General features: G+C 38.8%; 5 protein-coding genes and 1 long non-coding RNA gene across 11 annotated transcripts; 4 read left to right on the top strand and 2 right to left on the bottom strand.

Moving 5' to 3' along the window:
- Positions 1 to 13,940: 13,940 nt before the first annotated feature.
- Positions 13,941 to 77,053, bottom strand: TSPAN12 (tetraspanin 12). Its single transcript, XM_074367163.1, has 8 exons — positions 76,553 to 77,053; positions 75,461 to 75,596; positions 62,695 to 62,777; positions 61,453 to 61,588; positions 39,452 to 39,526; positions 35,137 to 35,244; positions 30,816 to 30,959; positions 13,941 to 15,535 (listed from the first exon to the last, which is right to left on the bottom strand). The coding sequence occupies exons 2-8, from the start codon at positions 75,524 to 75,526 to the stop codon at positions 15,230 to 15,232; spliced, it is 918 nt and encodes a 305-aa protein (XP_074223264.1). The 5' UTR covers positions 75,527 to 75,596; positions 76,553 to 77,053; the 3' UTR covers positions 13,941 to 15,229.
- Positions 76,902 to 82,478, top strand: LOC123614713 (uncharacterized). Of its 2 annotated transcripts, XR_006722197.2 has the most exons (4): positions 76,902 to 77,031; positions 77,780 to 77,884; positions 78,985 to 79,185; positions 80,731 to 82,478. It is a non-coding gene; the product is annotated as an uncharacterized LOC123614713 (long non-coding RNA). The 2 variants fall into 2 exon arrangements; XR_012508103.1 differs by having other exon boundaries at positions 78,985 to 82,478.
- A 58,696-nt stretch (positions 82,479 to 141,174) lies between these two features.
- Positions 141,175 to 164,272, top strand: ING3 (inhibitor of growth family member 3). The gene is made up of 12 exons (XM_074367162.1): positions 141,175 to 141,337; positions 141,594 to 141,665; positions 144,423 to 144,523; positions 145,696 to 145,761; positions 152,084 to 152,180; positions 153,955 to 154,026; positions 154,860 to 154,979; positions 155,237 to 155,394; positions 156,006 to 156,199; positions 157,541 to 157,733; positions 158,956 to 158,994; positions 160,521 to 164,272. The coding sequence occupies exons 1-12, from the start codon at positions 141,310 to 141,312 to the stop codon at positions 160,635 to 160,637; spliced, it is 1,257 nt and encodes a 418-aa protein (XP_074223263.1). The 5' UTR covers positions 141,175 to 141,309; the 3' UTR covers positions 160,638 to 164,272.
- A 6,785-nt stretch (positions 164,273 to 171,057) lies between these two features.
- CPED1 (cadherin like and PC-esterase domain containing 1) lies at positions 171,058 to 421,385 on the top strand. Of its 5 annotated transcripts, none has more exons than XR_006722160.2 (23): positions 171,058 to 173,087; positions 195,711 to 195,894; positions 223,429 to 223,535; positions 229,484 to 229,559; positions 258,321 to 258,453; positions 259,765 to 259,933; positions 286,362 to 286,504; positions 287,278 to 287,350; positions 288,536 to 288,703; positions 289,933 to 290,037; positions 291,661 to 291,830; positions 295,511 to 295,581; positions 297,058 to 297,108; positions 301,242 to 301,428; positions 302,446 to 302,614; positions 382,122 to 382,239; positions 387,527 to 387,663; positions 398,746 to 398,966; positions 399,224 to 399,325; positions 399,732 to 399,819; positions 403,772 to 403,918; positions 407,303 to 407,451; positions 419,393 to 419,531. XR_006722160.2 is itself a non-coding variant. In XM_045511114.2 (23 exons), the coding sequence occupies exons 2-23, from the start codon at positions 172,839 to 172,841 to the stop codon at positions 419,612 to 419,614; spliced, it is 3,090 nt and encodes a 1,029-aa protein (XP_045367070.2). In that variant the 5' UTR covers positions 171,060 to 172,135; positions 172,607 to 172,838; the 3' UTR covers positions 419,615 to 421,385. The 5 variants fall into 5 exon arrangements, 4 of the variants coding, with proteins under 4 accessions (XP_045367070.2, XP_010945907.2, XP_045367071.2 ...); XM_045511114.2 differs by lacking the exon at positions 407,303 to 407,451 and having other exon boundaries at positions 171,060 to 172,135; positions 172,607 to 173,087; positions 419,393 to 421,385; XM_010947605.3 differs by lacking the exon at positions 407,303 to 407,451 and having other exon boundaries at positions 171,060 to 173,087; positions 419,393 to 421,385.
- Positions 421,386 to 441,513: 20,128 nt separating this feature from the next.
- WNT16 (Wnt family member 16) lies at positions 441,514 to 455,457 on the top strand. Its single transcript, XM_010947604.3, has 4 exons — positions 441,514 to 441,904; positions 442,095 to 442,336; positions 444,480 to 444,766; positions 451,352 to 455,457. The coding sequence occupies exons 1-4, from the start codon at positions 441,810 to 441,812 to the stop codon at positions 451,814 to 451,816; spliced, it is 1,089 nt and encodes a 362-aa protein (XP_010945906.2). The 5' UTR covers positions 441,514 to 441,809; the 3' UTR covers positions 451,817 to 455,457.
- Positions 455,458 to 460,467: 5,010 nt separating this feature from the next.
- Positions 460,468 to 505,512, bottom strand: FAM3C (FAM3 metabolism regulating signaling molecule C). Its single transcript, XM_074367159.1, has 10 exons — positions 505,328 to 505,512; positions 492,843 to 492,897; positions 489,266 to 489,370; positions 482,601 to 482,630; positions 481,815 to 481,938; positions 474,222 to 474,280; positions 473,030 to 473,080; positions 471,285 to 471,369; positions 463,437 to 463,563; positions 460,468 to 462,790 (listed from the first exon to the last, which is right to left on the bottom strand). Exons 2-10 carry the CDS (start codon positions 492,853 to 492,855, stop codon positions 462,701 to 462,703), a joined length of 684 nt encoding a protein of 227 aa, XP_074223260.1. The 5' UTR covers positions 492,856 to 492,897; positions 505,328 to 505,512; the 3' UTR covers positions 460,468 to 462,700.
- Positions 505,513 to 576,716: the final 71,204 nt, after the last annotated feature.

The raw sequence follows: 576,716 nt of genomic DNA, 5'->3' as shown, positions 1-576,716 counted from the left end.
GGCGAGCGTGATGGGCTATTACTTCAAGATCAGATCATAAAGAGACTGCAGCTTTCATCTCAGGTGATCTTTCCAGCTCTTTCTCTCCCTTGGATCGTTTGCTCTGAGGCAAGCTGGGTGCTGTGTTGTGAGGTGACCAGTGTGAAGAGAAGTTGAGACCCCCAGGGAACAGCTAGACTCACCTTGCCATCCACTTAAGGGAACCAACTTGGAGGTGGAGACTTTGTTCCCAGTAGGACCTCCGGATCATTGCCCCCCCCCGCCCCATGCAATGTCTTCACCAGAGACCCTGAGCTAGAACCACCAACCCAGCAGCTCTTAGAAACTGTGAGATAACAAATGTTTGTTGCTTTGATCCACTAAGTTTTGGAGCTGTATGTCGGGAAGCAATAGATAACTCATTCCTCAGCATAAGAAGACAGAAAATGCTGTGTGACTGTGTGTGATCAATGTGTCCCCTCTTCTGTTCTTACTGCCTTCCCCCAAGAGAAAAAAAAAATCAGATCTGCTAAGTGCATTTGGAGAGACCAGATAGATACCGTTTCTTGGCCACATAGAAATGAGATCTTGTGGCATGGATCCACACGTGCTTAACAGCTTTCACCTTCAGTTTTGGTCACAGTCCTGCCTACCTGGATTGATATTTCTAGTGATGAAACACGAACCCATACTGTCAATACACTGTGTGTTTCATAAAGTATTCCCGAAAGGAATTACTTTAAGGGTTTCCCAATCTCCCTAAAATTGGAAGGTCAAGACCAAGAGAACCCAGAGAGAGTAAGGAGAATGGAGCATTGCTGAGATGGAAGGGAAAAGCCTGACAACCCAGGGTCTTGGCTGTGAGACCGGCGGAATTTATCCAGCCTTTGCTCCTCAATGTCTGTATCTCGGGAATGAATTTCCACCCATCTCACAGAGCAACGAGAGGGTTAAATAAAATGAAATATGTGCAAAACCCTCCTAAATGACAAGGTTTTAGGATGATCGCACACGCCATCCGCTCTACTCCCTCTGCAGTGTTACACTGACAGAAATAGCTGGATAGAGGTCAACGGTTTGTTTGCGGATAGAATACATTTATTCGGGTGACCCTGAATGATCCTATTTCAGATTGTTCATCCATTGTATGAGCTCAGCACATTTTACTCCAAAGCACACACTTCTGCTGAAGTATCTCCGTATAGCTTGATACACCTTGATATGCCTGATTCAGCTATCCTTCGGTTTTACTTTAATAAGTGATTATTAGAAGCTTGTTCTTTCTCCTCTTTGCTAATTGTTGGTATGAGCTATTTTATCGAATTAAAGACACAGAAAATCTCAGGGAAGAGCTGTGGGTTCCGAGTCAGGTTAGCTGGCACTTTCAGCATCAGTTTCTACTCTCATCTCTGTTAAAATCGTTAAATGGAATCACGGTAATCATAGCAGTCAGTGGTAAGCAGATGATCATATAAAAGGGCACTTACACATAAAACCCACACTTTGAGAAACCCCTTAGAGATGAGACATGCATAAACAAAATATATGTGCTCATGGTTGGTTATTGAGATAACTATGGCATCAGACTTAAATTTTTCCTTTTTATTAGCTTCCTCCTTTCCTAACCTTCACTATAAAGGAGAAGGGCATTCCTAGGGGAAATTGCTGATCTCCAGGAATGAATGAGTAAAACCATCATAATGGCAAGATCCATCTAACTCATCAAAGAAACACGCAGAATTAGCGTCTCTTCATAAAAAACTTTAAATTAGAACATAAATTTCATCTATTTCTGTCTTTGTCTTCTTAGAAGTTAATTTTCCATAATTGATTCTTTTTAAGAGCCTTTATTTTAAGAATCACTTATCCAACCGCCTTGCAATGTGTTCTGTACTACAAACATGTTTACTTGCAACCGTTGGCTTCATCTTGATTGTTTGAGGTTTTAAAATATTTTTAATAGGAAATGTTTTGAAAATACTGAAAAACAGGAAGAATAAACAAACACTTGTGTTCACACCACTCAGATTCAACAAATGTTCATGTTTGCCTTGTTTGTTTCAGACATTTTTATTATTTTTAAGAAATGAGGCATTAAAATTACAGGTGAAGTTTTTCAGATTCCAATTTCCTTCTTCCCTTTTCATGCACAAACCTTACCTTGAGATTTGTATGTTACACTGTCCATTTACATTTTAATTGTTGTTATAGATCTACAAATTAAATGAAGTTGAGATGCCAGAATGTCTTTTGTATATTGTAGGTGAACACATGCACAGGTTTAGAGAGGCAGAAATTTGAAGTTATTTTATCATGTGAGTCCCATTCACCAATCCAATAACCCTAGTCCAAGGGAGTGTTCAGAAAATACTAGGTTTACCAATGCATTGAGAAATATTCTGGTAAGAAAAGGACCAACATCCTAAAAAGCTCAGGGTACTTCAAGCCAGTGATGATGTTGAAAGATGCTCCCTTCAAAATCAGCTCCCTGATTCACACTCTGAAGGGACAGCTGGAGATGATTATCATCATGGGAGCAGGATTAGAGCAATAATCAAAATAGTTTAACTTACAAAGGTCTTTGGTAGTGGCTAATGGATCGTGGTGTTCCTAGAACAGATATATTTGGACTCTATTTAATATAAGAAAAAAATTTTAATCTTTAGTTCTTGTGAACAGAGTCTTGACTTTAACTGACACCATGGAGAGTCACAACTTGTCACTCAATTCCTGGATTTGAGCTAGTTTGTAAACACGGCCCCATAAATGAAAGGAGAACCGGATGCCCTTAAGGATCCCCCTCACCACGCTACCACAGAAAGGTGTAAATCTTCTCCCTTGAATTTACCAAAGGTGCCTGATGTCATTTACTAGTGTGGCTGTGCACTGGGGAAGGAGGAATACCAGAGTCTTCCAGGATTATCGAACTGGCTCAGAGCTAACACGAATCCAGGTAGATCCTATACATCAGTGGTCCAGCACTCAGAGGAGGGACTTACGGAAGTCAATGACCTCCATTAAATGGAGTTGAGAAGGCAGAGGGTCTTTATTACAAAACAGGGAAAGGAATGCAGAGTCAGAGTCCTCCCAGTGGACTTCTCACCTGTGCTTACCTATGCAGTTTCAGAATGTAAACCATGCATTCAACAACAAGAAATATATCCAGTGTAGCTCTTTGATCCATGGAGCAAGGACTGTAAAGCAGGGAGGAATAAATGAAAATGTTAGAATACCCTTTCCTTTAAAAATCACCAAAAATATTTCAGAGATTAGTGCCACTATTGAATTTGGAAAACAAGGGATGGAGATTTCTGTCGCCTCCATTTAATTCACCTACATGGTCTATGCCAAAGACACATGGATCTTGGCAGCCACACAGGGACTATCGTAAACATAATCAGGTAGGGTTGCTTCTTGTACAGTTGAACAAGAAGTGGTTAACAGCATGTCACTGTTGAACCTGCCAAATGCTTTTCCTCTAGACTAATTAGTAAAGGCCAGAGAAGCAATTTGCTTTGATGTGACAGAGACAGTTCTGTAGACGCCATTTGTTAATTCAGAGCTTTGAAGATGCTGGCTTCTCTACGGTAACCAGGTTCCAGGGATCTTGATCATTTGACCATCCCACTGAACACGACGCTGGTCTGCTCTTTTGGTACCATCGTTCCAGTTGACCCTGGCATTAAATGTGTGGGGCTGAGTTCCTGCACATTGTCCTTCACCTTGACAAACATGACACCATTTTCTCAGCATGCCATCTCCTTTTCTTGATTTTGTCCCTTTACCTGATATATATATATAAAATCATGTCTCTCCTCAGAAGTTTCCCTGAAGTAGCCTTGCTTACAAGAAGTGCTCAATTTTTTTCTTAATTTTCTGACCACTCCTTGTCTGTGTCTTTCTCTGGTTGTAGCTTGTCTTTCCCCAACACAAAAATATCACTCAGTCTCAGTCAATCATTGCTCAGTCTCAGTCAGTCATTGCTCGTAATCTCTTTTCAAGGAAAGTGTTTTTGCATCAGGATTCCTGAAAAAAGAGGACTCCAGCCTAGAAATTTTGAGTCAAAAGGGATTTAATACAGGGAATTAGAAGCCAACCCACTTTGAGGGCTGGAGGAAGCAAAAGTAAGGTCAGAAGGTGGCCAGAAGTCTCAGAGTGATTGCTGCCAGGCATGGGGCCACCAGTAAGAAAGGCTACAGCTGCCACAGGAACAGGACTGAGGATGGAGCTTCCTGAATGTCGTGAAGATGGCTCTCGTTGGAATAATCCACCCAGAAGCCATCCAAGAAGGCAATTCTGAGCTCCAGATTCTTTCCTATGAAACAAAGGAGAATGAAGAACTATGGACGCTGCTGAGGTGACAGAAGACAATCCCATTGTTTCCAAGGATCTAGAGTCACCACCAGAAAACATCTGTCTCTAATCTGAGCTTCTCCTTTCGTAACCTGTGTCATCCTGCCTGTGCCGTGACAATCTCCAGCTTGAGTCCAACACCGTGTCTCCTTTACAGCAGTTTCACCTCCGAGGTTTCTCTTCTGTCTCTGGGATTATATTCTCCTGAGTCTTTGACTTGTAAATCAGGAAGTCAAATTTTATTTCTTCTTCACAGTTTGTGACTTTCATGGTTTTCTATTTCCGTGATTGGTTTCTTTTTTCTTGACCACCCTGCAAACATAATACCTCAAGTTGTCTTGCCCCAGTTTCTCTGTTTCTACATTCAGGTCTTCCAACCTTCAGTGTACTTTTTTTTTTCCAGTCTCTCCTGCATGTTACGCAAATGCAGATTTCAAAACTAGGACTCTGCTGATAAAAACCCATGTGTGATTCTCCTGTCCTCAGAATTCTCAGAATAAAGTCCAAAATTCTTAAAAGGCCCCTTCATGATCTGACCCCAACCTGCCTCTGTGTTTTGATCTTCTCCAGTTGTAATGGGCTTCTCTCTGCGGTAGACACACATTACATGGACGCCCATCTCTTTGATTTATTGATAATGATCCTAAACTGAATTATCTCCATTTCTTTCCTCATTAAAATTTGTCTCACCACAAGTACAACTTTTCCATGATGTGTCAAAACTTCAGCTTAGTTTGATGGCTTGCTATTTCTGAAATCCTCTATCTGTGACCACACACTTCGCATTTGGCCTCACACTATTTTTAAGTATTTTTAACCCAATTCACACATTAATGAGTACTTTCAGTTGCCAGAAATTGCACCAGCCACTGGTGAACCCTTCCACGACCATTTGCCTGATCTCTCAATTAAACTGTGAATTCCTTGAGGCAGGGATTGTAAGTTACATTTTTTTCTGATCTTCGCTGTGTCCAGCCCAACTTACTCTTCATAGCAGATGTTCAATGGATCTACTAAATTGAATTGAATTGGTCTCAGCCTTGGCAAGAGAAAAATAAGAAGACAGATTCCAAAGAAATAGAAGGGAATTAGGAACCGTCATTAGACACCTGATTGTCAGATTGATTCATATTGAACCTCAAGCAGAATAATAGCACATTATACCTTCATCACAGCAATTTTCTTCTCCAATTTTCCAGAGCATAGCTTTTCAAAGGGAAGTAGATTTTTAAGCTATGCCTATATGGAGAACTTAACAACACAAGGGCAGTTAAATTCTCACACACTTAGTTCCCAATATATAAAAGGTAATAGCCCAAGGCTTAATTTTTAACTCTGGAAAATGCATCTATTTTTTCCCCTTTAACTGTTCTAGCAACAGGACCCTGCCCTTTGACAAGCATTAGGAAAATGAATTATAAAGCAGGGGGAACTTTCTCCTACCCCAGTAAGTTAATAGACACTTCCTGTTTCTCTTACTAGATCAATCAAAGATCATTATGTATAGGTCTGTCTTGTTAAACCTTATTTTAAGAATAAGAAAGGATATATTCTGAGGGCACAGTAGAGATGTCCTGGGTTGGAGCAGAATGCAATCCCTGAGAAATGGAGGTGCTGCTTCTGATTGCCAAGCTTGTGGCTGAATCACTGCAAGGCCCTGATGGATCAGCCTTAAGAGCAGGCTTGGCATTTGATTTGTTCTGCTCCATCCAGGCAACATTATCTTAGAGGAAAGCAGGAGAAATTGTGTCAAGCCCTAATAGACTATGAATGACTAGACACTAGGGTTCATTAATTGCTCAAGTGGCTAATCAAGAAAAGGTGTCAACAGAGCTCAGGCCAGGACTGGGAACATCCAGTTCAAGCAGAAACAGGGTAGGAAGTGAACCCCAGTCCGAACAAGAAAGTGGGGGCCACGCCTGTATGGAATGGGGTTCAAACACTGTCAGAGCTTGAGATACCTCTTAATTTACGTAGCATCCTCGTGGCAGTTTCCTCATGCTCATTTTTATTCCCTCCTTCTTTTCCTACCAAAGGCACCCACCAATCTGCTTTTGCTACTGGAGATTAATTTCCTAGAGTTCTATATAAATTGAATCACATAGTATGCACTATTTATTGTTTGGCTTCTTTCATTCAGCATTATTCTTTTGATTTTCCCCCATGTTGTTGTCTATATCAATAGGTCATTCTTTTTGTTACTAAGTTTCTTTCACCGGGTATGATTACTTCGAGATTTATTCACTTTGTTGTATCATTAGTCCATTCCTTTTTATTACTGAGTAATATTCCATCATATGGATATAATGCAATTTGTTTATCCATTCACCTGTTCATGGACATTGGGTTTTTGAGGCTAGTGCTAATAAAGCTGCCATAAACATTCACATACAAGACTTGGTGTGGAAATATGCTTTGCTTTTGCTTGCGTAAATAAGTACCTAGGAGAGGAACAGCTGACTCATGTGTTAGGCATATGTTTAACAATGTAAAAAAGTGTCAAACTGTTTTCTAAAGTGGTTGTGCCATTTTACTTTCACAGGAGCGTTCTGTGTGAGAGTTCTGGTTAATCTCCGCACCCTCGTCAACACTTGGTATTGTCAAACTTTTTAACTTTAGTCTTTCTAGCAGGTGCGTAGTGGCATGCTGTTGATTTTATCTGTCATATCTAATGAGAGCTAGAATTTTTTTCATGTGCTTATTTTCCATCTGCACATTATCTTTGCAAAATAGCTGTTCATATATTTTACCACTTTTAACTGGAATTTGTTTTCGTATTATTGAGTTTTTCATAGATTTTGGACATAAAATCTTTATCAGATGTATGCTTTCTAAACATTTTCTCTCAGTGTTTTGTCTTTTTATTCTCCCAAAGATGTCTTTCAATGAGTAGCTTTTAAATTTTGATAAAGCCCCATTTATCAATTTGTTATTTTACAGATTGTGCTTTGGTACTGTTATCTAAGAAATTGCTTGATCTGAGGTTAAAATTTTTTTCTATACTTTCTTCTAGAGGTATTGTTTGAGTTCTACATTTATGTCTGTGATCAGTTTTGAATTATTTTTGTTTATGGTGTGAGGTATGGAACAAAGTTTGGGGGAAGTTTTGTTTGTTTTGTATATAGATATCTAACTTTTCCAGTACTATCTGTTGAAAGAACTACCCTTTTACCACTAAATTATCTTTGCCATTGAATTGTCTTTGCACTCTACCATTAACTATCTTTGCACTTTTGTCAGAAACCAGTTTTCCTCATATATAGGGTTTATCTCTGGACTTTCCATTCTGTTTCGTTGCTCTATTTGTCCATTATAACATCAGTACCACACAGCCTGTAATATTATAATAATTTTTGAAATCAGTAGTATCCATCCTCCAACTTTGTTCTTCAGTTTCAACGTTTAAAAATATTTTAGTTTGTTTGCATTTTCATATGAGTATGAGAATTAGCTTGTCAATTTCTACAAAAACACCTGTTGGGATATTGATTGAGAATATATTGAATCAAAAGATCAGTTTGGGACAAATCATCATCTTAACATTAATAACTCTTCTGATCCATGAACATACTCTTTATCGTCATTTACTTAGATATCCCTTAATTTCTCTCAGCAACGTTTCATAGTTTTCAATGCACAAGTCTTGCAGATCTCTTTTTCCCCAAGAAATATCCTTAACTTTTAGTATTTTTCATGGAATTATAAATAGTACCTTTTAATTTAAATTTCTGATGGTTAATTGTTAGTATATAAAAAACTTTATTTTTTTCAAACTGGCTTTGCAATTTGCATTCTTTTCCAGTCTAGCTGGCGAGAGCAGCACTACAGTCCTCTGTGGGCGCTGGGCACCGTTTCCTCTAATCCTTTTGAATATGCTGAGCAGTATCCTTCTGAATACTCAAGGGGAACATTTTACATCATTGAACTTTTTATCTGTGCATCTCTTTCCTCCGTTACTCTGTCCCCTAAACTCTAAATGCCCAGGTCTCCTGTATTCCCTGTATCAGCTCCACCTCTTCTAATTACTTAGGCCCTCCCTCCTTTCACCGCATCCTGGAAGCTCTCTCAAAGCAATGAAGTTGAGGAAAACATAGGGCCCACTGCGTTTGTGATCAGTCTCAGAAAGATCACTATCCTTTTTTGCCTGATGCCCAGTGTTTTTAAAACCATGTTTCAAGCGTTCTGTTATTGTTTATTTCAGGCAGGAGGGTAAATTTGGTCCCCATTATCCTACCTTGTGTTGGAAGTGGAAGTCTTATTTTGCATTCTTAATGTTGATAGAGATAGACAGACTCAAGAATTCTTTCTCTTACAGAATTAAAGACACATTGTATACCTTCCAAACCCTTAAACTAAAATAAAATTATAAGTAAATATATTTAAAGGATGCTAGCTTGTCCTTCATATAATATCCATCACAGATGAATGTATCACTCACATACAAAACAAATGAATATAACTTTTGAATATACACCCAAAATTCCTGAGGAAGTACAAGTTAGTAAAATTCAGCAATATATTAAATTAACAATATACTATGACCAAGAAATTAAAAATTATTTATGAAATCCATTAACACAGTAGCTTGCTTATCAAGTGGTTAAGAGCATGGACTCTGAATTTAAACAAACCTGTAAAAATCTCAGCAAAATCATTTACTTGTCATATAATTCTGGGCATGTTCCTTAACATCACTGATCCATAGTTACATGCCTTTATTATAAAATGGACTTCACTGGGATTACAAGAAGAATAAATGAAACACTTTGATGCACTCAGCAAAGAAGCTTTGGATACCACATATATTTTTAAAAAGTTACTTTCTGGAATTTGCATGGAAATTGCAAAGTTAGTGGCGATTTGCTCCAACCTCCAACTCTCCAGAGATTTCTTCAGGGACGTGAACTCAGCTTTTACTTGGTACTCTCCCGGTGAAACAAATGTACATTTAAAAGTTAAAGGATTTGGGGTTAGGCATAAAAGCATTTCATAAATCTAAGACACTATTATATTATTAGACCACAAGTACAATTTGATAGTTCGCTCAGACATTTATAGGACTAGGCTGAGCTCTGAACACATTCTGCAGATCCAATCTTCATCCATTTCTAGCTAAATACGTACTTAGCCTTTGATAACCCAGTGTCCTCTGTCACTCCAGAACAGATGACCTCCTTTGGAGCAGTTTATCCTTATTGGAATCATTTTGGACGATAGCTTTGGATTCATTTAAGTGACTCACAATTAATGCATATGTTAATTCATGTACACAGTAAATAGATATATAACTGATACATAAGAAACACTATCTAGGCTTATGCAAAATGGGATACAATATAGCATAGGATTTTCTCTCAAGATAGAACAGATATACAAAGAGAAAATACTAATACTATAGATGAAAAATAATATTCTAAAATAGAAAATGCAAGGACCAAACCAGCAACAAATAAATACTGAGCTCTGAGGAGGAAAGAATGCTGTGGGGTGAAGCAGCCCGGGAAAGCTTCACGTAAGAAGTGGCTGCTGAGCTGGGACTTACGGGTTGAGCAGAAGGTGAATTTATGGAGGTGAAAGTATGTCAGGCAAGCACCAGGATGTGTGCAAAATTGAGGAGGCACAGCATATGCCGAATGTTACAGGCAATGAGTGAACCATGGTTGGCTCATCTGCTGGTGTGTAGTGACCCGTGGGAAAGCATTAGGGGACAGGTTTAAAAACAAAATCAGTTCAAGTGGAAGATTTTATTCTTTTGGTACTTGGGAATGCAGCCAAGATTGCAAGTTGACACAAATACCCATTTGCCCCTCTTTCTGTGCTCATAGAAATTCCTGGTTTAACTGCATACATGGGTCTCCAGACCAGAGACTGTTTCCCACCCACCCCTCTCTGAGATGTGAATGAAGGTGATGTGTGCTTCTGTTTACGTCCTCAAAGAGAAGAGGAGGCCTGCCCCCTCCCCTTTCACTTCCCACTTCCTCCAGCCTGCCATGTGGAAGCAGGGTGTGCTGTTTGGGACCAGGTGACTCAGGGGAGCCCCTTGGCACCGCAGAGTGGCAGGAAGGAGGCAGGGTCCCTGACACCTTCAGGCAGCCAAGCCTTGGGCCACTCACCCAGGTACATTTTATGAAATACAGAGTCACTTCGATTTTGTTTAAGCCACTGTTGAGTGCAGCCAACCCTGTGTGCTGAGCCACTGCTCCTTCGTAGTCCTCATTTACCCAGGCAAGACGGAGGCTGGCCAGTCACCTCTGTCCTCCATTCCCCCAGCGTGCTATCTAAATGACATACACACTAATGAGCTGCGAAGCTCTGTCTTAGTTAAAACAGGGAACCCCCTGGAAACGTTTGAGTAAGGAAGTGACATGATAAGGATTGTGTTTTACAAGAATTCATTTGAATAACATACAGCAGATCAGGTGTTGCCCGAAGCTACAAGCGGGGATTGGAAGAATTTATAGCAAAAGGGCATGATGGGAAATTTTTTTTAATGAAATTGAATATTTATTGATCTTTTCTTTTTGGTTTAATGCTTTACCTGTGCTGTTTAAGACATTCTTTCCTATCTGAGTTTGTTTTTTGTTTTTAATCTGTGATTTTTTTTTTAATTGAAGTATAGTCAGTTGGAACTTCTCGAGATGATGAAAAGTTCTTTATCTTGATTGTGGTTTCAGTTATATGAATGACTATAGCTGTAGATATAGATAGATATTTGTCAGAACTAATACTTAAAATAGGTTATATATGTGTGTATATATATGTCCTCAATAAAATTTATTAAAGAAATTAAATTGGCTGTGTATGCAAAAATAGATCAATAGGAGGAGGTGAGAGGTGGGAGAACAGAACAACTGATGACTTCAGGCAAAGCTTTAGGTAATTTGGACTTGTTCTGGGGAAATCGTGGGAAGAGGAAATGAACAGACAAAAGTCCTTCTGAGGGAAGAATTAACAGATTTGGAGACAAATTGGGCCTGGAGATGTTGGTTCCCATGTAGGAGGATCTGACTTTTCTCTGTGAGGCATTAGCGGAGCTTCCCCACAGCCTGAGGAAGATGCCACTTCTGGAAATGGAGAGGGAGGGGAACTGAGCGCCCCCAACTCACTAGTTAAATCGATTTCCTCAGTCTCTCCAAGTCTCTCTTTTTCATTTGTAAAATGAGGTTAATGATGCTTATAGATTGCCAAAAAAAAGCTGTGAAAGCAGAGAAAAAATGTGGAAAACACCTTGCACCCTCTGGCCAGGCACCTCGTAGGCAACCCTGAATGCATGAGGTAAAGAATGGTTGAAATCACTTGTTATAATAGAAAATGAATGAGCTTTCGTGATGATGTCAAAGACTCTGCCACATGTGTTTCTAGGAGGTGCTTGGACATGAGAAAATAAGAACTCAGTTAGTAGGAAAGAGAAATCTACTTGTAAATGACAGGATGACAGGAGTGGGGTTTGAGTGAAGCACAATGGCTGTTGGCAGTATTTTTTTAAAAAGGGGGTGCCCCCCTCTGTCACGGAAGATGCAGTGGTGTATTCATTTCTCTTTTCTTTGCCTCCCTTGCATCACCCGCAGGAGTGAGAGTTGAGACAAAAGAACGCTCTTGTAGCGTGCTGTTTAAGATTCCCTTCATATAAGATTTGGTTCTCAGCTCATTTTCTGTCAGGCTTCCTGAGATGGGAAAGCAATGCATAAAAATTCTCAAGCGCGACAGTGAACTCTCCTGAGCTCCAGACAGGAATTTACAGCTGCCTGTAGACACCTCCATCTGCACGTCCTGTAGGCATGCCCAACCCCGCGTGTCCCAAACCAAATTGCTCTCCCTCCCACACACCCGTTACCCCTCCAGTCTTCCATCTAGGTTAATGCCATTGCCAGCTTACCGGGTACAAAATCTAGAAAGTTCCGTTCTTTCACATTTCTTCTCATACTCCCGAGATCCATCTGCTGTCAATTTTTGTGGATTCAGCTTTCTGAAATCTGTTTTCTGCTCTGCGTGTTTTGACTTCCATTGTCCAGGCGAGGACTCATCTCTCTCCAGGACCGCTGTCCCCTTGTGAGGCTCCGGTGCTCGGCTGCTCCGGAGCGCTCCTTACCTAGAGTGGGTGAAGGACAGCCCACCCTGGGGAGGTGTGTGAAGGATGTACCTGTTCCCCCTGCCCCCATTTTCTCACTTGGCTAATCCAGTTATGTTTCTGAAACACAAATCACTTCTCTTTCTGGAAATACCCCAATGACTCACCATTGAATTTACAGAATGAAGTCCCCAAACCTAAGTCCGTCCACTTTCTTTCCCATGGTGTCTCTTCAAGCATTCTGTGCTCTGCGTAACCATGCTGAATGACAGGCCCTACCCACCAAATATAATGTAACTTTTTAACCTCAGAGTTAGTGGCTCATGGAATATTCTGCCGAGTTAGCTAAGCTCCCCTCTTCCTTCCTGACTCAGCCTGAAGGCCATCTCCTTGGTGTAGCCGCCTTAATTCCACTCTCCTCCGTCCCATATTCCTCAGCAGAGCCCCGCTCACTGACTATCACTGTATTAACTTTATCAGTGGATAGCATGAGTGTTTCTCAACCAGACTTTACAGTGCTGGAGGTCAGACATCATCTCATGGTCAGCTCTGAGTCTCCAGGGTACTCTGCGTTCACCAGTCTGAAAATAATCTTCTTAATTTCTTACTTTAAGAAAGGGTGATTTTTTTTTTTTAACAAAAGAAAGCTTTTAAAAATAGCAAAGAAACAGTTACTTGTTTTCAATGTACCCGAGCAGTGAATTCCCTCAGCTCTACTCTATTAAATACACTTTTTAAAGTCCCTTGCAGTTTTATTATTCCAGGTGCACGGCTACCACAAGAGGCCTTTGTAGTTCACTGCTATAGATGTCATTTGTTCCCATTAAGCAAGTATATAAGATGATTGTCTAAATTTACGTTGACCGTTCTAGAGGGTATTAAGTCAGGCAATAGATCAAAAATGTAGAAATTGACTATTTCTAATTTGAGAATTTTCTTTTAACTCAACACAATGTATCCGTGTTCTTTCTGTGACTGTAAGATATTTTAAAAGAGAAGCAGCCAGATTTGACTGTTATCCCAGTAATTCAAATAATACTCACAGCTGTCTCCATTACTTGGGTATTTAAGTGAAATTATAGGAAGTGGTGGTGTTACGGAAATTAGAAAAAGGGATGCTTCTGGTTCTGACTGAGCATGTTATCTACTAAAGTTTTTTTAACTTATGGAAAAGATGAAATCCAGGTGTTGATTTCAAATATTGTATTTCTTAGACCTTTTTTTTTTTTTAAACTTACTTTAAGAAACTAGGATACGAAAATACTGAGAAGATAAATTAACACAAATGGGCATACTTTATATTACATCAGACAACTCCATTATTTATCATTTAGCTCAAAAACAAACTTAAAATGTAAATAAGCATCTTTTTTTTTATCATCTCTCAGTGAAGATACATACTCTTATACATTAGTTCTGGAATTTGGGAACAGTTTTTATTACTTTTTTCAATCATTTTTTCTTATATTTTTCTCCCCTTGCTCATCTTTTTGAGTGGTGAAAGTATGTCTAATGTATAAAAATCAGACACAGACAAATGTTCACTCTCTAGAAAATATCTGACATGTTTTAATTTTCCTTCCATTTTCTGAGAAATAAACATAATACACAAAATACAGTAAAATGCACTTTTCCCATTTCAAATAAATATAGTTTACTCTTGTAAAAAATTTAATAATCTGTGTCATTCACCACAGCATCTTAATCAGTGAAATAAGGCAAAGAAAATCTCTAGTTAAATCATCACTTACTTTTATGATTCCCACAGCTTCTTGCTGGAGAAAAGGAAAACTATTCTCTGTAGAATTACATCAAGACTTGAAGACTGCCGCTTCTGGTCTGGTGAAGGCAACGATAAGCTCCTTTAAAAAGTATTTAGTGTCAGTTTGGCAGAAAGAGAGCAACCAGATCTTTGCTGAATGAACTACGTTATGTGTAAACTTTTTTGTTCATACTTCCTAGAGACCAGACTGCATTCTGAATTATAATGATTCCTTTGTATCACACGAGTAATTTTTCAAAATTAGTGGTTAAGTATTTAAATTAACAGTTATGTATGTAATACAAACCCAAGACAGAATTTTAAAGCTCTATTAACAGGAAAGGTTAAAAATAATGGTGCTATACAGGACAAATTTATCCTTTTCACAATTGTTATTCTTAATGTTATAAGAACTGAAATCTACTGAATTATACAGACTTAACCCAGACTCTTATATACACATATATCCCTGATCAGTTTAAGACAATGTTTTCGTTTGCTCTTGTAAGTAGTAAAGATGTTTTCAGTAACTGGCAAAAATCACATTTAGGTAGTCACCAGTCTTCAGAGTGTACTTCTGTATAATCTGTTTACCCTCAAAAGAATATATCACCAAGTAATAAAAGTCATTAGTACTGTCTAACTTCCTATGTTAGCAGTTAATTGGAACTTTATATACTAGCAAGCTTATGGGAGTAAATCAAACTTTACTGTAGCTCCAATCCCACCATAGCCTGGCTCGTTTACATGGATGCAGAGATGCTGGCCAGACTATGCCAAACCATAAACCTCGAAGCATAACTGTGTTCCAGAAGAATCGTACGCAGGCTGTAAAGTGGGTGTTAGATCTGTCCTCACCATTAAAAAGGGCATCAATTACTGTCCAGGTGATGCCTTATAATATACGGAACTTCTCCCTCTTCCATTTAAAAGGTGGAAGATTATATGCCTGGGTATCCTTTTATAGCAACATTTTTATTTCTACACATTTCTGGAGCAGTTAAGCATGTGCTCAAAAATGCACAAGTCCCATAAAATACATTTGTGGTTTCCTTCTTTGACGTTCCCTATAATTCCTCCATCTCAAAGTGTGTGTTAAAGCTGTTGGCCATGGTTGTGTGTTCAAAGATCCTCGACAGGCTTGGTTTCAACAGTTCCACTGAGTGACAAGGCAGGTGCTGTGTGGTGTCGCTCTTCAGGGACATCATCTGTTCTGTCCCAGGCTCCCGTCTATCGTAGTAGAGAGCCCAGAGCAGAGTAATGGTGAGAATCATGGCCAGGATCTGCGTCACGCCAATGGAGATCCCCAGAAACCTGAGCACTTGCAGTTGTTTGGTTCCTCTCAAAAAGGAATACATTTTCTTCCCACAACCCTGTAAAAGAAATAACACGGTCAATATTACTTTGGATGGGTTACAGAGGGCCAAAATAGTGAAGACAAATCATCTGTGTCAGTTAGTGGAACCAAACAGCTTGGAGTTATCAACTTCAAGACACTGACTCTCAACAGGGAGCTCCTATGAACAGCCAGAGGAGAGATACAGGATGTGCACTCTTTGAAAAACCTGCCCATGTGATTCCGAGGAGCCTGCTCCTTCTTCCAGCGTCCTCACCACCTGAAATCGAGAGCCACTTGTATAAAACACAACATCTAGAGCAGGGGTTGGCAAACTTCTTTTTGTAAAGCACCGGACAGTAAATCTTTTCAGCTTTGTGGGTCACATGCTCTCTATTGCAACCACTCGTCTCTGCCACTGTTAACCTGACAGAAGCCATAGGCAGTAAATGAATGAATGTGGCTGTGTTTCAGTGAAACTACACAGACAGAAAAGACAGTAGCCCAGATGTGGGGCCCAGGCCATATAGATCGCTGACACCGGATAGAGACTGATCTGAAATTCTCAAAAATAAAATTCCATTGTTATTATTTATATTCACCCCTCAGATTATAGCTCGTTTGACCAGAAACTTTTCCCCAAAGGTTAAGAGCATTTCCCCAATGTGTTGCTGAAACACCCTGGTGGGGAGAAATCAATATACTCCTCCCCCCACCAAACATGCACATACACCTCTGTAGCAGAAATACACATGGGGGAAATTTCGGGCATGACACCCAGTTCTAATTCTACCAGGTAATGGGTTGAAAGGCATCTTTAGCTCCCCTACAGGCTAGAGACATCTGACTTTAAAAGATTAGCGAAGTTTGTGCTTGGTTTTAAGTACAGAAGGCTTAGAGTTGTCTGTGGTGCACACAGAAAAGAATTCTGAAAGAAAAGGAGAGGAGGGAAAAAATAGTAAGAGGGAGAAAAGCCATGACCAAGAAAAATGGGGGTTGGGGGGTGGCAGAGCAAAGAAAAGGAGGTAGAATGGGTCTAACAATTATCATAAATCACATCCCCGGAGACCAAAGCACAGGCCAACCTGCCATGTCTCCAGTGAACCCACAGCGAAGAAATGCGAATCCACTCTTCTAGAGGGAAGCTGATTTCAAATTCCGGTGAAATAGAAAAGGATTTTATAACTAACAAATTCAAGAACTTTGCAGATTTTGAGATTCTATTCTGCTCGGATGCTAAGAAATTGGCCTGTCACAGTTTCATGCATGCTGGCAGCAGACACAGACCAAGGATGTTATTACTCACAGCAATAGCCAGAGTATGTGCCAGGGCCAAGGGCAGCAGGGGGAGGCCATGCACACACGGTAGACGGCATTATGGGAGAGGGACCCCAGGCCTAGGGAAGCCTAGTATTTTATAGTGGGAAGTCCCATCCTTTGCACTGGAGAGAGACATTATCTTCATTAGACTAGACAGCAAACAAACCTCCTTTTTCCTGGAGGGAGACACTATGTCTACCTTCAAGGCTGTTTTCTATGTAAATACCCTTGAAAAGATAGCCTAGAACAAAGGCAGCCAGGGTTTCTGCTGGTAAGATATTTAGAAATGCAAGCGACCCATGGAAAATCATGTCCCAACAAGAACTCGACTTTTCAGAGCTTTTATTCTGAGTCTGTGGTAAGATTGACTCCATGTTTACCCTATTGAGGCAGCTACTAGAATAAAAAGAAACTAAAAAGTATTGAAATAACTGCCTCCTAGTTTTTCCCCCAGATTCCATAAAGAACTCAGCTAAATCCAGGCAAGCAAGACCACTGAATCAGTTGTTGGTTTGTGCATTATATTGCAGGAGAGGAGTGAATAATATATAATTCTTAAATTTCCAAAGCACTGATCAGAAAATGTACCCCAATAAGGCATTATTCTCAAGGAATTTTAAAAATCATGTAAAACTAGTCATAAACACATTTCAGTAACTTTTTTTCCTAGTATATCAAGTAATGCGAATTAATAGCAAAAGATTAGCAAAATGTCATCAATTTCACCAAAAGTGAAATGAAAATATTTAAAATGGCTTTGGATTATTTAGTTGATTTTTTACCAATGTTTTCAGTACTTATGACAAAGATGGATCTTTAACGAATTTAGAAAGAATAAGCATGGGCATATCAACATTTTGGTAATAATAATTACAGTAAATTTCACATTTAAAGGTAAACCTAAAAGTAAAGGTAAATCACTCAAGAAATACATATGCTAATGATTCAACCCTATGAAATGCTCTTAAGTCAATCAGCATTTGATTTTTTACCTTTTCAGTAGTCTCTGGTGTTTAAATTTTACCTATATAGTTCTTCTTATTGGCATAAAATTTCCCACCCCATGAGGCTAATCCATTCTAAGCTGAATAACTGTGCAGGAAAGCTAACATTTCTTTTTTAAATCTGTGAATAAAACAAAGCAGAGACTGATAACTAACCAGCAGTCTATTGTGTTTCACATTTTGGCATTGGGCAAAGTCTGTTTCAATTTTATTTTAAACAATTACATTTATTTTTTAAAATAAAAGGTATAGTAAACTCTATCATCCAGGGTGTTATGGGAATGTGATATATCAGATAACATTAAATGTTCTAGCGTGGGAAGGGAACTTAGAAGTCAGTAAGTTCAACTTTTTAACTTTTAAAAATATGGCAAAAAAGCACTTCTAGAGTACCATCCGCAAAACTGGCAGAGAAAGGACCCTCTAAATAGTCTCTCCCCCGTATAAGCAATGAAAGCTCTAATAAAAATTGTCAGAATCAACTTTTTTAGAATTCTGGAAATTAACCAAAATGCTTGCAGCAATCTGAGGAGCGTTTATTCAAGAAAAGCACCTGAATCTCAGTAAGAACAGCAAGTTTTGTGGCATTTTAATTTGCTCTACTCTCCTCTCCCCTCCCAGCTCTGCAGGAGCCTTGAAAATAAACAGCCCACAATTATGGTAAAAGCCAGTGGTCTGGCAGCCACCAGAGGCAAAAGAATACGGCTGGAGTTCCTTCAAAACCCCCTTCTCAGAGAATTGTCATTATTTGTCCTATCTGGTGGTTCCCTGGAAGAGCTCACTTGCAAGGCTGTCTTACTTGATTTGACTTGCAGCTCAACCAGGGCAGCAGCCTTTCCCTCTGGGAATATTTGTCAAAAGCATTCAGAGGTAACTGTTCAGCACTGAGGCTGCCTGAGGCAGAGGATAACAGTTGCATACAATGGGTTAGTCAAAAGCTTAAAAGGAAAAACTGGAGAATGTGAAGTCCATACGGGGTTTGGCAAAGCTCTGACATATTTGTGGGGATCTAGAAAGTTAGATATGTGACTAGGACTGTGCTCAAGCCCAGAGCTGTGCACATGCTCAAGAAAGACTCTCACCTCTGGCTAAACTTGAGGTTTTGTGCACCCTTGGCAAAGGCTGGGAGACTTACTGATTCCAGGTGTCTAAGGAAATCTCTTTTCATTCATTAAGTGACCACTAAGCTAAGTGAGCAGAGACTTCAGGAGCCACACATGACAAAGAGTACGAATTTCACAGAATTAGTTCAGAAAAGTAATAATGAACAAACACAAACAACAACAAACTTTGGAGGGGGAGACAGAGAAATCAAATCTCCAGAGTTGCCACAGTATATTATTTAAAATGCCCAGTTATCAACAGCAATAAAAATTACAACACATGCAAAGAAACAAAAATGTATGGCTCATACACACACACACACACACATACACATACAAGCACTTCTAAGGAGAATTCTCTGCTTCACTGGACAGCCCTTTCTACGCTTGGACAACACTAATTCTTAATAAACATTTTCTTGTTGAAAACTGTCTTCTTAATAAGGGTGCACCGGCCCTAGTTCTGCTCTTAACTGATTGCTTTGCCATAGGATGAAGAACCATGTCTGAAGCGTCCTCACTTTCTCTTTAGCCATTCTCTTCTCGGGGCTAAATCCTCCTAGTTCTTTCATGTTTTCCAGATGTAGTCACTTCGTCATCCTGATGATCTCTTCCTGGTTTGTGCCGATTTTTTCAATGTCTCTTTGAAAATCAAACTGATTTTTAACTTAAAAAAAACTAGAACATGCAAGAAAATCCAGGCTTTAATAAAAAGATACAAGATATAAATATAAAATAAAAGCACAAATCTCTCTATACTGCACACAATTTAATATTTCTCTGATGACTCAGAAGGCATTGTAGAAACTAGCCACATATTAGTTGTCATGCTGAATAACAGTGAATCATTCACACAGTTACTTAAAGTTGTGGGTCAACTTTTCAAAAGAATATTCCTCTTCTTGGGAAGACAGTATTTTTTCCAGAATTCTGTGTATAAAATAATTGTCTTCCTCAACCACTCTCTGAATTCTTAGCAGAAACGGTTCCGGGGTTTACGGTGCTCCGCACCATCCTCTTTGAAGTAATTCAGTCTGAACATCAGTTGTGAGCTTGCTTTTGAGCCAGTCAAGTAACCATGCATGAAGCTTACACTTCTTACACAGTGTAAATTTGGACATTTTTATCAAAAAGCAAGACAGAGTCTAGAGAAGAAAAAATATAGACGTGTCTCTACATAATCTGTTGTACTATATTCATAGATGTTTTGTTGCATGAACAAACATTTCTGTTGAGTGAATCAAAAGAGGAAACAGGAATGTTAGAGCTCAGAACTGCATTCCGTTTCACAAAGGTTTTTTATTCAGAATAGGAAAGAACTGAATTGCACTCATTTGCTTTTCTCAAAATAAAACACTCTGAGTGGATTTACCTTGAATATGTTTTCTCCCTACATAAAGCTATGTTACCCCTGTGTTAGTAACCTCAGATATTTCAAAAGTATGAGTAAGACCAGTCGGCTAACCTACTTTATTTGCCGCAATATTAAAATTCTGTCTGACTGTAAATAACAACACTACCTTTTCATCAGAGAAAAACCACTAATCCCTAAATTTCCTGGAATCTATTTGAAGACCTGCCGGGATGACTCGTTTCACTTGAGGAAATTATACACTTGAAATTATTCTCTGATCTATCTCCAAAATGAGTTTCTAAAATTAGAAGAACCCCCATGGCTCTTCGGTACTCAATACTCATAGGCCACATCAAAAAATTAGGCAGACCTCTCATGTGTTTCTGAAGGTGAAGTACAAATACAATCTAGGTGCCAACATGTGCCAGTATTGATATTTTTGTAATTGATTTTTCGTAATAAGCATAACTTGCAAGTTTGAAATGACTGTGTTAATTATCAGGCACAAATGCGTAATATTCAGCCCTATGTATTTTAAAATTGAAAAAGTGACTGATAGCAGTTTATGAGTTCATGAACTTCAAAGAGGTTGGAGCAAAAGTTCTCCATTGATAATCACAAGCTCTGTAGGGAAATACATCCTTCCTTAGGAAAAAAAAAATTAAACTGCAAGTAATAAAATGCACTACAGGACTTCCTGTTCTCTTACGAGTAAGGTTAACCAAACCCACGCGTAGGAATTGCAGTAGAAAAAATCTTCGTAAATCTTAAAAATCGACAGGCCCTCATATCTCATTTAGTCCTCACAAGATCCCCATTAGAGAGGCAGAATCCTCCAGAGTCAAAGACTGCATTTACTGGCTATTTTTCATTTTTACCAAAAATACATGGTTACAAAGAGACGAGCATCAGAAAACGCAGAAGGTGATATTCCCCGGAGCCAGGCCAGGTCCTGGAGCAGAAGGGCACGGACAAACTGCTTGTTCAGACGCTGAGTACACCTACATGTCCGTCCCTAAGAAGAAGAGCCAAGTGGGAAGCCACACGAAGCTGGCAAAGCCTTGACCTGAAAATCCACCTTCAGCCAGCACAAAAATATATATAACCAGAAAAATGCGTATTTTCCTGTCATTACTAGCAAAACTAGGGGCGATTTGTAAAGCTAGTTAAAAGTCTAATCATAGATCACCCATTTTTCTATTTACTTTAATCAATAGATTAATAAATTCCTGTTTTTATTGTCATTATTGTCATTAGCTACCACCATGCATGGAAGATGTGTGTTTATTAACGTTGTCTAGTGATTTGCTAAAGGTTTCCTATGAAGTAGCTCTATTTATTTCTGTAAAACTATAATGAGGTATAGGTTCTATTATCTCATTTAACAGATAAGGAAATTGAGATTTAGAAGTGGAAAAAAATCTACAAACCCTCAGCCTACTCCTCACCATGGATTCCACACCTTGAAATTTTAAAGTGTCTTAAAGTATGGGCTTTGGAATCAAATAGACCTGAGCTGGTCACAGACTAGCTCTACACAATTGGCTTCGGTCACTTGGCCTTTTTGTGCCTCCCTTTTCTCATCTGTAAAATGGAGATAATATAGTACCTTCATAGAAATGTTTTAAGGCTTAAATGAGGGAATGCATGTAAAATACTTGTTCAGAGAGCTATATATAAGTGTGTATCCTATTTGAAAAATCCAGTGTGTATTTTTCAATCCCTAAATTACTTTGACTCTTAGCTATTACTGTAGTATATACTACCAACAGGCACTGTTCTAAGGGTTGTAAACATGCTAATTCATTCTCCAAACAGCCTGAGATGGGCACTCTGTTTATCCTCATTTTATGGGTGATAAAATGAAGCACAGAGAGGTTAACGACTTGCCCAAGGTCACACAGCTAGCAAGGAGTAGAGGGAAGATTTAAACCAAAGCGTCTAACTTTGGAACCTAGCCTTAACCTCTGAACCAGGCTTCCTCACTAAGGAAAACTCATTCCTAAAATCCTCTCCTTCCTTGACTTCCAGGACACTGCTTTCCACTCCTTCTCTGCCTACGATAGGTGTCCTCTCCTCTGCACTTCAGGGTTGCCATTCCCCAGCTGTTGTCCTCAGCTGCAGAAACTGCATCACTCTTTGCGTGGTCCCACCTCCTCCCATGCATTCATTGCCTCAGATGCACTGCTAACACCTATAAACTGTTAGTCACCTCATTTCCCCTACTCTGTCCTCCACGTCTTCACAGTAAGTAACATTTGCCATGGGAGCACAGCCTCCTAGCCAGACACCACACTCCCCCACCTCCCTTGCAGCTAAACACAGCCATGGGAGGCAGCAGAATGTGGTGAAGGCGGAGCATCATGCATGGGTGTTCTCCCTCCTAACTCCTCCTTCTCCCCACGGCCTGGACCTGGAAGAGAACAGGAGTGACTTTGGACAGGTATTAAAAAATGCAAGGTGTCTCACCATCCTCGAGCCCTGGACGAATGTGTGCAGGAGGGCTGCCTGGCAGCCTGCACCAGCGGACTGGTGTGAGAGACAGAGTTAGTCTTACCTTACCCAAGCCATTGTATTTGGAGGTAGCTCTTTCCTCATCAGTACACACAAAATCCATATCTTTGGCTGAGTTCTGTTTCCTGAACTTCATCTTTCCTACTGGGTTTCTGCACATGGAGGACCTGAGAGGAACCTTCAACTCAGCATTCCCAAAATGGAACTAATCAAATCCAGCCACTCTCCTCAATGAACAGCCTTTCCATCGGTCCAGGGTCCAAGTCAATGTCAGACGTCCCTGCAGCTTCCACGTCACTCACTCCCCACACCCACCCCCATTATCATTCCTTTCATTCTCCCTCCTAAATATCTTTTACATGCATTCACTCCTCTCCCTCCGCAGTGATACTTAGAATCACCCCCATGAATTAACCTGCACCCGTTTCCTCCCTGATTTCCCAGCCTTAAGACCCAATTCTCACCTCAACTCACTCTCCACAATGCCAGCATGAGGATTTTTAAGCACAAATAAAATTGTTATTTTGAGAGGTACTTTTTCAGGTCAAAAATATTATAATGGCTTTTATATCAGTACCTTCTAAAGGCAAAATCTGCAAGTCTCTACCAATAAAGCACCAGGGGAAAAGCTGTCTGAATAGTGAATAGGTAACAGGAAACTCACAACTGAACAATGCCGAGAAAGACAGTGAAAGAAAAGACGAAGGCATTTGTACACCTGAAGCAAAACTGGCAGAACAGTTCCAGGCCTGATTAGATCAAGCAGAGCTTGAGGATAAAAGGGATGTTTCCCCCGACCGAGCCCAAACTGGTCCTGCAGGGCTCTGAATGATAAAACAGAGATCACCCCAAGTCCGCCGCCACCTGATCCCTGCCAGCAGTTACTGAGCAGATAATGAAGTCAGCAGAGAGGCAGGAGGGAGTGTCTTTGACTTCATATAAAAGAACCCTGAGAATGGAACTTCGTGGGGCTATTCCATCTAAACAACCACTGAGCTTGAAAGCTGCCTGCTGTTTACTATCTGGGCAGGATAGTGCTTATCTGAGACTGGAGCTTCATTATTAATGAATCAGAAACCCACGACTGCTCCGTCCTAAGCCTTCCTTTCATTAGATGCCCCAAATGTGTGAATGCGTTTCTCTTTTCCTTTGGCCACTGCTCACAGACTTCGGTCTAAATTGCGTGTGTTAGCAGGACACCCAGGGCTCTTCAGAAGCCGGCGTCTTCCTTGTCCAGCCCCCCCGCCGCCGCTGCTCCAGCTGTGCTGTCTTGCTTCCAGTTCTGCTCTGCACTGTTGCCTTTTTGCTTGAAATGCCCTTTAGGACCCCATGCCACCCAAATGTTCTCTGCAACTGGCTAACATCTGCTTATCCTTTAAGATTGGAGGCCTGGTGAGGAGGGTATAGCTCAGTGGTAGAGTGCATGCTTAGCGTGCACGAGGTCCTGGGTTCCATCCCAGTGCCTCTATTCAACAATAAATAAATAAACCTGATTACCCCCCCACACACACACACACAAAAGACAGCCTAATGAATTACGATCCCCTCTGTGTGTTCTCACGGCACATCTCAATCATAAGGACAGTGGTAATTAAGGATTGTCTACCCAACATCAGGCTCCTTCTCGTGCCCCAGTTCAAGATCACCTCAGCCGCACTTCCTTCTAGCTGATGGGAGGATCATTTCTGTGCAGATCTGACCAACTTCATCACGTTAGTGCAACGGGACAGGACCTGGCCGGGGGCCTGAGCTGTTACCTCTTCCTTCCTATCTTGGACTTTTCTTTCAACACTTGCCCCTACTTTTGTTTGTTTGGGGTGTGGCAATTTACCTGTTCCTGAGATGAATCCCACTAGCAGCTTAAGAGCAGGATTACCTGGGAGAAGACGGATCAATCCCCTAACTAGGTAGAGCTTGCCAGAAGGCCACACCCTCACCCCCACCACCATGTCCTTTGGTACCCATAACACTGTCATGTTTCCTCCCTGGCTCAGAAGTGCTGGGATAATATTTATGCGTTTAGGATGTTGGGTGTAAAAATGATAAAATAAAAGCTGTTGCCGTCTACTAGTCAAAACAGACATAGGGTACTGACTTCCCTTTCTAATTCTAACAAAGACGTTAACAGAAGAGTGTTAACAAAAAATGTTAAGGGCTGAGACACTGCCCAGAAAAAAAAACGTACATAGATCATAAAATGAGTATCATTTGCCAAGGACAGCAGGGTGTAAGGGAGATGTGGGGGGGAGGCCAGGACCTCCAGTCTGGGTGAGGGCTGAAATCCTGACTCTCAGCTCACAGCGCAGATAACACACAACTGGCAGAAGACAGATCTCACACAAGCCATCCCACGTGGTCCACCATGAGCTGCCCCGCCTTTAACCTCGGGGAGGCCCCTGCATGTATGTTTGCCTTTATTTTCTGTGAGCACTGGAGACCTATACACACTCACCATCGTCTGGGTTCTTTGCCCTGCAAGTCAGACTCTGAGAGATCACGTCTCCCTTCACACCCACATCCCTTCCCTTCTCTGTCTCTGGATTTGTACAGGGTTTTCTGTTACTCGGAAAAGAAATAAACAACAGTCTAAAGAGGCAGAAATGGTCTGGGGCAAAATTATTTGCCACAGAGGAATTTTTTTTTTTTAATGGAGGTACTGGGGATTGAACCCAGGACCTCATGCATGCTAAGCATGTGTCCTACCACTGAGCTATACCCCTCCTGCCCCAAGGGAAATTATTAAGATTATATGATATTCAAACACAACGTCACACAAAACATATAAAGACTAAAGGTTCAAAGAAAAGGAGTCCCAAAAGCACAGAGCTTCATGGGAACCAGCCCTCTGTCCAGCCCTTACATAACCTCTGTGAATAACTACTTTTTTTGGAGAAGCGGTCAGTACCTTTTAACTACAAAACAAAGAAATGTGTCTTTGGAAGTGTGTTTCACTGGACTCTCTCTTCTTCTTTGTTTTACGTTTTGAGTTGGAAGTAGGGCCTGTTGTGAGCTTGTTTACATCCATTTACTTTTCCTGAGGTGGCGCACAGAGGAGGAAAATGGCATTTCAGTCCCTTTGAGATGTTTCTGCTCCGTCTCCCACCTGAGACAGCAAGCCCTGTTAACCATTCCCTGCCACTGCGCTTCTCCACACTTCTCTGTGTGGCGCCCCAAGAAAAACCGATGAGAGCTATGGACCCTAGTCACTGAAAAAAAAAAAACAACTGCATCTAGAATATGAAAACGAAGTCAGAAGCATCACTTTCCTCTTGAAGCCCGTCCGGGAAGAGCACAGGTTGGTCCCTGGGCAAGGGGTTGGCAGTCCCGACTCCACAAGACCTTTCTCTCTCCCAGCCTTCTTTACTCTCCTTTCTCTCTTTTCTTCTCCAGATCAAGTCCAGAACTTTAGTAACAGGTATGGTGGGAAAACAGCAGGTGAGAGAAGGGAGAGATGCATCTTACTTAGTCCTGTATCTCACCAACTTAAATTCCGAGTCCGAGGTTCTGCTGAGGCCAAGTCTCACACCCAGTATCTAGAGAGCGTGGTTGCACGAACAAGCCCAAAGACCAGGGCTGGAATAGTCAAGGATCCCTGGCCCAGGGCCACCTGCAGAGGGGCGCTTTTGTACTCACAGTTCCCTGCAGCTAAAAGAAAACTCCTCTTTGCTGGACCTTTGCGTGGCCGGCTCCTTCTCACCAACTGGTCTCAGTTCACATGTCACCTCCAAAGACAGCCTGCCCTGAACATCCTACCTTAAGTAGCTCCTTCACCAATAAAGCCATTCATCAGCGCACGACCCTGTTCAGTCTTCAAAGTGCTTACGGCCACCTGAAATAATTTTTCTTTTCTTTTCTTTTTTGTTAAATGTGTATATCCCTAACTAGAACCCTATATCTCCAGCATTTACAACAGCACTTGGAACCCAGTAGGTACTGAAAACATTTTGAATGAATGAATGGGATAGAACCAAATGGACGGTCAGAGATATTTTTGTCTGTGAATGTTTAAATTGATACTTTTCTACAAGTATATAGCTCATTACAGATATCTGAGAAGCTGTGTGCCAAACCCAACCATACCCACTGATGCAAATATTTTTAAAAGGTGCGATTGTTGCTGTATTTCCGCTCTGTCATTTTTCACAGATTTCAAATATGTCATAAGGTATTATCGGGTCAGGGACCACGCAGGCCGCCAGATGGTTGAGAATGATTTATTTCCTTGATTTCAGACTACTGAAGAAAGACTGCAGGAAGAAAGCCAGCTCTTATCTCTACACTTACAGAATATGAAAGATAAAAGCGACCTTGAAGTTCATCTAGCCCCAATTCACTCTTAATTTAAAAACCCATTCTACTCACCAGTGACATAGTTATCTGACCTTGACTTTAATATTTTTAGTGATGAGACACTCACTATTTTATAAAAGAACCTTTATCACAACTTGGACGGATTTTGATGAGCAAGGTCTTCCTTCTATTGATTCAAAATTTCCTTCCTGGAACTTCTGGCCCTTGGAGCAACAATGAATAAGTCTAGTTCCTGTTCTGAGTGATAAACTTTGAAATCTTTGAAGACATCTATAAAAAAATCTCCTCTCAGTACTCGCTACTTCAGAATAAATATCCCAAATGCCTCTAGCTGTCCCCACCTTGTTTCCCCTTTGAGACCCCTCATCTTCCAGGTGGTTGATCTCTGGGCACACTGCAGTTAAGAAACATATGTTCCCCAGGGCAAAGTGGAATTAAATCTTATTTTTATTTAATCATCTTTTTGGGGGAGGGTAATTAGGTTTATTCATTTTTTTTAATGGATTTTTTTTTTAATGGAGGTGCTAGGGATTGAACCCAGGACCTCAGGCATGCTAGGCATGCACTCTACCACTGAGCTATACCCTCACCCCAAGTCTTATTTTTAATGATGGATTTAATTGTACTTGTGCCATAAAGCTACTAGGTGATCACTTTTGTAAGTCAACTACGCATATAATTATGCACTATATCATCCCCAATACCCGTATCTGTCATCAACTGTAAAATACAAAAGCAGATTACTCTGATATAATCAACCCCTGTCTCATAACTGATAATGCCAGCTTGCTACCGAAAGTTTCTTGATGAATATATGAAAAAACTTTTAAAATAATGTGAGCCATCAACTTGCACATGCACAACAGTGTGGCTCCTTCTAATCTTAAAATTCACGTAACAAGCAATTCTAGACATCCTGAAACTAAAGCATCTCATTATAAATACTACTAGTAACAATGAACTGCATTTTTAAATTAAAAAATGTATTAAATGTTTAATTGACTGCTTTTCAATTAAATAATAAAACTGAAGTGAATGTGTCCATATTCAGACTTTGTGGGAAGATACGGTAGATTCATTCATGTTTTGTCATTCTCATGATCAATATTGGTTATAATCATATGAATGGTATTAATCACTAAAGAAGGCAGAAATTATTTTATGTGTAGCCCAATAATTTCTCATATTGACTTGCCACTCCTAAAAACTAACAGATGGATTAAGTTCACACTAGGAAAGCTGACAGGTTTCAATTCACATGTCTATACTTACATCTGTACTGCAATTATCTGGGGTTTTTTGGTTTTTGTTTCTTGTATTTTTTTCTGTAAAATGGTTTATTATCCCAGGAGGAGGCCCTCCCTGGGGCTCACATCCCAATAAATAAATGTTTGTCTGTAATCACCTGTTTTTTTTTTTTTAATCTAGTGATGAGTTATAATGTAACTAAATATCCACAATTATGTCTGCTTTTGATATTATCTTAGAAATATTAAGCACCATTGCCTGTTTTATCAAATCAACAGGACTTTAACTGTTGAACTTGTTCGTTGACCATCCTTACTACGGACACCAACCAATATTCAGCCTTAACTCAGGAGAAAAAAAAAGTAGCATAATCACTGAAGAGCTCAGAAACACTGCCCCAATAATCCGTTGTTCAGTATACAATATCCTGTCTACTCATTTTCATTCAAAGCCAAGGTGTTACTAAATATAATGTTTAAAGTGATAGCATCCAAACACAATACTTCCCAGTAGTGTGAGGCGTGACTGCAAGTATTTTGATTATCTTTTAAAATAAAAAAACTGACTTCTTTAGCTGCTTCAACAATTCTTGCTATGAGTTAAATTTCACTCCCTCCAAATGCATATGTTGATCCTCAGTACCTGTGATGTGATCTTGTTTGGAACTTGAGTCTTTGCAGTTACAATTAATTAGGATGAAGTGTCCTTACGAAAAAGAGAAATTTGGAGACAGAGGCAAACAGGGAGATTGTCATGTAAAGGTAAAGGCAGAGATCTGGGTGATGCTTTTACAAGCCAAGGAATGCCAGTGATTGCCAGCACACCACCAGAAGCTGCAGGACAGGCCCAGAAGAGATTCTTCCCCACGTGCCTCAGGAGGAACCAACCTCGCTGGCACCTTGATCAAGACTTACAGCCTTTGGAACTGTGAGACAGTAAATATCTGTTGGAAGAATAACGCGATTCTGAATCTCTTAAAAATATTTGACACTCCTCTTTGTGGCATGCCTTCAGAGCCTGAAGCACGCTATTTTGGATATCCTTAAATGGTGTAGCCTTGTCTTCTAAGACGAATTTTTTTTTTAACAGCCAAAATTTACTTATATCTAAGACATCAACAAGATGAAACATTTGTGTGGTCAATCCAGCACCTTCTTCAAATCTGTTAATTCACACTATAAATTAATAAAAACTGACTTGTGTGCACCTCTACAACTGACTTTGTACAGACAGCCTAAAAAGTATTTTGAACAGTAACAGTATTTCTGGGAAAAAAACATAAAACTTCCTAAGATAACCAACTTGAAATATATAAAAATGCATGTTTTATAAATCCTGATGGGTTTTGTTTTAATGTTTCATTTTTATAGCCATATAAATGTGTGTGTGTGCATTGTATTAAGAATGGTATAAATTGCTACCTTACGGTAAGATGATTTGTGGTACCCAGATACTTGATTGGCAATGTATCTGCGAAATGATTCCAACTCGTCAGCCTGAGCAGCTTCCCTTCCATCTGACTTACATTTTGAGCTTCCATTCTAGATCAAGACTACAATAAAACTTTCCGTAAAGATGGAAATGTCTTATATCTGTGTTGTCCTGTACAGAAGCTGCTAGTCCCAAGGGGCTGTCAAGCACCCAGAATGTGGATAGTGCAACCAAGGAAATGGAAATTTAATTTTATTTAATTTTAATTTAAATATCCGCATGTAGCTATTGGCTACTGGAACGGTGTAGTTCTAGATTTTAATTTGAAAATAGGGTTCCCCTGCTAACAAAGTGTGAAAATCACCTTCATTAAAAATGAAAGAATAGGAAAGCTTCTGCTAACAAAGGAATACCTGATGATTCTGAAACAGTCTCCCAGAAAACATGAATATGTAAGCTTCCTGGCCACTTGACAACTGATTTTAATGCCAGTGAGCATCTAACTTCATTAAATCAGCTAACTAAAACTAACACCGCTGATCGTTAGCCAGCAGGGGGACCTGAAGAGTTGAGGACAGCATTTTCTCCGCAGAGTGGAGCTTTGATTTTTTTTTTTCCCTCTATATATATTTTAGTTTATGTAGAGGCCCTAAAATACATATTCTGCTCAGGAAGTCAAAATCTTGTCTTTCCAAACGTTCAGAGTTTGTCACACGCTCTGCATTGTGTCTGTTTGCAAAGCACCCCTAGGAGGTGGCCATGGAACTTGGTTCTAGATAGCACCATTCAAAATCCCAATTAATCCTAAAACCTAGTCTTTCCCACTTTTCTTTGTAAAATGTGATTAGTGTGCAGATGTCTATATTGATTTTTTTAGCTTTATCCTGTTTTTTCACATATTAGAGGAAGTATTTCGGGTTCTTCATAATTAGACAGAAGAGGAAAATTGCACTGGCATGTTGTTGATTCTTTACAGAAAAGTCATCTTAAGAAAACTTTTATGTACGATAAGCAAATGACACATGGCCTTACCTCTTGATAAAGGTCACTGAGATCTTCCTGGTGGGCCTGTTTGGAACATCCTGGGAATTCCCTAACACAACAGGAATCCGGGGGCCAGTCCATCTCTGTCATTTCCAGCCAGTCGGTGAAATACACAACTCCACAGCACTTAAACTGCGAAAGAATGACTGGTCAGGCTCAGGAACTACGAAAATATTTTCTTAACTTATAGGAGATTAAATGTTAGATTTCTTACAGTTTTGCACCCAGAGCTAAAGTCACTTCTGTCGTCGCCTAATGACATGTGCACATTCTGTGTTGATGACAGAAACAAAGAAAAGGACTCCATAATGGAACGATTCTGAACCATAATGCCCAAAACACGTAAAAACAGATCAGGCATGACAGAGTCTCGTTCCCCAAATGTAAGACCTTCCACGAGTGATCATACAGCAACAGAGTTACACACACTAACAAAACAAATAGCTGAAGTCTTATCTTTAATAGTAATCCTCCGGCCACTAAGGAACAATTGATCAATCTATTTGCATATTGCCTGGTTACCAGTTGAACTGCTTAACCAATTCAAATATTATATTAAAAGTTTCCGTAACCTCCATAGAAAGATTTGTTGGCCAACAAATTTTTATTCAACCAAGTGAGAATCTTGGAAAAACCTGTCATATTCTATTACCATAATCTCAGAAGAAATGATATATCTTTAGCTTGAATAAAGTTGAAGACAAACTATATTGTCTTTTTTTTTTTTTTTTTTTGGTCTCATTTGACCAAGTATTAACAAAAACTTTCTGTGGCCAAGGTTCAGAAACACTGCATAAGGATCTATGTAGATTAGATCCAGAATATTTAGCTATGACCACTTTCTGCCCTTGGGTAGAGTGGAGTTACTTTTCCATATAGTCAAAAACAAGGACTATGGGCAGTCACTGAGAAGAATTTTGCCTAGAGTGACTGGCCTTGCAAATTATGCAGACCAACAAATCAGTCTGTGTTCAGGATTAACACTGTATCATAAAATATCACAATCCACCTTCTAAAAATTCAACTACAATAAACTTTAAAGAATTCTGAATGTATAATGTAAAATGAAACAAGGAAAACACAAAAAAGTGATTTTCCATTTTTTTCATTTGCCTAAATATCTCATGTTTAAAGAGACAACAATCATTCTGAGTATTATAAATGATGAATTACTAATGCTATATGGATAATGCTAAAATTTTCCAAGAAACTTAAGAATATTTTTTAGTGTTTTCCTTTTATGAACTTGCTCTAAAAGCCACAAATACACCACAAACATTACAAATTCGGTCAAACATAATTTGACATCATATATTTTACATAAGTCATTGACTATCCATAAAAAACACATGTAGTAAAAAGACCACTTTATAAAAATCATAAACTACTACATTTCCAAGTCAGTCTTTTTAAATCCTTCCACACAGAGAAAACCTACTTCTCTCATTTCCTAAGGACATGTGTTTTCTACGTTGATGACAGAAGGCCAGTCCTTGGAAAGCTCCACAACAGAACAGCCCATTTATCCCACCTTGTCAGGAAATGAGGTGCTCCACAGAAATGACTTTTCCACATACCTTAAGCATATCACATTCAGGGCCAAAACCTTTTTTTTAAATTTTAATAGTCACTGAGATATTTTGTCTTTTTACACAGTTGGCTTTCTTCATCAGTAGAAGATACTGTCTTGGTACTGAAATTTTTCCTAAAACCTCTTATGTTTACTCACTAAGCAAACCCATTCTTAGGGACACATGACTATGGTCTACCTCTCCTTGAAGTTCTCTTGCCTCCTTTAAAACCTCATTGTCAGATAGGGCCACTCTTGCTAGCATGGCATCAAACTGGAAAATTCCACCACTGTTTTACACATGAAGAACCTGAGCCTCTAATGAGTCAAGTGACTTGCCACGACCACAGACCAGTGAACAGCAGACCCTGTCTGTTCCCAAGACTAGACAGACCCCAATCACTATGCTAAAAATAAATAAATACATATGGGAGGAGGGTACAGCTCAGTGGCAGAGCACATGCTTAGCATGCATGAGGTCCTGGGTTCAATCCCCAGTACCTCCATTAAAAAAAATTTTTTTTAGGAAAAATAAATACATTTTTTAGTGTCAGGTTTTTTTTTAAAATTTTTATTGAAGTGTAGTTGATTTAAATGTTAGTTTTAGGTGACTCAGACAGCAAAGTGATTCAGTTATACTTATACAAACATATATATTTTCTTTTCATATTCTTTTCCATCATATGATATTGCAAGAAATTGAACACAGCTCCCTGTGCTATACGGTAGGTCTTTATTGTTTATCTGTTTTATACGTAGTAGTGTGCGTCTGTTAATCCATCAGGTTTTTTTCTTTTTTTAAAGCATTAAATAAACATCACTAGGGCGTAAGTGAGAGGCCAGCAAAGTGAGGTACTTGCCCAGAACTGCACCGAATCAGGAGTCGGGAAAACTGGAGCCTGACAAGGTCGCTTTCAGCCCCACAATTTATTCTGGGAGGGGGGAGTTATTAGCTGAATCGTATCCTCCCGCCCCCACCACCAAAATTCACGTTGAGGGGCTCACCCTCAGAATGTGACCCTATTTGGGACAAGGGTCTTTACAGAAGTAATTAAAATAAGGTCGTAAGAGTGGTCCTAATCCCGTATGTCTGATGTTCTTATCAGAAGAGGAAATTTAAACACGCAGAGGGAAGATGCCGAGAAGACACAGGGAGAAGACTGGCTGTCTACAAGCCCAGGAGAGAGGCCTCAGAAAAAGCAGCCCTGCCTGTGCTTGATCTCAGACGTCCAGCTTCCAGAACCGTGAGACAATAAATTTCCGTGCCTTGAGCCGCCCAGGCTGTGGCACTTTGTTATGACTGCAGCTCTAGCAAACTAACACAAGGGGCTTTTAAAAGCTCTTTCAGGATGCATGGAGGTCTTCACCACCTCCTTCTGGGTAACTCAGGCCTACGGTCTGGAGGCAGGAACTCACCATACAACGAATCTAAAAATACATATGTGCGGGCTGTTGTGCAACGCTGTCCACTGTCCACCTAGACTGGGCCCCTCTTTGTACCATTGGGAAAAAAAAAAAACAAAACTCAGTTTGTTTTTTAACCTGGATTATCATGGTCTACATGCAAATCTCAGAAAGTTAAGAGTTCTGGGAAGCTTCTGATCAGGGCAGGAGCTGAACACAGCTTACTATAAATTCCCTAAGCTTCGCTTCTTTCCCCTTTGCGTTGTTTTTAGTACAGATGAAGAGTAAACAAAGCCAGGAAACATTTAAGTAAACAGGAAATCTGTGTTGCAATGATAATTTTCACCATCTCAACAACTGTAACACAAAGAGCCAGATTTGGAGATTATCCTGGGCTTGAACCTCTGCCCGTATCCAAGACAGAGTAACCCACAGAGAGCTGGATCTCGGTGATACAAGACAGTGATTCTCAAATGCTCTGTGGCCCGGCTTTAAATGACATTAAAAAAAGAGATATACTGGGTCCTCTGGGGATGTCACTCCCATCCCAGGGAAGCTGCTTAGGAGAAGAACTTGGTTAGAATCAATGGTTAACTGCAAGTCACCAGATTTTAAACATCTAAATACAATTCCTGTATTTAGATAACAGGATGCAGTGCTATAGAGAAGTTAGGTAAGAAAAGCTGGAAGCATCCATACTTTGTAATGTAATGGTTAATAACATCAACTAAATGAGGTCAAACTTATGATCCCATTTAATCTTCTCAGCAACCTGAGGAGACAGCCCCATTTTACAGATGAGGAGACTAAGGCTTAAGGAAGTTAAGTAAATTATAGAAGCTCCCGTAATAGTAAGTAGCAGAGCCAGAATTTGAACCAAGGTCTTTCTGACTAGAAATCTTATGCTTTTAATGATACAGTGAGTCCTAATCCCCAAATGAGACCCATTATTTAAAACTTTTAAATGACATTTAATTTACAGATAGCTCAAAAAGTCCTGAAAATTTATCCCTTCATATAGAGAGTTCTGAATAATTATTAAAGAATTCTCCTTAAAAAAGGAAAATTAACAGTAGTTTAGCAAAACGGCATTTTAAGAAATTCTAAAATATATGTAAACCACGTGAAATGAAGGGGAAAGGGTGCGCACAGGAAGAAAGGCAGGGCATGGTGCTGCTTAAAGTATTTCTCAATAAAGAACGACACCAGTGGTGACGGAATCATGGGCTTAACTTTTTAGCACAGAGAAAATGACCAAAGCCAAAGCTTTGAACACTGGCTTTAAGAGCGTGCCATTTATTCCACACCCTCTGCCTCAGAAATTGTAGCACTTACCTCTCTCTGAAAAAAATTCCAAGCGTGAGTAAGCCACCGGTATCTTGGTAAGCCATAATTTGTCATTCTGGCTTTCAAAGTGACCATGTCTGACCACTGGACTGGAACCTGGAGACAAAAAAGCAAAATATCAACAACTGTAACATGCAAACACCCACATTCAGACTCACACATGTTCACATATTCACAAACACAATCACTCATAGACTCATCCGCATAATCACACATCCACGGGATGTCTCACAATTGACAAATACTGTTATGAATTTATATCTATTTGGGGCATAAATTAAGCTTGGGGTTATTAAATATTTATTGACCAATCTCTACATGTAGATTTTTGTACTAAATAGTAAGCAAAATAATGTCATTTAGTGCTGACATCAAGTTCAGGGAAATCACAAAACAAGTCAACTGTCTAGCCGAAGAGCTCCTCATGGCCAGCGATCCCTGCTGCAGAATGTCCTTTGCCTTGATTTCATAATGTTATGAGCTTGTTCTTTGTAGTGACTGCAGATTGTGGTACGAAAATCAAGGAGAAAGAACGAAGAAGGGAAAGAGTTCAGCTCAAGTCAAACTTCACTCTAGGATAAGTTTGTAAATGCCCTTCCAAAATTTGGATTTTAGAGGCATGCTGGAATTCTAGAAAAGATAGTTGTGAAACGAAAGCACTTTTTGTGCTTCCCCTCTCAAGTCACCGCATCCCTTAATAGAGTATTCAGTCAGGACAGAGCTTCAGGTACACAATACAACAGCTGGCTAGAAATCTAGTCGGCACGTCACGCTGTGTTTTATCTACAGTGCCACAGGAGAAGCTGGGTCATCCAAATCCTAATCTCTCCACACGCGTGGTATTAAAGTAACTCCAGGGAAAGCAGACAGACTTCTGCATCTGATCTATGGAGTAATACGGACCGAGCTTAGTCTGACAAGTTTGACAGTAACACAAGGTTAATACTATTTTCAAACCTTATTTTTTTAAAAAAAAGCCATTATCAGTAGAAGTATTTTAAAAACTCCCGGCCACAGAAAGTCTTCATTTTGTTCCTTTGTTAATTTTCATTTTTATTACCTGGAAATGCATGCTACAAAAGAAAACACCCCAACACTTGGGCACACAACTTTGTTCCCTAAATAATGGGCCGACTGGGTATACTTTGTGTTCATATGGTTTCAACAAACTTCAGATAACTAACCAAAGTTCAAGCTACTCACCATAAATTATTATTATCTCATATCCTTTTGAACGTAAAATAAGGGGAAGTGAAATAAATTCTCTGGAAATTTATAATCTGAAACGGTTAATATTATTGGCAGATTTTATCTAGAGTCAGAATGATGCACAGAAGGTGAACATGTATTAAAAAAAAAAAAACCAAAAAACAGAAAAACAGAAATAGCCTGTCTGTTGTCAAACCTCCTCCTGATCTGGTTGTTAGAACACTCTTGTTTTAAATTTTGTTTTCCAGAATAAATTTAAGTTGCTTCCCCCTTGTGACCACAATTGATCGGAGACCAAATATAGCAAGAAACAGAAGAGATCACGGAGGTTCTGGCACAAAATACCACGATCGGGCCATAAAGGAAAACACACATGTATTGGCTCCTTGCATGGAACAGCTAAGAGCACAAAGCCCATTCTATGCAAAGCCTGGGTTCTGCGAAATTTGGCAGCTAATAAACTTTAACGACACTTTTCATTCACACTGCTATTAGTGCAAAAGTAATAAAAAAAATATTCTGACAAATGTTTTTCCTAAAGGACTACTTTCCACATTTCACTTTTAAACAGCCCTTGTTTTATCCTGGTGACTTAATGGGGGAAGATTTACCCAAGCAAAACAGTGATGTATGCCTTCAAGTGACACGGCTGCGTACACCCATCTGGTACCACTGTGACACTAAGAAAACACTTGCAGATCGCCCCTTAGCCAAACAGAAGAAAGTATCTAAAAAGCAGGAATTCCTTTCTGTTTCCTCAAGTTCCTTAGAGTTATAGGAAAGTCAAAATATTTCCTTTCAAATACCTTAAATTAATTCATTTCAAACTTGCTATAACTTAGGAGATTTATCAAACATTAGAATGACATAAACGCTATACAGACCATTTAAAAAATCCACTAGAAAGTAAACTCATTTCTAAAAACCCTTTAATTACCAAAAAGAACACAAAAGCTGAGATGAGGAGATCAGAATTAATTGTACAATTTACTATCGATTGCTTGAATGTTAAGGAGATCCACGTGTTTTCTGAAAACAGAAAAAAATTAATAAGACACAGAAACTGAGTCCCTGGAACCAATTACTTTTTCTCTTAATATACCAAATTTCTAGGGATGGTGTGAAAATATGATTTTCAAAGATGACAAAAGCATTCCGATTTTTTCCCCTAATCCAATTCCTTTATTTTATAAGCAAAGAAGCAAAAATAGCCAAAGAAGATAAATGATTTGTCCGAAGTCACAAAGCTACGAGAAGGCCTAAAACTTAGTTAGGTCCCCTGATTCCCTGCATAGTTTTCTTTTTACCACCCACCCCACCGACCTTCCTGGAATTGCCCAGTTTTGCAGCTCAGTGAAACACCGAAGAAGACATAGTAAGATTATAGATTTAAACTCAAATATAACCTATAATTACATTAAGTATAAATGGACTAATTATTCCAATTAAAGGCATAATTTCAATAGGATATTCTTTAAGTATAAGTTGTTTACAAAGGGGATATCTGAAAACAAGGATAAAGAAAGCTCAAAAAATGGGCAGAAAATAAACCATATAAACATTAAATTTTTACAAGGTGGTATAACTATATTAATATCAGATGAAGTAGACTTTAAAGCATAATAGTCTTAACCCAGTGATAGACTTTTCAATTCATCCTGAAGTAGAAATGTTTGTGTACCTAAAAACATAGCCTTGAAATATATAAAACAAAAATTGACAAAATGCAAAAGATACAAAAACACAATCACCATGGAAGATCTCCATAACAGCTTACAAAAGCATTCTTACTTTAATAGGAGGTTTCATTTTGAAGATAACCCTTAAGTTTAAATTAAACTAGTTAGACCCTGCCCTGATTTTTCAATTTTTAATAGAAAAAAAAACCCCATCCATTCTCTTCTTACTGAGAGTTGTCATACATTGAAAGCATGAGTGTTTTCGGAAGGGCTGAGCTGCATAGCAATGCCAAAGCATCGTTTACAAAACTGAAGTATGCAGGTACCCACTAGTCTGTAATTGCCACTTAGTATACAAAACAGTGTCACAGACACAATAGCGGGTTCACCATAGAATCTTTAAGAACTGCATCAGTTCTAGAGACGTCTTCAATTTTCTTACACAACAGCTGAAATGCCGCTCAGAAACAAATGTAAAATAACATTCTCTTCCTAAGAGCTCTTAAATTTTAAAATGTTGAAGACTCACCTGGGATTTGTCACAAATGCCAATGCCCAGCCCTTGCCTTTCCCTCTATTCTGTTTTCACAGATCTGGCCTAGAGCCCTATAATGTGCAATTAAAAAAAAAAATTGCCCTGGGTGACTCCTGCTGTAGACAGTCCAAAGACTACATGTTGAAAAAACATCACCTTCCTGAAACAGAGTTACTCTACGAGGCTCCCCGTGGAACCATCTGACCTGCCACCATGAAAAGAGCCAGCCTTCGCAGACGTGCAAAGGTGCTGGACCTCGCTGATCATCAATGTGCCGATTTTCACCAGTGAAATGAGCAAACAGCAAATAAGTAATAATGCCCAATGGAACAGAGGCGAGGTGTAAGCGGTAAACCAAACATTACTGGTAAAATCTTAAGGTTAAGAAACATTTATTCTCATTCATTCTAACACACACTTCTTGATTTGGAGGATGGTTAAGCCCTGCTACAAACAGAAAGTGGCTGCTCCCTAGCCATCAGTGGACAGTCAGCATCTTAGAAGGCTGTCATGTAGATTTTCAAGCTTTCTCAAGTCCTATGGCTAATGCGAATATTTCCTATTACACAATCAAAAGTTGGTAAAATTATTTTGGAACATATATTGTGTTTAGTCTGTTATATCCATGTTTAAGCAAGGTCTGGAATTAAAGACATATATCAGAGCAGAGGAAAGAAATATTACAAATTATGCTTTGGCACTATGCTTTCGACACAGAAAAGGAAATGTTACGTTTCAGAAGTATTGAGAATATTCGTTGTTACCATATAGCATTAACACACAAACTTATAATCAGGTGCCTAACAACTCTAGAGTATCTGATTTAAAAGGCTGAACACATCTTGCTTCAGATTGTGATTATATTCCATTTTGAACTCACCATAATTTCCTGCTCGTATGTCCAAACGCCACAAGCCAGCTCTACGCAGAAAATGACAAGTAAGCTTCCAAAGTACTGCAGAAGAACAGAAAATGAATGCTGTTAGGATAGAATCAAAGTGAAATGTGGTCATTGGAGACAAGCTAAATATTCTTCAGTGCTGTTTATCCAACGGACAAGAAGACAGAGGCACATATTCAAGAAGCTCCTTCCTTTGGGAGCAGATGGGGAAAATTTCAGCAAACTTAGAAACATCTGCAGACAACATTTAATACTACCTCAGTGGACCCTTTGGATAGCGCTCTATTTATTTGAATACTTTCATCATTAATTCACTCAGTGGAGAAGACTACCTCATTTTACAAGTGAAAAAATGAAGGCAAAAAGTAGGCAGTCTAACCTGACTTGCTCAAGAATGTGCATTAAAAAATAAATAAAATAAATAAATAATCAAATAAATAAACATAAATGCATAAATAAATAAATTGTAGCAGCCTAGACCCACTGCGGCTGAGTTCTTTGTGCGGTTCCTTGCCACTTCCCCAGTTGTAGAGGTAACTTTACAGAAGTAAATGGTAAAAGGGTGAGAAAGAATGAGCTCTCTGAAAGGTCATTCATTCCAGCAGAATTAAAACAAGCCCACTGCTGTCACGGCACCCTTACTCCGTTTGTGGTGCCGGATCAGGGCTGGGGGTACCAAGCTGTGACAAACTGATTTTTCCTCTTCACTGGAATGGTGGCTCCATTAAGGGCAGGAACTTTACTGTGTTCATCAACACAGAACAGATGGTCAATAAACATTTGTTACATGATAGATGAATAGATAAGAATACATGAAATCGAAGCAGAGTGACATGATGGTGAGTGACGCAGGGCCGCCTTGGACCGGGTGACCAGGAAAGGTCTCTTTATGAAGGTGATCTTTAAGATGAGTCAGTAACGCCAAGGAGAGGGCAGTGCTGATAAGCTGTGCGGGAAAGCCATCCAGGAAGAGGAAAGGTCAGGAGCAAGGCCAGCTTTCCGGGGAGCTAGTTAGTTAAGAGCTCAGTGGTACCGAAACACAGGAGGGGCGGGGCTGGGTACAGTGAGGGCAGTAGGTGACCCTGAAAGGTACAAAGGGCCAGATCTTGGTGGGCCACAGAAAGGACTTTGAATTTTTTCCTATATATAACTGAAATTCATTAGCAGGTGACATGACCTGATATACATTATAAAAACATAATTCTGGCTGTTATATGAAAATGACCTGTAGGAAAGCAAAGGTGTGATTAGGAAAACTAAATAAAAGATCGCTGAACTAGGCTGGTAGCAGGGAAATGGGAAAAAAAAGGACTGATGCAGGACTGTGAGCCATCAAGGCCTGAATGGTGAGTTTCTTTGCTTCATAATTTTTGTCCCCCAAAAAGAGGGGAAAATAAAAGAGAAATTTGAGCTGATTTTCTACTACTTCCATGATATATCCTTTATGGTTTTAAAATATAAATCACTGTTATTAGTTGTAATTTAATAAAGAACATATAGCTATAAAAATCTCTTAGATAAAAGCATGTTTAAAAATAATAATTTGATTCAAAAGGTAAAGTAATATTTTCTTAAGGGGATCCCATTTTACAAGCACTTTTATTTATAGCCTGTGTAGTACTCCTGGTCAGCTTCAGTCTACTTAGATCTCATTTCCAAGTATTGCCTTACTTTGAAGATTTTAGCCTTAAAATAATTAGAAGAAATTTTGTGAACACATTACTCCAAGACATTTTTTTCTCCAAATTCTTCTTAATAATTCACTTAAGAGATGTCTAGACATGAACAATAATGTATTTTCACCTTATGTTACAATATGAAGACTAAATGTTCAATAATTATGTGCTAAATAAATTTTCTTTCTTTGATAAGAACCTAGGAAAGAGTGAGACTCCAGAAAAAATTTGCACTATGAGATACTTTTGTTTTCTCAGATCCCTAATCAAAATTCTTTTCAAAATTGACCTCTGGTGACAATGAAAACCAAAACAGCCTGAAGAGTCAAGATCCCTTTAAAGATGAAGCATGAACATGGACGAGAACTGTGTGCATTAATGGTAGAAAAAGACTAGGACACACCCTGGCTTTGCCTTGGGGATAACCATGCAGATCTCTGGAATGACTTTTTAATTGAAGTAGAGTCGATCTACAATGTTGTGTTAATTTCTAATGTTCAGCATAGTGATTCAGTTGTACATCTACATATATATATATATTCCTTTTCACATTCTTTCTCATCATAAGACTATTATAAGGTATTGAATGTAGTCCCCTGTGCTATACCTTGTTGTTTATCTATTTTATATATAGTAAGTTTCTATCTACGAATCTCAAACTCCCAATTTATCCCTCCACCTCCGCCACTCCCCCACCTGGTAACCACAAGTTTGTTTTCTATGTCTCTGAGTCTGTTTCTGTTTTGTAAGTAAGTTCATGTCTCATTTTTTTTACATTTCACATAAAGTGATATCATATGGCATTTATCTTTCTCTTTCTGGCTCACTTCACTTAGTATGACAATCTCCAGATCCATCCATGTTGTTGCAACTGGCATTTTATTCTTTTTTTATGGGTGGGTAGTGTTCCATTATATATATACACCACATCTTCTTTATCCAGTCATCTGCTGGTGGACATTTAGGTTGCTTCCATGTTTTGGATATTGTAAATAGTGCTGCTATGAACACTGGGGTGCATGTATCTTTTCGAATTATAGTTTTCTTTGGATATATGCCCAGGAGTGGGATTGCTGGACCCTAGAGTATGTCTATTTTTAGTTTTTTAATGACTCTCCATACTGTTTTCCATAATGGCTACACCAAACTACATTCCCACCAATAGTGTAGTTTCCTTTTCTCTACACCCTCTCCAACACTTATTGTTTCTGGAATTTTTAATGATGGCCATTCTGACCAGTGTGAGGTGTGGAAGACATACACAGAGAACTATAAAAACATCAAGGAAATTAAAGATAATTTAAAGAACTGGATTGACTTTTAATCCCTTTAAATCCCATTTGAGTCATCGCTCTCATTTCTTGTCTTCTGGAGTCACTGACTAGCTTCCGATGTTTCCGATGTCTGTGCTGCATCAACAGAAAGTCCCCCAGCGCAGAGTAAGGGCCCAGATGTACACAATGCGTGCAATACCTGGGTGGCTCTGCAAGCTAGGGGAGCCAAACAACAGTGTAATAACTACAGGCGCGACGTCATCTTGACTTTCTAAAGTGACCTTTACAATGATGGACTAGCAAAACTGTGTCTTAAGCATCCCCAAGGATGCATATGTAAAGCATATATATCTTAAACAATTTCTCATTACACACTCAAAACTGAGATCGCCAGTCCCAGGAGGGAAGGGGTAAGGTCCGCATGAGTGGGACACTCTTTAAACTGGGGAAAACTCTAAAATGATCGTATCTTTCAGATTTGATTGTTTCATTTGATGCAAGTTCTCTCATATAAGACAATTCCTCTGTCTTTATTCCACTTATACTCAGAGGCACATATTTATTTGACCTTGATACTGAAAATACAAGTTTCGCCAACATGACAGAACTTTCTTAGAGCAAAGTAAATCTAAAATTTAATTCAAATAAAATATATTTTTATAGATGGTGCTACAGCTTCATGGTGGGCTGCCTTTTCTTGGTTGTCACTGTATTAGCCTCAGACATCCAGTCTTCCAATTGCAAGGAAAACTTTAAAAGTCAGTTCTATCCTTAATACAAGAGAGACAAATCAACTGCATTCATGCCTACATTTTCTTTCTTGGTGAGCTCTGAGTCCTAGAGAAAGTCATCCTCATATTGATCATTGCACAGAGAATCTCTCTGTCACTATTTAGTTTAAGGGCTGGGTCTGAGTGAGGCATCTGTAAAACCTGGTGTTAATCTACAGATAGAATAGAACAAAACTAGCAAAGAATTAAGCAGTGGCTCCCATTGGGCTTGGTTATGGTAGGAAGCGTACACATATATCACATCTCTCTGCAAAACTGTCTGCTGTCCTCGACATTACTGGACCACGTGTACATCTCTCCTAGTGGCGTCAGCATGTGTTTCTCATGCTTTTACTTTCCCAACACACATGGTCTGAAGAGATCATCCGTACCAGTCTAGTTTGCAGAGCAAGTCGCCCGTCTCTCCATGAATGCTGTCCTAGAATGGTGGAAAGAGCTCTGAATTTGGAGTCAGCAGACCGACGTTGCAACCCTGTGATCTCTGGAAAATCATTAAACTGCCCTGACTTCAGTTTGCGCACCTAAATGATGAAGATAAAAACAGAGCCTTCTTCACTGTTATCATCAAGTTTGATTTGACACATGGAAAGTGGTTTGGAAATTTTTTTAATTTGTAAAGCATCATACAAATGCTATTCTGAAATAGTTTGTGAGATACCATAGAATATAGACTTGTCCTTTCCTCCCGAATCTGACCTTCATTCCCTGCCCGGTGTCGCACTTTCTTACTTATCATTGTTTCCCACTATTTCATCTCCTGTTCTTTCCCATTTGACTCCTCTTCTTCCCTTTGTGTATAAAGGTATCTCTGTCTCCTGATGTCAAGCCTCAGAGGCTTCAGCTTTTAAACCAGTCATCTGCCTCACTCACAAGTCACTGTGCTCCCTCACCTGCCAGACCACTGGTTCTGGCTAGCAGGGAACTTGTTCTTAAACATTATTTTATCCCAGCGCCGAAGCGGTATCTGTCACACAGCAGGTATTCAATAGATGTCAGTGGAAATAATGATCAGCTTACCAACTGAAAAAAAAAAACAATTTCAGGTTTCCTTGAATTTCTCTGACTAATTTGAGCTCAAGGTTTCTTGTTAACATTTGACTACCCTTGACTTCTGCTTACACAGTTTTGTTTTAAATGTTGCCTCTCTGTTTCACCATGTGTCTTTTTTGAAGTTTATACTATGATAATTTAGTGTGTCTTTAAATATTTAAGACAATTTACACAGGTAAAGAAAAGGAACAATACACAGACTCTCCCCATCTTTCCTGAGCTACTATCAACCAAACATTTTAAACAAATGAAGACTAGGAAAGTGTGTTTATACAAGGAAATTAGAAGGCAATTATTTGCGTTACAAACTATTTCATTTGCTTTAAAAATTATTCAATACAGACTTTCTTAAAATAGCTAAGTTCTTCTCTAGTAATTAAACTAAAATTTGTGTCATATGAATAAGTTTTATCCTTAAACGTATGTTCATGAAAAAACTGCAAGTAAGGCAAGCTGATAATAAGATATACTCCCAAAACCATGCAATTAATCAGTGATTTTTTTTTTCACCAAATCTCTCAAACTGAGAATAATTACCTTTCAGTTCAAAACTGAATGTCCTCCCTAGACCAGATGACAGAAGACTAGATAAAATACTGTACGTGAAACTGCTTTGCTGACTTCTTTTAAGTTTACAAATGGAAGAACATGAGCTTTGAAACAAAACAGACCTGGCTTCAGATTCTGGCCCCTTTACATACCAGGTAGATGACCTTGGGCAAAGCACTAAGCCTCAGTTTCCTCATTTGTAAAATGAGAATGTTAAAATGAGCTTGCAGGACTGCACTCGTGATTCAGTCAGGTGAAATGCTGTCCCACGGTCAGTACTACCGAAACGGTGGCCGTTATTAACCGTATCATAGTACCTACTGGAATGTAAGCTCCGTGAGTACAGGAGGCATCACCATGTTTTAAATACTTGACACGCTGCCTGGCGCAGAACACATACTCAACACATATTTCTTTGAGTAGACGTAGCACTGATTGGAGGTTGACAGCGAGTAAAATTGTTCATTTCCTCCTAAAGACCATCAGTGTGACTCCCACTAAGGGACACGTAACCCCACAAGCTATTTGGTAAAATCTTTAGTAAAATCCTTGTCCAGTGAGCATATAGCTGGTATTTTTTCAAAATATCTTTATCAGGAGACTAAAGCAGGAAGGGTGTGGAGGGTGGGGAACTCACTTCTTTTTTTAAAAATGCTGAAATCAGTTTGTCTGTTATTTTAAACTAAGGTTGGTCGCAGAATGGCAAGAATGGCAGAGTTTACTGGTCCCTTTCTCCACGGCACGTATTTTGGGAGGAAGGTAAAGGCATGAAACCCCACCTTCCTATTTAACCTGTGGTCACTTATAAGGAGACGCACCTCCCAACAGAAATAAAGGGGGTTCGTTTCCCCTATTAAAGATGATTTAATTTCCTTATACATGTGCAGACAAGACAGTAGAACCTCAAGGAGGTCTTTTCTTAATTAATTTATTGATAAAAATGATCTGGTTCCCTGACACCTCTCCCACCCCCCAGGATTTCCCCCTAAAGAAAGCAGATTAAATATGTGCCCTTATCTCCTCCTTCTTGAAGCTTCACTAAAACAGTAAAGGGACGTTTTAAAAGACGTAAACCCAGAGATAAAGGAAAAGAAGACAACAGCAGGTGTATTTCGGAAGGTACAAAGCAAATAGACAAGCAGCAAAGGTCTCAGCTGGCCCCTGAAAGCCGCATGCTTAATCGGTATCGAGTGGAGAAAGCTGGGAGCAACCTGATTCGCACTGCAGAGCACCCCCAGTGCTCAGGTACTGGCAGCCCTGGATACTTGTGGAAGTGGATGACGGCAGGGCTAAAAAGAGGGTGACCTGTGGAAAACCTGTATAGGGGAAGGTTAGAGCCCTCAGGTCCCCTTCCTCCACTACGTAGCTGGGTGACGACCCACCCCCACCAGTATAGAAGTTGGGGGTTTATTCTCTGGAAACAGTAAAACAGAGTCTCAGGACTGGGGACTCTTGAGGATAACGTACAGAGAATTGGAATTCAAATTTAAATACCTTTTCTACAAAGGTTCAAAACCGAGATAGCATCGGATTTCTCAATAGAATATTGGAAGCTAGAGGCAGCAGGGGAATATCTTCGAAATTCTCAGGAAAAAAATAAAATGACTTCCTACCTATAATTCCATAGCCATCAGAATTAACATGTGAGGGTATATGAAGTCATTTTTAGGCATGCAGCTTCTTTAAAAAATGTGTTTCCTAAGTATGTTTTTTCAGGAAACTACTGGAAGATGTGCTCCCTGAAATGACAGACTAAACAGAGTAGGACAATGACTTGGATTCCAGGAAACAAAGGATCTAAAACAAAAGGGAGGCAAAGGAAATTTCAGAATGCTAGCAAAGGGATATCCCATGACGGCAACGGCTTCAGCAGTCCAGACTGGAGTGGGTCTAGATGCTCTGAGAGATTTCCTTAAAAAAAAAAAAAAAAAAAAATCATGGCTAGAATACCCCCAAATATCTGAATATATGAAGAGAAAACTTACACCAGGGGGAGTCTAAAGCTGAATTAGACAGAAAAACATAGAAAAAAAAGGAGAGGTATTAATTCCAAGACAAACAAACCAAAAAAAAACAAACAAAAACAAAGATTATTCCAGAAAGAAAAAGTAAAACCTGGTAATTTACCGGCCCCAGCTGTGAGTAACATTTACATTGCCATGATCATGTGAAAAATGATGATACATCTGTGTTGAGGTGAGGCAGAAAGTATGCATGGGGGGAGGCAGGGGGGCCTGAGGGCAGAAAGGGCTATCAGTGCTTCACCTTCCATAGATGTCGATGGATTGGGCTTAAAACTAGAAGAATGAGAAGAGTTAGGTAAATATGTGATTTAGAGACACGGAAGTAAATTCCAAGGGAATCTGCTGAAACAAAAATTGAAAGCACTGCCTCTTTCTTAGGGGTGGAAAGTCATAAAGGCAAAGGACTACTGTTTTTCAGAAGAAGCATTTTAGAATTAAATTTAGTATAAATTTTGTGTAAGAAGCACTTTGATAAAAATTAAACAACAGCCCCGCCTCTGAAGACTTGATGCCTAAGAAAAAAAAACTTGGTAACTGCAGGATTTTGTATGTTCTACACAGAAAACATTATTCAAAAAGGCTGAAAATGGTAAGCAGCCCAATTATACTTCATGGTAACTGGGACAAAAGAGGGTGGGTGGCAGCTGGAAAGTTTATGCTCAGGTGCTGTCATCCCAAATGTGCCTTCACCAGCTGAAAACAGAAACATATAACAAAATGTACACTGAGATGTGATTTACAGACCCTGCCCAGAGGTCTTCTCCACTAGACCCTGTTTGGAAGTTTGAATCTCTCCTGCGATATTGCTCATTGAAACCACGCGTACTGCTCAAGTCAGTGTGAGCTGGATTATTTTCCATGATAATTTATTTTAGTCACCAAATTTTGAAGCTTAGAACTCTGTTATAGGCAATTTCATTCAATGCGGGAGGCTTGGTTTTAGTTTATTTGCTCAAGAGACACGTGTTTGTATATATACAAACCAACCTGGATTCAGATCCCAGCTTAACCACTTAATAGTTGGGCAAAGCGCATAACCCTTCTGTGTCTCAGTGTCCTCATCTATAAAACGATGTAACAACAGTGGCAACCTTACAGTATAGTTGGGAGAATTTAATGAGCCAATACACCCAAAGCACATACAATAGTGGCCGGCATCTAGTACATATTCTACCAGGGTTGGTGGTGGTGGTGGTAGCAATGCCTCACAATCCATCATCCACAGATACCCCCAACTTCTGAACAAACATGCTCACAAGCACATGTTCACAGGAGTATATACAAAACACTTCTTGTCTTTGAACTAAAACCCCTATGTTCCTGTCTTTGACATTTTCCACTAGGAAAAAAAAACTACCAATAATATCAAAATTTTAAGGATGGCAAAAAAACTGCTTTTTCCCTCCACCTAATATTCCTAGTTAAAGGTACAAACGCTGCTTTAATTGTTCTGTCAAAGTCCTCAACAAATTATATCAATAATTCCATCTTCTCTTTTTATATTTTGAACTTATATTGAGTCAGTAAGATCAGCTTCTTTTAAAATTTATGGTAAAATTAATTTTTGTTCTTATTCACATGTTACAATTTTTATAGTGAAATATAGCCAATGAGTGCTAATAGTTTGTTAAATTGAACTGTTATAAAAACACTAATAAATGAAAGAGATTTATTTTCAAATTTTTTCATCTTTACTTCTTTACTGTTAATAATTGATTTAATAAAATTTCTAAGAAAGCAGTATTTGCTTTTGTATAAAATATTTCAAATAATTCTCACTTTGGGCAAAAGAGATATATTTAAAATTTTTCGTTTCTAATTTCTATCAACCTAACGAAAACCAAAAAACAATCTGCCGTAACAAAGTCCATCAATTTACTGAGTGCTTACATTCATTGAAAATATTAAACTTTATAAGCAATTGAGAAATACAGGAGAAGATACTTTCAATTACTAAGAGCCTTTCATAGAAAATATGTTCTATTAATATAAAATTTATCCTCATCTAATCCAGCTTTATGGAGACAGGATTCTGAGACGTATACCATCTAAGAAAAACAAAAAATCCTATATCCAACCCACCACAAATAGACCAAACAGTTATTCTCCAAACTATTTTTCTGTACAAAAGCCAAGTGGAAAATAATTTTTGCATTAAAACAAGACTGGGATATCTTCCTTGAACACTTTTATATAAATTTCTCTGTGCAAGCCAGCTGATAATCAACCACGTATCACAGAACCTCCTCAGTAAGAAAATGTTTCACTGAGAGAAAAGTAAAAATTATAAACACTGTAGAAGTTATTTTAATCTGCTACTCTCTTAATTTATGACTGAAAATTCAGGTTATTTTTTCATAAGTAACACTACATAATTTGAAACCACAAAAGTCAGATTCACTTATCTTGGAAAATTAATACAACCTGAGATTCACCATGCCACAAATAAAAACAACTTCAAAATATAACATATTCTATACTGGACGTTTTAATATCTTTAAAACATGATGCCTTTTGACTCCTACCTACATGCTACATAACCAACACTTTTAATAAACAAAAAGTTTGATGAAAGGCCTACACTCACTAAATGATAAATGATAAACTCCAGTCTCTACCCTGTCAAATGCTAAACTCTGCAAGCTTTCAGTGCTAAGTATCTCTATGTCAGCTGTTTATTTTTCCTTTCCCGGTGATTGGAGGTTTAAAAATATTATATTACTTATAGTTAGTAAATAAGAGAATTCCAGTGCCAAATATTTGTACAAGATAATGGAACAGCCGACATTCTGTTAGGAATCCACTGCGACTAAACTTCTAGCAGTCCAAGAGCACTTGCTGCTTAAAACGCACATCCAGACAAAAGCCTCTGTTTCAGTCTAGTCTCAGAGATGTCATAGCAGACACAGGACTGGCACTTTCTGAAGGCCAGTTATTCACCACGTTCTGTGTCTTCTTACAAAATTTTCAAAGAAAAAGCAACATTAGATTTCCTTTAAGAATCATTAAAAAAAAAAAAAGAATCGAAAATAGAATGAGTTCAGTCTAATTTAGAAAAAGCTAGAACAATAAACTAGTTTTGGAAGAAACAAAGTCTTGTAATTCCGGAGCCCATGTGGAAAGTCGAGCTAAAGGAAGAAAGGGTCGGTGCACTGTGCCCCTTTGCTCTTCCTTATATTTGAATAAATACAGAAGACGCCTTCTAATAATGTGTCTTAATTTACTCCCCTGTTCAATTTCATTTACACTGGCAATTAATTGTTGAGCAAATCTCTCTATCAAAGATGTTGGTGAAGTTCAGATTAGTATGTGCTTGCTTCACATACTGCCCAAATTATTAGACAGAGAAATGTGTTATGCCAAGAGCAGAGGGACTTGGCCCAGGGCTACGGGTTGCCAGGGTCAGTGATGTATGTCATGACAGGTAAAGCATTAAGGCTGAGGCAATAAAGTAGCTGGACACGCTAGACAGGTCACCGTGTGTATAGTTTCTGTTGCTCTGTACGCTGGGTCAGCTAAAGTCTGCACGCCCAGCCCCCGCGCCGAAGATTTACAGGGTGTTACTGGTCTCGGAAGAGGCTGTCTCCGTGTATTATTGGGCCATTGCTCAGAATGCCAGACAGGGGGCCCCATCACCAGAACCTGGGCGGGAAAGGGCAAAGAGGAAGGAGCCTTACAAGGATCCTAAGCAACACAGCCAAAGAGCACCAGACTGGATTCCGAGCGAGATTGTGCCGCTCACGCAGACCCAACCAGACGTGGCCACATGCCTCCCAAACAGAAGGGGTGCAGGAGCTTGTTGTCACAGGCCCCTTTTTGGCAATATCATTTAAAGGACAACAGGGTAGGAAATTGGGATTTTTCAAAGATTTTATTGGGTAGAAGGGGAACTCATACTTTAACATCTGCGATAACCTCTGAATCTATCTTTAACTCTGTATTTGTGAAAGTATCTTCTAAATCACGTTTTTTAAATTGCTTCACCTTTATTTTCAGACAAGCTATACATTTTCACTTACTTTGGAAATTCTCCAGAATAACCACAAACCTATTTGTTAAAAGAGTATTAAAGGGAAATGTTTCCTTTAAATTTTACAAATCAATGAATACAAATATTTATTACAAGTGAAGAGGTGTATTCTTTTTTTTTTTTTTTGATAAATCTATTCAAGCCAAAACACTTTCTTCCTGAACCAAAAATAAATATTTTCTTTCTTAAATAATAAATTATAAGAATACAACTTGATTCAGTCTGCTTAATGTTCAGGGAAAGAAAAATCATATGTAAATAATGATAAAAATCATTAACTTGTCCTCAAAGTTGTAATTCAGTCCATTTATTAGAAGGAAACATTTGACTTAAATAGCGTGAATTACAGATCAACTTTAAGGAAATGCAAGTTTATTACAGAAAAAATATTTTAGCTATAAGAATGCTATAAGCTATAAGAATGCTGAAAAGCAGAGATTCTTGAAGATCTGCTTTTAAAAAGAGATTAATGATGATATGAAAGGACTATATCATTGTCTGTAAGTTACGTACTTCTAATACGCTTGAAAAGTTTGTTCACAAACAAGCTACAACAATTCTCTAATACTAGTCAATTGTTCACGGAACTTTTTCCCCTTGAGAAACTGCAGCAGCATTCCGAACTACTGTTCCAACCATTCCACAAGAGCCTTGGCTGGCTGGTCTCCCTAAGGGCATTCTAGCTGCACATTCAGTCTCCTGGTGCCTACTTTGTAGCTTGATTACCATATTTTTGCTATTAAGCCTGAGCTAAACACGTCCAGATTAATAAATGCTTTTTTTACTATGTACATCTAGGAAAAATACTAAAACATTGGCTAGACTGCCCCACGTGAAAACCTTTATTCCTTCATCAGTAAAGGTACGTTGTTAGAATAAAAATACGTCTTCCATTCATTCTCTCGTCTGTCATTAAAAAAGAGTCTCTAAATGGGAAGCCCACTTAGCCCAGAGTGGCGGGACCAGGGAGCTCTTTTCTTACAGGTAAATGAGAAAAGGGCCCAGTGGAAAGCAGGAACAGGCAGTGACACCAGAATTATGGAGCAAAGGATAGATCAGATCACATCACTCTTCAGCTCACAGAACTCCACACTGCGGAGTATGTACTCACAGTATTCAAGCCCTCACCATAATTTGGCCGTGGGTCACATGGCCAGCTCTCAGCCCTGCATGCCTGGCACACGACCATCCTATGACCTACACATGCCCTTCGCCAAACACACCATGAGCTTCTGAGTCTTATCACAATTGCTCCCTCCACCAGCCTTTCAATTGCTCCCTCAAAAGCACCTTGCCTCCCCAGTAAAGGCCCTTCCATCAACCATCCCCCAGCCCCATGCATGAGTCAGCAATCACCCAAATTTTGCCTCCCCCCTCAGATCTCCACTCCTCATGTCCCTTTATTAAATGTTCTCAGCAGAACAAGAATATCCCTCCTTATAGTTCTTTTAAAGTACCTTTAATAACACAAAGAGAACATTTTTAGAATTAAAATATTTTCATTTTAAAAGGGAAACTTCTTGTGATCTCATCAGAAGTTATCAGTCCACGTCTTTAACTTCGCTGGGGAAATCCCACACAGAACTCGAATATTTTAAATATTTTTAAGTGCTTGTTTCCTAGGAGAGGCACCGAAAAGATTCACATTTTTACTTAATTGGAAACAATTCTTACATTGGCACGTATCATCTAATAAAGTTCCAGCTTTCTTAAGATAATGTTTCTAAAATGTCTTCACAGTGGTAACCATTTTGAAGAAATTTGTAGTTTCCCAATTTTAAATTTTTAAAACTAAAATAATGGTAAACGAAAGGAAATTCAGGGATAATCACTTGAGAATAATTCAAATGTATTGCTTAAGAGGAATACTGAGTGGTGAACTACAATGCTTATCCATTTTAAATAAAATTTAAATTAGTGTTTCTGTCAAGTGAGCTGCCAAGATTCATCTTAATCTGAGCACATAATCAGGACCTGTTACCACCTTTTATCTGTATAAAGAGGGAAATATATGGATCACAATTCTGAAAAAGTAAGGTTATTAAATTTATGAAATTTCATGAAAAAAAAACTTAACTTTTGATTTGTAAGCTATTATATAGTCATGAAATTCATTAGACACCACATACAAATATTAAACATCATTCTTCCAAAAAGATCTTCTGAAAGTTACTTTCATCATTGGCTGAAACGACTTAATTCTCTCATCTTCTGCATGTGTCATTTGCTTGTCTATTGTCTACTGACTCTGTTCCTGAGTCATCTAGACACCTAAATGATTTTTTATTTTTGTATATGTATTTTTTTATTGAAGTATAGTCAGTTTACAATGTTGTGTCAATTTCTGGTGTGCAGCATAATGCTTCAGTCATACATAAACATACATATATTCATTTTCATACATTTTCACCATAAGTTACTAAAAGGTATTGAATATAGTTTGCTGTGCTATACAATATAAACTCGTTATTTATTTATTTTATGTGTATTAGTTAGTATCTGCAAATCTCAAGCTCCCAGTTGACACCTATATGATTCTAAATGACTGTCTACTGTTTTACTTTTGCCAGAGGAAGTCAGTAGACTGACAACACAGGAAGCAGATGTGAAAGAAAAACTCTACACAATTGCTGAATTAGCCTCAAGGTAGCATTTGCTGAACCAGGTAACCAGCATTCATAGCTGAAACAACCCTTTCAAGAGCATGTGCTGCCAGAGAACTATCTGGCATTGAACTCTGCACAGACTAGGGACATTCACCAAATCAATGGGTATAGATTTATAGTGTTTATGTTTAACCAAAGCTATCACAGGTGTATATATTAAGAAACAATATATAACAAAGCTTAAAATGCTTACTTACTATGACAGAGTACACCTAAATCATACAAAGTCAGAACACAAAAAGTTGAACCATTCGTATGTCAAACCCTAAAGTAAGCAAAAAGTCCAAAGAACGCTCAAGATCCTGTCACAAAGACTCAACACAAAGGGCCTGTGTATCCTGACCTTTACTTTTAAAGACGTCTGCTTATGTGCTTTTCTGGGGTATAACTAGAGGCAGTCAAACCAACATTACTTCAGAAACAGGAAGGTTAATGGAACCCTGTCCCAGGCTTTCTGTGCACACAAAAACAAAAACAAGGTGGGCAGACTGAGCCTCTGGATCTAGAAATGCCTATATCATCTTCAGTTTCCTCTGCTTAGAGTTTTTGGGAGTTTAACAACTAAATATAGAAATGATAGCTTTGAGGGGAGGGTATAGCTCAATGGTAGAGTGCGTGCCTAGCATGCATGAGGTCCTGAGTTCAATCCCCAGTACCTCCATTAAATAAATAAATAAACCTAATTATTTCTCCCCAACGCCTCTCTCAGCCAAAACCTATAGCTTTAAAAGAGTTCTAGTTCACATGTGGAAATAAAATGCACATACTGAAGGGAAATGTTTCTATTATATGAAAAATGCATAAATATTAAAAATACCTCATTTCCTGATGTCAGGTAATACAAACATTGCTATCATGTGCAAAAAGGTCTACTGAATTCAGCTGCCTTCCACCCAGTCCCCAACGCCTTAGTCCAGACCCCATCCATGATTCCCGAATATTATTGTATAACCACTAATTGGCCTTCGCAGCATCTCCAGCCCTAAGCGTTATCATCTCATCCCATGCTGGAAACACCCATTGGCTCTCTATAGTCCAAGAGATAACATTAGACTCTCCTGCAAAGACCCTCACAGTTGGACTTCTTTGCCCACTTCTCACTGGTACCATAGCCACAAGAAATTGCTCAGTTTTGCCTCAACTTGCCATTTTCCTTCCTTCCTCCATATCTGCATGCACTCTTCATGTGGCTTTCCTTCTCTACCAGAAAACTCTTACCCATTTTCAATATCCAGCTCAAATAAAGACTCTCCTGCAAAACCAACCAGAAGTCTCCAACTGCTCCTTATTCTGGGTTCCCCCACTAATTTATTTATAAATTTAATCCTGTATTTTGCTTTGTTATTTTCCTTGCATTCTCCCACTTCATCTTTGTATCTCAAGTGTCTTTCACAGACTGGCTACTCGATGTATATTTAAAGACGGAAACAGGAAAGAAAGGGTGATGGGAAGGGAGAAAGGAGAAGAGAACCAGTTTGATTCTTTAACAGGATAAGGGAGAACTATGGTGGAATTTTCAGCGTTCCTTGAGTAAGAACATTAAGAGGTCATGTTTTTAAAAGTTAAGTGAGTACTGACTACCTTGGAATTATACATGAATCATATTAAGTCTTACAGAAATAGTGCCAGTAATTAATTAAATGTATTCTAATTGTAGGCTGGTGGAGTGAAACATGCTTAGACTTGGAGCCTAAACTGTATCAGGATGCTAATGAAAGCAACCAGCATCTGTGTACCTTGGGGCATCCCACATTCCTTCGGCTATAAAAGAAGTCTAACCATTTAAAGTTGCTTTAAGTATTTTCTGAGAAAACAGGGTAAAACTCTGGGCAGATGCTAGAAGTGCAGGCAAGGATATGATGGATCCTGATTTAGAAATAAAGGTGCTAGGCTATCAGCCAAAATTATAAATAGAAAATAATAAAGATATTTAACGTAATACTTTCGTTTTAACTTAAAGGGTTATGAGTAGCTGTATAATTCTTTGATTTATAACTCCTTAAAAGAAGGCCTTAGAGTCTGTAGAAAGTTAACCACCATTTACAGATATTCCAGCTTTTCATTATGATTTCAAACAACAGAAAACTGAGACTGGTTCATTTCTCCGCGGCCATTAAAAATGTACTTGATTTCCATTAGGAGAATCATTTTAAATCTGGTTCAATCACTGTATATTTTAAGAAAGCTTTAACAATGCTTCCAATCACTAGCTTTATGCAAATTCTCTTGGATAATAAAAATGAAAAAAAGAAAGAAAGAAAGAAAGAAAACCTTCCCTTTTAAGTACAAGGTACTGATCTTACACATGTAAGGTGCGTGCAACTTAATTTCTGACCAGCGCCTGACAAGTTGGGGTTTGCTGGCAGTTGAGCATATATTAGCATCACACTCTGACAAATGGCGATCTCCTGATGGTGACATTCAGCTGTTGTCGATATTGTAAACATGTCTGTTCAATCTGTTTACATTGCCCCTGGGCTGGCACCGCTTTCCTAATGCCTCTGTTAGTAGCAAGGAAGAATTGCAATAACAAATGAATTTCATTTAGTCTACAGCTAAAAGCCTCGGGAAGCACCTATCTAAAGCTTAAAACCAATTTCCATTTAGCTTCAACTTCTCTTTTAAACAGAGGAGGAATTCCTGCTACTGAAACTGCTTTGATAGTCATGGCATATTTAAGTTTATCTTCCTGGCCATTTTGGCGTGTTTTCCCAATATAATTAGGATTTAACTACTCATAATCTCCTCCTATACATCTATTAAAGTTTCTGTTCCATGATAGTTTCAGATTTATTAAGAACAAATCTGGTTAGAGTAGGGTTGCCCAATTCAGCAAATAAAAATACAGGATGCCCATTTTAATTTGAGTTTCAGATAAAAAATAAATGTTTTAGTAATGTGCATCCTAAATATTGCATGGGACATACTTATACTAAAATATTATTGCTGTCTATCTGAAATCCAAATTTAATTGGATGTCCTGTATTTTATTTAGGAAACTTCAATTAGGGTGTTTTAACAATTTGTATCTCTGATTCAGTAGAAGGCTCAAGTACATGACCAAGGTTCACCAGAAATGTTTTCCTCCAGGTAGCCTTTTGGCTTGCAGAGTTGTTTTGTTTGTTTGTTTGTTTGTTTGTCTGTTTGTTTGGAGGGAGGAGGGAAGGCGAGGTGAGAGAGCAAGGTCAGTTATTAAGAGTTGTTTTGAGCCTCTCTCACTTTTTCTCAATCAGTTTGATGAATAATGGAATTCTGACTTTTGCTTAAGAAGCACCATGGCCCAGTTGCAGCTCTTTTTTTCAGTAATCATTCAAGAGATATGGCGGCTCTCAGAGATATTGACTGTCTTGAAAAAAAAAAAAGCTTCCTCTAATCTGGTTTATAGATCTTAAAAGTGAAGCAAGACTTTGAATACAGGAAAATGGACAAGTTGGATTGAATGCATTGGGCTTATTTAAACATTTACAACCAAAATTAAGGAACCTCCTACATTTTTTTTAAAATTAGGTTAAAAAGCTAAAGGACACAAAGGAAGAAACCATGGGAGTTGCCTTGCAAATATCTGCCAAAGATGTAATATCTCGTCATGTCCCCCCCCCCCCCCCCCCCCCCCCCGCTTTAGTTTCCCCTCCTTTAAGAAGTCATTCCTCTTGTTGTGTAAACCTATCTAACAGCCAGGCTCCTCCCTTAAAATTTCACTCTCTTCACTGCCTTCCAGACACCATCCTCCATCTGATGTGCTGGCCACTGTTACTCACACTGTTCTAACTTCCTGTCTGTTATTCAATTTCATAAACAGCTATTAAAGCAACAGGCAGGCTGAATGGTTCATATTATCAAGTTGTCCATCGTCTGGTAGTTTGGGCTGGTTACTAAAAAGAAGCAATTTTTAATAAGAGAAATGCACTAAACTTCAAAAGTTGATACACTTCTCTTAGAGACATCAGTAAAGGTCCAAAAAGAATGGGCTTGGCGGTCAGAAACACTGAGATCTGAATCCAAGCTTTGCCTCTCAGTGCTGAGTGACCTTGGGCATACTAGTGAACCTTTCTGAACCTCACTGATGATTATCTACCCTAGATGATTGTTGTCTGGTTTAAAATGAAGGACCACGGGGGGAAATATTTTATGCAATGTGAGACACTTAGTCATTAAGATACACTAAATATTAATAATTAAATAATACTAAGATACTTAAGCACTTAAGAAAAGACAGTAATTACAGAGGAAAATAGTGCAGTTGTTAGAAATATGTAGTTGGAACTAGACTTGAATGGTCCAAATATCATATACTCTTTTTACCAGCCATGCAAACCTAGGCAAATCACTTGGCTGATCTGTGCCTCATTTCCTCACCTATATTATGGGAATAATAATAGTATCTATCCCCTTAGGACTATGGGGAGGGCAAAACTGACTAATTAATGTAAAACTCTTCATATAAAAATTTCATGGAAACCCCGACGGTCTGTAAGCCTTACAGTTGGTAAGCACCTGAGAAATGTTAACTTCTTGGATTATCATCAGCATCTTTGTCATTATTACCATTTTAGGAGGTAGTATTTCAAATGCTAATGGATGGGTAGTATTGAGACAAAGGTATTAAGAAGAAATTCCTAGTGAAAGGGACATCAAGAAAAAGAACAGGGCAAAAAAGATTTGTTCAAGGGTCAGAAAATACAGTTTGACCAGAGAACAGTGAAGTAGGTAAGAAAGCTGAACATGGCAGATGAAGGTTTGGCTGCAGAAGAGCTTGATGCAAGGTTGAGGTGTCTCTAAATTCTTCTTTACCCAACAGGAATCTTTCAAGGCTTTGGAAAAGAGGGGTAGTGTGATCACTTTTGCATTATATTAACCTGGCAGCACGAGTTTGGGGTATATGGGAAGGAGATAACAGAGGCGGGAATTTTAGTTAGAAGGCTCTGCATTGTTTCAGCAAGAAGTCAGGAGAGCTGAACCCGGGCATTTCAAATGAAAACAGAAAAGAAGGGACAGGTTCCTGAGATTGCAGACTAGAACCTACAGAGCTTGGCAACTGTTTAGAGAAGGAGGCTTTGGAAATGAAGCCACAGAAGAAACTGTTTGAAAAGCAGATCAGATGCAGATTGGTTATGAGCAATAGATAGTTGCAAGTTGAGACCACAGATCAAAGGAAGAGCTGTGCTGGGTCAAGAAACAGTAGCATCTAAAAAATTGCCAGGAGGAGAGAGGCAGCCCAGTGGGACTGGAGAATGAACTGCCACAGGCAGTCAATGGAAAGGAGCAACCAAAGTGAGAATGGCAGCCAGGAACAGCACAAGGAACAGCAATGCAGCAAAGGCTGCTCTGTGGACAACAGCACATCCATCAGGCAAAATGGGTGGGGATAGGGTAAAGCAGCATCAGTCTCTGCCAGTCATCCTCCTGGGGGAGGGGGTGCTGACCCCTTGGGCCTGAGCCTGGAGACCCTCTTCTCCAGCTTCAATACTCACAGTAGATTTTATTAAAGTTCTCATCAGAGAACAGTGGAATTATCTATCATACACACTGGTCTGATGGCAAAAGCTAGCAGTGCCTAGACTCTCAATGAGTGTTGGAAGAATGAATGAATGAACTAATTACTGGCCCTTAGAACCTCAGTCCCTCATGTCACCTTTGCATCATAAAGCCCTTTCCAGCATCACAAACTAGCCCCGTGTGCACAAGTCTCTGTGGCTCCTCCTGCCCCAAGGAGGGCCCAGCTTACCCTGTTATTTGTTAGCTTGTTTTACTAGCATGCAAGCAGCCTAAATGGAATGCATAAACGGTTTTCAAAATACCTTTCTGAAAAGTGTATTTCCATGAAATACACTGTCCCACCCCACTCCATCCCATAGTCCAGGAACCATCCAGAATCATACAAGTTGGGGGGAAGAGGAAAAACAGCAGCCATAATTAAACTGGTTGTAGAAATGGGACATCACTGAAAGACTGTGGTTTTAAAAAAAAGGATTCTGAGATTTTTTTTTTTAAGTTTAAATACCACACCCATCTTTTCAACTGTAAGTTGCATATAAAGTAAGTCCTTTCGTTTATGGTTAAATCATTGTTCAGATATCTTAAATGGCAAAATAAGACTCCAAACCCTTCCATCTCCTCTCCATTGAAAGAAGAACAATGATGACACATTATAAATAAACACAGTCAAAATCATCGTACAGCAAAGTAGAGAGAAGTGAGGCAGTGGGCAGGTTCCCCTTTCTGAGAGTGGTTTGTTTTCTGCAGCATCTCCCCTTTTCCAGTCATGGACCTGAAGAGTTATCCTCCACGAAGCCAAGTAATAACATTAACACAGGTTGTTCCTGTGAAATGCAAAGTTTTCGTTCAGCTTCACACCAAGATTCCGTTTTAATTGGCATGGGACGGGGGCCAGTCCGACCCTGGAGTGCGGGAGCTGGCTCCTGAAAGCCAATTTATGCTCATCTCTCCCCAGCTCCGCACTCAGTGATACCATGTCGTTAGCTTGAACTCGACCATGCTGGGAGTACTCACTCCACAGAAATCTTCTCGTGCTACAAATCAGGGCTTTTTTTCCTCTCACATATCCAGCACATCAGCACAAGGTTAAAAAAGTTCTTTTCAGTTTTCTACAAGAAATGGATGCACAGCTACCATTAAGAACTATTGCAAAAAAAAAAAAAAAAGGAGTATACTCAATGAATTATTTTTTTGAGGCATCCGACATTTCTGCAATTACATGTTAGTAGCCTCAACTACCTCGTGCCACCAACAGTGAGATTTTATAGACTCAATGAGCTTCAAAAACCGCTATGTAAGCCGCATTTTTAATTGACTCAGATTTTTAATGTTAAAAGAGAGTTTGCTAAGTTTTGAATTAAAAGTCTAATCACAGATTTTGTAATCATGGAATTTGAGTGCTGACGGGAATACAAGAAGTAATTTTTTAAAAGAATGAAATAACTCCATTTGCAGCAGCATGGGTGAACCTGGAGGTTATCGCACTAAGTGAAGTAAGACAGAGAAAGACAAATATCACATGGTATCAGTTATATGTGGAATCTGAAAAAATGAGACAAACGAACTTATTTACAAAACGGAAACAGACTCACAGACATAGAAAACAAACTTATGGTTACCAAAGGGGGAACAGCGAGGGTGAGGAGAGATAAATTAGAAGTTTGGGATTAGCAGATACTGACTACTATATCTAAAATAGATTTTTTTTTAAAAAAAGGTCCTACTGAATAGCACGGGGAACTGTATTCAATATAATAACCTATAATGAAAAAGAATATATGTATACATCTTTGACTATGCTATATGCCAGAAACTAACACAACATTGTAAATCAACCATACTTCAATTTAAAAAAAATTCTAAGTAATTTGGTCCAACTCTTCCAGAATCAAAAACAACAACAACACTAAGATTATAGAAACTGAGACTCACTTGTATCCACTAATTTAGGTAAAGGCAGTGTGGGGATTATGATGTCTGTCTGCCATCTCACCACCTGAATTTCCACATGGGTTTAAATGGTGGGTTTGTTTAAAACAAAAGAGAGAAAGAAAGAAAGAAAGTTCTATTATAACTTCTCAGTTCTAGTCCCGAGGGGCCTGTTTGGGTCATTAAAAAGGTCCATGACACCAGAAAAAACTCATACTTTCAAATGAAAATGTCAACACATAGCCTGGGTGAAAGAATTAAATAGCATCCGTATTTCTGTACCTCATCATCCGAGTACAGCAGATACTTGAACTGAAATCATCTCTGGTGGAAAGAACACTTCCCTTCTCACAGGATGTTAAACAATCACCACCGATTAGACTCCCTCCCGCTATCGCGGTTCCCTAAGCTTGTAATCGTGTGCACTGATGAAAAAATAATACACTTCTGGTTGGCCTTTTTAACCATAATAAAGAGAAGATATAAACACCGTACCCATGCAAGAAGCAACAGGTTTCTTTTCACTGTTCCACAGTATCCTAACATCCCCACAATGATAAGGAAACAGCAAACGGCAATCATGACTGGATGAACCACGGGAAAATAGGTCAAGATGACAGCCTCCTCGACCCTGAAAGAAGAACAGTAATGTCCTTTTATAAGTAAAATGTAATCAAAATGCACCCAAGACACAGTTGTGATTTGTGTTCGTAATCCTCCCCATCAGCGTGCCTCAAAGCTGATGGAGTATTGCGATTTTCAAAACCACTGTGCCATCCCCCATTTGCTTTTTTGTTTTATTTTTTTGTTTTGTGTTGCTTAGATTTTTTTTTTATACAAGTGGTAGCCTTCCTATCTCAGCTCATTTAAAATATATTAAAAGATAGGGGACCTCAGTAAGAAGTTGATCTCATATTAGCTCTGAAGCCTTAATGTGAGGAAACCACATGGGACCCTTCAGGATTTCCCAGCAGAGAAGACCCTCCCTCCTCCTCTCCGATCTGGGACTCCACCTGCAGCCCGCACTGTCTCCCTGACAACCGACATTCCCCAAAGATGTAAAGCACTGCTAAGGAAAGGGAACTTGGTCTATACTAAAAGAAAAAAGAAGGAGGGGAGATGCTTTTTGTTGGGAAACTATGAAAAAATAATTAACTAGAGCCATGATGGTAAGAGTAAGAATAAAGATAACAAAAAAGACCATTACTAACTGCTTATTAAGCTCCATTGTGTTAAGGACTTTACAAAAATGTATCTCAGTTGGTCCTTACAAAAGCTCAGAGTGGTATATAATATAATCCCCATTCAGAGGTGAAGAAATTGACGCTCAGAGAAGTTAAGTCATTTGCCCCTTGTGATGGCAGTGGATCAATCTTCAAAATTTGAGAAGAAAGTGACATTTTGGTGTTTGCTTTTCATTAGCTCAGGAATATGAAGAAGTTGGCAGGAATTTTCTAAAGGAAAAAGGAGTTATGCTGTCCTTTATACACAAATACGACGGGGCTGATGCACTGTCAGGAGGACAGGCAACTGGTATCACTGTAACCAGAAATGTGCCCCAGGACCAGGGGCGCACCTTAAAGAGTATGCTAGAAAATGCAAGTGTTGCCACGGGCAGGAAAAACTTTCCAAACCTGGAAGAGCGCTACCATCTAAGCAACTGAGGGCTGATTTACTTAGAAACTAGAGTCTGAGGAAATCTGAGGAGAGAAATCAATCATTAACTACCAAGCCTACCTCGTTTCTGCAGTTAAAGTCAGCACATTATTTAGGTAGTCCCTCATCCACGCAGACACTGCCAGCACGCTGATGGACATTAACTGCGGAGAAAAAAAGTACAGATCGATTACCAAGAATTTATGCAACATTCTCTACAGGACTAATAATAAAAATTAAAAAAAAAAAGGATTTTCTTCACATAACCATTATGCTTTTTCCTAATTACCATTTACCACCTGTTAAAATTTACTATCACCATCAATATCTGTCATTCTGTTTTGTTATCGTGTCATAGCCGTGAAACAGAATGCCACTAGTAGGATACAGAGAGCTAAACTATTGAACAGCTGATTCCAGGCTCAGGACGGGAACGGCACAACATGAAGAGGCCACAGAACAAGTAAGTTACCGGGTGTACAAGATGAGCCTAAAACATGTCACATGTGAAGGCAAGGAAGCAATCAAACGCTACTGATGTTGTCAAAAAAGTCACAGTGCTAGCTTGAAAGGGCTTACCATTGGCTAAAGACTGAACAATTTGAGCGTCCAAATAATAATAGTAGTAATAATAACATGAAGGCCAGTATGCTAAAATTTATGAATTCATAATAATGATTAAACGAAACTGACGAACTAGCTTCGCAGGATGTTGGATATTCAACTCATTATTCAGAAAACTGATAAGAATCCAATGATTTTTTCACTCTTTCCCACACAAACTAAGGAAAGAACCGAAGACTTAATGAAAGCTTTTATAAAGAATATCTGCTAATACATGCAGCAAGCATGCTAGCGCATCACTATTTGATAACCCTTTCTAAAACAGTGGCTCTCTAGGCAAAGATCCTCAACAACTGCCAAAATGATCAGGTCAGCAGCTCTCCATCCTGTCTGTACATCAGAATCACCTAGGGCTCTTCAAAAACTTCCTGAGCCCAGATCCACCCCGGATCAATTCTTGGAAGTGACGCTTGGGCAAAAGCGCCACAGATGTTCTGATGGGTAGTCAGGGCTGAGAACGACTGCACTAAGGGGAAGGCTGATGGGGACCTCCAGAGTGGAGCCATCAGGCTGATGTAAAACACCAGACCCCTCCACCCCGATCAATCTTCGTATCATGAAGAGACAACCAGATATAATCTCTCCCAATATATGCAATCAGAAGCAGTCAGGGATACCTCCAAGGCATTTTACCAAAAGGCAAACCCGAATCTAATCAAGCCTCCAGCTCTAACTATCAGTTTATAGGAAATACAGGGAATCAATATAATCTTGTTAAATGCCACCATGGGGGTGCAATCAGCAACACTGAGAATATGAGAAATTTTACAGAACAAATGATCTGGTTTCTTCAGTCAAAAAAAAAAAAAAAAAAGCTGGCAAGTGGAACACAAAAGAAAGAAGGAGAAACTGTTAGAAAGCAAAAGAGATTTAAGAGATTGTCCAAGGCAATACGTTGACCTGCTTTACATGAACCAACCACAAAGAGACACGTATGAGATGACTGAGGATTTTGTAACATGACTGGATAGTTGAAAATATTAAGAAATCATTGTTTATTATTTCAGATAGGACAATGGTATTAAGGTTCTTTTTTAAAGAAGCCTTATCTTTTAGAGATATATGCTGAATGGTTTAATAAATAATCATGATGCAAGGGGCTTATATGGGAAGGGTAGGCTATGTTGGTTACTGGGGACAGACAAATTATACTGTGCTTTCTACTTTTGTATATGTTCAAACCATCAATAACTAAAAAAAATTTTTAAACAGCCAATATCTAGAACATGTTCAAAATGAGTCTTCCTGGGGGCTTTTCTAAAAGCTGAAGGTTAACCTGTAAGTTTTGAAGGTCTTTCCTACTTTGATGGAAATTCTTCTAAAATGTGCCTTATACTTACTTATCTTCCTAAGCACAACATAGTGAATTTCAGTTTAACTTGCTTGACTTGATTTTTTAGCAATTTCTGGCATCTTAACATTAATTACCATTATACGTTACAGGTTAGCTTTAAATGCTGAAATAACGAACATACGAGGTAGGGGTGAGTCTTTGCTGACTCAGTGACCACAAAATGTACTTCCTGGAGAAGGGCTCCCAGGAAAGCAGAACACGTGTTGTTCTGTGACCTCTTGCACAGTGAAGCATGGCTACCTGCCTGGAAAATCAGCTAGGGAATTCACCCGTCCTTCATCCAGTTGCAAATGCAGTAAATCCCCCCTTATCCGAGGGAGATATCTTCCAAGAACCCCAGTGGATGCCTGGAACTGCGGATAGTATTAAACCTTTTCTATACCATGCTTTTCCTGTAACACTGAGCAGGTGGCGTATACAGCATGGATACACTGGACAAAAGGATGATTCACATCCTGCGCCTGACGGCAGGATATTTAATCTCACACTTCTCAGAACCGCACACAATTTAAAACTTACGCATTGTTGATTTCTCAAAGCTTCCACTTAATATTTTTGGACCGCAGCTGACCGCAGGTAAATGAAGCTATGGAAAGTAGAACCAAGGATAAGGGGGACTGCCGTATTTATTCAACACCTACCATCGGCCTTGTACTGTCTGTACGAGAGTCAGAGACCCAACACTGCATAAAAGAAGCAAGGTCTCGGCCTTTGCGGAGCTTTGTGCAGGACACAAGGAATAAATCTGCAAACCCGACATGACAGACTGTCAAAAGCAGCATGAAGCACAGAGGAGTGAAGTAACCTGCTCGAGGTCTTGCAGACTTTAAGACGCAGAGCTCGATTCAAATCCAGATCTTCACCTTTGGAGCTTCAGGCTAACTGCCTTCCAAGCTTAGAAACAAGCTTTCTGTTCTACAACCAGTGAGGAGAGGAGCCTGCAATGTATGCAGGGCTCCTTTTTAAAAAGGGACAGAGATACGGGGGTGAGGAGGTTATCTGCAGTGGTCAGGCTCCATCTGAATGTCTGAACTACATTCTTTGCTGAATAAGGGCTCAGCAGTCAATAGCCTAAAACAGGTTAAGAACCCTGGGACCCCAGGTCAGAGGAGAATTAGGCCAGTTAATACCATCCTCATTTCTGTTGGGAATGAAGAACAGGCTGTAAACCTAGTAAAAGTTACCGAGTGGAGCAGCCACAGTGTATTAACCACCCTTCTAGCTTCTGTAAACGTGATGCTTTAACATCTGTTCTACATGCTGATGCTGGACACGCCTTGGTCTGGACAAACTGACATTATGCCTGAGTCACCTTGCCTTGGCCGCCGCTTTCCACTGCCCTTGGGAGGAGTCCTTCTCCAGGGGACACAGTTTTCATTTGCAAATTCAGACCAACCAATCAGGAGCCCACACTCCCAACCACCCCCTTATTGAGCTGTCTCATTCCAGGCCACTCTGCGCCTGCTCTAATCACCCCAAGTCCAGGTGCCAGACAACCAGCGACAGAGGCTGCTGAAATTATTCAAACTTGCCAACCTAAAACCTACTCACCCTGCCTTGCCAGCTCCTTCTTGAAGCAGCCACAATAAAAGTACCTGCCCACCCCCTCTCCCTCCCTACCTCACGCTGGACCCCATTGCTTCCCCTCTTGGTCAGCCATGATGAGACATGGACTCTCCCTCCTGGGATCTGTGAGTGCAACAAGCTCTCTTCTTATTGGCAGTTGTCTCCTGATCTGCTGGCTTTACCACACCTAAATAATCACAGAATCTGTTTAAACACACAGGGCGAGAAGGGGACCATGGACTGCTTGATCAAACCTGAGGCTGTAAGGTCACCCTCTACTTGGCTGTATGTGGGCCTTTAAATATCTTGTATGTTTCAGTGGGACAGGAAAGCCTGTTAATGTGCCATTTGATTTGATTACCTTAAATTCTTTTGCAGGTATAAATACTCCCTCCTCTCTTGATCGTTCTTCAAAGTAATAGCTGATCTTGGTTTCTCCATCCTTTAATTCCTTACAGACTGTTTAGCCAATTTTCAATATCACAGCTCTAAGACAGGTGTCAGTAAGTTCCTGGATTCTTCATTTTGTGAGATACATCACCGGTGGTTGTCATTATATACACAGTTCTTCCATTCATAACAAAGAATATCAATTTTTCAATGGCATATTCCAAAACATTTCAAGTATGGTAGAATGATTAACAGCATGGGCTCTGAAGTCATTTTTTCCATTAAAAAAATGTGTATTGATCAGCTGCTCTTTGCCACGTGCAGTGCAATGCCCTGGAGACACACTGATTGGCAGTAACAGGCACCGTCTCGGTTCTATGAGTCAACTGATCAGAGATATAAATGTCTAACTGCAAACTGCTAGAAGCACTGGGAAGGAATACTACAGGCTGCCGTAAGAACTCCCTTTGGGGTGACTGACCCGTCCCATGGGGTCGAAGGGAATTCTCCAGACAGCTGAGATCTGAAGGATAATTATCAAATTCTTTAGGGAAGGGAGGTTGAAAAGAACAGTCCTGTCGGAACGGGCAGCAACCCCCCGGGTGGAAGGGAGCAGGAGACGTTCAAGGGAAGGAAGCCGGCCCGTGGCAAGAATGCGAAGCCAGGCTGGGGCGAGATCTCAGAGGCCATTTTAAGGCCTGTGGTCTTGACCATGGTGACAGTGAGAAGCCATTGAATCAAAAGCCTTGGTTTGAATTCCAACTCTGTTCCTTTTCCTCTTCATGACTTTGGGTGTGTCCTTTCATCCTTCCTAAGCTTCAGTTTCCTCACATATAAAATGTGATAATAGCAAGTCCGACTTCAGAGAGGACTCATAGGATGAAAAAAGAGTAAGATTCTTGTACATATTACCTATTTCTGTCTCAGGTGGCTTCAGACCTCAGGGGTTTCTCTTAATCTTTCTCAGTTTAGGAGACAAGACAGCTCGTATATCAGTTCAGAAATGGAATGTCAGCTATTCCAAGGACTAGGAAGTGGATGGGAAAGGCAGCTCTGGGGCAGAACTACCTGTCGGGCTCCCACAGCCATGCTCAGCTGTGACATCTCTAAAACAACCCATTCCTCTGGAAACCTGCGTGTCCCTCCCACTGTGCTTCCTGTCTCAGTCAAGGGTATGATGGACACTTCAGTCACATCCACTGGCACCTTGGCAGGCGGCCTGAACCTCTCCCTCTTCCTCGGTCCTACATCTAATCACTTTCAAGTCCTACAGATTGTTCCTGCAACATGCCAGGGGAGTTCCTCCCCGTTTCCTGCCACTTCTGGCTAGTCCAGGCCCTCAGTCTCTTGCCAGGCAATTATAACCACCTTATCACGGCATGCCTCTGCTCACAGATTCCACCTCGAACTCACCCTTCAGTTAACTTTATAAAACACAGATCAAGTTCTTCCGCTTACAAGGCTCCTCCCCACCTCTCGCTTCCACTTCCCCCAACTCCCTCCTGGAGGATAAAGTTTAAACTCTCCAGCAGGACACACAGGCCCACTCCAGCCCCACTCTGACCTATCTCTTTAATTTGTTTCCTGCCAGCTCCTTCCCACACACGTTCTGTCCTCGGATGACAGAAATCCTGCTTGTGCTTCTCTGAGACGCACCGCGCAGACCTCCCGAAGCTCTGTCTTTGTCCACATAGTTCCCTCTGTCTGGTCTGCTGTCCTGCCCCAGCCTTCCCATCTTCGTGAACAGAGCAGCCTTATCCTTAAAGACCATCTCAAACATCACCTAGAGTGTAAAGATTTCCGCCCACAGTCAAGGCTCTCGTCTAGATTTCCCAGAGCAATATCTCTTGTTTCCTCTGTTCACCCACCCATCTCACTCCACGAGAGGACACAGACCACTGCCCAGAGCCCCGTCTCACAGCAGAGGACCAGGCCCCCTAGTGAGACCTGCTCCATATTCGATGAATGAATGAGAAAATAATATAATTAAAGGAAGATGATTTCAACTTGCCAGATAAAGCTAACTACCAGAGAACTTTAGCAAAATTAGGAGATGCTTTCAGCAGAACTGAGATTTCCGTCACTGGAGGTTTTCCAGTAGAGAGACGCTTGCTGAATTACATGATCAAAGATTTATATATCAGGTCAGAAGCTGGCTTAAGTGTTCTCAAAAGTCCTTTCCACTACAAACGACTTGGCCCTACTGGTTTTTCTCACTGTAGTTACCCAAGCATCGTAGCTGTGCACAGAACATTAGTCGAAATACGTAGTATCAGCACAAAGCTTTACCTCCTAGTAAGCAAGCAATTCTGAAAATAAACTGCTTTTTATTATAACATGATTTCCAGGCACATTAAATGTCTGAGAACAGTTCTAATCTCAAAGAGTGATTTTACTTACTGGGGCTGAGAAAATAATAACAGTGACAACAAATATTAAAGTGCACGAGGTAGCAAGAAGCTAAGCTAAAATGGGACAAGGTCACCTCAACAACGAATCCTGGTTTTATTAAATCTAGAAGAACAAACTGTGTAAGAAATTCAGATCTCCTTCCTAATAATGTTATTTCGTGCTAATTTTCCAAATTAGAATAAGATAATTCGTCAATGGCCACTCACGATGGTTAAATCATCAGGAACGTTGTCGTTATCACATGTAACTAGGTCTGCAGCTCCCTGCATCTTCTCTAGTATTGCAAAATATTATTTCTAGTCCAAGGCAATATTTAGAAAATAACACAAATATTACATTAGAGAAATAAATTTAATAAACGACTTTGCAGGACATTTGCCCCATTCTGTCTTGCAAAAACATTTAGAAAATGCTAGCTTTCAACAAGTCTTTATAAAAATGAGATTTGCTGTGTTAGAGGTATATTCTGGTTTTGCTTGAATTGAATTACGTAAAAACAAATATTGAATCAAGTTGTTTTCTAAATCAGAATTTATTACGATAATGGATGCCTACAGAATCCACCCAATAGTAAGGTCACAGTCAAAAAACAGACATTTCCACCCTCCAGTTGTCTGTATTATGTACGTAACATATATAATATCACATACCTTATCTTACGTAAGGTGATAGTAACACCAATCACTTCTGCTCAAGACTAACAGATGTCTCAAACCACCTACCTAGACTTTTCTTTTTATGTCAAAGCTGTTAGCAGAAGATAAAAAAGGAGAGAATACAGAAGAGAGATCGGGAATTTAGTTACAGTCCTGTTTGTACCTAGAAACTGGATAATTAATTCAAAATTTAGGAACCTCTGTTCGCTCACCTTGAAAATCGGGAAATCAGATGAGGTGCTTTAAAAATTCCCTTTTTTTCTTAAAAAAAGGGGGGGATTCAAATTGTTATTACTTAAAATGTGAAGGGAAATCAGTTTTGATTATTTGGAGGCTGGCGGCCCAGTGCAAGTACTTCCCCAGGACGTGTCTGCTTCACGTTCCCACGCCTGCACCCCTCTGCCTTTCCGTCAGGTCCTGCCTTCCCCGCCTCCCCCGGAGCAGGGGCTGAGCAGCAGAAAAGAAGGCCAACAGATAACACTATTTGCGAACGCTGTGAAAACACAGGCACTGTAAATGACGGCCGAAACGGGTTCCGGAGATTGCTTGTGGGTATCAGTTAAGCATGAACATCTACTAATTAGGGCTGGATAAATCAACAGCACTCTGGAGCTGTGCTGACTAATAGCTTTTATAGACCATGTTGCCCTGCAGACAGGACGACCATACAACCCGCTCTGACCAGGATGGTTCTACTTTCAGCTTCTGTTGTCCTGGCACAATGATGAGCAGAGACAATCCCTTTAACTTCACTCTCAAAATTGTCCTGATCTCCACAAGAAAGGATCTGGGCATCCTCGAGGCACTGCAGGTAAAAGAAGGCTAAAACGCTTCATTCTACACTGCAGTTAACTGTGCAGCTCAATGGCCCAGCTTGCAACTGTCCTGAGTGGGGACAGACAAATGCGGCAGCCTGCCACTCCAGTCTGCAGCAGGTCTGTGGCCCAAAGAATCCTCCATACCCTACTCCTCAAAATGCTTCCTTAAGAAGCTTGCACTGGCCTGGGTTTGCTCAGCTGAGCCACGCTGCACATACAAAAAAAAAAAAAAAAAAAGAAAAAACTGTATCAGCTTTGCCCCTGAGACTAAAGTTTATTTAAAGTTTATTTTTAAAAAGCACTCACATTTGTCTGAGGGCGCTCCCCTCTTCTTAGGAAGAGTTACAGAAAACTGGAATGCCTTTCATAGTATAAAGTTGGGGGAGCATCAAATTTAAAAGTGGTATTTTCGTATGACTATATAAATGCCATGTGAATGCAAACGCTCACTTGCCAAGAATCCCTTTTGGGTCTGCGGAGGTCAAACACCTAGAGCTCACCACAGAAGGCTTGAGACATAGAAACAGAACACTGAGCCTTCTACTGCGCCTGTCTCCCAGGGCGTGAAGAAGATTTCCTGTCCATTTTTTAGGCTTTCTAAGTTTGTTTTCATATTTAAGCAAGGGGAGTCCCTCTCTATTGCTACTATACTTAGTGATGCTAAGTGAAAAACAACGGCGCTCATCCGCTGGTGAGAAATGAGTTTAAAACTACAGATGGGATGTTATACTTTTAGAAAATAATAAGCAAACATATTGGATGACTGTTGTGTTCACCCATTTCAGAAATTTCCAAAGAGAACCATATGTAGCCGTATTTCTAATAGCAGAAAACCATCATCTAAGCACGGCAAACACTCATTTAAAGCCACAGAGGTTGTCTTTAGAATGGAGGGATGCTTTCATTTATGAAATAATATGGCATTTACATAGGAAAAGTAGGATACCTCTGGGGTAAAAATAACTCATTTCCTTGCTCCATCGTGACCAGAATGGGAATCGTGGTCTTGCAAAAGTTCTCAGGGCAGTTCAGCAGCTCTCTCACGTGCACTGTGTCCCACGTGCCCTTTCCCATCACAAACCCACAAAACTCATGACAAACCTAGAAGGTCCAGTGTCTGTCTGCCAGCCCCAGGACAGCTGGACTGGGCTCACGCTTCTTGACAACTTGAAAGAGCCCCTCAACAGACGGCCCGTCAAGGTGACCGGATCCACAGCAATGAAGAGAACACAGAGCATTTGTGATCTTGACCACGCTGCGTGCTGTTTCGTCTTACACATGTCTGTCTATGCCTCCCGCTTAAAACAATTACATATGCAAGATATACTTTTTTTTTACTGAAAACAAATTCAGTAATTTTCAACTCACAGAACAGAAAACAAGATTGTACAGGTCCTCAGTTGTTTTCCAATTACGATTTCTTTTTCTTTCTGTTGGGTAGAGAAGGGGAGAAGGTACCAGCAGAGCAGAAACAGACAGGGAAAAGTCTATTTTAAATACGAAGTGAAGAGTAAAATAAGCAACAGCTTTGGACCCACAGGTTGACGAGAGCAGGTTTCTCAACCCCACAAAACTAGAGGCCAGACAGTCACTCTCTCCACACTCGGGATGATCTCGGGTTCATGCCACGCTGCTTTGTTCTGCTTCTACTTCCAATGAGAAGGAAAAGCAAGAGCTAAAGCCTGGCTCCTCCACGCGTAGCACTCAGACCAGGGTCACAGAGGAGCTCTCTAGGCATGCAGAGTCTCAGGCCCACGCCCAGACTTACTGAATCAGAATCTGCATTTTAACAAGATGCGCATGTGATTCGCGTGCGCGTGGGGGTTAGAGAAGTACCGCTCTAGAAGACTTGGAGGGAGCAGGTGGACAGTTAATCCTTTCCTCCTGAAGATGTTTACTTCTCTGCTGCAAATAAATTCATCACCATTTCCAACGTACAACTTCTACTGCACTTAGAGAAAAAACGTGGACTTTGAATCCCTGTTCTGCTGTTTTCTAGCAAGATACTGAACTTTTCTGAGTGACTTCTCTTTACCAAAAAAAAAAAAAAAAAAAAAAACCAAAACTTAATTTCTAGGGCTGTCATGGGAATTAGATGAGAGAGTAGTCTAATGATGCCACGGAACGTGCGGGGCACAAGGCAGAAATCTGCTTCTGACTCAGTATGGAAATACAGGATCTGCAAACACTGCATGAGCCTTGAAAGAATCATGCCAAAGTCCCCCAGAGGTAGTATTTACATTTCATACAGTTCTAACAAAACTCCCAACATGTTTTTAATTGTATCAAATAACCTTAAAGTCCATATGAAAAAAGAAACCTTAAGCAAGACAAGAAAGGCAGGTGCTTTAAAAGAACAGAAGAATAAAGAAGAATACATAAAATCCTAGTGGAAAATTCTATTGAAAACAATACGTAAAAATTGTTTCTATAAAACGATTTCTTTATATAAAATGATGCTCACGCTCACTGTTAGTGGGGGAGGTAGAAAATAAAGTAACACAAAAATAACACTTTAAAACTTTCAAGTTGATAAAAATGTAAAAGTGTCGTGACACCAATGAGATGACAGCAAATATTTGTGTATATATTTTGGGGTTTATTGGTGCTTCTATTTCTAGGGGATAGATTCCCAGGACAGGGTTGCTGGGTCAAAGGAATGTAGGAGTGGTAGCAATAGTAGCAGTGTTCATCGTAACAATAACAATTGTTACTATTACTACTGCGAGGATCCCCTTGACTCAATCATCCATCTCCTGGTGATTTACTTATGACAGTAGATTGTTAGTGCGCATCGCTGTTGCGGTGGGAGTAACGACTGCAGGTACCACAGCTATGACCGCGGCTGCCACTACATGGAGGGCCTCCGGTACCGAGCTTCATCCACATTCATTCTAACCCCCATAACAGTTCTGAAAAATGGGAACCACCACTACCATTCTGCAGACTAGGAATCTGAGACACTAAATGAGCTTGGCAAACTTAGTGAGAACTATTTAAACATTAGCTATTTTGTTGTCATTGTTACATGTCCTCTGACATAGGAATCCCACTCCTGCAACTCTGTCTGAATGAGAAAAACAATCTAACCAAAAATATCATGAATGTATACATGAATGTCCATGAATGGGCGTATGTGGACAAGTGTGAGTAAACCTATCTTTGTACGAAATGAAGAAAAACACAGAGGGATGCACAGTAGGCAGTTAACATGGATTATTTTGTTGGAGGAGAGATGGCATTTGGAGAAGAGGAGGGCTGGAAGAAGGGGGAAGCAATTTCAATAAATCGGAAAACGCACACTGAACGTGAGAATGTTGAAGTGAGGACAACAACAAAGAAATAACATTTTACATTCCCTGGGGACACAAAGAGCCCTGGAGGAGTTTAAGGAATAGGTGTTTTTAGAGCAAATTTCATAGCTCAGAAGAGCAATATTTTTGTTAAACACACACACACAATGCAGAATATAAAGAAAATTTCCAAAGCACTATTCTTTGTTGAACAAGAAAAGCCTTGGTAATTCCAAGGTTCGAACACAGCGATCAGTCACGTACAGGCACTGTCACCAGTGGGCTATTTGACCTTTGGCCAGTCACTAACCTACACTGAGTTTTCTCATCCACAAAGTAAGAAAGTTCAACCAGGCCCTCTTTTAATCCCCTTTAAGTTATAAAAATGTGATAATTCTATAACTAAAAAGCATAAAGTAGAAAACTAAAAAGCAAGTAAACAGGAGTGACAATTCTTACACATTGTAATAGAGGACAGGTTTCTCAGCCCCACAAAACAATGTTCGAAATCTTCATACATTATAGCTAAGCAAGTAATTTAATGACCCACTTAAAAAAATGTACATTTTTAGAATTAAAAACTGCAATAAGATCAATTAGGGATTTTACATTTCCAAGTGGTGGCTGTAACTACTCAATGCTTTAATTTTCATGTGGAGAAATAAAATGGTGGCAGTTTAGATACCTTTCAGATTACTCACTGAAGTGACGCTTAATTTGTCACCTTAAAATGGAGCCATACCTAAAGGGCAGTTCACCCAAAATGTCACCCTCTAGACACCACCACATGTCTCACATGTCCCGTGAAAAAAAGACGGTCAGTGCCCACCGGTCAGCCAAATAAATAAATTATGCATTAAGAATTCTAACAGAACATTTTGAATATAAATTATTAATAGAACACAATTTGGCAAAAAAAAAACCAAACTTATCTGGTTAAGCATGACAGCTCCCAGAAGCACAATCAAAGTTTCAATTTCTATAGTTTCCTCATAAGTTTCATAAATAACAATGTGATTATTAATAACACTTAATGAAAATTTATGCCTGGGTGCAAAACATAAAAAGTCACTAGCTCATAGGGCATAAAGATTTCCATGAGCTTGTTAAATTTTATGTATTTTATTTCCTTAAATGGTTATCGGATTTTCCAAAAGCATACACAAAATTCCTTAAAACTTTGCCAGCTTAGAAACAGTTACATGAAAGCCACCTTTTTAGACCGCACGGAATCTCCCAGAAGAATCTACTTAGTCTTTTTTTGATAGGGTATCTGGATATGAATTCCTACAAAAAACATGGCAAGACTTCTTGCCCCAACCAGATTTTATAGTATGACGTAAGGAAACAATTTATGGCTTGCACAGTTATCTGAAATTCCTGAAAACAAGCAGTTCCCTAAGTAGTATGTCAGAATTGTCTTATCTGCAAGCACAAACACGTGCATTTATTTATATCCCGAGATTAACTTCAAGTCTAATTTTACTGCCACGAGTATCCAGGGATGGATTTCTTTTTCTTTTTCTTTTTCTTTTTCTTTTTTCTAATCACAAATGGAACTTGAGCTAGATCAAAGGCATTTTACGGTCAAAATTTACTTCTCTGAAACATAGAGGGTGTGATCCCATGTAATTAATTAATGCTTAGCCATGCCCTTCGGCGTATTATGCGGTGGCTGTAGGAAACCGAGTCCAGCCGTCCCCACCTGTTGGTGCAGTGGGCTGTTTGACTTACCCAAAAGAGCAGATTGAGCGCGTAGAGCAGGCAGCGCAAGCACTTCACAGAATCTTCTCTGGCCATTGTGAGCCCCGAAAGGGAGAAGCCCCATCCTGTCACCACATCCTACCCCCGCGGGCAAAACAGCAGCGATCTGCAGAGGGCGAGGGAGAACAGGGGACTTCGCACCGCCGCGCTCCCCGCCCCCAGCGCAGCCCTCCTCTACCGGCCCTCGGCTGGGTCCAGGGTCTGGTCCCAAGCCTAGTTCATTTGAGACATCGCTTCATCTAAAGTCATTTGTTAAAGTTATAATAGTAACCTAAACTCCTTCAAGTTCCAAACTGGCTTTGGATAACACCTGCTGGGTAGAGAAAAGATCGTCTCCCTGGATGACTGAAGGCGCGCAGTAAACTCGGGTTCTCAGGGGACACGCGGTGGTGTCCTCTGAATTCTGATGAGACGCTCTTTAAAACTTCCCTCAGTCCACGCCCCTCCTCGGGGACAGCTCTGCTCGGCACTGTCCCGAAGGCTGTGTCCCCACACTATCCCTCGGAGATGTCACAGGCGCCGGCGGTGACACCGAGGGTGCGAGTGTCCCTCTCATTAGGACAGTTCCTGGGCCGCCCAACTCCGCACCCCCTTCCCCAACCTCCCGCAGCTCGAATGTGAACGCGGGGCACTGGAGGGGGCGCAGCGCTGAGCTGGGATTCCGCCCGGCGACTAGGGTTTCTCTGGGAGAACGTGAGAAACGATGTTTCGGCCCCGGAATGATGGATTAGCCGGGGGCGGGGGGCGGGGAGGGGCGCAGGGGAATTAGGGCCGGTGCAGCTGTGCAGACGCCGGGTTAGTCATTCACGTCCCCCTCCCCCGGCCCCGGCCCGGGCCCCGGCCGCGACCCCGCGCTGCCAGCAGCCCGAGGAGCACAAAGCCGAGCGCGGCCACCGGCCCCGCCACCCGGCCGCGCGCCCCCGGCAGGGCGCAGGGGGAAGCGCCGGCGGCGGGGAGCCCCGAGGCCAGCCTCTAAGTAGTTTAGCACACAGCGCCCAGGGCAGCCGCCGGCGGGCCGGCGGGACAGCGGGCAGGAAAGACGAGAGACGCGCGGCCACTCACCGTCGGCGCTCGGCTCCGCGCCCCGATCCCTCCGGGGGACAGTCGGGGACGCACGGTGGGGGCTCATCGGGGCAGGGACGCTCCTCCCGGAGAGCCGCAGGGCTGCATTGACTCAAACTGGAGACGCTTCCTTCTCTTCCTCCCCCCGCCACCCCCGCCGCCGCCGCCTCCTGGGAAAAAGGAAAGAAAAAAAAAAAAAAAAAAAAAAAGTCCTGGGCAGCAGTTGCTGGAAAGTCTCGGCTAAGCCACCTCCCAGCGCCGCTGTCCCTCCCTAGTCCTCGCCAAGTCCGGACGAGGCAGCGGCGGCAGCCAGGGCCAGCTGCGCAAACTCTCAGCGCATGCTCGGGCCGCGGGCTGCCCGGCTGGATCCGACTGGGTGTTTCTTGTCCCCTCACGCGGCGGGAGCCCCCGAAGAGACGCGTCACCTCTGCAAGGGCCAGACAGAGATAAAGCCTAGGGACTTTGGAAAAGTCCGCGCAGTAAACCTCTTTAAAATGGTGGTGTCGGAGGAGGGGAGGCTGGGTTATAACCATAGGGAAACAGGCTTTTATTATATGAAAATATTTGTGTTTGAGAAGGGGGGTGAAGGGGTGGCCCAACCCAATTCCTGCAACGAGAAACTGGTTTTCACAACCTTTCTAGAACCACCTCCTGTGATTTGTCACTCACAGGGTGCCCTATGATCCTTCTTACTGCTTTGTTGCCTTCCCTGATTTTTTTTTTTAAAAAACACTTCTTTCCCACTTTCATGGTGCACTAACACATTTACTTACACCCCAGAGTAGACTTGAACAGATCCGACACCCAGGATAGGAAGAGCACATTTAACCCTTTAGCAAGTAATCCAAAGTTTCCAAAATTTTCTCCCGATAGGACAGTTTGAGTTTTAACTGGGTGATTTCTCTTGCATTTTGTATATAATAATAGATTTGGATTTTTTTTTAAACTGGAAATTCAAGAAGTATTAAAGTAATAGGAGACTCTCCTTCTGAAAGCACCTTCCCTTCTGGAAGTAAGAAGTTTCACACTTTAAAAAATTCACTTGATCATATTTCCCATATAAAATTTTGATGTTTTATGCCTCATGAGCCTCCACAGTTCTGTGATTATTCTGTGCTTATCATGTGGTAAATAAAACTTCACTAACAAATATGAATTACCTAAACTACAAGCAACATGTTTGAGAAAACCTAATAATAAGAGAGTCATCCTTAAATTTCCTTCCAGGAGACAAGAACAATGGAGTCTTACACCCATCACGGCCTGTCTACCATCTGTCAGTTGCTACACGACCAAGGTGACAAAGAGAAACACACTCCTGTTTTGATACAAGTAAAATTAAGATCAAAAGAGAATCTGAGTGTCCTGGGTTAGGGGAGGAAAGGTCTTGGTAAGCAAGTCACTAAGCTGGGTGTAAGGCAGTGAGCTCCAAAGAGCACAGATAGCCATCCACTCCAAACACTAAGGAAAATGTCCAGTCGTCCATCAGATGACACTAATGCTGGCAGCAAAGCATTTTTTGGAATCATAGAGAAGAGCCAAGAAACCCATTTTTATTCTCAGTCACTGCTCAAATTAGGTGTATGCCAGTTATAAGCAGAGGGAAGCTGGTACCACCATTTGAATGCTCTTGGTGCCACACATTCCTCTGAGTGACAGAAACACCCCCACATTGAGGAGAGTCTATGACTGCAGTTCAAGGTGAAAGTAAGGGTGCAAATAGCTCCCAGGTCTCTGTTCAGAGATCTTCTTCTATTTCTAGAAAACAATGACATACCTTTTAATTCATAAACCAATAAGGGCCCTGGAATAACAAAATTTTAGCGGAAGATGCTTTAGAAGTACATATACCACTGACCCCCTTAGGAATATGAAACCAAGAGAAGTTAAAAGGAGTTGCTCAGTGTTAAATCTAGTTAAATCATATTCCAAACTAAAACCTAGAATCGTATTCTCTAATTAGTTCAGTGATTCTCAAAATCGCTGTATATTCGAACCTTTTAGGGAGTTTGGGACAAATCCTAATGCTCAGGCTGTATCCCACACCAGTTAAATTGGAATCTCTGCAGATATGGCCCAGGCATCCAGGTTTTTGGAAGTTCTCAAGGTAATTCAAATCTGCAGCAAAGTTTGAAAACCACTGCAACTAACACTTTACAGATGCCTGAAAACTAGCAAAGGAGTTTCTTCAGGTTTACATGGATCAAATCTCTCACTTGTGAATTGACAGACTGGCATTAACCCTATTTTATAAGTTAAGAAGAAAACAGAGCTGCAGTTATTGCTCTAATATTCCTAAAGAATGGCTATCAGAGTCCGTGTATCAGCATTTTCAGAAAGGACTATGCCACGTTGGAGGCTTTGCAGACTGGGTGGTTTTGATTGCTTAAACCCGACCGTACCTCCCTTTAACTTGTGCCACTCAACTCTAGGCCTGCCTTTTGGAACCCACAGCGTGAACAATTCTCCTCCCATCTGACAGCTCTTCAACTCCTTGAGGGCAGCTGTCTTCCCTCTCCTCTCAATTCTCCTCTTCTCCAGGATTATAGAAGCACAGTAAGACTTGACATCACAGCTGTCCTTCCATCGCCTCTCCATGTTCCTCTGTGCAGATAATTTTTGGATGCACAAAGGTAAGATAGAAAAATCTCCAAGTGGGCATGGCAGTTTGAATGTAGAATAACACATTGGAGAGTTTGTGTGGTCTGTTCACTGCCCCATGAAGTAGGAACCCAGTCCCATGGCCACGTGGGCTTCGTTATGTACCTACCTTTGAGAGCGTAACAATTCCTGTGCCACGTGCTGAAGTTACAAAGAGTAAGATGGGTCCCTGCCCTTCAAGAAAAGGCAAAACTCTTCTTTTCAGTTAAGAAAACAACAGCAGCTACTACTTACGAGCAATCTCATGCGTGTGGCTCCTAGAATCAGGAGCAGAACTCAGCTAGCTAAGCGAGCAGTAAGGTCACGCAAGTTCTTTCGCTGCACAAGGTGATTCATTTGTCCTTCTCTTACTGCACTCATTCTGCTCGAGTTTTGCAGAGGGAAGGAGCTGCATAGGTGTTTGGTAGGATGAGTGAGTTTCCATTGCTTCCTAGTATAACACCTTACAGTACACCTACAACAGTTAGTCACAATCAGTGCAGGAAACAGACCTAATACGTTTTGAACAAGTATTGTGTGCCTGACATAATAGGTGCTTCTCATAAAGTATCTTATTCATTCCTTGTAATGACACAGTTGGACATTGAGACTCAGAGAGTTGACTTCTCCAGGGCCATACAGGTAGTGAGTAGAGAAAGTGACATTCTAATCTGTCTGACTAATTCTGACTTATTCTAAGAGATCTGTCTGACTCTTTCCACTGTTAATCTGCATTACAATAATATTTCAAATCTGGGTGGGAATTCACTGACAAGCCTCAAGAAGAGAATTATTCTAGGCATTTTTTATTAGTTCTTGAACGTATGAGGCTGAATTTCAAGTATGTATGCTCACACTATGACTGGTGAATCTACAGTCACCTTCTATTTCTGAAAGCAGATACCCAACAGGACCTGAGAAAAACCTTTCATCACTGAATTAGGTGGACTCCTCTCAACTGCAAGATTAAGGCTGGCAAATAAAATACAGGTTGTCTAGTTTGATCTGAATTTCAAGGGGGATGACATAGTTCAAGTGGTAGAGCGCATGCTTAGCACATACAAGGTCCTGGTTTCAGTCCCCAGTACCTTCTCTAAAAATAAAACAAAGAAGATTTGAATTTCACGTAAACAGTAATTTTTTTTTTTTTTTTGGCATAAGGATGTCCCAAAGAACACATGAGACAAATACCACATTGGATATACACATAAGTTTTTTTTTCTGTTTATCTGAAATTCAGATTTAACTGTGTATCCTACATTTTTATTTGCTAATTCCAGCAACTCTATGTAAACTAGAAAATTCAACTCAAAGTGCTGCAATGATAAGGATATAAGCAAATATATTATTTCACATAATAGTAAGTCCCAAACTAGCAATCCATCCAGTTAGCAATGACATCAGGGAATCAGTTACTCTTCCACCTTACTCTTCTGATATACACAATGCGTCAACTAACATCGCTGGGCTACCTCGTCTCATGATCACAAGATGGCTGTGCAAATACCAGCATTACATACAGGTATCACCTCTTCTAGAGAAGGAAGAAACTGCTACCTCCTGTGGATTTCCCTGCTGGCCAAAGAGTCTTCTCACAGAAGTTTTGCAGCAGGTTATCGCTTAAGATCCATTAGCTGGAACCCCGCCACATCCTGATGTAGGCATGGATTATTGGCAAAGGTAGGGGTCTTCCATGACTGGTTTAAAGGAATAAGGATGCCTTCCCCGTGCCTGGGGGCAACTCTTCTCTGAAGCACATGGCCCAGCAGAGGAAGGTTGATAACTGAAAAGAATCAGATTTTTGTTTGAACTGCGGAGTGGAGAGAGGAATGGGTGCTGTCACCTTACCCCCGGTCACTGCTGAAACAACACACCTCTCAGCCAACAATTTCAGCGGCACTACTCACCAAACGCCCTTCGTTCCTGAGAGAACCACTGAAGCAGGAACCTCCCGGCAACAGCGAAGAACCCTTAAAAAACTCACATCACGTCATTTCCATCCCATGCCATAAGCTTACATCCTGTATCCACATTTGCCTTTGTCCACTGCACGACTGACTAAAGAATTGCCCAAATTAACACCCTCATATAAACCCGTAGAAGAATTTCCTCTTAAAGTTTATCTAAACCCAGCCTCTGCACAAAGTTCAGAGATTTGGACTCATTACACCAGTTGCTGTTGGTACAAATAATCCAGTCCTATTCCATAAATATTTATTGAATTATTACTACAAACTCAGAACTGTGCTAGGAGATACCAAAAGTTCTAACATCATTTTGACTCTCAAAGAGTTTATAACATCATCAGCATACTTCCTCTTCAGAGAGTGAAACTTATGGAACTGAAGAACTCTTTCCCTTTGTAAAAAGTCTTAATTGACAGTTCTTTGAAACAAACTATAAAGAAAAGGAAGGGATATAAGCTCCATTTACAAACAGCTGCCAAACCCTACTTTTCTTAGAAAGATCCCTCAGGAATTATTCCATTATACCACACTGTCAGCTTTTTGCCATCCCCATAATACAATAACCAGGAGAAAGATGAACAAATATTTACTGTGAATATTAGACATTTGTTTTCATTTGCTGCCCTTTCAATTCATTTGCTGTGTTTTAAAACTTTTAGGTTATTTCAACAGTGCGTGAAGAAAACATTTATGTATTTACACTAGATGTAAATATTTTATTTAAAATCATTTCGTTAGCTGATCCAAACTCGCATGTCCTCAACCTACCACATAGAAACTCTTTTATGGAACAAAAAACAATTGTGATTTTGTGACGATCATTCAGCCTTCATGAAGTTTTATAATTGAAACTTGGACGTTCTATTTCTATGCTATTGTTTGTGTGTGTGTGTGTATCAGACTAGAGATGTAGTGAATTTCCGTTACGTATTTCACGATATGAATGCATGAATGATTGACTGATGAATGAGAGAAAAAGCTAGTCTTCCCGCTTTCTTTCAGAGATGAAGCTACTTTTTTTTTTCCATTGCAAAGAACTAACAATGGCCATGATGTTTTACTAACTTTGTATTGTCAATATTCTTTCTCAGAAAGCAGTATTAAATGATTGCTATTCACAATAATAAAGAAAAAGATATCATGTCAGGAACACACATCATCCATATGTAACTCATACAGGTAGTTTTAATAACTTACGAGCATTTCTGTTGTCTTAATACGTTTCTTAACGTTATCAGTAATGTTACCCACTGTAACTGACTAAAAAAAAGACTTGGGATGTAATTGTTTGGTTTAGAAATCTTATATGTGTTTCCCAAAATGACTGGTAGGAATTAAATTGTGTTTTCTGGTTTGAGTTTTATGTTGATGGTGTTTTATGAGTCACTGTCACCTTAGCAACGGGTCACAGAGAGGAATCTGTCCAACTCTGCCAGAGTGGTGGTGAGTTGGTTCTCACTTCAGGGAAGGTGGCTTAAAATGTGGCAGCGGCCAGCTTGGGCTGCAAGGTGGATCGTATGTTAACTTATTGACTAGGTCCCAACAGCCGTTCCTTAGATCAGACATAAAAATGAGACCATAACAACGAAAAGCTTCAGTTATTTAAGATTACTCTCAGTCTTGATCCTGCTTTTCTGGTCCCCGACTTGCACATGTACTGAGAACATTTGAAATCCTTTCCCCTCTTCCCTCTCCTCCGCAACCTTCCCTCTCCTCAGACCAGTGTTGCCAGCTATATCACACCTTCATCACGTTTGCTGCACGTCCAAAATTTCACAAACGTGCCTCATTCAGTTATGGGAGCGGACGGGGATGGCCAGACCCTAAAAACTAGACCAATCAGTTAGGGTGTGACTGGAACTTGCGTGAAGACCCACCAAAGGGCAGTGTAAATGCAGGCAGCCAAGCGGAACCAAGTATGAGGGGAATGCATTGGCAAGGGCGAGGTGGAAATTGCAGCGGGAAGACAGATGGCAGCATCAGAGAGGCCCAGCAAATGGTAACGGGCAGGTGCCGTGGCAGACGGACAGAAGTCGGGGGCACTGGAGCTAGACTGCAAAAACACAAAAACGTTCCCCAAGGCAAGAAGAAATCCACCCTCTCCCGCCCCCGCCGCCCGCCCATGTCAATGTCAAGGTGACTTAGCCACTGCCTGCCAAGGCCAAGTCAGTGAGTCTGGTCCACAGAGATGCACGCAGGCTCCTAGAAAAGCATGATTCAGAAACAAGAACCACAGTCCCAGAGAAATTCCTCTAGTTTCTACTTGAAAGAGTCATAGTGTTAAGATTAGAAAAGCTTGTGGTTTCCAGATTAAGGAAGCTCTGAGACACCAGGCTGAGGACTTGGCCCTGTCTTCAGAGGCGAGGGCAGCCCCTGAAGGGTCTTGACATGGTGGGAAGAGTGACAGATCCACCAGCAGCAGGGGCTGTTGGGCCAGCCTGGGTGAGTGTGCGGGCTCCCCCCTTGCTGGTGGTGTGATGAGGAGCAAATGACTTCACCTCCATCAGCCTCAGTTTCCTGATCTGTGCACCTGCCTCCTAGAGTGGTCATGAGCCTTATGTCATGTGTAAGGGGCCTAAATTTAGCTGGGGTCACACTGTCCTTTGAGGTTTAAATAGAATTGGCTGAGCCTCTTTCCTGCGAGCAGTGAGGAAACTTGTTTTCCCCTCGCGGTCCCCCTGGAGATTCCTGGTATGGGAAAAGAAGGGGAAGCGGTCCTCCTAGAGTTCTTAATCAGCCTCTGGACGTCTCGTCATCCCATGCACGCTCCTCTTTTCTCTAAAGGGCAACAACCTTCAGAAAAAGATTCCTTCCCTCTCAAAGCATCGCCAGCACAAATCTCCATGAGTCGCTGCTTTGACTGAAGCCTTAAAGAATCGGAGAGGGTGTTTGTAGCAGCACCACGTACAGCTCAGAAGCAAATCGGAGAACTCCCGTGGCTGTTTTCCTCCCACTTGCCTCTCCCCGGTTGTCTTTGCCTCAGGTTTCCATGTTGACTGACCCCCTCGCCTCTGTTCTGCTCTCTCACTGCTTACACTCCAACCCCAAACTCCAGGAACCTCTCATGCAGACGGCAAAACTATTTTTTTTTTTTGTTTTATGGCCTTTGATCAAACTGTGCTGTCTAGAGGTCTCAGCTTTCCCTTCCTAAGAGAAATTCTGGTGCGAGGCCATCTGAACGAAAGAGATTCGCATGTCTGATGAAGATAACATCCTCAACAGCAGACAGCTCATTTTCCGAAGAAAGCCAGCAATTCAGAGAGCCAGGAGCAGCCATCCTGGGATCGGAACAAATAGCAAACCTTGGAAACTTCCTGCCAAGAAGCCACATTTTGATTGGATTAGATCGTAGAGGAATGTATGCCCAGCGCTATCATTGAAAACAATACAAGAGTCAGTAGCCAATGAGTGGAGTTTACCAGCTGGCTGTGGTCGAGGACAGGGTAAAGAGAGCCCTACTGGTCCCACTGTCACCCCCAGCTGCTTGGGGCACACCCGAGGCTGTGCCTCCCTGAGGATCGACATCAGAGGCTTAACACCGTGGGGGACATAGACTTGACTCAAATAATCCAGCCAATCTCTAAACAAATAAACAAGCAAATAACCGTAGCAAGCCCCAAAGTGGGAGGGAGTGCCCAGTACCTAGAGTGGCTACAGTGTATTATCTAAAATGTCTAGTTCCCAACAACAAAAAAATTTGAGGTCTGAAAAGAAACAGGAAAGTCTGACTCATACCCGAGGCAAAAAAAGGAGACAACAGAAACTGCCTGACAGTGACCTGATGTTGGGTCTAACACAAAAAGATTTCAAAGTGGCCATTATAAAAAAATGTTCGCGGCACAAAAGGAAGTATGAGTAAAGAGGTACAGGAAGGCGTGAAGGCAATGTCACATCATATACAGTATCAATAAAAAGACATAAACTATAAAAAATAACCAAATGGTTTTATGTGTTCTAGCCTCAGTGATACACTTTATATTTATACATGTAAATACATTTTATATAAACAACAATCTAAGTATAAAACAATACATTATATCCATGAAATGTGTTGTTGGTCCTATAACATACAGAAATAGAATTGGAATATATTTAACAGCAACAGCAGAAAGGAAGTGAGAGGGAACAAAGCTATAATGAGCTAAGGAGATGACTCTAGGTGATCAAGCAATAATTTTATAAACTAGAAAGGAAAGAAGGAAGGAAAGGAGAAGAAGGGAGGAAGGAACACCCTGTCTGTCTCCTCAGAGATATTGATACCAGCTCCCATCTTCCTTAGCAGTCACTTGCTAAGTTCCCAATGCCCTTCTGAGTGCTCAGACTCACTCTGGTGCTGAAACAAGCCTGAAGCTGCAGTGCAGGTGGTATAGCAGGGAGGCCAAGCCTATCTGCTCCCGGAGCTTCGGAGATTCCCTTTGTCCCCCTGCTGTGGCTGGTTCCCACGGGCCCTACACTGTCAGTCCAGCACTAAATATGGGCTCCTGCCTTCTTTCTCCACCTGACATTCCAATTTACATTCCTTCTTAGAATCAAAAATCCATCCCTCAACCTCATCTTCTTGGCTAGGTCGTAAAACTGTTCTTAATCTCTCTCTCTAGAGGCTGGATCTTTCTCCCTATACTTCGTTTGCTTTCTCGCTTTCCTAGGACCTGTTGGAAATGGGCTCTTCATAATCCACTACAGTGTTCTAGCCTGCTTAACTTGGAATTTCCGCAGTGTTCTTCAAGCTCTCCTGAAGCCTCTCCACCAACTCTCCACTATCAACTCTCCACCATCAACTCTCCACCCATCAGCTCCCACCAACTCTCCACCACCCCACACCCAACAACTCTCCACCACCAAGACGACCCTCCAACACCCACAGTCACACACACACACACATGTTGGACCTCCTTGGATACTAAAACCTGCGAGAAGCAAGTCTGGATCTGCCTTGACCCTTCAGACATGTACCAGGCCTCTGAGAGCTGGGGCATTGTCCCCAGCTCCCTCCTATATTGACCTGTAGGGGTTCGATGGCTTTTTTATCTTTGTTTTTGGTTGGCCTAAACCTGCATGAGTTTAACAGTGAATAGGTTAAAGTCTCTTTGCAGGGCTGATCTCACAGTTTGTGGAAGTAAACACGTTATTTGCTTCTCTCCTGAGTGAATTTGGAACGTAACTGTCTCCTTACTGTTAGGCTGGGTTTTTTTTATTGGTTTGTCTGTTATTTTCGCTGGTCATAGTGTGATTGCAACAAACTCCATAGCTCCCCACTTCCCCATGCCCTGCTCTCTTTCCTGTCAGAAGCAAAGGAAGAAGTCCTCTGATTTACTCTGGGCAGAAAATCGGAAGAAGCAAGATGAGCAAATGGAAATCAACGTCAGGGGAAATATACTCTAAAGAGAGTCCAGAAAAATGCACACGCTTTAGTGTAAGGGGTTTATGATGTCTGTTTTTGCATAAGGGTTGTGTGTGTGCATATGCGTGTGTGTGTGTTTCTCCCCATCTGTGCTCTGTGTAGTTAAGGTTCTAAAATAAGTAGACTCTGGCCGTGAAAGTATTACTATACTAACCTTTTGAAAAAAGACTCCAAGAAAATATTTGAAGGAAAATTTGCTTTCACAGATCATAATATTTCCAAATCTAATTTTGTTCTGAGCTACTTCAAGCCTGTCTGGTGAGTGAAATGACCAGTGAACTGGGAAGCTGAAGTTCTTATCCACATCTTTCTGAGCCAGGAAACCAACAATTATTTAATGGCTCTCCATCTGGAGAAACAGAAAGAGTTTTTCATCCCTAACATTCTATTAACTTCTTAATTTTAATGTTATAGTTACAACATTGAACAATTAGATTGCATACTTTAAAATTCTGTCCTTTCAAGTTCTGAGAAAAATTACTACCCACAGCAGTTTTTTTAGAAGCAAAATATTCTGACCTAACATTCTTTTCTTAAATCTAAACACTGTGTGCTGTCCTTCCATTCTATTGATAACAGTAGTTCAGTGTTTTTATATTATTATGACAAATCACAGCTCAATTGTTAAGGTTCAAAGATACGTTTACAATACTAGTCTACATGTCATCTTTACTTTAAAAAACAAACAAAAAAATCAATCTCCTGCTTCTAAGAGGCTTTAGAAATGGTCCTTGTGTTACATAAACCAAACACTCATGTCTCTTCTAGATGAATCTGGCATTGTGTGTTAAATTTGCTTTCTTCCTTATTCTTCTCTCATCATTCAAGTTTGAAGATGTCTGTGAATTAAAACATACAATTATATTCACCCACATTCATTCTTAGTCCGGTAATTTCTTGAACATCGGACATTCCTAGAAGGTATAATTGTAGTTTATTAATCTGCACTAGTTAGTAGCTGCTAATTTTCTCTCTTCATTCAGATTCAAGACCATAAATCATGATGCATTTAACCCGCTATTCTTTCATTTATGGAATGAAAATGACAGTATTATATGATTTTTATGACTTAGCAGTCACCACAAAAACAATTAGTGCATCAGCAATCAATAATAGTTCAGTATAAGTTATAGTTGAGATTCTCACTTGAATAGAATGAGGGAAAGGTCTGATTTTCAAAAGATGTTTTCTGCTAAAACTAACGGTGGTGCCAAATGTTTTAGAATTTTTTGCCACGCCAATAATAAAATTGCAATGATTCGGACCAGAAATCTCAAACTCATTTCAATAACTGGCTCATTCTTAAGGCACACTTGCCACTTTGTGTTCTGTATCCTCTACGTGAACACTGAGAAAGAAACACTTAACACGCCCCGTTGAATACAACAGTTACAACACAAAAGAGACCGTTAATGCATCAGAACAGAAGAGTATGGTTAAAATTAGGCTTTTGCTGTAATTATCCCCCATCTGAGAAATTTTCTTAATGTAAAAATGATAAAACAAATCGTGAGTATTCACTTAGTTTAATTAGTTAGCAGCACTAAAGCACATTGAGTTTAATCTGTCCCCTTTTTTATATCCTTTGTTCTAATGATCTGAACTATAGAAAAGCTGCGTATTTTACCACTTTAAACCCCTGACAGTACCCACAGCATTAAATCTTTCTCGTACACCTTTATCTCCTATCCCCACAGAGCTCCCCCAGACCAGTTTCCCACTTTGCGCTTGGTCATTTGTGCTGAAGCACTAAGAGGAGGGAAAGGATTAAGGAAACATTGTGTGGCTGGAGTTAGAGCCAAAAGGGATTGAGGGAGGGAAGGAAACAGGAAAGAGGGTGGGACCGGGGAGGGAGAGGGAGGAGAGGAAGAGATACTGAGGGAGGAAGGAAGAGAAGGAGGAGAGGGGGGAGGAGGGAGGCAGGGAGGCTGAAATTAAAAAGGAAAGAGGAATGAGAAAAGGAAAGGTTAGTGATTAATGAGATGGCTGAGCTGGAGAGAAGCAGAAACACAGAGATTGTTTTACTTTGGTGACCCAAGCATATTTCTTTAAAAATTATCTATCTATCTATCTATCTATCTATCTATCTATCTATCTATCTATCCATCCATCTATCTACCTACCTACCTATTTATCTTCCCGGCAGTGGATTTTTTTTTAATCATCCTTTTTTTTCTCCAGGAAAAAGCACAAGAAGAGAAGACTAAATTCTGCCTATAATTCTCCAAAACAGAAAATGCTCCAAGTTCTCTAATAATTTTTTTCCTTCCTTCCCCAGCCAAGGAAACTCTGGGCAACCCAACTGGACTGAGAGAGTCCATCCTGTTTCTCAGGATCATGAGTTCTTGCTGCCCCCTGCAAATGTGGCCCTTAGTCAGCAGAGGGGTCAGAGGAGGGTAGAAACAAGCAGCCTGGGTGCTGGAAAGCAACTTAATGTGTGTACTCAATTCTGGATGATCAGGACATCTGTTCTGTTTGAACATGCTGGCAGAATTGAGTTATCCAAACCAGCTGTTACCCCCGTTTGCATCAATGGCAAAACATTTTTTTCAATCAATCTTTCCTATTAGAACATTTTAAAAATAATTTATGGTCTGCACAGTTTATTTGCTATTCTGATTACCTTTTTAAGAAACCATGCTTGGAAAGGCTGTACTAAAGTGCTTTCCAAATGTTTATGTGTAATGATCCTGAGATATGTCAAGTGAATGTGTACATTAAAACATTGTTTCTAGAATCTGAAAAGAAAATATATACATACATATATGTATGTATGTGTATAACTGAATGCCTTTGCTACCTGAAACTAACATTATAAATCAATGACACTTTAATGAAATTTTTCTTAATTGTTTCTATATGTGAATGACATCTTGATTTGGACCTATAAAAGTCATTTTAATAATAATTCAAATTTGATTAGAGATCTGAGGTATAAAGTAAGTTTCAAAGTAAGTATTTTAAAATCTTTTTTGTCATCAAAATTAATGTACAGTAAATCAATAGCTGATGAAATATCAAGGAAGCATGCTCAGATTCATTACTGAATCAAAATACTTATATAAAAAAATGCTGCACACCGTTGATTCAGGTTTTTAAGAGGGAAGGTACATTTGGGAACTGCTATTTAATTTCATCAGAGTTTATATTCATCTGGAAAGCACTGATATGGCTATTCTGGTCATTAAAATATTAAATGCTTCTGAAATAGCTGTTGCTCTGAGCCCTTGACTGTCCGGCCAGCCTGTCTGCTCTCCCACAATCTTTCCACTACGTAGAAAATAAAGCATTAAGGTTGGGGCAGCACATGCCCTCCAGGATCTATGGAACATCCATTCTAGTTTGCTATTGTCTGGACCGTAATGGTATTAAACATTTTAAGTGCAACCTCTGAATGGAATACATGCTGCCATCTTTCACCAACATGAGGGAATATGTTTGCATGGGGAAGGGTTGATATAATAACCATAGTTTTCTGTTTGTTTGTTTTCAGACTACAAGCTTTTATAACCTTCTTTCCTTCATTGAGGTCCAGCCTATGTCACCCAGTCCCTGGACAGCATTAGAGCTTGGTCTGTAGACACAGGCACCAAGGTGGTGACCCAACTTCCGTTGCTCCTGGTGATGGAGGCATGACTGCATTGGCATTGCGCCTTCTTCCTTCCCACTGTCTTTTCCACTCTGTCCTCGGTTGAAATGGAAGAAGGAGGTGCACACGGAGGGATGAGCTGGTCCTCCCAGCCAGTGTACCGATTGTTTTAATAGGTTCAGGATCAGAGCGGTTTGGGACACCAGTATTTCCCTGTACAAAATTTTTATGTGAATTCTTGATTTAGCTTCCTGAGGCTAGGTTCCTTCAGAACTGCGTTGAAGGTACCACTTCTAACAGAAATCATTAGCTCTCTTCACGAATAATTACACTTATAGGTCTAAAATGGGAGAGCTTTGATCTCCTCTTTTCAAATTGAGTTTGCTAGGATAAGGACCACTGTTGAGAGAAACCCCTCCCTGCTCCAGAGGCTCATCCCAAAGGCCTTGGTTCAGTTCCACCATGTCTAGGCATCACATCTCTTCCCGAAGGTAAATTAAAGCCTTCTCAACTCCATCTTGGTGCAAGATGGTATTCAGGAGATGGAAAGTGACCTCCACTGCACGCACACAGTGGGGCAGGGCAGGCTACAGGAAAGGACTTCCTTTCCCAATCTTCTTTAACACATTCAGCATCTTCTTTTCTATTCTTCTTAATCGCTCCATCCTAGTCAAAAACACATCCAAAATAATTGCCTGAGTTTCTATTTTATACAAAAAAGTTCAAAGGTGTTGAAGAAAAAGCACCACCTCTTCTTTCTGCATTTTGTGAGGGAAAAAAAAAATTGCTGATGTGAACTCTCCCCATTTCAAATCCATTATTTTGTTTTCTCCTCTTCTCTGAGGGTGAGAAGTGATCGAACATTGATGTGTCACATGAAACTTTCCCTTTTCCACTCAGCACTAATGAAAATATTTGCCTTCTTCTTAACTAACAGGTCTTTTCTTTAAAACTTGCTGAACCTGTTTTTTAACTTAGTAACTTCAGTGCAGACCATAGCAGGGATGCTTTAGATTTTCATCTGTTTCATTCCACAGGGGGGAAAAAAATAGTCCTCAAGCTTACAGACTGAATAAGGAGAATGAATAAAAGTTTCTTAGTTCATAAAATAATCATTTAAAACTCTCACTGGTTTATTAAATTACTGTTGTCCATTAAATGCCAAACAAAAAAGCACTTACTATCACAGACAAAATAGATGTAAATTGCCAATATAATTTTATTTTATTTTATAATAATGTGGAAAGCACAGAGAGAAATGACCAATCGTCATTGACAGGTCTATAGTGGTTTAGGATTTTAATAGTAATATTTGCTTATGGGGCTGACTCAAATTGAACCTATGGCATATCCAAGTTTTTTATGCCCTAACAATATCCCAATTCTACCGGAAATGCCCTTCTGTAAATCTAGACACTCAATTTTTTAAAAATTGGTAAGACATGAAGGTATATACAGTCAGCCCAAGAATATTTTAAACTGTTCCTTCCACTTCACAAAATTATTCCACTGAAGCTAAATAAATCGTCATCAAATTACTACCCAGAACGGTCGGCAGCTGCTTCTGTTTAAGACTTTCATACATGTCTCTACTGTCCCCTCCGTACTCCGCTAAGTTAACCCTGGAAAGAGACAGCAGGATTAATTTCAAGAGTTCTTTCTCCCTGCAGGGTACTGGGGGAGGATGGGATGGGGAGCAGCTGCATTTCCTGAGCCCACTCTGTTCCTTCTTGCTGTTTTTCTTTCTTTTCTTTCCCTCCAGTCTCTCCCTTCCTTTGTACCATCTCAATTAGTTCTTAAACTTTAAATTACATTGATACCTTGATGACGCTCTTGAGTACATCTCTAGCCCAGAACTCCTCTGCTGGGAACTCCAGATTCTAGCATCCAGCCAGCTACAGTGCACCTCAGATTTCATGTGTGCAAAATGGAACTCTCAACAGTGGAATGCTACATCACTTCTGAATAAGTAGTAAGTTCAATCACTGTCGATTCAAACCACTATTCACCCAGAAACCCAGATTTTATCCTTGATTCACCCTTTTCTTTTATCCCTACTCTATGTTCACTCTCAAGGAACGTTCTCTCAATTCTGCTACAAGCGAGACCACAAACCCATCTCATTCTCTGTCCCCACTGCCCCCAACCTAGTCAAAAAAACTGCAGTCTCTCAACTGGGCTATATCCTCAGCCTTTGCCACATTGATATTTACTCCCCTCAATCCTTTCTCCATTAAAAAGTAGTAGGAATTATTGTCCTACAGAAAAGGAAAGTGAGGTTCCTGATGGTAAATCAGTTTGCCCAAGGTTACATGGTGGTAAAGAATGGAGATGGAATTTCAAGCCAGGTGAACCACCTCAGAGGTTCAACAATTTATCCCATTTCTTAAAACTACACAATGGATCTGGCCAGTTCAAATTTTGAGTTCTTTTTTTTACTAAACTATACTGCTCCTCTGTCTGTATAAAGGAGCAGTGAGCACTGGAATACTTTTCTTCCCTCCAAAAGTAAAATAGACCAGAAAACTCACACCCATGCACATCTGTGTCTGTGCATACGTACATTGAAGACAATATCAAAATGTTAAGAGATTGTGGAGGAGAGAGTAAAAGAGAGTTGAAATTGTGTATTTTCTTCCTCAGAATTTTCAATTTCTGTATTTTTCCAAACTTTTTGCTCTAATCAGAAGAATCACAATAAAGCTCTATATAGGTCTAAATATAACTTAGAGTACATATGTGAGTAAACTGAGTTAAACTGAAATTGTTCATCCTTTTATACTAGTTTGGTGACCAGATTTTATTATTTTCCTAATTCTTATAACTAGATTTTTATTAATTTTATAGATTGTGTTATAGGATTCATTAAAAGGTTCTTGGCAGCTGAGATTAGAAATCTAAGACTGCTTCCTCTCTATATTTTCCTGGCCAAATCTGTCATCAAAAGTTTTTTTTTATTAATTGCTAAGCCACCCTAAATAATATTTATGATTAAACTGTATTTTCATGTACACTTGATATTAATCATAAGGAATAGGACAACATTTCCACGTGAGCGACAAATGCTTCTCAGAGGCATTTGATTTTTTTCATAATTGTGAACAATCTCTAGAATTCCATCTACAAAATTGCTCCAAAATTGCAACACCATACATCCAGCCTCTGCTGAAACTTGCTGGCATTTTTAGCACAGTAGGCCTAAAGCTTAAATCTCTGACAGCCTCAGGGTGAATTAAGTGCCCTTCACTGATGCTCCCATAACACCCTATGTAACCTCTTTTGACAAATTGTGTTTATCATTATTCATTAGTCTACAGCTGCCACTAGACTGTAACTTCCTTAAAAAGTAGTTTCTATCGATCATCATGTCAGTGTCTAAAAATATGCTACAGGAATTCTGTAAATATATTTTTCAAATCAAAAAATTAACTTCTCTAAAATAATATAATAAAAAGTAATAGTTTTATGTTTACAATAGCCAAGATATGGAAACAACCTAAATGTCCATTGACAGATGACTGGATAAAGAAGTTGTGGAATATTTATACAACGGAATACTACTCAGCCATGAAAAAGGATAAACTAATGCCATTTGCAGAAACTTGAATGGACCTGGAGAATGTCATTCTAAGTGAAGTAAGTCAGAAAGAAAGAAAAATACCATATTATATCACATATATGTGGAATCTAAAAAAAAAAAAAAAAGACACAAATGCACTTATTTACAAAATAGAAACAGACTCACAGACAGAGAAAACAAATTTATGGTTACCCGGCAGGAAAGAGGGTGGGAAGGGATAAACTGGGAATTCAAGATTTGCAGATACTACTGATACATACATATATATATATGTATATAAAATAGATAAACAACAAATTTCTGCAGTATAGCACAGGGAACTATATTCAATATCTTATAGTAACCTATAATGAAAAAGCATATGAAAAAAATATATGTATGTATACGTATGGCTGAACTATTATGCTGTACACCAGAAATTGACACATTGTAAACTAACGTACTTCAATAAAAACAAATAATAATAATAAAGTTAGTCAATCAACATAGATATATGTATATATTTAATGCCTAGAAGATTCAGTTTCCTCTAGGCCAGACTGGGAAGAGTACAGTGGAACAGTTTATCAGCTGGAAAAGTCTGACTTTTGGCAGACAAAGCAGAAAATATCACCAAAGTGCGTTCAGGATGATGGTAAAGTATTTGATTTCAATGCTCTTTATTTGATGGCAATGGTCTTCAGTTTTCTTCTGTTATTCACTAGATCCTATCTCTGTCATTCCATTTAAAAAGTGTCTTTAGACAAAGACTTCATTGAAAAATAATGAATTTCAGTAGGACTGTCAGTGGAGACCATTCCCCTTTTATATAGCTCTCTTAAAAAACCTCACTCTTTTTGCATCCAAATACTGTCAGCATCTTTGAGATCTCTCTGTCTCCCCTAGATTATTCTATTTGATTTCTTTTTAACATTGTTTAGAGTTGGAGCCTAATGTAAAATGCCTCTTTCAGAATTTCAGCATCCAGAACAGTATGTAGAAGACAACTTTTAGTATAATTTTCACAAAAGTCTGACATTCTCCCTCCAGTAATCATGAGGTAAAAAATCAAAACAAAACAAAACAAAAACAAGCAAATAAACAAAAAGCCAAGCATCTACTGGCTATATGAAAAAAAACTAACACTGGGGCAGTGCTTGGTGAATGAAGGAGATTTTAAGGAATTAAGTAGGCAGCCCAAAGTCTATGGCGACAATTGCTGGGCTTAGGGATTTTTCTTACTCCAGTGAGGTATAAGATATGTGATCTCTCGGAGATTGTGTGAAGCCAGAGCTTCAACCCCACGAAGTCTGAGGTTCGAGTTTTTGCCGAGTATCATTTACACTCTGCAGATCATAGCCCAACATTGTAGAAGGGTCTTTGGAGCCTCCGCTTGGCAGCCAGCCATGATTCACTGCAGCAGCATATTGTCAAGGCAGCTGGTCCTTCATCTGCACACACACAGACACGCATACACAACCCACGGCAGAAATTAACCCTTTCCCACCTAACAACACATACACACCCTTGTTTTCACACTCCCTGTAAAAACCACATCTGTCACTCCTTTGAGGGCCAGGTGTACCAACTCTTCGTATAATATCTCTAAGCTTAGCAACAACCCTAGAAGGTAGATACTATCATTTTCAGTTTACAGATGAGAAAACTAAAAGGGTGAATATCTTGCCCAAGATACAAGGCTGAACTGTAATTCAGACCAAGATCTGTCTGGTTCCCTAACCCTGTTGCCAATGATAACTAGTGATCTATTCATGTATCACACAACAGGACCTAGAAAAGGGGCACAAGCTCCTTTGAAGTGCAAACTCACCAAAAGTCATTAGGAAGTTCGGTGAATTCCATTATTAAAGTTACAAGTCTGTCTTCTTTATTACCAGAGCTGACTTGCTTGAGAACCATAAGAACCGATGATTGCTTAAAGTATGTGCTTTAATCTCAAGGATATGTCATATTTTCTTTTAAATATTCAGTACTTTAAGAAAACAACTTATTTTAATAAAGCACTAAAAAAAAAAAAAAGGTTGTAGAAGTTCCAGAAAAGGAAGGGAACTGCCAGTAATGTGGTCAGAATGTAATAGGTTCGAGGTCAGTTGCCTGACTCTCAAAGGGTCATCGTAGGTTGGCATCCTCTAGTGAATTTACCTAATCTAGACACTGACCTCAATTTTTTGATATCAGAAGTTTGATCTGTCTCCGATACTAAAAGTGATTCCTATTAAATGTGACTTTGTGGTCCTCCAGATTGGTTTTCATGTAGAGAAAATCATTAATAGATTGTTAATTGTCTAAAATATTCAATGTATTCAGTTATATATGAAAGAGGATTAGTTCTTCTTTAGTTTTCAGTTCATTTTATAAACCTGATTATCCCATGTAAAAGCTAGCAAAGTTTTAGTCTCTTTAAAGGAGGTCTTTAGTCACTATCCAGAACCAGTTATAAACTTTGCTAGTTAAACTCCTTTTAAACATTTTAAACTGCATTAATGCATTTAATGTACTTAGTTTTTTTCTATGCTTACATAAATTATCTGACAAACTGGCTCAAGTATTTAAGCAATACTTAGAAAATTAATAAGTGAAACTTGAAAAATGATTTCAAGTTTCTCAAATCTTCAAATATGATCATGAAATTAATTAATTAACTAATTCAGTCTAGACATACAATTCTGTATCAGCTCTAATTTAGACATTTTAAAACGGTGTCACAAATGTGGCCTGTTCTTCTAACAGGTTTAAGGTCACTTACACATTTCAGATACTTAATATAGCAAGTATGCGCACACCCATTAATTAATGGAAAAATATTAGTGTTACATTTTGATTCTCTTAAATATTTCTCCAGCTAATTCTAAATCTTCCAGATATGAAAAATTATTTTCCCCAAAGGAAAAGTACCAGCTCTCAAAATTTTAGGGGTTATATCCCCATGTGACTTCAGGAGCTGCCTTCCCATCTGCTCAATGACCTCAGGCGAACCGTGGGATAAAACCAGATCCTGTTTGTGACAGGGCTGGAGTGTGCCGGACCCTGTGGGTTATAGTGGCCGATACTAAGGACTTCCACAGCGAAAGAAGAAGGCTTCATGTGGCTCATATCCATTAGAAGTGAATCACGTCGTTACCTAATTTTCAAGTCAGGTTAGTCTCTAACTCCCAGTGGCTCTGCCTCTTGATTGGATTTTATTTCCCTGAGTTCTTAAGACAAGTGCATGTATTCACATCTAGGTGTAAAGACATTAGATTGTAAGGCAATCCTGCGTTTTCTCACATTCCTAGTACTAAAACCATGTGAAGTCAAATTCTGCAATGTCTTGGAGCCCTGTCTGACTATCTTACTCACAACTTCCAAGGTCATTCTATTGACAGACTCATCTCTTGAGGGCAGATGCACATTAACCAGGCTCATAAAAGTAAAGCGTCAAAACAAAATGCCAATGTATTAATTTACAAGGAGAAACAGAACCGAGTAAGGAAGCCAGGCACTTAAAATCCTCTGGTGCACACATTATTTTCCCATAAACAAGCCTCCTAAAGAGGCAAGCTTTTATCAGAAGGCTGCTTGGTGAGTATGGAATCAGAACAAGAGGAATTAAATATATGATTTGGATAATTAATGACATCAGCATGAGACAATCTGATACCTCTGCCAGGGTTAAGAGGAGCCCAAGAGATAGCATCCTTTCTACCCTGAAAGTTTGGTGCCAACTAACAGGCAAATATGGAGTCAAACAGATGAAGCTCAAGATGTCAGCTTCATTACTGACAAAGGCTGGAGCAGAGACACAGCTTTAGCAACTAAATGCACTTGATAAAATTTCTCCGTCAAACGAGAGCAACTGACACTGTTACTGGTACAGCTGTCCAGTCCCAGTGACCCCCACAGCCAGGCCCCCTGACCACAGGAAGCAGAGAGACCAAAATACGTGCACCCTATGGGAAGGATGGATTCCAAGTAGGGAACAGAGACAGAAAGAGAAGAGTGACATCTTTCTCTTCCAAATTTCACTTAGCAGGTCAGACATTTCTCTTCCTGTGGGGAGGAGGAAACGGGGGGAAGAAGAGGCAGGAGTGTTTCTCTTAGGGAGTCCTTCCACATGTGGAATGGAAAATAAGTGCCCTCGAGCACTAGCGATGTCTCTCTCCACGTGAAGGATTGCTCTGCTCTGCCAATGGCTCAGCAAAGGGTTGTGTACCTGGATCAGAACTGCTGCTGCCTGGATGGAGTCAGGATGGGCACAGCCCACGGGAAAGATTCTCATCTTGCCATGCTTCTACTGCAGAGCAACCATCTTTCTCATTTGTAGGTTTTTTTTTTTTTTAAAGTTTTGTTCGTATAATAAATCAGGTTGACATCATGTTTTGTGGCCCTTAAAGCTCTCCTGCCTTTCTAAACGCTCTTTGCATGCCTCTGCCCTGACCCATTATTATAATCTCCATCTTAATTCCCTCAATTCCAAATTCATGAAGGATAACTCAGTGTCCCCCCAAATCATAATATAAGCACGTTATAGAGTCTGTGGAGAAAAAACTCCTCTATGAGATGGAGAGGCTCTTTTCTGTTTACATTCTCCTGGGAACCTTCATTTAATAGCAGTGTTTGCTTTCTCTTAAGCCTGGCTTGCTACTCAGTTTTTCAAAGCTAAAAAAAAAATTGGTTAGGAATAAATACTTGAGTACGAAATTTATTTTTTTAGGCAAAAGATTAATATAAAAGTCAAAAAAGTGGTTACTTCTGGGAGTAGAGGAGGGGAAATGTAATTGGTAAGGAGCACAGGGGACTTTACCAGGACAGTTAAATGCTACATTCCTTAACCTGAGTTATGAGTACAGAGGTGTTTCTTGTTATTATGCATATATCAGTTATTATATTCATATTTACGTATGAATAGTACATTTCAAAGTAAGAAATAATTTATCCATAATAAAACCAGCAAGTGGAATGAGTTCACTTATGTAAAATTTTATGTATATGTGTGTATGCATAAAAATAAAGGTGTGTGAATTGACGGTCATCAAAATATCACCAGATGGTGAGATTTTAGATGGTTTTTGGTTTTTGGTCTGTCTATGTTTGAATTTTTTCCTGAATTGTTCTTATATTATTAATATAATTAGAATAATCAATAAAGCCCACCTTTCATTGTGAATTTAAAAAGATACATAACTCCTGCACACAAAAATTATTAAATAAAATGGTATATGTAGCTTGGTTGTTTCACATTTGCTATTAAATTCCTAAACATTAATTTTTCTCCAGTTAAAGAAAAAAAATAATACCTAGAATATTATATGCTACATGGGTTCAAAACTCAATCCTGGTCCCCAAATCTGTGTTATTTTTTTATTGCTGCTATAACAAATCACCACAAACTTAGTGACTTAAAACAGCACCAATTTATTATCTCACAATTCTGGAACTCAGAAGTCCAACACAGACCTCACTGGGTTGAAATCAAGTTGTTTGCAGGGCTGCATGCCTTTCTCGAGGCTCTATGGGCTGATCATTTCTTTGTCTGTTTACAGCCCCTAACGGCCACCCACGCTTGGTGACTCCTAGCCCCCTTCCTCCATCTCCCTAATAGCTCTGCCCTTTGATTCTCCCTCAGCCTGAGAGGTTCTTACAAAGGTTCAGATGATTAGGTTGGGCCCATCTGGACAATCCAGGCATTGGCCCCATCTCAAGAACTTTAAGATTAACTGTATCTTCAAAGTGGCTTTATCCATGTAAGGTAACAAGTATGTTCACTGGGTCTAAGACATCTTTGGGTGACCATCTTTCTACCTACTGTAGCTGGCTTGCAGATACAGATACGTGGTTCTGACAATTGTACGTTTATCTGTATGTAATTTTCCTCTAATTTTAAAAAAAGATATATATGTAGAGAGGTAAATTTATTTCAATCTTCAGAAAATACAGCATCAGATAGGAACATAATTTGAATTTACTTCTAAACGAAAAATAGAAAGCATTATGATAACGACTCAGTTGAAAAACAAGAACTTTTTTTAATTGTCAAAGAAAAATGCAGTCACATAAATACTGAAAACCCAAACTTTATAAATAATTTAGGGATTTAAAAACATAAAGTTTCTTCAACAGACTTTTAAAAAGACAATGTAACCAGAGTGCCACAAAGCTGGAGTAAGAATTATTGTACATATTGTATACATCCCTCAACTGGAGTTTGCGTTCCAAATGAGTGACAAGAATGCCAGTGGGAGCCAGTTGTTGTATCCTATTCAGACCGCTTCTTGTACCCCATCTATCACCTGTGTTGAAAATTCCTCAAAAACAGATTCATTCCTTTGGGTTCAAAACCTCTATTAAAATGCCAGTGCTCAGAATGTAAGCTAAATATTAGCAAAAACCTTGGCCTGGATTTGTTAAAAACTAGAATAAAATCTGACATCTAAGGAGGGAAGTGCACCAGAGGAAATCTACCAGAAGCTAAGGGTGGGTCATTCAAATGGAAAATACAACAATCTAACTTTTCCTACTTTTTAATTTTTAACACACCACTCTTTACCAATAATAAGACAAGTCATGTCAACCAGCCAGGGGAAGATAAAAATGTAAGAATATAGAGGGATTTTTATTAAATTTTTAAAAATTTCATGTCCTGGCCAGAGAGGAGATTGACAAGTGGTTCTTGATGAAATAATATAAAAGCTAGATGTAATTTTCAAGAAATGGGAACAAATATAGGCTATGTATCATAAATCATTGATTACATTTATGCCTAATGTTTTAGAACATTTTCCCAGCAGTGCCGTTGTTTATTCATGTTAATAAAAAATAACCTGAAATTCATGCCAAATGCCCTATGAAAATACTGCAAAGCAAGGACATTACTTACAAGATTACTTCTTCTTCTTCTGCTCTAAAGAGTTTGAAAGCGTCATATCACTCGGTGGCATAGTTCATTTTAAGCAGCCTCGTCTGCTTTCATCTCTGTGCTATGTATAGCATGCTAGACTATCTTCATAAGATCAAAGGCAAACTCACTGTACTTTATTTACAAAGGCAAATTTAATGGGTAACCAAGGTACTTATTTTACTAAACTGGCTAGTCCCTTTGAACTACTATCTTCACTGATCCATAGACCATGCTCAAATGTGGAGAAGGCTTCCTTGAATCTGGAAAATGTTCTTAGCCTAATTGATGCACTTTCTTTGAACTGCATGCCATGGATTTTCCTATGCTGCAAGTGCGTGACAGAGGTTCCTTCAGGACACATGAGTGCTGAAATCCTTTTGGAAACAAAAACCAAAATAATTTTTAAAAAATACACCAACACTGCAAGATCAAAACTATTTTATCTCAGTATCAATAAAGTATATGAATACCTCATTCCAAAGTTCGTGATTATGATATTAGTAGTTTTTTGCAATAATTGACACACCTATCTGTGTTTATCTGGCTCTGGAATAATATAAGGCTCACTTTTACATTGATTTAAGCAGAAAATATGTTTGTTCTGTGTGTGACATTACTATAAATGTGAACGTGAGTATGTAGGAAGCCAAGTGATGCAATGGAAAGAATACAGATTCAGGAATTTTGCATACCTAAACACCACATAGGAAGAGAGTGATTTTGCCTAAGTTGTTAATGAATCTGAATCTCTGATTTCTTACCTTCAAAATAGGAAGTCCCCTTTTGTGATCTGGCTCTCCTGCTTTGGGTTCTAAAGGAAATTGCATTCTGTTCTTTATTGGAGTGACACATGGTGCTGTAATTTGCTTTGGCCGATGAAATGAATGGAAGTAACATGTCTTTTCTGGGAAGAAGCATTAAAGTTATCTTTCTTTTCTGGAACAATCTTGAAAGCATATATTGATATGATATGGCGTTGCAAGTCTGAGCCATCACATGGGGAAGAGCTGCCTTTGAGAATTACCTGGATCTAGAATCTTGCTGTTTTAACCCACTGAGAGTTCTTATCACAGGATAGATAACCTACCTTATTCTGACTGAACATCTTTGTGAGATTAATGAAAGGATGAATTGAAATTACACACACACACACACACACAAAGCACCTAGCTGAGTGCTTAGTACATATTAATTGATTAATAAATACTGGTTCTTTTCCTTCTCTTTTTCTTCAATCTTGTGCCTTTTATTTTTTTTTTTTAAAAGTGAATCTGCTGTTACAAGCTTACAGTACAAAGTTAATAAAGTTTTCCCCTCACCCCTTCCGTTTTTTCTTATTACCTTTTCACCTATCCTACCTCTTTTCCCTGGCTCATGGCAACCAGCTATTAGAGGCAGAGGTAAAAAAGTACTTCATAACAATTTCCTCACTCCTCATGGTGGCAGTTTCAAGAAAGAGAGTTTAAAGACTGGTTAAAATCACCTACAATTGCTATTTGTGTCCTCTGGAAGCTACTGGAGTAGTCCTGTCTGGGTTATTTTCCTTTGATGCTCTCACTTCGGACTGCTTCTTAAGAACCATGGCAGCTCTGAAGAGTATTTTCCATTATGTTTGCTTCAGGGTCACAATTTCCCTCAGTCTAATTGGTCTGAGAATTAGCTATAATTTTGTTTAAATTATCTTGGTCTTAAATTGATTTTCTTAAATTTACTGCTGGAGCTAGAAAATGGAAGCATACAGAAACAGAATAAACAATTTTTCTAGTTCAGTGGGTTCAAGAAATGGCCCTGAACATATTTTATGTCATTAATGGCCAACATATGTAGACCACTGACATTGTGCCAGGCACTTTGCAAAGGACTTTGCAAGCCACCCTTTATGTAATCTTCTTCACAATCCCATGAAGTAGGCACTGCAATCAAGGATGATGAAGTTGAGGGGGGAGTTATAGCTTAAATGGTAGAGCCCATGCTTAGCAGGCATGAGGTCCTGGGTTTAACCCCCAGTATCTCCTCTAAAAATAAATAAACTTAATTATCTACCCCCAACTGCCAAAAAAAAAAAAAATAAATAAATAATACAATAATAAATAAATTAAATATTTTTAAAAGTTAAAAGAAAAGAATGATGAAGTTGAGTTTAGAGAAACTAACTCACCAACATCTCTATCCAGTAATGAGTGGAACAGAGACAGGCGTCCATGTGGTTAGAGTCTCCCATCAAACCATTCCATGTTACCAACCCCTGTGGTTGTAGATGCATGGAAGCAGATCATTCTAAATTGGCTTCTTTTAAAATTATTTTTTAATTAAAGTATAGTCAGTTTACAATGTTGTGTCAATTTCTGGTGTACAGCATAATGTTTTAGCCATACATACACATACATATACTCATTTTCATATGCTTTTTCATTATAGGTTGCTACAAGATATTGAATATAGTTCCCTGTGCTATACAGAAGATGCTTTTGTGTATCTATTTTCCATATAGTAGTTAGTATCTGCAAATCTCAAACTCCCAATTTATCCCTTCCCACCCCCTTTCCTCCCTGGTAACCATAAGCTTCTTTTCTCTGTAAGTCTGTTTCTGTTTTGTAAATAAGTTTATTTGTGACTTTTTTAAAAACAGATTGTACATATGAGTGATTATGGAATATAAACTGGTTTCTTGTATACTAAGTGCCACTTGATAACTCCACCACACCCCCCTCCTTCCATAATAAATGGGATGCCTACGTCTACATACAGGAACATCACATACAGAGAATGTTCGTATCTGTAACTTTCCTGGCAAGCAGAGGGAAGAAGAGGGGGTACTTTTGTTTTCTCTTTGTCTTCCAGGGCTGAAGTTGCGGTTATTTATTTATTATACTAGGGTTATTTACAGAAAACATCTACAAGGAGATAATTTTTAACCCATATTTATTGAATTACTGAATATGGTTAGATAAAAGATATCTATGAATGAGAATATTTATGAATTGTGAATATCATGAATATGTATGAAACATAGAGGTCTGATCCTTGTCTCTCAGAGTTCAGTTCAGAAGGGGAAATGGTTGAAAGCTCAGTTCAAAGGGGGAAATGGTTGAAATATACACTAGATTTTTGTTGTTGTTGTGTAGTTGTGGTCACTAGTGTGAAGCGGAAGAGAATAATACAGCTCTAGTTTTCTTTGCAGAATACCTCAATTTCATTCCACAGTTAAGTTAATGTAAATTGCCATGGTAAATTATCTCTAGTGTCTTTACTTCCTAACCTCGATCTAAGTATTTTTACTGTAAGTAAGCTGCTCACAGTACCTCGACTGTTTTGAGATAGAAAGAAAATATTACATATAATGAGCTGAGAGAGCACAGGGACCAAATCAAGGAGCAATTGAATTGTTTTTTAAATATAGTTTTCCAGATTAGCAAACAATATTGCTTTAAAATGACAGCTAGCTTCACTATTATCTCACATCATCTTTATTTCTACCTCAACTTGTGTGTGTATATATATATATACACTATATATATATATATATATATATATATATATATATATATATATATATATATTTCTGCTATTTCTAGGTATGTGTATGAGGATTGAAGGATTCTCAGTTTATACATACATGCATTCACGGAAATTTTTTAGATCAAAATTTCTTGAAAGTCTGTCATTCAGTTGTTTCAATTGTAAAATACTAATTCTACAGAGACAGAGTTAAATGGAAGAAAAATATTAGGCTAAAAAATGCCTTATAATTCCATATAATTTAATATAGGTGAATAAATGTTCATATGAATATAAGTATGTACAAAATCAAAAAGGACTTGGGAGGACATCTAGTTCATACCATGCCTCTAGGTAGGGGAGTCTGTAAATTACTAAAGGCAGACGGTTACTAAGAACTTTTGCTTGATTAGCCATAAACTTGCTGCAGGGAGAAGAGCTAGAGATGGAGTGATGGGGAAGCTGATGTTTCCTCGGACAGCAATTTTAAACTTTAATTTTGTTAAATGTCAGTAAATTATAGCAGCAACACATCCTAATTATAGCAACTGAACCAAGCCAAAGTTATACAAAGATAAAGGAAGATACAGTACCCCATGTTTTAAATACCCTTCTGCCCACGTAACAGAGATAACCCTGGGGTCACAGAAACCACCGCACATACTCTCAGCCTCTCTCTTTCTCATTCACACACACACTTACAGTTTTGCTTATTGTTTTACAAAAACAGATTAGTATTATATATGTTAATATGCAATCTGATTTTTCCTTTAAAAATACATCATATACATTCATTGGAGTCAATAAACATAAATAGAACTCATACTTTTGAATAGCTGCATTGTGTGGGTGTATTGAGATTTGGTTACCCATTTATTACCCATATATTAATAACTCTCAAATTTTTGTAGTCCTTGATCATTACAAATCTTTCAATAAATATTCTTATGCGCAAATATTTACAAACTGATTATCTTTCTGTTTATTTATTTCTATATAATAAATTCTTCAAGGTGATTTCTGCCTAATGGATATTTTTTGTAATAAATACTCCCAATATTAATCTCAAGTCTGTGGAATCCAGGCATCCATGGCTTTCTAAGTAACTGCCCTACAGCTATTTTGCTTACAAGCATTCCCCTAATGATCAATTTATCTAAAACCAAGTCATGTTAAGGCACATGGTGGACCATGCGAGCTCATCATTTGGCTCCCTTTCTTTAAATATTTGTTCAATATTAATTTTGTGGGAGATAATAATTTTCAATTAATGATAATTAAAGACCAACTTTAGGATCAAAAGAAAGGTTCATATTATTTATCTTAAAGAACAAAAAGCATCTTAGTTTTTTGTAACTGTCTTTCCTTTCCAAATTCCTTTCCCATAATTCTTTTAATTGTATTTTTTGTCACTGTGAAAGAATTTCTCCAAAGTGATCAACTCATCAGGAGGTATTTTAAACGTGTGTAAGCTTAGATAATAAAATATATCACCTATTTACTGGACGTAATATGTGTTTGTAGAATTAGTGTGGAGAATTAAAATAGAAAGAAGATAAAAATAAAATATACTTAGTAAAGCAAACTAATTGACTTATTAATGTGACTTATTAAAGTGAGAAATGAAATAGAGTGAAGAATAATACAGTACACTGATGTTTCTTCCTTGGGGTCCTGCAATATATATATATATATATATATGCATAGTGATGAATAATTTTTTTCTATTCATTGAAACCATTATGCCTAAAGCACTATGCTAGGTGTTATGGAGTACTACATAGCTTAGAAGACATAAACCCTGTCCCTTATTTGACTTACACACATAGAGGTAAAACTCTCTTCCACCTCTTTTCCATTGCCTTACATAACGTTCATTTATTTTGGTCTTGGTCAACTGCTCTCAGAAAAAGAACACACTATCCTTTGAGTTTATGAATCTCTGATCACTTTGTCATTAAATTCTTTTTTTCTTTTAAGTGAAGTACCATCAATTATAATGTGTCAATTTCTGGTGAAGAGCATAGTCATTAAATTCTATGTCACCTAGCCAAAGTTCTTCTGATTCCTATCCTATTGTTTGATTTTTTTTTAAAGATTAAGCATAGAATGATTGTAATAGTTTATGTACATGTTATGTAATCTGAGGGCAATTGCATCACAAATGGATCAGGCATAAGCCACAGTAGTAAAGAATTCCTAGATGACGAAGATATTAGACAAGATATACTTACCTATACCTTGATCATAGATAATATATTGTGTTGTCAGGAAGATATCTCCAAAAGGACTACACTGTAATGCTTTGATAGGAGTGGCCTGTTATACCATTCCCATTTCTATGAATTCATCCTCACTCTGAATGGAGATTGAAGAATACAGTTAGAGTAAACTAAACATTTATAGAAGCTTTATATAACTGCCAAAAATTGCAAACAAATTACATCACCTTCAGCTGATGACTAAATTAAAAAACTGGTACACCCATCAATGGAATACCACTCAGCTATTCAAAGGAATACATTTCTGATACCCAGAGAAAACATCGATGAATCTCAAATGTGTTATGCTAAATGAAAGAATCTGACCAAAAAAGTTATGTGTCCAATTCTATTTATATGGCATTTTTAAAATGGCAAAATGATAGGGACAGAAAACAAATCAGTCAAGGGTTTTGTATACCAGGGACTCAGTCTGGTAACAGAAGGTAATGAGAAAAGGAACAACAGTGAATTTAGAAGAAGTGTGGAACTGTACTATATCTTGATTGTCGTGCATTTTTCAAAATGCAAAAAGAATGACTTGCATTGTATGCAAATTATTCCTTAAAAAAAACAAAAACAACAAACTCCACCACCACCAAAAGGAAAATATTTTCTAGTAACTACAAAGCATACTGTCATTAAGTGGAATATATTAACTCTACCATAACCTAATGTAGTAATTTTTATGGAGTTCCCTTAGGTGAACGATATAGCTATGGTTTGGGAATTTAATTCACAAATGCCTACAATAAACATGATACAAAGCCCATATGTCTGCCTCTTTAAAATTGCATGTTTTGTACAGCATAAGCAGAAAGTTGATGGCTTGGCAGCTGTTAGCATTTGTTCAGTTTTCATTATTTGATGAAAATGGAAAATAAATTATTCTTTTGTCAGAAGTAGCAAAAAGGTTCCAATTTTATTAAATAACTAGTTTAAAAGATGTTTTTCAAATTGGAAAGACCAAGGAAACTTTTGTCATGGTTTTTAAAATAAGGGAATTAATCAATGATGGCATTTAAACTAAACATACATGACAATTTTAATGACAAAAAAATAGAATCTTTTAGGAGAAACTAATATACCATAAAAATAATTACTTTAAGATACAAAAGACATATACCAAAAAGGCACTTGTTTTATAAATATGTTAGGGAAATAGAAATACCACTTTTGAAAGAAGAGGTAACATGGAATGAGACCACTGAGAATAGCCATTTATTAGATTTCTGGAATTTTTGACACGTTTCTCTCCTTCTTAAACTGACCATGTGATCCATTGCCAACCAGGGCCTCAACCTATACAAATACAGAGCAGATAGTATCAAATTCTATCCTGCATAATTTTTTTTCTAGCAAAGCACACTTAAAAATACTTTAATGACTTCTCACAGTGATATTATTAAAAAATAATGCCTTGGCATGCATTAATCTATTTTCTGAGCATGTTTTTAAGGAAATGCATCAATGAATTAACTTGATTCAATAAAATAAAATATTGCTAGCCTGTAGATGTATTCATTGTTTATTTCCAATTGTGATTTTCCAAAATTTTACAATCTGTTTCAAATGAATATAGATCAAATTTAAGCATCACGCATCCATCTTTCCATTAGCAACTTGATTCCAGGGGAACTTCACCAACACCTAATATATGTGCTTAAAATAAAATTTCTTATATTAATTGAGCTAATCCATGAGATTTTTCAATTCTCTAAAAATGAATTTATAAAGAATGTTAATTCTTATTTTGTGATTTTTTTAAGCCTATATTTAGTTATCTCTGTTTAGTAATAGTCTTTTAATTGAGGAAAGAGAGCATAGTATATATTAGGGAATGATTCTTGAGACAGGGGAGCATGCGCTGATGCAGAGATTCTGTACTGTGTAACTGTTTTAAGTGAAAAATTAGATATATGTAAGCAACTCACCAATGCCATGTAACTCAAAAACGAGAGGGTCAGTGGTGACTGAAGTGTAGACCTGAGTAACTCATGGATCCCATATGCAGGTGGACTCTGTGGAAAGTCTCAGTCTCTCATGCCTTACAAGTCTTAATTCTACAGCGAGAACGTGAAAACCTTTACCTCATCACAGGAAGTGAGGAGAAGATGCCTGTCCATCAGACTTAACCCTCGTATCAAACCCCACTCAACCTAAACAGAATGTGATGGTCTCAGATACTTGCAAGAGGTGGGAAATCTTGATGTGGGCCAGCAAAATTCAGTGTAAAGAAAACACTATGGACTTGTGAGTGGCATGGCTCCCTACTGAATAGAGGCATAGAAGTCAAAATTAAATGTCATGGTGGCATTTATTCTTCTTCCCAGAAAAATTACATACACAAGCAAATTGGAAATGAGGGATACAGGAAGACTGAAAGAAAGGCAAGTTGCCTTGGGAAGCAAAACTAGACAGACACACTCTTATTAAAAGAATGCCCAAAGAGTGAGAGATCAGCTTCTGGTTCAGCTGAACAAAAGTGTCCCCAACCCCACAAGTTTTCTTTTGGGAAAACCTGAAGACTCTGGGGTTTGAACTGTTCCTTCTCAGTAGGTAAGAAAAGGTGACACTCTATCTGTCCTTCACCAAAAGTTCCAAACACTGTGATGGTGCTGGAGTGACACCTTAACCAAAATGCAGGGGTCAGTTCCCTGCCTCTGCCCAAGGCTGGGAAAAGAACAAGAATTCTCTCTAAAGCTATCCCACAAGCTCTTAATTGTCAAGGTAGAAAATCACCTTCCTAAAAGTGATTTTTAATTACAATTAAGGCTGTGGCAAAGGATTGTGTGTTTGAGGGTATGTGGTGAGTAATATTGAACTGAACTGGTGGGGCGTACCTCAGGTGTACTTTCCAATGGGGGTACTGTGGGGCTTGCAGGGAGAACTAGGACTCTGAATGTAAAGAAACGTTCTTGTTGGAGAGAGTAAAGACTTCATCTTGGTTGACTTGTCTACACTCATGAAAAAACAAAAACTTGCGGGTATAGGTTACTTTAGTATTTCTCATGATACAGATCAATTGGTCACACCATCGTCAGGAAGATTTAACTGCATAAGAGAATTGCAGGGAGAAGAAATTTCCAGTGGCAAATTATGTGCTCATAAAATACTCTAGAGACAGAATTTGGGGAAACTTTTCTATCTATTATCGCTTTTCTATCCATTATCAAAAGGCCAAAGGAAACTTAATAGAGGTTGACTTCATATTTGGGACTACCTGAAAGGACAAACTCTGGACCTGCCTTTGATATTTACCCCTTTTGAACCATATCCTTGAGTCACAGAACGTGGGTGCAGATGCAGATAACTTGCCTGGTTTATACTGACAAAGATTCTTTTCATGACTGAAATTTAGTCAGGCTCCTCTGAGCTCTTTTTCGACTAGACCTCGACTTTTGGGCTTCTGTGTTCATCTCTGCATTGTTCAATTTTAGCAAGAATCTTGCTAAATTGGTTTAGCCAGAATTCCCCATCCTCAATATCTGATCGTCCTTAATATCTAGTCAGGTTGCAGACCCCACATCATCCCCCAAGTGACATTTAATTGCCCTGGCTGACTTTACTAAGAATATCATTGTCATTTCAGCCAGAGTCACCCTTTACTCCTAATATTTCTTCTTAGTAATTTTCCATCCACCACCCACCAGCCTGCTCCCTGGATAAAAATTCCCACTTTTCCTTGTTATATTCAGAATCAAGCCATTTCTTTACTGAGGTCTCTCTCCCCAATTGCAATAGTTTTTCTGAATAAAATCTGTATTTACTGCTGTAACTACAGTCCAGCTCTGTTTTTTCTTTGACTGTACCGCCTCTGGTAAGATCCCCTAGCTAATGGGAAGGCTGCTTGACACTATATATTACTGTGGAAAACAGACCTTGTAAATAACTCTAGGCTGGACCTGTTGGGGCGCTCCTCCAAAGAGCTGCTACCCCAGCAGGGCTCAACCCATACTTCTTCAATGTTGTGGTTCCCCTGAAGCATTCATAGCATGAGCAGTCTTTATATATTGAGATCCAAGTCAACATAAATACAGCCACTGGAAGCTAGCTAGGCTCTTTAGCTATAGCTAGGTCTCTTAGCTCAGACGGTGGCAATATTCAAGTTGCATTTTGCCAGGACATTCAAGCCTCCACTAATTATATTTTAAATGAAAGGATCCTTTTCAAAATGGCTGAAACTGTGAGGCTCAGATAATAACCTGCCATCAACTCTTCGGCTTTTGCTGAGGGAAATGCATTGTTGATCTTTCTTATCCCCTCCTTTTTTTTTTTTTTTTTTTTTTTTTTAGCTGTGCAAATAAATAGTGTGTGTGTGAGTGTAAGAGAAAGAGAAAAACAGACAGAAGGGGAGAGAGAGAGGGACTGGGGCAGGCGGGCATATCTGTACTTATGTCTGGTTATTTGTGGCGTGATGTGTCTGTGTGTCTGAAATCTAGGAGTGCAAGGAAAGATGAAACTGCATGGTGGAGGTGAACAATAAAATTTATGAAAAATAAAAATTTCAAAAACTACACAATTAGCTCCCTGACTGTAGAGGTCATGTCTTTGAAAATTCCTGGGGTGGAGAATTTAGAGTTGAGAAAAACAGAATAGAGTAAGTGAAGTCAGAAATTAACCAATTAAAGCTGTTACACTTTTATGCTCATGACACAAAGCAGAAAAGAAACTGTTATCTCTAAGGAATAAGACCAGTAACGATTGATGAACCCAAGTAATAATTTGTCCTGTGCTGTTATTTTTGATTTACAACTCAAACCAGTATCAAGCCTCCATCTCTTCACTGCAGCTTCAGCAAGAAGCAGGCACAGCTGTTGCATTAAACCGGTGATTTTGTACAAGCTAATGCAATGTTTATAGAGCCATAGTCCATGAGGTTCAAGCTCAGATCAGCAATGCAGTCACAACCAAAGAGATAATTTTTAAATGATTTAAGCTCTTCCCATATATTTCTGAAAGCCCATGAAGGCAGTATATTTCTACTGCAACGCTTAAAATTCCCTTTTCCTCGCTCATCAGCGTCTTTCTCATGTACTAACTTCTGTACCACTCCCTCCAAAATTCCTCTGAAAAACTTCCATGAAAGCTTTAATCCTCAAACCAATCTAGTACTCAAATTGTTCTCTTTCAGCCCACATTCCTTCTTTTAATAGTTCATCATGAAAGCTCCAAAGACAAGTGGAACAAGACAGGACCTTTTTTGGAGATCAGTAGAAGTGTGGTGATGGGGCGGGGTGGTGGGGAACTGACTAGATAAAATCGGAATTTATTTTAATAGATAAGGGAGAGGAGAAAGGCTGTATCATTTATTGTTTAATAGTTGATACTCTCACGTTGAGATTTGTTTTTTATCCAAATGCTTAATGCTTTTCTGATTTGATGGCTCAGGGGTGCTGATATCTAAATGCCAATTCCTTTCTTGCTTTCACGTCCCCATAACCTTACTTGGTCTCTATCACCTTTTTCTTATACATGACCCAGCTCACTCCTGCCTCTTCTAAAGACTTGGTTCTCTTCCCTTTAACATTCTTTATCTTTTCCAAGTCTTAATTGCAAAAGAAAGTGTTCTTTCTCAACTATTTGGCTCCTTTTTATCTCCCTAACCTTATTCTTCATTTTTTAATTGAAGTATAGTTGATTTATAAGATTATATTAATTTCAGGTGTACATCATAGTGACTCAATGTTTTTATAGATTATTTTCCATTTAAAGTTGCTACAAAATAATAGCTACAACTCCCTGCGCAGTAAAATATATCCTTGTTACTTACTTATTTTATACATGGTAGTTTGTGCCTCTTAACCCTATATTCTTATCTCGCCCCTCTCCCCTTCCTCTCTCACTGGTAACTGCTAGTTTGTTCTCTATATCTGAGAGTATGTTTGTTTTGTTATATTCATTCATTTGTTTTACTTTTTAGATTCCACATGTCAGTGATAACATACAGTATTTGTCTTTCTCTGTCTGACTTATTTCATTAAGCATGATACTCTCAATACATTGAAAAAATACTCAGCCTAACCTTATTCTTTAATTCTTCAGCAAGAGTAATTTGAAAAATCACATATTAGGAAATGGACATAAATACATTTTAAAATTCTCATTTATTACCAAAGGAGAATTCTTATTGGGAAATGACAACTGTATTTCCGAGTCTGCCTTCATTTATTCAAGTAAACTCTTAACCAAGGAGATCATGTTTTGTTCAAGGCATTATTACATTACTTGAACTTGGTTTATACAATTGGCTACGTGTTTCTTCTGCTCCCTGATCGCCCATGTCCCCTTTCAGCTTACTGCAACAGCTGCTTCAACATCCTGTTCACAGTGGTGTTGGGTTGCATCAAGAATCACTGAAATGCCAGAAGCCTGGCTGTGGTCCAGGATCTTGGTAGCGGTGATATTATCTGGTCATTTTAGATAAAGTATGGCTTCAATTGATGGTGATGAAATATATGAAGTATAAGGTACAGTAATTATGACAAACGAGATCCCACAAATATGCAATAGGCCACAACACGTCACTGTTCTTTAGACCTTTAGTTTGGTTAAGAATCTGAAGTCAACGTCACAGACTGCTCTGCCATCCAGCCCAGCTAATTCTGATGGCCTTTTTCAGTTAGTGCATTATTTCACAATGCGTTCTCCCTAGGCATGCATGTAGTGACAGCTTTAAATCTAATTTGGCTGATACAAATGTTCAGTGCATGCAATGTATCATTGTATCCAATGTATGCTAAATTAACTCTTCAAAGTGGTTGTTTTCATACTCAGTTAAATAGCCTGAACCAGTTTTTGCATAATCGTTGCCATGCTTTGTGTCTTATGTGTCTGGAAACCGGGCCAAGATACTGGATCTTGTGTAGATACGTGACTGACCCCAAGAAGACATGGCCCAACAACTTCTAAGAACTCTGCAAGTCAGAGAAGCTGTAGTTTGGATAGGGACTAGCTGTGATTATGTGACTCCCTTTTTGAGAATATGAATGCAACAAAGAGGCTGTAATTGGTAAAAACAAAAACGAAAACACTAGAAGCAAACATTGGTGCAATAGAAGTAATGGGGACAAGGCATTAAGGAGAACGGGACCACACAGTCAAAATCCAAATAAAGACCTTGTCCTTTACTAAGGCCACAAGTAGGAAGGAATAAGGAGGCAGCCACAGGCTGAGATTCCTTGACTGGCTTTCCTGGGGATTATGGTTTATATCCACCAAAAAGACGATGGATTTTATGTCACAAAGGACATTGATCATAGCAACATCTGTGATGCTGACTTACAAAAAAGTTTTCTCAAAATAATAGAGAAATTGAGAAAACTGCTAAAGCTGTTTAAAATAAAATATTTACATGCTACTTGTAAATCTTTGTGGCAAACATACATAACCTAAAATTGGCAATTTAACCATTTATAAGTGTACAATTCAGTACCATTCAGTGCATTCAAAATACTGTGTAAACTAAAGAGGAGCAGGGCAGAAAAGGGTAAGGTTGGTCTGAATAAACTTCTGCCCATAATTTTTCTTGTTTTGCAACTAGGGCTTTGCTATTAGGCAAGATCTAAAACTGCCATTTACAAAATGTATTTGTGATCACCAAACTGTTTGTTTATTATTTGGCCTGTGGCCTGTTCTTATCAAACCAAAAATTAAATTTATTTTTGAGCTCAAGACTATGCTGGAAAATACAGTTCTTGATCAAAACCATTTAGTTTATGTATATGCTAACTACATATAAATGCATATACATAGTCATTCAGAAAAAATTAAACTCACATTTTTTGCATTTTTACCAATATGTGTTTCATTTTTAAAAATCAAGTACTTTTTCATTGTTTGATTGGAGAATACCTTTTCAAACAATCACAATTAGAGAATTTCAGATATCTAAACCACCTTTTAATTTTAAAAACTATATTTCTATAAGTCATAGTGTGAGGGGGCTCTTTGGAGAGAGAAAGTCCTGCAACTGTAAACCAAAGATAACTTCCTGTGTTAAAACAGAGCCACGAACATTTACACATATTCAGATTTCAGTGTCTACTCAATACGTCGTAGCCTAGGGGCGGGTGACACTGGAATCTGGAACACAGCCTCTGCAGTTTTTTGTTTTGTTTCTCTTTGTTCTGCATGATTTTGACAATTTTTGAAGACTATAGGCCAGTTACTTTGTAGAACATCCTCAATTTGGGCTTGTCTGATGTTCTTCCACGATTAGATTCAGGTTCTACATTTTTGGCAAGAATGTTACAGAAGCAACGTTGGATTTTTCCAAAGCATCGTGTCAGGAGGCACATGATACTAATTTGCCTCATTTCCGTTGATATTAACATGAATCACATGTTTAGGAAATGTCTGTCTGCCAAACTTCTCAAAATTACAGTATCCCCTTTTTAACTAATAACTATTTAGGGGGAGATCCTTATATATCCTATTTCTCATCACACTGGTACACACTTGTTCCAGTATCCGCTGATGATTTTACTGCCTGAACTGATTATTGCCAAATGGTTACTTTCAAACTTCATTGTTCCTTCAACATTTACTAGTTGACACTTCTACTTAAGTTTTTCCTCCTTGGTCATCTATCCTTTCCAGATTTGGCTAGAGGCAACCCCTTTCAACTGGTTTCTGAGGATACCTTAAACTTTTTATGATGCCAAAAAGAAAGACATGAATGGATAGGTATGGTATATTAAAAAAAAATGTATTTGGTTTTTGCCTTTAGTTCCTGACACATAGGTCCTAAAACTCGGCTTTCCTGAGTTCTATGGGTACCTTTCATTATTCATCAGAAGCCTCTTTCAACTATACCTTTTGCTGAGATGACTTGGCAGGCCCATAGGTGGCTTCCTAATGGGGCCTAATCACAAGAAAGTCCAACCAGATAATTAGAGAGTTAGGGCTTCCAGCATCACCCTTCATCCTCCAGGCAAGGGAGAGGGGCTTGAAATTGAGTTTAATCATCGATGGTTAATGATTTAATTAACCAGGTCTATGTAATGAAATCTCTAAAGCAAACAAACAAAAATAAATAGGATTTGGAGAGCTTCCAGGTTAGTGAAGAAATTAAGATGCTGGGAGGGTGATGTGCTCTAAGAAATTATGGACACTCCCTGCAACCCTGAACTTTTATATCTTGCCCTGTGGGTCTTTTCCATATGGATGTTCTGGAATTGTATCCCCTATAATAAGCCTATAAATGTAAGTAAAGTGTTTTCCTGAGTTTTGAGAGTCATTCCAGTGAATCACTGAGCCTGAATGGGGTGGGGAGTTGTGACAATCTCACAGTTTGTAGCCAAGTCAGACGGAATTGTGGAAAGCCTGAGAGCTTGGGGCTTGGGGCTTGGGGCTTCGGGCTTGGGACTGACATCTGAGGTGAGGGCAGTCTTGTGGGACTGAACCCTTAAATCTGTGGAGTCTGACGCTAACTTTGGGTTATTAATGTCAGAATAAGATTGAATTGTAACACACCCAATTGGTGTCAGAGAATTGCAGAATGGCTTGATGTCTGAAAGACCAGAGTAGGGATTACCCAGTCTCCCAGGGGCTGGACACACTGAATTAGTTTATAATCTTTAGCTAAAATAACAAAGCCTTTGAATTAAAAAAAAAAAAATCTAGGATGAAAATAACCTCAACAACCCTGGACAGTGAAGGGGAAACTAGGAGAAAGGAATGAAAGTAACACAGTGGGGAGATTAACCTGTCACATCTGGTCCTCATCCTGCTGTCTGTCCCTCTGCTGTTCTCAGAAGCTGATGATCCTCCCAAGTCTTCACCAGACTGTCATAGAAAATGAGATGATGGACTCAAATTTTTAGAACTGGACTTTGTCATTCATAAGGAGGCAAGAATGAGAGAGACACATACAAGCTCAGTGTGATTCCCAGCCAAACCTCATTTCCTTAATTGGACTTGCTAGATATGAAATTCATATTCAAAAAAGGAGTCAAGGGATTTTCTTTATGTACATTAGGTCATCAAGCAAACTGTTCATGGCATTTCTGCCAACTTACGATAGGTTAGCAAACTTGGAGAGTTATTTAAAAGTGTGCTGACCGTGCGTTTTTACAGTGGCCACAGTATGTTTGTCCAGGGGAAGTAAAACCAAGGATGTTATCAGCTTATTGAGCTCATAACCACATACACGACTGTGTAGTTTGGACTATTATGGAGATTGACTTCTTCTTCTGGAAGAAAGAGAGGAGGCTGACTCTTAGAATGAGCATCATACAAAACAGAGATACCTTTAAGGGTAAAATTGCCATGGCTGTTCTTGAGACACGATGGCCTCTAGGGAAAGGGTTCTGGAATGGCAAGGACAGTGTCCCCAGTAATCCCCAAGTCTCCTGCTCCCAGAGTGACAGGTACACCCTTGCTAGGTTTGCAATAAGCCTACTGCGTTAGCAGAAGATTGAATGATGCCGCCTTGGTTGATCAAGTCTAAGGATGTGTTATTGGTTGCTGTACTCTCCTTTTTGCCATACCTGGCTCCTTGTTATTCCTAGAACACATCAGGCATGCTTTTCCCCTTGGGGCTTTTTACTCTCTGCGTCCTCTACCTAGAACATTCTACCCAGAGCTGTCTGCCTGTTTTAGCTTGGGATGCTGTATATGCAAAATGCCACGTATGGGGTGGCTGAGACCACAGGTATTTACTTTTCACAGTTCGGGAACCTGGGAAGTCTGAGATCAGGTGCAGATTTGGTGTTTGGGGAGAACTCTCTTCCTGATATTCAGATGCTCACTTTCTCACTGAGTTCTCACTTCTGGGGGGGACACAAACATTCAGGCTATTATACAACTTCTAAGTGGGTTCTAACTGCTCTAAGTGAGCCTGTTGCCTTCTTCTTCATTTCTTCTTATTGTCCACATTTTCCTGTGACCTTCCTTTGATTGTCCCTTCCTACTCTAAACAACAAATGGGTAAAAGACCAGCAGGATCCAAAAGGCAAGCTTAGAACTAGGGAAAGGGAAGGGGGAAATATTTCAGTTCCTTTCTCCCAGCATTTTCAATTTTTACCTCTGTGAGCTTCAAGAGCAATTTACTAGAAATTACCAGAAGTAAACTTATATAGTTTGCCCAATGAGCTGTTACAGGAATTTTTAATGGGAAATGCCCTCTCCTGTGAATTTCACTGAGTCACTAATATGTGATTTAATAATATCCTCTAAGGATTCAAACTTTAAAGCAGGGAACTACTTCTTAAAGAATTTGTTTTAACATGTATTAATAGATTTTAATTAAAATTTCAGTAAATAAACTATCAGAACCAATTAATTTACACTAGCTTGTATGCATTTATTCCAAAATATACATTTAGAACAATTTTAAGTCATTAATTACTGTTTATTCAGGTTTTGAAATTTAATATCTGCAAATCTAAATCCAACATAATTCATTAACATAGTCTGCCTTTCATTGTAATTTTTGTTTTAGAGAATTAAAAAAACAATATTTTGTAGTAAAAGTAGTCTATGAATTACCATATTCTTTGTATAAACATCCCTGCTTATAGAATTCTGTGTCATTACTCATGGCACTCTGGTTAAATCGGCCATATGATTATCATTTTACTGCATTCTTGGATAAGTACCTTGGCTTATAGAGCTATGTGCCATTGATTAGCCCCCTGTTATGTAAAACTGCTTCTTAAATCAATACGCCAAAAAATTCCTTATAAGAAAAGCAAACAATAACGTCCTCCATGTAAAATTTGTTCTCTAGAGTAAACCTGGGGCAGAGTCTTAGCTTATAATACAAATAAATAATAATTTTAAGGAAAATGAGTCCAGAATTGCAGCTTGGAAAAACAAAAGTTCCATCATTATGGTTAACCATAAAATATACATTTCCATGAAGTTAATATTCAATCTCATATTTTCATACATATTTTATCCAAGGAAAGAGAAGTGCATAAAACGCCTGCTGACTCTGAGAAGGCTTGCACGGACCAGCGTAATGTTACTAAGCTTGAAAACGGACAAGGGATGCTCTGAGGTCACCGGCTAATGATTCACTGAGAGTCAAAACTTGTTACTAACTCCTGGATGATTTCATTGAGAAGTATATTCTGGTAGGACTTGCATTTCTTGGGTTCTAGCTTAACGGGATGGTGAAGATTGGGAGTAGCCAGAACCTGACTTTATAATAAATCACTAAGGCCAACAACGTAGGCACAGGCTCACCTACAGTTGTTAAAAAATAGAAAAGCCCTGACTGGGAGACAGGCAAAAAAGTGTCCAATATTGAAGAACAATCATACTCTTACACTGTGTGCTGGGCAGCTTCCAAGATGGCCACCAACAATTCTAATCGCCCGGCAGTCATCCCCTTGTACATTCTCCTCCCGCATTGAATCAGTGCTGCTCTGCGTGACAGAGAATGGCTGAGGTGAGCGAGTGTGACTTCTGAGGTAGTTCAGAAAGGTCCTGTGGCCTTTGCTATGTTCTCTTGGGTTTCTTGTGCCGAGGGAAGCCAGCCACTGTGCAGTAGTGACACTCAAGAGATCCTCTGGAAAGATCCATGTGGAGAGACACTGAGACTTGCTGCCACAAATTGGCACCAATTTATTATTCACCTGAAAGAACTTTCTTGGAAGCAGATCCTCTAGCCCCAGTCAAGCCTTCAGGTGCTGCAGCCCTGGCAGACATCTTGACAGCCACCTGCTGAGAGACACTGAGCCAAAGTCACCGCCCATCCAGCAGCTCCCGAATTCCTGACGAAGAAACTGTGAGGGATAATAAATGCGTGTTTGTCTTTCAAGTCACTAAGTTTTAACTTGTTGTGAAACAGTAGATAAATAATGGATATTGCAATCATTATTAGGATAGTAAGGAGGCAGACAGCACAATAACAGCAAGTTAGAAAAACTCACTCTTGAAAGCACAAGCTTTCCTGTGACAGTGACTCAGGTCTGTGGCGCAAGCTCAGAGTGACTTAATCAGCAAGAATTTTGAGAAGGAAATACCTAAATACATCCTATGGAACATGTTGTGCTTTGACTGCAGTACTATAGGAGAAGGCGGAATACAGATGAGAGAATGTCATCTACGGACAGAAACCTAAGGCTCTGAATTAGTCATAATCATAATAACCGTTCTAATATGTGTATAGTATAAATATGAATAAGAATTATTCCACTTGCTTTTTCCGATGAAAATTTAATGTGATTTCTATGAGTCATGCTCCTATTTGTACTGACCTCTAGTCCTGAATTTGGGCTTTTTTTCCAAGAGGTTATTTTTAGCTATTGTGAAGCAGAAACTATTTTAAAATTAATGATTTCTTGATCTGTAAATTAACAAAAACGTATAAGAATTCTAAAAGTGTGTTCAATTCTTTTTCTTCTTACTGTGTTCACAAAATACAAGTATTTACAAAAACAATCATTTCATTTTGTATTTTAAATTTAAAGGAAATTAGTTGTTCCTTTCTGAGCTTCTCAGGACCTACGAAGTGGACTGCACCCTCCAAAAATCATCTGGATTTTTTAAATGTTCTTCATTCTGTTTCTCATTCAAACTTTATAGTACCCTACTCCTCACTTAGCTGTTAAGGGCTAATGAATAAACCAATTCACAAAATACACTCATTTCTTACAACTTCAAGGAATAGGCATCTTTATAAAGAATAATACTTCTAATGGTGGCTTTTTTTGTGGAGAAATTACTTTTGGAAGGAAAGCCTTCCCACATAGACGTTTGCCAGTCTCGCATGAACACAGGCTTTGGTGTGAGGATCAGCATGGAATTAATATTTGGACAAAAGAGGACATTTAGACTAGTTAAGTCTGGAGTAAGGAAAGAGTGACACAGAATTGCGTTAATTCAAGTCAAAGAGATTTTCACCTCCGTTCCTCCACAGACTGGAACTTAAGGAAATTATAATCTTTATAGATCTAAAAAATACAATTGAATATAAACTAACTTCCTTCCTTCCTTCCTTCCTTCCTTCTATTCTTCCTCCTTCCCTCCCTCTTTCTTTTCTTTTATTTTTCTTTCTCTTTCTTTCTTTCTTTCTTTTTTTCTTTTTCTTTCTCTCTTTCTTTCATTCTTTGCCTGCCTTCACTTTAACATAAAAACTTGCTCTTTGGTTTCTGTCAAAAAACATTTAAAAGCCTGTCTAAAACATATTTGGAGTTTCTGGGTACCATTAATTGAGTGCTTACCACATGGTAGGTATTATGCTAAACCTTTCTTCTAAGTTAGCCAAGTATATATTATTGCTCTCGCTTAACAAATAGGGAAATAGGAGCTTGAAAGAGAGAGCAGGTGCATGACTAGCCAATGCCACACTGACAATACAAGCTAGAACTGGGCCTGGTTCTCAGGTCTGCCCAGTTCCAGTGCCCGTGATTTCATTACTACACTATGTATTGGGGGAAAGTGTAGCTGTTGTATTGTCATGCCTACAGATGTCAGGCATTCTTCTGAAAACTTTACGTATATCTACTCTTTTGCTCCTCACAACAGCTTTGTGAAATAGGAACTATTATTATTATCCCCATTTTACAGATAAGTAAACTGAGGCAAGGAGAGGTTAAGTAACAGCCAGTGAGTTATGGGGAAGGCACTTAATCCTATGCTGCCCAACACCTAAGCACATATTTCAAATCAATACATCAACGAAAGTTAAGGGAAAAAAGCACATATTTTGAAGACACTGTAATATAAAAAGTTTTAAGAAACATTAAAGTTAGAATGTATCCCTAAATTTATTGTCATAGCAATAAAAGCAATAAATGATACTTTATCAAGAATGTCATACAAGAATCAGTCTTTGGAGACATTTCAATATTTTAATGATCTGGAAGTAATCCTTCAAAATTACATTATATTTTAATTCACTTAAAACTGTTAAAATATGGGCCTTCAAAACTTGCAGATTTTACTGCACACACAAATAAAATGTTAAGTTAAAATTGATCTTTTGAATACTAACTTGTCTAAGGGTTGATTACTTTTAAAGATCTTTAGGCTAACAGGAGTCGATAATGATAATGTAAATTAATTCAAACAAATTTTGGAGAAAATGAAAATTAAATGGTTAATAGCTGATGATGTTTTTGCAGACTACAAGGAAACAAAAGGAAATTATGACTAATTCACTGTAAGTGAAATTAACTAAAAGAGAAGGTGTGTATTTCTCTAAATCTGGGCTAAAAGCCAAGTTTGAAGATAGACGGAAATTCCATTTCCTGTTGGTGCACCAAGTAATTAATGATCTTGATTCTGAAACAGATAAGTTGCCACCCATAATTTTTTTCTTTGGTTAAAAATATATGCATAGTTTAAAGTAAATTTTTTCATAAGAATGACATATTCATGGTAATAAACTACTTATTCCGTATTTATCATCATCAAAGTGCATTTATTGACATAGCTATCTCTAAGAGTTTATAATGAAAATGGTTAACACTCGTGCTTACTATAGAGAAAAGAACGTATGATTGCATAATCCTAAAAACCAAATGGTACATGAACGTGCTTCTATAATGTGGACCAGGAAGGGAAGGCGGGAGGAGAGAAAAAAGGCACAGTTCCTATTACAGGCAAGTTTGTGTAAGTGATTAGATTTTAAGAGAATTTAAAAGATTTTCTTAAATAATTTAATGAAACTTGGTTTTAAAGCTCTGAGCTCTAAAGAATGAGAAGGAGAATCCATTTCAATGAATAACTCATTATAAAAGAAAAAAAACTAGGGAAAGATAGCTCTAAAAGTTGTGGACACACATGAGTCATCATGAACTCAGTCCACCAGATTATACTACAAGGCGTTAATGTGGAAAGCACTGTGAATGCAAGAGAAAAAAAAGCAGTTCCTTCCATGCAGAACAGTTAATTGGGAGCACTCCTAAGAGAAAATATTATCTTGTATATGATATATCAGCAGAAATATACATAAAATGTTAAATCAAAAATTGGAGCTAGGACACCAGGGAGGTTATACATGACGGGGGATTTGGCACCAAGAAAGTTTCACGGTCAGTGTTCTCATTAATGTAGACAAGAAAGCCAGAGTTAAGTGGTTAATTGTTGCAACTCATGATGAGGGAGAAAACACTTTTTTCAATTTTTTGTGTTTCTTTAAATTATGCTCTAATTCTTTTTATCTTGGCAAATCATAAAAAATCAAAGAAAACACTAAAAACAGAAAACAAAAATGTGATCAGAACTGAATTTCAACATATGTTATATCATTGTAACATCATAAGTGGAACAGAATACATTCATCTATTAGATTGGGTGTAAAATGATAACTGATCAAATACAAGAGTTAAAATAAAATGACTCAAGAAAGATTGAAAGTAAAAAAGCAAAGAAATACTAATCACTTGTGAAAAGTAAGATTTGCAATGTTAATATTAGGCAACTATTAAGTCAAAGCAAAAGGCATGAAAGAAACATATAGACACTTTAATAAAGAATGCAATCCACAGTAAATATCTCTCAAGGACCTTTATGCATCAAATAATAGCTTCAAAATCCATAAAGGCAAAGCTGTAGGAAATACGAGTAGACAGGAAAAAAACAAAAGTAACAATAACTCACTTAGCATATGATCAATTAAGTAGATAGAAAAATAAGTAGGTATATAAAGTCCTAAGTAACAATATAATACAACTTACAGATAGACATTGAATTCAATATCCTCAAGACAAAACCTTTCAGAAATTCCTTTAAGCATTTACAAACATTTCCCATATATTAAGCTACAAAAATTTAATAAATTCTAAAATGTAGAAACAACATAGAAAAAATTATCTAATCATAGGTAGCAAAATTAGAAGTCAACAAAAAAGGAAACAATGAAAACAATAAAACCAAATCCTCACAACCATGTAGAAATTCAGAATTCTCTGGTAAAACCATTTTGGGGTGAAAGAATATCAAAATCAAAATTTTATAATATTTGCAACATATAGTAATAATGAAAAATAAAACAATGCTTAAAGGAAATGTTAGCATCTTGCACAAACATTACTACACAAGAATGAATGAAAATAAATGTTTTAATCCCAAGAATTTGAAAAGGAGCAATCAAATGAAATGAAAAAAAAAAAAAAAAAAGAATTGTTTCAGTAAGGTGTTTGGTTGAAATGAGTAGATACTAGTTCTGCTAAATTTAGGTGGTTAATAAATTTATCAGAGGAAACATTAGGTAGCTCACCAACTCTCTGGCAGAACCTATCAACAGGGCTTAAAACTTCACAGCTAAGAACAGTATAAAAAAATCACAGCACTGAACTGAACATGCAGTCACCACTGCTAAGTATGGAAAGACTGTACCACCAGCTCTGCACACTGTAAGCACTGGATGTGGACACCACCACCCTTATCAGAATGGATTCTTCATAATGCTGGCTTCATCATCAATTTCCAATCAAGGATATGGTCCACTATGGGTCCCTCTTATTGGCAAAGCTGAGATCACATGCTGTAGGCAAATCTGGGAAAGCAATCATCTATGTGGCTTTTATTCCCGTAAGACAAAGAATGCCCCAAATATAGGCAGTACACCAATGACAGCTCAAAAATATGGCAAGTATCACCACAGCCCAATGCATTTGCTTCCCAACATTACACACACTCTTTGTACAAACCTGAACTTCTGAAAATGACATCAGTAAAAACAACCTAAGATCATGCAACATAATTACATTAGCCCCTCATATACATGAAAATAAGTTCACCCTCTACTTAAAGAGAGACCATCTAAAATCTTATAAACTGCTTCATCTAAACCAGCAGTGTCAGAAGGCTACAAATCAAATATTTGGGGAAGTGGGCCACTCCCACTTGAATTATATTCCAGGATTCATATACTGGAGAAGCAGCACTATATATGGGTCCCTGGTTTAGGGCAGACAGTATATCCTATAAGATAGTACGTGAAATCTGAATCTTCAACTGACCATTCTACCAATCTGTAAAGATAGATTCTTTTAGGATTATTATATGGTAAGACTTGTGATTCCTATGAATCAAAACTGACTATTATTCCCCAAGAAAAAAAAAATCATTGCCACTGCTATCTTGGAAGATTTCCAACATACTCACTTTATCACCAAGTTGACTGGGCCTCACAGGGTAAGATCTGGTTGCTGTTGCTGTCAAATTTGACCCACAGTAGTGGCAGTTACCTACTCAGTCTTGATAAGGAAATGTTCTTGTTGTTGCGCAAAATCTCTGTCTTCACCACAATGCCCATTAAGCAAGCCTTGGAACTGACTCCACAAAATGACTGACTGACATTCACAGATCTGAACATCTTGCTTATCTGATTATGGAAAGCTTGTTTTGCAGTGGAGGTTTTTTTTAAACATTTGTATGAGGCACAAATATTCTCCCATATTGGATCTATTACCCCAATCCCTTTGTTACTAATCTTTCAATCAGTCTTTTTCCAAGTCCCAGATCATTTAGTCAAACCATTAACCATATCCATGAATTGATATCTCTGATTCCTTACCTCAAGTTTTCCCACTCCACAATATTTTCATTAGCATTGCTTCCAATCTGTTCAGTCTCCATAGCCACGGCCCATCCTAATGTTTCACTCTCCATCTGACGTTATCACAGGAGAAAGTTTCACTAACACGATGATACTCCACCATGGGTTAATTACCACCCCACTCATTACCCTCTGACCAGTTAATAACCAACTCCAAAATTCCACATTAAGGACATGCTCTTTAGGGTTACTTCTGGTACCAACTGTCTCAGCTAGGGTTTCCCAGAAAGTGGACCCTATGGCATAGATGGAATTAAACTATTAAGGAATAAAATCCAAGGGAGCAGAGATGAGAGAATTAAGGTCATGAGGGAAGGAAGGAGAGCCAGTGGGAGAATGAATTTCTCAACATGTGTATATAGTGCATTCCCAGATAATCGCTTGGTGGATTGGGAGGTGAAAAAAATCCAGTGGTTGCCATCCTTCAGTGGTCGAAGATTTTCCCCGTAGTGTGTAAAGTGCTCTGCCTTCCCAGGGTGTGCCTGCATAGGCAGGATCGCAGAGCAGAAGCTGGGAGTAAGAGTCACACAGCATGGGCTGGAGGTAAGAGCTGCAAGGTACGGGGGAAAGGGAAGAAGCACGTGCATGAGAAGGATGCAAGGCACCTGTCTGGTTGTGCATTGCTGAGGTCAGTCGGAGCTCAGGCAGCTGAGAACAAGAAACAGGTGATACCAGAGGCTTGGAAGTTGTTCATAAGTGGTGTCTGATACACAGGGACACTAAATATCTGTAAGTTCTTGATATTCAGGTCTTGGCAGCATTATCTTATTAATAGAGTGAGCCAGCATAATATCTAGTAAGATGTTGAGGTGATCAGTGTCCCTGTGGACCATGTGGTGGCATGGAGCTGAAGCAAGATAGGGAAGGTGCACTGCTACCCCTTCTGGATGAAAGATAACTTCTGATGTTCTTGCCTGAGATAGAGAAAAAAGCATTTCCCAGATCAACAGCTGCATATCAGGTGCCGGAGGATGGGCTGACTTTCTCCTGGAAATAGTTCACGTCTGAAACAACAATAGTAATTTGTATCACCACGTGATTAAACTTAAACAAACCTGCTTTCATTCTTGCAAACAAATTTGTCTTTGGCTAAATGACAATGTGACAAGAGTCATGACCACTAAGTCTCCAACTGTTTCTTAATAAATAATTATGAAACTGTTACTAGGTATCAGGTATTTTTTGAGTCATGGGAATACAATGGTGGCCCAAATCAGCAAAATTCCTGATTTCATGGAGTTTACATTCTTGTGAGGATGAAGACAAAACTCAAAATAAGTAAGTAAAAATATTTATATATATAAATATATTTCATATATACATATGTGAGAGAGTGAGAAAAAAAGAGAAAGAACTGGTTGGGGAAGGTGTTGGGGAGGAGGCTGACATTTTAAATAGAGTAGCAAGAAAAAATTTCTCTGAGAAGGGTGTGATTTGACGGACATCCACGGAGTTGGAGGTAAGGAAGGATATCGTGCATATACCTAGGGAGACAGTAAACAGAAAGGTCCTTGGGTAGCTGCATGACAGGTGTACGTAAGGAACAGCAAGGAGGTCTTCATGACTATAGTGTAATGAGTGACTTGAAAATGCAGGGGGAAATGACAAGAGAAAGGTAACAGGACCTGTCATCTTGGACCTTGTGAGTCATTGTGAAGACTTTGGCTTTTACTGTGACTGAAATGGTAAACCACTGGAGGGTTTTGAGCGGAGAAGAAAAGCCATCTGTCTTATCTTAAGGATAACTCTGCCAGTCATGTAGAGACTGAACCCTAGGGAGGAAGGGGATGGGGGCCAGTTAACACTCTATTACAGTCACAAGGAGACATGATGGTAAATTTTCCCAGGCAGACATCTTTCCATTTTTTAATCGTAGAATTAATTTCTCTGATATTCCTGAAATGTAGTATCATTTTTGAGAATTGGGAGTTTTGGAGGGAGAGACAAAGTTTCCACTTGACCCTTCCTGCTACTGTTACAAAATGGGGATTTTTTCCAGTTGCTCAATGTATTTATTTCAACATTACATTACAGAACAGGGGAAATTATCTCAGATTGAATTCGGAGTAGCACTGGGCCCACTGTGAGGCAAAGTCAGTTGAAAACTCTACTAATCACATGAATTCTACAAGTATTTACTTTCATGTGGACCAGAGAATTCTCTGTACCTAAGGATTAACAACTAGTTGATAGAAATATCCAATAGTCCCAGAAAAGTTAGATGTATTCTTTTAAGTGCCTATTGTTTCTTTGTAGAAAGTTAGTAAGAAAATTGATGGCCTTGACTTATGATGCAAGCTCCCTTCTCAAGTGTACCAATCTCCTCTTCATTTAAAGGGATTGTAGAGATTCTAAACTGACTCAGGTCTTGGAACATAAAACGGTGGTTCAAATCAAGTTCCTGATCTCCAGGCCTTGAGATCTGGGGAGCTTAGGGCATTGCCCATCTATTTATTTAATTGGGAACTGACCAGCAATTAGCCATCGCCAAAGATCCTGTGGGTTACGTCATTCAGATTACCATTCAGGCCCTGGTGATTTAAAGATCAAGCCTGTTCTGCCCCTGGTAGTGAAATGCCCTATTTGAATTCTCACGCTGCTTTGGATCTTAGCATCCCCACAGCCATCAGCCAACTACACCATCTTTCACCAGCATTCTTTGCTTACGAAACATTCCCCTAGAGTATTTTTCAGAGTTAATGGTGCTCTCCTCATAAATATGTTTCTCAACATCTTGGTAAAGGAAAGGTCTTCTGGCCAGCTCAGCAGACACGATTAGGGGAAGAATGAGGAAATCACATCTGATAAGTCCACTCCAACTTTCCTGTGTCCTTCAGTTTTAGATTCTTCTCATCAAGGAGTTTGGGCATTTCAACTTCATTAAATGTAGGTCACTGTTAAATACACATTTAGCCAATCAGGCAGAGAACGACTCCCAACTGCTTGTCTACATGCACCGATATATATATATATATAAATTCAGCCCTACCGACAATTGTTTCTTTTTTCCTACTTTAGCATCTTCACAATTTGTTTCCAATTCTGTTCTCTCTCTCTCTCTCCCTCTCTCTTTTGCCAATATAAATTAGCACAATGTTGCAGATGTGGGCACACTAACTTTCTCTCTTCTTGAGTTTGATTTTGTATTTGGCCTTCCATGAGTCAAGCTGGGATTTGATTCTAGTTATGAGTTTGAAGATAATCAGGATTGCCAGGGAGAGATGAGCAGAACTAGCTTCCCTTGAGAGGTAACAGTCTCAGAATGGTCAGTAAGGGATTTTCAAGTAAGGCAGGAAAGGCCTTATTTAACCACAAAAGGAGGGGTTTTTTTTTCTTTTTTCTTTTTTCTGGCAGGGCAGATTCAGGAATTGAAGGTCTCTGAGTTACCTAAAAGATCCCACAAGACCCCCATTCTTATTCTTCATAATCTGCTCTTTCTTGAAAAAGTCATTGTACTCATGGAAGATGTGGTAGGATTGTGAATTTACCTGATGCTACAACCCTGTAATTGATAGAATCAAATTTGGGGTTTACTGATTACAAAAATAAAATTATTTTTATCACAATCCTAAATTTTTGAAATAGATTGAATATAACATAGGAGTTTTCTATTATTTTTAACTTCTCCAGCACAATGTTGAAGCAAATAGCATACCTGTCTTTGAATCACTCCCAGCCTTCACACTTGAGACTAACATAATCCTGATACCAAAATATGACATGGAAAAGATTAGAAAAGAAAACTTCAGATCAATAATCCTCATAACCTTAGATACAAAAAGGCCTCAAAATATTAACAAAATCCACCAATATATAGAAAATATTACTATAGTCTAATCAGGTGGGGTTTATCCCAGGAAGGCAAAGTTGGTTTATTTAACTTTTTTGGGGTGGTGGGGGTGGGGGGAGGTAACTAGGTTTACTTATTTATTTATTTATTCTTAGAGGAGGTACTGGGGATTGAACCCAAGAACTTGTGTATGCTAAGCATGCGCTCTACCGCTTGAGCTACACTCTCCCCCAAGGCAAAGTTGGTTTAGTCTTCAAAAATCTATCAGTGAAATTCACTATCTTATCAGAACAAAGAAAGAAAATCTTACATAATATCACTTGATTTAGGAAAAATATTTGACGAAAATCAGCATCAATTCATAGTTTTGAGAAACAACTTTCAACAAACTGGGAATGGAAGGAACGATCTTCCTCAATCAGATAAATGCTATCCTCAAAAATCATATCGCTGTCATCACATTTATCACATTTAATGATGAGGTGTTGAACACTTACCACCTATGACTAGAAATAAGGCAGGAACGTTTTCCTTACCAATGCCTTTCAACATTATTCTAGAGGTCCTACCCAGTGTAATTAAGGACAAAATAGAAAAGAAGAAGTAAAGTTTTCTGTATTAGTTTTCTAGGGCTGCTACAACAAAATGCCAGACTGGGTGGCTTAAACAATTGAATTTTTTTTTTTTTTCCACAGTTCTGGAGGCCAAAAGACCAAATTCAGGGTGTTGACTGGGCTGGTTCCTCCTGAGGGTGGTTTTCTCTCTGGGTCTTCTTGCTGTCTGTGTCTGTGTCCAAACATCCTCTTCTTATAGAGACACTAGTCATACTGGATTAGGGCCCATCCTAATGACCTCATTTTAAATTAATTACTTCTGTAAGACCCTATCTCCAAGTTTAGACACATCCTGGGAAGGTTAGGACTTAGAAATTTGGGGGAGACAATTCAACCCATAACATTGTCTTTATTCACAAATGATACAATAATATACGTAGAAAATATTAAGAAATTTATGAGACAAAACCAAAAAAAATAAAACCTTACTAAGACAAAGTAAATTTAGGAAGGTAATGGGATATACAATCAATACTTCAAAATTAACTACATGTCATATACCAGAGAGGATAAAGGCGTGTTTTAGGCCGATAACTCTGCAGTAAGCACAGGCAGCAACCAGTATAGAGTAGAATGTAAAAAGGGAGATAGATAATGCGCTGGAGAATTAAACATGCCTGAGGATATAGGATGAGAAAAGTGGAAAATAGCTAGAAACTACAGAGAGGGAGGGAGAGAGAGAAAGGAATGGCAATAACCAGTGGTCCAAATACAAAACAAAGAGTGCCATGACTGACTACTAGCACTTGATGGAGTGCTATAAAATGGTGTTGAAAGTGTTGGAAACATGTCTTTCAACTGTCGCCGCATTGGTAACATTGGACCCCAAAAGAAGAAAAGTTTCTTTGCCTAAGAACTAAAAATGCTTACACTGTGACAATGACGTAAATGTTGCTTAATTTTCATCTTTTAGAGTTATCCTAGAGACAATGCAAGAAAGATGTCTGTGGTTACAGGACAAAACATATTAACAAATATGACGATGTAACAATATAGCTGCAGGAGGTGGGAAATTGAAGGGGAGGAGGTAGGAGAGAAAGCAAGGTGGGCACTTCCAAGGGAGAAGACAAGAGGTGCTGCCTCTAGATGGCAGAGTTAGGATTAGTGTGAGAGTTAGGGTTAAGGTCACACACTCTAAGTGTAAATAATTATCATTCCAAATACAGCCAATGAAGCAACAACTATATATCAAACCCTGGGAGCAAGGACAGAGTATAAGTGTTGGATAGTCTCATCTTTCGTATTGAAGAAGTAATATATCTCATCCAAAATTAATAATTTAAGAACTTCATAAACAGGAAATTTTGAGTTCTGAAGGCAATTACTAGAAAAATTAAAAACAAAAACAGTAATTACCTCCACAGAATGGAAGGGGGCTGAAAAAGGGTAGGGCAGGAGTCTGCTGCATTGCACTTATAAGATGTTTAATACTATTAATTGGTCACCACATGCAGGCATTACTCTGAAAAAATCTATACCTATCACTTATCTCCTTTATTTCTATCTATAAAATTTGGGGATAAATGAATGATCATTTAGAAAATAATCATTTTAGATTACATCTTTTATACAATAATTCAAGGCCAAATTTCAGATTATTTAAAAATATTAATAAAGGAATCAACAAATTCTACAATAACTGGAAAAAGTGGGATGGGCATTTAAAATCTTAAAATAGATAAGGCTTTTATTGCAACATGACATAAAATTCTGAAGCCCCAAATAAAAATATTGATAGTTTTGATTCAGACTGGGAAGATTCCTGGTCTTTCATTTTATCATGATTTTTATTATTATGAATATAATAATAATAAATACTATTTTAATATAGTACAAGAAGAAGGGTAATAGTATTGACTATGAAAAATGGCCTATTGTAACTCTCTTTGACTTTCTGGGTTTTTGATGACTATTTATTAATTTGGAAAAAGACAAAGATATATTCTAAAGTTCCTTGAGCATATAAAGTATAATGAAAAGAGAATAAATGTCTCTGAACTTCATTAAATCAACTACAAAAGAACATATACTTCGGTAAAGCATGTTGGTTGGGCAATTCCCAGAAATAAGTTATTAAATACTTGAACAGTCTACCTCTCAAAAAAGTATCATCAATTATACGTTTCTATTAGATGATACATTTTACTTTATTAATATTCAGATGCCATTGGTATTTTTTTTAATCAGTAAAAAGTTGTGGATGTCCATGTTGAAGATATACACTAAGAAGATAAAAATGCAGTTCCTGTATCTGTAAAACTTCTATTCTAAATTTTTACTATACTTTTCTGTAAAATGTGGTGGTTTTATTTTCCTCAACAATATAAAATTATTTTATTTTTATGGCTCTGCTTCTGTTATTATTCCTGTTTCAGGGACTAGAGAAACAGAATGAGAAAGAAAACTCTGGAGGACAAATGACAGCATAACATAAAAGTTTGTTTATCACTGCCCTCTACTGTACGATTTTCTCAAACCTACACTTAAGTTTTGGTTAAGGAAACCACAATGTTACTGATAGGCACGGACCATTGACCCAAGAATGTTGGGAGCTCCTCAACTATGACTTCGATCTGCAGCAGGTTTTCTCAGCCTTGACATTTGGACCCGCTAACCATCTGTTGCAGGTGCTGTCCTGTGCCTTGCAGGATGTCCAGAAGCAGCCTTGGCCTCTACCCACCAGATGCCAGTAGTGCTACCCCAAGTCGTGGTGACTACAATGTCTCCAGACATTGCCAGATGTCCCCCGGCGGTGGGGGGAATCACTCCTGGTTGAGGACCACTGCTCTACAGTTTAGCAATCACATCTGTAACATTGTCTCCTTATGAATCAAGACCCTAGACATCCAATAATGTTATCCAATGTCTCCGAGGATCCACTTCTAATCCACGTGACACACAGACTTACTCGTTTATTCCATCAGTTCAGTCCTAGAAATACACGTGTTGAGCTAGGTGAGGCTGCGGCTCAAGCGATAGCGGGACACTGATGGCGCTATGCCTCTCAGCATCGTGCCCTCCAGCCGTCCCCACACAATCAACACAGTGGGAGAACTCTGTTATTACTCAGTTCCAAAACCTGAACAATGTTGTTCCTGCTACCTCAGCTGACCTTAACCTAGCATTTTGCACGTTGTCCAGTGTTCCAGGATTTCACTTGGCAAATAATCCCTTCCTCCTTGTGTTCTTGACCTCATTTCCTATTCATGTATCTGCTTCCCCCAGATCCTGACCTTGATGTGTCTGACCCAAGGTAATGGGACTAGGTAATGAGACTCCGAATCCTGAATGTTTCCTTTGCTTAGTGACTTGGTTTGGTATTTTTGACACTTGGGCAGCACTTTGACACTGGCAGCAATACAACTCAGCATGAAAGTTTTTTGAGAATAAAACTGATTATCCTAAAAAGTAGTTGAGATATGTTTGCTCCATTTTATAGAACTTGGAAAAATTTGGGGATGCAGACAAAACATATTACATAGGTTACGATCTGATTGTTCTCATTTCCCTCTATCTCTCTCCGTATGTATATTTCTGATTATAAAATAATTTGGAAGTCTGGAAAATATATAAATATATAGAGAAAATTCAGTCACTTATAATTCCACTGTTGTTCAGAAATAATGGCTGTTAGCTATCTAATGTAAATTAAGTCTAAATCTACATATTTCTCTAAGTATGTATGTGTGTAGCTATCCACATACGCTTTTTTTTTTTTTAAAAAAAGTACTATCAGATTCCACACAGTATTTGTAACCCATTTTTTACTTCATAATGTATTGGGTGTGACCTCCAAGATAATTAACAATCCACATACAGAGGTTGGCTCCACCAGAGCAGGGACCTGGGGTGCCCTGTGTTAACTTTACTGTAGTTTCAAAATAAGGGAGGCCCAGAGAGTCTCACAGGAGGGGCAGAGGCAGCCAGGGTGGTATGGGGTACTCTCGTGGCTCAGAGCAGCTGCTATATACCAGCCTGTAGAAAGATTTCAATTTTGAAATAATTTTTTAATTACAATTTTATTTATTTTTAGAGCATTGTGCAGTTAACAGCCAAATTAAGGGGAAGGTACAGGTATTTCCCACATACCCCTTCCCACACATTTACACAGTCTCTCTCATTATCAGCATCCTCCACCAAAGTGGTACACTTGTTACAACTGATGAACCTACATTGACACATTGTAATCACCCAAAGTCCATAATTTAAAATATGGTTCACTCTTGGTGTTGTAGATTCTATGGGTTTGGACAAATGTATAATGACATGTATCCATAATTATATTACACGGAGTATTGTCACTGCCCTAAAAATCCTTTGTGCTCCACTTACTCATCCTTCCAGTCCACTTCATCAACCCTTGGTAACCACCAGTCTTTTTACCGTCTCCATAGTTTTGCCTTTTCCAGAAAGTCACAGTTGGAAATCACAGTATCTAGCCATTGCATACTGTCTTCTTTCTCTTAGTAATATGCTTTTAAGTTTCCTTCATGTCTTTTCATGACTTGATAGCTCCACGTTACTTTCATTTTCCCTCTGCCCACTCTTCTAGGCAAGACTAATTAAAAGTCACTTTGGAAGTCCATCTACTCCTGTATCTGGGAATTTTTCAAAGCCTGCTACTTAGCAAATTTTCCTCAGCATTCCATTCCAGTTACTTGATTGACCACTGGAGTCTGATTTTCTTCCCAGAGCTCAGTAGTTAGCAATCATGGTAACTTCATCTTGCCCTCTTTGGTCTTCACTTTGAAACTTATGAACTTGTGCTTGATACTTATGCATTTATTCATTCAATAATTCATTCCATCTTTATTAAAGTCATATTACCTTCAGATCTGTGGATTAGCAGATGAGTAAGACATGGTATTTGCCCTTGAGGAATTCCAAATTAGTCAAGGAGGGAGACTGTCTACTACAGTGTAAGAAGTCTCATAATATATTTATGTATAGAGTGTAAAAAAGCACTGTATGGTTGTATTTCCACATTCGATTCCCTCAGTGGTAGGAATGCTCTAACCATTTTAGAAAAAGTCTTGCCTCTACTAGCAAAATAAGACCTCCTAAGCCTTTAATGACTAAAAACAAGATTTAAATAAAAGTAAAAAAAAAAAAAAAACCCTTGAATTTTCCAAACAGCACTTCTTGTCAATATCATAGAGCTCCTGAGTGATAAAGGACACAAGAAAGGGAAAAGTAGAATCTTTGAAGGCTTCCCAGCAATATTAAAAATCCTCACAGTCACTGAAATGTTTTCACATTGTATCACAAAGAGAAGATGCTTGATAATTTATCTTTATATTACTAGTCTCATGAAAATGAATGTTAGAGAGCCCAAGGCTTTCAAAATCAAACACAGAAAAGTAGTTATAGACCACAATGCCACTGTGTATAAGTAAATTTACATTTTCCTTCCATGAGAAGCCTTTAAATAAGTATCCTTAGTGAATCTACTACTTGGAGCAGATTCATCTTCTTAATATACTCTTTCTCTTTCTTAATAATTAAAGAAAATTCTTTCCAAAGATGATCATTAAATGAAATAAATAATGATCAGGGCCAGAAGAGAAATTCAAACAGTATACATTTTCTTTTTATTAAACTTCATTATATAATCATGCTTGTAATGAATAATTAATTAATTAATTTTACAGTAACGAGAAAAAGAAAAAAGTAATGGATTAATGCCTTTTAATTACATTTGAGCAATTTTTGAAAAGGGAAAACATATTGCCTTTTGTGCTAATAACTAACTATATTAAAATGTAATAGCAATTAAACAAAAATAACAATTTTAAAAGAATACATTTTGATTTTCAAGATATTATTTAAATTCAGCAATGTTTCAAGTATGAACTAAAATTTGTATTTAATAAACAAAAATATTACCCCTAGTAGTTCATAGACCGTTTCACTGTTTTAAAATACTAATTAAAACTCCAAGTAATCATACAGAATTGTATACTTGAAATAACTTTAAGTTCTGTGTCTTTGTCTTTACAATCATTGTGCTTGCAATGTTTATTTCCAATCCACTATTTAACAGGACTGTGTGGTGCCAGTTATTAAAATTCAACCATAACTTCAGAGAATGTTTAGAACTTAGACCAACAAAACATTCTTTTCAGGGAGAAATATTTTATCCTTGACATTGTTTAGAATTGCTAGCACACTGTGACAGTAGAAGCAGACTGTAAAAATCAGTTTTATTATTTTTAATCCTCTAAAGACAACGCTCCCTCTTATTTGCCTGCTCCCATTGTAATGCCCTTGGAATAGCACTTACTGGACCATTCACCTAATGGTACTGTCACTTCTACAAATAATATTGTTTCATGATTACACTTCTGTGCTGGGCACTGTGCTAAGTACCCTTATACATTATCTACTTTGAGCTTCACCACAATCCGACAGGGCAAGTACCCCTCCTTATTCTCATTTCAAGGATGAAGAAACAATCCTAAGGATATTGAGTAACTTGGTTCAGGTCATATGAGCAAATAACAGTGTTCAAATGCAGGTCTGTCTGATTCAAAAGCCCTAATACAGTCAATACTATTTCCATTTATTCATGCAACAAGTAGGAATTGAGCGCCTTCTGCAAGCTCATAATGGAGCAGTGCATAAGACGCAGTCCTTGTCAGCAAAGGGGTCTAAGGTTAGTCAAGCACCTCACTTTCCCCAGAGGTGGCCAGTCTCCTGTATCCACCACCCTAGGTTAGTTTTATCTATTCAGAAATTTCATCTCAATGTTGTCATAGAGTATATATACTTTAGTGTCTCCATTTCTTCTGTTCCCCCTGGAACTCCTAACAATCAGGTATTGAAACTTCATCCAATTTTTATATCTTTTCTCTTTTCTAGCTCTCTGTATTTTTCTTATTTGTTCTTCTTTCTGTGTTGATTTCATCAGTCATGACTTCCGATACTTGCATCTTTAGAATTTCCCTATTTTGCTATCTGCTGATAGTTTCTCACAGTCTTCATTTTCTTAAGTGATTTGTTACATCTTAACATAAGCTCATTTCTAACAGAAGCTTCTCTTCTTTGCATCCTAGCCTGAGGAGCAACCTTAATGGGTGTTATTATATTTGTCTCTGTATGGGCTCTGTCACATTTCACTGGGTCAGGCTCTTTATCTTGGTAAATAGTCCCTGCACCTTGAGAGGAGTCTAAACTTGGACTCCGCATTCATGCATAGGGCAGGACTAGGGCCTAAATTCCTCTGGGTTGCCTTTTCACTTACGATTTTAGGTGGATGTTTGGTAAGTTTCTTTGCTGTCTCCGGCATCAGTTTCACAGAAGGAGCAGCCCTTCGAGATTACTGGCTTTTTTGCAAGATGGTTAACTTGAGCTCATACAAATATATGACCTGAGGATTGTCTTTAACAAACGATTAAGGAAGACAATCTAGGTGATGCAAAAAAATGTTATTTAACACTTCAGGAAGTAGACAGACTCCATTTAGAGAACTGCAAAGTAGGGTGGAAGGCAGGAAGTTTTTTTTACAAGATGAAGAATACAGAACAAGGAAGAGAAAAATAGAAAATATCTAAGTAGGTGGGGCCACACAGTCAATTTTGTTTGGGGTAGCAAGGAAATAAGGAACAAGGAAGTAAGTGTAGAGTTCACAGTGGGCCTGGCATTTGGGGACTGGCTGACTGGGTACACTGTTTTTGGTCAAGTGGAGCATTTACAGGGGTATGAAAGTTACCTAAATTTCAATTTGCATACGTGGCACCCCGGGCAGGAGTGCCTCCATCTTGGGCCTAGAAATTTATTTCAGTACTTGTAATATTTGCGCCCTACTACAGTCAGAACTCCCAAGTCTACAAACTCTCCAGCTCTTCTTGTGCACTACTCTGACTTGGAGTTTATTCTTCAATCCTGGCATCTGGGGATTTCGTTTTTAGTTTCAAGGGTCTTTTCCCTTGTATTTGTGAAGAGTTTCCACTTATTTTGAGGGATTGGCTTTGTGACACTTCATAGCCCGTTATCCATCCTTCTATTCAGTATCTTCCCTCTCTCTGCACTGAACGCTCACACAGCAGTCCCCTCCCCTCTGCAAAACCTCCTTAACTCTCCTCCTGTGAGACCTTGTTGTCTTCTTCCTCTCTCTCCTCGTCTCCAGATTCTCCCACCGCAAACACCCGGGAACCAGGCCAGGAAAGTAGCATCTTCCTTAAAGGTGTCTTTTTAGTGAGTACTGGGAGTGGGGAAAGCAGGAAACGTCAATAGACACGTAAAGTAAAGACATTGTCCTGCCGCTTACAACTGACTCAGCAAGTGGTTCAATGGATTTCAAAGATGTAAAATTAGGGAGGTCATGGAAAGGCAGCATCTGACTCTGCTTTCTTCCAATGTCACAAACGTCTGCCAGGGAGGACAGATCGCTTGGCACAAAGTGAAGAAAATATTTCATTTGAGTTTTTGGCATGTTTTCAAGATGGTAGTTTTCTTTGTAAGATAGGGAAGTATTAGAACCTTAAGACATGGGCACAGGTCTCCCTGAGGACATGCTATATGAAGGACTTAAATTTTCCTTTCTCTTGGACACCTGGTAACAGGTATATTTTGCATCCACTTCTGAATCTCTTCCCTATATTCTAATGCTTCTACTTAGCCTTCAGTGCAGTACCCTTACACAGCCTTCCCTGAACCACTTCTCCTCTGAATTTAGGCCGGTCGTGCCAGTGTAACAGTTGAGTTCTAGGTGATATCCAACCTCAAAATAAGCAGGGATACAATCAAAGCTAAGAGCAGCACAAAAGAGCATCTGCAGCTTGGATAACCTAGGAGGGGACTTAATGATGATGTGTTAATGATGACAGTAATAGAAGCTGACATTTATTGTATCATAACATTAATTAGGCATTAACCTAACTGCTTTGCACAGATGATATTATCTCAATGTAACATCCCTATAATTTAGCTACTACTGCGATTTCCAATTGATAGATCAGGAAACAGAGGCACAGAGTGTTAAAATAACTTTCTCAAGGTCACATGCAACTAGTGTTAGAAAGAATGATAGAGAAAGGGGGAGGGGAAGGCAAGGAGAAAACCAGAGCTGCTCTGGGGTATCTCAGCATCCGGCGCCTGTGGACCATGTATTTATTGTGCTGAAGTTAATGCAATTCTGCCACTCTGCCTTAAGTTTCCAAGTTTCTTCATTCGCAATTTCAAATTCCAACAGAATGCATCGAACAGCCCCAGCTTTGGTCTGCCCTGGTAAGTTAGTGAGCTCTGATCAAGGAGCACAGATATGGTCATTCTTGTGTATGAGGGACACTGCCTAGCAATGCAGTAGTGGTTGTTAGTGGGGAGTTACCCCAAGCGGTATTTACTATATGACCTAATGATGTAAGAAGCTATCACATGTGTGTATGTACATATGCAATTTTATGTAACTGACACATGGTCCAAGAACAAGAATTACATTCATTAATTAAAATATGTAGACTGTAAGTATTATTACTTTTAAAAAATTTCTGTGTGTGTGTACATATATTCACTGAATTGGGAACCATCTATTATCTCATTTTCCTTAAGATGCAAAAATCCTTCAAGAAGCTCAGTTTACAGTGAAATGATGGGCTTCTATTTCTATTTTTTCTATTTCTGACAGCATGCTCTTTTAGCTACTCTGAACGAACCACCTGTTGAAAACAACAACAACAACAAAATGCCACGTTAAAAATTATCGAGTATATTGGTGATCTGGTAGGGAATGAGAAAATTCTCACAGGGGGACAAAAGAGGAAAAAAAATGAAGAAAAATGGAAATATCCTAAGAAGTAAGTGAGGGCCAAAGTGGGCTTCATACTTTCCTTGACCTTGGAATCCAGGAAAGGAAGAAGAAGCCTCCCCAGAGAATCTATAACAAGCCACTTGGATTTGAGGCCAAAATTCAATCATCTGTGCAATCCAATAAACCTCAAGTGGAGAATTTAATCTGATACTAAGATTGATGTGCCTCCAAGCAATTTGCAGAAGCAAACTCTAATAATCTCTAAGAAAACTCAGTTTTAACTCTGGCCTCAACGAATTCCCAGTTACAACCCCAGAAACATGAGTACAGAGTCCAAAATAACAATCCACAAGAAATCAGGCACCAGGCGCGAAAGCTAGAAGAAACAAGAGACAACACAAAAGATCCATAAATTTTTCAGTGTTGGATTTAACAGATACAGACTACAGATTGTTTAATTAATTAATTACAGACTGTGTAAGAAATTAGAGAACAGCTCAAAAAGAGAAGCAAATAGAACTTCTAAAAAGTATTTAAAATTTTTGAGATGGATCATATAAACGAAAGACTAAAAGAAATAGAGAATAAAGTGAGAAAGTCTTAGCGATGTCCTACAGATATTCTAAAAGATAATGGAGAAAAATGAGAAATAAGCAACACTGAAGAGATAATGGTTGAGAATTTTCTACAATTGTTGCAAGACCTTATTCCTGAGATTCAGGAATCCTTTTAAATCCCAAGCATGGTTTAAAAAAATATTTTTTTTTTTTTTTAAGGAAAATAAGGAAGGAAGGGAGGGAAGTAAGGAGAAGGAGGGAAGGAAAGAATTCATAGCTAGATTTGTCGCTGTGAAACTGCAAAAATATCTAAGAGATCTTAAAAGCAGCCAGAAGGGACGGAGGGAGCGAGGGAAGAAGGAAGACTGAATGTACTAGATTTTCAATAAAGTACACAAAATAAACTACATAATTCTTATTAGAATTGGGATAAATTTCCTTTGAGATTCATCAATATGACAGGTATGTATCTTATTAAGAGCTGTGAAAAAGTCTTGAGTGCAAGAAAATGTAAAGGAGAAAGCAGGAAACACAATTGGATAGTGTTTCAACTCCAATTTGAAACATAAATAGAACACTAAATTATGAACTAAAGACGCACTTCCCTGAAGAAGAAAAAAAAAAAGGCGAGTAAAGACAAGTGGAAAGTAACAACAGACAATCTCTACTGAGTGCAAACGTTTTTAAGAAAAAGGAAACAAACTGAGCAGTGAAGGGCTAAATATATCACGGCTGAACATAAGCGGGGAGGAGTCGAAAGACAGAAAAAGTCTACGCCCAGGACTATAGACGTCTAATACAGGCTATTTACTCAATGAAACCTAGTTTTGCTAAAAGAGCTCATTAGATAGTAAGGCTTCATCCGTTATTTCTGGCTGCTCACTTTTTTTTCCTTCCGGATACAGGTATACAGATAGATCAATTACATTACAATGACGACGAGATGCACCGCAAAATAAAATGTCTAAGAGGTTATGAGAACTATTCGTGCATTTCTATATGGGAAATACATATTTACCCCATATTCTGAGTATAAACTATTTTAGTTACATGGCAGCCAACCAGACGTCCCATTTATATTTTTAGGATTGGATACTGAGAAACAAATTCCAGCGATGAGTTCTGTTCCAGACAATCGCCAATTGCCCGAACTTTGCTGACTATTCTAGCGTTAGAACCTTTGCCGTTAGCCTGGCACTACTTGAAATCCATGACTCACAAACGCCGGACCGTGGAATCACAGCAGCAAGGAACAGGTGAAAAGTTGTTCCTAGTTGTATTCTGCAGAGGCATACAACTCCCGTCATCCCCCTTGCAAAAATCAACAAATAAACAGCGGCACCGCATTTCGGATTCTGCTGGGGACGGCTCGCAGCGGCGCCTGGTTTTCGTAGTTTCCACGTGGAGGACTGCCCGGCGTGTCCATTCTCGCCCGGAAGGGCCGAAACTACACTTCCCACAAAGGCGCGGGGGCCGGCTTCGGCCGGCGCACGTCATTGCCTCAGCCAGCCAATGACCGCTCCGGGCGGCGGTGAGGCAAGCGCCGTCAGGCGCCAAAGTGGTTTTTTTTTTTCTTTTTTTTTTTTTTTCCGCCGAAGCCGAGCGGGTGCTGCTAGCGGAGGCGCCATATTGGAAGGGACAAAACTCCGGCGACAGCGAGTGACACAAATAAACCCCTGGACCCCCTTGCTCCCCCAGCTCTAAGGGCCGCGATGTTGTACCTAGAAGACTATCTGGAAAGTGAGTGGGCGGCGCTGGCGGGCCCGTCCGGGGGACCTGCGGGCGGGCGAGAGCGGGAGTGGACGGGCAGGCGGGATGGCGGGAGGGAGGGGGAGGCGGGGGGTGTTTCTTTCTCACGGTAACTGGCAGCCTCGCTGTGGGCTGCCGGCTCCCTGGACCCCCCCCGACGCACGCACGCACGCACACACGCACGCAACGACGTAGCGCGTACTTTCGTTGTTGGCCCCGCCCCTCTGACGGACTCTCCATTTGACAGTGATTGAGCAGCTTCCAATGGACCTGCGGGACCGCTTCACGGAGATGCGCGAGATGGACCTGCAGGTGCAGAGTAAGTGCAAGGGCACGTTTGCCCTTGTCCGCTGCGCGCGTTCAGTGCCAGGCTCACTTGCCATCGACGCCAGCGCCTCTGCTATTTGACTCTCCTCCGGCTCGCTCGCTAGTATATAAGGAGTTGTCGAAAAGAACCGGCAGTGCCGAATCTTGCCTCTTCTGTCTCCCACGCTACTTTTCTCCAGGCTTTTTTTTTTTTTTTTTTTTTTAACAAGAGAAGGTGGCATTAGAGCACGTGTGTTCCTTTCTTGAATTTGAGACTTGCAATAAAAGTTTCAACACCTTCATTGAGAATGTAGATATACGTTTTAGTGCACGTTGGCATAAACGTTCCCAAGATTTTGACTTGAGACTTTATATATAGAACATAGATTTCAGCATTTAATGTTTTTGTTAGAGTTAATTGTGGTCAAAATTCAAGAGCGGAAAACACGTAGAAGCACAGGTTATATATAGTTCTTGAGAGACCCTGGTGAACTTGGAATGTCACATTTTGAGAAGTTACACATTATAGGATACATTCTCAATTGTCAACAGCATGATAGTTTCTCAACATGAAAAGGAAATAAGATTTTACTATAAAGCTTTTTGTCTGCTGTAACAAAAATTTTGACTTTTCTTCTTTTAGTTGTAACTTGGTAGTCAGGAGACTTTTCCCCAAAAATAACATTGTTCTTTCACAGAGCAGTATTTAGTTTAAGTGATCTTTTTTTTTTTCCCTGTAAAGTTTTTTTAAAAGAGTTTATGATTCAGAGAGGGTAAAAAATAAATACCTTTGGAGATAACGAGATAAATACAGCAAAATCACACTTGAAAGCAAGAAAACAGTGCTGAGTACCAAACGTATGTCCATCATGCTCACACACCTTTTCCCTTTGTGAAATGAATATAATGTAGCTTTTCCAACTGTCTTGTTGAGATACTATATTAAAACTTAAGAATGTGAAATGATACATAATTAAAATATGTAATCAAGTGTACCTTGATGACTGTGTATCACTCCTTTTGTTTGGAGAAATGTTAAGTACTCCTTAATTGCTTAAAAAATATTAATGGCTGGCCCTCATGGGGTATATCTGCTTGATCCCATGTATCTCACCTATGTTCAGACTATACATAGAATGTTTTTTGTGCTGACAGGTTTTCTTCTTATTAAAGTAGGGGTGAGGGGAAGATGTGGGTTTTGGGGTGTGTTAGGGAGGAAAGGAGTATCATGGAAAGAGATCAGAGAACAGAACATTCCAGACTGTGGAAGTCTTCAGGTAGCTAAGAACCTGTCTTTTTTCCCCTCTCTGGCTTCTTTGTCCCAGCACCACCACACATACTTCCATACCCATTGTTCATGAATATTATTTTTTCAGCCTCTTGTTAGTTTCATGTGGCACATAATACAAGATGATACATCATGGAAATCACCTTCTTCTGTTCAGTGGATTGTCGTGTGGCAGTGTCAGTTGTGTGTTTCTCCAGCTTGCTCACAAAATTCATTTTAACTTTAATGTGCTTGAAACACTGAAGATTCGCTGAAGTAGTGTTTTCTATGGGATTAAGCATAGATTTTGTTGTCAGATAGATCTGAGTTCATTTTAGGGCTTTACTAACATACTCAGTGGTCTTGACCGCATTGCCATTTCTGGGGGATTTTTATTGTTTGTAAAATGAGAATGATCTTGAGGATTAAAAATAATACAGATGAATTAGAACGTATAGTACCTCATACAAAGTGGGCATTCAATGAAGGGTAGCTGTTACTTTTTTCTTTTTTCTTTTTTTTTTTGCCTTTTTTGGGGGGGGGAGTAATTAGGTTTATTTATTTGTTTTTAATTGAGATACTGGGGATTGAACCCAAGACCTCATGCATGCTAAGGCATGCGTTCTACCACTGAGCTATACCCTCCCCGGTTAGGTGTTACTTTGTACTTTTTCATTGTCATTGCACATTTTAGGTTCTCGAGCAACTTGGATTTTATATAAATTAGAGGGTTTTTTAAACTTGCATTTTTTATAGTAATTAGAATTGTCTAAAGTTAATAGGTATTATAGATTAATAAAAGAGACCTCTTTATCAAATAAGTTAGGGTGCTGCTATGCACTGAAAATCTCCAAAACAATATAGTAAAAAGGTTTTCCTCAACTTATAGAGGACCAAAATCCTTTTCATTTATTTTTCCTTTTTTTAGCAGATGTGGAATGAAATTACTGTTCGTTATGAATTCACTTCAGGAAAAACTTATCCAGAACAAATAATATTGTGCATTAAGTGAATAAATGATTGTACCTACCACTTTCAGTCATGTTATATGGTGGGGTGCTTAATACTATATAGAAAGAGGTTACAATCTTTTTATCATATTTTATTATTTAAAGAAATGTGAGGATTATCTCATGCTTTCAGTAAGAAACTGTGTTTTGGCACATTTGGCTCATTTAATACCATTAGCTTTTGACCTCAAGGTTGTACTATTCAAAGACTGTGGTATAGAATCTCTCTACATTGTTGACTAGTTTGACTATCAGAAAAAGTTTTGAACTAAACAATAAAAATAAATTGCCAATAGGGAAAATTGTAACTTTTTTTTTTTTACTAAGGTAATTAAAGCATCATATATTTACGTTATTAGAACATGACAGATTTAAGTTACAGACCAAGTGAAGGAGTGTATGTGGTCAGATTTTTTTTTCTTTCCCCACATCAAAGCATGTATATTCAGTATATGAGTTTGATCATCTATGGAATGTTTTTATTCTGTCCTAGACGCAATGGATCAACTTGAACAGAGAGTCAGTGAATTCTTCATGAATGCAAAGAAAAATAAACCAGAGTGGAGAGAAGAGCAAATGGCCTCCATCAAAAAGGTATGTTCAACACTCTGGATGATTTATCAGTAAATTTTGGGACCCGTTGAGAGAGAGATTTAAAAATTAGTTTTCAGGATATCAAAATGAGGGAATGTTATCAATGGCTCTTTAGAATTTAAACATGATTTATAAAATTAAAAATGATTTATTACATTTTAGAGCTTCAGGTGTAGGCATTTTTAATCATTGAAGCATTTTGGTAATTTAGAAAATGATTTCAATAATTAGTGACTTAGAGAATTATACGAATTAAAAAAAACATTTTTTCTTTTAATTTGTTTCATTCTGTTACAGGTAATTAAAGTTGCCTTGTCTTTAGAGATATGCTGTCTTCCAGTTTTGGCCACAAATTGGGGTGAAAATTAGCAGTCTTGAAGCATATTATATATATTGCTAGGTACCTAGGTTGGTGAAAGCACAAAAGAACAGATTCCTAAGAGTTGAAAGGATCCTTAAAAAGTCTTTTTTGTTTAAAACTCTAAATTTATATGTCTGTTGGTCCTAGAAATAAAGAATTTTTTGAGTTTTTGTTAGTTTTGTGGTACTTAGAGCTCTCTTCCAGATTAGAATGGGTACCAGATGTTCCCTCAAGGTTTTCTTTAAAGGTATGATTTAGTTTCTCTGGGGATACATTGGAAGAACCACTTAGAAGGCCAGAGTTTGGTCCTGACTTTGCCATTTGTGTATGTGACATGAGACCTTTAATATGTCTGAGCAGTAAAGCTCCCTTACCCCGAACCGTTATAGGAGCAACTGTTCAAGGATCAACTGAGAAAGAAATTTGCAAACTATACATTTAATATCCTGTGGAGAGGATATTATTACTGTTAGGAGCAAAAATTTCAGAATCTATAATAGAATTAGTCCTGACTTAGAGGATACCTGGAGGCCCAGGTGTGTCCCAAAGTCATTCATTATCCCTTTATCCTATTAGGTTTTTGGTGTAGCACAGCTTGGGTGTACCCTGAAAAGTCTAAAACTCCATGGAAATTCATAGAACTTTTTAAAAAACACAATTTTCTTTATACTGAGGAGAAATCTAAGGGGTAAGTTGAGTCGTATGACTGACAGTAATAACGAGGTGTGATGATGAAAATGCAGTTATATGTTCTGGATGCACATATTTTTAAACTATTAATTTGTTCTTGAAACACAATGTTTTTATTCAGGATTACTATAAAGCTTTGGAAGATGCAGATGAGAAGGTACAGTTGGCAAACCAGATATATGACTTGGTAAGTAAGATTAATTTGTCTTCACCAAGAAGACAGATAAATGTAGTATTTCTCAAATTGGTATAATTATGGTGCTTTTTTTTTTTTTAAATAAAGCATCTTCGCCCAAAATATTTTAGGAAATACTCATTTCTGATTTGCCTTGAAGCAAGTTAAAGCTGAAGACAGTGCTCACTTTTGATTAACTTTAGCATATGGATTCATATCTTATTTTGTAGTCTTGTCTGGATACAATTTTATTGCTGAACAAGTACATGTTAATGTGAATGTTATTGCTGAACAAGGTGCAGGTAGAAGGTGCACACCACATGTGGTGCACATTGTGAATGCTCTGCCTAAACTAGGAAACATTTGTCATGCAAAGCCATAGAAAATGCGTGATCATTTTTACATAGCGAAAATATTTTAATGGCTCTTTTGTTCATACAGTTATTCTAAAGACAGTTTCATAAAAGATACTGCCTAAAGGAAGGTAGAGTGGGCTGTAGCTTAATTTACTGGGGAGATGAAACCCTAAAGAAGTTCTTAATTGTTTTGGTCTTCAGTTAGGTCTGTAAACATAGAAAAAGGCATTTGTGTTTGAATCCACAATTTGTTTAGGAGCATTCTTGCTCATACGTAATCACTATGTGCCAGTCTTTATTTAGAAACTACCTGCTTTTTAAATCATGTAGCTCTTTGGTTGTAATCTTTTGTTTATATCTTATTTTACTACTTTCTACTCCTTAATTAAAAGTACTTCATGCATTTAGAAAAATATATATATAGCATAATGTATGCTTTCTGAACAAGTGTGTGTGTGTGTGTGTGTGTGTGTGGTTTATGAACCATACTGCTCATCCACTCTGCTTGGTGTAATGGCGCTTTCTGTGGGTGCAGCGGAGGAGTGAAATGCTGCAAGTGCTCCGTCCTCAGGGTGTCTGTAAACTGTTCGGGAAGACATGCCCGTGGAGTCAAGTGAATAGCCTGTATAGAAACATGTTAACAGATAGAGGTTCATACAGTTGGGTATTAAGGGGAATCTGGTAAAAGTCTGAACTCAGTCAAGGAGTTGCTGTTGATTCCTTAGAGGGGATGAGGTGAGTTTTGTACAGAATTTATTCAGAGGCTCAGGCACCTGGATTTGATGTTGTGCTGAGGGGAGAGCATTTCGCTCAGAGGTAATGAATGGACACAGACAGAAAATTAAAATTAGTAAATTCTTTGAGAGGAATAGATTATTTAGGCTAGAGATTGAAGCCAATGAATAAATGTAATGCAGTGTAACAAATGTAATAAAAAGCAAGTGCCCATAATGGATCTTTGCAGATGTGAGTTCAGCTACTTCAGTGACAGCAGGACTTTGGAATTTATTTAGTCTTGGAACCTGTTTCCTTATGTATAAAATAACAGTGTTAATTTGCAACTTATAGGAGAGAGAGAGAGATACAGAGACAGATACAGATGTATCTGTGTACATGTATCTATCACTTTATGTCTTATCTGTATCTACATGCACACACACACACACACAATGCTCGTAGCTTGGCAGGCAGTAGGCTCTCACTCCTTTAAAGACTCAATCTCATTTCTCTGACTGAAATTTTCTACTTTCCTGAAGCCACTGCTTCCCTTTCAGCTCTGCCAGGTTAAACCTATTTTTTTTTTTTTCCTTTGTTGCCCATTGTTTATTTCTAAGACTATCTTTTGTCTTTTCTTTGCTCTTTCCTATCTCCATCCCTTCTCTTCCCTCCCCTTTTCTTTTTGTTACATTTCCTCGCTCTGTGCATCCCTTCCTTCCTTTTTAAATACTCCATTGCTGTTCCAGGAGACCATGATATCCTTAATATAAAATCTATTCTTTTTTGAGACTTAATTTATTACCCTCCCCATTTTGTGGCCTTTCTCAGTCTCCTTGGGTACCACTCAGAATGGTTGCTGTTCCTCAGTGCTCACTGTTAACCTACGCTGTTTCTTACTCTCTCCAGTGGCTCTCCCGTGGAGGTACCTCTTCTCATCTATGGCCCCAGCTCCAGAGGTTGATGAGACCAGGTTCCACATGGTGAAGAACTGCTCTGTCAAATGCCAGATTTTAAGATGCAGCAATTGAATATATAATCGTGTTTGACTTTGCCCCTCAGTGTTTTATATGTCATGGTATCTCATTATATTATTTTTCATTGAAATATTTTATTTACTTTTAAAATCAGGGTAAAAATTTTATTCCTGGGACCAGCACTGTACTGATTATGACTACCTCAGTTCCTAAGGTGAAAAATTAGGTGGCATAAATATTCACAAATGAAGAAATTTGTGGACTTAGGAGTTTATTGGAACAAGTCAACACTTTATTTAAGTAGATTTAGTGAAATTTGAACAACAAATGAAAAAATCTATCCTGTTAAAATAATTCCCTTCCAGAATTCTGACACTCATAGTCATTAAACACTTACTTGTGTTCCTCAGCCAGATGTCACTGTCATAGGCCATGTTAGGCTACAAGACCTAATGAAGTTGATTTAGATATACTCTGATACAGTTTGAGCTTTTAGTTAATGCTTGAATGATTTTAGCCGTTTCTTGCAGTGCTCAATACCCTTGAACTTGCTGCTTTGTTATATCCTGGCTTATTCCTGATATGATTATATTTCAGGCCCACATTTTACCTATGACTTTGAGAATTCTTCATCTCATTCTCTAATTAAGGAGTAGATTATGTGAGTTTGACCTTTGGATTTGTCTCCTATCCTTATTGCCTTTTAGGCGAATGATTAGATGTAGTTTATGTGCTAAGGCTATAAGTATTTGATTTACCCTAAAGATGGATCAAATTTTCATCTGGTTTAAATATAATTCAAGATGTGAAGAATCATTTTCATGACTTACCAGAGATGTAATTTGCCATCATGTTTCCTTTTTCTTCCCCAGTTTACCCTCCTTATTCACTATTACCAGATCTTTTCACGGGTATAAATTTGTCTTTTATTGCCACAGTGAATTTCTACTGAGGACCTTATAGCCTGAGTGCTCATTCTGAAAGGGCGAGCTTGACATCTAAACTTTAGAATTTGACAGTGTTAGAAGCCATAAAATCGTGGAAGAACTTTTAAAAACCTGTATTTAGTTCAGTTTGAGTCCATCAAGTGACACATTTTAAAATTTGAATATTGGAAAACTAGAAGAGACAAAAGAGAAAAAATAAAGGATTACAACTCCATGTAAAAATAATTAAAGGGTGAGGCTTTTTTGTTTGTTTCACGTAAAGGGGCCAAGTGTGACGTAAATGTTTTTCTGATTATGATTATGTGAACAAGTAATGTTGACAGAATTTTGTCTCTGAAAAGGTCAGAAAAAGGAAACTAGATTTAAATTTAAAGAAGTTATGATTTGGGTTTGTAGAATGGGATTTGGAGTTGTAGAATAAGGGCACTTTTGTGGTGAGCATTTGTTGACATTAAGAGGGGAACAAATCAATAATTAGACTCTGTGGTCAGCCTTGTGTTAGCCATCTATGGTTAATAGGAACCTCTCAGTTGAAGCAGTGCCCTCCTTATGACTATAAATCAGTCGTACAGTCTTACAGGGTCAGGTGTGTGTGGAGGGGTGGGAAACTTAGCTTCTTGCCTGGCCTGATCTCTGTGGGGCCACGATGGTGATCAGCTGGAACAGGTGCTTTGCACGTTCAGAATCACGTAGGAAGAGGGGATGCACTTAATAATAGGTTCAGCCACGTTCAGTTCAGTTCTTGCTACGGCTGTTTGGTACTCAGTATCCTGGTGATTTATAGCTTAAATTAAATCTTGTGGTCAGTTTCCTTTCCAACTTGTAATTTGATTTAGTACAGCAATGGTGAATCAAAGAAAAATAATTCTTATTGCCTGATAATTGCTTATAACATTAATCAGTTCATAATCTTTTTTTTACCTATTAGGAAGTGGAAATAGTTGGAAACTGTCTTACAAAACTGCCCACCACACTGTGTGGTTAAGGCTCTTCTGTCTTCATTTTAATTATGAATTTGGTTTTTAGAGTTATGAATTCTTTGGGTCCCATTGCTTTTTCTGAGCTATCTAACATTGAAAATTCCATCATTTCCCTATTTTCAGGTATAATTAACCTTATCAGTTTTATCTTTAAGGTAATCCTTAAATGCCAGGTGGAGGAGTGAGTTAGCAGGTGTGTGTGGTTTCTTCATCTCACCCCAACTGCACCCTCCCGCGGAGATTCTAACACCCTTCCTCTCTGCACTGTCTGTACCTGTGACAGTCCACTCCTTACTCCACTTCCCTTTTCTCTGACAATCCTGTTTGTAGTCCCGTCTCTATGTTTTCTTTAATTATTACTCCTTTCCATCTATTTGAAGACAATCTATTCTTCACTATCTTAACTCATTCATAACTCCTTAGTGTCTACGACAGCCTAATGTTATATTTTTTTCTTTATGTGCTACTTCTGACCCTTTTTCATTGTTTTTTTTTTATTTGTTACATCTAGGAGATATTTATTTATTTACTTATACCTTTATTATGTTAAAAATCTGATATCAATCTTGACTTGTCAGCTAAATTTTAATTCCTATAGAAGGCAGGGGTTGTCTCTCATTCTTTAGCTGTTCTCTGCATACCCAGCGCCAAGCACATAATAGGAACTCAGTATTTAGTAGTAGTATAATTGTAGGTGAGAAAGGTGATGGAGTATTTTTCACTGCATTAAATGGACTTGGAATTTAAATATGAGCATTTTTTCTGATTTCCCTTGAGATTAAATTTTGACATTGTAAGAGCTTTGTTGAATAACTGAGGTCTGTGTTCACACTTTTTATTGAAAGGGAGGTTCCATTAAAGGATGCTCAATTACCTGCAGGTTCTTTGAATAGGATCAAGGGTCTATAATATGCCACCCTATAGAATTTTAAATATTGTAGTTACAACTTCTACCAAGTTCTGAAAGACAACTTGTGTGTGAAGGTGGGAAAATTGGGCTTTAAATTATTGAAAAGTCACAAACCAACACCCCACTGATTGCTAATATATAAAATATGAATAATAAGGTAATATTTATTTTCAATTTTATTTATATTTGAGTTAAAAAGTTGGCTCTTGCATACAGAAGTTCAGAGGGCAATGTTAGGTATAAAGAGTGAAGCACAATTTATTACAAATAGATCAGAGTTAAGGCTTGTTTCTGTGATGCATTAGCTATTGAATTCGGGCCTGTTGCGTATCCCTTCTGAGCTTTAGTTTCTTCACTTAAGAAAGGGAGATAGTAATAGCTATCTCAAAAGATCAGAGCAAGGACTAGAGGCATAGACCATCTGATGCACCAAGCACGTTACCTGGCATCTAACACCCACAAATCGTCTTTTGCTTCTCTTCGACCCTACTCCCCTCCCCTCATTTTAGATACACATTATTTAATTGAAAGTCTTATTTAAAATTGTTGCCTTCTGTTGTATCATTGACATTTTGATATTTGTAAGAAAGTTACTCTTAATTATAACAGTGATTGAGGGAAACTGGAGTTTGAAAAAACTTGTCAGTAATATGACATGAGTATTTTTCCAGACTTTGTGTTTACTAGTTTTACTTCAAAGTTACAAATTGGAAAAAGTATTGAAAAAATTTAATATTCAGCGTAAAAAATATGTTAAGACTTGTTGCTAGTTTGAGGTGTCATACAGTTTTCTGAAATGAGTCCAAAGATCTCTAGGTGAATGAGAAACTACAATTTTGCCACCTTAACCAAGGGCAATAGTATTACAGTAAAACCATTTTAACCAGATTCTTTGTAGAATGTAGTTTTCTGGCTAAAAACCCCTTTTGTTTCAACCCTTTACATAAATATTTACAAGTATAATGGTCCACTTCCTGGTCTTAGAAAAATGTACGTATAGAATATAGGAGCCTCTTTGTCTGTAGACTGAGGATCTTTCATGCCTCAGTCTACGTAATAGTTACTCTGGGCTGGCAGTGCGAGTGGCCTTGTGACAAGCAAGAGAGGTCAGGCTGAATGTGACCCCACGGCTCCTACATAAAGTCACCAGCTCTGCAGCGCCGCCCCGCCCCCATCCCTGATGTCAGTTTCGCTTTACTTTTCGTATCCTCCTCCTTCCAGTTTCTAACAAAGTGCGATTCTGGTTTCTTAAAACTTAAAATTTATTCAAGGAGATGTGGGAGATTGTTTAGGTCTTATAGATTAAAGACCTGCGGTGGAGGTTAACTGACTTGTTCGAGAACACAAAGCAGATTAACGAAACGAAATGAAGATTTAGGTTTCCTCATAAAACTGACACTTTAATAGTGTCCCAAATTGTGGTGGTTATCTTTGATCTTCTTTGAAACAGGTAGATCGACACTTGAGAAAGCTGGATCAGGAACTGGCTAAGTTTAAAATGGAGCTGGAAGCTGATAATGCTGGAATTACAGAAATTTTAGAGAGGCGTAAGTAAAATTTACAGTTTTCCATCAATGTTGGACAGTACATGAACACATCATTGAGGAGACGCTCAATTGTGGCAACTGGGCGGGATAGCTTGGTCCCTAGCAGTTGGACTGTTTGGGTCATGGATCCTTGGAGAGATCAGATAGTGTATGATCCACTCACTCTTTATGAAAATAAAGTATCAAGTCATTCCATTTCTAATATATATATATGTGCTAGTAAGCTGAGTGTTAAGAACAAAGATTCAAAGAAATATAACCATGTAGAAACAGGTTAGCCATCTGTCATTAGATGTTTTGATTTTGCCCTGCCTGCTTACTGCACTTAAGCATTGAGGAAGGTTGTTATTTTTACTTCTTAAGAGCTACGTTAAAGCTTTTCCTCAACTGTTTACTAAGAAAGATATTAATGAGTTCTACAATACTTCCTCTTTTCTCAATGAAGTCTTTCCTAACTTTCTATCAGCAGAGGCCATTTTAGTACTTATTTGCAAGGCTTGATTTGATCTCCTGCTAAAATTTACCCTTATCACTTCTGGGGTTTAACTCAGGAGACTTCTCCAAAATGGAGACAAGAGTTCTGTTTCTTTAAGTTAGCCTCTCCTCCAGCCTAAATAGGTAACGTCTGTAAAAGCAGATAGTGCGGTGCTAAGCCCAGAGTAGGCACTCACTAAATATTAGTTGAATCAGGACAGTATTATGACTGATCTCTACTCAAATTTAATTAAGGGTTCAAGCATTTCTTTTCTTGGTGCATTTCAACAGCAAGAACATGTACCTATTTCTACACACAGATGAAAGGTTTCTTTACAGCATTAGGTTATGTATCTCTGTTTATGTACTCACCAGAAGTCAACTAGAGAAGCAGCCAGACACGAATCCATCTTGGTACCCATAGTTGCACTTTTGTATTGAAGAAATAGAGCCATCACTTCAGATGATCATCTAACTTACTTGTGATACTTTTATTCCAAGGGAGCCCTATCTGAGGATAAGTGTTTTGAGACAAAATTAATATTTTATTTTAGTTTTTTGAAATGCCAATAGTAGCTTAGCTGTGAGTAATAATTCATGCCTATTCAGTACTGCAGGAAGGTTAATGAAGCATCCTCTGTAAGGACACAGACATATGAAACTAAATCATATCGATAAAAAACTGCTCCACCCTGTGCCCTGCCATAATTTCATCTCAAGGGATCAAAATATACCCAGGAAATTTCTTTAACAGTTTTCCAAAGCTTGGCAGTAGAGCTTCTGAGCATCACTTTTCACAAGCAAAATCCCTAACTTCTTTTAGGAAGTCTCTGCTATCTCATGTCATTTTAATGATCGAAGAATTTTCTTTCAACTAATACTGTCCCATCGCCTAACACTTGAGGATCTCCCATTAAGAGGTCTTCAACTCAGTAACGCTAGGTTGAGTTTTTCAGATCTTATCAGTAATGGAGTTATAATACTCATTTGTCCACTTATGTGGTACCAAAGGTCATGAATTCCCTAACTAGACGTTAGCATGCTTGAGCCATTTTGTACTCAAGGTAAATATCGAAAAATGAATTCGTTATTGTTGAGAAAGAGGATGAGACTGGCTCAGGGTGAAATTGGCAGTGGACCCTCTAATGTGTTTGGCTAAAATGACACCGGCATAGGCATCAGGGCTTGCCAGTCCTCTGCTGGGTGAGGGGATGCCGTGCCTCTAGTTGACTGATGTGTGAAATTCTGTGGTGGCACCTCATGGTGGTGTACCTCTATGCTCTCTTTTTTTATTTTTTAGGATCTCTGGAATTAGATACCCCTTCACAGCCAGTGAACAATCACCACGCTCACTCACATACTCCAGTGGAAAGTAAGTTGGATTTAGGGCAGCTAAAATTTTAAAGACAATTAAAAATTCATTACATTATGAATTCTCTTTCATTAGCTCTATACAACCGATTGAGAAACAGATATCCTCCCTTTTCTTTATTTTGTGAGGTGTATCTCTTCATTGCCATCACAGGCAGATTTGTCTTCTTCATTTGGGAACAGCGTATTTGATTTGGGAGCAGGGAGTCTGTTTTCCCTGGAATTCACAGAAGAAGGATGTTTGGTACTAACAGCAGCATATACTCACTCCATACAGACACCAGGGAGTTCTCCCCAGGGAGTGTTACAAATCAGCCAGACAGTGAACTGTTTGCTGTGGTCTCTGTGTCTCTGTCATCCTTGCTGCTCCAGTGCCTCGCCTACTGCGTGGCACGTGATAGAAGTCTCAAATGGTCCACGAGTTAGTGAGTGGATGACTGTTTGTCAGAACCTGGCTGGCTAGATGCCTCCTGTATTGGTCCTTTTTTTGACAAATCAGTTTGATATGAAAAAAAGGTTGATGGAAAACTATCCTAAGTTGTAGATAATGTTTTGAAAATGAAATTCCCTTCATGTTCTATGTGAAACCCCAGTGCATCGTGGGTTATCTTCAGTTCTCTGCTACTGAAGTGTTTTTGAAGGTCTGAACAGTCTGCTCTTAATAAGACATGTGACACAGAGAGTTCTATTTGTCCTGTCTTCTAAGAAAATATGATGCTCTCTATTCCATGAGAAACTCAGATCATAACTGCATCGGTTTATAACCAGGTGAAAGTATTATGCCCTGTTCATTGTTCTCTAAAATCTAAAAACACGTGAATTCTTTACATTCAGAAAGGAAATACAATCCAACTTCTCATCATACGACAACAGATCACATACCTGAAAAGAAGTTTAAATCTGAAGCTCTTTTGTCTACCTTAACATCAGATGCTTCTAAGGAGAATACACTAGGTAAGTTTATTATCTTAACTCGAATTGTTTTCTTCTTTTGTTTGTATTAAAATGAGGGGAAATGAAAGCATTTAAGATTAATTATAAAGACTTTTTACCTGGTTAAAGTCTACGTAGGAAGAAAGAAAAAGAGGAGAAAATATGACTTGGAAATTTTAAATTTACTGATTGTATCTGTGCTGGAAAATAACACATTTTAAGTTCACTAACATTATGTTCTCGCCAACTGATTTTATTTCTTCTTTAATGCTACACAGGTTGTCGAAATAATAATTCCACGGCCTCTTCCAACAGTGCTTACAGTGTGAATTCCTCGCAGCCTCTGGCGTCCTATAACATTGGCTCGTTGTCTTCAGGAACCGGCGCGGGGGCAATTACCATGGCGGCGGCTCAGGCCGTCCAGGCCACAGCTCAGGTAAAAAAGGGAGGGGGTTGGAAACAGAACGGTAAATTCTGTCTGAGTCCTTGGCAAACCCTAATAGAAACAACTAGATGTGAACAGAAAGAATTTTCTTGCAGGGTATAGTTTCTTTTTTAAATCATATTTTTATGATATCTGACATTTTGTTCCATGAAACGAATATGCAGAAATTGCCTGACCGATAATGAAAATCAAAAATAGGTTCGGTTCCCACAGCCGCGTGCAGGTCCCTTCTCGCAGGGGTGGCTCGTGAGGCTCGTGTTCTTGACTGTCAGCCGCAGCCCCTGCTGGGACAACTCTTCACCATTTCTGCCAGGCCCGGGGCTCACTCTCTCACCTCAGAACTTAAGTTGCCTTGAGGTTGTTCACTTCTGTACTGTTTGTCTGTGTCCCAAATTAAGTTACCCATCCTGTAGTGACTTCCTGACTGGGTGAAAACTGATCTGAAGTCTTTACATAAAATAGCTTAAATTACAATGATGAAAATAATGCCTTGAACAAAAATAATATTGGCTAAACCAAAATACTGCTGTAACTAGTAAGACTTGAAAAAGAAAATCTACGTATTTATATTTATTAACATGATCAATGAATGCCTTTTTAAGATGAAAGAGGGACGACGAACATCCAGCTTAAAAGCCAGTTACGAAGCGTTTAAGAACAACGACTTTCAGCTGGGAAAGGAGTTCTCCATGCCCAGGGAGGCAGCGGGCTACTCGTCGTCTTCAGCTCTCATGACCACACTAACCCAGAACGCCAGTTCATCTGCAGCTGACTCCCGGAGCGGGAGAAAGAGCAAGTAAGTTTGATCCTCACAGCGGCCTGTACCTTTACTAAGTGTGCATCTGCCTGGCGTCCAGCCAGGCTTCCATATGCTGAACCACGGCAGCGTGCGTACCATGGGTCAGGATGAACCTGGGGGGGTGGGAAGACGTGGTATTTCCTTCACACTGACATCCTTTGAAAGGGATAAAGTCTTTAAAAAGTGTTGAGACCAATTTTTCTAGAGTCTTAAATTGGGTTTGTTATAAAATGACTTCTGTTTACTTTCCTTTGTTGATTAAGATAAACCATCTTATGAAATTTTTCCGCTGATAGACCCTTATTTTGTCATGTGTTTCCTGGAAATTTTTTAAATAAGATTCTTCATTTTGATTAAGAGCAAGTTGTCTTAATTCTTGGTATTATGTCCTAAAAGTTGAAATTATGAAAATATCCCTAGATTTTGTGTATGATATTCTTAGGATGATTATAAGAACTTCACATTTGAAAACTTAACGGCTTTTGGCAGCTTTACCCAAAGTACCTGCATTTGCTAGGTATTCATACATAATGACAGTTTAAATGCTAGGCCGAATGAATTCATCACCTAATAATTGTATCATAGTTTATTTTTTGAATGTGTTGTATTTTCTGTAAGTGAATGTTGTATTTTCTGTGTTCCTGTATTTTCTGTGAGTAAATCTCTAAAAGAATGATCAATGTAGAATTGAATGTAGAATTATTATTACCCCAAAAGTGCTAGGTATCTTAAAAATTCATTTAGTGACCCAAATTTATTGTAACTGCTGATGATAAATTTTTGTATTTTTAAGATTCATTAGCATACAGATAATTGTAAATTACTTGTGAATTTTAACACTGTTTGTTTCCTGTCCTACACAGGTAAGTATTCACATGTCAGTTGATGGTCATGACCATTTTCATCAAATGTTTGTGTATATTTGTATTTTAGATTTTGATAAAGAGTATTCAGTTTGCTTAAAAATACAAAGACTTATGTGTAAGGTAGCTATGACTAGTACTAATTCTTTAAAGTATTGCCTACAATTTAAATCAATGGTAAGTAGTAACTGATTAAAAATGTATTTTAAAAACTTTAAAATATTTTGAAAGAATTTCCTTTGAATACTTTTATTCTCCAGAAAACAAAAAATTCAAACAAAAATAAACCATTATGAAAAATAGTGCTCTTTGTCACTATAAACAATTGTGCTTGTAAATCCACTTATCAATTACTTTCACTTAGTGTTGAATGTTAATTTATACATTTGATGTCATTTCATTGCATACAACAAATTTAGTTTTTCTCAGGTAACTTTTGGATGCTGAGCAAATAAAACTGACACTGTTTTTTCAGAAACAACAATAAATCTTCAAGCCAGCAATCCTCCTCCTCCTCCTCCTCTTCTTCCTTATCATCCTGTTCTTCATCATCAACTGTTGTACAAGAAATTTCTCAACAAACAACAGTAGTACCAGAATCTGATTCAAACAGTCAGGTTGACTGGACTTACGACCCAAATGAACCACGATACTGCATTTGTAATCAGGTAAAAGTCTGACTTATGGCTCTAAAAGCATAATCTGAATAAATTAGAAAAAAAGAGGTATTTCATTTTTTTTTAGCATTTTTTACTCCAGTTAAAATACCTTGCTTTTTAAATATATTTTCTCCTATTTCTTATAAAAATGATGTGTTTATTGTAAATACAGGGAGTACAAAGAAACATGTGTGAGTCGTCCATAATCTCAGCCCTCAGATATAACCTATACGAAACATTTCGATCTACTGCTACCGTAGACGCCGCGTGGACGCTGTCTTAGCCTGCTCAGGCTGCCATGGCAAAATACGACTAACTGGGTAGCTTAAGCAGCAGAAATATGTTTTCTCACAGTTTTGGAGACTGGATAGTCCAAGATTAAGGTGCTGACCAATTGTGTTTCTGGTGAGGGTTCTCTTCCTGGCTTAGAGATGGCCACCTTCTTGCTGAGTCCTTACACCAGAGCGCTCTGCTGTCCCTTCCTCTCACTATAAGGGTAACCAGCCCAGTTAGGGCTCCACCCTCGTGGCCTCGTTTAACCTTATCACCTCCTCACAGGCCCTGTCTCCAAGTGCAGTCACACTGTGGGTTAGGACTTTAGCACATGACTTCTGGGGAGGGGCGCATTCAGTTCATAACATGTGCACTTGACAGTGGGAGTCATGGTATTCTTTTACGTCACTGGCTTTTTTTGGTAAATCTTGGACACTGAACATGATCTTTCTATAAGAAGTTGTGCTATAAAGTGCTGGTGATGAACAGCAAAAAGAAAAATGAGAAAGGACATATAATAAATAGATAATAAATTTAGAGGTTTCAGTGAAATGGACTGTTGAATGCAAAAGTTTAAATGACCTAACATGACCCAAGAAAGAATTAAGAGCTGAAGTATGTAAATAACCAAGAAAGAAACTTAAAATCTTTACAAAAGGAACCACTTACAAAGTTGATTCCTTCGTTGAGCTGGTTTACAGAGCAAGTTCTTGTAGACTTTCAGAGAGCACGTAATTTCTGTGTGCCCCTCACATAATGCTTCTGTCCCCCTCAAAAAAATCTTTCAGAAAAAAATTATAAATTATAAAAAAAAAAACTATATACCCTGTTTTCTTAATGCAATTGTATATTCAGTGTATTTCCCTCTAGTTTCTTAACAGTGTTGTAAATAATTAATTTAGATTTAGGTGCTGGTTATATACTCATAATAAGAATATTTATTTTTTTTTTAAACTAGGTATCCTATGGTGAGATGGTGGGCTGTGATAACCAAGATGTAAGTATTACATTTTTTCATTTAGGAATGACAGATATTGTAGTTTATTATTACTTGAATTTATATATTTTTTCTGTGTCTCTCAGTCTCAGAAAACAGGTTTGCAGATGTGTTCATTACGTTATATTAATGCTAGAGCATTCCTCCCCCAAGTAGGATAGGTTCCCTTAATGTGTTCACTATTTTAACTTTTTTAAAGCTGATTTTATGGTTTTATGTGCAGATTATATTTCTCAAAAAGTGTTACTTGTATGAAAATTAGAAGCAGCCCCCCCTTCCCGTTTTACCAAAGACTGCTGTGTTAGCTGGACTCCCGTTCACTTCTCCCAGTGGAGAACTGGAGCTTTGGGACAATGCACTGCTTCAGGAAGCACGGCGTTGGGGTGAAGGCTCCAACGTGCGTTGTTTTCCTCCCATTAGTGTAGTGTTTCCTACTGCACTGTGCAGGTGTCAGCTGATAAGAGCCACTTCTGATATATAAAATAAAGACGGTCTGAAAGAAAAGAATTCCTATTTCTTTTCTGTGAAGCTTACTTTGGGTTAGAGCTGTGTTAATTGAATGCTGCGAATATTTTTGTCCAGTGATTTCCGCTGCCTTCTTCCTGTCACACACTCAGCCCTCTTGTCCATCTCTTCCCCTGGAGGGGTAACAGAACCCGGGGCTCTAAAGTACTCATCAGTAATGTCAGGGTCCTAAGGTTAATAATAAAGATTTATATTTTTAAAACAATCTGGAGATTGAGCAGGGTTGGCTCATGAAGATGTGTTACTTTCCTGACCTGCCGGGTCCCAGCCACACGTTCACGTGGAGGAGGAGTCTCCTTCCGCCTCCCTCTTTAGAACCACTTTTTGGGGCTGTTTGTGATTATGGCTGAACAGTAGCACCTAACCCTTTCAAGAAGACCACTGTAAACTGTCCTCTGGGGCAGTTGGTGAAAATGATGAATGAGATTTCTGTGAAACCCCCTCTCTCTGATCCCTCTCATTCCCAGTGGTGCTCCTCTAAGCGCTAAGGTTTGCTGTGGGATATATTGCACAGTGGGATTCTTTTTTCTACATACCCAGGAATAGATACACCCAGAAAGGGGACTCAGGGCGTCCCTTCATGTCTCATTATTCTGGCTATTCTACTAGCCTATTCTGCTTTATGAGGGAACAAATAAGGCTGAATATTAAATAAAGTCTTTAAAACACATGTATCTTCTATATAAGAGACCCATCTCACTTCTTGTCCTTATGAATAGGAGTCAAGGTACGCTCCAGCTTAATGAAAATTAGTGAATTTGTGTAAGATTGTGAGAGTAGATTACATGAACATCAGAGTTAACAAAGATACATAATTTTCTGTGCCTCCATTTCCTCATCTCTGAAACTTGGCAGTTGGACTAAATGATCTATAAACCAGCTTCTAGGTCTCAAAGTTCTATTTCCACGAATCGAATTATTAATATTCAGTCTGCGGGGCATATTTTAATATACTTCCTAATTTTTACTAAAAACTATTTCTCTGCGTTTTCGCTTTCAAGTGCCCCATAGAATGGTTCCATTATGGATGTGTTGGATTGACAGAAGCACCAAAAGGAAAATGGTACTGTCCACAGTGCACTGCTGCGATGAAGAGGAGAGGCAGTCGGCACAAATAAGGGTGGTCGCTCCCTTTGAGGAAATAAAAAACTTCAACATTTTATATAGGACTTTAAAAAAGACGAAAAGAAAAAGAAGAAACAATGCATTTCCGGGCAACCACTTAAAGGATTTACATAGACAATCCTATAAGATCTTGAACTTGAATTTTATGGGTTGTATTTTAATAATGTAAGTAAATTATTTATGCACTCCTGGTGTGCTCTGAATATTATTCCAGTTAGCCTTGGATTATTTCAGTGGCCAACATATGCAGACATTTGTACTCCTCAACCATTTTCTCAAAGTAATGGGCATTCTATAATTTAGACTTCAAGGAATTCCAACGATGAAGATTTTAAGGAAAGTATTTTATATTCAAACAGGTATGTACTGCTGCATGTACTGTACTCCAGAGCTGTTATGTAACACTGTATATAAATGGTTGCAAAAAAAAAAAAAGTCAGTGCTTCTAAAAAGAATATAAGATAATGGTTTTTTAAATACCTTTATAATAAGCTTTGTTTCTTTGTGAAACTAAATTCAGCGGGCTGAAGGAAATGGTTCATGTGACAAAGTGGGCTGGTGTCCTCTAGAGTACCTGGGTACATAAACAAAAACTCCTGTAGGTCAAAACTAATTTGTGCCATTAGTCTTTATATGTTTCTGCATCCAGATAGAGTGCAGTTCATTGGGGGGAGGGAGGGCCGAAGGGGAAAGGGTGTTAAAGTGATACATTTTTATACCAAATGTGTTTATTTTTTTGTGCAAGTAATCCTTAAAATTGGAATTGTATTAGGTGTTAAAATAAAATTTTTAAAAAATTACCTGTATTTATACTTTACACACTTAATAATGAACATTTCTTAATTCCAATTAACTTCCAATTTTCATAATCTAAAAAGGACAAGAGGCCCAGGACACAGAATGCTGCGTAATCTGATATTTCTTTAGTAATGCTTGGAATTTGTGATATAAAAATAGGGAAAGACATTTTTTTAATGTAAACTTGAAATGCAGATGTATTTTTCTAGAACATCTCCCTGGCTTTTCCTTCAGTCTAAGGGATGTGAAAGAAGCCTAATTATGGCAGATAAAATGAAAATAATGGTCGTAGTCGTTCTGACTTGAGGCAGCTTAAGTATAAGACCCCCAGGATTGGACCTTAGAATTCAGTTCTATTTTTTGATTCTACCACATGTTGGTATGACAGTTAATTCGCATTTTGATTCACTCTGGGCTTTATTAAACCAGAGTGATGCTGGCTTCAGAATGTCTGTAAAGCACTCCTAAGGTTTTAGTGTATAGGTGCTATTTAAATTATAAATTTTGCCTAGTGGAGGTTTTATTTAAGGTATAATATCGAGTCTGGTCGGTAGAAAAATCCTTAAAACTTTAGAAATACTTACTACATTATATTTCTTTTATATTGAAACTTACTGGGTCCATGAGATTTCTGCTTTAATCAAAGCCACTTATGAGCCTCTTAGAACTTAGAAAACTAAAATCTATGCAATGCTACCAAAAGGGTATGGATTAGATAGGTGATCTCAAAGGTCTCTCCTTCCATCTTCGCGATTCCACACTTCTGAGCTGCTGCAGTCTGATTTTATAACAGGACAGCCCGTCAAACTAAATTAGGTTCATTCGTGGGTACTCATGATTTCATGATACTCAGTGTTTTCATGGAGATTTTATAAATCTTTAAAAAGTAATATATAATGTAGTATTCAGTTAGCTTATTAGCATGTTGCCTGGAGATGCGCAGCGATATTGTTTAATTGTCTAATTACATATAAGGACTTCTCCAAACTCATTTGTTTTATAGGAATTGGTCAAAGGAAAAAGCCTTATGTACAGCCTTACTTCAAAGAGAAAGTTCCTTGTCAGAGTCAGGAACATCCCTATTTCCAGCTGCTACAGCCCCTTTCGGTGTGTGAATTCCACTGCTTAGCACATCACTCAGAAAAACATTTTGACAAATTTTAAGCTCAAACATTTGACTATTTTATGAAACGTGTAAAGAAGTAAACCAACATTTTGTGCAATTACTTAGTAATGGGCAGATCTGTTAATATCAGAGACCTATATAATAATGGGCCAAACGTGGAACTACCTCATTGGGGGAAAAAAATAGATGTGGCCAACTATTAATATTCTTTGTGACATTTACATCAAGGGATATTTTGGGTATTATAATATACACATTCAAAATCTTTGTTGTACAAAACTCGTGTGACAATTGGTGGCGCAAAAAAATCCGAATGTGGGTTCACAGTTTATAGGTGGTGAAAATTGAGGCCTTACTGCTATGGAGTGTATATTAAAATGTTCATGGTAACACATTTGAAGCAATAAATGGCTTAATTAAATGCCTAAATGAAGCTGAGTGTTTGATAAACATACAATCATTCTTTTTTAAGGGCAGTTCATTTTTTTTTTTTTTTTTGCTCTTTTCTCCTTTAAAGCAAATTCCACATATTTTAGATTTTTTAACCATTTTTGTTTTATGCAATGTTAGTGCCCTTTGTCCTTAAATCTCAGAAATATTCTTCTTGATCTTACTAATTCGTTAATTTAGTCTTAAAAGAATAAACGTCTAGTATAGTTGGGTTGTAAGGGGTAAAATTCTCTTTGTGTAAACATTGCAGTGTTTTCCTTTAACTCACATTTTTTAAAAAGAAATCTTTCAACAGGTGGATTTTAAGAGAAAAAAATATCCTCAAGAAAGTTTATTTTTATAATTCTACAAACATGAAGCACCTAGATGTTAAGAATACATGGATAAAGATATTTGTGTGTGTATGTATGTGGTGTGTGTGTTTGTGTGTGTGTGGTGCGTGCTGGTGTGGGGAGCAGGAAGGACAGACACGTTAACAAGCAATTGCTGTATTTTGATGTGTTACAATAGATGGATGCACAGAGTATTCTAGGAACACTGGGAAGCTTAACATAGAAATATCATTTGAACTGATTCCTAAAGATAAATGAAGTAGGGAAAGTTTTCCTGGCAGTGAAACTGTTCTGGAGCCACATGCATTCTGAGAACATAAAAGCAGTGTGGAGTAAATGCACGTGGGGTTGGGAGATGTGTTGTCAGGGGAACGGAACTTGAAAGCAAGAGTCTAGCCATGAACGTTTCACACTGTACCTGGAATTGTTTGTCAGTAGGAGTAATGATAACATTTACATATTGTCAGCCAAGTACATTATTTTAACTGTTTAATGAAATCGTAACACTTTTCTTATTAAGATTATAAACTAGGGATGACAAAAATTGTCTGTAATTTGGAAATTGCGTAAAAATTCTAAATTTAAGGTGAATCTTTTCTCCCAATTTTTGAAACTACTAATCAGAATTGCTGATCAAGATTTTTAAATTTCCCTATTTAGATGGCAAAATCTGAGTTACTAAAACCGATTGTAACTTCTTCCCCAGAATCTTCATATCCATGATTTGATTATGCTACAGAGAAAAAGTTTGAAGTGAGATGAACTGACTTCAAAATTCTTTTGCTTTGTTTTGTGTATTAATTAAAGTTTGATATAAGGGAAAGATATGCCCACTTCTGGCCATTACCATTTTAAAGTAGTAGGTGATGTATAACTTATAAGTCAATATTTTAGCTTAATAAATAACTTCATTTAATGACAAGTTATTTGAAACCTAGGCATATTAAAATGTGTATTTTAAATAAATGTAATAATTTCTTAATAGGTTCTTCAAAGCCATATATTTTTACTTTTCTTCACTCCTGGCAAGGGAGACTATAAATAACATAATCATTCATTTTTCTGCTGCTTGTTAAAAATTCAGATGCTCATATGGGAGGTGAGGGTGGGGTATGTGTGTGGTTTGGGTGTTGCTTATTCCTGTTCCCCATTTCTACTGGCCTGTGTTAATGAATAAGAATACTTTTTCATAGGAAAGTGTATACCGGCTAGTCTTTAATGATGAACTGTTCACAAGTTGAATACTGCTTATAGGAAAAAAACAGTGGTCCTATTTTAATTCTTTTTGCACTGTTAACTCTACTCCAGTAGATGGGCTCTCCATGCTATTACCTTAAAATGACAATTTTAATTGGTACCAAGTTATTTATTTATTTATTTATTTTTAATTAAAGTTTTTATTGAAGTGTAGTCAGTTACATTGAGTTAGTTGTCGGTGTACAGCATAATGTTCCAGTCATGCATATTTATACGTATACTCATTTTCATATTCTTTTTCATGAAAGATTATTACAAGATACTGAATATAGTTCCCTGTGCTGTACAGAAGAAATTTGTTTTTTATAGGTTTTTACATATAGTGGTTAACATTTGCAAATCTCAAAACTCCCAAATGTATCCCTTCCCACCAGTACCAAGTTACTTGAAAAAGCTTTCAAGTGGAATACAAGAGGCCAGGCAAAATTATTTCTAAACAACCCCTGAGCATAAGAGTCAGTTCATTAGAATGATTTTGCTAATATAACTATCTAGTAGAAGCTTTTAATGTGATTTCCCTAGTATATCCCATTAGAATTCATCAATTTTATATTTGTATCCCTGAAGCATGTATCTATTTATCTTTAATATGACAAATGATTACTTGGCTTTAGTAGTTTGAGGAATTGATTATAAGGGTATTTTTTTCTTGGGTTTCCCAAGTGTGTCAAAGATTTTTCATTTTGCCAATGGTTCTCATTTATAAACGCTTAAACCAGTCCACTTATCTGTTGGGAAATTTTTTTAAAAATAGAGATCATGTGGTTTAAATATAGAAATAATCTTTTGACTTTGTGTGGTATACATGTGACCCAAGAACCATACTCTGGGAAAGAATGTTACTTCTTGATTACCCAGATTGGCTAAATGGCTCCCAGCCTTCACTGGACTGATAAAACCAGACCAACCCCCCCCCCCCATTCCTCATTGCATACATCAGTCTTTCAGGGAGCAAATTTAATGCTGGGAAAATTTCAAAATACTTTATTTTCTGAGAATTAAAATGGATGATTGAACTGTGATTACATTTTTAAAAAGAAAACAAGCCAAGTTATGTGGCTATCTTGAGACAATTTCTTTTAATGTATTGTGGTTTCCAAGGAATATTATATTGTAGATCTACAGAGAAGAGGAATGAAATTTGTAATTAAGCTGAAGAATGTAATTTGATGCTATTATATAACAAATGAGAGCTAAATTTGTTCATGTTTTATATATTGAAAAAAAAAAAAGTAGGGATCCTGGCTCCATGCCAAGTTGTAAGTTTGCATACAAAAGAGAGTCAAGCACTGGGGATGTATAATTCATTGGATTAAATGTTTAATATTCTACCTGTGTGCTCACTGCTTGAAGGGATTCCATCTTCTATCTTTCTATCTATCTATTTTCTATCATTTAGAATCATCTATCTACATTTAGAATGTGTGTATACACATATACCTAGCCATAGGCTTTTAGAGGATGCAAACCTTAAATGCAAATCTGAAAGGCTTAAAGGAAATTGTATGCCCATGTTGCATTTTGGGGGGAGTGGTATAATTACACATTCAAGAAGTGGGTAAAATCCCAATGAAGCTAATCAGGTCATTGCCACAAGCTGCTCAGGGACTCCCTGTTCTAAATTAACAGATCATCTTGGGCCTCTTAAGTAACAGAACATCATGTTAAAATTGTGCAACGAACTTCTTTTGGTTAAATTTCAGGTTTCCAACCGTAGCACCATTGACATTTTATGCCAGATGATTCTTTGTTGTGGAGGTGCCGTTGTGTGCATCGTGGGGTGCTTAGCAGGTACCTGGCATCTACATATGAGATGTCAGTAGCACCCACCCTGGGCCCACAAGTTGTGACAACCAGAAATCTCTCTAGACATTGCCAAATGCCTCCTGGGGGACAAAATTGCCCCCACTGGGTTAAATGTTACCAAGATGTGAAGTATTTCTCGTGGGGAAAAAAATGGGAACAATATGGAAAATATTTGAATCTATGATGTATGAATCTCTACAAACAGGAATTTTTAAATCGCTTGCAAGTAGACACTGCTAGATACTGCAAGAATATGGAGATGAGTAAAATAAATTTCTGTCATAAAAGCAGTTTATACTGTAAAGAGATAGAAGCACACTGGTAACTAGAATACAGCACAGAATATGACAAAAGTAATTTTTGGTGCTGGTGCAAACAAATTCAAAATGCTTATGAAGAAAGCTGTGAAAAATAAGTAAGGTGACCAGTTGAGAGCTATGCAGCGCTGGTGAGGGTACGCCCAGTTTCGAAAAGACAGCACCAGGTCGTGTCGGGAGACTTCTATGCTCAGAAACACTGATCTAGTGGACAATTTAAAATGATAAGCATTTAGTTTGGAGGATTTAGTCTATCTGGACTGTTTTGTTCATCTAGAAACTTAGACACTATAAAATGTGTCTGTTCAAACAAACATCAAACAAGAAAAAGATAATAGAAAGTTGAAGACTTTCCACCGCAGCATTTTATTTCCATGTGTAAATTGAACAAATGCTGGGCCTTTAGGAAGTCCCTTTTACCATTTAACACAATTTCCAGACCTCTGCCAAATCCTCAGCTTACCATTCTGTCACCTAGAGTGGTTTTAGAACCACTACAAAGGCAGAGAAAAATCTCTCTCTCTCTTTTTTTTTTTTTAATGCACAAAATGCCCCAGAAAGTTTCTGGGATAGATTTGAACAGAAAGTGACTCCACGTAATAATAGGAGAGATTGGGAGAGAAGTAACATAATTGAGTTGAAAGGAAATTGATCAGGTTTAGATGTTGACTGCATTAGAAATTGCAGAAAAATTGCAAATACTGTTTTAGGATTTTTGTTCATACTCCTCTAGCATCTCAAGAACCAGACATAAGCCTGATGGCAGACTGAACTTTTCATTTGTCTTTGTAGTGAGTGGTAGATGTGAAATTCTAAAGACAAGTGAAAAGATATAAGTAATATAAATTAATGTTCTGTGTTTGCATGACTTTGTGGGCTAATACATAATCAGGTGTATTTGCACGTACCTTGGACAAATACAGCATTTTCCTCCGAAGGGAGAGTGAGGGCTTTAAGGCAAGAATTTGACATTGCATATAGACTTAAATCTTGTGTATATTTTGCACCATGGAGAGTAGTCATATAAGCTTGACCCGTGCTGTTCTTATGCTACCTTAAAAAAAAGAAAAAGAAAAAAAAAAGGAGAAAAAAAGTAATTTTTCTTTGTGAGTTTACAATGAAAGATAATGGTAATATAATAGTATTCTCAAAAAATTGAAAATAATGGTCTTCCTAGCCTGACATTTATCACAATCTCTTCATTAATAAATCATCTGGGGAAGAAACTTTTTGGATTCTCACTGTGTACAGGTAAAGGCTAGATATCTTTAACTTAGAAATTATAGCCAACCCTGATGTGGACCAAACTCTCCAGTTTTATCTTTAGTGGCCTCCCACTAAGACGTAAAACCTGTGGCATTTGAAATCTTTGTGACTTTTCAGAGCCCAGCTGAGAAATGACCACTTTCCTAAAGCTTTTTTATCACCTCCCAAAAGATGCGAACTCCCTATTATGATTCTCTGTGACACTTGACTTATCCCCATTTTAGTTGCAGCTGGGACTGCAATCTGTTTATCAGCTTCTTTTCCTTTCTCTCCTGGGCATGTTGCTAAACCTCAATTTCAAAGTGGGTCAATGTGACTGAGCTCTGACCAATAGAATATGGGCCAAAGGATACATGCCAATTTGAAACTTAGTCCCCAAAAAATCTCCCACGTACTTCTCCATGCCCTCTTCTCATTTCTTATCTGCTAGTGGGAGTCAGAGGATCCAAGGGATTCAGTGGGTATCCAACATTCTAGAGAATGGAAAGTCACCAGATAGACCTTGTGTACTCAATGTCTTAATGCAAACTGACACACACTGGAATATTATATGAGTGCAAAATGAGCTTTATTGTATCAAGCCACTGAGATATCGAGGTTATTTGTTAAAGAACTTACCCTACCCTGAGCATTTCATCATTGTGTTTATCATATTTTAGTCCTTTACGGTATTTGTCATTTGTCTTGTTTTCCACATTGCTTGGGATGATGCTCTTGCATAGTAAAGATTCAGTATGCAATTCATGATTTAAATTTATGAGCCTGTTATGCTCGGAGCTAATGGGGAAATTTCCACAGTCAGTATCAGATGAGAGGTGGTGGGAGCTGGGAAGAGGCCAGTCAGGCTCTAGGGAAGAGATACTGGAAGGTGAGTACCCAGGCGTGGCTGACAGCACCCTTGGGACTTTGTTCACGACATCACCACCAGTGTCTACAGCTGGATTTTACATCATTACGGACAGGAGCCTTCTTGAAAGAGAGAGGCTCTTCCCTGCAGGAAATTCAGAGGGCCCGGAATCTGAAGATTTCCTCTTCTTATCAGGTTGCCACAGAAAGGAAATCCGTGTCAAAAACGTGTCCCTGAAAGCATAGCTCTGGAGCCTCGGGTGACATTTGAGATTACCTGGTGATAGCTGAAGCCCCTATTTTATGAGGAAGCTACACTCAAAGAGACAAATGACCTTCTCAAATTTCCTGATCTGATCCTAGAATCTTCTCTGTTATAGATAGCTTTATTTCTCTAGTTTAAAAAATAAAATAATTTTAAAAATACCTTTTTCAAACAACCATTTTCAAATTCAACATCTCCTTTCACCCCCACTTCATACGATACCAAAATGAAACATACGTGTGATGGAAGAGTGTGCTTTGTGTAGGAGACATTTGAGGAAGAAGATTGTTCTGTTTTGTCCAACCTTAAATTTACAGAATTCTAAAAGGTCTGTCATTCTATTGCCCAAGTGTGATGCTGCTTAAATACAGGCCCTTGAATACTGCAACGATTTAGTGGAAGGGGTGCTTTATGAAATTATATGCACGAAAGCAACCAGTCCGAAACACTGCCAGAATCCGCAGGTTCATGCAGTTCTGCTGTGTATCACCCTCCCACTCCTCTCACTGAACCAACCGACTCTGTCTTCATTGTTCCCCATTCTGACGCTTCCAGACTCTGACGCATGCTCCTTTTTAGCCTTCCATTCCAGCTGAGGCATAAATATCTCCCACTCACAGTCTCCACCTTCTACTCCCTCCCATCCTGCCCTTGCTCTCATTCCCCCAAACCAGCATCTGCCACCCACCCCCATCTCACAGAATGAAGAGGACTAGTACTATGTGCTCATGTTTGCTTTGAGGGCTTCCTCAAGAGGCCCATTGTTTGATACTTATCTGTTCATGTGTCTGACACCAGACCAGACTGAGCTCAGCCCCAGGATCAAAAACAACAGAGAGGCGTTCAGCATGCCTGTTTCCAACAACCGTGCAGAGTGCTTATCTCATACATTGTCTCTTCCAACCATGCCAGCAACACTTTAAGGGAGGCATAAGTGTCTTCATTCCACAAATCCCTTGTTTAAAATAGGTGATAAGAGGCAGCATCGTGATTGTACCCAGACTGGGTTAGCTCTGATGTCAGGCTTGTCTGTGGACTCTCTTAGTGATCACTCCACTTGGTGATCACTCCTGCTGTATCTTCTTCCCACCTTCCCACTCTCTTTTCTCACTTCTGCAGATATTCCTTTATTTACCATCTTCTCTCATTCCCTCAGATTCAACGGTTAAAATGGGAAACTGGGTTTTTCAACCTGTTCATTTCTAGAACACTACTTTGTCACCTTCCCCCCATTCCTGTTATTTGAAGTCTACCTATAAAATTACCTATGCTGTATTCTTTCACTTCTCCCAGCCTCAAAGCAGTATGATTTTTAGCTTCTGACATGCTTTCTTTCACATCTTGTACTCAATAATTTAATGATACATAAAAATGATGCTTCAGATTCCTCAAACTCTCCATTTCCAGACTTTCTGCCTTACTAGAAACACACATCCATTTCTTTTTCACCTCGTAAAGAACTTGATCTCACCTTGGATCACATCAGTACAGGGACGTTTCCAGTTTACAGGTCTCATAATTCCTATTATCTCTCAAATTACATTGTGTCTACCAAACCTGTATCTTCCAACACTACTGTTCAGCTATTTCCTCTTGAAATTCTATTTGCTTCTAAATGTCAGATGCCGTGTCATTTTTCTCTACTCCTTCATTTGTCATAGGATTGAGGATTCTGAATCTATAAATGAAATAATGTTAAGCACACTGGAGGGGACATGTGCAAGGGTTTCGGATAAATCCAGCATTCGTGTGAATACTTGTCCTTTAAAACTTTAATTCACCTGTTGAGGTGTTAATGTAGTTTCCTACAGACCTGCAGACGCCCATGCCTCTGACTCTATAATAGAGAGGCACCCCTAGGGGGCGCTCCGCCTCACAAAATTTACGTGACTGCCAGGAGCGTGCCTAACTGATGGGATCACTTTAGGGGTGTGGCCTCAGAGGAGAACTTCAGCGCGCAAGAGTTTGGGTCAGAAACAGGTCACAAAATCTATGTAGAAGAGCCTTTGAAGAATGTCTGCTGTGAGCCTGAGCCAGCCCCGGGTATCCAGCGTTCGCAAAGCAAAGGCTGGGAGAGGTGAGCAACATGCCCTTAGACGGTGTGCCTTTCTCCACGGCGTTCCCTCAGCTGACTCAGCAGGAGTGGATGGAGTTTGCAGACTTGCCCTTCTGAGGGTTCCTCCTGGCCGGCCCTCTGTATAGCTTTAGATTGAGTTGACTTCTGGACAAAGCCAGCTGTGTTCCCCTTAACGTCTGCGACAAGCCACTTAATGGAGGAGTGCGGTGCCAGGCAATTAGCCTTTGAAAGACTCAGCCTTAGACCGGGCAAGGATAATAACAACAACAGACGCCACCGGTGAGTTAGGTACTGAGCAGAAAAAAAAAAAAAAAAAAAAAAAAAAAATGATGCCTTCAGTTATTGCAGTGCATACAACAGACTTTCCCGTACTGAGGTCCAGACAGTACTCGTGACCTTCTTCTCCAACAAGAGTGACCGCAATTCCCTGGAGTGAAGATCCTCCTAATTCACCCGCAGAGTCGCCTTTAGCCTCCTCGTCGACCTTTGTCATCAATTGATGAAGGACCATGTGTTTTTGCAGTGCTGTATTAGGAAAAAGAAATGACAGAAAGGGCCTGACATCAAATAATGTACTTAAGATTCTGCAGCTCTGGGTGGCAGCCACATGTCAGGGGAAAGGAGAACTGTTTCCAGTCTGGGGAAGCTCCCAGTTTCTGACCCGGGCTGACAGCGGGCTCCGGCCGCCCCCGAGGACCGAGGAACCCCGGCCTTAGCCCCGCCCCTCGGCCGGCCCGCGGGGCTGCGCTGCCCGCCTGCCCCCAGCTCCCCGCCCGGAGTGCGGCCGGCGCGCGCCTGTGGGTCCGTGTGTCTGCGTGCGTGTGTCCCTGGGTGGGAGATGAATTGGAGTCATACGACTGGGAGTTTCCTTCCGAGTGGTTTTGATCAGCAATCCATTAGGGGATCATGGAAACTTTTTTTTTCTTTTCTGGCTAAAAGGATGAAAACTGAGTAAGTACATAGAACTTTGAACTTGAAACGGAATGAAACAAATGCAAGCAAAACCCTGCGGATGGTAACCAGGTCCATTCTGAGCGTGTTTTCCCTTTTCTGTTAAAAGCCGTGAAGGTTTACAGGAAAGTGGCAATTTAAACCGGAATGAAGGGAAGCAGTTAAGAAACATGAAAGGCTGAAAAGCAGGACTGCTTTAAAACGCGAGGAAAAATGAGGAACTGTTAAGGCCAGCTGGCCTGCGCCCAGCTGTGCAGCAGCGCTTTGGTTTAAACCTACTGCGTTCTCCAGTGCTGTTTTTAGGCTTCAGATTTACTTTGGTGCTGTTTCTCTTTTCCTGTGAAGCCTTTACTGTGAGTTTAAGGATGTTGTGAAAATAAGGCATCGCCGGAAGCCACAGTTTGGCAGCCTGGGCTACGCTTAGGTTATTAGTTACAACTATTATTATTTTGATGTCTTTTTTTAACCCAGGCCAGTCACTTTTCGCTGTCAGCCATGGAAGTGCTCTTATAAACCGCCTCAGACTTTTGGGACCTACGCTTCTTTGGCATGACACTTCGGAAAGTTCTGAACTGGGGATGGAGCTATCTTGATTTAAGTTGTGGAAAAAGAAGACAGATTTGTTATTTTTCATGCTGACAAAAAATAGCTGCTATGACTTTTCCGGCATCGTGGACGGCGGCCAAGTGAAGCTGGACTGGTCATGGTCTGTCGTCCAGTGTTCCTTTGTCGTCGGCGATTCTGCCCCCGGCCCTTCTTGGTGGGCTTGGTGGTGGCAATCTGTCTCTTCTACCAGACCCTGACACTCCGGGGGACGAGGAAGCTCACAGCAGCTGTCCCCGGGGCTGCCCCAAACACACCCACCGAAATCCCAGACAGCAGATGCAAGAAAGGATTCTCCCAGGACAAGCAGTGCTTGCTTCTCTCCGGTGATGCACAGGAAATCAGAAAGGTAAGGCTGTCATAAGCTTAACCTTGACATTTTCTGCAAAGATAGCAGTCTGCCTCTCTGTCCCTTCTGTAAGACTAAAATTAACTTCTGTGAGGTCTGAAAGGGATCCAGGGTATTCATGGTCCAGAGAGTAACCTTACGACATGTTAGCTTCAACTCCTTATGTTTACTTCCAGAGAGCCCTGGCCATTATGTTCTCTCTCAGGATTTCGCTTCATTTCAGCTGAATGAAACAGACAATTTGGAGAAGTTGGAAGCGGATTCCTTCTAGAAATACTGGGATTCTAAAAAGTCTGAAGATTTACAGTGCAGGAACATAAATCAAATATTCAGAAAATTTGGTAAACATGGAGGGTCTCTTTCATCCAGGCAGTTAGTACAAGTGGCCAGATCATTCCACACTCAGAGTTGTCCCCACATTACACTTTATAATTGATTAAGTTGATTTTTTTTTATTGCTGAGCACGTTTCTAAAGCAATATATTTATTTCTCAAGCATTTAAAAATAGTATAATAGGTTTCTTCAAAAGAATTGACACACTGCACTTTATTGTTTGTAGAAATAGGAAAATACAGATTATCCTAACTTACACTATTCTGATTAACTTTACTTGTTGGAAAAAACACAAAGCACAGATAAACACGCAGAATCTCCGTTTTAATATACCACTCTGTTCATGCCTGCTAGTGAAATGATGACCTTTAAAACAGCCCAGTCTAAAGAAGAAAAAGAAAAACACACACAGAAATTCCTGGTTGCAAAACCACTGATTTCTATGCTACAGTAAGTAGTGTAGCAAGGTAATTTGGGAATGTCTAAGTACTATCATATCTGCAATAGAGTTAGGTAGATCCTATGATCATGGTTATTTTTTGGAGCAGAGTTTCCTGTTGAATACCAATACTTACTGCTACCATTACTGCTAACACCACTACCGTCTTGTTTTAAAGACTCTTTTATGTATTTCCTTCCAGGCTCATTGCCCTTGGAGATAGGTAAAGCAGATCTGATGACTCTAAGACGTTAGGTAGGCCACAGGGCTAACGTTATGACGTGGTGCATTCATCTGGTTCCTACTGCAGGGCTGATGCACCAAAGGACAGTAAATTCAAAACTCTAATAACAACTTGTGAACCCACAGCTGTAAGAACTTACTGATACACAAGATGATATCAGATTTGAACAAAGACAATTTGAAGACTTTTGAGTGACTTATTTTACAGCAATGTCAAGAAATATCCCGACCAAGAAATATGGCCAAAAAAAAAAAGCAGTTAATACAAGTAGAAACACCTCTAGATGAAACTTCAACTGCAAGTGTGAATCAAATGTTAAATGCTCTAAAGTAACTGAAGATATCACATTTTTCGTTGGCTTTAACTTAACTCTTACTTGCATTTTTTAATACATCATATTTATGATGAGTGTAAACTATGACCTGAAAGTCAGTTCTTGTTTGTTTCCAATGAGTATAATTTCCTTAAAAAATATTCAAGTACCTAAAATTTTCACTAAGAATTTTGGACAAAAAGGTCTTTGATGCATTAACTTACAGCCCTTCTCACTCACTACTAGACTTTACGTGACTCCTGCTCTTGCCTGTAACTTAGGCATATGTTAACTGTTATTTGTAGGCTGTCACAGAAAATTCCATTTCAGCTTTGGATCTCCTACCACTTGTAAACCATCTGAAACTTATTGGCTGCTCGTGTAAAACTTCACTCTAGAGTTTTCTTCACAAAAAGTGCCAAACACAGGATGATTTTTTCCCCACACTCTAATATTTTAACCATCAGCAAGGTTCTGAATTCACAATTATAGTTCAAAAGCTCAGTGGATATGAAAACTGACTTTCCAAACATTTGCCATATACCTCTATTTTCAGCTTAACTTGGACCAGCCGTTTGTTTATAGCCAGTCTTTATTAGACAGATAGCAAGCTAGAAGGAATCACGTGGAAGTTAGTTAAGATCAAATATAAATTAGTTCTCCTTGTAATATATGTTCCAGGAAAGAATCAAATAATCATCCCATTTTGAAGATGAAACAGCTAAAGAGAAAAAAGAAATATCTTTGGAGTCAATACTCAGATCTTCGAAAACAGTGGTGAAGTTCATTAAAAAAAAAATAACTGTTGAGGTGCTATATAGATTTTCCTCAAGACCTAAAATATAGCTGTTAGGCATTTTATAGAAGAAGCATTGTTTGTATCTATAAATTTCAGATTTTGTTATTACTTTTACTGGCAAACTAAAAATAGTCATGTTAGTAGGGCTTACTTGTAACCATTCATCTTTAGGTGATTTTTCAAGTTACCTGAAACAGCTGGTTTTGACCTAAGAGTCATGGATTCCAGGAAATATTTGGATGTATAAGATATCTACCAAACCCAGGCACTTTATGCAAAAAAAAAAATTGTGGGTACATGTATGTGCAGTTCTCTGGGGGAAATTATGATCCTTTTCAGATATTCAGACCTCAAGAAATCATGGGAAATAAGAAAGTTTTAAAAGCCATACATTTAAACTTTAAATTAACAGCCTCTCCAGAAGTGTAAGTTGGGTCCAAGTTTATAAATCTGAAAAAGGGAAAAAAAAAAAAATTAATTAAATAATCCCCTTGAGGACAGTTGAAAAAACACTGCAATGAATGCTGTAGTGTCTGCAGGGATAAACATTCAGAAACCAAAGTATATTCACAGAGTATTTCTCTAATCATAGTTTTCATACCTTCATGAATAAGCAGTAAGTATTTCTCCCTTGTTCTGTTTGTAGTTCTTTCTAAGAGAGGACCCTGTACTTTATCAGCCTAGTAACAGAGGGTTCTATAGTAGCAAATATTTAAAGGTAAGTGACTGTGCTCTGTCCACCTTTGTAGTTGGGACCTGGTTCAATGTCTAAAGCTGTCTTCAGTACAGATTGAGATCATGGTATAGCAGATGCCAACTTTCCATAGTGAGGAAGTGTTCTCCCTCTTCTGGCCAAATTTTAATTCTTTTTTCCATTCGAGCTTTCCAAAGGGCCTTGCTAAGCAGATGTGTGTTTGTCATTTCTTCTGGGTTTCCTCCCAGCATTAGTTGTCTGAATTTTGGCTGATAATCTGCTATGTCTTAAAATTACTTCAATTGAATATATACACTGAAGGCAATTTCAGTTATCTTCACTGAATTAGGTCTCTCAAAAGATTTATTTATTTTTCTAAAATCTAACATCTAATATTTCATAACATAGGAAGTGCATTCAATTTTATAAACAGACACAATGGAAGAAAATCCCTTTGGTATATGCTCCTTTAATGGAAAATTAGCTATTTGGGGAATACATTGACACTCACCATAGCCATGTGTTTCTGATTACCTCCTGTTGATGCTCCAAGGAGCCTTACCATTTCTTTGTTTCTTGACTCTTCGTTTTCCAGTTCTCCCTGACTCTTTATTCTTCAGTGAGTGTTCCCTACAACTACTGTCCCAGTGTCAACCATAACCCAATGCAAATAAATGAATGTTTTCACTACAAACAATTTTTATTTAATCTGTGTTTCTAATAATGCATAATATATTTAACATTTGAAAATGTCTGAAAGTTACTTGTTTAGCCTAGGTTTTCCAGAAACAGAACCTACGGCAAACACTTAGATGCTAACATTTTATTGATTGGTGCAATCCCAGGGGCATAAGAGAGGGGGAAATAAAGGAAGAAGGAGAACAAATACAAATAGGTGACTTGTTGGGAGACATTTCCAGAGAAGCTGTATTAGACCATCGCATCTCAGAACAGGCACTGGGGGAAAGGGGAGGAAAGGACTAGCAATTTATCTCCTGGCTTTCCCCTTCCGTCTTTCATTGATTAGAGTTGGTCCCACGCTACTTGCATGTAGTGTTACCTGGGCTCTCTGGACGGCCATGGGGGAGCCAGGGCATCAGTGGGTGCAGTCCTGCCAGGGCAAAGGTGAGGTGGTCCCTCCCTTTCAATCTGTACTGGGCATGGGAGCGCTCAGGTCTGTGGTGACCATGGTGGTGAAAATGGTGTCCATAGCTTTCTGATCACAATAATGGCATGAGTGATGCCCACTGGAGAGGTATGTGAGGCAGGGTGATATAGTAGTTGTGCTAATTTTGCTTTCTAAAATCCACAGACAATTTCTAAGTATGTTCCCACTCTTGGGAAATGGCATCACTTTCTTTCAATAAAATATATGTAATTATCTTATTGAGAATGCTCCTCTCCAACTGAAAAAAAAAAAAAAAAGCTCTGGCCTCATCTTTACCCTTTCTTCCCCTCATCTCTTTCATTCATTCATTCAGTCATTCATTTGTTTTGTTCATTCATTTAGCAAATATTTATTAAGCAGTTTATACATGCCAGACACTGTGCTAGGTACTGGTGATATGGAAACAAAGGGCACTGTGAGGCAGACACATAAACAAATAGAATGCTAGGGAATCCACAACCTCAAGACGACATTTTAAAAGAGGAGGAGAAGGAGCTAGAAAGAGTAGAGAAAGAACAGGGTATTAAAAGCAGAAAACACCACATATGCAAAGAGGAAATTAAAAAGCCTGTGTGCGTGTTTGCGCGTGTGTGTGAGAAGTGTGAGGAGAGCAGAGCAAGAAGGCAAACAGAAGGCGGAGAGAGTTCGGCGGGGTCTAGATGTTGGAAATGTGGTCATGATGAGGAGTCCGGGTCCTGTCCTGAAGGTAACAGGGAACCCCCAAAGAATGGAAAGTAAAACATGCCATAAATAGATTTATGTTTGGAGAGAACATTCTGGAAGGCACATTGCAGAATGGACTGGGTGGGAGGGCTGAATTGAAGGCAAGCAGATCAGGTGGGCTGCTGTGTCAGAGATGGGAGCCATGCAGCTGCAAACCAGCACATCCTAACGATTGGCAGCAAATCACCGGACACTTGGAAGAGGCAAGGAAATATTCTACAGGTTCTGAGAGGGGGGAGCATGGCACTGCTCACACCTTGATTTCAGGCTTCTAGACTCCAGAATTGTGAGATGATGTACTTCTATTGCTTTAAGCTGCTCAATTTGTGGTACTTTGTAATAGCGGCTCTAGAAAACTATAAAGTTCGGGAGACACAATGTTCAGCATAGAAACTCACAAGTCACATCAATAGCACTTGTCACCTTGCTACGTTGGGAATGTTTCCTGATCGCTCGAGGATTTTGTTTTCTCACCTGAAAATGTGTATATTACCACCTACCTTACAAGGCTAACGTGAGGCTGAAATGAGAGAAATCATGTGATCATGTAAAGCACTTACAGCTTCTGGCAGCTAGAAAGCACTCAATAAGGATTAACTCTCAGAGTAATTATTATTTAATCTCCTTGAGGATTTACCCATCTCTGTAATTTCTTTAGACCCTAACACTTGCCCTTCATGAAGTAGGTGAGCAATAAGTCATTGCTACAATGAGCATAAGTACGTGGGTGAGGAGTGTCTGAGGTGATAGCCTTGTTGAGTTTCTCTCCCTGTTCTCCAGCCTCTAAGCCGTTGCCTTTTCACAGAAAATGAGCCTTTAGAGTCAAGGAAGGCTGATATGGTCACTCAAAGTCACGCCTGCTTATCTGTAAGCAGGGTCTTCAGTTGGGGCTGAATCTGTTTTGTTTTGTTTTGTTTTTAAGTTTAAGATGCTAGCATTAAGTACATGTTATTGTTGAGAATGTGGAGAGATGAACTGGGTGTAGAGTAGGGGAAAGAGGTTAAGATTTTTGACCCTGAATAAATATCTGTTTGTTTACTATCTGTCTCCCCACATAGACTATAAGCTCCTTAAGAGCAAGGACCTTATTTGACTTGTTTACGCTGCATCGCCAGTGCCAAAACAGTGTCTGACACATAGTGAGCACTGAAGGAATATCTAGTCAACGAGCGCACAAATAAATGAATGATTCATGCGTCTGAGGGTCAGAGAACATCCTCTTTAAAGCAGAGGCCAGGAAATGAGAGGAGCGCCTTTCCTCTCTTTTTCCCTGTGCCAGACCCGCAGGTCCTCCATTCCATCTTTTCCCTGTACCAGTATCCCTCGAAGTCCTTTCGGTCCCATTTCTTGCACTTTGGCCCGGTGCCCATGACCTTACCATTTTGTTACACTGAATTTGCTTCATTAGTTATCATCCATCTCTCCTGTCCTCTTCAGCTCATTTGTCTCTTTGGGGTTCTTATCCTGTAAACACCCTCAGGTATCCACCATAAAGTTTTAAAAACATCCTCTTCCAACCTATGTGCCTCGCTGCCTATTCCCATCTCTCTTGGCTTCTTTGTCCTAGCATCTAACCTCTCTTTGTAGCAAGCAATTTCCTTTTTTTTTTTTAACAGACTGATTCTGCCAAAAATTGAGCTTTTCCGTTTACATGTTTTTATATTTTAACCAGATTTGGAGGTAAATATTTTAAGATCATGCTGATGGCATCCAAAGACAGAGGTCAATGTATAGGAGGCTCTCAAGAGATGTTGTCAGCATACCAACAGGTATGCGACTCTCATAGAATTAGTTAGGCTGCCTGATGAGCATTTAATGCTTGTGGATTTCTCTGACATAGTTGATTAGACCTATGTTTAAATTTTATAATGAAATATAAATATTTATATATTATATATATTTATAAATATAAATATAAATATAAATATTTCACTGCACATGGGTGAAAAATTGTTCACAGTGAGAGAATTTTAAACAAATCTGAATTTGCTGACGTTAGGCAAACTTTAATGAAGGCTTGGTGAAGCTCATATTTAAGCACGTTATGTTAAATTTCCTTTGAATCAAGGAATCAATCAGTTTAGAGGTGTCATTCTCTCTTGTTTTTCCACAGTAGTGGCAATAGCTTCAGCCTCTTTCTCTCTGTAAGCAAATTTCTTTCTTGTCCTAAGGAAACTCACATCAGATAAACCCTCTGAAATGGAAACCACTAGATACAGTAACATTATTAAAAGTGCTTCCTACACAGCATTGTAAACTGACTATATTTCAATTAAAAAAAATATATGTGTGTATATATATGTGCTTCCCATTATCAGCTTTGGGTCTGTGGCCTTTGGGGTGAAAGGAATGTTTTGGTTTTATTTTTCCCTTTGGTTTCCTTTGGACATTTTTTTCTAGGGAGCCATTCAACTAAAATGATGAGCTCATGCTCTAAAATAAGATTTGTGTTCTCTGATAGAAACTGTACCAAAGCTGGAAATCTGCAAGGTGAAAGACTTTTGTCAGTCTTAGTACTTTACAGAGCCTTGTCCAATGCAAAACAAAACATCTTGGTTTATCAAGTACAGGGTTGAAAAAGGAATATAACAGTAAAAGATGCATTGGTTCTTGGTTATATATAAGGATCTTAATGAAAAAAAATTATTCAGCTTTCAATGAATCTCACTAAAGGAGGCTATGGGTACTTGGTAGATGAACCAAAATAATTATTTAGAAGATCACATGGATTTGAAAGAGCAGAGTGGGCCCTATCAGCATGTTCTGAAATATAATTATATTTGGTTTCTCTAATCCTACCTGGGGATTCTAAATAGAACCGCTCACAAGTTTATTTATAGTGCAACCCCGTCAGAATGATTCTCTGAGGGAGAGGCTCAGAGATGCTGCATGTTGCAGGTAAGAACAGACCTGGCTATCCCCAGCAAGCCCTCTAACCCCTAACTTGTTAAGTATATTGAGTAAGCAGCCTAATAGAGCACAGGAACGTTGTGGAACAAACATGGGCTTCCTTGCACGTTGGTTCAAATTCCAGCTGTGCCATTTACTAGCTAAAGGACAGAGACAAATTTTACCTAGATTTCTAAACTCTCAGTTTTCTCAGTGAAAACATGGAGCTACCTAAGCCGCACTCGTGAAAACTGAATATGTGTTTGAAAACTGAGTATGTGTTTGAAAACACCAAAAAAAGTGGTGGCTGACCAGAGTTGGCATTCAATAAATGTTGGTGTCCTTCCTGCCCCAGAGAACCTGGGTTTAAGCTCTGACCTCAAAAGCAAGCACTTTAAATGGCTTCTATTAGGTTTGTTTCAAGAGTGCACATAGAGTACGTATTTTTGATCCTCAGCCTATGTGCATTCTTCATTATATTTTGCTTAGACAGATGTTTAAGGCGACATGTCCTGTGCGAGCAGTCTTGTGTCACTTACCTGTTTGACGCGGCTCAGTGCAGTCAAACGCAGGCACGTTGCACTGGTTTCCCAGGACTGAGCACAAGGCTTCCTTCCTCTCCCACTCAAGAAATGGTTTGACAGCGAGTAGTGTGAGTACAGCCCATCTTCCCTGGTTTGCAAAGTATAAATTACTTACAAATTTTGATATTTTAATTCTTTTTATAACCGATTTCTTACCACACACCTCACAGCTGATCTTGACACAAAGAACCTGGGATGTGCTGCCCTATGTGTATTCTGACGAGGCCTAAGAGAGAGACCTGGGGAAGAGTGGGCGATTCAGGATGGGAGAGTCAGGCAAGGGGAAAGCCTGATGAAAGTGAATAGTCTGTGGGAGAAAAGAGAATTTATTTAAATAGTAATACTGCTCCAGGATCCTGGTGTTTCTTATTTGTTTCGACATAAGAAAAAGCGGATGGTATTGGGCTGGTGGTGCAGACTTGGAAACCGGCTGAACCACCTGTTAAATGTCCACGTATCTCAGGCAGATCCTGCTGTGCCCTACTCACGGTCTCCAGGCGAAAGAGGACACGCCCCGATGGGGACCCGGTGCCAGTGCTGAAAAGCTGAGCGAGCGTGGACAAGCGACTCTTTCGGGTTTCATTTGCCCGGACCCTGGCGTCGGGGTGGCAACGCCTGTCGCAGAGATGTTGCAGGATCGAATTACGCACTGTAGCTCAGAGCGCTGTGGGAAACACCGAGATGATTAAAGGCAGGAGAATGAACATTAGCACATTTGTTAAAAGATAAACTGAGGGGTACTGAAAATTTTTAGAGTTTATCTGAGCACAAGTCGACTAGAATCAGGCAGTGCCAAACTGCCCTCCACCCTCAAGAGCGGCGGGAGAGACTTTTACGCAGCAAAGGTGGAAGCAGAGCAAGGAAGTTACTGATTGGCTGTAGCTTGAAGCCTCCTGCGCTGCTCCTGATTGGTTGTCCTTAAGTTTAAGTTTCAAAACCTGCACTTCGATTTACTTATATAGACCACCGCGGCGTTAGAGCCACCCCAGGCTCGTGGCGTCCTTGTTCAATTAATTTAACACATCCTAAAGGATAATTTCATGAAAATGTTCTCATGGCACTTGGCGCCTCTTGAGGGAAAAGGATGCATATATGCAACGTAACCGTGAGTACTAGGAAATACTCCTTTTTTCATTAAAAAATTATAGCGTGCTATACAAATGTCAAGTTATTCAGCTATGTTTCAGAATGCCACTCGGAGTCCAAAAACTGCCCTGTCACAATTGAGTTTCACTGTTTCTTTAACAAGCAATAGGAAGTATAATAGCATTCCCATGTTTCAGCCCCAAGCCTAGTCCTTTGCTAGTGGAAAATCTAGCGTTAATTTAGACAAAGTGCACAGATGCTTCAGGAAAAATGGAACAGGAAATTAACTTTTCTGTAGCAGCGTAGGGACTGCCTGACCTTCGCAAAGTATCAGTCAGAAAGTCGACTTTCACACTGGACACACCTTCCCTAGTGGACACACCCAGAGGGCAGAAGTGATTTCAAATGTTTTTTTTTTTCCCCTCATGCTTCCTTTTATTATTCTCTCTCTCTCTTTTTTTTTTTTCTGAGTAGACAGTGAAAACATTCATAACACATCTGAAGCTTCCTACACACAAGCTAAACCTACTTGTCCCCGTATTTCAGTGCTACATAAGCTATTTTAAGAGCAGATAGATTTGGAGCAGAGTTAATTTTCTCTCTCTCTCTCTTTTTTTGTAGAAAAAGTAGATATAGAGGAAAAGGAGGTAAGCTGATTATTTTAAAGAAACAATGGTTAAAGTAATACTAGGTCTGCTTTAAACACACTTGTTTGCTGTAGAGCAGATAAAATGTATCTGTGAAAATAGATTCTGTGAAAATACAAACCTTAAGAAGCTGCTAGAATTATCTCCTGCTTTCAATATAAAATAATGACACTTTAAAAGGAAGCCCTTCTCTGTGATAGAAATGGGAGGATGTCACATCATTCAATGATGTGCATGTGATCTAAGCACACAATTCTTAGCAAAACCCTGAACAAAGTAACCAAGTATTTATAATAACGCAACCACTCCCTGTGAAGTCTAACATTTACACAGAACCTTCTACTAAATTACTGGCATTTGGATCAGGGCAGGGATCAAGTTCACACAATGCCTGGCACATAAGGCATTGAATGAATGGATGAATGGGAATTGTATAATTCATGCTGTGTGTCCAGTATAGGACTTCCTGTGGTGGCCAGCAGTCCTTAAATTCTCCCTTTGTACTTTCAATTGGATTCTTAAACACTGATCTCCCCTGGGTTCATTCAGAACTTCCTCTGTTTATAAGATGTCCTTACCGCCTGCTTTCCTGAGAAAACCAAAGCAGTCTGTCCTGTTAGAAGCCATGCTTTCTTCTTTAGGCCTGACCTATGAGACCATCTGCTGGACCCTTTAAGAATAAACTGGACTTGTAGAAAGGGAACTTACTTTTCTAGCCAGTCACAGAAAAAACAAAGCCAAATGCTATCCTGCAATACAATCCATCCCTTACGGAAAGGATTATAGAGGTTAGGGGTTTGAAAATTAGATAACAGTATTAGGTGATGTCTGACTCCTTCCTCTAGAGATAGTGCTTATGTTGTAGTATTGCTGAATATTGTCATTTCCTGCCAGGTTTTTTAATTTTTAAAGCAAAAATTTGGCCATCAAATACATACACGTTCTAGAATGCATGTGTAATTTGGAGAGCTCTAAAATTGGTTTTGAAAGGGGGTCGTGAGGTCGTGTTACGATGTGTTGGTGTGACAGTACAGCATCTGGAAATGGGAGGAGACTCGGGGTGGGCTGGGTGGAGGAGAAGCATGGGGAAGGGGGCCCTTAGGGCTTCGTCAGGCTGGGTAAAGCGTTGTCCCGCGTGGTCCCCGAGGTTGTGTATCGGTGCTGGCCAGCGAGCTGAAGGGCCACAGAGAGTGAACAGCCACAAAGGCGCTCAGAGTAAGCAAGAAAACCGAACGCGTGCCAAGGCATAAACGTGCACTTACGGAGGCTTGGTGGGAACATGTGGTAGAAGGCAGGATGTTTCTTCTGTGCAGAGCTTGGTGCCTGAGTATTTCACACTCATTCCCCGATGCGGGTAGGATGAGGCAGAGTTCCTCTGTTCTGTAGCCTTTCATTCAGAAACCAAGAACTGGAGCTGACCTCTGCTGCCCTGGAGATGCAGGGCCACCCGCATGGAGTGTGTTGGTTTTCCGTCCGTAACTATCTGTGCGGTGCGTGGGGACCCTGGATTTCTGGGGAGGATCCGAATCAAACTGGTTGCTACACGAATGTGAGTGCTGAGGGAGCCCGAGATACTATCTGCATTCACTGACGATATTGGACACTTGAAGTGGGCTTTGGAACCTCTCCAAGGGGTATGAATGTGGTGACTGGATAGGCAGTGGATGGAGAATCTTAATCCCCATCTCAGTGCCTGAAATCTCCCTTTACATCGGCAGGTGTTTCATTTAGGCTGGACCCTCTATCCAGGGTAGGGCGTATTCCCTGTGGTGCTGCAGGAGAATCTTGGCTGGCCACCACGAGGTTTTTCATGATGGCCTGATGCAGAGGCCTGGGACCTTTGTGTGTGCAACGATGAGATGCAGAGAGGACTGCGGGGCTAGGAGGAGAGTCGGGGTCACAAGCTGGGCAGGAGTGGGGTGGGAGGATGTGCAGCAAGCCTTGTAGTAGAGAGAGTGGGGAGAAGAGAACAAGGATTGAAGTGGAGAATGTAAGTGAGTTCAGGAACCTCGTGGGTGAGTCCTGAGGATGTGTAACTGAGCAGGTCCCTGGGGGAGCCTTTCAGGGTCAGACCCCTCCCCTCGTCCTCTGGTGCAGCTCCTCTCTGAAGCACCCAGATAATAGTATCTCATGTATATTTCTTGAGTTTTTCGGATGCTCAAAATCACCACCTAAGGGAAGAAATTAACTACTTGACGATCGAGGGCACCTTGCCCCCAGACCTTCTGGCGCCTGGGGGTTGATGGTGTTGACCTCCCTGTTACCGCCACATCAACCAATCAGAGGACTGTGCACGAGCTGATCATGTACCCTGTGACTCCCCTTCCCTTACCTGGCCTTTAAATATGCTTTGCTGAAACCCTTCGGGGAGTTTGGGGTTTTCTTAGGCATGAGCCACCCTGTCCTTCTTGCTCGGGCCTGCAACAAACCTTTCTCTGCCTCAAACTTCGATGTTTCAGTTTGTTTGCCCTAGTGGTGCGGCGGGCACGCAAACTTGCCTTCGGTAACAGAAGGTTCTAAGACCAGCTAATGGTGACCATATTTTCTAAGCCCTGAAGAGGGAATGATATGTGATACAGAGCTTTTTATATCCTGCTTGTGAATTTATTTATGGAATATTATAACAAGATAAAACATTAAATCATATTTAGTGGTGAAGTTAACATACTTCCTAATTTTTGCCCAGCACCCAAATCTCAAAAGGATGCCCATTGTGTATATGGTATCAGTGGCCATACTTTTTTCATAATGATATGTTTGCTCTGACACTGGATTTTTTCAGAGAAGAATAGTAGAAATGGTGGACCACTGATTGTTTATTTTATTTAAATGCTTTAATGCCCCTAATATAGAAACACTACCTTGTCATAGTCTACTTGTGACAGAAACCTTGTGAAATCATATGATTGAAAAAATTCAGTTTTTCATTTTGTTAATTAAACAAGGAGGTATGTAGACTGAGATGGTGCCTATGGAAGAAACCAAAATCTAAGCCTGTGAATGGCTCCAGGTTACCAAATCAAAACGCCAGGGACAGCCGGTCACAGACAGCCAGCTAGGCTTTAGGTTGCAGTCCATCAATAATTTCTTTTCTCTGCTTCTGCACTTTCTCTGTAGAAGTCTTTCCCCAGCGCTGGTTGGCGGAGTGTTCCTAATCACTTTGGGTTTGGTGCTGTCCAGCTGGAATGGATTTTTGCTCAAATACACACTTAAAATGTTAGGTATGCCTCAGTTTATCTTTCAAGAATTTAAAATAATTTGTCAAGAGGTTTTTTTTATGTGATCACTTTTTAAGAGATATTTAAATACACCTTACATGTATAAGGGGCTATACATTTTCGAAAGCTTTTATTTCACTGTTGGGGTCTCCTTTGATCCTTACAACGGCAGGAAATTTGCAGATAAGGAAAGTAAAGTGCACATAGTGGAGCTTAAGTGGTGTCAGCAGATGATGAATGCAGGGTAGGGGTGGGAAGCGGAGCGGAGACCCAGGATTCAGAAGGCCTTGCATTGGCTGTTGCTGGCAAAGCTTCGAACATAGATTCAGAATCTCTGGCATCCATGAACATGCTTGGTGGGTTGTATGATGCTTAGGTATCGATATTGTTGTCATGACCCCAGTGTTCTTTCCTTTCTGTTACGTTGCCTTTGCAGGGACTTCCTATTTTAAGACTGAATTGCTGAATTAACTCCTTGTTTTGGCATTAGGGGACAGAGACTTGCTATTAATTTAACATTTTTCAAGAGAACAAGGTCTCTCCTTGTCCTCTGCTTGGTGTTTCATAATTGGGAATTGTCAACTCTATATTTTCTTCATTACGGATGTCCTTGAACTATTGCCGACACTGTGATAAGATTCAGGGGGTTGGGGAGACGTTACTCCAAGACCAGCAAATGCGATCAGGGCTTGAGGACGGAAAGCAAATAACTTCTTCCTCCTCTGAAGCTCTGTGTGCTCTAAGTGTCTGGTTAAGAGAAGACTAAGGAGGGGGAAGGATTGTGGAGAAAGAGGAAAGCAGAAGGAAGAAGAGACGAAAGAGAGACCTTCAGAGTGGTTTTTATTTGATCCGGAATAGAAAGTAAAACTCATTTGTGCCAAAAGAAAAAGCAATGTGCGTTCTCTCCTGATCTCATTGAAAGCTTTATCTTATTCTGGACGCTATCTTGAAGGAAGCTATCATGACCTCCATCTCCCAGCTAGTCCTGTGTTTTTGTAATCTCAGCTGGGTTTTGTTATGTCTGTAAAGTCACAGCAAATAGTAAACGGATGGCCCACAGCTGTGCATCGTGGGTGGCACTCCAAGGAGTCTTGAAGTCGTTGGAGAAACAGCCTCCAGAGGAGGCTGAAAAAGATGCTTAATATGACTTTCAGAGCAGCTAGGAAAGAAAAAACGGAAAACTTGGGAGAAGCAGAGAAGGGGATATAAATTCCTCCATGCTGGCTGAAATGGGCAAGCACGTTGGTGGAGGGTGGTACGCTCGGCTGCCGGCCACTGCCGGGGACGGGCAACACAGCGGGAGACGGCAGAGGGGGACTTGGGGAGAAACCCCTTTTCTTGTGCTCTTGGTTAGTTTTTCATTTCTCCCTGTTTCCAAGATTCCTGCTTCGTATGAGGGTTGGCCTGGGGAAGGAGTGAGCAGCACCCAGTTGAAGCTACGCCCAGCATGACTATTTGCTGGAGTCTGAAGAGCTGAGACGTGGCTTCTTTCTTCTTTCTTTCTTTCTTTTCTTCCTTCCTTCCTTCCTTTCTTTCTTTTCTTTTTTCTTCTCCTTCTGCTCCTCCTCCCCCTCCTCCTCCTCCTCATCTTCTTCTTTTTTTTTTTTTTTAACTGTTCTGCAAGTTGCTCTCCTCCGGTAGCTCCTCTTCTCCCTCCTCCGGTTACGTAAGCTCTGTACTGTGCACCTCTTTTAGAAAAGCACCCTGTGGTTCTGAGTTGTGCGGGAGGAGGGTGGCATTAAACAGAGATGACCCAGGTGTTCTCTGGGTTCACCATCACGTCTATGCTTCATATTTTGTACATGGGATGGGAAGTCTTTTCTGATAAGCAAAAACCATAATATATCTCAAGTCTCAGTGTTACAGATGTTCCCAGTGCACCAGGGGAGCTTGATGTTCTTTCTCATGAAATATTTTCCAGCTTAGGACGGCTGGGTCAGGCTCTGCCCTGCCCTTCTCTTGATTTCCTCTTTTGTGCCGGCCTCTCTTCTTCCAATGTGTCAGGCTAACAGACGCCCTGTTCAGTATCTTCACAGCAAATCCTTTCCTTTGACTTTTCTCCCCACTTCTGGGATGTTCTCATCCTCTGTTCCTTACCTCTCCCTCCCTCATGCTCTGAGGTTCCACTGTCTGGCCTCATTGGCGCAGGGCACTTACTGCCCGACCTTCATGCTGCCCACTGTGTGCCATTAGATGCCTCCTTAGGACAGTTCTCAGGTCTCCTTCTTGGAGCCTTGTCGTCCAGGTCACTGAATGCTTCCATTTAAACAAACAAGCTTATTCTCTGCATCGTGGGAATAATGACATATAGTTCTTAGGGAATCCTGTGATTTAGGTAGTAAAAGATTGGTTCTTTGAAACTTGATCAGGGTACCATCCATCCAGAAAACAAACTCAAACGAGAAAACATCCTCCCTCTATCTCTCTGTAGTGAGTCTAGTTTTCCTCAACCACTTCCTCCCTGCTATGGCTTTTAGTAAAAGGAATCGAAGTTCATCAAAGTTGTCCCCAGGTGCAAAGACCAGCATAAAGTTACCAGCTGTTAAATTCTCCACCACTTACTTTGGTTTCCTACGGGCTACTTAGCATGACAATGTCATGTTGCATCACCTCTACTTTCATCCTCATTCCCAGTTATTTCTTGTTGCCTACCTGACCGTGTTTACCATTCACGATACAAAGTGCCTGTTCTGCCGATCCTCAAGGACTTCTGTTGTAACACCTCTTCCCATCTTTTCACTCCATCTAAGAATTACCTGTCTTCTCTCATTTTCTTTCATGTGCAAAATTTGTAACACACAGGAGCCTAGAACCATGCCTGACACATAGAATGTGCTCAAAAATATTAAATGGGTAAATGAAGAAATGAATGAATAAACATTAAGAAAGAGCCAGCGGGAGAAAAAGGAGAGGGGATATTAAGGATCCAGGAGAAGGAATTGAAAGGAAAAAGTTCTCAGGGATTTGACGATGGAAGTTGGGAGAGGGGTTATTGTCTAGGCGGAGGGGGAGTGTAGAGTCTGGAGAATAAGCAGTGATTAGTCTTCAGTAAGAAGAGGACAGGTTTCTTCCATGGAAATCAGAAGGAAAGAGGAAATGTTAGTTGTGCTGATAGGCGCTAGGTTTGCCGAAACAGACGCTGTGTAACTCAGTGTGTTTCCTTTTTTTTCTTTTTCAGTTTAATTAGGTAGAATTATTACAGTTCAACTGCATGTACACATTATATTGCGTGTAAATATGTATACACAGTACACTGTACTTTTTTTTTTAGTTTACATAGATGTACTGATTATTGTTTCTAAGAACAGATTAGAGCTTTAGCATTTTAAACTTACATAGATATCAAAGGAATAAAGCCAACTACAAAATAAGAATGAACAGAATGTGGTAATCCAATCATAAAGGACAGTCAGATGTGCTTACACATATTCAAGAAATCAAGCATCTTAGTTATAAGTAAGAAGTAGTTCATTTGTGTCCTTATTATTACTGTTATTGTTTTTTAGATTCTTTTCCTTCTAAGATGGCTGATTTCCTCTGCCACGGGGAGGCAGTTATCTGAAGAGCAGGAGGTAGCTGGAGAGTGGACACGTTTGTCACTTTGGAGAATGTGAGAGAGAACTGACCAAGGAAACACAGTGGGGTGGTCTGGGGAGCATGAAGACTGAATTGGCTTTGCCAGCCAGGATCTGGCCAGCTGGCCTCTCTCCTTCAGCAGCTCTCAGCAGCCCCAGCCCTGGGGCAGGTCAGGCAGGCGGTGGAGGTCTTGCTTCCTCGGGTCTCTCAGCTCAGAGTTGCGACAGCAGCCTCTTCCTGCAGATTTACCTGGCATGTCGTAATTCATTCGAATGAGGTGCTTACGTCTGCTTTCCACGATGGGCTGTCAGCTCTGAGAGGGCGGGACTTGCTCAGTGCTGTAGCCCCAGCTCTTCCATGCTTAAGGTGTTGCCGTATGATCGTGATGCATGTACAGGGATCAAGGGAATTTGACACATTGGGTAGAGAGTATCGGGCCCTGGAATCTGAGAGGGAAGGTGAAAAGGAGGCTAGTAGAAAGTCGACATTGGGGGGAAGACTAGTGGTTGAAGAACCGCTGTAGTAAGAATAAATATAAAGAGCTGGAAGTATGTGAATGTGATCAGCGAATGGAGTGTCTCATTTTATAATTCCAGAGATGGGGCTGTTTGGGGGACCACAGAGATCAAGATTTAGCCATTGGAGTGGGTGGTCACAGTGAAGTGGAGGAGACAGTCATTAGAGATGAGGAGGTCATGGATATTTTAGGATTTGAGATGCAGATGTCGAAGCCTCCACTGAGACTTCCTAGTGGGTTTTTTCACCTGATAGTAAGTAAAACAGTGAAAGGGTGTGCAAATATTTACAAGTAATGCACTCATCCTTTTCATTTTTGCATTGATTCATTTGCTCATCCATCCTTCCATTCACTCCATTTAGAACCTGCCAGGTTGTACAACAGTGTGTACAACAGAGACCAGAGAGACAAGTCTAGGTCCTCATGAAACATGTAGAGTTGCAGGACAGGCAGGCAGTAAACAAGTAATATACAACTATAAATTGTGAAGGGTGCCAAAGGGAAGTGAGACTGAGCAACAGGTGAAGATGGGTTTTGCCAATAGCTGTTTAAGTGGGTGCCATTTCATCAAAGCTATATTGCAGGTACATTTTTTAATACTGAAACTTTATGGCTTTTGTTTCTGTCTTATTTGTTTAGAACCTACATAGAGACAGAGATGAGTAAACTTGCCTTACTTTGGATGTTGGGATAGCCCCCAGGTACAGTTTGGGGGTGCAGTCAGAAGGTGCTGGGTATCATGGAGTAGTTCTGAAAAATGTGTGGTCATTCCATGGTGGGCTCCAGGTTCAGCTGAGTCAGCTGTGAGATGAAGGCAGAGGGTCACTATAGGTTTGTCTAGGGAGGGAACATTCTCCAAGGCTCCACTTACACATCCAGGGAACTCGTAGTTCCTAAGCTACCCTACAATTATAAATATTGTTTATGTAGAAAATGGATAGGGTATGCATCCTAGAAAGTGCCACCCATTTTATTTCTTGAATTCTCTAAAATAAGTGTACATTTTGCCAATGGGTGAAAAAAAAAAACTCTATTCTTACAGTGGAAAAATTAAAATGTAATTCACCTTGATCCACTCAGTATTTCTAAAATGCCAAAAAATCCAGACAGCATGGCAATTTGGCTTTTAGTTATATATGACACACATCCGAGGCCTACTATATGATTTGTACTTGAGCATCAAGAAATGTCATAAATACATGGCTACTTGAATAAATCCAGAAAAAAAATCTCTCTGTCATACGGAAAAAAAAAACCCAAGTTTTATTTTTCATCTCTACTATATTTCCAAGAGCTGTATTTCTTGCTTTTTTGGTAAGTCTCAGTGAAGACTTTTGAATAGTAACTAAGAAATATAGTGCCTTTATATGATAGCTCTTCATTAAATTCTTTTTACTGTAAATTCATTACTTTTCTCAAACACTTTTGTCATTCTTGCCACTGTTCAAAATTGTACTGAAACGATTTTTTTAAACTGAAGGGTAGTCAGTTACGATGTGTCGGTCTCTGGTGCAAAGCATAATGTCCCAGTCATGCATATTCATACATATATTCATTTTCACTAAAGGTTATTACAAGATCCCAAACATTGTTCCCTATGTGAAACAAATTTCTTAATACAAATTTTCCCTTCTTTCTATCCCAATAGCCCATGGTCGTATTTACAAAAAAGACTTCCACATAGTGAAAAAAAAAAGATGATTGTATTCATTCATTCAAAGAATATTTATTGTGTGCCCATTAGGTGCCAAATATTAATTCTTACATTGGGGAAACAGAAGTGAACAAAACAGACAAAAATACGTGCTTTAATTTACTTTCTTTTATGGTGCAAGGAAAATAAACATAATAAATAAATCATATTTTTCACCTTACGAGGTGATAAGTCCTACTGAGAAAAATATATATCAGGATATGCAGAAGCATATAGTTAATTGTAGAAATGCTTTTTATGACAGAAACCAAACTATTGGTCTCTTAAAGAATTTGTAATATAAGAACAGAGTTAACAATATGATATTGAGTTGTTTTCCATTTTATTCAGATATATTTAACATTATTTATTGGTGGGATGCTGTGTTGGACACTTTCATATAGAAAATTCATTTAATTCCCCATACAGTCTCACGAAGTAGGCTTCGTCACTTCAGCTCTACAGATGAGAAAGCCCCGATGTGAGGAGTTACGTGACTCTCCCCACAGTGGACGCGGTGAGCAAACGGCAGAGCCAGAATCCAACTCCAAACTTTTGATTCCCAGTCCTCCTGGGTTCTTCTGCTGCCTTGTTGCATCTAACCCTCCGACTACTTTATTACCACCCTTTATCCTGAGAGGGCATAAAGGTTTCAGATTTTGAAGTCCTTCCCATAAAGATAATAAGTGTTCCGTTATAAAACAACTTTCATGTAGTCTAGCGAAGTGACTTCTGCGGGAAAATTTCAGACCTGTCCAGAAGGAGGGAGACGGGGCAGTGACTCTGGGGCTCAGAGTGTCAGCGTCCCTCATTTTTCCCCCAAATTCTCCTTGGCAAGACCCACAAGTATCAAGTTCAGTCGTAGTGGTGGCCAGGTTAAATGTATTCTTCCGCTAAAAAGATACCCTCAAAATTGCAGGAGTAATCAGGAGCTCTCATTTCCAAAAGGGCTGCTCCGGGCATTGGATAATCCCGCATTTGCTGGTGCGGTTGACATAATTGTGTTTCACATGCGCAGGGTGTGCACCTGTTGTCGGATCGGCTGAAACTGTTCTCGCCCCTTGGTATTGGGTCATTCTGCTGATACAGTGTGTTATAAATATTACAAGGACAGGGGCAGTTTGTGTTACAGGGGAATACAACGTTATCTGACGGACAAGCTTATTTCCTATTTATTCTCTGTAGTCTGAGACATGAGTTGAAATTTCAGTTTGTGATAAAGGTTATTACAAAATACGGCCAGCAATTAATACTCTATTTAGAATATGCTGTCTATAAGATTTGCTGGTAAGAGCTACATGGCTCTTACTTAAACTGATCCTGGTTGGGGTGCGGGGCAAGAGAGGGATGGTATCTTTTAAAATAATAATAACTCAGAGTTTGAAAATACACTCTGCTCCTGTGAAATCACTGCTGTGCTGGAGCCAGCTGTAACTGAGAGGAGCATCCTGTGATTACGAAAGAAAATAATGTGAGAAGGGAATTCTGGGCTCTGTGCATTTTGCTTGAGTGACACTGATATATTTGGAAGCATCTGTCTTCCCCTTTTACCTAGACGCATGTTTGTTTATTTTGGCCTCTTGTGGGCTACTGGGTCCCTCTAACTCCTGAGTCCAAAGGCTCACCCCGGGTTTGCTTTCAAATACTCCTTCTTGAAAGTTTATCATTACAAACAATTACAATGTTTGCTGGGGAATTATGTCCCAATTTGCAGTTAAATTCTTGAGTTTACTAGTTTCATTATCAATAAAATGTGATATCCTTTAACAAGGGACGATATCTGATCATGTTTTCCCAAAGTTCCACCCACAGAAGGTGTGACTAGCTGGTGTTAGCTTCCTCTCTATTGTATTCACCACACACGTATGCAGCAGCTATGTTAGCATGTGCCTGGCAGAGCTCAGACTCAGAAATGCATTTCCTGACTCTTTGCTCTTTTTGACATATTATTATTTTAAAAACACTTATATAGATAGGACTTTCTATGTGCCAGGCACAGTTCTAAGCCCTTTACAGATATTAACTCCTTAATCCTTATGGCAGCCTTAGGAGGAAGGTATTGTCCAAGGTCACACAATTAGGGCTGGTGGAACCAAGGGATTCAAACCCTGCAGCCTGGCCCTGCACTACGCTATGCATTGTCTCTTAATTTTCAGATAGCAATAATTTGTATGCAATGAAAAATAAGATACGGTTCCTGCTCGCAAAAGGTTTACAAGCTCAATCTATTCCTTCTTTCTTTCCATACATATGTTCAAAGATCTTGACAGCTCTTTAATTTACTAGATATCTTCATTTATGAAGTATGTCCGATGTGTACGAGAGACACACAGACAGCACATGCTGCCTGTTAAGGAGCTCGCTTTAGGAAGAGATGCAATTTCATAAGTGCCGATGGATGGTTGTACTTCAATTAAAATTTTCCCAAGAGGTCATGTTTGATTTGGAGTTTGCTGAACAGACAGATGGAGAGAGAGGTAGGAATTGTTGGTGCAAGGCACCATGGAGTGCTCTGAAGGAGTGAGTGGGACCGGGATGGAAATGATTAAGAGTGTGACATGACTCAGAAGGAAGATCGGGTCTAAGTTCAAATGGCCTGCATTCCCTGATAAAAGGTGGAATTGATTCTATCAGTAATGAGATATAATGAAGAAATTTAAGGAAAGGAATACGTGGCATACAATGGGTTTGAGATCTATGAAATGGACAATTTAATTCAGAGCTGCCACTAAAAGTGAGGTGGAGTCCCAATTTCTTTTTTTTTTTTAACTTTTCCCACTCATCTTCCTCCTCTAGCTCCTTTGTCTCCTCTTCTTTGGCCTCTCCTGATTTTTGGTCCTAACCCCCACCCAATCTTAACACTCCTTCCGGTAGTAAAAATGTCTGTTTTATCAAGGTTTAACACAAGTTGTTAGGAAAACACACAGTATCTCCTAATACTTTCCATTAGTATTAAGCCCCCCATTAAGCCATATAATGAATTTAAATGTCAGCATTCTTTCTCCTTGCCGATTCAAAACTTCTCTTGTGTTAATGATATTTCAAACATCAATGTGAGAAAGAATATTCATTTGGAGGAGCAATAAACCATGGAAGGAAGAACCTAAAATGATGCTTCTCCAGTGATACCCTCCTCTTCTCACAGGAGAACCCATCCTGCCTCACTGAGATGCATTCAAACTCGCTGCATCCTAATGGAGAGAGACAGCAGCAGTGTGTCTCCCCAGAGCTCTGGGACTGCTTCTCAGGTTGGCTCCCTGAACGTGGCTTCTGGTACAAAATCCATCCTCCCTGAGTCTGTCTCCACTGCTGTGTTTACCAAAAAGAGCTGTTAACAGATAATGCAGCTGGAACTACTTTAGAAAAGCATGTTGCAGATGAAAAGCAGGGTTATTCATTTGTATTTTCAGCTAGAGTCGAGCTCTGTATTTCTAGGCCACTGTATTCCTCCAGGAACTCTATATTCGAATGGCCCTGAAATTGCCACCTTTCTGTAATGTGAGAAAAACACAGTTTGCCTTCAGTTCTTGTGGGTGAGGTTGCCGTTGTCCTTGTCAGCCTCTCAGAGAATCTTTCATTTCTAGAGAAAAACTTAAAAGACAGCTCTCTGCATGGCCCCTGATTTGCACGAATGGTCTCCTTCAAGGGAAATGTTCTTTTTTTCCCTCTTGAATTTTTATGCCTTCTTTCCTTCTGTAGATCGAAGAATCAGTTGAGACCCACTTTGGCAGCCGTGGCAGAAGGGCCTTACTCTACGGGCCTCCTTCCTACAGCAAAAAGGAACTTCAGCTCCACCAGCGCGTTCTCACTCAGCATCGCTATCAGGTTGTCATCGCTGAAGGAAGGCTCGGTGCTGACCTTGGGCTGGAGCTCCTGGGAAAAGGTCAGACTGAGAAGTAATTAAGCCACTTACTATATAATGTTAAATACTTTCTGGAAAGCGCTACTCTCTTCCTCTAAAAAAATTCACAAGAGCAAATTTTTTATCCATGATCAGCTTTCTTGCATCATAGGAAACTTGGCTCCTTTTCTGCTTCCTCTCAGTTCTCCTTTAGCTGCATTTCTTTCTTCCTAAAATTATTTTGTTTATATTTTTGTAGCATTTTGGAGTTACATAGTTCATCTTTAAACGCTACATAAAAAATGTTTATGTTTATGAGCCTGAATATGCGTTCTGCCCAGCACCAAACTGCTCCATATTTTACGAAAATTGCCACTTCATCTGATGGCAAGGAGAATGTGCTGGAAATTGTTTCAAGAAGCCAGCTTAAATGTGATTCACAGATTGTCTCTAACTGTGAAAGAAGTATGGATATTTATCTCACATGCCATTACTAGTCAAGGACTTTTATTTCTATCATTTGAAGTGAAAAATAAGAGAAAGTTTTTAAAGAAGTTATTTGAAAAGAAAGTTGAGTAGATGATGAGGGTCAAAAAGGGCAATAATGTTAAGAGGTGGCATTTCTTGAGCCACTAACCGTGTGACATGTTATATTCTGTATTCATGCCTCATTTAATCCTCACTGAAGCCCCCTGAGTACCCTGAGATGAGGACATATTAATCCCTCCCCCGATTCCAGAAGAGGAAACTGAAGCTTGACGAGGTGAAGTGACTCACCTTATACCTTCAACCTGGGGGATGGAAGGGCAGGGTTTGAACCCCTGTGTCCCCGCCCTCACTTCTGTGCTTGCCCTCTTCACCTCCTCGTTACCCACTCCCTGTTTGGACCCCTTATCCTGCACCAATCTGTCATGATTAGAACTACCAGGATGTGGAGCTCTCATTCCGCATGAACCAATCTGATTTTTCTCTTTATGATGACACAGTGTATCTGTTTTCTTATGTATCAAAAGGGAGGGGAGGAAAAGCTGATTTGAAATAACTGCTAATCTCCAGGGTGGTTTCCTTTGGGAGAAAGCCATCAGATCCTGGTGCCACAGTAACCTTCATTTCTCGTTTCACTTTCAACCATCTTGCCATCCACATAGTGCTTGTTCTTCAGTTGGGTTCCCCCTTTGCTCTTTAAAGTGATAGTTTATAGATCAACTACACTCCAATAAAAAACAGAATTAAAAAAATAAAAAGATAATAAAGGAAAGTATCTTAAAGAGAGGGAAGAATTTCTTAAGACAAAAAAGGATCAACCATAAAAGAAACAATTGATAAACTTGACCGTATTAAAAATCAAGAATTTCTGTCCATCGAAGACAACCTAGGGTGAAGAGGAAAGCCATAGAGTGGGAGAAGCTATTTATGTTACATGCTACTTACAAAAGACTGGTGTCCAGAAAACCACTAGTACCCATAGTCACACCAGAATACGAAGCTAACACATGTTATGACCCAGCAAGTCTACTCCTCAATACCAACAGAAACCCACGGGCACCAGGAGATGTGGACAAGAATGCCCATGGCAGCATGAGCCAATGTATGGCAATGATCCAAATCTTCATAAATAGTAGAAGGGATAAGCAGTGCTGTTCCCACAGGACAGAGTGCCATTTGATGCTAATGAACTAACTACAGCTAAATGCAACAACACGGAGTAATCTCACACATCTAATGTTGAGCAAAAGAAACAAGATGGAAAAAGTTATAGGGTATGACTCTATTCTTATGAAGTTGAAAAATAAAGGCAAAACTGAAATGTACAGTCTAATGGTTTTAGAACCTAAATATTGCTAATTAAAAAATCAGGATCACGGAAGGCAGCGTGGTGGTTACGGACAGGGTTCTGCGTGGGGAGGGCATGCGGGACTCTTCCAGGGTGCTGGCCATGCTCTTTTCCTTGGTCTAGGTCAGGGCTCAGCAAACTTTACGTGAAGGGCTAGACAGTGATTATTTTAGGCTTTGTGGGCCATATGGTTTTTGTCAGAACTACTCAACTCTGCCGTTATAACCTGAAAGCGTTAGACAGAGACAGTACATGAAGGAAGGGCATAGATGTGGTCTAATAAAACTCCATGAACAAAAAAAGGCCAGAAAAAAAAGAAGTGCCAGTTTATGCTGGTCAGTGAAAGGCGCTGGGGACATTTAGCCACGATCACCCTTCACCATATTCACCTTTGCCATGTTGGCAGGTGAGTTGTAAGCTACTTAGCTAGCAAAGCTCCCAGGGAAGAGAGCCCCAAAAGAGTCACTCTGATGAAAAGAAAGGACTTCAAATGTGCAGAGTACAGCCATTTGGACAGATCTCCAGGAAGGCCATTTGCTGGTCCCTGCCCCAGGAGAGAAGTATGGAAATCTAGAGCCCTGGGCTTCTGGAAGCAAATAAGAAAAACAAGTTGAGGGAAGTTGAAAGGTCTGGAATACCAAAGAAGCTGGAAACAAAGTTTACACACCTCAGTGTGGTTGGTTCTATTAAGAAGAACCAATCTAAAGTTCTGGAACATCCATAAATGATACTGTCAGAAATCTGTTTATCAGAATAGCCACCAATGTTAAGGAAAAATATAAAAGATCCAGCCTTCCTCTCATCCCATGAAATATTTCAGCCCATTGCTGAACCGCGTGATTGACTGTATAACCATGGCAGGAGCGCCATGTCAGCTGTGCTCCAGAAGTCCCGCAAAGCATCGGCCCTGCTCACACCCAAGTATTGTCTGAAACTCCCATGCTCCTCTGCCTCCTGCGTGCTGCTGCTGTGTATGGGCACAGCATGTATTATCTGTGCATTTCCATTTCCATTTCAATTATTTTCTCCAGTTGCAAAACAAAGAACAGGTCTCTTCTCTCCCTTGATATTCTTGTCCTTGGGTCAGTGTTACAAGAAAAAGGAGGATTACTTTGCAGCTTCCAAATATCAAGAAAGTGCAAAGACAGCCTGGAGGCAATAGAATCTGGCAGCCAAAGGAGGCGCAAGGCTGAGTGGCACACGATAACGAGACGGTGTCACCAGAGTTTGTCAGTGTAAATACTGATTCTGCGCCCTTTCCCCACGTTCCCTCAGCTTTTAAAACATCCACTGCCTAACTCTTTCTTGCTGTTCTTTTACTCTGTATAATAAGGTATTATTCCTGGATAAGCCTCAAGAAAGGGTAGCAGTTTCACAAGGATGGGAAATTGATTTTCAGCTTTTCATTTGATTTGTAGTTTTCACTGTGAGAGCAATGTGCGTTGAATACCTGAGCTAAAGAAGTTCTGTGACCATAATCTAATGTGTCCCTGATGATTTAACCTACAGAAAAAAAGCTACCTTTAAAAAAAATTGCAGCTTATTTTCTACGGCCACAAATTTAACCTACAAATTATGTTTGAATTGAAGCATTTACTATCAACAATTATTTTCTAGTGATTTGATTCTTGTAAAGTTTGTTTTTCTTTAGTTGTGTATATTCACCTCCTGTATGTACAGGAGCAGAAAGCAGGGCTCTGTTGGGCACATTTAAACCTAATCCGCACCCCACCATGTTGAGCAGCTTGGGGGCAGTGGAAGCAATTTAGAATGACCTGGAGACCTACCCCACCTACCTTTCACTTTACCATTGCAGTTTCTGCTATTTGCTATCCTGAAATTTGAAAGTATTACATTAAAACAAAATAGGTTATTTCCACAAAAGTTATTAAGTATCCAGGTGCAGACTTGACACGTTTATAAAAATCCATTCTTGGTCACAGGAAAATAAATATAAAAATGCATTTTCCCTAGTCTACCCATCTATTCCACCTGCTTTCCTCTCCTTCGGGGGTACTGGGGAGGTACTGGGGATTGAACCCAGGGCCTCCTGCATGCTAAGGATGCACTCTACCACTGAGCTATGCCCTCCCCCCACCTCTCCTCTTTCAGCTTGATCCCTGTCACTTCTGCTGACCTCTTTTTGTGCCTTCCTTTGACGCACAGGTGGCCTTTTCCAGTGTGGGGCCACTTTTCTTAACCTTTTCAGGCTGGAAATGGATAAAAATTAGAAAAAATAAAAGGGTGCAAGTCCAGGCTGGCAACATTCTATTGCTAAGTATAATCTATTCTTGCAGAGTAACCTCTGGGCTTTAGATTGTATTTAATTTTCCGACTACTTATTTATTAAGCATTTGTTGAAAGGAAAAGTAAACAGTCTTGGGTTGTAAATTAGAATGCGGGCATTATCTTTTTCCCCGGGTTAATTCCATTCGATAAAATAACAGAACTTGGTGTTCTATCCAGAAGGACTGTAAGGCTGTGGAAATTTGACCTTAAGCAAGTTAAGTTCTCTGAGTCCTGGTTCTCTTATCTATTGAAGGCAGTGATGATATTTACTTCATAAGAGTATGTAGTGAGAATTTAATCGCCTTGTCTACACCCGTGCGAGTTCCGGGAAGAGGCAAAGTCCAGCCAATATTTTTCTCATTCAGTGGGAGTGGGGCCCAGAAATTTGTATGTTAAAAACAGACACAGATAATTCTCATGTGCAGCCCAGTTTGGGAAGCATTGTGCTAAGGGATATACTATTGGTTTAAGGAATAGACATCCTTAGAGTTGATTTTAGGAATAAAACGATACAAAAGTCTGCTTGCCACTGCACTACTTCAGATTTCCTTGTATAGTTATTTACAAGCGGTTCAACATCAAGAGTGATTTTGAGAGAAGTAAGAGGACAGTTGTCTTTACATACTTACACCTACAAAACTTAGCAGATTGTAAAATTTACACATTTATGTCCTTCAATCTCTTGCTTTGGAAAAATGTATCTTACGTCCCTGCATTTGTAAGAACGTGTCATTTCTTAAAGGCAAAGACTGAAGGACCAACAAATTATTCCTTTTCCTAGTATCTAGATACCACTTAGTAAAGCAGTGCTTTAGAACATGGAATAGTACAGAGGCCTAAAGAAGGGGAGATGTTTTCCAAAAGTTCTTAATCTATTCCCATGGCAACATACAAGGAGGCTGGGATCCAAGAGCCTCTGATTCAATAGACACCATCACTGGGTCAGAATCATTTATGTATACTTGAAGGGTAAAGCATATTTAGCAATCATCTGTCCACTCCTGAGGACATCCTACACTTTCATATTAAATGTTTTATACAGTTCATGTGAAAAGCAAACGCCAACTGCTATCAAAGCTGCAGAATTAGAGTCACTCTTAGGGTTTCAGATTGCTCGTATTTTTGTAACTTGGGGGTTTTACGTGGAATGCTTTTTGAAGAAATATGAAAAACGAACAACCATATAGATTTCCTTGCCAGGGGTTGGCTAACTATGGCCCACTGGCCAAATCTGGCCCCATGTCTGTTTCTGTAAACAAAGTTTTATTGGAACACAGCCACACATTTGTTTTTGTGCCGTCTTTGGCTGTTTTTGTTTTACAACAGCAGAGTTGAATATTTGCAACAGGGACTATCTGGCTCTTAAGGCCTAAAATATTTATTGTTGAGCCCTTGACAGAAAGCGTTTGCTGACCCATGGATCTTAGACTAATTCTACGTTATTTGATCTCATACCGAGCTGATGGTTAAACTCTAGGACTGAGATAGTTTAGTTTTTTAACTTACGTCAAACCTCATTCAAAAAGGATCTGATGGTTTATAGTAAAACATGTAATAATAAGATTACTAAAATGGAATATAAAATTAGGGCTCACACTGGATATTCCTCTTAGTCACCATAATTTTGGCTTAATTTTGGCTTGAGCCGCCAAGTACCCAAAGCAACAAGGGAAAAAATAGAAGTTTTGCTCTCAGGAAGAAGGGAACGCTACAGTTCCTTCCCCTAATCTCCAACATGCCCAGATAGTATATTTAAAACAACTTTTCAAAAGGATTTTTAAGTTGACGACATTGAGTTATGTAATGGGTCAAGGGCCAGAGCAGCATTTGTGTTGCAAATGGTGTGGATGTCATATCTTGGTTCACATAGCAAACTTCCAACAGGAGCTGAGAGTGTAACATCACAGCATGGTCAAGGGAAAGCATTTCTAGGAAGGGCTAGGGTTAACACTGCAATAAATAGTATTTATCAATATTTGTATTGATATTGCACTTGATATATTGTGTTATGAAGATGATATTTTAAATAATGTTGCTTCGCACCTTTCCCCCAGTAATAAGGACACTGTGATTTACCCAACTGTGTTCTTGGGGTGCACTATTAAAAGATACAGTTAACAGAGCAAGAGACACAGATGACTACTTAATGTTGTAGAAATACATGAAGAAAAGAAAAAGAAAGCTTTCCTTCCCTGTTATAATTTAATAGATTTCTATCTTCGCATATTTTTATTGACATTCACCTGCGCTCTTAAAAATGTTCAACACATCCATGTATCATTTGCAGTTTAGTCTAATTTTGCAGGTTTGTTGATAATGGCTATTTACCAAGAGCCATTTTGTTTGTATTCAGAAGGAAGCCATAAGAAAGTTGAGATTTCAACTACCCATAAGTAAGGAGAGCTTAACTGCACACAAGAAAAATGCTTTCTTGGGGAGGTAGTAGACTGCGGTAATTAAAAAGATTAAGCTGTAGAGTAAGACTGAATCTAGCTTGGGGTCCCTGGTCTTACTTTTCAATCGTTACACTGCCCTGGGCAAGTTATTTTGCCTCCTAAAGCCCTAGTTTTCTCTTCTGCAACTGATTGTTTTCACATAGTTCCGAGAATGGCACATGGCAGGCGCTTGAAAAATGGGAGTTAATATTGTGACTGCTGTCAAGAACTAGATACAGAAAAGGGATGGTGAAGATTGCTTTGTAAGGAGGTGCATTTCACATGGGCTCCATAAGAAGCAGCAGGTGGGTGCTGCTACTGGATATTTCAGGTTAAATGAACTTGGTAAGTGTTTTCAAGTCTCCCTCTCAGCATAACATGTTTTCATTGAAAGATCAGGGTTGTAAACCCTCCTGAAATTTCAACACACAGTCTCTTGGATCATTCCATTTGGAAAAAAAAAAATTCACTTCTAAGAAAATCTGTAAACTCCTTAGGGTCAGGAACTGTGTCTGCTCTGCTCATCACTTAAAACCATGCCTTCCACATAGGGTACATGATAAATATTTATTGAATACATGAATGAAAGAAGATAAAATCGAACACCAATAGTTAAGCCCCTTAAAGTGTGAAATGCCTCAGATTTTCACGTTAAAACTTTCTTCATCAACCTTTCATTTTTATGTAACTTTACAGGAACACTGCTATTCTACTCATGTTCAAATCTGCTCTTATAACAAAAATAATGCAACCACGAGTGCAGTAGTAGACAAGGCGAATGCTTTATACATCAAATGATTCTCGACTGTTGACATTTTTAACGCTGTGTCCATTTTTCAGTCTTCTTTGGCTTTCAAGACGCCTCTGTCCCGTTTAGCAGTGTTAGCCTGTTGGTTTTGTGGGGAGGGCTGATGAATTTAGTTCGGAGCATACTCAGGTGCCTTGAGCTTTACATATGGATGTGTTTAGCAGAGACTGGTGGTCAGGGCAGGAGATGTAGATTTGTGGGTTATCTGCTTAGAGGTGATAATTGATTCACTGAAGGTTTAATATTCCATAAAACAATGGAACTCTCAGTGTTACTTAAAAATGCTTTCCAGTAAAGGACATGGAAATAATAATCATATAGCTTTTACTGGTCGTGAACATCGGCGAGCATTAAAGGTCAAAAGCCCCATCATGTCATTTAGGTCCTGTTTTGTGTCCTCTATCTTACGCTGTCTAGTTCTTTTCTTAGCCTAGTGTAAAATATTCACTTTTATGATCTTCTAATCCTTTGCTCTGGAAAAATCTATCATGTGAGCCAGGATTTTTACAACATATACTTCTCTAAAGAAAAAGAAAGAGGCGCCATCAAATTCTCTTTCATAACATCCAGGTACTATTTGGTAAATCATTGTTTTAGTTCATAGAATGAATAGTGGCCTAAGAGAGGATAAATATTTTCCAAAAGTTTTTAACTTGCTCCCAGGGTAGAGTCTAAGTAATATGTAGTTCAAGAGACTCTGACGCGGAGTGTATTTTATCGTTGGGTTGGAATTATTTATGCATACTTGGAGAGGGCATATTTCAACAGTTGCAGCAGAAACCAGAACTGTAGCAAGAACAAGAAAATAGATTGTTCCGATTGGAAAGACCATTTCTGGGAGGCTCTGCAAGCAGTTGGGCCAATATTTTTGTATTCCCACTGTTTAACGGGACGTTTGAGTACAAGATTTATTTGTAGTAACCCAAGAAGGCATAGCTAGGACCAGTTTAAGGATGAACATTGTATCAGAGTTATCCAGCAATGGGACAGCCCAACTCAAAGGGTAGGAAGTTTTGTTGGGATGGGAGCAGGTCAGGGATATTGCTCAGGGGTCGCTTTATTACTCGGGAGAATGAGTAAAGTCACCACCAAAGCATTTTTCAAAATCCGCAGTCCTGGGACGCACGGTAGCATTTATACACGCAGAATGAGAGAAAGCAAGACAAGATTTGAAACCTCTGACATTCTAGGATTCCTTTGCTTTAGTCTATGCTATTAGTCTCCTGTCCTCTGGGCAGAAGAGAAGAGTGGGAAGCAAAGAAGTGGAGAAACATGGATCTGGAGGCAAAATTGGAGGTTTATAGCATGTTTATAGCAGATACTTCTACCGATCATCTAAAATGTGAAAGCCTAAAGAACTTCTCATTCCTTCTCCCCTCCAGCCCCACACCAGCACCCCGCCGCTTTCCTGAGTTTAATAAGCACTATGACTGTTTAGCAGGAAGACAAAGGAGTAAAGGTCACATTTAAAAGGCACAGTGTGTTTTGCCTTGTTGGTATTTCGCCTGGAACACGCTTGACATACGTTTTTTATTAGGCAAGTAATAGGTTTGGGACGGTGTCAGAAGTGCTTCTGTGCCTTTAGTTAATCAAACTGGGAAAGAAAAGAAATTGAGTCAGAGAAGCGCAGAGGGCCATGCATTCTATTTTATTGTATTATGACACATGGTAATTGTGTGTTCGGGTTTATTGTTATTTTTCTCATTGCTGATAGAGTTCCTGATGTATTTACAACCAGACAGAATTTGTTCTTTAATTGGCACATGAGAGCTCAAGGAATGTTTATTTAACTTTAACTCAGTTGGGTTGTTTGTACTATAGGGACCTGAGTTCAATTTACTTTAGTTTCTGGGAAAACAAAAAACAAAAAACAAAAAAACACTTTCTTCTTTATGAAAGTTGAGTTTTGAGTGACCTCCCCATTCTGATGTTTCTTTTACCCTCCGCTGTGCAAAGAGAACAGAAAGCCACTGTCTCATTTTTACTCCAAAGAAACTAAACTACTTCCTTAAGTGGGTTAGTTCTTTCAACTGAAAATGGTAACCAGATGTTTACTGAAATCCCTAGCATTTCGCCTTCAATTCTAGCTTCCTTCTAATTGTTTGATCTTTTTAAGTTTCATAGAAACCAGATTGGGTATTTGAGTTTTCCATAGCTGGGACATGTTTAATACAGCTTTGAAGATACTTTCTCCGTACTGTTTCTTTAAATGTACTTCCTTCTGCTTTTATTTTTTAAAAAGATGCACCATTGAAATTTTTTGTGAGTTTTTATTTATTTTTTTACAAATAATTTATTGCAGGTCGTTTTTCTTTTCATACTTCTTTAGAATTGAAAAGACTGGTTGTTTTGTTTGTTTTGTTTTGTTTTGTTTTGTTTTGTTTTGTTTTTTAGAAATTAGACTTTTTTGTTTGGTTTTTCCACAGACTAAACTGTGCTTTGAATGACAGATTTAACTTGTAAAAACAAATATTCATATTATATTTAAGTGAAGAAAGACTCTAGGAAAGAAAACAAACTCCTTCATATGGGACCTTTCAAGTGACAGTGTGTGGATTAATTTAAGGGAGTTTAGAGACTCCAGATTTAGTATGTTTACTATGCTATGTATTATCAGATTTAGCTGCTTGAAATATTTTAGACCTTGTCCTCTGGGAGGAGTCCAGGAGGGTCTAATCATATTTTTAAGACTGTGTCCTAATTTTTGCACTGCTTTTACTTTATACTCTCAGTGTTAACAAATATTGTTGAGACCTTCCGAATAACTTCCTTTTTAGACTTGACTTTCCTCAGTTAATAACTATTTCCCTCTGGGTATTCTTCATGGTTTTTATCTTATTTTTAGCTAACGTTGCTTCCTGTTAACAACACATCTCTTCATGGATGTCCAAACTGCAGTTTGGGAAACAAAGACTTAAGAAAAGTATACATTTTTCCTTGTTAATCTCTCTCTAATTAACCCTCAATAATCAGACTTCCACCCCACCACACCCACCTTCCAAAATTGTCCTGTGAAAACTTACCAAAAAACTCCTTTTTGTTACAAAATCCATTCACTGTATTTATGATTGCATTATTTTGGTAAAGAGCAGCTCCAAGCATGAGTAGAATATACATTAAGCTTTAATGTAAATTCACTGAGCTCATTTCTCAAGTTCCTCAATCTCACTCTAGCAGTGTTTCCCAAACTTGGTGAAGTGTATGAACCAGTGGAATAAACACCTATCCTAGTGCAGCATGGGGGGCTACAGGGTCTGGAATTTTCTTACAAACTCATTTCTCTCTTGACACTTCCTTAGTTGTGCCCTTTCCTGTGTCTCCCACCTTTCTGACCCCTCCTTTTTCATATTCTTCCTCTGAATGTGAGCATTCTCCAAGACATTTATTCCGAGTCATCTTTCCCCCAACTCTGTCTTGATACTCCCTCAAGAGATTTTTCTACTCTACAGATTCAATAATCTCCTCTGGAGAACAAATTAGTGATTACCAAAGGCAGGAGCAGGGTGGTCGAAAGGTACAATCTCCAGTCATAAATAAGTTCTGGAAATGTAATGTATAGCATGGTGACTACAGTTAACAATACTGTGTTGTATATTTGAAAATTGCTAAGACAGTAGATTGTTTTACAGTAGATTGTAAAGGTTCTTGTTACCAGAAAGAAAAAAATGTAACTATGTGTGGTGATGGATGTTAACTAGACTTATTGTGGTGATCATTTCACAACACAGGTATAGAGAGAGAATCATTATGTTGTACCCCTGAAACTAGTATCATGTTTGATGCCAGTTATAGCTCAAAAAATCCCTCCGGGGCTATAACCTCTAAATAACGTTGAATCCTAACATCGCCAATAGGCAGAATTTTGAGAAAGCATCCATTTTCCAGGTACCTGATAGATGTTCTGATCTGTGTGTCCCAGGAGCTCAACATGTATGAATAATGGCTAATGGATCCTGCTTCCATCCTGTGGTTCTGGCCCTCCGTGTTTCCCTGACTAGTACTACCTTCGCTCAGCATCTTAGTCTCGAAAGCTCCTCCTCAGGTCCTTTCTCTCCTTCAGCCACAGCACACATCAGGCACCGAGCCCTGTGAAGTGTGCCTTCTCTCAGCCCTGACTCCAGCTCCTTACAGTTACTCTGCCTCCCTGGTGCTATCTCAGTGGCTATTAGACGCTCCTGAGTGCCGGTCTCTTCCTTCTCCAATACATCCTCACCACGGCTGCCACAGCTCTGCTCACATCACTTTCCTGTGTGGCGTCTTCAGTGACTTCTCATTTCCTCCTAAACAGAATGCAGATTTATTAGCCCTCCATTCAGAGTTTCCCCTGCCGTGTGTCGGGCACCTCTTCATCCCTGCTGTGTAGTAGGGCTCTCAGGTGTCCTCACACTTGAGTTACCCAGGGATGGAGAAATTAGAAAAGCAAATGCCCAGGCCCCACTTCATAAAATTATGTCAGAACTTTGGGGGGAGGGGGTTGGACCTGGGCATCACTATTTTGTAAAAGCTTCCTGGGTGATACTACTTTTTGCGCAGGATAGAGTACCACTTTGACGGGCCAGCTCACCTTTACCTGATCATATTTCAAAGCTTTCTACTTTGTGGCTCTATTGAGGTTTTTGTCTCCTAGAATTCCCTCCTTTCTGCTAGTTCTTAAAACCCAAATTGATATATAAATTCACCTATAAATTCTCCTCAAACTAGAAATGGTAAACAAGTTACCTAAGGCCTCATCATACATTATTCATACACCTCTGATGCCAAGAATATGCTTGCATTATACTTTTTATAATTTTTGTGTGTTCTTCTCATCTCCCCTTCTACATGATAAACTTCTTGCAGAGCAGGGAGTGTTTTATTCCTCTATTTATTCGTTATTCTGTGTAAGACTGTGCCTTGCACATACCAGCAATTGCAGGTACACAATTAAATGAAAAAGCAGTTGGAAAAATAAACCTGCAAATCTCCTAATAAAAAAGCTGAATCTTTCCTTCAGATATTCAAGCATCATTTGCTTCTTTGAAGCTTATAGAAAAACTAGTGAGTGCTTGATAGGAAATAGCTGTATGGTAGAGCTGAGTGAAATGTGTCCAGGGCTCGTATCTGAGCAAAACCAACTGAAGAACAGAACTCACATACCCACTGCCCCTAGCAAAAGTTCTCTGTAACCGTGTTTAGAGTTGGTCAAGCCAGTGGCCTCTGTTTTCAAAGAAGGAAGAATTCTGCCAATAAGTTAATAATAACCTTTAATAATAAGAACCCATTTCAGCTCTTTCTCTAAGGAAAAATATGAAAGTCATATGTGAATCTCATCATCTATGCAAAAAAATGGTCTATTTAGAGCAGGGAACTCTTGGAATTTAAAAAATCTGTTTAGCATTCCACCTCGTTATCAGAATGACCAAACAAGTGATGAAGGGCTGCAGAGGGCAGAGATGACTCTCGGGGGGCCCTGCTTCTCTAGTTGCTAGCTCTGTAGTTTGTACCTACCAGAAGGTAAAGGGAGTCCTTCCCTGAGTGCTTAAGGAATGCAGTTTTGGTAGGGCTCAACCATAATATCTGCAGGTACGCTAGGACTTTGGTTCTCAAGCTTAGCACGCATCAGAACCGTCTGAAAGGGTTTGTGAAACCACAGATTGCTGAGCCCTGCTCTCAGCTGATCTGACTCAGTAAGAATGGGGCGTCAAGTTGAGACGTAACAAGTCCCCAGGTAATGCTAATGTGTTGTCCTGGGCTACTTGTTGAAAACTGTGGTCCTAGGGATCTCTTAGTCACGGATTTTCAGTGTTTCTTCCGGAAGCGGAGAGGAGTTCTGCCTGTTTGCTTTTTAAGCAGTTAGTGGCCAAACAATTTCCCATTCGCCTCACTAGGTTCCTGAATCAATCTTCCACCTTGGTGAGAAGCCCCCCTCCTAAATTTACATAGATGTGAAACCCATTAATTGTGAGTTGACACGCAAACCCTTGGAACATGTTGGCCTAATTCTTTATAGTCAAGACCAGTGATCCCATTTAAAATGAATAGCAACGAGCAGCTGAATTTAAATTGTCTTTGGACGTGTTGGGCTTGCTTGAAGACTGTGGGATCCAGGTGAAAATATGGACAGATGATTTATCCCAAATGATGTCTATATGCTCCCAGGGGAAGCAAGATGGTACCGTGGGAAAGAGGAATATTGGCTTGGGTCACAATGTCTATGTGAAATCATGACTAAATTACTTAATTTCTTCAGATTCCTCCCATTTTACAGGAGATGAAGATTTATGGATTAGATGATATTTAAGATCTATTCCAAATGGAAAATGTATACAAACACTAATAAAAAATGGGAGAGACTACCTAAAATGCCACCAACAAAGGCAGTTAATTTGGGACATATTTCTTTACAAGTTTTTTTTTTTAAATACATGTCATACAATTTTCTGGCTTTTTTCTAGCATACTGTTGTGTCAGAAATACATGTCATAAAAACTTTGTAAATGTTATTTCAAGGGCTACATAAAATTATATTACCTGGATTATTTAATATTGACTTAATTTCATGTGTTTCATCTTTCCCACATCGTTAGGTGTTTATGATATTTCCAACACTCTGCTATTGTAAATAATGCGCTCACAAAATTGTCATTGTTCTCTGGAAGCAGGGCACAGAAATGCAAGCTCACAGCTGTAGTAGAATGCAGATTAAGTTTCTGCTGGAAATTGGTACTTGCATCGTAGTAGGAATGCTGGGAATGCCAGAGTGGCAGGCGCATTCCACGGTAATCTGAAGGCTCATCCGAGAGAGCCAGTGTCAAGAAGAGTGAGTGTTTGCCTTTCCATTGGTTTGTTTGCTCAAGAATTCCTGTTCATTATTTGTCCATTTTTGGAGAAACAGCATATTAAGATTTATCAGGAAGATCTGATTTTGTGCTGCCTGGAGTCTCTAACTCATAATTGTGCACAGCGTGACTACAGCATGCTGAGACTGATTTTGTTTCTTGTCTTATGGAGAGAAATCCTATTACTTCGTCACACTGAGTATTTTACATCAATTTACATCGGAGACATTTTGAATTTTAAAATGATTACGATCGAGGTTGATTTAATATGTATTTTCATTTCTGTATAGCAGTTGACTGGCATCTCACAGCCCTTTGAAAGGTATACAATGTTTGAAAAGGCTCAGTGTCTGCTCTTCTTAAAGAACAATATTTCTTTATTTGGATGCATATTCTAACTGCATTTTTTAGAACATAGTTTTCCCACTTACAAAGATGTTATATGTTTATGGTAAAATATGGAATCAAATATTTGCAGATACAAAGGTGAAGCTGAAAGTCACTCCAAATTCCACCATCCAGAGATACCGCAGTTAACAATATTGGGCATGTTTCCAGGCATCTCTCTAAGCATAACACACGCACACACGCACACACACCCACACACGCACGCGCACACACACACACACATACACTTACATCCTGCCCTTTTGCCTCCTGCCTCTTTTCATAATAGTTTACCCCCCATATTTTAACAGATAAAATGTTAATATTTTGATAAAAATAAAGACTACGATCAAAGACTTGCCATCTCAATGTAGTTTTTAAGAATTGTAATACCTGTTTAAATCAATAGTTTTAAGTTAGCCTTTTTTGATCACTAACTAAAGGCACTGTGCTGTATACTTTATGTACATTAACTTACTGAATTCTCACTCCTAGTCCACAAGGTCGCTCTTCCTACTTCGCAGGTGAGAAACTGAACAGTCGCAATCTCATAAGTAGTGGAGCTGAAGTTTGACCCAAGAACTGTCTCTCTCCAAACCTGAGACTTTAACCACAATCTCATACTAGTTTCTTGAAAGTGTATGAAAAAATATTTGCTTCTTTAATTTTAGTATTTTATTGTATTGGTGTACCATAGTTTTTTAACCAAGTTCTTCTTGACAGGTATTTAGAATATTTTCAACTTGTGAATATATAAAACACAACCTGACTATCATAGTCATTTATATTGTTTTTTTAGATTTGAGTGTAATGATGAATTATTATGTGAATGGGTGAAATATTAAAACTATGGTTCCTCCTACCACATTCCTCTACAGAAGGATGGTTCCTATTTTTACTTTCATCAGCAGAGCTAGTTCTCCATGGATCCTCAATATTAGATGTTACCATATTTTTTTAATCTGATGAGGTTAGAAATGTCACATCATTTAAATTTTTTAGTCAAGAAGGAAGTTTTACTTACACAGCAATTTAGAAATATTTTTATTTTTCCAAATAGTGTCTTTTAAACAATTTTTAATTTGTAGATCTTTTTTGTATAAAGAATATGAATAAGCAGTTTATAGTTTCACATCCAAAAGCCAAAACAATGAAGAAAAGATTATGAAATTCTTTTTAAAAATTACAGAAAGATGATTTGAAGTATAGCATACCATTTTACATTCACAGGACTAGCAAAACTCAAAATTGGTGATACCACCTACTGCTGGTGGGAATTCTGGGAAAAGAAGCTCTCATACATTGCTTGTGGAAATGTGAAATATTGTAGCCGTCTTGTGGAAAGCAATGTGGAAAATCTGCAACATTTAAAATACTTACATTTTTAGGCCAGTAATATTTTTCTTGGGAATCAATTTGATAGAAATTAAAGCATCAACACATAACAAAATATACATATAAATCTTTAAATTAACAATGTTAATGAAATAAAGAAAACGATTTTAAATAAGGACAATCAAAATGAAAGAAATGAGATTATTGTACAGATTTTGAGTAGTGCATAATTAGAGGAAAAAAACAGCAAATTATGTCCCAAGCGTCTCTGGAGAGGTGCAAAACTAATGTTAGGAGATTAGAGGAAACTATGATTTTGCAGAATTCTGTTAAAATATGTGGAATGAAATATGCTCCTTAGATGTGTAGGAGCAGTACACTTTAATAGCACTTGGCACAGTTTCACCTTGGCTTAAATATTTTTCATCTCATAGATGACAGAATTATTAGCCTCAGGAGACACTTCTGATACCCCTTTGGCTTCTGGGAGCAGGGCCAATTTTAAGAAAATTGTAAAGTGGATGAAACTTGTTTTAGGCACTAGCCCTGCTTACCTGGTACCCAGGTCCCTCCTTACCTGAAGCACACACTTTAGGGTTGGCCTCGCTAGTCAAGTCACACCCGCTGCTTGGGGCTTGTTGCCACTCATTCATGAAAATGTACTTTCCTTCATCATTAGTTTCAGGGCTTAAGATGTCACGTATTCTAGCAAATGCACTTGTACTGCCAATGAAAGAAAACTGTCAACCCCAGTGCCAGATAATGTGCATGAGTGTTAGCTGCAGCCCTCTGCTGATGCGGTCTTCTCTTCCCCTTAGATCAAAACCAGCAATGGGTGTCTGTTGAGTTCACATTTTTCTCTTCCTGTGGTAAGAAGGTCTGTTAAAGAAACATGAGGGGGTGGCACAGCTTTGAGAGAAAAGGTTGTTGTCTGTGTCTTTTGAATTACATTTGTATCATTCTATTCTGAAGCCTTAAATAATAGGCTGCAAGACACACAGAAGATGTCACACTATGTTTCTAGAGAGTTTATCATCGAGATCTCAGATTGATCTGCCTGTATCGACGTGGCCCCACCTGTCTATTCATTAACAACAAGCACTCATGTAAAGTTTACTGAGTACTAGGCACTGTCCTAAGCACTTTGCAAATACTAACTCGTTTAATTTTCATCATATGCCCCCAATATTGGTATCATTATTACTAGGAGATCTGAGTTTTATGCTTCACTGCCTTTTGGCATCTGCTTTTGGGAATGACCTTGAACAAGCTCATTAGATTATCTATTGCTTGGTTTGAAAAGGGAAGATAAGACTTGTTTCATAAACGTCTCACAGAAATACTATGATTGGTTTAAGTAAATCTCCAAAGATTGTTGGAAATAATGCTTTATGAATAGGAGCTGTGTAATCCTAAAATGCTTGTGGCATTAAGTAGTAAGCCATTGAGAGAACTGATTCTTTTTCTCATGTTAGTGAACTATATTTTCTCAAGCTTTATTTCTCATCTGTGCTGAATTAGTGTGGAATTATTCTTAGAATAAATTTTAAATCAATGACTCCCACCTCTCTCTCAGATCGCTCACAGTCCCCAGTGCATTATTATACAATGTTAAACCAGATATGATTAGGTTTTATTCACTGCATTCTAAAGAAGTCATGCAAAATGACTTTCAATAAAACAGGAAGAAGGAATAATATTTGGTTAAATGAAGTGTCACAGTGCTAATTACACACCAAAACCTCCTGTGCCATTCTGTGGAATTTGGGATAAGGAGTGTCTATCAAAAACTCATGTCAAGTACTCAAGTAGTAAAAGAACCCAGCTTAAAGCATCAGCCTCATAACAAGGATTATGAAAAGGACATTATAGCCAGGTATCAGAATATTTTATAATTGACACTAAACACACACGTTTTATTTAACACACAGTTACTAAACACGAGCTATGTGGAGGACACTGAAAATGGTATGGGTGGAGAGAGAGCATTATAGGTGTGAGTGGGATCTCTCAAGAAACTACAGGATAGAGGTGTAGAGCAGCGTTTCTCAAACTCACATGTGCGTACAGGTCACCTGGGGGTTTTGTTATTGACAAATTTGACCTGGTAAGGTCCAAGTTGGGGACTGACATTTTTCATATCTGACAAGCTTTTAGTATATGAAAATGTTACAGGTCCAAGGACCATTTCTGAATAAGAAAGGTATACATGTTTGTAATATAAGGTACAATGGAAGCAGTATGAAGGGCAGAAATAAAATATTCTGAAAGAACAGAAAAGGAAGTGACCAATTCTGAATGCAGGGCTGTAGGAAGGTGTTACAAGTGGTCACTTGGTATGCAGCGATGATTTCTCAAGCAGGTTTTGGGGGGAAGAGCATTCCACGGCATGAGCGGCGTGTTAGGACACACAGCTCTGAAAGTGTGTGGAGTCTCGGGGACCCACAAGGGCTGGGGAGACTGAGAGGAAGTGGGAGCGGGGGGTGTTACGTTGGGGGAGATGGACCAGAAGACGAGGTTAGAGCAGGTGTGAAGGGCCTCTGTTGCTTTGCTAAGGGATTTGATCTGTGTGGTGCTGGCAGGGAAAAGATCTGTGTTTTCAGAGGATGACTGTGGCTGTGAGGAGGAAGATGGCTTAGTGAAGGGAAAGGATTAAAAGTAGGGAGACTGATCAGGAGACTTTGCAGAGACAGTGAGACCTTAGATTTAGAAATTGGGATAGGACTTGGAAAGGTCAGGGTATATTTAAGAAATTCTAACGTAGAGTGGATGGGGATTGGAAATCAATGGAAACTGGAATGAGAGACAAGTTCTACTGCAGATGACGTTGTGCTTTGGAGCCTGCAGGAGAGAGAGTGGCCACACTTCTGACGGTAAGAAAAGTGGAGGGACGGACAGGTTTTTGGCAGGAGATACTAGGTTCTGATTTGTACGTGTTCAGCAGGGTGTCTGTTCTAGAGTGTAACTGGAAATCTGAAGCACAAGAAAAGCTGAGAAATGTAAATCTGAGAGGCAGTGGCAGGGAAGCAATAGCTAAAGCAATGAATGTAAATAAAATCACCAAAGCAGTTGGATATAAAGAGAAATAGCAACAAACATAAAGAAAGTTTAGAAATTTGGGCAGCTGCATATACTGAGGAGGGTCTCAAACCCCAGCCTGGATCTATTTTTCAGTCCTTTTGATATTTGAAATACCATTGGAGTATTTATTATCAGAGAATCTATCTTGTATAGAAAGGAACTGTTTTTCACTTTCTGCATTGTAGTGCTGGTTGGTTTTGTAATACAGCATTCTTAACATAAAATACTTGGTGAGATATGGAATTAATACGTGTCTAGCCACAACCATATACTTAACAATCATCATCTTTTCTCTGGAGAGTATGTTTATTCTGATTTTTAAAAAAACTAAAGTCCATGCTTTATTCAGAGTTTTGAAGTTTTTATGTGATGTCCTTTTTCTCTTCCGAGATTCCATCCAGGATACATTACATTTCATTCTCATGTTGCCTCAGGCCTCTCTTGGCTGTGATCATTTCTCAGGCTTTCTTTGTTTTTAATGACCTTGACAGTTTTGAGAAGGACTGGTCAGGTATTTTGAAGTCTCTCAATGGCGATGCCTGATGTTTTCCTGATGAGACCAGGATTATGGTTCGTGGGAGTAAGAACACAGAGGTAAAGCATCGTCCTCATCATATATCGTATCAAGGGGATACACCACCCGCGTGACATCACTGTGGGTGTTAACCTGGAGCCCCTGACTGAGGCAGTGTTTGTCAGGTTTTTCCACTGCAAATTATATTTTTATTTTCCCTTTCCACACTGGACTCTTTGGAAGGATCTTACTGTGCACAGTTCACGCCAAAGGACTAGGAAGTTGTGCTCCACCTCCTTGAGTTTGGAGTAGCCGTGGAAATTATTTTGGGATTTTTCTATACCAGAGATTTGTCTCTTCCATCCCATTTATTTTTTCATTCCATCATTTGTTTATATCAATATGGACCACTGGGTATTTATTTTATACTTTGGGTTATAATTCAGCATTACTTTACTTACTTTGTTGCTCAAGTTGTTCCAGTTTTGACCATTGGCTCCTGTGCCCCCTGAATAGATGTCTGTCATTGCTTTTGTTTGTTGTCTGTTTGCTTGTTTGCTTTGGAGCTCTACCTTATTTTCTAGCACTACATTGCTCTAGGCTCATCTTGTATATTTACTACCCCAGCCCATGAATCAGCCTGGTTCATTTTATTGGAGAATGATATTAAAAGCCAATATCTGAGCAATATCTGAGCATTATCTGATTTTTAAATTGCTGCAGAGTTCATTTCTTTTAAGGTCTTCTAAGCTTGTGAGGACCAGGCTTTTAGAAAGTTGGTAAAATGTGATAATGAGAGTTTTCTCCCAAACAAAAGTCTTGAAGCAGTAAAAGTTTAAATACACATGCATGCACATATAATCAGTTATACTTCAGTAGAAGACCACAGAAATAGCATGAAAATCTTTTAAAAGCCACTTAAAAAACCTAAAGAAGGAAGCTTCAGCAAGTCCGCTAAAGTAAACATTTCTTGAGTTTATTTCATAGCAATAAACTGATCTATTTCTTTTCATGCTCTTCTTAACGAAACGTTTCTTCAGAACAAGAATCTTGAATTTTTGCAAAAGTTTAAGCATAATGTGGCTTTCTTGAGCTTGTGAGTAGATGAGAAGAATTTCAGGAGCACAAAACTCTTCACAGAAACAGTCTTTACAACCTCTCTTAGGACAGAAGGAGGGCAGCCATTAGGACAGCAGAGCTTTATCCCCAGTGTGGATTCAGAACATCAAGGGAGAGAATGGTTTAGAATTGCTCTGTGGCAAAACACAAAGTTTTCATCATCAGCTCTTAAAGGATAAGGAGCCCGAGGCATAACAAGCAAAAACTCATGGCCAGACTCTTCTGGGGCAAGAAACCAGATTTAATTAGATTTTGTGACTATGTTGTATAATGCATTGAAGTTCTCAAATTTCTGTACATGAGATTTCTTTTAAAGTGAATTCTGAAAATTGAAATATCCAATCCACCTACTAAGTGTTTACTGCAATCAGTGTCAGGTACAACAAGGTGAATGTTTTTTGTCCTTAAAGAAAAGCCATGCATAAAATTAATTAACTATGGGTGCTGTGTTACTGTTCTGCGGATCCATCATTTTAAGAACACAGTTAAGGAAACTAGGTTAATGCAACTTGATTCAGAAATGGCTAATTTATATCTGAACAATCTTGCAGTAGAATCAAATGTAGAACCCAATTTATTATCAATAAGTTGATAACGTATTCATGAATGTAAACCATTTACTAATTCTGGTAAAGGAAGGATACGGATAAAGGAAGATTTTTTTTATTCAATAAGAATCTTACAGGGGATAGGGAAATAGCTCAGTGGTAGAGCACATGCTTAGCATGCATGAGGTCCTGGATTCAATCCCCAGTACCTCCATCAAAAAAAAAAAAAAAAAGAATCTTACAGGTGTGAAAAAGAAGATATACGAATGGAACAATGAACATATGGAATATCCTCATGTTATATTATAAAGGAATATTATGTATTACTTAAAAATAAACCATTTTAATATTTCACAGTGAAATAAAACAAATTTTAGGAAATCAGACTTACTTACATCCTTATGGAATATAATATTATAATACTGTAAGTAAATGAGGCTTGGCTTTGGTAACTATGTATCTTGGAAGTTCCTGGACAAGTTTGTTTTCCAAGTCATACTTTATAAATCTTTTCTGCTTCAATCTAATGCATGTATTCACAGAAATGTTCTAAAATAAAGCACTTAGAATCTGGTATTAGTTTTTAAAATTAATATTGCAATTCTTTAAATGCAATGAGTGGTTGCTGTTGTTTTTTCTTATGTACTTCTCTTTCATTCTTACTAAGAACAAAAATGCATTTTTATATCCTTTTTTAAAAACTACATTTTTTTCTTCCTACCCACCCATTTTTAATTTTTACAAAAGTATTTCAATATAATAGCATTTGATTGAGTTTTAATTATTGATCTGCTTCTCGGATTCAGTTAGTCATTTATGCATTTAGCAAATAGGTAGCAAATCTTAAATTCCAGCCACTGTTGTAGATACTGAAATAAAGCAGTGAATACAGTAGACGGAGTTCTGCCCTCATGAAGCTCGCATTCAAATGGGGAGAGACAGACAATAAGCAAAGAGACAAGAAATATATACTCTGTCAGATGGTGATAAATGCTTTGGAGAAAAATAAAGCAGGAAGAGACTTGTCATTCCCTGAGAATAAACAGCGTTTGTAGGAACGATGCTGCCTCTGGATTGAACTACTGATCCAGTGGACTTTATCAATGAGGAGGTCATTTGAGAGCCAGGAAACGATTGTTTGCTTTATATGGCAGCCTGCCTAGGAGAGACTGGAAATATTCTAGAGGCAGCCTCCCTCCTTAGGGCAGATGCTTGATTAAAACAAAAACAAGAACAAAAAACCTTTAAAAATAGCTCATACTTCTAACCCTGAGGTGTTGGGTGGTTCCTGAGAACACTGAAAGAAGGATACAAACTACAATCAGGGCTGTACTGAGTCTGAATTAACAAGCTGGACCCTGACACCTTTAAATCATCTGTGGAGTTTTCATGGCTTCCAGAGTCAACACTACGGAAGCATGATAATGAGCAATTCTATCAGCAATTTTGTTTCACAGTTTATGGGGAGAAATCCTGTAGGTTTTTCATGTTTTTGTAGTTTTGAGATGGAGCATGGAACATCCTTGCCCTGTTCTCCTAGACCTGTGCCCTGTGACCTCCCTAGTTAAGGGCTTGGTGAGCCTGATCTGGGAGCCAGTTATGTTCCTGAGCACGTGTGCAGTTGAGTACTTCCTCCTTTCATGCAGGAAAAAAATGTTTCTGATTTCAATAACAGTGCTATCACTAATGATGTTTTAGGCTGCCATTGCTGGGTGAGGACCTAGGATACCTGAGGTACACCTGTTATCGTCTTTTTTTCCCTCCAAGGTCCCAGAGGAACATAGACACTGGAGAGTAGCTGGAAAAAAACCAAAGCTAGATAATTCCCCTGTGCCTCAGTGTCCTCTCTTGCAAAGTGTATGTAATCATTGTTTCTACTCCACAGTGCTGTTGGAAGTTCTGCATGAGTTAATACACATGAGGCATCAAAAGCTAAGTGTCTCTGTTGCCCCCCTGTCTTTGGAAGGCATAATGATGTAATGGTTACAAACATGGCCTCTAGAGATGGACTCTTGTATTCAAAAAATTTTTTCCCACTATGAATTAGATGGCTGACCTTGGGCAATTTATTTAACCTTTCTGGGCTTAAAAAATTAAAAAAATCCTGTCCAGCATGGTATTGTGTGGAATCAATTAAGACAAATTCTTGGAATAATACCTAGCACACCGTAAGAGCTCGAGAACTATTCACTGCTGACAGCATTACTGCTACTGCTGGCACAATCCTTTGTATATCCGTGTGGCTTTGGCACCCAGATCCTGACGCAGTGTTCTGAAGAGCTAGGCTGAATCACGTAAGGTTTCCTTTCCCTGTGCCAGGAAAACCTAAGAAGCCACTATCCTAATTGGCCAGGATCCACTTGGCCTGTTTTTTTTTCCCCAAATCCAAATCTGACTTCTCAGCTTTTACCCCTGAATGTCAACCATCTGGGGACAAACAAAACACATCAAGTAAGGCCAGCAACAAAAACGTTTGCCTCAATGCCTGGAAGGAGCCGGTCCTAGGCCACTTAGACTTTGGCAACAGCCCTGAAGCAGGCTGATGTGGAGAAGAGTCCAAAGAGAGAGCGTGAGCAAGAAAGAGAAGAAGACAGGCCCACCTCTGTGTGGGACCTGGTCCACTTTAACATTCCGACTGGAGAGACATAAGTGAGAAAGATGACTACAAGCCAATCTTTGTTTTTCCAGGCTCCGTAGAGAAGGAATGACTCTCAGAGGCCACACTTCAGTCCTTTAGCGTAGCCAATGAAGTGTCTCCAGAGTTGAAGTGACCTTACTCAGCCTTGTGGAAGAGTATGTCCAAAGCTGGAGATCAAAGGGTATGTTCAAACATCCTTAAAAGACCCACTGACCGCGTATCCACGTGCCTACAGGCATCTCAGCAAAACCAATTTTCCTAGTGAGCAAGCCTAATTCATTAAAAGCTGAAACAAGGAACGCCAGCTTGCCGAACGAGCAGTTCGTGGAAAACCCACACACCAGGGTTTCACATCAGCCCTCGGACTGCTGGCTGCTGCTCGAGGCTGAGCCCAGGCAGGGCTGGGAACAGGCGGGGCCCCTGTGGTTAACTTCAGAAGATGTGGGAAGCTGTCCTCAGCTGTCAGGAGCAGCCTTGTAGGACATGGACCCAAAAACCTCTGCGTTTTCAAATGGAAGTTGAAATCTGGGTTTTTATGTGACTTGTGCTGACGTTTGCGTTTTGGCAGATACCTAAAATTAAAAACAAAAACAAAGCAAGATCTGTGCAGCCCAGTTGTACCCCAGGTGCGGGCGTGATGCCCCCTGTGGCCTGCAGTGTCTGCTCTACGCCCTGGGCTTTGTCCGCTCGAGGTCGTGCTTCCAGCTTGTCGAGTGTGGCCCCAGAGCTTCCCAGGATCCACTTGTCTGTCATCTTCTTGAGGCACAAATTTGTATCTTAAATGCTCCAAGGTTTTGACTTCTGTCTGTAATCTATTTCGCTGGTGAGTGTGCTTTTCTCTCTGCCCAGTTTCTAGATTTCAGTGTGGCTTTAGAGGTTTTTTTAAACCAAGCTTGAATTCATAGCTCCACTCATAAAACAAATAAAGCTTTTTCATTAAAAAGGGGCTGTGGGATTCAGGGAAGGGAGTCGACTTCTACATAGAAATGAAGAGAAAGTGAAAAGGTCTGCTTTAACTAGAATTTTGTAGATACTGACAGGCATATGCAGAATAGATAAACAAGATTATATTGTATAGCACAGGGAAATGCATACAAGATCTTGTGGTAGCTCACAGCGAAAAAAAATGTGACAATGAATATATGTATGTTCATGTATAACTGAAAAATTGTGCTCTACACTGGAATTTGACACAACATTGTAAAATGACTGTAACTCAATAAAAATGTAAAAAAATTATAAGAATAAAAAAATAACTAAAAAATTTAACTAGGAAATAGAGCATTGGAAGTTTGACGTTAAATTCAGCGAGGGTAACAATAGGATTTCTAAGTAGGAACAACCAACCTTTTTTCAGACCATGGTAGCAGGAATTAGGCAAGACTCATGTAAAGAGAGCACCTAAAATTTTTGATTATACTTTGCTTCATTTTAAGAGGAAATTGATGTACTATAAGGTATTTTTGAAATACTAATTTTTAATTTAAAATATTAATTAAATATTTTTGAGAGAAGGGGGTAACCCTTATGAGAGTCAAGAAGCTGTGTGATGCTATACAAGTTGCCCTGAATTCTTTTTGATGTTTAGGTACCTGACAGATTTCTAGGGGCAGTGACTGCCTGGCCTTTTGTTTTGCTGTTTACTTTCATATTTCTAGTGTAATGTCCTGCTCAGAGTAGGCTCTTAATAAATTGAATGCTTTGAATTATTTAAATGTGTTTCCAGTTTCAAACATTTATGACTTAAATATATATTTCTGTCTATTGGCTCTAGAAATCGTGTGTATGCATTGGTTAGTGAAGGGGGCATGCTCCAGGCTTAAAGGAATATAAAACATACTCTGTTTTCAACACCCGAACAATGCAGTCCATAATTTGAAATCCCTCTCTCTCTCACTACATATTCTTATCTCCTTAAAATATCTAGTTGAGTATAGTATGACAGGAGGTTTCTCCTAGGATTTTGGTGTTTTCTGGGATAGAAGTAATATCAAATGAAAACAGTCTTTGTGTTTTTCTCTTATGAATCCATATCAAAAGGTTGTGGCTGACAATGCCAGGTGCACATTTAGAATAAAGCACTGGGATCATTACAGAGGTTTTGACTATAGGAATCTGTCAGTCGTTTCCTTCAAAGTGAAGGTGCATGGGGCAGGGTAAGCCTGTGATACCTAAAGCCTGATGGCTGTTACCTGGATGCGATTTCTCCCACCTCCTGGATTGCCAGCATCATTTCTCCTTGTTCTTTTGAACAGCTGTGTTATCTCCCAGCATCTTGGGATACATCAAACAGAGTTCTAGGACAAGAGCTCAACTGTTAACTTGAGTTCAGTTTTCCTGATCCTTCTGTTTGGCAGAGCGGTTTCCCTTCTAACAACAAGACTCCAGAAGAAACCAGTACCTCAAACAGCACAGAACTTGTCAAATGGAAAAAATCTGATTCATGGAGAGAGATATTTCATTCCTAATTGTCATAGATCACTCTTCCTCATCAACTAGTTTTTTTTTTTTTAACTGTAAAGCTCTTCTTTCAAAGCATTATGCTCTCAAGTGAGAAATTCTAGGAAATTTTAAGAAAACAGAATTTGGAGGCATTGGATAATTTCTAGCTTTTTAGAAGCAACTGATACTTAATGCAGGAGGTGACTTGTAAGGTCTGGCGTACATAATTACTCGAAGAAACATTTATCTTAGGACTGGTCAACAAAAGATGCCATGTGTACAGAAATTGCTTAATTTTCTAAACTAGATTTCTATCCAAAATGGGGAAAGTTGCCCCAAGTAGTACCAATTCTTTTTCACATTATTTCGTGTTCTTTTTTTCTGGGCTCTGGGCTTTTTGTCTGTTTGTTTTTAAGATGCCTATTTCTATATTGTCTCTGAAGTAATGTATTTACTACTCTGTCATTGGCTAGTTATTCATTTATTTAACAAATATTTCTAAAGCATCAGTTATATGCAAGGTGTGCTGATACGAATTTATGTAAATAGATCAAAAAAGAATAAGGGAAAATAAATCCATATCTACATAAATGTTCATTTTTAAATGGTCAAGTATTATGCAAAAATGTACTCTTCTGAGATTATTTTGGCAAGTTAACTATGATTTATTGGCAAAGAACTTTGTTCTTGGTGAAGTAGCTTAAATATCATTTGCTTTAGACTATGTAATACTTTATATTTTAAAGTCAACTCTGCTGTCTATAACTAGAACACAAATTCCTTGTAGACAAAACCTATCTTAAAGTTCTCATTAAATTTTATTTTTCTACCTAGCACAGCTTTTTCTTTGTAAGAAATCTTATAAAAGCATTTTTGATTTAAGATCTTTGAAATGTAATGGTGATACAGAAGCCCAGGAAAAAACTTTCAGTGTTTTAACTTCTTATCATTATTTGATTTTACAACTCTGTCATCTCTTAGAGGACTTCATAATCTGCTTTCTTCTCAGTCTCAGTAAGTCCTTATTAATTTACAAAACTAGTGACTTGAAACATTCTAATTTTAGTCTTTAAAAGGAATGTTATGATATAGCTTCAGATAATTGCATTTTCCCCAGGATACAATATTAAATATAAAAATGTTAGTTCTGCTTAATTAGAAAAGTAGAATTTTAGTGACTCTGAATATTGACTTTTAAGTATTTTCAGAATCATTGTTACTTGTGTTTTAGGATTTAAATAATTATATTTGTTAATCTGAAGAAGTAAATGGTACCTTTAAAAATCTGATAAAAAATTGTTTGTTTTTGTATACTCTTTTGCTATTAGGTGATTCAGGCTCTTGGGATCTGCTCATTTGCCTGTCTTCCAGGAAAGCTGGTGGAAAACCCTGCATATCCAAGGAAGACATGTGCCATTTAGGTCTGCATCAAAAGGTAAACATTCTTTTTCAAAGTGTGCACAGATTTTATCAGACCTATGGATGTTAATACCCATATTTCCTGGTCCATAATGTTAAAAAAAAAAAAAGTCTTAAAAAACTGGAGCCATTGGATGGAGAAAGTTTCAATGGCCATGCCTTTTACACTTAACCATAAAGTGTTCACCGTTGTTTTGTTTGTTATGATCCCCTTCAACTTCAGCTGCTACCAATAAGGATCCAGTTTCCCCTAGCAGGACCCCGAACTTCCTGTAGATGTATGTAGCCTGTGGAGTGTTGCTTACCCTGGCCACGTGTTCATCCAAAGTAGTACAGATTTTATTCTCTAGACCTTTGTTTTGACTTTTTCAAATTTAAATTGATATTCTGAATTATAACAAAATGTATGCAGCTTTTCATTCACTTTTAAAAATTGGCATCCAACATTTACTATTTTGTGTAGACTTTTACAAATGTTTTTTAGAAAAATTAACTAAAAATTATCAAATGTCTGCATTATGCTAGCCATTGTCCTGGAAAATTTGTGTATGCTCTATTTTTGATAACTTTCAAAAATCTGTGAGAAAAATGTCAAAACCAATAGCTGTTTTTCAGTAGTAAAATTGTACCATAGAAGCCACCCCGATCATTTGATATTTCTGCAGTTGACAAGTGCAATCCTCCTTCCTTCTTCTCTTGGGCTGAGCACATTCTTGTGGTTCTTCTTGTACATCTTTGGCCATCCTTTCTGTGTTCTTCAGAGCTGAGCCACCTTTCTTCTGTCAGTTCTTTAAACGCCTCTGTTCCCCAACACCACCCTGAAAGTTTCAACCACCACTTGTCCTTGATGACACCCAAATCGGCATCTAAAGTTCACAGCACTTTCCAGGCTTCAGCCTTGCAAGATATAACTGCCTGCTGAGCATCTCCAGTTCCACGTCACCCAGACACCTCACACTCAACCCAGAGAAATTGAATTCATTGTTTCCCCCGGTGAATTCACTTCTGCTCTTCCTGTTAGTAGCTCTGCAGGACCATTCTGTTGGTTGTAAGCATGATTAACCACTCTGTCACTTCCTAAGATAGCAGTCTGGCCTTCACCTTCGAGCCCTTCCTCTCCCATGTCATCTGCATCCTATCCATCACGAATACTAACTTGTAAATAGTTCTTTAATATCTTACCTACTTTCCACACTTACTACCTTTATTCTGGTCATTCCCCATATCTGGCCAGGGCAATTGCCGAATCCTCCCCACTGATTTTTCTGAAGCAAGTATTTTGCCCCTGAAATCCACCCGGCACACAGTAATCAGCATGAAAAATATAAAAAGCTGAATTACCCTGGCTACCCTTGTGCTTAAACTCTTGCATGGCTTCCCATCAGCTACAGAATAAAGTCGACAGTATTTGCTGTGTGTATCAGTCAACCTCCCAGCAGGAAACACATGCCGTACTCAAAAGGATTTAACTGAAGAGGAACTAATGAAAGAGCTATTTACAGAGCGTTTGGCAGGATGAGAGAAACAAAAAGATTAGAGGCCCCCAGGGATCAGCATCAGCACCAGATTTTACCATCCTTGGTCTGAAGAAGGCCATGTAGAAGGAGTGGTGTAGCAAAATCTGAGAGCCGGAGCCAAGAAAGAGCGATCCCTGGAAAGGAGCTCTACACATAGAGGAATGCAGCCATTGCCAAATCATGGCCCTGCAGAGAGGAAGCCAGGAAGATAAGTGCTCAGCTTCTCTCTATTCCCACCCTCCACTCTGCCAGGGGCTCCTGTGGGTGCCTTTCTGAGTGCTTACATATTTGTTTATATCCATCTTTACATAGGAGGAGACTGAAGCACAGAGAGATTAAGAAAATTGCTTGAGTCCTCCTGGGTAAAAGTGAAGCCCCTGGGATTCACACTCAGGCAGTCTGACTTTAAATCCTGTTTTCTTAACCGTATCACTACAGCATCTTTCTAAATAAATATTTAGCCACTGCACTTACAGCCTATTCTAATGAATATTCCTAAGGAATACATAAATTCTAAATGGCGCATATTAGATAACTGTCAGTTTGGAGCATGAATAATTTGAAGTGTTTTGAGCCATGTACTTACTTATGTGAACGTAACTATTCAAAACAGAAGTTGCTTCAGATTTGTTGGGGATGTTGTAGAATTGTCAGTGACCTTGGAATGAACAGAGAAAGGGCACCTGCTCAAATAAGGATTACTGACCACTTCAGAGCTTTGGAATTTAAGTGTTTAATGAAAACGATCATGAGATCTGTTATAGAAGATGAAAGGCCCGGAGTCTCTCCAGTCAGGAGGAGAGTACCAGGAATTTAAAAGCGTGTTGGTCCATGGGGTGTAAAAGTGAAGTGAGGTCCATGAACGGGGTGCCACCAAGTTTAGTAAGAGGGGCTCTCTCTCTCACCTCTCACAGACAGGTCCTAGTGTTTCAAGAGCAGAGAGATTTCACTTCTAGTTCTAAATGTTTGTAGGATTAGCAGTCCCTGAATCCAGGATGCTGTTTTTAGTGCTTGGAGTACTGAGAAGGACTGAACTGGCTCATATTTTGGAGCATGCGAGGCCATTGTCAGATGAATATGGTGGAGTGATAAATGCACATGAGAGACATAGGGGATAAAAATACTTTTTTTCTTTTAACTGGTTCTCTTCTTGCCATTAATTCTCTTCCCAATGGATGGTACTAAACAGTTGTCAGAGATCTGATTTTTGATAAAATAAAAGATGTGAACATCTGTACAGACCTAATGAAGGAAAGTTCCCTATGATGCAATGTGAAGTGTGTGTCCCTCTCCATGTTCATGAGTAACAACAACAAAAAAATCCCTGGGTGCCCTCTTACACTTTATAAATAGCCCAAATTCAAATGTCTCCTCTCCTTAATGAGTTAATGGTATTACTGCCATCTTAGTTTTTTTGATTTATTACAACACTTTCTGAATGTTTATAAATAATATTTTTACTGTTGCTCTTATTGATTAACTATGTCTCAAAATAAGAATTATATGTAATGAAAACAGTTTAGATGCAGATTACCCCAGATTAGGATTCTAGAAAGTACGTTAGGATTGAAATCTTCCTAAATGCACGTTTCCTTTCTCCCAGTTTGATCTCAGAAATGTTCCGGGGCTCAAATGCCATTATCATTTTTTTCAGATGCATTCTAATCTTTTCAAAGATATGAAAGGTTTTATACCAAGAAAAACAGCGGTCTCTATAACACACACACATTTACAGACTCTATATACTCAATTCGATGCATTCAAACTTAATACAAATATATTATGTTACTATATTGGTATATATTTAAAAATGACTATTTGAGTGGTAATGATGTGTCAATGTGGGTTCATCAATTGTAACAAATGTACCCCTCTGCTGGGGGATAATGGAGGAGGGTGTGTGTGGTAGTAGGGGGGCAGTGGATAAATGGGAAATCTCTGTATCTTCCTCTCAATTTTGCTATGAGCCTAAAACTGCCCGGAATAAAATCCTAGTAAACAATAATTATTGCAGTATTAATCTGGAGAAGCTCATTGTATAAAAGTCAGCTAATTCTAGTTAAAACTTCTTTGATTATTTTCTACTTGATAACAATGCAAATCTTACATATTTTATGAGGTATGTGAAAAATAAGAATAAAAACACTAAGATATTGAAGAATATTATTAGGCTTAATAATTAAAAATTTAAAACACGTATAATAAAGTTGATTTACCACAGCTGTAGGACCCATAGCCCTTGCATGTGTTTAGTTCTTTGTGCCAAGTTATTCAGTTTAACTGCTTAGTTTGGTGCTCGGTTCCAGAGTAGAAGGGAGACAATATTTCTAGTGTCATGTGTCACCACGGTCATGTCATCTTCTTCGACTCTGTGAATTCCAAGGCTGTGCTTTGGAGGAAAGAGCAGGGGAAGAGGTCATTGGATGGCGGGTGGGAAAGGGAGAGCAGTTGCTTCCTTTGGCTTGGCTCTGGCCTTTTCAAGCAAGTGCTTTGTTGACCCTGAGTCAGTTCATCCTTCTGACCCAGGTCTCATGTGAAAACTCATCCATCTCTCTAATATGACACAGCAACTACCCGCCAATCTGGAATCTGTGCAAGCTGCACTCTGTCTTTGCAGCATCTACACAAATTCTTCTGGCCCTTTGGTTCAGTTACTGCTACCCATTTTACCAGGGCTCTGCTCTTCCTTTCAGTTTGTAGAGGTCAGGACGGCATAACAGGGATGCTCTAAGCATCTGCAATGGCGGCACGTTTGCTCTGAGCCCAAGAAGTCGGAGAGGGTTGTAAGCAGGACCTGGGTCAGTAGCCTCACCTGCTGCTCACCTAATGCTGGTTCTCTTTCTTGGTCCTCCTGTTGTTAGAGATTCTATTTCATCAACAGCAACTGAGTGATCTTGCCTTACGTGGTGGAAAATGGTTCCAGTTTATTGACCTTTAAAGCCTTTCACAATTTAATTTAGAGAAGTGCCCTGTGTGTTAATAATAATAGCAAAAAAACCCCCAAATCTCTATGGTGGGTTCCCCATAATTTTGCAGTGCTCTGTCCCCTCCCTCCAGCCTGTCTTAGGGATTCTGAATTTAAAACTTCAGGACTCTGTGAAAGGCCTTCTTCTTTTCCTACATTTAGTCTCCGAACTTTCTCACTTTTGAATCTGAGAAATGTAAACATCCCTAAAATCTAAAGTGTGCTATTTTTATAGCCTTTTCTCAATTCCCAGATTCACAAGAGTGGATTCTGCTAAAGCCTGGCTTTATTCATAGATGACCTGTGTTGAAAGTTTACAGTGTGCTGAATATATGGATAGAGTTAACAAGAGTGCCAGGGTTAGAGAATTTTTAATCCATGAACTGTTTCAAAGCACTGTAAATGAATCATTTTTTAAAAACTACTTCTGATTGAATTATTGAATTGATCAAAGCTCAGGGCAGAGGTGGAACTTAGAGACCGAAGTCTCCATTTTACAAATGGAGAAATTGAAAAAGAGAAGCAAAGTGACGTGCTCAAGGTTCTGATTCTGTTACGTACCAGAAGTGGGACTACAACCCATGTTTCTGGTTCCTTCTCTTTTCTCTAGCTGAGTTCTTTTTATCAAGTCGTGCCAGCAGGCCACAGTAAAGAAGCTCTAATATGGTATTAGTGTAGAGTGGATTGATTTGAAAATAATCAATAATTGCTCAAAAATGCATCTAATTTTCAAGCTGATTTACACTCATCTCTTTCTGTTGGTTTTAACAAGGCGTTACCATATTTGGCATTTTTTGAGGGAATTAGTTGAGAATTGCTGGCTTAATCTGTAGATTCAAAAAAGGAGAGAATCAAGCTTGTTTTGTATCTCTTCTTTATAAATGAAAAAATATATTTGAATTTATGATAACACTTATGAAGCTTCCTAAGAACAGATTTTTGTTCAAATAGAGTTTTGTGGTGACTGGGTTTTATATTTGGAAGGAATAATGCCCTCAGTATGACTTGAAAGCTATAAATGCTAACAGTTTTAGAACTAAATTACCACTTAGATGTTTGTGATTCAAGTCATTGAGGGGCTTTGGAACTTTGGAGTTTAGTTGACTTTGAGGTATGTTAAGTGCTATTTTTTTTGCCAAGGCAAAATTTGCAACTATCAAGTTAGTCGTCTTCCTCCATTTGCCATCGTGACATAAATTATTCCTTTTTTTTTCTAGCGAGTATCACGGCTTTGAAATATATCAAAGTTTTAAAAAGTGTTCCCAAATATTTTGAAGATTTCTAAGAGCAAGTTTTTATTTTATGTTATCAAATAAGCCGCTTTATTATTCTGGATTTGAATGCTGACTTACAGAGATTTGAAGGTAGGGGGTGAATGGTGTGGACAGTGCTTCACACCTGTACCCTTCGGGCTGTTTGTGTTTTCTTTGCTGTAGCATTTATGAACGCATAACTCACTAGAATCTTTTTCATTCCTTTCAGGTAAACATATTACCAGAAATACAGCATCACCTTTGCAGAAAGGAAGGATTATGTCAAATAATTAGAAGATTTCCAGGTAATCTTCCGTTTGTGTCTTTATGCATAAACCTGTGAAATATGTAGGCTTCCTCAGTAGGCACCAAATAAGGAGATCTCAGCTCAGTCTACTAAGCTCCTTTGTTTATCACTTTCACAAATCTTCCAGAATCCACAAGCTTTTGCCAGTGGGAAGAAAGACCTTGATAATAAGGAATAACACGTAACACTGATATTCTTTCTTTAAGTCCTGCCTTCTCACTTTCTAGATGAATGTTCCTTTTCTTACTACATATTTGTCTTCAGAAATAATTGCTGCTTTATTTTAAAAGCAATTATCCTAGTATTTCTTAATTAGATAAAACTCGAAGTTTTTAAAAAATGTATTTGTTTATGATTAAGTGATTCTGATCCCAGCAAACATGTTTCTTCCTTCTGAAAATATCTCAGTTAGTCTTGATAGAAAGTTGGGACAAAAATTACCATCTCACTTCCTCATAGATTCCCACAGTGGAAAGAAAACATCAGATAGCGGATGTATCTTCATAGAGGAAATTATAGCCTACTTTAAAACCCATCAGTGACAGGGTTCCTCACATTTCTAGTTTAAAACCCATTTAATGTTTAACAGCTTATGCCCCTGGAAAGTATTTCACTATATAATTAAAATTTAGATCCACATAGTTTTCATAATGTTTTTTAAAAAATTAATTTGTGTCCCAAGTCGAATCAGAAAACTGATATCTTAACCCATTGGCTTTTCCATGGGGTTTCGGCTTCCCCACCAAATGTTAACCACATTGGTATGTCCCAGTGTTAAGACTATGGTCTTCTACTGTCATTTACCAAGGATTAAATTAAAATGAACATAAGTCAGCAATTAAAATTTCAGTTTAAGATACTTGTTTTAAATAAATAATAGCTGTTTATTCCTGGTTCTGTGGTTATTGTTTTACAGGACAGTTGTAACTGACTCCATAATCTTTGTTTTGTTTTTGTAAATCTTAGCTGGATAGTTTTTTATTTTATGAAAAAAGTAATGTTTTCATGAGAAGCAAGTAAATAATTATTTCCATTAAGGCATTATTCATAAGTATCTGGAAATCCTTTAATTAAGGCAATTTGGAAAATATTTGTTTAACATTTGGAATGGAGCCTGCCTACTTTTAAAGCATGTTTTTCTTTTTTGCTGTTTACATTTCAAAATGATTGATGAGCCTTGGAGTTTGCAGAATAAGATTGTAAGAATGAAAGCCTGTTTATAGCCAGAAATGGATTAGCAGTTTTAAAAAATTCCCGAAGCAACTCTTACCTAAATTTACGTTTTGCTTCCATAACCTTAAAAAGCTTTTTTTTCCTGTCTTTTTTTTTGCTTCAGGTATTTTTTATTCTCAAGAATATCTGCAAGTTCTAGACATACGTAGTCCCTTCCTAACTCTGCCCAGTTTGTTAATCTTCTATTCTTCTCTGTGATTAACAAGATAATTTCACAGAATACACAGCCTTTTAAGTGGAATTATTTCTCTTGTAATGTTATCTTTCTGCAGCTGAAGATAATTTTCTTAGATATGTAGCTTTAAAGGAGTATGTCTACAACACTGTTTTCTGATATAAGCTTTATAAACAATCGCTTATGCTGTAGACTTTTGCTATGAAAACACAGCATATAATACAAACTCAGTATTCACAAGATTAAAAACATGTTATTTGTTGTGAATACTGAATATTTGGTATTGAATACAGATTAGATAGAATCATGCTGGTACCTAAATATTTTTTAAAAGGCAAGTTACTATTAAAAAGATAAGATAGTAAAACTAAACATAATACTATATACTTTATCCATTTCACTTCAAGTCAAAGTGGCCCATGGCATTTTGAGCTGGGTTGCATTTCGAGACAGGCAAAACATAAATTTTCAAATCAGATTTTAGCTCCGCCACCTATTAGCTGTGTGAGTTAAATTCAGGCTGCTGTTGGTTTTTTTGTTTTGTTTTGTTTTACTTTTTTAATCCAAAAAACGAGGATGGTGAGACTCATTTCACAGATTTAATTTTAAACATAAAGTATATTCTACTGGTATGCATATGTGTGTGTATAATTTGAAGAATGATGCATATAAGATATTATACCAACATATAGTGCTCGAAAACTGGATCATCCTACTTTTGAAAAGTCAAGCAACAGGCTCGCAGTATTTTCTCTCTTTATATGATTGATTATCAGCACAATTTTATGTTTCTGTCAAAGGGTCTGAGATTTTACCTACTTCCAGGCTTACAAGTCAGCCTGCCACGGTTTCATAGGAGACGGCAGAAGACTCCTGGGTCAGAGACAAAGGACTTTATTATTTATAGCAATAGCAGCAGACAGATTATCAGCGTTCGCACTGGTTCACTGAATCCTGGCTCCCATGGGGTGATGTGAAGAGGGCTAGGTGACACTTGTATACTTAGTGGTTTGCGTTTCAGGAGAGGAACTCTGAGCCTCGGGAGTTTGAAAGTTTGTAATGGACAGCGAGCAGGCCTGCCCTTTGCCCCAGAGAGAGGCATTGTTTTTGTTATACTGGACAAAACCTCCTCTTTGCTCTGGAGTGAGAGACCATCTCTTTCAAGGCTATCTGCTGCATAAATATCTTTGAAAAGATAGTTCAGGACAGATCGTCAGTGCCTGTGTTTGCAGACGGTGCAAAAACATGGAAGATCCGTGGAGAAGGGTCTCCTGGCTGTTTCGGAGAAGAGTGAATACCTGACAGATTCTAGCTCTGAAGCTTGATCAGTGTATAGTTCAGAGCAAGATTTAAAGCCTAGCTGTGCTTCAGGTTTTTTTAATCTGTGAAAATACAACATTTGGCAGTGACTAATAGTGCCAAGATTCCTCCCTGCCCTGTTTCCATACAACATGCTGCCCCAGGCTTTATCCTGAGCAGTAAGTAGAGACAGGGATGCTAAGAAAGAGGGGATGATTGCCTGTCCTGCAAGTGTGGCAGGACAAACAGACTTAGGAGCCGATGCAGACAGAGGCGTGTTGAAGACAGCATATGAGACTAACACATTCTGTTCCGTTCCACAGCCACACAGAATGTACCTGCTGTTAGACTTGTGACTCACATCGAAAGGCACAAAGCCATGGCATTTTTATTGCCTCCCGCAGAGATTTATCTGTATCTTGCCATTTAATGCTTTGCTTTTTGAAAGAAAAAAAAATGTTTTATAATTTTTCATCGGCCAAAACTTTTTGCTAATGCTCTTGGTTGCTCTTTATTAAGTTTGGTTTTTTGAGAAGTTTTTTTCCCCATATTTGAAATATAACTATAAAACCAAATATGAGGGAACTGTTTTACTTGGATTGTGAGTTGTTGTTCTTGTTCTTTTTTATAGCAGGATCAACATCGAGAAGCCCTGGTTAGGAGTGTGCCAAAGTTTGGTCATTACTCATTTTCTCCAGTAGTTTTATCTTAGTTCTGGGCACTGGCTTTCATGTGAAGTTTGAAATGTACCCCGACTTGTACTCAAAGATAGCATTTTGGACATTTTAGAATCTATGTGCTCATCGTTTTAGTAACCCATGAGTACATAAAGAAAAAGGAACATGGTAAATAACATTTATACCTTTTGTTGTATCTAAACAAGACTGGACCTTAAAAAAATATAGATATTCACTACCGAGTATAAAATAGATCTTTAAAATAACATAATTAAACTTATTTTTAAATGTTGACCACAAATTAGTTATTTCTCTCACATGGAACTGATGATTGTTTTTTAATATGCCAGGTCTAAAAATTCCTGTGCAGCTTATGATATCAGTGAAATATTGTCAGGCCATCAGGTAGCCTAGCTTGAATTTAAACAAAGCCACGTGGAAATTGTCAATGCTTAATGCATTTTGAGGATTTTTACTGATTTCATTTTTCCCTCCCCTCTGCTACAACTGGAAGGAATGTTCTCCTTCCAACAAGAGAACAAGAAATGGGATTCCCAGTATAAAAGAAGACTGGGAACTCATCTCTGTGAGGCAATCAGGCAAACTTTCAGAGAGGGCCAAGTTTGCTGGTTCTCTGGCTGTCAAATGCCGACACTCCTTCTGTGTGTCCTCTGCATGCTCCTTCCTGCTTCTGTCTTTCCAAAGATTCTCACCTCCTATCCCACACACAGTTATATCCCTTATGCAAAACATTTCCCCCCAAGTAAAACTCTCTTCCTTTTAGTATGACTGACTTCAGTTAGGTGATAACAGAAAGAAAGCTGATGGAACTAATTCAAACTAAATTACACCCTCACCGCAGTCCTAAGCCTCTTAGATGTATTTGCATTTTTATAAAAGGAGTTTGCAAATGCAATGAATTTCTAATTGGTGGAATTTCTGGAAGGGCATTCAAATTCCTGTTCAGTTCCTCAGCCAGCCCTCCACACCCAAAGCTAACAGAATCCATCTGCTTTTCTCCATCTCTACCATGACCAGTTAGTCCAAGCCAATGTGCTGTCATAACTTCCCACTTCCCTTCTTGCCCCCAGATAATCCAGTCCATTATCGAGGCTGGAGCTGGAGTGATCTTTTTCCCCTATCCCTTCCATAAATAAAACAAATTTCTTGGGCCTGCTCACAGCAGTCTGTCTAGGGACTAAACAGTGAGGACCCAGTAACTAGTTCTCTGATGTTCTGACTTGAGACAGGAAGAGACTTTTATCTAGACCAGAAGTCACACACCCAGATGTTCACAAGGGCTTGGTATGTGACATAAAAAATTTGTAACACATTCAGAAGTTTGAGAGACCAGAGAAACCAGCACATTTTCAGCAAATGTGTAGACCCTTTAACATGAGCCATTTGGGTTCCAAGAAGAGAAGAGGAGTTGAAGACATAGGAAAGCATAGGCAGCACCACGTGGCATCACCCAGCTGGACCTCGGCAGAGTGGCAGTGTCGGGAACTTAAAGTGCCCTCCTGTTTCTCATCCCTGTAAAATGTGGCTACCACTAAGATTCAGATCCCATCCCGTGGCCCCTCTTCTCCCACCTCCTTATCCCCTTACCTCTCTATGCTCTTCCCCCTTAGCATGTGTTTGCATTTCCCTAAACCCTTGGTAACTCTGGCTTTCATTTTCCTTCCCAAATGCTAACGTTGCTGGCCCCTCAGGACAGGGAAGCTGGGTCCTCTACTAAAATCTCAGTCTCTGGAGTTGGGCAGGGTTGTTGACATCTCTTTGCTACTTCTTCTTTCTCTCATCCACCAACATCCTGATCATTCAACAAATCCAGTAGGAGAACATCCCCCCCGGGTTAACTTATTCCCGTCCACTTTGAATCTGCCATCATTTCTGTGGATTTTGATACCCACAATGACTCTTTTGTCATCTTAACCTCACAGCTCCTGGATCTCAGCAAATCCTTGACCTTATTTCTCGCTGACTTCAGCCTCCCACTCCTGTCGCCTTGCTCAGTAACTGGCATTGCAACAGTACTCCATCTTTGAGAGCTTAAGCTCATCCACCACTTTGCCCTCCTTCAGTGCCTCTGAGCCTGGAACCTCGGGTGACACTTCTGGTGCTCTTAATTCTGCTACTTTCTCCAAGTCCATCAGCCATTTTTGGGGGGCCATAATTTCTCTCCTACCAAACCTGGACCACCCAGTCTGCCACTTGTAGTATTTCCTTGCAGGCATCTGTATTTTCCTTCCACTCAAGCTCTTAAGCCATCAATTAAGAAAAATCACCACAGTCTAACTTCTCTGCTCCCACACAACAAACACTGGTGAACATCACACAAGTTTGCTGTTCTCTTTTCCGAGGATGTCTTCCTCGCTTGCTGAAATGGAAAAAAATCACAGTACTCCTGCAATTGTCAGCTCAACCACCACCACCAACAAACTGGCTGGTGACCCCTGAAGCAACCTCTCCTAATTTCCCACTAATATACTTAATAACTACTCCTAGCACTTGTAGTATAGAAAATACAGGCGGAATTTCCATGTATTCTAAGGCTGATGGAAGTAAATTGTAGTTCTTAATGCTGTTTTCAATTCAATACAGGTAGAGAAGACCCTCTCCTCCATGTTCAGAATGTAGGTCAAAAGAAAAGCCTGCAGAGCGTGCTGATGGTTTGGGTGTGGTTTGTAAAAAGATTGTCTCCTGCAGTTTTCGGCAACTACCGGTTGGGCTAAACAAGTTAGATGCCAGGAGCTTAAATCTGTCATTCAGCTGTAGGTCTCAGAAATGTCCAGTGGTGAGAAAAGGACACATTCCTTCCAAGTTGAGCATATTGTTTTTAAAATGAAGAAAATGCAAAGAAGAAACTAAATATCTTGAATTTATCAACCCAGGGATAATTACTAGGAACCTCTTTGCATGTGTATTTCATATTGAAAATCTAAACTGTTGTGACTCAGGAGTGTCAGCCAAGGGAGGTCTACCTGATTTGCTGGGATAGATTTGCACTTTCTTTCCTCTTTGTTCCTGTTGTACGTGTGAAAGTTTCCGTTACTGCCGAGTTGCCGTGTGTCTTAGTTGGATGTGTATGTGTTTGCCTTCCTTCAAGAACTGAGTCTCCCTGAGGTCAGGACATGATTTTTCACTTCTCAAGCTCAGCTCATGGTCACTACACTAACATTTTTAGATGAAAGACTGGAGAGGATGCATTTAATGGAGGGGGTTAGAGTTGTGGAAGGGGAGCCCTGCTGATCCTCAGGGGGTTTTGACAATGCTGGGGTGGATTTTTCCCCTTACCCACTGCAAGCTCAATGGTGAGTTGGTGCTATGGGGCAGAGAACGGGGCAGGAGAAGTGAAAAATACTGTTTCCTTCCTCCAAGATACAATTACCCATTTTGAGTAATAAGGTACTTGCTCTATTGAAAGGACTAGAGAACTTATCACGCTACACACACAGGCACAAAGATACCAATAGATGACATGATGCAGTACCATCTTCTAGGTGATGGCCGTTGCAGCCAAGAGACTGCTCACCTGACTGCTGTCTGAAAAGAACAAACTTCACACTATCTCACATTGTTGCTTATCCTCATTCACGCAGGCTGCAGATGGATGTGGACTTCTCATTGTCAGGCTTGCATTTTTCTACCATTTCAATAAAGCCTTTAAAATATGTGTTCACCATTTCTCTAGAGGAGGGGCTCAGGGCTGACCGCCAGAGGATGAAGTAGGAAGATAATGGTGAGAGGTGCCTCTCTTTACTTATGCCGTGATGTGTTCTGACTTCTTATAGATTAGCTCTCTGGGCAGTTTTCTTCATCTTAATGGTTCTGCATTTGGGACAGGGGAAATAAATCCAATACTTCTTGCTGACTGTTGTGCTTCCACGGTTTTTCTCCGTGGCTCCTGTGAAAGGAAGTGAAGGTGTCTGAGATGTGGCCAGAAAACCTAAATCAGAAAGGAAGAGCATTGATCCGACTGCAGAGGACGTCAGGTGGATTACTTTTCTTCTTTAAACCTTTAAAAAAAACCCCAAAATCCTGAAAGTGAAAAAAAAACCAACCCAACCTCAGAAGCCCTATTTAATATAGGAAGAAATGAAATTGCTTTGATCGAAAAAGGGTAGGATCCTCCTCTCTTTGCCCTCTCCTTTGCCCTTTATTTTCTTCCTCCTGGTGGCCCTGGAAGCCCCTCCTGACACCTACTGGACCCTAAAAAGCTGTCGAGAGCTCAGCCTGGGAATCGGGATTCTGGATAAGGAACTTTAGAATAGAAAGCATGAACAGCAGTCAGTGGTCAGTGGGGGTGGAAAAATACCTTTGTGATTCTATTTATCAAGCATGAGAGTTATCAGGATGTTCTCTTTCTTTCCTGTATCCTGTTTAGGTTTTTGGCCACCCATGAAAAGGAAGTTAATGAAAATAGAAATCAAAGTTTAAAATGACCACACATGCATTTTTCACTCTTTTTACCTTTCCCTTTTATTGTGCCTTTATTGCACTGATGAGATACATTTGTTATGAAAAGAATAGAAAATGGAGATAAACAAAAGGAAAGGAAAATGTGAACTTAGTGACATTAATAATTTTCCATACTTCCCTGTTCATGTACAATTTTTATATACAAAAGTGCTATGCAATTCCAAGTGTGAACAAGGCATGGTATATTTATTGTTGGAAAACTATCAAGACATCAAAAATAATGGAGATCTACATATATTGGCATAGAAAAATATTCACAACATACTGCTGAGTTAAAAATAAAAGGAAGAAGAGTAACCCCAATATACACATATATTATATATTTTATATTATTATGTATTTTACCCATTAATACAATATCTATGTAAAATATATATTAACAATAATGTGTTTTGTTTTAAAAATACATACTTACATGTAGACCTACATATATTAATTCATTTAATACCCACAATGTCTCCATGAGGGAAGACATCATTATTATTCCTTATTTACTCAAGTGTAGAGAAATTAAGTAAAAAGTTCAGGGTCACATGTCTAACAAATGGTATCTGCTGACAGCCAGGAGGAGTCTGGAAACTACTTTCGTAACCACTTCGCTGCTCCAAATGCCTCTGGGTGGTATTCAGGGCCCCCTTACGGCGGAGGCCAGCCCCATTTCTCCCTGGTCTCTCACTGTTCCCCAACCTACCTCTTTGCTCAAGCCAAGCTCCTCCCTTCACTGTCCCTTCAAAGCCATGTTTACTGCCCTCTCCTCTTCTGGCCTTTACCCTGATAACCTCATTTAGCTTAATCATCTCTTTAAAGACTTGTCCAAATACAGTCATATTCTAAGGTCTTGAGGGTGAGGGACTCAACATGAATTTTGAGGGGACACAATTCAGCCCATAACAGCCAAGGGTGGGTGGAAGAGGCGGGAAGCTGGGATTGGCAGCTCCACCGGATCTGTATGGAGACAGGAGAACAGATCCCCAAAGGAAGAAAGAGAGATTGGACAGACGGAAACAGTAGATGTCTATTATTACAGGTTTTGGATAAATATTGATTGGTTGGTTATAGTAAAGCTCATGGACTTCTTTATGCAGAACTAATGATTTTGCCTAAATGATTCATTTCAAAGTAAGGGAATATTCATGTTTCCTTGAATCCCAGTTCTCACAGTTTCTCCGATCTTTCTCTGCTCTCCAGAGATTGCTAACATGATCAATCAGTTAGCTCTGCTCTATTTTCCTCTCTCAAGTATACCTTTTTTTCACTTGAAATACTTCAACCCCAAATAGTAATTTTTTTGATAAGAATTTTAGACACCATTGTAGACCAGTCAGAACCTCGTGGAAACTGCTGAATCACGCAAATGCAGTGATAACCTGCTCAGTCTGACCAATCCATGAAATCGATCACTCTGCCGGCGAGCCATAAACCTCTGAATGAACTAACCACAGTCACAATCAAATGGAAGTTTTGGGAAAATGAAAGCACAGCCTTGCTTCATTTCCTTGAAAATGGGAAAAAAGATCTGCTGCTTATTATCGCCTGTTGGTTGGAAACTACGTAACTCTTCCTTCTACTTGGCGTATCTTGAAAACTAAGAAGTATGCTTATGGATGTGCCTGGGCTATAAACCGGGAAGTGCTTCCTGCCCGGCCAGGTCGTTGTAGGCTGGTAGCACTGGGGTATGAGGGTGAGTGTGAGCTCTGGGAGATTCACTTTTTCTTCTTGTCTTCGGGAGAAGCTAGACCAAGCTCACTGACCCAATAGCATGTCCTGCTCTTGTGTTGTTTGCAGATTCGTACTTTGCCCTCTTGGCATCAGGCCCATTCGAAAGGGACAGCGTGTCCATTTTTCAGTGAACATTTGGCAACTCCTTGACATCTCTGAGGTTGTGCTAAAGACCAACTAGCTGAGGGAGCTGATTAATCACTCTGCTCTTTGGTTAAAAGGCCCTGACCTTTTAAACTTGAACTGGTTTGGTAAATCTTTATGCTTCTGGTTCATGACTTGTGTACCTCCTGCCATCACGCCGGTGAAAGCATTTATTTCGCTTAGAGAGTTTGTAATCTTGTGCCAGACACCGCGACACACAAGGGGAGGGCGGTGTGCACACTTAAAATACGTGTGATTCTGATTATTAATTCCGATTTTCAACACACTGTAAAGGAAGAGGTGATAAGAGAGATATTCACTTTTGGTGTCCAAATCTCTGCAGCAAGTCCTCATTTACTTCTTTCTATGCTAAACATAGGGGAGTAGCATTGCGTCTACATGGCACCAAAGCGACTTGTTAAAACATGGAGAACTTTAGACGACAAAACTGGGTTTCTTTGCATTACTTAATAGAAACTCAGTAAACTATGTTTGTACTTCATGGATTTGTTTATCCTGTTTGGCAGCCTGCAGTTATTAATCAATAGTTTATTCCTTGCCATGTGTAGATACGTTCCATGACTCAGTACATTGCCCTCTAAAATAAACTCTACCACATTTGTTTGTGCTTTCCTCAACAAATACATCATCCAAACAGTGATTGTGGTTATTTTCCCCATATCACTTCTTCCTGAGCCACTGTCCATGCAGTGGGAATAGTAGCAGTGAACTGAAATCTTAATAAGATGCCTAAAAAACATAACTTGATTCAAAACAGATGAAAAATGTCTTACGGAAGTGGCCAAACAATTTTAAGCCGTCAGGGGCTGCACTATCTAGGGATTACAAGAGCTAGGTTAAGAAGGTGTGAGGGACAAGATCGCATTCTAGGATTTAGCTGCTGACGTGGGGAAAACCCATCCTGAAACTTACATACTTGCCTTGTTTTGTGAGTTAACTCAGTAAGCAAAAGAAAACTATACCATAATTTTGATTCATTTTTTCTGTGTGTGTGTGTATGGAGGCAGGGGGAGAGAGAGAAGGAAAGAGAGATTTTGGTGTTGGAGGATACAGTCTGTTAAACTTGAAGACAGCCTCTTCTTGCCCAGTCTCCTGGTGGTGGAGGCAGATATTGAACAACAACAACAGCAAAATTACAAGTGTTATGAAAGAAAAAATTGTGTGAGTAGGTTTGCGGTGCTCATGGCTTTGTTCATTCATTTTCATGGAACTCCAGGGCCAGGCACTGACTTTTGATTTGCAAGATATCATCCACATTAGAAAATGAAAACCCACTAAAATGATGCATTAGTTATAAGGCACACACTTCATAAAGTATATGTTATCCAGCACATTATTCATGGGAAGATGATGTCATGACTTGTCTCTTGAAGGTCTCATTGTAACTGTAATAATTAAATAATATAATTTATTAGGATTGATACGTTTTAATAGGCATTTAGTGTCTTCCAGGCCGACACATCCTGTTGAAATATATGTTGATAAAAACCCAAAATGAGAGTTGCAGCAAGCAAAGTGAAATTGTTTATTTCCCTACATAGAAACTTAGACTCCTTCATTTGTAGCTGGAGTTGTGATTAGAAAGGTTACGTATCGTGGCAGAAGTATAATTAACTGAATGGATGGGGTAGCTTTGGAAGATGCTTTAGTCTTTGATGATGGGTTGGGTGTTCTGTCTGGGAGCGACACACGGACTCTATTGTGTAGTAAACACCACTCAAATCCTGTGATTCACTGCATCAATAACTCTTGAGGCTGTTTTTTTTTTTTTTTTTTTAAACTTCCCTTAGCACCATCTAGTGGTAAAACAGGGAACGTTCTCTTTTCTTCTGAGTCATTCTGATGAATGACATCATAGAGTCATAGCAGCAGTGCAATCTCAGTGTTGACGATCATTGCACGAGGAAATGAGTAGCTTATCATAAGGGTCAACTTACTCCTAAATAGACAAAAGTAGGTAATTCAGCCACATTAACTGAGAAGGCCTTTTGAAGGCCTGTCTTGCCTCGTCCACTTTAGAGCATCTGTAAGATGTTCATGAGTGCTGGTAGGAATTCTAGCCTAAGAGGTCAGAAGAATTCTAATCTTCTACCTAGTGAAGGCAGAAGTCAGGAATCCTGTGGTCCGCATGTGAGGAGACCTGAGTTCTAGTTCTGCCCAGCTACCAACTATAGTTCCGTGCCTCTGGGGAAGCTACTTAGTCCGTTGGTGCCTCTTTCCTAGACTTGTAAAATGGGGACAATTACACTGGCCATTCTTTCCTCGGAGAGATGTCATGAAAATGCTACCTAAGAGAATAGGTGTTGTAAATCTATGGGCGTAATATATAAGGCACTATTTCTGTATTACTCAAGATATCCATGAATTGATTTGGAGAGGAAAATTGAACGAGGTTTTCGGTTTTCCACATTCACATAAAACCGTCACAAAAATATATAGTGTTCTTTCTGAAGGCATTCTGATACGGAAGGAAATAGGCAGGCATTTCTTAGAGTTGGAAGCTGAGTACAGGTAGTTATCAAACAGAATTAGGTCTAGTTTTTGGTTTATTAATTATAGTGGGGCTTCATGATTTAAACCACAGGGTTATTTCCTAGATAAATTACCCTAAAATAATAACAAGAGGTAACAGTAATTTCTTACTTGTATGTTACGTGCTGTGTCAAGCACTTTACAGACCTATTCTCTTAACCCTCTAAAGCCACCTGCGGGCAGATCCAGTTGTGTCTTTTTTGGGTAAAGGAATGGAAGCTCAGAGAACCTCTGAGCTCTACAGCTAGGAAGAAGCATGGTCATTGTCACAGGCACTGCCCTACACCTCTTATAATAAGCTTGAGCCACGACGCTGTGTTTTAAGCCTGTCTTATAATGAAAGAAAACAAGAAAGGAGCTATTTAAGAAAGCCTGATGTCTGGGCCTGATGAGAAAATGAACCTGTTTACCCACTCTGTTATTACTGTTGTTATTACTTGATCAAGGAAAATAATCCTTATAATTTCTTACTTATCATAATACTTACATAAAATGAGACGTTAAGTGACTCTGCTGCAGGCAGAAGATTGTTTTTGTTTTGTTTTGTTTTTGTCTTTTCCTAGGGAACTCAGTAACAGATATTTGAAGGCATTCTGATATGGGACATTGCCAGCCCTGGGAGAGTCAGAAGCTGAGGTCCTCCATGTTCACGGGCACTTTGTCCCTTGAGGGTCCTCTTTACCTTCCTTCTGTTACTTTTTTATTCGATGTGCCCACTCAGGCTCAGCTTCTAAGCCATCTGCAACCTTTTCAGGCAAAGGAGAAAATTTACTGTGACAAACCTCATGCTGCAGCCACAGACCTGGGGTTCGGGGAGACTCAGATGTGGGTGTAGCCCCCAGCCTGAGGTCGGGGCTTCTGGAATGAGAGTGACCCCCTAGGGCCACTTGAAGGACCGAATATTAGTTGTCCTGGCTCTTTAAAGCTGCTCTTCTGACCTTCTTGGGAAGGTTTTTAGAATTTACTGACTATGCTGCCAAAGGGTTTATAAAGCACCCAGTCTGGGGATGTGAACTAATAAATGTGAATAGAACCAAATTATGTTTTGTGGGACTGCAGGATTTCTATGGAATTAATGGTTCTCAAAAATGGTTTTCAGGACAAGTAATTGCTTCGACCTGATCGCACATCTGCTGTTGGATAGTGACAAGGTGCAGATTGAGCCCGGCTGCGCGTGGGAGGATCCCATCCTGGTGTCTTAACAGCCCACTGTCCTTGGGCAAGGTTCTTACTTTCTCTGTGCTTCAGTCTCCTGTCTGCAATGTGGGAACAATAATGACTCTGCTTCCTAGGATTGATAGGGAGTTAATACACTTAAAGTACTTGGAGCAATGCCTCACACAGAGCCCGTAACCCACAGATGTTAAGTATTTAATAAGCATTTCCGTAAATATTCATCGATGAGTGCTAACTACTACTTTTATCTGGTTTGGTGAGATCAGTGTTTTTTAGGGTTCACTAATCTGGGAATAAAAGTAGGATCTTAAAATGGTCATAAAAATGTTTCTTTGCCTCCACCCACTTCACTATCTTTAGGCCTGTTCATCTCAAAAATCCTACTTCCATTTACTTTCAGATCATCCTAAAGCAATCTTTTCACTCCTATCAGAGCTCACATTCTTTTTTGATAACAAGTCTATTTATAAACCTCTGGGTGGTCTGGAAGGAAATATCCGTAACTTACCTATAAGCATAATTTCTGCAAGTCAGTATAGTGCCCTAGCTTTGCTATAAAGGATGAACAAAAGGAAAGTACTTTATAGTGTAACAATTTGTAATCTAATATATAAACAATTAGGCATAATGACACCACAGGTGTCACGACTGTGTAATGAAATAGTCAAATGCTCCCGTTTTAATCTGAATCTCCAAGAAGGTGACAGGTACAAGTTCAGACTGGAAACAGAGTCCATGGGGTCCCCTTGCTGTTGGTAACCAATTCCTGAGGAAGTTACAAATAAAGCATAGTAATCCCTTGCTTGACTCTGAACTTACATTCCTGAAAACTTCAGTGTAGATTAAAACTGGGCAAAATCTTGGAGTTTCTGCATAAAATGGAGTCAAGCTCTAGGTTCAAATAATTGAACAGGCTTTTCATCTACATCACTGTCCAGTGAGACATTCAAAAGTGATATGGTTGCACAGGAAGAGAAACTATAAATAAAACAAAAAGACAACCTACAGAATAGGAGAAAATATTTGCAAATGATGTGACTGACAAGGGCTTAACTTCCAGAATATAGATAGCTCATACCACTTAATAACAAAACCAAACCAAACCAAACAAAAAAGCAAACAAATCCAAAAATGGGCAGAAGACTTAAATATTTCTCCAGTGAGGACAAACAAATGGCCAATAGGCACATGAAAAAATGCTCAATATCACTAATAATCAGAGAAATAAAAAACTACAATGAGGTATCATCTCATGACAGTCAAAATGGATATCATTAAAAAATCCACAAATGATACATGCTGGAGAGAGTATGAAGAAAAGGGAACCCTCCTACATGGTTGATGGGAATGTAGTTTGGTGCAGCCATTATGGAAAACAGTATGGAGATTCCTTAAAAAAAACTAAAAATACACTTCCCATATGATTCAGCAATTCCATTCCTGGGCATATATCAGGAGGGAACTCTTAATTCAAAAAGATACATGCACCCCATTGCTCATAGCAACACTATTTACAATAGCCAAGATGTGGAAAGAACCCAAATGTCCATCGACAGAAGATTGAATAAAGAAGATGTGGTCTATTTATACAATGGAATACTACTCAGCTATAAAAATGATAAAATAATGTCATTTGCAGTAACATGAATGGACCTGGAGGTTGTCATACTCAGTGAAGTAAGCCAGAGAGAGAAAGACAAACACCACATGATACCACTTATATGTGGAATCTTAAAAAATGAGACAAATGAACTTATTTACAAAATAGGAATAGACATAGAAAACGAAATTATGATTACTGAGGGGATGGGGGAAGGGATAAATTGGGAATTTGAGATTTGCAGATACTAATGCTTATGTATAAAATAGATAAGCAAGTTTCTTCTGTGTAGCACAGGGAACTATATTCAATATCTTGCAGAAACCTATAATGAAAAAGAATATGAAAAGGAATATATGTATGTATATTTATGACTAAAACATTATGCTGTACATCAGAAATTGACACAACATTGTAAACTGACTATACTTCAATTAAAAAAAAAAGTGATATGGGATGGGGGAGAATTGGCTGTTTTGCACAGAGTAATGTTCAACATAGTAACAGCTGTCGTGTTATGCACACTGGTCAATGAAAATGGACCTCTAACTATTCAAACAGGTGCTGGATCTACACCTTACCAGTGCATTCCAAATAAACATCAGCTTTATCCTACACAAGGCAGAGATCTAGCGTTTATAACCCTCACCCATTAGATTTCAGTAGCATTCTTTATCATTGTGATGTTCCCTTTGTCTTAGAGGGTATATCCTATGAGCTCATGGAAGTAGTCCTCTTCTACTTGATACCACATCCACTATTTACTTCACTTCTGCTCTGGTGCCCTCTTGTCATCTGCTGCTGACCATACACCACTGGTCAAACCCACCAGTGCACTCTGTGCCCACCAAAGTTGCTCTGTAGTCTCCACCATGAGTCTGACATGGCAGAGGCTGCTGCTGCGCCTGCCATTGCCTTTGCTGTCCCATCCCCAACTTCAGAGATATTGAGGTTCATGCTGTGCCTGCTTCTCCTCTGGCTGCTGTGGAAACTGTTGGTTCCATATCTTGTGTACCGGTCACTGTCTTGTCCATGGTCTGCAAGTCAACTGGTGTTATCAGAAGCCTGAATAAGTCAAAACTCAATTGATTTAGTAATTAAAAATCAATAGTCAAAAATTTTTTACACTGAAATTTTTTTCTTTTTCTTTTTTCTATTGCATATAATGTTATACTCTCAACTTTTCACAGATAATTTGGAAAAAAAATGCATTTTTTTAGTACTGTTTTCGCTTCTGACCTAAAAGCTGGAGTGGAAGTAAGGACCATGGAATATAGAAGCAACATAGCAAAAGCTGCCTTCCTCTTCCATGTCATCTTGTTATCCTTGGACTTTTCTTCTAGCCGCTCTTTTTTCTTTAGGACAGATTCCTTACTATCAGGCTTCATCCACAGTTCTTCCAATCAAGGTCAGACATAGTAAACTCCTAGCTGAGCACAGATCAGTGTCGCACTGAAACTCTATTACATTGGTCAATAACACCCAGCTAGCATTCTTGTCCTCACTCATGGAGCACAGGGTTTCCAAGAACGACAACAAAAAGCAAGTGTCTTTTCCTGTTTTGGGGGTGCTGGGATGGTTGTGTTTAATATCACTGAGCTCTAACAGTGTCTTAGCTGGACCTGAACTTTTTCTCTAGCACAGGGTGTGGAAATGGGGCTGTGTTTATCCTTCAAATGTAAAGCCATACATACGATTTCTATTGTTGTGTTCCAAATATTGCAGAAGCAGGAATGTTTACTTTGAATTAAAATACAGAACTAAGAAGGAGAAAGATTACATGGTGAAGTAAACCGATTCGGCCTAATTTATCTTTTCAGCCCAGTATTTTGTAATGTTTCTGTTTCGAGATTCCTCCTCCCAGCCCTGCGTAGGTCATTCCACAGCCAATTTTAGAAGAGCTTGTGTCATTTAAGGGAAAGAACTTTAAACTATATTCAGAGCCGGCTATAAAAAGCCAAGAATACCGCCCACAAAGTGATATTTAAAATTTTCCAGCTACATGATTTATTGGTAAATCTACACACATTGTGCTGAGAGCAAGATAAACAATGTGCCAGGTGTACTCTGAGTTTTTAATTAAGAGAAATTTTACCTTTTGGACAGCTTTTACTAGGGAATTTTGCTGTTTATATGCTATTGAAACAACGTTCTCAGCCTTTGGGGGTGAAAAGTCTTTCATTACGTGGAATACGGCTCACGGGGGAAGCAAAACTGAAAAACAGCCCCAAATTCTAGAGTCTCATGTCAGTTTTGAAAATTTCTAGTGAGAAACATGGGCCCTACTGTCAGCTCAAGCTCCTGGGACTACTGGATATAATGGATATTGTGACTGTTTTAAGTGATTTGGTAAATAAAAGCCAGATTTGGGGGAGAGAAGAAAATGCTGAGCAAAGAGCATTTTTCTTTAAAAAATCAGCTGGAGCAGCAAGTTGGAGACCAGGTGTGAGCTGTGTAAAACTGAACTGCAAATTATTTGATGGGTGATGGCAGCCCTGAACCTTTTCACCTTTCACTCGAGAGCCAGGAAATTGAATGAACACTCTGAGTTCAGCCTTTCTCCTAACAGAAACGTCCTGTACTTTTTCTCAAAATCAGATTTTGCTTCCCCCTTCTCTCACAGTGGAAGCCCCAGTAGCCAACTGGGCCAAAGGGACCCGACCTTGGCCCTGGGGGGATTGAGCCAGGTGTGGTAGGGGACCTTGGCAGAAATGGCCCCTGCGAGACGATGCTGAGCATTCTGTTGTATTAAGCAAACAAACGAAAACACTGTCTCCAACAACAACTGGTCTGACTCCACAAGCCTTAAGGAGTAGTTTAAATTTTTTAATTTTTTTTTTTTTTTTTTTTTTGAGGGAAGGCAAGTTGGGGACAAAATGGCAGTGAAGCAGGGATTAACCTCACTCAACACACAATGGAATTTCTGCCAAATTCTGCTTTAACAACTCTCTCTTCTCCCTAGGCCACCCTATTAGCTCACCAAAACGCCATCCTGTGCATCCTCTCTCCTCACCGGTCTCTTTGTTCACTCTCTTATTACTCATTTATACAGATTAAAAACAAAAATCGGTTTACTTCTTCCCATTACTTCAAACAACAGTACAAATACTTGGTTCCCAAAGAAACATCTATCATTCTTTCTTAAAGGGGAAAGAGAAACAGAAAACCTGTACTTTGATATTTTTTCACTGTTACCCAATATTTTCCCCTTTTGACTTAAAGGTAGCTTGAATTCTTTCTGCTACTTACCATCCAAGCTTTTGCTTCAGCTTCCACGGGCTGGGTCTAGGGAATTAAACTCTAGCAGATGGCTTGACTATTGACTCATGACTTTGAATGCCTGAGTGATGCCACAGCTCTCAGAATTTTTTAAGCAATGACAACACATCCCTAATTTATTGAAAATGACTGAGACACCATTGGGTGCCAGAAAATTCTTTTCCCTAAGACATTTAATGTGTTTCAGAAGAAATAGCAAGATATAAATGACTTTTATCCACCACCCGCCTTATTTTAAGGCATCTAAATAGCAGCTTAGAATAGGAAGTTCAGTCTGGAACTACTAAAAAGGGCATTTAATTGAGATAAAATGTTGATGTCAAAACTCTAAAGTCTGAGTTAGAGTGTATTAAATCTCTGGAAAATAATATATATGTATAATTATATTTTATATAATATATTCAATTATATATAAACTAGGTAATTTATATATATGTATATACACACACACATACATATACACACATGCATGCTAAAAACATCTTGGCAGTACAAAAGATGAGAGATATGTGAAGAAAATATGAAGAATATCCTTATAGAAAATAGTTATTTGAATTTAATGTCCTTGCCTAAATTCTACCCAGAGTAGAGAGTTCAGGAGAAAAGAGTCAAAATTTGAATCAGCTAATTAACATCTTTAAAACCAACAGTTATTCAGCACCCCAGATATGAAGACCCCTCCATGGTTGGCTCAGTTAATTGGTTAATTCTTTCGTCATTTACAAGGTACAGAATAAGTCCAATGTACCTGGCTAATGATGGGCTTGCCTGGCTGAAGTTGAAACTGAGACCCCATTTCAGAAGCTCTTGCCAGGTTCTGCCTGGCTTCAGACTCTTGCCTTTTGTACCCTCACGTATCAGAAGTGGACTCCAGTGTTGTGAGGCTGCTCAGCCAATCCTGCCCTCCATGGACTCCAATCATATTACTGGTCAATTGAAGGGGAAGGACCTGGGGACAAAAATGATTCTGTAGGAACATGTTTGCCCAGTGTCACAACCAAAAATCTTTTCTGACATATTTCCATGTTCTTGACCTGTTTCTGGCATTTGAATCTCTGGCACTCATTAGATTTCATTTTGGCAGTTGGCTCTAGTCTCTGCATATTCTATATTTTGTCTCACTCTTGGAGTCAGATATTATGAAAATGTTGTTTCTAAATATGTACTTGGTCTGCATATAATAAGTGTACTTGTAAATACTATGTTAGTAGAGAAGGACATTGGCGGTAATACCACAGACATTTTATTATACCAAAATACAGGGTGAAAATTAAAGACCGAGTTGAGCTGTGAAGTTGCCATTAATGAAGTGCTATGTTAATGCATGGTTTCTTTTAAAATCGGGACAATGACTCACTGTGTTTGTGTCTTACGTTGATTGAGATTGACTTCAATATACTTACAAAGGAACTCGGAATCACTGTGACAAATTTCTAGTAAGTCATTAATTATTCTGATGGAAATGATACCAATCATATTTCGCGGTTAACTCCAGGAAGTGTTCCTGAGAAAACGTTTAATATTAATAAAGTGATTACCCTGTTTTCACCGCAGGTGGGCTCAGACAGCTATCATATTATCATATTTGTTGCACACTAGGTTACTAATATTTGTTGGAGGTTGTGCTTCAAATTGTTATTAATGATGCTCGTTAACTTATTCCAAATTATTCATGTTTGGTCTTGCTGAAGTAGCCAAGTGTATTTTTTTCTCCTTTTCTTTTCCCCTCGAAAACTCATGTAGAAAAACATCAAAGCAAAATTAAGCTGCCATAAAGTAATAAAACAATCTTTCATGCTGTTTGGTCATTGCAGTGAAATCATAGGGGCAAGAAAATTGAAGTAGTAGTCTAGACATAGCTTTTATTACCAAGGACAATGAGCAGAATTCAAGGTTCTTATGTTGTCATGGTCAAAACAGAGAGCCATCCGTGGGGAAAATTGTTTTTGTAGAATTGCATGACTTTGACACTTCCACTGAAAAAAGAACAAGAAGGAAAGCATTTATGGCTTGCATTTACTGAGTGCTCAATAAGCAGTTGATTGATTGATTGGTTAGTTGGTGGAAACTTTATGCAGTAACTGTCCCTTGAACACACATTGCTATGAAATTGATCTGGTCATTTTTATGACTCAGAATGTGTCTCCATTTACATCAGGATGCAGAATGCATCTCATTTCCTATAAAATAAAGTGGAAGTTATTCTTTTTCCCAAAAAGGTACTATATTGAATTACTGTGCAATTTGTGTTTGTGGTTTGATGAACCCTTATATGGTTACAGCATAGGAAAGATATTCTGAAACTATAGTGTGTAAACTGTTGGTATCAAAATCACATAGGTAATAATATAATAATGTCAGATCCTGAAAAAGAAATTTTTAGTTGCCCAGCTTAAGGCGTGAATTATGTATTAATAATGCTCTTATGTGTTTGGTAAGTCCATTCTCTTGCAAATCCTTGGCCAATGCCACTTGGCGTAAAATGAAAGTAAAATTGTGTTAAGGAATTGAGGAGCATATAAATTCTCAAATTATATCATTTAAGTTCAAGTGTAGGTCTGAAATAGTCCAAGAGTTTTATCTGTGTGTCATAAATAGTGCAGGGAGTTTTATTTGTGTGTTATGAATCTGTTGTCTAAGTGCTCGTTCTAAGAGCACTTGACTAAGAGCTAGTTGTGCCGATTGTTCGCGAAGTCTCGCCCTGAACAAAATAGAGAGGAACAGACTTAAATATTGCAGTAACTGGATCAGTCCCAGGCTTACCCCTCCTCTGGAAACCTAGCCTTAATGCAGAACTCCTTTGAGTAAATGAAACAGAGCAGGAAACGAGCTGCTTTTCCTGGGGCAGCACAGCGCCAACTTGAGGAAGGTCACTAAAAACCACGTGTGTCTTAGAGGCCTCCTACAGCGAAGTGCTATGTTTTATTTTGGTCTACACGTTTGTGTTTATTACACGTACTTCCTGCTTCGTTCCTCACTGACTAGTGTCAAATGTCAGGTTTTTAAGAATCACGTAAAAGAGGATTTCATAGATTAGCCTTTATCTGATAATCAGCAGTGCTGAGAGTTCCTTAGCACTGGATAAATTCAGAAGAAATAACATTTGAGTTACACTTTGAGGTTTCCAAAGTTAGAAACAGGTTTTCTCTGTCATAGAAAAGGATTATGCGAAACTACTACCAGTAGTAGCTTTTCAACATTTTTTGAGCATTTAACATATGCCCAGTGCTGCGTGCAAAGCACTTAAAAGGAAATTTCATATTTCATCCTGTCGGTATCCACATGAAGCAGGTTTGTCTTCTTATTTCTATTATTATCATTCTCATTTTCCACATAAAGACACAGGACTTAGATAAGTTAAGGAATTAGTTCCTGGTCATACCTAAGAATAGGAATCCACTTAAAGACAGGAATCAGGATTTTAAAAGTAAATGTTATTTGGAATATCATTTGTAAAATACAGTTTTGAAGAAAAACATTAGTTATCAACTAAATTACAATGAGCTGGACAAATCAGAGCTGCCCCAGTGTTGTTGCCGTGGCCTGATATGATCACAGCAAATCCCGTCGCTCTAACGAACACCACATTGAGGTGGAGAGAGGAAACCTATCCCTGCCCGTGTCACGGTCACCTCCTAGGTGGGGGAAAAAAATCACACCGTGTACCTGTAGTAAAACCACTTAGCACTTGGTTTGCTCATTCTCCACTTTGTAGTCGCGGTTTTCTCTGACCAACGCACGTAACTCTGATCACGTGGGGAAGAGGAAAGGGAGGTCACCCATCAAGCAGAGATTTATTGTGCTCCTATATTTGGTGCCAGCCTGTGCTTGGCACTAGACGTGCAGCGGAGAGGAAAAGCGAGCAAGAACCCCTGCCCTCGGAGAGTTTACAGTCCAGGGACCAGAGGACCGACCCTGATGCACTGAAAATAATCCCCCTCGGTAGCTGCCGATGAGCGATCGAGTTTGTGAACCTGACTGTACCTTGGGTGTGTTTCCTCCCCATTTTGTACACTGCTCAGGAGACAAAAGGGTGGCTGATATTCCCCAAATACTTTCTCGGACTGTGGGTGCCTACGGAGGGTCCAGCTGTGGTCTCTCCTATGAGGTTTATCAGGCTGCAAATAAAATGACAGCTGGTGGCCCCTGAGGAGCACTCATGATGGCTGGAACCCACCTGAGCTCCGAGGGACCGCGGGTCAGCTCTGACCCTTGATCCTTGTCGCTTGTATTCTTCATTCGGTCATAGGCAGCATATGTAAAAATTATAACTTTTCACCTAGGATTGCAGAGACTTGGAATTGTAAAGGAGCTTAGAAATCATCCAGTTTATTCATTCAGCATATTAGCTCAGTGCCTCTGTTCTGGCTGCTCTGCTTTTTCATCACCATGCAAAGGAGAAAACAGTTAGAGGTGAGATTTCTTTTCTAGGGATTGGTAGAACTGGGACTGCGCTTCTCTTGTCTTCAAGGCATGTGCTAAATACTCACTGAACACTCATCCCTTGCACTAGTCCGGATTCTCCTGAGAACAGGGGCCCCTTACCTGTGGTTTCACTTTCTGAGGCTTTAGTTACTTGTGATCAATCATGGTCCGAACATACTACGTGGAAAATCCCAGAAATAAAAATTCCACAAATAAACAATTCATGAGTTTTAAATTGTGCGCCTTTCTGAGCAGCGTGATGAGACCTCTCACCGTGCATCTCCATCCCACCTGGACCACGAATCATCCTTTCGCCCAGGGTCTCCCGCCCGTAGCGGTCTCGGTTATCAGATCCACTGTCTCAGCCAAGCAGTGCTTGTGTTCAAGCAACTCTTATTTTACTTAATAACAGCCGCAAAGTGCCAGAGAAGTGATGCTGGGAATTTGGATATGCCAAAGAGAAGCCGTAAAGTGCCTCCTTGAAGTGAAAGGGAATAGAAGTTCTCGACTTCATAAGGAATGAAAAAAAAAAAAAGTATGCTGAGGTTGTTAAGATCTACAGTAAGAATGAATCTTCTATTCGTGAAATTGTGAAGAAGGAAAAAGAAATTGGTGCTAATTTTGCCGAAGTACCTCAAACTGCAATACTAATGGCTGCAGTGTGTTGAGAAGTGTTTAGTTAAGTTGGAAAAGGCATTAAGTTTGTACAATAAGACATTCTGTGAGAGGGAGAGAGACCACATTCACTTAACTTTTATTACAGTGTATTATAATAATTGCTCTATTTTATTACTAGGGATTGTTGTTCATCTCTCACTGTGCCTAACTGATGAAATGAATTTTATTATAGGTATTTATGTTTAGGAAAAAACATGGTATCTTTCGGGTTTGGTACTATCCGAGGTTTCAGGCATCCCCTGGGGGTCTTGGAATGGATAAAGGGAGAAGGATTACTCTATCTATCTATCTATCTATCTATCTATCTATCTATCTATCTATCATCTATCTATCTATCTATCTATCTATCTATCTATCTATCTATCTGTCTGTCTGTCTGTCTATCTATCGAGAGAAGGAGAAAGAGAAAGACATTATGAAGTATTGGCTCACATGATTTTGGAGACTGAGAAGTCCCATATCTGCCATCAGTAAACTGGGGATGCTGGGAGACTGGTAGTATAGAGAGTCAATGGTGCAGATTCCAGTCACTGGTTCTCTAAAGGCCCAAGAACCAGTCTGCTGAGGGCAGGAGGAAGTCAGTGTCCCCGTTCAATTGTTCTGACAGCAGATCCAACCTGCCTCTCCTTTTGGTTCTATTCAGGCCCCCGATGGGCGGGATGAGGCTCCCCCACGTTGCGGAGGCCACCTGCTTTACTCAGTCCACCGATTCAAATGCTAATCTCTTCCAGAAACACTCTGACCCACACACCCAGAAATAATGTGGAACCAGCCATCTGGGCATCCCTTGGCCCAGTCAAGTTGACATGTAAAATGAACTGTCACCCTTCTTTGTCACTCCTGCCTCCAGATAGGCACTGGAATCTTCTTCTGCAGGTAGTATGTTTATGTGCTGTCTTGCGGCCTTTCAATAGACACCATAGTGCAGGAAGAGGAACCTTGTGAAATGGTTGATATTTAATTAATATTCAATCATTTTTGACCTAACAAAGGGCAGTTTCATATGGTTCAGCCTAAACCATCATCCCCTGCTGCCAAATACAGATGCTCTTGAGATCAAAGTGAATATTGTTTCTCTCTCACTCACTTTTTCTGTATGTGTGTACACACACACACATGCACACACACATACACGCACATCATTGTTTCTCCAGGACGTGTGGCTGGAGTAAGAAGGAGACCAGGGCGTGGATTTACCAAGCGTAGGGCTGTATAGGCAGTTCAATCTCCTTTGGTCCCTCCGGAGTCCCTCTACTCCCTTCCCCAGGGAGCTGCCCTCCGCAGACGCATGAGCGGGGCTCCCTCTTCCACTGCTTTCTGGGAGGGGACCAGAGTGCAGGGGGAGGGAACTTGGGGACGTTTATCCCCTGGCTGCTTCCCTGCGAGGCCCTCTACCTGTGGCCGGAGCTCCCGCTCAGTGCCCTCTCCCACAGCGGCGCTGCCCTTTGCCTGGGTCTGTAATGGGCTCCCTCCCGGGCTTGGGGGGAGGGGGGTGGGGGGTAAGAGCTCCCTTTTCAGTCCTGGGGAGCTTCACCACCTGGTGGTGTTTTCCCTTCACCCCAACTGTGCGTTTGTTATCAGCCCCTTCTTCCATAGTCTCTCGGTTAGTAGTCACTCCGGTTACCCCTCTGACTCTGCCGTCCATCCGTTTTCTCCTGGGTTTTCTCCCGTTTTCTGCCTGCTAGAGTTATTTCCTGGCTGTGACCAGTTCGTGCATATGTTAACTTCTGCTTGCTCTGCCTGGAAGTCCTGTGGGTGCATCTGCAGGCTTAAGGAGTAAGACTTGGAAATGCCCTCGGGAAAGAAGAGCAATGGATACATCCGTAAACGATGCTTATTTTCACGTCTAATCTTAAAACCAGTTGTTAATTATTAATTAAGGGCTTTTATTTTCACTGGAAGTTTTAAAATAAGAAAAAAACTGGCCAAGTTTAGCTTCCTCATGAAATGCAAGACAATATTTAAACATTTGTGAAATATAATTATACTTTCACTATTACTTTCCCTTTAATTATTAGCCATGGGCAAAACATTAACTCAAATACAGTATAAATTTGGAAGCTAATCTTTGCTGGTACAAGTGTTTTCCAGTATTTAGTCTTTGCCTGTGATGTATATAATTAAGTGCCATGTAGAATGGAAAGAATAAATAACCAAATAAAATATTTTTAATACATTGGAATGCTAATTTCATTCTCTAACTGCATGTTAGCTTAACCTCCCAAAACTAATTCATTGCTAGAACAAACATTTACTGTACACTTGTATCAGCATTTGCTCAGTGATGTGGGAAGTTCAGAAGATTCGTGGGGAAACATATTCTGGATTCTAGAAGACTCCTTGACAGTGTCACAAGCCCATTAAGCATTGGTTGGTAAGAATCAAAATGAGAACTCAAGTTTAATTGTCCTTTACAGAAAACTGCACCACAGTCAGCAGGTACTCCTGACTCGGCCAACCAGATATCAGAAGGCACAAAAAGAGCAGTCTTTCTGCGTCCCTAACAAATTGTTCCTTTTCACTCTTGAGTGATCAGCCAAGTTATGGCTTCAGGACTCTTTAAAATAAGCTAAGAACAGTCAGCAAATAAAAGTACATATGATATTTCACATCTCTGTCTGCCATCCATTCAGTCCTCACAGTATGGTGTAGGAAAACCCTAAAGATGCACGCTGGGCCCTCCGTATTTAATTACTTTCTGAAAATATTCAGCCAGTGCACGTAAATGTATTACAAGGCCATTTAGAAAACTATCATGTAGCCTCATCTCCCAAATTCTTTCCAAAAACAGAAGCTAGTTTTGGTATTATTTGTGGGAGATTTCTAAGCTCTGTGTGCTTGGGGGTCAAGGGAGAAGGGGAGTGGAATATTAAAACAAGAAGATTGGACTGGTCTATCAAGACAGATATGCCCAATGAAATATACAAGGAACAGTGACTACTGACAAATCTTTGACTCTGCTAAGAACCTAGGGCACTTAAAGATTCCACAATTATTTATTAAAACTCCATGAAAGTGGTGGCTTTTTAAGATATTAGTGGAGCTTATTCTTAATTTTTGGCTGTAATCAAGGGAAATGGGAATAATTTTAGATGGTGAGGACATCTAATTAGAGTTGTATTTTTTTGCTGTTGTTTTTTTTTGTTTGTTTGTTTGCTTGTTTTTTGCTTTTTTTTAAAAAATTGTTCAAAGTAACTTACAAACCTGGAATAATATAATGGAAAGTTTGAGATTATATATTTATTATCACACAAAAGGTCAAAGTTAGTTTTAACAGTATTCAACTCCATTACTCAACCCCAGTTTCAGGGGCTGATGTAGAAATTTGACATATTCTTGGCAATTCCTAGATTGGATTCCTTCAACTACTGGCTCCTCCACTTGAACTAAACCAGAAAACGATGACATAAAATTGTGTATTCTTTTGACATTTTTGCTGACCACCTCCTCAAAACCGTCGAGCTACTACCTTGGAGAAACATTTAACACATCTAGTGTGTTCAAAATCAGCTCTCCCTGGGCTTCAAATAGGTGCTGTGCTTCCTGGCAGCAAAGGTAAAAGGGAAGTCACAGTAAATTACACAAATAACTCCTCTGGAGAGACAAAATTTCCCCTAGTAATAGATTCTAAAAAATGTCTATTTAGTGGGAAAAAACCCACTTATTTTCTTACTGCAAATGTTAAGGGTTTTATAAACACTTAAACTCTTTTGAAGCTGTGGTTCTCAAGGAACAAAATTACCTTAATGGTTCTTCATTTATCACCTCCAGAAACCAGTGACTTGAGTATTTCTTTTATTATGATGTATTAGAACTTCATGAATAGGGAATCCCTACAAATAGGCTATCCTTTGTGTTAAATAATGAGAGATGGGAATACATTGAACAGCTTGACTTCTGCTGACTTTTACTTAAGAGTGTGAAGTGTTTTAAATTAGACTGTGTTAGTATTGATGAAATGTGCACAAGAGGGAAGGATAATTTAAAGGCTTTGTTCCATTTGGGAAGCTAGATAAATTGTGTGAGTTAAAAAGAAAGCACTGTGACCTGGCAGTAAGGAAACAACAGCTCCCACAGGCTGTTGGAGAGCTTGAAATTGGAGCACCCCTTTTAGAAAGTGACGCAGTAAATGTTGATCACGTTCACAACGCATTTACCCATTGACCTGGCAGCTACACACGTAGATTAGCATTTGCCCCTAGATAAACTTGTAAGAGTATAGACCAAAGTAGATCTACACAAAATAGATGTATATGATTATGATAGTATTTTTGAAAAAGAAAAAGAAAAACATTACAAAAATAATCTAAATACACAACAATAAGGGAATCGTTGAATTAAATGTACGTTCATTTAATGGAACACTCTAAGCCATTAAGAAGTATAAGGTCGTTCTGTATGTGCTGATATGGAAAGGACTGCAGGGTGGATTAGTAAGTAAGCAGGTAAGCCAGACATAGGCCATTATAATGTCTCTTTAGGATAATTTTTTAAAAATCTACATATAGAAGTTTATATAGATATATTGATATTTATATTAATTTATATGTTGAAGAATCATATGCATCTTATCCATTGTGTACTTACCTCGACTTCAGAAGTAAACATGTAAGTATTGGTTTTGGTGGGGAGAAGTCCTAGATGGCTGTGGATTGCCGGATGTGGGTTTTTTTTTTTTCTTTTCATTTGATAGCTTTTTGTACACTTTGATTTTTCTAACCACGTACATACCTCTATCTTTTAAAAATATCAGTACGAGTGTTTGGAAATAAGCCATTATTGTTGGTTTGATTAGTAGTTTGATCCACTTCAAAAACCCAGTAAGTAATATCTTACAAAGTAAAAAAGCACTCGTGTTGAGGTTACCAAGGTCACGAAGCATGCCAGGTGAAGGAAGGACTGTATTGTCAAGAAATCAACTCAAGTTGTCTGTGTAATATTCTCATCACAAACAAACGTCAGCTCCTGCAGCCACCATCCCCTCACTGAGAGTGTGTCTCCTAGCCGTGTGGAGGATGGGTCCTCGTGGTGTGGGACAATTGGAGGCATCATATCTACTTCCCCTTCTGAGCAAGAAAATTTGAAATCTGTTATTACAATTGTTTTTCTAGTCTATGGTAAGAGAACATACTACAAAGCAAAGGTCTCTCTAAACATGCCTTTGTACTTGGTGGATCTAACCTTGACTCAGAATGGGGAGAAAATTTGTTGTATATTTCCCTTGGACCCAGTAGTTTAACACAGCAGACTCTACTTTGGAAGCTATTCCGAAAAAGAAACAGTAGAATGACTGTCTTTTGCTCTTCTGAATCTTTTCAGAATTGCGACTTCTGGTGAGCCCCTCTGTGTGTCTGAATCAGAGCATACAATTAAAGCTGAGTACTTCAAGTCACCTTTTAAAAACAGCGAAGACACATACGTGGAAACCAGAGGACTGGAGACGTGAACAGCTGTAAGCTAATCATTTTGGATTGTTATATCAAGCATGCATTTTAAGAGAGAGATAAGAGAAAAGCACCAAACAGATCTAGGGGGTTTTACACGTTTGACTTATTAGGTTCCATTCTATAAATTTTCTGCTATCTCTTCTTAGTAAAGAATGCCATCATTGATTTTCTTCTAGACTAATTCAAGCCTGTCCTGCTGTAGAGTAAACATTTGGGTAAATAAGACCCTTATCTAGGAAGTTACATTAATGGAAATTGAATTTAAAACCTAGACAATGTGAAACTATAAAAATTTAACTTCCATTTTATACTCAGACGACATGCCTTAGGCTATGAGTATGACTGAATTTTTTTTTCTAGTTATTATATTTTTATGGCTCCTAGGATCTAAGAGGTAGGGTACCAAGTTTATTCAAGTTATCTCCAGGGAAATGATTTTGCCATGTAGATAAAGAATAGTGAAAAATTAAGAGATTTTAATTCTCTTACCCAGGACACAAAATAGTTTGCCTCTTGTAATTTTATAATTATTAGGTACTATTTCCACAGTTAATGGTATTTATTGAAGAATCATATACATTTCTGCTTACCTAGACTTTAAAAGGTGAAATAGCACACTCTTAAATGATCAAACTTAGGTATTTGAAACAGAAATACGGTGCAGAAAATAAATATTCATTTTGACATTATTTATGATGCAAGCATATTTGTTTCACCATGAAATATTAAATTAGTGTTATTTTTTCCTTTTTTAGACTGAAATGTTTCCTCATACTTCATTCCTCAAAATAACCCTTAATTTTCTGTGGTACAGGTTATTAGGTAGAATCAAGCTGGTAGGGAAAGTATTTTGGCATATTTTTGGCGACCTATCTACTTTAGAGAAACTTAGTATCTTTTCTTGTGGAGGAAAAGATACAGCAAAAGTAAGTGAGGGCAGAATTGGAAAATTTCAGGTGTTTCCTTAAGTATAATTCATAACACTTCTGTTGCAACGGTACCAGATGTGATTAATTTAAGTGTTTTTTTAGATCTTTGAACCTTATTTTAGGTACTATTTTCCTACTTTTCTTTCTTTTAAAGTTTTCTTGATTAAGTTTTTTTTTGCGAAGTGGAGAACTCATCAGTTCGATCACTTCTCTGTGCACCTTTGTATCTGGTCGTGATGCTAGTAAGTGACAATTTTTAAGGAAACCCACACACCTAATGCTGGGATCCAACAGAGGAGAGACAGGCTGCACACAGCTCTGAGGTAATTTACAGATTACATGCTCACTCGAAATTATGGAGCTTTAACTGTGTTGTTTATTTTTCAGGAACCAAACAACAGTCCTTGCTCCACAAGAAACAGTCTTGAGAGCCAAGGATCTGTCTGTGATTCTTAAAGCTTATGTGTTGGTGACATCCTTAACTCCTCTGCGTGCATTCATTCATTCAACTGGCACAGTTTGGAACCCACCAAAGAAAAAACGCTTCACTGTCAAGGTAAAATTCCCATTGAAGCCGTTGTTTCCCACAAAGTATACGGAAGTTGAGTCAAGTGAATTTCTCTGACGTTTATGATGATCAAACCCCATGGAACAAAGATTGTATCGTTCTACTGCTGCAAGCAAAGGTTTTCATTTAATAGTTGCCAGTTCAAAATTGAACTGGAAACAGCTTAATGCACTAAGGATCACAAAGGCTACCTCTTTTTTTTTCCCCCTCAGTTCATCGTTTTAGTTCTTTGACCCATTTTGGAGCTAGTTCTCAGCTCTAGTCTGTTTTTCTTGACTTGGTTTGACTTTCCACTTATTCAAGAAAAATATAGTCAATGCAACAAAGAAAATACAATTTTGCCCTTACGTTTTTTGCTTCATTCTTAGGAAGCATAATACCTATTTCATTTCACCATTCAACATGGAATCTTTGCTGAGTGAAGAACAATGTTCTCAAGGGTGCTTAGTATAGTAAGCGGTGACACAAAGCATGATGAGAAAGTTTTCAGGGACGAACTTAATAATAACCTCCAAAAAGTTTAGTTATAAAAGGTAATTCAGGTTAGCTCAGTTGAAAGTAAGTTCTAGTGAGAACATATTGCATCAATTTTAAGGAGTTTCTGATTCTACAGAAATAATTGTTTCACAGTACAGTTAAGAGGAACTGCACACACACATTCTTCCAGTTTCCTTCCACTTCTTCCTATCTGTTTTCTGAACAATTATTTCTGTAACATCAAAGATGCTTTCAAAGAACAAATACCACATGATCCCACTTATTGAGGGTAACCTAAACTAGTCAGACTCACAGAAGCAGAGAATGCTATGGTGGTTACCAGGGGCTGGGGAAAGAGAGAAACGGGGAGGTGCTAGTCTAAGGGTAGAAAGTTTCAGTTATGTCAGATGAGTAGGTCCTAGAGACCTGTTTATAGCATAGTGCCTGTGGTTAATGTTACTGAGGTTTGCTAAGAGGACAGATTTTAAGTGATTAATCAACCAATCAATTGAGGGGGAAGAAACTTTTGAAAGGACTAGATATGTTTCTGATTTGATTGTGGTGGTTTTCATGGGTGTATATTTATCTCTAAACTCACCAAATTGTATATATTAAGTATGTAAAGGTTTTTGTATTTTAATAAAAAAATAGTTTTTTTAAAAAAAGAAGGCACAGATGCCTTTCATAGTTTCAAAATATTTAAAACTGACTGAGCTTGATGCTTTTCAAACTGCCTTTGAAGTTCTGGAGAATCTCCCAATGGTGAAAAGTTTTTAAACTGCACTTTTAAATATTGTCAGTAAAAAAACAGATCAGTATGATAAAAGATGCAGGGGCTATATTACTAAATAAAATAGATTGCTAATAGTTTAAGGAAATGGTGTTGATGACTTAGGTCTTAAGAGTGGTTTATTTTAAGGACAGTCATCTCAATTATATCAATATATATTGTTTTCAATTAATCATAAAACATGGAATCTAATTTGATTTGACTTTCATGTTATCTCCTACAAGTCTTTACCGTGGCTATGTATATTTTCCTAAGTACCTTTAATTACTCACCAATTGCCTCTTTCTATTAAGTTGAATTGTATGAAATTGCTGACAATTGGCCATTTTTTGACCTACCGAAAATTGCAATTTCATATGATTCAACCAAATAATTGGAACTCAGGTATAGAGAGGTACAAAAATCATAATCCTCAATTCATGTCACATTCATACATTCAATACATGTTTGTTGATCAGAGACCAAAATCCCTGTCCTTGTGGAACTTGCAACATCAGAGTGGGCAAGACTCCTCTCTTGCTTTATCCGTTTTCTTTTTTTTCTTTTTAAAAAAATTAAAAAAAAATTTTATTGAAGTATAGTTAGTTTACAATGTTGTGTCAATTTCTGATGTACAGCATAATATTTCAGTCATATGCATTCATACATATATTCCTTTTCATATTCTTTTTCATTATAGGTTACTATAAGATATTGAATATAGCTCCCTGTGCTATACAGTAGAAACTTGTTGTTTATCTATTTTATATACAGTAGTTAGTATCTACAAATCTCGAACTCCCAATTCATCCCTTCCCATCCCCTTTCCCCTCTGGTAACCATAAGTTTGTTCCTATGTCTGGGAGTCTGTTTCTGTTTTGTAAATAAGTTCATTTGTGTCTTTTTTTTTTAGATTCCACATATGGGTGATATCATATGGCATTTTTTCTTTCTTTTTCTGGCTTAATACATTTTATTCTCATTTCCCACTCAATTCTCCTTCCCTTCAAAGGCCATCATTATAATGATTTAATGTGTATCTTTTTGTGTCTATCCTTGTAAAATAAGCATTTTTATTTTGTTATGCATGCATGTATTTTTAGCATATAAATTGTATTATATTATTTTATATATTTTTTCTAGCTTTTTAAAATGCAGCATTACATATTTTTAAGAAGGAACCGTCCACATTGCTATGTGTACATCCTCTGTGTTTCTTCACTGATGTATAGTATTACTGATGTGTGTTCCATTATAGTTTACCAGTCCACTGCTTCAGTGATTATTCTAGTTCTTGGGTAAAGCAAACAATGCTTCAAACATACAAATCCTGGTATCTGACTTTTTATGAACATGCATGTGATTTTCTGGAGAATATATATTCAGCACTGGAATTACTGGATCATAAGATAAGGGTTCATTTGATAAAATTAAATAATGTCAGCTTGCCCTCCAGAATGCTCGGATCAGTTTCCATGCCACTGTTAGGTGTTCCATGACCCCACAATTTGGCCAACATTTGACCTTTTCCAGCCTGTGACAGGTGAAAAGTATTATCTTGCCCTTGCAAAGAGCTCAACTTTTCATCTGTCTGTTAAATTTATCAGTGTTCTTTGTTGATCAGAAATCTTCAGTTGATTAATCAAGTTAACTTTTCCTTATGGTTCCTGCTTTGGGGATGTAGTTCCAGAAATCCTTTCTTATCTTTAAGTCCCAAAGATGTGTTTCTCCATTTTTTTTCTATTATTTTTATAATAAAAAATTTATTTGTAAAATAAATATAAAATAATTATATCAAATATAAGATATATTTATATTTTATAAAATATAAAATAATAAAGAATATAAACTTATATTTAATAATAAATATAAAATAAATATAAAGATATTTTCCCCAGACATTTGAATATTTAATTCAACTAGAGTTTACCTTTGATCCAGCTATTTTTGCTGTATAATCCTTTCTCACAAGCTAAAAACTCATCATTTCCCAAGAGTCTGACATCACCTTTATTGTATAAATTTTCATGTGTATAGAGAGCTGCCTCTGAGGTCTCTATTCTGTTCCAGTTGGCCCATTTGTTTTCATTATTTTGCCTCTAAGTATGTCTTGATTCCTGGCGGGGGCGGTCCCTCCTGACTACTCTTATCTTTTCAAGATTAAGTTAACTATGTTGTAGGCATTTATTTACTCATAAACATTTTAGAATATAAAGTATATTTTAAAATCCTACTGGAATTTCAATATTTAATAACATTGAATTTATAGTTTAATTTTTGAAGAATTGATTATTTATAATATTAAGTATCCCCATTTATTGAGATCATTTTCTTTATCCTTTATTAGAGTTTAATCATTTTTTTCTCCACAGAGATCTTATGTGGTCCTGCTGAAGTTTATTTCTATATTTCCTGGAGTATTTTTTGATATTGCTTTTAAATTACATTGTCTAGTTGGTTATTACTAGGATAGAGATATACTATTGTTAAAGTTGAACTTCTATTTGATCAACTTGTTCCAATAATTTTACTATTAATATCATTGGTTTTTCTAGGTTTTTTACCTGCACATAAGTTATGTTAATCTCTTTCCTTTTAATTCTTGATATCTTGTTTCCTTCTTCCCCCCCCCCCTTTTCCTTCACTAATGTTGGCCAGAATCTCCAATACTACCTTTAAAAGTAGAGCTCATGGTGAGTGTTAAAGGGGACATATCTCAAGTTTCTCCATTAAAAAAAATTCTTGCAGTAGGTTTTTAGTATTTAATCTTTACAATCTCTGCCAAACTACTGAGAATAATATAATTAACTACAATGGATTTGTCATTACATTTCAGCCATTACAATTTTGGGGTAATCTTGTTTCATCTGTACCCTCTCTACTCCCTTTCCCTAACACTAATTTATCTTGAAGCAAATGCAAGACATCATATGATTTCACTTATAAACCTTTTTAGAGTGTAACTCTAAGAAATACGTACTTATAAACTTTACAAAGTCAAGGAAGTTCCCTTTCATTTTTAGTTTGCTGGGTGTCTTTGTTATGGAAAGATTTTGAACTTCACAAACACGTTTTTTCTGCATTGATTGAAATAATCATTTGATTTTTTTTCCTCCTCAAGTTTATGTGGTATATTACATTGCCAGATTTTCTTCTAATAAAATCTCCTTGCATAAATGAGACAAAACTTGCTTGATAATTTGGGGCTATTTTTAATACTCTGTTGGATTTTTTATTTATGATTTTATATCTATGTGCATAAGTGATATGGACATATATTCTTATATTTCTCAAACTTTGTTTTTACCGTTGACATTATTGTAGCTTCATTAAAAAAAGGTGAATAACTTTTACTCTTTTTCAATTTTTGAAACAACTCATATAAGATAGGAATTAGCTTATCCTCAAGAATATGGTACAAGTCTCTTGAAAAAAATAGATTTGGAGCTTTTTTGTAATAGCATTGACATTTCAATTTATTTAAAACATTTTGATTGATTTTAAGTTCTCAATTTCTTCTTGTACAATTTGGCATTTTGGGGGGGTTGTCAATTTCATCAAATTTTCAAATTCTTTAGTGTATAGTTGCTTATAACGTTTTGATTTTTGTATCTATTGTGTCTATAGCTGTTTCATTGTTTTCATTTGATATTTTGTGGATACGCATTTTCTCTTTATTTTTTGGTCAGAATTGCCAGAGGTCTTTATAGTTGGTTAAACCTTTTTAAAGAAGCTAGCTTTTTGTTTTGTTAATCTTTTCCATCATTTTGAAGTTGCTGTTGCCAGTTTCACAGATTGCTGCCCGTATCTGTGTCATTTTTTGCTTCCGGCATTTTGTTTGTTTGCTCTGTTGTTCCTTTTCAGTGTCTTCATTTGAATGCTTGCCTCCTTTATGTTTAACATTTTTGTTTCCTAGTAAAAATATCTAAAGCTATACGTTCCTTCTACACACTGCTTTAGTTGTGTCCCAAAGATTCTGAATTATTTAGTTCTAACTACTTTTTAATATTTTTTATGATTGCCTTGTTTAACTAAAGGTATTAAATAAAATATTCAGTTTCTAAACAAAGGAGTCTTTCTAAGCTATCCTTTTGTTATGAATTTCTAATTTATTGCATTCTTATTAAAGAGCAAATCCTGTATGCTACTGCTATTTTGGAATATATCCAGTCTTTCTTTTATCGACTAATAATCTTTCTATTAAAAAAAATCTTCCATGGGTACTTGAAAAGAAAAATTACATGGATATAGAATTCTATATATATTTAAAGGTTCACTTATTAATTGTATTTTGCAGATACCTGTTTTTGTTGCTGCTTGATCTGACAGTTGCTAAGTGGAATGTGTTACAATCTCCAGCTACAATTCTTGGTCTGTTTCTCCCTGCCATTCTGTCGGTTGAATATTTTGAAGCTATATTGTTTGTTACCTGTTTATTTGTGATGGCTGCATCTTCTTTCACCATAGTTCCTTTGACCACTGTATATTAGCTTTCTTTTGTCTTAGGATACTACTGCCTTAATATCTATTTTAGTCAGGTATTAAGATTGCTCTTTAGTTTTCTTTTGGTTCATATTTTTGTTTTCCCCTATATATTTAAAATTTTTACCCTTTCTACATGTCTTTGTAGTAAATGTATTTTTGATAGGCTATATAGTTCTTGAATTTACTGTTTTCATCCAATATGAGAATCTTCATTTTCTAGTTTATGATTTTTAACTGATTTGCATAGTTAGGACTTGTTCCTACCATCTTATGTTTTTTTCAATTTTCAATGCATTCTTCTTGTTTCATTTAAAGTATCTTTTCCTGCTTTTCACTGTAAAGCCCAAATTTCCTTCTGTAAGCTTAAAAGTTGTATATTCTTAACATAACATACAGTGAATATTTTCATTTTAGACACACACTCATGTTTGATTTATCCAACTAAGTTCTTACATTTTTAATATCTGTGCTCTATCCCTTCAGACTCATATCTTTTATTCTTGACACTCCTTCCTCTCATTCCATCATAATTCTGCTTGAAATAATTATGTTTTTGTTTGTTTTGTTTTCTTTAAAAAAAAAAAAACCCCGAAACCAAAACCATAGAGTTTATCAAGTAATTAATCACTTTCACTTCCCCTAACTGTTCACAACATCCTCCTAGATTTTTTTCTTTTTTCATTTGTGTTTTCATTGTGGGCCTGAAGCCTTTACTCTTTAATTCTTAGCATTTGTTTTCATCATTTCTTGGAATATCTTTGCTTACTGTTTATTTCTTTTTTTCCTTCGGTTGTCCGGATTTTGACCCCTTCCTTTCATGTGCTGATTCACCTTGAGAACAATGCAAATTTTTACTTATATCCATTGATTTGTTACTATTTTTCCTCTTGGTTCTTTTTAACGGTCTTTTTTATATCTCATTTTGCTACTAGCTGCCATAATGCCCGATATGAGTGCATCAGTTATGCTGGTTTTAAATTCCTGGCCATTAGTTTTAGGAGTGCAAGGCGCTATCCATTGCACCACAGCCCATAGTCCATCGGCTTATGGCATTTAGTCTGTTGCTTTTCTTTTGAGGTAGCTATACTCTTCATGTGTCCTCTGTTTTGTCCTTTGAGCTTAAGTTCTTCTGCTGACGCTCTTTATTCTAGCCTACATGGTACTTGGGGAATACAGTCCTACAGGTACATCCAAGGAGAGGGATGAAGATGAGTTCCAGACTTTTTCAAACCACTTCAATCACTTCTCTCTGCAACCACTGTATCAGGTGACTTCCCTGGTCCATCTTGATGGGAAATGGAAGCACCTAGATATTCTGAGTAGTTGTCTAAGTGTTTTTTTTTCTTTTTTTCTTTATTTCTTTATTTAAACACCACATCCCTCAGCCCCAGTAGAAGTGAGTGGTAGAAACGATGTGTGTTTTTGTGTGTGTGTGTGTGATCGTTTTTACATATTTCCTGAAGAAAAATCATGAAAAGAAAGCTCTTGGTGGCTTGGTTTTCTTTTGACGTTCACACTGTATTCACTACTCCATTTCTTGTTCATATTTTGCCGTGTGCAGGACAGATGCGAGCTGCAGGTGTAGCACGACGACGCGTGCGGCTCTTGTCCTTTTCACCCTCTCCTTGGCATTTGTCTTTTCAAGATCTTGCCTGATTATTCTGGACTGTTACCTGCCCTCAAAGGGAGGTGGTGCAGCTTCCTGGGTTAATATGCCAAAGACCAATTATTTCCTTTTGGAGGCCAAAATATACTTGATGCAACAGAAAGATTTCAGAAAACAAAGGACTATTTATTTACCCTTCAACTGAAGTACTTAGTGCTTTGGTTATAAGAAATAGATTATACTTATTTGTTAAATCACTTAGCCATCCTCCAAAATATGGCTTCCTCGTGGTAATTTTAGATGTGAAAAAATAGATGGAAATAGTTTTTAATGCCAGTGTGGAGGACAGGACCAAAACTCCCTTTAAAGACTAACCATGTGATACCAGTATTTTATTAAACACTGTTCTTAAAATTCCACAAAACATAATTTGTGTGTGTGTGGACCAAGTCCTTAATTCAAAGGCTAAATTACTCGGTTAAATCAGTAGTGATTTATGCACTGTGCAGTGAGGCAAGCCCACTAAACTGGTTATCAGTGGCCATTTATAGAACATTCTGGCAGCTAAAGGAGGTATGAAAGTAATAACAGATACAACTATGAGCTCATTTATTTCCAATTAGGTCTGCTGCTGAAATTCTTTATGTGCTAAGGCTTCGGAGAAAGTTGAAAAATATCATTAATGCAGATTTGAGAAATAATGGATGTATAGAAGCTTTATAAACTAAATTTTTATAAAATCCCCTTCTGGACAATCAACATAATTTAAAATGCCAGTGTTAGATGTTTCCAAAGAATGCTCAAATTTAAAGGGGGGAGGAACGGAAAGAAAATGAATAGCAAATGCAACATTTGATTATTATATCCTTTGATCTGGTTTTAAAGCAACCATTTTTTTTGCTGCTATTAAGGCAGTGTCATTTTCTTGGTGAATATAATAAATCCAACTTCAAGCTATATTTTAATTCAAAAATTGCTTCCCTAAAAAAGCTCTCAATTTAATTATAAAACACTCCAGTTATACCTGTGAGCTGAGCTGTAGGATTCTTTCACAGCCATTTTAACTATAACTTTCAGTCAAATACAGTTTTCAAACCTGTCTTTATATACATGTCATATAGATTAACTGCAAGAAATTTAAATTTGCTTCGTAGATTAAAAAAATCACAAGCTATCCCTTCATCCATTGTAAAGTTATCCAGCAGAGAGGGAAACTCTCATATCTGTTACTTCTTTATGATGCCTGGAGATTCTTTATACTTGTGATCATAGCAGACTGCTTTGATGAAAATGTATTGCTGGAGTGATTTGTGACTCCTGGCAGAAAGACCCGTCCAAAAACCTTATTTTGTCTCACTGAGACATAACTTAAATGAATTCATTGTATTATCAACCATTCCATATTTGAAGAGGTTCTTTTTGTTGATATTTGGTATTCAAAAGTTATATGAAGATAATTTCTTGAATGTAATCAGCCCTTGATAAATGTCTTGGATTGAATTCAATTGAAGATCATTTAAAAAATTTTTAACCATGTGAAGAAATTGCCCATGTCTGTTTAATATCTCAGTGTTCTAACTTAGCCCCAGTGTTTTGCTATGATCTTCTACTGGCTTTCCAGGAAGTGTAATAGATAGATGTCATAATCTGAATGTCCAGGCAGGGCCATTTTGATAGAAAGGGGTTAACATGGGACACTGCAGAGTTTTCTCAAGTCAGTATCTATGAGAACCATCTCCAGTGGAAAGCAAAGTTAAAGCAAGCTTCTGCCCAGTCTCTAAATCACCAGCTCTCTGCCACCACCGCACTGGCCTTTGGGGAATCATTCCTCCATATCCAGTGCCTGCAGGTCCTTCTCATGTTCATGCAATCAGCCAGTGCACACAGAGGAGAGAGAGAACCTTGGCAAAGAGGGGAATGTTGTTATTTACAAGCCCCCTTTTTAAAGAATGCATATATTTCCTATTCAGCTTTGGAAGCATGGCAGTTGTGGGGATGAAGTTAGCCTCATTTGTCGTCCATATTTATACAGCACCTTTCATAATGGCAGGTGAAACAGCTCATATATTCCCAGGGTAAAGGTGAGTAATGTCTTTGGAAGCAGGTATAAAGTTACAATACGGTTTTTCAACTTGAGGAAGTGTTCTTCTCCTGATCTTCATTTTACGTGTGAAACTGCAGGCTGTGGAACAGACCTTGTAAAAGCCTTTTTCACCAACCATCTGGCCCTTCTGCAGGCCTGAGAGATTTATGTCAGCTATAGCAAGAATGTGAATAAAAGCCTGCTTCTGGGAGTTTGTAAAATGAGTTGATGTATTACTTAGTCTACTCTTGCTTGGATTAAATTTAAAAATTACATTGGGGTGTTCATTTTAAAGTATGATTTTATATAAACAGCAATTATAGATAGGCAGCATAAAATTAAATAAACATGTGATGAAAGCTGACTAACACTAAAAACCTGAATAATAATTGCAAAATAACACTTATCTAATCTGCCCACATTGTATTAAATATTATTTCAGATATATGTTTGCTCCAGAAAAAAAATGATTATTTTGCAACTGCACAGGATTTTAAAGTGCATAAATGCAAAATCATTTTATGCAGTTGATCACGACTTTGTTTCTTATGTTGAAAAATTTCATTTATCCACTCATTTTATTCACTCATTCATTTCCACCTTTGTTCCATAAAAGGATTGTCATATAATTTTGTACTGTTCATTCATTCTGAATACTGAACCTGGACTATTATCTTGAATAGGAATAAAATTAATCATGGCCATATTTACTTGATCAAAAATGGTAATTGAAACTCATGACCCTAAGCTTTCAGAAAGGCAGGGAAAACCTTGAGACTGCCAGGCACACAGAAGGCACTCAAAAAAATTCATCAGTGGATGGTTGTCTATCATTAACAGTTTTGTTAAAGGTATCTTATTCATTGTAACTTGGTGAAAATAGACATTTGGGGGAAATATTTAAGAGTGGGCTCTGCAGCAAAAAGATGAATGATGAATTTATAGATACCATCTTTGTCCATTATAGTGTATCTCCTGAACTAATGTAGTGAAATGATGCAATTATCTGATATGGACACATATATGTGCATTGTAGCAAAAACGTTAAGGTGAAATTTAACCCTAGTAAATAAATTTGCTAATTATTGTTTCCTTTAATACCAGAAAACCAATGGACAGGTTTTAGTTATATACCCAGAAAAATGGAGGTTAGCAAATATTCAGGGACTTCAGGTGAGATCAGGTGAGGTAAGTGAATTCCTTCAGGACGCTGGAGAGCTGGAAAAGGGAAGGTTTCAGTGGTATTTTGGGATTGAAGATGTGTATTGCCCACTCCTTTGCTCCTCCCCCTTCACCTGTCATGTTCAACGCTTGCTTCTCTCTGGCGCCATCTAGTGGATGCCTCTGCGGGATGAGGAAGGTGTCCAGTTGAGGATTTGCAGTGTTCCTTCTTCAAGCTGGAGCCTAGGAGTCATAGGAGCTCTTAAAATTCTTCTTCTTTCTGTTGCTATCCTTCACAGGAATGTCGCTCTGATTTCTGTTACACCTCGCCGATCAGAAGTTTATAAAATAAACAAGTGTTTAGAGTAAAAAATGAGCATGGAAGAAGAGGACTCTTCTAAGCCATGTTCCAAAGCACTTTAAGCATCTATAGAGAACACGGTCTTAATTGTTGCATTCCTCATTATTTCTTCAGTAGATGAGCTAGCTAAGCCAGGAAGATGTTCATGAACAGAGCAGCTATAATCTCTTCCTTCACTACCCTCCGTATGACAGAGACTTGTTAAGATGGATCTTTGGGTAATGGACCCCATGATTAAGGCAAAACTCCTTGATTTTTTCCCCCTTCAGGGCAGGCACCAAGAGAGTTACTGAATTTGATTTCATAAATCTTGGTTCCTGGACTTTGACAGTAAGGTTCCCCTGAGTTTTGCAGCCCCGTGGTAATGTTAAAAATCTTCTGAGGACAGGAAAATTTATTGGGAGAAGGAAATCAGAAAAAGCAAGTAAAACATCAAGAGAACAGAAACCAAGCAGAAAAATTTACTTGCCTAAGTACATTTAAAATCCTTGAAAGAAGAGATTGTGTTGATTTTTTGTTTAAAAAAGGAAAAATCTCCAGTGGCTGACGCAGGGAGAAATGGGTTGGCATAGAGATTCCACTCATCAAATTGCTGAAAAGAATAATCAGTAATAAAATCACCCCTTTACAGAGTGCTCTGTGAATGCAAAGTAATAACAGTGAAGGCAATGGCAGTAAGTGTCTCCAAAAATTAATTACTTTAATGCTTGAGTTTGTTCTAAAATATATGCCCAGTGGAGAAGACAGGTGATATTTCCATTTTCACTTTAGGTACAGAATAACTTTCCACCAGTACATTCTGAAGCCTATTACATGTTTGTCATTTTAAAATTTTTGTTAACAATATCCTTTACTATTTGAGATCTATCTCAAAGGCTGTGACAGATTCTAAATATAAAATATCCCCAAATGTGCCAACTAGGTAAAACTGATTTGTCTGCTAAAAGAAGACAGACTTTTGCTCCCTTCAGGAGAAAATCTGACTTGCATTTGTCTTATGTGATTTATGCATTGTAAGTTTAAAATGAAATACCGCCTTTTCCCTCCCATATATTAAAATGGGGCTTCAAATTTGAAAGAAACAGCAATCTTCTGTGAAACCTACATAGCTATGTGATGAAACAAAACAAAAATACTGTATTGCCCCCAAGTGGTCTTTTTAGGTACTGCCTGAACTGTCCAATGGTGAAAGAGAAAAAAGAAAGCAAAAACGCTTGGACAGCAAAGTTTTGACCGTCCACCCTCCCCCTGCACTAGATTATACATATTTAACTTAAAGAGTTATTTGATAATCCGTGTTGTGGTAGGAAGGCTATATTGCCAAGCTGAGATTCCAAATGGTGGTAAATCTTCAGTGCAATTTAAATTGCCTAGGTCACACAATTATTTGGAATGATATCAACGTTTGTAACTCACTGGGCTTTGTTTTTCCATGTAAAGAGATTTTTCAATACATAAGTTTTTGTTTTTAATTACCATAAAGTTAACATTAGGGCTTTATACTCAGCATCTGAGAATGCATCACTTTTCTTCATTTATCTTTTGTGTGCACTTCTATCTGATTTCAACCTGAACCTCAGTGTTAACCTGAATTCCTTTGAATTATATAAATGACTTACCATTGTGAGGTGGAATTGAAAATTTGTCTTTCATTTCTCTGAATGTTACTAAGTCAGACGAAGGTGGATTCTTTCTCAGGATTCTGCACACCTGCATCACGCTGTATTCTCTACCTACTGCAATATGCAGACATAGTTCATTGCTTTTGTAAGTTCTGTCTCTTTGGAGCATCTTCCAGCAAGGCAGTCATCTCCGACTCCCTCATTCCCCAATAAGAAGCGTTCCCATATTCCCCTCACTCTGTCCTCTGTCTCATAACAGCTTGTGTTCTCTCCCTTACCTTCATGCTTATAAAACTAGCTTAGAAGTTCCATGAAACGTTTTAACATTTGGAGAAAGAGACTGCAAACAGAAGAGGAGTTCCAAGTGCCGCTGTATTGACAGGTGTCGGTATATGGAACGTGTCTCCCTCTAAGCCAGCTTTCTGTTGCCTGGTGTCCAGCCTCCCAGACCCCAATATGCAGTTATCTCAGCCTCCCCTACCTGTTTAAAACACTGCTGCTCCAAAGGTGATTTCTGCCAGAAATTTTACTCCAGATATCTTTGAAAGGAGGCCTGAGAATTGTCCCATGTGCCTCATTACCCAAATAATCTACACAAAGAGTACGTATTCAAGCCACGGAGAGTGAAATCATTACTCTAAACTCAGAAGTCACAGGAGAAAAGCATGAGGCTGAGGAAATACGTTACCTTCTCAGGCTTTCAAGGAGTTACTGTTAAAGTAAAAGGAAATGCGATTTTAAACTATGAATAGGACAATGGTGACATCCTTTCAGGCTGAGTGATAAGCAAATAGCCAGTTGCATTTTTACTCTAAAGGAGAAATAAATCCTTGGCACTGGATCTATAGGGCTGTGTCTACAGAAATAAAAAGAAAAATTCCGAAGCATGAGCTCCAGAGGTCTCAGTATGGATGTGCAGTAGGAAATCTTTGTACCAGCTGATATGACCTCGGGCTAGTCTTTCAACCTCTCTGAACCATGTTTTCTACCGATAAAAAAAGACTAGTTTCCTGTGGGTTAAATGAGTTTTTGTTTGTTTGTTTGTTTGTTTGTTTTATTCCTTCTGCAAATATTTCCTGGGCACTTCTCAGATGCTAGACATTGTGTTGGGTTCGGATGCCGTAGTAACAAAAGAGACAAAGTGCTTGCTTTGGTGGAGTTTACTGTCTTGAATGGCAGATGAAATACAGGCAAAGAACTAATTACACATAGATAGACAAATACAGATAATTACACATTTTTATACAATTTTGAAAGGTTACTTTTCATTTACGGTTGTTACAAAACATTGGCGATAGCCCCCGTGTTGTACAATACATCCTTGAATCTGTCTGACCCCCAGTAGTTTGTACCTCCCACTCCCCCACCCCTATGTGGCCACCTCCTCCCCACTGGTAACCCCTGGTTTGTTCTCTGCATCTGTGAGTCTGCTTCTTGTTTGTTATATTCACTAGCTTTTTGTATTTTTTAGACTCCATGTATAAGTGATAGAACACAGTATTTGTCTTTTTCTCGCTGTCTTGCTTCACTTAGCATAATGCAGAGCTTTGATATAGCTAAGAATGAAACAAGTAGGCTGATGTGGAGAACGTGACTGGGTTGTCCACTTTATGAGAGGTAGAAAGGTCTCCCTGACCGGGTGACATGTGGGCTGTCGTTCATGGAGACTAAGCATCGTTTGAAGAGCGAGTGGTGAGACGATCCCAGCAAACGGCCAGTTCCAATGCCGTGAGGTAGGAGGGGCCTGGCACCTTCACGGAACACCATGTCATAGCTTGAGCCGCCTGTCCAGGCCCCTCTGCTGCTGTGTGGAGCGCTGTGTGAAGAGGGCTGAGTGGACGCAGAGCAGTCGGTTACAGCTGGGGCTGGATGGTCTAGTCTGGCCTCACTCATATGCCCGGTTGTCGGCTGGGTGTGAGCTGAGGTCATGACTTGACCATGTATTTCTCATCATCCAGCATCTTTCATAAGGTGGCATTGTCAGGGTTCCTAACAATAGCAAGTGAGTTAGCCACGAAAGCCAAGTTCTTTTCTAGCTTTTGTTTGTCGTGGGTTAGATGGTTGCTCCCCAAAAGACATGTCCATGTCCTAACACTCAGAACCTATGATTCTGACCTTACGTGGAAAAAGGGTCCTGGCAGATGTAATTAAGTTAAGGATCTCAGGCTGAGATCCCCCTGGATTATCCAAGTGGACCCTAAATCCAGTGACATGTGCCCTTATACGAGAAAGGCAAAGGGAGATCTGACACAGGCAGACGAGGAGAAGGTTATGTGAAGATGGAGGCAGGGATAAGAGTTACACACCCACCAGCCAAGGAGTGCCTGGAGCCACCAGAAGTTGCAAGAGGCAAAGAGCAGATTGTCCCCTAGAGTGTTACGAGAGAATATGCCCCTGCTGACAGCTTGATTTTAGACTTTTGTCCTCCACTGTAAGAAGACAAGTTTCTATTGCTTTAAGTCACTGTGTTTGATGTAATTCGTTACATCAGCCTTAGGAAAAAGAAACAGCTTGCATCAGATGTGCTGATGCTCCATTGGCCAAAGAATATAACACGACTAAGCCGATTCAGTGAGTAAAGACATAGACTCCACCTCTGGTCGCACTGGGAAGGGGTCTGCCGACAGGAGCAGAGCGTTTGTGGACAGTCTTTGCGAACCCCCACATCAATGAAAAGAAAGATTTTGTAATAGATCAGTGGGAATCAGTGTGCTTATCTACATCTTCTTGCATGGATAAGGTTTTTGGGTTTCATCATGGCGTCAAAAACAACTCAAAGGAGAAGCAGTGTTGATGATTTTTGTAATCGTTCAGAGTCAGTTCAACTCAGTTGTGTTCCGAAATTGTTTAAAGGATGCCTATGTGCTGGGCAGTATGGAATGGGACTCAAGAGAAATGTTGGGTTTTGCCTTCAAGAAGTAGGGAAGAAAGTGAGTCAGGGAGAAAGACGTATTATAAGTAATTCTAAATCAGAGCAGAGTGCAGCAAACAGCTGGGTTGCAGGGATGGTCAAGAGGAGGAGAGAATTGTTCAGCCTGGAGAAAATGAGGTTGGCTTCACCAAAAAGGTAGGATCTTAGCTGAGCTTGGAAAACTGAGTAGGGTTTCTTCAGAAGCAGGGAGGAGCTGTTTGCATTTACTTTGGAAAACGTGACGCATGCAGGCAGAAGGTGGGTTATAGGCTCAGAATTATGAGCTGCCTTCTTAAGCTGGAATATATATATTTATCAGGGTTGCCTGAAGCGGGAACGGTGGAGAAAGCAGGCAGGGAAAAGGCATCGGACTTGTGGAGTCAGGGAAACGAGAACAGCTGTTAGAGTCAGATCCTGAAGGTCCTGGATTTCATGCATAGTAGAATGAAAAATGACCCCACTGTCATTTTATACATCAGAGTATATTCTCTTCAGTGTTCTCATTTGATACTTTTAAGAACCCTGGGAGGTAGGGTGATACGATATGTTTCTCACCCATTCTATGGATGAGGAAATGAAAATTCATGATTTAGTAGAGATGACAGAGCTAATAGATGTGACTAGAATTAGGACTCAGATTGCTGGTGAATAAAATCCCTCCTAATTGTGCGACCTCACTGCCGGCAGCATTAGGCCGTGCGCTGGTTGCCCTCCGTAAAGCGCACTGCCTGCTAAACACAAGAACTCAGGGCTCCAAGCAAGCGTCTATGTGTTTACCTCGTCAGGCACTGATGAGCTGTAAGTGCAAAAAGAGACAGACTTGCTTCCATAAAAGCAAAGTTAGATGTTTATAAAAGAAGCAATCCAGGAAAGTTGCTTTAAAACATTGTAAGCAAATTAAATGTGGGGTAACAACTTCAAAGTTTGGGGGAGCATCATAAAACCTGGAAGGATTCTGCCCTGAGATGTCTTTGCCCGTGTCTTTATGTTCTAGCTTTCACTACAATTACAACCCACACATTATGGGTGGGGCTTCAGCTAAGATGGGTAGCTGACAATTCCACTTAGTTGACCCAGATGCAAATGAAAGAGATCGGCTTTGTGGGATTGACAAAGGAACGTGTATTCATGCTTTTTAAATTACAATAAAAATTTTAAGAATTGCATCTATCGCTTTTTGAGTTCTCACGTAAAAATAGCTGTCCCTTTGTGGCAAAAAGGGTCAAAGCGTTTCTATTGTGTGTTATACCACCTCCTTCTGTGAATGTTGGGGACTTCTACCCTTTATGATTTGAACTGTGCTTCATTTAGGTGACTCTGGCCGCACTAAAAGAGAAAGTGGTTTGGGGCAGGGAAATCAGAAGTCAGTAGTTGGGACCACCAGGAGAAGACATGGATTTGAGCTGTATAGAATTACATTGAATTAGAATACTAAATTATAATCTTTTAAGTTATGCATAATATTTAAATACTCATTTAAAATATCCCATATAAAAGAATGAGTTTCATTTGAACACTCATACGAGAGAGGTGTAAGGTAACTGATCTGAGAGAGGTGTAAGAAGACAGCTGAGGGTTGTGACAAATCCACCATGGAGACGACAAACTTTCACATGACAGCCCTCCTAAGTCAGGGCAGCCTGCTCTATCATTTTCTTTACTGTGTATCCCGACCCCTTTACTTTTATAATCCATTTCTTTTCCTTTTGTGATTGGTCATGAAACTTAATAAGACCTAAAATAGAGACCCTGCATAAAATATCCAGACCATTAATGGAAAATATTTTCCATTTTCCCATTCTTACTCATTTTGAGAATACTTATAGATATATAAGATAGGTATCTTTCTGCCAAATTTTGCGTCCCTGTTTGCAAATTTGGTACTGCATGTTGTAAACGTCGCCTGTTGTAAATATTACCAAATTTCAATGTCATTTTCTACTCAAGACAGTTAATAGAAGATGGAAGATTTTCCAAACAACTGTCAGACCTTATTTTACTGGAGGCTTGAAGAAGGTCTGTGTTTTAACTGTAACGGAAATAGTTGTGACCGACTTGAACAATGGCATTCATATAAAGAAAATGAGTAGACATATACCCACAGAGTCCAATGATAAAATCTTTACAGCTTTAACTTTTGCTCTTTACTGTTAAATCTCTCTGATCTTTTATATCCTACTGAGAGATTCCAGGAGGGGCAATAAAGATAACCTGCCAGTTCTCTGAAAAGGTTGAATATAATGCAATCAAGGCTCTACCATTCAAAGCAAATAATTACATTTTATGCTGCTCATAGCCTTTTGTATTTTGGTACCTGATAATTCTCTGATACACATATGAAAAGTTTTTAAATTTTTAACCATGAAACTGATTAAAATCACACAGAATCTACTTTATAAATTCCCAATTTTATTAGAGGCTTTAAACCTTAGGGTTATTAAGAAGTACAAATGAATAAAATTATTCATGTCACTGGAAGCATGCAACTTATTTAAATATTGGCATATTCTAATTCCAGAGAATGAGTAAAACACTATCCTAATTTAGGTTCAGTCAATTAATTTAGTTTTTCTGTGGTTTACCCTAAAGCAAGCCAATTTTTAATGAGCTCAAACAAATGATGAGAATATTTATGTTCTTAAACCATTTGACTTAACACAAAATTTGTTCTTGATCCAGGCAATTTGATTTAAGTTACAAAGAAATGTTCCTAGTTTTTCCAGAAGGTAATTAGGCTACACAAATGCTCAAGTTGTTGACTTGACATTGCAGATGTGTGGGTGTTTGAGAATTGTGACAGTTTCAAACACATTTTCCGTGAAAGTAAAAACGTGGCTGATTTATTCTTCAGTATTTCAGGGTCCATCCTCATTCCTAAATCCAGTGTAAGCAAAACCATGACGGCAGAGGTAGTGCTGGGGCTTTGCCGCTGAGCAGATTGGCTTCAACACCCATATTGGTTACCTCTTAGCTGTATAACCTTAGGCAAATTACTTGTGTTCTTAACCCTCAGTTTCTTCATCTATAAAATGGGGATAATGTGTATCAACCTCACAGCATTGCTATGAATTTAAATGAAACCCTGCATGAGAAACGTGCAGTGTCTGGCACACGGTGTCAACTTGGCTGAGGGTAGTGAGTATTATTAAGTACAATATAGGGTTATATCCAAATACGACATGTGCATGAAATGAAAAATTACGTCACTGCTTAGGTTTGTAATTTAGTCATTTTTCCCCTCCCTTTCCCAAATCGTTTTTCCTCTTTTTCTTCTGTTTTTATATGTCTGATTTTCCCCCTAAATTATGCCCATTTAAAACACAGAGATTTCTTCCTGAGGTTCAGAATGCTTGCTTCTCAGCACTTCACCTCCTGCCACAGCCCTCTGATGTACAGCAGATGTGTGCTTGGGCCAGACACACCCAGAGCTGTGATCCTGAGATGGGGTGTCATGTTCCTCTGGGGAGCCATGAAGACTCTCCAAGGGGGTTCATGGGCCCATGGGTAGTTTCAAGAGAATCAATGCCTGTAACTTCATCTTTCATGTGAATACCTTCCTAGAATTTGATCTCGCTGAGACAGCGCCTCTGAAGCAGGAAGCAGGTACTTCTTTCCCCATCCACTTCGTAGACACCCCTCTGCTCTTCAAAAGATAGACCTAGCTCGCATCTATCCCTGACATTATGATGGTGACTGCCCCAGGGTGAAGCAATTCTGCAAGCCCCTGCTCCAAAACAGACACGTTTAAATATGGTCTTCGTTAGAGAAAGTGAAGGATGCTAATGACTAAGTAGCGAATCTTCCACAACTCAGGTTATTTTCAGTTTTTAATGAAATTAAATATTTCATGATAAATCACTATATGATTTTTTTTCCCTGTACTTTGGAGGGAGCTCAAGGAATTAAGTCATGTTGGTATAACTAGAAGTTTTCCATTCACATCTATGTATTTATGTGAAGAAATTTTATCCATGCTTACATTGAAAATAATATTAATACTAATGCTGAACCCTTCTCATTCTAACAATAAGTACTATTGTCTCAATGGAAATATGAATAAATTGAATAAAAAGAAATCATATCCATCTAAGGGATGCATTGCCAATACAGTTATACTCTTTCATTTTACAAATTATTTATTTAGATTTATGATATATTTCTAGTGTTCTGACTAGTTGTGTACAGCAAATAGTTGTAATCATAACTCTTTGGAAGAAAAATATGTTAAAATTTAGAGCCATATGGTAACTAAAATTTTAAATTAAACTTATAAACATTTTTCTTATTGGTAATTATAGGCTGATCAAAAAAATCCTTTTGTATATAAAATATTATTACATGGGGGTAAAATTCTGGGATATTTAGATTCCTTCGGATACATTTTAAGAGTTCAGCAAGTGCTGGGGAGAGAGTCAGAGAAAGAGATCCCAGCTGAGTCTGTAAAAGGCAGAAAATAATACCGATCAAGAACAACAGGCTTAAGTTCCCACTGTATTAAAGATGGGTAAATCTGAATGCATACTCATTCCCCCTTTAATTTGGAAAAGAACAGAGACTCTTGGATTTCATATATTTGATTAAGTGCCTTTAGTTCTACCTATGGATGAAACTGAGTCTGAGCTCTTGTGGGATGCTCTAAGCCTTGACTGTCATCCGAAGTGATCATCTCTAGACTTTTGTGTCCCATCATTAATTCTTCCTCTCTTCTGGATCACTCCTAACAGCATTTGAACTTGCTGGGTGATATTTTTCATCCTAAACAAGGAAACAAGAAGTTCAAGGTTAAAAGAGTGTTTGTGGATGAAACAGTGACTAAAAGGAGATGAAATAGAGATGGAGACTATTTCCACTACTTGCAGGAGCTGAGAAATGGAGCAAGGGAGGGCTTATTTTTTGTTTAGTTTCTTTTGCAAAATTAAAGGCGTGCCCTTTTGGACTTTGGTGATAACAACATTAGCAAGCATTTAAACAGAGTTATTGGAGGGAGTGAGGCTATGAAACTGCAAAATTATTTCAAACATTTTTTAATTGTGGTAATAGAGACGTAATGTAAAATGATCATCTTAACCATTTTTTAAGTGCACAGTTCAAGAGTATTAACTGTATTTATATTGTTTTGCAACCAGTCTCCGGAATTTTTTGCTAAACCAAAATTATGTACTCATTAAACAACTTCACATTTTCCCCAGCCACTGGCAATTGCTGTTCTATTTTCTGTTTCTAGGAATCTGACTACTCTAGATACCTTATGTAAGTGGAATCATACAGGGTCTTTTGTGACTGGATTATCTCACTTAGCATAATATCCTCAAGGTTCATCCAAGTTGTAGCATGTGTCAGAATGTCCTTCCTTTATAAGGCTGAATAATATTCCATTGTATGTACAGACAACATTTTGTCTATCCATTCATCCATCGATGGATACTTGAGTTGCTTCCACCCTTAAGCTGTTGTAAATAATGCTACTATGAACATGGGTGTGCAACTATATCTTCAAGACCCTGTTTTCAATCCTTTTGACTCTGTACCCAGAAGCTGAATAACTGGATCATATGGTAATTCTATTTTTATTTCTTGAGGAACTTCCGTACTGTTTTGCATAGTGGCTGCACCATTTAACCTTCCCACCAACAGTGCTCAAGAGTTCTGATTTCTTCACATCCTTGCCCACACTTAATATTTTATGTTTTTTTGATAGTAGCTATCCTAATGAATGTAAGGTAATATCTCATTGTGGTTTTGATTTGCATTTCCCTTATGACTAGTGACACTGAACATCTTTTCATATGCTTGTTGTTGCAAAATGATTTAAATACTAATATTCTTTATTCTGAGAAGATGAAAGTCACACGATAATATTAGGAGAGATTCTGGTAAACTTTAGTAAGGTACAATGTTATTAGACATCACTGGAAGTTCAAAATATTGAAATATTAGTATTCTGCTCTAGTTTCTCAGTTAGCCAAGAACATGACTTAAAAAAAAAAAAAACCTCTAAAATTGGTTAATCCTTCATCCTTTGTTTTAACTCTTATATTAAATTTTCTTATCTCAAAAATCCTCTCGAACAGCTGTGAGGTTCTATTTTTCAAAGGTTTTATTACAAGTCACCAGAAAAATGCGTATCCTCCCTATCTCATGAGATGGAAACGAGAGATAAACATGTTGTCCTAAGGAGAAAATTTATGTTATCCAGAAGCTCCAGTAAACTACTTCTCTTATCAAAGGTTCTGTGGTTTCTGTAATGTTATTACTTAGGTTTATTTATTCAGCAGAATTTACTCAATGCCTACTCTGCATTTAGATACTGGCCACCCAAAGGTAAAATAGTTCAGTGTCTGCCCTAAGAGATCTCATGGTCTAGTGGTGCAAGCAAACAGGAAGTCAGCAAGTTTTACACAGAGCAACACGTGTTGCCACTGAGAGTAATTTGCCCAAGGTCTCATGGGAGGATAAAGGAAATTAACCAGACGAAGCCCAGAATTTAGCATGGGAGGGGCTGTGAGAGGTGGGGTGGGGACGGAGGTGGATATAAGGGTGCCTTAGAAATATTTTAAGATATCAAAAGCATAACTGAAATTTTCCTACAAATACTTTGAAGTTTCTCATCAGTTCCAGTCGTCCTTCCATTTTTAATTATTTTGATTCTTTATGTATATTTCAATACGTTGCTTGAATGGATAGATGTAAAAATTATAAATACCTTACTGGCTTATTGCTTGAATTTTATACCAGTGCAAACAAATGATGATGCTTTTACCTGCCTGGTTTTTCAGCCAAGATCCTACAAGATCATTTTCTAGATAATTTATTTGGCAGTAAATTCGTATTTCATTTTTACACTGAAGGAGGACAACTTATAGTTCACAAAATAGTTTCATGTCCTTCTAAAAGTCTTCGATCTTCCTTTATTCATTTTACATCACTGCCAAGGCACTGATTCTCTTGGGATCTTATATTCTTTTGTTTAGGTAATTCAAAAGTAACAATTAAAAGTCTTCATCTAGAGAGGAAGAAGTCTCCTTGATATTTGAGTTCACGGTTTGTTTTAACTTAGCAACAAAAGTGAAGGTGTTCTTTCAGGTATTTGTGCTTGAGTTAAGAAAGCTCCCGAGTGAAAAGTGTTCTTCAGGTTCTGATAGCTTTGAATGGAATTAACATCAAACAAGTTCAGATTTGACGTTGTCTGATGAGATCACCAAGCACAGCTCTTTCTTCCTACATGTGAGCACATCAAGATGCACAGAACTCAAGATTTTGACAAAGCAAATACAATTAGTGTGACGAATGACAGTATGACCAGACACTCAAAGAAGTCTTTCACTTAGCCTAAGTGGATTAGTTTCAAAAATATGGTATGAATGTTCTGCCCTCTCTGGGTGACTTATTAAAAGTTGATGATTAAAAAAAAATACCTAGTAAACGTTTGCATGGTTCTACTTCCATTTCTGGCATAGGTAGTTTGCTTGCCACTGTACTAAATAAATTAAAGACAGGTCACTCATCTAGAATTTTCTTTGACTTGAAGGACTTAAATAAATTGAAATGCATGCCGTGAGGTCGAAGGAAATGCATATAGAGACAAAGACGGGTAACAACTAACACAAAAATAAAAGAAGTCTCTCCTTTTTTGAGTTGTGCTTTTGGATGCCATTTCTCTCCCCTCTCTTCACCCTTAGGTACATAAAGGCAGCTATCTTATCTTCTGGTCTCCCTGCTTTCATGATTGGTGGTTGAGGTTCATTCTTCTCTTAGCAGGCTGAGTTTTAGGGAAACTCACAGTTATTTAGGTCCTTCAGTTCTGCTCTTTGACTTCTGCTGGGAGACATACCAGTGATGGGGTCTATTCAACCATCATGGCTCTTTATCCTCTCTTTTTAATTTATTTCTATTGAAAGATATATATACATATTTTTAATATATTTTTATTGAAGTACAGTCAGTTTACAATGTTGTGTCAATTTCTGATGTACAACACAATACTTCAGTCATACTAGAACATACATGTATTCATTTCCATATTCTTTTCCACCATAAGTTACTACCAGATATTGAATATAGTTCCCTGTGCTATACAATATAAACTTGGTGTTTACCTATTTTATATATGGTAGTTAGTATCTGCAAATCTCAAACTCCCAATGTAACCCTTCCCATCCCCTTCCCCCCTGGTAACCATAAGTTTGTTTTCTAGAAAGACATATATTTTTAAAATGTCTTCTTTTGTTGGTCACAAATGTTTGGATTCACAGAGGCAGTATTTTTTTTTAATTGACGTATAGTTGATTTACAATATCGTGTTAGTTTCAGGAGTACATCAGAGTGATTCAGATATATATATATATATATATATATATATATATATATATGGATTATTTTCCATTAAAGGTTATTACAAGATATTGGATGTAGTTCCTTGTGTTATACAGTAAATCCTTGTAACTCATCTATTTTATGCATAGTTATTTGTATATGTTAGTCCCATACTCCTAGTTTATCCACCCACTCTTTCCCCTTTTGGAAATCATAAGTTCATTTTCTTATGTCTGTGAGTCTGTTTCTGTTTTATGTGTAGATTCATTTATATTATTTTTTAGATTTCACATATAAATGATATCATATAATGTTTGTCTTTCTCTGCCTGACTTACTTCACTTAGGAAGATGTGGTATACACACACACGCACATGTATACATACATGTACACACAATGGAATATTATTCAGACATGAAAAAGAATGAAATATTGCCATGTGATGGACCTAGAGAATACCAGAGGCAGCTTTGATTTTCCACATCATTGATGGCATTATGTGAATCTGGGTTCAGCAACCACTTTGAAATACCCAAAAATGGCTGTGGACTTGCTTTAATTAATAAAAGGAGCTAACGTGTTTGAGTATTGGTGTGTGGTGGGTTGTGACATTCCTTATGTACATTTTCTGATTTAATCCTAGCAGTACGTCTATAAAGTAGATACTGTTACTAATCTCATAAGGTCTCACGATTTAATAGTAACAGGCATAGAACCAGAGTTGAATCTGGGACTTTTTGCCTCTTAACTCTATAGAGTTTACCATTAAGCTATGTTCCTTGTCCTCAAAAGCCCAGCACACAGTGCTTTCCACATGGTGAAGTTCTCACTAAAAGTTCAATGGAAAGGGTCTGACAGAATTGATGTACTGAAAGCCTATAGCCATTGCTTACTGTTATCAGGAATTAAGAAACACTCATTTCTATGGTAGAAGAATAAATACAACCCTAAGACATTAATTTGCTAATTATTTTTTACCATGGAGGATGTAATCTAATAATCAATCTTATACATCCTATGTGCTACATAAACATGTCCAGCTTTCTTAAATTATTAACCTTGACCTCTGCAATATTCTGAAAGCATTAAAATGTAAAAATGCAATAGTATTCTCAATAATCCTTTCTACATAATATGGTGAATTGAGTGAAATGTGATGAGTTACTTTTATTTGGAAAAACATATTCCTCTGTTTTGACTCAAGGGTGTTAATATTTTTAGTCTTAGCCTTAATTTGTTTTCTTTTGATCATACAATTATTACATTCATTTTCCTTAGTCCTTAGAGAGGGAAAAACATCTCAGTTGCCAAATGCTGATGGTGTGTTCATAGGGTCTTAAAGTGTGCATCTCATTAGGTTTTTGTTTTTCAGCTGGAAAAAAAGTTTATGAAGTCAGTATCTGTTTCTCTTGAGGGAATTTTGCTTGTATATTTTAAAGATACACTTACCATTTCCCTCAGGTGATTTATGCCAGTATCTGTCCTTCATTATCATAGCAACAAAAGGTTTTTCCCTTTGCAGTTTTATGCAGCTCAGATAAATTTAGTCTTTCCTTCCAAAAATATTAATAGAATACCTGCTGTATGTTTTTTCAAAAAATATTTTTTGTTCTTCATTTTTCAGAGTATGTTTATCCAGAGAAAACCTGTGAATCAATAGATTTGTTTTATACTTTTGGAAAAATTTGACTTGAACTTTGATGTTCAGCATCCACAAGAAATAATTTAGAAAAAGAATAGTTTCATTGTTGTGATTGTTTTAAGATTTAAGCAAATAAAAATAGCCATTTGTGATACCAACGGGAGTGTTTCTGTGATGACATAAACCTAACATCATTCCCGCTTTTGTAATACTGCCCTGTTCTCTCTAGCCATGTGAAGCCTGAAATTAAAGTGTTAGGAGGACACTGAGATTCTCTGAGTCTTCTCTGGTTGGCTAGATCTCCCACAGCAAAGTATCATGAACAAGAAGCAATTTTGATACAGTTATTTTTGTTCTGATACGCAAGGCATTGATAAAAATAAAAAGCTCACATTTGAATTTCATACTTTACAGTGGTTTTCAAATGCATTTTCTTCCAATTTGGCATCACAATTCTCTTGTTGGTAGTTATTAACCCATTTTGAAGAAAAGGACTCAAAAATCTGAAGAAGTGAGTTGCAAGTCCAAGTTTACCTAATTAGAAGAGTTCCAAATTAAACTTGGGAGTTCTGATCACAAGCTCTGTGAGAGTCCCACTTCACTTCCTATGATTAGGTGACATGAAATGAAAAAAAAAAATGAAGTAAGCACTTCTAAAGTAATTTGAATTACAAGATGTTTCAGCACCCTGTATTCAATTGAAAGGCTTACAATATATTTTTAAATGTATATAATATATTCACATTATATGTGTATGATATATACTCACTATATAGTATACCTTAGGTATATAATACAGTCTTTCAGTATATTGTATACATATATAAAATATATATATTATGTTTATATATCTTAGATTGTCCAATTTTCCTTATTAAGGAGTTTTTTGAGTGTGGCAGGAGAGATAACCCAAAGGGATCACTTTGGAAACGATGGACAAACTGAGATTGTAGTTTTAACATATGAATCCTTTACTTTGTTCACAGCTGCAAACATTTTTTGAGACGTTCCTGAGAGCCAGTTCACCTCTTCAGGCTTTTGATCATATGAAGGAAGCCATTAGCAAACTCCTGCTGGCAGCTGAAGTGTTCAGTGAAACAGCTGCTCTGGGACCAAAGGCCTTCGATAGGTAAAAACAAAGTTTACTGTTAAAAAAAAGAAAAAAAAAAAAACCTACTTTCTAAAAATTGTTAGTGAAAATATATCTTAATTATCATAAGTAGGTGCTCCTTGGAAAATTTTATGTCAGTAGAAAATGTGAACTTCTAAACATCTGTTTTCAAATTTATAGATCCTAGAACTTCTGAGCAGTTTCCAGACTCACCAGTATCTAAATAGTGGTGACAAGAAATAAAGCCCAGTTGTTTGAATTATTTTTTTAATTGCAGCCCCTTTCAAGCTCAGCTATTTTTAATCATATATGCTTTCCATTGACTAGGTATATTTTTGTCTATAAAATTTTATTAACAAAATACAATAACTTTTATCCCCGTGCTTCGATTTACTTGAGTATAATTTAATGCCTTTTTTTTCTAGGGAACTGTTAAATAAAGTGTGTCAAAAAAAAAAAAAAAAGGTGATCCCTCAGTGTAAGCTTTATCATGCTTTCTGTGTGCAGAAGAATGTCTGGCAGATAGAGTGGGAGAGCTCCCCTCTGTTTAGGTTTTCATGAAATTACTTCATGGTGTAGTTTAATGTGTTATGAATACTTTAGATATATTTGTGTTTTTTTTGTAAGAAGCAAGGAGACTCCAAATCCAAAGATAAACTGTATTCAATTTTGGGTTCTCCAAGGTACTGTTCTTTCTAATTAGTACGACCTTGAAATTTAACTGCAGTGATTATTAACAATATAATACTAAATAATAGAGTAAATACAGCAACCTTGTGTTTTTGTTTCAGATGCAGATTATGTTTTCAACTTTTAACTTTTGACATTGGTTACGGCAGTTTCAGGTCCCCTGTCGTGCTCAAGGTGAGTATGCCAAAGTCCTCGTGTGAGCTCCTCCCCTGCCCTGCCGCTTTGCCGAAGGGTGTGTGTGTTTGTATGTTGTTACTGTTTCCATTTATAGTAACCAATCAATAAATAGCAACTTGCATCAAACTTACTGCAGACATATTTACTGTGGTTCAGAGAATTAACTAGGAAGTGGAGGATCTATAATTTAAGTTACAATACCCACTGTGCCTCCCAGTTGAACAAGCATGGAATTTTCTATGGTTCAGCCACTGTTTATGAAATAAATGTGGCATAAAGTTAAGTGTGTGTTAATACAGAAGAGCAGAAATTTAGATAATAGAAAATAGTAGATTGCTTAGCTTATTCACATGGATTTATTAAAAAGGTAACTCCTTTATTCTTGACATACAGATATTTAGTTTAAAATGGTTCTATATTTTAATTTTAAAAGCTGTAGGAATTTTTGAAACATTTGTGGTTTTTTTCTAGTATAAATATATGTAAGTTGAAGTGTTTTTTGTACACTTTGATTCTTTTATTTCCTCTTGGCTCAAATAAACTCATTCAGATCATCTCCTCCAACATATTTTTAATCTAAAATAGCCCTTAGTCTCAAGAAGATTTCAAAATTGATTGCATCAGTCCATAGAAAGTTATCTTGGGATATGGGATGAGAAGAAGTGAAGAGAAACAAAATAAAATTATGTGCAACCAGAATTCAACTTCATATTGCATTGGTTTGTTTTCAAACTATTAGGCAAGGAAAATGGTTGCATTATATGTGGCTCTGATACTTGGTTGAATAGCTCAAAGATTTATCCATAAAATTTTGAAATTTTATAAATCTACATCTTTTAATGGTCATTTTTCAGTATTTTATACATATATCTAATAGCTTGTATTACGATTTAAAAATTTTATTGTTCAGAAATATTATATATTATTTCCATAAACACAAATTCTTCAACAACAGGTTCAATATAAGCAAATGTGATGTTATAAAACGCTAATTAATTTCCCTGTAAAGAATTGTATCTTCAAAAGAATGCTAGACTTTATGAAACTGTTGACCTCCAAAAGGACCACTAGATGTCAGTTCTGATCTATAATCCAGCAGGAAATGACATGCTTTAGAAGTGGTTCCACTGTATTAAAAGTAAGTCAGTGAAAAGTATTTGTTGTGCTTTTACTTTTTCATAGGTGCATGAGCATTTAAATTTTCACGATGATGATGATATTGATTTTGAGGACCAAAACACAGAAGAACTCCTTTTGAAAGATACTTTCAATTTTCTCCTGTCTAATGAATCTTCACTTTCCATATTTTCTGAGATATTTCAGAGACTTTATAGATCAGGTGTATTTAAGGTAAGAGCAAATTTTTATACTGAAAAATATTTTTAATTCATTTTTAGAAGGTGCCATTTTCTTTATTGTGTGGTTAAGCAACCTGATAATTCATTTGAGATTGATTTCTATCCATTATATAAACCTCTTAATCTTTTTCTGACCTAAGGGCCAATGTTATTTTTATGTCTACTAAGTGTGTGAATGACTGGTTATGATGAAATGATGGGTTGAAAATGAAGTAAAGCAGTTCCTTATTCCCAGGGAAGTTTTGTGATTATAATGAACAGTACCTACCACATGCTGTGGAATACTTTAAAAGGAATACCTGAACATTTTGGAGGCAGTTGGAACCACAGTGAGTGCTCTAGATTAATATCAAAGGACATGAGTTATAATACTAGTTTTTTTTTTTTTTTAAGAATTCACATCTGGTTAACATCTTTGGTTAGATGCGGATGATTAGAGAGTAGTGCTTCAGTGTAAGATTGGTTAATTTTTACAACACATTAGTACAAGTTTTTTTGATGCATCAAAAAATCTGTACAGATTACTGGGTACAGTATTGTTCTCTATATGTCTTTTTGTTTTCAAACTATAACTGGAAAATTTGGAAAATTGGAATGTGAAAGGTTGTACCAACCAACAATGCTCCAAGGAGAGATGTTTTTGAGAGATATGACCTTGTAGACTGTTGTTCCCCTATGGTTTTATTGATTTGTTCCTAGAGTTCCTGATTTTCCTTCCTTAGTGAGTGGACTGTCATTAAAGCCATTAGAACCACTTGCCCCAGAGAGGATAGTCTGCTCTCAGGGATGCACTAGAAAAAATGAATATGGGAAAATGTGAGTGTCTGTTTAGTTGAATCCTTGAAACTCTGGAATGGTAAGGTCTCGTACATGGGGTTCATGTGTAAATTTGCTGCTCTGATCTCTAGTGCTCTGAAGACTGAAGGAGACTTTTCCTCCATTTCCAAACTGTCACATTCTGTGCTTTGGGCCCCAATTCCCAAAGCCTTGCTACTACCAAAGCACTGTTAAGCTATTTCAGGTCCTTTCTGTCGAATATGAAGTTTTCTTACATTCAGACACCATTGTGACAAGTTGAAGTTATTATGTATTATTTAGAATTAATTAGCTCAGCTGTTTATTTATAGAGTTCAAAATTTGATTGGTTTGTGAATTGGGCTAAACATGATTTGACTTTGTAACTATTGCTTAAGAGTTGTTTTTTTTCTCCTCCCATTACAGGGTGAAAACTATCAAAAAGAACTAAATCAATGCCTGTCTGTAGAGGAGATTAACTCAATTATGACTTTTACAAAGGAACTTGAGAGTTTGGGACAATTCCAACTGGTAAAACAAAAGTGATGTTTGATTCCTCTTGATTACTGAGATTATAGTAGATCAACCATAAGCTACTTGATTTTAACTTCACACTAGGTGAAGCTATTTCTTTAAGAAATAGAAATCTTTAGGAATCATACCATAATGAAAGTGTTAAAAAAAAAAAAAAAGAAATAGAAATCTTTGTAAGTGTCTTCTTCTTTTCAGGGATATAAATATTAAGAAGAGCAGAATGCATATTCTTTAAGAGTTTGTAAATAATACATGACTTGCTAAAAGTAAAAGAATGTGGGATTAGTAGAGCTGGCAGGATTTGATAGTTCTTGAGGGGAAAATGTTAACAATTTTCTAAAGAAGTTTTGCTTTTTAGCTTTGGGATATTTACATGTAACCAGTTTCCTTCTGCTTATTATGCCTTTTTTGTTTGTGTAAAAGTAAATATGACTGAATAAAATTACAAGATTTTAGAAAACTAACTAAACCTTAATTTGTGGTAACTCTATAGCAACTCCAAAGAAAGAAAATGTAAATAACTCTATAATAACTTTTACTGGTTTTAGCCTAAAAATATAAGTGTGTTTATTTTATTTTCTATGTATTTTCTTGGGTTCTGTTGAGTTATTGGTCAATATCAAAGGATAATTTATTACCTATATAGGTGCGTGCTCAGCACTTGCTTTGTTTCTAGTTCTGCCACTTATATGAGCAAACTATATTGGATTTGTGTTTTTCTACCTAAGATTTGTTTATACAAAACATCTCTGTAAAATAGCATTTTAAAAAATCTACTAATAATTTTTATTATTTATCTATTTGGGCCAAATTTTTTTTTTTTTTTACTTTAAAAACTCTTATGTATTCATATGCTACTCGTATGAGTAATAACCAGCTTACTAATTAGTGAATGTTTGACACTTGTTTATAAAAATTATAAAATTTAGCTCCATATTTTAGTAGGTTCAAAGTAAGTTTATTACTCCAATTATAACTTAATTGATAGGTTATTTTAACTAATTTAAATATAGTAAGTATTATATTCATGACAGTTTGGCTCAATACTATACAAAGATAATCAAAGAGACCTGGCTTCATCCTTTAGGAATTTATAATTTAAGGTATTATGAAAGTGGAGAACATCTCTTAGCACAATGTGAGGAAGAATAGAAGAATTTTGCAGGAGAAAGGGCAAGCACTAGTTTCCTTACTCTCAGAGTAGAAACAGGATAACCATGAAATTTTTTTCTTGATAAAATTAATCTCTCCCATCCTGACATTTATAAGACACTTGTAACCCAAGAGGATTTCTCCTAATTTTTCCTGCTGCCTGACTCACTCTGTTAGTCATCTTTTTCCTGGTATCTTATAGAAAGGAATATCCATTCCCATTCTATTAAAAAAGAAAGAACGTTCACTCCACTTCGATATACAAACATCAACAAAATTAGTTCTTTATAAAATGTGGCATTTACCTTGACAGCAACACAGAAAATTGAATTATGGTACTAATAATGGATTTTTAATAAATATTTTATTTTCAAAATACCTGAATAAATATAAAGCCTTTCCTAGTAATACTACATTTTATTTTCCATAACTTACTCTGATATTGTGCTTTTGAAAATTCCTTTTCAGCTCTTCCCGTCTGCTACTCCCGGGTTTCAATCTTTGATGCATGAATTTTACAATATGGCAAATCCTATGGGAAAACCTGGTTCCATCCTGACCCACTACTGGTCTCTTTTAAATGTATTTGAACAATTTCAGCTCCTGAATGAAAAGGCACCGCTATATTCGCTGGAATGGTAAGAGAGCCACAAATTTGAATTGTGCAACCCCAAAAATCTCCAAAGATTGATTTCAAAAGGCATTGCTACATTAAAGAAAGCAACAAAAAGAAGTGTGTCCAAAAATTCATGCTCTGGAAAATAAGCTTCTTTAAAACATTGAAACCATAATGATTCTAGTGGTCTTCAAACACTAACAAAAATATATCCAACAGTTTTTCAAACCAGCAGGACTCGACTCCACTAAGAAGTCATGTTTAAAATTAAAACTTTCAAGCTAGTTTCATTCTGTGATATATATCCTTGAATTACAGGAGCATCAGACTGAAAGAATTAGGTGAGATTTGTTTTATGAACCATCAGTCAGAGTGGAGCCCTAGACGGTATGAGCTTTCAGAGTTTTTGAGACATGACTTTATTCTGGGCAAAACCTATCCACATTTATAAATATGTCTGTCTGTACCACAGATTAGATTTTTTTTTTTTTTTTTAAGAAAATGGAATCTCAGAGAGAGGCATTTGGCCAGGAGAAAAGGTTCCTGGCCTCCCATGTCCACTTCATTCTAATGAGAGGAAGTCATGAAGGAGTAAGAGGGACAATGGGCCAGGGGAACATATTAACATTCCCAGATGCTGGTGGAAGGCGTAGCGCCCATGGGGCTAGCAAAGTCGGCCTCCCTTTTATAGGATGGAATTAAGCGAGTATTTGACTTTTCTACTGCCAGGAAAGCAGAAGTGAACCTAGCCTCCTAGGGAGATGAAAGACGAGGGGGCGGCGCCGTGGTCTCTGACGTCACCCTCAGGAACCGCCTCCGTTCGCCGGCCTCGCGCTGCGTTTCCTTCTGCCTCCGGGACAGTGAAAACCGTTCCTTAAGAAACGTTCTTTTATAGGTCAACAATGCAAATCGTCACATCTTCGAAGAATACTTGGGATGCCCGCCAGGACCAGAACTCACTTAATTGCCACCACTTTGTGCAGTTGGCCTTAGCCCCTCAGTACCAGAAGTAATCAGATTGATACATTCTGTTTGGTTGTTTGAAAATTAGGTTGTAATTAACAGAACTCGGTGCCGCCCCTTTGTTCTTTGCACTCACTTGAATAATCCGAGACTGTCTCGTTCTTCATTCCAATGGAGGAAGAGCAGATTTGATTTACCAAGGAGTCTATTTAAGTATCGTTTTTAACTTTGGGTAAAGTCTCTTGAGATATGCAAGCTTTGGAAAGTTTATTCCCCAGGTTTCTCTCAAGGTCTATGTATGTTACAAGGTTTAACAATTGACTTCGCTTAAATTCGGAATATTGACTTTAACCCTAGTCCTAACTCTAAGGGTTCCCTTCCAACAATGAAATGTACTAAAGGTCAATGTTTAGTTAGAAAAAATCAGAACTTTTTTGAATCAGACTTGGATTCAAAAACCCCAACTTTAGAGTTTATTAATGACAGCAGGTCAGGGTTTTCTCTGAGATTTAGTTTCCATACCTGTAAAATATGGATTATACTGCCTACCAAGTATTGTTTCAGGATTACGTAAGATAATTGCATATACCAATGCGTGGTGTCTGGTGTGCTATAGCGCAGATAGGTAGCAAACATTAATGAACTGTCCTTTTCCTGTTTCTGTCCCATCCAAAGGTCACTTTAGCATGCATAGTGGGGGAAAATTTTTTCTTTCATTTATAGGAAAAGTCAGACAAGTTAGAAAGATTTATGTAAGTTAACACTGAGATAAGTTAAAGTTAATTCTGTATCCAGAAGCAATTAAATTGTTTCTGGAACATTTTAAGACAGAATACTCAGTTCTAATTATCTTCAGGTTGGCCAGTGAGCGTATATATGCTTAATTATCATTCATGCTGTATTATAAGTAGGGTGCATATTATACACATTTTCTAGATGAGGAAACTGAGGTGCTGAGATGTCATTGGCTCAAGCCACACAGATAATAGAAACAGAGTTTTGACTGGGACCTTGGCCTCTTGTCCCTGGTCCAGTGCTTTATACCAGTATCTCGTGCAGACAGGGAGATCCCCTGTAGTCATCCAGAACTGCCCTTATCTTTACAACGGTCTCCTCCAGTTTTTTGTACAGAAGAAGCCAATTCTACATACCTACACTGTCTGTGGGGTTTAATGACTTTATCCTTCCTTTTAAATAAAGATCATCTGCTTATGGCAGCAACAAGGTGAGGAGAAATAAAGTCAAAAAAACAATATTTAGAAAAGGTGACACTTATGTCTGTGCCCTGAGGCTCAGAATCCGAGGTCCCGACAGAATTAGTGTATTTCTAAACAGAATGAAAATGCTAAAATCAATGTTTGTGTAATTTCCGCTCATTTTCACTTTATTGGAAATAAAGTAGCAAGAGTAATTTGCTCTAATCACATGCTTTCCGTGAAAATTCACATTTTCAAAACAAATGCATTATTCACAAAATCACACAAGACATCACTGTGCAATGCTTTAACATACAAAGCATCTCATTCTGTTAAGAGAGTAACATTTTTAAAATTCAGTTTCTGTGCATTTGTGGGTTGTATCTTTTACAACCTTCACTTAAAGTGCTTCATACAAATTTACATTTTTTTTTTCACCTTGGCCTGGCACCCAGATCTCAAGTAAATGTATCTCACCCCACGTTTGCTTTATCTGTTTCTTCGTTCCTTGGGAGGAGGAAAGTATTTTAAAATAAGTCCTACACAGTATTATTTTTCACCCATTGATTACTTCATTGTAAATACCAAAGGGGGAAAAAGACTTTAAAAATAAAACTGCAATAAAATGATCACACCTTCCAACATTAGCAATATTTTTAATTCCTTGTCTTCTGAATTTCCTATCTGATGTTTATATTTTGAGGGAACTGAAAATGCCTTATTCATCTCTACTGCAGTGCTCAGTACAATGTCTGGGACAATAAATATTTATAAATGTAATTTAACACAGAACGTTTGATTGAATTCTCAGAGCATCCCTGTGAAGTAAGGGCAGGATTGTTATCTATGTTTTGCTGGAGTAGAAATGGAGACTTGCAATATAGCACAGTAAAGTCACATTCTGCCCAGTATTCTCTGTCATCAGGACCAGCAATTTTTCTGTCTGCAACTTAGATTATTTTGGTCCCAAATTTGAGGATTTAAAGGGCAATCTGGCTGAGCATTTAGTTATACAACAGAAAAGTGAGGCAAACGCACCAAGATATAACTCACCCGTGCCATTCATTCCTTAATCAGAGTTTAGGTGTAGAAGAAGCCTTGGCAAGACTAGGTCGTTTTCTGTATGGTACACTTAAATTTCTCAGATTATATGTATGTTCTTCTCAGTCTGTGCCTCAGAGTTTCCAAGGCTTCCTGCTTCAAGACTTTGTAATTTTAGCCAAACAACTCCAATAAGAGTGTGTGTTCCTGAATCGTTTCTGTTGGACCTAGGCTATCAGAGTCTGTTCACTTTTGGCCTGAAGAGTGACGTTTTGCCCTGGTTTTCTTCAAATGTGCTTCTGCTGATTAGAGATGATGAGATTTCCAGTCACCTCGCTTGAGGCAAGATTGCCAGCTTTGAGGAATGAATTCCAGAAAGGTTTTTCTTGGTGTCCATCAAAATAACTGTGCTCACACAGGATAAAAGATAGTGTGTTCGATGTAATTTCCATGAATTTTGTTCAGCTCACTGATCCAGAGCCGTCTGACATTGCATTTGCAGGAATTCCTTCGCAGAAGATGAGAACCTTAAAAGACCTCAAGTGGCATTTGATGCAGTTGAAAAGAAAAAAGGTAAAGGATGTAGTCCTACTTACATCTACATGAAAGTAAATTTTGCGTGGCCAAAAAAACATTAAAAATGTTTAGCTTCATTAGCAATAAAATACGAAAATTAAACTGGAAAATGCTATTTTCCCCTCAAATTTGGGAAGATTTTTTTCCTCTTAAAGATAATAGAGTTGGGGTGAATGTAGGAAAATGAGTGTTCTCATGTTGCTGGCGGGGGTATAAATTGGAACTTAAGGGGCCATTTAACATGTAAGAAAGACTTTAAAAGATATTCTTACATACCAGAAATTTCACTTCCAGTTATTCATTTTTAAGGAAATAATTAAGAATGTACACAAAAATGTGATTACATAAATTATTAATAAATGAAAACAATAAGAAACTACTATTATTGCCATGATAGTGGACTGAATTAAGCTATAGTCATCCAACAAAATACTATAAAGACATTCTAATATTATGGGAAAATATTTGGGATATGAAAGTTGTGTATGCTATATCGTTAAATGAAACCACTGGCTATAAGCAACAGGGACCTCCAGGAAAATTAACGGTGGCTTTGATTTTCTCTCTTAGGCTTATCTCTTATTTTCTAATTTTTTCCCCCTAAAGAACATCTGAGCTTTTTGTCACACGAAGAGAAAATGTCTCTAATTTTAAGATGAAAAAAATAAAAAGGAGTTAGCATGTGTCTACAGTTTTTTAAAAAAATCCAAGTTTCCTATTACAAATCAAGGCTGAGTCCAGTACAGTGGTTCTCGGTGTGTGGCCCCTAGGCCGAGAGCATCATCCTCATCTAGGGAGCTTGGGAAATTCAGATCTGCTGCATCGGAATCCTGTGGTATACATACAACCCAGTATTCTGTGTTTTAACAAGTCCTCCAGATGATTCTAAGACACGTTAAAGTTTGAGGACCACTGATTTAGTAAAATAAATCAGTACACTCAGTGAAGAACTGATTTTAAACTGTTCATCTGATTGTCTTTCTCTCTCCTATCATTTTTTTTTTTGCTTCTAAATGATTGCTTGAAGCATTTTTGTGTGTTTTAATTCATTTATTTGTCCCATCAATATTTACCAAGGAATTTTTTAGATAAATTGTATCCAGAAAGTTAAATACCAGTGGAACAGACTGGATGGAATCTATGTAATTCCAATGATTTAGGAAATTATAGTCACAAGATCATAGAACTGGAGGAATTTTGATGGATCACCTTTAGGCAATGGATGACATTTAGACCATGCATTTTTCTGCCTTAATATTTTCTTATTTGAAATAATCATTTTTCTGCAATTTGAACCAAGTAACTTCATCTTACAGTAGCTTTCAGTTTAACTTGTAAGTGCCTTTTGATGTAATAAAATTTAAATAATAAAATCTGTGCTTATTAAATCATCCTGTGTTTCAGAATACTGAATAAGTATCCTTTTTATTTTGATTAATAGCTTCCATTTTAAATGTACATTTCTTTTTGTAGCTGCGGTTCCACAAATTATGAACGCAACCAAAGAAATACATTGCAGTAATGGTGAGTTCCAATGAAAGCATTTCAGAATCATAATCAACAGTTAAGCACTGCTCTGTTCTGAATAAATCATCATTTTATCATATTTGGAGATTTTTAGGCTGCTAATGTATTTTATGTACATTTTCAGAAGTTACGAGATTTCTCAGTGAATTAATATTTATCACTGTTGCATAAGAAGATTTTTAATTTTCTATTTTGAAAGTGAAATATTATGTTTGTGTGTTTGCTTGTTTAAAGTCAGGAACTTCCAAACTCATTTTGAGGGACCCCCAGTGGTGCTAATGCTTTGCCTTGGGAGTGCTCAAATGGAAGTGTTTGGCATCCGGTCTGTATATTGATTTTTAGGGCTTTTTACCACCTAACAGTGGTTCTTTTCTGCCAGATGGTTGACATAATGGATAGTACCTGAGTTGAGTTTTCTTTAGAACAGTGGAGAGTTTTTAAGCCAAGTTTCAATTACTTTTTAAAAATTCATGAATTTTTTACCAAGGTATAATCAATAAAATATATATATACACACACATATATAATAGTAATACATTTTAAGTGCCATATAGATTTTTAAATTTTTAAGTAATTTTCTTCCCACTGTCTGGTCAGTATTATTCCAGTGGTCTTGCAAATACATCATTCTAGGGACTCTCACTGACTTTTCCAAGATCACAGTGCTATGAAATGCATACGCTGGATCATGAAGCTGGGTCTTCAGATTCTTTGTCCACAGTTCATGAATTACCTTAATAATGGAAAAATAAGAGTTCTACTTAACAGGTTTGTCTTTCGACCATGTATACCTTTTTAACATATATATGTGTGTATATATATATTTATATATAATTGGTGCTAAAACATACCCAGAAAATTTAGCCTTTCACACAAAAATCTATTCTGATAAAACATTAAAGCTGAAAAAATAAAATTTATGGACTAAGGTCTAATTTATTATGAATAAAAGTCTTCCAATTTAATAAATCTAATCTGTCTCTTCTAAAATGCAATTTAATTTATTCAATCTGTTTTAACACTGTCTTTAAAATCAGCAGAGGCTGAGAGGTGATACAATAATGTGGTTGAACAGAATCAACAAATACATCCAATTAACAAAAACAGCATTTTCTTTTGCTCATCGGGATAAAGTAACAGATACTGCCCACACCATTCCCTCTCTACAGTTACCATCTAATCTCCCACCCCAGGAAAATATGTCATACTCAGTTCTTCTGTTTTCTCATTTATAAAATGAAAAAACTGTATGAGATAATCTCATTTTTTTTCAGTTCCCAGGTAACATAGGGTAGCGGGTGTGAACATGGTAAATAAGCTTCAACTTTGTTCATATTTTTATGTTGATAAAAACTAGTCCTACCTGGGTCTTCATAATTAATCTTCCAACTTTGATGGTATGATGTAAGATTTTAAAAATAACTTGATGTTGCCTAAGAACAGGTGGGATTACCCTTCAGCGTCTAGGCTTTTTTTGTGTTTAATGTGAGTTATGATTATCCCTCAAGAGGGCAACAAAATTCTGCGGTTAAAAGAAACCCATTAAAAGCAACCAGAACTGCAGACAGCTTTCCCACATATACTTGCCAAGTACGATAAGCAGCCTGCTACCACCTTACCTCACACTGGATTCTCCACAGACATAAGGTACACTGGCCTGAGACAAGTTGGGACTGGATTGGGAAGGATGCCAAGGAAACACCAGGTGTTTGCAGGCAGCAACACTGATGATTCAGTTGAAGATGATGTCAGGACTAAATCAGCTTTCAAGCAGGGGTCTAGGATGCAGCACTGAAGCCGGAGGTGAAGATTTTCTGATGAAACCAAAACCAAGCACTGGCGAAAATCTTGCTGGAGAGAATGATTACACATTTAGTCTCATTTAGAGCTGAGTTTCAGTGTTGTAATGGGCAAGCTCCATTGAAAATTTTTCACTGTTAAGTGAAAGTTTAAACTGCAGGGAAATGGACTCTCAGTGACTATTTTATAAAGATATGCTAAGTTCAAGTACATTTGCTATGATTACTCTTTTGAAAAAAAATCTTACACTTTGTTATTCATCTAACTGTGGCTCAAGTATTTATATTCCCTTTCTGCCTAGGAAATGGTCCGCTTGAAAGCACATTCCATATATCGGGACTCCACTGGTTCAAAGTGTTAGGTTGGATTCACAGCCTCCATTTGAATCAGAGCTTATGACCAACAACAGCCTGATTTTCCTGTGCTTATCTGGGTGCCTTGAACACAGACTATGCCAGAAAAAAAAATCTTTCATGAAAAAAAGAAAGTATTATTAATAAGTGGTCAAATTCAAATGAAAAGCTATGATCCTTTTCAAGTTGAAATCTAATAACAATCTAGCCTTTATTTTTAACTTTTTTCTCTTCTATTATAAAAAATTTTAGACGCTGATAGGATCATTGAAATTATATATGCAGTCCACCTACATCTATCAGCCAGATAAAATCTTTGGTAACAAGTAGAATCAATCAAGCAGGTAGTTTACCCAATTCACAGAGTTATTCAACCGATTGACTAGTTGTTTATTTTTTCATTGTCTTTTCCCTACAATGAAATTACAATCTGTGTGTTGTATTATTATTGTTCCTAATTTGTACCTGCATAGTCTTTTCTTCCACTGGCTGAGAAGACCATAGACTATGGGTTAGAAATACACGTTTGTTCATTTTCATCTTTTTAGAGCATAATGGGAGTTAAACTGAGACCTAATTCACAGAACTGGAATAAAAAATCTATCAGGTTGGTGATATTCATTGCTGTGGATTTGGTGGTGCATCTCCACTCCATGTCTGTCCAAGAAATATAAAAAGTTTAATATTGTTGAATCACAAACTCCAGAATGTGATGAGAGATGTAAAGGAGAAGCTAAGGGAGAGATTATGTAATGTCTTGCCTGCTTTATTAGGAGCATGGCCTGGATTCTCGTGGATGAGAAATCATTAAAGAACGGAAGCCAAATCATTAGATTTGAGTTTAGAAAAGTCACTGTATAGCTGTCAACAACAGAGGAAGAGACCACAGCTAGCAGGACAATCTACTTCCTTTAATTTCAGTTGTATAGCTTCCTGCGGCAAATACAATGTTAGCTTTATGGTGGCTGTGTTAAACATCACTGGCCACTTTATTTAAAGGCAACAGAAAATGCTTTCATTTTACTGGTTTCTAGAGAATTTTCTATGTTTATCTTTACTGGAATTTTGTTGACTATTGAAAAGTATTTCTGGCACAAAATACTTGTTAATAGTTCTTTACAGAACATTTGCTTTTGAGTAGTTTGTTTATTTCAAATATGAACACAATATAATTTAGTAGTGGCTAGTCCATGTGCTTATGAATATGTTTTTCCTTTTTTGCTCACCAAGATACTTTTGTAAAAATTGTGCTACCAAACAGAAACTGTTTTTTTTTTGTTTTGTTTTGTTTTGTTTTTTTGGTGTAGTAGAATCAATGATGTGAAGTAATATTCTAGGTTCTATAATAGTATTGAGCAGGATATAGCATTTCCTTCTTCTATTTTAGGGTACTTCCTTCGGGTGAGGTGACTGAGGTATGGAAGGGGGTCTCACGAAGCCCTGCTGATGTTTTTGTATCTGAGTGTTTGGTATAATATTAGATTTCCCATTCTTTGCTCCACCCTACTGCCTGTAAGCTACATAGCAATCCAATGGTAGTTTAACGACACTCTCCATTAAGAAAATTTCTTTATTCCCTGCTGGTACCCTCTGTCACCACCCCACAGAGTCATCTCCTCCAGTCACACAGTTGCTTGATAATATGCAGTAAATGCTATGAAAATGTTACCAATCCACTGGAGAGAGATTTTCTGACCTCCTGTGCCTTTACACTTTTAAAGCCTGAGCAAAAAAGATCATTTGTATAACACCAACTAAAATCAACAACTGTTATATGAGCAAAGTCTACAAAATTTGACAAATAGAAAATCCAGCTGAAGCCATAAATAATGACCAGAGTGCAGAATGGAAAATCAGCAACGATCATAAAAGTTATTCAAAAGAATTTCTTAAAACTTTAATCATGTATTATTTTTAAACATTTATTCATTTCACAGTTGTGTTTTGTCTTTGTTTTTCTTTTCTTTTTTAAAACAGATAAAGACACACAATGTCATATCAAGGAGATCTTCACACATCCACGTTTGGAACTAAATCCTGAATTTAACCCTAAGATCAAAAATTATTACTCTGAAGTCCCATTTGATGTGGTAACACTGACAATTGGAGTGGAGACTTCTAAGTGTCAGTGCAAGGTGTACCTGCATGAACGGGCAGGACTGAGGTATGAGGATGCTGGCAGGGAAACAGACACTGGAAGCAACCTTTGAAGGTGGTTCAGAAAACCCTAGGCACCAGATCAGCTGGAGGGGTTGCCAGGGTGTGAAATCCTTCTGCTTTTCAGATGCTGTGTGGTTAAAAAGAACACAAAAGTGCTCTACTGATCTATTCACAATCTTTGTGTCAAATCTTTGTAACAATGTTATAACAAGAGAGGATGTTATGGTAGGAAATATTACAGAGGACTCGTAAAGGACAATTTTCGTTTATTGTTGTCCTCCTGGTTTTAGATCGTTGAAGAGTTAATTCTTCTGGACAGCCTCCTCCTCCTACCCCCACCCATCTGTTCAAGTGTTTCAATATTCAGGTGTTAATTACTTAATAAAAATGTTGGTGACAATTTGTGGACATGGTAACACTAACTTTCCTAGTCTTGTGGGATTTTTTTTCTACTGACTCTTTTGAGAGTCACCAACTCTTTTGTTTACCATTTTGAATAGAAAATAGAACCTCAATACACGGTTTGTCCATGGCAAGGGAACTTGTGTTCCAATGTTGTGAGCGAAGAGATACGCTTGGCGCTCCTGGGAGCTAAAAGAGTATAGAAGAAAGAAAAGAGGGCTTAAGCCAGACCAACCTGGGTCCCAACCCTGACTCTACCGTATGATTTTGGGCAATTTGTTCCCAAGTTGTGTGTCATGGTCTTTATATTTAAAATGGGGACCATCATAGTTTTCATACAAAATTGTTGTATTAAATGAGGTAATGTGTAAACCTGACAGATGGTTAATAAATGTTCATTCCCTTCCCTGTAATTGGCTGGGGACACGGCTTGCTCTTCAGGATAACTCTTGGCACAGCAGAGTACAATGAAACACAAATTAACACTTTTTTCCCCCACATTTTAGGCTTCTCATGAAATTTTAGACCTTACCTGCTTTTTTATGCAAATTGCAGGCATTTGACAAATATTTGACAAGTATTAATCTGTTTGGGCTATTTCTCCCTCTCTCCCCCCCAGCTTTGCCAACTACCCTCTGGGCTTAGGAATGAACAAAATCTCAGTGCTTGTGGTGGATGAATCTCCAGCCCAGGGTGAGACCCTGATCACGTACAAACTCACCATCTATAGAGAAGACCGTCCAAGTCTGCCCTTGTTTGAGGACTTCGTGGCGTGCGGTTTTGTGCAGGTAAGTGAATTTTACATTTGCACTTGGGTTGAATTGGGCCAAATGAAAATTGTTAGGAAAAAAAAGTACGCTTTCAAATCCAGATTGTGGCCTCATTTCAGAAAAGAGTTCAAGCCAGGCATCTAAGATACCTTGTTGTGAGCGCTTTTCTTTTTACTGTGGTGGCTGTTCCCTGCGCTTAGAGTGTGCAGTGGATTTATTGTAGTTAATATTGAAAAATAAAAGTCTGCATACTCACACTTGGTTACAAAATTGGTTTTACATTTCCTTTTTGAATTGTGCTGTGTTTCTTGGATTTGTCCCTGGAACTACTTTGAAATTTTAAATTGGATTCAGTGGAATTTGTTTCAAAGAATGAGAGGAAAATTTATGAAACTATTTTACGGAAGGGATACCAGATGAATGAAATCAAATTTCCTTGGACAGACACATTTCTCCTTTGCTTCTCATACCTTAATCGTTTCTAAAGGCCGTAGCTTCTCCTGTGAGCAACACATACCATTCTGTAGTCCCATTGATTTTGGAGGAGGGTGAACATTACCCAGAGACTTTGTCTTATTTGGTGGTTCTTTCCTCTGTTTGTTTTTTTTCCCCCCTTTTTCAGGATTCTGTGTATGACCTTCTCCATGTGCTTATATCATATACCCTGGCTACAAGTGATTCCAAGGAAGTCGTGATTGATACTCTTACCATATCTACTAATCTATTTAGACAGAATAATTGCACATATGTCATGTCTCAGTGATTCATATGTTACTGGGGCACTGAAGCAAGATGATTAATAAAAGAGAAATGGCCTCAGCGAGTAGGATGGATACCATGTTTTCTTAAATGTGGTGGCCATGTAGAATATTCTCTCCCCCTTTACCTAGGGGTCTAAGTTTTAAATAGTATTGAACTTTTGAGAATGCTCAAAAGTTTAATACTATTGTGTAAGGGTACCCACTGCTGAGATTTTTGTTTTTTAAGAAAACATACACTTGTGATTTATGAACTACCCCCAACTCAAAGGGAATTTCACATTGGTGTAAAGGTTGGTCTAAAGCCGGACAGAACCATTATTCTGAGCGCTGTTCATAGGGGTACTTAAAGAAAAAGATGGAAAGGAGTAGTGTTGTGTGGTTACGGAGCAATGAGTTAAACAAAATGAACTAGGTTTCCTTATTGTAGGAACTTACCCGAACATTTCGTATAGTCATTTAAACGTTGGGCCTTCAAAAGATGAATATGACGTGTCCAGCGTTTCCAGACTTATTTGACATTCTTTTCATGGAATAGCTGTTAGTATTCTTTGGTGGGGACACAGTTGAGGAAACACTGGGCTGGACATCGGAGACGACTTCAGAATCTGACCCTCTTAGTTACCACTTTTCAGTTTGTTTTATTAAGATTGCTCTACTTCAGAGTTTTTCCAAGCTGGAAAACAAATAATAGAGCCACGCCAAAAATGTTCCTGAGGGCGGGGACCCAATCCTAGAGGGAAGTGTGTTTTTGTCTTAAGTGTGTGTATGCGTGTGTTTGTGTAATTATTTCCAAACTAAATATTCTCATCTTCCTCGGTGTGTGGCTATGTTTTTGTTTTTCTGTATCTCACTCTAATATTTTAGATATAAACTAACTCCTAGAATCAGTCATCTTTGAGGGAAAGATAATAGTATGAATGATTTTTTTCCCCCAGAATACTTATGGTTATCAACAAGTTATTTTTTACTTTACAAAAGCACTGGAGATTTAATTTTCATGTAGATTTTAATTTTTAAAAGTCTCTGTGAGTGACTTCATTTTTATTGGTCAATAAACTTGACTTTTGTATGGAGTAAATATATAGTAAGGGTTAAAGAAGAAAATAAAATTTCTATATTAGGGCATGGAAGAATGTATTTTTACTTTTCATTTGTTACCAGTTAGGTTCGTACTGTTGAATTTTTGCTACATCTTTTGAAAAGTAATTGTGTTGCCCACAATTATTGGCGTAGGTATAGATTTTGGTTCCACTCTAAACTTAAATAGGGTAAATGACTTGTTCATTATTCTGGTATGTGCAAAACCCATTTAGTGGATATTAATAGTTTAATATGGAAAAGTTTTTCAATTTCTAAGTGTTCATAAAAATGTAAAATCCGTAGGCTGAATCTTTAAACACTGACATGTGTTTCAGGAATATATATTCCTTCCTGGGTGCCATTTGGAGAGACCTGTTACAGTTAACTGTAGTTATATACATGATGGCTAAACAGAGGGGTGTCAGTAGGAGTGGGACTGATCCATGAGTGGAAGGGACATTGCAGAGGTGGAATCTGCAGGATTTGCCCTCTTGTCTCTGATTTATCATTTCTTATCCTTCCTGTGACACTATTCTGGTTCAGTTCTTGTTGCTTGTTGACTCAGGTACGAAAACAGTCCCCAGCTTTGTTTCCTCATATCTGTCTGACTCTTTTCCAGTTCAGTTTTGCAAGCTTGACCTTGATCAACTTAAAGCACCCTCTGTTGTAGACTTTGCCAAAAGTGCTCCAAGCTGCCCCGTGATGGTCATTCACTTCTCTCATGTTGGTCCATATGTTTTTTCAGCCTCATGTCCCATTATTTGTCAGTATATTTTATGCTTCTGCTAACCTGACCTGTTTACCCTTCCTCAGACACATTTCCCAATCATGTGACACTGTCTGATGCTGTCCCTCCCACGGGAAACTAAAAAGAGTTTATTTGATGTCACTTCCAGTATAGGAGTTTTGATCCAAATTGTATAAATGAGTTTTTTAAAGGTCAAAACTGCCCCCAAATAGGTACTTGGCACATCATTTATTGTGTGCCAAGCTCTGTCCTAAATGCTTTACTTTTAGTTATAGTCTTTTTAATCCTTGCAGCATCCTTATAGATTGAATTCTACTCTCAGCCCTTGGTTTCAGAGGATAAACCCCAAAGATCAGAAAGGTTAAAGAAATTGCCCAAGGTCACACAGCTAGTGAGTGTTAGAGCGTGGATTCAGATCTAAGTGTGCTTAATTCCAAAGTCCATGGTGTATTACATTGCATCCTGGCAGAATGGGCTCTCCCACAAGTAGGGATTTTTCTGTCCCAGGAGGTGTTCAGGCATCAATGGAAAATACATCTCTCAAGGAGTAGAGGAGGAATTGGATTAGATGATTTTTAAGTTTCCTTGACGTTAATAAAATGAGAAGTCTCGTTGACCCTTGGTGTAGTGCAAAGTCCTGTGATTAAAATACACTGCTGCTGAGGTGGCCTCGTGCCAGGGTGGGCCAGCTGGGTGGGGACGGAGTGTGCGGCCTGCAGAAGGAGGGGTGGGCCCCCGCCCTTGCTTGCACCTGCTCAGCTCCGGGCTCCGTAGCTACAGGCCGCCATGTCTCTGCTGGGGAGCAGACCTGCCCATGTGGACCCCAGCGAGGATCCAGGCTCCCGGAGCTCACCATCCCTGACTGCCTGATCCCAGCTGTCTGTCAAGCACTCTGTAAGCCCTGCTAACCTTGGCAGGAACCTGCCAGCTACGTACCCAAGATAAGGAAAGCCATATGCCCGTCAAAAAGCATGTCCAAGAGATCTTTTTTTTTTTTAACTTTTAAAAACCTTTACTTTTAAAGGCAGTTTCAAGTTTACAATAAGTGAGAGGAAGGTACAGAGTTTACCTGTATACCCCCGGCTCTACACATACGTACCCTCTTGTTATCAACATCACTCACCAGAATGGTACATTTTTTACTAAGGATGAACCTATGTTGACACATCATAGTCAACACAAGTCCATCATTTACCTCAGGGTTTACTCCTTGTGTTGTGCATTCTATGGGTTTGGACAAATGTCTGATGGCACGTATCCATCCACGCAGAGGATTTTCACTGCCCTAAAAATCTTCTGTGATCCACCAGTTCATCTCTCCCACTGCCCACCAAGCCCTCGGCAGCCACTGATGTTTTTCATTGTCTCCATAGTTTTACCTTTCCTAAAATGGCATGTTGTTGGACTCCTACAGTGTGTAGCCTTCTCAGATATGTTTCTTTCACTTAATAATATGCATTTAGGTTTCCTCCATGTCTTTTCATGACTTGTTAGCTCATTTCTTCTAAGCACAAGAAATCTTCATGTCAGTTCTATTTATAATAGCTAAAAGCTGGGAAAAGTTCAATAAGAAAAGAGATAAATAGATTCGTTGGCATACTATTGAGGCATTTAAAAATAAGTTAGTTATTGATACACACAAACATGGATAAATCTCCAAAATATTATGTTGAGATAAAGAAGCCAGACATAAAAAGACATACTATATTTCATTTATGAAGTTTAAGAACAGGCAGCACTGATCTATAGTGATAGAAATCAAAACAGTGGTTACCTGGAAGGTCTAGGAGCTTCCAAGCATGAGGAAACTTTTTGGGCAAATGTCTTACGTCTTAACCTGGGTAGTGGTTACATATATGACCAAGTGGCATAGAGATGTATCAAAATTTAATTAACTGTGGACTTAAGATTTGTGCAATTTATGGTGTATAAAATACTTATAAATGTGTTTGGCTGTATATAAATTATGTTTACTGAATATAAATTGTACCTCCATACTATAAGAAAAATACACTAATAGAGAAGTGCATATTATCTTTCAAGACATACCTCCCTTCTCAAATATACTGATCAGAAATGAGTTCATTACCATACAATTACCTTAGGCAATAGCTTATAGTAGGTCTTTGTTTCTATAATATAAAAAAAAAATTAGAAAATTCTTGTGGGTTGTCTCCTTCAGATGATTGCAGAAAACTATTTCAGTCATTTATGAGACTCCTTTCCAGAAGTTCTTATTTAAATTTTCTGTGTGGTCCCACAGCGGTATTCTAGTTACATAACATGAAAAAGTGTCTAATAAGCACTAGTATTTTTTTAGCCTTCCCTTTTAGAAACTGTCAAATGAATGAACAGATAATGAATGAGTAATATGGATTGCTTTAGACACTTAACTAGGCACTCGCGGCCTCGGGAACGGAGAGGAGTCTATGGCAGAAGTAGGATTTTTTCACCACAGGCTCCAGTTAAAATTCTCATCAGAGACCTTTCCCTGGTTTCTCTTTTGTGCTTCGTCTCATGAGTCTTTGGGTTTCATGGGAAGCTGATGCTGCGATGAAGTTTAGAACAGAAGGAGTGAGGGATATGTGCTGTACACCAGAAATTGACACAACATTGTAAACTGACTATACTTCAATAAAAAAAAAATATATATATATATAAAAGAGTGAGGGATAACATTTTTAATCTCTTATCAATTCTCAAGTATTTTTGAATTCCCAAATTAAGTTAATAGCCAAACAGATATACATTATGAAACTTAACAAACTTTTTTTCTTCCAAATTGTTCTTTTTCTTGTCTGCTAACAATCGTAGTATTTTCAGTGTATTCTTAAGATGGGAAATCCAGAGTTGAACTAGCATATTAAATGATAGACTGTTCTATTTGAATCTCCAAAGCCTGTATGTGGCAAGCTAAAAGGAAATGGATTAAACGTTAATTATATTTTATTTGTTGGTTAAAGGGAAAATTATAATTCCTCTTCACATTTCAAATTAAATTTTGGCCTTATGTTTTCCATTATTAAATTTTTAGTAAACATAGAAGACCATCCACCTTCAAATAACCAAAAAAGGAGAATCCAATTTGCAGTTAATCAAGCCTTCTAATTTCTCCTTCCCCCGTTCTCTCCCCTTCTGGACATCAACTATTCATTTTCCTATTTCACCAAAAGACTAACAGTGAGGAGGAATGCAAATATAAAGCATACCAGTCAATTAAAAGATCAGTGACAATTTGGTGAACAATGAGATGATTTTAATTAATGGTGTTAATAGACATTTGGTATTATGTATGTGGCCAAGCATTGTTAAATACCTCCTTACCCATGACTGATTATTTGAGTTTAGCATCTGTTTCTAATTGTATTACCAACTGGAATTTTTCTGTGGTAGCCTCAGAGGCAACTTTTCGTTTAGTTTTTACCAGTGAGGGAGAAAGGGTTAATTTGCATGACTGATATAAAGCAACCAGATTTGGGCCAAGGCTTCTCAGCCCCAGCATTATTGGTATTGGGGCTGAATGAGTCTTTGTTTTGGGGAGCTGTCTTGTGCATTGCAGGATGTTTAGCAGTGTCTCTGACCTCCATCTACCAGATTCCGGTAGGACACCCCTCTCCAAGCTGGGACAACCAGAAATGTCTCCATGTGTTGCCAAATGTCCCCTGAGGGGCAAATTCGGCCCAGGTGAGGACCACTGATATTTATCAATAAGAGGCCCTGCTTTATCAATAAGAGATCCTGTTTATCAATGAGAAGTCTTGCTTTTCTCCTTTCTACCAGTAAAGCTGGTCAATCTGCAGGGGATTTACTAGAAGTATGAATAGTTTAGAGGTAATTCTTTAATTTGAATGTTGAAGAATTATTCTTATCTTTTTTCACCCTTGTGTTTTTAATCATTTCTGTAGTCAATGATACTACAGTGACAGCTCTTTATTCTACTCATTAATTTGCCATCTTTTCTGTCTAATGTAATTATAATCAGAAATATGCATTCAATTATAGAACACATGATTCTTAATGAAACATAAAAAAGTCAAATAACATACCCTAGACTACTTCATTTTGATTTATCCATAAATAGCATAACATTTTGCTGTTAGAAGGGAGGATTTAGAAAGTAATAAACTGTTAGTATTGCTGGAATATGTCATGCATAAGAATTGATAAAATATATTTATGTCCTAAGGAAATTTAAATACATATGGGAGAAATATTTCTTTTAGTATCTCTTTCCAAATCAAGATGTTTTGACATGGATAACCATATAGCACCCACAGAAATTGATTTGTATAGATGATCTATGGTCTCGTATACATTTTGCTCCCGAAGTGTTGTGCCAAGAGAGAACCGTAAAGTCTTCAGGAAGGTCATAGAGCAAAAGTGTAGGAGACTACGTTTCATGGACCCATTTGCTAGAAGCAGCTTTCATTTCAAAATAAATTACAATTAATAAAGGGAAAATACCAAGGAAAGAAAAAAAAATTTTAAAAAAAAGGTATGTTCAGCATTTAGCTACACATTTAAAAACTGGTACTTGCTGCTTTATTAAAAAAACTAGTTAGCAATCTAGATGCTCAGTCATTAAATGATGTGTGAAAGACTCCAGTGATAGCATTAGGGAATGCTTCATAATTTTCCCATTTATTTTTTGCATCTTTCCAACACCACAGAGGACTATCATAAAACAACTCAGGTGGCAGTTGTCAGTGTCTTACCAATAGCTATAATAAAAGAGCAGAACCCAATAAAAGCAGAGCTTAATAAAAACCTTTGTTTGTTTCCAAAGTTGCAATATCGATTAAATACTCATTTTAGTGGTTTTTGGTTACCTCGTTTACCTCAATATACCAGAGGAGGAGTGTGGTTTAATTTTTCAACGGTCGAGTCTGTGTTGCAGTGAAATGGTCCCAACCAGCACCTGTGTGTTAAGTACCTGCTCTGCACTTTGTTCTTAGAAATTTGCCATGAGCTGTAGGGGGCGACACTAACAGCAGTGACAGCAGAGGGAGGAGTAGAGAAATGTGACATTTATAGAACCGTTATTATGTGCCAGGCATCATGTTAAGCATGTTAGCTGCCTACCTTACTTAATGTTCTCCACAGCCCTAAACGAGTGGTTTTTTTAAAAAAAAAAAAAAAAAAAAGAACCCTCCTTCTTTTTTAACATATGGAGAAACTAAGACTTTAGAGTAGTGAGAACAGGTAGAAAGCTTGCCCAGGCTTTCTAGAACATATGTAATTAGGGGCAAAGGTGGGATTTGAATACAGGTCTGACTGACTTCAGGCAGATGCCCTTAATCATTCCTCTGGACTGTGGACTCTAAAACCCTCCTCACACTTACAATCTCGTTGACCTTTTAGAGTTTAGAAAACTCTCATTCAGCCAGCATTCATCCTGTTAAAATTTATTTAGCTAAATTTGTTTCTGTGGTCATGTACAGTGATAATTTTTACAATGTCCTGGAATCACTGCAAAATTCTAAAGTCTTCCTAATCTTTACTTCGGTGGGTAATATCAGATATCATACTTGGATAGTATGAGGAAAGCTTTAGAGCTAATATCTAACATTTTACTACACACCATATATATCTTAACATCTGACTCTCTTTATTGGTATCCAATATTTAAATCAGGTTATAATATTTTACATTTTAGAGTTCTACTTAGCCAGAATACAATTATTGCTACTAATTGTTAAAATGATTTCTAGCACATAGCTTTTTTTTTAATGTTTCACTTGATTACACAATTACAGCAATTTCCAATGAATCATTTTCACAATTTAACACAACTCAATACTTGATTGTTTCCATTAAAAACATCTATGATACATTTTTTCAAAACTTAAAAAAAATACTATGTTCATGCATACTTTGTAAGTGAAAAGGCTGTATTTAGGAGCTGACCGTTGACAATACTTCAATGACACGTTCGTCAGTGTGAAAAAAAAAGCCCTACTTTTCCATACCCTTATTCATTATCTCCTCCTCCCCTCCCCCTTCTAAGAGGAAACCAAGTCTTAGGCTAAGTGTTTTATATTTTTATATTTATTTATACATTTATTGACTTGTTTCTATTTATATTAATTTATTTATATATTACTTTATAGCTCATGTTTAGATTTTCTATTGTTTCATATTTTGGTGGTAGTTCTCAAGTGCATCATGAACAGGTTCTTCAGTGTATATTTCCACCTTCGATGACTTACTGTGATATCTCTCTGCCTTTGATGAGAGAAAATTAAGTAGGCTCCTGAATGCCGTGATTGAATACTGCATTTAGCTTTTAAACATAGAGGACAATGTCTCCTTTGTAAAATATTCTCTTGCTGTAGAAATAGGAGAGTTGGTTTTCTCTGTGGAAATCATTTTGAGCAAATTTTGCATCTTAGCAAAGTATCTCAGGCCATTTTCTTAACCTAGTGGTTAAGAGTCATGGACTCCAAAGCTCATAGTTGTAATTGCTTTCAGGGAAGCCAGTCCTGGCCAGTCCCACCTCTGCTTCTCACTGCCCTCACTGGCTGTGTCTCCTAGCACAGGGCATATAAGCTCCCTTAAGCTTCAGTTCCTTATTTTCAAGAATAGAACTAGTAATAGAACCTATCTTTTAGCAACATTCTGAGGATTCGATTAGGTAATAAATGAAAAGTTCTATCACACCCCTAGTGCAGGGCCAAGTGCTCAGTCACTGTTGAATTAGCATCATCGCCGTCGTCCTCGTCATCGTCATGAAGACTCTTGGTCCGGATGCCCCCGAGGGCGTACCTGCAGGTTTGAAGAGCAGGAGAAGAAAGGGGAAGAAAGGGAGCAGCAAGAGAAGTAGGCGCCAGTCATACCGCAGAATTGCTAGAATTATACAGGAATCGGGGCAGGAAGAACTAGCTGGGAGTGAGGCAGGACGGTGAGTGACCTGGGCTGTTCCACGAGGTTGCATTCCTGAGGTCCATGGGTCCTGGCACTTTGTCTTTATGGACTCTTTCTTTCATGAAAAAATACTTAAAATTATATTTTACGACTGTGTTGATATAAAGACATGTATATGGATATTCACCTTCATAGAGAATAGACTTTTCACTTTACCTAAAAGTTCATTTGTTTCTTCTACATGTGAAGGAGATTCAGACATTTTCCTGGGACACTGAAAGTACTGTGTGCTGTAAGTATGGTTCCCACTGTGCCTAATTGAGAAGCGCGCCCTCATCTTCCTCGTGCCTCTGCGGATCTGCAGCAGAGGCTTCCATTCATTTCATTAGCAATGACTCCAACAGTAGGCATTAGTTCAAGTCTTGTTAAATGCCCTTGACTTCACCACTTAACCTTCTGCAGTTGTTTCAAGTCCTGTGCGCAATGCCTGAGCAGTCCTGTGCCAGTGTGCTTGAAGAGCCCACGTTGCACCAAGGGGAATGATCTGTTATTTCCACGAGCAGTTTGCACACCCAGACATTCCGAACACAGACGCCTCCTCAGTGGCCAGTAAGCCTTCACAGACATCAAGGGCTTGAGAATTTTTGTGTAGCATTCAATTTTCTTAAAAAGCAAGCAAAGATGAGAGGGGTGCGTTCCTTCATTCATGATCTATTTTAGTGCTTCTCTAAGTTATCTTTCTGAGTTGGTGAAAAAGAGTTATGTTAAACAATGTTAAACACTCAACTCATGCGTTAATGTAACTTACGGTCAGATAGATTACCACTCAAATAAATATGTTGGCTCAGCACATCTGTTCTCCACGTTTCTCCAATTCACATCTGCTTCTTTTACAAGAAGAAACAGACTTTCACTACCGTTGGCGCAGCAGCACAATACAATGTGGAAGAGAGCTGGATCTTTCTGGCTTCCGACAGCACCCAGAGGTTTGCCTGAGCACCACCTTCTGCTGCATACGCTCTTTCTCATTTGAAGTTTACGTTTTGGCATTCTAATAATTAGTCTTCTGATTTCAGGATTGGACAGGGAAATAGAAAAAAAAAAAAGAAAGAAAGAAAGCCTGGGAGGTTTTTAAATAAAATATTCTGTTAGAGTAACTGGAATTCAAATGTGACACTGGAAACTTTGAAGGAAGTTGTGGCTAAAAGAGAAGTGGGTAAAAGGAGATTCTTTTTGATCATTCCAGCTCCTAATCCCCACTCTTGTGGGGGCTCTAGTTGTTCCAGAGGATCCCTAGATCTTTTATCTCTCCTTCTCCATTTTTGTACCATTTCTCAAGTCCAAATTAACTCTAGAAAAGGTACGTCCCAGAACAGCGAGGAGGGCGGTGAGAGAGGGGAGAGACCTTGGGGATGAGGGTAGGCAGTTTGACAAGTCCTCCTGCCACAACCAACTAAGTCTAGAACCGGACTTATTTTTAAAAAAGACTTTTTTGGCTTCATCTAACAACAGAGTTTGGCTCTCTGTAAGACAACTTAAAGGAAGTGATGCCTCCGGGTCAGTGGTTCATCTTTTTGGGGAAAGAACGTAGCCTTTTGAGTATCTCATGAAAGTTTTGACCCTTTGTCTCAAGGAATATTGTACAATCACACCTAATGCTGTGTACAACTTCAGAGTCATGAAAAGCCCCAGGTTAAACAAAAATTCTTGTCCTGGTAACTCATAATCTGAAGCAGAAGATGGCTAGCAGCAACCAGCATAATAAGGACAGTTTTATTTCTGGCATGAACGTACCTGATTGTAATTCAGTTTATTGGGTACCTTCTTTTCCCCAGCAACTCTGCCATTTACATACATTATTTTATTTGTAATTCTAATGTTAAAGAAATTAGCATCTATATATAACAATTCTGGAGTAACAGTATTTGGCGTTTCATTTGGAGTAACAGACAATATAACATCGTGGAGTTATGTGTGCTCTTACAGTGATCTCTGTTAGCACAGAGAATTATCACAGTTCTCAAAGCACAATGCCACCAAATGTAACATCGCCTTGGGATAAACATCCACGAGGAGCTGCCTTGGCACTGCTTTCTTCTCACAGACTCAGAAAGTGGTTATGAGTTGTCAGTCGTGGTGGTCCTGGGGGAAGGTTTAATAGTATGTCATCTGGGCAATTTGTATTGTCCTCATTAGTCAAAACTACTGATGTGCTTTCTTTCAGCAGGCTATAAGAAATTGTTTTTTTGTTCAAAGAAAGGTCGGCCCCGTGTTTCAATTAGGTAATGCTGAGAAAATTTCCATACGCAACAAACCAACTCTAACCTTTCTTGCAATAGGCATGTGTCGTAGGAACAAGAATGAGGGGTGGGGTATTTCTTGCATATGGTTTCAGCGATTGTAGAACTTCAAGCTGGTTTGACACATGTTCCCTCGAGGCAGAATTAGGACACCTGACTGCCTGACATATTTAACTCCTTTTGAAAATGCTGCTAACTTGTCTTTTTTTCTCTCTCACCTACATCCATCTTTTTAGATAGGACTAATGAGTTTAAAACATTGAACATGACCTCACTCTTGAAAGCAGATCGGGTCTCTCCACCCCAGTGGCCCTCCAGCTCTTCGGAACCTCATTCTTCAGCAATGTGGTGTAGACTTTCACTGACTTTTTTTGAGTTTTTCACCTCCTCTGCCTCCCCTCCCTCTCACCTCTCAAAGGCTTTAGGATGGTCTTTCCAGATCTAGTGATTTGAAAAATAAATTTTGCATGTGGAATTCTTGACCTGATAGGTTATTTTAAAATTAAATTCCTGATAAAGTGAAGAGAGCCAGATTTCAAAGGTTTTAGAAATAATAGGGAGGGAAACATTTTCTTTAAGTGAAATAACCTCTCTTAAATATTTTCATCAGAACATTATTTATGCTGTCTGGATTTGAGTTGCAATTAGCCATATAGCAATTAGCCATGTTTGGAGACCTTATGCAAGTTTCTCATCTGTCAGGGATATCGTAGTACTAACCTCAGAGGGTGGTTTTAAGGAAAAACTGAGTTAATATTGTGAAGAACTTCAAATAGTGTTTGGGCACAGGAAGAGCTCAATATATGTGTTTGCAAAATATAAATAGGCAGATAATAAAATATGTCTTCAGGTTGGTTTATGAGGAAGTTTAAAACAGGCTTTGTTTTTTTCTATTGGGGTCTAACAAAATGAATTAGAGATTTAAAAATTGCTTGTATTTAAATTTAGATTTAATAAGATGTAAACATGGGAAAGGTTTTGCAGAACAAACCACCTGTGCTAAATCATACAGAAAATTTTGTAGTTATGTGCTGAAACAAAAAATCCAGATTTGAGTGTAAAATTTGCCCTGAACATGTGTTTCACTTTTGATAGTTACAAGATTAATTTTGTACGTCATCTTATTAGCAATCTTGACTGAGAGACAGAATTCAAGAGTTTTTAACAAAAAAAGGGGGGGGGGAGTATTTGCCTAACAGAGCAATGTTCTTCTGATGGATTCCATTAAAGGTAGGGAGATCAGCATTCCCTGTGCCATTTTTACAAATGAACAGAAAAGGACAAAGATCGTACCTTTGTGTCATCAGGCACAAGGTATAACCATGATGTAATTTAATCTTTTAGTATGTTGGTCATTTTTTTTCTATAAAAAAAGTTTGCATGTGAGGTTAGGTTACAGAGAACCTTCAGAAATTCTCTTTGTCAGTTATATCTCAATAAAACTTGGAAAAATATCTTAATAGATGATATCATTCATATAGTGGGAAGATCCTGAGGAGGATTAACCCTGCAGGTGACACGTGGGGAAGGGCTTGGGTGGCCAAAGCTGTAAATGGGACAGATGGCAGTGGAGGAGAGTGTGAGCAGCGGGGCATGTCTGTAGCTGTAAGACTGACCAGTAGCTCTGTGAGCAGCAGTTACAGTCATTTTTATGACATTTGTGAATCTTGTGTTCCAAAGTCATACTAAACTGAAGAGCTGAAGGGGTCTTGGGTGTCCAGCCCCTCACCGTGGATCCACGTGGACCTCAATAACTTGCCAAGGCTCTTTGTCAGGAATGTACAAAGGTTCATTGCCAGTCGGTGCAGAGGAAGGATGAGAACCCACTGGACTGGCTATCAAACCTCCTGGCAGTGAGCTGTTGTACTCTGCATGGAAGAGCTGTTGGAATCCAGACCTAGACACGGTTCCTGGGTTCCTCGAGCCAGCTCTCTATCCTTAAGAAAATGTCTAATGCAGAATTAGTATTTCTAATTTTATAAAATGAACGATCGACTGCAAATTTGCTGACCACTCTCCTTGAATAAAAAGAGATCTCTGTCTCGCCTTAGAATATATACCCTGTTATTCCATACCCCTATTTGTTGAGTCTTAGTGGCATCCTCTTGATATAAAGAATATATCCTTTTGATGAATGGAAAGCGTCATATTTAGAGGTAGTTATAGATCATTACTTTTAAAAATCCTCCCAGAGGGATGGCTCCAAGGATGAGACTTATTTTGGTAATCGGTACATCTTCAATAGCCAATCAACAAATACATTCGTCTGCATCAATACTGGCATAGAATGAAAAAATAATGATTCTTGTAAAGCCCTGAAAATAGCCTGGGACTCTCTGGCATCCTCTTTCCCATGCTAAGTCCATCTGTGATCACACTAACCCCTCGGTCTGGCCCTCAGCCCTCCTGCCAACTGGCCACATGCCGCTAATGAACAGCCTCTCACCCCCTTTCATAACCAGAGTACAAATATTAGATGAATTTCCTTTGAACCTAGCTTCCCCTTGGCTCTTAACATAGTCTAGCTCCTTAGAAGAAACACTTAGGTTCTGGGAGCCACAGAATCCCTTATTAATCATCTTTTTTTTTCCTAGATAAGTGAATATGAAAAGAATTTTGATACATCTCCAAGGTATTTGTTACCTTGTATCATGATCAGAAACAACACCCCATTTCTTAAATAGTTAGAATCTGTCTCTGCAATATGTGAAATATTAACTGTTTAGCCCTTAAAAGGATAACTAAGGTTTGTCTGAATAATAATAATAATATTAATAGTAATAAACCACAGTCATTTTTCTGTTTGATGCTTCTGAGAACCGATTTCCTTGATACCTTCGTGTGTAACTGACCAGACAAAAGCCAATCCATGTTTAAATAACTCAACTTAATAAAATAATATTTGCTGCATATCACAAGGAACATTCCAGCAATATTATACTCTAACACCATTATCTAGTTAGAGCACTTTTGTCCATAATGATAATCATTTCCAGCTGCTTCAAATCCTAAAAGTAAAGTGCCACCCCCCCAAATATATTTTGTTACTGAAACATGTGTAAACAATTATGAATATCTAAACCATACTGGCATTGGTTTTCAGACTCTCTCCAAAACTGTAGGGAAAAAAAAATGCCTCTAATAAGTATGTTGATAGATACATCCGACTTCAAAAGTTGCTCTTGCAGACCCACAGAATAAAGGTTTCACTTTTTATTGGGTATAATTAAAATTTTCAATTTTATATTCAAAAAAGAGCAGAAGACATCTATGAAGTTCATCCTTTTGAATAGCAAAACTCAGATTTTTCCAAATTGCCCTGAGGACCCATGGAAAGAGAAGGGTGGTCACTTTTCAGTAAGATCCTGCTTTGGGGGAGATCAGAGAGGGCCTCTGACTTGAGCAAAAGTTTGTGTTTGTTTGCTTGTTCATGTTTTGTTTTGTTGTGCCTTTTCAGAAAATCCATTAGGCCAAGTACATGGATGCATTACGCCAAGAAAGAATTTGAGGGGGTTCACATGTTTAAATCTTGAAATGCTTAGTTTAAATGTATTTTTACAATGAACCTAACTCTTATTTTTTTACCAGAAGAAGCATTCACAACCTCATTCAAATCCTGTTTTAAACAGAGTGGATTCCCCTACCGATTAGCACAATATTATTCAGGCTGGTGAAATCTTTCTGAGTATCTGTACTATAACACTACACTTAACTAACAGCCTGTTCCTGAAACTTACTCTGTCTCTCTGCTACCTCTCTGCCTCTCTCTCTTTCTCATTTTCTCTCTTTATCTCTCTCTCTTGCACATGTACACTATGTGCATGGGTGTGTTTGCACACACCCACACTTATACACACACAGACCATTTCTCCAGGCCAAATTCTGGGTCTTTGATCACCCCTCTTAGTAGAATATCTAGAAAGTTTTTCATTAATATTTGTAAATTTAACTGATACTTCTAAGCTAAACACAAAACATATATTCTATTTTTTTAAGTTAAGGTGCTCTAGGTCATGTGAATACAACCTTTCAAAAATGTTAAAATGTATCATTACATTTGTAGGAGAAGAGCATTAGCATCATTCCTGTTCCTGAGGGTAACCAAATACACAAAGTTTCTGTGTTCTTCACATCTCAGTAGAAAGAAGGCCTCCTTCTTAGTCTCGGACTTTCATGTGCTCTACATCAAGAGAGATATGAGGGGACTGAGAAAGAGAAGTTGACTTTTGGGGAATGTATTGCTCAAGAAATAAGGCTCTCCACTCCCCTCCACTTCTAGTGAAGAAAGGGGTCCATGATTTCACCTCTCTGAAATAATCGCCTTCAAAGTTTGGAGATGGTTTCAAGAAGGAGAGAAAGGTGCTGGTTTACTGGGCTGGATGTCTGCTTAGTCACGTGGCTTGCAGGCTGGCCTTGCACTATTAGAGGGCCAGAGCTTTGGGGGACACGACAGTTGGTGAGGTTCACCAGGCTGAGAAAGGACAAGGACCTAGAAGTATATCTAGACCCAGAGGTGGAGATACAGCTGTCTCAAGCCGTAGCCCCCAGTGTTGAAGCTGAAGAAGGTAGAAAAAACTAGGATCTGTAGGCTGTCAGGGACCCACAAGGGACAACAAGGGACCCAAGGCTGTGAATCAGGACCAGCTGGAAAACGTAGCTGAGACTCTCAATGGTCCAGGCAGCTGCTCCAGCAGCAGTGTTTAGTTGAAGCTACCTTCATCCGCATCAAGTGTAGGCTGTGGTGACCACTGAAAAGGAGATTTCCTTTCCCCTCTCCTTCTTCCTCACTCAGATCAAGAGGAGTGAGCTGAGGAAAGCTGTGAGAGAACAGGTTCCACCCACTGCCTCCCACCTGCTGGAACCAGTGTAATAAATGATCACAAATGTATCAGCTTAAAGCAACATGCATTTACTAGTTCACAGCTTGGTGGCTCAGAAATCCAGGGACAGTGTGACTGAGTTCTCTGTTCAGGGGCTCAAAGCAGAAACCAAGGTGTTGGTCAGGTTGAATTATTGGCTGAAGGTTCTGGGGAAGAACTGGCTTCCAAGTTCATTCAGGTTGTTGCAGAATTTGGCTCCTTGCAGCTGTAGGACTGAAGTTTCCGTTTCCTTGCTGCCTGTCGGCCAAGGGCTTTCCTCAGCTCCCGAGGCTGCCTGCATTCCTTGCCATGTGGTTCCCGCCCTCCACCTCCTGAGCCAGCAGTAGAGAATCTCCCGCACCTTGAATGCCTCTAAGGATTTGTCTCTCTCTGTCTTCCGTCTCTGATGTCTAAACTTAGATGTAATCTCCCTAATTTAAGGTCAGCTGATTTGGGACCTTAACTACATCTGCAAAAATCCCTTTATAGGAACACCCAGATTAGTGTGTTCTTGAATAATTGAAAGAACATGCAAATACACCAGGGGCCGGGAACCAGGGCCATCTTAGAATTAAGCCCATCATAAGGTGTGGGAGCTACAAGTCTAACCTTCCTTGGGGAAAGCTTTGGGTCTAGTATAAAATTAAAGTTTTCATGAATAGGCCTAAGTCTTTGTAATGAAAATGAGACATTTTATAACTGACCAATGTGTAATGATACAGAGCTTGGATATCATTAAGGAAGCCAGGCCCATTAAGACAGGGGGCAGATTAGGTAATGGAGCATGACAGTTGTAGTTACTGGAAAAAATAAAATTAGTTCTCATTTCTACCTCATAAGTTGAAATTACTCAGTCCGAACCGTGATACATTATTGGAATAAGATGATGCAGTAGAGGAGTCTATCATAATAAATGACTACATGTCACATTCTGTTCTTGGCATATTTGATCACTTTTTATAACATGGCAATCACATTGATGGGCACCATCATTGCAGCAAACAAGGGGCAGACCTGGGATTTAAATTCAGATCTCTCTGGGTTTCAAGCTCACGATATTAATTGTTATACAATTAGGTGATCTTAAGGTACTAAGGTATTTTTACCCTGGATGACAAATGAGGACACTTGTTTAGTGATGAAATAAAATGCCTATGATCAGACCTTTGGATTTTTCATAATCAAATCATGTTCTGCCCCAGATAAATACCTGTAAGTCTGATATGCAGAGGGTGACGAGGCTTCTAAGTGTGTGTGAGTTCCTTTTTCAAGATTAGCAGTTTTACCGCATTTTGTTTGCATTTCTTTGTTTGCCTTTTACTTAATGAAATAACTTCAGGGGCCTGGGACAGACCTCACTGACCATAAAGTGCTGCAAACACAAATCCTTTCAGAGGTGGGTAATGGACATGACAGAATTAGGCCAAGTGTGAGGCAGTAGGAAGCGGAAGAGACTGTGGAAAATGGAAAGCATATGCCTTGTTAAAAGTGAACAGCAACTACTCAGCTCAATGATTGTGCCATTTTGGAATTTTGGCTCCATAGTGTCAGATCTCCTGAGTCTTCAAAAGAACCCAAATATTTGGATTTAAATGGAAGACCTCCCAAGTTTTATATGTTGGTAATCATTTTTTAAAAGAAGCCCTCTGCAAGCCAAACAAATAAATAAAAATTCTGTGACCAGGTTCAACTTGCAGACCACCAGTTCGTGTCTGTCGATAGAACCCAATTCTCTCAGATTACAAAGGATAAACGTAATCAATGTGTGTGAGGAGGAAGGATAGGGTGGAGAAGAACTGATCTAATGGTCAGGACAATTTATGTTGCTGATGTTAAATTCCCAACTTGGACTGAATTTTAAAATAAAGAGGATTTACTAGCTGATGTAATTGCAAAACCTAGAGATACTTTTTGGTTTCGGGTGATGTCTGATTCAGTGCTTCAGTGGTGTCACCTTTTTCCTCTTCAGCTCACTGGTGTACATTCTAGTTGCTGCTTCTCCCTCGGACTCCACCGGGGAACTTTTGGGCAACTGTGGGTCCTCTTAGATGTTTACACATGGCCAGGGCCATAATAGACTTCATATCCTCATGTCATATTCCCTGAAGTTCTCAAAAGATCTGCACAAATCTCATTATCTCTGATTTGGTTTTGTGCCCAACTATTTACTATTGATTGGCTTAAGCCAATGAGGTCTCTCTCTCTGTAGGACTGGTGAGAGGCCAGTTACCCAGAGCTCATAGCTGAGTATGGATAAGACACAAGTATCCAAGGAAATTAGGAATACTCTTTCAAGAGAGTTGGGGGAATTCTATGTAGCATTCGTCTGCTGTGAACACTTCTTCAGTGCCAGGACTCTGAAGATGGCTGCGAAACACCTGCCTCCAGTCTCTGCCCTCCTCGTGAGCTCCGCCCACGTCCTCAACTGCTGTGAACCACTTTCACTTAGACAACCCAGCTTACGTCACATTCAGTATCTTCACTGTCAAATTCATTATTTCTCCCCCTCCTCCCACCTTCCCACACCCTTCCATCATAGCTACTTTATTAGTCAAGGTTCTTGGGTGCAAGAAATAGAAATCAATTCTGGCTAAACTGAGTGGAGTTTATATATAAAAATCCAAAATATATCTGGTAACTTAGAGAACTGAGCTATTCTGGGGAGACTAAAGAACCAGAAAATAGACAGGAATTAAGGGAAGTAAAAGAAGTCACGGACAGTGGCACACAGGGAGAACCATCTGATCTGGATGCCACTCACGGCACCGCCACACCTGCTATCACTGGACACACTCCCATTTCCAGATTTTACCTTTTCCAGGTCCTCCAGGCTGTTGCTTCTGCCACCACTGCTGAACATCAGGGTTGATAAATAATCTCAGCACTGTCTCTTCTTATGTATCATTTGCTCCAGACTCAAAGCCTTGGGGTGGGACATCCAGTTGGTCAAGTTTAGGTCACATGTCCTCATCCAGTTTATCAGACAGTTGGAACAGGAGTACCTGGATTTCATAGTAAAGGATCCCTTCTAGATAAAACGAGGTTGAGTAATGGGTAGTGAAAAAAGTGACGAATGTCGCCAGTTCTGATACTTCGCTGAGCCCCACAACAGCGAGACCAGCTCCGTGTAAGTGGGTATGTTATCACACCTATTGCTTTCCAACGACAGAATAAAATAGGTGCCCTCAAGAAGCAATCAATGTCTCCTCAAAGTAGCCGAAGCATAGACTAGTTGACCACTTGGTGTCAAAATTAAAGAAAGAATTCAGACATCACAGGGTTGGACAGACTAAATGACAGTTTAAAACCTCACTAATCTACACCTTTTAAATAAACGAGAAGTGAGGACATCCCAGTCTCAATTTACTGCTTGGCACTATTCTATTTTTTCACTGTGTGTGTGTTTGTAAATACCAAGGAACAAAAGTTTAGGACAGGACAGGTCTGATTCAAGGGGCCCACTAAGACCCTGTGATCACTCCCTTTCCCGGACGCCATGGGGCCTGTCCCACTGCTGGCTACTTGGCCCAGGGTTGAAAGGGGCTGTTTGCCAAAGCAGATTTGGAGGATTAGACCCACGGCTGGCCATCTCATTCCTCTCCTGTCTAGTGCACTTCTTCACTTCACTCCCATCTCAACCTTAGCGTCTTAAGTGTCACCGATTGCTTGTGTGGGCTTACAGTACCCTCTCCCAGAGACAGTTGGGCCATTTTACAGGGCCTCACTGTCCTTGCTAGAGTCAACTGCCGTCAGTCTTTTCATTCCTCTCCTGTCACTGCTTTTCCTTGTACTAGTAATTCTCAGACTCGAGCGTGCGTCGAAATCTCCCTGAAGATTGGTGAAAGCATAGATTGCTGGCCCGAGGCTCAGTTTCTGACCTGGTGGGGCTGGGGTCGGGTCCAGAATTTGCATGTCTAACAAGGTGCTGATCCCGGGCCTCTGGTGCAAGAACAACCCTTTGAGAACCCTTGCCTTGTACTGTCGCGAATGTGCGCTCTTCTTTCTCATAAAAAACACCCGCTTTTAGGCTTATGCGACTCAGGGGCATTCTCTCTTCAGTACAATTCTTCTGTAGTCTATTTAGTTGTTTGATAGGAAAGACAGTCCATTTCTCAAAAAACCCTGTTGAGGTGTGTGAAAAGACTGATTTCTAGATTCATGTCACCAGGAAGATAGTTTTCCTCAGGGAAACCCCTTCCCTGGTGCTTTCCGTAACTGACTTGCAGTCCTGTATTGATCACTCTGTATTCTTTACGGCACAAATGCATTTTTCTTCATTCATTTTCTTAACATTTTCTAACCTTTCCTATAAGTGATTCTGAACAACAAAGATGTTTTCCTACGTGTTTTTCTTGAATTTTCCAAAATTGTCAAAGGCATTCATGCTTTGCTTTTGTAACATGTCAGAGCAAGCATTCCAGTGATTATTCTGATAACATAAACGATTATGTTTTTCAGTTTTATTTGCCCTTGCTAAACATAATTTGAATCCATGAAAACAAAAGGAACCAAAACAAAAAGGAAAACTTCAGCAAATATCAGATAAAAGGCATACCAAACAAGGTGGCATATTTTTGGATAAAAACTTCATTTAAGAATCCAATAAGTGTTTTTTCTTGTTTTCTTTTGTTTCGTTTGCTTTCATCTATTTTGGCAAAAGCGACTTTTAAAAGCAAAAGTCCACTTTTGTTTTGTTAACATTAAGAAGTTAAAACTTCTAAATTGACCAGTAATGAAAAAAATAAAGACTGTGCTCATTGGTGGACCAGACTCATGTTTGGCGATGTATTATTGTATGAATATATTCAATAATCTTTACCCCACTCCTCCTGCTGTTCAGCCATCAGAGAGCAGGGATGTGTTTAGTAATCATCTAACCAATCTGTACCTCATTAAAAAGTCCTTTTCTTAGAAATTAATGCCCTCCATACTCCAATGTCCTTCTCTTTCATTCTGTCCCCATCTTTAGAGACCTCACCCCAGAGTTCACAGTGCACCCCCTTCCTCCTGCAGTCCCCTGAATGATTAACCACCGCTGAGTCTAAAGTTTCTCAATTCTTCCTTTTTCTTCTTTTTGGTATGTGGGTGGATGGGGAGGTACAATTTTTACAATTTAGAAAAGGTCTTAAGATATTTTAAGATTGGCATTTATAAAAGTCCAACATTTCTTTTGATTCTGGTTTTCACTTAAATCATTCATATTCCATTTGTTGATTGAATTTGTACACAGTCTCTTCAGCACAGCATCAAACCAAAATATGGTTTCTTGCATTTGTGGCTTTTATAATCTTCATGCTATGCCGAGTCATCCCAGGTTTTAGAAACATTATCATGCAGGTAGCTATTCGGACAAATTAACATCCTTCGTATTAAATCAATTCAGTATATCTGATTTTTTCACTTTAGAATGCTAATTGGGTAAATCCAATTTACCTACCACTTCTGCCAAGAGGGCGTCATTGAATGAATTCCCTTAAAAAAAAACCCCAAAACCCACTAGTGCATTCCACCAGAAGGCCACATTTTATGAAATGTTACTCATTTATACACAAGGATTAGTGTGGCATCAGATGACCTGGGTTTTTGTGCTGGCTCCATCACTTACTACCTCAGTGACATTGAGATGCCACCTCTCAGAAAATTGCTGTGATCCTTAAAGTGGAGATAGTATTTGTCGCAACCCATTTCACTGGGTTGTTATTAAGAATATAATAATGGATAGAAAAGCCTTTTTTAAATTATGAAGTATTATAGAGACGAGAGATACTGTATCACATTCGTTAATAAATTCAGCATATTGATTAATTTTGAAATGATTCCAGTTCATTTTTGGGGGGGATGGGGTTTCAGTTAAGCATATATTCTAACACCGTACTCCATCAGAGGAAAGATTGCTATTTTCTCTGATAATAAACTGAAATTTGTAACCAAATTGGATGAGCCTGTATTATAAAAACAACTCGTGATGGTATTCCATCTGCCAGTTCCAAAAAGATGTTTGTCTTTGAATTTTAAGAGGCAAACTTATTTTGGTTCCTTTTATCTTTAGAATACTTCCATGTTTCTTCTTCCCTTTAAAGTTAAGAATCATGCAGCAATAAAAAAATATACAATAGGTTATGGCATTTTCCTCGATGCTGCAAGAAATCAATGTAAAAAAAAAAAAGTTCTTTAATGTAAAAATTCCTAAGTGTTAACAGATCGTGAAAATCAGCAACAACTGTTGTTCCAGGATCATGATCTACAAGCAGAGGGCAGATAATTCCACCGAGATGAAAAGAGTGCGTCTGGTGTTTGAGCTGTGGCCACATTTGACTTTCATGTCCTTTTGGGACACGACACATTTTGTGGGAGAAGAAAGTTAATGCAGCTGCCTTCACAAATCAGTCAGTGCACCCCAGCCCCTCGGGGAGGAAGGCAAAGGCAGCTACACTCAGACCCACCAACCTGGCTGATTAACAGCAAATTTGCTGGTAAAGTCACCCTCTGAGTCTGTCTAGCCCATCAGACCTAGAAATGTAATTTAGATGATTATCTCTGTGCCCATTAAACCCTGTGACCTATTGCAGTTCGTTTGAAGTCGGCCTGCTTACACTTGCTAATAGGAAAAAAAGAAGGATTAACTCGAAGGTCATGAAATCAGAGTGCAGCCAAGATGATGGCAGAAGAGCGTAAGGAACCTTCCTCAGCCCCTGTAGGAAAAGGAAGGACCCTCAGAATAAGGGGCTGTCAACAGAATTCATTTCTTTACGGGAAAAGGAGTTCTTTGGAACAAGACCAAGACTGAATCCTTCATCCTCCACTAGTTTCAGCCTGTTTTGTTTGATTTATAAGCCTCATATTCTAGGAAGGTGGGATATCACATTTACGATCACGGGATTGTTGAAAGGGATCGTAGCATAAATTCTGATGGGGATACTTAATGAAGATAATAGATGCATTATCTGCATCCTGCAACTATTTGAAGCAGAGGCCCTGACATATTTGGAATCTGATATAAACGTGAAATAATTTTGTGTGGATTTTATGGCATGAAAGAACATGTTTTTGTTCACCTCAGGAGTCTGTTGCTTTTAAACTTGCAAGAGCCGAGCTCAGTTTCTGAGGTCCGTACTCAACTCAGCTTCTCCATGTATGCAGAGTACTTAAATACTGGCACACTTTTTAGACACCGAAATAGCATGAGTATTTATTACTGATCAGAGTTGTAGTATGTAAAGACAGTTGTTCAGATAAAGGCTACTTATCAGCTGACCTCTCTACCCACTGGGTACTTAAACTTTCACCTTATGCAAATCTGAAGTGATTTTTTTTAAGTCTACAATTCTTAAAAAGTTAGAAGATACTAATATTTCAGAAGTAGTCTTCCCTAACCATAAAATCAAAATTCTGTTCTTTTCTTGAGTATCACATTAACTATGACTCATGATTTTATTAATCATAATTTTACTTGCTAAACCATGTTTCTGTATAATTTTTTTAGACACAAGACTATTTGTAAAGCCAGACACTTCCATATTGGCAGGCTCTATAAGTGTTTCGCGGTTATAAGAAGAGGGAAAATCAAGCTGAAGTTTAAAACTTCAATGAGTGGAATTGCTGGGTCATATGGTGGTTCTATTTTTAGATTTTTGAGAAACCTCCAGACTGTTTTCCACGGTGGCTTCACCAATTTACATTCCCACCAACAGTGTACAAGGGTTCCGTTTTCTCCACATCCTCACCAACATTTGTTATTTGTATTCTTTTTGGTAATAGCCATTCTGACAGGTGTGAGGTGATATCTCATTGTAGTTTTAATTTGCATTTCCCTGATGATTAGTGATGTTGAGCATCTTTTCATATGGCTGTTGGCTATCTGCGTTTCCTCTTTGGAAAAATGTCTATTCACTTCTCCTGCCCATTTTTAAATCGGGTTGTTTATGTTTTTGATGTTGAGTTGTATGAATTGTTTATATATGTTAGGTATTAATCCCTTATCAGTCCTATCATTTGCAAATATTTTCTCCCATTCAGTAGATTGTCTTTTCATTTTGTTGGTAGTTTTATTTGTTTAATTTTGCTTTTATTTCCTTTACTTTAGGAGACAGATCCAAAAAAAAAAATTGCTGTGATTTATGTCAAAGAATGTTCTGCCTATGTTTTCTTCAATGAGTTTTATAGTATCTGGTCTTATATTTAGGTCTTTAATCCATTTTGAGTTTATTTTTGTATATGGTGTGAGGAAATGTTCTAATTCCATTCTTTTACATGTAGCTGTCCAGTTTTCCCAGCACCACTTATTGAAGAGACTGTCTTTTCTCCAATGTATATTCTTGCCTTCTTTGTCATAGATTAATTTGCCATAAATGTGTGGATTTATTTCTGGGCTTTCTATCCTGTTCCAAGCTATGTGTCTGTTTTTGTGCTGGTACCATACTGCTTTGATTACTGTAGTTTTGTAGTATAGTCTGAAGTCAGAGAGCATGATTCCTCCACCTCTGTTCTTCTTTCTCAAGGTTGTTTTGATTATTTGGCGTCTTTTGTGTTTCCATACAAATTTTAAAATGATTTGTTCTAGTTCTTTGAAGAATGCCATTGGGATTTTTGATAGAAGTTGTACTGAATCTGTAGATTGCCTTGGGTAGTATGGTCATTTTAACAATATTGATTCTTCCAGTCTAAGAACACGTCTGTCTTTCCATCTGTTTGTGTCATCTTCAATTTCTTTCTTCAGCATCTTAATAGCTTTCAGAGTACAGGTCTTTTGCCTTAGTAGGTAGATTTATTCCTAGTTATTTTATTCTTTTTGATGTGATGGCAAATGGGATTATTTTTGTAATTTCTGTTTCTGATACTTTGTTGTTAGTGTATAGAAATGCAACAGATTTCTACTTATTTATGATAAAGCTCTATATTAATGGTAAAAAAACGTTTATGATAAAAAATATTCTCCAGGAAGTGGACACAGAGGGAACATACCTCAACATAACAAAGGCCATATATGACAAACCCACAGCTTACATCATACTTAATAGTGAAAAGCTGAAAGTATTTCCTTTAAGATCAGAAACAAGACAAGGATGCCCACTCTTGCCACTTTTATTGAAGGTAAGTCCTAGCCACAACAGTCAGAGGGGAAAAAGAAATAAAAGGAATCCAAATTGGAAAAGAAGAAGTAAAACTATCACTGTTTGCAGATGACATGACACTACACATAGAAAATCCTAAAGATGCCACCAGAAAACTATTAGAGCTCATCACTGAGTTAAGTAAAGTTGCAGGACACAAGTTTTTTTTTCTTTTTTTTTCTTTTTAATATGAAATGCAGTTGATAAGTAGTTCAGAATGCAAGTGTGAATGAATATGTATACAAGTTTCAACATCAAACAGACTTCAAGTCATTATGTTCTATAAAACCATCAAACAAATTAACAAACATTTATAGATAAGTTAAATTTGTTTAAACCATATTCCTAAGAAAGTATTATAATGGCTGTAAAAAACAATTAAGTTCTATAAAGAATTTAATTAAGTAAAATTAACTTTAATAAAGCAACTTTATTGTTTATACTTTTGAAATTTTTGATCCTATTTATTTCCCCTTTTAAAGTGTATTTTTGTTTTTAAATGCAACTTTTTATATTAAGAACAGGATGACATTGAATTAGATTTAGTTTTTATTAGAATGTAACAGATATTCCAGACTTCTTTGTTTCCATGAAGCTTTGATCAAAATGTTTTCATTTTTGAATCAGCTGCCGAATTTAAACATTAAGAGGTTCACATAAAAATCTGAATTTCCATTCCTGCTCAAGATCTGGCAACCCCAGGCCCTTAACCCCAGATGATAACCATTCCCATCGCCTGATTTACTCTCCATTGAAGTATAACCTGGACCAATTTATACTCTCATTTACATGTCGTATCCGTGGGCGATCCAAGCGGGCTTCTGACCTAAATAAAGCGCTTGTCAGGAAAGGGACTGGATTTTGTAGTAAGTGTGGTTGATCTAGGCAGTTGGCTTCAATCCAGTCATTTGTTTCCCTATTTCTAAATCAAATAATCATTTATCCCATTACTTTCGTCTCCCTTTGATAACTTCTCATACAGAACTCAATTAAGGGGAGGGATTTTCGTCTGTTTGGTTCATTCTTGAATCCAGAGCCTGAGTTGTAGTAGATGCTCAATAAACATTTTTTGGTTGAATGAAAATTAGATTCTCCACGAAGAGAAGTCATTTTCATGGAATTTTTCATTTAAACAAGAATATCAAATGTAGCTAGACCGCTGAGTAAACGGAGGCTGACTTTCTCAGTTTCTCATTCTTGTACCCCAGTGCCTGACACATGATGAGCATCCAGTAAATATTTGTTGAATAAATGAATGAATGACCTCACTGATCTGTGGCAAATATGTCAAGAGAGGAAGAGCAGCAGGAATTTTTTTCACTTTGCATTCAGGATGTAAGTGCTGAAATGTGGTTTCTCTCAGGCATTGATAAAACTGATTCTGAGTTACCATCCAAGGTTGATTCAATTTGTTTTACAACATTAAAGGAATTGTGTTTAAAAAATATTATCCCACTAGAGACGTTTCTACCAAAGCCAACAATTTTCTCAGTGTCTGTGGGAGGAAATCACTTCCTCTGTCCACCCCCATGACGTCTTACCCTTCTCTGCTTCACACTGACTGCACCTCAGTGACACTCTGGTTTACAATCTGCCTCCCCTATCATAACTCTTCCTTGTCTTGATCCCTGCCACCCTGCAATGCACGGTGGTGCAAACAAAGTACAAGTCCAGGGAATGTTTGTTGAATCAGTGTATGAGTGAGGAAGAATAAATCCATATAAAAAATAGTCATAGCTTTTAAAGTGACTTACTCAGTGTATAAAAGTTGCTAAGATGCCCTATATTCAGGAGAGTTAGAAGCATCATCAGAAAATTGACATTCTTCACATTCCTCTGTGACTTTATGCAGGTGGCTATACCTCTCTGAGCGCTAGTTTTATCATTTATATAGAGTAGCTGATCTTTACAGGCACTCTCACCCTGGGCTCCATTCTGCTTGGCAGGAGAGTCTTTTGCCAAGTGCTTCTTTCTATAGATCTAAGGTCTTTGATTCATTATCAATTTATGGACTTAGTAGCTCAACAAGTATAATTAAGCGAACTTTACAGTAATACATATAAAATGCTCAAAACAGAGCCTGACAAATAATAAGCACTCAATAAAAGTTAAAACATTATTAGAATATTTCAAATAAGGTGCTGATTAAAATAGACATAATCTCTGGCCTCTTGGAGTTCACAGACTAGTAGAAAAAAATCAAATGTTCAGTAAATAATGACACAAATAATAAATTAGTTATAATTGTCATATGTACTATGATGAGGAGTACAAAGTGTAATGAGAAAAGAGTTTTCATCCTTCATTAAAATTCAAAAGAAAGGATCTTTATGTCTTTCAATCTAATATTACCCACAAAGGAGTTTTTTTTTTTTTTTTTTTTTTTTTTGTCATCAGCAAATGATTTGTAAAGTGTTGGTTAAAGAATTTCTAACATACTCAGTAAAATGTTAATCCTCTTCTGCCGTTTAAATTTAGAAAAACTCCTGTGCCAACCATTAAAATTACTCAAATTTAAATGCCCCGTTTTTCTTCAATACATCCTTACATATTTTCTAATGGAGTATGTTTGTTTTAACTGATAATAGAAATAACATTTTAGATTATCAAATGAAAAAATGTAGCATCCAAATTTAATCAGAAACAGACTCAGATACACAGAACAAACTACTGGTTGCTGGGGTGGGGAGGGGAAGGGGGGGTGAGCGAAGTAGGTGAGGGGATTAAGAGGTACAAATGACCAGTTATAAAATAAGTAAGTCACAAGGATGTACCATGCAGCACAGGGAGTAAAGTCAATAATATTGCAAAAAAAAAAAAATAATAAAAATAAATAAATTTAGAAAACTTCATCACTTTAGTTTAAGATCACTTATATGTCCATTAGCTAGTAAATTTTCCCTGATTAAAAATAACTATCTTTATTAGCAACATACGACATTTCAAATTCTGCTATTATTCACATGATTGCAGACTTCATTGGAAGCAAGAATTTAAAAAAACACACAGTGTTGTTGTGTCCACGCATGTATCCCCTGAGCCTGCCCTCACACTCATGTTTTCCTGCAACTTATACACATTATTAAATAATAGAACCGTTTGGACTTTCTTTGTAAATCTCATTCAATGCAATCAAATAATACTATGAAATTATCTGAAAAATCCTACTTGCTTTTCCAAATTTTTCCTAATATCCCACGAACACAGCCTGTTTATTCATGGTAAAATGGTGTTTCTTACTGTTTTTTAAATCTCTCAGTGCTTAAGAATTGAGAAATCTTTATTTATTATTTCTAATTAAAATGCATTCATTATAAAATTGATGACTATTTATCACTACATTGATTTCTAATGGACAGTAATATATTTGCAACCATCATCATGACCTTAGAATTTGGAATCAGGAAAAATCTAGGCTTAGGTGGCTTTTTCTTTGTAGAATCTGTTTATTTATATCTTTCTGTGAAAAGGAAGGCTTTGACGTGGCTTACAGGGCAAGCTACATAGAGCAGAGTGTCACAGAGCCTGAGGGAAAGTGGGTTAACTTGCCAGGATGAAACCACTTGTAGCTCACAGACCACATCCCCATGTGAGGCCCAGTCCCCTCTCTGCACTGAGGAGAATGGTTAGATCTGCCCTGGAAAGGATTGTCTCAGATGGGCAGAAATCAGTATCTTCCTGGCTGAATGTTTGCAGACATGTATTTGCAGATTTACAAATATTTTTACAGATTTGCTATAAATCCAGTGCTTAATTCACAGTGCTCAGCAAGCTTTGAAAGCCAAGGATATATTTCTTTTATCTCTTTTTCTTTTTCTGTTCTTTACTTTGCTATAGTGAATGTATCTCCTATTAAACTTAAAAATTATAGAAAGCAGCTTTCTCATAGAAAAGTAGAGTGGTGTTGGTGTCAATAAAATATTTTAACAAACGTTTATATATATATGCTATCAGAATTTTGATTTATGTCCCCGTCTGTTTAAAATATAAGGAAGAACTGTCATTAGTGGATAGACAGATAGACAGATAGCTTGGACCAAATACATGTAGATTTCAGGGTTTTATATGACATCTCACTCTGCTCAAAGGCAGGTCCCAAATAGAATATAATCAGGCATAACTTGGAGAAAATGCATGTCATTGATTTCTCAGTGCATAGACACATCCAGCTGGCCCTGCCTATCAGGCTAAAAAGAATCATCTAGATTTAGTATTGCAGGATTTGCAAGCCTTTAGTGATGAATAGTTTCAAACTTTATACAAATGAGTGTGAATCTGGGTAAAGTATATATACCACCCTACGTTTGTCTGTTTTCTTTGTGTGCGCCTACATGTTTTGAATTTCCAACCAGGAATCAGCGTCCTTGAGGCAGAGACCATTTTGCGGGGAGGCTGGGAGGGACTTGCCATCCTCTCTTATCTTTTAGCTCAATGACTTGCGGTTCTTCAGAGGCGCTGTGACTACTCACTCACAAATTAATAGTGTTTTAAGTATGGATCTTCATTGAATTACCACAGCAGCCCTTGAAATAGATACTACCATTAATCCCCCATTTTATAATTATGAAAACTGAAGCACAGAGAAGTTAATTATCTCACCAAGGTCACACAGGATAGTGGAAATGTGATTCAAATGCAAAGAGTCTGGTTTCAGAGTCTTGTATTCTCGACTACTCTTCCATTCTGCCTTAGCTAAAAGCCCTCAAGGTCACTACTGCAGAAATGTTTCTTGGATTCAAATATGAATATTTCAAGATGGCTACAAAATTGAAGATGGATTATCTTTAAAATGAAGGTCTAATTTTTAAGTTAAAATAAATTTTGAATTAACGACTATCATGTTTTGGAACTTGTCAGCAAGGCTTGGCTATTTACCCACCATTGGAAGAGGGACAGAGGAAGGCGAAAGCTGGCACCAGATGAGCACTGATGTGAGATCGTAGCTGGGAAGCAGCTCTTGATAACAAGAGACGTGTCGGGCAAGGCAGCTGGACCGTGGGATATGGCGCATCTTTTTTCAGAGAAACAGTAGCCGTAAGGTTACAAGAAGCAGCATGTCAACTTGAGATGAGTGTCCTCCAACACCGAGTAGACTGGAATGAATGACACTTGGTGATTTAGGACAGGCAGCTTTGAAGCATGCAAGGAATTAGCCCAGTGCCAGCAAGACTCTGTCCGCAGAGACAGGGTTAGAGTGATAAAGATTTCATGTGCTTAAAAAAATGGAAATAACATGAATTTCATAACTATTTTTTATTTAAATAAGAACGAACAAAGCCTACCAAATCACCATGAAAGTGGAGAATTTCTATGAATATTTCATGAAGTTACAGCGGTCATGGAAGCCACCACTCTCTCTCACTGTTTCCTTTGGTTTTCCTTGGTTTTGTTTTTTGATCTTCCAAAATTGTTTTACAGGGAATCAATAGCTTTTGTAATATCACATTTGAAATACTACAAAAAAAAAATAGGACTCACAGTTGAAAGATTAAATTTAGTTTCAGTTTGCTCTTACTAAAAACATATAAACCAATTGGATGTAGTTCAGAGAAAAGCAAGAAAAACCATTAAGAGAATGAAAGGACTGATTTATTAGCCATGATTACAGGCACCAAGCATGTCCAAAAGGAGAGAAGGGGACCATGACAGCAGCTCACGAATATCTGAAAGGCGCAGTGGCTCCTGGAGGGAGACACATTTTTTTATCCAAATCACAGCATGTATATCTTGTCAAACAGATTAGATTTACAAAGAAAAAGCGTTACTTTGTGCACTTATAGAAATAGTGGAAAGAACCACTGAGATGTAACTTACTGTGCACTTTTGCAGCAGAGAGTTTCCCATTTGGAAAAAGATCAGAGAAACCTGAAGTAAAAGACAAGTTATTTATATCATTTCTATCATGGGAATTTCTGAAATCACTGGAAAGGAAGCATCTATGATTATATATGATTATAGTGACTAGAAGGGCTCCAAAGAGTAAGATGGAGAGCTTCAAGGTAAATCTGTCATGTTTTGACCTACAGTGACTTTATTTTACTACCTAGAGGGTAAGAGCACTCTGGCAACAGGATGCTTGCTTCTGAGTAGCAAGGGATGGTGGCAGCTCACATTTGGTATTTTGGTGTGTTGGTTGGTTTTCGTGGGAAGTACCACTGAGATTTAGGTGCATCGGGACCAAATTATTTTCTAGCTATTTCCCCTTCAGTCATGTGGCTTCTTACTGAGAGACACAGGCTCCTCTCTTGGCAGTGTCACTTACTAGCTTCTTAAGATGGGAATGATGGAATCTCACCTCCCTAACTGCAAGGAGTAGACAGAACAGTCAGGTGTGTCAAGTGGTCCAGCTCACAGGAGGTGCTGAGTTGATATTAGCTCTCTGTCCTTGGTGCCACCTCATCCTGTCTTCATCCTTGAAATCTCTAGTCAAGCCAGTTCTGTACAAATCCTTGCCATTGCCCATTTGTTTCCTAGAAAAATATTAGAAAATATTGATTTTATGTGAAAACTCTTAATTCATGAAAAAATTCCCAAAAAGCTTTAAAACTTTGAATGATCACCCCCCCCCAAAAAAAACCCCACATATATAAACCATATATTTACCTTAAACAATTCCTTCCTATAAGAGTTTTGGGAAAGCTGTGGTTGACATATATGGTGAGCTAATATCTTTGAAAATATATATATTTTTTAATTCTTAAGAAAAACAGGCATTGAATGTTTATGGAACTTAAACCTGTTCATAGAAAGGAACAAAGTTTAAAGAAAAAAAAGTACAGTGGGCAGTTCCTTCCAATGAACAGCCTATAGGAAAAGATGCCCTGCAGCTGGGCGGTTGTCCTGTCTGGAGGATAGATGTGCCAATGGTTTTTTAAGTTCTGCTGCTGGCATGTCATGAAACGATATTTTGTAATATTAACCTCGTCTTCTTCCCTCTTTTTCCTGCTATCCCTTCCTGCCTTCACTGCAGGAAGTAGCTTTTGCCCAGCGGGTAAGGCTGTTATAGCATGAACACAAGAAGATAAAGTCATTTCAATAAGCTGAATTCTGCCTTACAGAAAAGGTTTCTAGGAACCAGTCCCTCACCACCAACCTCAAGAGAGGATGGTTCTCTGAATTGTGGAAGTGAAAAGCAGCAGGGAAGAAAGAGATCTAGGTGCAGGGAAGTGTCCCTGAGGAGGAGCCCAGGTCCCGGATTCTTTCTGTCACCAGAACCACAAAGATGTTGGAGAGCAAGTAGCATGGCAGCTCTCCCCCCTCCGCCCCCCTTCTGAATGCAGCCTCTAAGGGAGGGGCAGGTTGAGCCAGCAACTTGTGACAGCAGAAGTGACAGTGTGAATATTCAGGAGATAGCACCCGAGGCAGCCTCCTCAAAGGCCCGATGGCCCCATCACCAAATGCAGATGTGTCGAGAAGTTTCCCATCCTTCGACTGCTTTGAGGTATAGGCGTTTAGCTAGAAATTGGATGTCTTTTCAGAGAAAGAAAGTTACACTTCCACATACCACATGTGTTTGTGGTCTGTGAAACCTGTAGTGTGTATGCACGTGTGTGTGTTTTGGTCATGGTGAAGGGTGTTAACCTTATGCCTTCATGTCATGTTGGGGCAGAGAGGGAATCGCGGAGGTGCTCGATTTGAAGTATCCATTTGAAATTCATTTGAAGATGAATCTTAAACACCAAAAAGAAAGTTATGCAGCCAGGTGGTCAGGACTGTGTAAGATGCTGCAACTGAAACTACAGAGGTGATGGACAGGAAAGAACTGCTCAGAGTGAAGCAGCCAAAGGGGTGAAACGTGATAGAAGGATTTGAGCTTAGGTGACAGAGGATGAAGGATGGCCTTGATAAATATGCAGGGAGAGCAAGACTAGCTGACTTTGTGGCGGGTAAGAGGATGTTCACTGGACAAATTGAACTGAAGGCAGGTCATGTAGTCAAGATATCGAGCAAACCGAATAGAAATTTGAAGGAGAGGGTTGAGACTAGGGTTGGAGATATGGGTGTCATTGGTGTAAAGGTGGTAACAGTCTGTGAAGCCAGGGGAGATTCTCCAAGGAAGACAGCGGACTAAAGATACCCAGTGGGAGAGTTAGGGGACAGCCCTACCTGTACGGGGGGAGGAAAGGAAAGCCCCAGCACGTGCAGTAGACGAACAAGGTCAGAGATGTGGGAGGAGGGGCAGGGTGTACCATGCCTTGAAAAATCAAGAGAGAAATATGGTTCCAAAAGGAGTGATCTGGGGAATCAAACACTGGAGAGGAGCAAGAGTTCGAGCCGAGCTCCTAGCCTAGTCAGTTAGGAGGTTGGAGACCTCAGGACGACCGATTTCTCTGGAATGGCGAGGGCAGACGCTAGGTTGCCAGGGGTCAGAAAGGAGTGAACGAAGGAGACATTAATAGCAGTAGATGTGTGTACTCCTTGGCAGTGAATGAAGTAAAGATTGATGGTTGGAGTAGGGTCAAATGAAGCTTGTTAGAAAGCGTCCAACTTAACATCACCCTTTACGTTTTAATGTACATGTGCGATAAATTTAAAGGATGAGGGAGATTATTATCTGAAGATGATTTTATGCCCCACATCCTGCTGGTGTATTATCACAATAGTGTTCATATTGGAAGAGCACCAGAAGACAGTTTTTTCATGACTCTGTATCTGCAAGCCTTTAATTTTGGAACTCGCTTTATTTGCTTCATATCCTTATTTGATTTTCTACTGTCTACCTGAATTTAAGAGTGTTCAGGTGCTTAAGACCTGAGATGAATAGTAGCTCAATGTCAGTGGCTTTAAAACTTAATCTAGAAGTTTATTTTTAGCTTTGTAATCACTGTGTGTTAAAGGTTACTGTTCAACCCTGGTCCAAATAGTGAGGGAGAAGTACATTTTAATTAGTATAATAAGAAGTCAAATTAATCACATTCCTTTGATAGTCTGAAGTTTTGTTAATAAACGTGTAATGTTTTAAATTATTCAGTGTTTGTGAAGGAAACAAAGCATCTATTGCTGTGTTCTGTGATACACATTGCAATGAACAACCTCCCATTCGGAGCACAGAGCTGATTTGCAGTTGTGTTTTTCTTTTTACTGTATGATTTTGTCAAAGTTCACATCGCTTCCCTGTCCTCTCAATCAATGTTTCTTGGATTTCCAAAATCCTGGAATAATATCAGATGGGGCCCAGATGATGTCTAGCTTTCTTCCTGACATGTTTCAGACAGGAAGGGTTCCATCGCACTTGAGCAAACTGCACAAGACGTGTGTGGTGCGTCCTAAACTGACTCATTGTGTTTTCTCATGAGTAGATTATCGTCCTGCAGGAGAGGCAGCAGTGCTCAGCTGATGGCCTATTTTATTTTATTTTTTTTTAATCAATACATGAATTGTTTCCTAAGATTTTCAGAAATTTATTTCTCTGGGAAAAAAGAACATTGAAATAGAAATAGTCTCTTTTTAAAAAAACACCCTTATTGTGGTAAGATTCCTATACAGTAAACTACACATATTTTAGATGTACAATTTGATAAATTTTGATAGATAAAGGCATCAATGAAATCACCACCACTATCAAGATAGCTAACATTTCCATCACCCCCCAAGAGGTGCAAATTTTGAATTCCTGATTTATCCCTTCCCACCCCCTTTACCCCCTAGTAACCATAACTTTATTCTCCCTGTCTGTGAGTCTGTTTCTGTTTTATAGATAAGTTCATTTGTGTCCTTTTTAAAAAAATTCCACATATAGACAATATAATATAGTATTTTTCTTTCTCTTTCTGGCTTACTTCACTTAGAATGACAATCTACAGGTCCATCCATGTTGCTGCAAATGACATTATTTTATTCTTTATTATGGCTGAGCAGAATTCCATTATATATATATATACCACATCTTCTTTATACAGTTATCTGTAGATGGACCAACAAGAGACTAATTTCCAAAATATACAAACAGATAATACAGCTTAATATCAAAAAAACAAGCAACCCAATAAAAAAATGGGCAGAAGACCTAAATGGATACCTCTCCAAAGGAGATATCCAGATGGCCAACAAGCACATGAAAAGACGTTCACCATCACTAATTGTTAGAGAAATGCAAATCAAAACTACAATGAGGTATCACCTCACTCCAGTCAGAATGGCCATCATTAAAAAGTCCACAAATGATAAACGTTGGAGAGGGTGTGGAGAAAAAAGAACCCTCCTACACTGCTGGTAGGAATGTAAATTGGTGCAGCCACTATGGAGGACAGAATGGAGGTTCCATTAAAAAATAATAAACATAAAAATAAACTTACCATTTGACCCACTCCTGGGAATATATTGAGAGGAAAATATAATTTGAAAAGACACATGTACCCCAGTGTTCACAGCTGCACTAGTTATAATAGCCAAGACATGGAAACAACCCAAATGAACATTGAAATAGACTCTTAATATGCCAGTGACTTTGATTTTCTTTCAAGAATTCTGAGGCTCTTAATTTGCTTTTTTCCCATTATTCATGCACAGTTACAAAGATATACTATTTTCCTTTTCAATCAGAATACATCTTTATCTATTTTTTAAAGAACACTAGATTCTATATGTTTATCAATTTAATTGGTAGTTTAAACTCACCATTTATCTAATTCTTATTTTTTACAAAACACATAACAAAAGTTGGACTTTAGAAAAGTCAAAAATAGCAAAGTAAGCATTCCTTTTGATGAGCGGGAACTTAGTTATGATTAATATGATTAATAGTCATATTAATACTTTGAAGCCAATAGGATGGTAATATCCTAAAAATAATTATTTTAATACAACCACCTACAGTTCATACAAAAATCTAGAACTGTTTGGTATGTCTTCTGTATAGTGTCATTCTGCAGGTGTTTCCCGTCCTGCAGTCACTTTCCCCATAATTACACCTTGGTACACACTCTCCGTATTGCTTACATCTGATATTATTGGCCCCAGTTTTTCAGCGCCCCGTAGGTATTTCTTTACTACACAATGGGGAAAGAAATGAAGAGAAAAAAGGAAAAGTGTTAAATCTACCCTCTGTGATAGGAACTGGCTACTACCACGATCAATCAGTAGTAGTTTTTTAAAATGGATACTTCATCTCTAATTTTTAGTCATTTTTAAAACTAATGTGGTGATCAGCAGGGATGTGTCTGAGCATTTAATTATCTCCAAACAAACCTGACTGATTTTTGCCAAATAACTTTTTATACATAACTTTTTATACTACTAATGTTTTAAAATCATTTTCAAGAAATACCCAACAGCAAGAGTCCTGTTGCAGTTAGGCATATGACATGAGATAGTGTGTAATGATTCTTAGGTTTTCATTGATTCATAATGAACTGTTTCATTGTGCTTTCGTGTGAGTGATTATCATACTGCAGGAGAGACATCTGTTTTCAGCTAATACCTGTTTCACATTTTTTAAAAAGGGCAAGTGTTTTCCCTCGCCTAATCAACACGGAGATGAGGTCTTCAGGTATCCATTTAAGAGTTAGGGTTATTCTATTCATCATGTAAGAGCAAAAGGATATTCCATACAGAGGGAGCAGTAGGAAAAATGAAAATTCTGGGTCATGAAGTTCCTGGTGACTCAGATACTTACATATTTACATGTTGGTTGGTAAAGAACCACTGTCCCCAGGTCCCAGCAATGACTAGATTATATTGGAATCTTCTTGGATGGAATTCAAGATAATTGTTTGAAATACAAAATTACGAAATATTGCTAAGATTCATATATAAATACATTATGGATTTTTAATGGTAATCAAAGTGTTTTGAAAATGTATGTTCAATATCAGAAACGTAACATTAAAAGTGCCTTCCAATTTCATCTCTGAGATATACTAGATATACTAGATATACTGAGAGATACTAGTCAGTCCTTAAAATGTCAACTTGGCTAATATTAAAAATTTGCAAGTATTGTGACTTGCATGAATAGATTTGTAATATTTTCATCAACCCTAGTAAAACTGTTAAAACCTATATCCTTCAAAAATGTGAGAAAGATGTAGTTTTAGGTCCAGTTTACAGATGAGAAAAATGAAACACAGAGTGGTTGAGTCACTTTCCAAAAGTCACACAGCTAGTTTATGGCAGGCCTGAGATATAATTATCAGACAACTCCAGATAAAAGAATATTGAATGCATATTAATTGAGTATGTTTCAGTCTCACAACTCTTAATATGGTTCTGAACTCGGTATTTCTGGACAAAGCTGATCTGTGGAAATTCAAAAGCTGTATCTATTCCAAAATAAACATGGGAAACTATTTAGGGGGCCATTAATGTCTGTCTACATCAGCTGTGTCATACATGTTTACTTCCCTCCCAAAAATATTCTGCACTGGACTCATCCGACGTATTAAAATATTTGTTCTTTTAGACAATGAGAAACAATAAAAACCACCATAAAAACTATAGTAAAATTAGACCTGTCAGCCCACTCTAAACACTTCCATGAGAGCTTTTTAAAATTTTAACGATGTTACGTTTCCTGAAATAAAAATTCATATAAAATTCTGAAAAATATGCCAGATGAGTTAGGTAGACCGTGTTAAGGTATTTATTACCTCATTAAAAGCAGATCAACCCTTATCAAAATGAAAGAAATCCACTTAATGGAGAGAGTAACTGGTAACAGTTTAGCAAGTCATTTTTCTTCCTCCCCCTCCATTCCCTCCTTTTTCCCTTCCTTCCTTCCCTCCTTCCTTCCCCTTTCACTCCTCCCATCCTGCCTGCCTTCCTTCCCGCTTTCCTCCCTCCCTCCCCGCTTCCTTATCTTCTTGCATTATTGGCCTCGTGGCTGTGGAGTACGTTTCCAAAGCTAACTTCTCCTCCCTTTCACCTGATGTTCGGTGTAACTGGAAACAGCAGGCCACGGAGAATTCCCGCTGGTGAGAGCCAGCCAGCCAGCCCAGGGTTAAATGCCAGGGCTCCTCTTGCTGTTGGGACTGCTTTGGGCAAGTGACTTTACCTTGTCTCTAAGATGGGGATCCTGGTACGTACTTGGCTGTGTCATTGTGAACATTATTTAATTAAATAATTTAAATTAACTAGTTGATTTGATTATGAAGCCTGAGGACCACTGTGCCTGCGACATGAAAAGTGTTTCAAATATATTAGTTCCCTCTTTTTACCTTACTCCCCTTTATACTAGCATTTTTTTCTTCAAAGAATTATTTCTATTTATTATTCTAAGGTCCAACTTTTGTCCTTTCAAAGAAAAAAAAAACTCACTTAGTTTTTCTGCAAAGCCTTACAAAAATGTGAGAATCTGCCAAAAAATTGTAATTATTAATAGTCATAGATAATTCATAGTAATTATGTCCCATAGAACCCAGAAGCTTCCCCCAAGTGCCACAGGCTTGTCTAAACGTTTTGGGCCTAGAAATCATTTGGCTTTGACAACTCAGTAGGTTCTTGCCCTAAAGGTTTCCAGCAGCTCTTGCTTCCATTCAGCTTAGAATTTCTTCTTTTTGTAACTGTCAGCAGGAAATTTCTTCTTGTTGTAGTTGTCAGTGGTATATGGCAACAAAAATTTTTGAAATTTAAGTGATACTTGCTTCCAAGTTTTTAGAACTTTGGAAAGCTGGAGTTGGTGACAGTTGTCAGCCAGGAGGAATTTACTGGATATTAATTTGGACGTAGATTTGAGGACATGGAGGGCCATTACCCTCAAAGAGCTTCCCAAGGGAAGTTAGGAGGGCAATGCGGACGCTCAGGAATTCCAGATATCTGCAGAGCAGTTCAGAAGGCTGGGAGTCTCCTATCCATCACAGAAAGCCTGGGTTTTATCCTCATGGTCCCTCACAGGCCTTTGGCCCTAAAAGAGAAAGCAACAAAGAGCGGGTAAGTGAATGAATAGCTGCAAACCCCTCCAGTAAATGCTTACCTGTTATGAAATACCCCACCTTGTAGTGGGGGTTAGAAGTGTGTATAGAACATAATTGATTATTTTTTCCTCAGGTGAATTTCAGTTTTACTTTTAAAGCTAGTTTATAATATATATGAAAAATAAGGCACAGAACATGTTCAAGTTTTGATAACTGAAGAGGTACCAGAGTGTTAATGATTAAAAATTCATGCAGCTCATTTGGGGTGGGGGAAAGACATTGTTTTCCACCCTTCTTAAAAATTATTTCTTTCCTGTGACTCTTCATCCAAAAGAAAGGAAGTGGAACCATAGTTACATTCTTTATTGGATGTTGAAGCATTTCAATTTAACCATCTTTCTTATTTTTTCAAATGATATGTAAATTGACAGTGTAAAAAGGAGAAGAAAGTACCTTTAGTCCACAGAGAAACGAAGGGCCAACAGACAGTTTTTGTGAACAGTCGAAATGTAAATGCAGTTGAGAATTTGGTCCAGTTTCAGATAAATATAAAATAAATAATGTGATTATTTTAATTTAATCTTAAAGCTGTTTTTCATTATTTCTGGGTTTTACTATACCCATCAAAAGCCATGCGATATATAACCTTTCTTGTTAAACTTTTAAGGGGACTCATATTTCTCCTTAATAAGTTTTGCGTTGCATTTCATACAGAAAGCCAGTGGGTGGGTTTTCCATTTCTTCCAACTTTAACAATATTAAAGACAATTGTTAACCATTTTCTGAGTTATACTGAGTACACTTAACAACTGCCTGAATCAAAAACCTAGCAAAGAAATTACAGCAAGAACTGGAGGTGGGTGAACAGAAAATCGTTGCAAAATAGAAGTGTATTCAGTTCCCACTGATAGTAAATGACTGGGGGCAGAGGAGGGTAAATATGCTTTAAATAAAAGATAAACAGCTTCTTCTCTCTGAAAACAGTTATGTTTCTTTAGCAAAGTGACCCTTGCAAAGCCTAGACGAGGGAATAATATTCCATTAAGCATGTGGTTGAAAGCTTTAAAATAATTGTTGCTACGTCTGGAACTATTTAATTCTTACAGTTAAGTAAAGAGTGAAGGAGATGCCTTTCCGAGGAGATTAACCCCACTCTGCTCTGCAGTTAATACTGCACAGCAGCCTGCAGTGAAACACCAGTTTCAGAACTGGGTGCTGTTCATCGTAAGTGCTTGTGTAAAGTGTGCAGGCCTGGGTGTGACTCAGTCTTCACCCTCACCCTCCCGAGACCCGGAGCACCACAGAAGTTCTCTAGCAATGGCATCAGTTCTGTATGCCCCTGTATGTTCTTTGTGGAGAACAGTATTATTGTTTGTGGAAATTTTTCAATGGTATATACAAATAATAGATATTTACTAGACCTAAAAATGCAGCATGTGATGTATCTCTGTTATAGAGGTGGAATTAGATACAAGGATCATCCATTCTCTTACTCGTTAGAAAGTAGACAGATACGTTTATGAATGGCTGTGATAAATAGTAGAGGAAAACATTTATGTGGAATTATTTCAGAGTATCCATTTTTATCTCAAAGAAGTTTACATTTTAATTCCAAAGTGTCTCTTAATTGACAGGAGATAAAATCGTTAATAGACAATGGTCAATAAAATAGAATAGCCAAGAGCTAAAAATAAAATTTATTTTATTGCCTGTAATTAAGCATGTAATTTTAAGCTGCGGAGTCAATAGCTAAGTAATAGTGGAAGTTTTGGTAGAAACTAGATAGAGGAAGATAAAGTTCAGTATGACTACCTTCTGCGCTTCATTCCCCATCACTGCAAAGCACCATAATTTGGAAGTGCAGAGCTCAGCAAGCAATTGCATTTGGTGAACACAGGCAGACTGCGTCTGCTGGATGTTCTTGTGGTGAATTGCTGTTGCTGATGTGTGTCTGATTATCACAGTTTCCTTATGGATTTTTAGATCCACAGTATGCTGCTGGTAACTGAGGTTCTCTGCTCGAGCAATCCATAAGCCCCATCTCAGCAAGCAAAAAAGGAAGCAGTGCACTGGGAAAATTGCAGTGGGCAGGTAGTAATCTGACAAAGGACATTTCAAATGCTTTTCAAACAACTAATTAGCCATATACAATAGTGTGTTAAAGAGCGGAGAATAACATCCAATGAACCAGATACGACACCAATTATTATGGAATATATGTTTTTGCGAGTTACGCTGGTTGCCCTTCCACAGCATCATTAAGAAAACAGATCCAGGAGAAGAAAGGCATTCAGGTTCACAGGTTTTTATTTGCTTCCCTGCCCAAACTGTTACTGCATATTCAAGGCCTTGTTATTTATAATTTTGAGCAGACAGGGAAACACATTTGCAAATGTTGTCCAAATTTTTGTTGCGGCCTTTACTCTTTCTCTATCTTTGATAAAATATGCTTCAAATTTTGCTTCAAGACTTGCAAATTACCTAAAAATTACATACATGGGGATTTGTAGTAAGCTTCTTTTTCCATAAATTTAAAAGTTCATGAAATAGTGTTTGAATGTTGTAGGTGAGACATTAGCACTTTTCTGTATGGTTATTATAAAAGAGACTCATTATCGCTCTGTTTGGAATTCTTGAAATTTTATGCCTCCACAAAAACGCTATCCCTAGGCCGGTGTGAATTTTTTATTTCCTGGTGCCTGAAATGCTGAGCGTCAGCATAATATATGCTTCTTAGAAGATTCACGACATATAAGATATTGTGCACACTTCTAGCAAAATTATCAAGATAAGACATCAAGTGTTATAGGTGCCTAGAAGTTTTTCAAAGAAATAAACTAATTTATGAGACTCTAAGAAATGAAAGAATTATGTATTCTGTAAAATTGCTGGAAATATTTTTATCTCAAAATTATCTTACGTCTTTATAAGTCTAGTGGTACTTGTTTAATCAGCTAGTCAATGGCTGGATTTCTTACCCAGTGATTTAGTTTGGTTAAATTTGTCTTGTCTTTTCTAGAAGAGAAAAGAAATTCCCTACCCACTTTCTCAGACCGTCACAAAGGAGTCAAAAGCAAGGGTATGTGTTTAAACATATATCTCAATGAGCTAGGACATTGTGCTTCAAAGGATTCTGCACTTGGGTGCAGCCTACTCTGATGCTTCCTGCATCCCTGCAGCCTAGACTGTAGATCCAGCTGGGGTCCACTCGCTAGGATATCTGGTCAGTTCTGGGACAACACTCATTCATTCTTTTCATTGTAGATACAGTTTTCTAGGCACTAAGGTACAGTGGTCAACAAAATAGACATGGTTTTTCTCCTGCTCTTGTGGAGTTTACAATATACTGGAGGATCTAGACATTACATTTCCAAATAAAGGATACAGTAATTATGGATTATGCAAAGTGCTGTAAGGGAGATGGTGGACAACGACAAGGACCCCTGGAAGTAGGGTTGTCAGAGAATGTCTCACTGTGAAGGGGGCATTTCAAATAAGGGGGAACCAGTCTTAAGAAACGTTGGGTTAAGATAATTCCAGGTGTAGGAAGCTGGTTGTTTAAAGGTCTGTGGTCGAGAAGAGCTTGGCACTTTTGAAGGGAAAAAAAAAATGAAAAGGTCAGTTTGGAGAGAAAGTGATGAACAAGGGAGAAGGTGGTGCATGAAGAGAATGGAGACGTACCCAGGGCCAGCATCAGCTCTTCGTAGGCTCTGGTAGCCAGTTTAGATCTCATGCTCATTGCCTCTAGAGGCACCCCAGACTCATCATGACCAAAGTTAAACTTGGGCTCTTCCTGTCGGGATCAGGTCAGCCAAGAACAGGAAGCACTCCAGGTCTTTTAAACAGAGTTAGTTGAGGGAGTTGCTTACACAGCTGATAGAAGAGCTGAGATGCAAAACAGAATGGTGAGGCAACCTAGAAATGCCAGAATCTCTATCACCCTGCAGGGACAAAGAGACAAGCTGGCTTTTCAGACCCTGATCTCATTCTATATTACAATGAGGCCATAAAGTCTGGAGCATAGATGGCTTCTTGCTTTTTACTTATGTACGTTAACTTCACAGATTGAACAACCAGACGCTGTATGCTTCTTGATAGGATGCAAAAGGGAAGGACACAGTACTACCCAGTCAGATGCAATGTTTAGATTTTGTTAGGCTTGTAATTCAAACCAATCAATGATTAAAAGACAAATATAAACAATAAACACCAAGACTAAGGCATTTTGATTTTTCCAAACTTGACAATGGTGTTTTGGTTACCTTAAATAGTGCTAATCATTTAGAGATACTTGTTGAAGAATTTACAGATGAAATGACATGGTGTCTGGAAACAGCTTTGCAATAATTCAATGAGAGTAGACGAAAGAGTAGGAGCTTCGATTAAATAAGATTGACCATATGTTGCTAATTGTTGAAGATGGGCATTCAGTATAGCAATTAATCTATTTTTGTTTTGTCTGAGCTTTTCTTCAGATAAAACATTGAAACTGAATAACTTTGCGGGAAAGGATGACACTTTCTAGAGGGAGTTTGTGAGGAAAAACAAAAAGATAAGAGATGCAAAAATTGAGCCTTGGAAACTTAATTTTTAGAGGTGGGGAAGGGGGAGAGCCAGAAAAGGAGACTGAAAAGGGGAAGGAGGAGGACGAAGAAGGAGAAAGAAAATTAGGAGCAGGTGACATCACAAAGCCAAGAAAGAAGAGGAATAGTGGACAAAATCTGTGGAATGTGACCGCGAAACAGAGTAAGATGAGGGCAGTAAAGTCCCTCTCATCTCGAATGTGATCCAGGGCTCTGTTATCTCCTTGGGAATAGGGTAGAAAGATGAAGAGTTTGGGATTTGTTCTTGGGGTGGAGAGGTATTGCTCCTTGCACTTGAGTATGTGACCTGCCCAGTTTACTAACGAAAACTGGGACACAGACTCGAGCCTGAGTGACTTTGGTTCCCATTTGCCATTATCCCTTATATGATTATCTCAGGAATTTCTTTAAGAGAAATGGCTACACCTTACGGCAAGATTCAGGCATTCATCAGTCCTGAATGTACATCGTCACATAATAGTGTTCAGTGCTGCCCTCACATCCAACACCTGCCACGTTCCATGATAGCTCTTCTCATTTATGGGGGACAGTTTTGAAGTCCGTATGAAGTAGTCCCTTAAAAATCAAAGAAAGATTGTTAGCATACATAATTTAGCCATAACGCCTTTACATTTATGAAAAAAAAAAGAGTTTGTCCATGGATAATTTTTTAAGTCCTCACAATTTTTTGAAAAGCAGTGAGGCTGGTTCTAGTCAAACCCTTATTCCGCTTTCTTAAGGTTTTTTCTTTCATATAAGTTGCATATAATTACCTTTTTTAATCATCTTAACTCGGTGTCCATTTAGGATAGAGATGTAAAGATTTATTTATTCATTCTGCTGAGAAATCAGTAAGTATTTATTGAATGTCTGTTACATATCGGGCACCATTCCAGACACCACGCAGTAACAGTGGACGAGAACCAGACAATAAACAGAAACAGACAAAATCTCTGCTTTCATGACATTTACATTTGGGTTGAAGAGACATTTAAATTTTTTTAAAAAATAAATATATTGAATGTTAAGTAGTGACAAGTGCTATGAAGAAAGAGCAAGCAGAATAAAAGGACGAAATTTAAGACTACTTCTTAGAAATGGTCAAAGGGTGAACATCTTTTTATATCTTAGGAGTTCCACAAGGCCATGCAAAAAGTCCTAGAAAAGCTCACAAAGTAACTTGTGACAAATAAATGAAATACAGTGTTATAAACATGGCCAAGTTGCCTTCCTAAATATCAGGATATTAAATTCAGTATGTCCATATTGATTGACAGTAATTTCTAGCCCAGTTTCTCCCATCTCTTTCTGGTTTGTAGAAGAAGAAACTAAGATGAAGGGCAGTTAGTTTCTCTGTCCAGAACCATGTTATCTGAGTATTTTAAATAGGACAAAGGCCAAGATTTTCTCACTTCCAGTCATGCATTTTTCAGACACTAATCTGCTCCAACCCTGTATATTGTTTTGGTGACTAATTCCAACTCTAACTTAAAAAAAACTAGAGAGAGAAAGTTTTTCTTGACTCAGGAATATAAGAAAAGAAATCAATAACCAGGTGATATTTAATAAAATACTTTTTTATTTACTCACTTTTGTTTACCATTATCAGAGAAATGTATATTCTTTACTGACTAACAAAAACTCTCTCAATACAGACTCTCAAACTCTGAAAAATGAAGTCAGCTCTGAATTATTCTACAACATTTAACAAATATCTGAAGTCAAAACCTGAATGTGATGACAGGATTTTATTAAATCTTGGTAAAGTCATCTGAGTTAAACTACAAATTAGTTTACAAAAGTCACACACATACAAATCAGATTTTCCCCATCCCTAAGTCTTTCCTGAGTTTAAATCCTGTCTGGCCAATCTTGACTGTTAAAGTGTTGGTTCCTTTAGCCTGTAAATGTCAAGGTCAGTTGGAGGTAAGGGCCATGTGGTATTAGGGAAAGAGATTAAAAGAATGAGGAAAATAGTCCCAAATCTCAGAGGCTAAGTACTTTCGGAAAAAGTAAAAGAACTGTATGATGCATGCTTTTTGCCACATTTTGAAATAGAAAACTTAAATCCAAAGTCTTCTAAAAGTACTGAGCACATGCAAAAGATAAGGTATTTAGAGATTAACAAATAGTTACAGATTTTGAGGGAAGTTCATGCCCTAGTGGGCAAAGGACACTGTAAGTCTATATCCTGCAGTCTACAATGCAAAGCATTGATTTCAGTGTTATCAGGGAAGACTTCTTGGAGGAGGTGGCATCTGAGATGATTTTGAAGGACTAGTAGAAAGGAGGCGGTGGAGGTGCATATATTCTCAGCCTAGGGGACATCAGAAATAAAGATCAAAAGCAATGCAGTGTGTCTGAGAAATGACACATATTTCCCAGCAAAAACTCCCTTGGTACTTTTATCTGGTGGAATGGATACACTGAAACTCATTTACAATGTTGACAGAAAAGAGTTATTAAAAATTGTCAAAGAAAACCTAATGTTAATTTTCTACATCCAAACAGTGCCTTTTAATGAAGGATTTTGGACAATCTAAGCAACCCTTCATTTTTGTCTCCCTCCCAGTTCCAGATGAGTTGAGTTTAGATCAAGCTGTAAAGTCAGGTAGCACAAATTCTTGCAATTCTCAACAGAAAAAAGGAATACATTAAAAATATACTTAGGAAGATTTGTTTGAGGTTTTTAGTGGTATTCTGCCTGTGTGCCTCTACCTACACCTAATGGATCAACAAGTCCTAGCTTTTCCACAACTTTTGTATGTGTGTGTGTGTGTGTGTGTGTGTGTGTGTATGTATGCATGTATATATGTATAGTCAGTTACAACGTGTCAATTTCTGGTGTACAGCAATCATAATGTCCCAGTCATGCATATATATATACATATATTTGTTTTCATATTCTTTTTCATTAAAAATTATTATAAGATATTGAATGTAGTTCCCTGTGCTATGCAGAAGAAATTTATTTTTTAATCTATTTTTATATATAGTGGTTAACATTTGCAAATCTCAAACTCCCAAATTTACCCCTTCCCACCCACTTTCCCCCAGTAACCATAAGATCTTTAATATATTTTGAATTTTATCTTCATTATTTCTCACCTAGACTTCTGACAAACTTTCCTCTCTACTTCTAGCCTCATGCAATTTTAGGCAATGGAGTGATTTTTCTCAGATGCAAATATGATTTTATTCTGTCCCCATACCTCCAGGATAAAATCTAATCTCCTTATATAATGGCCCCCTCCCGGTTCCAATTTCCATTTTGTGCCTCATCTGCTGGGTTCTTCATTTTACCTCTATTTCCTCTAGTTTGCTGTTTGTTTACAAGTGCCACCCCTTTGCTTGAAATGCTTTTTTTCTCCTTTTCCTGGCAGATATGTTCAGTTCAAGTTTCTCTCTCCGCAGAACTCATTCTGAGGTTTTAGACCAAGTGTGGGAGAAAACATCAGGTTTCCTCAGATGACCTTCTCTTACCTGTCACAGAGTACAGATCACATTGTATTATACGGGTTTCTCTCACCAGCTGAGAACTTACTGGCTGGGGTTGTGTTTTTTATTTATGTATCTTTAGCACCCCATGAATTCGCTTGATTTAGTCAAATTTCTCAGTGCATTGTGTGAAATAAAATGAATGAGTGTGTTCTATCCCTGAAAGTCATCCACATATGTCTCTTTTTCAAATGTAAAAAATACAGAGGAAAAGTTAAAGGTTAACTTTTTAAATAAATTTACCTCCCTCTATCAAAAATATGAATTGTGTGCTTTAGATTGGATTTTTAAAGGCATATGTTTAAAAAACACTTGAGTGAAAAACTCAGTCAAAATTGTTATCAGAAAGGCTATTGTTTTTACAAGGGAGGCCTTTGAATTGAAATGTGGGGTTCTTTCTGCGCTTGTTGAAGTAAGAATGTAGCGGCACAATTATGTACAATCTGTGTTCATTTTTTATACTTTCCATCAATTCTCCAGATCCCCTTGGGGCGGTGGAATGCCTGTGGCTTTCTGACTAGTGTGGCAAAACAGAACAGTTCTAATTTGCTTAAATTTGGGTGGTTATTGGTCGCATGCCTCTGTGGTTCTTTTTCATTGAATTTTGAGTTTAAAATATCGGTTTCAGACTTCAATCAAAATGTCTTTTTAATTGGCAAGCTCATCACAGAAATTGAGAAAGATGGTATAAAGGAAAAAGGAAACACTTTTACTTGAACAATTCAAATTTATACACTTTCCTTCAGCATTATTTCCCTGGTGTCACAGCATAATGGCACTACAGTTAGGTCCACAATAAAAATTTTAGTCAATCTGTTGTTTGATCTCTTATCCAAATGGCAGCAACAGAAACACTCCCTAGATAATGAGTATATAAATGAGTCTATAAATAGACTTTTACATGCTTGAAAACACCTTGTAATAATGATCCTGTTTCTGGTGTTATGAGTAAATCTTAGCCAGAGGCAGAGAAGAAATGAGGGAGAAGAAATCTGTTTAAGCTTCAGCGTTATATTTGACTTTGTAGCTGCTAACTACCCCATCTATTGGCTGCTTCCTAAATATCCTTGGCACTCTTTGGTGTCGTCTTATTTTTTCCACCATTCTCCCTGACCCTTGCCTACAGCAGGGAGAATATATTGTGTACATGTTGTGTATGTGATGGATGATACACATGAGCTTACCTGCTGCTTTGTATGTATACTCTCTGAAATCAAGTGACAGCATCCTTGAGTACAAGAGCTGACCTCGTCTGACTGATTACCCTTCACGTAGCTTAAATCTGTGCATTGGATGCTTGATACATTGTGCTCAAATCCGAGCAACTACAGTCAGACTTTGTGGGCGAAAGCAAGGCTAATACGTACCAGGAATCAGGGGATTAGAAGAAGGATGAAAGGATAAAGAAATTTTCAGAAAAACATACATTTTCTTCTAGGTCTGAATGTAAAACACATGCCTTAAAAGAAATAAATGTTCATCCCTGGTGACAAAGAGAGTGCACTTACACCAAAATTAAAGAATAAACAAAAAGATAAGATTTTTATGTTTTCGGCTGAGGAGAAGCAGAGCATTTCCTCCTGACTTTCTGACAATTTGTCGCCAGGCTCAGCCATGTATTTTCTGGGAACTTCCTCAAGTAAAATCATTCTAAGACACTACAGCTTTCAAAACTCAGATCAGATTTCCTTTTGGATCTGGGATCTGACCAAGAGCATATAGAACACTTAAAATGGATTAATTCTTACTCTGTTCATCTGATCTCTTTCATTTATCATTTAATGAGTTGACACAGGGACTGAAATACACAGAGACATGAAATTTTTGGTTACCCAAAATGACCTGCTCTGACTCAGTCAAATTTGTGGTTTATGTTTTAGCCATCACTATGGTTAATTTCTATTTGTTTTTACAATGCATACGAACAAATGTCTGATAAAAAAAAATTAAAAGAGAAAGAACCAACAGTGAAATATGAGAGCAGTTAGTCCAGCCAACATTGTATTAGAGATACCAAGCTAAACGATGGAAAATGTGAACAATCTGGGTTACTTTAGTTGAAAAAATAAGCAATTGATGGTACCCTAATACCTTTAAGGCTTGTTTGGTAGATATTAAAGCTTTTCTTTCTTTGGTGTGGAAGTTTCTATTGGATCATTGCAACTAATAAAATCGAAATCACATTAATTCAGTTTCTTCTTTAATTTCTTTGTCTTCTCATGGATCATCTGAAAATTTCAGCTATGTCGTGATGTGCTCCAAGAGTCTAATGAGTAGGCAGTAAGCAAATAGAGGGGAGGAGACTCAGAGCAGAGCAAAGACAGGGAAGATGGGGGGAACTGCCGTTTCCTGAGCCCCTACAATGAGTTCTGCTTCATTGGGTACCACTGTATGCATTGCTTCACAAGACTCCACTATGGATGTGTTATCAACTCTACTTTATAGATGAGGACTTAAAGGTTTTAAAGGGTCAATAACTTGCCCAGGGTTAGTTAAGATTTAATCCTACTTCAGATTTATGCCAAATGTTCACTGCTTCAAGAGGAAGAAATGCCTGATACAAAAATTCAGAAATAAGTCAAATGTATTTTCTTACTTGTGTATAGGGAAGTAAAAGTTAGAAATTAGTATCTGTGGATTTCATTGATCCATGAAAGCATGGCTTCCACTACGGAGGACAAGCAAGCCCAGACTATATTTCTAAATGATAGCAGTAACTAATGTTCATGGCACTGCCTGAGTAATACTGATTAAAAATAATTCCCACAGATCAAACTATAAATTTATTTTACCAGTTTTCCAGGTCATTGAAGCAGAGCGTATATTGTCTCCACATAGCAGAATGGTGACTTATGATCATTCCAATTACCAGCTGAACATGGTTTGGCTTTTTATTTTTTTTCCTTCTTAAATCTGTCAAGATTTTCAACTCAGTATGTCTCATTGCTTATTAGAAAATGTAACATAATGTGAAGAATAGAAATAGATCTGAATTGGTTTGTGTTTTGGGACTTATTAATGTCTCATGGACAAGGAGTTTTTAATTTTATAAATCCTACTAAAGAAGAACTAAAATGATCTGTTATGTCCCCTTTATTAATTTTTCTAGAAGAAATTATGCTTTTCTTCCTTAGTATACTACAATATACAAACCACCACTCTAAAGTCTCCTGTTTTGATTGATTCACCTATTAATTCATTCAAAATTAGGAGATACAAATATACACATATAAGACCCCAGACCCCTTAGTAGACCCGATAAAATGTCTGTGCAAATATCTACACCATTAACCCAGGAAATCCTTGTGTAGAATTAACCTGATTAGGAAGACATACAAGTTAAAAAATACTTTTTTCCTTTATTTCCTCATAAGTTGATTAATCTCTTTTTTCTTGGAGATAGTGGGGAATGCCTTTCACTCTATGATAGCCCTTATTTAAAACAAAGGACTGCTCTTTTGTCCAGTGATTGAAGGTACGTAGACATAACCGATGTTGATAATTCAAGTAAGGATTTAATGTTGTAAAGGTCATTTTAGGTCAGAGGAGAAGTAGATCTAACACACGTATGCTAAGCTGAGAATAGGAAGCACTGCTTTAAATGTTCACTCTAGAGCCAGATGGAGAAAAGTTGGGGCGAGTCATGGGCCAGTCATGACTAAATTTACCTCAAGAATGTTTCTATTCCTCTCCACCTGGTAATGACCATTAAAGGGACAGGGAAATGTGCATATGTATCTAAGAAATTTAAAGAACATCCAGACAGCTATGAATTTTGAAGAAAGTGTTTATCTTCTTCCTAAAACGAACAAATAAATATAAGGTGTCCCCCCCACTCCCCCCAAAAAACTCACTACTCACTGCTTATTCCTGGTGTCTTGACTTCTAACAAAACCTCAAGCCTGATTGGCGTTGGTCTGGATGTGTGTTCTCAGGAAGACGCTATAAATTGACTGTGGAGAAGTCGGGGTTTGCTGGAGTCCAGGAAGCCTCGTTGTGTTGTTTGGCAGTTGTGTTTGTGCCGTGAATGTAATGCGTGAAGCAACTGTTACCACTTTCCTAGAAGGCTGGGGGAGATGGTGTTCAGCGGGTCCGCTGGGCGAGTGGGCCAAAGTAAACTGCTGCAAGCTCTGTCTCCTGGTAGAATACAGTCTCTTGCCAAGCCTGTCATTCAGTTTTCAGACATAATTTAGCTGCTTTGGGATGTGGAGAGCGAGGAGGAATTTTGCTTTTGCTTCCAGAATAGTCCTGGTGAATAAGATGGTGGGGAGATCGCTGTGAGCAATCTGTTGCTAAGAGCTGGGGAGAACTGAAACTTCAGTCTGCTCAATTGGCACGAGCTGTATGCAGTCTGCTGTGGGCCTCGTGTGACAGCTACCTGCAGACTGATGCTCGGCCAGCAGTTTCCAGTGGACCTTCTGACTGCTTGCAACCAGAAGGCAAATGTGTAATCAGGAGCTTTTGAAAAAGAGCACGATGAATAAACCCATAAAATTCTCTTCTCTGATTAAAGCAGCAACTATGTGGCAAAATCTATTAGAGCTTAATTAGAGACCATTATGGTGGAGAAAATAAATTACTCTAGGGCGGATTTGTAGGAACTCTAGGAAAAAGATTTGGCTGAGCTCATCCTGTCTCCCAGCTGTGAGGATTAAATAGGAGTCTGGGGACATGTTAAATTTAGTGCAGGACATCGTTATAAGACAGCAGGGGAAAATAGTGTAACTGAAAGGGGGCCGTTTCCCTTAGAAAATGCACATTGATTTTCAAAGGCCAAAAAGTGATTCTTCAGTCCCTGAGCTACTGTACGCGGATCAAGAAGAACAGACGTGGCCACATTTCAGATCACACTTCATTTTTTTTTAAGCTTTATTTTTAAACCTTTTGCCACAAGTCTAGCTCATTAGAGCAGGGAAGCTTTAATGAGACAATGGGCATAAAAGTCATCTGGAAACTTAAACAACTCCATTCAGTTGTCATTCAGCCTGAACTGAGCTCAGTTTTCATTTTTTGTAAGGTTATTGCAGTTGAAGGACATCAAATGTAAATTAAGATGAATGTTTGCTTCTCTAGACTTGCACACAGCAATATATATTTTCAAAAAGTAGTTCATTCAAACTAGTGGTTACCGGTGGGTGTGGGGGGTGATGCGAGGGGCAACGTGGGGGTGAAGGAGTGGGAGGTACTGGGCGTAAAACAGGCTCAGGGATGTATTGTACAACACAAGGAATACAGCCAATATTTTGTAATAACTGTAAATGGAGTGTAACCTTTAAAAACCGTATGAAAAATGAAATATTTTTTCAAAGTAAAGTAACAAAATATAACATCCCTCTAAATAGGATACTAGTACAATAACAATGCGTTGCACCAAGAATTAAAAAAAAGTAGTTCATTCATAAATTGCCAGCAACAGAGCTTTGTGTTATTTCGGTTCTTCCTTTTTAAAAATTTATAATTTTTTTCCCAAAAAGTATCCAGTTAAGTCCTGATATTGTTAAGAGAGAATTCCTAAAGTGCTTTTTAAAAATAATGACAAATTAGTGCATTGAATCTCACTTTAAAATTTCTTGCTTTGTGTTTATTTACATATTTTTTTATTCTCTAAATGTTTATGGAGCCTGCATAATGGACAAGTTCGCACGAAGTGCCATCAGGGATACAAAACTAATCATAATACCACTAATTCTGTTACTATGACAACTGGTACGAATAACAATCACTTCCAAAAGGCTTATTGTACATCACGCATTATTCTAAGCACTTTCTGGAAATTCATTGATCTCTCACAACAACTGTATAAGGTAGGTGCTATCATTATGCTGATTTTTACCTTTGAGGCAACTGAGACACAGAGAGGTTAAGTGACGGCCAAGGTCACACAGCTAGTAATTGGCAGGATTTAATTCAGGCAGGAAAATGAACTCATTACACTTGAGTGTGTGAGTGTGTGTGTGCATGCGTATGTAGAGGAAGGGGTAGAAGATGCTGGGGGGACCCAGAAGATGGAAAGTCCCAGCTATTGGGAGAACCGTGGCACTAAGCTGAACCTCAGATGCTGAGTGTGAGCTGGATGTGCAGAGTCAGAGGCTGGGCCTGCCAGGCCACAGGGGCGGAGGAGCGGCTGCCCTAATTGCCTTGTCTGTAGAGTATACAACGCTGATTATGGGCAAAGCTAGACTAGTAGCTTGGGCCAAATTGTAAAAACTCTAAAGGCCAGGCTAGGGAATATGACCTTTGTTTAATACCCATAGAAAATCTTTGATTTTTTTTTTTAACATTATGGACATGCATTCAGAAACGTGTTTCACAGTTTGTCTAATAACAAAAGGTTGCCAGTTGGATGGCGACGGAGAAACTCTGATACAACTAGTTGAGAATACGACTGCTGTAAAAAGAGTCAGAAAATAGCCTTTGGGGATGGCCGTTAATATGCAAAAGACAAGCTAGTTCCAGCGGAGTGTTTGACTATTTAAGACGAAAACCCCCTCATTTCCCCTCCATCTTGGAGTCCATGAACTAGAAAGTCTCAAAAAGACCCTGCAGGACCGGCCTGATGAAATAAGAAGTTCTGTTGTTCACATGAAACTCCTGACTGTCACAGGCATGCATCTTTCTTGATGGCTTTCTGTAGCTTCTTGAACGAAAGCTCCTCTTTGGGAGTGACCATCAGTATGGTTTCCTGTGTACATGCTACGCTTCTGCATGAAAGATGAGTGTGTATCAGATGCACTTTCATTATAATTCTCCTCGGATGGCGAGCGTGAGTGGCGAGGGCACACTTTCGTCTGACTGGAAGCATCTGCAGTTTATTTTCCATGGTGGTGTTCCTCATTTCTTGACTCTGACTTATGCCTTAGAGAGCACTGCCCAGTCCTGCTTTTTCCCTCTCGACTCAATTTTCCAATCCGCTGTCTTCAAGGCTGTCTTCTCACCATTCACTTCTGGAATTCTCCGGGCCAGAAGCTGTTCTGTACGCTCAGGTGAAGTAGTCACCTCAACCCCCTTCACCTGGCTATAGATTCGGGTGGCATCTCACTGGCATAATTATGTTACAGATGTGGGATGACTTACCAATGCAGTGATTTTTATCTTAAATTTCGTTGCTATCAGTAACTGAAAACACAGCCTAAGTCAGTTCTTTCCCAGCTGTGTTGCATGGACCCTGAATGTTCGGTACACATCTGTGAGGAGTCCCCTAAAGCAAGTGTAGTAGTAAGGGAGATTTTTAATTTTTTTTTTCCTTGTACCCTCCAAGGAGTGGAGTAAGAGAGATTCTGAGAAACAGGAGTCATCCCCTCAGCAAATACGGATTCAATGCCAAGGAATAACTCTACAGTTTGTAAATTCCTAAAATCTATGGAAATTTACTGAAATGCCATCAGAATGGTTGAGGTAAAGTAGGAATTTCAAGTGCACATTGGCATTCTGACCAGGGAGCTAAAAGAACTTAACAAGGGGCCTCAGATAGTCGATACCAGCTCGGCATTTCCGGACTTTGTTCTCTGAGATTTAGAGGCTGAAATAGAGAACAGGTAATAGGATAATAATAATAATGAGTCAGACTAGGAACACTTTGAAGAATAAGATTCAAGTCAGTGGCTCTCCTGACCTTGCCAACCAAATTAATTCAGCCAATGAGAGTATTTTAAGTATTTTCATTGGGTAAAGCATCCTTCTGCGTGCTACAGGAAAATATAAAATATGAGAAAAATGCAATGCCTATTTCCTTGGCCAGTGCCATCCAGTAGGAAGATGATGCAAGCCGTATATGTAATTTTAAATGTCCTGGTAGCCACATTTGAAAGAGTGAAAAGAAAGAGACAGAGTTAATTTTTCTAACTTTTTAATTTCAAGGAAAGGGAAGAAGCATATTCTCATAAACATGTCAGCAAAATAATTGAAATCCCGCTTGATTTATCTTAGAGTATTTGTCCATTATCTGTTGGTTATTTATTTTTTTGCTGATAGTAAGTTATATCTACCAATTTGTTCTTTTTTTTTAACCATAATTTTTAGTGAGATAAAAAAGGCAAAGTTCATTTTAATCATGTTTTTAAGTCAAATATACCCAAATTATTTCAATACATAATCAATAAAATATTTTAATGAGCTATTTTACATTTTTTTATATTATTTTCTAAATCTGGTATGTATTTTATACTTACAGTGCATCTCAAACTAAGACAAGCTTTACCATCTTGGATAGAACAATTCTAAACACTTAAAAATCCATTTGGTAGGAAAGCTAATAAAAATAAAACCTTTTCACATGGTGACAAAAATAAAATCCTGCAAACAAATGGGATTTTCATAATATTTTCATATTTATCATTTAGTGAATCAATTAGGGTAATGTTTCCAAGGGTGTGACCAGAGAAATGTGGCTTTTCCTATATGGCGTTTTGCAGAAAATGATGTGTCATTATATAGCATCGGAATATTCTGGGTTAAACACATTTCCTTCTGCTTCTCTGCTGGTAAAAACCTCAGATGTGCTGATGTACATTGCAGATTCCTGAGAAGAGAATGTGTATGTGATATTTCCTATTCTTAATTGATCATGAAATTGTTTTTTCACAGAAATGTCTCTTAGGTCTAGTGTTACAAGGAATATACTGTGGAAAATGCTGATTTAAGCCCAAAATAAGTGATGGAGGAATTTAGAAATCAGACTGGCAAGTGGAGAGGTCCTGGGAAGCCTTCATGGGGATGTGGGTGTACCTTCAGTTAATTCTTCTCCAGTGCGTCCAGCAGAATCTCTAGTATAGTATTTGGCCCATTCTGCACATGGCTGTCTCCCTCAAACATGTTTAACTTCCTTAAAATAAGAGGCAGAGTCTTATTCACATCTTGCTCCCACAGTGGACCAAGCACATTGATCAGTAAGTTTGTGGGGTTGAATTAAATAAAAAGTTCAATAGAGGCCAGTGCAGAATTGAGAACTTAAGGAGACAGGGACTTGTAAAGTCTATGAAGAGAAACAAGTCACACCATCACCTTGAAGTCAGTGGGGAAATGGGAATGAGAAGACCAGTGTCATTGCTGACACAGCAGGGAGGCACTTCTCAGCTCCCCTCTGGCCTTCAGGGTCAGGGTCTCTCTCAGGAGAATATTCACATTCAAGCCCATCAGAGAACAGGAGGGGCCAGGAAAGCAGGAGCGTGAAGGAGGATCCAGGCCATGCGGGGACCACATACCAAAATGGAACCAACAAAAACCTACCTTCATTCTAACGCGTATGAGTGTGTCTGCCTTTATCAGGAAAATCTTTAGGTTTTTGGGAAAACCAGATCCGAGACAAAGGGCAGGAGGGGGTGTGTGTCAGTTGGGAAAGTCAAGCACCAGAGCTTGAGGAAGAAACTCTGGAAAAGATAACTTTTCTACCCAGATACCCTAAGAAGCACATGGTTTACTGAAGTCAGTTATTTAGAGATGACTGTTCAGGAAGTGACTTCCTTCCGGGCTTTTTGCTGCTTTTCTCACATCCAGAGATGGGGTGATTGGCCCCTGCCCCTACTGGGTAAGCTCTCAAGGAATCTAATTTCTGAATCCGCTTAGAGACACAGCCCTTCATGGAAGAAGACAGAAAGCAGAGAGAAAAGCAGTCTCAGCTTCATCTTCCTCCTCCCTTTCCTGTTCTCCTCATCTGCAGCCTCTATTTTTTCTTGTTTGAAAAATCCTGGTTTTAGGGATGGACTTCCTCCTTAGCCTGAAGGGAAAGAGTTCCGACTGCCTTCCGCCGCTGACAATATTTGAACATTAGAGAAAACAAAAATGTGAACTAAGACGTGGGATGCTAAAGAACACTGGGGGTAGTATAAAGAAATTAAAACTGGCCATAACTCTAATGATAGCCTCTTCCCAGAACTCCTGGATACATTTCAGGGCTTTTTTTTTTTTTTTTTTTTTTCCATTCTAGACTTAGACATCAAAAAGAAAAGGCAGTTTCCTTAATTCTCCTCCCAGAAATCCTCCCCAGAACATTACCTTTGACCTGGCTTTCGATCACCAGACATAGCCTTTGAGCTTGTCCTTCCAAAGTTTTGACCATTCAAAGAATGCATCAGGCTGGAGATCAAAGAACTCTTCTGGTTTACACTTGGCTGCTGGGACGGCTCTGTGTTGTGCCCCTGCTGGAATTAGCACCAGTGTCTTCAGAGGAGCCAGCCACAGGGATAGGGCGACCAGTCACTGGAGACACGAGGAAGTGGTGAGGCTATCAAGAGCCCAGTGTAAAGCCAGGCACCCCGCTTCCCAGTGAGTGACAGTGGCTGCCCTGCCTGGCTGGGTAGCTGTGAGGGAAAGAATTCTAAGCCCATGAGAACCAGGGGGCATCGTTTGGAGATAGAGTCTTCTATCCAGAAACTGTCATTGCTATGATTCTGATCACAACAGGACAGCTGTTTCAAGGAAAAAAAAATTGCTTGCTTATGAATATATTTTTCTCCAACTGGGCTCTAGAATTATCAAAACACATTCGGATGTATTAACTCATTTGATGCTCCTAGTAAAGGAAACGGTTGGGAGCCGCCAGATGGAGGGAAACTTGAGAAAAGAGTGTCTTGTTTACTATTGTGCCTGCAATCCCTAACAGAGCTCCTGGCATGTAGTAGGCAGTCAATCAATATTGAGTATATCAATGGATACCCATTTGCAAATGGAGAACCTGATTTGGAAATAATGATGATCTTTTCAAAGACAGCAAAGCTGTTAAGTAGCTGAGCTGGTGCTATAACCCAGATCTTCTGTTCCATTTCTCAAAGTGTCTCCAGAAAGACTTGTTTACTTAGTGAGTTTTCAAAACCTGCTTGATGCAAAATATGTTGGTCACATTTTCCCTAGAATTCTTTCCTCCTTTGGGCTTAGGCTTTTGTTAATTTCTGAAACCAGTGGCTCCTGTTTTAAGACACGCTGACCTGCAGTCCATCATAAACAAAGATGGCACACCTGTCCCACCACCAGAGGACAAGATTCATCCATTCCAGATCTTTTCCACTCTTCCCAAGCTTTCATCCTTACACCTGCAGTCTCAACAGATCATTAACAAGATCAAAGTCAGCTGGTATGAACCTACAGTGTCTCCCAAATTCTTCTATACCCTCTGAGATTCCTCCTCTCTCAAAGTCTAATCTCTCCACTTCCCTCAAACCTCACTACCTCCTATCTCCTGGAAGCCTTACTCCATCAGTTCATTATTTTTCAGACTCATCCTTTCTACTACCTCCTTCCTCTCTGTCAGCAAACATACAAGTCACCCCTATATTTAAAAATATATCCTTGTGACTCCATCTTGCCATCTCCAGCTTCCACTCTGCCAATAGACCTTTCTATACCATCTCAGAGGTCACATTTGGGTGTCCAAGGATAGAAGGATAGAATAAAGAATAGGAGGGAAATAAAAGAAAGGAAAAAAGATGGGAAGCTCCTTGCTAGTTGGGGATACAGGGCAGTGCTGTGCCCAGGTCTTGGAGATGTCAGTACATGAGTCAAAAAAGCCAAGACATCCCCCTCTCCACCAGGATCCCTCCATTTGCACCTGCTCTCATCTCTACCCTGTTCTCCGCTCTTAGGGAGGGGGCCACAGAAGGGTTCAGAAAAGAGAGATTTACTATAGTCTATATGTTCCAAAATGAGGTAGAAGGGGCTTTAAAGACAAATTAAAGTTCAGTGACAGTTTAGTAAACAAAAATAGTAATATCCTTTGCTTCTTGCTGTGGTGACCGAGACACTTAGCAGGGCAGAAACTGGAAAGTCCGTAACAGGTTTACAAAGGAGAGGCCCCGGCAGCACAAAAAGGATCGGAAAAAGGCTGGAGACGCTGAAGGAAAACTTCTCTAAACTAAGTGTATTGGAAAAGTCCAGCCTTGTTCACTGTCATCTGGGAAAAGGCAGAAGGAAATTCTATACAGACACATTTCGAAGTCTGCCAGACAGCACACACCTACAAGGAGCCAGATCTCAGACCCCTCTCCTGTGGGAGAACATCCTCAGGTGCCCCACCTGGGGCAGGTCTGCCTGATGCCCCGGAGCGACGGGCAGGTCACAGTGCCTGAACCGCGTCCAGGTTGTGCTGCTTGTCCCTTCACAGCGGACTGGTCAGTAGCCCACTTGATCTAAAAAGGGGAGGCACATTATCTCATTTCCCCTGGATACAATACTAGTTAAAAGTGGAAAGAATTATAAACAGAAAGTTACAGCTTCATTAAGCCCGTGATGCAGGTCAAGTTTCCTGGCAGCCAGTTCTGCCCCAGGCTAGTGCGAGACATGTAGTCATTTACAGGCAGAAATAATAGCAGATTATACAGTCCTTTCTGTCCAACATGTGTGGAAGCTTTATATAGCTATTAATGTTCCTTTCCTGCAGAAAATGGTCAGATAAATACAACGAAAAAAGGGTCATTGCCTAATCTTGATGATTCAAATGGGGGTTTAAGCCACCTCCATAAAACATTGCTTTTCTTTTCTGAAATGCAGTTTCTTTTCATTATTGATGCCAAAAAAAAAAAAAAAAAAAAAGCTGATTTAATTTCTACTCCGGAAAGTGAGGTTTCTTTTGTGGGTGAAGATTTCCAATGAATTTTAAATACGGAGAAAACTACATGACTGTACCCATTAATAGGTATAATAATTATTATCATTTTTCCTTTTTTTGAAGACTTGTTTAAAAATGCATATGTTATCAAACACAAAATGTCTTCTCATGTTTTATTAGACCATTAGAAACATTGCCCTTTATAAATTAGAAATAGAGAAATTGTATACATTTTTATAACTTGGGATTTCATAAATCCCACTTACCTGTCAATGAAGCAACAGTTCCATTTGGAGTAAGTTAATTATTTCACTCCTCTTTTGGTTTTCACCCTGTAAGTAATTCTGAATTCTCGGTTCACTTTTCACACTGTGGACAGATTTTCTGGACGCTCTTCAGTTTATATTTAGGAAAGTCCATTTCCAGGTGTTTTGGGATATAATCTTTCCTTCACACCTTCAGAGGTTTCTGATATTTTATTTTTGCTTTCTGAAAACTGAGCTCCAGTTAACATTGAGCTAATTTTCTTTTTGAGTAGTCCCGAATTGGAGAATGGAGTTATATATAATTTTATAAAAAGAAATAAAATTTAAACAATTCATTTTGCTTATTTATCTTGACTCTCTCAAAAGTATTCACCTTGTAGGGATTCCTGGGTTCAAGCTAACAATGCGCTCACTCTGAAGGCACAAGACGCTGTGACCTGTTGCGTTTCAATGTATTTTAACTATTCAGAAACTAAAAGACTCTTTAAAGCACGGGTATGAGGCAAGAGAATGCTGCAAGTGATCTGGCCAGTTAGTTTGTTATCGTAAAGGCTGATAAAGCCTGACTTCGGACCAAGCGTGGGCATCAGCGTCGTGCCTCTGAGGTAAAAACAGCTCAGCTCTCTGACAGGAAAGCTGCTGGACAGCTGTTGGATCAGATTTTTTTGTTGTTGTTTTAATTATTTTTATTGAAGTGTAGTCAATTTACAATGTTAATTTCATGTGTACAACAAGGTGACTCAGTTATACATGTGCTTATGTATAGATATTATTTCAGATTCTTTTCCATTACAGCTCATTACAAGAAATTGAATAGAGTTCCCTGTGCTATACAGTAGGTCCTTGTTGTTTATCTATTTTATATGTAGTAGTGTGTATCTGTTAATCCCAAACTCCTAATCTATCCCGAGAAAATCCAGTCATCTGCTTTTTATATGGAAGTACAGGCAGCAGGAACTTTCCTTCTTCCATCTTGAAATGGATGCTAACTAATGCTAAAGGGAGCTTCAACTGCCAGAGACCCATACCCTCCCTCAGAAGAAAAGAGAGGGACCAAAACCTTAGAAGTGGGGCACGGAGCTTTCCCTGAGAGGGGTAATAAAGGCAAAATAATGACATCTTTCTCTGATAAGTTTTAAACAGATAATTAAGAACCCTTGACTTCTATGTCTCTGAAGGACAAGCATTAAATAGGCCAAAACGGGCAGCCGGGAGTCGTGAATATTAATATCACAAAAAAAGGCATAGTCACTTTACAGAAGGATATTTTTCATAATTGAAAACTCTACTGATCTAATTAAAATACAATTTTCCTTACTAAAATTTAATTTAGACAGAACTTTTAAAGAACATATCTAGGGTATAAAACAAACCATGATGATCTTTTGTTAATGGTTTTTTTTTAATTTCTCTATTTTTATAGCTTTTAATTTCAAACATTATGAACTGTATATAACAAACCTTGAACACTTTTTCTAATCCTGCCTCAAACATCACAGGCTTGTATATATACATCTGGCCTTTTAATGATTATACATCCTTACCAAAAAATGAGACAACTCAACATAAACTTTTATTTGTAACTTCCATTTTTTTCACTTGCAATATTATGGATATCTTTCTAGATCAATACATACCACTTTGCTTTATTCCTTTTATTATTTTTTCTTTTTATTGGTTTAGATAATACTGAGAATCGCTGAAGAAAGAAAAACCCATAATCCTACCACTTTAGAAAAAAGCTTAAAAAACAAACAGTTAACTTCAGGTGAAAATCTGCTATTTACTCATCCGATCCTACTCACTGACTCACTTGATCTGATAGTAAAATACTGTTAACAGTTGGGAGAAAATCCTTCCAGATTTTGACAACATTGGTACTGACGTATCTATCTACATACCTGCATATATATAGATTTTTGAATAAAAATGAAACTGTGTTGTTATAGTGGTCTGAAACTTTCTTTTTTTCCTCCAACCTTGATATGTATGTACATCTTTTCAGATCACTAGATATAAAATTACCTCTATCTTTTCAGTGGCTACATAACACTTCATTATGTGAATGTACTGTATTGGCTTATTTAGTCCTTCACTGACAGGCATTTAGATGGTTTCTTATGCTTTGCTATCAAAAATATATTGCAATAATGATCATCCTTTTGCATATGAATCTTAATATAGTCGCACCCTCATGTCTGTAGTAAAGATTCCTAGAAGTGGAATTAATAGATGAAAATGGATGAGAATTTTGAACTTTAGTATTACTGCCAAATTACTTTCCATAAATAATATATAAACATGCTTGTGTCCCCACACCCTCATCAACACTGATGTTTGTTACCTTATATGTTACAGTGAAAAATGTCAATCAGATGGTCAGCCCGGGCCTCAGGCACACTGACAAAAACTTGCACAAAGAAATGCTCCATCAATTTATATAATCACTGAGAGATATTGATTCTTCTCTCCAATAGCACTGATTTCAGGTTTTCTTATTACAGAGGCGGATATCATTACATGCTGAGAAGCTGGATGAGAATTTAATTGATATTTAAAATTGATTAAATATATGGCTTAATATAAATCTTATATTGAATAAAGACCAAAGTGACTTAAAACTCGTATTTATTCAGTAGATGTTATAGTCTGTGTACTGTCTAGGTTGTCTAGTTCTTGAGGCAAATCTATATACATATGTGTGTGTGTATGTATTTGGGAGGGAGAGACAGGTGCATAAATCATATATGTGTATACCTATACATTACGTAAAGAGAGATACATAGATACATAAATATCAATCTTGGAGGAAGCCTGAAGAGAGGGCTATACCTACCTATAGACAAGCAGTTACCATAAAATACAGTATGTCTGATAAAGGTGTTGTGTATGACATTAGAGCGAAGAGAACAAGTTCTTAAGGGCAGGAAGGAGAGTGGGAGCCAAGAGCGATTTCTCACAGGGCATAACGATTTTGTGTGGCCTCGGAGCATCCTAGGATGTCTAGACAGAGCGGACAGCACGGGGTGAGAGGCCAGCAAGGAGGTCGCGTGAGCAGCACGCAGGATAGTGACAGGAGCAGCAGGGAAAGGCGTGCAAGGGAGAGAAGCTGAGCTCAGTTGGGAAGAATTTTGGTTGTTAGGCCAAAAAATTTGGATCCGAGCCTTGTGCCCACTAGTGAGCTAGTGGATTTTTACAAAGTTGAGTGAGTGATGGTAGAACATCATCATTCCAGAAAGATGACACAGCATCACTAGGGTGGACATGTGCAACTTCTCATAACCCCCGTTGAGTGACTAGTCAAAGAAACATTACTCGGATTCTGAGAAACAGAATTTTGGTGCATACCACCATATTTGTCCTCCCCTCAGAATTCTACATTTAAACATTTCATCCCACTGTCTGCTGGACAGTCTGCCTGCATATTTCACGGACATTTCCTGTTGAATAGCTGAGCTGAGCACCTCTCCCTCCACCTCACTTTGTAAACAAACCACCCTCTTCCTTCTCATGTGTCTATCAAGTAGCCCAAAGATTTCCAAGTTATCCTTTTCCCCCCTCTCTTTCACTGCCTATCATTTTCTCCTATACATCTCTCGTATCCTGGCCACTGCCTCACCATTCTAATTCAGACTCTCATCCCTTTCCCCAAACATTTATAATCGTCTCCTAACCCACCTTCCTGCCTCTGGAGTCAGCTGTTCCAGTCTAGTCTCTGTATTTTTTTTTTTTTAACATGGAGATCTAATTATGGTCCAAGATCCCACCTCACCACCATCACCATTAAAATCCTTCTATCATGTCCATGATATATTATCAAGGTAAAAAAGAAAAGGTTACAAAACATAGTGAACAGTGTAATTTCACTTTTGTAATAAATGCTTTGTTTGTAGTACCGGAGCGGAACAGTGTGCCTCTATACAGGCATGGGGAAATCCAAAATGTTATCTGAACTTTCCATTTTCCTTCTTTTAATTCATTTTTTTATTTTCCAACTTCGTAGTGAACATAGGTGTATTACAAATAACTAAATAAAGTAAATAATAAGTAAAAAAGGGAGTGGAAAGATAAAATTCAAGTCCCTTGGTGTAGTTTCCATCACACCATTCTTTGGTCCTTGCTCCGTACAGAACCTAAAGTTGAGCCACACCTGTGTCCTTGAGGTCCTTCAACTACACCACACCTCTCTGATTGCTGGATCTTGTATGTTTATTCCCTTTTCTTGAAGGCATTTGTCTCCTATTCTCTTCCTAGTCATCCTTCAAATCTCCCCCACGTCTAACACTATGCTCCTTGAAAACTAGGACTGTCCATCTCTGTATTCCTGACACATGGTGAGAGCATAACAGATGATCACCGAGTAGATGAATGTTGGCTACAAACTGAAGATATAGCCTCTCTCACTACTGACATTAATACTTTGTATACAACCTCATAAAAGAACTCCAGATGGCTTTCTCTGTGGTGTTAAAGTAGACCGTGGCTGCTCAGGGTGAGCACAGCTTCAGGAAACATGGACTTTTAACTGTATGAATCCTCTGTCTTTAAAAAAGGACCCATGTTTTAAGTTGCAGTTGAATTTTGTAGCTTTTTATTTTTATTTTATTTTGATTATTTTTACATACAATGCATTTTACTTCTTTAGTATGGAAAAGACCACAGTCGTTTTCAAAATCATTAGAAATGACTCATTTAACAACAGATACAGTTGTCTCCTGGTATCTGCTTCAAGGATGCTCAAGTCCCTTATGTAAAATGGCATAGTATTTGCATGTAATCTACACATATCCTCCCCTATACTTTAAATCATCTCTAGATTACTTATAATACTTAATACGATGTAAATACTATTTAAATAGTTGTAGATAACAGTGTAAATTCTATGTAAATAACATGGCAGATTCAAGTTTTACTTTTTGGAACTTACTGGAATTTTTTTTTTTTGAATGTTTTTGATCAGTGGTTCTGTTGAATCCACAGATGAGGAATCACAGATATGGAGGGCCAACTGTACATTGCTATTTAAATTCACTGAGAGTTTAAAAAGCTAACACTTGGGTGATTTTAAAAGAGTTTAAGATTAATAAAAGCAAAAAGGAGCACAACAACTTCTTAATTCTCAAGCATGTAAATAGTCTTAGCTTACAGGTTAAATTAGTGAAACCGTTATGATTCAGTATTAAAAGTGAACTTTAAAAGCTGATTTTTAGAACATAGTGTTTTCTCTCCTATTCCATATTGAAGGGAATATTTTTGGATATGTGTTCTTATGTATATCCCAGGGGATACAATTTTATCAATAATTGTTTTTTCTAGCCTGCCATTTACTTTTACCATTTAATACTGCTAAACAGTATCAAACTACCTTCTAATTTTTACTGATTTACAATACTTACAAAACTTAGAATGTGAGAAATGTTTGAATGTCTAATTTTCATTACAAGTAATAAATGATTTTTATTTGCAACCCCTTAACATTATAATAATTAAAATTATATATATATTTATACTTTTGTGTCTTGGTTTTTCATAAGACTTAGTTACAAATAAAAATAAATTTTCCTTCTATATATATGTTAGAAAATTTCCCAAGGGGGAAGACAATCCCTGAAAATGTTGGGCCAACTCAAAGGAAACTTAAATTATGCACGTATTTCATCGAGTTCACTCTGCCACCCTGTATATTCATCACAAACCAGGTGCTAAGTAACAGATTAGATGGTGGCCGTTAAGAACAAAAACAAAGCACCAGGTTGTGATTTACAGGCAACCATTGCCTTCTCACACACTATTATCTGAAAGACAGAAACAATGCTAAGGTGTACAAGAGCAATAAATGGCTGCACCCCCATTTTAAAGGTGAAAAAACTGAGGCTCAGCGAAAATAATTTACTTGTCCCATGTTACACAGCTAGCATGAACCCAGGTATTTTCATTTTAAATTCCAGAATGATATAAGGAAATGAGTATGGGTTTTAAAATCGTACACACTTGTGTCTAAATCCTGACCACACATGAGATAAATTACTTAACTCTGTAAGTGCCATATGTTTAGAATTTCTCTAAGTGGATCTAACACTATCTAACTATAGATATGTTGTATAATGTATCTAATGTGACTTTTGGCACATGTTCTAGTAATAGCCACATTTATTGGGATCTCATTGTGGGTCATTCATGGTTCTTCATTGTTTATGTGTGTTAATTTATTTAATCCTCTCAATAGTCGTGTAAGGCAGGCTTTCACAGAAGAGGAAACTACCCCAAGAAAGCGTTTCATTTGCCCAGGGTCACAGAGTGGTGGAGCTGAAATCTGAATTCTGCAGTCTAACACGATCACACTCCCCCATAACCCCTGTACTACTAATGATATTAGATCCAGACCCCTCTATTCCATTATCATGTGCTACCCTGGCCTCAATGTTTTCTAGTGCTCTGCAGTCAAGCAAATTTCAAAGGCAAGCTCTTTAGTATATAACCAATTTCAGAGGCAAAATAATGGATAGCATCTGATGTAGCAAAGAAAAATGACTGATATTTTTCAGAAAAGAAATCCCATTTCAAAAATTAAATTTAGTAGCATAGTGTACAGTCTGAATTATGGCTTTTGTTATTGATATACAGAAAAACAGCTATAAATGAACAAAGAAATGGGTGTATTCATAGAATATGATTGTATCATGTAAATAATATGTGACTTACTTGAAAAGGAAAACTTCCAGCTAACTTAAGAACTTATTTTTCCCAGAAATGATTTCTTAGTTATGCCAGACAGATGCCTGTCATCAGAGAATATTTCTTTTGTTTATAATTTTAAAAAATAGTAAATGGATTTACTATTTTTAAAAAATGGTAAGTTGTAAATTGTTTCCATAAAGATTTGTGCTATTTTCTTTTATTTTGGTCTTTGCTGCCACATATGAGACTTTCACTCACAACCCCATCATAGAACAAGTGATCGCGCATGATTTCTTAGTTCAGTGTTTTTGATACAAACTAGTCATCAGAACAGCTAAGTTTATATAGAGTCTCCTGGTCATGGGTTCACTAAGAGATAGTTAAAGAGATTTAATAAAAAAATGACTTTCTCCTCAGGGAATTAAAATGCTGAGATAGCTGAATTTACTCTGGTATTAACAATGACAACTTGTTAAACATTTTTCAGAATCCACTTCATTAAACAATAAAAAAATTTGTTGGTAGAATACCTAATCACTGACAGTGAAAATAAGCAAAATCTATTTAAAGTTTTTTTTGCCAAAAATTAGTTTGGTTGATCTACACCATTGTGTTTTGACTTAACACCTGCTCACTAACCTCCCAGAAACCTGTATTTCATGGAACACACTTTGGAGAACATACAGCCCTTCTCTGAATCATTATACGGTTTTTATTTCAGTAAAATTTTTAGAGTACAATGAAAATAGGGTTTTGAAACTTTATGAAACACCGTAGGGAATGATAAAAAATAATGGCCAATCTATTGAACAACTTATTCTCCAAGATACGATTTTTTTCCCCAATTATCAGCCTTAGCTGTGAAACCATTCAGTCATGTGTACAGCTCCAATTACAAGGAATGCCTGGCATAAGGAAGGGGAGTCAGCGGGAACTAGCAGTGTCTAATGCTGTGTCCATTTTGGTTTTGACCTGAGTTAGTCAATACAGTGGAGCCTTAAGACACAGATGGCGTTTTAAAGATAAAACACTGAGGAGCAACCAAGTATCAGATCTGGGCAGGGTAACAACTGCAAAGTTCTAGAACAAAGACAGGACTCCGACTTTAAAGCCACGGTCCCTGTAACTTGGCTCTGCGAGGCCAAGCATGCATATCTGATTGGTGACGGCAAAATCCCACAACAGCTGTTGACTAATGCAGAGAAGTGACACATTGTGGTGATCAGCTTGAAATGCCACGTGGTTGTGGATTATCAGGAAGCAACAGAAGAAGGCAGGTCTGCGGAGCATCAGGCGGAGGAGACAAGGCCCAGAGATTGCAGCTGAGTGAAGGGAGGCAACCTGGGGCAGACTTTTGAGGCTAGTGCTGTGGAGACTTAGATGTGATCTATAAGGACTCACTCATCAGACTTGGCTTTGAATGAAAGAGTCACTTCATCCCACACAGCGAATTGTGACAACCACTTACCACTAATGATCAAATCACAGCACCGGCGTTCAAGTTCAGGAAATGACGAGCGGATTTTAAACCCCTGGGGAATTTAAGACAAGCTGAACGACAATCTTATATCTTGAAATTTCCCCAGGACACCTTCTCTTAAGTTCCTTCGTTAAAACGGGCAACCCTTAATTCTGCATTGGATGCCAAGGAAGATAACACATTTTCCACAGGAAAATGCCAACTCCTCACTGGGCAAGCCTTCTGCTAACTGACACTATCAAAGCCTGAACTGATATGCCCGGGTTGGGTTCCGAGCAAACAGCTTCAGAGTTTTGTAACTGACACCACATGTTTTGCACAGCCCCCAAACACAAGTAGGCAAAATCCATCTCCAATCTGTTCCAGATTATGTTGTGTATTTTATGGCTAAGGACTGAATCCCAAGTTAACAGTCACAGCACAGGGGAAAAAAAATAGAGATTTATAAATTAGGGTGCAGTTACTCTTCAGATATAAAGGATGCCCACTCCTGTGTAAGGACTGGCACAGAAGAAGTTCAGCTGCTTTGAGTGCCCACCCCCACCCCGCCTGCCTCCATTGTTTCTACTGCTTGGAAGCCCATCGGCCACCATCTGCCTGGTGAACTCCAGTACCTTTCAAGCTGTAATCTCCGTTGTAAAGCAGAGTAGATCATGTTCCTTTGTGCCAACACTGTGTCCAGGGCAATTTTCACGAGAGCAGTTTAGCACCGTCTACAGCAACTGTGTGTCTGCACACCTGTTTTCTCTGCTAGAGCTCCATGAGGGCAGGGGCTGTTGCTGGCTCATGGATATGCTGAACAAACGTCTGTTAAAGGAACCCACTGGAAAAAAAAAAAAAAAAAAGAATAAATGTCATAAACTATAAACTTCTTTGGAGAACTGGAAACACATGACAAATGAGTGCTGATGATTTTGAAAATCATATGTTAAAACAAATCTATTCCTTGATGATAAGCAATAATATATAAATATTCATTGTCCACCATGGGAATCCCTGTTAAGTCTTTAGTTAATTTTTAATTTCCTAATGTGCCATTATTCAAAGTAAATATTACTTGAGTAACAAGGCATAAGCTGGAAAGGTACTTTGAGGCTTTTTTGCACCAAAGGGAATAGATTTGGCCTGAATCGTTCGCACTCTTGCCGAGGCTTACTTTTGACCAACTGTAAGCATTTAAAGTGCAGCTGGTTATGTTTAGGGATGCCATCTGTGGCCATGAAAAAAAGAGTCTCCCCTGATGAAGAGTTAATTGGTCTAAATGTTTCATAAACATGATCTTCGTTCCTTAGTACAGTGTGTTTTATTTTATTTTGTTTTGTTTTTCAGTCTATGAAGCATGGGTTTGAAGTCAGATAGACTCGGAGTTCAAACTCTAGCTACTCTATATACTAAGTTGTTTGATTTAAGCAAAGCTTCTACAAAATTCTACAGATCTTTATTTTCTCATCCATTGAATGAGGATGAGACCCACTTCAAAGAGTTGAAAGATTCATTGCAGCAGTGCATATGACGTGCCTACCCCAGTTCTTGGCATAAACCAGGTTCTCTATAAATGGCATTTTCTTGACCCTTGCCAACTCACCGGGAGATTGGTATCTCCCAAAAAGTTGGTTCATAAATACAGTGGATATTTCTTTAGCCTATGGATTGTCCTCCCACAATGACCACAGTTTTTCAGAGCAAGATGCTTGTAGATCACAATTTGGGGGATAACCAGGAATGCCAATAAGCTGTGACTACATGGAGCCATTGCTCTGCTGTATGAAAGAAACTCCAACAAAGCCTTTTTAAAGCCTTTGAATGATTAGAACATTCTTCTGTTGCCAATGTATTTTGCCTTCAAGAAAACTCTAAAACATGACTGTCAAAATGCGCTAACTTTTTAACTTGTAGCATTGCTTTTAGATTTACAGAAAGTTCCCAAATACCCTCACCCAGCTTCCCCTGATATTAACATTTTACATAAGGTTGTTCTTTATCAATACTATCAATACTAAGAAATTAATGTTGGGACAGTGTATTTACTTAACCAATAATTTCTATGATTTCACTAGTTTTTCCAGTAATAATCTTTTTCTGTTCCAGGGTCCCAAATTGCTTTTAGCTATCATATTTCTCAGTCATCTCTAATCGATAACACTTCCACAGTCTTTCCTTATTTTCATGACCTTGTTCCTTCAGAAGAATGTGGGTCAGTTATTTTGCAGACTGCCTCTCATTTTGGAATCGTGTCATGTTTCTTCCTCATTAAATGAAGTTCAACATTTGTGGCAAGAATACGGCAGAAGTGATGTGTTTCTCGTGGTCATTTGATGACGGTAGTATTGGCCGGGTTTCTCCATGATAAAGTTACATTTTCCTTGTGTAATTAATAAATATCTTAAGGCAATGACCTTTAGACTGCTCCTAGAGTATTTTTAGAGTATTTTTTTAGAAGTCTAATTAACATGCTTTAAAAATATGACTATACATAGAAAGGATTTGCCTGGCATAGACGATTATTTTCATAGTTACCTAGTTTTTGCATTGTTAGGATATGTTTATAGTAAAAAGTAGTATTAACCTTTGATCTTACAATGTCATGGTAGTTTGGATGTTCGGTTCTGAGTGCATCAGCATTTCCTTCTAAACAGAATTTAGCTACATTTAGCATGATTTGAGCTTAACTGTGAATGGAGAGGTTGCTGATTAGTGGATAATCTTAAAAAAAAAATACTATTTAGTGCTAAACAATTACTATTAAAGCCTCAAAGGAGGCAGAGTTTATAATTTAAGACATGTAGTGAGAGAATTATTTTGTAGCATAACATATTTCAGGTCACTTTGGTTTAAATAAACTCCCTCCAAATTTTAAAATCTCACAATTCTAAGGATTGTGTGTATGTGTGTGTCCGTGTGCAGGTGTGTGGAGATGGAGGTGTGTTTGTGTAGCAGTTACCAAGATGAATGTAGGCAGGAAGTGCCCATGTGGTACCCAGAAGTAGTGTAACTGCATGTTTTATTAAAATATTCAACTCTGTTTGTGCCCCCCCTGCAAAGATTTCTGACCAGACCTACATTTTTAAATATCACAACCTCACATGCTTTATCAGTGGACTGTTTATAAGTGGAATGGTCCATGCTGAAATACTTACGACAGCAGTTATGTTCACTGTGGGTGATGAGTATCTCCTTGGCAGTCCTGCTTGCTGTTTTTTCTCAAATGTGGCCAACATTTCTTTTTTTTTGGTGTCATGTCATTGATAAGTACACATCTTTTAAAATATCTCTCTAGCCTGCTGCCTAGTTCCACTCACTACTATTTCTGCTTCAAACTACAAATAATCGATTTGCTCCTTTGGAGTAGAAATAAACTTTTCTTTGTGTCATTGTTGTCACTTCCCAAACTGATCCGGCTTCTTCAAAGTCGGAGAGAGTCCATGGTGGTGTATTCCGTTCCAATTCCACACTTCTTTGTTCACAAATCAAAAAGAACTGCACTTTTTCAAATATCCAGACATCTAAATTCATTCGTTCTTTTCATTTGCACTCACATCTACCCTTCTGGATTCCATCTGGAACCAAAACCAAAAAGTACTGAAAGACCACAACAAAGGCTGCTTTCCTCAGAGTTTCTAGCTCACCGGAAGCGGGAAGCGTTAGTCATTGCATGGGCCCCATCTCACTAGATTTTCCCGTCCAAATTCTGCAAAGCCTAGGAACTCCAATGTATTTCTAAACTGAGAATTCAGGGTGCCTTTCAGAATGGACTCCAGCTAGCAGGATCACACTGGCCCTGTCCTAGTCAATTTGGAGACCAGCCAGGTTAAAAAAGAGAAAACCACATACTAGTTCAGGGATTTGGAATTTGGAATGCATGAGAAGTATAAAGGAGTATTCCAAATATTGATGTCATATTAATAAATTTAATTGAGTAGAACTAATTCATCTGCTTATAATTTGTTTCCATTTCCTTTGTTCCTGAGTTCACTGGGGACTAACTTAAAATTCTTAGGTAGTATAACATATGGCCACTTTTCAGTTGCTATTTATTTAAGGAAAGAAACCCACAATTGTATTTATTATATTGTGGTTTGTTACTACTTGGATTCCAACGTGTTATATATAAGAGTATATGAACTCCAAACACAAATAGCAATTCAAGCTGCAGTATGCAATTCTTCTTCCCAACACCAGGTTCCGTTATTTGAAACAAACAAACAAACAAACAAACAAAGTTGCAAGCTTCTTTGTAAACTCTCACTGAAACAGAATAACATCAAGCATTGAGACATATCCATTTTCAAAGTAATGTTGTTGGAGATCCCTTCTGCATGGAGTGACTTAGCTAGCTACTTAGTTGCATTAAAATTCAAAGTAAGGCAATTATATAGGTAAACCTTGTTCACTGCAAATATTTTATTAGAACAAACTATAAATAAAAGTCAAAATCTCTCCTTGGTAAAGACATTGAATTTTGTACTCTCCCTTAAAAGGGCAGCTGCTTCATAAAAATTTTTTATAAGTTTTATAAAAGGGGGTAGAGCTTATAGACTTGTAAGAATCTTTAAACAGAGCAAAATTAAAGAAGTTTAATTCATTGCCACAGCCCTAAACTTTGTGTCATTAGAATGAGCCAAGGATGAATATTTTCCAAAATAATCACCGATTTCTGCCCACTTCTTATCTTGGTCTCCAAACACCATCCACCTTGAGCTTGAATGGCCGTGTTTACACACAGTTCTAGAATGATTCATTCTCCTCCTCCCGTCCGGAATATTTACTCGATTCCATTTAGTTCTGTTTCCTGTGATAAACTGTGAACTCTGAGAACGCAGGGCGATATTAAATGACTGTGCAAGTCCACAGTCCTTCGCAGAGCTCAGGAGGAACCAAACCCGCCAACGTCGTGATTTCAGACGTCCAGCCTCCAGAGACGTGAAGCAATAAAAGTCAGTTGTTCAAAGTGCCTACAGCAGCCGTAGGAAACTGATATGTCTTCAAAGGGGGTATCAGTCCTTTTCTGGTTTTCCACTCTTTTACTTTACCATTTTAAATATTATCTTCTTCACTTAAATTTGTATCTTAAAAAAATATAAGCATGATTCCTACTAATGACAAAATCTACCAACACATAAGTAAAAAGTAAAAGTTCAGGTTTGATTCCCCATCTCCGGCTTACCATCTTTAAATCTTACAAGAAAGCCACGGGTCAGTGTTTCCTGTGTATCATTCCGGAAGTTATGTATGCACGGTCAAGCATACATAATTTCCAGCACTTTATTTTACTAAATAAGATGAAGGTATATACAATGTCCTGCAACTTGCTTTATTGCTCGTAATAATATACCTTGTATACCTCTCCATATCTTCACTCTGCCTCCTTCTCTTCTAAGAATTACAGAATATTCCATTGTATGGATGTAAGACCTATTTAACCAGTTCCCTATTGATGGATACTTGGGTTGTGTGAAATTTTCTGTTATTACAGAAAGAGCTCTAGTAAACTTTCTTGCACGTGAATCTTTGTAGACCTTGCCAAGTGTATCTGTAGGATAAAACCTTAGCAGTATAATTATATTTGTGAGATACTTCCCAATTGCCTTTTACAAAGGGTATAAATCTCTTCTCATATGAATTTATATGCATTGCATTCTTTTCTTCACGAAAAAACATTGAGTTTTAGAATCCCTGTGGTATGTTAAAGATGATTTCAGACGGATTACGCTGTAATGATTTATGGCTAACGTATATCTCAGCTAATTATTCTGTGAATGTTCGTTCGGTGTCTAATACTGTGAATCACACAATACCTACGATTTTACGGCTGGCTGACTATAGTGCAAGGAAAGCAGTCATTAAATTTAGAGACAATGTGAAGACAGAAAATAATTCATCCCTTTGGAACAAGATAGTGAAATTAGCTCATCAGGAACTTCGTCTCTTGTGGGAAAAGGAACAGGCTTGATCTGGAAAAAGACTGCCTTCCTAGGGGGAGAGAGCAGTGCCAAGATTGTCAAGTTTGAGCAATCACGACTGACTTATTAGAAATAGCAGAAGCCCGAGGTGGGTGGGGGGGGAATGGGTCCCTCTGGAAAGAGCTGGGTACCACAAGAAGTGAATGTGTATTTTTAAATTTAGGTGGGCATTGTTCACTATTTAATGGAAAAGGGGGAGAACTGTCTGATCCTAAAGGAATGATTCCAGGGCCAAATAAGAAGGTAAGGTTTAAAGATACCTACCAAATAAAATAATCCAATTTGGTATTGCTCTAAAAATACAGCAAAATCACATTTGAAATGAGAAATACTACTAATTCCTTTGTGGCCAGACACTTCTGTAAAAAACTAAATGGGCTTCCAGAGGAATTGGTAACAAGACTATGGTTGTGTATTCATGGGTAGGGCAGGGGGCGAAAGCAAGGTCACCTTAATATCTTCTGTTAGTCACTGTGGCACTTCATGAAAGATTAAGTAAATTTTAAAATTATGTACTAAACATACGTACTCTGCACACATTTGAACAAGAAAATCCCTGTTAATTATCTTATTGCACTCTATTGAAAGCTATGACCATCCATTCAAGCATTTGTAAAATCTCCAGCAAAAGGAAAAACTCTAAATGTGGAACTTTCTGGGGTTAATGTCATTTTAAGCAACTCTGCTAAATATTACCTTTTCTGCATAACTAGACTCAAAGTCTCCAAGAGATCATGTAAGACCAGAGGAGCTGTTACTCATTTTCTTGAATATGCCTGAACCTGGCCAAATTATTAATCACACCAGGGAAGAAAGACATGAAGGAGGCTAATGAGTTTTTCCCTTTCAAAAATTGTTTAATTTTTTTTTATTAGTGGGGTTTATCACTTTTAAGATCTAAAGGGATACTCAAAGATTCATATGGGCTGAGACTAGCTTTCACAGACTCTTAAGGAAGAGAGAAGCCTGGCTGGATGTTACATTTCCATCGTGGTTTGACCAAGCAGATGTTTGTTTTTCTTCCATTGCAAGACGAGGAGAGGTGGGCAGCCCAAAGGAGGGGTGGTGGTCTGCAGCATCTTCTGTGTCCTGTTCTTTCTGTCTTTCCGCTCATGGTTGCCTCATGTCACAACATGGCTGCTCCTCCCTCAGGCTCACACCCACATTCCAAGCAGAAAGAGGGAACAGAGTGACAAAGAAAATGTGGCATCAGGGAAGGAAAACTTTCCCAAAAATTCAGAGCTGATTTCCACTTACATTTTTCTGGCTGGAAGTGTGTCACCTGCCCATGTCTAACTACAAAGGAGACTGGGAAAGAGAGGTTTCTTTGATTTCTTTTAATGCTAGACACATTGGTACTCCCAACAAAACAAAAGTCTTCTGCTAGAGAGGAAGAAGGGAGAATGAGTGTTGTGTAGGCACCTCAAGTCATCTGCTGTGATATCCTCTCTCCATTTTCACCATTTTATATTGAGAAAACTAGGTCAAGTGACTTACTCAGTAGCACACATGGCACAGTTGGAACTGAAATTCATGAGTGCAAATCCTAACACAGTGGTGCTTTTTCAATGCATTCCCCTGTTCTCTTATTCCATAAAATGTGTACAACCCCCTGCACCCCCCAAGCCTTACTGATACCACCTTTTCTTCCCCTAATTCCCTCAACTCGGTCAGCCAGTCTCTGGACATTGGTCTGGATTTGGCCATGTGGCTTGTTTCATTCAACTTTAAGGGTCGTATTGTTTGGCTGCAGCTAGAAAATAATTAATATCCACTCTGGGGCATGGAGGGTGAGGAGGGGCTGCCCTGGGTCCCAAAATAGTGAAGATTTGAATGTAAGGGTTACACTACACAAACTGCAAACAGAGATGAACTGCTAAGGGGCACTTCAAAAGGCAGCACAGACTACAGCAGAACATTCTTTGACCTAAACTACAGAGAGGAGGGTGTGACTTCAAATGTCTCTACCTGAAATTCCAATGTCTCTCTCCCACAAAGTGTTCCTTTCCCCTCTGCAGTAGCCCTTTGATTCCCATCCTGTGTTGGGATTTACTAGAGTCACGGCTGTTTGGTTAGTACCACGGAGCTGCCCTGCTGACTCTGGAAGAGCAGGTGCCTGCAGGAACCTCCATCAGAGGCAGAGGGAGCGCCATGCTGGCAGATGATTCAAACACAAAGACAAGGTCAAGGTTCCGGGCAGCAGGAGTGGGCACCCTGTCTGGCGCCCACTTACACTATGCTTTTCTCTGTTCTGCTTTATATTTATTATCATCGGCTTACATGTGGGATCTCGAGTAGTCAGTAAGTGCAAACACTGAACATTTAACAATATTACCATGCTCTATTGCCAGTCAGATCAGAACATGCTTCTGTATTATTACAGTAAACTTCTAAGCTGCACCCGAGAGGACAATTCAAATAAATGAGATGTAGATTTCAGTTCAGGATTAAGAAGGAATTTCTGATAATGAGCTAGGCTAGTCGCTGGAGGTCAGGGACAGGCCTTCTCAGTAAGGCACTTGTGGGTTCTAGGTATTAAATCAACCCCCTTTCCACTGGAACGCTGCGTCTGGGATTGCTCAGGACCACATTATGAATGGTCATCTTCCTCTCAGTAGGAGTGTGTAGCAGATCACCTTGGAGGGCCTATTTCAAGAACAGATTCCATGAGTTGATTATTAAATATGGATTGTCAGCATATCAGTTTTTTTTAATAACTTGATTCTTCTATTTTTGCTTAAGATGTCAGATAAATACTTTTCCCACCTCATGACCTTTGACATGCGATTCCTTCTTTTTGGAATTCTCATTCCCCCCGTGTTTCACAGTCTTCAGTTCAGATGTCGTCTCCTCAGAAAGGCCACCTGTGACTGACATGTCTGAAATAGCCCACAGGTGTAGGGCTCAGAGACTGAGTTTTGTTCCCCAGAGGACGAGCCATCAGCACACCTAACAGTGCATCTTCCTGATTGATGGACATGGCCAGTGGCACGTCAGGCTTCGACAGGGAGACCAGCTGGGACTTCGGCAGCTGGGATCTAGACTCCCTTTCTAATGTCTTCCTGATGAACATTAAGACAGGATTATACACACACACACCCCAAAGAGACCCCAGTCATTTTTAGGCAAAGATTTATTAAAATCCAGACTTCTTAAAGTGTTCCAACATTATTTGCCGTATTAATAAATTGAACACATCTCAGTCCCAGGTACCTGAATTTAGGTGACTTTGTGGCATGCTCACAGTGTGTTTCATGTGAAATGTATCATTCTGGAACCAAACAAGGTCTTCAGTTTTCTTAATTATATGTCTTAGAAATCTTTCTCCGTCCATTTAGATCTCTCCTTACACATGTTCTTTATGTACTGCATGAAGGTTTCTCTGGAGCAGACTCTAAGAAGTCTCACTTTGGGGCTATGGATTCTGTGAATTTTTAATTTTAGTATAAACTGTCTTCCAAAGTAGCTGAACTAGTTTGCACTCTTTATCAGCAGTATATAATGGTAATTATGCCTCCCTGCCCTCCCGAACATTTGATATAAAGATTTTTTTTCAGTCTGATAGATACATAATGCCATTTTCTTGGCCTTGAATAAAAGGTTTACTCTCCACCAAAAACAAATGGATAGATAGATGGATAAATAGATATCACACACGCACATTAATATATGTCATTTATAGATGTTTATTCAGACTAAATCTTCTCCTATCATTATGAACTTTGTTATTTTTCATTGTTATGCTGTAATGAACATTTGAATACAGATCACAATTCTAACCTTTAATCAGTTTCCTAAACTTCAATTTCTGTCATGAATTAAAAAATGAAAATACATATACTGAATCAGAATTTCAAAAAGTCCGCACACTAAGTACGAGGGAAGTGCGAGGGAAGGTGACCAGAAATTGCTCATTAGAGGTAGAGATACGGAGTGAACAAGAGGTCAAACCAATTATTTCTCTCCGTTACTGAGAATTTATGATCTATAAAGGGGGGCAATTAACTCTAACCTTTTACACATTCAGCAAACATTTATTGTTGTCTGCTATACGCTAGAGACTGGGTATACACGTGAGTGAAATAATTATTTGTTCTCATGGAGTATTCGGTCTGGTGGAAAAGGCACAAAGGACAATGTAATTCCCAAGAGGTGCAGAGTATGAAGGAAACAAATGGTGCTGATACATAATTGTGCTACCGTTTCCAGAGACTTAAAACACAGAAGATGCTCTCTGTGCAAAATTGGGGAGAAAGCATTCCTGACAGACATCATAGCATTTTCACCTGCCCTTTATTGTGGTAGACTGAGAGAACACAGTTGAGGCCGGATAGAGGGACACAAGGCAGGTACAGGTACCACTAGCTTTGCAGAACATGCTAAGAGGAAATGAGAGTGGTCCGACCTGCTGGAACAGAGGAGAGATTTCCGAGCCAATGAAATGCTGCTCTCCAGTGCTTCTGTAGACTGTGGAAGGCATTGCTTAGTACAGAACATGTCTCTGTAATGAGTTTCATTGCAGTGAGATGTTAGCTCCTTTCATAAATATGTGAAGATGTTTTGGATAAAATATCTGTATTTGATTCCATTTCTAGAATTTATATTAATCCCCTAGTGGAAATAGCTACTTGTAGCAAAAACAACTATTAATGAATCAATATCAAGAGAAGGGTAAACAAGAATTGCTCCCTTTTATCCATAAAGGTTACTTGGCACAGAAAGTCTTTATTTATTTCTTTATTTATTTGGGGGTGTGGTAATTGGGTTTGTTTGTTTGTTTGTTTGTTGTTTTTATAGGAGGTACTGGGGATTGAACCCAGGATCTTGTGCACGCTAAGCACGCACTCTACCACTTGAGCTATACCCTCCCCCCGGCACAGAAAGTCTTATTATTTAGATTTTATTATTACAGGTTAATTACTGTGACAGCTAATTTTTATCATTTTAATGCAGGATTGTGGTTTGCTGATTCAACCAGAGGAAGCCTGTGGGTTACAGCCCGTTTCCTCTGACTACATTGAAGCCATTTCACAGCCCGAGCTGAAGACTTGTCCATCTGGGGACACAAAAGGTGACTGTTATGTTGGATATCACTTCTATGTTTTAAAAATCTCTTAATATAGATAAGTAGTAGATGCTTATCTAAACTATCCTTGTACATAAAATTGGGGTTGTATGATACTTTTTCATTAGTATAAATGGCAACACATGTAATTAATGTAAATGCGTTACTTAATGTGTGAAACATTTTGATTTATCAGCTGCTTTTCTTTTCACCCTCTGCTCTTCGCCTGGTTAATGTATACTCACCTACAGGTCTCAGCCAAGTTGTCACTTGTGCCACAGAGCCTTCCTTGAGCTTCTGACTTGTTTTCCTTATTATATATTATCATAGCACCTAGTGTTTTTCTCCCATGGCAGTTTCCCCAATTGTTTAAACGATTAAATGTGTAATTAATTGTTTGATGTCAGTCTTCCCAGGCTGCCGGCTGCCTGAGGACAGGGAGTCTGAGTTTTTCACACTGCACCACTTTACAGAGCACTCTAGTTTCTCCCACGTGGGTACAAAATAAGTTGACCTTGAGAACTCAACGAACTGCAAAGGATGCAAGTTCAGTTTTAAATCATTTCTTTTATTTAAAAACAAAACCAAAAAACTTTGGTTATGGTCACTAACGTCTCCCATATATTGAGCATGAAGAGAGGCAGGAGAATTGTGATGTCAGGTTCAAATTACCATGTTCAGTCCTGCCTACGCCTAGGGCAGACCAGGAGTGAGACCCTTTGGTGCCACTGTCCACGTCCCCTGCGGCCCCCCTGCCCCAGCACGCCTCTCTCAGTGAGGACCAGGGCGGGTTAAAGTAAAGCTGGGACTAAGAATGCCTCCAAGGAAATAAGAGAAGCAGAGAGCATCTTCTCTGAGATTCCTGGTTACCACTCCAGCCTCCTGACCTCAAGTCTCCATCTAAAAAGTCTGAAAAAACACACAGGAGCTTCTCTACCCTTGCCATAAACTTCACACCCCAGCTTGAACGGGAAATGAGTTTCACAACTGGGCAGGACAGATTGCAATTTGGCATGAACAGTTAACAGACGTGGGCATTTCCCTGTTCTTGAACATGTGCCCTAAATAATAAATTACAGTCAGTGCACAGGGAGGGATTTACCCATTATAGCATGTCAGGTGGTATGATTTATGATTCTTGGCTAAATGAGACATATGCTCATATACAAAGGAGACACCAAAGTGTGTAGGTATTTTTTTTTAATCAGAGGACAATTTATGAGAATCATGATACAACTTAATTCTATTCCTCCTACTGAACCAAGTCGAAAGTTCTTCAACAAAAAGTTGAAGATGCATTACCAAGATTCCTGAAAAAGTGGAAGCTTCTTCTATCTGTTAAATTTGCAGTAACTTATGCCAGGCCCCTGTTATGAATTTGTCTCCATGTCTGGTCCTTACAGGAGAGGCCACCATAGAACAGGAGCCTTCTGATAACTTGAGCAGTTAGGCCTCTTTAAAGAAGCCCCCAGCATTGGCTCCCCAGTCAAGCCCATGCTCCTTCACCTGACAATCATCTGGCCCTTCCTGTCTCTCCCAGCTCCTCCCAGCCTCTTGGCCTCCCTTCATGCCGATACCTGCTTCAGGGCTCCAGGCTCTTGTCCAGGCTGTTTCCTGCTCCTAAGAATCTTCTTCCCATCTTGACCTGACTCCTCCTGATGGTATCTTCCTCTCCAGGAAGTCTTTCTTTACTACCCAGCCCCCATATTAGCTTCTCTTCTCTGCACCCAGAATATCTTGAGCACATGTCTACAAATAGCACTTAACTCATTATGCTTCAGTTGTCTAATTTACATGTCTCTCTCTCTCTTTTTCTAATCAGTAGCCTTCAAAGCAAAGTAACCCCTAGTAGGGGAGGGAGTGGCATGGGCCAATCCACAGGGATGAAGGCAGTAAAGATAAACATATACGTACATTTACTTTTACCTAATTATGCTTATTTTTATGTTTTGTAATGGATGTAATATATGCATATAGGGGTATAGATACATGTAATGCAGGGCACGTGTATTACTTTGTCAGAGGCTTATCAGCAGTAAGCCTGTGCTGATGGCTGCCGTGGATTACAGTGTGTCCAGAGCAGAGATCGTCTCTTATTCATCTTCCAATGTCTAAGATACGATTTAAAAAATTGTTGTTGAACTAAAACCAAGGTCTAGGCCCTCCTCTCTCTCACAGATGACTGTGAGCAGCAGGGTACAATCAACCAGGGATAACTGCTCCACCCTTGAGGTCCTGGACACCTAAAGATTCAAAGTAAATGAGTGAGATCAGGGACAGAAGTTTGCAAGAATGGATTTTGATTTTTTTTTTTTCTGTCGGAGATCATTTCCTTCTTTGGTGGTAGGACTCCTGTTGAAAGAAGCTGTCATGCTAGATGACACCGGAAGCAGATTTATTTCGATGCTCTGGCTGTAGCTTTTAAGGCCATAGAATGGTTCCAAAATCTTATTTTTACAACATATTACAATTGTTTGGCAGAAATGGATCCTTGCCAACCTTAATAATGGTCATAATGCTTCTTCAATAACACTAGCTAATATAATTTTTGAGTGATTTTTTTTAATTTAGTTGATTTCTAGCCTTTAGAAAATAATTTAACTGTAAGACACAACCTAAGAATAAAAATCTGTTGCTCAGAAAAGAAAAAATGATTCTTCTAAATTGCAGAAAGAAGAAATCTATGCAATAATCACTGAATGAGAATTACCTTTAAAGAAAATAGTTCAGATTGCGTTTTACGACATACAAACAAAAGCTTTTATCTTATCTTTTTTGGGAAGGAAATATGGCAACTTACACTCTAATACTTCTAATATTGAAAATATAGCTGGATTTTTTCTTCCTAAGTAAAACTGGTTTTATTTTATAGCATTATAGAATCAGGAATTAGTGCTATCATTTATATGATTTTACACCTCATCATGGCCCTAAATCACAGAGTTGAATTTCTTTTCTCCATTATATCACCCAGTCTGATTCACTTAAATAGCTGAAATCTAACTTGCATGAAATATAAAGCTATAATGATAAATCGAGTAACTTCTCCCCAAAGGCAGTTTCATTTCTCAAAATGTTATTCCCTAAAACATATGTCATACTTTATTTCAGAAATCACAGCTTTGATTCATTCATTGTTTAAATATATAGCATAGAATTTATGTCCTTCTTTTTGACAATTTTTGTTGAGCTGGTGTCATTTAAAATGTCAAGAAACCCCAGTCTTGCAGATGTTACACAGATGTCCATTTCAAGCAGTATTACTAACTCACAATAAAAAGGCATTGTTAACCAATACAAAAATGCAAAGAGTTATGACTATGAATATATAGTGTGATGAACCATTGGGGCTAAGTTTTCAGACACCCAGTTGGGCATCTTTTTTTTATGTGCCTGTGATTTTATGCCCACAAACTAATGGTACCCATATTTGTATCTTTGTGCATGCAGTTGGCCACTTTTTTCCTCAGCCTTAGCTAGGTTATGGGGGAAGAGAGTGTTTGGGGAGGGGATGTACATGCTGCTAGATACTCAAGGATCTGAGGAAAACTGAGCCCTTCAAAATATTATTAAATAATATCTCATTGGCAGAAACACATTTATGTCCCCAACATACCACCATCTTATTAAAAAGAAAAGCAATAATCTTTTTTTAAACCTAGTCTCTGAATACATAAACCCACTAAATAAATTCAGCTAGTAAAAAAAAGATGTGTTTATTATGACAACTGTTTGCGGGCTTTTCTGTCACCACTACCAGAGAGACTGCTGGGGCCATATTGCATTTTCAACCGATGATTTGTGATGACCTAACTTAACATGGTAAAAGATCAGCAAATCGGAGACTCTGAGACCGCGATTCTGGTCCAGCCCTGTTCTTAATGGCATGACCCCACTTCCATCATTTAACACCTTGGGCCTCAGTTTTCCTCACTGGAAAAGAAGAGGATGGAAAGGCGGAGATCTCAGGCCTCTTCCAGCGGCATCCAGAGGATTCTCTGTGCCCACAAAATCTCTATGAAGACTCTTCCAGAAGGAGGGTTTGTTGAGAAATTCATCAACAAAAGTTAAACTTAAGGCCGTGTCAAAATCAAATAATATTAGGACCCAAACAGGTGAACAAGGTGGATTATTGATTACAAGCCCTGGATCACAAATCAAAGCCAGAATGGATAAACTCATTTGGAACTTTTCTTTCTAACTCAAAAAGTAGCTGGGGATATTTAGCTCCTCAGTATTTTGAAGAAAAGCATAAAGCGGTGACATCACTGAGGCCTTTTGGGTAGAGCAGATGGTCATTGAAGACATCAGGGCATTCTCCACGAAGGAGACGAATAACCACCCCGTATTTAATATGCTGGTTCACACGCCATTTCTGAAAAGATGGACAACGGATAAACAAAAATCAAAAATCATCTCTTGATTTTTTTTCCAATAAATTATTAACGTGTCCACTCACACTAAAAGTTTCAGTGTTTTGAGTATATGTTACTTATCCATAAAATAAGAAAGATCTTGAACACAGCTTTCTGAGATTATTCATTTGTCTTATAAATATTTCCTAAAGCTTGTGACCTACTTTAGGCCTGAAATCTGCTGATAATGAGGGTCAGTATGACATTGTGACTGTGCTGGGTCCTTTAAAAGCACGTTGTCCCATGAAATCCTCACACCAGTCACGTGAGGAGAACAGTACACATCTCACCTAACAGATGAAGCAATTAAGGCGACAGAGCTAGAAAGAGATGGAGAGATACCTGGCAAAAAGGCCAACTGATCAAATTAAGGAACGATCGCTAGTCTTCAAAATAATAAATTATCAGTATAGGAAAGCCATTGTCTTATCTCTTGACTCTCTTAAAAGCAGAGAATATAGCGATCATTTGACCAGCAACCTAAGTATGTATTAATCTAATAAATATTTGTGGCCACCTACCTCAGCACCAGTGGCTCCCTGTGTACTTTGGTCCTATTAAGTGTCTAATGTACTGTGTACTGTTTGAAAAAAAATAATATTTGGATAGCACCCAATCACCTTGATTTTTCATGAGCATGTGTTTCCACGGAACAGAACTCATACTTGATTTCAGCGTGAACTGTGTTATTTCAGAACATTAATTACTACGTGGTGTGAGTATTTGATTGGCAGGAAGCCATGTACTGTTCCACTGGATTTATACAAGAGCAGATCTTCTCAGCGTGATTTCTGAAATGGTGTGCCACTCTGAATTCTCGAGTTACTGTAATTTCACCAGTAAAAATGGAACCAACAACGTCTGGCTGTCTCTTCCAGGCCAGTGGATCGTGCCTTGCCTTAGCTGTTCAGACAACAGGACCTGTGACTGGAGAGAAATAACATGGCAGCCCCACAACTGCCAATATGGTGTCTTAACTAAGCCTCAGCTCCAGCAGTGCCTGGGAGGGAGGAAGGTAGGTTCCGGCTCCCACAGGGGAGACCTTGAATTTACGCCACCTGCAGCCCCAAGAGCCATGCAGTTGTATCTACTAGACCCACCCCTGCTCGCTCCTTCTGCAGAGGACAGCTAACTGCATGCATTTGGGCTTTTGCACCGTGTTATCATAGCGCAACCTTCACAACTCTTGCTCAGAATGCTCAGTTATTTTCCAACAAGTCTGCTTGACAGATTGAGAAGATTAAGATCGTGTCCCGTGCTGACCCACTTGCACGCTGGTTTTCTCAGCACACGCGGGTGAGAGCTGGCCACTTCAGCTGACAGTTGGCGGTGCAGAGCAGCTGGCCTCGGCCACGGCAGCTCCAGCAAGCCCTTCAGTTAAAACAGACACCCGTAGCTCGCATGGGCAATGGAATGTTCCTGCATGTGAGACTTCGTTCCAGCTTTCCCCTTGCATGGCGTTGTTTCTACACACTAACCATCCTGATCTTCTCTCACGTTCCCCGGGCAGGTCTCACGTGGACCTCGCTAGGCTGCTTTTCCTTTAGTGCAGCTTCTAAGCTGATTTCTTGGACATACAGTGTCTCCTTGCTAGGCGCGCTCTGACTGGGTAGATCCCGGCAGAGCTCGTGGACATGCGAACTGGGCGCATAGACTGAGATGCTTGGTTAACACAGAGTAAGTAATCCTTATCCAGATTTTGAAAGTACTCTTTATTAGCTGGCCATTTCCTTACAGGCTGTTTGTAAGCTCTCCCATACAGGCAAGACTGATTTCAAAAAAATAATAATAATTTTTTTTTTAAGAAGTTCTGTGGATTCCCAGAGACCACTGGGCTGAATGTATGTTGATTTTTCAGATTAGACCTATGATCAGATTTTCTACTAGTAAATGATTTAAGAAGAATGATGGGGGGAGACGCAAGGCACAGGATTGGACAATCTTCTTCATGGAGATTCCAGTGTAAACACCCCAACGTTCATGACTCAGATCTCTGAAGATAGAGCAGCCATATTAGTTTCAAAAAAGGGAAGGGAAGAAAACAAACTTCTAGAAACTTCTGTTGCCATCAGTGTTATTAACTGAGCATTGATTCTATGCAAAGAACTGTGTGGCTTACTTTTTTATACCTTAAATTCTACCAGACTGTCGGCTACAGGAGGGCAGGTAATGTGTTTGATTCCCTGCCGTAATCTCCCTGCTTAGAACGATATTTGACACCTCATAGTCATTTAGTAAATATTTGCCGAGTAAATAAATACATTGAAATCTTGTTTATTCCTAGTCACAAGCCTGTGAGGTAAATATTCTTATGTCTGTTTTCTACTCAAGAATAGTAAAGGTCAGAAAGATCGAGAAGTTCACCTGTTATCACACATGCCTGTGAGTGACTGTTACTCAGACATTTGTAACCACCAATTTGGACAACTCAGCCTTAATATTCTAGAAATGTAGGACTGGAAGCAGTGGAAGTAGTGCCATTAGTAAGTCAGACTTCTCCAAGCTCTTTCAGAATATCGTTCTGACCTCAGAATTTAACGTGTTCAGGAAAATTCCAAGGTGTCCCTGTCTATTAACCTGAAAGTCAGTAGATGTTGAAGTTCATCACTCAGTTCCACGGCTTTGGACAGACACACTGTTTCTCAGGCTCATTGTCTTCACCTGCAGAATAAGAATAACTCTACCTGACCTAATCTGATGCTGTGGGTTAGTCAACTTCGTTGAAACCTAAAAGCCTTCCTTCCTGTCAGCCTGAAAATACCATAGACTGGATGGCTCAAAGAGATATTTATTTCTTATGGTTCTGGAGGCTGAGAAGTCCAGGATCAGGGTACCAGCACGGTTGGATACTGGTGAGAGCCCTCTTCCTGGCTTTGGTTGGCTGCCTTTTTTCTGTGTCCTCATAAGGCAGAGAGAGAGACAGAGACAAAGAGAGAGAGAAAGAGAGAGCTCTGATCTCTTCTTCTTATAAAGACATTAATCCCATCATGGGGCCACCACCCTCATGACCTCATCTGAACCTAAAAGCTCCACCTCTTAATACTGTCACATGGAGGGTTAGAGTTTCAACATGTGAATTTCGGGAGGACACCATGAAGTCCACCGTACTGTCATTGTCCATTTCAACTATTAGCAACTCTACAAAGCAATGGTAAAAGAAAGGGACGATCCTGTCTTCCTGCCTGTTAGAGAGATGATGTTAACAAAGTCTGAAAATAAAAGCCTGTGTTCAGATCAGGTGATCCCAGCAGAGACCAGCCAGCTGGCTGCTAGGCAGGGAGGGCTTCTCTTAGTGACTCTTTTGGTCCAGAAGCATCCTTCCGACCTGCAGGCTCAGAAACTCAGATCTGCCAGCACATTGGCAATGGTCCTGGAGAGTCTGTTTTGTTTACCAGGATGCTGATTTGTTCTGTACACCACAGGGAAGCATTGTGCATTTTTAGCAGGGGAGCGGCACAACCAGAATTAGAAAAACCATTGTGCAGCAGTATGGAGACTGCCTAGGGGGACAAGGACATGGGTATGGGTGCTGGGGAGGCGGAGGCTGTTCAATGGAAAAATTCCATCATGCAACGCTGAGGAGGCAAAGAAAGTAAAGCGTATGTATAGATTAATCCCATCGACGTAAAACCTAACACGTATATGCTTACATACACGGAAAATCCTGGGAGTTACAGGCCCTTCAGAGTGACGACATAAGTGGGGGGGGGGGCACGTGGGGGAGGAGTGGGGTGGTGACAGAATTGGCTATATATTCTGCCTGGCCCAGGGCAAAATGAAAGGGCAGGACCCTGTGTTCACTAATTATTAAGAATTTTGAGGCCAAAGCAGAGCAGTAAATGAAGCACAGGATCCTTCTCCACCCAGACCCTGTATGAATGCCCAGGTCACCCGGCCACAAAGCCAGTTCAGGTAGTAAATTATGGCTGGCGAAGTGTGAAGGGAGCTTTTCTAAATTCAGATTTGCCCCGCTATCCGCAAGTAGAGTGCTTCTTTGAAGCCTTTCGTAAATCGAAATGCAGGGAAATGAAGAGTCTCTCACATTTCCTGCAAGTTCAACTTACAATACTTCGTTTTTGGAGTCTAGCTGTCTCTGTTACCATGAATAGTAGTGAAATATGTTGTGCTACAAAAAAACAAACAAACAAACAAAAACAGAACTTTATTTTAAATCCTAATCAAGGCAGCTTTTAAGGGAATGCATTAAACTGAGTTATCTTTCTCCAAAGAATCAAATTAAAAGGCAACAGAATTTGACTGGGCCAGTGAGAATTATTAGGAAGTCCGGACTTCAAACGACATTCTGCTTTCTTTAGAATCTCCAAGTAGTCATTTCTCTCTGTTGAATGTGCTTGTGTGGTTATCACGACCTTTTACATCTTTTTACTACCGTTTTACATTGATGAATGGAAGATTATACTTGGAAATGCAGGCGCCCCCTGTGGGGAGGGAACAAGACACAAATCAGTTGAGATTTAAAAAGGGGTTCAAGTTTCTGCTAACTGACCAGGAATGTCACTGAACTCAATGGCGTGTAAGCAGGACTGAACTTTTCCTACTTCGGTCATTTGCTTGTACTTCAGTGAACAGGAGGCTGATCTCTGAGGAAAAATGGTACAGGGTTTCTCCTCGGAGCGCTTGTATTGGTTTGTATGGCATACTTGTTCGTGTCTGGAGGGCGGTTATATGTGAGACTGCTTTTAAACTCTAAATTCATCCAAATATGAGTTACTTCATTTGTAGGTTTTTGTAGATATGTATGGGTTTTGTGATGTACGATTGTGTTGAATCAGAGCAAAATTCATTTTAAAAGGACAAGCTGTGTTTTCAGTTATACTCTGACACATGTCTCTAGATACATGACTCTTACTTAATCAACTTTGAATGGAACATTTATAAAAATTTATCAGAGCGTAACTCTGAAATCACAGTGAGAAATACATGGGAAATAGTTTAGAAGTAGGATAATGAAGTTTACAACGGAAAAAACTTAGGGGCCTGACCAAACCGAGTGAAACAGGCTTTTATTTTGTTTGTCAGCTGAAAACGCAGTTCAGAATTTAAACCAGTCATAAAATATCCGAGAGAAGAGTGCAATTAAGAAAGGGAAATATAAAAAGGCAGTATTTACTGAAAGTATTTAAACTCAGCTGTGAAAACAGGAAATGTAACTTGAATTTCTCAGTGACATTTGCAAGTTAAGTAGTATCTTGGACTTAAAGGTGTTTACATATTTGAAGTACGCCCAGTTTATAATAATATGTTCTGACTGATATGTGAATTCCATTATGCTTATGCAATTCATTGTTGCTTGAGAGTTTCAATAAAAAAGAGGTGAACAGAAGGAAAGGAGTGTGCCTCACTTTGACCAGGAAAGGATGGCTTGCACATCATGTCCACAATCCAGAGGGAGGAGCAATAGAGATAAATACTTTGTTCTAAGCAGCTAGAAGATCTGTGTCTAGGTGATATTGTTCAGTTGTTTGTTTCCTTTCTTTGCCAAATTTCCTATGTTTGAGAATGTCAGTTTTCATTTCGTTCTTGACTCCAAAGAGCAATTTGGTTGGTCATCTATAACCAGTTTAATTAAAATGCATCGTTGAAAAACAGTCATTGCAATCATGTTACATTTCACGGAGAGATGCTTTGTTGAGTTAGATTTTCATCATGCCTTAAGTGTCATTAGCCATCGGGTCAGTCTCAGCTTCATCTTAGAGCTGAATCACCCCTACCTCACTTAGAAACGGGCATGTATCTAATGCGAACACTGGTGCTCAACCATGGGGTCATCAGAATCACTGCGGAGCTTTTTAAACATATGGGCTATGCTTGATCGTGGACTGGAGGGAATGAAAAAGACTCCTCCTCATCTCACTTTCGTTTCCTTTATTACCGTCATGAAAGCTCCTATTGCATTCCCATATAACCACCCCTCTTGGAAGGTCCCAGTGGGTTCCTGTTAGCTGACTGAGTCTTGTGTTGACATCTACATGCACTTTGCTGGTTCTGAAGACATATCCCACTTATGTGAATATTGAAGGCAGAACCTATGCAGGAGAAAAGAGAGAAAGATGGGAAATTATTCTAAATCAAGGGTTGTTTTTTTTTTTTATTATCTACTGATTCTACAAATACTCAGTTCTTTCCCAGCTTCAACAGATCAGAAGAATCTGAGACACTAACAAGCTGCCTTTGTGTTGACTCAACTCAGATAGCCACCAGTGTTTCTCTTCGTTGCTTTATGATTTGCTCTGCTAACTCTGTCCTTCTTACTTTTGGTGACTTTGCAAAAGGAGGTAAAGGAGTAAAGCACGTGCATGTTTAGGTGTCATCATTGCTCGTTCCCTTTATTCATGATGAAATAAAATGGAATGAAAATTGTTTAATTGTGTATTTCAATGAAACATTCCCAAAATCTTTGTTGCATTTTCACTAATAAATGATACTTCTTGCTATTATTTGTCCCAGGGAACCAATTTCCCTAAGAATAGAAGCCTTTTTAGGCCTCATGTGGATGATAAATTTAGCCTTTCATATACTTCATACTTTTGATAATTCACAGGTGGAAAATATGAATTTAGGGTTTAGTTTTTTTTTTTTTTTTTCCAGAAAGACTTAACATGTAGGAGAATGTGGTAAAGACTAGCTAAGCGTTCCTCAGACTCCTTTCCTTCTCTTCCTGGCACAGAGCTTGACTACATTTCTCCATCTCCATTGAAATTAAGTGTGTGACTATATGACTGAGTTCCAAACAATGGGATGTGAGCAGCAGTGATGTGCACGGTGCCCAGGGTGGGCCCTTCGAACACCTGGCAGCTCTTTACTCCTTCCCCCAGGTAGATAGCAGTGCCTGGTGAGTTCTTGGAAACCATACACGAAGAAGGCACAGTCTACCATCCTGGGACCCTGACTGACCTCCCTGCTCCCACCCCCACACATACCCCCGGGAACCACCTGGACTGTTTTCCTGAGGGAGAAATAAACTTCACTTGTGTTTAGGCCATTGTACATTTGGGGGCTCTGTTTGCTAATAGCACTTAGCCTGTTCCATCTAACACAGGGACCATATAGTGTCGAGAAATTAGAAATTAAAAAAAAGGTAATTAAACCATCTCATGTTTTTTTAAATAAGACTATTTTAAAATAAGCCCAAGCTTTAATAGAGCCTAAGAATGGGATGTGCTTCTAGGTCCCAAGGTCCATGATGGTGTGAAAAAAAGCAGAAAAAAACACCAGTCCTTATGTACTTTCTGGTGACACTTTGCATGCCAAGTTTTGGGACTGGAACAGATGCAAAACTCTTCTAAACACATCTTTGTCTCCCACTGGTGAGCTGTGATCCAGCCGCTCATGACACATGCAGACACAGATGTTTCTGCTCCTCTCCGGAGCCCACCTTAATAGAGCCCACACTTAGCTAGTGTTCCCTGCACCACGGGACCAGAAAAGAGATGCTGCATAGGAAAATGCAATTCAGTCTTTGGAATAAAACTGCAGCTGGGATCCAAAAATACGACTAACATCACTCCTGTGATGGGATTAATGCTTAATCCTGATTCTCTTCGGCCATTGTTCTATAAACGTAGACATTAAGTTTATTTAAGCTGATTATTTTTACGTGAATTTTCAAAATGTTTTTAAACAAACAGATTTATCATTATGGCTGCCGCTGTTGCTGCTTTTGGTTTTTTTTTAAATTAATATATAAAGCCAATGTATGTTTGTTTAGAAAATACACATGAGAAAAAAAGGATAAACTGTCATGACATCATTACTTCAAAATTACCAGTTAACTTTCCAGGGCCTTTTCTATGAATCCACAGGCTTTATTTACTTTTACAGGAATGCAATAATTATGTATATTCTCACTGTAAACAGCTTTTTATAAAAGCTAGCTAACACGTTCCCATCACAATATATCCATATTACAATATATCATTGTTAAAAGATTAAAAGAATTCAAGTGTATGAGTATACCTTAATATAACCAATTTGATAGGTATTTATTTTCCTTTTAAAATGTCTTTTCATAGGCACCCTTAAATATTTCCTAGAAGTAGAAAACTGCCAGTTTATAAACACACCATCAAAGTTTCCATTCATCCATTTAACAAATCAGGACTGATTTTACACCAGGCACTATTCTGGATACTTGGGAATCCAACAGTTAAAAAAAAAGAAATTAAAAAAACCTCTCCCTTGTGGTGCTTACACAGTAGTATAAGAGAGGGCCCATTTCCCTGAACTCATCATTGGAGCTTTAAAAATATTTTTTGGGGAAAAAATAGTTATTTTAATGTGTTATTGCTAAAATTGATTATTTTTATAATTGCTTACTGGTTATTTGTACTTAGTGATCACCTTTTTTTTCCCCTTTGATTGCATCTTCCAACCAACACCTGTGCATGCCTAGTATAAGGCAATAATTTTCACAGGAAAGAAGAGTTATTTACAAATTGTAGGGCTAGTTATAAATATTTCTTATGGTAATTTAAACCTTTTAAGGTAGAAGTTGACCTTTAAAATAATAATCTGCAAATTTCCTTTTTAAAAATTCACCGAGTTGAATGACCTAAAAGATATAAAAACTGAATATGAATCATATGATTTAAAAAAAAGGAACCAGTCTAATTCCTGGTCTTCATTTTTAATTGTGTGCGTACACTTAAAAAAGCTGACATTTTGAAGCTAGAAATCTTTTAGTTAGGAATACCAATTATTTTTTCCCAAAACTGCTTCACCTACAGAACAAGCTAAGCCTTCTTAAATTCCCAAGTGCATTTTCATTCCAGTTACAGTTTATCATTTCTATCTTTTGTGAATAGAAAGGCACTGGGAGAAAATCATTCTGTAGAACACAGTCTTCCCAGAGCAGTGTCTACTAAACTCAAAAAATGCTACTAGATATTTGCAGTTTAGAAGAACTTGTTTTGCAGATGGTGGTGAGGACACCTTCTTCTCCCACCCCCGTAGCTCTCGTTAGTCACTGGTCAGCAGTGGGGACGTGAAGGACCCTTCAGAGATTGTTGGTTTGCCCAGTGATGGTCTCTCTTCCAGTCCTTGACCCACAGCCTCCGTTTCACCAGCAATCCTACAGGTGCTGCTGAGAGTCTGGTACAGGGTTGGTAGGACACGAGAGAGGCTGCTGGGATTTAGACATATTTCCTGTCTTTGCCCACATTTTCTCTGAAAGAGCTAATGAATTTAAAGTGCCTAGGAATGCATTGCAGGGCACACTGGAGGCATTCAGAATGCCCCTTGCCTTTGCTGTGCCTTCGCGCTAGCTCCCATTTGTCGTGTGCTGTGCGCCAGGAATCAGAGAAGTCTTTTAAATCTCATTAAAGTCCTCTAAGGTGGTGCTGTGACTTTCCCCATTTTACACATAGGGGAACGAACCCCTGAAGAGGTCACATAATTTGTCTAGGTCATCTAGTTAAAATAACAGCACCTAAGAATTCTGAAACACAACTCCTTTGCCTCTGCCATGCGTGGGTGGGCTGCATCTTTGTACAACTCCACAGAAAAGACTGAAAATCTAGAAATTTATTTTTCTCTTGGTTACATACAGCTACTTGGATTTTCCTAAACCTCTGTGCCCCTCTCTGTAGCCCACGTTACAGACACCTGGTTGATCCTGCTGGCTGCCCAGAGATACACTGGGAGGGATTGCATCCTGATGCTGAGATGAAAAGAACCCGTAAGAAAAGCCTGTGGTGGCAATTTACTTCAAAAACTGGATCTCAAAGGTCCCTTACTGGTTTTAAGAGCTGAGTTGTATTCCTACCCAACCAAATTCATATGTTCATGGCCTAACTCCCAATCTCTCAGAATATGACTATATTTGGAGATGGGGCCTTTAAAGAGGTAATTAAGGTAAAATAAGGTCATTAGAGTGGGCCCTAATCCAGTGTGACTGATGTCCTTATGAGTAGAGGGCATTAGGACTCAAACACACACAGAAGAAAGGCCACGTGGAGGCACAGGGAAGACAGCCGCCTACAAGTCAAGCAGAGATGTCGTCAGGAGAAAACGACCGTGCCAGTATCTTGATCTTGGACGTCTAGCCTCCAGAATCACAAGAAAATAAATTTCTGTTGTTTCTGTTGTTTAAGTCGCCCAGTCTGTGGTACTTTGTCATGGCAGCCCTAGCAAGCTAACATAAATGGGGTTGCATAATTACTAGACTCTGAAATTAAGAGCCTTCCTAATTATTCAAAGTTTACTTTTAAAACTCAGAAATAAAACAAACAGAAATAGTTACAGGTCAAATCTGGTAGGAAGAATTTCAAATGATTTCACAAATCATTTTCTCGTACTTGGATTTTATGGCCCCAAATGGAACTTGACTGGGGCATTGACATCTTCTGTTATTCAGTTGAGCCTGATGATACTTACAATAACAATATTTGATCTGAAGGCGAATTCTGAAGGATTTCTTCTCACAGCTACGTGAATACACTTATCGTGGGAAGAGTAAAGCTTTGCAGAGTCTCAGTAAATTCACTGTGGATGGACAGATGCAGTAGTGCCTGAGAAATGATGGCCGTGACTGCTGTTAAAATCAGAAGAAAGTATGTGCATGACTAATGGAAAGAGAAATCTCAACAGAAAGAGAGAGAGAGAAAACAAAAACCTGAAGAACAAATTAAACCTTATCCAAAGACATTAAAAGGAATTGTTTCTAACAAAAGTCCCTTTGACTTTCAATTCAATAAATATTTTTAAAATGCATGAAGAGTACTGTGGGGGAAATTAGAATTTAGAAATTAACCTTGACTCTGACCTCAAATACTTCTTGATATGATATGAGACAAAAGACACAGACACAAATAGCCATAATTTCATGTAGTCTTTGATAAAATCAGTAATGGAAAAAATATATATAATGAAATCACAAAGGACAGAGAAGGTCACTCGGGCTGGGGCGTTGGACACGACTCACTGGGAAAGACGTTTATGTCGAGTCTGGAGGCTGTGTAGCATTTATACAGGTGGGGCTGCGGAGGGAGGCGCTTTCTAGGCAGATGGATCAGCACAAGGGAAAACAGATGTTGTTGAGTGCAAATCACGTTCAATGAAAAAGTAGGAATCTGACCTGCATACATGAGGGGAAGCGTTGAGAGGATGGGGCCATTGACCCTGCACTTGGAGATAAAGGACCTGGATTTGAGTCCTGTGTTTTCCATTTACTAGATTTATAACCTCAGTCTCCCTGAGCTTCAAATTTTCTCATCTGTAAAACACAGATTATTACTCACACCTCATGATTATGAAAATTGAAAGTGAGTACCCTGTGTGAAATCTCCACCCAGCAAAACCTGATGTGCAATAAAAATCCAGCAAATGTTAACTGAACCTCAGGAGTTTAGGCTTCATTTTGTAGAATACGGGGAGCGAATAAGGTTTTTGAGCGTGAAAGTAAAATTACTAGAACGAGACTTTTGGAAATTTCCCCCAGTGTTACTGTGTGTAGAATGAATTAGAGGACAGCCATTGTGCAAGAGGAAGGCCCCCCAGGCAAGTGTCGACCTTCGGTGGGATAGCAAGGAGGTGATGGTGAGAGACTTCCAGGGCAAATGACACTGGGATATGCACCCTGCGACATAGACTGCTCTTCAGAAAATCAGATTCTAGTCCTGTGACTCTGCTTTCAAGTAGTGGCTTGACCTCTACTGAGTTAGCTAACTTCTGTGATTCCCAGTTTTCTTACCTATGAAATAAAGGGATTGGAAAATATCTAAGTATTCTTACAGCACTAGAATACCTCATGCCTATTTGAATCAATAAAACTTGTTAAGCTGGTTCGATGAGAAAGTTAAGAGCTTAAGGCAGGTAGAGAAATTGAAGATAGCATAAAGAAAGCAAAAAGCTTTGAACATGAGTTAGTGGGTCAGGGATGATGTCATTACTAGGAATACAGAAAAGGAAAATGAACGGGTTTGGGGGAGAATATGACTAATGTCATTTCTAACAGTTTAAAGTGCTGTCTTTTAATTCAATTTGTAGCTTTTTGAGTTTTCAACAAATTACTTATTTTATATTGTCTCCTCTACCATGAAAGGATCAGATTTGAAAGTAAATTTTTTTTAACTTATAGATTCTTTTCATTGGAGATTCAACCAACAGAGGGATAATGTACTATCTGATCGAAAGATTGAATGAAACGTTGCAGGAATGGCAGAAGGTGCATGGCACTAAATTCTATCACAACGTCAATGGTGGGAAGACTTTGATCAGTTACTCCTACTATCCCCAGTTCTGGATAAGCCCTTCATTGAGACCGACATTTGAAAAAGCACTTGAACATCTCTTGCAAAGGTACAATAGAACTATTTTGAGTGAAACAATGCCACAAGGTACTGATGTTTTACTAGCAGTCATAATTGCTCACTCTATATCAAATGTGCTGAAAAGCTTAAATACCAAGTAATATGGCTGAAAACGAGTTGGAAATGACAAGGAGGTCCCTGTGATCAGGATGCCAGATATGGTTCAATGCAATGTGAGGCAATGCTGCTAAAATGTTTACCATCTGTTTCAAGGCAACATGTGTTGTATTTCTTTCTGGATTTCAGATCACGTCCCCTGGAGAATACCAGCCAGACTGTGTTGGTCGTTGGTGGTGTTCAGTGGCTTAATTCCAATCACCTGCAAATTATTCATAAGGTTTTGAAGAGGTAAATTTCTGCAACAAGAACTGTCATTGGTATTCTAGGTTTTAAAAAAAAGTTACTCTTGATGTGACTGAACTTTATCAATATTTTATTTAAAGAGCGACTTATAATTTAGAAGCTGGTACTTAAAGTCCAGTTTAAAATGTTTCAAGATGCTTTTGTGTCCAATCACAAGCTGACCCGTCAGCACCCAAATGTACATTTACTACAGATGAAAATGTGCCCAGTGACACGTAGAACTCTCCCCACAAAAAAAGACCTAATATACATCAAATTCGTAAAATGAGAATTGCGTCCTGTGTACCAATGATCACATTCTAAAAGAATTCCATTCCGTTTGCTTATGTAAACATGAAAGTCTAGAAATGTAATCAAAGTTTATGACTTTAGAATTCCGATTATTTCACAGGGAAGATTTACTCAATATCCTTGTGATCATCAAAACTTTGGGAATTGGATTTCATCTGCCAGTGGATGGAGTGCATTTCTTAACACAGGTAAGCCCATTCTCTCCAGGCTGTGTGAACTTCATGGCTCCTAGAAGGGTCCTTGCTGGTGTCTGAAAAAGGACCCAAAAGGCACTGCAAAATGTTCAGCAACCTTCACAAAAATTCAAAGATATTACACTTAATGATTATGATTTCAAATCAGTTATAATTATTCCTGGAAATAAGGAGACCATAGCCCATCGATACACTGTAAATAATGCTTTGAGTTCATAAAGGAAGAAAGGGACTGTCAAAGTCTGAAAAAGATAAAGACCTGAGGGGTAAATGAGAGGGGTTATGCTTGAAGTATCTCCTGACCTCACTAGTGTTTCGTGTACCTGTAAAGGCTCGTGCTGAAGCCACACGTGAAGTTGTCAGTATCAGTGAGTATCAATCACCCTTTGGAAAGGGTGGCTTTTTGAGGATGATTTCTGACTGACTGCTCTGGAAAATCATCTCTGAAGCGGTGTCATTCGTTTTCCCTCTGGTTGGATATTCATAAACGAAAGGAGTTAGAGGCCTCTGGCCAGTTCTTACAGAAGATAATAAATTGGTAGCTCAACTCTGAATAAAAGTCTCTGAAAAGGAAGGAAGGACAACATCTGTAGGTAAGAGAACCAGCTGCTCTTGGCTCAGCGAGGAGAGCTCACAGGCAGCCCGGTCTGTGTGTGGTCGCTTGAGGGGAGCTCAGGTTGCACTGGGAATCAGGGAGACAAGACGCTGTCCATTTAACATGTAAACCGAGGGAGATTTATTTCTGTGTCAATTCTGAGCGCTCCTGGCTTTCTCCAGCACAGATTACAGGGACCTCCTCTTCCATCTCAAAACTTCGCCTGCCTGGCCACCAGATCTGTGATGCAAAAGCAGAACAGATAGAAAGTGCCCCAAGGAAAACTTCCGAATTCAGCCTCTGGGAGTCGGAAGGGGTTAGTTCATCTAAAGTGAGTTGAAGTGTTCAGCAGCTGGGGTAGCCGGAGGGTTTGAGGGTTTGAGACGGTTGAGGATTAGAAGAGGGGTCTTTTGTTCACCTTCTCTGTAGGATATGAGTTGAATGTCCTGTAATCGCATTTGAAGGCTGCAGGTCAAGATTGCATTTCCTTCTTGAGCAGCTGGTAGCTCCACTTTACTTCCGTGATTGTAGCGTCTCGCAGGGGCTGGAGTGCTTGAGAGGCCTGCTTCTATTTAGAATGAATTCACCTCAGCAGACGGTTCTCCGGCTACTGTTAACCACTGTACCTGCCACCAGGGCTTGGACAGTGCTCATCGGTCTTTTCAGACTGGGTGAAGACCAAAGGAGGGAGGGAGAGGAGGGAGAACGACAGAAGAGAAAGGGGGAAGGGGGAGGGTAGAGCTCAGTGGTAGAGCATGTGCTCAGCATGCACGAGGTCCTGGGTTCAATCCCCAGTACCTCCATTAAGATAAATAAATAAACCTGATTACCTCCCCCCCCCCAACAAAAACAGAAGAGAAAGGGGGAATAGCAAGTGGAGGCAGAAAAGAAATCTGAACTCACCATCACCCTCATTGCAGCCATTCAAGACGTGGCCTCTGCCTTCTTTGGTAGACTTGCTTCCAATGCATATACACACGTGTACACACACCCACACATGCACACACACACTCGCTCCACCACTGAGTGTGCCATGCTCTCAGTCACCTCCAGGTCTTTGAAGTCACTGTTCCCTCTTCTTGGAGCCCACGTTCCCACCACGTGGATGACTTCCAGGCACGTTTCAAGTGTTAGTTCAAATGTAGTTTCTTCTGGGAAGACTTAATGGACACCCTGCACTCAGTTGGCTACTCCTGCCAAGAGCTCCTGAAACAGCGTCTGGGGTCCCTGTTCACGTCACTTGGCAGGTTCAGTCCTTGGTTTTGTGTCTCCCCTGCTGGACTAATCCCCGTGAGAGCGGCATGGGGAGGGAGCTGTGCACTGCTCACTCTGGGACCCCAAATGCAAAACACAATTCTCAGCACACAGAAGACTCTCAAAAAACACCTCACGCATGAATGAGTGAGTGATATTTTGTGGGATTTGGATGCTCCCAGATCGCCCCTTCGGGACTGAGACACTCATTCCCCTGGGCTGCTGGGGTTGTGACCTGAGTCCCAGTAGGAACTGCCCTGGGCTACAGACACCCAGCCAAGTCTCAGCCCCCTTGCGTTCATTTGTCCCATCTCAGAAGGGCCATCCCAGCTCTAACACTCCTGGTGGGATCAGCAGAAGCCTGTGTTGCAAGGACGCTGCGATTCAACGTCTCTCTCTGCCCAGTGCATCTTCCCTCGCTCCCGTGCAAGTGTTGATCCCAAGGGCGCTCTTCTGTTCCCCCGTTGAATGCAAACTGCCGGTTCAGAGTCTGTTTCCCAGAGAACTGACCTTTCTCTAGCAACCACCTACTGGAAAGTTTCTTCTATCTTTTATAATTGGACCCTTTAACGTTGAGAGGGTACTTGCAACTGGACAAGAAAAAGCCTACAATCTTGAGCCCCTGGAGTATCATTTCCCAGGTGCTGGCACAGACTGAAGTCCCATCTCTCTCTTTTCCTCTGGGTTTCTTCTTATGAACCTTTTCTATTCACTACTATATTTGGGGGGAAAACACTCATCTTTGCACGTCATATAAAAATAGGTGTGCAAACACAGTGGGGAAGACAGGAAGTTAGGTGTCATGGTACTGCTTCTTTTACCTGGCAGCTGGATTTTTAAATGCAAGTGATTATTTACTTTTTTACCTGGATTATGAAAAAAAAAATTTTTTTTTTTTTTTTGCTCTTTGGAAAAGGAAAGGGGCATGCAGTTCCCTCCCTGTGTCCGTTTGGGTTCTCAAAGAGACAAACACCATGACGAGGTTACTTGAAGGGAATTTATTAGAAAGAATGCCTGAGAATCAAGGAAAGGATGCGGGAGCAGGCAGGAGGCGTTTCAGACCACGACGCCCAATGCATATCACTCAGTCTAGCACCAGATATTTTTGTGTGTGTCTGCTGTGTGTTGGGGACTGTGTTTAGCTGTAATGTGTCTGATATGAAGGGAGTGGAAGAAGGATGGACTAGATAGGAAGAGTCTCAGACCACAGGTCGGTCTGAGAAAGTCTTGGCCAAGCCGATGATGAATCCTGGAGTCAGAGTAAGTTAGTGGAGGAGACCCTCTTCTCGGCAGTGGACCTGCACTCTCGCCGAGCTCCATCATTGCCTCAGACATGGCTGGGGAGGGAGGGAGGAATATGATTTAGAGAAGCAGCAGCTGGAGCCTTCGCTCAATTCCGGGGCTCCTGGATGCACACTCCCCGTCTGTTTCCCCAGCCCCACCCAACCAGCAACCCTCACCCTGCCCAGGAACCCCCTTTAGAAATCTCCCTGTCCAGCCGTCCCCCTGCCCCTGCAGAACTATTCCTTTTTCTCTCCTGGCTCACAGCCTGGAATATTTACCTCCAATAAAGGACTTAGTAAGTGTTCACATATCTGTTTCTCCTATTTGAATGCAATGTCTGAAGAGCAGGTACCACGATCAATTTTTCCTTATTTTCCCGTTGTCCCTCAGTGCAGAGGTAAGCGCAAAATAGATACTAATTAATATTCAAATGACTAAATGATTAAGAGTTCAAATAGATGGAGACAGAATTTGTGATTCTTAGTCTTGGCTTTTAAATTGAGGATTTTAGATACTTCCAAGGTTTCTTTGTGGCCAATAAACCTAACTACTTTTCATAGACAAGAACGTTCCAAACTGTGTGTCACTATAAATACTGATGTAAGGCTGTTTTGTGTATTCATAAATGTTTATATTTATATTTTGAAAAAAATTAGAGCACATCTTTATTTAAGAAATGCGTGGGAAATTAATTCTTTACCTCACAATTGAGACCAATCTGCAAAAAAAAATGACATATACATGATTTTACACAAGTGATTAAATCATGAAACAATCCTCTTAGTAAAAATCTCATTCTCCTTTACAACACAGAGTGAAGTTCAGAATTTATGGAAAGAAAATTTGGTTATTCTGGATGCTGCAAAAAAATATGGCTACGAAGTGGTTGACACATTCACCATAACAATGGGGCGACACAAGGAGTTTCTGCAGGGGGCGTGTGGATGTCATTTCCATGAGGTACCGATGCTGGCCATCTGATTTTTGTAGCTTTTGATTTTTTTTTTAAATTCCTCATTGTATCTTTGATTGCATTGCCAGTCTTATTTGGATTTAAAAACTACGTCCAGCGGAGATTAAATGACATATTCATTGCCACTCAGCCAAAGCAAGTAGCAGTCACAACTCGAGTCTCTACAAAATCGAAGTGTTAAAAGAAATTAATGTTTATGAAGACATTTGAAAACTAGAATCACTGGTCAACACAAACAGGAGGATGGCAACCTGGAGAGCACCTGTCTTTTCTAATAGACTCCAAGCCTCCCCATCAGGAATTGTGTCCAAAGACAGTGGCACGTGTCTTTAGTGGAGGCAGCTTAACAGTCGAAACAGCTGAATGTGCTAAACTGATGAATGACCTCCCTCCACTGGCTTATCCAATGTGTTCACAGGAAGGCCTGTGTTTTGAATAGTTTTCCCCTTCCTACTGGTGGAAGTGATTTTATTTGTAGCCAGTAATTGAATAGTCTTAGCTGATAAGGTGATAACTGAAAATACTTTTTTTTTTCCTTTCCCTGCTGTCTTATCAGCTCTGTGGATTATTTCCTCCCTACACTGGAGTAGAATCTGCGGGTAGGTCCCATCATTTTAAAACCACTTTCAGATAAGAATAGGACTCTAATCACTGTCAGGCATAAGAAGAATCTCAGCTAAGCACTAAAATTGCCAGGTCTGTGTTGTAACCACGTGAAGTTATTTCCTCCCCCTAGCTCAGACTTGCCTCAGTCTCAAAAGCCCAGAGTGGGAGAGAGAGGGCAGGAGGCTTCTTTCCTACTCCTCCATCTTGCTTTGCTGGTCATCTGCTCAGGGTAGGACAAGAAGTCTTACTTGAGTGGCGTAAGTACAGCCCATCAATGTGCTTTCTGGGTGTAGCTTGCTAATTCTTCCTTTTTAGGATGCTCTTGTGGACTTCCTTGAGGAAACCCCTCACTGGGACCCTCTGATCATAGCTTCTCTGACACAGGCAATACCTCTCTTATAGCTGCCTTCTTTCCTTGGCCCCTGGGCTTCCAGTTGTCCAGCCCTCTGTTGGGAGTCATGTTGCTTCCCCAAGCATCCTCTCGGAAAATATTCAACATGGCACTGGGCTTCCTATACTCAGTTGCCCACATTTGGTCCACAAGAAACACTCATGCATCCTTGCTCTGCTGTTGCTGCAAATACAGTTAGCTCCCAGTGCAGCCCTGTCTCTCTCTCCCTCTCGCTCTAACTTCCACTCTCACTCTTGTTCTCTCACTCTCTCTGCCACCTTAAAGCCGACCTATAGCCACAGTGACACATAGAAGCTCCATTGCTCCCCAACCCCCAGAGGACACGTGTCCACCTCCTAAAGCTGGTCCCTTGAAGGCCCTTCCCACTTGACTTAGAACAAAGATAAAGCAACTGCCCAAGATCAAGGGAGACCACAAAGAATTGGAAGAACTTCCTTTATGGAAATTCTTTCTCTTTCTTATTCTCTTTTTCCTAACTTTCAATCAGACAAGAGTTTGCTAAACTGGATTTTGTCCACACTTTTGCAGGTTTTGCATACATCACCCTTACATTGCTTTTAGAATGTGAGTTTACTTGGCTTCTGTTGTTGGCTCTAGATCTCAGGAGCTTCGGCCAAAACTGGGTTGGAAAATGTCTCATTTGATCATCCTGTCATATCTATTCATTCTTTCTTGTGTGGCTCCCTTTGTAAACCAGAGTACATTTATTAGTGGGTTGACTAGTGAGGAGACAACTAAAGGTTTTTTCTAACCCTGCTGTCAGCCCTATGGTAAGTATGAGAATCCATCTTGGTCCTCAGATTTTTACTAATATAAAAGTCATTGATGTGCATTGGTTCTTCTGTATGTTCTGCTAATGGATTCCCATTATATTTGTGTATGACAAACGGAACCGCATCTCAGAGAAGTGAGTCGGGAGTATGGCATTTTGAGTTTTGATTTAGCAACTTGAAGCTTGGCCATGCTGTTGCAGAACAGACTTTATGCCGTAGGATACTGTGTATCTCCTTACCTCTTCCATAAGATAATACCCTCCCAGTGCCTCTCCTACCTGCAAAAGGTCAAGACTTAGAACAAGAGCAGGTAGTTTGGAAGAGGAAGAAACAATGAACTTGCATTGGAGCCAGCCCAGTATCGTAGCTGGCTGCAAAAACATGCCAAAGATCGCTAAACTCACAGAAAATGAGGACTTTGCAAGACAGCATACAGGTTGGATTTTTTTTTTTTTCTGCCTCTTTTAGAAAAGGTTTATTTATTCATTTTTACGTAATGTATCTTCAGTTAGTATTTTGGGGAAGGGTGTGTTTTTCACTTTTCAGCTTTAGTGCTCTGGAAGTCTGAAAAAAGAGAAATCCACCAATGATTTCCCACATGGCTCCAATTAAAAACAGAAGTTGCCCTTCCCACATGACGGCATTGCATGTATCCTCTGCCACAGGATCAACCAGTTGTCAGTAAAAGTCATGGTATTTGAGAACTACAATAAATAATCTTTGAACCATCAGAACTGGAAGATTGGCTTATAATCATTACTAATAGAAACCATCCTTAATTTGCATAATCATGATTTAAGCATGTCAGATAAAATTATTTCACTTATTGGATTTTATAATTTTTTGTGCACAATTATTATGTACACATTGTTTTTTATTAAACCCTATTTCTAACGTGTGCCATCTTAATGGCAAGCTATACAGGTATCCCCCAAATTATCTGTTGATTCTGGAGCAGTGTTATCCATTTTGAAGTTTTCATGTTTGAGCTGAAATACTTCTGGGAGTGTTTGCCTCTCCAGTTACAACACAGAACTGATAAGATCATCTTTCTCAACTGACTCCCTTCATCACAAAGTCTCTAAACCCATTCATCTCTTAGGCACAACTGTTGCTTAATTCTTGAACAGTTTGTACCACTTGTACCTCAGGAGGTTTCCAGCACTGACACTGATGTTTGATAATCTTTCTAAACCATCACCCAACATCTTCAATCACTGTTAGCTTATTGTAAGCAATCAAGAAACTCCAAACCTTTTTGCAAAGGATGATTTGATGATGAATATAACAAGCCGGGAAAACATAGGTTGTTAGTCCCAAGCAAAACATATTAAAGGGCAGAAATTCATCAATAATAACCATTTTCCTCTGTGCTCGACTTATGAACTGGCAAAGGAATTTGTCAGACCGTAAAAGCAAGAACTAAGACCTACTGTACTAAAGCAATAAGAATTTGGGTTTGGGAGCCTTGTATCTTTTGGTGTTCAATTACACCATTCTCACAGTAGATTCACAGATACCTGAGAAGGACTGTTATAACCATCAGTGTGAGATCTTGATGCGTCCTCTTTGATTTGCAGTGAGAATTCTATCACAGACATAACAAACCTGCTGCGGTGGGCTCTGGCTGCCCTAGGTGAGATTAAGGTCTCGAGGCTTCTCTTTCATCTGTCAAGGCACTGAGAAAGGACATGTTGCCACCGTGAATCTATAAACAACTTCCCAACTGGTATGCATCAATTTTGACTAAAATGTTCCTACTGATTAGAGAAGCAGGTGTTTCTCTTTATGGGGAGAAATGGAATTTTGTTTTCCCGGTGTTTTTGCAGGACAACAAACAGGATCCAGGTAGCTCTTGCCCAACGGTGGTTTTGGATGGTGCCTTTAGTTGTGTGGCAAACATCTACTGTGAATGAGCTAAAACCTGGAAAGGATGCAAAAATATTACCAGCCTAAACCTGGCTACAGAAGGGGCAAATCCGCAGCCAGTTGTTATCTGATTATCAGGTAGTCTGACCAGCTGTACAGACCTTATATGATGTCTCTGTTTTCGGGCTGATGTAGCTGTAGCCTTTGACTCAGTCAAAAACAAAACATAACAAAACACAAAAATCCTCTGGCGTCACCACTCAGCTCTAATAGCAACAGATTTCCTTTGATTCTGGCACCTTGGAAAGAAGAGATTCTCAGTTCTTTGTCAGAGATGATTTCCTGTTATTACTTAATCTTAATTAAATTAGCAGAAGGTTATCTGGGCTAGAAATGTTTTCCTTCTGTATTTTGGGCCTAAACATTTTCTCCTTTTGACTTACTTTCAAAGTTTATCACAAACACAATAAGGAAAAAACCCTTTGAATTCACCTATCTAAAAAACTGAAGTAATGCCTTTTCGAGAGGGAAAAAAAAACCCGATCCAAATGTAATTATCTTATATAGCAGATCCCAGAATTTAACTATCAGCATGGCTATTTTTAATAAATTAGTAACACCACTTTAACTCAACTAATTGTGAAGCGTCTATGTGAGCATTGCACTAGAAGTAAACAAATAAATAAACCTTTTCTAAAAGGGACAAAAAAATAAAAATTAAAAGCAACCAATCTGTATGCTGTCTTTCAAAGTCCCCATTTCCTGTGAGTTTAGCAACCTTTGGCTTGTCTTTGCAGCCAACTATGATACTGGGCTGGCTCAGAGGCCAGGTCATTGTTTTTTCCTCTTCCAAGCTACCTGCTCTTATATTTGTAAGTAAAATGAACTGAGAGGACATTTTGTAGGTGTCATAAGCATCTCCAACTCAATGTGTTCCCAGATTGAGAATGAATACTCCCGTTCATCTCTCTTCTTCCCTAGTACTCCTGAACTTACTCAGTTGCTCTGTCATTTACAAACTCAGGTCATCCTTGACTCCTCGTTATCTTTCTCCAGCTCCCCAACAACTTCCAACCAGCTAGTTACCAATTTCTGTTTACCTTCTAAATATTCTTCCAAGTCTTTCCCATGTACTCTGGTCCGTTTGCCTCGATCTTTCTTATTCTTTTACTTAATCATCCAAAATTTGTTTTTTGAGTCCAGTTCTTGAGATAAACAGTAGTAATGCAAAAATAAATAAGACAGACTTTCTACCTTCAACACATTGTACTCAGAGGGTTAGGCATAAAAATCCACATTATGAAACAATATGGTAAGTGGTGTGTTAGAGATATAAATAGTGTATTGTAGTAACACCAAGAAGGGGCACCTAATCCAATCTGAGAATGGACTGAACCTCTCCTTGAAAACTATCCAACTTTATTATTAAAGGATGAGTAGGCCCTAGTCAAGGTAATTAGGTGATGGCCATTCCAATCCCATAGAACAATGTGCCTCAAAGTAGCTTTGAAATAACCTGATGTTCTCAGGAAATCACAAACAATTCTGTATCTTGTAGAACGTCAATTATAAAAGGGACCTGGGAAAACTTGGCTAGGGCCAGATCATGGTAAGAGCTCAGACTTTATCCTATAGGTGATGGAGAGTCAGTGAAAGATTTTAGAAAGAAGTGAGATGGTCACATCTCTTTGTTTCAAATAGGTAAGTCTGACAACAGTGAGGGGGAAAGATGTGAAGAGGATGAAGTCAGAGAGGGAAGTTAGGAGACTTTTTCAGATATCAGGGGAGCGATGATAAAGGCTGACCCAAACCTGGACAGAGACAACAATCATAAGAGAGAAGCAGGCAAACATAAGCCCTATTAAAAAAAATTAATGTCTCTAGATCTTATCAGTGACATGAGGGAGCAGGAAGAATCAAAAATTATGCCTAACTTGGGTGACAGATTAGAGAACCGAATTGGCAGTTGAGACAGGGAGTAACTGAGAAGGCATGGGCTTAGGGAAAAGATGAGGAATTCCATTCTGAACATGTTGTGCCTGGGATGCCTGTGGGACATCCAGGTGGAGAGATCCAACAGGCAGTTGGATACACAAGTCTGAAGCTTGAGGGACAGGGTGGGGCTGGAGACAAAAAGTTGGAAGTCATCATAAAATAGGTAAAAGTTGAAACCTTGGAAATAGATCATCCAAAGAAAGTGAGCAGAATATGAATTGCAAGGAAGGGACTCTTGGAAACACCAAGACTGAAGCAACTTTTGGAGAAATAGGAGCACTTGAATTTAGAGCAGAAACTTGGAGGAGAGCTCTAGTAGAGGGTGGTGCTGTGGAAAGGGGGAATTTGCAAGGAGAGATGAAAACAGGGTTAATGTTGTCAAATGCAATAGATACATCTATTAAGATAAGGATCTTTAAGTAGTCATTGATTTTTGGCATTGAGAAGATCCTTTCTGATCACGTGAAGAGGAATTTCAGTAAAACCTTGAGGGCAGGAAGTAAACTATAACAGATTGATGAGGTGTAAGAAATGAGAAAAGGGGTTGGGTAAAGCCTTTCAACAAGTAAAAATAAGAAGAGGGAAGAGATACTGGACTTAGAAAAGGAAGTGGCCTGGGGCAGTTTGTAGGAGGAACAGTTTTGGCATGTTTCTGGGAAGAGGAAGAATTGTCAATGCTATTATAGAATACAGGAGCGGGTAGGACTGCTGGAGAAAGGCCCCTGATAATTTGGGACAGGATCAGGTCAAGGACACTGGTAAATAGTTGATAGGATGCTGGTAAATGAACAAGGTGAGAGGGAGGGTCTTCTTTCCTATCATTCGTTTGCCCTCGACTATTACAAGATCTTCATCCTGGAACCTTCACCTGCAACTACTTGAGTTCATCTTTCATGCCCCGACCAAGGGTAGTGTTTCTACAATTTAAATTGAATCGTGTCATTTAACATTTTTCAATGGCTCTGTACCTAAAACAGAATCACAGAAGCTTTCACTACCTACCATCCCTATACCCGCCCCCCCCTTTAAAAGTAATTAAATACAGTCCTTCTGTGTAAAGTGATTCGTGTTCATTCCATCATCTGCAAGTGAATTATAACCTTTTCTAGTTGCTGATCAGATTAAAGGTCAGTCTCTGGTGAGAATGAACTCATTAGCCATAAGGGAGTCCAGCCTTCCCTGAGGTGGGTTGGAACAAAAATCCTCTTCCAAAGGGAGAGTCCTGTATTGAATGGTAATAACAGCTATAACATCACGGAATCTCTCCTAAGAAGGGTAATGAAATGGAAGAGGAACAAAGAAAAGTGACTCTGTGTTGAACTAGTATTATGACCCGTAAGGTAGCCATTGAGTCGAACCTCTGCAGTCCCGGATCCTGGAATGTCTGTGTGCCTAAGAGAAGCGGACCGTCACTATTTCTATGCAGCGAACACTCATTTCCAGGGGTTTAACGACCAATCTTCAAGGGCCATGCTGAGATGGACTTTGAACTACCTTGATTAGCATTTCTTAACTTTGTGTTTTAATATTCTAGCCTGGGGAAACCAGGATCTGTGGTTTGGGAAAGACTGTATGCCCCTCCACCTTCAGGACTCTCAGATAATACTAGTATATTAAATGATCCCATAAGCCCCTACAGCAAAGAAACTGTTTAGCTTAGTTTGACCCAGTTTTTCCAAAATTTTGACCACAGAACCATTTTTCTTTTTTTAAATAACAACTATTAACACCTCACTAAACACACTTTGGGAAAACTAGCATAGAGAATGAGCGTTTAAATTATGCATGGAGTACAGATTAAATGTGGCAGACTGACCACAAGCATTCATCTTCTCTTCCACTTGAAACTCCACTAAAGAGACTTTAAGACATAAATCTTCACCACCACCCAAAAAAAAAAAAAAAAGACAGAATAAGAAATAACTCATAACAGACAAGAAATCCAAATTCATTTTAAGAAGTCTGACTTAGCCTGTAGGAGAAGTACAATGTAAAGTGCCTAGAGGGGAGAAACACCAATTATAGGAGGGGTACCCTTGGCCCCAGACCCTCTGAATGGCTCAGACCTGAAGGAGCCACATGCCGAGGAAGGCAGGGCTCAGCACATGTCAGAAAATGATTAAAAGTCTGTATGCAAAACTGGTGGACCCTGAGTCCCTCACCCTAACGCGTGCAGTCAAGAACCTACACTCATACATATGATTTCTTTTAAAATTGAACAGCAGAGGTTCTGGACTAAGAAACACAGGTCTAGCAAAGAGCAAATTAATATAGAGGCTGAAATCAGAAAACCCAAAAGTGAAAGTTAGCCCCTGAAGGGTGGAGCCCCTAAACCTCTCTCCAAGACCCCAAAATACCAGCAGTCAGTCATCCACCTCCTCAGACTGGAGGCTGGAGAGCTCTTCGGATAAGAAATGGCACGGCCGCATAGAAGACCTCTTTTTAAAAGGCCAGAATAGTGCTGAGCAAATCCCTACAATGAGGCCAGCAGTAGGAACTGTGGGTCTACACCCATTGTTTCTAAGTGACATTTGAGTGCCATATTCTTAAATATAAATTCCAGGTTCAAGAGAGATGAATGGAAGACCAAATACCTGAGAGTGAAGATCAAAATAGATTCCAAGAATCAATATGTACTTCTAAACAGAAGATGGTAGGAATTTAACGTGTTATCAGTTACACTAATGAAGGTCATCCAAGTAGTATCAGGAATTCAGTGACATGGAGAAAGGGTCTAGCTCAGTGGTAGAGCACATGCCTAGCATGCACGAGGTCCTGGGATCGATCCCCAGTGCCTCCATTTAAAAAATAAATAAATAAACCTAAGTACCTCCCCCCGCCCCCCACCACCACCAACAACAAAAATCCAGTGACAAGACTATTAAGCTGAGTTTAAGACTAAAGAGTCCGTCTCTGGGAAACTGCATAGAAGGGCCAGACAGAACCAAGAGTTAACATTAAATTGGTAAACTTCTAGTGAGTCTTCCCACCTCAGAGCAGAACTTGTTCCCAGAGCTGGGAACTAAGCTCTGTCGAGAGGCAGGGATTCAACAGGCTTAGCTCTCAGAATAAGAAGGGTCGAAGATTTGGTGGTAGGATGGAGACTGAGACATCGCATATCTGGCAATATCAAAAACAAACCAACAAACAAAAAAAGCCCATTCCTAAAGACAGCTTTAGTCTTGTTCTCTAATTCTCAGCATCTTTGACCCATTCAGCAGTTGGACTCCCTTCACTCAAAACAAAGCTTACTTCATGTGGTCGTAATTAAATATTGGGGGTAGGGGGGAGATGAAAGAATTCCTTATTATCTGTAAAAAGTGCATGATTTCCTGAAATGGAATTATAAGGACTGGCTTCGAGCTATTGTGTGTCACTCTATTTTTATTCTATTTCTGTGAATTCTTAAGCTACATTTTCAGCTGGTTATAAATTTTGTGGCTGGATCTGGATTGAACGTCCTGTCTGCAGAAGGACTATACCAAATAAAAAGTACTGCAATAGTACACATTTATCTTAAAAGACTACATTAGCAGGTTTTGCCTGCTTTTCCAACCTTAGAATGCCATTACCCTCATTTCTCAGACCCCACCCATGATTGTGAAACACGTTTGAAATCAGACTGTTCCCCCCTAATCAGGTCGAGAGATTTTGGAACACTTACACCACTGAAAATTGTTTTCTATTTTGTTCTTTGGATCTGGAACCACATCAGAAGTTCCCTGGGTGTTATTCAAGTCAAGATCAGTTTTAGAAAAGGTATTTGCTTATAATCTGCCTGACACTTTTCCAGTTCACCAAGCTTTCTCTTTTTATATCGGCTTTTTGAAAATCCAAAGTTATTTTAGAAGCAGCAATTAATTGACATGGTAATACACTCATTCTGAGAAATATTTGTGTGAAATCAGTTTTGAGTGTTGAAGTTACATGAATTTAAGAGTAAAAGTTGCAATACACTTTTGTTGTGTAATAATTCATAACAGTGTTTTCTTTGTTTGAGAAGTCTTACAGCAGCCATCGACCCAAACCAATGAAGCTGAATTGTGCCATTCGTATACCTTCTAAAATGCCTGTGTGCCCAAGTCTTTAACTATATAGAGACTTAGAAAGATCTAGTCATAAATTGGAAGATCTCTCACCATATAAGAAGCCTATGAGAAAGTAAAAATTACTTCTACCCACCAAAGCACAGAATTTCAATTTTTGTTACAAGGAGTCACAGAAAAATGTGATCCTCTACATGTCTTTAAATTGTCATTGCAGCACTTGACTCCAGTTCTGACATTACTCCTTTCCGAGTTTCTATAGGTAATATATTAAAAATCTGTTTCTGATTTGAAACACTGTAATCTTTACTTGAAAGTCTATTCCTACCTGTAACTTAATCTAAACTTGAACATTGCTGTGAGAAAAGTAATTTTTAGTATTACACTTAAACACCTGTGATTACAGAACAATGCTGATCGAACAGGTCGTCATACTTTATGGAGACCAATTGTGCTTTACTATCTCTTCCTAATTTTAAATATAGTTTGACACAGTCAAGTCACCAAAAGAAAATAAAGATAAAACTAGAGACCAGGAGTTACAGAATTCAGGTTTTTCCAGTGGGAGCCGCCTGTCCTCCTTGCTTGGCCCTGCGGTAAACCTTTTCCTGCTCAAAAAAAAAGATCAGGAGTTATTTTGGATTATTTTAAAGTGGCAAAAAAAAAAAATGCCATCCTTCACTCATGTTTAAAGTAATGTAAATATTTGGCAACTCACACGTCTGTGTTATTAAGCACATGTAGTAGTTCCTTTTTCTCTAGGTAGATATGTCTCTTTCTCAGTTGTCAAGTCTTATACTCCCAGATTTAGAGAAGCATTTGGAAGCGTAAAGCCATTAGTATTTGCTTCTGATTGAAGTAAGGACTGTACACAGACACCTCGAGTCCTTTGTCTCTGGTTCAAGGCCTAAATCTTTCACCATTGTTTTTTAATAGCTCACTTTTGTTGTTTACTACTATCATGCCCCAGAGGCAAACCTAACATTTGTATTGCTAACAGTTCTCTTTAAAAGCCACATCCCTGTTGCTACTCTAGTTGGATTTTAGAAACCCCAAATGACCTCTGATTTTGGGAAGGCCTCAAATGGGCACATTTCCACACAGAAGATCAAAGGAAAGAAGCAGTTCGCACTTTACCGTGCAGGTATCAAACATCCTTCACGTGTATAACATTTTCAAGACTTAAAAATGTAGTTAACTGCTTTTTCTCCACTTTCAAGCCCATAAGGGTAGGTAAAATAAGGTAATATTTTGAAACTCAAGAGATAGCAGTTTGACAGCAATGCCAGGCAATTTTACAAATAAGTTCAAAGAAATAATAGCCGTGTGAACAGATTATCATGGCCGCCATAAATTAGCACTGTCTGCTCGGTGTACTAAAGACCTATTCATTACATGGAAACAACATGGTGCCTGACCTTGGGGATCTCGCCTCAGACAATGTCTTTGAAGTCATTTCATTCTTGTTCTTACTTCAAGTATCTTAGACATGTGTCTTTATATAGTCCCCTTGAGGGTAGGGACCATATCTGAATTACTCCATGTGTTTCCTCACACAGAGAACTCTGACGATAATAGGTGGCTATTATATGGGAAAATCAATCAAGAATTTTAATTTTTAAGAAAGAGCATCATTTTGTTTCTCTTCTACTACTTTGCTATTGTAAAAGTTTACATGAATTCTTGCTAACTCTAGAAATTTTAAAATAAGTGTATACAATAAAAAAAAAAAAACCTTTTGTTTTTACACTACATACAGGCCCTCAGTTTTCACCCTCTTCTCCACTGGAGACTCAGCAGCATTTTAAAGACACACTCTTGATTTTAGTCCATGTAATTAAAACCATTAGGTGGTCAACACTTAGGGTCACTGGATTTATATGCCATTGGGCTCTACCTAGAACTACCTTATTTCTCCATGAGTATTTTTAGGGAACAGCAGCAGCTTATGAAATACATTTTAATCTACAGTATGAACATTCCTGTTTTTTCTATCTCACTATTGAATTTTGATTATGCTTGGCTTATACAGCCAACAAATCGAGTCTATGGTAGATTGGTGGTAGACTCAAGTCATATTGATGAATGAATATCTGGTATTGAAAGTCTCCTCTCATCATTGCCTTTTTTCCTTCCCAAATGGCCTTGGCTGTTTTCCTACATTTATTCTTTAAGATGTACTTTAGAATTTCTCTGCCATGCCCCCCACCACCCCCACCAAATCCTGCTGTGATTAAAATTGGAATCGCACTTTAATTAACTTGGGAGGATTTGACTTACTATGTCGCTCCATTTATTCATGTTTTCTTTTATGTCTCATTAAACTTTTCATGTAGTTTTCACTTGTGTCCTTTACATCATCATTGAATTTGATAAAGTTGTGTTAGTATTGTAATGGAATCTTTTCTCTAATGTATTTCTTATTAATTATTGAGAGAATATAGAAAAGCTATACAAGTTTTTAAAATATTAACTTCATAATATCTCATTATTTGATAGTAGATTCCTTTGAGTATTCAGAGCAAACAATCATATAGCTACCAATGATTCTTTGGTAATCTCCTATGACAAAATGTTTCATAATATTGAAGCTTAACATTCCTGAAATAAATTGTATGTGCTAGTGATACAGCACATAATACTGCTGGATTTTTTAAATGCTCCTCAATTCAATTTACCATAGCATTTTGGGAGGATTTTTTACATTTATGTTTGACAAGTCAAAATTGAAATGATTCTTTGTCCGTAGGTTTGTCAGCTTTTAGCATTCACTATCAGGGTGATACTGGCTTAATGAAAGAATTAGGAAACTTATTATCTTTGATTAGTTCCTGAAAAAGTTTTCAAAGGAAACCAACTGAATTAATTGTTGCTGGGCCAAGCCCTGGCATGAATGTGTAGGCGTCAATCTTACATAGCATCGTGGGAGCACTGGCACTGCAGGAGGCGTTAGGCTGACCCTCAGAAGCTGGGGGAGACCCCGTCATCCCATCTTCCTTTCTCAGAGAGCACCTTAGTGATTTAAAAATAGAACTCTGGATGGACCTGGAGATTGTCATACTAAGTGAAGTCAGCTAGAAAGAGAAGGAAAAATACCGTGTATTACCCATATATGGACTCTTGAAAAAAAAGGTCACAAATGAACTAATTTACAAAACAGAGACAGACTCACAGGCATAGAAAACAAACTTATGGTTACCAGGGGGGGAAGGGGATGTGGAGGGATAAATTGGGAGTTTGGGATTTGTAGATACTAACTACTATATATGAAATAGATAAACAACAAGATCCTACTGTGTAGCACAGGGAACTATATTCAATACCTTGTAATGGTCTATAATGAAAAAGAATATGAAAAGGAATATATATAATATATACATATATGTATAAATGAATCACTAGGCTGTACACCAGAAATTAACACAACATTGTAAATCAACTATACTTCAATAAAAAAAATATAAATATATTATCAACCTTCCCATTGTGATCTGGCAAAATATTGGCACTACTCTGAAGTAGAAGCTACATGCTTCAGCAAATAACACCAGAAATATGTACTTGTGTATATCCATTTCATGAATCATGTTCAAGATTGCTATAAGCATCTAAACTAGCATTATCCAGCATTTGTAATGCAACATTAAATGCAACCCTGAATTCACACAAAATATTAATTTTTAAAGAACTTATAACCTTTTGCATTGGGATGGACCTTTTTCTATTTTTCATGTAATTAGCATGCAGATCACCAGGCAATTGCAAAAGCCAGAACTTAGGACAATAGTACACAAACAAAATTAACCTTATTTTGGCTTCAGAACACTGGAATAATATTTTTTTAGAGTTGGATGTAATATTTATGCTTAAGTGTTTCCTTAAATAAAACTTCCTTAAAAATGTTGACTAATCTTGCTATAGGAGAATATAAACCGCCTCCAAAATGGACAAAACCTTCAGGAAAACACCAGTCCATCTCCCCAGCCTCTCATATTTACAGTCATAGTATAACCAAACAGAGGTGGACGGAGCGGTGCATAATAGAAACTTGCAACCTTGGGACCTGGAATATTAATCAGTGGTTAACTGCAAACTGAGCTGTAAATTATGGTCCGTAGGGATTCCCTACCACAACCCGCTGATTTCACTGGAATTCTTAAGAGTCACTTCATCTGAGGGCCTGATCATGAAAAGCCAAACCTCCCATAGTTACAGAAAAACAGTTCATTTCTTTGGGGTTAGCACAGTATAATTGGCTTTAAAACTTATGACTATTATATTTTTCTTCAAAATGGGAATAGCTTCAATGTTTTAATCATTATAAAGTAATGCACTTTCATTGTAGTAGAATTTAAAAGTCAAGACCAAAAAGTTATAAGGAATACATTTTAAATTGCCTCTGATTCCTCCCCCCAAAGATCACTGCTGTTCACCTTTTGGTGTAGATCTTTACAGGATTTCTCTTCAAATAACTCTTCGAAAATGGTTCATGCTCACTTGCAACATGACTAAAAATACTTACCTTCAAAATAGATATCGGGCTACTTTGGTCAAATAGTCTGCATTGTTGGAACAGTTTTCATTGCCTTCTTTTCAACGGGACCAAGAACTATGTACCTAAGTCACTATATAGCCCTGAAAAGAATAAAAAAATTAACATGAGCTGGTGTTGCTTTCAATAGTCATCAATAATACATAAATGGTTAATATTTCCATATTGACTGAAAACAATGTCTTAGGACTGCATTAATATGATGGAATTAAAGATTTGCTATTCGTTTGTAAACACACCCTCTTTTCCTTACTTATCAACCCTTCCTCTGTCTCCTTTATGGTCCCCACCTTGTGTTGCTGACCATTGTTGTTAACAGCTTGAGTCATATTAACCCAGTGATTAAAACTGACAGTTACAGGATTTCCAGATCAACTTTTTATATACTGTACAAATAGACAATAAATACGGCCTCTTTGTATGTGTATGTGTTGATATTCATAAAATATCTGTGAATAGAATCCCACGGAGATTGTAACATACGTTGCCTCCGGGGAAGGAACTGACTGACTGGTTGTGGAGAGCAGAGATGGGAAGGAAACGTTTCATTACATACTCTTTCATGTTTTATAAATGTTCATACTGCCTATTTAAAACAATTTTTAAGTTAAAAATATATCTCCATATGTACAAACATTTATCAGGTTATTAGCACAATAGATCACAGGCTGTTCCTTCAGGTTCCATAACTAAGTGCCCAGAGAAATGAATCCACTGTCTGTAACAGTGTCAGCTTATGGGTGTGCAATGGAAAAATATTTTCTCTTTTCTCTGAAAATAGTTTTAGTTATCATTCTATAAAAGGATGCCATGACAGGTGTAGAGTACTGTGCTTGAATCAGTGGCTCAGTAAAGACACGAGTGTCTTCTCTGTATGTTAGCATCTAGCCTAAATACACACACACACATATACACACACACACACATACACACACACACACACACACACACAGCAGTGTGATGGAGAAACCATCTGAGACTACTCCTTAGTTGCATTAGAGACAGCTGCCCTGAGGTAAGAAAATGGCAGAAATTCTATCTTCAGTCTTGGTCCTTTTTGAAAGATAAGTTGCTCTGGATCTTGGTTATATCAGTTGTATCTGTGTCAAGAGATACTGTTCAAGTTTGTGAGTTAGTTGTCCTGCTCTAGGCAGGACTCGAATGTCTTTGATTTTGCCTCACTGTTTTTTTTTTCTCTTTATTTGCAGGTAGTGAAATCAAAGATATCCAAAGAATATCACTTCATTAAAATGAAACGATCAAGAAATCATGTTGTGGGAAGGTACTTCAGCAATCAAAGCAAACTACAGCAAAGACAACAAGATTCTGTGACAAATTTTCAATCACCGTATCATGTCAGAGGTCCAGTTAATCAGGTTTGCTCTGAAATTCTTCTCAGCAGGATGTGTGCGAGTGAAAGAACCGTGTAGACTCTGCAGAAGGACTGAATCTGGAATTGGAGATAAGCCACGCATCTGGATGATGGTCTAGGAACCAAATCCTGTACATCACGTGGGTTTTGGTTCCACTGCTCACGCTCAGGCACCCTGGCACACACATGTGCACCAAGGCACGCTTAGCTGAAAAAGTAATAACACTTTTTTTTCCCCTACAGCTTTATAAAGTCAGGATGTGCACTTGGAAATAAGTTGGTTTCAAGATGAAAGAAAGAGCTAAAAGAAGGTGACTTGAAGTCTAACCATAAACTAGAACCTCTGAGGGCCGGCTAGTGCATTGTGATAACAGAGACAAATAGACATTTAAATCGTGTGGGGAAAATAAGATAATGCTCTTGAGTATGTGTTATCATCTTTATCGGTACCTTAATATATGGAAAAGGGGGAAAAGTAATTACATTCCACCTGCAGGTAGGGATCTCGCTTATGCCCTTTGCCAGGAGAAGACACAGCATTTATTGCGGTTTAGGCTTTGTGAATCTGATTATGAAAACTGTTTCTTCCTGTCCTTTTAAAATCTTGTAACTGAAAGGAAAAGGACAGGAATGCTCCTCCAGGGGATTCTAAGAGATTCTACGAGAGAGATAGGAAATGTAATATTTTATAGTTAAAACACCAATATATTTAAAACTTTGCACTCTGTACTTTTCATAAACATTCCCTCCTAGCCTGTCTGTGAACTTGGATGGGTAAATGTAGTCTAAGTTGGTTAGTTATGTAATTTTCAAGTGAGAAACAAAATAGTTCCTTGTGGGTTATTTTCTTATGTTTCATTGATGATAATACTTAAGAAAGCTTTTGTTTGCAGTTAGAGCCCTATATAATTTAAGATTGCAATTATATTTTATGTAAATATTTTGCAAAGGATTAAGCATTCTCAAGTGCATAGGCATTTATTTCCATGAAGCATTTGTATATGTCCACAATACTACTATGTTACTAGTAACTATATTTTGATTTTCCTGAGCAACTGTAATCCAAATTTTAGAATAGACATAAAATTATTTTTTACAAACCTGTGGTATACATATAAAACATACCTAATCTTGGTATTGAGAACTTTCTCTTCTTTAAGTTCTTTGTTGTACAATTGCTCTGTTGTGAGATAACATATTACAGTTACAATGTCTTTTAAAGGATTATTTTTCTTTGGGGGGAAAAAAAGCTGAGGGTTAATTTAATACTTGACTGAAATTACCAAATGTACAAATACCTCAATTTCATTACCATACAAAAAAATAAAACTATTTTGATTGATCAGTTCCTTAGTATGAACATCCACCTCCTTTAAATCTCTATTTTTATACATATTTTATATGAAAGTAAACATGAATTTATATTTAACTGTCTTAAATTATATCTAAGCACACAAGTATGACTTGATATAAACAATTCATACCTGAATCTGACAATTTTTTTAAAGAATGGTACAGAATTAACTTTTAAAATGAAGGATTTTTCTAATATCTGCAGCTATATGCAAGCATCATTTTTAAGTTTTCAGTGATTTTTTTTAATGATATAAAAGTTTTCCAATTTATGTAGCTTATCCATCGTGTTAGAATATCACATACTCCAGAACAGAATTATAGTCAGTGGATGTTGCTTGTAACTTCCTGTCAACCTAACGTAATGCCCTTCTGACTGAGAGGTTAACCTGGCATTTACCTCTTTGCCATTGAAATAATAATGGGTTTTAGAAACAACTGTAATAATACTGTTAATAAATGTCTTCCTGGTAATAGTCTGTGTTCAGAGAGTGTATTTTATTTTCCTTTTTACTGGAGGTATATACCATACAAACAATGATCACCTGGCAGGGATATTATCCTGTGGATTCAACTACTAAAGTGTGGTTTTAATAAGGTAGCCATATAGTTCCTTCCAACCCTGACCCTCTCTAGATTTTGGTCAGATGAACTTCCTACGATACCAACACCTAAGCTTTTAAATGTAAGTGTAGTGATGAGGTTTGTTGTTGTTGTTGTTGATTTTGGTGTTTGTTTGTTTGTTTGTTTAGACAAGGCACTGGAATGCTAGGAATCACTTTAGTTACTCCTTAATGGAAAAAACTACATTTTATGTTACGCTGGGGAAAAAGGTGTGTGTGTGTATTTGCACGTGTATTTGTACATGCTTTAAAAGTTCCTAATTTGAGTGGGGAAAAAAATAGAGCAGGCATTTTAAAATATTTTTAGATGTTAAAGGAAGTGTATTATTTTGGGTAAGAACTGATCAGTATCCAATCTAAACTAAACTATTTATAATATTACAAGTCAAGAATAACTGCATAAGCATTCTCAAGCGTCACTGTTGACATTGTGGGTGTGAGTGTGGGTGTGGGTGGGTGTACGCATTTAAAGACACAGTGTACTACAACAGTGATTCCAACTTAGAAAGCGTTGAAAGAAATCACTGATTTTTGAGATGGAAATAATTCTGGTAATGTTTATGGGGAAAAAAATAATGCTGTTCCGTATCTGAAGTTTCTTCTTTTAGTTCCATTTCACTGAAGGACTCCAAGAAAAAAATACAGAAACTGGTTAAAAATTTTGTTTCTCAGTAAAAGTTAATTCAAAGCCGTAATGCTTTGGTGTGGTGGGAAGGGGGCGAACGGGGGTGGCTGGTGTCTAATAAGTAATAAGGTTAAGAGCCTAGAGAGATGATCAGGGTTAGGATCTTATTAAATATTATCTTATGGGCCCCTTAATTTGAGCAAATACCAAAAGAATGCCAGTATCTAAAATTTTCCTCTGTGCATTTTCATCTTATGAAAAGAAAAAGTCAAAACATGTCAACAAAATCAGTGGCTAGGATTACTGTATTTAAAATGAGCAAACATAACTTTGAGTAAGCTCATATGGGCTGATAACTTCAAAAACATGTGTCTAAGTACAAAATGATACTACACTGCCGCAGGTTCTGCCATGATGACTGCATCAATGAGTGACTGCTCTGTCAAAGCTGCTGGAGTTGTTATTTTTTTTTTAAACTATGCATTTAAAGTTCAAATTTTGATGCTCTTGGAAACAAAGGCATTTTGATTGATGACTTCAACCTAAGGAGATGAACCAGAAGTTGTCAGAAACCCCAAAGACCTGTTAAAGACAGCAGGATACTGCCAGTCCCTACAAACTCGATTTTGTATTTGGCACAGCTTCCAAGTTTTCATACTGTCAAAGAGCCTTTTATCATGTTTTTATTGCTGCGGTAACTGCTATTATCAACTTCCATATTTCTTTTATGGTTCAGTAGAACTCTTTTTTTTTTCCCTGAGACAGATCATGCAATCTCCTCCTAAAATCATGCTCCATTTGTTTTCTTTCCATTCGTTGAAATATAAAGAATTTGTCTTACAGCGCTATTAAATGTCAGGCCACTATGCTTTAACGCACTCAGGACACAACAAAAATACTAATTCTTAAAGCTCATCAGGAGTATTTACAATGCGTAAGTCTGTCTGCAACGTAAATGAAGATAATGACTTAAACCCAACTAATGGTAAGAACAAAATTAAAGCAGCCACTTTTAGAGAAAACACGGTAAAAGGGTTCCTATAGGGTCGTCATATTTAGGTAGATGAGGTTTTGAATTTGATTTATGCTGACTGGCATTTTCTCCCAAGTCCATAGCCCTTTCTGCAAAGAACTGTTTTCATTTAGTTTTTTAAAGCCTTTTTTCGAACTCTTTGTGTAATACATCCAGCGGGAAGAATTGCATTTTAGATTAGGTTGTGAGGAGACATTCAATATATCTAACCAAGTTATTTTCTTGGGAAATTCATGTGCAGCATCGTATTATTTTTTATTACACGGAAAAGTAATTCCAATAAAATTCGTTAGAATGTTTAGATTTTTTTTTAAAAAAAGCAATTACAATTAATCAGAATTCAGAAGTAACATGGTGTCATAAGCATAAAATGTATGCAACCAATTCTCAACTTCGGAGTGATTTTTCTTCTTTTATGGTTGGCTGGTGAAATACATCAATTTGATGCAGCTTGTAGTACTAGCCTAAACGATTTAATGGTGATGGTATGTGATTTATTTATACATATATTTTCAATTGTACTTCCATTTCTTAAAAATAATAAAATCTGTTGAAAATCTATGGATTAAAATCTCAATAGATGGGATCAAGGTCGACATCTTAATTTCCTTTACAGTCTACAATTTAATTTTTTATTTGATCCAGAATTTATATGCTTTTAAAATTAAATTATGAAGTTGAATATTAGAAAAATTTTTTTCAGAACATTAAAATAAAATGGGCACATGTTGTGAAATACACTCAATCATATATCCACTAACCTCCACTTAGCTATGAGAGGTTGTTGGGTCCCCTGTACATCAGTAGCTGAGGGTTTGAGATTCAGAATTCCTGATGTCCCTTTGCAGTAAATATACGGAGGTGGGAGGATGGTACCAAATGCCTACACTGAAGCCAGCATGGTGTAGTTTCTTCCACTAGACCCATCACGACCAGAACAGGATGGAAGGGGGGCTACACATTGGCCTTCACTCCAGGAGACAGCCTCTTCCCTGCACTGGGTTCTGGGATGGATAAAAATCATGAATACCCTCTCCAGCAGCGTTTGACAGATTCTGGACATCTCCTCAAACCTCTTCTTAACATACAAGTCATTTTGGAGGCGCTCATCCCTGGGGGAAAAAAAATAATAATTTTCAAACTTTATTGGACCAAAAATTATAACTTAGATTAACTAAATAGCAGCTGAATGTGCTTTTAATGGTACCTTCTTATTTATAATCAGGAAGAAGAGCAAATGACCTCTAACCACCAATATAGCATATCCTCTGGAGAACTTGAAATAACAACCTGTTTTTCACTTCATTTTGTTTGCACCCATGGGATCATTCGCCCTCCTGCTTGTCCTTACCTTTGCCTTTGAAATGGAACATATGAAGTATTTTCCACGTGCACTTAATATGTAATACAAGATACATTTTAAAACTTACATTTTTAACTTTCTCCTCTTTGTCTTAATTACATGTAACACGAAGCTTATGTTTTAATGGGCATGAGCGCTCCAGTTTTACAGTATCGTAAAAAGAGTTTATGAGCTTTTGGTTAAAAATCGGTGCCCATGTCATTGGCAGGGCATGAAATTATTTGGAGCTACTTCTTCAACTTATAAGATAAAATTTGGTCTGAATTAAGAAGCACACAGAGGGAAATTGAAACAATGCCTTCGTAGCCTAAAACGAGTTTAGTCATCAAACGACACAGATTTGGGTTCACCAGTTTCGACCACATGTGCTTACCCCCGGGGAAAACCTGGTCTCTGTTCATACTCGTCTCTAAAGAGTCCGCATTTCAGTGTTCACATTAGTTTGGCAAAACCAGCGGTATGTTTTTAAAAGGGTGTGGATACAACCCTAGCACAAGTTATTCCTGCCAAGAACAGGAGTCATTTCAATAGGATGGAGTTTCCAGGACCATGTTACTGGTAAACACCCGGAACTCTCTTGGCCACCTACCTTATAAATAAATTGATGTCTTCTATAAATTACTTATGGATTCTGAGATGAGGCTGATACAGACATTGTATCTCAAGCTTCTATTTCCCAGAAGAACAGGCAGTCTCAAGTGAGTGATTGGCCTGAGTGGTGCTTTTCTGTTGACTGGTGCCATCATAAGTCTTTGAAGTACCGAGTTGCTGGAAGTCGATTTCTCATCCACCGGAAGGCCCCCGAGCATCACCTTCAGTAAACTGTTATCAATTACAGTAAGAATAAACGCCTTCCCTTCACCACCGAGTGCTGACTTTTCATGCAGACACGAAAGCACAAACTGGGAGGCCAAAAGCGAGCCTTCTCTGGTTTGGGTCTGGGCAGAGTGCGGGTGTCAAATAAGGGATTCAGAAAAGGACTTCTGGATAATTTTAAAAATTCATGCTGACAAAAATCTGCATCCACACATATGTGTGTCAATATATGTCTTTGTGCACGTGTACGCATAACAAAATATATAATCGACAAGGACCAAATCATCTTCAATATATTGTTTTCGTTTCTTTAGAACATTCGTCTTATTTTTGATTTGCGGCCCCATGTAAAACCTTTAGAATAGCAGGCTCTCCATCTCTGGAGGCTCAGCCAGGTGCTGGTCTGGACATGTGGGGAATGCGGTTGGAGGCCTTCTGCCAAGCGGAGCCGGGAGCAGGTGCGAGAGGAGGGGTCTGGCAGATGCTTCTCTCGGGAGGTGATAAGCGACCGAAAGGCAGACACCATCAGAATGAGAAGATGCTAGGAAAGGTGGGACGGCAAAGTCAGGAGGGCTCCCACCACTCGAATGGCAACGAGAACTTGGAAAAAGAAAGAGGACTGAGCCGTTCTGTGCCTTGTTGAAAATAAAAAGGGATGACTAGGGCCCCGTGGTGGGAATTACTCTGAGTAGGGATTCCTCCGCGTGCCCTGCCTCTTCACCCTCCGCTCCCCACCCTCCACCCCACTTTGCAGCTTTCCCGGGGGGCTCCGATTTCCCAGGGCTTCCGCACTGGCCATGGCTGATGCGGACGAGGAGTGAGGAGGCGGCAGCCGCCTGGCTGAATCCTGTTAAGCCGTGGCCAGGGCCCCGTTGGTTGGAAGGCTGGCAAGATCACAGTTCTACAGCTCATGAAATTCAAAGGTTAACTGCCTCCCCCCAGTTTTTACTCAGCCTTCACCCGCTCGACTGGAATTATTTCCCCTTTTTCTTACTTGCGCAGTCCCTGTGTCCAACTCTGTCGATGCTCTACCACAATAGATCACGATTACCTATCGTCCCCTGTCTGTATCCCCCCACCGCCCGGAGACCCTCCTGGTTTAGGACTGCGTCTTCCTTGTGTTTCTCCGGTACAGGACCTAACACGGAGCAGGAGCGCAGCAAATGTTTTTCTCTCCTGCTCCTTTGTTGGCCCTCTTCCTCTCAGCCTAGGTTTTCAGTATATTTACCCATGTTACGGTGATAGTCTACTTGAGGACATTTTTGTCACTCCAAAAAGAAACATAGCAGTCACTGTTCATCCTTCCCCTTCTCCATCCACCAGCCTCAGGCAGCCACTGGTCTGCTTTCTGTTTCTACAGATGAACTCGCCCTGAACATTTCCTATAAATGGAGTCAGACAACACGTGGTCTTTTGCAGCTGGCTTTTTTCATTTAGTATCTTAATCTTCGCATTCTCAGTTTAGAAAGAACTTGCCTAGCACAGAAAAGACACTCAATGAATTCCTATAACATGAAAAAAAAAAAAAAACCAGTGCTCTAACAAACTTTAGCGTTTTCTGGAGTTAGAAATTGGGCTCAAGAGACAACTCGTCCAAGACTTTGACACAGAGCATTCTGTTAGAAACAGCATTATCGCTTCCTAAAACCCTCTTTAGCAAGTGCCAATTGTTTGTTTCCATTGGGTCCCTTGGACTGAAGTGGGGCATGAAAAAGGTAGTGGGGGGAGGTGTGAGCCATATATGGAAGCTGCTTGCCTGGGCTCTGGGGAGGTTGCTGGGCGCTCGCGGAGCTCCTGACACAGGGTGCCATGCCTTAAGGCTGGCAGTCCCTGCAGTTCTAAGGTGCTCCTGGCCTCCTCTTCGCTGAAGCCCCTGTTGCTCATCTCAGCAGTTGCTGATGCTCCGTCTGCCCTGCCCCTATCAAAACTGGAAAAGGTCTCCATAAGTGATAGACGAGGGAGAAGGGTGTGGAGAAAAGGGAATACTCCTACGCTATTGGTGGGAAGAATGTAATCTGGTTCAATCACTATGGAAAACAGTATGGAAATTCCTTTAAAAACTAAGAATAGTTACCATACGACCCAGCAATCCCATCTTGGGCATATATCCAAAGAAAATTCTAATTCAAAAATATACATGCACCCCAATATTCATAGCAGCAACTGCTTACAATAGCCAAGACATGGAAGCAGCCTAAGTGTCCGTCGACAGACGACTGGATAAAGACATTGTGGTATATTTATACAGTGGAACACTACTCAGCCATAAAAGAGAATGAAATAATGCCATCTGCAGCAACATGGATGGACCTAGAGATTATCATACTAAGTGAAGTAAGTCAGATAAAGGAAGAAAATACCGTATGATATACATGAAATCTCAAAAATGATACAAGTGAATTTATTTATAAAACAGAAGCAGACTGACAGACACAGAAAACAAATTTATGGTTAACAAAGGGGAAATGGGGGGAGGGATAAATTAGGAGTTTGGGATTAGCAGATACAAACTACTGTATATAAAATAGACAGACAACAAGGTCCTAGTGCATAGAACAGGAAACCACATTCAATATCTTGTAATAACCTGTAATGAAAAAGGCTATGATACAGAATATATGTATGCATAACTGAATCACTATGCTGTACACCAGAAACTGACACTACACAACATTGTAAATCAACTACATTTCAATTAAAAATAAATAAATAATAAAAATAAAATTAAAAAAATAAAACTGGAAAAAGTCTGATGTAGTCACGCCCAGGGCTAATGAACAATCAGGCCCTTGCCTCAAGCCCTCACAAGGGTACTGACGTTTTACGAGAGGACAAAGTCAGAAATTTTTGTGGAATTTCAGATATCAGCTATCCAGAAATGGGGCTGCTGGAGAAAGTGAGGAGCACCACATAACTTATCTTAAAGATTCTGCCGCTCTGAAGAACAGAGGAGACAGGAGGGAAGCTGTAGTGATGGCCCCCTCCAGAGCCGTCCGCTCACCGGATGCTGCAGTGGTTGGGAAGATGCCCGCTCAGGCCCTGCCCTTCAGGCATGCACACCCGTGGGGCACGGCTTCTGATCTGTAGAAAGACTTCTATTAACTTTCCTTTTCTACCGTACTGTTGTCAAATGCAATATTAATACAGAACCCAAACTTATCATTTTTCTGTCATAAATCTTCCTTTAATTTTATACATAATAAGTGCTTACAGATGCAAATCATGTTTGAATGGAAGGACATAATGGTTAAAAGAAGTATTGGCCATATTGTAGTAATTTTGCAAACAGCTGTTTCAAGTTAACATATGTGTATTCCCAGTCTTGTGTATATGAGATACAAGTTAATGTCAACAGTACATTAACAATGCAACTGAATTTAATTATGGAACAGAAAGCGCTGTGGGTAGAGGGATCACATTTTCACTGAAAAGCATAGGTAGACATCTGTTTCTGGTGAGTTTCAAATAGGTACTTGCATCTTTTACACTCACCGATTCCATAATTTGTTGTAACACTGAATTAACTAAAAAATTTGCCTGCATATTTTTTTCTAAAACAAAATGGCAGATACATTTTTTGGCAATTTAATTCTGCAAGGGGCATTATGTCTACCTTTTAAATATGAATCTGGGAGCTGTAATGAGGACTGTGAGTGATACTTCTACTTTTGCACCAAGTTGTGACTGGAATTTAGGGCAAAAGGAAAGCTTTTCTGCTTTGTTACCAGATGGCTCCCCACTGTGTCCACAATTCCTTATTTTACTAGATTCTTCTGTTTGGAAAGTTTTTCAATTAGTGAAACCACTTGCATTAACCGTCAGGGTCTCTTAAGATATCCTTGGGAGGTTGGGGCTGTGATACATTTCAAATATGAGTGAATTTAATCACATTATTTTTCTCCTACTAGCTGGCTAAACTCAATGCACTAAGTATTGGGGAATAATTTTGAAGGGAACCTTGTTGCAAAGAAGAGTTCTCAGGGAGAAAGGGGAGCCCAAGGATCAAGGGGCATTGGTTGTCAATGGGCCATTGTGACCAAGTGCCATGCTGTGTGCCAAGCTCACTCCTAAAAGCTGAAATTTAAAATCATTTATCCTTGAGCAATGGGCTTGGAACATAGCATCTCTGCAGAACTGCTAACGAAATTCAAATGAGTCACCTGGAGAGGTGAAGATTTCAGAGATGTCCTGACCGGGCTACTCCCATTACCTACTGTTGTTTGGCATTTTATCAATTCAGCTTAGTCAGAAGACCTAACAAGAACCACATTTCTTCCTCTTCTAGCTTTTCACTTGCTAGTTTCCGCTGCCCAAAGCAACGAAAGACTGTGCTTTTTTTTTTTTGCACTGTACTTTTAAGTGGGAGCCCAATGCATCTAAAAGTAGGCCATTTAGACGGTTGCCAAAGATGTAAAACGTTGTTAAAAATGGAGACAGTCACTCATCTGCTTAACTGTTGATGGAAATAAAAAGTTTATGTTCATCCTTTATTGCTTAGAGGAATTGAATATCAGTACAATCTGGCTGTGATGCCAACTAGCTCAAGGTTTCCCAGGACCAGCCTGGCTGCTCTGTTGGGCTGAGTATCCGGAGTGTTTTATCCAGTCTCATGGCTCCATGAAGGTGCATTTTTCAGAGAGAAAACGAGTTAGTCAAAGGTCTGACAACACTGGTCTCCTCCCACTAGAGCTTCCAAACTAACTCGATCATTTACATAAGAACGTATGTTCATCAAGCTTCTAAGACATGAATGGTCACTGGTAAGCAAGGCAGATTAAAGAACACGGTAGTGAAATTCCATGGTTTAAAGGACTTTATAGGATTTTCAAAATTTGACGAAGTATGCCCATTGTCTTTGGCCTCCAGAGAGGTAAGGTAGTTTAGTGGCCTGAGGGTAAACTATAAAAACTTCGCTCCTTCTGCCCCTCTGTGCAAATACAAAGCATAATGGGTAACCCAAACAGAGTGTGTTCAACTTCACAGTGTTTATTCCTGTGTTGTACTGAAAGACGACTGCTGGCAAACGTTTTCTTGGGGGAACAGGATTCAAACACTTAAACCACCAATTCTTACAGTTCCAGAAAGATCAGTTTTTTGTTTTTTAGTTTTTTGTTTTTTTTTCTTCCTGGCTACCACACGAGTTGGGAAGGCAAGCCAGCTTTGGCCATCAGGTTACAAGGAGGAAAGAAGAAAAGAAAACCAAAAAGAGGAAGCAACAGAACATGAGAAGAATAAGGAAAGGGAAGGAGGGAAGGAATGGGAGTGAGAGAAATTCAGGGGAGATAGAAATAGGGGGTTTAGAAACCTTAAGAAATGGTAGCAGATGTCATTTGGTGTCATGATTATCAGTCAAGCCAAAATGTCTTGAATTTAAACCACAAATTCAGCAAATGGAACTCAGAAGCCATGCCACAAACAGGCAACAATGGATCACAGTCTCCAGTTGAAAGCTAAAATTTTCAATTACCCAGATGTGTGTTTGGTTTTATAGCCACTAGGTAACTGCACTGCTGACAAAGTACGAAGATGCTGCTCTTAATCAGAGAGAGGCTAACTGTCGTCACAAAAAGAAAATGTCTCATTTCATACGAACTAATCTGATTAGTGGTACTTTCAAAACTGCCTTTTGAAAAGGACTAATCCTTTTCTTATCCGAGACTTTAGAATCATGGGAGTTTTCTTGTTTTAGAAATAAATCTAACCCCTGTCACTCACTTGTTAATTGTATTTCTGACATTTCCCAGTAATAAAAGTTGTCCTTTACTTTGATTCAAGTATTCACGGTGTAGAAACTTAACCCTTTAAGTTATCAAGATATTTCAGTGAGGAATATATTAGATTTTCTGTACAAGGCTGGTCAAACTAAAACAAACAAACAAAACCCCACAATATTTAGACAGTGAATGCTTAGACCTCGCGTGTCCCCTCCTCTGCTAGACTGAAAACCATTGGCCAGTATCATCAAAACAGGAGACTGAAATCATCTTCTTTGGGGAACCTCACTAGTCTAAGGGATAAGACATAAATATACTGATTTACAAAGCAGAAACAGGCTTACAGACGTAGAAAACAAACTTATGGCTACCAAGGGAGAAGAGGGATGAGAAGGGATAAATTAGGAGTTGGAGATTTGCAGATATTAACTACTATATATGAAACAGATAAACAACAAGTTTCTTCTGTATAGCACAGGTAACTATATTCAATATCTTACAGTAACCTATAATGAAAAAGAATACGAAAAGAAATATATGTATGTACATTTATGACTGAAACATTATGCTGTACACCAGAAATTGACACAACATTGTAAACTGACTATACTTCAATAAAAAAATAAATAAAAATATATATACTGATATTAAAAATTCACTAATAAAATGACCCATTGAGATCACCTTACCCAGAGCTAGTTGACTTTTAAATACTCCAGACTGTAAAAAAATTAAAAAAAAATTTTTAATTAAAAAAAAAATACTCCAGACTGTATATGGAATTAGAGTATATTCTGATGTTTTGGTAGTAACAATGGAAGCTGGAAAACAATGGAGAAATGTCTTTAAAATTCTGAAAGAAAATTATTTCTAACCTAGCACTCAATACTAGTCAAACAACTAGAACAGGATAAAGCTGTTTTAAATAGGCAAGTTCTTTTAAAGTTTATCTCAAATCCACTTTTTCTCCGGAAGCTGTAGGAGCATGTGCCCCTCTAGAGCAGGGGACTAAACTGAAAATGGGAAATGTATGAGTCACAAAACGAGGTTTCTATGAAGACACAAGAAACATGTGATCTCTGGGATGATCACAGATCACAGGTGATACTGGGAACCAGATGTGGAGGCAACCATTCCAGACTGGAACAGGACAGGGGACATCAGGAGACACTGTGTCAAAGAGACAAAATCGATGGAACTTTTGATTCATCTGAGGTTTAGAAAATGGGTGAGGTTTGGGGTTGGATTCGTGATAAGCACACAGAAACCAGGCAAATAGGGGGAAAAGGCAAGTGAGGAAAAAGAAAATATTCACAGTTTACTATACAGCTTAACATGAATAACATTATGTGTCATAATAATATAGAAACTTACTGTTGATCTAACCACAATTTTAAGATATCCGTATTGGGAATATAAAGGCTACCACAATACATATGTGTGGGGCTTAGAGACGGGGGGAGAGTGAAACAAAGCAAATCCTCAACTTCCACAGTGGAAAGTGTCAGATAATGCCTAAAATTTTCAAAATTAAGAAGTAGCAGTATGATATTTAACAAGTTGGAGCAAAATATCAAAAGAATTCCACTAAAAGAACTGGAAGTTATTACTTCTGGGGAGGAGCATATGGCAAGCGGGCAAGCAGGAATATGCTGTTTTTCATTACAAGACTTAGAGAACTGTTTAACTATGTCATATATGTGATTTTTTAAAAACCTGTAATATTGTGAGAATTTTAGTAGGAGGATCATTTTATTTAAATTGTTTTGCAAAGTTCCATTGATTCGCTGTGATACCCCTTTGATTATATTACTGAATGATCAATATAGTTTAAATATAATCAAAAGAGGCACAGAAAGATTCCAAGACAGAAAGATCCCAAGAAGCTACTGCATAAAACTAAGTCAGAAAGATAAACAATGTTGCCTGAACTTAATCCTTCTAAGGGCTTCTTCTGTTCTCTCCAGCTATGAAACATATTTTTAACTTTCAACTCCTTTCGTTTGTTTTTGAATGCCGAGTCAAGACACAACTTTAAAGTAAGCAAATAACAAAAAAAACCCACAATCAGAAGTGTTATTAAATAACTTAAATTATTCTGAAACAACATAGCCTATTTCTTTGTCTGCAATCACCAGCAGCACCAATACGTTTTGTCTGGTCTGAAAATTGATGCAACCGATTGACAAATAATTGCGCATAAGAAATGAATCAAAATATTTCTTCAGCATTTTTATGAACATCATATACATTGATATTACAAGATATTTCTCAAATTTAGCCTCCTGATGTTAAGCGGCCTGTTGATTACCTATTTTGTGACTTTATGTCTACATTTCTCAACTTGTATTGACCACTGTAGACCACTCAGCATGCTTCTGGGCCACTTGCCTGAGATGACAATGTGCAAGGGACCATGAATTAATTCTAATGTTACCAAAGAAAACTACAAGCAGAAAAATAAACCAAATAATGTGTTCTAAGATTTTTTAAAAATGGAGGAGGACGATATTATTTAGAGACACTGTGACCCGGGGGAAATCATCTCTGTGCTCCTCTGGGTTAATGTGTACAATCGAAGATGTTTTATCAGGGCTTCCAAGTGCACGGGCGGCTAGTGCCACAAGGGGCATGGCTGTGCCCTCTACAAACCACTCCCCGCACTGATGCTACTTAACACTGTGTGGCTCGTCTTTTCTCAGACTGCAGTCCCCAGCATTTGTGTCACAGGTATCCAGCCTATAGTTCCGTGAAGGTCCTTCATCTGCCTGCCCACCTATCTTGAGGGCTTGCAACGCTATGTTTTATAGTAGGTAGCAGACTGATTAACTTGTTCTCTGTACCCAAGGAGGTGAAAGCATCCTTCAACATTTCTGTAGTCTCATTTCTTTCTTCTATGGCGAGGAAATCTGTACTCTATTTCCCACCTCATTGGTTACTCCTCCCCAGCAGAGAAAGAGTGGCCAGTCCACTGGTCCCTGTCACCCGTGGGTACCTCCCAAGCAAGATGGCCCCACCTCCCCCTTTTCATAAGCCTGGGCATCTTCGGGCAGAGGGAGCTGTCCTGTCCACTTCCATGGCCTCATGCCTGCCTCTTCTCTCAGGTCCAGCTTCTCAGCATGAGGCTGGGTGGGTATCTTGGATCAGCTTTGCTGTCTTTAGTTCCGGGGTAGGAATAGAGAACTTCACTTTGCATAATCCAGCTCGCCTAGGAAGCCTTCCACTGAATAAACCTGATACTTTGCCCAAACTGGTTCAGTTCTCTGTGTGCATGCTTTATTCATCAGAACCCCTGGGGCAGGGAGGGGAGTGGAGCATCAAGGGTAAGATTCCAGCACTGAACCCCACCCTGGACTGCCAACAATTACTGTAAGATTAAGATATGCTGAAGGCCAAATCAGTTCCTGAAGGGAAACTCCTTTCAGCCGAAGCCTACCATAACTCAGTTAACCTCTGAGGCAAATATTAGTTCTTCCCCAAAACAGCATTAAAAAGTGGCTCCACCGTGTTTGTCTGGTGCTGGTTTCATGAGTGTGCCCTGGGGACTCCAGACAATATGCTGGTGCTAAAGTAGCAACTGGAATCTTTTACCCAGTCGGCTGGACTCAGGCTCTGTTCTGGCATGTGGCCCAGTATATCAGTATCGTGGTTTTTCAGCCCATTTTGGAAGCTGCTTCACTAAGCCATGTGACAACCCCAAAAGTTGGTCTGGCACCAGAAGACTTCATCAGATTGCGAACTCGAGAGCCCTCAAGTCGGCTGTTTTTCTGTTGATGCTTCCCTTCCAGTAATCTGTACCAGAGGGTGGGAGCCCTGCCGTTGGAACACACCTCACACCTTCCACGCCACTTGTGTTTATGTCTCTGAACCCTCGTAAATCTCCTGGGCTCTGAGCACTTGCCTACTCAAATAAAAGCATTCTCTGGAGGAAACTCCAGTAAGAGTGAGTTATTAGCAGAGCTCAACAAACATACCTGGAAGGAGCACATGGCATGGCTACAGGTTTGTCAGAAAGATTTAAGGGTACCAGTTTATTTACTGATTTGAGTACTAGCAGAAACCCAAGCTGTGAACACTCTGCACACAGCCATCTGGTGGTTCCCTTGGAAATTGTGCAAACCATGTGGCAAGTACTAATGCGACGTACTAGATACAAGTCATGGCGAATTTCCAATTGAAAGGTGGCAAATTAGTAGATTATGTCAATGCTGACAGCTCTCAACTTTTTGCTTCATTCATTCTAGCATGAGAGATGCCTTGTCTGATAAAACAACCACACAAACAACACAGGACCCTTACTACTCACTCAGCCCTGTCCTAGGCATTGGCAGGGGGACTGCAAAAGAATTACTCCTATTCTTTGGTTTGAAGAGATTTATAATCAAATTGGTGACTGGCAATTAAAGCCCGTTAAACCATCAGAAAGCAAAAGTAAGTTAAATGAAACATTTTCTGATTGGTACCTCAGATGATGTAGAAATTAGACAGAGAGAGAGACGTTCATATAATTAACTATGAAAGGCTTCCTGAAGTGGTGGGACCTAAAAATGATGGGCTTGGGTAAGTAGAAAAGAAAGGAGAAAAAATTCTAGGCATGGAGGCAGGGATTCTCAAGAAATTGAAATAGAAACATGCAGATCTGGCTTGTGGAAAAGGGGGGGAAGAAACTGAGCTGCCTGCGGCGAGTGAGTGTGAGGAAATGGAGGGAACGGCATCAAAAATGACAGCGATGGGCAAATCCTGAATGAAGGATTTTAGAAGTCCAACCAAAAGGCTTAAAACTTAAGTAGGAGTAAATGAGAAATCATTACAGGTTTCAGTCGGGAAAGTGAAAAAAAGAATTAAGGTCAAATTTAAGTGTGAAGATGGGTAGTCCCTAGACGGGCGACTGCTGCTTGACCAGACTTAACAAACCCCCTTTCAGCACTCTACCCGCCCGTCGTGAGGACGGCAGGCAGTGGTTAAACATATGAACAGCAAGCTTGAATACAAAATCAGCTGCAGCCTGTGCTGATTTTTGACTTTTTTTTTTTTTTTTTTTTACTGAAGTATAGTTGATTTACAATGTTTTGTTAATTTCTGGTATACAGCATAGTGATTCAGTTTTACATATACTTATATATCCTTTTTCATATTCTTTTTCATTATAGGTTATTATACTCAATAGAGTTCCCTGTGCTCTACAGTGGGTCCTTATTGTTTATCTGTTTTACATACAGTGGTGTGTATCTGTTAATCCCAAATTCCTAATTTATCCTCCCTCCTTTGGTAACTATAAGTTTGTTTTCTATGTCTGTGAGTCTGTTTTGTTCCACTAACATTTCTGACAGCAGAATATTTTTATTGTATCACAACAATTAAATGTAATTATGCAGACCAGCAGTTAGAATAAGAGACACAGTTAATTCTTTCTAGATGACTTTTCCCTCTAAATTTGCTCCCTTGAAGTTTGAGATTGCTCAATTTTAGTAAAAAACCAGACATCCTAGTGATCTCTCCATAAATAGCACTTAAAAGAAAATGAAAGTCTGGATTTTTGAAGTTGTTTTCTTGATAGCTTGTTAAAATTAGTAATAATTCATTAATTGGGTTGTTTTGTCTTACAGAATTTAGAAAAAAAAATTTTGAAAAGGGGTGCGGAGAAATTCAACTTTCTCCATGTATTTTTTGACAAATAGCGACCACTCTTAATTGTCAAGGATTGTGTTTTACTTTTATTCCTTCATTCCGAAAAGACTCCATAATCAGCACAAATACCACTAGAGAGAAGCCACTTCCTATTAACACTTAATGAGGTTTCTTCTGTCTTAATTTCTAGGGCAAGTAAACAAACAACAATCACTTTCACTGTTGTGAAAATCTAAAGAGCCAGACAGCATCCTTCTCCAACTGCTGCTCCTTCTGGTTGTATCACTGGTGTCCCCTCTGCTGCTCCAAGTAGGGCTTTTCAGGCCACCAAAGGACAGCAGGACATCCAGGATGCCATTCTCCACCCCCTCCTGAGAGCCAGTGGTCACAAGCCTGTGCTCTGTTCCACACTGGTAGCATCCAGGTGGAATTTAAAATAGAATGGATGAGGACCCAGTTATGTGAAAAGTCACCTCTGGTCTTCTGTTCCATCACGGCAGTTAAGACCAGCTGCGGGGCTTCTGGTATCAGTTTCCAGCACATAAGTCTTTGTGATCTGTAGCAGAAATTCTTACAACAGGGCCCTTAGAAGTCTCGTCCTCTGATGGGCTGCCAAAGGCCGACTCCAAGGCGTATCTGTGCAGGCAGAATTTTTGCTGAGTTTCCCAGGGACTGAGAGAAAACTACCAGAAGGAGCAGCCTCCCCTGGCTTCTACAACTAATAATCTACAATTTTCCTGGGTAGGAGGTGGGATTTATTCCTGGCCAGCTACTTATCTTGGTTCAACTGGCCCAGCTGGTCAGAGATGACCAAGATCAGAGATTCGGTCTCTCAAAAGAGCTTCCTTGAGGGAAATGAATAGCTCCTCTGGCTCTCCCTCCTAAATCCCCCTTTCCAGGATGTAGCTCAAAATACCTTACTCCTGCTAGGAAAACAAGTTCAAGAACCCTCATTGCAGGATCAAGGAGCTAAGATGCTTCAGTAATCTGTGCAAACTTCTTGGAGTCACATCTTGCTTCACTGAACAGCGTTAATCAAATTCTAAGAAGCTGGACTCAGATCATGAGATGGTATAATATCAGCTCCCATTTTAGGAACAATTAATATTATGATCTTTACAACACGTTTTAGATAATGGTCTCCTGAAATTTAGAAAGCTTGCAGAGCACAGTAAGTACCAGATTACGTTCTAATGGCCAGTTCATATTTTCTTCTCTATCCAATTACAAAGCCAAAAATAATGAGGCTCTTGCTTGCTGGGAAAGAAATAAACAATTTGAAATGGGTAGTTGTGTGCGTGTTTGGATTTGACCCATCATTTACTTTCTTCTTCAACTCTAAATAGAGAGCACAACCCTTACTAATGATAGTAGAAATGAACCACTTCAAATTAAAAGATGCACATTAGATTATGAAGGAGCCCCCCACTTTCATATTCCAGGATAAAGAAGATATCTGCAACTTCTTATTTCATCTTCTAAATAAAATTTCATGTGACCTGAGAAGATTATAATATATTTTAAAACTCAACCATCTTAAAATATTTCTGCAAGTAAAATAATTCATTTTAATTGAAACCCAGAAGCAAAAGTGGCACTGAAGATACAAGATAGGGGTGAAAAAAACTCTAGCCTGTGCTCCCCTAAGAACTAGGGCCCCTCTCTCACGTAGACAAACCCAGTGGCTAAGGTTTCCTCCTCCTAGGAGTGCAAATTCACTAGCAAATGCAGTCCCCTAGCCCATCACATACATGTACCCAACCACACATAACCACATGTACCACTTCCCTCCCTCTGGCCCTATGGGAACTCCAGTAAGAGATTCAGATCTGAAAGAGAGCTTTTGATCATTTGACACGTGAGAAAACTGAGGATCAAAATGGAAATTGATTGCCCGAGATGATAACCTGCTGACTGGAAGCCCAGTCACCCAACTCAGCCTGGAGTCCTTTCCCCTGGTCCGCCCAGCCCACGAAACCAGACAGCAAAGAATGTGGAAACAGGGGGCATCCAGGAAGCCCGCCATCGGCCCCTGAGAGCCCCGACTGCAGGGAGAACCCCTCAGGAGACCCACCCGTGCGGTTTTTGTTTATCTTCAGAGAACAGACCAACTCCTTCCACAGAGAGATCTGTGAACTGTGATGTAAAGATCCAAGGGACACAAAGAGAAATGTAGACCTTGAGGGCCAGGGGCCTGGGATTTGGTCAGGGGGAAAAAAAAAAGACCTTTTAAATTAGGTTCTGCAGCAGCACGTTGTAGTAGAAAGAACAAGGCCTCCAAAATAATAAGATGGAGTTTTGACTCTACTACATTCTAGCTGAGTGACTTTGAGCAAGTTTCTCAATCTCTTCAAATTTCTTTCTTTATCTATAAAATGAGTACCCATTTGGGAGGGGGTTGAATCTTTGTGTGGAGAGACAATAGAGTCAGACAGAGAGACAGTAAGAGACAGAACGCTAGGGGAGTGGGGCACATAGGCTCTCAATACCTTAAGTTCACAACACCTGACACAAAACAGGTACCCCAGTGTCTGCTCATCGAATGATAATCCTTCAGCTGGACCCACTCCTGGAAGTAAGTCTCCTTTGCTTTAGAGGTATGACCACAATGACCCCCTAAGGCCCTAGACCATACAGAAGAGACACAGGACCACTCGGGGCCTGAAACTGTGTCTTGGATTTGAAAACAGTTGACCCAGTGGTTTTAGACTCTAAGAACAGAACACTGAGTGCCCCTTTAAAGGTTTATCTGGATGCCCCAGGCGATGGTTGAGCCTTAGAGTAACAACAAAGGCAACATTCAAGTGACCTCCCACCCCCATCCCAAACTAGATTAAGTAATCCTCGAGGGTGTGTTCCCTGCACACCATACTCCCCCTGGCTGTGGTTACCTGCCCCTTTGTCTGTCTTATTAGCTGGGCTGTGAACTCCACTGCCATTGAGCTCAGTGCTAACCTCACTTTTAACCCATAATAGAGGCTCAGTATATCATCCTAAAGGAAAAAAATAAAATCCAGCAACTTCCTTAAAACATCTACCATCGTTGGCTTGAAAATCAACCTAAGTCTTCATGTTCTCCACTCCCCCAGCGCCTCCCCAGTTCCCTTGTGGAGGAAGCCACTTCTCTAGTTTCACCATTGAGGCCGCTTAGGTTTCTGCTTGGGATGTTCCTCGCCATGTTAAAATGTTCAGTAATTGTGTTCAAAACTGGCATCTCATATGCTGGGCCCCATGGCAGGGGTACAGCGGGGAGCGCTCCGTGATCCCTCCTGGAGAGGCTCACAGAATAAAGGGAGCTTGGATGAAGGCTCTGATTTTCAGAGAGGCCACTAGCCATTAGCCAAAATATTTCTGGATCAGTAACTACACCCTATCATCAACTTGACTCTCTAAAAATTACAATGTGGCTTTAGGACCTGGTACATAGTGTTCACTCAATAAATATTTGTTGGATAAAGAAATGAATGGGATAGGATGGGGATTTCAGGGAGCTTTTACTGCTCTGAGCCGATATAGGAGATATGCAGCAAATAAAATCCTTTATTTGAGGATAAAACAAATAACATAAGTCTTAAATTTCGGTAAGTCTGGATTTCAGAGCCCACAAAGCTGGTATTCTCACCCTGAGAATCTGCTAACACTTGTGAAGTCCTCTGAGGAGAACTCTCAGAAACATTTTCCGGCACCACTTAGGTGAGACAGGGTTTTAAGCATGGCCCACCTGCCTTCAGAGTTCTCCCAAGAGAGCTTCTGGAAAACCCTGGTTTACTAACCTTCCTAAACTGCCAGGTAGCAGAACATTCTCCTGCTTCCAAACTCTTTGGCTCTTAAGAGTATCTCACTGGACTCTATACTTTCCCTTAGTGATAATCTTGAATTATTTTGTTTTAGACTTGTCTCCTTGGCTGGTTTGTGCCCTAAAGGGAAGGGATCTTGTCTTTATAAATTCCCACAGTACTGGACACACAGTAGGTTTTTCATAAGTAAATTTTTAAAATTTGTCTTCGGTGTGTAGCCCTGTCCAAGGTCTCCAAGAAAGACATAATGTGGATCGCAGAGAAGGCTAGTTTCACCTCTCTCTCTCACATTCTTTCTCTTCCCTCTCTCTTCTGACAGTGCTCTCAAGGACTGCAGAAAATAAGACAAACCCAGAAAACGAAAAAAAAAAAAATCACATAATACAATTTAAACATGGTAGATGAGATGCTAGCCTGGAATCGTCCCTTTCCAAAAAAGTAAATGTCTGCACAGATGATGGCGATCGCAACCTTTGCAGTATTTCACCCATTCTATAAAGTCTCCAGACACGTTGAGACCTCAAACAGGGTGTTGAAAGGTCAATTTGTTTGGTACCAACTCTGACTCAAAAAGATTATTCTCCTGTGAGGAGACGGAGAGGAAAGAAACAGGCAGCGAGATTTTCCAGCCACTCCACCCAGATTACTCCAGATGCGACCAGAGTGGGTGGAACTCAAACATCGCCCATTCAACCCACGCCTTCACTCAGGGCTGCTAAGGGAGAAGCACCCCTATCATTCTCTGGGTTGAATCAATACCCCTCTGGCAGAGACCCGCTCTCAGAAGCCAGTGACAGGAGGAAAGGTCAGGGGCAGGATCCGGGCGCGCAGTCCGGGTGCAGCTGGCCCTAGCGCCCCCCGCAGAGCCCGCTCTCAGCCAATGGGAGCCCGAGGTCCCGGGATGATGAGATGCGGGGCCGCCGCTGGGCCAATCAGGCTCCAGGCGCGGCCAAGGGGAGGAGATGGGAGGAGAGTCCAGGGGCGATGGAGACAGAGCTACATCAACAGAAGTTTCTCACCTTGGAATGCGAGGGACGCTCCCGCATCCCCTGCACCTCTCCAACTCGGCGTTGTAGGAGGGCCCCAAACTACTTTCTCCACCTCCTCACCCTACTCCCTGCAAGCGAGGAGAAGGCAGCTGAGAGCCCCTACCACGGCTGGCCTTCTTTTCACGTTGTCTGCGGGGAGAAAGGGTGCAAGGAACAGCTTGGTGCTGGGGAACTGACCTCTGGTCTGGTGGGCTTCTGGCTGGGGAGGGCCGAAGAGGAGTGGCTGTGGCTGGGGGACTCCATGCGGGGGCCATGGACAGAGCCGCGCTCCTGGGACTGTCCCGCCTGTGCGCGCTGTGGGCAGCCCTGCTCGCGCTGTTCCCTTGCGGAGCCCAGGGAAACTGGATGTGAGTATAGCGGCAGCAGGGGCGCACGGGGTTTGTGGCAAAAGGGGTGCCCAGCCTCAGAGAACTTTCAGCTGAAGCAGAGAAGGAGAGGCGGGGACCCTAGGGCCGTGACCTAATTTTCGGGTAAACATCTGGGACTGGGGAAGAGGGCAGGGCAGCGGCTTACGCTAGGGGAGGCCGTGTCTTACAGGTGGTTGGGCATTGCCTCCTTTGGGGTCCCGGAGAAGCTGGGTTGCGCCAACTTGCCGCTGAACAGCCGCCAGAAGGAACTGTGCAAGAAGAAACCGTACCTGCTGCCGAGCATCCGCGAGGGCGCCCGGCTGGGTATTCAGGAGTGCAGGAGCCAGTTCAAACACGAGAGATGGAACTGCCTGGTGACCGTCACCGCCCAGCCTGGCACCAGCCCTCTCTTTGGCTACGAGCTGAGCAGCGGTGAGTCCCGGGACCGTGGGGGCTGGCGCAGGACGAAGGGGGACAAGTCCTTCAATTCTTGTGAAGAAAGAGTGCTTGCGAGGTCCCGTCTTTCTCTAAGTCCCCAAAGAGGTCCTTTAGTGGAAGGGAATTAGGGAGGACGGAAGTCAGACCCGGGTGCAGGTGCGCTCCTGGAGGGGTGACTCCCCAGGTCCAGAGCAAGGAGCGTGGAGCTGTAGCTCTTCCTCCCCTCCTTCCCGCGGCGCCGGGCTGGAGTTGGAGAAAAACTCTGACACTCCACCCCGCCGACCCCTAGGACCCCGTAGCGCCCCCCCACGTGGGTGACCAGCTGGAGAAACATGATGTCGGCAGCAGGGAATGCCGCTGCTGCATCTGCTTTGATTTAAGCAGCTCTGCTGCGCACCGAGCCCTGGACAAGTGGCTAATTGCAGTGAAGCCCCACGTTGGTTGGCTCCTCGGAGCACCGGGTAGACGGAATAATGGCGATTTTAAAGGGATTGTCCTGAACAGCCTCACGTGAGGCTGACTCGAGCACGACTGCTTTGCTTCTCCCCTCTGTTCTTGTGCTTCTGTCTTGTCTCTCCTATGCGCATACTCGCGGCGCGGGAAGCTGCTGTAAAACAAAGTTCCACCTCCACGTGCCTAGCGACTCGGTGAGGATGAAGGTAGAGAGATATCAGCAGATTCAAAGAATTTCAGGACCTTGGCGTTGAAAGATTCGTTGTTGTTTCTCACGTTCATTTCCGTACACCCTCCACCTTTGACCCTTCCCCACGGGGTCCGTCCACTCACCGCCGCCAAGGCATCGCTTTTGCCCCGCTGCGCTTTGGCCGGCACACCCTTCCGAAAGAGTCCTGACTCCCTGCAGGACAGAAAAAAAGAAAGAAAGGAAGGAAGGAAGGAAGGAAGGAAGGAAGGAAGGAAGGAAGGAAGGAAGGAAGGGAGGGATGAAGGAAGGAAGGAAGGAAGGAAGGAAGGAAGGAAGGAAGGAAGGAAGGAAGGAAGAAAGAAAGAAAGAAAGAAAGAAAGAAAGAAAGAAAGAAAGAAAGAAAGAAAGAAAGAAGAAAGAAAGAAAGAAGAAAGAAGGAAAGAAAGAAGAAAGAAGGAAGAAAGAAAGAAAGAAAGAAGAAAGAAAGAAAGAAAGAAAGAAAGTAAGGAAAGAAAGAAAGAAAGAAAGAAAGAAAGAAAGAAAGAAAGAAAGAAAGAAAGAAAGAAAGAAAGAAAGAAAGAAAAAGAGGATGTGTTGTTCACAGTTGCTGAAATGCAAAGGCATCAGCTGTTGAAAAGCTCTATTGGATAACGGCCTAATAAGGTTTCTACTCCAATTTAAGCATCTCCAAAGGAAAAAAAAGATGCCTGCTGAGTGCCTTCTAGTCCATTTTATTAATGTTTTAATAGGGCTTTAATTTTCAAAGATTCTAGCTCAAACTCTTGCAGGTGTGCTAAATCCATATTCAATAGTTTTCTGTAACAATTCTTTTTTCTCTGATGACATTTCAATTATCTTTCATTGTCTTTAATACTGTCAGGATATAATACGGTATATAGGAATATATATAGTATTTAATTTGCATATTAATATTGTTATTCACATTATCCTAAAACAACCCATCTTTGATGTGAAAGTAAACTGTAACAATTATCTCCTAATTGCTTTGGTCTTGGCATAATTTTAACTTGCATTCTGACATGTATTCTTTATACAAACAAAAGTCACATCAAGTTTTTCAGCTTGTGTTTTGCGACAACATATTTTAAATTTAAAGAGAAAGGTAAGGCAGTTGGGCATTGGTATCCATGCAAGGGATTTTAAATTCAATGTGCATTTACCAGACTTCTGTTGTCTATTAAGTGCTGAGCTGGGTGCTAACATACACTTCAAATTTTAAAAATGAACGTGTGATTTTAAGGTATGAGGAAAATTTATGACATAGGAAAAGCATACTGAAAATCAAAGTTGCTTTTTTTTTAAAAGGTAAGAACAATATGAAATTGTCCTTTCAAAATATGTACTCATTAAAGCATCCGTTGTAGGCAACTGAAAAATTGCTTCCCTGATAAGAGGACAAGTAGGAGGCTCTGTTATGAACATAAACAGAGAATGGTATGGCTCTTCCATTTAGCAACTTATGTTTTGTTCTAGGCACCAAGGAGACTGCATTTATTTATGCCGTGATGGCCGCAGGCCTGGTTCATTCTGTGACCAGGTCATGCAGTGCAGGCAACATGACCGAGTGTTCCTGTGACACCACCTTGCAGAACGGCGGCTCGGCGAGTGAAGGCTGGCACTGGGGGGGCTGCTCTGATGATGTCCAGTATGGCATGTGGTTCAGCAGAAAGTTCCTAGATTTCCCCATCAGAAACACCACCGGAAAAGAAAGAAAAGTACTATTAGCAATGAACCTACATAACAATGAAGCTGGAAGGCAGGTATGTATTAGAAAACGGAATAGAAATCCAGTTTCTTTAAGTAAATAGCACTAGGATTACACTTCCGGATCAATCTGTGAGGCCAAATGGTTTAAAAAACAAACACTGGCAGTCTGGAAATGTATATGTGAAGTTGTATATGTGTGTGCTTATTATATAAGTGCAAATATACATATATATTCTTTCATAAGCCTGTACTAACCACATTGATTTAGTTTAAATTTTCAACTGATGGAAGTTGAATCATAGATGTATCTGTGGTTGTATATTTCATGTGCCTGAAACACCAGTTATAAAATTGGATGTATAAGTGCCTGTTGGGTCATTTGGTTCCACCCGCTTAGCTGCTTAGTTGCAGAGTCAGAACAAGATCTACAGTATCTGCCTTTATAATGGGATTGAGTCAAATTTCATTTCCTCAAATTTGAGTTTTCAGTATTGTTTAAAAATCTATTTTTAGCTGGCAGTGGCAGCTAAAGGAGTTATCAGTTTTGTCCTCAGTTTCTCTAGTGGACATTCTTGAATACATTAGATAACACACAACTCAATATTTTTTGTAAAACAATTTATTTAAGGGAAGTAGTTATTTTATTATAAAGCAATGAAAACTCACTGTAAAAACTGACAAATACAGATAAATGTAAAGAGGCTAGAGATATATTAAATATATAGATATTTTAAAATATAGGTATATTAAAGAATTAGGGAGAGGAAGATTTGAAGAATCACCATCTAGTTAACCTCTTATGAATTTACTCCACTTCTTTATACTGAATTTTCTTAAAACAGAGATTTATAGCTTCATTTAACTTTTATATGTTTCCCTTAATGAATATTGAAGCAGTAAGGTTTGAGTTCTACAGTATAGTTGAATTACTTGGCAATTCATAGTGACTTTCCAAAAACAGTCAAAACCTTTCTTAGGAATATATTTGTTCTATTTTGTAATAATCTTTTCAGGATGAGAATATCACCACATATCCTATATTATTGTAACTATCCAGTAACTTCAAATGGTCCCAAAGTAGTCATTGCAATCTACCACATTCTCCTGCAGTAAATTAAAACGAGTTGCGGTATCTCTCAGGAATATCTAAAGTATATGTTGCATTTGTTTTACATTTTTGGACAGTGAATAAATGGAACCCACTCAGAATAGTTGCAGGTTTCAGCTGGTTTTCTTTACTTAATCACTGTTTAAAATACAAAGAGCGAAAATTCAATGAATATATCACCGACCGTAACACTTCAAATTCAAATTTGAGTATCGATTCAAAATTGAAAATTAGAAAATAGGAAAGTCAAGAGCCATGTAAACTTTTTCACATTTTTGCTTAGAAATTTTAAAAGTTACTGAAGTAATTCTTGCTAACACCACAGTTATGCTCATGTCTCTTCTCCTTGAAGTTTTGTTATTTCTCATATAGTAATGTAAAATAAATTAAATGTAATTAACATATTCTTCAAAACTCTAAAGATAAACTGAAGAAAAACATCAAGTCAAATTAACATATTTAAAAAACAAGAAAGCAATTAAATAAGTGTTTATTATCAGTTTAGACCTTAAATCTCCTTTAGTCATTCTTTAAGTAATTTGGTAGAGATTAAAAAGACCTGAACCAGAAAACAAAATTTGAAATTCACGTTATGATTTATTCTTTTGAATCAAGTTATCCACAAACTTATGAAAAGCCCTGCAGTGTTGTAAAATGTATTTTTATTAGTAATTTTAGGCAGCTATTTAGTTTTATTATGTCTTGTGTGTTTTTTCCAATTAAGTAGCAATATTTGCCTCTGTAAACTATTAACTTTGATCTTCAACTATTACTTATATTCTGATTTATTAAAAACAGAACTATTGAGCATCAATCTTCATACACTGTCTGTTGGCAATAAAACAATCTCCTCACATTACTGAGGTTTTTGCTCTTATTCTGATTATGCAGAAAATAATTCAGCCTGTAGGCATATACACACTATGTAAATTTCAGCATTTTCTCTACTTGAGTCTTTTTCTATTCACATTGGTCTAGATGGAAACTTAAAATATTACAAAATATTACCTGGATATTTTGAGGGTACTAAACTGATGTTTTTGTTGGTCTTTTCTCATGAAGTATTACAATCCAAAACATTTTAATATTTTTCTTTCCACTAGTGGCTAAAAAAAAAAAAACAAAAAAAAAAACCCACTACCACCACCGCAACAACAACAAAGATCAATCAGGTTTCCAAGGTATTATCTAACATGGAAGAACGATCAACTGCATTTTCAATATTGGCAATTAGGATTTTAAGCAAATAGGCATATTCTTCCGAGTAAGGTTCAAGGTCTGCATTCAATTGAGTCGATTTTCCTCGTCTCAAAATCCCAAACTCAAAATGTAGGAACGTGTTCAGAGAAATGTGGGTACTGGCGCTTAGTAGTGCTGTGAGCAGGACAGATGATTTTCAAACCGCTGACCTTAAATACTCTAATTCCCACTTGGTTTCTGACACCATTCCTAAAGTTATGACTCCAAGAATAATGTTGCCGGATGGTGATTGGTTAACAGAGTGATGTGATGTCTTCCAGGGGCAGTACTTCTGGGAATAATATGACTTGGAATATTTATGGCTATTTCTTTTGGTGTGCTTAAAATATTTCCATTCTTCCCATGTCCACCTCATAAACTTTTAAGTCTCCCTACCCCATAATTTGTTTTATGATGAGTAACTCAAAAAAGTGGGATGGGCCCAACCCCAAAATTTCATTGACCTGTTTCAAGAATATTTATAAGTACTTGAACAACACATCAGTGTTTTGCTTTTCAGCAGGTTCAAATATATTTTTGGATCAAAAGGGGCAAAATGAATCCGAGGAATAGAAATTCTATATACAGCCATCCAACCTATGTCACCATTTTCATAAAAACTTAAATAGATCATCTGATAGTTGACAAAATGAAATGTCACAAAATGTTCCAATAACAACTTTTTTTTTGGTCATTTCTGTAAAGTTTGGATAAAGCAATATACTGGAAAACAATCACTGCCTGTTCTGTTACCTCTGAGTCAAAACTGCAGAACCAATCGCTCCTTAGACCACTTCTCAAGCAGTTTCTATTTTCACATTAAGTATTAATGATAAATCTTTTCTATTTCACTCCTTCCAAATTTATCAAACCAAAACTTAGCACAAGGAGCCCAGTAGATTAAATGCTAGGCTCCTAATTGCTCTCCCATAGTTTAAAATATTAAACCCAAATGTGCACATCTGTTTGCAATAGTTAACAAAACATTCCTCTGTTAATATCGTTATAAACCTTAACAACTCAACTAAGTAGAGAAAGGAATTTTCTCATAACCACACACAACTCACTCGCTTGCTATTCTCTTACTTTTCTCGTTAGAAATTGTGCTATCACTGCGGCTCAAAATGGCTACTTGACATTCATTAAGAATCCTAGCTGAAAAACTCCAGGATTTATTATTTTGGAGTGTTCATGCAGTTTTCTTTAATATACTTGTATTTTCCACTTTCATTTTTCTCCTTTCTACCAAAATTATTCTGCTACATAAAAAGACTTTATTTATATCATATATCACCAACTCTCCTTATGCAAGACGAATGTCTTAACCAGGCTATTTATTTTTCTGTAAAATTGGAATAATAAGCAAGTACGTATTCATTGACTACCTACGATATGCAAGGCATTTCTTCCTTCAAAACTAAATTAAGTAAAATAATTTATGAAAATGTGCTCTGAGAAGCACTAAGCTTTGCAGAATCAAACTTTGTGTGTGTGTGTGTGTGTCTGCATGTTATCTCCCCTTGAATTGTGCATCTCACCAAATTCTCCTAGTGGTGATTGCATTGTTTTATTTTATGCCTATTTGTCCAAGTTTCTTCCTTGAGTGTAGCACGGGTATAATCATTTAACTTGCATGTCAAGTTAATGGGATTCTTCTCCTTGGAGGAATCCACTTGTCTTTCTATCCTAGAATATATATATGTGAATAGTATTAACATATATAATAAAAATACTCCTTTTCTTATTGTTAAAGACAGAAATGTAATGAAATTGAAAGATAATAGAATAAAATTTCTTAATATCTTCTCTAGAAAGTTTTGTTAACTCCAGGTATTTAAAAGTTTTTAGTTTTCTATGGCAGGAAAATCTTCCCAACATTCTGATACGAATTCAGCAGGTGATATTCCTGGATATAACATCAGTCTTCTCTGTTATCCTTCAAACCTGTGCAGTAGTGTGTCACTCTTATGGACTAATACTGTTGTGGGCTGAGGAATTAGAGGAAAACCCAGCCACATCACGATCTCCCAATACCATCGACTTCCAGGCAGGAACTCTTTTGTTTAAGATGGTATTTTTTTTATCATGTCCTCCTGATTCAGATAATACCTATAGAGGATGAGTTAAAACTGTTCAAGTCAGCAGGACAAACTAATGAGTGTTCGGTGAGCATCTATTCTTTCCTCCACACTTTGCAAATTGGTAACATCATACATGATGTCTGAACTAGTTAATAAAACAAAAACCTTCTAAGTCAAAAATCTGAGTGAGATGCAGCTTTAAGTCACTAAGTGATGACTGTAATGAACGTAGATGCGGTTTAAACAAGTAAACATACATTCTTCGATTTTTGGCTCTCTTTGGACAATTTGTTTCGTTGTTACCTAGCGTTGGTTGAGCTCTCTTCTTCTTACGTCTTTCAGGTACTTAAAATCTGAACAAAAGTAGGTAGTTTTCATTAATTTGAGCATTTATTTGCCTGGTGACATTTTAAAGAATTGAAGGCTGTGACTGTCAAATGCCATAAATCTAACCAAATAAGCTTGTGTGCCATACTTTATAAATTGTTTTCATGTCATTGAAAGATAACTTTTGCCTGAGATAATAAGAAATAGACATAGCTACTCGCTTCTTATTTCCATGAATTCAAAAACAGCACATGTGCTGTATTCTGTAAAGGACAGTGTTTAAATGTTATTCCATTTATTATTTTAAACACAAATAAAAAGTATTGAATATTACACAAATCAATACCATATGCTCTCATTCAAGACTGCGCATATAATAAATTGTTTGAAATATTCTGTCTCATTTAGATAGTCCAGAAACTTTAATTTGTTAGGAAACATAACATTCCACAAACATTGACATGTCAGGTTTGGTACAAAATAGCAAAGTATAAACCCCTTGTCATTTTAGAGTTTTGATAAGAACTGTAAGTGGAATTTAAGCTGTAGGGTTTTCCTTTCTTTGGTGAGATTACACACATGATTTCCAAGCTATGGAATGGGTAGATCCTTTTTTCATTTTACCCAACATGTTGACAGGACATCAACTCTACAGTTAGTCCTGACAATATATTAATCTGTTCTGCCATCCTCTGGGGACTGAAGGAAGTTATGCTGACTAGCCTGGTGTGTAAGAAATTAGAACTCTAAAACTTGAAATCTCTGTATTGGTTTTGCCCCATCTGAAATTTTATCTTAACTCTTTCTTCTTCAGAGAAAGGGGGGGGGCATTTATTTAGACCTTAAATGTGTGTCAGGCAGTGGACTCTTACAGATAGATGTATGTAATCTCATTTAATTCCTCAGTCTGAATAGACTAACTCCGCCCTTAGAATTGAAAAATCATAGAAATATTATCCCTTTTCTATGTTAGTATGGTGCTACTGATCCATACAGAATAGGACATATGTTTTGAATTAATTTTCTAGAAATGAGAAAGAATTTGGTGGGAGCAATCACACTCTGCAGCACCCTCTTTTTTTGATCAGTCGGGATTTCTCATATGGTCTATGACCCGGGGTAGCCTGTCTCCCCAACCCCCAGTGAATGTAACTGACTTTTACAGTGATCAAACCTGGGAACCCTCAGTTCAGCAATTTCATCCTTGGATGCCCTTCCAAATCATCCGAGCAGTTTTGTGGAAGTATCATTGCCTGGACCCAACCCAGACCAATTAAATCAGAATCTCAGGGGTTTGAGCATCAGTTATTTGTAAAGTTCCACAGGTCATTTCTATGTTCATACAAGTCACCTGAGGATCTTATTAAAATGCAGATTCTGATCCGGTAGGTTTGGAGCGGGGACCCTGAGATTCTGCATTTCTCACAAGTGATGCTGGTTCTGCTGGTCCCTGAACCACACTCTGAGTAGCAAGGTACTTAAACAAATGATATCGCGAACATGGAGGCATGCATGAACATCCTCTCACACCCAAAATTAAACAAGCGATTAGGAAAAAAAGTAGTTCCCTTTTGTTACCGCAGATAATCTCTAATAACAATGTTAGTCTGGAATGCTACTTTAAAATAGACTCAAAATGGCTCTGCAGTGTCAACAGAAGGACAAAACATTTGAACCCTAAGCAATCTAAAAGATCCTTTATGTCCAAAACCATCGTTTTTTTTAACAAAAACTTATTTTATTTTATTTTTATTGAAGTCTATAACCATTGTTTTTCTACAGGAGGAAACAGACGCAGAGTTAAGTGATTAGGTTGGTTGTGCTTCTGTTGTTGAGTAAAACAATTTGTTAATGATGTTTAACGCGATTCCTGTTGGTTTCAGGCTGTCGCCAAGTTGATGTCTTTAGACTGCCGGTGTCATGGAGTTTCTGGCTCCTGTGCTGTGAAAACATGCTGGAAAACCATGTCTTCTTTTGAAAAAATTGGCCATCTGTTGAAGGATAAATATGAAAACAGTATCCAAATCTCAGACAAAATAAAGAGGAAAATGCACAGAAGAGAAAAAGATCAGAAGAAAATACCGATCCATAAGGATGATCTGCTCTACGTTAATAAGTCTCCCAATTACTGTGTAGAGGATAAGAAACTAGGGATCCCAGGGACTCAAGGCAGAGAGTGCAACCGCACGTCAGAGGGTGCAGATGGCTGCAACCTCCTCTGCTGTGGCCGCGGCTACAACACCCACGTGGTCAGGCACGTGGAGAGATGCGAGTGCAAGTTTATCTGGTGCTGCTACGTCCGCTGCAGGAGGTGTGAAAGCATGACTGATGTCCACACTTGCAAGTGACCACTCCATCCAGCCGTGGGCGAGCGTCCTCAGTGACGAACAACAGGAGAACCCCGAGACGGTGCCTCCCCTGTGCAGGGCTGGGGGATTTGACTCCCCCCTTGGAATTCCCAGATCCTCCAGCCTCTCTCTGTGGTCCCTTTACCTGATGGTTGTCCAATCAATCACACACTGAGCATTCTTGGGATTCTAAAGTTCAAAACATTTGGGTTCATCTTTTGGTGGTTTGGGGAATTTACTGACAGGAGGATAATCTGTCTCCTAAGCAAGAAAGACCAGGAAAGAGCCTTCATGTCGAGAGACCTGGTCCATTCTCAGGATAAGATCCTTGGCCATGGAACTCAAGTTATGGAACTCAGTAGCGGTGGGTAGATATTAGTCATTTTTAAAAGACATCTCTTATAGCAGCAAGGAGCAGTAAACATGAATCTCATTTATTCTCTCAGTATTTTTTACGAAGAAATCATACTAAGTGTTTGCTCATAGAAACAGAAGATGTTGACAAGTTTAACAGAAGCGGTGAGTGTCTATTATCCTTTCATTCATTTCAGAAGAAAGGCAATTAAAACGAACCTTCAAAGGTGATACGATGCCCATAAAAATTGTTTGCTAGAGATGTTTAGTGACAAAATGAAAGACGCGAAGTGTAAAAAGTAAACGTATGATTTGGATTTTAAGTGACTTTCAACCAGGAGTATTTATCTAGAAAAATATCAGTAAGATATATAGCAATCTTTGATCTTTGGTTTCACACTTTCATCAGAGACCAGTTTCCACTATTAAAAACTCAGCTCTGAAGTATTTGGGAAGGAAGGGATCCTGAAAGCTTATGAGGAAATTGGTGGTAAAAATATAAAAGGCTTTCATACATTGTAAGGAAAAGCACCCTTTACATGTGTAAAGACAGTGTTTTGTATGCTATTTTGCTAAATTTTTTTTTTATATTTTGTAAATACAGTATTTAAGTTATATGATACATCTTGAAACTTAAGATATTTATTGCCAAAGCCCAAGGGCTAAGGCAATAACATTATCTCAGAAATAATATTAGCTTCTGTTTCCTTTTATACTATTAACGCTGACTTTTTTTATACATTGGGAAAGATGTTCACTGAACAGTTACTTATATGGATGTGTATTTCTTGCCAAAGTGGCAATTTTATATGTTATAGATTAAACTATGCTGCAGAATATTGATAACTATGTGATTTCAGAAGATTAGTTGGATTCTGTTTTTAATTAGTTATGTTTCACTTATAAGGTTATTGTAATAAATTATACAGTAAAAGTCTTAACTGGAAAAAAAAGAATCTAAACTAAAATAATTATTCATTTGTGGATGTGAGAGGCTGGATATTTATTATGTTTTGTGCAATGCTGCATTTCCACATGAATGTTGAATGGTCTTTCTTGTTTTAGTATTCATGCTTGTATACTCATCATATTTTACAAGATTCCTGGCAAAAATTACAGGGCTGTATTTTAATGTAAATGCTATGTTTTTCTAAGAATTGTTAAATATTTCAGTATTCTATAGAAAAAATAGATTTTCTAAGTTCAGGATGGACAAAGAAAGAATATTCTTTTCCTTAACATAAGGTAAAGAAATGTTTACCTGACCCTCAGGTCTCATTCTATTTCCTTTCAATTTTATTTACCAAGGCAGAGCAATAATTTGTGAAAAAGAGCTAACCATGGAAAATGACTCTGATCTAGTATTAAAATCAAGGCTAAGCATTTAACTGTGACCCTTAACATTTAACAAAATCATTCCTTACTGAATGAGAGATTCCAAAATGACAAATGAACACATAGTGTGCTTATTTAAAAGAGAGATTTACCATTCTTTAGCATTCACTGATTAGAACAACCGGAAAGATAGACACTTACTCTTATGCTATTTTTTGAAAAGCATATCTATTCTAGCTGCATTGAAAATAAGCACTCTTTTTTAAAAGATGAAGAGTGTAGTTTCCATTAATGAGCAACTTTTTTTCCTAACAACTAGAAAACTTTCCATGATTATCTTACCAACCATTTGTGAGAATCAGGCAGCCTCTAAATCACAAATACCTGATTAATATTCAGCCTCCTCTCTGACATGCCCGGGCAGGAAATCCCAGCTCCCAAGCTGCTGTGTCTCTGGGTTCTTCTTTGCCTTCTCCCTGGCATCACTGTGGAAGCTATCCTTGAATTTCTCAACTGTTTTATTGGCCGACAACCCAGCTTCTGCCCATTTCCTTCCCACTGTACCATCTGGTACAGGTCCCACCACGGTGCTCCTGGAAATACATGTTCCGGGGCCCAAACGTTTCTTTCTAGTCTAGGCTATTTGCCTGCATTGTTTAGGGCTTCTTACGTTGCAGGCAACAAAAAATGCAACCCCAACTGACAAACATTAGAAGAAATGTATTGACTCAGTAACTGAAAAGTCTAGAGTTATGACTGATTCAGCTGAAGCTTGATCCAAAAGCTCACACTATGTTCCCAGGGCTCAGGTCTCTCCATCTCCTGGCCTCTGCCACGCTGTCTTCTGTTGCAGTCTCCATGGGTCTCTGTGCTAACCCCCAGCACCCCACTCCCAGCTCCAGTCTCTTGGCTTTTCTCAGCAGCATGGCTGCCACAATCTCCTCTAGATCTAACATTCTCCTACCGCTCATTCTAAGGAAAGGGAGAGGTCCCTCTCCTCCTTCTCCTCCCCCTGCCCTACCCCCTACCATTTCCCCTTCCCCCTTCTCCTCCTCCTCTTCCTTCTTCTCCTTTTAAATTTGTTTTTTAATTGTTTGCACAGGCGAGAGGGAAAACTTTTATTTCTCAGAACGCCCGGCAAAGGTCATCACTGGCTCTGATTGGTCACTGTGCCTATCCTGGAGCCAATCACCATGGCCACTGGGGTTTGGACTTGGATGATAAATACAGTGATCATTTTAAAGCAATCAAGAGTCATGCTGGGAAATGGTACTGGAGTTCATTCCAACCAAACTCCCATAGTTTGGGAACAAGAAAGAGGTGAGTCCATTGAGAAAAACCAGGGTGTTATGGTACCACTAAAGGGTCCTCTGTGCCAGACAGTCCTTAGTTCCAGAGATGTGTTTAGGAAACAGCTTTCTGGCATCACATGGGTCAGGCTCACAGCCAGACAATCATTGTGGGTACAAAGTGCCTTGATTTGTTTAAATGTCCTTTACGATGTTAGAAGGGGAGGGGGGTTACACTCTAGTGTATTAATTTTCAGTTTAGGAGTTCAACTTTTTTGTAAGCTTGGAACTGCCTGATAGAGGCAATGGTTAGTAGCAATGATGATTATCCTGAAATGAGATCAAGAAAACATATCCAATGGCGTTATCTGTAATCTCTGGATAAGAAGTTGACTAATTAAAGCATTTCCTTGATAGTTATACTTTACACAACACAAAAACACTTCAATTTGTTTGAATATAAGTAACAGCATTATTTCCCTTATTCATGATCTGGATGATAGTTTTTTGTTGTTGTTGGGTTTTTTGTTTGTTTTTTTAAGAATATGATAGTTATATTAAGAATAACAATATAATTGAACTATGTAAGTTAGATGCTATGACCCTATTTTGCAGCTTTGTAACCATCCGATACAGTAAATATTTTAATATTTAACACTTCAATTTTCTGCAGTACTGTCAGTACTGATATGTTTGTTTTTACTAAAGATGTGGAACCAGAAAAGCCTTCCATCAAAATAGTTATTTATTGTCAATTTGGTGAGAGACTTTTTGCATTACCTCTTAAAGGCCATCAATACCAAAGAAATGAACCCATTATTTGGAGAAGACAGTTAGTTGTCCAGAACACTATAATCCACTTAGCTGACTTGAGGGGAGAAAATTTCAAATTATATCTCCAGGCATCAGGAATACTCCTCAAGAAAACACTTTCCTAAGTAAGGTTGGCTAAGACGCCTTAATTTTTAAATTTTTTTAATTTCAATTTTCACTATAGATGTGACAATCCATTTCTTGCATTTGAATGATGAGGTAAGCTGAGAAGGACAAATGGTGGCACAGCATGACAGGGAACATGGTGGTATGCCCAAAACTCAATTCCTCTGAAAAAGGAAACAATATTAGTAAACACTTACATAGCACTAACCATGTACCAGGTATTGTTCTAAGTAAACTACATATATTAAGACACTTAATCCTCAAGATAACCTCATAAAGTAGGTACTACTATCGTGGTCCTCCTTTTATAGAAACAGATAGAGTAATGGTGAGGTCAGTAGCTGGCCCAGGCCACACGGAACAGACTGGCTTCAGAGACTGTGCCCTTAACCATCATCTCATTATTGTGCCTCTCACAGCATCAAAACAGTCAGCACAGAGTTTACAGTATCCCATTTGAAGGGTTTGGGGATTTGTAAATATAATGACAATTGCAGGATGTTCCTTCAGGGTTCGATTATATAAACTCAGCTGAGAAGCAGGGCAGAGGTGATGGGAGAACTGAAGTCTCAGAATTCACCATGAAAGGTAATTAAAATCCACTGCCCCTTGGTTTCTAAGCTCAAAGTGATTTAAACGGCCTGCCACCTGAGATCCCAGCATGGCTAACAGCTGGATTATGCTTCAAGAGCCTCACCATCCAGTCCAAAAGGAAATAACTAGGGGTGAGGATCAAACTGACTTAGTGTGACATTAAATAAACACTTACATCCTTTCGATTGTTGTACTTACAGCCAACTGTTCCATAAGGTGTTATTTTTAATAGATGGGTGAAATTTACCATTGGTAATGGTTTACACTCACATCTAGAGAAAAACCACAAGACACGGCTTGCACGATTAAAATCTCTTGAAACAACATCATGCTAGAAAAAGGCAGCCTCTCCCACTGGTTGTAAAGGGAGTGCAGTGTAGACCAACAACACAAACTGAAGTTTCATATGTGACTTCTAAATTTGCTGAATAAATGAAAGCATCTGATTCGTGTGTAAGAACTGGAAGAGCAGGGGAGAGTGGGAGATTCAGGGCTGCCTGCTGCCTTCCGGAGCGATTCACCTCCAAAGAGGCCAAGAAGCCTTCCCTTCTGCGCGTCAGTAACGAACAGCCGTCCGTGACCATGGCCCATATCCACCCGGCCATGTTTAGCCAAGAAAAAGGAAGGGGGGCCCCTGGCAGCCCCTAATTACTCTTTGATAAAAGAAGAATACCCCTAAATTTAAGTGCATATTTAAACACAGCTCGAACTCTTCATAAACCAAGGAAGGGTGTAAATATACAAGATATAAGCCAACATTACCTATTTCTTACTAGCACATACTCTCTACTTTCAAGAATTAAAAAAAATTTTTTTCAGTTGTATTGATTTTTTTCCCCAGCTCTACTGAGGTATAATTGACATAAAATGTTGCATTTTAATTGCTTGATCTCCAACTCCCTGGCAAACAACTCATTTTTGATCCTCACAAGGGTCTATGGCAAGCAGGCAAGAAATATCATGTGGTACAACAGCAAAATGGAAAAACTGGAAAAGTCAGTGTGATAAATCCTCTTTAACATGTCCCCTGTTTAATGGATACAGGCTGAACACTTTTACAAGCTGAAAGATACATTTCTGAGGAAAAAATTCTCTCCTCTGCTGGCTCAAACGCTTTTTCTTCCCCCAAATGCTCAATTGATCATTTCTTGAGAAACGACACTTCAAAATTTGTTGACTAAATATAGGGAGTATAATCTCAAAATTTCCATGGCCGCAGCTCCTGTAACTACGCCCACATCCCACTCTCCCAGGGCTGTGGGGTTAGGGGGAACTGTCTCCACGGTATTTTCATAAAGGGATTTTAACACTTCCTTGCCAGGTGTTAACAGTTTCACAAGAATTGGCTTTCAACCCCCTTCCCAGGCCAAAAGTTTCAGATTTCTGTAGGAGGTGAGGTACCAGCTCATGTACTGATCTTAACCCTCAGGTCCCCTCCCTGAGGGAGAACAGAAAGTCATCTGGGGCTGGTGCACGCCCCTTGGTAAGGGGCACACAGGCTCATTCCTCACACCTCAGGAAATCCTCACCATCGACTCTTCCTCTTCCACCCAGAACCTACCAAGAGACCCAAAACCCTTAGGGATGATGGCCTTCCCCACACTGAACATATTTCTGGCTCAATTTCTCAGCATCGTTTGCTTTCAAATCCCTCCTCTGCTCAGAGGTTGGAATTAGAGGCATATTCTTTGAAATTCATTTCTGTTTTTGTCAAATGAAACAGTGCTTCTCTAATCACGTTCCTAATACTCGGGGGTCTGCAGAAGCCAGTTTTCAAATCAGTTATCCTACTCCACTGGTGAGGCAGAAGGCTCAGACCTGGCCGGGAACTCCTGGCCCCAGCACTGAGCTCGCTCATCTGACCAGGTGACATCCCAGCAGTAGCAACAGCATCTGCGTGGTAGGTAGACAAGCAGGACTGCATTTGAACACAGAATGAATGCCCTGCTGCAAATGTGTTTGAAAGTCAAATGAATACATTTCAAATGACAGACTTGTAAGGGAAGTGCTATCCCAGAAACCAAAAGGAGGTTTTAAAGTTCTCATTCCAGGTTCCTCTCTTGCCCAGGCACCCCTGCTGGTGGGTAAGGGCCCTCACAGGCTGTCTGAGCAAGAAGCAAATGCTGGTGTGCAAGGGGGTTCAGCCAAGTCCCAGCATCTCCTCTGACCTGATGGCCGTCCCCACCCCCAACCCCCCACTGAGGCGGGAGTTGGGTGGAGAGTTTGGAGGTTTCTGTGCTCCTGGGCAGGACTCTCCTGTGAGGCCCCTCAACCAGCTGCTGCCCCAGGAAGGAATCAGAAAACCCTCCCTGCCTCTGGCTGAAGTCACATAATCGCGCATGCTCGTGGGGCGCCAGCAAGGGGAACTGTATCACGTGACCATCTGAAATGCTAGCTGCGTGGAGGTACACAAAAGCTTGAATTCTGCAGGTGAAAGAGAGTTTGGTGTCAGGGTGGGTAGAGTGGAAGGGGATTGTGTATGGTCAGGGGCTTGGAGGTCAAGGAGAGCCCTGTGCGGCAGGAGGGCCTGGCCAGGGAGCTCCCCTTCACACAGCGCTAACCCCATTCGCGGGGGCTCCGCCCTCATGACTTAATCAACCCCAAAGGCCCCACCTCCAAATACCCCCACACTGGGGATTAGGTTTCAACATATGAATTTTGAGGGGACTCAAATATTCAGACCCTAACAGTTGGTATGACGGAATTGGAAAGCTAAAGAGGCCGGCTGAACCTTCCTGTCTGGCTAGAACAGCACCAGCAGGCAGAAGACAAGAGTCAGCAACGACAGAGGCGCCAGCAGCTGCGTTAGGGAGCAGCTTGCGCCAGGCCCCCGGCGGACACGGCAGACACGTGGTGCTGTCCCGGTTTTCCAGGTGACTCTCCCAAGGTCCTCGTGTGGCCGACAGCGGGACAGAGACACGCAGGCGGGTCTGTGTACGCTCGGCCAGTAGCGACCCCTGTCTCCTCATTACAGAATTCTCTCCACTTCACGATTTTAGTCCCGCTCCTCCCTGGCTATCCAGTGAAACAATATGGGCTGATTATACGGAACATTAGGAGACTGCAGGTTCAAAGATAATTTTCCCTGATAAAAAAGGAGCATCTCTTAACCATCTTAGCTTCAACTTGTTCTTTCGATATTCAGGGCACCCCAGTGGTTGGCACGGTTTCTGCAGAGCTGGAGAGGGAGTTTAGTGATGGCAGTTTAGTGATGTCCCTGTGAGCTAGCTGGACTGGGAAGACGGTCTTTGCTGTGTTAAGTTTGCTTATAAACTACCCGTGGAACAAACCCAGGAGAAACCTCTCTTCTTGTCTCTAACCAAAGGGCTGGTCAGTCCCTCTTCCTTTCCCAGCCCTCCTAGGAGGAGACATCCTCGTGTTGAAAGTGTTGCCTCAGTCCAGCAGCCCCTCCCCTCACTCGCAGGGGGGAGGTTCTGGTGCAGGAAGTCTCACAGATCCCTGAAGGGCTTTTGGCACATCCTCTGCCGCTCCCTGATACTCCCCAGCCCGGCCTGGCTGCTCCTCACTCTGTCCCACCCTTGATTTCACTGGAACCTCAAGAAAGGGGATGGAGGAGGGGGGAAGACAGCAGTAAGAGGGGCAGGGACAGGTTAAACTAGGGAGCTTTGAGGGGAAGAGACATTAACCAGCCACTGGCTTGTGACAATCAAAAACTAGGCAGAGGACAGAAAAATCACCCTGGGAAAAGACAGCAAAAGAACGCCTCTGAGGACTGCTTTAGATAGTGAAGAATCTGGTACTTTATTCTACAACCCCTAACTCACATGCACGCATTGCTGTTCAAGGCCCAGGTGAAGAGGTTCAGTGGCAAATCTTTTCCCTGATCAACACAAGCAATTCTTTCCATATTCATTTTAAAAAGTATTCTGAAGGCATTTCCATTTTCAACTGCTCTACTAACTGAACACAGCATGTTTCTCATTCTTTTATTCAAAAATGAGGAGTGCCAACCAAATTGAATGAAACTAACGTCTTTTTTTGGGGGGTCAACTTATTTATAATTTGTATAAACTTTAAGTTTATAAAACATAATACAGGCTAAATGCACTGAGCTTCATGTGGTAAAAATTATAAAATATTAGCTAATTCACTTCAAAACAAATACAATATAGAAAGAACAACGATAAATTTTACTTTAATCAAATTAAAGTCAGGAATATAAAGATTCTGACCCAATTTTTCTTTAAGTTCTCAAATATCACTAATTTTTCTACTGTCTTCACTTAATTTTAACAGGCATATTATAATACACTTGTTCAAGGGAAAGCATCTATGATTACAAATACAAAACACATCTGTAAGTCCTTAAACATCATTTAAAATATCAAAGTGTCAAGGCCAAATTTCTGATTTTAATGAAAATTCTGAAAATTAAATGAGTGTTGCCGCATTTCCAATGTTGATTTTTTTAAAGCTATCTGAAAATGAAATACAGTAAGGTTATTGCTTCCAAAGTTAAAAGTTGGCATAATCTATAAAAGACAGAATTCTAACAGAAGCAAACTGCATGAAAGCAGTTACATAACCCATCTTTATCCATTATGTTTTATCCACCTCTACAAAGCTATTATAGTCTTTATCTTGAAAGGGATGTCCTGCCATCTAGATACTCAAATTCCATCCGTGTTAAGATATATCCTCATATTAGCATGTTGAACAAGAATGACAGATCTTGCACATTAAGCAGAACAATAAACGCTTGACAAACCTTCGTGTGAGGATCTGTTGGTATCACACTTTGCCAGATAATACAAAAAAGTTCACAATGCAAAAACCAAGAGTATTTATTCTCATTATTTAAAAAAAGACATTTATTTCACCATCCCTGGAACTGTAAAATAGCTATTCTTTTAATTTACAGAATCGAGGGAAGTATTTTAAATGTCAAAATACATGTGCTGAATGTGATTTACCATATAAGCACCGAAAATCTGAAAAGTTTACAAAAATCGTCTAAATGTGTAAGGTACATTTTATTCATGAATTACATTCAGTTTGAGGGAAGAAACAGTACCCCCAAACTCACTGATATTTAGAAAAAGCCAAATACCTTCCAACTTGGTTTACAGCAAAATCAAAAATACTGCTTTTTAGTTTTTTTATGTCATCTAAAATTTAAGTGCTGCCTTTTATGGTGAATGGCAGTCTGATCATTACGTTTGTTTATGCTCTAGTTTGATACTTCATACACAATTGATATTTAATCCCCTAAAAATATTTTAAAACTTGAGGCATTTTGCGAACATCTGAAGTTAACAAAAGTTAGCTCTCTTATATTTTTATGTAGAATTGGGTATAATGTCATTGTGTGTCAAATAAAATTATTTTTTAATGTTATCAGTCCCAATCAGTAATTAGGACTTTTCTAAGTACGTAGTTATCTTTTCAGGCAAAAAATTGCTATTAAGAAGTTAGAGGACAGTAAAACTGGAATTTCTTGGTTTACATATCAAAATTATTATGATAGTAGCGCATGCCTGTTTCCAAACCGCTTGATCAATGCCAATTACAATTAAGTAAGGAACACGTACGCCAGTCTCACTCTAAATATACTGACATGGCTGTCTCAAAAGACCTGATGGGGCTGAGGCAGGGACCCAGCCTGCTTTCTCAGTTCTGTGGAGTTGCCACCTCTGGTCTTAAATAGCTTATACAAAATCAAGTTACTCACATTACCAACACAAAACCCATCCAGCTACGGTCCTGAATGCCATCTACATGAATATATTTACTTTTCACTGTGTACATTAAAAAAAAAAAAAGAGAGAGAATTCTGTTGTGCTTTTCACATATTTGATGTAAATTTTTGTATTTTATTTCTAGGTTTCTTGGGAAAGGAAGAGAAAGACTAAGAAAAGACATACAGCAGGAGAGCCAGACTGTAAAGTAACATTACACACACAACTAGCCAAATATCTTTTTAATTTAAAAGATACTATCATCAAAAGCCTATATATTTATATATATATAAAAGAAAACAAAGTCTCCCTAATATCCGTATTATTCCATGATAGATTTTCACAGCAATAGTATATATATCAATATATTTTGCAAATCAGTCCTGTTATCCATTGGGTACGCTTTTAGAACTAAAAGATGCCATTATCATCGCCGTCTAAACATTGTACCGTTAGGGAGATGTGCTCAGAAATGGTTCAGTGACTTGCTCATTATGATGACTATGTACAAAGATGTCTATTTACGTTAGCAATAAATAATCCTGATATCAAAAGAGATAATGGTCATGCACACACCAACAGGGCTGCATGCTCTTAAAATATTTACATGTCCTTGTTCTGTTACAGCTTTCCCCACCAACAGTGAGTGTGTGGCCCCCTCAGTTCTCCGCACGTCAGTCTTGCTTCTGGGGGATGCATCCTTCCATTTCTACCACCTCGGGCCAGCCTTCATACTTGTTTGTGTCCTTGTTATTCTTTATGTGCTGTTGGAACACAATCATGGTATATACATTTTTAAGACTTTAGTGAACTGTGTATCTGCAATAACATACTCACGCACACTCACTTCAGGAACACTCACATCAACAATAACATACTCACGCGCACTCACTTCAGGAACACTCACATCAACAATCATACAAATTATTGTTCAAGATAGTAAATGAGCCACCCCTGGGGTCTGGCATGTAGCGGCAGACCTTCAGATCACAGCTGAATGAACAAAACATGGCAGATGGTTTTTAAAGGATCTTCTGAGTCAAAGAGTAGAGTTTACATTCTACTAAGTTCTAAAGTATTTCTAAACTCGATTGATTATTATATCAAAAGCTCAATTAAAATCTTTAATAACCAACTTCCTAAAAGGATTAAGATAAAAGTAATCACTTGCCCAATGTACTGTCATGTAGGAAAAAAAATTTCCATGCAGAAATCTGACTAACTTTAAGTTTTAAAATTAAAATAGTGCCATGGCTATTTCAAATAATTGACTACCAAGAACTTATGAAAAATATAAAAACATATTTCAGTGTCTACTTTAAGCATCAAATAGCTGGGATAGGAGTATGTACCGTATGGTTTCACACAATTTGCTTTTGTCCATTAATTATGAAAGTCTGAGACACTAACCTGTTCAAAAGGGCTTTTTGTTTTAATGCCTTTCCCACCACAGAAGACCCAGTTGTCTCTAAAACCAAGATTAGTAATAGACGTGCTCCCCAACTCAGCGATGAGCCGCCGCGCCTCATCATTGAGCCTTAAAAAGGGAACAAAAGAGTAATACAATAAATGTGGTGCACCGTATGTTATCTAATACTGACACATCCAGGGTATTTAACATACAATGAGAAAACGTTGGCTTAAAGAAGAGCACACGAAAGGAATAAACAGATTTTTTCAGAGTAACAATCCTACCACTTGAATTCTTCAGTTATGAAAGAAATGAAACCTAGCAATTAATTTTAAGTTTATGCTATTTAGAAGTACCTTTTAAATGTCTTTATTTAACAACATTTTCATCTACATCCTTCAAATAAATAAGGGACACTGTAGTTAGCAGTTTTGCCTACCCAGGTTAACCCAAGATCTTTTTCCCTCTCCCTTAACAGAGGCACTGGGGGTTGAACCCAGGACTTCGTGCATGACAAGCAAGCTTACCACCACCCCCTAACCCAAGATCTTAAGCAACCAATATCTCTGTAAAATTAAAAATCACTTTGACTCTCCACTAAATCCTTTGTAAATTACATCTGAATAGAGCAAAGGTAAATGCTGACAGGAATCTGGCTGTTTCTAACACTATGTTTTATTTAAAAGAAAATGCATTTTGAGAAAAGGGATATAAACTCTACTTCAATGACAACTGCCAAGTGGTTATTTAATAAAAATGAAAATATTAACCACATGGCAGCTAAGGACCTGCCAGCGGAGAGAGGGCAGTGACAAAAGGCAACTGCTAGGGAACCAGCTAGGTAAAAGATGCCACGAAGGAACTGTGTGTAGGTTATCATCCTGATGTCGAGTGCCTCTCCATCTCCCCTCTGACTGGAAAGGGAGAAGGGAATTTAGGGAACACATGCTAGCTGTAGAGCTGGAAAAAAGAACAAAAAGACAACTAAGGGACACCTGTGCAGGTACTTTAAGTCCTTTATATCACCCAAGAGATGGCACTGAGCAGAACAAACCTCTCTGATTGACCCCTAAAATCTGAGGCAAGGCAAGTTTTATATTTGCAAACAGCTGGAGGATCATTCGCTGCAAATAGCAGGAGGGTCAGTGAGGAAGGCCCCTGTTTATCCCACAGCGTTCTTGGAAGCATCCCATGCTAACATCAGTGAGCTAAGCCTTTACTGCACGAATGAAAGGAACACTACACAACAGTTCTCATTTAAGTAACTTGAAGACACATGGGATAATTTATGTTAAAAAGCTTCCTAAAACAGGAAAGAACTACATATATCATTAGCTTCTCCAATGTATACAAGCACATCCTGGGGCCGTAGAGCTGTCTTAGCCACAGCTTGGGCACTGCTGTCCTCCTGGGGGAAGCTCACTCGAATTTGGTTAAGAAAACCAGGTGTAGCCCTGGAATATGGAGCCTTGCAGACTCATAGCTAATATTTAAAGTGATGCATTTATAACCAAGGGAAATAAAAACAAATGAAATGGCTGTGCAAAAGGACCAGGGACGTCTTGGCCTCTGAAAGTTCTGAGACCTGCACAGAGAACCATGCGTACACACTTCCGGCTTTCCCCCAAAGGTCATCTAGCGGTGTTTCCTGTACCCATCCTTATGTCAATTAACTCTCATGGCCTTTGTCTGCTTGTTCCCTTGATAAGCAGCTTCTGCAGTAGAGGCACACTCCTTGAAAGTATTGTCTGAACACTGTTTTCTTGTTTCTAAACAGTATTAGGATGTCCTGGATCTGAAGACTGCCTGGCTCCACTTACATGCAGATGTTTTTCAACAGTAAATACAATACTACACAGTCTGTGGTTGGTTGAGTCCGTGAATGCAGAGGAAGCACGCATGCGTAGGGCTGACTATAAATAATACTTAGATTAACCTCCACATTGTTCGAGGGTCAACTGTTTTCTATGTAGGAACACCAGGAGTTTGTTACATATTATTTTAATCTTTGCTAATGGCCTTAACTAGCTGAAAAAATTTTAAAAAATGTATATGGAATAAATTATTTTAGTTGAGAATTTTCTTTAAAATGAATAGAAAATTATCCTCTGACAAGCCAGAAGGGAGACAGGGACAGGGACTGAGCTTCCCTAGAAGAGATTCCAAAGCTGCACAGAGGCAGCGTGGAGGAGGAGGGGGAAGAGGGGCCTGGAGACAGGCTGCCTCCGAGACCTGCCTCCATCTCTGCTGAGGAAGGAGGAACAGCTGATAGGTCTTCAGTCCCACCGCCCCACCAAGCCAACACCACCTTTCTTGAAATGTACAGAAAGCAAACAGGGGAACTGATACTCTGGGCTCAACTCTGATTAACAGGGAAGAACCAGTTGGGAAGTGTTGAGAACTTTGGAAGAAAATCACATTACCTTAGGAGCTGGAAGAATAAGAAATGCTAGGCAGCGGTGACCACACAGCCTAGATTCTAAAGAGAGCATATTATAAAAAGTTCAGAGTAGAAACTCTAATGGGAATATGACTATTTAAAAACAAACCAAAAAAAATCCAACAATTTTCACCACGTAATTGCTAACAATCTGGGGCGGGGAAGGACAGTTTTTGCGTTAGTGCTACTACAGGAGTGTTCTGTGATGGGTTCACACTCTGGAAAGGAAGTGTGCAAAAAACACAAGGCAAGTCATATTACTAATGACAAAACTTTAAATACTTCTACCAGAAAGACTCAGAGTGCTCAAAATGAGATGAGACTCATAAGACTGCTAAAGGCCACAGAAAGGACTGCTGCTACTAAGGACAAATTAACGTCACGAAGGGACCTCCCTGTTTCACAAGAATGATATTAACATCAAGATCAAAGCACAACTGTCTTTTCCGGGGAGGCAGACACTCTTTGATCAATATAAAAAGGGGACAGTAGTTCAGGAATGTCCATAGTAAGTGCTTTAAAATAATTTAAGCCTCCAGGCTCACACTCGTCACACACTTAAATTTTCAAGGCACTTGTTAATACAATCTTCAAGGTAATAATGTCAGTTATTTTTAAAGAAGCATCATGGAAAATGAAGATGCTAAGACATTAAAAATTAGTTAAATATACTCGTTTTCAAAAAAGACAAGGAAACTGTTGGAAGCAACGGTCCAATAAAACTAACTCTAATTCCTAGCGAAATTCTAGAATGGATTACAACAAGGAGGTCCTGTGAGTATTAAAACAGAAGAAAAGAGAGGCCGTAGTGGGAAGGAGGCAGGAATAAAGCCAAGTTAATGTCCATCTCACATAGCTTTAAGAGATTTCTCAGCAGTCATCAGGGTATTATAATTAGCATCGTTCATGAATTTCAAGTGGGCATCTGACGGTCTCAGAAAAAAACCTCTATGAATAAAACGATGGAACAGCAACTGGATGGTATGCCTATTGGAGTATGTTGGAAACTCTCTGAAAAGTAGTTTCTGCAGCTGATTAATAGATGACTCTCCTGGAGCAGGCCTCTAGCTGGGTGGCACGCTGCCCTTGGTGAACATGTTTATCGATGACTTAGATTCAGACACTGGAATGACTCTGGAAAGAGTACAAAGCCTGGATCATGGAAACCTCACAGGACAAATGTCAGAATCAAGACCAAGTGGGCCAATAACAGCAAAACTAAATTTAACAAAGATAAATGACTATAATGTCCTTCACTGAGATGAAACGAAAGCAAGTTCTGAATGGGGACAATGACTTGACTTGACAGTGGTTTAAAAAAAAAAAAAAAAAGTCTGAGATCAAATGAAAAGAATCTGAGAATTTAACTTGACCAAAAATTCATAAACCAAAATGTGATGTGACTGCTTCAAGAAAATGAACACAATATTAGTTTCCATAAATATTCAAAGAAATGTAATTTCTCAAACATGGTGAGCTAGTATCTCCATTGTACCCTGCAGTGGCCAGACCACATCTGGAGCACTGTGCCTGACTGGGGCACTCATTGTAAGAGAGACAATAATCACTTAGAGAATACCCAAGAAATGCAGCCAGGAGGGTGAAATGACCTAGAAACGTAACACGATAAAAAGTTAAGAGTCATGTATACTGAGCCTGGAGAAGAGAAAAATGAAAGAGAAATGCAATTAGTTCTAAAACTTGAAATATCAAGTGATTTGGGGGGGTATGTTTCGTTGTTCCATTTTTATGTAAGCTGAGCCGACCAGGTGGAATTGGGAGGGAGACCACTCTGAGGACGTAACGTTCACTTAAGAATAGTTTCAGATGACCGCTAAGATCCTTTCAAGATATCCACAGTTAAACCCTTCACTTAGGCATGAAGTTAACACGTCACAGAGTGTTCTCCCCAAAAGGAGGAGCAGAATAACAAAACACAGCTTGCTCATTCAAACCATTACACTCTTTATTAAAAAAACAGAAACCAACTTATTTTAGGGGGTTTGAGGTGGAATGTAGGCATCAACACTGACTTCACTCCAGAGAGCGTAAGCTGTCTTAGATACAGGTTTTATTTCCTGTTTTGTTTTTAAAACGGATTTCCTAGTTAAAATCAAAGAAGTACTGGGATTAACAAAGGTAAAGAGGTTTCTTTAGGAGAGAACTTGAAAGTCTTTCATTGTAAATCCTTAAAAGGGGCCAAATCCATGATGCTACCCCCAAACTTATTTGATCATTACAGGTTTAAAGGACTGAGGTTTTACCGAACAAACTTTGGGAAATGTGTGATGGAGACCAACGCCAACCACCCTGCTGAAGTTCATGGTACAGGCGAGGAGCTCATTATGTACAGCAGTGACTAGGCCCAGAGAGCAGCAGCCACAGAGAACTGAGTCCTGCTCTCCCTGATCACCGTGCAGTGGACACCAACTCTCTAGCCTGGAGAGAGCAGGCACATCCATTTCATATTCTTTTTTTTTCTTTAAATCTTTTTTTTTTTTTTTTTGTGGCTCTCAGTCTGTTTTTTTGTTTGTTTTTTTTTTAATAACTTAGTTTTATTTTATTTTTTGGTGGGGAGGTAATTTTTTTTTAGAGGAGGTACTGGGGATTGAACCCAGGACCTCATGCATGCTAAGCATGCACTCTACCACTTAAGCTATGCCCCATTTCATATTCTAAACTCTCTTGGGAGTAAGTAGGAGAAACAACCATTCCTTATGAGGTAAAACCCAGTGGCCATATGTAAGGAGAAGCCATAACACATCAGTAGAAGTAGATGGAGCTTCTGTTCCCACATAAGCCTGGATATACCACAACTGATGGACATTTCAGATGTTTGAAAATCAGACATCCGCCAAAATACAGGTTTATACTTGGTTAGAGTTAGTAGATGTAGATAGCCCTTCATAAAGATTGTTTGTCCATTTCTGTATAAAGGACAAGATGCTTACAATTTAAGCATGCTGGAAGAGGGAAGTATTCAAAATATAAATTCATGTGCTCCAAACTGAAAATGTATACAACTGAATTAATTTAAATGCACAGAAGTTGAATTGTATATTTACCAAGTGTAAAGACTTGGTTAGATCAAAAGGTTAGATTTTCTACTCTTGCTTTGTAAGTTAAATGGTCTTTTGCGGCTGCATTAGGTGCATCTGATAAGCATCAAGAAATAGTAGCTAAAGAGTAACCATCATCCTTGCCTTAGTTCTTAGGTATGGCTAAGATACGGCTAAGAAGGGGAATAGGTCTTACGACCATCAGGTGTAATGATGAAATAACCTGATGAAAAAGAGAGGTTGTATGTGTCTATTTTAAAAAGTAGGGCTTTTAAAAAAAATTTTAAACTTCAAATTATCCATGTAATGTCCTAATATTTCAGCAAGTTACTTGTTTTTGATAAGAAAAGCCTAATTACGTTGTGTTTAGTTCTGTCTAGCTAAAAGGCAATGGATGAATATGCCAGTTTTATTTAACCTTCAGTCTATGGATTTAACACATCCTTAGCTGAACCAGATAAAATGTACAATGTCAATAAATGAACCTGCTGCAGCTTAGAAACGTTCATAAAGTGGCACTATTTTCTTAGTGCAAATCTACAGTGTTGTAGTTATGCATTAAATACATGTACACAAAAATCAGTAAACAGAAGACATGCCATATTCCTTCATGGAACTTATAGTTTTAAAGCCTTTCAACTAAAATCTGTAAGAAATATTTTTTAGTCTTGATAAAAATCATTTGGATAAAGTATCATAGAAGAGAATGTTTTTGAGAAAGAAGACTATTACAGGGGACTTAGCCCCATCAGCAAGGTATTAAGTATGCTCATTTAATAAAATAATTAAAAACTGAAATAGTATCTTATTGGAGCAGGGATAAATAGATGAACAGCACAGAACTTCTAGAATCAAAGTCCAGTCCACTTAGCGACAGGCATTGTAAGTCACTGGAAAATTACAAGTGGATTTTTAAAAATGAATGAAAACAGTGAAATCACTGGAAAAGGAAAAATCTACAAAATATTTAATTTGGAGATGGAAAAGTACTTCTCAGGTATAAAGTGGAGAAGACCGAAAAGGAAAATCCATATACTTAATTACATAAGAATTAGTCTAAACTTCCAAAAGTCAAAAAGCCCCATAAATTAACAAAATTTTAAAAAAATAATAGATTTTAACATGAAAAATGGTTAATATCCTCAACATAGAAAGGGCTCTTACAAATCCATATGAGTCAATCTAAGTCAAAAGACAATGTACAAGAGGAGGAGCCAAAAACACTTGTGAAAAAAGATCCAGGCTCCCCAATAACCAAAGAAAGGCGTGTTAACACAAGATGCCTTTCCAAAACATTTAGAATTGGAAACTTTAAAAAAATGAACAATCAGTGTCATGGAACTTCTGAGAGACATGTAAAATTGGTACGAACTTTTAAAAATCCTTTAAAAAAATACACATCATTTAATTCAACAACTTCAACTTCAAAATATTTTATCTTAGGAAAACAGAGATGATTATTAAAAAATTTTTAAGACTACATTTTTGCTAAGTATGAAAAATTAGAAATAGCGTAAGACTCTAGCAGTAGGTATTTTGTCAAATAAATTTTTGTATTTAAAAACTATACTAAGTAGACAGGAAAAATTTTGCTATGAAAAATATGTAATGATATGGGAAAATTCTCACCACATGCATAGCTGAAAAGATATGCTCTAAATACTACCATTCCAAAAGTTTAACGTGAAGAAAACATGTGTATTAAGAAGTATGGAGACAGAAACTAAAGTATTATCAATGGTTATCTTTGAGTAGGTGAGATGAACAGTAACTTGTGCTTGAGCTCTTTTGAGCCCTTCTTTTTTCTCCAAATTTTACATCATAGACAATTTTAAGAAAAAAGTTACAAACTACCATCTACTAAACTTTATGAAAACTCTATCACATTTATCCTTTCCCAACTAATTCCACTTCTAGGAATTCACCCTAAGAACATAATGAGAGGTGCAAAAAATGTAAAATGAGGTTTATCATGTTATTTATAATAAACAAAAAAATTTGGCAATACTAGGGAACTTTTAAATAAAAGTGGGGCTGTATGATCAACTGTTGGAGAGCCATACAAAAATTCTACTGGAGTATTATTATCATCAGAAAACACAACTACAGTTGTTAAAAACAGAATATAAAAGAGTATAACTAACTTTACAACGTGAGCCTAATTTCACAAGATATGCATGATCAATACACAAAGAGAAGAAAGCAAAATTTAGAGAAATGTTAATAGTGTTTATCTGAAAGTTGGATTACTTTGTTCTATTTTATACATTTTTTCATTGAAAATATATTGCTTATACTATTATAAACTGTAGCTCAAAAAAGTTGAATAAATTTTTAAGTTTACATACTTGGTTGCTCCATCATCGTATGTTCCCATTAAGACTATTGTTCCATCTTGTATGGACTTCAGAAACTCAATAAATGGGGCCACATCTGAAGAAAAAGAAAGGGTTGAGGGTTTAATTTCTTATGAACAGGTTAAAAACTAACTTTCCCAACAACTTAAAATTTCCTAATCCTGATTCATCCTGTGTTGTCTTTAGTACTGACATCCCAGGGGCTAAATGAAAAAAAAATATATAGCAAAATCACATTAAAGCATGACTTATGATTTAAAGCAAGAAATGGAGGGGGGCAGGAGAAAGACTCATGGACTCCCTGAGTTTATGTAAAACTGTTTGCATAGATACTTTTCTGAAGAAGAGGATACCAAGATTCACAGGGACTGAAATCACTTCTGTGACTATAAACTGGTGATGTTAAAGAGGTCAGTCTGATCAGGTACTACATGTTCCACCTTGAACTCTTTATAACGTCAGGGTCCTTACTGCCCCCGAGTCTAGTACTCCTTCAAAACTGGGTTACTTCAAATTTACTCAGTTTTGTTCCACGGCAAAGATTCTAATGATTTTCTCTAAATGAACTCTATTTTAAAATAACAGCATTTTCAGTTTAAAAAAAATATAACAGAGCAGCTAACAAATCACTTCCATTTAAATGTAAAGATGGCAGTAAACTGTAATAATGTCTTAACCCAAGGAGTATTTTCAGCAGTAGTCAACCTGCCTGAGATGAAAGACCAGAGCTTCTGGTCACATGACTGATTTTTGACAACAGTTTTGTAAGTGTGTTTCTGTGTGGTACGTTTTGGTAGAACCAATTATGCCGTCAGAATCTAAAACTGATGGCACATTTTAAGTTAACACAGTTTGGACAGCTATGAAAAGTTCTTCTATCTCATTTAAAAAATAATACCTGGCATCTCATTACAAGCTAAAGAAATATCAGAAAAGCTGAGTAGTCAAAAAACAGCACAAATTTCAGGAAGCCTAACAACTCCGGGCTTCCAGGGACCACAGAAAGGGGATGAGGATGGCGAGGTGCAGAAGACAGCCTCCTGCTGATGAATTTCCCAAACCAACAGCTTAGAGAAGAATCAAAGATGAATCAGTGCTGGCTTCCCTCACACTTGAGGAAGAAAGCACCTTCTTTTGGGCACATTCTTCTTCGAGGTGCCAGGCCCTTCTCTGGATGCTGGTGACTAATTTCACCTGCTGCCTGAGTAACTTCCAAATTAGGAAGGTATCTGTGCATTGCTCTAAGTCCAATGGACCAGAAAGAAAATTCTACTTCTTCTCTCAAATATTCATCTACTTGAATAATAATCCTGGTCATGATTTATTTTTGAGACTGAAAAATCATTTGTAAAAAAAGCAATTCAGTCAGTTAAATGTGCTTACATTGGTTATGCCTTTCTACAAATTACTTATTCTTTTCTAAAATTTCAGACAGAAACCTAGGAGTCCAAACCTCTGAATTAGTTGTTCTGCAGAAAACAGGACTCAGATTTTTAAAAGTCTTAATTGTGATATTATTGCTCTTAATCGTACATCACCAGCAATTTTTATGAAAAAGCAAAATGTGTGCAGTATGACTGATCATTTAAATACAGTTGGACATTTAATAAACAGAAAGTAAGAGAAACAAAGTAAACTAACACAAAATAGTACCATTATTTTCTCACTAGTGGGCTACATTATACTGATGTGATTCAGTGCTGGTGACAGAACAGTTACATGTCATTCACACTTACCTCCTCCCCACATGTCAAAATATCTAGTGTCTAATACGTCTCCTGTTTTTCCTGAAAGAGATTGAATTCATGGCAAATTAGGCAACTGAAATATACTCTACATTGTATAAGAAATGATCTTGTCCAATGGTAAGTGTGAATTCATTAGCAGAGAAAGAATTATTTTGAGAAAGACTTAAAATATGAACTGTATGCATCTTAAAATTTTTTCTAACAGGGTAATTTTTGGAAAGGACTTTCTCACTAATCTTGTAAGCCAAAGAGTAGCAAATGTAAGTTCACGCTAACTGCAGACCACTCAAATTCAAAGGTAGATATTTTTCAGCCTTATTTCAGCCTTTCAGTGTTAACCATCTTCTCTTATTTAAAAATTACCCCCAATACATAAACCTTTAAAAAAAATGAATGGAACCATGCTATTTGTCATTAAAGCCATCTTTCAAAAATTTTTATATTTGATTCCCTTTTAAAATGAATTTTCTTTTTGCTATCAATTGAATAGACAAATATGTATAGAACGTTTTATACTTAAGAAAATGAATAAGGTAGAAACGCAAAAATGTATCTCACATGAAAGAAATAAAAAATATTTTCCTCCACCATGAACTGGGTAGGGTGGCTGTGGTTTCTCATTGCCCTTACAGCTTTACAGGGTTACTGTACCAGGAAGAGAGGTGAGCATGCAGTTAGGCAGGCCTCTCTTCATGGGCTCATATTTTTGGATTTGATTTTGCAAGAACGCTTGAGATGTTCAGGACTCAATGTGGATGACACTGAAAAATTACAACTGACTCCCACTCTCCATTCGTCCCCACACCCCATCCAACCATCCCCCACACTTTTGTCGTTTTACACACCCTCATTCATGTCAGTCTATCTTCATATTATGTTAGGATTCCAAAATGTGCAACAAGAATTCATTAATTTAATGTTAAGAGTGGTTGTATCCTGGCAACCTCATGGGAGGCTCTTACACCTTGCAAAGCAAGCTGGATGCTCCCAAGAAAGCATGCTGTAACTACTGAGATGCCAAGTCTCCATGTGCAGTTGGCTTTTTGGGAGGGTGGGAGGGAGGGCTTTAATGTCAAGTGCAGCTCTTTCTGACCTGATCTCTTGAGATCAGAGTGTATTTTACTTAAGGCCATATAAACACCCACTGACTACATCCATAAGCTAAAACAATGATTCTTACCATTTACTAAGGCAACGTTGATTCCTCTTCCAACATTATTCTTAACACCACTCATTAAACTGAAGGGGGAAAGTCAAGAGAAATTTATAATTAGATACTGCATATAAACATACATCAGAGAAATAAAGCCATGCCAAAAAAAAAAAAAAAAGTCAGGGATATTATATACACATACAATCAGTTAGTACTACAGTGGAGACTAAAGAACTCAACGGCAGCTTTAACCACCCGAATCTAATTGACATTTAAAGAACATTCACCCAACAAGAGCAGCATACACGTGCTTTTCAAGTCCTCATGGAGCATATATTTAAGACAGACGATATCATAGGCCAAAAAGTAAACCTCAACAAATGTAAAAGAATTGAAATCGTATCAGATGTGTCTCCGACCACTATGAAGCCAGTAACAGAAAGATAACAGGAACATCTCCACACACTTGGAAACCTAGTGGTATACGTCCAAATAATCTATGGGTCAAGGAAGTCCAAAGTGAAATTTAAAAAACACACTGAAAATATAATTCATTAAAACTCGTGAGGCATAGCTAAGAGTACTGAGAGAGGAATTTATAGCACTAAGTGCTTAAATTTAGAAAGAAAGTCTCAAATTGATAACCTAAGTGCTCATCTAAAGAAAGAAACCTTAAGCGAGTGGAAAGAAAGAAATTAAAAAGAGCAGAAATCAATGAAACAGAAAAGGGAAAAATAGAGGAAAAAAATCAATGGGACAAAAGGCAGGCTCTTTGAAAAGGTCCATAAAATTTAACAAAACTTTAAGAAGACTGACAGAGGAAAAAAAAAAGAGAAGACACGAATCACCAATATCAAGAATAAAATGGGAGGTCCCTACAGACCCCACAGACATCGAAAGAACAACAAAGGAACACTGCACAACTCCACACATGCAAACATGTAAATCTGACAACTCAGATGAGCTGGATCAACTCCCCAACGAGTACAAACCAACACAACTCATCCATCATGAAAGAGGTCATTTAAAGATACTGAATTTGTTTATAAACTCCCCGCACCCCCAAAATCCCCAAGCTCAGACAGTTTCACTGGAGACATCTACCAGGTGTTTTTAAAAGGAATTACCATCAACTCTACACAAACTCTTTAAAAAGACAGAAGTGAAAGGAACACTTCCCAACTTATTTTATATTAATAATGATATCCAAATCTACAAGAAAACAGCAAACCAATAAGATCCATTAGTATACAGGCAAAAATCCTTAACAAAACATTAGTAAATGGAATTCAGCAATATATTTTTTAAAAATTAGCATAAACCATGACTAAGTCAGTTTAGTCTACAAAAAAATACAGCTTAACATCATACTTAACGGTGAAGGACAACACGTTCCCCCTAAGGCCAGGAACAAGTCAAGCATGTCCACTTGCACTATGACTACTGAACACAGTACTGGAGGTCCTCGCCAACTGCCAAGGAAAGGAAATAAAGGCGTGCAGATTGGAAAGGAAGAAACTAAAATGGTCCCTAATTGCAGATGGTGTGTGTGTTACCTGTATAGTTGGATAATCTCAAGGAATCTACAAAAACTTCCAAGAGGTTTCAGAAGTAATAACTTAATTCAGCAACATTACAAGATACAAGATCAATATAAAAATCAACTGTGTATCGATGCACTAACAATGAACACAAAGAAACTGAAATTAAAAATACAATGCCATCTATACTTCAATAAAAGAAAATACGACATCATCTACAATTGCTCAAAAAAGTAGAGGATACTTGGGTATAAATCTAATGAAGCATGTGTGGGACTTTATGTTGAAAGCCACAAAGTGGTGATGAAAGATATGAAAGACAAAAATAAATGAGACATGTCATACTCATGTACTGAAAGACTGAACCTTGTAAAGATGGTCAGTTTTCCCCAAATTAATATACAGGCTTAACAAAATTCCTAACAAAACCCCACCAAGATTTTTTTGTACATAGAGGCAAGATTAATCTAAAATGTCATATACAAAGGCAAAGAAACCAGAGAAGCTAAAATAATTTCGAAAAAAGAAGAATTAAGTTGGAGGAGTCATTCTATCCCATTTAAGAGCTACTGCATAACTAGTGTCATCAAGGGCATGTGAATGTGTTGGTGGCGGGTCTAGACTAAGGGAACAGACAGAGAACCCAGAAGTGCACCAGCGGAACCAAGGCCAACTTGTTTTTTGACAAAGGAGGAGAAGCAAGTCAATTGAGAAAGGAGAGTCATTTCAACAAATGGTAATGAAGGAAGTGGATATCCGTAGGCCAAAAAACTGAACCCAAACCTGAATCTCACATAAAAATTACATACAAAATCTCATACAAAAGTCTCATACATATTCAAAAATTAATGTAGAATGGATCATACGGAACACATAAAACTGTAAGAATTTTAGAAGATAATACACAGAAAAACCTTTGGACTCTAGGGCCTGCTGAAGAGTTCTTAGACATGACATCAATCCATAAACAAACAACAAAGCACAGTCCGAAAAAGAAAAAAAAATCGATAAATTGGACTTTATCAAAATTAGTAACTTTGGTTCTGCAAAAGACCCTGGTTAAGAGGAATGAAAAGACAAGCTACAGACTGGGGGGAAACAGTTACAAACCACGTATCTGGCAAAGGACTCATGTCTAGAATATATTTAAAAAACTCAAAACTCAGCAGTAAAAAACCAAATGATCCAATTAGAAAGTGGACAAGGGACTTGAATAGATATTTCACTGAGGAGAATATACAGGTGGCAAAAAGACAGATTAAAAGACATTCAACAGCACTAGTCATAAGAGAAAACTGTGGTATCAGTACACACCTATTAGAACAGCAAAAATAAAAAATAGTCACAATGCCAAATGCTGGTAGACATACAGAGAAACTGCATCTCTCACGTGTTGCTGGTAGGAAGGTAAAGTGGAGCAGTCACTCTGGAAAATGTATGGCAGTTTCTTATAAAGTTAAACATACATCACACAACCCAGAGCTTCTGGGCATTCTATTATAGAGAAATAAAAATGTACATCCATTCAAAAATCTGTAAATGATTTTTCATAGCAGCTTATCAGGAACAACGAAAAACTGGAAACACTGAAATTGTTTGGTGGAAGACAACAGGTGATGGATAAACTGTGGTATATCCATACTATAGAATATTACTCAGCAATAAAACAGAAGCAAATTATTAATACACAATAATATTTCAAGAGCATTATGCTGAGTGAAAAAAATCCCACTGTAAATGGTTATATATTGTATGATTCTTTCTATTTATACAACATTCTTGAAACACCAAGATGACAGAAATGATAAACAGACTAGTGATTGCCAGAGGTCAGCGGTGGTGGAAGTGACTGTAAGAGGGCAGTATGAAAGAGATCTACACATGTGATAAAATGACACAGAACTACACACACGTGCAAATGCCAATTTCTGTTCTGATACTGTACTATAATTATATAAGACACAACCCTGGGGAAAACTGGGTGAAGAGCACATGGGACCTCTCTGTTCTATCTTTGCAACTGCCTCCAATTTCTGCAATTACTTAAAAAATAAGTTAAAAAAGAAGCACTCTACTCCCAGGTCCATTAAAAAAGGAAAAGCATACAAATTTGATTTGTAAAAGCTTAGTAGCATTTAACTAGTATTTACCTGTACTGGTTGCAAATCCACCTTCAAAATTTCACTTGTCATTTTCTAAAATTTCAATGTAGTAAAGTACAGACCTTTTTTATGTGTGTGTAAGACCAGTCCTGAAAGGGGGGCCATAAAAGAACCAAACAAATCTGCTATACAAAAGAAAGAAGTTTCAAAATGCATTTGCTCCGCTCCTTTCAGAAAAGTATTGGGTAAGTGAACTCAATCATTCATATGAGCAGTCGTAGCAACGATTAGCCTGGCATAGTAATAATTAAGTGTCCCGGTGTCACCTCCAAGTAGAGGTCATCTCGGAGTGTGTGTGCATCTACCACGAGGCAGAGAATACAGGCAACAAAGCAACACTATGACATAAGCTTCCCACAAGAGGGCAGTAGCTTATCAATTTTTAAACCTACAGCAAGCAAATGACAAACCACTGAAGATTTTAAATGTATAAGGCTTAGTCACTCTTACTAACATGACTGCAATATTTCCTTCTATCCTTCATGAATATGCAGGTACCCCCACCACCACCACGCCACACCTCTAGGCAAAACTCTAAAGACAATGCCTATGTAGTCTATATAGATTCTACATCCTTGAATATAGTTTTGTTTCAAATGTCTATTATATGTTCCAGATATTATATCTTAAAAGTAGTTCAGAGCAGGGGTTAGCCACCTTCAGTCTATGGGCCAAATCTAGCCAGCTGGCTGGTTTTTCGTTTGTTTAAAACTTAGAATGGATTTTACATTTTTAAATGGTTACATTTTAAATGATTATGTGAGTACCTACATCATATCTGTGATTTTTACCTTTCGGCTCTGACAGCCCAAAATACTACCTGACACTTCAATGTGGGGAAAAAAGAGAAAAAAGAAAAAAAATCCCTCAGAGTAGTATTCTGTATCATTTCTATACCAAACATTAAGAGTGTAATAAAAGGTGAAATATTATTCCTAACATCAACTTCATATAAACTAAAATCACGGGTGTATGTCTAAAATAAAAGCTACATCTTGAACATACGTAAATTCTGGGTTCTCTAATACGAAAGGAAAAAGCCACAGTTCCTGTACGGTGTGACATGATGTTTACACCCAGGATTTTCTATTTCTAATCAATGAGAAGTTTGAAATCCGTCTCAATCTCCATAATATATCTTGCCGGTAGCCACTTGTCCTTAAAGCCATGACCTCAACTCTAAACTGCCATCTTTTACGTGTACTGAGGTTTGTAAATCTCAGTCTATGATGACATTATAGGCTTGACTCATGTGGAAGGGCTGCCCTGTGCACTGCAGGATGTTTAAGAGCATCCCTGGCCTCTACAAGTAGCACATCCACAGCTGTGACGTCCCAAAATGTCTCCAGACCTTGACAGGTGTCCCTGGGGAGAAAATTACCGCCACTGAGAAGCAATGATCCGAACTAGTCTCCGAAATGAGTTTGCATATGCTCAGAGCATGTGTAGGAAAATATTAAAATTTCTGCTGATGTATTTTTTAGTATCTATTTATATAACTTAGTGAGTACACATGCAAAAATGTCTCCTGCCAGTGCTGCGGGGTGGGGTGGGGGAGAGGAGAATCAAAGAGCTGTGGCAGCTACAGGTGATGGTCCTCCACCGCTGCATCTGCTCTCCTTTTCTAACACTTTTACACGGCAGTCAGATCGCTGCTTCTTCAATGTAAATTACCTCATGATGCGTCATGTTCAACAACTTCTCAGTCCACTCAGAAAAGAGCTCATCTTCACCTGCGTGGCCTGTAAGTTCCAATGGCCCAGCCCTCACTCACTTCTCTCCAGCTCCTTCCCACCTTAGGGCCTTCGAGGATGCTCTTTCTTCTGTCTAGAATGCTTCTGCCCCACCCTTCATCTGGCTGTCTTCCTTCTTATCCTTTAGTCCTCAGATTAAACATCGCTTGAGAGACTATTCCTTGACCCACTCAGTCTAAAGCTGGACCCCTCGACCTCACCTGGCTCACCCCCATCAGCAGTCACCACACAGCGCTACTCTTCAGGGTGCATGCCACGGTCTGCATTCATTTGCACTTACTTCTTATATCCATCTTCCCACTAGACTGCATGCTCCATGAGAACAGAGACTGTGCTCAGTAAATACTTGTTGAGTAAGTGAATGAATGATGCTAAGAAAATTCAGACTCTTTAAACTTTTTGTTGGAAAAACTTTCAATACACAAAAAGAACAGACTAGAAAAAGTACTGGACTGAGCATCGTCCCTACTGTTTGTCCACTAGGGAACCCTGGACAATTATTCAGTCCTTCTTCAAGGACTGTTTCAGGGCTGGAGGCATAGCTATAGAATCCCATCCGTTATTTAACCTCTCATGGGAATGGCAGAATCATTCCTGAAAAGGGGGTGGAGAGGTGGTGGCCTGCCTCAATCCTATGGTTAAAGAAACAAACATGAATTCTACACGACATGCCCTGCAACCTAGAACCAAATCCTCTGGCTCTGAGTCTGTATTTACTTTACCAGACTCTACTGCATACAAACATACGCTTCTCTTTTCTTTTCAACCTATATAATCTGTGAATAGAGAACCTGCTGGTAAAATGAGTTTGATCTCCTCCTCTGTGCACTGAAACTTACATGCTCCAAGGGGGCAGAGGTCTCCAAAGACCGTCGATTATGAGTTACGTATTCTAAGACGACTTTCTACTTATTCCTCAGAATTAAATTTGTAGCCTCTTTAGCCAAATAAGGTGAAAAAGAGGAATGAGAACATTCTCAGGTAATGGGAAGGGTATTATATAATATCTACAAGCTTTAAAATCTAAGTGCTTTACTGCTTAGTTCAGAAAAGCAAGACGGTTATGAGAAATCAGAGGACAAGGGATCATCATCAGTATGAGGGAAAAAAAGGAAATGAGTAGAAACTTTACAGATCACCTGGCTCAAGCCCTTACTTTTTCAAGAAAATTGTTATTCTAAGGGGCTAAATAATCTGCCCATAGCTAACTGAAAAGGGGGCTAGGATAAAAATGTAAGAGCTTCTGCATTAAAAAGACAAGACAAACAAAATGCTGGGAGAAACTGCCTAGCTTCCTCCTTCCTGTAAATTACCTCATTCTTTATTCTACCCAATTAATGGCACATTTACTATTTTACATGAAGTTTAAATAAGCTCATGGATCTAATATTTCAGGCAAAACCAGATTAAAAGTAACCAACTAAAAGTTGGGTTTGCGACTTCAGAAACAGGAAGTCCACTTCAAGTGACAGTCAACACTGAAGGAGGCGATTGAAAAGCCTAAAAGATATACTTTGTAGAGCATCTCAGTAATAAGAAATCATTCAGCTTAGTGGCAAGCAGTTCTGTGCCACAGCGAACTTCAGGTTACCACTGGGTAATTGCACACTTCAACAAGCAGCATTCAAACATTTAGAAGGAAAGACGTTGGTCTGTAAGATGAAGCGTTCATCATCTAGGGCAGTGCTGTCCAATGGGACTTCCCGCAGCGATGGAAACGCTCTCTGCGCTGTTCACTTGGGCAGGTACGAGCCACATGTGGCTACTGAGCACTTGAGATGTGGCTGGTGTGACTGAGGAACTGGACTTCTAACCTGAGGTAATTTAAACAAATTAACTTTTCCCCTATTACTTAAGAATCAAAACCCAATAGCCACCTGTGTCTGTGACTACCAGATAGGATCTAGAGAATTCACTCAGAGGAAACCTCTCTTCTTTATAGGAAGCTGCATGAATGCTGCGTTCTTATGTCGCTTTAGTAAGAAATTTAAGAACTTTAAGACTCCTTAAATGAGTGGGGACGAAAACTATACAACATAAATGGAAATCACTGTTCTTTGGCAAAAGCATGCCCAATACATTTTCAAAAGACCCATGGAATTCAGGTTCAATTTGCTGAAATTTAATAGCACACCTTATACTTCCAAACTGATAAATACTTACACATTGTCCTCTAGGCAGATTTTGGGTCCCACCACATTGGCAGCTCCACTTGCCATTTTAAAAGCAAAATGCTTCTCAGGACAAGCTTTTGAGATCCCACATTTATATCTGGGAGGTTTTGTAGCTTCGGGAAGAAAAATATTCTTTTAAGAAAATAATAATGGACTCTGTAATCAGTTTGTTTCATATCTCAAACCACAAAGGGCATTATGCAAAACACCAAGATACACGTATCTTAAAATACATGCTAGGTTTTTTTTTTCTTTTTCCTGAGGGTTTCAAAGAATCTCAAAACAAAACCAAAACAGAACTTCTTAAGAAACAAGCTAATAATTAACATAAATGAAGCAAGTAATATGATCTAGATGAAGGTAAATATATTTTATCTAATTATTTTTAGGCTTATTTCAAAAATTCAGGATGGGGAAGGTTTTGAACTGTTACTCTGCATTTCCAGTGTGTGTACACACAACAAATGGACAGTAAAAAGCCTGATGCATCACTGGGTACCTGCTCAGGACTAGTTCTCACTAGGGACTCTCCTTACACGCTTTCTGTACATATAATACTGAAGCTAAAACACATCAATGGGAGAAAATATCCATCATAAATAAATACCAAAATACTGAGCTCTCCAATCAAATAGCATCCTTATAACTTGAAAGAATAATTTCCAAAATCAGTTTTGCTCACGTTGAACTACATTCGTTGTTTAAATATAAGCCCTCCTATGTCTACGATAAAACAGAATAAACCCCCTGGAAAATACTGAGATGAAATACTTACAACGTGCAGCTGCGTCCAATGCAGACCTTGCTAAGGGGGAAAAACAAAGTTATCTCTGTTATAAAAGGAGTAAGGCTACTGGCAAGTATCACTTTTAAACATAAGTGAAGCTAACAGGTAGGTCTATAAAAATGTGTTTAAGGTATCGCTTACTATACAATAAATAAAATATGAATATCACTATGGAGATAAAGTGAGAAAGTAACTTTAAGCTACATAATTCATTACAAACAATTATGTAGAGGAATTACGGAGAGCAGTATTTTATTATTGATCGAATATTTTATTTTTACCTTTACAGTTTTAGTTTTAGCTATCATAAATGTAAATCCCAATCAGAAAGTTACACTACAAGCTTAACTTTTTAAAATTAATTTAAAAAATTTTTCCCAGCTTTCTTGAGACACAGTTGACACATAACATTGTGTACATTTAGGTGTACAACATGTTGATTTGATGTATTGGTAAACTGCAAAATGATTACCACTACAGTGGTATATATAGTGGTAAGATGCCATACCACTGTAGTACCAGCTACCACCTCCATCCCATCACACGTTACCATTTCCTTTTTGTTTGGTGAGAACATTTCAGATCTACTCTCTTAGTAACATTCAAGCATATGATACCGTATTATTAGCTATAATCACCACATTGTACATTCCATTCCCAAACTTGTTAATCTTATAATTGGGAGTTTGTACCATTCAAGCAATGTCTCCCCATTACCTCCACTCCCTCCAATTCTTAGTAACCATGATTCTGTTCTTCTCTCTCAGTTTGTCCTTTTTAGATTCCATATATAAGTGATATCATACAGTATTTCCACTTCCCTTCAAATGACTTTAAATACATACTTGGTGACTATTAGAGTGTTTAAAAGTTGTTGCTGCTGTATGGTGTTGTGACACATGCACACAAAGCCCTGGAGAACACATGTAAATCCGTCTCAGAGGTCAGGCTAGGAGATTTTGGGGGTGGGAAGAGGGATGGTGGTGACAGGGAACTTTAATTTCTCTAAAATAGAAATGTGTTGGGTGTAGTTAAAAAAAATAAAGTCATTACTAAGAGTTCTATAATTTATCAGTTCAAGTAAACCAGAATTTTCTGATCAAATCTTAACTTGAATGCAGTAGATCTCAACCTGGCCATCTACTCTTAGAGCCTTATTTAAAAGCTCTAACATTGGATCCCAGCCCAAGAGATTGCAATTCAGATCATCAATAGTACTGCGGACAGCCAGTTCCTGATTTGGCTAATAAGTATGTGGTGTCATAAGTGTTTGCCAGCTGTTTGACTATAAATAGTCACTTAGCTTTTCGTTCTGTACTATTTTAGATAACTGCGAATTTCCTGTAAAACCAGTACTCAAACTAGAGAACAGAATGTTAAAGCTGAAAATAACATGCACGTGTTTAAAAAGAGGGAAATCACTAAGTAAATAAAGGTTATTAACTCTACAGAACACTCAGAATATTACGAACCATTGAAGTCATAAAGGCAATGTAGTAACATGGGAAAAGTTTAACGCATGAAATAATACAGAAAACACACTTTTTGTGAGTAATAAAAAATATTCATGGGTAAAGACAAAAGCCTGAAGGAAACAAAAAATGATCAGTTAGTGAATCAGGGTGCTGGGATTACTGGGGCTCATTCTTTCAATTTCCTTAATTATGTCATACAAGGGAAGAATAATTCCAGGGATCATCTGGCCCAACGCTCTCACTTTTCTAAATGAGAAAATTAAAGTCGGAGAGTGATCAGCAACCAGTGATTAGCAGCATGAAGATTAGAAAGTCTCAGTACCGCTTAGACATAAATAAACACGTATCATCAGGCTCCGGTGTTAAGATGCTTACAGAAGAACAGCGTTCAAATCAGGAATTCTGGTATACCTAACTTACGGTAGGCAAACGCTAGGCAAACGCGGGGAAGACAGCGAGATCAGAATGGGGTAAGTTAACAGCTCATTCACATATGCTGGGCACTCTCAAAGTACTTTTGCATATATGGTTGATTTGCTCATCACCTCTGTTTTAAAGAGAAAGAAACTGAGAACAGACAGGTTTGCTGACTGGACTTGTTCTATGCATAATCAGCCACTGGCAGAGCTAGTTCTCAAAGCCACATCTAATTCTAGCACCGAAACTCATGATGCACCACCCTCAAAACGGGAACGTCTGAGGTCTCATGATCACAGGTATAACAACCACTAGCCCTGCTAGAAGCAGGAAGCCAGCGTAGCGAGCTCTTAGGACCACCCTGCTGACTGCAGAGTGGAGAACAGACTGCAGAGGGTTCAAGACTCGAGACAAGACGGCCACAAGGGCAAGGATGCTGCAGAAGTGATCCTGCTAAAAAAGAGCAGTAGCCTGAACAAAGATATGACTGTGCATCTGAAAGAAGCAGACAGGCTCAGAACCACCAAGGAAGCAACGCCGGCGGGACGTGGGAATGGACTAGATGGAGGGGTGATGGAAAGGGAGGAATCAAGTTTACCTCTCAGACATTTGCTTTTGGAAGCGTTCATTTATCCATTCACACGAGACAGACGACAAAAACACTGTCTCCGCACTCAACGGGTTTGTCATCTAGGGAGGAGACGAGGTGTGGGATGAGTGATGAGTTCTCTGCTGGACCTGTTCATTTTAAGATACTTGGAGAAGATCTGGGTGGACAACCTAGAAGCCAGCTGTAAGTGAGATCCGGGATGAGGATGTAGACTGGAAAACTGGCAAGCGAAGAGGCCGTGCAAAGGGAGGATTTAAAGTGAAGAGAGGGCTGGGGAGAGAAACCTGAGACACCAGTCATCAGTACTGCTCAGAGGAGGGTGTGGCTGAGGAAAAGGAGGCAGAAGGAAAGCCAGGGACGAGCCTTCTGAAACGGTCAAAATGGGTTGTTTGTAAAACTTAAGATATATTAATACATAACAAATGCTACTCAAAAACCTTCATTAGGATATCATCTGGGTGAACTTTCTTAGTCATCAGGCTTTTAATTTTAAGTAAATAACATCACCTCCATTTAATTTGTCTAAGAGTAAGAGGAAAAGATGCTTAAAGAAAACAAGAAACATCTTGTGGAAAACTTTTCAGGTTAAAACTAATTTTATCCAATATTCCTCAAAAGCAAAATCCCTCCATTTGGCCTGCAATTCTGAGAATGTTAACACCTGGAGGCCAAACAGATACATTTTCATAAATAAAACAGGATGTTTTCCACATGTGGAGCACAGGCACAATATACAAGCACAAAACCCTCTCCTTTTCTGTAACGTCCATCCTGAAAATACCTTGGTAGCTTTAGTTTTTAATGTCTTTCAAAAAATACAGCTTTTCACTTCAAGGAACAATAATAAACATTTCTGATTTGATTTCATCAATGAATGTCTTTCAATAAGTCAGGCTAAAGAAATCGGTAAACTACCTTGTACTTTAGTTTTTAATACTATCTCAAGTAATTTATGCACATACTATTTCAATGGTTTAAATCTGAAAGGTAAAAAAATTAACTAAAGGAAACATCAAGTACTTACAATATATGCAAAAAATAATTTGACTGTTTTCAGTACATTTGCCAGTTGTTAAGTATTGATGTTGAAAACTAACAAAATGTTAAACCACAGTCATAGCTAAGACTGGTACCCACCCTGATACACTGGTGTGACACTGCATATGGTCTTATATGAGAAACTGAGAAAAGGTTATGCAGGATCTCTCCAAATTATTATCATTTTTTTGTTACAAATGCATGTGAATCTACAATTATCTTGAAATAAAATGTTTTGTTAAAAAATTGTTTAAAAAATCCCAATCTAGTTTGGTAATTTCAATTATTAACTGCAGGCAAAATTTTTCATTCTTCCTTTCTAGAAATGTTTGTCTTATTTTTCTAAAACAGTACTATGTAATCAACTCAAATTCAAATTTACAGAAATTATCAAGTAAAGATGAAGAAATGGAAAAATTCATCACCAAAAGAACCATAGTTAATCTCATGGGTCTCCTTAAGACACTGATTATAGAGTTAATCAGTTGAGTTAAACTTGTTACCCTTTGGTAAATTAAATTAGATGCTAAACAAACGGCAAAGACAACCATGTTTCCATCTTGGCTCAATTATTCTGAAATAACAATTAAAAGCAATCACACAAATTAAATTTTCACCAATTCAATAAACTGGAATCCAATGAGGTCTTGCAGATAGAGTATGACTTCAGTTATGACAACAAAGTAAACCATCTGCCCTAAGGATGCCTACATTAAACAGCTAAAACACACACAATAAAAACTGGCAGGGTCCTAACATCAGGAAAAATCAGAATGAAATTTAAGAGACAACAATCCTAGTTAAGGTAGTTTAGAGTTTGTTCATTGCTGAAGACCAATGGCTTGTCAACTAATACAGCTTTAAATGAAAGCTTTGAAAATACTCTTCCTCCCCGTGTAAAAATCCTAGTCCTCAATTATCTACATTCATTTTTCCATTCAGTCAGCATTCACTGTCTACAGGACTCGGCTGGGAGAGCAATCAGCAGGAGTCGAGGCTGAGGTATGAAAGGACAGGACAGGGTTTGTGTCTGTAGTCCGTGTGCACCCGAGCAGAGCGAGTGCACCCACAGGGAGGTGGGCTGGGGGGCGGAGAACAGGTGGAAAGGCAGAGACAGGCGGGGGGCTTTGAGTGCCATCCCAAGCAGAGAGTTTAGATTTTACTCTCCAGTGATTAGAAATGCTAAAGGTTCAAGAGTTTTCAGAGAATCTCTCTTGAGAGTGGTGAGACAGGCAGGTGTCAAAGGTGACATACAGACGCAGGCACATCCCTGTGATGTCCGAATAAACAATCCAGCCTAGAGATGATGATCCAAACCAGGGGAACCCCGTGGCCTCATCCGGCCACTTCTCTCGGAAAACAGCGGGCCTTCCTCCAAAGTTGTTTTCCTGTTTGCACTGACAGTCCTGTTGCCTCCCTTCTCTCAAGAAGCCTCTGGTTCTTGTCTGTTCACTCTCCTCCCACTGATCTGTAATTCACTGACTCTTTGCCCAAGGCCTACAGACAAGTGAAAGTCTCGCCATTACTTCAAAAAAGAAAAAAATGTTCCACTTGCTTCTGTCTCAAGCTAACATCCCATAACCTTCTTCCCTTACCATCAACCTTTCTTAGAAGAGTCACAACACGATGTTTCCACAGCAGCACTGAACAAGTCCTCAATGCTTTCCTGGTTTTTCTGCGCCATCATTCCACTGAAACCAGCTGTGCTCTCCAAGGACCCCAGGCTGGCCCCTCTGCAGTAACGGAAGTATGCAGCCCAGAAGAAGTCAAGAGAAGCCTCACAGCGCTTCGCAGTAACTGCTCTATGCTCTCTCTTGGATTCTTCATTCTAAGTTGGGTGCCAAAAAATAGCTCAGGAGGAGAATAACGAGTATGTTAGGAGGAATGGTTCAAAGGGAGGATTTCATAACTGGGTAAGATGAAAACGTATAAAAAGATGCCCTGAGGGAGTATGTACGACAGCTCCTGAACTACTTGAGAGATCATTAATGTGGAAGAAGCCCCAGCAGGTAGAAGCAGGATCAGTGGACTGAAATTACTTGGGAGTATAAAAGACAGAATTCAGTGCGACACAAGTACTTGTAAGTAGTCACTGTAAGAAAAGTCACCTGAAATGCACAGAAATGAAAATTTAGAAATTGACAGCTACACGCCGAAACCGTCTCCAGCCTTGATGCTCAGTATATGGAGCAGATAGGACACTCAGCTTCCCACCTGGGGGCCTGTTAGGAGTGCAGATTCCCAGGCCCCGTCAGGGACACCAACTCAGAATCTGCATTTACCATGATTCCCTGGAGGTTCCTTTCACCTTAGAGACTGAGAAGCACTGGTGAAGGGAGTCTTAAAACTAGATGCGAGAGGGAGTGTATTAGGTCTTGGGGATCCCTTCCAAATATTAATTTATGGAAAGCAAAACTCACTGTTCCAGAGATCTCCAAGCTGTTTCATCTGATTCCTACCTCCTGCATCAAAATACTATTTCTAGGTTACTCACCTTTCAATGAGTAATTTTTTTAGTACTTTAATCAATGCTCAGCCAAAGCCTATTCAAATATTTCAAATATTGACTTATTTTATTAACTTAAAAACTTAATTTTGTTTAAAACTGAGTTAAGGCAGCTTACAATGGTATATTTACAACATAGCATTAAATAAAGTGGTGAAAAAAAAGAGTTGCAGAAGGAAAATAAGGGTAGGAAAGCAAGATGGATTTCTATGACTGGTACTTAAAATGCACTGTCATAACTCCTGACCACTTGCTAATTGAGAGTTAGATTTGATTCCAAGTGTTCAAGCAGCCAACTCAAATAGGGTGTGACATCCTCTGCAATGTGCATTTAGAATGCCATGATTAGTGTCCCTACACATGCACAAAATAGGCACCATTAAATATACTCAATGCTGAATATAAGATTCATGCTTTATAATGAATTAACTGTAAGGTTTTCTATTGTTTATTTTAGAATATTCTAATGAGTCATACTTACCAATATAATTAAATTTTCTTTTCTAGATAGACTAAACAGCGTGACTCAATGTTGATAACTATTAAAAATTCAAAGACCATCTCACCAAAAATAAAATTTAAGAAAGGGAAAAAAAATGAAACTTACCAAATAGATTTCCTAAACTTGCATCCATTTTTATTTCAAATACTTGCGATATAACATAGAATGTCAGTAAAAATACTGCCACAGCTACCACCAACTTTGCAGCACCTAAAGGGCAGAAAGAGTTCAGTATGAGCTTATGAGCCCACAGAACTTTAACTATACACTTCCATGAAAAATGTAAGTTTATTTAAAAAACTATTAAGACTAATAAATTTCTACTTCTTATTTAGGGGATCTTAATTTTACTTGTGTTACAACAAAAACTGTATCAACAATCCATCAAGATAAAGGATTTTCCTGATCAGTGAATTATCAGATGGGCTAGCAACCTAGACACAGGAGTGCGTGAATCACCTGCCTATAGTTATCACATCTGAAAAAAAGGGACTTGCTATCAACTGCTGGCTGACTACAGGAGTGTAAGCTAATGGAACACCACCACCAAGTGTATGGGATAATGCGTTCCCGATCCTTTTCAAACATGAAGGGCAATACGACACAGAGATGATACACAAACACTCGACCTTCTGCAGACAGTAAGGCAACAGACCAGGATGTCCACTCAGCAAGGAATTCTCAAGCGCAATGTAACAGGTTTACTGTCCTCACCAATCAACGTATCTCTTGGAGCACAGAGGTGCTCCTGGTGTGGTGAACCACAAAGAATCTCCCCTTATACTTAATACCTATGTTTAAGACAGGCCTTCTCCACTCCTGGAGGACTTAACTGGTATCCATCACGTACGTATGCCTTGTAACTGGTTGCATGGTAAGCTCTGTGAAGACAGACTCTTAGCATTCCATACGTTATATCTTTAACCGTTTCTGAGGGCCTTAGAAACAGCACTGCTAGTAACAAATTATAACATCTATCACCACGTGTCTTTTTTCTCTACAGCTAAGGAAATCAAAGAAAGAAAAAAAATACAAGATCGGAAAGGAAATGAAAAACGGCAGGAAAGAAACATCATCTTCCTACTCTTAGAATTTCAGAGCCATCTCACTTTTCACTCAGGAACACTGTTAATATTCGTCTGGATGACCGCCATTCCCGACACAGCCCAGGCTTTGCACAGTATTCCGCTAACACCAAATTACCACTGTCTCTGAAGAAACTGCCAAAACTCAACTTACTCGGTAAGAAAGAGTAAAAAAATGCACTGTGTTCATCCTAATTCATAAACCTAAAGAGACCAGGACTGCATCCTACAGGGAGGGAAGTGAATGAACTGATGGTGCTCAGAGAGGTGGAGGATGCTGACAGCTACTCATTTCTACTCAGAAACAGTCTCTGAATGTAGAAATGGGATGGCAATGAGGAGGCCTGAACAATGAACTAAACAGTCCCCACCCCCACTTCCTGTGTCTTACCTTCTCACCCTCCAGAAACTGCTTCCTGTTTTCAAGAATGACTACAGGTCATCTGCATTTTTAGTGCATGAGAGTAAAATTCCATTAGGCTTTGAACTCTTCCCCTACAGGATCCAGCAGGGTGCCCTGTACATAGTAATACTCTTAACAAGTATTTGCTAAACAGATGAATGGTTAACAGGTGGCATATTCCTTCTTGATCATTTAAGATCAAGGGTTGGAAGATTATTTATCACATGATAGTCTTAAAAATCTCATTTTCTAGCAATCATGGGCATGTGCAAATAGTGATCATCTTTCCCTGTCCCTTAAAGCAGACGTATGAAACCTTTGTTGTTCAAGACTGAAATATTAAAATGATTAAAATGCCAAGTTTATAATACATAACAGTTGTAGACGAGATTCAACAGCAAGCTAAACCTCAGGCTACACTACACTATCTATATACACCATGTATACAAATACATACATAAACATAAAAACACACACACACCGTTTACTCAGTGCCTACTAAGGAGCTAACTGCTTCATAAGCATAATCTCATTTGTCCAGCCTTTCAAGATACTATTTTCATTTTACAAATAAGGAGAACACAGTCAAAAATTTGGATCACTTGGCTAAGGTCACAAAACTAGGTAGTGGCAGAACTTAGTCTTATACCAAGACCTATTCAATGTTAGGAAACCATCAAAAAAACAAAAACAAAAACAAAAACAAAAACAAAACGAGGAGGAAATAAAAGCTCAGAGAGAGAGAGAAGTTAGAGGTGGAGAAAGTAATTGGTAACAGGACAAGCAGAGGGTCCCTGAGAGGGACAGGCAGAGCCTCCATCAGGTGGGGTTCTGGAAGTTCTGTTTCAGGGGCTCCCCTGAACCGTCACCATCCACTTCCGGACTGGAGGGGCCTGACCACGGCACACCACAGTTCCCACTCCGTCCATGGACTGCACTAATCTGAGTATGTCCCCATTTTTCACAAACCAATAAGCACAAACACTAGATACTGATGTCTCACCATGAGAATAATGGCTATAAGGATATCCAGAGCAAGCAGGATCTTTTTTTTTTTAATTAGAAGAGATTCATTAGTCCAAAAGCAGTAAACTAATAGCCAGTCTTCCCAGTTTCTTCACTAAATGCAGTTCCCTTGAGACCTATACTAGGAAAGTGCCAAATACAAAAGAAGCGCTCACTCAGTGAATAATTACCCATCAATTAACCTTGAAATTAATTGTCAGAATCAGAGAAATGGACTAGATGACAAAGTTAATGTCAACTAGAATAAATGTAGAATTGTAGTAGAAAGAAGAACTTGGCTTTGATTATTTCAAATCACCACGCTTAATTAATTTACCTTTTAGAACCATACTTTTAGAGATGTTCCCCTAGGAATATTTTGTTTGCTGGTGAGAACATGGTAATTAAAAGAAAAGACTATCTTGATTTTGAGCAATGACAAGTTATCTCCTATGACAGACACACAACACTTAGTAGAAATTTCTACATGAAAGTGTACATTTCTTCTTAGGCCATGGCCATGCTGCAGGAGGGGTGGACGGAGGGCCCACGTTTATTTTCACTATAGACAGAAAGAGGTCTCAGCCTCTCTGGTTATTGATGGATCTGCCTTTTGATCAAGATCTGCCTTTTGCCTAAGGAACAGATGTCCTTGTGTAACCTCACTTGTACAAACTGAACTTGAACTAGCAAATACAAGAGTCATTTAAGCAAAACTCATTTTACGGAATCCTTTACATACACTAGTTTTAATTTGAGTGCACACATAGGAAAGATTTAGGCTTTTAAACTTCAAAACTTATTTTTCTCAACAAGCTAGAACTCAGCATAAACAAAAATCAGTCTCTCTAAATTGTCCAAATTGTTCTTTATATGGACGTATCTATTGTTAGGCAAACAAGCTTAATGTATAAATTATGTATAAGGACATAAACATTAAAAACCATAACTCAAAATATTTAGCATAAATAATTTCAACAAGTGTCCAAAAAAACCTATGCAAAACTCACTAAGTGTCCAATTTGTGTCCAACTACATTAAAAAGCAAAAAGACTAAATAATGATTTACTCTGTCATATTCAGCTCACGCTCAATACAGAAAATGATTATTCATTCTCTCATTCAGTCATTACTAAACAAACAGGTTACACAAAAAGCAAAATTATTTCTACTGACTTAAGTATCTTACCTGCTACCCTCATGTTTGGTTTTTCAGTCTGTGGCACTTTTCATTAAATAAGCTCCTAAAATGAAAAGAAAGGCAAACTTATTAGGTCTAGAATGAGCACTCCTCCCTAGATTGAGTCTGGTTTGGAGAGTACATATTACATTAACTAAGTAACTGTCATGACGTTTCTAAGTATTCCACCAATATTAACATTTAAGGAAGCCGCCTTTAGCATCGGGCCCATCTCCTCGCCCGGACCACAAAAGCTCCTGAGAGGAGGGTGTGTCTGAACCTGCCCTGTCCCCGAGCTCCCTAAGTGAGGGAACTACCGAGGGAAAACCTGCCCTCAAAGCATGTGAACAGAAGATAACTCTTCCTGGTGATTATGCATCCTTAAGAGACTTCTGGTATTTAGTTTCAAACCTTCAGTTTTCGGCGGGGCTCTAAAGAGGTTAAGCCGCTTATCTAGTCAGAGAACAGATGACTTGTAGGAACCTGGGGGGGGACGGGGACGGACACCTCAGTCGGCCGCCTCCAGGGCTCACTCCAGGGTCTGGATGCCACAGCGGCTTCAGCACGGGTTAGGATTCAGGGGTCACTGTGATAAACGCTCACAGGAAAGGCATCTCATCTTAATATCAGGGTCTTCATCCTCTTCATGTTTTCCACTTAAGTTTGTGAAAGAACATATTCAGAGGCACAGAACTGCAATTTTAAATATTCCAGCAATGATCATTATTGACAGTGTATGCTATCCATCAAATCAAGAAACCATATTTTGATATTATTCTAACAAGAAATAGATGCTGGAAAAAAAAATCTGTATACATGTTTGCGTGTTTCGTCCCTAAGAAATAACTCAAGATAGGTGAAATTTTAAAAAAGAAAATGGAAAAGCAACCATATGAGTTAGGTAGGAAATTCATGCTCAGGTTCAGCCAGACAGCTTCCATGGTCTATTCAATCTATTGTACAAGAAAGGAATGCAAAAGAAATTTTTGATTAATGAATCACATCAATCAAAAAATATATTTCTTTTAGACTGCATTTTAATACTGACGTTTCAATGCTGATGTCTAATCTAGTATGCTAGATTCATTGAATGCTTCAAATAAAAACAACGCCACACCTCTGAAGGACACTGAGAGAAATGAGAAGTCCAGTTTTCTTATTCACCAACAAGGAATTAGCAGGGGTGGGGGTGGTGAGCCTCTGAAGAATCAATGCTCTTATGCAAACTCCCTTCCTTCTGCCCAATCCACCCTGAAGAAAATACCAACATTTAAACTAACACTGAACTGAGCATTATTGATTTCCTTTCCTTTGTTAGTTATCTGAACACTTTCCCATATGAAAAGTCAATGCCACGTATCTATTTAAACTAACAACTTAGCCACAGGCTAGGAAAACACTAAAAGGAAACAAGAGTTACTGAAGCCACCACATAAAAGCAGAAAAAACAGATAAACAAACAAACAAACAAACAAAACAAAACAAAGCAAATCCCTCAGCTTTTCTAATGAAACCCCAGCTGGTTATAAATACTTTTTTGCCTTTCTGCAAGACTGAACACTACGTTCACAACACACACACACACGCCTTTCCTCCCGGCTAATCTCCCAGGATGATTTCTTTGGAAGTGTGAGGGGCAGCTGGGCAGACACCTGCTGCTCTAGTTCACTGTTTCCATGACCTGCCAAGGAGGCCACGCCTGTGCAGTTACAGACACTGCCTCACCGTGCGGCCCTGTCTGGACCGCTTAGTAAGCCTGCTTCTAAACCCACCACTCGTGAGACCCCCCATACAAGCACCTACAGTGGTCGAGCTGAATTCGGGTTTTCCATTCAGTTTCTCAGAGAATAACATTTTAGTAAAATCTCAGCCACGTCACACTTTTAATTACTATGCTTAAGAAGCAAATGAATGATGCAAGAGTGTAAATCAGCTTAAGGAAAGAGTACTGAATACATTTTGAGAGCAAATCAAGGAGCATCTGAACAAGTTCATACTGTATAGCACAGGGAACTGCATTCAATACCTTGTAACTTATGGTTTAAAAGAATATGAAAATGAACATATGCATGTTCCTACATGACTGAACACCAGAAACTGACACATTGTAAACTGACTATACTTCAATAAAAATATATTTAAAGGGGGGGGGCATCTATTTACTATGTGCTAATTCCAAATCATTCCCAAACTTGTCTTCTTAGGAGGAGACTAAACACAAAGAAAAAAATCTTTAGACAGAATCATCCTGGGGGGGTGGGGGTGGGCGGGGGATAAACCTTAATGGCATCTGATATGAACCTTAATGAACCTCTGACAATCAAGCTGTGATAGAACGGGTCCAGAAAAAACGAACACAACAATGAAAGCAGGAAAAGGGGCCTCGACTGGAGATTCAGAGCTCGTTAGCCCAGAGGCAACAGGTGAAAAGAGTTTATGTTTGTTCATTAAAAAGTAGACGCACAGAAACTAGAGCCATTTACCAAAACAAAAATTCAGGTGGTGGGAGGAGAGTGTTTCCATGAAAGATTTAAAAAATAAAATAAACTGACAGTATATCTACGAAATACATCTGTCCCCCCCCCCAAATGTAGTATAGGTCAAAACAACAAGTCCCAGTGTTTTAGATAAATGACTGAAGCAGATCAGGTTGCTCATGTGTCAAGGGCACAGTCACCTGAGAGTCTAGTGCAAGGAGGGCCACCCTGACACCCCCGTGAGACAGCGTTCTGGGTGAATGCCAAGCCAGTGACCCGGCCTGAAGAACAGTGCCTAAGTTAGGCTCTCTGATGGACATACCAGATTTCTGTGACTTTCTTGTAATTTAAACATTTCCTTTAGCCCAACTGTCTACTTTGGTCTAATTCAGTGAAGTTTTATTAAAATCAGGCCTGAACAAACAGGCATGTCCTAGTATCAGTCACCTGCAGGACAACAGATAAAAACACTGGCCAAGTGATACTTTCATTCTTTCCTTCAGAAGTGGACCCGAGTGATTTCAGGTGAATTACAAGAACACCATTCTGTATCAACAAAATAAGCTATAAAAACATTTTTTTTCAACCAGGAGGGAAAGGTTTTGTCAGTCAACAAAAGCTAGGTAATAATGCAAACTGCAGAGCAAGTCATACATTCTTATTTTATATAATCTTCCCAACAGCCCTATGACATTATGGATGAGGTCAAGGGATTTGTCCAAGGTCATATGAAGGGTAAGAAGATGATACTATAAACAAATCCACTTCCCTTTCACCCCAGCAGCTCACTGACATGCTCCCAGAAGTCTGTTGACAAAATTCCATGCCAATCAATTTGGCTTTTGCAAATTGCTCTGGAAATCGCTAATCTCTCCTGCCAACTAGCCACTCTAGGGCTCTGATGGTTTGTCAGAATGACTAAGCATGTGTACTAGAACACTCGTCCGAGACAGAAACGATACAGCAAAGTGAAGTGTACAGATACACTCACTGATATATTTAATATTAACAAACAACAATTGCTGAATTAAACATTGCAAATTATACTCCACAAATATAAAGAAACTATCACCAATTCAATCCAGCTTTAACTCAGTGCTGGCGAAACGGTGGTGCAGGGGAACAAAATATGCCACCCCAAAATGTCTCTTTGGCATGTTGATTATTTCGAGTTGGTAACGATCAAGGCCCAGAAGACTCTCTGACCTCCCCTCTTCGCTGCCTACAGAATTTAGACAAAAGGCCTATGACAGGAAGGGGCTATCACTGTAGACAACTATGTATAAAGTAGGTGTGCAGACAGGGAGGAATCTAGCAGTTAGAATTCCCCTACTGTCCCATTGTCACTGCATGACCCAGCAAACATTTACCAAACATCTGCTTTTCCAACTCCATGTGAATTGCTTTCCTCCCCTTTGAAGTCCCAAACCACCACCCCAACATCCGCCCTCTTTTGTCTTTAGCTCAAGACAGCGTTTAAGGTGAAAGTTTTGGTCATTTTGGCAAGCTTCTCAGTTTTCCTGGGTCTCCCCCGTGTATACATGTTATTGAACTTTTGTTTGATTTTCTGTTCATCTGTTTCATGTTAATTTAATTTTAGACCAGTCAGAAGAACCCAGAAGGGCAGAGGAAAATTTCCTCCTCCCGGACAGCAATTTTAAATGAACCAACTTAGTGAAGTACAGATGATTCTAATATTCATGTGAACTGGGGTTTTTCAAGAGGACTAAGGAAAAAAGATCAAAGTGCAAGCAAATGGATCTAAAGTATATTTAGGCCCAGTGATGGTTAATTTATACATGTCAATTCTGCTGGGCCAGAGTGCCCAGAGACTTGGTTACACATTCTGGGCGCGTCTGTGAGTCTTTCTGGATGAGAGTCACATTTGAGTAGAGCAGTTTGCCCTCCCCAAGTGAGTATGTCTTGTCCACTGTGTTGGGAGGCCTGAGCAGAACAAAAAGGCTGAGTCAGGCAGCAATGGCTCTTTCTGCCCACTGTCGTTAAGCTGGGACATCGGTCTTCACCTGCCTTCAGACCTGGACTGAAATGTACACCATGGACTTCACCAGGTTCTCAGGCCTGCAGACTTGGACTGGAACTGGACCATTGGCTCTCCTGGGGCTCCTGACTGCAGACCCTGGGACTTATCCTCCAGGGTCACAGCAGCCAATGCTTTGTGACATTTATCTCACTGAGACACTTATCTCCGATGGGTTCAGTTTCTCTGGAGAACCCAGACTAATACACGGCCCCCTCAGGATCAGAATGCAAGAGACCAAATTTTCAGTCCCAGAGCATTAAAAGAAAGAGGAAAATAACATAATACTGTAATCAAAAGGATGCTGCAGCTAAAAAATCACAAGTACACGTTATTCTAATATTTACAAACAAAAGTATGGTATTTAAAGAAAACGATTTGCAAAAAAATAACTGCATTTATGTAAAAATAGAGCAAGTGCTGCCAGCTTTCCTTCAAGGGCCGGATGGTAGATGATTTTGGCTCTGTGACCCACACAGTTTATCTCAACCACTCTGCTCTGCAGCTGTAACTGGAAAGCAGCCACAAACAATATGAGAACAAATGGGCCCAGCTGTGTTATAATGAAGCTTTACTTATGGACACTGAAATTAGAATTTCATAAAAATTTCATGCTACAAAACATTCTTCTTTTGATTTTTTTTTTCTTTCCAACCACTTAAATATATAAAAGCCAATCTTGGCTCATGAACCATATGGACCCACAAGTCATAATAAGTCAACCCGAGGTGAAGGAATAAAAAATGAAATTTACATTTAAGACAATTCTAAAATAGACGAATAAAAATCTTTCCTGAATGTGCTCTACTATTCCGGCATTTCTTGCTGGGCTATTTGCAGGATATACAATTTCTACAAGGCTTCTACTGATCCTCTCAGAAGTCCCAGCACAGAAGTAGGACAGTTCAAACAGCCCCAAACCCTGTGTTCATACGTATTCATCATATGTTTTCATAATCAACTGCTCTCCAAGGAAGAAGCATGTATTCCAGGATAACCAACCTAATGGATCCTCTTCAACAGGAAGGAAGAGTCCTTCCCTTCCTACAGATGAAGCTGTCCGCCTGCAGCAAAGATGGGAACACATCTAGACTCTGGAATGTCTTCCAAAGTGATCCCAGGAGACATTAAAAAATGGAGGAAAATCTTATTACTTCCTATTTCATTAACTGTAATATGATGGTGAGGAGATCATGACATAACTATTTTCTTTTTGTAAGTGTTTAAAAGTGATTATTTTTGTGATGGGCTTAAAGGCCATGGGAGGATGGGTAACTGTGCATCTGATATTTGAACTTTTAAAATTCCAAATATTTAGTTTTAAAAAATCTTTCCTGTAATAGAAAGCTGTCATAGTAGGTGCAGACTGCTATCAAGTACCCATTTCACCCAGATGCCACTATGTATACATCTTCACCAGGAGCGACATGCTTCTGAAATAACAAAATGAAGACGGTGAGAAGGCTGCATTCATTTAAAAGGATCTTAACATTCAGACACTCAGTATGATATGGGAGCTGCTATCACCGTGCTATAAATATTGTGAATTTAACAGAATGTATTATTCACACTAAATGCTAAACAGAAAAAAAACTATAATTACTACCTTGAAAGTATTTTAGTTCTAGTAGGAAATTCTGATATAGAATCCTACAGAATGGTTTTTAAAAATCTACCATTTTAACACACACATGTGGCAGATACCTTTTAAGCATATGACTTGATAAGGATTAAAGAGAAATTTTTTAGATGTCTACCCAACAATTAGAAAAGTATTCCAGGTTTTAAATGACCAAACTAATCTTATATTTTGACTAGAAGGTGAAAAAAAAAAAAAAAGGAGCAGAAAACAAAGTATTTGGGAAGGGAGGGAGGGAGATCTGTATAATTCTATAATGCCAAGAATATATTCACTTTCTCCAAAGATCCCTGAGGAAAATGTAAGTATATCCACTCTTCTGCAAAGTGGCCTTCAAAAAGGTGAGACTGCAAGCAATAAACCAAAAATTTTAAACAATGGCTCAAAAGAATCAAGAAATAGGTTAAGTCTTTTACAAAAAAAAAATTTTTTTAATGCTCTATTAAAAATCTTGAGAGGGATATGGATGACCTAATCCTGGGTTTGTAAGCTGTCTGAACTAGAACCACATGGCTTTACTTACTTTCTTACTAGCAGCATCTTGAAATTACATTAAAAAGAGGACTAATAGCTAACTGGGCCTCAGACACAGAAACAGAATTACAAGCATACTATGCAAAAGCACAAATGCACCGGAAGGCGCCCCCCACTCCCGCCATGTGTCCTGGGTGCACTGAGCTCTCCTCCATAGTCAACACATCATAAGTTGCTATCCTTTATTTTTATTTGGTTCTCCTGGCTGTGCATGGAGAAACACTTGAGAAAACTTCTATCTGATCTGCAGCAGCTGTGTAAAATTCTTAGACGAATGAGACGTGACACACTGTAACTGTCATACTCACTTGTCCCTCCAGTTAAGAACCGGTTAGCAAGGAGCCCTGCTAAGCATGCAAGCATCCTGCCTGTCCCGACTTGGCCCCAGTGACCAGGGAGGGAGAAGTCCCCAGGCCTGACAGACCACAGGCACACCACCCTGTCAGAGCAAAAGTATTTCAACACTGTCCGCACCACACTGAGAATTCCGTAGGACAACTCCTTCCACCAGTGTGAGTTAGCTAGAGGGGCCTCTGGTTCCTACCTCTTCACAAATTTGAGATGTTAGATTTCTGAAATACTTCCGCTGATCAACAAGCATTTAACCATGTTTCCTGTAAATACTTCAGGTGATTAGAAATGAAAGGGACAGGTATTCTGCTCCCCGCCCACCTCTCAAATCCAACAGAGTTAAGCAGCTTTTTCCTGATAAAGATATTTTATTTGCTAAAATGACACCACTGAAGGAAGCACCATAAGCGGGTGGAGATGCTCTTCGCTGAACTCTCACTGGTGAGGTGAGAACTCTAACCTGCAGATATTCTCTCACTCAAGGCCCAATGTGTCACCATGGTGTTTCTTTTTAAGCTGGCAGCCAGAGTTCAGGTCCACTCTGACCCAGACTTGGTGTGGACACCGATGATCACCGCAATATCCTAAAACCACTCAACAGGGGACAGTAGGTGGCTGGTGTGTATGCGTGTAACCTGCGAGCTGGCATTAATAAGGGCTGTGAACTTTCTAACAGAAAAAAAAGGGGAAAAAAGACAGAAATCAAATGATCAAGCCACACCAATCTCAATGTGACATTAAGTCAATATTCTAATGGACTGTGATTACAAAATGGAAATCACCAAAGTACAAAGAAGCTGAAAAATAAGACTCCTGAATTGGACTACCAACACATAAAAGACTGGAAATGGGTGGGATGAAAATACTATGGTGCCAAACGGGAGTGCGTTACACCTTGTGATACAGCTACTTTGCATTTTAAAACAGAGTCATCAGTATAATCTTCACTACAGACATGTATCAAGTGTGGACATCTTATGTTAAACTCTGTCATCAACAAACTTTACAAAGTAAAAGGTCTAAAGGAATGTTGCATTGTAAGCCTTTCATCTCATAGCTTCATAGTAACTCTTTACCATAACAAGAGAGCTTGTGCTTTCTCAGGTACCCAACACTATTTTATTGAGTCTAAGGTGCACACTACTTCCCTTATTTTAACATCTTAAATCAGGATGTGCCTTACAACCACATTTTCCCCCTCTTAGTAGTGACAAAGTCATGGTGTACTTTGCAGATATCTTAGATTCAATGAAACATCGTATCTGGTTCTTAGAAGCCCTGACTATAAAATGACCCACACCATGGGCACAATTACTGGTGGGTTTTTTACAATGCAAATTCCTGAGTCCAGAATTCCTCCCAGAAAGGATAAAAACCCCTGCATGGTTAACAAGCTCACCAGGCGACCCTTATTCTGACTCAGAACTTCAGCTCAACTGTACACCGATCCAAACACACAGAGTAGTTTGGGTAAGGGGCAGGGAGTGAGTCAGATCTAGGCCAAAAAAGCCCAAAGGTAAACCTCGCAAGACAAGAATCTTCATTCTTTCCTTCACAGTGAAAGGAAATTAGCCTGACTCTGGGCCAGGTCTCCTGTGGGGGTGCAGAGGGAGAGGTGGGCAGTGAATAAATCTGGAAATAATGTGTTGAACAACAGAGCGAGAGAGCTGTCTGCAGTGGTTACAACAGAGTGTAAAACTTAAAATCGTCCAAATGTTTTCTTGCAGTCTGCCCCTCTACCAAAGCAGAATTTTGCTTTAAAAGTCAGAATCCAGTTGAAGAAATGAAATGGGGATCAGATTTCTGTAACAGAGTACAAACACACCAAAAACACAAAACAAGACAAAATGACACTTCATTCTGCCTGCTCCCTCAGAGCGCCACAACTGTTGATTAAACAGCTGTAATGTAACTACCTTACTTCTACACTACACCATCCAGGGGGACAAAGATGGATGGGTGGATAGATGGAAAGAAAGGGAGGAAGAAACAGATACTACTTAACAATGGCAAAAATAAAACTAAACACAGTTTAACTATAAGAAGTTGAACACAAGTAGGATAAAGAAGTGTCCAGATCAACAATTGCTACAAAGAGACTAGAGAGGCCCAAATTTACATACAGTATAACTATCTTCATCTCATGTAAGTAGAGCATTTTACATTATATCAGATGAGCAGTTACAGAATTCTATTCTGAATGAATGTTTTAGAATTTCCCTACATATCCACTCCATTTCTACTGTCTTTAAGTAGTCTGCAGAACTTAACTGCACCAGGGCAGATGTCATTTGTCAGCCGAACTTTTCACGTGAAGAAATGGAGGAGCAGAGTGGCTCTATGTGCCCAAGGACCCTGGAGAGCACACCATTTCTCGCACAAAAAGAATGCAAGTTAGCAGCCATTTGCAAAGATCAGGAAGAAGCTTCTAGTGTAAAATTTTCTGAACCAATTAAAAAATTCATTTTTGTTGACCACATGTCCTTCCATACGCATTTAATGATCACTTAACTGCATATGCTAAATGGTATTGTAGTACACCAGATAACCAAGATACTACCCAGACAAGCTTTGCAGAATTTATGACGAAAATCAATTCAGACTCATAGATACAGATGTCCACATAATCTTTTCTCACTAGCACACAAAAACCAGGGCCCATCAATGGATGAATGACTAAACAAAATGCATTAAGTATCTTGGAATATTGGAATATTACTTAGCCATGAAAAGGAATGAAGTACTGATACAGGCTATAACATGAAGCAAACTCTAAAACATAATGCTAAGTGAAAGAAGCAACACACAAAAGATCACATATTGTATGACTCCATTTTCATGGAATACCCAGAATAGGTAAATATGTAGAGAGAGAGAGCAGACTAGTGGTTGCCAGAGGTTGGAGAGAGGGATGGAATGCGGAGTAACTGCTTAAGGAATATGAGGTTTCCTTCCAGGGTGATGAAATGTTGTAGAACTAAACAAAGGTGATGACTGCACAATGCTATGAATGCATTCAATGTCAATGAATTGTACACTTAAAAATGGTAAATTTTGTTATGTGGATTAAATTTAAATTTTAAAGGAAATTGAAAAACTCACCAGAGTGAACCTAGAAAAATAATGAACAGATGAAAATTAATTAGAAGTAAGGGAGACGTAAGTAATAAAACAGCTTGAATCAAATGTACAGGCCAATGAAGATGACAGTGAAAGAATACTGATGGGGTAAACTGTGGGAACTCAGAGGTAGTGGAACACTTCCTCCTGTGAGAGAAAGTCAGTTGACTCTATTTTAGGAGAATAAAAATCAGAAAATCTTTTAAAGTTTAAAGAGCTTGGGAACCATGCTCCACCTTCCCAATCAGAGTAAGGAAATTAGGTAATATATGATATTAAGTAATTTGGTCAATGTCATTTATGAACTAAATGCAAAACTACTGCTTAAAATCAGATATTCTGATCCTAAACTCAGGAATCCTTCTGAACTAAATGCAAGACAAATGTTTGCTATTGTACCAAACTCTCAGCTAGATGGATTTCTGTGAGACTTAAGACCAAGTTTTTTTACTTCTTAGGTCATGGATTTTTCAGTTTTAAGAAATGGGTATAAAAGTGGACTCATTGTCTCAAAGATAAATTAGCTCTGTGAGGCCCCAGGCTGTCTTATTCATAGCATCCATGATACCTATAACTCCTGGCATGTGGAGACCCTCTCATATGTCTAAATGAATATATAAGTTTTTGAATACTGAGACTGGCCATGTAAGACCTAAGATTTGTGGTTAAAAAAAAACCTCTTCTGTTCCTCCACAAAAAAATGGGACTAATTTTCACCATTCAACACCCTCTTGGTCCTCTGACCCTCTCTCCAATTACCTTTCCCTTTTTAATGCATCTTTAATTATGAAAAGATTAGTTAGCAATGCTTTTTAAAAATGTAACATATATTAAGTGTATTTAAAAAGTCACTTTAACCCGTGGTGTTCAGTCTTACTGACACTCCCACCCCCTACATTGGGGGTTTGGGGGAAACTGGTCTGTGTCCTTTTAAAAAAGCCCCACTTGTGGGTGATTGAGAATCACTGCATCAAACTCTTTATTTCTTACTATCAAGAAATGCTAGTTTTTAATGAGCTGAGGAAACTAGGCAGAATTAGTGAAACAAGGTGTCCCACACCTGTATAAAATTGGAAAAAACTGTGACTTAATTAGTAAACTGCCAGATTAACTCAAGAGACTGGCAGCCTTTAGAAAGGGGTACAGTTAATGATAGGACTAAAACAGGGTGCTGATTCTGCCAATCTCCTGTTGAATGGCATAAGCTGAAAACTTGTATTTTCTAAGGAGAGGAACTTCAAGAGAGCCCTCTGTACTCAATAATGCACTGTATGAATTACATTAAAATCTCCCAAAACTTATAAAATGCGACCGTATACCACTAGTTCCGCAAGGTGGTCCAGACTTCAAGGGATCTGGGATCTACTGTCAGTATTAACCTTTAGGTAACCTCTAGGGGAGTTCGTATTTTCTTTGTAAAATTGGGAAACATATACAAACAGACCTACTCTACGGGTTGTAAGAAATAAATGTGCGTATGAAAAGCACTTGACACAGTGCCCTAGTAAGCAATCTAATATTATCTAGTATCATTGTATCCATATTCTTTTTGATCAAATAAAAAGAAATGAAACGGTTCTGTCAATTAGACAGTAGTTTACTATCATACGACTTTTTTTTTTTTTTTTTAAAAAGCAAAAAGTCGAGGATGATGAAAACACAAAAAAATCAAAGCTGGAGATCTTAATCTCAAATCATCAGTCCATCACTCATTGTTTAGATCTAGGATCACAAATCGTCACACATGGTAGGGACTGTGACGTTAACAGCATACAAATGGAGGGAAAAAACCTAAACTAAAAGCACATTCATCAATGACACGGAACACCAATGGGCTGGATAGGTTTTAAAAAGAAGTACCTCCAGCTAAAGAGACGCTAAAACTTTACAAGTGAGCCAAGACCGCCCTCCACTGAGTTCAAACGCAACATTCGACTCCATCCCCGCCTCTTTAGAGCACTCAGCCCCCATTTCCGATCCAAGCCGGAGCCCCCGCGCCGGACCCGCAACCCAGGTACCAGCCCCAAGCCGGAGCGCCAGGTGCAGGCGCCGCCCCGCCCTCCGCGGAGCCCCGGGACTGTCGCCGGGCTGGGGACGACCGCGCGGGGGCGGCGGCCCGGAGCCGCGGCCAACTGCGCTCTGATGCCCCAGTCCTGCCGCGCCCTGCCCCCCGCGGGACCGGCCACGACGACCGGCCACGACCGGGCACGCCCCAGGCCAGCGGTCGTGGGGAGAGCGGAGGGTGAAGGTGAAGGTGGGTGCCCGGCTCCACGCAGCCTCCCTCCATCCTCCCCGTCCTCGGCTACGGTTCCGTCCGCATCCCCGTCCGTCTCACCGGCCTCCCGCCCGCCTCTCTGCCGCGCGTGCCCGCTTTCCGGCCTCCCTGCGGTTAGTCCTGCCGGAGGCCAACGGGAGCCGCCGCCGCCGCCACCTCCCGCTCGCTCCTCCGCTTCCTCCCTGGTTCCTCTGGCTTCCCCTCACCCCCGCGAGTGGCCAGGAGGAAGCCAGCTCGCCGCTGGGCCTCCTCCCCCTCTTCCCCGCTGCGACCAATGGGCCCCCGCCACCGGGAAGCCGCGCCCGCCCCCTGGCGGTGGAGGACTGAGCCGGCGCCCGGCAGCCCGGAGGGAAGGGCCGGGGAACGGAGGGAGGGGTCTGCGGCCCCGCCCCCGGCCACGCTGCGCCTCCTGGACTTGCCACGTGGGAGCCGCAGAGCGGCGGCTGCGCCCAGCAGCCCCCCCTGGAGAGGGGCAACGGGGCAACGGTCTCCTGCCCTCATTCCCCCGCCTAACACGCACTTCCATAATTCCCACCGTTAAGGCAGAAATTGTAAAATAATCACTCCCGTTCCAGAGATCTACCAGCTGGGACATAGGAGGAGATGGTCATATCAACCTAAGGTCGTAGGCAATTTCCTTTTGACTTCTTAAAAGCTAGCTAACCTATGGTGAAATGCTACCTATCCGGAGCACTAGAACGTTGTTGACCTTAAATGTTTGACTCAAGGAGAAAAGTAGAGCTTGGATTATGCACCTCACGTTTATGCAATTTATTTAGGAATACAGAAGTTAGAAACGTTTTCCTCCTGTACACACTTTTTTCACTATTGTGTTGGTAACTGGGAAGTCAGTCCGAGTCCCACTATACAAAACTTAAGAACACAAAATTGTTTCGTTATTCAGATCCGTATTTCAGAATAATTAATAACTATAACTCTCATTATTAAATATTAGGTAGAATATTGGAAAAATACATGGTTGGAGAAACTAAATTGCATTGACCATAGTAAGTATTCTGAGTTTTAACTTTCCTCCAAAAATATAAAACCCAGAACTTAAGTAATAGCTATGAATTTGGGAGTTTGTGTTCCATGGTGATAGGAGAAACAATAAATGCATTCTGAGAGCCTTCGTGCTTGGGCCTTGCTGGGCCTTTGGGAATGTGTTCTTATTTAATGCTCACAACTCAACCACAGTAGATATTATCTGGGTTTTGCTTTAACAAATCAAATAAACAAACAAAACAAAACAACAAAAACAAAAAAACCAGGATTTCAAAGCTGAGTTTAAATAAGTTGTTCAAAAAAAGGCAGTAAGTTGTGAAGTTGGAATTCCAGCCTAGTCCATCTAGCAGCAAACACACACGGCACTTTGTTTCTTATGGTCCTAAAGCACATGTCCTGTCACCATGCCTTCCCTACTGCCCCATGTCTCACTAAAGAATTTAGAAGCCTCTAGAGTAGGGAGGTCAGGCCATATTTGTGAAAAAGCTTTTTGCTCCATAACCAAATTGGCCTGTACAGAAATGACATGTGCCATATTTTTTTAGCACCACACTTGAAACAATTTCTGAACTGCAAGTGTGTTTGGTATCCAATGACCATAATATACAGCTTAGGATCCTTCAGTAAGTAATTACATTGATAATAGTGGGTCACAACCAACATTTTGCTGTTGATTCACTGAAAGAGATTAGAACAAAAACATCAGGGTTCATAGCACAAACTAAGGATAAGTGTTGTTTCATAAAACATTTGTACAGTATTAGGTATGGTTGAGCGTCTGGAACACAGTGTTCTGGGCTACCACGTAAATTATATTTCTTAATATGGATTGCAGCGTTTAAAAGTCGGTAAATCAGTTCTTTAGAACATTTGTTAATCAACCAGTTTTTTCACCTACTTTTTTACTTGGCAAGAGGTAGGGAGGCTGGAGAAGTAGTCAGTATTAATGATTAAGTTTAAAAAGACTACAGAAAACTTTGCTGCTCGGATAGGCTTAAACTAAACTAATGTTGCTATGTTACATAATAATAGATAATGATAATTTACATTTTTAAGCCAATATTTATTTTACATTTGCTGTGTGCCAGGCTCTTTCCTAAGAGCTTTGCATATATTTACTCATGTAATCCTCACAATAATCCTATAAATACAGAGGAGAAAATTGCATGACAGAAAAGGAAAGGTGCCCAAGATTCTGCTAGTACATGGCAGAGCCAAGTTCAAAACCACATGCCCCAAATTCAAAGCTCACCCCTGTCTATAGTTGAAACAAAAATTCATTCTCTCTTCAGTGGGTGTAGGGTTTTACATAAAACTATAACTTATACTATAGTATTTCCCACATAAGGATTACATAATATTGGTAAAGGTAAAACTGGATGAAAAGCTTCAGAATATTAATTGGACCCATTCTCAAGCAGAATATTTCACTTGGCATCAGTTATCTGTAAATGGAGTAGGACCTGCAAATACAGCCACCATCAATTCCTCCTGTTCCTGGAAATTCATGTCACCTTTACCATCAATTAGTAGAATCTATAGTTCCTCCTCTTGTTGCGGAAAAATGTGTCACAGCTCGGTGTTACAGCTCAGTTGTGACAACAACCTGGATCCAAGCGAGAGAACGAGCAGCACTGGGAGAGTTGGAGAACTCAGGTTTATTACGCCACCAGGCCCAGAGGAGTTAACACTCCAAGCTCTGGATAGTGTCTGTAGGTTTACACAGGCCTTGATAGGCTGCCAGTTTTACACATTGCAACATCATATGCAAATAAAGTATAACAGAAGTTGACCAACCAGGAACAAGCTTTGTAGAAATAGACCAATCAGGAATGAGAGAAATAACCAATCAGGAGTGAGCTCCATGCAAATGAAGTACTACAAATGGACCAATCAGAAGTTAGGGAAGTGGACCAATCAGAAGTGAGAGTAATAACCAATCAGGAGTGAAGGAAATAACCAATCAGAAGTGAGCTCAGGGAACCAATACAATTTTAGGAGTAAGCAAGCTGTTTCAGAGGCAAAAAGTGAGATAGAGCCTCTGGGCCAGGGAACTGGATGGTGCTGGCAGGAGAGTAGTGGCCCTGTTTGGGGGTCCTGCGGGTCTTTTTATGGGGCTTCCCGCCTCACTCTGGAACCTAGGCTGACCCTGGGGCTTGTTTTGATGCACAGAATGCAGCTGAAGGGAGGTTGTGTAACTTCTGGACCTTGAAGCTTCCATTTTCACTGTCTTGGGATCTAGTCACCACATTAAAGAAACTCAGACAAATCTACTGAATGCAAAGAAACAACATGGAGAGAGAAAGAGAGGCCTAGTTAGGCCCAAACCATCCAGCTCTGTGGGCTGAGTCAGTAGACGTGTGAGTGAGTTCGTCTGCGTGTTCCAGCCCCAGCTGAGTTCCGCTTGAGTGTACCAGACCAGTGACCCCAGACAATGCTATGTGGGAACCACCCAGTCCAGACCAGCCAGCCCACAGAATCTTGAGAAATCGTTGTTTGCTACTGTTTACACTTGCTAAGTTTTGTGGTAGTTTTTTTATGTGGCAATAGTTTAATGAAACATGGAGGAAAAGGTTTGTAAAAAATAAATAAACAAACAAACTCATTCATTCATTCATTCATAAATAAATGCAAGCCGACCAGCCCCAGGAGTAGAGTTACATTAAAATATGAAAGCATGCTTATATTGGAGTATACAGTCAAACTTGGAGACAGACAGCCAGAAACTCTCCTAGCTTTTAAAGAATATCGAAGGGAAAAAAATGGAAGTAGAATAATAAAAACGAGTAAAACTGTCAAATGTTAATACCTACACTGGGTTAGATAACACATTTGGGCATGGCTTAAAAAGTGGTGCTCAGAATTTTCAGAAAAATGTGCATTCAGAGCTCTCACACTCCCTCCAGCCTGTTGGTACAAGCCATGGGACACGAGTAGTACGCCTCTCATCCCACCAACTCCTCTGCCAAGCCAGCCTGGTCAGCTGGGCCAAGGGTAAGCCTAGGTGTCTCTATAAAGGCTCCAAATTTCCCGGCTTCTCTTCTTCACAGCCTGTGTTGGCCTCCTGAGCCAGGTGGACTTCTGCCTAAATGCCTCACCCTGAATTCCTCTCCTTTCCTTTCCTTTGATAAATTTACCATTTTAGCATAAATTTTGCCATTTTAACTGTTTAAAGTGTCCAGTCCGGTGTTATTAAGTACATTCACATTGTTGTGCAATCAGCACTAACTTTCACCTGTGGAACCCTTTTTTATCTTGGAAAAACTGAGACTGTACCCATTAAATGATAACTCCTGGGGGAATTTATCTTGGAAAAACTGAGACTGTACCCATTAAATGATAACTCCTGGGGGAAAGGGAATGGGAAGAGATAAATTGGGACTTTGAGATTTGCAGATACTAACTGCTATATATAAAATAAATAAACAACGTTTCTTATGTATAGCACAGGGAACTATATTCCATATCTTGTAGTAACCTATAATGAAAAAGAACATGAAAAGGAATATGTATGTATATGTATGACTAAAACACTATGCTGTACACCAGAAACTGATGCAACATTGTAAACTGACTATACTTCAACAGAAACAAGCAAAAAACAGTAACTCCTCATTCTCCTGTCCCTCCAGTTCATTGCAACACCCATTCTACATTCTGTTTCTATGAGGGTGACTACCTTAGCTACCTTATATATGCAAATTAATATTGTTTAAAAACAGCATGCCCACAGATTTCATGACACCGTATGTGATACATAGGTAACACAGTCTGTACAAAATAAGTGTTTATTTATTATGAAACATACATAAGCTACAATGAAATCATATTATAACAAATGTATTTCTGCATAAATAAGGACTCTAGTTTTCCATCTATTGCTACTTTTCTAGCAACATACATGAAAATTATAGATATTATAAAAATTCGGAATTTTAAGTGATGTCTTTCTTATTCTACTCCCTAGGAAATTCTGCTTTGGATTAGATCTTTTAATAGATCTTTCAGTGTGGGAAAATTTGGCACTTTCGTGTTGGTTGTAAGTCATATTAAATAACGTACTGAATATGGTAACCCACATCTAAAATATGTATTGGAATCAAGACTGCAAATTAACTTCCCTTTCCCTGAAAGTGTGTACAAGTATGTATTATAAACAATTATTAAGATAACTAGTGGTTTTTTCAGAAGAATAGTTTTATTATTCTGTCTTATAAACTATTACTGGCTAGAAAAATTTCTGATTCAGCATCACAATCTAAAAAAATACTTTTTTGAAGTCTTGAATGGCAATGGGACCTATTTGTAAGGCCAAGCAAGGATACAGAAGCCAGAGATCAGCTTAAATGCACAGACACACACGCACACACGCACATGCACATCTTGCATATATATATAATACACATATAATCTATGAGATATTTTTAAATGTATATTTATCAGTCCTTAGGAGAAAACATTTTTTTTACTGCTGCAGAGCAAGTGGCAAGATGTGACTACACCCCTGACATTCATATAATTCTAAGTAAATGGATGAATAAGCCTCACATTAAGTCATCTAAAAACACTTCTTTCCACATCTCATTAAAAAAAAAAAAAAGTCCACAAGAAAATCCTCTGAGAAGAAGCAACTGAACAAACTTTTGTGTTTTCCTAAAACATAATTGCTTCAGTCTGTAACTTCAGTCTTTGGTTCAGAACTGAATATGGGAACCTTTTAGACTAAGCACAAAAGGATTCACTGTGACGGTGGTATTTTTTATTAAACATTAAGATCTCTAGTTACATTAAATTGAAATGCACTGTTTGCTTTGAAAAGCAAAGCCACAGGAATATGGGTAACAAAATATCATCCACTGGTTAGTATTGCATTAAGACCTGTTCTCTAGCGGATTTAGCGGTCACTAAAGATAATTCAGCAACACTTCAGGAGGCCAAAATCCTGTATGATTACAGCAGGTCTAAGAAATACACAAGTGGCAAAACAAACAAACAACAAAGCCAAACAACACCTACTCCATGCATTGTTGCCCTCTTGGAGTGTTCTTTTCTTGTAGTTTTATATATTCTCTTAGATTTGTTGAACCTTTTTCCTAATGTTACTAATTTCAGTATCGCCTGTCCAAAGAATTAGATGGAAATATTGGAATCCCAGATGACTTTCACATCCACAGGCATGATTTGTGCAAAGCTGAATGTGCAAAATGCCTTTCCTTGATATACTTGTGACCTAGATGGGGAACTGGAATCAGCTTACATACCCAAATTTGTTTCATTAACTGCATTTTGCATTTAACTTTACATCAATTTCTATTGTAGTTTCTTCACTCCCTACCCCCTAACGGTACCACATCTGAGCTATTCTGAACTTGTGTCCTGATTAAGTATGAAAGGATATTTATGAGTCCCTAAGCCATTCTTTTTTTTTTTTTTTTTTTGCACTTTTATTTCGAAATGTTTCTTGTAGGACTACTGTGGCCTCACTGAGGTTTGGTACATATTTTTAAGTGTAATTTATTTACCCAGAGAAGTTCTGCTCAAATATAGCATCTGGTATTTTGTAGAGTTCTATCCAATAGTCAAATTTTCCATCTCTATTCATGAAGCAAAAGTTAGGGAAATTGCTCACTTCACTTTAAAAAGCCAGGAGTAGGAAATTTAACCTTCAGTTTCTATATTTTCCAAAACAGTGTCACCTTCCCAAATTCCCCTTCTCTTCTGTGACTCTGGGACACCCTTCCCTGAACCCATCATTGTTTAACACATTGAGAGGCCTGAGATGGGACAGTTGGGTTGGATTTGGAGTCAGACAGGTGAATTTAGATCCTGGCTCTATCTATTACTAGCTGCTGAGTGACTTCAGGCAAGTTGCTTCCTCTGTTCAAGCCAGTTTCCACCCATAAATGAAAACAATAACAATTCCCTGACAAAGTTTGGGGGATTATTTTCTTTAGTAATGGAAAACATTTAGTATAGTTTTTAGCAAAAGAGATGAAACTCATTTGCCATACATGGTCTCAGAGAATTTTTCAGTGCCTTTACCCACTGTTCCCCTGATCTGCACATAAAACTTTGGTGAGATATCTGCTTACCAGTTCAGGCTACTGGTTGTCCTGGAACTTTGCATGCCCTTACTCTGGTTCTCTCTGAAACCCTAGGAATCATCTTTCTAGGGATCTCATGTTCTGCTATTCTGTACTACACTTCGGCAGACAGCATGGTCTGATTCATAGGAGCTGACATCTCATGGCTCCTCGTCCCCTTGCTATCACCAGCCCAGCAAAGCTGTCATCTCTGCATCACCAACAGCAGACCTGCTAGGTGATCAGGCTTGCCACTGGTCCATTTACCCTCTTCCAGGAATCCAGAGACCCCATGGCTTTTAATTAACTGTCTATACCTGTGTTTTAACCTAAACTGCTTACTTTCTCAAATCCTTAACTCATGTGCCAAATTCTTTCACAGTTTCTCACAGCTCCTTATTGGAGACAGAACTTTAACTTATTTCTTATGGAATCACCATTGTATCTCTCCAACAATCCTATCCTTTTCTATTTTTTGTTTTGATGGAAGAAATTTTCACATATGAAGGTATGGGGAAGTCATTCTGGTTTACACATGATTTGGCTTGAACTTTATGCTAACTAGAACAGACTGTCTTACAGTCTGTGAAACATGTATTGTACATCTGCTTTAACCATTAAAGGAAAGAATGCATTTAAAAATCAAAATGGAGTAACTGCAATTTAGGCATTTGAAATGGAGCTAGGTGCCCACGTGGGTGTAGTTTCAGACATTTTCCTACATTACTGAGAACTTGGATCTTCTGAACTGTATCAAACTCAAGGACACCACCAGCTATTCTCAAAATAATATCTGCTTGCAGGTGCCAGCTGTAACCCTATGGTCTCAAGGTCTCCCTTTGCAACTACCCTGCCATCTCAGACCCCAACTGATCCTTATTTAATAAACACCCTGACTTCTTGCCAGGTCTGATTATAATTCCTGACAAACAACTCATGTAACTAATTGCCACCTTGTGGTTTTTGCCTTTATAAGCCTCTCCCATTTTGTAGTCTGGCAGAACACAATTCAAATGCTTCTTAAATCTGTGTCTTCCAGGCTATAACCCTCAGTTTGGCTCAGATACAATTCTTTTCTATTCCTATTTTAGAGGATTTATTGACTATTTCCATTGACTGTCTGTCTGTTTGTTTTTGTTGTTGTTCCGTTATATACTGTTTCTCTTGGAGCCTCTCATATATGGTGGGTCATTCTCCCCACCAAAGAGCTTAACATGTAATTCCATTTTAGAGGCTTCTGATTTGGCATTTTAGTGCATTTCCTGAGGCAGGGATTGAGTATTCCCATTAGGGCACACAAAAGAGTTCACAAAATGTTAACTGAATGAAAAAATTAATTCGCTGTATAGGACAACTTTGAGTCTCCTGAAAATTTTTAAATAAACTTTACTTTCAAGAGAATACACACCCCCTGGCAACCACTAACCTGTTAGCCATCTCTGTAATTTATCATTTCAAGAATGTTATATAAACGGAATGATATGGTATGTAACCTTTTGAGGTTCACTTTTTTCACTCAGCATAATTCCCTTGAGATTCACCAATTTGTTTTTCTCAGGGATAGGTTACAGACATAAGAAGGTGGGTGTGGTTATAAAAGGGCAGTGAGGGATCCCTGTGGCAGTAGAATAGTTTTGTTTCTTGACTGTGGTGGTGGCCACCTGAACCAAAACAGGTGATTAAATTACATAAATTAAATAGATACACACAAGTGAGTACAATTAAAATTGGGGAAATCTGAATAAGATTCTTGGATTGTATCCATGTCAATATTCTGGCTGTGACATTGCACTGTAATTACGTAAGATGCTACCATTTGATTTTACCAACCAAGTAGAGGGTATACCAGATCCCTTCTATTTCTTACTACTGCATGTGAACCTATAATGATCTCAAAATAAAAGGTTTTAGAATACACATGAGGCATTTTTGGCTGTTAGAGTAAGACAGCATTCTTGAAAAATCATGTAATTTGAATGTCAGTTTTTAAAAGAGCTTGAGGAATTTTGCACCTGTCATTTTAAAGATTTTTAAATAGCACATATTACACAAGGAGCCTGGGGCAACTGTCTCTCTAGCTGCTAAGATAAAAATGATTCTACTATTACACACAGACATGATGGAGACTGATTCTGCAAACAGCTCAAGGGGATGATGGATATATTAGTTTCCTAGGGCTGCCCATAACAAATTACCAAAACCTGCGTGGCTTAAACAGCAGAAATTCCTTCTTTCACAGTTCTGGAGGCTAGAATTCTGAAATCAAGAGGTTGACAGGGTGGAGCCTGTCCCTCTGGAGGATCAAGGGGGCAATTCTTCCTTTTTTCTCCAGCTTCTAGTGGCTCCAACCATTCCTTGGTTTGTGAATGTGTCACTCCAATCAATGTGTCTGTCTTCACCTGGCCTTCTCCTTTTCTTTCTGTGTCATCTCCTCTTCTATGTCTTGTAAAGACACTTGTCTTTATATTTAGGGCCCACTGGATAATCCAGTATGATTTCTTTTAATTTAAAAAAAATTAATTGAAGTTTTGTTGGTTTACAATGTTGTGTTAATTTCTGGCATTTTAAAAAAATTTTTTTAATGGAGGTATTGAGTATTGAACCCAGGACCTCATGCATGCTAAGCACATGCTCTACCACTGAGCTATACCCTACCTGCCCTTAAAATGAATTTTTTTTCAGTATGATCTTATCTCAAGATCCTTACTATGATTACATTTATAAAGAAACTCTTTCCAAATAAGGTCATCTTCACAAGGGATTAAGATGTGGATATAACTTTAAGAAGACACCATTCAACATACTACAAAGAGCAATAATTAATTCATCCATTTTTTCTTTCAAGAGTATCCCTTAAGCTCCTAATAGGAACATAATACCATCCTAGGAAAGATGATCCATGCACTATGACATCTATGGATAACTTGAAATCACATTGTGGGGGAAAATACCATGCCAAAGCTTAAAGACAGTAGATACAAGGAATGTGTAAATGCAAGTCAGGGCAGGGGTCAAGTACAGGAGATCCAGGGAGGCTGATCCATTGTAAATTGGTAATAGGTAGATTTCTCATGGGTTATATGAAGGGAAATATAGCTTGAGATGGGCCTTAAGGGGTGATAGGTTTCATTTCAGTCTTGAGGAATAATGCGGGCAAAGGTATTGTGGTGGAAATGACCACTCCAACCAAATGTAAGTATGTAGGAAATAAAATCAATGCCACCAAAAGCCTGATTATTGAGGGAAATTTTACATTGAGACTAGGTCCACAAAGGCTGTGAATGTAATTAAGGAAGTTCACGATAAATGAGAGCCATGGAATATTCCTTCAAAGAGGGTGGCACTAACTGGTTTTATTTGTAAGACTCAGACAGGGAAGTGCCCCAAATGGGAGATCAGCTCCGGGCTCTGGCATAGAGCTCACAAGAAGAGGGGAAGTTCTGAGCTCACGTGGTGAGAACTGAAAGAAACTGAAGGGCATGGGAGACACCCAAGGCAGGCTTCACGGGGGAGCGCTCAGTCACATAGGGCCGGCATTAGTCAGGGCTCTGCATAGAAACAGAACCAAAGGGATAATAGTAGTAATTGGTTCCTGCTATTACAGAGGCCGACAAGTCCCATGATCTACAGGGTGAACTGGCAGGCTGGAGACCCAGAAGAGCCAGCCCCAGTGTAGTTCCAGTCCCAAGACCAGTAGGTTGAAGTCCTGCTGAAGCCGGGAAAAAGCTCATGTCCTGTTTGAAGGCAGTCAGGCAGGAGGAATCCTCTTTTACTCAGAGGAGGGTCAGCCCTTTTGTTCTATTCAAACTTCAACCTACTGGATAAAGCCCACTTACGTTAGGGAGAGCCATCTGCTTTACTCAGTCTACACATTTAAATAGTAATTTCATCCAAAACCACTCTCACAGCAACATCCAGAACAACGTTTGACCAAATATTTGGGCACCCTCTGACGCAGTCAAGTTGACACATTTAAAACTGTAACACCACAGGGCCCCAAAATCACTAGGACCCTCCTTGGGGTTTAATGCTGTGTAGTTGCTTAAAGTTCTTAACAGTTTTATTTTTGAATATGTGTTTTGTGAGACCTGATGGGGCCACGAAGCATGATTTGGATGTTTGGAGCCATGGTTCACCTGTAACCCTACCCACCTCCCTAAGCCCCCTCAGCTCCCCAGGGTGGGTTTTCTACCACCAGCCTCACCCCCACCCCTGGTGTCCTAAGCCATCACCCCCTTCCTCTCCCTGCCCCCACCTAGTGACCACGGCCACACGCTGCCCCAGGGGGCCTGGTGCTGGCATAGAGAGGATGGAGATGGGCATGCAGGCTCTGCCGCATCTCACAGCGGGGCTCAGGGCGACTCTGTGAGAGCAAGCTCTTGTCCCTCCTCTACCCGGGCACTATGCAGACCCTGGCACAGAGGGTGTAAGCTTAAGGGTCACTGTCCACTGGGGAGTTAGACAAAGGGCTTCTCTGGTCCCAACTGGGGCCCTGAATGTGATCCAGCAGCTAATGGGAGAGGGAACCTGGCCACCAGTAGTCATGGGGCGAGGCCTGAGTGACCCCCGTCTGAGGGAGGGCCACACTGAATCACACATGGAAAAGCACCAGGACAGACTGAGAGAGAAAGATCCTGGAGAAACCGTTCTGTTCCTTTAACGGTGTCTTTTCTCTGCTTTTTGAGCAGGGCTTCTGCATTTTAATTTTGCACAAATGATGTCACAAACTGGGAGAGACCATAAAGGAAGACTAGACAGGCTCTGTGATTGAATGGATGCAAAAATTGCAGAGACAAAATGTATTGAGACTATGATTTTAGGTGACACAGAACATGGAAAGCTCTGTTGCTAGCAATGGCCAGTCAGAAAGGGAGCTAACCTCTGAGGAAGGTGACGGGCGACATTAAGGGTGTTACAGTGGGAACACGTGTGTACCTTACACTGCTAGGACTAACACTCGGGGCCCTGCTTGCTGAGTGGATCCCACAGGCTCCCCACTCTTGGCTCTCAAGCTGTGGTGCTGTGACCTTAACCCTGGGCAGCCCTCCTTCTACTAAGCCTTCTAATCTCCCAGCTTTCCCAAAGCTGCTCTTTGCATGAGGCACAAAGAAGCTGATTTAGCTTGGGAGAGGTCATGTGTGGACACATCACGAATAAGAACAGCTTAAACAGAAACGGACTCACAGACACAGAAAACAAATTTATGGTTTTCAGGGGCATAAGGGAGTGGGAAGGGATAAATTGGGAATTTTGAGATTTGCAGATACTAACAAATACATATAAAATAGATAAATAATAAGTTTATACTGTATAGCACAGGGAACTATATTCAATATCTTGTAGTAACCTATAATGAGAAAGACTGAAAAGAAATATATGTATGTATACAAATGACTGAAACATTATGCTATACACCAGAAATGTACCACATTGTAAACTGACTATATTTCAGTTAAAAAAAAAAAGACAAAGAGAATAGCTTAAGGGGCTCCCGTGACATCTGTATGTTATTGTAAAGCGCTTCAGCCTTGCCAGCGTGATAGTATGTTTGTTTTACTTTGAGCTCAACTCTAGGGTAGTTAGTGCCTGAATCAGAACTGCACAGTTTTGGGGTTGTCTGTTCACACTGAAGAAAGGCTGCACCCGTAAGCAGTTATACTACAAGGGCCTTGGAGGTCTTTATCTCCATCAACGCCAAAGACTGTTCGTCAGTGCAACAACGGTTAGAAATTGTATTCGTTCATTGATGAAATGAGTGGTTTTGTGATATATATACATATATATATTCTGATATATATAGATATATATATATATCTATATATATCAGAAAAAATATTTTAGAACATTCTCTTCTCATTGTATAAACAATGTATAATACTCTAGTAGGCTTGTACCCTCAAAGATAGCCCTTAAATGTATTGCCTCTCAAATGTTTCTGCCTCCAGAATACTGTGTCATCATCAAGCAAACCTCTTAGTTGTTCAAACCTCTTCAGGGTACAAAGAACTGGGATTTCAAAGTGTCTGTGGAAGAGTTTGTGTAAATGGTTTTATCCTGTTCTGTGCCCACTTGCTAATAAACATTTGTTCAATAAACGTGTATATGGCAGATTTTGGTCTAAGGCTCACTTTTGTTATAAACTATTAGCAAGTTTGTAGGTATTAACTCTCAACTACCTGTATTGGCAGCTACCATGAACTATAATGAATAATCTAAAACTCGAAACAAGCGAATTGACTTAGGACAGGTTTAAATCCTTCATAAATTCACACACCAGCCACATGCCAATACTGAAGGGGCAGATGTTTTCCACTGAGCTGTCTTACGAGTCCAGAGCCTTATGGAAATTTATGAGGTGAGTTTCCAAAAGAAAAGGCTGAGAATTTGTCTTTGAAAACTGAAAGAGAAATGCAAGGAAAGGAATGAGTCATCTTGGCTTCTTTGCAGTGATGTCAAAGTACAGATATCTAGAAAGAAGAAGAAGAGGAAATGCCAAAGAGAGTCAATTTCCTGGAGATATTGATGTGTCTTTGTAAAGAAGAGAGACACGTGGAGATTTTTTCCTAAAAAATACCAAGGAGTCCAGAAATATGCAAAATAAAATACTAATTTTTTCCCTCTCTACTAGTTCCTTTCCTTCTCAATTCCTTTGGCCCCTATGTACAGATGAGTAACTGATGAAAACCATGGGATTCTTTTCCCAGAAAAAATGTTGGAAGGAAGAATCTAGGTGCTTAACCCTACAAAGGGGCCACCTGCTCCATAAACAGCACCAGCATTTTCTGAGACCTCGTGGTTTCCTTTGATAGATTCAAACTCCTTAGAAGGGAGTTATGGTTCAAAATAACATTTTTCCCTCTTTGATATGCTTATCATTTCAGAAAGTATGGGAGCCTTCTGACGTCCACCCATCAATATCAGATTGCAATCCTCTGAACTGCCCTTTCAGTTGCCAATAGGCTGCTAAGCAAATCACCCCATTGACCAGAATCACTACTATATATAATGTTTCCTTTACAAGTACCAATTAGCATCCTTGAGGCAAAATGAATTTAGTGGACTGCAAGAAAGACTATTTCTTGTATAACACTGTTCAAATACTTCTCCACAACAAATAAGGCAAAAGACATTGTGTTCAGAATTTCATTTTATAGAGATCTTTCATAAAGGCCATACAGCAATGGCTAAGTGGTTGGCTATTTACACACATTTGAACATCTACACTGAAAAAAATATTATTAAGCATACCTGATATGTTTAGTTTGGGTTTAATCATTTATATAAACTTTAAGACTTTGAAAAGTCATCCCTTAACACCTTTGTTCTTTTTGCATAGTCACTTTTCACTGTCAAGGTTCAGTCACCTTAAATTTTTTAATTACATCTAGTTCATTAATGTAATTTGTTTGAATTACATTTAATGCATAATACTACAATTTTCTATTGCTTTTAATGTGTCTTATATGTAAAAAGGGAAGAATGCAGATAGAAAGAACCCTTCCATATTACACTGGTGGGAATGTAAATTGGTGCAGTGACCATAGAAAACAGTATGGAGTTTCCTTAAAAAAACTAAAAATAGGATTACCATATAATCCAGCAGTCTGACTCCTTGGTGTGTACTGGGAAAAGACAAAAGCTATAATTCAAAAAGATACATGCACCCCAATGTTCATAGCAGCACTATTTACAATAGCCAAGACACGGAAGCAACAGAAGTATCCATCAACAGAGAAATGGATAAAGAAGAGGTGGTTTATTTATACAGTAGAATACTACTCAGTCATCAAAAAGAATGAAATAATGCCATTTGCAGCAACATGGATGGACCTGGAGATTGTCATACTAAGTAAGCCAGAAAGAGGAAGAAAATGTCATATGATATATGTGAAATCTTAAAAAAAAATTATACAAACGAACTTATTTACAAAACACAGACTCACAGACATAGAGAACAAATTTAAGGTTACCAAAAGGGGAAAGGGTTGGGGACAGATGAATTAGGAGTTTGGGATTAGCAGATACAAACTACTATATATAACATAGATAAACAAGGTCCTACTGTATGGCACAGGGAACTATATTCAGTATCTTGTAATAAATGATAATGGAAAAATAGAAAAAATATAGGTAAATACATACATAAAGACACAATCACCTGACTCCCCCACCCCATGGCCTTTAAGGTTTAGTCCCTGAGGCTCATTTTACCACTGCTTCCTCCATAGGTCCCACCCATCATTCCTGTCTGTGGATTCCACACATATTAGGAGAAGAAAAATATCCTTTCATCTTGGTGACTTCTGAGCAAGGTATAATTTGACAAAAATCAATTCCTTAAGCGGCTAAGAGGAAAAATTGAAATAGACAAAAGTAACAGAGAAACACAAGAAGAAAGGGTATCATAGAGCAAAACGGCATACTTCAAAGTAAACAAGGCCAAGCTCACACGGACTTGGCTGGAAAAAGCTCTCAGGACAAACACTCAAGTCTGCAAGCAAACAAGCTACAGAGCTCACCTCTGGTGTCTCTGTGTTGTCCCCACAGCTAGAGAAGGTGGGTGGTTCAGTGGGGATCTCTGTCCCTCCCAGAGCCTACTTTTTAGTTTTCTTTTCGAGTTAATAATCTTGTCTGTCACCTGGTCCTGGGCTGGTCTCTAATTTTGCGCAACCTTTACTTTCTTAAGAGCTCTGTGCCCATCTGGTTAGAAAGCTAATACTACATATCTTTAGGCTGCCCTGTTTTGTTTTGTTTTTGTTTTCTCTTCTTCTTTCTTATAACTGTAATTTAATTTTTCAACCTTGTTCTAGTGATTTCTCCCTCCCACTACCAAATTATTTTTCCAATTTGCAACTAATTCAGAGCCTAGGAAGAGAAGGAACTCTTATTTAGGAAAAGGATCTCACCTTTAAGTGATGTGGATTCTTTCCTACTTGCTTAGGATAATATCTTGACCTAATCTCTCTGGCAGCCACATGGCCTCTGATGGTTGGTGCCATCTTTTTGAAAGACTGTTCATCTTTTGTCTGTCAATTTTCTTTCCCAAATTCTCAGACCCTTACACATTCTCCACCGAGGTCTGGTTTCAGCTGTCAGATATGTAACTTCATCTTAGCTTGTTTGTGGTGTAGATGTAATCAGTGAATATGCCCATACCCAGTAAACACCCAATCTGTCTTCCCTGATGCTGGCTGATGGCTTCCTGTCCAGAAGATGTTTATTATTATAGTAGGATGAGAGTTTCTGTGTTCTTCACTTCTTCCTGTTTGCCATTCAGGTTTTCTGTGGTCTTTAAGCAAAGTGATCAATATTAGCAGGAGAAAGTTCTTTTAGTTACTCTAATAATGCCTGCGTGTATGTATTCACTGAACGAGTATTTACTGAGTATCTGTTGTATGTCAAACACAGCTGTAGGAACCTGGGATGTGGAGAGGAATATGTAAAGTCCACGTCCTCAGAGCGCTTACAACATGATGCAGGAAGATTTGAGGTAAGAGGGGAATTGAGAAGGCAGATTCCAGGGCAGGAAACTTTGATCAACTTTGCAAGCTCAAGAGCAGAGTTCAAGGCCAATACCTGAAAGAAATCTAATAGAAAATGAAGGAGAAAGGGTAGCTCAGGGAGGGAGAAGACCTGGATGCTCAAGGGAGGTGAACTTGGTATTAACGGAAATGTATCCTAAGGAAGGAGTAAATATGAGTTTGTATCAACCTCTGCACTCCAAGTCTACTCTTGGTTCTCACAGTTAACAATATTTTAAAAGGTGACAGGTTGAATGGATTCTGTGTATCCTCCTAATCATCATGGATAAATTTAAGAGGGATTACACAATATCAAAAAATAATAGATCTCAGAAACAAAGATTGTTATCTCACAGCATGTGTGGACTCATAAAAAAGATGAAATTACGTTCAAAGCATTTACTCAATCAGAAGACCTACTCTAATCATGAGCTATGCTAATATATTATAATTGCTTAAAGTTATAGTTTCTTTGTTTTCTATTTCCACGTGGAGGAAATTTTAAAAAAGAGGAGGAGAAGCTGAAGTTAATAACATCTGCATCTTCCTTTTAATTATAAATGTCTTTCAATTCACTATTAAAATATTTCAATAGGCATGTTTAACTCCTGATCCTGTAATTCATAGGGAAGTAAGTGGGCTGAATTCAGCTTTGCAAATAAGATTTAGAAAATAGATACATTTGGTCTAATTCTCCTCTTATAAAATCTTTACAAGGTTAACAACCATACTTATATTATTTAGATTTTTGAAGAGAGTAGATATATGTTTATATTCTTGATAATATTTCTTACGTTTGGACAATTTTTGTTGTCAATTATGCATGTAAAGTTTAATTTTTTAGAAGTTTGACAGAAATGAGTGTGGGTAAACTTTCATCCTTTGTCTTGAAAACTAATTGATTTTCATAGCGTTGTGTATTTTTTTCTATTTACTAGATTTATCACTATAGTTGTATAATGTTGGATCTCTTTCCAAAAAAGCATTTACTTAGGGAGGTTCTCGGCATTTACTTAAGAAAGTAAAACAATTCTCTTTCCTTGCCACAGTTTTATGTTTACCTACCATAGCTTGCACAACCCATAGGAACCCAGAGTGTGCGTGATGACCAGGTAGCGACCTCGGAGAGTTTATCTGATGAACCCAGTGCACAAGCAGACTTTTCCACTTGGATCTTCTCTAAAAGTATGGAAGCAACACCACTGTCAAGAAGTGTTCTCATCCAACCACACACTGATGTCTGTATATGGGAAATATGGTCAAGAAAGCATCGACACCAAAGGCAAACTTTAATTTTGCAGAGAAAAACAGGAAAAAAAGAAGGGGATATAGACTGAATGGGTATGTGATGCTTGGAGCCCAGAGCAGGAATAACCATAACCATGCATTTTTCAGTTGTTTTGACTTGACGCTAAGAGAAGAATCACAAACTGTGTTTACATGCGTGAACCTCAGGTCTTTTTTAAAACACCAACTGCAGCAGTGGGAAAATTGGAACAATACTCTCTCTTTGACTGTAACCTGAGGATGGATCTGTCCCTGATGACCTGAATTTCTGCCCTTTCAAGGCTGAAATACTAATAATAAAAAAGACAAGTAAACAAAAGACCCCAGAAACAATTAAAAAGTTTTTTTTTTCCTTTTTCAATAGTCCCTTAATAAAATTCAAATCCCTTCTGAAAAATAGCATCACTACAATGTTAGTGATTTATCAGATTCATTTTAGTCTTATCTTTAAAAAAGAGCAAATCCATATAGAGATAGATGGAGAGAAACAGGGTGGTGGTGGTGGAGTGTTTGAACTAGATATCTCAGAAAATATTAAGAATCAACCATTGTAAATGTATTGTATGCTGATGTGAATCTGCTTATATCTATTATCTATATGTCAATAACTATGTCTATGTTTTTGCCTAAAATGAAAAATCGCAGAAGCTGGTCAATTGAAAAGGAGACTAGGGGTGATGTCAATATATACCTTCAGAGTCTGAAGGATTGTCACAGTCATGCTTAAAGCCTGCTTCCCCACTGCCCATCCCAAATATGTATGTATGTGTGTGTATTGTCTTTCCACTCTTGATACTTATTTCTTGATATATATCTTATTTATCATATATAATCTTTGTTAGGGTATCCACTGGAAATTAATAAACTTTCCAGTAGCCACTTTATAATTTCCAGTGGCTAATCCTAACAAATCACCACAAACCTGATGAGTTAGAAGAATATAAATTTATTCTCTCACAGTTTTGAAGGCCAGAAGTCCAAAATCAATGTGTTGGCAGGACAGCACTATATCTGGAGGCTCTAAAGGAACCATGCCTCTTCCAGCATCTGGCATTCCTTTGCTTCTGGCCACATTACTCCAACCACTGCCTCCATCTTCACATCACCTCCTCTGTGTCTGTCTTTTCTGTGTGTCTCCACCTTAACTTAATTACTTCTGCAAAAAATCTTTTTTTCCAAATAAGGCTGAATTCTGAAAGTCTCCCTGCTAAAAAAGTCTTCCTGCTAAAATCTGGAACAAGACAAGGATGCCCACTCTCACTACTTCTATTCAACATACCATTGGAAGTCCTAGCGATAGCAATCAGACAAGAAAAAGAAATAAAAGGTATCCAAATTGGAAGAGAAGAGGTAAAATTGTCATTAGATGCAGATGACATGATACTATATGTATAGAAAACTGTAAAGACTCCACACAAAAACTACTAGAACTGAAGAACAAATTCAACAAGGTAGCAGGATACAAGATTAACATACAGAATCTGTTGCATTACTTTACACTAACAATGAAATATTAGAAATAGAAAGTAAAAAAAAAAAAAACCCTTTTAAAATTGCATTTAAAAATACTTAGGAATAAATCTGACCAAGGAGGTAAAAGACTTATATGCTGAACACTATATAACATTGATAAAGGAAATTGAAGATGATTCAAAAAAATGGAAAGATAGCCCATGCTCTTGGATTGGAAAATTAATATTGTTAAAATGGCCATACTACCCAAAGCAATCTACAGATTTAATGTGATCTCTATCAAATTACCAAGGATATTTTTCACAGAACTAGAACAAATAATCCTAAAATTTATATAGAACCATAAAAGACCCATAATTGCTAAAGTAATACTGAGGAAAAAGAATAAAGCTGGAAGTATGACCCTCCCAGACTTTAAACAAAACTACAGAACTACAGTAATCAAAACAGCATGGTACTGGCACAAAAACAGACATATGGATCCATGGAACAGAATAGAGAGCCTAGAAATAAACCCACACACCTATGGTTAATTAATCTTTGACAAAGAAGGTAAGAATATACAATGGAGAAAAGACGGTCATTTCAGCAAGTGGTGTTGGGAAACCTGGACAGCCACATGTAAATCAGTAGTTAGAACACACGCTCACATCTTACACAAAAATAAATCCAAGATGGCTTAACGTCTTAAATATAAGACATGACACCATAGACCTAAAAGAGAACATAGGCAAAACAGTGTCTGATATAAACTGTACCAATCTTTCCTTAGGTCAGTCTTTCGAGGCAATAGAAATAAAAGCAAAAATAAACAAATGGGGCCTAATCAAAATTATAAATTTTTGCACAGCAAAGGAAACCATAAACAAAACAAAAAGACAACCTACAGACTGGGAGAAAATATTTGCAAATAATGTGACTGGCAAGTGCTTACTTTCCAAAATATACAAATAGCTCCTACAACAAAATAACTCAAAAAAAAAAAAAAAACCCAAAAACCCAATCAAAAAATGGGCAGAGGACCTACAGAGACATTTCTCCAAAAAAAAAGACATACAGATGGCCAACAGGCCCCTGAAAAGATGCTCAACGTTGCTAATTATCAGAGAAATGCAAATCAAAACTACAGTGAGGTACCAGCTCCCACAGTCAGAATGGCCATCACTAAAAAGTATACAAATAACAAATGCTGGAGAGGGTGTTGAGATAAGGGAAATCTTCTACACTGCTGGTGGGAATTTAAATTGGTGCAGCCACCATAGAAAACAGGTGGCCATCTCTGGTGGGCACGGGCTGTCCACCTGGGGTCACCTCCTCCCACACAAGCACCAGACCCCAGCACTGTGACCATCACAGGCCTTCAGCCATCTCCGTTCTCCAATCCATTCAACATCCACATCCACATCCACATCCACATCCACCATCCACCAGTCCGCCATCCACAACGGCCCTGACTGCAGGCCCCTGTCAGGTGGGATGCCTTACCTGCTCCTGTCTATTCCCACCCTGACAGCAAGTGCCACAGCAGGATCCTGAATTTCAGTAAGCTTTGCCTTAAACAATTGGGAAAATTTATGCTAAATGAAAAATACCAAACTGGTGTAATAATAAAAGAAGATTAAAAAAATACTCAGTATACATTTAAGGACCATATCTACTTCTCCAGTTTTTACATAATTCAAAGTAAACAGTTAAAAGGCTAAGCCATTAAAATATGAAGCACAAAACTCCCTATAGGAAATCATTCTTTTGCTAGATAAAATTTCTAATCTACTAAATCTAATCAATTCTGTGCTGGTTATTATCATCGTTTGGGAAGAAGCAGTAAAAAAAATTCTTACAAAACTGTGAATAGGCCTATATTTTCCCCCAACCTACGCTCTTTTTATTTTTGTCCCATGGGAGCTGTTAACAATCACTCTGCATGTATAAAAGTACAGATTTTTATCTCTATCAAAGTTTACCACCTTCTGTTGAAGTGATAGGTGAGAACACATCCAGTGACAGGAAGGAGCTGTGTGAAGTGGAAATGAATTGTGCATCACCACGCCCACACTGGGCGGGCGTGAAGGGGTTAAATAATCAACCTCGGGCAAAGGAAGACTCTGTTGTTTTGGATGCGGAGCATCAGAGTCATGCATCCCATTTTCATCCCAGAATTCAATCAAGGAGTGACTTTTCCTACCAAAGGGAGCCTATTATGACTTACCCTAATTCCCTAACACAGAAACAGGGTAGGGAATACCACCTAGGGCAGGGAACAAAGATGTAGGAGAAATAGTGCTCAGAGAAGAGACAGGCTCCGGTTTGAGCCAGGAGCAATAGTGGACACGTGAGTGAGATACTTTCTAGCAGTGTGAACTTGGGCAAGTTATTAATTTCCCCTCAACTTCCTCCTTAGTAATGTCAGGATTAAATGAGGCAGTGTATTTACAATGGGGAATTCTTGCTTTTGGTCATGCAGCATCTCATCTTTGAGGGTCTGCTTCTCCACTACTACATGTGATTCTAGAGGACTGTCAATCATAAGACCCCCAACCCGTAATGCCAAGTGAGGGCACATGGTCAAGGCTAGGGTAACCAGAGTCCCTTTCCAGAAATCTGAATCATGAATGGAGACACATTGAGAAGGATGCCTTCTAGGAGAATTGTTGCTACTTAGACCCTGGGAGGCATTCTGTTTCCTGTCCTTTCTAAAACCCAAATGTTCAGTCTTTACTTTGATTCCTTTGATTGTTAGCTGCACAGCATTCTTGCTTAAGCTGGCCATGCCATTGTCTATTGCTTGTAATCAAAGAACCCATAATACAGAATACAAACTGCTTAGGCACATTAGTTTAGTAACTGTGTAAAAATAATTTTTATTATTACAGAAACATTTTTTGGTGCTGAGGATGGGAAAAAGTCAGCTAAGCAGTTCTAACTGCAGAATGCTGTCAACAAGATTTTTTTTTTTAATTCCTGTTGTGAAGTGCTACAGGCCTCTCTCAGGAAAGCAGCATGGTATAGCAGGAGGAATGCTGGATCGGGCAGTGGGGGCCTGGACTCTGGTCTTGGGTTTTCTATCAGCTCATTTCATGACTTTTGAAAGTCATCCAGCTTCTCTGGGTATTTCTTCATCTATAGAGTAGAATATTGGGCTGAATGACCTCTAAAGGACATTCTAATTCTAAATTGGATTGCTTTCACATTTAACTATAATAGCAAGCACATTCTTTTGGAGAAATTGATAAGCTGACGTGAAGATTCACATGGAATTGCAAGGGACCCCAAACACTCTTTAAAAAGGGCAAAGCTAGAACATTTCCTGATTTCAAAGCTTAATACAAAGCTTGTAGATTTGTAATCAAAACAGTGTGGTGCTGGCATAAAGACAGACATATAAACAATGGAGAACAATAGAAAGCCCTGAAGTAAATCCTGCATATATAGTCAAATGAGTTTTGCCAAGAGTGCCAAGGCCAACTGTGAAATATGTCCTTTCAACAAATGGTACTGGGAGAACCAGATATCCATACGCAAGAGAATAAAGTTTTCCTCTTATCTAATACCAGATTAAAACATTAACTCAAAATACATGAAGTCCTAAAGCCATAAAACTTTAGAAGAAGGCGTAAGGAAAAGTTTTATGACATTGGATTTGGCAATGATTTCTAGGATATAATATCAAAGGCAAAGGAACAAAATAAAAAACAGAAAAAAATGGACTTCATGAAAAGTTTGAAATTTTTTTCATCAAAAGGTACTAACAACAGAGAAAAAAAGCAACCCACAAAACAGAAGAAAATACTTGCAAATTACATACCTGATAAAGAATTAATATCCAGAATATATAAAACCCTTTGAAACTCAACAGTAAGAAGCAAACAATCCGATTTGAAATGGGCAAAGAATCTGAATAGACATTTTTCCATAGAAGTTATACAAATGGTCAATTGTTACATTAAATGATGCTTAACATCACTAGTCATTAAAGAAATGCAAATCAACACTGCGATGATGGGGAGGGTATAGCTCAGTGGTAGAGTGTGTGCCTAGCATGCATAAAGTCCTGGGTTCAATCCCCAGTACTTCCACTAAAAATAAAAAAATAAAAACATAATTACCCCCCACCAAAAAAGACAAAACTACAATGAGATACCACTTCACATCCATTAGGATGGCTGGCTACTATCCAAAAACAAAACAAAACAAAAAAAGAACCCAAAACAAAAACAACCAAAACAAAAAACTCAGAAACCAAAAAGCAAACTCAAAAAACAAAAACCAGAAAATAACACGTATTGGCAAGGATTTGGAGAAATTAAAGCCCTTGTGCATTGTTAATGGGAGTACAAAATGGTAAGGCTGCTGTGGAAAAGAGTATGATAGTTTTCAAAAAAATCAAGTATAGCTCATCATATGATTAAGCAATTTCATTTCTGGGTATATAATCAAAAAAAAATTGAAAGCAGGATCTCCAAGAGATATTTGTATATCCATTTTCATAGCAGTATTATTCACAAAAACTAAAATGTGGAAGCAGCCTAAGTTCCACTGACAGATGAATAGATATGCAACATGTGGTATGTGCATACAAGAGAGTATTATTCAGTCTTGGAAAAGAAGGAAATTCTGATATATGTTACACATAGATGAACCTTGGAAACATAATGCTAAGTTTGAGAAAAGCTAATCACAAAAAGACAAATATTGTATGATTCTACTTATGTGAAGTACTTAAATAGTCAAAATCATAGAGTAGAATGGTGGTTTCCCTGGGTGAGTAGGAAGGGGGAATGTGGGAGTAATTAGTAATTAATGGGTATAATTCAGTTTCCCAAGATGAAAAGAGTTCTGGAGATGGATGGAGGTGATGGTTGAACAATATAAACATACTTAATATCACAGAACTGTACAGTTAAAAATGGTTAAGATGGTAACTTTATGTTACGTGTATTTTGTCACAGTAAAAAAAAAAGAGTTTAAAAGGGAGTGTGCGGAAGTGTAGTCTAGCACGTGACTGGAGAGCAGAAAGCTGGAAATACAGGAATAGCATTAAGAACTACCACATGGAAATAAAAGTCCCCAACCTGGAGTACTGAACTGTGTTAATGGCAATTAGGACAACAGCTGTTTCCCCCCATAGGAATATGGAATATGTACCTATTTATTAATTTATATGTATTATAACCTTGCACATACCCTTTTTCCCCAGCTTTATTGAGGTATAATTGACACATAAAATTGTAAGATACTTAAAGTGTACAAAGAGGTGATTTGATATATATATACCTTATAAAAGGACTCCTCCATCAAGTTAGTTAATACATCCATCACCTTACACATACATAATTTACCTTTTCTAATGAGAACATTTAAGATCTACTCTCTTAGAAAAATTCAACTGTAAAGTAGTGTTATTGATAGTTACTATGTTATATAGTTGAATCTCAGACATTATTCATCTTATAACTGAAAGTTGGTACCATTTTATGAACCTTTCTCTATTTCCCCCACCCGTCAGCTCCTGGCAATCACTTTTTCACTCTCTGTCTCTAAGAGTTCAACTTTCTTTTCTTTTTCTTTTTTAAGATTCCACATGTAAGTGGTAGCATGTAGTATTTGTCTTTGTCTGGCTTATTTCGCTTAGCATAATGCCCTTCAGTTTCATCCATGTTGTTGAAAATGTCAGCTTTTCCTTCTTTTTTTAAGGCTGAATAATATGCCATTGTGTATATATTCCACATTTTCTTTATTCTTTCCTTCATTGATAGACAATATGTTGTTTCCATGCATTGGCTAGTGTGAATAATGTTGCAATGAATATGGGAGTGCAGACATTTTGAGATAGTGATTTTGTTTCCTTTGGATATATACCCAGAGGTGGGATTGCTGGCTCATATAATAGCTCTATTTTTAATTTCTTGAGGAACCTCTATACTATTTGCATAATGGCTATACCAGTTAACATTCCTACCAGCAAGTTTCCCTTTTCTTCACCTTCTTGCCAGCATTTACTGTCTCTTGTCTTTTTGATAATAGACTTCCTAACAGTTGTGAGATGGTATCTCCATGTGGATTTAATTTGCATTTCCCTGATGATTAGTGATGTTGAATACCTTTTTGTGTACCCATAGGCCATTTGAAAGTGGTTTTTTTTTGAAAAATGTTTATTCATATCCTTTGCCCGTTTGTTAATTGGATTACTTGTTTTGTTATTGAGTTGTATAAGTTCCTTGCATATTTTTATATATTAACTCCTTTTCGGATATGTGATTTGCAAACATTTTCTCACATTCCATAGGCTACCTTTTCATTTTGGTGATGATTTTCTTTGGTATACAGAAGTGTTTTAGTTTGATAGGGCACCCTTATTTATTCTTACATTTCTTGCTTTGGCTTTCAGTGTCAAATCCAAAGGTCAAAGGTAGGATTGAAATTAGTTCTGCTGAGTCAAGAGCTGGACAGAGCCTAGACCAGGGTTAGAGAGCAATTCAGGAAAAGAGGGACGAGGGTTAGTGGAGAAAGAGACTTGGTAAAGCTTCAGCTCATTTTCATTGACTCCTGGTGTGTAGGTGTGTAGGTCCAGTGTTAAGAACTGATAATGGGGCAGGGTGAAATTTACTCTCGGTCCTTCATTTGATAAGAAGTGATTGATGTTTAGGTCCCTGGTTCCAAATCTCAGGCTGAGATAACGGTCTAGACTGATGGGGAGTTTGTCCAAGTGAAAGAATGGTTTCACAATTTATTCATTCAACTGTTCCTAAATTCTCATCCATTTCTGGACCACCTTTCCCTGCAATCCAAGTAATTGCCTTGGGCCACCATCCTAGGTTCTGTGGGCACGAAAGCCCCCTTCTCCTTCTCAAGTTTTCTTGATCTCCTATTACTCAACATTTCTGCTTCCTCTCAATTCTTAATCCTTGCTTATGTTCTTGACTCCTGCAGCTGTCACGCTGCTACGGCCACTGCCCTTCCTCCTACATTCTCCCGAGCACTGCCACCACCAGGCTGTTTTACGTAACAGATATCTACATAGGGTTTGAGGATAATAGGGCCATATGAACATTCATTTATTCCATTTAGCACATAGATTTTAGCATCATCTATCATCTGGATATTTTTCTAGGTGCTGAGCATAAAGCAATGAATAATGAAGATAAAAAACCCCTGTCTTCATGTTGCTTATGTTTTATTTGAGACCCAGACAACAAGTAATTTTAAAAGCCATAGTAAGGTTGCAATTCACTTCCTTTGTTAAAGGAGTAGTTTCAACGCTGTCTAAGAATTTAGGGGGGAAACTGGGCTTGGTTTATTTAAAGGGTTTCTTATTCTTTCCCCCAGTTCTGTATTTCTCTAAAGAATGAAAGAAGGAAAAACAGAGGGAGGAGGGAAAGGTCCCATGATGGAGATTGCTAATGTGACTGGACAGCCCTCCTGTCCTCCTCAGTGATGAGTGCAGAAGGAAGGCACCCCTCACAGAATTCTGTAAAGGGAAGAGTCTGTGGAGGTGCTCTACCTTGGGGCAGTCTGTTCCAGGCTTCATCTCCTCAAATAGATGTGGTCTGACTTACAAAGTTACCCAAGCAGTACCAGCGGGAACCTTCCTCCGGAATGAAGGTTCTTTCCTCCTTACCTATTGAAAAGCCTCCCTACGCTGCTGGATGGTTTTTACTTAGTACTATGACAGCTCTTTTCTCTGGAACTCTCTCAGTTCCCAACTCTTGATTAATATTTTTAGTTAATGTCCTTTCTTTGAATTATCTTAGTAATTTACAGAGACGAACTTTCTGTGTTATAACTAATACAGATAGCTTTGGATTTTGTATATTTCATTTAAAACGGTGCCAAAAAAAAAAAAGGAGATTCTCTGCCCAGATAAAAAGGAGGCTCTCTGGTCTCTGATCAGATAAAGGTAGTTCCCCAAGCCCCACTCTACCACACATGTCACTTTTCTTCATGGTCCACAGACATCCCATCACAAGGATATCCTTACTTGCTCTTTTTTCCCCACTAGTCCTTTCTCATCTTCTCTTTAAATATTTTTTTTTCTAAGGCTTCTTTTCTAGTTCCAGGACTCCCAACTCTTTTTCTCCCCTCACTTCCAAAGACAAAAAATTCTTTTTAACTCTTAATTATGTAAAGAATTTTATATCTTCATTGTCCCAATTATTCCAATTCTAACTGAACTCTAGAGCTTATCTTCATATAAAAAATGAGTCCGAACAAAAAAAGCCAGAATTTATGCAGTTGTCTTATGTTATAGAAGCAAGTTTGAGTCATCTTTTTCAATACCAAAGTTTCATTCCTGTTACAAATGTACCGCAGCCAAAGGGAGTTAACAGTAGGAAGGTTTTGGCATGAGGAAGGATGGGGTTTGAGATGAATGGATATAAAATTTCAGAAGATTTTGGGGGTGATGGGCATTTTCCTAGAGGCCTGGGAATGGAGAATAAGAGATTATGGGGTTCTTTTCAGCTTGAGATGGATAAGATTTATATTTGTGCATTGGGGGCAGATATGGGAATTAATAGTTTACATATATAGTTTTAGAAATGCTTAAAAACAGACACAGAAAAGAGAATCTACCTGATTCTAGCCTCTTAACTAGCACATTTGGGTGGAGCCAATATAAAATGTATGCAAATAAATCAATGATAGTAGATATATTTTGGAAGAGGCATGTTGATTGTGACAACACGTAGAAAAGAGGACAAAAGTTTGTCATAGGCTCAATACAAACAAAATCTGTGATTTGACTTTCAAAACTGCTGACTTTTATTTTAGACCACATTAGAGCAATTATATACTCTCTAATGGTGTGGTCTCATTCTACAATATTTACCATGAGGAATAAATGAAGCATTTCTAACAGTGTAATGAAGTAAGTCCATTAGTAAGACTAGCTGGCTAGGATAAATTGTATTTGGTCATATTAAGACATGGTCAGGTTTTACTTCTATAAAGTAATTAATTCTGTTCTTTTTCTGGTAATTCAAGGGGAAATGCTAGTTTTGTTTGATTAACGCTCCTTTCCCCCTCCTCTCTACCGATCCCCGTAAGAGAATAAATATAGCTTTAAAAAAGCTATTAAAGTTTGGAGACCAGTGTGGGGATTGGTACGCAACAGTAGGACTGCGTGGGAGGATCAGGGGTGAGAACCCTAGGACCCCATCCCAGACCCGACTCCCTCTTCCCTTCCTCTCTCTGCCCCCTAGTTTTCTGTGAGGGACGCGGAGCAAACAAGATCCAGGGACCACAACAGCTCTGTGGTCACAAATCATCCAGGTCTCAGTGGTACCCCAGATCTGCAGGAACTAAGGCCAAGGAAGGAGCCCATCCTCCTAAGACCTCAAGATCTGCAAGGGGCTCACCAAGCAGGGGCTTCAGACTCCTTGTCATCTCCCCTGAAAGCTCTAGGCTAGGAAGATTTGCCGCATTGCCATAGAAGAGGCAAAAATCTGTAGCACAGCCTGTTCTGAGAAAGAAAGTTCTGAGAGACAAACTTTTTAACATTAAAAAAAAAAATTTCTACATTCAGGTCATATCAGGTGGGATGCATCACGTGCCCAGGCGAGCAAAACACGGTGAGTGTCAGAACCGTTCACCCCTCCCCAGACAGACTGCCACAGCCAAGTCTCCTGACACTCCCTTCTTGGCGCTGTGCCCACACCAGGCTATTTCCCCAAGATAATGTAAACTGGAGCAGGAGGCCCTGAGGGCTGCTGCTTTGATGGGAGAATAAGGCAGCAACCTGGAGCCTCATTCCCCTCAGCTGTACGATGCGGGCATCGGCCTGGATTATTCATGAGATCCTCTTCAAATCCTACTTTCTACAAAAGACAGCAAAAAGAAGTTTCTCAAATAAGTGTTTCACTTACACAACGCTGGAGTACGTGAAACAAGTGGAGAGGCCGTTCGGTGACTAACTTGTTGGTGGTAATGTTGAGCAAAAATGCAAGTTTTGGGGAGTGTGAGGCGGGATAGAAGGATAGATGTGCCGATTTGGAAGAAGCCTGGAAGGAGTTTTAGGTAACTCCTGCACCAAAATCCACGTTGCCGCCCAGGCTTCCCTCTTGGGGTGCATTGGTGTGGAACCCGAGTGCTGAAATCCTGGTCCCATCGGCCCGCAGGACTCCTACCTCTGCTGGGCTTGGGTTTGTTGCCTAGGGCTGACAGCAGCCTTGGCAGCTAATCTCTGCATGCCCTGATAACATTAGCATGTTTCACGTGTGTCATAACGTGAACAAGGCCAAAGTACTGCTTGCACTGTGCTGTTTTTCTTTTCAGTGAATTTTACATCATTATAATCAAAGTTTCTCTGGGTACGAACTTGGATGATTCTGATATTCAAAAGCAAAAATGAAGAAATATTTACCATTTCAAAAAGTCATCCAATTTTAAGACAGTCTTTTTAATTAGGAAGGAAAACAAAATTAAAGTTTGTTGTCCAAATTATACGATAGAGGGAATACACTGCCGTATATTATAGTATCAAAAAACCTGGGCTTTCTCAGCTTGGGAGGGCTGTTATTATCGTAACAGTAGGATGATTCATTTAGGTCAGAAAAATCCCACTTCAGGATATCCTTGAAAAAATATAATTAATATAATTCCACTCATGGATTTGGGAGCAATTTGGTGTGCTTCTAGCTGTAAATAATGTCTTCTACACCAAAAAAGAAATTCCATTCTCTTTCTTTTCTCTGTGTTTGTCTGTTGCTAGGTTTCCCTTGAACTTTCCTTCAACCTTACAAAGAAACTGGGAAAAAGAAATATGTTTAGGGTGGGGACCAAAATAAGTAACATAGAATTCCAAATCAGGGTTAAAGTAAAAGAATTTGATGGTTTGAGGAACAGGATGTGGCAAAAACAGGAAGCCTATTGGAAGATTGTCCAGAAGCCAGAATTTGGGTTCAAATACTAAAATTTTAGAACTGGAAACAACCTTGAAACATTTAAATAAGGAAACTAAGAGCCATGAAAGGGCACAGATTATAGCTGAAAAACAGAGTGAAAGTGTGTATTTTAGCAATCGTACTTTCACCAGACAAATCCCCTCACCCTTATATTAGGGTAAGTCTCTCCAATATTAATCCTGCTACTGACATGGGATTTTTAAAGAGGCATCTGGAAACACCAGTGTTCCAATTTGGCACCAAAGAACTGACTGCTTTCAAATATTTCCTCCTGTTGCCTGTAACCACCTCACCCACCTCATCTCCAACCCCTTCCATGCCCTGCTCTCTTTCAGAAATTCTTCTCTTTTTGTATTTTGCAATATACAGATTGCTTTTCTCTAAAAGAGTGAACAAATGTTTGAAGCAAGAGTCAAGTCTTCATCATTATTCTTTAGGACATAACTTAATACTTTGAGCCTATTAGTTGGGTATTAAATATTTGTTAAATAAACACAAAATTGCCTAAGAGAAATGACTTGAAGTCAATCCAAAAGTAGGGAAAATAAAACCCAAAAAACCAAATTATCTTATATATCACTCTCACTGGGCCAGTGGAGAATTGCAGTTTGCAAACATCTACAGATCAGCTCTCTGCCAGGATCCAGCAGGATTTTGTCTCCAACCTCCCTGAAGTGTCTGTTAGCTGTTATTCTGAGGTTATGTGGGGACACAATGGGTTTCCAGAGACTCTTCAGTAAGACCGTCCTAGCCCCTGCCATTTTGTTCGTGACTGCAACTAGCAAACATTGTCTTACTTTAATTCTCTTTTTTTCATCCTCATTCTTTTTGCTTCTTCTTAGGTATTTTGGTTTGCTGTCACCATAACACTACTTTAAAGATGATGGGTTAACCAAACACATTTGTCTCCTCCCTAAGACCACACTGAAATGATGGTAAAGGATAAAAATACTCAAAAAAATATGGTAAAGGACCAAAAAATACTCAAAAGACAGAAGAGAGGACATCCATGGTTGGGAAATGTCAGTTAAGTGCTTGGCAGAAGGAAAGCCTGGTGTAGTGGTGACTGGATCAAGGGGCGGAGGAAACTGTTAAGGAGAAGATTGATTGTTCGTCCCAAAGAGCTGTGGTGAGGCCAAGGACCGCTGATGGTGGGAGCGTGTGTGGCTGAAAAGAGGGGGATAGATGGAAAGTGTGTGTACTGAAAAGCGGCTCACCTCTTCCTTCTTCCTCCTTCCCTGGCTCCACAGGTAGCGGTTTGCTCAGTACCTCCGGCTGCTTGCTCCCTGGCAGGTGCTCCGATGCTTCTGCTCTGGAGAAACAGAAAGAACGTGCATGTAAGAGCTACAGCTCTGCTTGCTGTGCAGTGGCAACCCACCGAGCTCCCTAGAATGGGGCTTACCACTGCAGGCCACCAAACATGTCACAAGGGCGGTTCTCTGCTCCCAACAGTTTGGGGAAAATAACTCTGGAATTGAGTCTCATTGCATTTACTCGGGTTACTTGTTATTTCTGAACCAATCACTGTGGCCAGGGTGGGGGGTGGGTAGTTAACGATCTGATTAACCAGACCCTGGTTCTATGAGGTCGGTCAGGAATGATTCCACAATAAAAAATACTGCATTGTGTTATAGGAAAAGGAGATGTGGGTCCTGGGGAGGCAATAACCTTATCCTCTATATCACTTCCAGTATAAAGTACCCCTGTGGGATGGGGCTGTCACGGCAGTCACTGGCTATAGGTAGCTTGATATGGGCCAGACTCAGTCACTGGGTACAAAACACGTGAAAACAAAACATGGCACATGGTACAAAACATGGAAATATATGCATAATGAACTGTATCTGACTACTTCCCCAGAAGGAGTCAGTGACCAAAAAACATTGTACATGGAGCCTTTTCTGCCTTTAAATATTTTCCTTCAACTTCCTTACTAGCTTGCTCCAGCTCGGCCACCATTGCCAGGAAATTTCCCTTTGTGCTATTAATTTCATCTAATTCTTCTATTCTGGCCACAATATCTCTTAACGTAGCTGGCCGTAATTCCCCAAATAATACACATGCTTATGCTTGAAGGTAATTGTAAAATTTTCTCCCAGGATGAATGACTTCTGTCTTTAACCACAATATTTTATTTTCCAAACCTTTCATCATCTTTGTGGGTCTCCTTTGAACTACCTCCAGATTTTCTGCATTTGCCTTGAGCTGGAGAGTCCAACACTGAATATAACAATCAAGGGAGATCCCCACAACAAAGTAAAGGCGATTGCTTAGGGAAAGAGAAAGGATGTTTTATGTTTGCATAGCACTTCGTAGCTTTAAAAAGACCTTCTCAGGCATTATTATGTCATTTGAGGTATAAGTTCACTGAATCCTCCTCCCAAACTCTGACGGTTGATGTGGGTCTACACTGAGTCAGGTCCAGACTGGGAAAGCTCCGAGTTCTAGTTTGGGGTCTGTGTGAAGTCCAAGGTGGTTCTGAGACTGCATCAAAATTTCATTAATTTTTTTATGCTTCCCTTGGACCAGAAACAATCTTGAGGTTGACAATCACAGAGGCTTTCCACGGTCTGGATGAGCGCTGTCCAATAGAACTTTCTCTGGTGATGAAATGTTTTATATCTGTGCTGCTCACTCTCATGTGTCCAGTGCAACTGAGGCACAGCATTTTTACTTTTATTTAACTTTATTTAAATTCAAAATTGGATCGTTACCTGTGGCTAGTAGCATAAGCTCTGGACCATCCCCAAGTCTGGGTTTAAGCTGAACTGGTTTCTGAGACAAAAGCATAAGGCAGTTTGGTGGATCCTCATAGTTTAGGAAGAATTTGGATGGGTGAGAAGCACTTAGCAGAACCCCAGTGTTTTCTCATCATGTTCCTTTTTATGCATCTCAGCGTTATTAGACTTAATATCTTTTTCCTGAGGAGTGCTAGCACTGTGTGGCTAATTAATCATCTTCTTCAGGAACAGATTACTAGATACTTAGCGCTTTGCCTTGGACAATAGCTGTGTTCTCAAATAAATTTACATCAGCACAGCAACAAACCCACGGGGTACCTAGATGGGAATAAGCACGTTTTGGCAAAGGAGCCAAAGGATCAGAGAGGCTGAGTTCTAACCACCCATCTGAGACCCAGACCAAGTCGGCTAAGCCCTCAGATGGCATAACATTTCATTTACGCGTGATGCATTTATTGGCATAAAAAGGTTATATTAAAGGATATGCATAACATGAAACTTGACCAGTTCAGTTCAACTTCTGCCACATCTTTGGGCAGCATTTTTTGCTGAGTTTAGCTTTTAAAGCATCTTGAAAACCAGAAGCAGTTAGTAGGCTGGCAAGGAAGTGAATGGAGTCACTCTTCCCTTCTTCCAGATGTAAACTCCCCCAGTGGTCAATCTGCAGAGAGCTTTGGCTTTAGCAGCCTCCTCCCTCAACCTCCTTCTGAATCTCTGACAATCATAAACAAGTACAGGTTTATTTCCTTTTAAAAGTAAAATCTCCTCGTTTCTAAGTTTATAGAAATTTTGGCTTTTATGATGACTCAAGATTGTTGACTTTATGACGGTTTTCTTCCTCTGAACTATTTTTTCTCACAGGTCTGCTTTTTTCCTTGAAGTAACCTTAAATTTCCAACACTCCTTTTCCCTCTCTTCAATTTTAGCTCATAATCTTGTTTGTGATATCACTGAGAAAGGAGAAACTGTTAGAAAAGCTTCTACCTCTCTTCCTTCTGACATCAGCTCTACTTAATCACTTGAGTTTCTACCCACCACGCTCTGCACCCCCTCCGTTTATGACCGAGAGTCTGTCCGTGCTTCAAGCTAAGGTCAAGTCCTCACATACGCACCAGGACCTGTCTCTGTTGCTCCCGAAATTGTCATAATCATGATCCATCCAATTTGCCTTCTCCATTGGATTTTTTTCCCATTTCCATCATACACTTGCTTTGATATCACTGGTATTCAAACAGCAATCACAGCAAACCTTCTTAATTCCAACGTCTCCAGCTACTGACTCCTCTTTCTGTTTGTTTTACAGCAAAGATCCACAGAAGAGTCCTCAATACTCAATGACTCTACCGTTACCTCACCTTCTATTCTCATCTGTATGAGAATGAACTTTTTATTTGGAAAAATGTGTGTTTTTTACTTTTTTGCATTCTTTGTTCAAAAACAAAACAGTACGAAATATACAGGAACCATATAATGACTTTCTTCCTGTTTCTTAATCAACTTATAACAGGAAATATTTGTTTCTAATCAGAAAAGTGTATTAAAGACAAAGGTATAATAATTTGAGGAAATGAAAAATAAGCATTCTACTAGGAAGGTATGGCAAAGTTTGGCCATCCAACACATTAGGTGAATTATGTCTGTCTGTCTCTCAAGGGGCCAGGTAGACCCTTCTGTTCCCTTAATGTGAATACAACTAAAGACCCTATTCTCTGTGCCCCTCGCTGGGTTTCTCTTGCTACTTTATGTTCTTTTTGCTTTAGAGCCTTTATGGAGGAATTTTATTTTATTTTTTTTTTTATTTCAGTTACAATGTGTCAAATCTGGTGTACAGCATGTTTCAATCATACATATACATACATATATTCATTTTCATATTCTTTTTCATTATAGGTTACTACAAGATATTGAATATAGTTCCCTGTGCTATACAGAAAAAAATTTGGTTTTTATCTATTTTATATATAGTAGTTAACATTTCCAAATCTTGAACTCCCAATTTATCCCTTCCCACCCCCTTTCCCCCCAGGAACCATAAGTTTGTTTACTATGTCTGTGAGTCTGTTTCTCTTTTGTAGATAAGTTCATTAGTGTGAACTTCTTTTCTTTCTTTCTTTTTTTTTAGATTCCACACATGAGTGATATATGGTATTTTTCTTTCTCATTCTGGCTTACTTCACTTAGAATGATGATCTCCAGGTTCATCCATATTGCTGCAAATGACATTATTTTATTCTTTTTTTTAATAACTGAGTAGCATTCCATTGTATAAATGTACCACAGCTTCTTTATCCAGTCATCTGTCGATGTACATTTAAGTTGTTTACGTGTCTTGGCTATTGTATATAGGCCCCTATGAACATTGGGGTGAATGTATCTTTTCGAATTAAGGTCCCCTTATGGAGGAATTTTAGATGAGAACTCGTGATCAAAGTTATTTTTTTCTGTAATAATTGAAGTTCAGTGAATTTTCGATGTTTCCAGTGTTTCTGTGCCCATCACCCTCTTCAACTATTAACTAATTAATCTTGTATGTATTTTTCCATATCTTTCTTCATGCTCACAAAATCATACACAAATATGTACATATGTTTAGAGTGGGGTTTGTTTTTACACTGGGATCATTTTAGTTTCAAACACTGATATCATTTTATGTCTACCTCTCTGCATTGTGACATTCTCATTTAGGTGGGAACATAACAGAAACTGACATGCTTCTAATTCAGTCTTTTTAATGACTGAATAATATTCTGTGGTGTAACATACTGTTTTGGATCACAACCCTAAGGATGTACCTTCTCTTTGGTTCCAAGTTTGTAAAACCACAAGTGCTATAATGAATATTCCACTGTGATAGTGAATTTCTCACTGTTTGTGTTTCACCTCAGTTCTTGTTTTATATATTTGAAAGTTATACTTTAAGAATGTGCTGTGTAATACTGTCGTAAACTTTTTGGTGGGCTTTGCCTTTTATTTTCATATAATTTTCGCTGGCCTCTATTGCCATATTCAAGAGTCTTCTGCCAGCCTAATTAGTGTTCCTTTGTAGTCATCTTTCTCTCTGGTAACTTTTCAGATTTTTTTCTTTACCCTTGGCTAATCTGCAGTTATATTAGAAAATGTCTAGGCATAGATTTATTTTTATTGGTACTTCTTTGAAACTCAGAGAGTTCTTTTAATGAGTCATGCTTTTCCATATTACTTCTCTGCTACTTCCTTCTGTTCTGCCATTACACCTATCAGACAAATTTTAGAGCTTCTTAACTTCTAATTCATCTCTTTTATGATTTTTCTTGTCTTTGTCTCTGTGCTCTGTGTTATGAGTGAATTCCCCAATGCCATCTTCTAATTCACTGGTTTCGCTCCATTCGAGAGTTTTGCCCAGCTCTCAAGGGTGCCATTTCCATAATGTTATTGTTTTCCTTTCCAAGATTTCTAACTTAATTTTTATAGTTAGGGGGTCTCATTTCATTTACACCTATTTTGGTTATTTTTTTAATTAACATATATTTTATACATCAAAAATAAATATTTTAAATTAGCATATGACAAATTAAAGGTAAACTTTCACCTCTAACCCTGGCACAGGGATGCAACATGTATCAGAGAATGACTCCTATGTACGGAGCCCATCTTTTAGTCCACCCAACCCTTTAGAACACAGCCTTGACATCCTTAGAACTCCAGGTTGCCTTAGGAATAAGGCACCTTCTATTCCAGGTCTTTCTACTAGAGTCATGGTTCAGTCGACCTCAGAAATCTACAATTTTCATCAGGGTTAAAAATTGGAATTTATCACATCATTTGAGCAGGCATTTTCCAATTCAATTCACAAAGCTACAATATTAAAATGTTTTATGCTTACATATTACAAATCTTTGCTAGTGTCCAATTTATTCAGCGTAACTTAATTCTCTATTCAGCTCTGTCTTTGTATAACATCACTACATTTTTCTAACCATTATGATTTAATAATGGCAAATGACCATTTTACTCACTGCACACAAGTATCTCTCACTTCTTTACAACCAGATTAGAACCACATTCCATGTAATGGGATTTTGTGCCTCCCATGAAATGTAACAGATTTTGGATCTAACCTTGTCAATGCTCAGGTAATGAGGGCACAACTGAGTGATAAAAATAGTGCAGTAAAGTTGCTTTCTCAAAGATGAGAGGCTATCGCTTGAGAAACCCATATTAACCCAGGAGTTCCGCTGTATTATCTCCCTACTCAGATGAAAAGACATTCAGGACATTGTTTGTTCCCTCTTTTGCTTCGTTGCCAAGGCTCTATATTACCCTTTCTCACGAGAGCGATGAGAAACCTAATACAGTTTGGGGAATCTAGTCATTTTGTCTCAAAAGCTGTTCAACTCTCCAGGGTCTCTGAAAGACATTACATGGATTCTGAAGAGCAAAATAACTAGAATGGGACATTTCAGCGTTTGATCATTGCTCAGGTGATAACACCTGAAAAACTCAGTTTCCTACTGTTTGAAATACCTATTGAAATCTATGGCTTCCTGATAATATCCCACAATCATGCCCATGATTCAAAGGTTTTATATATATATATATATATATATATATATATATATATATATATATATATATATATATATATATATATATATATATATATATATATATATAAAAACACAGATGACAGAAGATTATTTTTGACTTTTAGAGCTCCTGGAGAGAGCCACTTTGAAAGCCTACAACACAAATAAGCATGTTAGATTTTAAATGAGACTCAGCCAAATGGAAGAGTCTGTATAGTTATTCTCTACATAATACTCAGTGATCCTCTGACAGATTATTCAACTTTATCTTTGGCTCATTGAGCGTTTACTCAAAACCACACCAACAAAAAGTGAAAGGATCTGTTTAAAAAACCCCTTCAGTCATGCAGAGAGTTTGGTTAATAATTTAATCAAGTGATTAGGTGACTCAGAGGCCTGCGTCTCCTAGAAATTTTGTATTGAGGAAAGGGAGAGAAATCAGAAGCACTTCATGCTGAGACAAATTGCTGACTTAGTATCCTGTTCTTTACGACATATTCCTTAATTCACCAACTTTGCTATCAATTGCTAGAAAGGCCTCAATGAACAACAATAGCAAGGATATATTAGTAATGACAAAATTTACACACATATAATTTTTTCCTCTAGAAAAATGATTTATCCTTCAAATACTATTGTACTTTGAAGGAACAGTTTTCCCCTTCCTTGGCAGAAAGATGTCTGTCATTGATACTGTAGATTTAAGATGAGGTTTCCCAAAGTGTGGTATATGTGCTATTGGTAGAAAGCACCATGATTCTGATAGTTGCCAAGTGAATAATTATTTAAATGGAAATTAGATACCGGAATATTTGTGAAGGTGGTATGTGAATGGCTAAGATTTGAGAAACTCTTGTTTAGGTATTTTTAAACAATCAGAGATAATTCCTATGGAGGAAATAGAGACCAAAATAGGATTTTTAGTTGGAAATTTTAAAAGAATAGGTTGCAAAGAGGGTGAGGCAGTGGGGCATTTGGCATGCTAGGAGGGGGTTAGTCAAATATGAGGGGGGTTTCTTTTACACAAAATCCACACTTGAAGCCACCTACTTATGGTAAAAGTGGGTCCCAGACTCACTTGGAACAAAGAGCAAGAAGCTAAATGCTGAGCCAGTTTGAACCTCAACTCTTGATGAGATTAATAAGACAGAGAAAAATGTCTGAACAGAAGGTACAGAGGCCCAGAGGCCTCCAAAGAGGCCCCCAGAAGGCCTGGGGACTGAGCGCCGTGGCGGGCACCACAAAGACGTTCTGGGGAAGCATCAAAGAAAATGCCATTCTCTCCCAGGGACCTTGGGTCAGGACCCAAGAGGAGAGGCTTAGCAAGGGCAGGGCTGGAGGTGGCAGCCCCCACCCCCATGCTATCATTGTGTAGAGGTCTTGGTGTGTGACAATAATATAAAGCAGACCGATTTCTAGCTGCTTTTATTCTTATTTTAGCATTCTCTCTGTGCCACAGCCTCCCTGGGGGGCGGGCTGTCACCATCCCACTTGCTTCCAGGCCTGCAGAGTATTGAGCATGAACATGGAACAGTAGGATAAGCCATCTCTAGATCTGCAGATTTGGTCTCATGTCCAGAAGGTCGGTTAAAAAGCAAGTGCACTTTGGAAGAGAGCTGCGTGAAGGTGTAACCTGAGTAACGTGTGTTCCCATTCAATGCGGGTGAACCAGAAGGCCTTGTTTCCAGCAGGATGACTGGGGGGATTACCAGATGATAAGGAGGAAGAGGAGACACAAACCAGAGAGAGAGACAAGCAGGCACAGTGAAAGAGGTGGATGGCCAAATTCAAGGAAGATAGAGGAGGAAATAACGTAGTACTGGTAAACCTTTTCCAGTTCCCTGGACCTAGGGCAGACGTGTTGTGGTGGGCCTGCGGGAGATGGTGAGGGTGGAGAAGCAAAGGAGAGAAGACAGTAATACTATGCGGTCTTTTCATTTACAAACAGTTCCAGTGCCCCCATTGATTAACATCGTACGTGGTTATCTGAGCATCCCATATCTACTTCTACCTTTGTTGACACTCGCTTCTAGTAGAGATAACATTTATTTTCCTTTGTTGGCGGCTGTCTGAAGTATTCATTTACCTTCCTGGTGCTGGTTTTCAGTTTTCTCTGAAGCTTTGCTAACAGAAAAAGTGAAATGATCCTCGAATTACAACTTGCATCAACTTCATGGGCCATTTGAGAGTGAAAAAAAACACACAGATCTTTTGTTGCACTTTCTTGAGGGATGGTAATCCTAAACTTGGGTGAGGCTCTCCCCTCTGGTTTGATAGCCAAGGGACGCTCAATCACTTCACCGGCGGCCTGTGCTTTCCCTCGCCCCGTAATATTCCTTGGCATCTTAGCTGCTTTGACTTTCAGTTCCTTTAATGTGGTATTAGGGCTTATTGATACCTATTCTTGTCTTCCACCCAGTTGAGCACCAGAGCAACTGGGGAAACAGAAAACTGGCAAACCTTTCCTCTCATGGAATTAGGCACAGGTAGGAGGAAGAAAGTCACGTAATTTTCCCCTTTCTGTAAAGATGTGATTATGGCATAAACCCTCAGTCAGTCAGTCAGGTGGTACTGAAATAATACCAGTCTCTCTCGTCAGTCCAGGGAAACTATCTGCTAAGCCCCAGATGCTTGAAACTTGAAGACTGTTTTTCAATCCTCAGTCACGTCGTGTAGAAAGATGCTCATGTTAACTGTCATTAAGCACTGTTGGAACGATGGGACTTAGACACGTCATGGTGTTCGGTTTGAGAGTAATAAGCAAAAGGCCCAGGAAGTAAATGGGAAGTCCTCCCGGGACGTTCCAGCACGTTGGGTTTTACTATTATGGGGGACAGCCACATTGGAGGTAGTAAGTCTCCCATTTCAGAAGTTATTCGAGCACAGTCTGAGATGCTGAAGACATCAAGTAAGGCCTGCGTTATTTCATTAGTTTCCTAGAGCTGCTGTAACAAAACACTCAAACTTGGTGGCTTGAAGCAGCGGGGATTTTTTCTCTCAGTTCTGAAGACCGAAGTTTGCAGTGAAGGTGTCAGCAGGGCCACACTCCTTCCAAGACTCTGCAAAGAACCCTTCCCTGCTTCTTCCCAGTTTCTGGTGATGGCTGTCAACCCTTGGCATTCCTTGGCTTGCAGGTGCGCGGCTCCAGTCTCTGCCTCTGTTGTCACAGGACAATCTCCCCATGTGTCTGTGTTTCTGTCTCATCTCTTCTTACAAGGACATCAGACATACTGGATTCGGGTCCACCCTAATTCATTATGACCTCATCATTAATTGATTATATTTGCAAAGATCCTATTTCCAAATGAGGTCACATTCATAGGTACTAGGGGTTAAGATTTCAAATGCCTTTTTGGGAAACAATTCAACTCATAAGAATTACATCACTACCAACATCCCTGTAGATTCTAAGATTTCATAATGCTCACAACGAGGTAAAGTGGTTTTATATACTTTACAAGAATGCGTGAGTATTCATAACCAAAATCATGTCCTTCAGAGGAAGTGTATTAGAAGGTATCAAAGAATGAGGGCCATGTTCCCATTTCACTTCCATCAGTGAAAGAAATCCTACTGAACGAAATCTAAATTCAGTGGATGGAAGGCAAAGGGAAGAAACATAAGAAAGAAAACTTTTTTGTTGTTGTTTTAAAGGAAAGGAATGGAAACATGGATTATTGGTTTGAAATGGATTTTAGAAATAACCTAGCATAATTTCTTCACCTTAAGTTAGTTGAGGCCCAGAAAGCAAGCTGCCTAGTTAACAGTAGAGTAAGAACTAGAGCGAGAGCTAGTCTGTAATCCCGTTATCTTTCCTGCTCACTGTCTTCCTATTAATTGTTCTAGACAGTTTCTTGACTTACCCCTTACAAACGAGCAAGATCGAGTACTTTAAAGATAGGGCCTGATTCTTATAGCTATCTTGATGCCCAGAACTGTGCTGAGCTCATACAAAATCTCATCAAAAATTTAGTAAATTTTTAATCCCACCAGCCAGCTGCTCTAACTCTGGGAGATCCAGAATAAATGGTAAATTGACTATAGGGGATACTGGTAAATTATTGTTTCCTGTTTCTGACAACATCACTCAATCTTCTAAGAAAGAAAATAAAAAATGAGATTAGGGGACAGACAATGAATCTGCACTGTATTTTTGTCATTCACGGCCCATGACATCAAAGGGGAAAAGAAACTAAAACTTGTAGGATACAGATCACTGTTCTAGAGCTTTTAAGAGTCATCTGCTCAACTCATATGACGTCTAAGGAGACTGCCACACTTAGTTTTTGCAGAAGGGTAAGTGGCATTTTGTGGGAAGACCATCTCACTCTCTTTCCTTTTTCTAGCTACCTATGTAATCTAGTTACCTCGTATCATCTAGTTACCGGCTACAATCGAGGACAATAACTGAAAAGATAAACCCGATCAGTCAGAGAATTGCTCTTAACAGCCTGAACTGAAAAGTGAATGAAGTCATCTGCCACTTATCTGCAGAGGCAGGAGAAAAAGGGGGAACTGAAAGGTAACCACAAAGAGGAGCTGGTAGCGTGGTACGTCGGAACCGCACACAAGCAGAAGTTATAAGGAAGAGAACTACAAGTAAGCAGAGGAAGCAGATTAGCAGAGAGAGGAGAAGGAGGCAGGTCCAGAGAGGAGCAGAGGGCGTTGTAGATGGAGCCCGTACACCACATAAGGGAAAGCAGGCAAAGCCCATTTTGAAAGTTGCCCTCATTCCTGATAACTTTTCTGTGAACTTTCATTCACATGCACCTTTACAGTAACTGAGCATCAGAGCTGAAAAATCAAACTCAGGACTGTCTGATCCCAAAGTGCCAAAGCTCTTTTTACTATTTTTATTTTAAAAAGTAACTATGAAACAAACAAAACCAAAGATGAAATAAATTAAAAAGACCTCTTTGCTCAAAGTTGGTAAATACCATTGTGTTCCACACATGCCAGGTAGTGTATTTAGGTAGAGTTTTGACAGATGGGGATCTAAGTAAAAATAAATACATATTTTTTAAAAAAGGAAATGCCCTTAGCTTTGATCCAAAACTACTGTAAACAGTCAAATACAAATAAGAAAAATGCACTTAACTGACCAGTGTGGTTTTTGAAATGAAATGTGGTCTTGACTTTCCAATGTAAATGTGTAATTTTAGAGATAGATATGACATATAGAAAAGCATTTGTAAGCCACGATTTACAGAACAACTTTGGAAGAGATCGTAACTGTCATATTGTATCACTTGAATCTTAATGAAACCCATCAATTTTGGCATAAAGTATCAACCTGGTGCCTTGGCAGCAGCGGTGGGTCACGTGAATTCAGTAGTAGGAGAATGTGAACTTTGAAGTCAGTCCTGGAAGAAACCCTACTTTACTCTTCTCTAGCTGTGTATGACACTAAGAAAGTTTCTTTAACGTCTGATTTTGGGTTTCTCATCTATAAAAATAGTCTTAATAATACTGATCTCAAAAGATTTCTGTGAGAGCTAAATTAGAGCGATGGGCACACAATAAGCAGTTGATAAGAACTAGTTTCTTCATTTTTTTCCTTTAAAGATATGAAAAATTTGGCTAGGAAATTGAGACATACTAGAGTTTTCCAGTATGACACACTTGATTGCCTATAGGAGTAAACTGATGCCTGAAAGAAAACTCTTGTGGTTTTATTATGCAGCGGAGAATGCCTTCCTAACCATGACCTTAAATGACATGTGCGATTTCTAAACACTGCAGAATTCAAGCCAGTCAGCATCAGATACATAGTTTTTTTAGTCAACTTCCTGTTGCTAATCTTCCTCCTTGCTAAATCTCTTCTAAAATGACAGGAAAATGACGTAGAAGGAAGAGAGAGGAGAGGTTGCTGATACAGACGATAAAAGAAAGTTGTTATTTCAGGCCACAAAGGGAAAGTGTCAACAGGAAGCAAGCACACCCCCCAACCCAGATTTCAGGACTTGGGGCACCAGGCATTGATGTGGGGCTGGGGGGAGGAGGAGCTGGAGCAGAGGGACTGGGTTAGAGCTGGGGACACCTGTGGGGCCCATCCTGCACTTCGCAGGTCCAGATAACTACACTTTTCTCACCCTCCCTCCCTGAAGGAGAAGGAAGTAGGTTTGTTCTCAGGAGACACTGAAACTGAAAGGCTATTTAATCATTCAGACAGAGAATCCAAAACACAGGGAATACAGTGGGAGTCAGCAAATGGAATTGAAAGCCCCTGGCTCCTCTAACCTTCCTCCCGGAATCCCTGGAGCCAGGTGGACCTCTCCCAGGCAGGAGAGGAGTGGACCTACTGACGTCCTGAGGAGTAATACCTTCAGTTACCCTCAGTGCGGGTCACCCAGCGAAAACTCCCAGTCAGTGCTGGTTATGTCTCAGGCAAGACCACTGATTAACCAGCTTTGCCCTCATACACAGAATTTTCAGTCAAACATCTTAACTGCCTTAAATTTAGTAAGGATGGATAACCAAGGATTAGACATTTAAAAGGTCTCCAGCATAAAAGAGACAAAGCCCAGAAAATAAGAAAAAAAAATAAGGAAGTAGGAAAAGCAGAAACCATGTAGAATACAGAAGACAACTTCAAAAAATATACTTTACGGCCTCAGAGATGTCAGATGTGATATTCTAGGTGGAATAAGAATAAGAAGGCAAAAACACGGGTCATCAGAGACACGAAAGAGCAATGAGACATTCAAATCAAGGTAACAGAATAAAAAAACTTCACTTAGAATTGAAAGCGGAAGGGTAAATTTTAGAAAATAATGTAGAAATTTGAAACAAAATATTGACTGAAAGAAAATGAAGGAAACAATGCAAAAGACAGAGTATCTGACTAATGGAAGTCAAAGGATGTGAGAAGGGGGAAAACTGAGATGAACAAACTGTCGATAAAAATGTACAAGACTATTTGAAATAAAATACATGTTTTTTCATGTTGAAAGGGCCCATTGAAAGCCTTGCATGATAAACTTGAAAAGAACCACAATAAAGAAATGATGCAAAATTTCAGCACACTTGGGCAAAGTGCGTTCGTGGAAAGCTTCCAAAGAGGGGGGAAATAGGCTGCATACAAAAGATTGTGAAATAGAATGACATCGTAGCCTCTGAAAGCTAGATGACAGTGGGACAATGCCTTTAAATTCTGAGAGAAATATTCAACTTAGAAATTTTTAGCTAGACCAACTATCGATCAAGTGCAAAGTTAGAATAAAGGCATTTTCATGAAATTAAAGGTCACCTTCAATTCATTTTTTCTGCTCCCTTTCTTAAAATGTTATAGAAATATCAGCTTTTCCAACAGAGAGTAAAAGAAAAAAAGAAAAAGATAAAAAGGGATGTGGGATCCAGGAAATGGGATATTCAACTCATTACAAATGGCCAAGACTTTGCAGGGGGATTAAATTAAGAGTCATGAGATTGGGAAGCTATCCTTCATTATCCAGGTGGGCCCTAAATGCCATCACAAGCAACCTAATAGAAGGGAGGCAGAGAGAGACTGTACACACAGAGAGACTGAACAGAAGGCAACGTGACAACAGGGGCAGAGATTAGAATGATGCAGCCACAAGCCAAGGAATGCTGGCATTTTCTGAGGGAGCAAGATATGCTGACACATCGACTTTGGCCCATTGAAACTGATTTTGTACTTCTGGCCTTCAGAACTGTCAGAGAATAAATTTCTGTTGTTTTAAGCCACCAGGTTTGTGGAATTTTATTCCAGCAGCCACAGGAAATGAATATAGTAGGTCATTATTAAAGTTCTCCTCTGTCTCTGACAACACCCCTGCCATGTGTTCTGTCTTTCCAATACACATATACATATAAGCAAGCACAAGTGCAAATGTGTACACAAACATTAATTTTCCCATCTAAAGCAAACATTCATTCTCACAAATGGTTGGTTAAACCTAAAAGAGAGGAGAAAAAAATTTAAATATATATGTATTAGTTTATATTATATATATATCTCAAGACACCATCACTAAACAATGAAATTAATTCTTTGGTTCATTACACACAATACTGCTAGTTCCATTCATTCATCCATTCTCTTCCCCAGCAAATTATACAACTTTAGGCTTGCTGAATAAGAAACAGGTCCACTTCTGAGCCATCAAAAAGAACTCTCAAAGCCTACTTAAAAAAATTACCTTTAAAATTATTTTACAGTTAGACAAAAGTTGCAAAAATAGTATAATATTCCCATATATCCTTCAACCAGCTTCTCCTGATGCCAACATCTTACGTAACTATATTACAATGATTGAAACTGGGGAATGATCCTTGATACAATCTATTAATTAAACTAGAGACCTTTAGATTTCACCAATTTTCCCACTAATATCCACACATGCAGTTATTTGTGTGGATATATTTTGTGCCTCTTCTTCTTCATTTTAAAACCCAGATGGATGAAAGCACCCTATGGCTGTCCCATTGTGGAAAGAACAGAAGTTAGTCTGCAGGCACTCCTTCACCGGGAATATTTGGATGAATTTTAAAATGCCTTTCACACTGAGCCAGGATGTACAATGATCTCTTCAACTCCTAAAGTAAATATGGTAGTAACCCAAGCATTAAGAGACTTCAGTATAAAACTACATTGTGCTGCTGGCACATTGCTCTTTGATTCCCTGCTCAAGAACATTGTTGGCTTCAATCACTCTTCCCTAAGGGTATATGTGACAGCTACACTCCCTCTTTTTTTTTTTTTTTTTTTTCCAATTATTCCACTCCACTGCTAACTCCTGACCATATGGATCTTTTATTTTTTTAATTGAAAAATAGTCAATTTACAATGTTGTGTCAATTTCTGGTGTAGAGCATAATACTTCAATCATATATGAACATACATAAATTCATTTTCATATTCTTTTTCATTATAAGTTACTATATTGAATACACTCCCTCTTAATGCTGTCAGAGGTAGCAGCACACAGAGGAAGCCCCTGCCAAAATGGCCAGGTGAAGTTAGGGCAGTTCCAGAAAAGAAATGTTCATACCAAGAGAGCTTTTGGCCATTGTTACTCTTTTTAACAGCCATATACCATTTAGACTCCAGGGGCTGTTTCTGAATTTGCATTTAGGCTTAAATGTAAATAATTCTAAAGAGATTTTAAAAATTCTATCAGATAAACATCCAGGAGACATTAGTTTGATATAAATTTTTCTGCAGATACATACCTCCATTCACTTGTTAGGCTGCTTTACCAAAGTGCTGTAAACTCAAGAGGCTTATATGATAGGAAGTGTCAGAGGCCAGAAGTTCAAGGTTGATTCCTTCTGAGGGCCTCCCTCCCAGCTTCCAACAGCCTCAGGTACTCTTTGCTTATAGATGGTGTTCTCTCTGTGTCTTCACTTGTCTTCCCTTTGTGCTTGTCTGTCTCTGTGTCCAAATTTCCCCTTTTTATGAGAACACCAGTCATACTGGATAAGCACCTACCCTAATGACCTCATTTTGAATTAACTACCTCTGCAAAGGCTCTGTCTTTAAATCAAGCTACACTCTGAAGTACTGCAGGTTAGGACTCCAATATTTCTCTTTTGAGGGGATGAATTCAATCCCTATCACTCTAACCCGGGAAAGCCCAGCAGACCATTCGCAACTCATGCAAGCAAGGGCACTGGCCAGAGGCTGACAAACTAATAAAGAGCCACCAGGACAGGATAAACTCAGCTACCAATAGCCACAACCCCAGATAAAGGGAGGATTGTTCCTGGAGAAAGAACTGAGCCTTCCCTGGGGGCTTCTCAGTCTCCCTCATGCCCTTAGAACAGCAGAAGAGTTCCTGCAGATTTTCAGAAACAAAGGACAGACCATGCTCCGGTCTTGCACAATGTGAAGATCAAATTAATTATTAGTTAAGGAATGAAACATTATGAAAGTGGTTAAATGAAATCACATCTAATTTAGTTATTTTCTTACAGAAAAAGAATTAAGAAGGAAAAAAATGGAGCTGTATCTTCTGGTTTATCATGGGAAATGCGCACAAAATTGTCTCAACACACTGAAATCCTATACACAGTACACTCTTACAGCCCTGGTCACCTAAACCCCATATTAATTTGAGGGATTCTTGAATTAATATTTGCCTGCCCATCTAAAATGTTGCCTCCCCATGGGCAAGGATGGCATTTATTATTGTTTTGCTGTGTTCTTAGATTCTCAGGAATGACTGCAGGTGTTGGCAGATAGTACGACCTCAGTAAATACTTGTTTATTATGAATGAATGAATGGTAGCATTTGAATAGATTCATTTGTTATTTGGTCAAATGCAGTCATCCAGTCCTTCATAACTAATAATATTTATTGTTCCACAAGCAGAGCTTCAGAGGTGCTACAGAGGTTACAGTGATGAAGAATAAGTAACATTTTTTCTCAAAGAGTTTAAGATGCACAAATAGAACCAAATTTTTTAAAAAATCAGCTGATACAAATACAATATGCAGTGATAAAACGCAACGAACAATGAGAGTGGAGTGAAAACGCTAGAGACATGGAAGGTGGGAGAGTCTATCACAGTTGGAGAGAGCAGAGGAAGATCACGAAGGGAACATCTGAGGTAGGTTTGGATGGATGAGCAGGACTTTGACAAATAAAACTGACAGTAAAGGGAGGATAGGGAGAGAAGGGACCAAAAGTGATGTTTTCATAATAGCAAGTAACTATACTGGCGGAAAAACAAAACAAAAGCAAAAACAAGGAGACGTGACGGTAAAACTAAAGATTAGACTGAGACCCCCCATTTGCCAGACTGAAGAGTTTAGATAACTTGTATGAAACACTAATCACATCACTGCCCTGCTGAAAAATCTTTGCTGTCTCCCCCTCATAAAAATTATCTGAGACACATTCATAACATTTTATAATTTTTATACTTTTTGGCTGCTTATATGTTATTATTATATATTATTATATAATTATTATATAATTATATATATTATATTATTATACTTATGGCCTCTTCTTATGATGACAATATTATAACATAATTCTTTTTGTAGAGGGATCAGATGGTTTCATTTTTTCTGTGGTATATTAATCACAGTTTGAAAGAATGTTGATAATTTAGATATTTTCTTCTAATTTAAAAACTTCCTATTGCGAATGTCACACTAAGATGGATTCTGATATGATGAAACATACAACATATACAATTTTGTCCAGAGATATACATGCTATTGTTTTATACACAGGAAATCTAATAATTCTACTTCATAAATTAGCCATCAAGAAAGACCAAAAAAAAAAAAAAAAAAAGGTGTATTATTGGATATACTGCTGACCAGACAGAACTTGTTTTGACTAGACCTTGATGGGACCTGAATCCTCCACTTCTAACTCTGCACATCTCATGACTGAATTTCCCCCACGCTAGCTTCAGGCTCCATACCTTTCAGATCCCCTAATTCTGCCAATGCTGAAAGCCAGAGAACATGTTCTTATCAAGATATAACCTCTGCTTTGTGTCACAAGGTCGGCTGGGTCTGCACAGTAGGCAGCGGCTGGGTTCCTGAAAACCATCCCTATACCTGAGCAAATAGCAAAAAATTACCCACACGAGGAAATGATCATAAACCACTTAACAGACCACACTAAATTCACCCTAAATATATCTCCAACTTAACTTCCTCTTATCAGAATGACAGTATTTCTGTAAGCAAGTGATCATTCTAAAGCCACTTCACAGAGGAGGGTGGGTGCTGCTGGGGGACTTGTGATGGAAGGTTTGTTGAAGTGAAGAAAGACAGTTTTCTTAACCAACTGCAATGAACATATCTTATTTTTACAAACTGTATGAAAATGTATGACCCACTGGACATATTGTTAGGGCCTTGTGGCAGACATACTTTAAGATGGTGCCAATGATCCCCATCTCCTGGAATTTATAATCCTGTGTAATCTCCTCCTTTTGAGTGTAATTTGTCCTAGTGATTTGCCTCTAACACACTGACATAAGGTAATGGGAATAAGTTATATAAGATAGTCATGTCCATCTTGCTAGCAAACTGTCTCCCGTGCTGGCTTTTGTAAAGCAAGTTAGCAGGTAGGGGAGGCCCATGTGGCAAGAAACTGAGGGTGGTATCCAGTCAATAGCTAGTTAGAAACAAACACAGGAAGTTGTCAGTACAACCACATTTGAGGAACTGAAAATCTGTCAACAACCACATGAGTTTGGATATCAATTCTTTTCCAGTTGAGTCTTTAGATGAGATCTCAGCTCTGGCCAATTCCTTCATTGAAGCCCTATGAGAAACTCTGAATCAGAGAACCCAGATAAACCATGCCTTGATTCCTGCACCAAAAAAGCTACAAGATAAAATGTGTGTTGTTTTAAGCTGATATATTGTGAAGTCATTTATTCCAGAGCAATAGAAAATGAATACGAGTCTCTTCAAAGGTCTTGAGACTGGTAGGGCCAAAGCTTAACTGATTTGCTTCACGGTACATCTTTGCCTTTGAATATGAGCCTGAACCAGAGTTGTAGCCGTGGGAACAGCATATTAAAATCTTACATAATCATACTTCGCAGCGTTTTTTCCTCTGGGCAGGCAGCATGGGTCTGGTGCTGGTGATCGCTCAACTGAGTGAAACATGAATCATTGGCCAAAGGTAAGAGTTAGAGAGAGTTTAAGGGGAGAACATGTTTCTTCAAACAATTTTTGAGATTTAGGACATCAGCATGAAGTGACAAACATAAATTAGGGGGAGCAGAGTAGACACCCAAAGTTAGACAGCGCGCGTTTAGCAATCTCATCGGCAGATTTTCTTACTTTCTCCAACGAAGTTTGGCAGCTTTGGTGTGGAAACTGGGAAAGGGGTTAAGTGAGGGTTACTTAATGGTGGAGATGTGTGGTGTGATTATGAGATTCTAACCCAATTGGAGGACAAGTAGAGTCAGAAAAAGATGATGTCATAGGATAATCGGAAAACATACAGGGTCCGGATGTTACAGTGAGATGGGAAAATGGGTTCAGTAGATATAACAGAAGAAGAGGAAAAGGGAAAGAATGACATGGTCAGAGAAAGAATTTCTGGACTTGGAAGTGGAATACTTTTGAAGGAAGATGATGAGTTAGGGTTTGGCCATTGGCTGAAATGGAGGCAAAATTCATTGAAGGTTAAAGCAAAAAATGTGACACTAAAGGTCTCAAAATTGTCATCGATAGTTGCTGAAGTTATGAAAGAAAGCTAAAGGAGACAAGGTGCTGAAAAATGGCTGTTAGCTGGCTATTTCTCATCAGGATAAACCTGTCTACTTTACACTTCTGAAAAGATTTTTTTTTCAATCTGGCACATCTAAATTAATAACGCCAAAACACATTCTATTATTCCATTAATAATAAGTGTAACATAATATTTTGTAACAACTTTACATGGAATATACTCTATGAAAATATCAAATCACTGTTTTGTATACCTGAAACATATAATATTGTAAGTCAACTATACTTTAATTAAAAATAATAATAACAGGAAATTATAATGTATATGCTCAATCATCTTCAATTTAAAACTACAAATAATATTTCCCTAAGATTACCAGCATCTACTTCCTTGAACAGCTCTTTTACGCTGCATCTAATTGATTTCAACCACATGGTTCATGAACAGAAGCCACAGACAGGTCATCTGGAACTGGTTAACAGTAGGGGCATAGGGTCCCAGATCCTGTCTTAATCTCATCTCTTGATCTTACAGAAGAAAAAGTTCAGCTGGGCTGTTTTGGCCAGTGAGCATCCTTCTGGGTGTTGGAGTAAGGATCTCACCTAGAGTTAGGTAAACCAAGATTTCAAAGCTGAGTGTTGAAAGGAAAATGGAGATTAATAAATCACCAGAGCAAGCATGAGCTGGTGTCTCAAAACATAATTGTTATTTTAAAAGTTAACCGTCTCCTTTGAAATACTCTTAAATATTTGGGTGAATTCCCTGCTTCTTCATTGTGTCATAACTCAAATTCCCAGACCTGCTAGCAGATAAAATGCAGGCTCTGGGCCTGGACTATGTCTATCAGAACCAACAGGAGAGTATTGGCCTTGAGAAGAACTTCCATTTTGGCTCTGGAGTGTGGCAACAGATGCATTAAACTTTCAGCCTTGGCAGTGGTAGGAGCCGTTTCCCAAAGGGTCCAAGGCGAAGTTCTTGGCACAGAGGTATCATCGACCAGGTGGCGGCTGCCAAGTTTCCTCCAGTACTCAGTGGGAAGGAAAGCAGTAACGACAGCAGGTTTTTTCATCAGGCCAATTTTGTAGTGAGGTTTTGGGCTTTATTCCTGAGAATTAAGCCTGAAGTCTGGTTCGCTAGCCTTCCGGGCAATTTCAAGATTTTTGAATATGCTTTGAATAAACTGCCTTTTTGCTTAATCAGTCAGAGTCATCATCTGTTGATTGCAAACAGGAACCCTGACAAACATTTCATAATAGGGTGGGGAATCTCACGAGGACCTCCAGATGGCATTTTCAAAGCGAATGCTTTTGCCTGAGGATTGTTTCAGCATTTATTTCTCACTGGGGTGTCAGGACACTACAGTTACATGTAAATTACTGGGAAGAGGTCTGCAACCCTCTTAATTCAGACTAGCACTTCAGGATGAGAAGGGGATGGATATTAGATAAATTCTAGCCAGAGGGAAAAGTACCATGTGAGATGGCTCATATGTGGAATCTAAAACAAACAAACAAACAAAGCATAAATACAAGGCAGAAATAGACTCACAGACATAGAATATAAACTTGTGGTTGCCAAGGGGGCAGGGGGAGAGATAGACTGGGATTTCAAAATTGTAGAACAGATAAGTGGGATTATACTGTATAGCACAGGGAAATATATACAAGATCTTATGGTAGCTCACAGAGAAAAAAATATGAGAATGAATATATATATGTTCATGTGTAACTGAAAAACTGTGCTCTACACTGGAATTTGACACAACATTGTAAAATGATTATAAATCAATAAAAAATGTTAAAAAATTTTAATGGAAGACTTTGGTCATTTAAGACCATATTTATTCAACCATCCCTTATTGAATGATTACTGTGTGCCAGGCCCTTTGCTACACTCTGAAAATAAGAGTGCAGGGAAATATGACTTGTAGAAAAAAAAGAGTCATATAAGTATGTAAACCACAATGTAATGGGTATTAAAGCAACTTGAATAAAGTGCTATGTCAGAATATATCTTAAGATAAACCCATATTAAGTGGTCACATTTTAAAAATATGTTTTTTTTTTTATGATCTACTAAAAATATAAAGGGAGCCCACCCTACCCTATTTACCTAGAAACTTCAAGAAGGATTCGGTGGATCGTTTCAAGAACTCCCAGCTTTGTAAGTCCTGTAAGGAGTTAATAAGTTGCTTAGGGAATAGCATTCAGCTGAATAATGGTTTAAGAAGTAAACAGGAAAGTGCTGGAGAGGGCAAACAGCATTCCCCCCTGGCAGCTCCGGTACAAACTCCATCAGCAGCAGGGTGGAGGCAGCGTTTGAAGACAGGACAAAGAGATACTATGACTCAAATGCTAGAATACTAGTACATTTTTGCTCAGGACTAGGAAAAGAGGGTGATTTTTTTTGGTGAGGGGGAAAAGCACTTTGGGAGTCTGTGTGGTTTTGAGGGAAGAGACATCTTGATTCAGAGGCAAATTAGGCTGCAGTGAATTGTAAAGAAGAGGCGAGGGCCAGGCAAGGAAAAAGGGGCTCAGGACTCAGGGGAGAGAAGACGGTCAGTGTGAGGAATTCCTTTTCACTTCCTTTTTAATTGCTAGGTCAATTCACCAAGCAGGGAAAGAGGCTGGAATTTGGAAATCCAACCATGAACCTAAGGTTCAGAGATGCTACTTTCTAGTTATAAAGATTAGTAAATCTTTGGTAAAAGATTCTCAGTAACTAAAAAATACCAGATATAATTGGAAAGTCATTTGTCACCTTAAATTGCCTAATTTACATCCAAGAACTAATTTAAGTAACGAGAGTCACTAGCATTAAAAAAAATCTATGAAAACATTAAAATGTATGTGACTATATTTGGCAAGATGCTTTGTAGTTGAGAAAACTATGCCCCATATACTTCACAGACACGAAAATACAAACTAGCATAAAGCATGGAAATAAATTTTAAAATGACAAATAGGAAAATAGGGCTGAAGATATCTAGCCAGTCTTAAAAAAGAATTACTTGTAATGGGAGAGAAGAAAAAGAAATCAAATGTGTCAGTTGATGATGAACCTTTCAGTAATATTCAAAACACAGTATTTTTTTCTAGCTTAATAATGTATCACTTACATTGATCCATTGGCTGAGGTACACTACATTTACCAGAATTCCCCTTCCTGTGTTTCTGGTTACAATGGGCCACAAGAGAAATTCTTGTGGGAGATCTGGAGGCTGGAAGCTGGGCTTCTAACTGTTCTGCCTTCTCCTGGATCCCTCTTCATCTTCTCTGTCACCTGGGCTGGGTGTGTGTGTTCAGTTCTGTGAAGAAGAACCTGGTGCCTGCAGGACGTCTGCTTTGCCAAGATCAAAGGCAAAGTGTGAACTGACTCAGGTGTCAGTCTGTCCTTGCAGGTTCTGGCTCACGCATTTGGGTTCCAGACTGTCCTTGCTTCCCCCTAACTTTACATCCATCTCTCCTTCCTGACTGCCTGCCCTATGTTCCTCAAGCTCCAGCTTCAGACATGAAGAGAACAGCCTTCCAAAGACAGCTTAACCAGCTGAGTAAGATCAAGTCTCAGTGACCAGTTCCTGTGTATGTATGAATGCATGCATGTGTGTCTGACTACGGTACGTGTACCTGCATGTATATGTACACACGTATATGCATACATATCCTCGATTCTGGCTACATGGGATCACTTAGATCCATCACCAGGAAGGTAAAGGTAATATTTGCTGACATGTCTAAATTATAATACATATAATTGCTCATTTTATTCTCACTTTTGTTTCTTCCAACTCCAGTTTTCTATCCTTTGTAGTGATGCTACAAAGTAAACAGCTATTGTACTATCTTCTCTAGGAGTGAAATCTAAGTACTCTTACAGATGAAACCTGATCATTGAAATCATAATTCAAAATGACATTAAAAGGAGGCAGATATTGAAAATTTCAAGTGTTTAGGCAGAGAAATAAAAGGCAAACTGAAAGTTCAATGAGGTTCTCACTCCCACTTCTTACGTGGAAGTGGAAGGAAGACAGTCCTTTGCCCTCTGCTCAGGAGAACTTCGCCCCATGGATGAAGGCAGGAGCCCAACAAAACCGTCAATAGAACGTTCTGCTCGTAGGTGGAGCCTCACACTTGGCTTTACTGTGTATACACAGGCTACGTGTGCTTTCTTCCTTATGAGAAAGACTTCATTGGGGAAACTATTGTTTTCTTTATATAACTGGAAATATTCAGTACATTAGATCAGACCAGTCTAGGGCTGGATCTAGGAAGTGACTGGAGGGTAAAACTCTCTTTCACCAACGAGGAAGGCAAAGCTATCTGGCTTAGTGCAGGGGCCCAAGGCTTCGTGTTGGCAGATGTGAATGTAGCAAAGGTAAGAGTTTGAGAAACCCCCTGCTTGGTAAGAGCCTGGAAAGCTGTGTTTACAAGCCGTGCTGATAGAGCAAGACCCCATGGAGTGGGACGGGGGTGTCCGGCTGGGGGTGAGTGAGCTCGGTGGCCTTTGTAGGCAAATCAAGATATGTTGCTCCTTTTCCGGATAAAAGTCGTTAGCCTGCTCAGGGCCCTGCTTCTGCTCCCAGTGCAAGTGTGGATTTCCCAGGTCACAGGACCAGGGCCTGGCAGGTATACGGATTACTGTCCTGGGCAGCAGGATCTCTGGGGCTTAAAGGCCACCTGGCTTCACTCCTCTGCCTTCTGGATGTTTAAATGAACATATCTCCATAGACGAAGTCCATATGAATTGAAATCATGCAGAACCTTCAGATTTAGGCTAAAACTGTCCTTCCAGGCAGTCTCCTGATGACTCACTCTATCCTTCCCGGTCCCTGTGTCCATAAATTCCTCGAATTAGCTGAAGAATGCAGTCTAAGCAGATTCCAGTTCTTTGCTGAGACACAACGTGAATTTCTTCTTTACCCTCATTTCTTCCATCTCATCTTTCTGGCTGTTTTACCCTTTCATCATTTGGCTAGACATATTTCCCGCACCTACACTTTATCAAGCTGCTTTTCTCTCTTATCAGTTTCAGAAATACAAATTTGGACTCTGGAAACAGGTACTTTCACATATACATCCATACGGAGTCCTCACTTTGTGCCGTTGCAATGCACATGAATTTCAGTTACCTTAGTTAATGACACCAGTCCCGCAACAACACACTTGTTCAAATTTCAGTTTCCACAGTCTACTTACTGAGTAATTGCACAAAGTACAAACTTGTGAGCTGCTGGCTCACAAATCACTACATAAATAACATGCTGATCAAGATCAGCAACCCCCGCACCACCTTCCAAAGGCCGTGGGTGATAGGTCACTACACACTCATTATTCAGCTCATGTAGTTGTGTTGCCTCCTGGTTTCCCAGCAGTAAAGATATGAGATAAGCAAAGTTGTTTGAATACCACTTACAAAGAAACAAGTTTAAAGCACTTCTACTGTCACTCTGTTCCCTACATGCAACTGGAAGTGTCTAAAGCACTCTGGCAGGAAGAAATGCAGGTAGTATCTGTGCAGTATGACAAACTGTTACCACGTGGTACAAATACTCTGTGGGATTCAAATCAGATGTAAATGGAGCTAAAACAGATGCCAGTGGGGATGTTGAAACCGCTGCAGTTCTAGAGGCTCAAGATGTGCAGCCAGAACTCAGTGCAGGTGATCCCATCAGTACCAATGAGAAAGGGCTTGTAATGAATGAAAAGGACGACGAGGTCCCAGAAGTGACACTGGCAAAAGGACTTCACATTAAAGGAGTTCTCAGAGGTGTTTCACAAAGGACAGAGTGTTGTTTAAGTTGATCCAAACTGAGAAAGGCGTACGACAGTTCACCAAAGTGTAATCAAGGTATGAATTATCAGATGGGAAGGTAAGCACTGTTCAAACTTTTTTTTTTTAAGCTGAAAGCATTTCCTCTAGGATCAAGAACAAGATAAAGATGCCTACTCTAGCCACTTTATTCAACATAGTTATGGAAGTCCTAGCCACACCAATCAGGGAAGAAAAAATAAAAGGAATCCAAATTGGAAAAGAAGTAAAACTGTCACTGTTTGCAGATGACACGATACTATACATAGAAAATCCTAAAGAGCCTACCAGAAAACTAGAGCTCATCAGTGAATTTGGTAAAGTTACAGGTCACAAAATTAATATACAGAAATCAGTTCTACACACAAACTATTCTTGATAAATTTTTTACAAAGAAATAAAGCACTTTCATTTCAACGTGTCTAATGTTTTAAATTGCAGTGTGTTAAGTAAATATTGTTTTTACCATTACTTTATACGTACCTATACATTTAGACAGTAAGATAATTTTTAATGTTTTAACAAAAATTTTAAAAGATCACAGAAAAATTATAATTTTGTCCCATCGAGTATTAAGATCGCTTCTCACGGTTTCAGTGTGCACAATCATTTCCATGATTCTCACTACTGAGCAAAGCAAAGATTGCCATATACATCATATAACATATACATAGAATTTTTAAATGTGTAGAAAGATTTATTCATTTACTTAATGGGTGTTTATTTTTTTTAGCACCAACTATTTGCCAATCACTGGGCAGTGAACAAAACAAAGTCTTGACGCTTATAAATAAATTTAAAATATATCTAGTGATTACAAGAGCTATGAAGAAAAGTGAAGGTGAAAGATTGGATCGAGAGTTCAGGGCAGGGGGATGCTATCCTATTTTCCTGTAGTGTGGTCCTTGAGAGATTATTCACAAGATGATGTTGAACATAGAAATGTGGGTATCTTGAAGATGAGAACTCCTGGTGAAAGAAATACTGAGTGCATTATTATTCTCTCTTATATTGTTGATTCTACAAAATGTTTTCTCGGCAGCTCAGGAGCCAGGTCTTGGTGAAGTCTGGACAACAGTTTTAAGGCTGTGGCTACATTTAGGAGCATATAGAATAGCCATATGATAAGCCCTAAATGACTGTACTTCCAGACCAGTGTAATAGTGCATCGATTCATTTTCTGCCTTACAATTTCTTGAAAAACATATTGATTCAAATTCTACTTGGTTTCCCAGTACATAATTATGCAGGGCTCATTCAGGTGAGATTCTATAGTTTCTACTACCCAAATGCTATCTTTATTGTACATCAAACATTCCATGGGTAATAACTCTCACACTGATTATCTTTAAAAACATCTTCAGTTTCAGTCTGTATATTTTTCTAGTTTTTTGAGATATATTGTTGATGCATAGGTTTTAATCAGCCTTAACTTGAATTTATTCATTTCTACAACTAGGCCACGAACTCTGATTTTTTGTTTTTTTCCATACATGGATGGCAACTGCTTTAAGGAGAAAAAGACTACTTAGTAAAGTAGAAATTAAGTGCATGCCACCTATTTGTGGTCAAACTGCAGAAACAAATGAAGAGAAAAGCAAAGCTAACTTAGTCTTTTTTTTTTTTAATTAAAGCATAACTTAATCTTACATATGAGCTAGGAATTGTTTTAAGCATATTTGCTAGTTAAATATTCAAGCAATCCATGGACTGCGTAGGATACTGTACAATAGTAAGGGGTATTATTATCCTTGCTTTGCAGCTGACGACCAGACTCAGAGAGCTGGTAACTGGTAGGTCTGGCATTTGAACCTAGGTGGTGGGACCTAGGTGGCCTTAACTCCTTATCATTGTCTTAATCACTATACTGGACTGAACCTCAGGGCCCAGTTGTAGAAGAAAAGATGTCTCAGAGCAGAAGAGACCATTAAGTGGGAATTTTACCATATGCACTTTATCTTCCCAAGGTGGTTGTTATGCAAGAATCATTTTGCTTTGTGTGAGGTTTACTCAAGCACAATCCTGAAGATCAAAGCTCTATATTTCAGTTCAATAGTTTTAAAAGAGAAGGTAGATTGGATCAACTGAAATACTAAGTGTACCCACAGAAACATGGTTATTTCTCTGGAACAAAATATCAGCTATTAGAAAGTTTAAAATAACTGTAGGGTTATTCTGGTTACACACACACACAGAGATTAATATACACGAAAGCTCTGTGAGTACAATGGAAAACCAGGCTTTAGGTATAGATCATTATGAATGTTTCATGGGACTAATGAATAGGGAGATTTTAGCTCTTAAAAATCAGGAAGGTGATTATCTGAGAAATAAAGGCTTTTAGTAAAACACGAATGTATGTTTTTAAAAAGTGTGACATTTACTTAAGCCCTACCTTTTATCACAATCACTCAAATTGTTAATAAAACCACAGCTTTTAAGTTGGGCACAGTAAAAATAAATTTGAAAAGATGATGTAGAGATAATTAAGCAGGCTTTTAATTTTGTGATTTATATGTTTGCAAAGTCTGCCTGCCTATTTTAGTTCTTTTATTCTGGCTCACCAACATAGCAGTTTAGCTTTTGCTTGGAAGCAGAAGGTAAAACAATAAAGCAGTTCTCAAATATTTACATATCAAGGTTAGAGGCACTCCTCCCAGCATTCAAGTTCCCCTCTTCTGTCAAGGCTATTGAAAGATGCTTCCCAGGAAGAATAGGTTTCACAGGCAGAGGAAAGTGATTTCACCTTAAACAATGACTATATATAAGTTTAAACCTGTAAAAATTCAAAAGAGATTGATTTTACAGAAACACCTTTTATATGGCTGATGCTAAGCGATGCGGAGGACCCAGACTGAGTCATTTCTTCCTTCAAATATCCTGACATCTATTGGATGCTCACAGAGAAGCAATGGGGCACCAGATTGAGTCGTTTCTGCTTTCAGTATCCTGACGTCTACTGGATGCTCATAGAGAAGCAGAGGGGCACTTCTGAGACTGTTCAGTTTCTATGACATTAGAAAAGACCTGAGAGGGAATTCTAGTTACACTTCTTAGGATGATGAAACAATATATTCCTAAATATCCAGCTTTCTTGCTTGTAAAATAGGATGATGATATCTATTTTGTAAGACTTTTGTGAGGATTAAAAATATCTAATATGTTCAAAACTTAGTATATCAAACACAGAGCTAGTCACTTCCTTTTGCAATGAAAAAAATTTTCCCCCTTGCCTTCCCTAACTTATTAAATAGCACTACCTTCTAACCAATGTCTCAACTCAGAAATGGAGGACTTGTACTTGATTATTTTCTTTCCCTAATGTCTACATTGAATACATTAGCAAGTCTTAAGAATGCTCACTTCAAAATGAGTTTCATATCTGACCTGTTCTTACCATGTCCCATCCTCTTTCTCCAGGACTACTCAATAGTATCTCAAGGTTTTCTGTCTGTACCCTTTCCCACACTTTATTCTTAACACTGCAGCTAGAGTGATTTTTCTAAATGTATATAATAATAGATCATGTGATCTCCTTGCTCAAAATCCTCTATTGGCGTCTCAACTCAATCAAAATGAACTCTACTCTAATTCAAAAAGTTACATGCACCCCAATGTTCATAGCAGCACTACTTACAATAGACAAGACATAGAAGCAACCTAAATGTCCATCAGCAGATGACTGGATAAACAAGTTGTGAGATATATATATATATATATATATATATATATATATATATATATATATATATATATATATATATATGTGTGTGTGTGTGTGTGTGTGTGTGTGTGTGTGTGTGTAATGGAATACTATGCAGCCATAAAAAGGATGACATAATGCCATTTGCAGCAACAAGGATGGAACTAGAGATTATCATACTAAGTGAATTAACTCAGATAGGGAAAGATAAATATCATATGATATAACTTATATGTGGAGTCTAAAAAAATATTCTATGAATGAACTTATTTACAAAACAGAAACAAACTCGAAGACATAGAAAACAAACTTAGGTTATCAAAGGGGAAAGGCAGGGAGGGATGAATTAGGAGTTTTGGTTAGCAGATACAAACTACAATATATAAAATAGATAAACAAGGTCCTACTATATAGCACAGGGACCTACATTCAATATCTTGTAATAACAAATAATGAAAAAGAATATGAGAAGGAATCACTGAATCACGATGCTGTACATCAGAAACTAACACAACATTGTAAATCAACTATACTTCTGTTGGAGGAGAATAGGTTCTTGCCTTATGCAGGAAAGAATTCAAGAGTAAGGCATGGTAAAATGAAAGCAAGTTTATTTAGAGAGATACACACTCCATAGGCAGAATGTGGGCCATCTCAGAAAGGTGAGAGGGAGAGAAGCCCAGAGGTGTGGGGTGCTTAGTTTAAAAGCAGACACATACTCCATAGACAGAGTGCAGGCCATCTCAGAAGGCAAGAGAGAAAGCAACCACCAGGTGTGGAGTTGTTAGGTTTTATGTGCTTGGTAATTTCATATGCTAATGGGTAAGAGGATTATTCTGACTACTTTGGGGAAGGGGCAAGGATTTCCAGGAAAAGCCCCCCAGCCCACTTTTCAACCTTTTATAGTCAGTCTAGGAATAGTCATGGTGCCTGTGGGTGTGCCATGAGGCTCAAGATCATGGAAGTTGAGTCTTCCGCCATCTTGGTTCTAACCAGTTTGTCCTGTCCTCAATTGCTGTGTCATTCCTTCGATGGTTGTGCCCTGCTCTCTTCTCCCACTTCACTTCAATTAAAAAAAATGAACTCTAATCTCTTTACCATGGCCTTCAAGAGCCCATATGATCCAGCTCCTTCCTCTCTCTCTCATATCCTATTACTTAATCTTCTGCTTAAGTTCATCATATCTTTTAGCTGTATTTATGGTTGTTTTTTTTCTGGATCATGCACAGCTAACTCTTAGAGTCTTTCCATGCAAAGTCACATCTGGCTGGCTCTCTCCCGTCAGTGATGTCACTGTCTCCTCACGTGCGCCTCCTCTAACCACTGCCTCAAAACAGCCCCCAGAGACTACCCTAGACAATATTATCCTGTTGAATTCTCCTCAGAGGACTTACATGTATATAAAATTACCACCTCCTTTAGAATCCACAGAGCAGGAATCATATCCATTTTGTTCATTATACCCCTAAGATACTTAATGTTAAGCAGTCTGCAATTAGGGATTTAATAAATGTTAGTTGGATGGCTGACTGCATTAACACGTTAACACGTGTAAAATTCTAGACATATAATAGGCATATGGCAAGTGTGACATACAAGTAGTGAGTAATTTTAATATGTGTACCAGGCTCACAGAGAAAGAGAACAGATTGGTGGTTGCCAGAGGGCAGGGGCGGGGTGGGGTGGGGTGGGTGAAATGGGTGAAGGGAGTCAAAAGGTACAAACTTCCAGTTTTAAAATAAGTAAGTCATGGGAACGTGATGTATAGCATGTTGACTATAGCTAATAATACTTTACTGCATATTTGAAAGCTGCTGAGAGTAAATCTTAAAATTGTTATCACAAGAAAAAAGTGTCTGTAATTATACATGATGACAGAGGTTAACTAGAATTATTGTGGTGATCACGTCTAGCATATACAAACATGGAACCATTATGTTGTACACCTGAAAGTAATGTAACTGGGTATGTCAATTATACCCCCAATAAAAATGTACAAAACTCTAAAATATGGGACAGTCTATGTTAAAAGCTATAAAAATCTAGTTAGAACATAAACCCTTCCTTTATGTGAGAGTTTAATTTAGACTGGGAAATTCTGAAGTAATTCATGGAGAAAGTGACATTAGTTAGGCTTTGAAGGATTGATGGGGTTTTTTACAGGAAGAAAATGGGGAGAAATGGATGCTGGGGAGTTTTAGTTATGTGTGCAAAGCTAGAGAGGCAGAAACAGAGCATGGTCTGAGTAGAAGGAAAACAGAATGGTAGGCACTGGGAGTCAGAAGAGACTATCTTAGGGCCAGATCACTGGCAACATCAAAGGAAATTTGTTTTGGAGAGAAGACAGTGTGAATCTGATTTTGTCATGCAAATCGAAGTGTCAAGCAAGCAGCTGGAGGTTTAAATCTGAGGCTCAGAAGAGGGCAGAGTTCTGGAGAAGTTTCCATTTTTCACTCTTCTTTAGGGTAACCCTTGAGATGGATGCCAGGGAGAATGCCCTCATGGAGCAGGGTACCCTCGGCAGCAGCGTACTTGTGCTGGTGGCCATACTGCGGTCAGACGCGGCCAGACTCCTCGCTGAGCTGATCCCAGCCCCATTTTCCAGCCTGCAATTTTTTTTTCCTTCTGGCATAACAACTTACATAGTGAGCTGCTGCTGGATTTCATTTGGAAGTGCTCCATGCTTTCAAAGCAATGCAAGAGGTACTACTGAAATTATGGCTTAGCAGAAGCCACCCACTCATCCACTTTGTTCTCATAATGGCCCTCGGTTCACGGCTCTGAAGGAGTAAAACAGACCACCTTTATGTCCCAGCCTGTCTGTACACAAAACCTTTGAACTCACAATGCACTTCAAACTAGGTGCCTGGGACCATCTTACGATAAGAAGGTAGGATTGGGTGCCTGGAAGTGTCTCAGAGAACCAGCATACCCTAACTCTGTTCCACCACGGCACCACTATTACAATTATGATGACGTTGACTTTTCCAGAGTCTTGTCCAGCACGGGAGAAAATTTGATAAATCACATGGTTCTTTCATTTGGACTGAGTCCAGTTTTTATTTATTGCAAATAATGCTACTCAGACTTTTTCTTTTGGTGTATTTTTGTTGGATATACCACAAGATGGCCAGGTCCCAAAGCAGAATTGCTGTATCAAGCATATGTATAACTTCAGTAGCAACTGCAAAACATTAAAGCAGCTGAACAAACTTTCTCTTCTCCCAGGAATAATTGAGAGTATCAGTTTTTCCATGGCTTTCCCAACACTTCGAGTTATCCTTTGTGTTTGTGTGTGTTTTAATTTTTAGTTCTGGTTGTTGTTTAGTAGCATTTCATTGTGATTTTCATTTGCTTTTCCCTGACAGAGAATGATGTCTAGCACCATCCCATGTTTTGGGGTATTTAGATTTCCTCTTTCGTAAAGAACCTGTGGAAGTATCCAACTGATTTTCTACTGAGATGTGTTTTTTCTTATTACTTTAAAAGATTTCTTTATTTATTCTTAACTAATTCAGTTTATAATTTTTGAATATTATCCTTCTATTTCTGGTGCTTTCTGAGACCTGTTTGAGATATTTTTGCCTACCCTGAGAACAGAAGGATATTCTCCCAGGTATTCCTAGGTGATTTTTGTAAGCAATACACTTACAATTAATTTTCATGTATAATGTGAGATAGGGTCAAGATTCTTTTTTTTTTTTTTTTTTTTTTTTGTCCATATGCACGCTATTGTGGGTTAACTCAGCAACGTTTATTGAAAAGACTGTCCTTTCTTGCTCTACTCTTACCCTAGTCCATTGGAGCTGCTATAACACAATACCATAAGCTGGGTGGCTTATAAACAACATTTATTTCTCCCAGTTCTGGAGTCTGGGAAGTTCAAGATCACGGTGCCAGCAGATTTGGTGTCTGGTGAGGCCCTGCCTCCTGGTTCACAGGCAGCTGTTTTCTCGCTGCATCCTCATGTGGAGGAAGGGGTCAGGGAGCTCTCTGGGGCCGCTCTTATAAGAGCACCAACCCCATTCGCGAGGGTTCTACCCTCATGACCTAACACCTACCTCCCTAAGGCTGTTCTTCTTAACACCATGGCATCAGGGTTAGGTTTTAACATGTGAATTTTGGAGGGGACACAAACAGTACATAGCAACTCTATGTGCTGGCCTTTATTATACATTAATGTCTGTTTCTGTGTCAGGACATTTCTAGAGCCTCTATTCTGTTCCTCTGATTTATTATTCTTTCCTTATGCCAATACCACTCTTTTAAAATTACTGTTACTTTCTGTTAAGTACTGATAGCTGTTAGTATTAGTCCTCCAACTTTTTTCGTATTATAAAGATATTCCAGGTCTTTAGATTTCCATACACATTTTAGAAACATCTTGTCCTTTTTCATAAACAACAAACAAATGAGCAAAAACCTGCTGAGCTGTTGATTGGGATTATATTAAATCTATAAATCAATTTGGGATGAACCGAAATCTTTACACTACTGAGTCTTCCAATACTGAACTACGCCTCTACCTCCGTTTATTCAACAGCTGGTTTCTGGACCCGGGGATTCCCAGAACTTCCAAAGGCAGAAGAAGGCTGAGCTGAGTCAACACAGGAGGTAGAAACTGGAACGTCGAGATCTGAGGGCACATTCTGACTCTCAGGGCCACTGAATTCTCTTTTCTCTCTTTCTTCCCTTCTCATTCTCCTTTTTTCCATTCTTCTTCTATTTCAGGAACATATTTCCTATATGTGTCTTTGAGCTGCTCATCTTGTCTGTAAGGCATGAAGGTTGCCCATATGCCATGGGATTTTTTTCAGCTCAAATACTTATTTTCAACTAATGACAGTTTTTGTCTCTTAGTTCAAATTGTTGAGAAAGAAAATGTAATGGATGATTAAGTGGTCAATTTGGTCTTTGAATCTTTGTGATTCTCATGAAGACGTTGTTTGCTGTTTACCCTTCAGCACCTGTTTTGCTTACCAATCTCATGCAGCCAATCCAAGCAGACGCTGGAGGGAGACAGGCTGTGCTCGAGCTCACATGCCACTTATTGCCCTGGCTGTTCCGTAGTTTAGTTTTCAAGTCTGCAAAGTGGGGATAAAGTTATTTGGGGAGATGATATGATACAGTACATGAAAAGTCCTCAATATAGTGCCTAGCATATAGCAGCACTCAAAAAAGTAATCCGTTTATTGCATTTCAAATGACTGGTTCTCGACCTTGGTCCTTTGACGCCTTGGAAGACCCTCTGGTTTTAGCTCTCTCTCTCTGAGAGTTCCTGTCATTGCTGCTCCGTCATCTGCATTTGGTTTACATCCTCTCTCCCCTTCTCAGTCCAACTGAGATAAAACGAATGCTTTTGGAAACAAACTGAAACCATTATACCATCTTCTTTAAAAGCACTGTTTATGATCTTACAGATTTTGGTTTTCTACTTTTTTTTTCTCCACATTTCATTGTTGCACATTTTAAAAAGTGCAATAAAACCAGAGAAGGCAAAACATGCACATGTTTGAGGTCAGTGATGGCAAAAAAAAAAAATGGGCTGCCGGATCCCTTGATCTGACTCAGAGCGGCCATTCTTAGGTTCCAGTGGTTCTAACTGCGTTTCTAATTTCAATCTTCCTGAACATGGGTTTTACTTGTCTGACTTTCCTCAAGTCTTTTTTTCCCCTGCTTCACTCCTCAGTCGAGCTATCACATTACACACTCTTGTTCTTTGTGGGTAGAAGGCTTTGTTTGCTTGGAGAAGCACAGTCCTCAGACATCAGGCCAAACAGCGTTCTGGTTATTCTAGACACTCTGTGCGGTCTCGTTCTCCCCTCCTTTACCTCCTGCCAAAGCCTCTTCCTCTTGGTCCCTTGGATTCACCAATTCTTTTATTATTATTATTATTATGCTTATTGTCTACTTTCCTCTAATACTTGGACTGTAAACTGTTCTATTTAATGTGTAGCTCTCCACAATTTGGGACAAATTAACACTTACAGAATGCCTCTCCTAACCTAAGGTTAAGGACCATAGCACGTTACTGCAAAAAGCAATCTTAGAAGTAATCTAGTCCAACTCTCTTATTTTACAGATATGGAAACTGCGGTCAGGATCGTAGGCTCATTTGGTATATTAATTAGGATAGGTTGCTGTAACAAATACACCACAAAATACTGGTGGCTAAATACGATTCATTTTTCTCTTAATAGTCCTGGGAGGTTGTTTAGTTCAGGAGGGTGATTTTTTTTTCTCCATATAATCATTTAAGACAAAGATTAATGGTAGCTATGTCATCCTAAAAATCTTGATTCCAGGATCAGCCTGATGGTTACTGTCCCAGTTTCCCTGAAGATGTTTCCACATGTGATCAATTATCTAAAATGACTCAGCTCCAAGCAGGCATCTCGAGTTTTTATTATTTAACGCTCTTTTCTATTGCACGGCTGCATGGAAGCATCGTCCCGCTTCCTTAGATCCTGAAGGGAACCAGACTTCTTTCCTGCTAGTGGCATCACTGGGCCCTATTAATCTCTTTCCACACTGCTAGCTAGTCGCCAAAAGTCTCCCACTCTTTCCCTTGTCACACAGCTACACTACATGTTTCAGCCTTTCTTGTAGTTATGCTGATCCTGGTACTAATTCAATGTCAGTCCAAGTGATGTGCTTCCTTCTCTGGTCAAGGCTTTTAAGAGAAGGGTGTGCTTCCTTCATGCTTTCTTTTCTGTTTTGCCAGCTGGGGGCAGATGAAAATGACGTTCTAGAGAACAGAAACCCCCAATATGAGACAGTCCCTGAATTACTCAGTGTGGAGGAACTGCCTGTTACCTGGAAACTTTTTAGACTTTCACCTAAGTAGGAAATAACCTAGTCTCTTGGAGGCATTTAACATTTGGGGTCTGTTTTGCACAGCACCTGTGTCATCTTAACATAGAATACATTCTGATTCTTGGCGCTTTGTCAGAAATCTACCTGCCCTCCTCCCTTCGTCCCTCTCTCCCTTCCTCCACCCTCTTTTTCTCTCTATCCTTTGTTTCCTCTCAGAACTTTCTCAGGATTCCCAGTCCTCTGAAATTTCAGTATAGCATGACTTGGTAGGTTTTCAGTCTTTATGCAGAGAACTCAGTGGATTTTTTTTTTCAGTCTGAAAGTTTATTTCTTCCATTTCTAGAAACTTATTCTGAAAGATTTCATTTCTAATTTAATATCCTTATTTTCCTTTCTGGTGGAAATCTTAAATTGATCTCCTGAACTGATTCTCTGATTTTCTTATATTTGTTTCACTAATGTCTATTTCTTTTTTTTTTTTCTTTACCTCCTGGAAGTTTCCTCCATTTATGAAACTCTGATGATTCCGTAAACCTCAATACTCAAATGAGTTCTAGGAGCTTCCCCATCTTGGCCCCCTAAAGAACTTAACTACGAGAGTTATTCCTACAGGGCAGCTGTGGCTTTGCAGGTTTGTCCACTATGCCCCAGAAGTATATGCCGGAAGTCCCTCTTTGGTTTGTTGCTGTTGTTTTTTGTTTTCTGTCCTGCTTTATGTAGGGAAAGAAATGCCTTCTCTAGGAATAGACCTTTTCTTTCACTCCATGTCCATGAATAAGTCATCAGCTGCTGCTCTATTATTTACTGACTTCAGCGAGACCTGTTATCAGTCAGGACAGGCTGGATGATACTTTCATAATAAACACCCTGAAAAATACTGGAAGCTGAAACAGCACAGCTTTGTTAGGTGCTCTTCCACGTCTGTCACAGGTTGGTCGTGGGGCTTTGTCTACTGCAGTCACTCAAAGCCCAAAGCTGCAACAGGAGCCACTGCCTCAGTGGCTGCTGGTTAGCGCAACAAGAGGAAAAACATTTTTTCCCGAAGTCTGACACTGTCACTTAAGTGTGCTAGTCTAGAGATACCACGTTGCACAGCTGTTCACAGCTCACTGGCTAGTAGTCACACAGCCTCACCCAAACACAAAGAAGCAAAGAGGTGTTAAATCTACAAGGTGCCCAGAAGGGCAGGAGCGGGAAACAGTCGTTGAACAGCTCTGAGGGCAGCTACACCTCATTCAAGGAAAAAGATACACTGAAGAAAAATATGTACTTATCTAACCATATAACCATATCTAACCATCTAACCATATCCATCTATCTATCCATTATTTATCATGTGTCAGGGACCAAGGAACACCTGCTTATTCAATGGACATGTCTATCTCCCAATTTCCTCTTTGATTTTCTGTGTGTATTTGCTTACATCCAGAAGGCCATTGGTGATTTTAGATTTATTATCTGTAGAAAGAAGAAACATTGACTATAATCACCAGCTGCCTTTCTAACACCTTCTAAGAAAAACCCTGCGGTACGTTTCATTTACGAAGTGATAAAATTTCTTAATCATGATCCAAACTGTCTTTAACAAGTTTCAACACAAACTATAAATAGCCAAGCGGTACCATCTGGTTTACATATTCTTAGTGTCAGTGATATATGAGGGAAAAAAGTACTGAAAGTTGCCAACTTGAAGCTCTTCAGGATTGTCTGCTGTCCCTTGAAGCCTGTGCTAACGTATCTATTGCTTCTGCCACAATCTCCATAAACTGAACAGCATTATTTGTGTGTAAATGAGATTCAATATAAGATTTACTTTCCAGGAAAAAAATGCATCCTTACTAAGGGTCTAAATATCAGTCTTGGTGATACTTGCTCTTTCCTTCCATTTGCTGTTCTGACCTTTAGTCTTTTTATCTCCTTTTGGGAGTATAAATGTAGAAGTTCCTTAGTTTACAAATCGGTTGTCTTTCAAAGTGTCCCCCCCCCCCGCCCCAACACACATTATTGAGGTATAATTAACAAATAAAATTATAATAGATTTAAAGTGTACAATGTGATGATTTGGTATATGTACGTATTGTGAAAGAATTCCCATAATCAAACCAACTTAACTAACACACCCATCACCCCACATAGTTACCTCCCCCCCCCCCTTTTTGGTGACAATGCTTAAGATACACTCTCTCAGCAAATTTCAATGATACAAATATTATAAACTAAAATCACCATGCTATACATTAGATCCTCAGAATTCATTCATTTTATAACTGAAGGTTTGTACCATTTTACCAACCTGTCCCCATTTCCCCCACCCCTGCCCCCTCCATGTCCTGGCAACCACCATTCTACTCTCTGTTTATTTTTTCAGATTCTACATATAAGTGATATCATACAGTATCTGTCTTTCTCTGTCTGGCTTATTTCACTTAGCATAATACCCTCTAGGTTTATCCCTGTGCCGCAAATGGCAGTATTTCCTTCTTTTTAAAGGCTGAGTCGCATTCTATTTTATATTTTCTCCATCCATTTATCTGCTGACAGACATTTGGGTTGTTTCTCTGCCTTGGCTACTGTGAATAATGCTGCAGTGAACACACGGGAGTACAGATATCTCTTCAAGACAGCGATTTCCTTTCCTTTGGATACATACCCAGAGTGGGGCTGCTGGATCATACGGTAGTTCTGTTTTTAATTTCTTGTGGAAGCTCCATATTGTTTTCCATACTGCTACGGAGTTGTATGAATTCCTTACATATTTTTCATACTAACCCTTTATGGGATATGTGTATTTACAAGTATTCTCTCCCATTCCAAAGGATGCCTTTTCATTTTGTTGATGGTTTCCTTCGCTATGCAGAAGCTTTTTAGTTTGATGCAGTCTCATTTGTTTATTTTGTTTTTGTTGCTTTTGCCTTTGGTATCAAATAAAAAAAAATGGCCAAGCAAAGTGTTTTATATAAATGCTGGTTGTGTAGGGAATATAAATACATTTTCTCATGTAAATTAGGTTATAATTTGATGGTTAGATTCCCAGATTTGATCATAGGAATTCTCTTCCTCCTCTCCCTTCTATTAATCATCTCCCTCCAAATCCTACTTTATCTCCTTTGCTAGCTTTGACTGCTTGGAGTGGGATTTTAAAGTATCAGATAAAATGAGGTCAGGTGGGGGAGGAGTGAGAGACGGCTGTGTTTACGTGGCATTAGTACTGAGCTAGAGGATGGCATTGGAGTGGCAATGGGGAAAGAGTGAGAGTTGTAGGAGAATCCTGCGTGCCTACTTGGCACAGCCTTTCCTGTAAAAGACTTTCACGCCATATTGCAAATTGCCTGTACAATGTCACGGAACTCGGCACACAACATTTCATTCTCATGGTATTTCTCTGTACTATCATATCTCTTCATCTAGATTCTGATTCTGTTATCGCATCTCAACCTGTCTTATGCATAACAGCAAAGGACACCTCACGTGCTAGGTAAAGAATTACATATTAACTGTGATTCATTCGAGTGTGTTTTTTCTTTATTTTTTTAAATTTAAATTTGATTTAAGTTTTGGATTTAACTACTTCATTAAGATGGTTCAACATTCAAAAGGAAGAGAAGGCAATTATAGTAAAAGTTTCCTTCCCATTATCGTTTTCCTGCTAACAAGTTTCCCTCTCTGTGATTAACTAATATTGAACATTTTCTGTAGGTATCCTTACAGAAATATGCTATGCATATACAAGTAAATGCATATCTATCTGTCTGTCTATGATCTGTCTCATCTCCTCTTAAAACACACATCTTTGCGTTGCCTTTTCACTTAGCATTGTACCTTGGAGATCATTACACATTATTACATAATGAGTTTCTTCCCTCTTTCGTTTAAAGATGTCTTTGAATAGGTTGAGAACCTTCCTCTCTATAGTTTGTGGGGAGTTTTAAAAAATCATTAATTGATACTAAAATTGTTGAATACCTTTTTGTGCATCTACTGAAATAAACATATGATTTTTCTCCTTTAATTTGTTGAGCTGTTAGTTGATTTTGAATATCAAGCCAATCTTGCTTTATACCCTGGTCACAATGTATTATCCTTTTTATAAATTAATAAATTTGATTTAGAAATATATTTTAAAAATATGTCTACATTTATGAGCAATATTGATCTTTAATTTACTTTTTTTGGTAAGGTTCTCATATAATTTTAGTATCAAGGTTATGCTTTATATGCTGTAATATGAATTGGAAAGCATTTTTTCCTCCTCTACCGTGTTAAGAGTCTCTGTAAACTTGGTATTATTTCTTCCTAAATGTTTGATATAATTCACTGATAAAGTCAGTTGGTCTTGGAGGGTAATAATTATGAATTTATTTCTTT

Source organism: Camelus bactrianus, chromosome 7, assembly GCF_048773025.1.
Source record: "Camelus bactrianus isolate YW-2024 breed Bactrian camel chromosome 7, ASM4877302v1, whole genome shotgun sequence".
NCBI lineage: Eukaryota > Metazoa > Chordata > Mammalia > Artiodactyla > Camelidae > Camelus > Camelus bactrianus.
This window is presented reverse-complemented; position numbering and strand designations above follow the sequence as displayed.

Bases quoted from the DNA above. Each gene is read 5' to 3' on its own strand.
- TSPAN12 (XM_074367163.1), bottom strand. From the start codon at position 75,526: ATGGCCAGAGAAGATTCTGTGAAGTGCTTGCGCTGCCTGCTCTACGCG. The intron at 62,778-75,460 runs GTAAGTCAAACA...TTTTCTCCGCAG, and splicing joins CGCTCAATCTGCTCTTTTGG to TTAATGTCCATCAGCGTGCT. The intron at 15,536-30,815 runs GTAAGGCCATGT...TTTCTTTTACAG, and splicing joins TCAGTGACCTTTATCAAGAG to GGTTGTGGGAAGAAAATGTA.
- ING3 (XM_074367162.1), top strand. From the start codon at position 141,310: ATGTTGTACCTAGAAGACTATCTGGAAA. The intron at 154,027-154,859 runs GTAAGTTGGATT...CTTTACATTCAG, and splicing joins CTCACATACTCCAGTGGAAA to AAAGGAAATACAATCCAACT. The intron at 157,734-158,955 runs GTAAAAGTCTGA...TTTTTAAACTAG, and splicing joins GATACTGCATTTGTAATCAG to GTATCCTATGGTGAGATGGT.
- WNT16 (XM_010947604.3), top strand. From the start codon at position 441,810: ATGGACAGAGCCGCGCTCCTGGGACTGTCCCGCCTGTGCGCGCTGTGG. The intron at 442,337-444,479 runs GTGAGTCCCGGG...GTTTTGTTCTAG, and splicing joins TGGCTACGAGCTGAGCAGCG to GCACCAAGGAGACTGCATTT. The intron at 444,767-451,351 runs GTATGTATTAGA...TGTTGGTTTCAG, and splicing joins ACAATGAAGCTGGAAGGCAG to GCTGTCGCCAAGTTGATGTC.
- CPED1 (XM_045511114.2), top strand. From the start codon at position 172,839: ATGGTCTGTCGTCCAGTGTTCCTTTGTCGTCGGCGATTCTGCCCCCGG. The intron at 195,895-223,428 runs GTCAGACTGAGA...TTTTGCTATTAG, and splicing joins GCTGGAGCTCCTGGGAAAAG to GTGATTCAGGCTCTTGGGAT. The intron at 297,109-301,241 runs GTGAGTTCCAAT...TTTTTAAAACAG, and splicing joins AGAAATACATTGCAGTAATG to ATAAAGACACACAATGTCAT.
- FAM3C (XM_074367159.1), bottom strand. The intron at 481,939-482,600 runs GTAAGTATTTCA...TTCTTCCCGAAG, and splicing joins ATTGGACGCAGCTGCACGTT to CTACAAAACCTCCCAGATAT. The intron at 471,370-473,029 runs GTAAGTGTGAAT...CTTTTTCTTCAG, and splicing joins TTTTGACATGTGGGGAGGAG to ATGTGGCCCCATTTATTGAG.